Genomic DNA, 491,002 nt, shown 5'->3' with positions numbered 1-491,002 from the left:
GCATATGTAAGGTCTAGGAGGATGAGAATTGACAAAGCCTTGAAGTATATAAGGAAAGTAGGAAAGAACCTAGGAAAGATTTAGAAGGGTTAAAAGGGGTCATGAAAAGTCAGTTACAAACAGGATTAAGGAGAATTCCAAGGCTTTTTATACATATATAAAGCAAGAGGGTACCCAGGGAAAAGGTTGGCCCACTCAAGAACAAAGGAGGGAATGTATGTGTGGACCCAGAAGAGACAGGTGAGGCCTTAAATGAATACCTTGTATTGGTATTCACCAAAGAGAAGGAATTGGCAGATGATCTCAGGGACGGAGTTCGAATTTCTAAGATAATAGGAACTGCAGATGCTGGAGAATCTGAGATAACAAGGTATAGAGCTGGATGAACACAGCAGGCCAGGAAAGGAAGAAAGGGATATAGATCCGGTAAGTGAAGACAGTTTTAATGTGGAAGGTCAAAATGTATCAGTGCAGGCTTGGAGGGCCAAAAGGCCTGCTCCTGTGCTTTGTTCTTTGCTGTTTGTTTTTCTCCATTCTGCCTCATATGCCTACTGTCCCTCAAATCACCACTCTCATTTATTAGTTGATATAAACATAAATATAAATAAATATAAATATTAAAAAAAACAAAAAAACAAGAGTCCAACCACTCCCACTGTTGCACACCACATCTTCCTTTACTTGCTCTCACCCAAACAATCCATCTACACTGCTAACCATGCAGACCTTCAGCTTTGTCTACTCAAGCCCTGAGACACCTCACCACATTTCCCCCATCTGCACCAGCACTAACTGCTGTGCTACCCACTACCACCTTACTCAATCCCTCCCTTTGCCTCATTACAGGAGGAAATAGCTCATCATTGGACAGAAGGGGCCAGGACAGATGATGAGGTGCCTAAAATTTGATTCCTCAGCTCAAATGAGGAAAGAATCCTGACTCCAGTCAGTGAAGTTTGGGACCACTCTAGTAGAGGCACAGAAACATCCAAATCTCAGCCACCAAGTAAGGCACATTGTCTATTGTTTTTCAACTCTCCTATTATCCCCTACTGTGAATATACTGTCAATATGCCACAACCTAGACCCCTTTGCCATGACACATTGTCTCTTCTGTGGCTTGCAGGTACAAGTGTCACGTCCACTTTTGCTGCAGTGGAAGGATCCACCCAGCAAGACATTGTCTCCTGCATTCCTGAGGAAGGGATGACAGGTGCTTGATAGAAACTAAAAACATAGAAGATAAGAGGAAGAGGAGGTCATTCAACCCTATGAGCCTGTTCTCCATTCAATATGACCATGGCTGATCATTGAGCTCAACACCCCGATCCTGCCCTCTCCCAACATCTCCAGATCCCCTTAGCCACAAGAACTATATCTATCTTCTTCATGAAACCACATAATATTTTGGCAACAAGCACTTTCTGTGGTGGTGAATTCCACAGGTTCAACATTCTCTGGGAGAAGAAACCTCAATTCACCTCTATCCTAAAAGGTTTGTCCATTATCATTAAACTTTAATCACTGGCTCTGGACTCCCTCACAATCAGGAACATCTTTCCTGCATCTAACCTGTCTAGTTTGATTAGCATTTTATAGGTTTCTATGAGATTCCTCTCATTCATCTAAACTGCAGTGAATTCATACGTAACTGACTTAATCTCTCCATCAGTCTTGTCATTCCAGAAATCGACTTTGCCGCACTCTCTCTATAGGAAAACTGTGTTCAATATTCCAGATGTGGCCTCACCAATAATAATTGCAGCAAAACATCCTTAATCTTCTACTCAAAACCTCATGCTATGAAGGCCAACATGGAATTTGCCTTCTTTACCTGTATGCTTACTTTAAGTGACTTTGCACAAGCGCACCCACATAGATCATAAATTCCGTACAGTATGGAAACAGAACCTTCAGCCCAACAAGTCCACACTGACCCTCAGAGTATCCCACCCAGACCCATACCCCTCTCACCTACCTAGTCTACACATCCCTGAACACTGTGGGCAATTTGGCATGGTCAATCCATCTAGCCAACACATCTTTGGGCTGTGGGAGGAAATAAGAGCACCCATAGGAAACCGCTGCAGACACAGGGACCAAGTGCAAGCTCCACACTGACAGTCACCTGATGGTGGAATCAAACCCAGGTTTCTAGCACTGTAAGGCAGCAGTGCTAACAACTGAGGCACCATGCTGCCTTTATTAAACAGTCTCCTGTCTCAATCTATCGCCACTCAAATAATATCTGTCTTCCTATTGTTGCCAATAAGACAGATAAACTCATATAGGTCCACTTTATGCTGCATCTGCCATGCATTTGCCCAATCATTCAGTCTGTCCAAATCACACTGCAACATCTCTGTTCTGTTCACAGCTCACCCTTCCACCCAACCTTGAGTCATCTGCAAATTTTGAGATATTAGATTTAGTTTCCTCATCTAAATCACTAACTAATATTGTGAAAAAAATAGATGAGTTCTGAGTACCAGTCCCTGTGGTACCCCGCTAGTTACTGCCTGCCATTCAGTAAAAGGCTCATTTATTCCTACTTTGTTTCCTGATTGCTAACCAATGTTCTATTCATCGCAATACATTATCCCCAATCCCATGTGCTTTAATTTTATGCAGTAATCTCTCATATGGGACTTTGACAAAAAGCCTTCTGAAAGTCCAAATATATTACATTGACTGACTCCCACAAATGAACTCTATTGGATATGTAAAATTCCAATAAATTTGTCAAGCATGATCTCCCTTTTGTAAATCCATGCAGACTGTTTCTGAATTTAATGCTGTTTTCCAAGTTCTGATACATAATCCTTGGCCATGAACCCTAAAATCTTTCCATTACTGACATCAGACTCACTGGTGGAAAATTCTCTGTTTTCTCTCTACCTATTTTAATTAATAGGATTGCATTAGCTACTCTCCAATCTGTAGGAATTGTTCCAAAGCCTGAAGAATCTTGGGTGATGACTACCACTGCATGCATTATTTCTAGGGCCACTTTCTTAAGTACTTTGGGATGTAGATTATCAGGGCCTGGGGATTTATCAGTTTTCACTTCCATCAATGGCTTCGTCACCGTTTCTCTATTAATACAGATTTGCTTCAGTTATTCCCTCTCACTAAGCCTTGGGTTTTTTTAGGATATCTTCTTCATGTCCTCATTTGTGAAGACAAGTGAAGTATGAGTTTAGTTTGTCAGAGTTTCTTTGTTCCCAATAACAAATTTCCCGGTTTCTGATTGTATGTGGCCTATATTCGTTTCCACCACTTTTTTCTCTTTACTTTCCTATTGAAACTTTTACAGTCAGTTCTTATGTTTCTCGCAAAGCTTCCTCTTATACTCTACTTTCCCCATCTTAATTGATCCCCTGGTCCTCCTTTCCTGATTTCTGAACTGTTCCCAGTCCTCAGGTCTATTTTTTGGCCAATTTGCATCCTTTTTTTTGCATCCAATACTATCACTAACTTTAAAAAACCAAAAGAACTTTAGATGCTGTAAATCAGGAACAAAAACAAAGTTGCTGGAAAAGCCCAACAGGTCTGGCAGCATCTGTGAAGGAAAAAGCCGAGTAAACATTTTGGGTCTGGTGATGCTTCCTCAGAGCTGATGGGTCACCAGACCCAAAATGTTAATTCTGTTTTTCCCTTCACAGATGCTGCCAGACCTGCTGGGCTTTTCCATCAACTTTGTTTTTGTACTATCTCTAACTTCCCTCATCAACCACAGTTCATCTACTGTTCGTTTTCCACTCTTGTGCTAGATATGAATGAATAATCTCTGTAGTTCCCCAATTCATTCTTTGAGCCATGGAGTCATATAGCTTCAGACCAACTCATCCACACTGACCCAGTTGCCTGCATTTGGCCTATATCCCCCTAAATGTTTCCTATACATATACCTGTCCAAAGAATTTTAAAAGTTGTAATTGTACCCACTTCTATGCTTGCCATTTTTTATCCACTGTCATTCCTTCCAAGAACATTTCCCAACCCTCATACCATCATAATTTCCCTTAATAAGATTCAGGACCCTAGTCTCAGAACCAATTACCTCGCTCTCTATCTTGATGAAGGATTTTATCATATTATGGTCAGTCATCCCCAAAGGGTCTCTCAGCTTGATAATAGATAATAGAATTATCTATTACTCCTTTTTCATTTCAAACAACCAAGTCTAAGATGGTCTCTTCTTGAGTTGGTCCCTCAATGTGTTGGTCCAGAAAACCATCCCTTATAAATTCTAGGGATTCCTCCTCTACAGTATCCTGATTAATTTAATTTGCTCCATGTGCCGATTAAAGTCAGGCATACTTACAGATATTCCTTTACTGCACAGATCTCTGATTCACTGTTTAATGCCATTCCCAACATCACCACAAGTTTGATGGGCAACATATCACTCCACTAATGTTTTTTGCCCCTTAGAATTGAAATACCTCAATTCTACCCACACAGATTCTAAATCTGTCTGGACTAATATCTTTCCTCAATATTGTGTCTATGTTTTCTTTGGAGTTATACTACTCCACCACTTTTTCCTTTTTGTCTAACCTTCCTAATGCTTATGCCCCTGGATGCTGAGTTCCCATCCCTAGTCACCCTGTAGCCATGTTTCCACAGTCCCAATAATATCATATCTATTAACATCTGTTTGCATGATTAATCTATCCATTTTGTTTCACATGCTCCTGTGAACTCAAGAATTTATAATTGGGAATGAAGAAAATCTGATAAACTAACATCCTTTGCTGCTGTCTTCACAAAGGAGCTACTGAAGCCAGCCATCCCTATCCTAACACCAAGTTCCATAAACCAAGGTGTGAGGCAAGCACTGCTGTGCCATGTGCAGACTATGGGTGAAACACAGTTGACAATGGCTCTGTCAGTTAGGATCCATCAGATATTGCCGTCATATCACAGGCACTAGTGGAGTCCAGTCATTATCCTGCTTAAAAAGATCCGAAGGGCTCGGTCAATGAGCTGAACTGTATGCATTAGGCTTCAGCTGAAGGCAGGCAAGAAATGCTGCTGTGTTTCCCCTTCACTGTCTGTGTGTGTATCTAATGGTATTGTCCTCTGGAAGGCTTCATATCACTAAGGCAAACAGCTGCATCCCACACAGAATGAATTATTACCCCACCAACTTTGGGTCTGGTTATTTCCATTATGTACTTGTGATTTACAGAACGATGGAAGATGACAGGGATATCTCCTCATGCAGTGACTTCCAGGATTTGCCTCCCCAAGTACAGGACCGCCAAACATAAACACCCTCTTCCAGTGATATCACACTTCCACAATTCCCCACCCAGCCCATCTCTCTGAGTTTACATCTGTTAACATTATTTCTACACTTCCACCCTCAACCCTGCCCTTCAACTCACACCAACCCCAGTCCAAGCTATATGAAGTAAATGTGCCAGGTCTGGTAATCCTTTGGAAGCCAGGTTTGCTCACTATCAACAAGCCTGTCCATGATCTATTTCCCTCTCATTGTCTATTGTCACCTCACCCCTACAAATTGAGCTGCCCTCCTTCACTATTGTATTCCCTTCTGCATCCCATCATCCTGGCTCCAATTCACACAATTATGTTCCCCAGCCTCCCTTCTGCAGCACTGACTCCCTGATAAACTACCATTGTTATGACATTTAGTGGAGAAACTCTGACGAATGACTGTACCGCAACACCTTCAGTGATTTAGCTGGCAACCATGATGATGAGGGACCAGACCTCTGACTGATGTCTGTGCAGTTCCCAGTTGTCATCCTGTGACTCTCGCGGCCAGTTGCATTGGATCCACAGGGCTGGCTTTGGCCCACTCTCTGCACTGAAGAAGCGAGAACTTCCTGATCCTGACTACCATGGATAAAAGTGCACAAGGCCTTGGATTGATATTAGAGTATAAAACAACAAGATTTTTTTTAAAACCTGGAATTAAGAATCTACTGATGACCAGGAAATCATTGTCAATTGTTAGAAAAACCCATCTAGTTCACTAGTGTCCTTCATGGAAGGAAATCTACTATCCTCACCTGGTCTGGTCTACATGTGCCTCCATGAAATGGAGTGCCTCAGAAATGTGGTTGACTCTCAGCTGCTTTCTGAATTGGCCTAGCAAACCTTTCAATTGTATTAATCACTACAAAGTTTCAGATAAATGAAACTAGATGGATAGCCTGCCATTAACCTAGGCTCCGGAAATGGCAACAGACAAAACAGCCCTTTCAACCCTGTAGAATCCCCCTTACTAACATCTGGGGGCTAATGCCAAATATGGGTAAGCTGTTTACCAGACTAGACAAGCAACAGCCTTACAATTTGATATTAATGGAATCATACCTGAAAGGCAATGTCCCAGACACCACCATCACCATCCCTGGATATAACCCATCCAACCAGCAAGACAGACCTGGCAGAGGTGGTGGCACAGTGGTATACAGTCGGGAGGGCTGGAGATCCTCAACATTGACTCCGGATCCCATGAAGTCTCATGGCCTTAGGCTAAACATAGGCAAGGTAATCCTGCTGAATGCCATGTACCATGCACTCTCAGCTGATGAATCCATACACCTCCATGTTGAAGAACATTTGGAGGAAGCTCTGAGGATAGCAAGGGCACTAAATATACTCTGGGTGGGGGCTTTCAGAGACAACCACCAAGAGTGGCTCGGCTGCAGTACTGCTGAGCAAACTGGTCAGGCCCTGAAGGGCATAGCTGCTCGATTGGGTCTGCAATCCTGCCACATCCAGCCATGAATGGTGGTGGACAATTAAACAACTGACTGGAAGAGGAGGCTCCACAAATATTCTCATCCTCAATGATGGGAAGAGCCCGGCACATCAATGCAAAGTATAAGGCTGAAGCTTTTGCAATAATCTTCAGCCAGATGTTCCAAGTGGATGATCCACCTCAGCATCCCCCCCAGCATTACAGACACCAACCTTCAGCCAATTTGATTCACTCCACGTGATATCAAGAAATGGTTTGAGATATTGGATACTGAAAAGGCTGCAGGCCCTGACAACATTCCATCAATAGGACTGCAGACTTGAACTCCAGAACTTGCCACTCCCCTAGTCAAGCTCTTCCAGTACAGTTACAATACTGGCATCTACCCAACAATGTGGAAAACTGCTCAGGTGTGTCCTGTGTGTAAAAAGCAGGATAAATCCAACTTGGCCAAATACTGCCCCATCAGTCTACTCTTGACCTACAGTAAAGTGGTGGAAGGTGTCATCAATAGTGCTATCAAGCAGCACTTACTCAACAATAACCTGCTCAAGGACCACTCAGCACCTGACCTCAGTACAGCTTTGGTTCAAACATGGCAAAAGAGCTGAATTCCAAAGGTGAGGTGAGAGTGACAGGCCTTGATATCAAGGCTGCATGCGGCCGAATGTGGCATCAAGGAGCACTAGCAAAACTGGAATCAATAGATATCGGGGTAAACTGCCTGCTGGTTGGAGTCATACCTAATACTTAAGGATATGGTCATGGTTGTTGGAGATCAGTAATCTCAGCTCCAGGACATCTCTGCAGGAGTTCCACAGGGTAGTGTCCTAGGCCCAATCATCTTCAGCTGCTTCATCAATAACATTCCATTCCACATTGGTCAGAAGTGGGCATGTTCACTGATGATTGTACAATAGTCAGCACCATTTGTGATACCTCAGAAACTGAAGCAGTCCATGTTCAAATACAACAAGATCTGGACAATATCCAGGCTTGGGCTGAGAAGAAGCAAGTGACATTCACGCAACACTAATGCCAAGCTATGACCATCACCAATAAGAGACAATCTAACCACATCTCCTTGACATTCAATGGTGCTACCATCACTGAATCCACCAAAATCAACATCCGGGGAGTAATCATTGACCTGAAACTCAACTGGGCTCATCACACAAACAGAGTAGCTACAAGAGCAGGCCAGAAGCTAAGAATGTTGCAGCGAGTAACTTACCTCTGACTCCCCAAAGCCTGTCCACCATCTAGAAGGCACAAGTCAGGAATGTGATGGAATAGTCTCCACTTGCCTGGATGACTACAGCTCGAAGAGGACTCAACAGTAGGACAAAGCAGCCTATGTGATTTGTATTGCATCCACAAGCATTCACTCCTTCCACCACCAATGCTCAGTAGCAGCAGTGTGTAGTATCTACAAGATGCACTGCAGAATTTCACCAAAGATCCTCGTGCAGCACCTTCCAAACCCACAACCACTTCCATCTAGAAGGACAAAGGCAGCAAATATGTGGCAACACCACCACCTTCAAGTTCCCTTCAAGTTACCATCCCGACTTGGAAATATATCTCCCTTCCTTCACTGTCACTGAGGGAATTCAAAATCCTGGAATTCCCTCCCTAATGGCATTGTGTGTCAAGCCACAGCAGGTGGACTGCAGCAGCTCAAGAAGGCAGCTCACCACCACCTTCTCAAGGGCAACTAGGGAAGGGCAAGAAATGCTGACCGGCCAGTGAAGCCCACATCGCACAAATGAATTTAAAAAAGCAGAATTCGGCCATTCAGCCTATCGAGTGAACTCAGCCATTCAATCGTGGCTGATGTGTTTCTCAATGCCTTTCTACTACTTTCTCCTTGTAAGCTTTGACCCCTTCACTAATCAAGAACCTGTCTGTCTCTCTCTTAAAGACAGTCAATGACTTCTGCATCAAAGAGTTCCAAAAATTTACCACCTCAAGCTAAAGAAATTCCTCCTCAACTCAGTTCTAAAATGTTGTCGCTTCACCCCGAGGCTGTGCCCTCAGATCCTATTCTGTCTCACTAATGGAAGTTTCTTCTCCATGTCTACTCTATCCAGTGCTCTCAGTGTTCTGTAAGCTTCAATGAGATTCCCCTCATCCTACTAAACTGCACTGAGTACAGTCCCAGGGTCCTCTAGCACTCCTCATATGACAAATTTTTCGATCCCAGTATCATTCTTGTGAACCTTCTCTGGACTCTCTCCATGGTTAGCTCATCCTTCTGAGCAAAATTGCTCAGTATTCCAAATGTGGTCTGACCAGAGCCTTGTATAAACTCTTGTACTTTAGTACGCCTGAAATGAATGTTAATATTGTATTTGTGTTCCTGATTGCCACGGAACCTGTATGTTCACCTTAAAAGAATCCTGAACTAGAACTTACAGGTGCCTTCATGCTTCGGATTTCCGAAGATTTTCCTGATATACAAAATAGTCTACACCTCTATTCGTCCTACCAAAGTGTGTATCCTTACACTTCCCTACATTGCATTATATTTGCCACTTCTTTGTCCACTCTTCTAGCCTGTGCAAATCCTTCTGCAGTCTCCATATTTCCTCAATATTATCTGTCCCTCCAACTATGTTTGTGTCATCTGCAAAATTAGCAATAATGCCTTTAGTTCCATCGTCCAGATTGTTAACATGAAATGTGAATAGTTCTGGCCCCAACACAGAACCTACAGAACTCCAGTAGTCACCGCGTGCCATCCTGAAAAACACGCTTTTATCCCTATTGTCTGCTTTTTGTCAGTCAACTAATCCTCTCTCCATGCCAAAGCCTTTGCCCTAACGCTATGGGTTCTTAGCTGATTTTGTAGCCTTCTGTGCAGCCCCTCGTCAAAGGCCATCTGGAAATCCAAATAGATCACATCAACTGGCTGTCCTTTGTCTAACTTGGATGATACCCTTGATTTACTGTAACAGGCCTACCTGACTGATGGGTACCTTCCCAGACTTCATAGAGAACTACCTCCCTTAGAATTTGAGAATGGTTACTGGCTTGCAGCATGTATTATTTAGTATGCCATATAAGTCCCTGGAGCAGGGTGCAGGTTGACTCATACGTTAAAATGTGCAGCTCTTTGACTAATAATTTCTAAAAAGCTTCTTGGCTTTCTGTCTGAGCTATCATGCAAGGTGGTGCAGCACTATATTGCAAGTGTTTAAACTCTGGCCGAGAAAGTTAAATGCAAAAAGACAAGGCATAGCATGACAGGGATGTTGTAAGCATCCAGGCCTCGAGTCGAAAAGAGAGACAAGTTTATGTTGTCTTACACGCATCAGGACTGATGCAAGAATGCCAAATCTTAAACAAAGGAACAATTTGTATCATAAAGTGGTGTTGATAGGTGTGATGTTGTCTATGATTGTTTGAAATCAGGAACTATGTCCCTTCAGGTTTGTTTAATTCAGAAGAGGTGCTATGCCCAGATCTGTTCCTTTATTGTGTGCAGAGGATAAGTCCCTCCATATGAATATTGTAGCTTTCAAGAAGCAGATTGTTGGTGTAATTTTTAACACAGGATTGTTTCGTGAGTGTTATCCAATTGCAGAATCTTATGCAATGTTGGACATGCTGTTCTGTATCTTGCAAACATGAGATGATGGAGTACAGCCCGTATGCTTCTTCTTGCAAGCAGCTGAAAGGGCATAATGATTGTTCTGATCAAGGTGGCTATTATCCCATTAGATAGCTTTTCTGTGCCCTATTTCAGTATGAAGTTTGCATGGTGAACAAATGGCTAAGACCCTATTTATGATATTGTTGGTAAAGCCCATCTTGGAGTACATAAAACTGTCTGCTTCTCAAATGAGAACATTGACTAGTGAAGGTGAGCTTGTTGTAGACAGCAGCAGAAAATACAATAGTGGATTTCTCAACTGGCATGTTGAGACAAGGGAGCTTGTTAGGCAGAGTACTGTCCATACTCAAAGAGTCAGCACTTGCAAAACTCACAGATTGATATCTAACATTACACATGTTTCCAAAGAACAGTCATGGGCTTGACTAATTGAAATGGAAGGGGACGGTAGTGTCCTGCGTGACAAATACATAGTTGAAGCACTATTGTGGCATTTTTTGTGGATATTGTTAATCAAGTTATCAGCACATGTTGTGACACACTTTCAGGTCAAGTAGAACAGAAACCTAAACTTTTTGGCCCAGAGTTGGAGACATTATCACTGTACCAGAAGAGCTCTGCATTCGGTGTACCGTGGTATTATGTTTATGTCACGGATAAGTAGTCTATGAGTTTTTATCCTTACTTTCTTTTCGAATAATTTTATAGAACTTCCTGGTTTAATTGGCCATTTCATGGTGCAGTCCAAAGCCAAAGATTTTAGAATTAGTTGAGACAAGGAGGCAGACTTAGTTCCGTAAGGGACAGAGAGTCATATAGTCATAGAGCTGGACAGCATGGAAATAGATCCTTCGGTCCAACTCATCCATGCGACCAGATATCCTAAATTAATCTGATCCCATTTTCCAGCTTTAGGCCCATATCCCTGTAAACCTTTCCTATTCATACACCCATCCAGATACCTTTTAAATATTGTAATTGAACCAGCATCCTTCACTTCCTCTGGAAGCTCATTCCACACGTGCACCGTCTTCTATTTGAAAATGTTGCCCCTTAGGTCCCTTTTAAATCTTTCCCCTCTCACCTTAAACTTATGCCCACTAGTTTTGGACTCCCTCACCCCGGGGAAAAAAACCTTGCTATTCACCCTCTCCATGTCCCTTATAATTTTATAAACTTCAATAAGGTCACCCCTTGTCTCTAATGCTCCTTGTAAATCTTTTCTGATCCCTTTCAAGTATCACAACTTCTTTCCAACAGCAGGGAGACCAGAATTGAATGCAGTATTCAAAAATTGGTCTAACCAATGTCCTGTACAGCCACAACATGACCTCCCAACTCCAATAATCAATGAACAAAAACAGAAGTGGCTGGAAAAGTTGGCAGCATCTGTGAAAAAAATATCAGAGTTAACGGTTCGTGTCTGGTGACCCTTCCTCAGAGCTGATGGTATCTGGCAAAAAGATGGCTTATGCTCAATGCACTGATCAATAAAGGCAGGAATACCAAATGTCTTCCTCACAATCTTATTTACCTTTGACTGCACTTTCATGAAACTATGAACCTTCACTCCAATGTCTCTTTGTTCAACAACACTCTCCAGGACCTTACCATTAAGTGCATATGTCCTGCCCTGATATGCCTTTACAAAATGCAGCAGCTCACATTTACCTAAACTAAATTCCATCTGCCATTCCTCAGCCCATTGACCCATCTGACCATGGTCCCATTGTACTCTGAAATAACCTGCTTCACTGTCCAATACACTTCCAATTTTGGTGTCATCTGCAAACTAACTAACCATGCCTCCTATGTTCACATCCAAATCATTTATATAAATGACAAAATGCAGTGGACCCAGCACCGATCCTTGGAGCACGGCACCAGTCACAGTCCTCCGGTCTGCTATCACACTGTATCTCCTACCTTTGAGCTGGTTCTGCATCCAAATGGCTAGTTCCCCCTGCATTCCATGTGATCTAACCTTGCTAACTAGCCTACAATTTAGAATCTTGTCAAACACCTTACTGAAGTCCATACATATCACATCCATTGCCCTGTCTCATCAATCTTCTTTGTTACTTCTTCAGAAAACTCATTCAAGTTAGTAAGATACGATTTCTCACGTACAAAGCCATGTTGATTATCCCTAATCATTCCGTGCCTTTCCAAATTCATGCAAATCCTGTCCCTTAGGATCTCCTCTGACAACTTGTCCACCACCATTATCAGCTTCATTAGTCAATAGTCCATGGCTTGTCCTCACCACCTTTCGTAAGTAGTGGCACAATGTTAGCCAACCTCCAGTCTTCCAGCACCTCCCCTGTGGCTAACAATGGTGCATATATCTCAGCAAGGGGCCCAGTAACCATTTCCCGAGCTTCCCACAAAGTTCTAGGGGCACACCTGATCAGGTCCTGGGGATTTATCCACCTTTATGCATTTTAAGATGCCCAGCACACCCTCCACTGTAATATGGGTATTTTTCAAGATGTTGCTATTTATTTCCCCAAGTTCTGTATCTTCCATATCCTTCTGCACAGCAGCACTGATGTAAAATGCTCATTTAGTACCTCTCCCATTTCCTGCAGTTCCACAACATAGATGGCCTTGCTGGTCTTCAAGGGGCCCTATTCTGTCCCTGGTTATTCTTTTGTCCTTAATGTATTTGTAGGACCCTTTGGTTTCTCATTAATCTTATTTGCCGAAACTATTTCATGTCCCTTTTTTGCCCTCCTGATTTCCCTCTTAAGTATACTAGTACTGCCTTTATACTCTTCCAGGGATTCACTCAATCTCTGCTGTCTATACTGGACATATTTCTTTTTGACCAAAGCCTCAATTTCTCTAGTCATCCAATATCCCTCACACCTACCAGCCTTGCTATTCACCTTAAGAGTACTAAGAATACTGTCCCTGGGCTCTCATTACCTTATTTTGAAGGCATCCCATTTTCTAGCTATCCTTTTACCTGTGAACATTGCCCCCAACCAATTTTGAATGTCGTATCAGAGATAATGGGAACTGCAGATGCTGGAGAATCCAAGATAACAAAGTGTGAAGCTGGATGAATACAGCAGGCCAAGCAGCATCTCAGGAGCACAGCTCCTGAGATGCTGCTTGGCCTGCTGTGTTCATCCAGCTCCACACTTTGTTATCTTCAATTTTGAATGTTCTTGCCTAATACCATCAAAACTGGCCCTCCTCCAATTTAGAACTTTAACTTTTAGATCTATCATTTTCCATCACTATTGTAAAACTGAAAGAATTATGATCACTGGCGCCTAGGGCTCCCCCATTAACACCTCAGACACCTGCCCTGCTTTATTTTCCTAAAGTAGGTCAAATTTTGCTCCTTTCCTAGTAACCACATCCACATACCAAATCATAAATTTTCCTTGTACACTCTTTACAAATTCCTCTCCATCCAAGCCTTTAACACCAGAGGGGTTCTAAGCACAATCCCAATTCGATGATCATCTTTTCTTATTTCTCTGTTCCACCAAATAACCTCCCTGGACTTACTCCCAGGAATATCCTCCTTAAGTATAACTGGAATGCTATCGCTAATCAAAAACACTGCCATCACTCCCCCTTACTACACCCATTCCCCCAACCTTTCTGTCCTTCCTATAGCATTGATACCATGGAACCTAAGCTGCCAGCCCTATCCATCCCTGAGCCACATCTCTGTAATTTCTATGATATCCCAGTCCCATGTTGCCAACCATGCCCTGACTTGATCTGCCTTAAATGTTAGACCTCTTGCATTGAAATAAATGCAATTTAATTTATCAGTCCTACCTCATTTTCTGCTATGTTCCTGCCTGCCCTGAGTGTTTGACTTGCTCCTTTTCCCAACTGTATCAATGCAAACTGATCCTCTTTTCTCACTATCTTCCTGGGCCCCATCCATTCTTACTCGTCTAAATCCTTCCAAGCAGCTCTAACAAATCTCCCTGTTAGTATACAAGTCCCACTCCAATTCAGGTGCAATCCGTCCTTCTTATACAGGTCACTTCTACCTCAGAAGTGATTCCAATGATAGAAAAATGTGAATCCTTCTCCTCTGCACCAGCCCCTCAGCCACACATTCATCTGCTCTATCCTCCTAATCCTGCTCTCACTAGCTCATGATACCAGGAGTAATCCAAATATTACTGCCCTCAAGGACCTACGTTTTAAATTCTTGCCTAAATTCCGATATTCTCTCCTCAGAAGTGCATCCTTTTCTCTTCCTATGTCATTAGTTCCAATGTGCACAGTATGAATAAATTGATTGATTTAAAATCCAACAAACCAATTACATCGTGGTCAATTTTATGTGTATGTTTTTAAATGCTTGTTTGATCTTGGGAACTTAAGAAATAGAAACAGGGGATACATCATTTAGTTTCTCAAGCCTTCACTGCCATTCGATAATGAATTATGTGATTGTGGCTGCAAATCCATTTTCCTGCCTCAACACCCACATTCTTGATTCCCATACCAGTTAAAAATCTAACTCCGACTTGAATATTGTCAATGATCCAGCTCGCTGAGGAAAAAATTTTTCAGCCTAATGACTCTCTGAGAGAAAAAATATCTTCTCATCTCCGTCATAAATGTGAGACCTCTTTAGCTGGAAATGTGTCATTTTAGAATAAATGGATCCACTCACTGGTCACAGTTTTTCTGCCTGTGCTTTAAATTTCTGAATCCTTATGCTGAATTCAAACACTCAAACTGCTTCCATGGGTCAATAGGACAGCAATTTAATAGCTGGGCTGCTTGCAATTCTACGAAAGGTCATCAACCCGAAACTGCAACTGGATTTCTCTCTCCACTTAGTGCTGTCAGACCTCATGGGTATTTGCAGGATTTTCAGTCTTCAAACACCCACAGAATTTTATTCCATCATCTGTCCTGAAATGCAAGGATTGCATGTATCGCAGTCAGTTAATTCTCATCAAGTTCATCGAAGTCATATTTCTGTAACAGCTTAATGGATTTTGCGTCCTGGTTGCGAAGCACCAAAACTACATCTTTATTATATGCATCTATAAAACGCTCCTATACAGCTGTCAGGTCAAACAGATATATGTATAGTGTTTTTCTTCCTTATGTACTGAAAATCCTGATGTTATAATACAAATTGGACTCAGGGCGACAAGCCTATTCTTTCCCTCAGATGCACTGAAAACATTATAACAGTGTACAATGCTGTGGCTAAATGCACACAGTGAAATAGGTTATTTATGAAATGACCTGACACAAATAACACACATTTATAAAGCACTTTTCATATTCTCAGGATGTCCCAGAGAGACTCATAGCCAATTATTGTTACTATGAAGTGTTGTCGGTGGATGCAATACTCATGAAGATCCATGAGATAAATGACTGACCAATCCTAGCTTCCATTGGATGATAAAGATTTGCCACAATGTCAAGTGTTTCCTCTGCTTCGTTCCAAAAAATGCCATGAGATTTCTTTTTTGTGTCAACCTCAATTGATGTCAATTCAAGATCTCACCTCAAAAGTCACATTTTAAGAGCTGCTGCAATGACTTAAAGTGTGTGCTGAAAGTAATGACAGTGAAAAGAGGCACCAGTTTTCAGTAACACAAAGCATTCTTACAGCAGGGAGGCCACTTGTGCAACTTTCAATATCCAGAAAAAAAATTGGCTTAAAAATGTGCATCCAATTCTCTCCAACAACATCTGAGGATTCACTTAACAGATTCATAAAATGACCACCTTCTAACGGAAATGCCTGTGATTCAAGGGATGGGGATGGGGGGGGGCAGCCAATTAGACGACATGTTAAGATCTTCTCAGAGTCTGACATTACTTTGCTATTTTCACATCCATGTTACACTTCAAAGCCAAAATTACTTTAACTTGCAACAAAATCTGTAAAAACAAACAATGAGACTATACCAGAGGAGATTTACTTCTGTGTTTTTAACACTGTAAGTTTCGTATCAGCACAAATGGAGCACTTATCCAATTTACAACAGCCCCTGCACAGACTTTGCCCGTAACATTAGCTGCCCATGGCAAGGAAGTGGCCTGGAACTGAGGAGGTGGGGCTTAGGGGCCAGGGACGCTGGGGTGAGGGGGGCAAAGGTGGGGGGGGAAGAGGGTGACACTGTCAAAGCAAAGTTCTGTGTAAGAGTTGCATGTAAGAGGATGTGTGCATAAGAGAATGAATAAGCTTGTGTGAGTGAGAGAGCAAGCATGTGTAAGGGAGACTAATTACATAAACCTGAGAGGTGTGTACGTGCGTGTGTGAGAGAGAGCGCGACTGTGTGTATGTGAGAGATTGAATGTGTGTGGGTCTATATGAGAATGTGTGATTGTGCCAGAGAGCATGTAAAACAGTCGTGAGCATGTGTGAAAGCACAAGTTTGTGAGATACAGCAAGTGTGTATGAGATAGGGTGTGTGTGCGCAAGTGAGTGAATGAGTTTGTGTTAAAGAGAGCAAGTGCAATGCAACAGAGAAAGTGACTGTGTGTAAAAGCATGTGCATGTGAGAGAATGATTGTGTATGCAAGAGACTGTCAACATGACAATGAGTGACTGTGTATGTTTGTACAAGAGTGTGCATCAGATAGTGACTGAGTGTGTTTGAGTGAGAGTTAGTGTCTGTGTGAGAGTTTGTATTTGTATGAGTAACAAACTGAGTTTATGTATGTGTGGGAGAGAATGCGTATGCAAGAAAGTCTGTGTGTGCACAAGAGGGTGACCAAATTTGAATGTGTGAACAAAAGAAATAGTGTTTATGTGAATGTGTGTGAGTGCAGACATTTGTAAGAGAGTGTGTGTGTGTGGAAGAATGTATGCGTGTGCAGGAGAATAAGAAAGTAAGAATATTTGTGTAAAAGTGAGTGATTTTGTGCATGAGAGTGTGTGTATGCATTTGCAAGAGAATGAATGTGTGTGTTTGTGTGTGAGAGTGTGTGTATGTGAGAGTGTGTGTAAAAGAATGTGTGTGTCTGTGTGTGTGAAAAAGTGAATCTGTGTGAAAGATTATGTGCATTTGTACGAGTGTGTGTGAGAAGGAACGTGTAAGAGAATGAGCGAGTATGCGTGAGTGTGTTGGGGGGAGAGAGAGCGATTGTGTTTCTCAAAGTGCGTGTGTGTGTGTGTGTGTGTGTGTGTGTGTGTGTGTGTGTGTGTGTGTGTGTGTGTGTGTGTGTGTGTGTGTAAGAAGTTATATGTGTGAGAGAAAGCATGAGTGCATTTGGTCTTTCCAATTGAACTCCATTTTACCTGCATCAATCTTTGAACCATTCTTTTAACTCCTTGACTTTGTTTCGCCTATGTAGTGGGTCAGGTAGTTTTGTTTTATTTAACCATTTTGTGGGATGTGGGTATCGCTGGCTGGCCAGTATAAATTGCCCATCCCTAGTGGCCCTTGAGAAGGTGGTGGCGAGCTGTCTTCTTGAAACACTGCAGTCCACCTGCTGTGGGTTGACCCACAATGCCACGAGGGAGGGAATTCCACGATTTTGACCAAGTGACAGTGAAGGAGCAGAGATATATTTCCAAGTCAGGATGCTGAGATGCTTGGAAGGGAACTTGAAGTTGATGGTGTTCCTATATATCTGCTGCCCTAACCTTCTAGATGGAAGCGATTGTGGGTTTGGAAGGTGCTCTGTAAAGATCTTTGGTGAATTTCTGCAGTGCATCTTTGTAGATAGCACACACTGCTGCTACTGAGTGTTGATGGTGGAGGAGTGGTCATTTATGGGTGCAGTACCATTCATTGGGCTACTTTGATGTGGATAGTGTCAAGCTTCTTAAGTGTTGTTGTGGCTGCACTCATTCTTGTGAGTGAAGAGTGTTCCAACACACTCCTAACTTGTGCCATGTAGATGGTGGATAGGCTCTGGGGAGTCACGAGGTGAGTTACTTGCCACAGTATTCTTAGCCTCTGACCTGCTCTTGTTGCCATTGCACTTACGTGGTGAGTCCAGCTGAGCTTCCTATCAATGATAACCCCCAGAATGTTGATAGTGGGGGATTCAGCAATGGCAACACTACTGAATGTTAAGGGGCAGTGTTACATTGTATTTGTTGGTGATGGCCATAGCCCGGCATTTATGCGGCACGAATACTACTTGCCACTTGTTAGCCCGAGCCTAGATATTGCCCAGATCTTGTTGTCTTTGAACACAGACTGCATGATTGTCTGACGAGTCACGAATGATACCGAACATTGCGCAATCATCAGTGAACATCCCCACTTCTGACCTTATGATGGAGGGAATGACATTGATGAAGCAGCGGAAGATGGTTGGGCCTAGGACACTACCCTGAGGAACTCCTGCAGAGATGTCCTGGAGCTGAGATGACTGACCTCCAACAGTCACAACCATCTGCCTATATGTTAGATATTACTCTAACCACTGGAGAGTGTTCCCCCTGATATCCATTGATTCCAGTTTTGCTCGGGCTCCCTGATGTCACATTCAGTCAAGTGCTGCCTTGATATCAAGGGCTGACGCTCTCACCTCACCTCTGGAAACCAGTTCTTTTGTCCATGTTTGAACCAAGGCTATAATGAGGTCAGGAGCTGAGTGGCCCTGGCAGAACCCAAACTGGGCCTCACTGAACAGGTTATTGCTGAACAGGTGCTGTTTGATAGCACTGCTGATGCAAAAGGATATAGATAGACTAACTGAATGGACAAAACCATGGCAAATGGATTGCAAACAAGTGTGAAGGTATCCATTTCGACAGTAAGTGAAAAGATCAGGGCTCTTTCTGGAAGGAATGAAGATAAAGAGGACGGATCTGAAGTTCCTCAACCTGAAAACATTTATTAAAGATGTGTTCACTCTTGACCTCATTGTTTACGCATGCTGCAGCAACAACACTTCAAGCATTCCGCCATCACTATAGTATTTCATTTATTAATTAATCATTTAAGATAGCTTGCTTGTTTTGCTTACTTTTTAATATTAAAACCACAACACTATCAAACTTGTACTTAATTAGCAATAGCAGAGTCCTAAATGAAAACCGAAGACCTTTGCTTAAAGGCTACAAATATTCAGTAATCCTATTCTCTGATCAGCTTCTTTCCCTGCATTCGCATCACACTGTCATTCATGACCTTACTCCATTGCTGACCCTGCTGTGAATCAGTCTCTTTATCCACATTTTTTATTCTATCCCACTCACATCTCACTCTGGAGAGTTTGTTATCTTTTTGCAGTGAAACCACCACTGCCCACATTGCCCCAAACCCCCAATTTGAAACAAATTCCTAGTTTCACTCACTTGGCCCTTATCTTACAGAGACAAAGTCTCCACTCACACCGTCCATGATCATACAGGTGAGATTGAGTTAGTATGTACATGTGTTTGTGACAAGACAGCATGTAAATGAGTGTTTATAGGGAGACTGTGTGTGTGTGTGTGTGTGTGTGTGTGTGTGTGTGTTGGGGTCTAGGGGGGAGAGTGAAAGAAATAGTGTGTGTGAACCCTGCAACTGTAAGCCAGATGCACATTGACCCTGCCCTCTCTTCTGTTTCCCAAAATTTATCCACAAAACGGGCTGAGAGAAGACAAACACCCGATCTGAAAGGCAACCCGCTTCCAACTCCATTTTAGTATGATTTCCAACGAGGTCAAATTACAGTGTATGTCATCAGAAATGAACACAAAGTCAGTGCCAGTTAAGCCTACTGTAGCTCAGCAATCCTTCTAATATTCTTCCCTGTTATTCAGAACTTAGAGTTGATTCTGACTCTCTCTGTTTCCTAACCAAGGCGGTAATCTTTTCATAGTTGCATCTTCTGTTTGCCATCTTATCAATGGCCATTTTTATTAACTACTCATTTATTTAAATTATCACTTTACCATTGTGGAATTGACTTCTTAAAGTATGCTCTCTGTTGTGCCAAGCCTAATGTTCCTGAAATTTGCTCCCGACCCGCTGCACCACCTACACACCAGAGGTCAAGAAACCCCCTTTCTTTCCCCCATGCAAAAATTTAGACTACCCTGTTGAAAACTTTCTTTAGTTTGCTGATTTGTTCAAAAAGGAAAACAAAATATATCATAAGATATTTCTAACCTTCAGTGCTTCCCAATCCTACCTAAAGAACTTTGTAAGCATTGTAGTACTTTTGAAAGTGGAAAATTGACTGCAGATTGTCATGCCCAGTAATGTAATGTGACCAGATAATCACTTTTTGCGAGCATGGTTGAGGGACTCTCCTGCTTCTCTCTGAAATTGTGCCTGGGTTATTCAATAACCACCTAGGAGGACTAGAAGGGCCTTACTTTAAGATATCAAATGAAAAACACTTCTTCTTAAAGTGGAGCACTTCATCAAACCTGCACTAGATGATCAGCATAGATTAACCATGGCTATCACTTGCTTAATGAAATATCAAGCACCAATGTACAATTGTGGGATACTGTAAGCATTTGAAACCATGGTATTCAAACTAACTTCACTAGATCGAGGTGGATGGTATTGCCCACAGTTCTGAAACTCAGGTGGATTCTGCCCTGGTATTTCAGAGGGGATGGTTCTGGTCACCCTGCTTTAGGAAAGATTAAACTTGAAAGTGTACAGAAAACGTTTACAAGGATGTTGCTGGGAATGGCAGGTGTAAGTTATAGAAAAAGGCTAAATAGGCCAGGGCTTTGTCCCTGGAGTACCAGAAGCTGAGAGGTGATATTATACAGGTTTATAATAGCTTGAGGGGCATTGATAGGGTGAATGACCAAGGCTTTTTTTCCTAGGGTTGGGTGTTCCAAAATTAGAGTGCATATGTGTAAGGTAAGAGGGATAAGATTTAAAACAGACCTAAGGGGTAACTTTTTCACGCAGAAGGCAGTGTGTGTATGGAACAAGTTGCCAGAGGAAGCTGTGTAGGCGGGTAAAATGACAATATTTAAAAGGAGTCTGTATGGGCATATGAATATTAAGGGTTTAGAGGGATACGGGCCAAAAGCTGGCAAATGGGACTAGGTCGGATTGGGATGTCTAGAAGGTGTGATTGAGTCAGATCCAAGGGTTTGCTCCATACTGTACAACTCTATGGCTCTATGCGACTGACCCATTGACTGCAAATGTAAAATTATATTTTTTTTGTTATTAGTAAGGCCACCCTATTGCCTTAATATTTGTGATGAACTGGAAGTAAATGTTATCTCTAGGGGAGGAAGGCGAATATTGTTGTTTGTTCCAGAAATGTCCCTTTCTTTTGTCTATGGGAGTTAATGAGGGAAGTCTGCCCACCACTATAGCTAACTCAAAATAAAGCTTCTTTTCCTCCAAACAGTTTCGTCCAATAAAAGTATCGTGACGTCAATGTATCGAAAATATTTTTTTATCTTGCAGATTTCACAATTGATACAATATTTAAGATGTCATTAATATACTGTACAATCATGTAATTTATAGCGTTTAACATCAAGGCACAACACAAAGTATATTACATACATGCCTTGTTAGGCCACATTTACTATCTCCCCGAGATACTGAAGAGTGCTGTCGAGACTAAGTTCTAACAGCACAGAGCTGGAAGTCACGTTGCACATTGTGCCCAAGCGTCGTTAGAATTTATATACCATCACTTTATTTCAAATATAATTGGATAGAAAACTTGATGAAATGTAAAAGTCAAGTCTTGCCGCACATTACATTTAGGAAGAGCTTTACGTAAATAATATGGAAGATGGGGAAAAGAGGAAAAGACCAGTTGAGTTTGGACTGTAACGTTTCGACGATGTGAAGTAAACATTTCCAATCGTTATTGTTCTCCGTGCTTCTGCTATGAAGGAAGCGAGCCAAGCAACATCTAATCAGGAGAGAAAGAACTTTGCCTCGTCAGTTACTGCTGTCTGCCTGCAAAACACAAAATGTACAGGAGACTCAGGACATTCAGGATATGACCAGTCTTTTCTGAATACATTACCCAGTTTCGAGTTACAGCTTTTTTTTTCACAAATACAATAAAAGTATAACAATACACAGAGATAACAAGTGTAGAGCTGGATGAACACAGCAGACCAAGCAGCAAGGGAGCAGGAAGGCTGATGTTTCGGGCCTAGACGAAAAATGAAGAATTTTTCTAGAGGTCTAGGCCCAAAACGTCAGTCTTCCTGTTCTCTGATGCTGCTCGGCCTGCTGTGTTCATCCAGCTCTACACCTTGTTATCTCAGATTCTCCAGCATCTGCAGTTCCAACTATCTCTATAACAATACACAGTTCATTTTACAACCTCCCTACTAGCTGCACTCTGTTATTTTCAGGTTGGACTTGTGACTATAACCAATGTATGGAAAGTTAGAGGAAGAATTCACGTGTGTTAAAATACTTTATGGTCATCGTGTGTTTAAACAGGCATTTAAAGTATCCCTAAATAATTAATGTGGGGTGAACATTTTTACTGAAAAGGAGGGTGTAGTTTGTATCTATGATTGTTACATACACAAAAATACACACAGCGAATTAAAAATGCAATTTCATTGACTCGATTCAACTTGCAGTTGATAATCCCTATCTCAACAATAGGTCATGAATATTTGACGTAAAGTAATGGCTTAAAGGGAAATACTGCCTCCTGACAAGGAACATGCTGTTTTGTAAATGCAGCAGAGAAAGATTTGGATTAAATTGGGGATTTCCTGCGTAATTGGTTGAAGATTAGTTTAACTGATGTGTTAGGTGTCTGAATAAACAGTAATAAACATTAGCGCAGCCCTTATAACTTACACAACGGTGGGCTTATGATTGGAATCAATAAATGTACTGAATAAACTTTTTTTTAAGTTAATTTAGATAGGGATGCACAAAATAATCCTCTAAGGCGCTTCTTTACGCCATGTCTGTAATTGAGTTGATACATTCAGTTAAAACATCGAATCGGCGAAGTACTTAACAACTGCAAGGTTTGACATAAAGGCGTGGACTGTTTCATGTGAGCCGGAATAGCTGCTGTTAAGGTGCAACAGGATGATTAAGATCAAAGTAATCCTCTATTCGCACAAGAAAAATACTAATACCATGTTGACTAACAGGTGAGAAGCAGTTCATTACCAGATCCCTGGATTTTCTACATCTGAGCGTTTCTTCTTCGCCTTCCGAAGGCATTGGCCCCCACGTCGGTCGGGACGAAGTCGCTGTTGCCCATTCCTCCGGTCCGGCTGAGGAAGTCAGCCAGGCGGTGAGTCGCACAAGTGGCTGTCTTGCAGGCTCTCTTCTCCAAGGGAATGCTGCTTCACAGACGGAAACAAAAACACCTCTCAGGTTAAATCGACAGCCCATGGGACAAAACATTAAGCTTTTCCCTCCAATCATTTGTTGCTGAAAGACCTGGTGTCTAGGTATGTTAGAAAGCACGGGAACAGGCCACTCGTCGGCCTGTTCCTCCAATCCTTCTGCACCTATCCCTTTTGGAATATCCTAATGTATCTTTCTACCATGTGCATTTTGGTTTTCCTTAAAAGCAATTCTGCTGTCACCACTTAACTGGCCTAGATGCATGAATGTATATTGTCCAGAAGTCACACGGCTGCTGGCATTGATGCCGGGAATGTTACTCAGTGCTGACGTGATGAGAATGCTTAATGTACTCTCAGCAGCAAAAAGATGCGATTTCCATTTCTACTAAAGTTGCTTTCTACATTGAACGTACGTCAGTCGGTGGCTTCTGGCCACAGACCTGGGACTTTAAAAGAGACCGCAAATGCCACAGCATTGCTATCAGAGTCAAAGGGACACAAGAATGTAGAAACAAATAAGATAATGACAGTACCGTGGGAAAGAAACAGAAATATCTACCGAGGAAAATAATGACAATATTGAGTTACAAAATGTAATCTTTCCTAATTGAAATGGATACGCTGCAGTCAGTCAAAAATGCTTGAAATTGCAAGCTGCAATTTCCATTTCAGTGGTCAAGTATGTCTGGAATCTGATCCATTTGCCAAATTACGGGAAGAACGTGCTAGAGCTTGTGCCGTTCTGAGAGCTTTCAGATTTTAATTCCCCCAGCCTGATGTGGGCAGCACCGCAAGAGCTTCATTTGTGGCCACGGAGCAGGATCCTTTTACTGGGAAGGGTCAACGTTGGATGACACACCTTACAAAGAAAAAAAACCTTCCTTTTTTTCCCCCGTATCAAAGAATTAGAAAACCCTGTTTGATAAATGATTTCAAATGTGGATTCATTTAACGTTTAAAAAAAACGCTTAGTGAACCAAGTTGAAGAGGAGAATGCCTTGAAGTTTTGCCTTTATTAGAGCAATCAGTACATCATCTAAACGTTGCAATGAGTATTGGATCAATTGTCTTTTTTTAATTTTCACTGAATATAGTTACTTATAGCTATCCAATTGCAATTAAACATTATACATGACGGAAGGAAACTGTCCTTTGACCTTTAGAAATATCTAATTCACCAAAAACAGAGGTAGCTTTTGGATATTTATAAAGTTTCTCATTTCAGAAATGATAATGTGAAAGAGTGAAACTTCTGCGTTAATTATTAAAGTCATTTCATCTTGAACCCTTGAGTCTAACACATAATAGGAAAAAATGTTCCAGGTAGAAAAATAAGTTTATTGAAAAAAGACCCATGTTATGCACGAAGAAGCATTCATTTAATGACACACTGTTTGGCGCAGAAGGCAGTAAAACTCTAATGAAAAAAAATCAGTTTTAAAGCTAAAACTATAATAACGGCCAATACACTGTACTAATTTATGTCCATGTCTAGAATTCTTCGTCAAAAATTGAGATGGAAAAGAAACATAGCACTTAATCAGGCTGTTTATCATTCAAGCATTTAAGATTCATGCAACACAACAAACGATTAGTTGCTTTCAAGTGGCTCTCCGTAGTTTGAATAGCGTTCGTTTTCCAGCTCGGTGAGAATGTTCCTTTTCTTGCCAGGAGTTGTCGCTCCTACGTCAGTGCGCTGGATGGTTTGTAATTTGTGCAACTCCTGGGACAACTTTCCCACCACACAAGTGCTCAGACCCGTGCACCGTTTGACAATGGGTCTATCCAAGCTGCAGAAAAAGAACATGCAAAAAAAATCTCATAATAACGCATGCGGGGTCATGCATGTATTGTATGTTCCATGTAACTACAAGCCATTGTTACATGCAAAATTATCTATACTGAGAAATGATTATTCACAGTTGAATGCTGTATACTCGTTATTGCATCAAGGTGTCTTGCAAAAAGGATGGCCATGCACTTTTCGTCGGTTCGAAAAATAGAATAACAGCTTTGTTCCAAAGCCTACTCATGCATTTTGAACCAGTGCTGAAATAAAACCGGCTTTATATATTTTTTTAAATTAACATGCATAACGTTTGCACCCTATCAAGCATGATTTCATACTTGTTCCTGTAATTTGCAGGCAAAACGACTTTTCCATCATTCTTTTCCCATGCAAGGGCAAGACAGAACTGAACTTTTCTTTAATAGAGCATGTCGCTTATTGAAAACATACCTTTTGATCCCAATCTTCCTTTTAAAATAATCTATTGATTTTCCTCAAAATTTCAAAACCATTTTGACGTTTTATATCAGATAATTCTGGGTGGTTCACGGGAAAACAAATTAATTGAATATTATTTACCAAGACTGTTTATATTAGAAAACAATATCTCTGCACTTTTCCAATCTACATCTGAAAGAAGTGACTCCACGTTTAAAGCAAATTTGTAAACATGTTCTTTGTATTATTTAACAAGTATTAAGTCTCATACAATATCACTGAACCATATCCAGGACCCTTCACTGCAATCCAAATATATGCGTTCCCTTACCTGTTGGCATCGGGTACTTCTTGTTCCAGTTCTTCTGCCATCATTTGAACGAATTCTTTAACGAGCGCATTCAGTAGTCGTCGAACTTCGTAATCATTGAGCGCCACCCTGTCTGAAGCTGACTCCAGCACAGATCTAAATCAAAGCCTCACAATGAGTACGGACTGTTTTTCTATACAAGTCAATAAATGATCATTCGCCATTCCATTGTCGCTAAAGGTATAAAAGCCAGGACTTCTGTGCAGTTCTAACTGATGATGTAGGACTCAGACCACCATAATTACCACCCTGAGCGTTAAATCACTTCAAGAGACGGGACTTGTTTCTGTTGACCCGGTCATGGCACCAGCAGTGTTTGATTTATAACTACTAAATTCAGCCTTGGCTCAATGGGACATTGTCCCGCTGACTCAGCGTTCAAGCTTCATTCCAGAGAATGGAAAGCATACTGGCTGTCACTCTAGTGCAGGAGTCACTACAAGAAGTGTTGTCTTTGCAGTCAGAGATTGCCCCTTCTGTCCTAAAACGGCAAGTGCTGGAGAAACACAACAGAATTGACGAGGGGGCACTGGACAGGAAACACTTACTGTTTCTCTGTACAGATATTGCCAGACCTGCTGAGTTTCTCCAGAAATTCCTGTTTTCACTTTAGAACTCCAATATCCGCAGTTCTTGGTTTTTGTCATTTTGGGTGATTTTTTTTTAAATCGCTTATCGCTCAATCAACATCTCCAAAATCAAGCTTATCTAATTATTTATCTTCTTGCCGTCTGTGAATTCCTGCTGCTTCCGAATTTGGCTGCTCTTTTCCCTACATTATGATAGTGATTAGTCTTCAAGAGTACTTCACTGGAAGTAAAATTTTGTAAGACACCTCGTCATGTGAGAAATTTAATCTACATGCTTTTTTTGCTGCCTGTAAACTTAAATCCATGAAGTAGTCATGATATATCTGCATATTTTAAGTTCCCGCAAAACCAATGCCTCAACTTTCTTTTTCATCTCGACTGTTTTCTTGTTTCCAGAATTCCACGTCATATTCAATCAACAAGAACAGGATTTGCTGGAATAACACAGCAGATCTAGCAGCATCTGTGGTGAGAAAACAGAGTTAACGTTTCGAGTCCAGTGAGACTTCCTCAGAACTGCAAAGTCCAGACTCTGTTTTCCCTCCACAGGTGCCGCCAGACCTGCTGAGTCTCTCCAGTAATTTCTGTGTCAGATCTTCAACATTCGCAGTTCTTTGTTTTATTTTAGTTTTCTTCCTTGCCGCTTTTCAGAGACGATAAACCGCCAATAAAACAGTGCAAATATTACATACTATTACTGTGAGCATTAACCCGAACAAGCGAACAACGTTAATTTGATCTTCCTAGTTTCGGATTGTGTTGACTGCATCTGACTCAACACTCCGCGGGCAACTAAATTAAGGATTATTATTGATTGTGTGTGATCAGAAAATGCTGCTAATGTCCATTGGCATCCGATTAACACTACGAGAGAAAATGCAGAATGTAGTACTTATTGTGCCTACCTGAGAGGAACTGCATGGGAACGGTTTATCTGACATACAAAAACAGCACAAACCACAAAGAAAGCGGAGATCTTCAGCAGAACCATGTTTCTGAAGGCAAGACAAAAAAGCACGATTACCCAAACCATAGAGCATCGTACTGCAGCTCTCGAAGTATCACTCCAGAGCGCCTCCCCAAGGCACTTCAGCAAATGACATGTGCTGCGTTTCCTCCCCTTTTCGAGGGCTGAAACGCGAAATTGTAGGATTGATAGCCAACATAACAAAAAAGTGAAAAAAACACTGAACAGAAAAGATAACGGTAATAAACCTAAAAGGTATTGGTATCCAAATTGGATAAAATCAGAATCTGGGCAGAAATATGCAAGAATTATTGCTCAATCGATAAAATTTGACAGCACTCGAACTACCCAGTTAGGTAATGGATTGTGTAATGAATTATCAATGCTGCCGATGGCATTAGAGTTCAGCTTTAAGCACCTAAAAGTTCAACTGAATGATGACACGGCTGTCATCGTGGCTTATTGGACTAATGATTTACTCAAAATCGACCACGGCCACAATTTAGCCATGACTGATCTACAATGACTGGTTTGCGACTTCATTCGGAAGAGCGACATGCTCGATATCCCACTCAGGAGAAAAAAAACAGCCGTAAGAAATAACTATCGATGGGGAAATAAGTACGAAAGATTCTTGCCAAAATTGTTTTACAAATCTATACATAATTAAATCTTGCAATGCCTTATCTTTCAATGCGGCGTTTTGCTAAATCTAACTTAGGCAATATACATACTTCTAAACAAAAACAGCAGTTGCTGGAAAAGCTCAGCAGGCCTGGCAACATCTGTGAAGAAAAATCAGTTAACGTTTCGGACCCTTTATGAAGGCTGAGCTTTTCCAGCAACTTCTGTTGTTGTTTCTGACTTACAGCATCCGCAGTTCTTTCGGTTGTTACCCATACATAGAGTTTTCTACATTGGTCTTGGATCAAATAGACTGATACAAGTTATTTCCAAAGGACTAACGAAAACAAAGCAAATCTTATGCTACATAAAAAGGAAGTATGCAATCGAAATTCTTGGCAGCATCATAACGTTTGCAGAGAAACATATTGGTGAATAAAAGCTAATGTAACTGGTATATTGACGTTTCTCTCGTTATAAGCAAAGTTAAATGTAAAAACATTGATTTCCAGACTACCCGGTATTAATTAAAACACACCAAAGTTTCGGTGGAATATGCAGACAATTAACATGCAGCAAAGTAAAGGAGTGTACGCAAAATAGCGAACGTCGTTGACACAGCTTTATGGAGAACTATATAAACGACTTGCATCCTCTTACCTTTATGATTCACAAAGCAAGTTTCTTCTTTAACTTAGCTTTTTTAACTCTGGTACTGTTGGCTGCTGAGCGTCCATCCTTTTATATCCAGCGTTGCCGGCTCTTTGTTGTTCAGTGAGTGGGTGTACGTTCGTCAACAAGCTGCCAATCATAAATCTAAACTGCAGCAAAGTGCCAATCCGCGGGGGCCAGCCGCCTCGCCCCGCTCATGACGCTGTCGTTCCCCGGCGCTTCATTCACAAAGTTGCCTCTCACGTGACCGGTCGGTCCAGGTTTACTTGCATTGAGGTCATTTAGCGTAAAGCAAATCAGACGATTAATGGACAGTCTAGAAAATCATCTCGATCAATTAGTGTTTTATGGTTACTAAAAATGTAACATTACGTGACTCCTAAATGCCAAGAGTCTGCTTGGTCGGCAAAGAAAGCAAAGGCTGGTCACTTTGCACAGAGCGACATCTGCTGCTGAATTCATCCAGTACAGCGGCGTAAATCTGCCGCATCGAACTCCATGGGCAATTACAGTATATACAGTAGTACTTGCCTCGCTGTACTTCCAAATACAAAATTTCATAAGGATTTGATCAAGACATGTTAAAAATGGGTAAATACTTTTCCCGTTTTTGTGTAAATTGTATGCTGTAAATTACAACAAACGCTGCAGCCAGCCCAGCAACAATTTATTTTTATGGTTGCATTTTGTTCAACTAAATGCCCGGGTAAAAATAAAGTGAGGAACAAGTTTAATTCTGATGTCACAGTGCTTTAATATCAATTCCATTTTGCACCAATTCAGAAGCACAACGATTTTAGAAGTCTGTGCCGGGTGCAGTAAAGTTTGTATGTGGGCTTTGCCCTGTAAAACTAGCGGTGAATGTGTCATCAGGCTGTCATTTCTAGCGTGCACCTAACGAAAAACAACGGGCAGGTCGAAATAGAGCAACTCTTCGGCGCTAAAAATGTTTTTCATATTCTTTGGGAGAATTTGAATGTGGTTTCGCTTTGAAAAGTATTGGATGATGTTCAGCTTTAGTGAAGCCGAGACTGTCGTGTAACTTAATAACTCACCAGCGAAAATCTCGAGAAATCGTATGCCTTGTATTTTCTGTTCTCAGTTTTGTCAGAACGCCAGTTCAATGGATCAAAACTTGAATTGTGCACTCCATCATTCCTATCGAACCGAAGTTGCCGAAAACTATTTGCCAGAGTTGCAGATTCAAAAATAAAAAGATTAGGTAAGGCGATGAATCATTTGGTAAAGGGCTAGACTGGTACAAATTGATTACTCCGGAAACACTCACAATTAAATCAAGAAAAAGACTTATTTTGCCAGAGCTTACAGTTTTTTTCATGAATAACCGTGTCGTAATGCGTTTGACTAGCAAGTGCGCCTTACGTCATGTTCGTGATCCATTAGGAGTATCTGAGCTTCCTTGCAGCTGAGCTAAGTCAGACAGAAATAACTGCGCTCGTAAATTACAGTCAAAGGAAGGCTAGACTCCAAGCTCTGACGCTTCTAGGCTCGGACTGAGGAGAGGCTGCGTTTGGAGTGGAGTGGGCTCTCTCGATGAGCTCTCTGTGGTGCTGAAAGGTCGAGTTCCATTTCCAGTCTTTCTGAAAACAATAATGATAGCACGAAACAAATTGCTTCCTGGAGCTGGGGCGCGAGTTTACGATGAACAAAGACAGTGTTTATTCACCTATCCATTAAGTTAATGCGCGGGATTATTTCTGTTTGTTGTTCTTTTTGACCGGTGGAAGCGGTAATTAAGATCTGTGCAGCTGCAGGATGTGGATGACATTATTTGGGTAAAATGTGAGCAGGACTTTGAGAAGGAAATGGGCTGGATTAGATAAAAGCGGCGGGTAAACTTCTTTCAATAGAATTTAATCCACTGGGAAGGCAGGCGTCCATTCATTGGGCGCTGTTAGTCTAAGTGTGGTTAAAGACAGTAGAAATATAGCTCGGATCATTAAGGCAGTCAAAAGCAGTGTTGATTTTGGAAGCAATATTTGCCTCTTTCACGTGATCATGAATATGTGGCACACTCCTCAGAAACCGGGCCCACTTCCCCGGTGGGCGCTGTGTTGGGGGAGTACAGGCTGTATGCAGGTTTCGTGTTCATCTGGGCAGGATATCAAGCCCAGCGTTTAAAGTGTATTACGGTGGTACAAGCCGTTCCAAAGTTGACCAGCTCGGTGCAATCCATCGCTCCCCCTTTTCCTAAAATCCCAGTTAGAAATGGTAGGGAGTACAGTTGGACATCAATGTCAATGAGGAAACAGAATTTGTTCCATTGCTTTCCAGGATTGCATTGATTTCATTGTCAGCCCTCGAGAAGACCAGACTTTAAGTAATTTATTAAAAAGCACGGAACTTAAATTTTGGCTAACGAGGAGGCAAAAAGATCGGAAAGATTGGATATTAAAATATTTAAAATAGAATGATGTATAAAAAGCAGTTGCTGGTAAAGTAATTTTGGATCTTTTATGAGAGTCATAGAGCATGGAAACAGACCATTCAGTGCAACCAGACCACGCTGACCATGTTCCAAAACTAAACTAGTCCCACCTGCCTGCGATAACACGGTGTGAAGCTGGATGAACACAGCAGGCCAAGCAGCATCAGAGGAGCAGGAACAGGCCTGCAGGGTCTTAACCGAAACGTCAAACTTTCCTGCTCCTCTGATGCTGCTTGACCTGCTGTGTTCATCCAGCATCACACCGTGTTATCTCAGATTCTCCAGCATCGGCAGTTCCTACTATCCCTGTAACAATTTTAGCCCCACCTGCCTGCGTTTGGCTCATATCCCTCCAAACCTTTCCGATTCATGCACTTACCCAAATGCTTTCTAAATGTTGTAACTGTACCTCCATCCACCACTTCCTCTGGCAGCTCATTTCCACAAACGAAACACTCAGTGTCTTTCTAAAACCTTCTCCCCTCACTTTAAACATATGCCCCCTAGTTTTGAACTCCCCCACCCTCGGGAAAAGATCTTTGCTGTTCACCTTATCTATGCTCCTTTGTACGGTCACTCACCAACCTCCTACGCTCCAGTCGAAAATAGTCTCAGTCTGAAGAATACCGAGAATACTCATTAATATTTTAATAAAGTTATTACTCTTATCTCCTGAAGTCGAATCTACAAAAGAGTGATTTCTTTTAGATGAGGTTGAACAACATTTCGCAGCGGTGCGGTGCTTGCTATAACAATGCTGTAGAGGTTGTTGACGATAAGGGCACTTGTAGAAACTCACTTCGCTGTCACCGCAACACTTCTACATGGTTCATTGATACTTTCTCTCAGGGACTAAACGTGTTGTATGATATTTGCTGCACAATAAAATTTTTGTTGCAAAGTACCTGTGTGCGCAATTCTGCAATAAGTTCGTGTCATATCTATTCGATAGTCACTTTTTCTCAAGTTATTTGAGAAAGTTATTATTTACCACGTACGTACTGAGCCAATTTATGCCGACAACCCAATTCTGCAAATTTCTCCGTTGAAGTGTGTAAACAAGACTAGGTGGCGCTCCTTGGAATAGAATGAGCCCAATGTCTATATTCACTCTGAATGGTGTCTGAGCGGAAACATTGTAATGCTGGCACTCTGTTTGATTGGGGTTAGATTTGAGTACCTTTTCGAAGACAAATCTGGTGTAAAAAAGTAACCCGGCCATTTTAATGTTTATTATTCAGCCTTTAGTTAGGAATCTAATGATTAATGTTGGAGACTTTGGGAAAATCAAATACTGGTCAGAAAGTGAACTAGTTAGATGTACTGAGCTGTTCCCGCTATCCACAAGGGGCAGTCTGTGTCCCTAAGAGTCAGATTCCAACCTCCACCCACCCCCCGCCCTCACAGCCACACTCCCCATCACCACCAAAAGCAAAGAGCTTCAGCATTTACCGCGCGTTCAAGTCATCTCATATACTGGACCCGGCTCAAATTATTTATTTCCCCGATTTAAAATATCCCATTAGACAAGTATCTCGTGAGGAAAGAGAAGCATATAGGAAGAAGAATGTGACCCCAAATAAAACAATCTCAGTCACTTCGTAAACTATTGAAGGGGTTTCAGTACCCTGCCAGTCTGCAGGGTTTATTAATAATGTTGCTGCGTCCAGATTTAAACGTTAGTGACACTTGCGGATTAGATTATTCACGCTGCAGTACACTGCTCCTTCAACTCCCGATCTTCAAAGCTACAGCAAGCATTTTTTAAAAAAGGCGCTCAGTTTCCTTCTACAACACTTAGGCCTTCCTTCATTTTTTTTTCTGAGCGTCTATACTCACATCCCCAGGTTTCACCTTGGAAACCTTGCAGTGTCCTCTCCAGTTTAAATCCCATTCCCAGAACAACACATAAAATCAGAGATTTGCTGGCCCCCTCTCCGTCCAGTGACAAATATTCCCTTCTGACGTTTGAGTCCACCCTTCAAAACCTGAAGCTTTTCTTTAGACCAGCCTTGTCAAATCCGGGCTCATTCTCCGCCCCGCACAATCGAAAGAAAGCTCTCCAGAGAGGGATAGCAGAGAAATTGTTCGCCATAATCAGAATTTGCCAATGGGTGTTATCCTGGACTGCAACTCCAAGTTAAATTAAGCCCTTCATTTTGGGATATTTCGCCATATTTGCTGGAATCTTTTAACTGGAGTTAGGTTATTTTCCCCAACATCAAGGAAAATTTCAGGTTACCGAGTTTCACGACAATAACCTCCTTCTGGGATGGGATTACCGTAGTGGGAGGAACATTAAAATCTCACGAATGTAACACCCTCAGTTAGTATAGGAGATAGAGCTAGAGTGTATCATACGCTGGGCATCTGGACTCGTCCACTCCAGGTCATATTGTTTACCGGAATCCGATTTGAGAATTCCAAAAAGTGCATTTAACTAAACCGTTCAGCGTTTTGAGTAAAATCTTGCTTGCTCATGAGGCTTATCGGGTCCTGAAATGAACGCAGAAGGCTGGTGGCACAACTGGAAACGGCAGTCTCCGTGGCCAAGCTAGTACCGCTGCAGCATTCTCCTCAGGCTCCCTTTGGAAACAGGAGGACATACGGAGTCTCCGAGAGCACAGAATAGAGATCGCAATACTGCACGAAATCCAACAAAAAAAGTTCCTGCGCCTGAGCGCAGAAGCCTCAGAAATGTTCCTCAAAGGGACCTTACCATGAGATCCGAACAAGCAGATTCGCCTTCTCATCGCAAATTGTAAAGTCCCAATTCAACTTGTGGTTACACCTTGACATTTCGGTGAAAAACACTCCTTATATGGAAACTCTCGAATTATTCCATGCCTAAGAATTCCCCCCTTTCTGATAAAGTCTGGGGAAGGCAGACATACCACATTACTAAAAAGCCCTCCAGTGTACGAGAAACCATCAGCATTTCTCTTTTGGAACATTAGCTGCTTTAAGACCTTTTGCTGATCTTTGAGAGAGCCTTAGGACACATAAACATTACCATTTTTCCTTGAATCTTCATTGGAAAGTCAGTTGAGAAACTGAGAGACTGAAATAAATTTTAAAAAGAGAATAGGTAATCCAGTCCTAATGTGATAAATATAAAGTCATTTCATAATTCTTTCAATAGCAATTTCTTCAATTGCTCATGACACGATAAGAAATCTTGTATCAAATGTTTGATGCATTTTATTGAATTTTTTGATATTGCAAGTGCTATCTTACACTTTAAAGTACTTAAAAGGTTGTAAAACATGACTTCAGACATCCTAAGATCATGAAAAAGTGCAAGCTTTTCCTTTTTTTCAGAATTTCAAACAAAAAGGACACAATCACCGATAGAGATCTACACTACAGCAGTCCATGTGAACAGAGCCCCTGCGTATCAGCAGTTGGCAAACAAGAGATGCTGTAAAAAAAATGAGGCTGAGAAGGTGACGGCAGCAGAATGTTCAAAATAATGTAATCTTTAAAATGTTATGATACTCCCTCAAACTCACCCACAATTTTTTCAAGCACAAATAGATAGAGTGGATAGCCAGAGACTTTTTTCCTAGGGTGGAGGTAGCTACTACGAGGACGCATGGTTTTAAAGTGAGTGGAGATAGATGTAGAGGAGACGCCAAAGGTAGTTTCTTTACTCAGAGAGTGGTAGGGGCAAGGAATGCATTGCCGGAGAGGGTAGTGGAGTCAGCCTCATTAGGGACATTTGAGTGGCTATTAGATAGGCATATGGTTGATAGTGTAAAGTAGGGGTGGAGGTTAGCTAGACCTTAGGTTTAGGATAAAATTTTGGTGCAACATCATGGGCCGAAGGGCCTATACTGTGTTGTACAGTTCTGTGTTCTAGGTTCTAAATGTCCCTATCTGCTTAAAGGGACAATCTCTTCTTCACTTGATGGCATAGAGATGGGCTGAAGATGTCACCTACGTTGATGACCCCTCTCCAACTTTGTGAGGCATTGCATTGCCACAGTCACATCTCCAGTTTCTGCCATGGTAGCACCAACTCTGCAAAGGCATCTTAACTGTGAAAGGACCAACAAATACTTGTCTTGGAGGAATTGGTTAATGTGTGTAATAAGCCAGACCAGACCCCCTCAAAATATATTAAAAAGAAGATCTAGACACACCTCTTTCTGATTATAAAGGTAAGTGTAAGGAGCTGCATTCAGAAGCAATTTGATTGGTCAAATGACCAGATTTGAAGCAAAATACACTTTATTCATAAACTGTAGCTAAAATACAACAAAAGAAAAAATAAATAAAAGGATTGGCTGAGCTGTACCTCTTTGGGCAAACTTAACACGGCAATAGATTAGTAAGCTACCAAAAATCTCCTGTTTCAATATATTAACATTCTTTTAACACACCCTTGGCAAAAGACAAATTCAGAAAACAGATTGTCTCACATGCAACTCCAGCAGCCCAGGAGGAAAGACATCAAGAGAACTCTGAAAGAATATAGCAGGGAGGGATGTACTGCAGCAACAGACTCAGCAACAACTCACTTCCAAAAAAAGAAGAAAACTAAAATTCCTGGTTCTGTGAGAGCTTGATTGCACCTATTCAGGCTGTTTGCATTGTTCCAATTTTTAAAAAAATCCAAGCCCTTACAAGCTGTTTACTTTCTTACCGACTGCTCAAAGCTCCTCATTCAATCTCTCTCTTAAAATAAACCAAGATGAAATACATCCCCTAACACCACAATATCATCACATGTGGCATTTACTAGTTTTGCTAATTAAAGCACTAGCCATGACTAAGGATGAAATCTGGGAGTACCATTCCTCTACATAGGATGGAGAAACAATTATCCAGATCCAGAGTCAGGCCAGTCGTTAAAAGAGTTATGATTAGTGTATATCAGTGTTGTGTGAAATACGTATTTCCATGCATGAGGTAGAAATGGTAAGCAATGGGATGAGTCTACTATCTACATCCACAACAAACTGCGGAATATTTCCTAAGCAATGCAGAATAACAGGAAGTGTGTGGCATCCCAGAGTTTACGGTAACAGTAGACACCGGGGAAAGTACAAGGGACAGTTATAAATACAAAAGAAATCAATGGAAATAGAAATTTGGAGATGTAACACAACTTACATTTACCCATTTTATGCAAATCCAAAAAGTCAACATCTACTTACATGTGTGATCATGACTTAAGCTCATGCTTACGGCTTGTGTTGATGAATTTCAGAGAGACCATAATTACTCAACTTGTGACCTACCTCAACACATTTGTTTCCCTAATTCTATTATAAAAGCACTGCCTTCTGCAGAACTATGCCCTCAAACTTTACCAGAAACAAGATGTGCAATAGGCCTACTGAAATGCCTGGATTCTTAAATTATCCAAGTCTATCTGTTTCTTAACAGAAAAATCTGTTTCTTAGAGTTAATTTGCAAACACCTTAAAAGTCTGCTTTCCTTCCACAGGTTAAAAAATATTAAAAACAAATGCATGTTACATTTACCAATCTTGGTAACCACTTCTACAGATCCACCAAAGGGAACCTCCATGTGTTTCTTAATGTTTTCACCCGTACTCAACGGGTATGAAATTATAAGTTTGAAGAATAGCAAATTTTAATGCAGTTCATATATTGGCAAGATTGACGTAAGAACATAATGCAGCTGATCTCCCTTTAATGAAGTTATAAGTTAATTGACCCCTTCATTTTCATGTCACTTGTAGTTGCTGGCTCACAAGTTAAATTGGCAAATATAACTATCAATATCTCTAAAGTTAGTAACAGATTTACTTTAACAAATGATGGACCAGAGGTCAGCCACTCCAATTACCAAACTTACTACTCATGCAGTTTCTTTGCAGTTCAAGAGCGTAGTGATTCTTTCTCCTTCTTCTGTTGCTGCCACTATTTTTTTGCTCTTGTTGGCTCCTGCACTGCTTTCATTCTTTCTGCAAGTGAAATTGTTCCTCCCTCCCTGAACCTTTTGACCTTTAACCTGACATTCTTTCCTTCATATACTTTTTGCCTCTTGACTTTTTATTTCAATTTCTGCCTCCTATAATCTGTCAATATTGTTACATTCCTTTCCATTTCTGTTCGGTTCACTTGAAAATTTTAAGTGCTCTGACTTCCATTCACAATCAACAAAACTTGGAATTTAATTGATGTCGTCAGTTGTTACAACAATTTGATTAAAACAACTTTAAGTGTGTTGGTTAGCTCAGTTGGCCAGACGACTGCCTTGCAATGTAAAGTAATGCCAGCAGCATAGGCTCAATTCCTTTATTGTTGAGATTGCCCTTAAGGAGTTTGCTTCTTGACTTCTCCTCTCACCTGAGGTTTGGTGACCTTTAGGTTAAACCAATATCAGTCATCTCTCTTTAGTGAGAGAGAGGACAATGGTCGAGTTGGATTATGGCACCTTTAGCTTGTACAACAATTTGCCAAAGACCTTCTGCAAGTACAGAAATTCCAGTCAATTCATAGACTTTGTTATGTTTAGATATCTGCCTAAACTAGTCAATACCAAACTATGTGATAGCAGAACGTAGAAGCATAATAATAGCTCTTAAAGATTTGAAACAGATGCTTATATTTTTTACACGTGCCTGGGCAATCTTGGACCAGGGAACACTTGATAAAAATGTTCATGTATGTTAATACATAAGGAAGTGGCAAAGCAAGTAAAGAATGAACACTCAAAAGTTGATACTAATTTCTGAGTGGGAGATGTCTGCTACTCTCACCACACCATCTATCTATTGTCTCCGTGTTTGTAATCTCCAGTGGCCTCTCTGTTGAAGAAATGGATTTTTACAGCTTTTATTAGAAGGCCTCATACCCATCTGCATGCCACCTAGTAGTTTTCTATGTACAGGGCAGAGATGATCAGAACGGTTCTCACTTTCTCAGCTCTTAACTGACTAAAGACAGTGTATTTTGTAAAAATTACAATATGTTACAACTCCTCTGTGCTGTGATTGTTGGGACCAGGTAAATAACCGGTCTTCTCATAAGTTTTAAAAGATAAATGTTTATTATTGAATACCTAAATATGCACACAGCCAAATGCATTCACTTCTACCAACATATGTTCTAAAGAAAAGATTATGTATATTAAAAATAGCATACATTCAGGTCTCTACAGTTTGAGGTTTCTTTGTCACATTTACTTTAGCCTAACATGAAGCATTGAAAGGATGCATGCCTATAAATCTTTTTTGGTTAGCTGAAAAAAAGATTTACAGTAGGATGATGAATATGTTGTTGCTTGTTATTTGCAATAAGAGATTCCTCGTTTCACTACAGTTAAGGTACAGCATCAAAATGCTATGGCAAAATGCTAGTTTGATTCATCAAACGGAGACGTTTGAAGCCAATCAATATCTCTGCCTACTGATGGTCCTGAGGCAAGGTCTTGCTCTTTGCTTGTCTGGACGTTTATCCCCACTGCTTCAAAAATATTTGCTTTATTAAACCCTTTTATCAGATATCTAAGGTTGAATTTTACCAGAAATCTGGTAAATGTCAAATTGGCAAGCTTGAATGGAAGGTTTCACTTGACCCCTGTGAGATTTCTCATGTTAATCTACCAAATTCACCTCATTACCTAGTAACATCTAAGGTGCCCTACACTGCCTATCATCCTCCTCCCATAGGTAGAATTACCCGCCACTGCCAGGGAGCACCCGGGCTTCCCAGCACTGGTGCTGGAGCAGGAACTGGCCTTCATGGTGCTTGTAGTGGGAGGGGAATTTTTAAAAAATGCTTCTCAGGGCACATAGGTAGCATGACTGATACTTCGTTAAAAATATAACTGCACTTTCATTAATGTGATCATTGATGATTCCTCTCCTGCGGTAACTCACGCCTTCCAATGTCATTCAGCAACATGTCCACCCTCCCTTGACTGATAACTGATGACTATTGGCAACATCAACAAGATTTTGTGTGTGCACTAAACAGCAAGGCAAGACAGAAGCAGCATGTGACTTCAACCATTGATGAGAGGGCAATGTGCAAAAAGACAAGGCAACAGTGCTGTGTGTATTCAAGTGAGTGCAGAGTGAATGAGCATGGGAAGAACAAGCGAGGACCCCACAAATTCATCCTTGCCCAATGCAATTGATAGGTGCCTGACTCCACGGATAACATGTTCTGGCAGCAGCATTACAAATGATAGGTGCCAGTGCGCTCCATAGCACAGCATTGACATGTAACCAAGTAGGTTCCAGATGTTCCATGAGATTGCAGAGAAGCTTGTACCTATCTGATGGCAATTTCCATGGATGGGGACATAGGCTATGACTGCTCACAGAGTGTACCCTGAGATGCTGGTGCCTGTTGTCCAAGATGGGGGCCCAGAGGAACAAGTGGTGAATTGGAGTCACCTCATAATGGCACTGACATTCATGTCAGGAATTCTCACTGTCCAGTTTCTATTTGGCAGATGAGAGAATGGGAAATTGCAGATCAATGTGGTGAGATTACATATTACCGGCATTCTTAAAGTTTTAGCTGGATGCAATCAGACCTGTTGTCATTTAATAGCAATATTCCTGTCTCACTATTCACAATTTGGTTGGAGAATTTGACTTTTTTAAAAATCTTAATGTGAAGGATCTCATTTCTGCTGATCTCACCTTATTTTGCCAACTGGCTTGCAGGAGCTGGGAAGATTCTTATACTAATTTTTGTCATGTCACCAGAGTATTCCTTTTCACTGTTCTGAGGCTTGGACATTATCAAAGGAGTTATCACCCATTTACAGACAATCAAAAAATAGTTTTCTTTTCTCATCCTTCCTCTGGATTTTAACCCTAGAGTCAAAATGTCTCAAAATTCTCAACTTTAATTTGTTTCAATGTGCCCAATCAGAGTTTTCATCTTTTCATAATTTCACATTGCGTGAGTGTGATAAGTTGCATCTGATCTTATGAAAGAAGATAGACAAAGGGTATATGCCAGCTCAATATGATGGAAATTGTGTGACACACAAATGCCCAGTTCAACAGCCACATTATGTGATTAAGTGAGCATAGTGCAGACAGGTGACCGGTACTGTCTACTTGCAATATTTCATGGACAACAGACCAATCATAAAAATGGCAAGAACACGGAAAGTTCTAGTTAAATATGGGAATTTGGAAATTATATGTATCGTGCAGAGTGATTTTAATTCTTCTCTATGATGAGGTCCTGTACATTGAGTAAGGGAATTTTGCTAAATTCACCCAAACGTGAACACAAAAAATGCGAACACAATTTCACGGAACTCAGTAGAGTGATTCCTCAACTCCTTCCAATAAGAAGCATGAATAGGCATACCATAAGATCATTCAACAAACTCCATCCAAGTTGCTAACACAGTATTTTGGATGAATCGGTGGTTTCCCAATAGAAAACTGCCTCCCTTAGTTTTTTTTTGTTGCAAATTCTTCAGAAGTGTCTTCAAAGCAGAATTCTGAAATAATGCTCGCCTGTCTTTGAATCATGATTCTGCTCTTTAAAAAATAGTAGCCATTCATTTTTCAGAAGAGAACAGATACCCATCAAAAGGTAATGGTGCTGGGTGTTGAGCATCGCACATGGTGCACAGTAAAGACTTCAATGAGCGGATCTCACTCACAGCATGAGGTCTGCTCCGTGCAGAGCAGATGCATGCAACACCACATGAGGATGGCCACAGTATATTTGCATCAGAGAACTGAGTGTGACTTTGAACAAAGTGCTAGAAGTTGTGAGTAACTTAATTGTTCTAAAAGTTTAAATTTTGTTTAGGGTAGCACCTGCAAACAATTTATGTCCAATGAAAACAGCAATTGCTGGAAAATAAATTCAGCACGTCTGGTAGCAGCTGGAGAGAGAAAGCAAAATCAACGCTTCATAATTCTGAAGAAGGGTCACTGGATTCAAAACATTAACTTTGCTTTCTCTCCCTACGTGCTGCCAGACCTGCTCAGCCTTTCTAGCAATTTCTATTAATGTTTCCGATTTACAGCGTCGGCAGTTCTTTTTATTGAAAAATTTATGTACCTGCTTCGAGTATGTAGGATTACCTCTCAGTGGTGTCAAAAGTCCCAAATGATGCATTTGAGGGGAAAAAAAGCAAAACAGGTTTCAAACTACAAAACTCAGAACCTAATTTCAAAGTGACGGATGCACACACATGTAATAGACTGTGTTCATTGTCAACACCACCACTAGGTGGTGCAGTGACTATGAATAGACGGAAACGTAGCTTTGTAGCCAAACTCCTAAGAGTCGGGTCCCTGAAATCAACAGTATTACAGTGTGGCAGCATTGATCTGTCATTAAAAGGTATTATTAGCTTTGCGGCACTGCACTGATAAAGCATCCATGGAAAAAGTGCCCCGGAAATGAAATCAGTTGATTCAATGGAGTGAGCAGGGATAATAGGAACTACAGACGCTGGAGAATCCAAGATAACAAAGTGTGAAGCTGGATGAACACAGCAGGCCAAGCAGCATCTCAGGAGCACAAAAGCTGACGTTTCGGGCCTAGACCCTTCATCAGAAAACTCAGGAAGAGCCCCTGGTGCTTTGCCCACTGCCTCGTTGTTTGCCCAACTCTTATGAGTGAAATGACCAGCTATGCTGAGAAGGATACAACTAACAGCAGCAGGAGATAAGGGGAGGGCATTGTCAGCCAGAGCGCAGAGATTGGGGAGGGTCTCTGGGACATCTGGAGGGGCAGCGAGAAAACTTTAGAACAGTGGTCTGGCATCATTGAAGATATGTGCACATGTCCTGGTAGCCATCTTTGCCAGCCAGTTTAGCTTTGGCAACAAACTCTGATAGATACAGCTGCTGGCCTATTACATACTTTGTTACAAAACTAAACAAACTTAAACATAGATGTGTCTTTTAGTGAGCTTTTTTTAATTTCAAAACATTTTCACATTTGGTAGTTTAAATTCACATAAACCTGAACCATACAACAGACATAAAACCACAAACCTTCCTTTTGACTTGGACACATGGCTTTGTTTCTTTTTTCACAGTAACTATTTTGTAACTAACTGCAATTAAATAGAATATAATTTAAATCATCACTTGTTTTATCAAGTCAAAATGATCAATTATGGAAAAATAAATCAATCCTACATTGCGGCATTGAACGCTGTGCTGGAAATTGGATGAGTGAAGAGGAGAAGGAGGTATTCCTTTGATTTGCCTACTTTTTTCAAACTGTACAAAGTCGTTCCTGGTCTGCTGCAGAAAACGACTACTGTTTGGTGACTGCCTGGTGAGTGGTTAAGGTCTATTCAATTCCTATGGCTTAAAATTATACAGAAGGTGGTGGTAAGATTAATAAAATATAATAAAAAAAATGGAAATAAAAAGTTGGACAATATAAGAAGAACAGAAAATAAGGAAGAAGTTAAATAAAACACATTAAGGGTGACAGAAAGTGATGCTTCATGGATGTAGTCCCTGGATGCGAATACAGTCGAGAATATGTAGACATTTGTGGGCCAATGATCTTCAACTCAGAGCCAAAGGCTCAGCTGTAGACACTCCAACACAATAGGGAAGGGGTATTTACATTGATAATTTGTATTAAGAAATAGAAATAATGGGAACTGCAGATGCTGGAGAATTCCAAGATAATAAAATGTGAGGCTGGATGAACACAGCAGGCCAAGCAGCATCTCAGGAGCACAAAAGCTGACGTTTCGGGCCTAGACCCTTCATCAGAGAGGGGGATGGGGAGAGGGAACTGGAATAAATAGGGAGAGAGGGGGAGGTGGACCGAAGATGGAGAGGAAAGAAGATAGGTGGAGAGAGTATAGGTGGGGAGGTAGGGAGGGGATAGGTCAGTCCAGGGAAGACGGACAGGTCAAGGAGGTGGGATGAGGTTAGTAGGTAGGAAATGGGGGTGCGGCTTGGGGTGGGAGGAAGGGATGGGTGAGAGGAAGAACCGGTTAGGGAGGCAGAGACAGGTTGGACTGGTTTTGGGATGCAGTGGGTGGGGGGGAAGAGCTGGGCTGGTTGTGTGGTGCAGTGGGGGGAGGAGACGAACTAGGCTGGTTTAGGGATGCAGTAGGGGAAGGGGAGATTTTGAAACTGGTGAAGTCCACATTGATACCATATGGCTGCAGGGTTCCCAGGCGGAATATGAGTTGCTGTTCCTGCAACCTTCAGGTGGCATCATTGTGGCAGTGCAGGAGGCCCATGATGGACATGTCATCTAGAGAATGGGAGGGGGAGTGGAAATGGTTTGCGACTGGGAGGTGCAGTTGTTTGTTGCGAACTGAGCGGAGGTGTTCTGCAAAGCGGTCCCCAAGCCTCCGCTTGGTTTCCCCAATGTAGAGGAAGCCACACCGGGTACAGTGGATGCAGTATACCACATTGGCAGATGTACAGGTGAACCTCTGCTTAATGTGGAATGTCATCTTGGGGCCTGGGATAGGGGTGAGGGAGGAGGTGTGGGGACAAGTGTAGCATTTCCTGCAGTTGCAGGGGAAGGTGCCGGGTGTGGTGGGGTTGGAGGGCAGTGTGGAGCGAACAAGGGAGTCACGGAGAGAGTGGTCTCTCCGGAAAGCAGACAGGGGAGGGGATGGAAAAATGTCTTGGGTGGTGGGGTCGGATTGTAAATAGCGGAAGTGTCGGAGGATGATGCATTGTATCCGGAGGTTGGTCGGGTGGTGTGTGAGAACGAGGGGGATCCTCTTAGGGCGGTTGTGGCGGGGGCGGGGTGTGAGGGATGTGTTGCGGGAAATACGTGAGACACGGTCAAGGGCGTTCTCGATCACTGTGGGGGGAAAGTTGCGGTCCTTAAAGAACTTGGACATCTGGGATGTGCGGGAGTGGAATGTCTTATCGTGGGAGCAGATGCGGCGGAGGCGGAGGAATTGGGAATAGGGGATGGAATTTTTGCAGGAGGGTGGGTGGGAGGAGGTGTATTCTAGGTAGCTGTGGGAGTCGGTGGGCTTGAAATGGACATCAGTTACAAGCTGGTTGCCTGAGATGGAGACTGAGAGGTCCAGGAAGGTGAGGGATGTGCTGGAGATGACCCAGGTGAACTGAAGGTTGGGGTGGAAGGTGTTGGTGAAGTGGATGAACTGGTCGAGCTCCTCTGGGGAGCAAGAGGTGGCGCCGATACAGTCATCAATGTACCGGAGGAAGAGGTGGTGTTTGGGGCCTGTGTAGGTGCGGAAGAGGGACTGTTCCACGTAACCTACAAAGAGGCAGGCATAGCTGGGGCCCATGCGGGTGCCCATGGCCACCCCCTTAGTCTGTAGGAAGTGGGAGGAGTCAAAAGAGAAGTTGTTGAGTGTGAGGACGAGTTCAGCTAGGCGGATGAGAGTGTCGGTGGAGGGGGACTGGTCGGGCCTGCGGGACAGGAAGAAGCGGAGGACCTTGAGGCCATCTCCATGCGGAATGCAGGTGTACAGGGACTGGACGTCCATGGTGAATATGAGGTGTTGGGGGCCAGGGAATTGGAAGTCCTGGAGGAGGTGGAGGGTGTGGGTGGTGTCACGGACGTAGGTGGGGAGTTCCTGGACCAAAGGGGAGAAAATGGAGTCCAGATAGGTGGAGATGAGTTCGGTGGGGCAGGAGCAGGCTGAGACGATGGGTCGACCAGGGCAGGCAGGTTTGTGGATTTTGGGAAGGAGATAGAAACGGGCAGTGCGGGATTGGGGAACAATGAGGTTGGAGGCTGTGGGTGGGAGGTCCCCTGAGGTGATGAGGTCGTGAATGGTGTTGGAGATGATGGTTTGGTGTTCGGGTGTGGGGTCATGATCGAGGAGGCGGTAGGACGTGGTGTCGGAGAGTTGGCGTCTGGCCTCGGCGATGTAGAGGTCAGTGCGCCATACTATCACTGTGCCACCCTTGTCTGCGGGTTTGATGGTGAGGTTGGGGTTGGAGCGGAGGGATGGTGAGGCTGGGGTTGGAGCGGACACATCAACGAATACCAGTCACGGTTGGACATAGAGCAGTTCTTCCGCCGTCTTCGCCTCCATGCCTACTTCTTCAACCGGGAACCGAACCCTCCTTCCACTGACCCCTTCACCCGCTTCCAACACAAGTCCTCCTCCTGGACACCACCCCCAGGCCTCCTACCCTCCCTCGACTTCTGCATCTCCAACTGCCGTCGAGACACTAACCGCCTCAAACTCTCCACCCCTCTCACCCACTCCAACCTCTCCCCCGCAGAACGGGCAGCCCTCCGCTCCCTCCGCTTCAACCCCAACCTCACCATCAAACCCGCAGACAAGGGTGGCGCAGTGGTAGTATGGCGCACTGACCTCTCCATCGCCGAGGCCAGACGCCAACTCTCCGACACCACCTCCTACCGCCTCCTCGATCATGACCCCACACCCGAGCACCAAACCATCATCTCCAACACCATTCACGACCTCATCACCTCAGGGGACCTCCCACCCACAGCCTCCAAACTCATTGTTACCCAACCCCGCATGGCCCGTTTCTATCTCCTTCCCAAAATCCACAAACCTGCCTGCCCTGGTCGACCCATCGTCTCAGCCTGCTCCTGCCCCACCGAACTCATCTCCACCTATCTGGACTCCATTTTCTCCCTTTTGGTCCAGGAACTCCCCACCTACGTCCGTGACACCACCCACGCCCTCCACCTCCTCCAGGACTTCCAATTCCCTGGCCCCCAACACCTCATATTCACCATGGACGTCCAGTCCCCGTACACCTGCATTCCACATGGAGATGGCCTCAAGGCCCTCCGCTTCTTCCTGTCCCGCAGGCCCGACCAGTCCCCCTCCACCGACACTCTCATCCGCCTAGCTGAACTCGTCTTCACACTCAACAACTTCTCTTTTGACTCCTCCCACTTCCTACAGACTAAGGGGGTGGCCATGGGCACCCGCATGGGCCCCAGCTATGCCTGCCTCTTTGTAGGTTACGTGGAACAGTCCCTCTTCCGCACCTACACAGGCCCCAAACCCCACCTCTTCCTCCAGTACATTGATGACTGTATCGGCGCCGCCTCTTGCTCCCCAGAGGAGCTCGAACAGTTCATCCACTTCACCAACGCCTTCCACCCCAACCTTCAGTTCACCTGGGCCATCTCCAGCACATCCCTCACCTTCCTGGACCTCTCAGTCTCCATCTCAGGCAACCAGCTAATGTCCATTTCAAGCCCACCGACTCCCACAGCTACCTAGAATACACCTCCTTCCACCCACCCTCCTGCAAAAATTCCATCCCCTATTCCCAATTTCTCCGCCTCCGCCGCATCTGCTCCCACGATAAGACATTCCACTCCCGCACATCCCAGATGTCCAAGTTCTTTAAGGACCGCAACTTTCCCCCCACAGTGATCGAGAACGCCATTGACCGCGTCTCCCGTATTTCCCGCAACACATCCTAGACACCCCGCCCCCGCCACAACCGCCCTAAGAGGATCCCCCTCATTCTCACACACCACCCCACCAACCTCCGGATACAACGCATCATCCTCCGACACTTCCGCCATTTACAATCCGACCCCACCACCCAAGACATTTTTCCATCCCCTCCCCTGTCTGCTTTCCGGAGAGACCACTCTCTCCGTGACTCCCTTGTTCGCTCCATACTGCCCTCCAACCCCACCACACCCGGCACCTTCCCCTGCAACCGCAGGAAATGCTACACTTGTCCCCACACCTCCTCCCTCACCCCTATCCCAGGCCCCAAGATGACATTCCACATTAAGCAGAGGTTCACCTGCACATCTGCCAATGTGGTATACTGCATCCACTGTACCCGGTGCGGCTACCTCTACATTGGGGAAACCATGCGGAGGCTTGGGGACCGCTTTGCAGAACACCTCCGCTCAGTTCGCAACAAACAACTGCACCTCCCAGTCGCAAACCATTTCCACTCCCCCTCCCATTCTCTAGATGACATGTCCATCATGGGCCTCCTGCACTGCCACAATGATGCCACCCGAAGGTTACAGGAACAGTTCCGCCTGGGAACCCTGCAGCCATATGGTATCAATGTGGACTTCACCAGTTTCAAAATCTCCCCTTCCCCTACTGCATCCCTAAACCAGCCTAGTTCGTCCCCTCCCCCCACTGCACCACACAACCAGCCCAGCTCTTCCCCCCCACCCACTGCATCCCAAAACCAGTCCAACCTGTCTCTGCCTCCCTAACCGGTTCTTCCTCTCACCCATCCCTTCCTCCCACCCCAAGCCGCACCCCCAGCTACCTACTAACCTCATCCCACCTCCTTGACCTGTCCGTCTTCCCTGGACTGACCTATCCCCTCCCTACCTCCCCACCTATACTCTCGCCACCTATCTTCTTTACTCTCCATCTTCGGTCCACCTCCCCCTCTCTCCCTATTTATTCCAGTTCCCTCTCCCCATCCCCCTCTCTGATGAAGGGTCTAGGCCCGAAACGTCAGCTTTTGTGCTCCTGAGATGCCGCTTGGCCTGCTGTGTTCATCCAGCCTCACATTTTATTATCTTGTATTAAGAAATAGTTCTGATTTGAATCAGTGATCTGTACGTGAGGCAGATAACGGAGCCCAAAGGGCAGGAGTGCAGTAGCCTCAGGTTTACAATTGTCCAACAGGTTGGAGGCCCTGATTCTCCCATGAGGGGAAACATTCAGCATTTACCCTGTCAAACCCTTGAGAACCTGACATGATTCAATGGTATCACCTCCCATTCTTCCAAATTCCAGTGTCCCAAACTGTTTAATCTTTGCTCAAAAGACTATCCGTCCACACCAGATCATCCTAGTCAATCTTCCCTGTATTGCCTCAAATGAAGTGGTATCTTTCCTGAAATAAAGGGATCAAAGCTGCTTACAGTACTCTAAATGTGGTCTCACCAACACCTTGTACAGTTTCAGTAAGACTTTACTACTCTTACATTTCAAACCATTTCAATAAGAGCCAACATTTCATTAACTGTCTTGATTACCTGCTGTGGGCTAGCATTCTGTGTTTCATGCACAATTATCTCCAAGTCCCTTTGTTTTACAGTGATCTGCAACTTTCCTCCATTTCAATAATACTCTTTGTCTTATTCTCCTTTCCAAAGAGAATAATTTCTTTTTTTTCTACATTATACTGAATTTGTCAACATTTTGCTGATTTATTTAACCTATCAATATCTTATTGTAAAATTACTTATTATCTCTTTCGAAATGTGCTTTCCCACCTATTTTAGTGTCATCTGCAAATTTGGTTTCAGTACATTTTCTTCCATCCTGCAAATCAGTAATACATATTGTAAACAGACCCTGCAATGATCCCTGTGGAACACTTCTGGTTACAGGCTGCCAACCTGAAAAGCACCCCTAATCGGCACTCGCTATTTACTGCCTTTAAGCCAATTCTCCATGGATGCCAGTATACTATCTGCAGTACAGTGGGCTCTTATGACTTAGCCCATGGTGAGGTACCTGATCGACCATCTTCTTGAAATCCAAATATGATACGTGTACTGGTTCCAGACTATCCACACTGTCTCAAAAAATCTCCACTGAATTAGTCAGGCATGGTTTCCTTTCATGAAGTCATGCTGATTCTGATAGATTAAATTATGATTTTCCACATGTGCAGCTGTTGCAAAAAAATGAAAAATTCACAGGGAGCTCACACAATTATTTTGTTAATTGTGACATTGTGCAATGGAAATTTCCAACTCTCTAAATGCATTTGGCTATATAGCCTAACAGTAACTGGTGACTGATAGAATTTTAGATGGCTGAAAATTCTCATCTGTTTCACTAAAATGCTTTTCTCTTGATACCTTGGACACTTAAATTGTGGAACACCGTACCAAAACAAAAATGAATACAAATGCATTATAGATGCTGAAAATCCAAAATTAAAACAAAAAAATCCTTGGTAAATCATCAGGTCAGACAAGATCTGTGGGTAAAGCAAAGTTACCTGCTGGGTCCCCTATAATATTTGCTTTTTCTCCATTGGTATTGCCTTGCTGAGTTTTCCAGCATTTTTGTTTTTATGCTACAGCAAAGCTAATATAACTTAAAACTGAAGAATTTGAAAAAAAGAAATTAGTTAACATATTTAACTAACAAATTTAAAGATAACATCAAACTTAAAGAGAAAGCATATAATTATATAAAGATAGATGACAAAACAGAAGATTGGGCAGAATATAAAAAGAAATACAAAATTAGAGAAAGCTAGCTAGAAATATAGAAACAGATAGTCAGAGTTTTTGCATTGATATTAATGTTTCGATAGACATTAAAACAGCTCCAGATCAGTGAGGTTTAAAACAGTGTGAAAACAGTAGAGAGAGCAGAATCACTCCTTAAAACATCAAAAGATCAGGTTTTGAGAAACGTTGGAAATCAGAGGTCTGGCATCTCTGGAAAACGGTTTCAAAGAGACCAGGAGTTGAATAAGAGGGTAAGTTTCAAAATATTCTGGAGCAACATCACAGAGAAAAGATAAGCTCATCAAGTGTGATTGGGAGCCAACGGAGAATGCGTCGTGACTTCACTAAGTAATAGCAGGTGAGTATTTCTATGTCCGGTGTTTTAAGTAAAAATCAGTCCTTTGTTTGGCTTAAGAGTGTTTAAAGTGTAAACCACACGGTAAGGTCGCTGGTACATGTTTAATATCTCTTACACCTGAGGAAGTAAACAGAAAGTGAGAAATTTAAAGTTAAGTCATGGTAAAGCAGCTTTGCTTGGTGGAAAACTCATGCTATTTGCTGTGGAATGACAGGAATGCTTTCAGTATCCAAGGTAACCACATCTGCAGGAAGTGTATCCAGCTGTAGCTAGTGGAAGTCTGCTTTTCAAATCTGGATCACTGGATCACCAGCTGGAATCACTGCAAAATATCTTTAAGACTGAAATCTGCATGGATGGGACATGCAGTAAGGTGGTCACACCACAAGCAAAAAGTGGATGGGTGACTGTCTGACAGAGTAAAAACACCAGACAAGTGCTGGAGGTGTCCCTGGGGCTATCTCCCTCTCTAACAGATTTTTGTTTAGAATGCTGCTGGGGGAGATGGCTTCACAGAGAAATGCAGCAAGAACCAAGTCTAAGGCACCAGGGAAGGCTCAATTGTATGGGAGATGGAGTAAAAAGAGTGGGAGTGCACTACCAATTGGATATTCTATCAAATGAAGAGTCGATAGATGCTTTTGCAGCTCAGATGTGACAGCAGTGTGATATTGCCTCCTTGCTGCCAGGGTCAAGGATGCCATTGATCAGCTACAAGACATTCTAAAAGGGGAGCGAGGGCAATAAAAGGTCTTGGTCTAGGTTGGTACCAATGACTTAGGTAAAAAGAGGAATGGCATACTGCAAGCAGATTATAGGGAACTGGGAAATAAATTATAAAGCAGGATTTCAAAGATAATTTCAGGATTATTCCCAGTGTCTCATGCTTGCAAGATCAGAATTAGGAGAATAGGCTGAATGAATGCATAGCTGAAAGGATGGTGTAGAAAGGAGGGATTTGGATAGTTCGACTATTTGAACAGGGTCTGGAAAAATCGTATCTATACAAATTGTGTAGGCTACACCCCTGCTGGCTTAGAATGAGAGGCATTTATTCATATAGTAGAAAAGGGTTTAAACTAAAGTCAGAGAGAGATTGCGGCTGGAGTAGGGCGGCAAGAGTGAGGGAAACAAAATGGATACGAAATAAAGAAAAATAGACAGCAAACTGGAAGGCAGAGGCAGAAAATAGGCTGTAAGAAATGTGTTAAAATATCAAAAAAGGAGTCTAAAAAGAAAATCAGAATTCACAGAGCATTCATAATAAGGTGAATAAATTAACAATGCAGATAGTTGGGATTGGTGCAATATAATTAGAATTACACAGACACGGCTGCAGGTGACCAAGTCTGGTAACTGAACATCCAAAAGTATTCCATTCCAAGGGAGGTCAGGCGAAATGGAAAGTAGGTTGTGGCATTGTTAGTGAATGATGAAATTAGTGCAACACTGAGAAAGGATATTAGTGCTGGAAATCTGGATGTGGAATCATTTTGGGTGGAGCTAAGAAGCAACAAGTAGTTGAAAGCATTAGTGGAAGCTGTTTATATGCCTCAGTGGTAGTGGTGAGGTAGGGGATGGCACTTAGCAAGAAATTAGGCTAATACTAAGAAACAAACTCAGACAGGCTATCCTAGATTTTGGTTTGTGCAGTGTGAGAGGATTAATGAAAAAGCTTGTTATGAAAGGTCTTATAGGGAAGAGTAACCATAACATGATAGAATTTTCCATTGGGATAGAAAGTGAGTTAGTCCAATCCAGGAACAAGGTCCTAAATCTAAACAAAGGGAATTGCAAATATATGAGGGGTGCATTGACCGCAATAGACCAAGCAACATCAATAAAAGGCATGACAGTGGATAGGCAATGGTTAATATTTTAGAAATGAAAGCATATATTGCAACAGTTATATATTCCTTTCAGGTGAAAATACACAACAGGAAAAGTGTCCCAACCATGGCTAACAAAAGAAATTAGAATATATTAAATTCAACAAGGTGTCATAAAAACATTGCTAAAAAAAGTAGCAAGTCTGGGAGTGAGAACAGTTTAGAATTCAGCAATAGAGGACCAAGAGGTTTATAGTGATTGTAACAAGGTCATCCAGGTGGGCCTTATTTAATATGAGTTCCCCGATTGGGGCTATTAATCTGGTCCAATTAAGGATCCCTGGCTGACAGATAAAGTCAGGAGTGTCAGACATCCTGTTCACTCTGAGAGATGGAGCTGGATCATTTCAAGGACTTTCCATGTGTAAATAAAGGGTGATTTGGTGACAAAATACTGGTGTCTGTGAAGCCATGTCAAGGTTGGTTAATAGGAGTAAAATAAAGTGAGAGTAAACATGCAAAGAACATAAGGGTGGGCTGTAAATGCTTCTGTAAGTATGTGTAAAGAAAATGACTAATGAAGATAAATGTAGATACATTACAGCCTGAAACAGGAGAATTAATAATGGAGAACAGGGAAATAGTTCAGCAGTTAAACAATTACTTTATAAAGACTGAAAGAACTGTGGATGCTGCAAGTCTGAAACAAAATATAAAGTTGCTGGACAAGCTCAACAGCTCTCTCAGCATCTGCTTTGTTCTATCTTCACAGCAGAAGTTGCAAATAACTTCTCAGAATACAGGGGTCTTTTTTGAAGGAGGAACTGAATGAAATTAATATTAGGATTAAAAAGTGAGTATGTGAAGAGAAATTAATGTGACTGATATCTAATGATCCCTAAGGTTAGGAACTAATGGAGGTGGCTGAGAAAATAACGGATGGGATGGTTTTCATCTTCTAAAATTTTAGAGATTCTGGAACTGTGACAGCAGATTTGAGGTTGATATGGATGGTGGTGGTGGAAAATGTAACATCATTATTTAAAAAAGGATGGAGGGAGGAAATCAGGAAAGATATGTTCAGGAATCTAGCACTACGAATGATGGAAATGGATACATTATGAAAGATGTGAAAACAGGATACTTAAAAGTGCCGGTTGGACTACACAAACTTATGAAAGAGAAATTATGTTTGACAACGTACTGAAGGTTTATTGAAGTTGTATCTAGTAGAATAGATCAGGAAGAACCAGTGAATGCGGTATACTTGGATTTTCAGGAAGTTTTTGTATAGTCCCAATAAAAGGCATAGAGGTTATTATGCAAAATTAAAGCACATGGGCTTGGTGCCCTGATTAGGTAAGTTGGAAATGATCTAATGAAAGGAATGTAATGTATGAAAATGTGAAATTTTCCATTTTGGTAGGAAGAATTAGAAAGAAGTGTATTATCTAAATTGCAAGGAATTGCAGAGTTTTGTGATACTGAGTGATCTGGGTATTCTCATGAATGAAATGTAAAACATCTGTATGCAGTTGCAGCAAGTGTTTTCAAAAGCTAATAGAGTCCTGTTGTAAATTGCAAGTAGAATTGAATACAAAGCAGGGGGGTTATTCTTTAGATATACAGAGCACTAATGAGACCACTGCTTGTAGCATTGGTCTTTTTATAAAGGAAGGATATACATGTATCAGTTGTAGTTCAGTTAAGATTTATTAAATTAATATCTGAAATGACCGGTGTACGATGAGGAAAGGCTGGACAAGGTAAGCCTTCATCTGCAGGAATTTAGATGAGTAAGAGACAATTTGATTGAAATATATTCAATCCTGAGGGATTTTGATAGAGTGCATGTGGGAAGGATGTTTCGTCTTGTGGGAGAATCTGGAACTAGGTTAACTGTATAAAAAACACAGTTGACTTCTTAAAACAGAGATAAGATGATTTTTTTTAGATCTTCATGATTCTTTGGAAAGTCCTCAAAGGGCAGTGGAAATAGAAACTTTGAACATTTTTAAGGCAGAGGCAAATGGATTCTTCATAAACAAGGAGGTGAAAGGCTATCAGGGAAAGTTAAGAATGTAGTTTTGAGATTACAATGAGATCACCTGCATTCATACTGAATAGTAAGGCAGGCTCCTGGGCTTGAATGGTCTACACTTGCTCCCAAATCAAATATTCACATCTATGCACGTTTATTGCTTATTATGCCTTACATGTCAAAAGAGTTCTGTCATGATGAAATAATATATCATTCAACTCACTATAAACAACGTTTTGACAGGTCAAAGCAAATTAATTAATGTATTTGCTAAGATACTGAGAAAAGGAATTTCACTGAAGCATGTTGACTCTTTTGTATATTACTACTGCAGTAATTTCACCTGATTAATGCTTAAAGGTAGATGAGTTTATTTTTAATAAATGTTGGCATTAGTAAGGATTTTCAAATCATGTTAAAAGATTGTAAATTTATTTTATTAGGATATTCATTACATAATGTCTGCCAAGAGATGATTAAGCATAATGTTATATTTAGGTAATCCAATTTTCAAGGTACATACTTAACCTTAAACGCTGAATGAATCGATTGCCCTGCAGTCAGCTTTTTCTATAAAATATATTTCACATTCATAACACATTCCACTTCTGCTTTTACTTTTCTTTGCATCTACCAAGGTTTTTCCATCTTTAGCCTTCAGATCTTGAGCTCCAGCAAGTAATTTGAAAGCTCTGCAAAAATGAATTATTAAGAGCCATTTCAGTGGGCAAATAGTACAATGAATGTTTGGGGTAATTTCTCAACATGCCTTTACATAATAGGAGTACAGCTAATGAGAAGTGCATGAATCTCCTTTCATTTCACTTCCTAGTACAGATACAGGAATGCTTAAGCATCTAATTGAATGTCAAAGTATGTGTATAAATGTGTACCTAGACAGGGAAAAACATTTCAACAAGCCAGAATCATAGTTTTAAAAAAGGCAAATGCAAGGAAATTCTGCTAAACACTTATTCATCATTAAGCCATAGAGATTTACAGCATAGAAACAACCCCCCCAGTCCAACTCATTCACACTGACTGGATATTCCAAATTAATCTAATCCCATTTGCCAGCATTTAGCCCACATTCCTCTAAACCCTTCCTATTCATATACCCTAAATATGCCTCCTAAATGTTTTAATTGTACCAGCCTCGGCCGCTTCCTCTGGCAGCTCATTCCATTCATGCACCACTCTCTATGTGAAATTGTTGCTCCTTTGGTCCCTTTTAAATATTCCCCCTCTCAATCTTAAACCTATGCCCTCTAGGTTTGGACTCCCCTACCCTCGGGAAATGAATTTGGCTATTCACCCTATCCAAGCCCCTCATGATTTTATAAACTTCTATAAAGTAATCTCTCAGCCTCTGACACTCCAGGGGAGATAGCCCCAACCTATTTAGCCTCTCCCTATAGCTCAAACTCTCCAATGCTGGCAACATGCTTGTAAACCTTTTCTACACCCTCTCAAGTTTCACAACATCATTTCTACAGCAGGGACACCAGAACAGAAAGACCTACCCAATGTCCTGTACAGCCGCAACATGACCCTCCCCAACTCCGATACTCAATGCCCTGACCAATAAAGGCACCTTAAAATGCCACTCTGTGGGAAGCAAGGGAGGAGATTGTTGGGATCCTTACTGTGATATTTGTATCATCAATAGCCACAGGTGAGATGCCGGAAGACTGAAAGTTGGTTAGCGGCATGCCATTATTTAAGCTACAGTCTGATCATGTGCAGTGCACACAATGTATCAGGAAGTAATGGTAAAGTAAATTGCTTAAATATTTCACATCAGTTGTCAATATCTCAATTCTACACTGTGCCAATTTATAGTGAATGAGCAGGGGTAGCTTCTATCCATTCTTTTAAATAATGATATAACATATTTGAAAATGCATATTTTACAAAACTGCACAATTACTGCAAACACGGGTTTTTATTATAGTAATTATGGACATGAACGAAAAGAGGATAATTCAATTAAGTGACATTAAAATAAAACATAAAAGGCTAGAAATCACTGGTGATTAAATTAGCAGACAAACACAATGGAATAGGTCTTAAATCCCTGCACTGAATGTCAAGGAGCAAGGGTCAGAGAAGAAGATGTTAGATCATCAGACTTGAAGCCTGAAACAAACCCTTTGCAAATATAAGATATTTGAAGAAGGGTGTTGGCCCAAAACGTCAGCTTTCCTGCTCCTCTGATGCTGCTTGGCCTGCTGTGTTCATCCAGCTCTACACCATGTTATCTCAGATTCTCCAGCATTGGCAGTTCCTACTATCTCTCCTTTGCAAATATGCTTGTTTAGTTTTACCTACGGAATCCACCAAGTAATCGACTCTCGAGAGTCAGATGCTTAATCTGAATTCTGAAATAAGTACTATTTCATGACATTTTGACAACAATTTAATATTAGCAAACAAATATCATAAGCAGGCAGGGTTAAGATATATTCCATGGGGTTGGTTAGGTCGGGGTGTCCACGAATAATGGGTCGGATACGCAGCGCTACTTTCAGTTTTGGAGCTAAGATAATTGGCCTTGACTAACCACAACTGTCTCCTGTGTTAGGTATAACTCCAGCCAATGGGAGGCAGAATGGTGAGATTACCTGTGTGAGACACTTGCTTGTTCAGTTTGGAAGTGTTCACACAAAGAACATCAAGTTGTGGCACCATGACTTCAAACCTGAAAAACAAACAACAATCAAAGCAGTAAGTATGTGCTGTGCAAGGAACTGCAGATGTTCAACAGAATGGGGAGCATCAAATGGGTTGAGTTTGCTGCAGGAAGTAGGGTGTAATAAAAGAGGATCAACTTCCTTGACTTCTCAGAAGAAGAGCTTGTGAAGGCTAAGATTCTCACTTTCAGTGGTTGCAGACACCTCAGCCTTGAAGATCAATATATGGTGGCCATGCATTACCAATAACTGGGAAAGTCACCACTGCCCTCAATTTCTTTGCCTCTAGTTTCTTCCAAGACACTACTAGAAAGATATTGAGAGTCTTACAGTTGGCTATGTGGGTAGGAGGCAGGGTGAAGGCTAGATTGTTTCCCAGTGCTGGAAGATATGTAGAGTTCCCTGGCAATGGGAATGGCCAGAATAAGCAAGAGCTGTATTCACATTGCTGGCTGACTGGCTGCCTTCCCAAAGGTGCATGGCATCATTGCTTGCAGAGATATTGCAATCCTAGGATCTGCAAATCAGCGGGAGCATTCATTATCAAGTTATAATTAAGCATGAATGATATCTGTTTAAATCAGAATAATTCTCTGCAGTTAGCAAATAAGTTACTCACAAAAGTATGGCTACTCTGTGCCTGTTCTTGTAACTACATATTTATATGTCTACTCATTAAGATATTGGTAGTGGGAATTCAGCAATGGTAATTCAATTGTACATCAAGGGAAGAAAGTTAGATTTTTTTTTGTCAGAGATGGTTATTGCCTGACATTTGTGATGTGTAAATGTGACTTGTGTCTTTACGTCCCAAGCCTGAATGTTGTTCAGCTCTTCTTACATGTGGGCACGAACTGCAAAGCTGCAATTTATACAGGGCACCAATCAGCCCCACTTCTGACCCTATGACAGAGGGAGAGTGGTTTTTCAAACAACTAAAGATGGTTTCGCTTAGGACACTACCCTGAGCAGCTCTTGGAGCTAAGATAATTGGCCTTGAATAACCACAACTGTCTTTTGTGTTAGGTATGACTCTAGCCAATGGTGAGTTTTCACATTTGTTCCCATTGACTCCGGTTTTGCTAGGGCTTCTCGAGCCACAATCACTCACATAGTGTCTTGCTGTCAAGGGCAGTCTCTCACATTCTCAACTCAGGAACTCAACCCTTTCGCTCATGCTTGTTCCAAGGCTATAAAGATGTCAGGAGTGCCCCTGGCACGAGCTGAAGTGAATATTGCTAAACAGCTTATTCGTCAGCAAGTACCACTTGATAGCCACTGACATCTTCAATAAATTGGTAGCAATTTACTAAATTGGATTTGACCTTCTTTTGTGGACTGCACAAACAATATCCATTAGATGGATGCCAGTCTCATAGTACTGAAGCGGTGTGACAAGCAGTAATGCTAATTTAAAAGTAGAATTTTTAGCATTTCTGCTGGAATATTATCGGGGCCTATAGCCTTCAGCTGTTTCTAGATGTTATGTTGAGGGAATCAACCCTCTGTCATTGGCTGATTAATTATCCAACACATTCATAACTGGACATAGCAGGACTGCAGTTTTGATTTGACCTGTCACTAATGGAATCATTTAGCCCTGTTTGTAACGTGCTTGTAGCCTTGTGTTGTAGTACCACCAGGTTGGCATCTCATTTCTAAGTTTACCCGTTGCTGCTCCTGGCATGTCCTCCAACATTGCGAATTGAACGTGGATTCGTTCCCTGGCTTGATGGTAATATTATAGTGAGGGAAATGTCCAGCTGTAAGGTTACTGATTATAGTTGAATATAATTCTGTTCTTGCAGATGGCACATAGCGCCTCATGAATGTTCAGTTTTGAGATGTGAACTCTGTTCTAAATCAATCTCACGTGGAACAATGGTGATACTAGACATCACAATGGAGGACATCCTCAATTTCTACTTTCATCTCCATGTCCACCATCATCCCAGTATTAGTGGCAAATCATTTCCATCATTCTTCAAGGGTGACCTTGAAACAGATCAATAACTACACCAAGGAGTACAGCCGTCTGTCTCAGGAAGAAGAAATATTGTTATTTATTGTTGTCAGGGCTTGCAGGATCTTATTGGGTGCTGTAATTCAAGAGGGGTGCACTTTTTTCTGGCAATAGCTGTTAATATCAATCCATAAATACTTGAATTAGACCCTTCCATTTTGTTTGATAATGTGCAAAAATTGTTAGACTTAATTCAAGTACCTCACATGTTTAATTATACCCGCTATCATTGCCTCAGCTTTAACATCTCTGTACAGCTGAACAAAGCTTAGGAGAGGAGTACATCTCAATGTAGATTCTCCACTAATCTTGCTGTCATTAGTCTGTTCAAACTCACTTGTGATGCAACATACCTGTGTGAGAGGAACCCCACCCCCTCCCTGGGTGTTTATATCTACACATGTGACAGGTAAGGTTATGTGTGACAGTGCACCCACAAAAGGGATCAGTTCCTCTGAGGAAACATTCTGTCGAGGGCCTATGCCAGTGACTTTCATTAGGTCATCCCGGAGGAGATAACAGACAGTTATGATCCAGATAGAAAAGCTTTAAATTTCTTGTAATAGATTATAATATTTATTTTGAGAAATTTATTTTGCAACACAGAGTGATTCCAACAGTTTGCGATGTGGTGACCCTCAGGATAAACCATCACCAGTCATCCCTCTCTGATGAGAGAGCAACCCTATGGTCTGGTAGGACTGTGGCAACGTTACCTTACCTCTTACTGACATAAGTGCAATAAACTGGAGTTTTCTTGGGTGCAACCTGGAAATTACAGCTGCAGTTGCCTAAGGCTTTGCCTATTTTGTTATTGTCCAATTACACTCGAATGTTCTCCCAATCTCATGAGAACGTGCCAGAATTTAAAGTAGATACAAATGAGCATAATGGCCTGAACCATCAAAGTCCAGGGAAGCATCAAGCCCGCATTGGCTCGGCGTAAGTTTTGAGTCTTAGAGTAATGGAATTCCACATATTTTACCATCATTCCTGTATGTCAGACATGTTTAAGAACCTATAATTAGGTTAGCTTCACAATATCAAAAGAAACAAGTAATAGAATGAAGACATTTTTCTACAAAATGCTCATAAGCAAATCATTGCAAAATGCAATTCAAAGTTTCTGCTGAACAATAAAATTGGGATGCAATGTTGAGACTCAAAAATAGGTGCAAATGGATGATGCTTGTACATGTTTTTGGGCCACAGCTGGTTTATGTGAAAAGATTGATTCACATCCAATTTAATGAACAAAGATTTTAAGATGTGAGTGTATAATATGTTTAAACTTAACTCATTTTCCCCAAAGTCTGTAATCTTATAGAGCACATAATTGTTTACTATCAAGTTATATTTGTATGTGGATACAAGTATGGAGATGATGGAGATTTTGCATCAAAGCAGGTATTTCACCTGATGCGGCAATGCTTGTTATCCGTCCCAAAATAAGAAGCTAGGCACAGATAATGTGGTATTGAATGCAACATGCACTTATCATAGCCTATGTATGTACAAATATTGCAGAGACAAGCTCATCAGTACTTGGGGTCATGTTAAGCCATTAGGATACAATGAGCAGCATGCTGCCATTAGAATGTCACGCTTCAAATGATCCAACTTAAGGTGGAGTCTCAGACTTTTATGCCATCAGGTCACATGCTATAATACAATGATAATGTCATGAGTATGTATCTTAAAGGCATACTGACATAATTACACCTCTGTATACTGACTGTGAGACACAAAACAAAATACTCCTTTTTCCACAAATAAGTTATCCCAAACAGATGCACATGGTCGTAACATAGGTATATGTTGTTAAATCTAGTAATTAATCAAACAGCAAACAAAGTTTACTAGATTAATCATTCAAACTTCAATATAATGTTTTGGAAATTTACACCTTGCGCTGATCTGGTGATCATCTAACTGTCTGGATAGATACGCCATATTCTCTGTTGCTCTTGGTTGTCTTGTAGCTGGTTGCAGTCGCTCAACATCACAGCACATTTAATATCATCAGCGATTTCTTCCTCATTCTCTTTGTGCATGATTGGTATTAAATATTGGTCTGAGCTGGTGTCTGTTCCATTGCAATCTAACACTAGGATTAGTATTGACTTTATATGACCTGGGTGATTATATGTTCTAGATATCTGTGCTGGCATCTGAGTATTTGCATTGGTATTTCTAGCTCAAATACTCTACCCAGTGCACACTTTTAATAACTCTCCCCATTTAAGGCTTTTGGAAAGATCTGTAGCTTGGGTTATGGCTGAGGTTGTTGACTTGCTCGCCAAGCTGGCTTGTTCTCGCTCAGACGTTTCATCACCATGCAAGGTGACATCATCAGTGAGGCCTCCGATGAAGCGATGTTATTCTACTCTGCTTGGAATTTAAACTGTTGGGTCTGTTATGGTGCGTAATATCATTTCTTGCTCTGTTCCGTATTGGTTTCTATATGGGCATGATTCTATATGCTTGTTGATTGCATTATGGTTTGAGAGCCATGCCTCTAGGAATTTCTACGCACGTCTGTGTTTTGCTTGGGCTACTCTGGTTACCTTGCCTCAGTTAAACTGATAGCTTTCATTGTCCGTGTATACTGATATTAGGGAAAGTTTGTCACGTTGTTTTGCTGCTAGTAGATATTGTGTATTTTGATGGCCAATTTCCTTCTTGCCTGCACGATGTAATGTTTGTGGCAGTCATGACAAAGTATTTTGTAAACTACATTGGTTCTGCATGTCGTGGGTATGGGGTCTTTAATCCTTGTGAGCATTTGTCATAGTGTAGCTGTGGGCTTGTATGCTACCAGTGGTCGAGGAGGAGTCTCGTTGTCAGTTCTGGTATGTTCTTGATGTAGGGCAGTGTGGCCAGTGTGTTAGGGTGTAGTGTCCTCTTGTTATTGTCTATTTAGTAGGCACCTGCAGATGAAGTTATGGCAATATCTGTTCACAGCAAAGATTTGGTATTGGTGCTCTTCCTCTTTACTGTGTAGTTCTGGCGTGTTGTAGTGAGTGTTGGCCCATTTAAATAGTGTCCTAGACTGCTTTGTTTGTGGACGTTGGGGTGGTTGCTGTGGAAGTTGAGGATTTGGTCAGTGTAGATTGCTTTCCTGTACACCGAGGTTTGGAACTCCCTGCTGGTCATACGTTCAACTCTGATATCCAGAATCAGAAACTGATTGTTGTTTTCTACTTCTCTCATGAACTTAATCCCAGCAATGTTGATGAGGTGGTGTGTCTCTTCTAGTTTGATGCCAGCAGCACCATCAGCCATCAGCAAAACGGCATGACAAACTTTCCCTAATATCATTACATTTGGATAACGAAGGTCATCAATTTAACTGAGACAAGGTGACCACAGTAACCAAGCCAAACATAGACACGCATGGGAATTCCTAGAGGCATGGTTCTCAACCCATAGTGCTATCAACAAACATATAGAATTGGACCCCGTATATAAACCCATACAGAACAAAATCAGAATTGACACAACTCACCATTACAGACCAGACAGTATAAATTCCGAGCAGAGTAGAACATCTTGTCACTGGAGGCCTCACTGATGATGTTACCTAGCATCGTGACAAAATGTCTGAATGAAAACAAGCTAGCTCAGCGAGCAAATCAACAACCTGAGTGTACCCATATCCTTGTCATTTATCTTTTTAATGCTGTTCTTCACCCAGAATGGTGAGGCAGTTCTGGACAAGGTCATTCATATTAGTCTTCCAAGAATAACCTGTGCTGGAGATGGTCATGCCTTCTCTCTTAGCAGTGAAAATGAAAACATGCAATGCAATGTGAAAATCTGGTTTTGCTGTTTGACAGTTGATGATCATTGATATTACAGAGGCTATCTTACATTCTAGTGAACAGTTTGATCTTTGTGGAATGAGCAATTGACGTGGGTCTCTCCCCATTTATCAAACATACCTTGCAATGGTTTGCCAGTGAATTGGGTTCTGTTGTCAGACACTATTCATTCTGGGATACTGACTAAATTAAAAATATTTTCCATTGTGTCAACAACAGTTGTGTTTGCTATGCTGCTAAGCCATTGATCAATGAGAAATTGGGAGAAATAATCCATCACAAGAATGTAACCTTCCCCATTCACTATGAATATGTCTGTTGCTGCTTCCATTCAGAGAGTGGATGGAATATCATGCCGTTGCCCCTCTGCTGTTGAGGCTCATATATTTGACAAGCCTCACGTGTATTTATGAAACATTGATACCCTGATTCATCCCTGGACAGTACAGTCATTTGCATGCTTGCTCTCTTGTACAATTAGTACATGGTGTAAGATGGGCATGGTATCTGAGTATAGTGCTTTTGGTGTTGGGACTTGTTTGCCCTTGAAAAAGGCGTGTTGTGATCTATAAAGTTCACCTCTGACTGCCAAAAATGAATGAATCCTCTCAGGTACCTCTTCAACACTGTCAGACCCACCCCTACATAATGGTCTTTTGCAATACTTATTGCTTATCATCAGCACTTTCCAACTTCAACTGTTCACATCAGCTCTGGCTAAAGTGTAACAGATCAACTTTAAAAACCTTTTCAACTTCAACTGATTTGATTGTGTCACATATGATTTGTCCCAGCATTGTGGGTGTGGTTTGACGCACATGAAGTGTGACTACACTGATCTGTGCTAGTCCTGTCACTGCTGGAAATGTGGTCAGACATACTATGGCATCAAGGCACCTCAGAAATATTTGAGTCAATGGGAATCAGAGGAAAAGAATATTCAAAGGGGCAGAAAATGCAGGAGGAGATGACAACATGAGCCTTTAGAAATCCATCAGCAAGTGACCTTATATTAGCAGATGATCCTTTATATTAGGCTGGTCAGATGTATCCTTTTTGCTGCATTTGTTTAAATTATATGTTGAAAAGATAGAGTCACCTGGAGAGGTGAGTTCCAAAATTTTAGAACTGGAGTCAGAGCAACATTGACATTATGAAGTCCCTATTCTGCAATTTTTCCAGCAAATGCACTCTGCTTTCATCTGCAATTTTACTGCCCTAGGTCCTGCATTTCTCAAAGTATTCAGTATGAGCATATTTCTTAAAATGTATCTGCGTCCATCAGCACCCCACATCTCCCATACACACAATGAGAGACTATAAATATTCAGACTTGAGCTTCCTGATTGGGTCCCATACATAGGGAGTCATTTGGGAAGGTATCACATGCACATGATGGGTGATACATGAACGAGCCAGAACCTCAAATCATAGTAGGAACTGGGATTTAGCACACTTCCCAGCAACAGAACACCCAACACCCTGTCCCTCCAACAGTCAATGTTATGATCAGACCAGCACTACCTCATTAAATTTCTTTTTAAAATGATGTCATTTAGAAGCAGATTGAATAATTTTCTGCCAAGTCACTAAACAGGGTACTGCGCAACTGCTGTGCACTGCACAAGAAAGCTGCTGCTTTTTTATACATCATTCAAAATGTTATTACTTGTACTGTAAAAGATCCTGAATATATTCATTATGATTGTAAATTGGAAAGCATGATCTTCAGAGGTAGTTGATGCCATAATTACTTCTAATGTCTGTATTAATTATTTGTAGTTTAACTAATCTTGAGATTGATTGAACTAATTCTCTGTATCTACAATTCTGTAACAGAGTCTGAAATGGTACAAAAATAGAAGTTGCTGGAAAAGGTCAGCAGGTCTGGCAGCATCTGTGAAGAAAAACCAGAGTTAACGTTTTGGGTGCAGTGACCCTTCCCCGGAACATGGTAGTTTGTACTTCACAGTTTAAGCCACAAGTTGATAATATATTCACATTTGTTATGAAAATTGGCTTCAGTCAGCAAGCTGGCCCTTGTGAAAGGGAGCCCTTTCACAGACAGGAAGGGGTCTGTCAGGAGGCTGAACTCTTTGTCTGCTACTTAGAGTCCACCTCCAGCAGCTGAACTGTCCCTCACCAGGAGCAGAAACCCAGAAACTGACTAGAAAATCCAAGCCACCCTCTGTTAACATGCCTTAATCAGCAGGTCCCCACCATTCATCCTACCTCCAGGAAAATGGTCAAATGGCAGGCTGGAGCCAAGGAACCTGCATCCAGCCTTAAGTGTGAAGTTCCTGGTCCACTTACCTCCATTCCCATCCCTGAAAGGAGCTAAAAATGCAGCCCCATGACTCAGCTCTCCTGGCTTTATTCAAGTTGAAGAAATATATTGCTGAGTGTACTTTTTTTTAGCTGTTTTGAACTGTTGAAAATAAAGCTGAGCTTCGCAAGTTCTTGCCTTAACAGGAGCTTGATGCATTGCTATCAGCAAGAAGATATTAAAAGCTATGGTCAATGCCCCTCCTCCCACTGCCACGTGGACTGAATATCTATTGAATGTACAGTCAGAATGAGTAACGTCTGACCTCTCTGTAAGTGTGGAAAAATATTCAGCAGGTTGGCTGTATTGCTGTTCCAACAAGAAGCCCCCCATAAACTCAACAAAACATCCCACAGATGAATGTAAACTTATAGCAGAAAAAGTGTGAAAATTTAGGCTGTTTGAGATTAACAACCCAGTCCCAATAGCATTCGTACACAAAGTAAAGAAGCTCCTTTACCCTGCAAACTAGCTGCTAACTCTCCACAGGAAAAGCAAACTGTTTCCCTCTTATATGTAGGACTACTCATATCAATTTATGACGAAGGAAAATTCAACAATTAAATGTAATCCACTGTAAAATTACAATAAAAATATAAAATCAGCTCCCTTGTTCCAAATGTATTGGTTATAATTTTTGGAAAACTGTCCTGTTTTCAATAGCAAAAAACAAAGTTGCTGGAAAAACTCAGCAGGCCTGGCAGCATCTGTGAAGGAGAAAACAGAGTTAACGTTTCCGGTCCGGTGACCCTCCTCAATTTTCAATAATGTTCACTTCTACAGCTCTGGAAATTATATATCACATCAGTTTCTTATCATTTAATATTAAACAATCTTTACAGTTTCATCTATTTCTAGGCTTCCACAAGTGACAGGATTAAAAATGAACATTTGTTCTTGTTAAGATTTTAGATACGTCTTCTGCAAATGTCTGATTCCAAGGTTTACCAAAAATCAATTCCCTGAAACCACATTATCAGGCTTTCAAACCTGCTTGTCTGCCAGAACAATAAATAGAGCTCAGACGTTTTTCAGAGATAGTAGGAACTGCCGATGCTGGGGTCAGAGATAACAGAGCGTGGAGCTGGAGGAACACAGCGGGCCAGGCAGCATCAGAGAGGCAGGAAAGCTGATGTTTCTGATCAGAACCATTCTTCAGAAATGGGGGAGGGGAAAGGGAAAGGGAGCTCAGAAATAACTTGCCCCACCACCCCAGGCACCTTTCCCTCCAACCGTAGGAAGTGCTACACCTGCCCCTACACCTCCCCCCTCACCTCCATCTAAGGACCCAAATAAACCTTCCACATCAGACAGATGTTCACCTGCATATCCACTAATGTGGTCTATGACATTCGCAGCTCTCAATGTGGTCTCCTCTACATCAGTGAGACCAAGCGGAGGCTCAGAGACCGCTTTGTAGAGCACCTGCACTTGGTTTGCAACCTTCCAGTCGCGAACCACTTCAACCCCAATCTCACCCCCTGAATGACATGTCCATCCTGGGCCTCCTCCAATGTCACAATGACACCCCCTGGAAACTGGAGGAGTAGCACTTCATATTCCACCTTGGGAGACTACAACCCAATGGTGTCAATGTGGACTTCACCAGTTTCAAAATCTCCCCACCCCCGACCTCATCCCGCCTCCTTGATCTGATGCAACCTGTCCATCTGCTCTCCCACCTATCCGCTCCTCCCACATCACTGACCAATCCCCACCACTGCCTACCTGCACTCACCTATCACCATCCCACTTACCTTCCCCAGCCCCACCCCTCCTCATCTCCTCCATTTCTGAAGAAGCATCCTGATCTGAAACATCAGCTTTCTGGCTCCTCTGATGCTGCTTGGCCTGCTGTGTTCCTCCAGCTCCACACAGTGTTATCATTGACATTTTTCAGTTGGGTTTCAACCTCAATTCCACGTCAGAAACTGGAAAGCAGCCAATGGAGAGATAATGCAATTTTCCTGAGGAGAGCAATTAAGAAGCCTGTTCCAGTTCAATTAGGGATGACATTCAGACTGAGGAAGCAAGAGGTACAATGGAAGGGTCTAGAGTGAATACTGGTCTGCAACCCATCAGAAGAGCTGGTGCATCTCAAAATGCAAGGGCTTTCTATAACAGAGGGAAAATTCAATTGTCCAGCATCAATGTGTAAGTGAATCCTATCCAAGTTGGCTAATAGCCATGGCTATGGTCATCCCATCTATTGGTCTACACTGGGTGATTTAATGGAGGTGTTGATGACTCCCCAAGATACTGCACAGTGACTTGCAAAGCTCCAGCTTCAACAGGAGGCCAAGCTGCTGTGAGGAAGATGCCAGGTTTGCCATAAATATTTCCCCTGTTAGACTAAGTCTCATTAAATGCCTCTAATTTCCTATCTACTGCTGCAGTGTGGATTGCCCCAGCCAGATGGACCCCATCTTCAGTAAGATTACTTGGTGACAGGAACATCTCAGATGTCAATGCACATGTTAGCAAATTAAAAAAGACAAGATAACAAGATGTGAAGGTGCCCCAGTGTGGACTGGGGTGGACAAAGTCAGAAATCATATGACACCAGGTTGTAGTCCAACAGGTTTAATTAAAAACACAAGCTTTCAGAGTCTTATTCCTTCTTCAGGTGTTAATGCGAGAGGTAGTATCAAACTAATACAACCTCTCTCAATCTTACCTGAAGAAGGAATAAGACTCTGAAAGTTTGTGTTTTCAATTAAACCTGTTGGACTGCAACCTGTTGTTGGAAGATTAAAAGATGTTTTTATTCCACCGAAACATTAGTCACTTTCTCACGTATTTCATTAAAAGCTTAACACGTGAATCAAAAATATCACACAACCATTTGAAAAATATTATGACATGATCTAATTTCCATGGGAAAATTTCCAGTTGGCCCTTGTAATTGGAGAAATGATTGAACAGTGCTTTCAACAATTTCCCCATTCTTCAGCTATAATTATGGTTAATTGGGTAGGAGTCCTCTTAAAATTCATCTCTGATAAAGTGACTGATGAGGAGGAATGTTTTCTGTGATGAACAGCCGTATTAAAAATTGGAGATATGAAGATGAGAGTGCACTGCTGAATTGAGGGAGTTTTTCTGCATTATCTTTGGGCATTACCTATAAGATTAGGAAGTATTTAGATAGAATTTTACATTAAAATAATTAGTTAATGGATGGACTGTAGCCTCTGATGAGGTAGATTGTGGAATAGGGTAGTAACTGCCTTTACATGTATGCCCTTTCCTTGCTGTGTGATTCTGATGGCAATTTCTTCACGAGATGTATTCAAAACATAGGAATTTTTAAGTGAATGTTTCTGTTGTTTACAGTTAAAGGAAGATATTGTATAAGTGAGGTTAATGTTAAAAACAAAATAAAATACCCCTCAACATTGACATTTGAATATATTTGCGAGGATGGAAATCCAAATATCAAGCTCTTTTTGCCCAGTAATCTCTGCATCTCAAATTGAATGAGCATTCAATGAGAAATCAATTTGTTTTCATTTAGTTAATGAACTAAATAGGGTGGCACCATGACTCAGTTCACTGCTGCCTCACAGTGCCAGGGATCTGGGTTTGATTCTGTGTGGAGTTTGCACGTTCTCCCTGTGTCTACGTGGATTTCCTCCTACAGTCCAAAGATGTGCAGGTTAGGTAGATTGGCCATGCTAAATTGCCCATAGTGTCCAGGGACATATAGATTGGGTGGATTAGCCATGGGAAATGCAGAGTTATAAGGATAGGGTGATCTTGGTGGGATGTTCTTCTGATGGTCTGTGTGGACTTGATGGGCCAAATGGCCTGCTTCTGCACTGTAGGGATTCTATTAATATAGAATAAAAATCTATAATTTATTTTTGGAGTCTTAAGTCATTTCTAACTAAGATAAAGACTTACTGATGAAGTCATTTTATTCTGGCAGTTCACTATGGACTTAACTCCATTTCATTTGAGCCCATTTTTTGAAGGTATAGAATATAATGTCTACATCATTTGTCAACAATTGGTGTCCCTGCTCTTTGTACACAACTTTGTGAATATTCCAACACAACAACTATTAACTGATAATAAGTACAAGGGTTTTTTTTGCACAATTACATAACAATAGTTTTGCAATAGTTTGCCAAAGAAAAACTGTTTGCAACTGGAGAGATGTTGTAATAGCTCATGTTTTTTAAAGCTCCAAAACAAATCTGAGCACCCGTTGATGTGCTAATGATTCCTTGGAAGGTCCCAGTTCAGAACGTTGCAATATTAATAGGGTCACAGAATCTCAGAATCCCAAGTTTCTAGAAGTGGTAAACTGCCTGGATTTTCACTCTTCTCACAATTCAGTGTCTCTGGGAAACTACATGTTTTACTGCGAGGTGATGATAGAATCATGTCTAAATCAGCTGATGGTTAAAGGTCGAGTACGTTTTTATTCTTTTATGGTACGTGGTCAATACTGGCTTGGCCAGCATTTCATATCCATTCTTAATTGCTGGAATGATGAATTACCTTCTTGAACCAAGATACAGTCATAGTGACGTTAGGAAGGATGTTGCAGGATTTTGAACCAGTGACAATGAAGAAATGGCAATTTAGTTCCAAGTCATGATGACATGTGACTCAGTGGGGAACATGCAGATGGTTATGCACCCACGCATCTGCTGCCCTTGTCCTTCTAACCAGTAAAGGCTTTGAGAGATGCTATTGAAGGAGTTGATGTAATCTATCTTGTGTATGGTACACAGTGCTGTTCCTGTGTGTTGCGGTAGATGCGAATATTGAAGATGCTAATTAGGTGGGCTGCTTAGTCCTGGATGATGTCAAGTTTAGAACATAGAACAATACAGCACAGAACAGGCCCTTCAGCCCTTGATGTTGCGCCGAAGATGATGAGGTTGTGCTTGCCCAAGGGTTAAATCTTGTTCCTCCTGTGTTTCTGTTGACTCAGCATATGCTGCTCTACTTTCTGCCTGTTTTTGTTTATTTGTAGCATCTACAATATTTTGAAGATGTGTTGGGTATCCAAGGGATTGTTGAGAAACATTTCAAGGAGGAGTAGCAAGGAAGAGAGAGATACTACAGTAGGGATGCAGGGAACAAAGTATCTCTGGTTTCTTGAGTGTTGTTACAACTGCACTCATCCAGGCAAGTGGGAAATAATCCAGCACACTCCTGATGTCTGGTAGACAGACTTTGGGAAGTCAAGGGGTGAGTTACTCACGCTATAAGCTCTGACTTGCTCTTGCAACCACAACATGTATATAGTCGATCCAGTTCTTGAGCAAAGTATGAACCTGAGGGCAAATAGATCCAAACATATTTATATTTTCAAGAAGGGAGAAGAAATTCTAGACGATTTGAAGTGAAGCTTCAAACTTGTAACTGTCTTTCTAATAATATTACCCAAATTCAAGCTGTAAAATGTTAAGAAGATACTGTTGCTCTCTACTAGAATGATATTTTATCAGCAGTAACTAATCAAAAATGGACTAATGTCTTTGCCCAGTTCTGTAATATTGGTACTTTAACATGGGTATTTATCTTCTTCACACCACACGATGTTCCAGCACTAAGTTCATGTAGCACCAATACAAGTTCAGTAATCTGATATACCAACAACTCTGGGGTGGCACGGTGGCTGAGTGGTTAGCACTGCCGCCTCACAGCTCCAGGGGCGTGGGTTCGATTCCAGCCTTGGGTAACTGTCCATACGGAGTTTGCACATTCTCCCCGTGTCTGCATGGGTTTCCTCCGGGTCCTCCGGTTTCCTCCCACAGTCCAAAGATGTGCAGGTTAGATGGATTGGCAATGCTAAATTGCCCATGGTGTTCAGGGGTGTGTGGGTTATCGGGAGATGGGTCTGGGTGGGATGCTCCAACAGGCAGTGTGGACTTGTTGGGCCGAAGGGCCTGTTTCCACACTGTAGGGAATCTAATCTAATCTAAGGGATAGATACCATTATAGTATTCAGCGTTAAAATCGCCATCAAGCTATGCAGGAATGTAGTGCAGCATAAAATGAAAAGGAACAGGTTACCTCACATGATGAGAGCTAAGTTGACCATGTAGAAATGCTCTTAGTGTAATGCTTCCTCAAGGAGGAGATACTAGAAACTCAAGTGATAACTTATGCTATTCGTGAGATAATGAGAACTGCAGATGCTGGAGAATCCAAGGTAACAAAGGCTTTTCTGATGAAGGGTCTAGGCCCGAAACGTCAGATTTTGTGCTGCTAAGATGCTGCTTGGCCTGCTGTGTTCATCCAGCTCCACACTTTGTTATGCCATTCCTGTGCATGTTGTAAACACTACTGCAGAGCAGGTCTGGCATAAGATAGCAGAAGTCTCCTGATTATACTTTCGGTCAGAAACCCATGTATAGTACCACTGGTTTAATTTTCACACATTAATTTTATAAATGTTGGTATTAGCAATACTTTACTGTAATATTCATTTTTAAATGTTTAATAGAATTATTTAACAATATCACAAAGCATATCTGTCCATGGTTAAACATAGGGAGTCTGTTAATTGGACAGTAAGTTATTTATTTAAATTAGAAATAGCTCAAATCAACTGACGTGGAAGGCACAACAATTAGCTTTTTTTCCCAACTGGAACACAGGAATAACATAAATTAATGTAATTGTGTTATAAATATGCAAGCAGTACTGTTTTACATACTTTATCCTACAGGTGAGGAACTTGAGACAATTTCTGTTCTTTTCTTATCCAGCTTTTTTTACAGCCGGTTTTGAATTTCCTGTTCTTGTTTCCTATCATTAGTTTGGGTCTCTGAGGGAATTTTTTTTGGTCAATGCCCCCTGTACAACAACTTGGGTTTATGTAGATGTAAAAGGGTGGCGGCATGTAACAATAGTTCTTAGCCCCATATCCCTTCAAAGGTGCAGACTTTCAATAACATCTCTAATGTAGGCAGAAAGGGTTATATTTGAAACAACGTTTGAAGTTTAAATTCTAAACAAAAGAGATGGGAATCCTTTTCTGTGTCATCTTTCACTTTTACATTTGCAAATTACTTGCTAATGCTATCCATTAAGACCATGAGCCCTCAGCTACTTATTTGCACTAGAGACCCAAAGTTTTTTTTTAATGGATCGGTAGCTTGTATCTTGATTTGTTTGTATCTTGAAACACAAAACTTTTGGGCAGTTGAAGAGTGAATATAATCATGTTTTGTTGCAGTCAATTGTACTGCATAAAGTCACTTTAACGAGCAGCTCAGAAATGAGTTTTCTGTCACCTCTCTTTCCGTAGTACGTTGGATGTCCCATTTCGAAAGCCATTATATATTTGATACTCAAAACAAGAGGAAGAAGATGAAAATAAACTTTAAGGTCTGCAGCTTCATTGCAGTAGAATTGTCACTAGTTAGTGTTGCACTTAAGTAGTCTGAGACAGGAGCAAACCCTTCAGAAATTGGTGCATCATGGAGGCAATGATAGAGCTGTTCACAATGCTGAGAAAATAAAACCTGCAGCTGATCTCCAGTGGTACTTGTATTTAGTGAAGATGTTAGTTATCTTGAACATTTTTAAATTTTGGATCAGGTTCTTTCCAGAACCATTGGAAATATCAATAATGTCAATTCGTAGAACATGATGGCATGAAACAGGTGAACTAATGTATTGTTTGACAGAGCAAGCAGCAATATTATAGATCCCACGGGAAACACAGAATAACTCAAGAGCCAAAGATTCTTTCAAATGGCAGATTCCCAGAAGTACTAGATGTCATTGATGATGTTTGTGTTGCCCATGTACACAGGAATGTCTCAAGACTGATTCAGTTCATCATGTCTCAGGATATTTTCTCTTAAACACACCTCATCATGCACTGCTTTTTCCCAGTCACATAAATGAAATTCCTTGTGCATTGTTGCTACAATTTTGCATACATAGTTTAGTTATCAAAAGGCAAAGTTTCTTTTGGGTTGTAGGGTCATTTGTGACCTCAGAATCTGGTCATCCCTGCGCTAATTGTGAGTTACCTGAGGTAAGGGTCCGAATACTTTGGCTTCTGGACCATACTGGAGATAGTTTTTTTTTGCCGGAGTTAACGTAAAGTATAGAAGCTGAAGAGACAGCAACTGCTTTCAGCAGAGGATCTGTCAAGGAATATGACTTGTCTTTCCTTTAAGCACACATGAGGAGATCAATGTGTTCTTTTCCCCAATCAAATTGTTAAAAATTCATTGAAAATAGGTGGGTCCTACAATTGCTGCGCATTTCAAAGAATTCAATTGGACTCATAATGTTAATTGCTTCACACACCACAGATGCAGCCAGAGCTTTGAGTTTCTATAGCACTTTCCATTTTTATTTCAAATAGCCAGCATCCATTTGATTTTTTCCATCTTCTGCACTTCTGTTCTCAAGAACGCCCCAAAATCAGAACTTGATTCCCTTTTTCCTCACCTTTCATCTCAGTAACCTCAACATTCACTGGTTTCATCTTTTGCTGTTTCTGTACCTCCAAAATAATGCCACCACTAAACAGGTCTTACATCCCCTGTCTCTGTGACAACATTGTCCACTGATCAGATAGCCCCACATCTCCTGCCTTTCCCATGGAATCTCCCCACACAAACACAAATGGTGCAACACCTGTCGTTTTACCTTCTCCTTCTCATTTAGAAGTCCTTCCAGAAATGGCGACTTAGTTATGCTTCAGTCAGTTTAATTTACTGCATTGAATGCTCACAGTGCTACCTCCCTATGTTGCTGGAGCAATCCTCATTATAGGCCAGCTTATCTACATTAATCATCGCAGGGTAGATTTTCTATCACCAGGGTACGGGTCTCCAGGTCCCACCTGTTCTGGTACAGTAGGCCAAGAGCAAGTCCACTTCCTAGTCTAAATAAGAGGCCCTTGAATGTAATAACCATCTACATGCTATAGAATCCCTACAGTGTGGAAGCAGGCCATTCAGCCCATTGACTCCACATCACCCCTCTGAAGACCATCCCACCTCAACCCACCCCATCTCTGTAACCCCACATTTTCCCCATAGCGAACCCATTTAGCCTGTACATCCCTGAACCCCATGGGGCAATTTAGCATTGCCAAACCTGCACATCTATAACAGTCACTGTTACAGAAGCAAGACACTAGGTTTTACTTTTCTGAGGTCCTGCTGTGCTCGCATCAAGTTCATATGACATTATCACTTTCGACCCTTACACAACAAGCTACACTGGGGAAAACAAAGCGTGAGTCATTCATTTACGGAACACCTCATTCCGTTTGCAAGCATGACCCTGATCTGCAAGGTTTATCTCTGTGTTGTGCATGGAGCCACGTTTTACAATGCGTGCCCAACGATGTGGGTCTAGGCCCGAAACGTCAGCTTTTGTGCTCGAGATGCTGCTTGGCCTGCTGTGTTCATTCAGCTCCACACTTTGTTATCTTGGACTCTCCAGCATCTGCAGTTCCCATTATCTCTAAACGGCGAACGAAAGTAGCTTTAGTCCAAATAACTTTACTTTTCAGCCCTTCAGGCTTTTCGATCCACAGAGGAATCGTGTCCCATAGAGACTTTTGAAAGGCATCTTATTAAAGTATACCACTTGTCCCTATGTCTCATTTAAACTAGTTATTGTTTTCACAAGTTAAACCAGTATAAGGAGGAAACGTGAAATCACTGGATTACTTTTTTGTAAACTTCAAGATGCTCTCCCACTTTGAGGTGGCCTCTAGAATGGGTCAATGTGATGCCCGAGGTTCCTGGACTGATGAGAAGACAAGAACACGGCTGGAGCACGCCGGCCCCATGAGAGCAGCTGCTGCAGGAATCCGCTGGCCCAGGATCACAGGGACCGCCGCAGGGTCCGGGCAAACCGGAGTGATGTCCACTGTCAGCCAATCAGACAGGCGGTGCTGTTGGACGCTGCCCTATCAATCCAATCCAGAGGAAGTGGAGGCGGGACTGGCGACCGGCTGGCTACATGGAGTTCATGCTAGAGGGGGAGGACTGAGAGTGTGTGAGCAATGTCGGCGCAGGGAGCGCGGCCAGCCTTTGGGGTGATGCTCTTTTCGAAGTCGTGCGCAGCCCTGGGCACTTTGTTGTTTGTTTTGTTGGGTCTGCTGTTGGTCCGGCAGCTCCTTAAACAGAGGAGACCTCGTGGTTTCCCACCGGGTCCCACCGCTCTACCTCTCATAGGTAACCTCTTGTCACTCATCAATGAACCACACGTCTTCTTGAAGAAGCAGAGTGAAATTCATGGACAGGTATTGAAATAAAATTTGTTTTAATTTTTTTATAAAATCGAGATTCGACTACGATCAGGGCGTATCATCACAATAAGACGCTAGGTTTCATTTGTAACGTTTGATTTGATAATATTAATATTGGTTCTTAAGTGGATCTGTCGTGGATTTTCGCTGTTGTGAATGGTAAACTACAGAAAAAGAGCACATGGACTTTGTACTTTGCGTGTCCGGCTGGCAACATGATTATCGAGTATTTAGCATCCGTATATTTCATTCGTGTGAAAGTAAGAAAGTTTCGCAAGTTACTGATAACCTGCATTTATATAGAGGCCTTCCGAAAAAAAGTCAAAATTTGACAATTGAGCAAAGGAAGAGAGATAGTAGGAAGGTGACCAAGAACTTGAGTGAATTTGTAAGCGTTAAGAAAGTTGTGAAAAGAGAGCAAAGGAATATGGAAGCAAATAGTTTTGGACAGGTACTGGTGCAGCACAGGGTCTGAAGGCAAAGTTAAAGGAATAACGTAGACAACACTCCAGAACTAAAACAACAAAGTTCTCTGTTGGTAGAAGGGATGATAGGAACTTGAGGGTGAGCCTTGGAAATTTGGCACAGTACAGAATAAAAGACGCTATGGGTCACTGAACACAAGGATAATGGATGAGATGAAGTTTATGAAGGATTGGAAATCATCCAGAAGAGAATTGTAGTGATCAAGGCTGGAGTTGATAAAGGCCATTGGAAGCCTGCCAGTGATTGGAGGGAAGCAGCAAATGGCTATAGCCAAAAACTCCATGCAACTTAAATACATTTTTACTGGCCCCATTGATGGGCTGTAAATTAACCACTGTGGAAATATTTATTGGACCTATAATCCACTTAAAATGACAATTTATGTTTTCTACCTTGTTGTGCATCACTGAGCAAACAGCTCAACAGACCAAACAGAGCCACTCCTGACATCCAGTTGTTGCTTATGCAGTCAAGATGGTGAATGGAATGTGACACCATGGTTACAATCTTGCTGGAAAACCTTCCATTTTTAAATCCTTTCATGGAATGTGGGCATCACTGCAAGGCCAGCATATTTTTTTGCCCATCACTAATTGACCTTGAACTGAATGGCTTGCCACACCATTTCAAAGGGTATTTCAGAGTAATCAGTCATATTTTGTGTGCAACCACATGTGCACTTGATAGGGTAAAGGTAGCAGATTTCCTTCCCCATGAGGACCAGATGGGTTGACATGACAATCAGTGATAATAGCATGGTGACTATCACTGAGACTTGCTTTCAATGTGAGAATTTATTTTAATCACCAGATGCCGCAGTGGGCAGATACAATAGACGAAAACGCACCAGTGTTTCCCATTTTAAATCCTGTCTGCTCTAGTGCAGGCTTAGAGATAGGCAGCACAGGAACAATCTGCTGACATAGTCAAGTTCCTAGCTTCCCAGTCATTTCTCGTATAACCTTTCATATGCCCCCTCAGATTTTGTAAGCATGCATGAACTTAGCTTCATTGAAGGCATGTGGCATAATTCTATGTTCTAAATTGTTTTGAAAGGTTTTTATTTGAACTTCTGTAATTCTTATTTGTTTGATTACCCTAAATTGACATCCTGTCTTTGCCATTGTTTTGATCATTGCATACAATGATCATGCAATCATGACAGGTATACTTTGGGGTTTTAATAGCTTTCTTTTCCAGATTCAATGTTATCAATGACTTGAGTTAGTGGTTTTTGTGTCTCCTGTGATTTGGAATATACAGCTTCCTGCCTAATATAAAGATTAAACAATCAGGTTACAGCAATGAGATTTATTGTTCACTGAGATATGTATCGTGTTGCTACCTGATTCTCCTCTTCTCAGAAACATGCTGAATATTCTCCCTCAACTGAACTGAGTTCACACTTCAAATCAACGTGGACTTGTCAATGTAAGATAGTTGAATGAAGAGTGATTGGCATTATATGGTAAAATGTAAATTTTTCTACCTTTGTTGACATACAAAATAATCAAGACAACACATATATTTGGGGCAGAATATTTACAACTCCTGGGAGGGAGACCAATCTCCTGGAGCTAAATCTCCAAAACAGGGCATTGGATCAAGATGGTCCTGCTTACTTCTGGACTTGAGCTGGCCAGGTTTGGAGAAAAGTGGGGAATATCTTGGCAGCTGTCAGGAAAGTCACTGAAACAATCAAACAAGAGACTAGCATTCTGGCTTTAACAGCCCTTGTAAAACTTAATTGAGCTCTCTGTATATCAGCAGGTTCATTTGAGGCAAATCCACAATGATGAGTGATTGCTTAATAGAATTGATGCAGTAGGTAATGATTAGAGACTAAAATTGCTTGTCTGGGAGCCTCAAATCTTCACATTGACAATTTTATATTTGGTATTACCTCCACGTGCTTTAGAATATATTCACCTCTTCGTAACTTATTTGCTGTCAGTTTTACTGCAGCTGAGAGCATCTTATGCAACAGCAGCCTGGACTTCAGATAAGTAGCAGGGAAAGCAATACCAGCAACAGCTGCATCTCCGCAGTGATGTCCTGCTCCTCATGACAGAAAGAATGGACATGGCATTCTGTCTTGAAGAATACAGTACCCTCTACAGACAGTGATCTTCCTCAACACAGTGGAATGACAGCAGTTCAGGAGGCTCTGGCTGTCATGGTGCATCGTTGCAGATATTTGCATCCTTTTGGAACCAAGGTCTCTTCCCAAAAGAACCAGATAGCCATCAGGCTGATTAGATCACTGAAGTTTGACACTTTCACCTTCTTTGAGGGATCAATTGGATGCTTTTCCAAAATGCTGAATCTGCTGGTTATAAGTGCAGCATAAGTTCACCAACACCAAAGTAAGCAAGGACACCAGTCATCTGAATGTCATGATGAAGCCAGCTAAACACAGAGGCTGTTGGCTTCACTGCAGCGGTTGGATTCGTGTAGGTGCGGGGGCTTATTGACAGCATGCATCAGACAATCAGGGTAGCTTCAGACCAGCAAGGAGTCTTCACTAACCACAAAAAAAATTGACTCCTTCAATTTCCAGCTAGTTTGGTACCACTAGAAGTTGCATATCTATACTAGCTATGTGGGGAACTGCCACGTTATGTTCATTCTGCAGCAATCATGTCTCTTGCAGCTGTTTTCTCATCCATTTAGACTCACTATAAAGTATCTGGAAGAAGAGGGATACTCATTGAAGACTTGGCTGCTGATTTCAATTGTGGAAAAATAGCAATGAACTAATGGAGGGATATAAACAGAGCCACATGATTACCAGGTTATTGAAGGAGTCTTCTGTTTGGTCAAGATGCAGCTTTGGTACTTAGACAGGTTTGGAGGCATTCTTCACTGTAGCTGATCTGTCAGGTCTTTCACAATATCACAGTACATAGAGGGATGGGGCTACAATAAGGGAGATCCGCACATCAATTGGCATCCTCCTCCTCTGAGAAAGACCAGATTTCACATGAGTTCTGCAACCATACACCTGGTTTCCAAAGAAGCCCACAACAGACTCATCCAGGCACACCATTTAATATCTGTGTGTGAATCTCTCTGATAGTGCCATCAGAAATGAACGTACCCAGAATACTTACTAACCCCTCGGGATGGATCTGGACTATAGAGTTGCTGAAGACCTGCCATGACTGAAACATGCAGGTTTTAATGAACAAGAGTGACTGCAAGAGAAACCGAACTGTAATGTCCATGAGAGGACCAAGTCAAGAAGATAAGTTCCATAAATTGTGTGTCAGCATCAGCAAGGTAGAAGGAAGCCATTGACATTGCTAGGATTGCTAACCCCGAGGAAGTGAAATGGGTATCCACGGTGAACGTGGTGAAAACAAGCTGCAAACATGCAATGCATTCCAAACTGTCCAATAGCACCTTTGTATGGTGGTATGCAAATCAGTTATATGGGAAATCCTCAATTCTGCAGAGCATTCTGCCCTCCAAGGCAAGTTCTCATGTTTTGTTTTTTTGTCTCAGGGCTCAGCATCCAAGTACAATGACTAGCACCATTACTAGCCCAAGCATAGCCAGAGCAGACCTCAGCAGAGGCACCATCACACCTAACATGTGTCGCCTATACAAGGGCAGATATAGTCACCTCAGTGTAGTAAGATAGGCTGACAATTGGTGATGAGCACAGGAGATCCCTGCAGCTGAGGCAGACCCCTCAGAAGATGGAGCATTGTCACAACCATGTTCAGCTGGGTGTAAACGAAGGATCTCAAGTGTGATTGGGGAAGGGCACTCCATTTAAACTAACAGCAGCAGATTTGCTCCTGTGTGTGAAATGGCCCCGAGACAGTGCAGGATCATGTATGTGGCCGTATCACAGGCCATGATGTCACAATCGTGCTAGCTTTTTAATACTGATTTCTACTGAATTCAAATTTCACCATCTACCGTAGCAGGATTCAAACTTATATGTCTTGAATATTACTGAGATACCAGGAACTGTAGATGCTGGAGTCAGAAATAACAAAGTGTGGAGCTGGAGGAACACAGAAAACTTTCTGAAGAAGGGTCCTGACCCGAAATGCCAGCTTTCCTGTTCCTCGAGCTCCAGACTTTGTTAGCTTGAACATCAGTCTGGTTTCTGGATTACTAGCTGAGTGACAATACCACTATGCCACCACCTCCCAATTGCATTCTACATTTTTTAACATTAACTTGTAGAGGGATGTCTACAGGAATACCACTTAATCTCCAGCTGGTGTAGCTTTTCTAGCCCTTTTGGGATGCCATCAGCAGTATCTTCCTCCGCCCTCTTTGACAAAGGAGCATCTATGGATCAGGGTGCAATGAAGGAGCCCACCTGCATTGAGCACCTAACCACATGCATTTCAGCCTCAGGCAGAGACCAGTAAATAGGCCACCTCCATTTCATCCAAAGCCACAGAAGGAGATCACACAAGTGGCCAACAACATGAGCCACTGCATTGTAAAGTGCCACTTGGTGTCTTCCACCTGTAAGACTGTACTGTTTTGTTTATGAAAACCATGTTAGTATTGATGAATGAAGCCAGATATGTGAATTTTGTTTCCTTCATGGTGGGGAAACATCTGGGCAAAATGCCTCCTTCATTAGTGATGAGAGCTTCTAATGTAACTCAGTGAGTTTCAGATCCTTGCTCCTTCTCCTGGGTCAGAGGGTTTCACTGAAAGGTCAACCTGAATCAGATGCTCCCTGACATTAATGACATCCAGACGAGACCCAAGAGCCCCATTCTGGACCCAGCCACCACCTCCCTGTCCCTCACGCTCCCTGCCACCACCTCCCCTGCCCCTTATACCTTGCATCCGCCCTGAGCTCCATTTCTTACCTGTGCAGTTGAGGGACCTTGAGTCAATACATATCCTGAAGAATTTATGAACCAATATACTTACTGTAGCTTTTATTTTGGCATAAATTCCCAGACAGTACAATATTTAGGAATGTTAGTAGATTGTAAACTTCAAATGGTGACAGCAGGATTACCTACCCTCCCTAACATCAAGTATTACAGGAGATACCTATCTCAAAGATTCCTATCCCAGTGGACTCCAGACAACTATTGACTCGGTCCCTTTTATGAGTTGCTAAAGAAAGTTAGGACCAACGTTACTAACCCAAACTGGAGCCTATTCGTTGATCTGTACCAAGGTGGCTTGGAATCAATACTTCAGCTAACTTGAATGAAAAGCAGATGCTGGATCTTTCATAAGTAGATTCTCTCAAACAGCCATTCATCAATATGTTGGTGATATTGATAATGACAAAGATATTTTAATTCAATGAATTTCCTCCTATTGATCAAACACAACATAGAAATATACTGCACAAAAGGAGGTCATTCAGGTTTCCATGTCAGCTGTCACCCCACAGCTCTTTCCCTGCAGTCCTATAAATATTTCTCTTATAAGTATTCATCTCATTCTCTTTTGAATGTGACTATTGGATCTTCATCCATCACCTGTTCAGGCAGCACATTGCAAGTCACAACAACGCTGTTTTAACATAAATGTCCTCTTGTTGCCTCTGGTTCTTTTACCAGTCACCATAAATTTGTACCCATTGGCTAACAATCCTTCAGTCTCTACAAATGGTATCTTACCTCTCTTTACTTGCTCTCCCAAAACTAGGCATTGTGTTAATGTTTGTTTGTATCAAATCTCTTCCAAGCTTTGTTTGTTTGTGTTAAGAACAAGAAGCCTGGTTTCCAAATCATCCTGTCCCCTGGTACCATACTAATAAATCACATGCACCCTATCTAAGAACTCCGCACTCTTTAGTGCCCAAAAGTAAACACGTTACTCCTGCAAAGGTCTACTCAGTGTTGTATAAAGATTGAGCATTACCTCTTTGCTTTCGTATTCTGTTTCTCTGCGAATGAAGTCAAAGATCACGTGCTTTCTTTTAGCAGCCAGTGGATATGTTCTGTCACCTAAAAATATTTACTTACATATATCTATTTCTTCATTTATACCTGCACATTCTTTATATATTTAATATGTATGCATAAGATATTTTAATATGCAATATTTTGTATGTTATAATTTCCATGATACATTAGCTTTTGTATGCATATTTTTATTTATATGTATATTAACACACAATATATACATCAAAAAGTGTTATAATAGTGACCACTGCGAAACACCAAAACAACCATCCACCATCACTATTCTTTTTCCGTCTTTTAGCCAATTTTGTATCTGTGTTTTTAATTTTTGTACAAGTCTGGATATTTTCAGTTATCTCTCAATTTGAGAATGGTAAGAACTCAGGTTCATGCATTTCTGCCATGGATCTTCATGTGACTAAACAGGTTGATGTGCAACTGGCATAGTACTACATAGTACTGTAATTCTTATATCAATTTACTCTATGAAAATTAAGCAAAGAAAGTAAATTTCCATTGGGATTTGCCACCAATACTATTTTTAGCAGTTTTTACCGTTTTTCCACTGTCACTCAAATGAGTGGGACAAATCCTGTTCAAAGTCACACCAGTTTACTTACACTGTGCAGTTTCTTTCATTGTTCACCATAAGCAAACATTCTTCCACTTTTAGTGGCATTAGCTGTAAAGAGTCAACATTGGGGTTATATGTCAACAGGATCCTTTATATTGCCCTTTTGTACCTTCTTCAAAATTCTACTTTAATCTCTTTTAATCACAATTTCTGAAACCGTCCTGCACAAACCTCGAATTTAATTTTTATTATCAACATGTAAAGCATATGTTTGTTAAAATTTAAAGTTTGTTTTCACCCTCTTATTCCATGCAATTTCACATAGAGTTTGGGATTCAGCATAATGCAAAATTTGTTGCTGCAATTAAAATAAGCTTTTGTTTGCCTCTAAATACATCTCATGACTTGGAAAAGCTGAGTGCCCAAAATGATGTGTGGTTTTGGTCTCCTTTTTATATGAGGAAGGATGTTCTGGCTATAGAGGGAGTGCAACAAAAGATTCTTGGATGGCAGGACTGGCATATGAAGTGAGACTACATCTGTTCAAACTATTTTCACTCGCGTTTAGAAGAAGAAGGAGGGATCTCTTAGAGTCATAATCTAAGGGGTAGACCATTTAGGACTGAGATGCGGAGAAATTTCTTCACCCAGAGAATTGTGAGCCTATGAAATTCTGTGCCACGGAAAGCCATTGAGACCACAACGTCGAATGTTTTAAGGAAGGAATTAGATATAATGCTTAGGATTAAAGGGATCAAAGGGTATGGGGAGAAAGTGGGAAGAGGGTACTGAATAGGATGATCAACTATGATCATATTGAATGCTGTAGCAGGCTTGAAGGGTCAAATGACCTACTCCTGGTCCTGTTTTCTATGTTTTTACCCCAGTTTCCCTTCCCTTGCCTTGATGAATTACAAATTGTGATAAATTACAAAGTGCAAACCAGAAGGTGGATATACTTAGAATCTATATAGGTTTGACATCTCAATTTGTTTCAACCACCTTCTGGTATCAAAATTGCATGCAGCATTGTCTGTGACAAACTGTTTAACTTCATACCTTCCTATTTTCCTTGTATCTACCAAACTTTGTCTTCTGCTCCAATTTATTTCACATTGATTCCAACTGAAATTACACCCACAATTACTGATATCTCATAGATTTTCAACATTAATTGATTGCTGTTCTTGCTGAGGTGCACTGTGAATGGCAGTGCCACCACATGTATATTTAAGACTTTAACTGGATGCGTAAAGGCACACAAGTTGCACATCAAAAGGGTCTAGGCCCGAAACGTCAGCTTTTGTGCTCCTGAGATGCTGCTTGGCCTGCTGTGTTCATCCAGCTCCACACTTTGTTATCTTGGACTCTCCAGCATCTGCAGTTCCCATTATCTCTAAATTCTAAGTCTGTTATTTTACTGGTACAATGTTATGTTATGTACTAGACTTACTGCTACTGAGCAAAATTATAAAATATTTGAAAAGTTTGTGGAATATCTTAGTACTCTGACTAATTTTTGTACTATACATGCAAATCTGTGCCTACCGTGACTCCTATTTGAGACAAATTTCAAAGATTTCAAATCTCACAGTTATTCCTCATGTATAGTGTACTTTAATTTAATGGTTAATAGGTTTCTTAATTTACTTTGTAAATGTCACTTTCTTGTTTACCAGATTTACAGCCTTGATCTTGGTGGTATATCAACTATTATCGTCAATGGGTATGATGCAATCAAAGAATGCCTTGTTCACCAGAGTGATATTTTTGCAGACAGACCATCTCTACCTCTCTTTAAAAAGCTGACTAACATGGGAGGTAACCTGATATGATAATTACCTTTCGTCATAAAATTACATTTGGCCACATCTTTTGTAACTGAATTTCTTTCCTGTTTATTTAAATCTGTCAGTAGGGTCTGTACATTGGAAATATATGATAAAACTAAAACAGTGAGGAATGCACATACATAATGTTGCAAATATCAAGTCAATTGTTCACAGATTTTAGAATATAACTTTTAGTTTTAAGAATTAACAGTGAACTGTAGAAAATGGGGATATCTGTTTGCAAACCCAATAAAAACAATTCTGATGTAAGTGTAATTCAAATAAGCCTGGGTTTATTACACTTAAATAGTAGCCTTTGTTTGTCTTGAATGGTTAGGGGTGCTAGTGAAATATTTGAACAAGGAATGATCAATTTCTAAGCTTGACTGGAGCAAGAGAGTCTGGAGATAGGGCAGTTAGCATTAGCAATATAGATTATACATAGGGGTTACAGAATCAGAGTTATTAAAAGTAAAATAATTTGTTTTCATTTCTGTTTGAATCATCTCAAAGCACACCATATTATCATGGACACAAATTGTGGGGCTGGAAGGTTGTTTTGTTTATATTATCTGTGTTTTTGTTAATGTAATCAGTCAAGTTTGTGAGGTTCATGCAACTGGGAGGTTTGCTCTAACTTGCAGGCTGTGGAAGAAATCTGCAGTGGTCTTGAGAGTGTGTGGAGGAAAACAATCAGCTTGGAAAGAGCTAAACAGATGTTGCAGAAGCAGGCTGTGGAAAAGCAGTCTATGTACATCCAAAGGCAAGACATGGAGTGGAACAGGCCAAGAGTCTTTAAAGATCTTAGTGGAAGGATCTGTGTGTAATGTGTATTTCAAGGAATCGCTAGAATAACCAAGACAACTGAAGCAAATTCTGGAGGACTGTAGCATACTTTTGTAGGTCTCAGGAGAAATAAAAGAACCTTTGATATTTCAGAAGGCATGGGACAGCATAAGTGTAATTACTGGGAGTTTGGATTTCTTCAAAATGTAATGGTCCTTAACAGTTACAATGGCCAAAAAAAAAATTTAGAGAAGATGGTTTTGTCAGTTGCAGGCAGTCTCTAGCACTTAACTCATTGCTGGACATTGCTATTAATTGCTGACAAGAAAAAAAAATAGAATGCACTGCACTTTGGACCACACCAGGATCTCCCATCATGATGCTGCTACCAAGATAATAAAATGTGAGGCTGGATGAACACAGCAGGCCAAGCAGCATCTCAGGAGCACAAAAGCTTTTGTGCTCCTGAGATGCTGCTTGGCCTGCTGTGTTCATCCAGCCTCACATTTTATTATCTTGGAATTCTCCAGCATCTGCAGTTCCCATTATCTATGATGCTGCTACCAGCCCACTTTGTGAGCAGGAATAGGAAGCCATGTGATAGATTTGACCAGGTTGCACCTCTGGGCTTCGCACTTGCTCACTTTGCACCTACTTCACAGCATCCCTGCTTCACCTTATCTGTTTGTGCTTTGACCCGCCCCTCAGCCAGAGCTTACAGTCTCTCAGGACTTCTACCTTGCCTTTTTGTTTAGGCCAGGCACAAAGCCAAGTTGCTTGTCATGGGTGCCAGCAGTGATCAGTCAAATGCACATGTTGCTGTAAGTCACTATGCTGTGTCAATGTCACACCTGCACCATTTGCCAGCAGTTTATATGGTAAACACACTGAATGTGCTTTAACCAAAAGTCCATGTCTGCAAATCTGAAGCAAAAAATCTCAGACTTCAACTGAGACAGCCTTCAGCCAGGCATAAGTCAAGGCAGCATCAAGTACCAGCCCAGGGGCTTGGACACAGTCAGTGGGCTGCTTTTCTCTAGGTGTTCACAGGATGTGGGCACTGCTGACTGAGTCAGTTTTTTTTTGTTCGTTCCTGATGGCCTTGAGAAGGTTATGGTGACTGCTAGTTGTAGTCAGTGTCAGGGAGTCAGTGTCTTTTCAGTTTTAGGCGTGGACCACGGTTAGTCCTACCAGTCCTGAGCCGTGGCTCCGGGGATTCGCAAGGCATGAGTCAGGAGCTGCACAAAGCCAAGGTACCAGCTGGGCCATGTGTCAGTCATGGTTGTCCAACCAGATCACAATCAATCTTGACCATGTCATAGGCTATTACAGATTGATGATTGTTATCTCTGTGTAGCAGAAGTAATCACAGGTGACCACAAATGTTTCATTCCTGGGCCACAATTCTATGTAATGTCTGTATAAAGGCACACAGCTGAATTCCTCTCACCTTGAACTGTAAATGTTTGACTTCCCTATTATGTAATCCTCCCTTTCTCTGGTGATGTAGGGTGGGGTGGTGGGTACAAGCTTTCAATAATCCTACCTCACTTACAGTCTTCAACTGCATTTGCCTGATGCAGCCTGTGCTGCTTACATTAGAATAATAAGTTCCCCATGTCAAAGGTCCACAGAGAAGCATTCCATGGCTGTCTTTGTCCAAGTCCTCCAAAGTCCCAGTGTATTGAGGACAGTGTTAAACTGTTCTTTGTGTGTGATGTGAATGTTGCCTGTTCACATTACTAAGGACCTGTTCTGTTTCTGATGTTCCCCACACAGGTTCATTGGAAATGTGACTAATGGATCCAGCCACAGCAGGGGCTTATCGTTGTTGTGCTACAATCACTGTAAATTTGTTCCAGTTCAAAAGGCACGCAACCCCTGTCCGCTCCTAGAAGCAACACTTCAGCCAAATTTTCTTTTCTCTTTACTTTTGCTGTTGTTGAATAAAAATGAATATTTACAATTGTTTGAAGGCATTCCAGTGTGCGACAATCCCACACTGAACAATAAGATATTGTACTGCACTGGCCATGAGAGAAATAGTAGATGGGCTTCCAAGATGAATCAGGCTATGCTTAGCCAACCTGTATCACCCAGTTCTTAAATGTCTTTCCATTTATGAACATACACATGTATTTGTAATGAAATGTCAGCCACGCCATCTGTGTGACTTCTACGCTTTTCTTTTTTGTTTACCACTATGTGCACATTGAAGGACTGGCACCATTGACAGGGTGTATGACTGATCTTTGAAAATAGTGCTAGCATTGGGAGCTCTGGGCAATCCCAGTAGTACTGAGCTGTTCCGCTATTGCTGAGATGAACATATCATGAATAGGCCACCATAAAGGTGTGGTGCATAGTTGATTGTGAATGTAGAGAATAGCATGAGAAAACTCACTCACGTTTGCAGAGAGAAACCTGCCATGAAGCTCTTTGAAATTGGCACTTGGCTAATTTCTGGAAAAGTTCAGCCGCAATGCCTCTTTGCCACTTCACTGGATTGATATGAGCATGCTGGGGCCTGAGCAGTGCGCAAATTGGAGAAGCTTATAATTTGATCCAACGTACACATCTCTCAACACACTTTGTGCTCAAAAAATTCCTTAATAATATATCATTTTCAAATGTGTTTAATTGTTACTGGAAGAATCTTTTCTGAAAGTCTTTCTTAGTAGGAATAGATGTAGAAGAAAACCTGTATTAAATGTACAGCAAGGGGAAACTCTTTGAGTTTAGTGCCCTCTACTGGTGTTTCCTCAGAATTTCAGTGCAATTCACCATCTATCGTGAGGACATCTACAGAAACTGATGGGTTGTACAATTGCAAAATTTTCGATGGCACAAAACTGGAAAGAATCAGTTAATATACTGGTGAGAATTGCTTAATAGCATGAATGTAAGTAAGGCAGATACAAATTGGATACCACAGGAATCAGTGATTTAGACCCAGCCATTCACAATACATATCAACAATTTGGACCGGAAAGTCAAATGTGATATTTTCAAGGTTGCCAATAACTCAAAATGAGGTGGTCTTGTGAGTTTGAGGAGGCTGAGAAGAGGTTTCACTGTGATTTAGACAAGTTGAGTGTGCAGGCAAATGCATAGCAGATGCACTGTAACTTGGAAAAGTAAAAGTTAAAAACCAAAAGCACTATGGATACTCTAAATCAGAAAGAAAAACAAAAGTTGACGGAAAAGCTCAGCAGGTCTGGCAGCATCTGTGAAGAGAAATTACAGGTTTTTTACGGGTCCAGTAACCCTCAAAAGTTCCGGAAACTTCTGTAAATCTGTGAAGTTGTCCAATTTGGTAGGAAAGACCAAATGATGGAGTATTATTTAAATAGATTCATACAATCATAGGATTGACAAGGACCTTCAGCCCATTGAGTCTACACTGATAAAACTATTCTAAATCTACAGCAGTCTAATTTTCGCACACTTGACCCTTGGCCTTGAATGTCGTGACTTTTAAAGTGCTCATCCATATACCACACACATGTTGTGAGGTTTCCTGCCTCAACTAACTCCAAGAAAGTATTCAAGATTTCCATCCTTCCTGTGGGTAAAAATTGTTTTGCACAAATCCTTTCTAAAACCCCTGCCATTCACCTTAAAGCTATGTTCCCTCCTTTTTGACCTTTCAACTAGGGAGAACAGCTGCTTTCCATCCATCCTGTCCATGCCTCTCATAATCTTATACAGTCAGATCCCCTCTCAACCTTCTATGCCCTAAAGAAAACAATCCAAGCCTATCTAGTTTCTCTTCACAGCTAAACTGCTCCATCTCCGGCAACATGCTGGTCAATCTCCTCATCCCCTCCAGTGCAATCACATCCTTCCTGTAGTGCGGTGACCAGAACTGCACACAGTACTCCAGCTGTGGCCTAGGCAAAGTCCTGTACATCTCCAACATTACCTCCCTGCTCTTAGAACCAATGCCATGTCTGATAAAGGCAAGTGTCCCATATGCCTTCTTATCAACCCTACTAATCTGTCCTGCTGCTTCAAGGATCTGTGGACAAACTCCCCAAGATCGCTCTGCTCCTCTTGAGCTTTCTGGTATCCTGCCATTCATGGTATACTTCTTGTCTTGTTCCTTCTTGCAAAGTGCATCACCTCGCACTTTTCAGGGTTAAATTCCACCTGTCACTGATCTGTCCATCTAACCAATCAGTCTATTTTTTACTGTAACATGAGATATCACTTGTCACTGTTAACCATCTGGCCAATCTTTGTGTCTCATCTGCAAACTTACTTATTAATCCCCCACCCCCATATTCTCTCCTATGTCATTCATATATCACAAACAATGACAGTCACAGCACTGATTCCTGTGGTACACACTGCACACCAACTCCCAGTCACAAGAGTAACCTATCACCACACTTGTTTCCTGCCATGGAGCCGATTTTGAATCCAACTTGTCAAGTTACCCTGGATCCCACGTGCTTTTAACTTCTTTATCAGACTCCCATGTGAGACCTTATCAAAGACTTTGCTGAAATCCAGCTAAGATACTTCAACCACACTCCCCTCATCTTTTCACCTGGTCACCTCTTTGAAAATTTCAATCAAATTTGATAGGCATGACTGCTTCTAACAAAGTCATGCTGACCATCATTGATCAAACCTTGCCTCTCCAAGTAGAGATTAATTGTCTCCTTCCAAATTTTCTGCAATAGTTTCCCTACAACTGCTATGAGACTCACTAGCTGTAATACCCTAGTTTACCTCTAAAACCCATCTTGAATAGTGGAACCACATTAGCTGTCCTCCAGTTTTCTGATACTTCCCCTGTAGTTAGCTAGGTAGGAATTAAAATGTGGATCAGAGTCCCTGTAATTTTCTCCTTGTTTCCCACAGCAACCTGGGATAAAACTTGTCTGGAGATTGAGATTTTGCCACTTTTAAGCCCGCCAAAACCTTCAATAGCTTCTCACTCCTTATGTCAATCTGCCGAAGAACTTCAATTCCTCTTCTCAAATTCTGCCCCAACATCCCCCTTCTCCAAAGCGAACACAGATGTGAAGTACTGACTTAACACCGAACCAATGTCCTCTAGCTCCACACAGATTTCCTATTACAGCCCTAATAGGCCTTACTCTTTCCCTGGTTATTCTCTTCCTCTTGATATACTTGTGGAATGTTATAGCATTCTTTCTAATCTTACCTGTCAGCGTTTTCTCCTGTCTCCTCTTTGATTTCCTCATAGCTTTCTCAAGTTCCCTCCTGTATTTTCTAAACTCCAAGGTGGCCTCTGTTGATTTGTTCTCTTTGTACTTTCTAAAAGTCTCCCTTTTCCTTAATATCCATCCTGAATATTCCTGGATGTTAGGTTCTCTGGGCTTGTTGCTCCTACACCTCACTCTAAAAGAACATGTTGGGCCTGTCGCTAATTCCATTTTGAGTGCTCCTGCAGTTCTGCTGTAGATTTACTCAGCAATAACTGTTCCTGGTCTATTTTTGACCAGATCCTGTCTTATTTTAACAAAATCTTCCTTCTACTTGTGCAAACCCCTTTCTTTGCAGATGATCATTTTTCTTTTCTATTCCAAACATAAAATATACAAGATGTTATGGTCACTGTAACTAAGGTGCTTGCCCCCTCCCCTATGGCACCTCAAACAACTGTCTGGCTTTGTTCCCCAGAATTAGGTCCAGACATGCAGTGCCCCCTATTGGACCTCCTACATATTGATGTGTCGAAAACTCTCCCCTGAATTCATCTCAAGAAATCTGCCCCCTCTAAACCTTCTTACACCATGACTATTCTAGTTAATGTTGGGGAAGTTGAAATCTCCTAATATAATCACCATAATTTTTATTTTAACACACCTCAGTGAAATATTAACCACTGACTGGGGGCCGATAGTATATTCCTAACATTGTGACTGCCCCCATTTTATTCACAGGCTCTTCCTACAAAACCTCCTTTGAAGATCCTTCTAAGATAATGTGCCTCCCTACTGCAGTCCTGCTGTGCCCTCAACCACATCACAATTCCACATATCAATCTACATCCTTAATCCATCTGTCTTGCCTGTAGTACTCCGAGCATTAAAGGCCATCCCACCTCACTCTTCTCCCTGGAAACTCAACTTGGCTGAACGGCCATTGCCTTGGTTCCTAGACTAAACTATGCTGAGTTCCTATTGTACTAATGCTCTGTGTCCCTTCTCCCTGCTAACTGGCTGAACTCTTCGACCAGAGTAGCATATCCACCTACAAGGATGGTGGCCCCATTTTTGTTCAGATGCAGTCTGTTCTGCTGATACAAGTCCCACCTCCCCAGAAATGATCGCAGGATCCAGGAATCTAAAACACTTCCTCCTGCACCAACGCTTGAACGACACATTCATCTGCCCTATCGCCCTACTTCTTTGCTCACGAGCCCATGGCTCTGAGAGTATTCTAGAGATTATAACCTTTGAGTTCCTGCTTCTTGATCTACTGTTGAATGCCCTAAATTCTTGATGAAAGGTCTCGTGTCTAATTCCACTTATATCATTGGTACTAATGTATACCACAACCTTTGTCTTAATTTCTTTTTCATTCTGGATTCCTGACCCTAGCACTAATTAGATTCCCTACAGTGTGGAAACAGGCCCTTTGGCCCAACAAGTCCACACCGCCCCTTGAATCATCCCACCCAGACCCATCCCCCTATAACTCACACACCCCTGAACACCACAGGCAATTTAGCATGGCCGATCCACCTAGCCTGCACATCTTCGGACTGTGGGAGGAAACCGGAGGACCCGGAGGAAACCCACACAGACATGGGGAGAATGTGCAAACTGGGCTGAAGAACAGCAAATGGAGTTCAATCTGAATAAATGTGGGGTATTGCTTTCTGGCACCATAAACAAGCGTAGGTCTTATACAATTAATGCTACGTTCTTGAATAGAGTTGTAGAGCAGAAGGACCTAGGTACATAATTCGTTGAAGTTTGCAGCACATATAGATTGGGCTGTTATGAAAACATTTGGCAAACGTACTATTATAGCTCAGTCCTTTGAAGGTAGGAGTTTGGAAGTCATACTGAGGTTGTACAGGACACTGGTGAGTCTTCTTCTGGAATACTGTGTCCGTTCTGGTTGCTCACTTATAGGAAGGGTATTATTAAGAGGTGAGATTTACCAAGATGTTGCCGGTGTGGAAGATTTGGTTTATTAAAAAAGGCTGAGACTTTTATCACTGGAGTAAAGGAGGTTGAGAGGTTACCTTATAGACGTTTATGAAATAATGAGGGGAATAGACAGGGTTAATGGTAGTTGTCTTTTCTCTAGGATGGGGGATTTCAAGTCAAGGGAGCAGGCTTTTAATGTGGGAGGAGATGGATTTTAAAAAGACATAGGGGCTCTTTTTTTACACAGAGGGTGGTTTGTGTATGGAATGAGCTTTCTGAGGAAGGATGTGGGTATGATTACAACATGTAAAAGACATTTGGATAAGTACATGAATAGGAAATGTTTGGAGGGATATGGGCCAGCAGCAGGATTATGTTTGGCATGGACTGGTTGGACCAAAGGGTCTGTTTCCATGCTCTGTGACTTTATGACTTTATGACTCCACACAGAGTCACCCAAGGCTGGGATTGAACGCAGGTCTCTGGTGCTGTGAGGCTGCAGTGCTAACCACTGAGCCACCAAGCTGCCATTAAAAGGGAGCCAAACACACCATTCTTGAGCTAAGTCATCAGTCACAGACATGGTTGTGTGTTCCCCTATCACTCTTCCTGCCTTTCTGTCCAGTCAGGCCACTTGTGGTGCCAGAAGCTTGGCTCTGCCTGCATTCACTTGAGGAACTAGTGATAAATGGTGATAGATTGAGAAAGGTGGATGTACAAAGGGACCTGGGTGTCTTTGTATATAAAACAGTGAAAGGAAACACACAGGCATAGCAAGAAATTAAGAGAATAAATAATATGTTGGCCTTCATTGCACAAGGGTTTGAGTAGAAGTGAAGATGACTTACTGCAGCTGTACAGGGCCCTGGTGAGACCACATTTGGAGAATTGTTAGCAGTTTTGATCTCCTCACCAAAGACAAGACATATTTACCTTCGAGGGAGTGCACACAAGGTTCACCAGCTGACAGGTTTGTCATATGAAAAGAGTTTGGATTGACTGGGTCTGTATTCACCATAATTTAGAAGAATGAGATCTCACTGAAATGTATTAAATTCTGACAGGGATGGACAGACTGGATGCAGGGGTGACCAGAGATCCTGGACAAGTGTTCACCATTTCAGGACATAGGGCTGGTCAGTTCAGACATTTCACTCAGAGGCTGATGAACTTATGCAATTTTGAAACACAGAAAACTGTTGGAGTCTCGTCACTGATTATATTTTAAAAAATAGATGGATTTCTAGAGGCTAAAGGTGTCAGGTGGTATGGGGAGTTAGCAGGATGGTGTTGAGATAGAGGATCGGCCATGATCATGTTGGATGGTGAAGGGGGTGTGATTGATTAGTTGGCCTTCCCCTGCTCCTACTCTCTATGTTTCCATAATTAACTTTAACAGAGATCTAAACATTTTGCTTTTTGGTCAATTAGGTTGCAGCTGTACCTTTATTCCACAACCAACAGGTCAGATCAAAGGTCTAACAACATCCAATCTTGAATAGTTGTGTTTAATTAAACAACCCAGTGGAGGAGGAGGCTCTCCAAATATCCTCATCATCAATATGGGGTAACCCAGCATATCAGTGCAAAAGATAGGGCTGAAGAATTCATAGCAATCTTTGGTCAAAATTGCCAAGTGGATGATGCAGCTGGGCTTTCTCCAGTGTTACCAATATTTGCAAATAGCAATCTCTAACCAACTGCATTAGCTCCACATGATCTCAAACAATAGCTGAAGGTACTAGACATTGAAAGGCTACAGGCCCTGACAACATTCAGGCAATAGCATTGAAAACTTGTCCTCCAGAACTTGCCACTCCCATAGCCAAGCTTTTCCAGTACAGTAACAAAACTGGCATTCACCCAATGATGTGGAAAATAGCTAGATATGTGCTGTACACACAAAGCAGGACAAATTCTTGACTACACTCAAACATCAGTAAAGTGATGGAAAGTGTCATAAACGAGCAGCATCTTGTCAGGTTATTACACCCAGTTTGAGTTCTGCCAGGGCCACTCAGCTCCTGACTTCATTACAGCCTCGGTTCAAACATGGGCTAAAGAGCTGAATTCCAGAGGTGTGCTGATAGTGACTGTCCTTGACATCAAGAACACATTCGAATGATGTGCGTTAGCCAAACTGAAATCTATTGGAAATGAGTTAAACTGTCCAGTGGTTGAAGTCAAACCTGACATTTAGGAAGATGGTCATGGTTGTTGGAGGTCAGACATCTCAACTCCAGGACATTGATGCAGCTTCAACAACAGGCAAGAAGCTCAACACCATCCAGGATAAAGCAGCCTGCTTGATTGGCATATCTACAAACATCCACTCCCTCTACCATCTTCAAGGAGCACTGCAGAAATTCACCAAGGCTCCTTAGACAGCACCTTCTAAATCTATGACCACTATCAACTAGAAGGATAAGGACAGCAGTTATGTGGGAACACCACGAACTACAAGCCACACACCACCTTGACTTGGAATATATCACTGTTTGTTCAGTGTCTATCAGTCAAAACTCTGGAACTTCCTCCCTAACAGCATTGGGTGTCTGCATACATTAAGTGAACTGAAATGGTTCAAGGAGGCAGCTCAACACCACGTTCTCAAGGGTAACTATGGAGAAGCAATAACTGCCAGCTATATCCATGACTCATGATGAATAGAAATAAAATCAGTAGACTAAGAGATGATCTGACAAAAGCATTAACATTATTTCAGGGCTCGACAATATGAATGTTTCCTTTGGCTGGAGAGTTTAAAATCAGTCATGGAATATGAAAAGTCTATTTAGGCTTGAGATGAGAAGATATTTTTTCACTCAAAAGTTTATGAATCTTTGGTAATCTCTATACCAGACACTTGTGATGTTCAGTCACTGAGTATATTTAAGACAGAGATTGATATATTTTTGGCTACAACAAGAATTAAGGACTTTTGGAGCAGTGAGGAGGGTGTGGTTAAGGGACAAGATCAGCCAGGATTTTACTGACTGGTGGAAAGCTCCTCTTTCTTCTGTTCTTAATTTCTAGATAATGTATAATTTACTGCAATTTGGAAGACTGGGGCCATTTTACAATAATGCCACAAATTCAGAACCAACTGACAACATTTTATAACTATGTGAAGTGTAATATCTTTCTCCATTTTCATTATTTTTAACTATTGTATTTCTTTAAATGATTCCCCAGAAAGCTGTTGCAGAACCTCCGAAAAGTAAATTTGCAGATGTAGTTGATTTTACTGCTCAGTTATAAATTGTTCAATTATGTTAAATGTTGAACCCTCTTCAGCAAGGTTTCTAAAGATTATTTTTTTTTGCAATTACTGGATAACGAAAATAAATTATTAATAAAGCTTCATCATGAAGAATTTTAACTTTGGTTTCTTTTCAGAAATTTTCCCTTAATTTTAGACAATAGACAATAGACAATAGGTGCTGGAGTAGGGCATTCGGCCCTTTGAGCCAGCACCACCATTCATTATGATCATGGCTGATCATCCACAATCAGTATCCTGTTCCTGCCTTATCCCCATAACCCTTGATTCCACTATCTTTAAGAACTCTATCCATCTCTTTCTTGAAAGTATCCAGAGAGTTGGCCTCCACTGCCTTCTGGGGCAGAGCATTCCATATATCCACCACTCTCTGGGTAAAGAAGTTTTCTTCAACTCTGTTCTAAATGGCCTACCCCTTATTTTTAAGCTGTGTCCTCTGGTTCTGGACTCACCCATCAGCAGAAACATGCTTCCTGTCTCCAGAGTGTCCAATCCCTTAATAATCTTATACGTCTCAATCAGATCCCCTCTCATCCTTCCAAACTCAAGTGTGTACAAGCCCAGTCACTCCAATCTTTCAACATATGTTGTACATATGCTGTACAGTGCCCTGGTGAGACCGCATTTGGAGTATTGTGTGCAGTTTTGGTCTCCAAATTTGAGGAAGGACATTCTTGCTACTGAGGGAGTGCAGCGTAGGTTCATGAGGTCAATTTCTGGAATGGCGGGACTATCATATGTTGAAAGATTGGAGCGACTGGGCTTGTATACAGTTGAGTTTAGAAGGATGAGAGGGGATCTGATTGAGGTGTATAAGATTATTAAGGGATTGGACACTCTGGAGGCGGGAAGCATGATTCCGCTGATGAGTGAATCCAGAACCAGAGGACACAGTTTACAAATAAGGGGTAGGCCATTTAGAACAGAGTTGAGGAAAAACTTTTTCACCCAGAGTGTGGTGGATATGTGGAATGCCCTGCCCCAGAAGGCAGTGGAGGCCAACTCTCTGGATACTTTCAAGAAAGAGATAGAGCTCTTAAAGATAGTGGAATCTAGGGTTATGGGGATGAGGCAGGAGCATGATACTGATTGTGGATGATCAGCCATGATCAAAACGAATGGTGGTGCTGGCTCGTAGAGCCGAATGGGCTACTCCAGCACCTATTGTCTATTGTCCATATGATAGTCCCGCCATTCCGGGTATTGACCGTGTGAACCTACGCTGCACTCCCTCAATAGCAAGAATGTCCTTCCTCAAATTTGGGGACCAAAACTGCACACAATACTCCAGGTGTGGTCTCACCAGGGCCCTGTACAGCTGCAGAAGGACTTCTTTGCTCGTATACCCAATTCTTCGTGTGATGAAGGCCAGCATGCTATTAGCTTTCTTCACTGCCTGCTGTACCTGCATGCTTGCTTTCATTGACTGATGTATAAGAACATCTATATCCCGTTGTACTTCCCCTTTACCTAACTTGACTCCATTTAGATAGTAATCTGCCTTCTGGTTCTTGCCACCAAATTGGATAACCACACATTTATCCACATTAAACTGCATCTGCCATGCATCTGTCCAAGTCACCCTGTATTGTCATAACATCTTCCTTACATTTCACACTGCCACCCAGCTTTGTGTCATCAGCAAATTTGCTAATATTACTCTTAATGCCTTCATTTATGTCATTAATGTATATTGTAAACAGCTGCGGTCCCAGCACCGAACCTTGTGGTACCCCACTGGTTACCGCCTGTCTTTCCGAAAGGGACTCGTTTATCACTACTCTTTGCTTCCTGTCAGCCAGCCAATTTTCAATCCAAGTCAATATTTTGCCCCCAGTACCATGTGCCCTAATTTTGTTCACCAATCTCCTATGCAGTACTTTATCAAAGGCTTTCTGAAAGTCCAGATACACTACATCCACTGGTTTTCCTTTGTCCATCTTCATAGATACATCCTCAAAAAAATCCAGATTAGTCAAGCATGATTTCCCCTTCGTAAATCCATGCTGACTCTGACCTATCCTGTTACTGCTATCCAAATGAGTTGTAATTTCATCTTTTATAATTGACTCCAGCATCTTTCCCACCACTGATGTCAGGCTAACCGGTCTATAATTCCCTGTTTTCTCTTTTCCCTCCTTTCTTGAAAAGTGGGACAACATTAGCCATCTTCCAATCCTCAGGAACTGATCCTGAATCTATAGAACATTGGAAAATGATTACCAATGCGTCCATGATTTCTAGAGCCACCTCCTTAAGTACCCTGGGATGCAGACCATCAGGTTCCAGGGACTTATCAGCCTTCAGACCTAACAGTCTATCCAACACCGTTTCCTGCCTAATATAAATACCCTTCAGTTCGTCCATTACCCTAGATCCTTCAGCCACTATTACATCTGGGAGATTGCTTGTGTCTTCCCTAGTGAAGACAGATCCCAAGAACCTATTCAACTCTTCTGCCATTTCCTTGTTCCCCATAACAAATTCACCTGTTTCTGACTTCAAGGGCCAAATTTTAGTCTTAACCATTTTTTTTCTTTTCACATACCTAAAAAAGCTTTTACTATCCTCCTTTATATTTTTGGCCAGTTTTGCTTCGTACCTCATTTTTTCTCTGCGTATTGCCTTTTTAGTTATCTTCTGTTGTTCTTTAAAAGCTTCCCAGTCCTCCAGCTTCCTGCTTGTCTTTGCTATGTTATACTTCTCTTTTACCTTTATACAGTCCTTAACTTCCCTCCTCAGCCACCGCCGCCACTGCCTCCCCTTAGGATCTTTCCTCCTCTTTGGAATGAACTGATCCTGCACCTTCTGCATTATATCCAGAAATACCTGCCATTGTTGTTCCACTGCCATCCCTGCTAGGGTATTGTACCATTGAACTTTGGCCAGCTCCTCCCTCATAGCTCCATACTTCCCTTTGTTCAACTGCAATACTGACACTTCCAATTCTCCCTTCTCCCTCTCAAACTGCAGATTGAAACTTATCATATTATGGTCACTACCTCCTAATCACTCTTTTAATTTGAGGTTCCCTGATGAAACCCGGTTCATTGCACAACAACCAGATCCAGAATTGCCTCCTCCCTGGTAGGCTCCAGTACAAGCTGTTCTAAGAATCCATCTTGGAGGCACTCCACAAACTCCCTTTCTTGCGATCCATTACCACCTTGATTCTCCCAGTCTACCCGCATGTTGAAATCTCCCATAACAACTATAGTGATACCTTTGCGATAGGCCAATTTCAACTCTTGATTCAACTTGCACCCTTCATCCTGACTACCGTTTGGGCACCTGTAGATAACTCCCATTATGGTCTTTCTACCCTTAGAATTTCTCAGCTCTATCCATACTGACTGTACATCTCCTGATTCTATGTCCCCCCTTGCAAGGGACTGAATATCATTCCTCACCAACAGGGCCACCCCACCCTCTCCGCTCATCAGTCTGTCCTTTTGATAGCACGAATAGCCTTGAATATTCATTTCCCAGGCCCTGTCCACTTGAAGCCACGTCTCAGTTATCCCCACAACATCGTACTTGCCAATTTCCAACTGAGCCTCAAGCTCATCCACCTTAGTTTTTGAGAAATAGAGCTAAAGAAGTTCTATATATTTCAGAATTGTCCTACTTTTGCTGTAAAAAAAATTTTCAAGCATCGAAGTGCCTTTAGATGAAGAAATATGGTATTCTAACTTTTTGTACAAATGGAGGGAAATCTGTTTTCTTCAGCTGTTTCCCTGTCCTTTGCTGTGATTTCTAGCACGATGACAGATTCACGCCTTTCTCATTCTTCTGAAAGACCTTTTTCCCCATGTCACAAAAATTAAAATTGCATCATGCTGACAACTTCTTAAATAAATATTTTCAGTCAAACAATGAAACAAATTGGTTTTTGCCTCCAAGTCAAATTTGAATAAAGCCTTCAATTTTCCATGAGATTGCTCAAATTAAACTGCTGTTGTGCAAATTTTTACAATAAAGTTCCTTTTTAAACAAAGAATTATTATAGCAATACTTGTTTGCTTCATATAGCATGTTCATCCTCCTTTCAGCCTCTCAGTCAAGAATTTTCTTTTTAAAAGTAAAATATTTCACCCTTCCTTTAAGGAACTTAACTCATAAATGTTGTCTGATATTGACCACTGTCACTGAAATTCTGCTTTGTTATCACAAGGCTTTTTCAACATTTTTCAATGATTCTAATTGATTTGCGATTTTACAGGCAGACTTGATGCTGTGATGGCTCATACAGCATTATTAATGCTGGCTGCTGTTTTGGCAGAAGCTAATTAACTTATAGAATCCCTACCATGTGGAAACAGGCCATTCAGCCCATCAAATCCACACCAATCCTTAGCAGAGCATCTTACCCAGACCCACCACCCTACCCTATCCCTGTAACTCTGCATTTCCCTTGGCTAACCCATCTAGCCTGCACATCCCTGGACACTATGGACAATTTAATATAGCCAATCCATCTAACCTTCACATCTTTCGACTGATGGGCCCTGTGAGCTATTACGCTGCTGAATATTGAAAGATACATTCTCAGATATTTTTCTTCTTTCCTCTTCCTTGGATAGTTGTGTTTTTGTAGTACTGAAGATTACTTCCGTCTATCGCCGTTGCTAGCACATTTTATGCAACCATGGTGTCTGCCACTGCTACCATCTGACATATTTCAGCTAAATGAAATCTTCAGGTGGCTGCAACTATCACCATTGCCATTGTGTGTCTATTGGTTCTTCCAAAACTACCTGGGTTTCTTGGATAGAGTCACTGTCACCAATCGTCCTTACTGGTATTAGCCCACAATATGGATAGCATGTGGGGAATGATGCCCACACAATGTCTTCAGCAGAAGATATCCTCAATCTTGAGAAATGATAAATAGGTTTATTATATGTTACTTATCAGCTTGGAAAATAACATCTGTTGTACATGGTGGTCTCTTGTGAGATATGAGCCTGAAGTTAAAAGTAAGTTCACATTACAGCTACTGAAACAATCTCACACTGCATTGGTTACAATCACAGACCTCAAACAATGCTGAAGAGCTCCTCAAAAGAATGGACCTTTTATATCCTGATTGGCAGAACATCTCTCATAATGTTGGTTCACACTTTCAGGTCCAAATTTCCTCATACAACAGGAAAGAGACTAAGGTTGATCATTTGCTCAAGACTACTAGCTGCATAGGATCGTAAATGTTTCAGATTTATCTTTTGCTAGTTTATTTGATTCTTGAGCATGGGATGTTTGTGGAGCCTGTTCCTATTGCTTTTTTGTTGTTCATTACTATTCATGACTGGGATATGGCAGAACTCCTAAGCTTTGATCTGAACCACAGCTTGTGGAATAGTTTAGGAACAAAAACAGAAGTTGCTGGAAAAGCTCAGCAGGTTTGGCAGCTTCTGTGAAGAAAAAAATCAGCGTTAACTTTTTGTGTCTGGTGTTCTTCAGTTCTTTTGGTTTTTATTTTGTGGAACAGTGTAGCTCTGAGGCATGCTCCTTCTGCTGTTCAGCATGCATCTAGTCTTACGTTATAGTTTCTCCAGATTGGTACTTCATTTTTAGATGTGTCTGGTGCTACTCCTGACATGCTGCCATATATTCTCAGTGAATGAGGGTTGATTCCCTTGCTTTATGGTAATACCAGTGATGTGTATGCTGACCATAATAAAATTCTTCCGCTGTTGCTGCCCTACAGTGGTTTGTAGATGGCCAGTTCTGACTTGCCTGATCTTTTCTGGATTAATTCCATTTACGTACTGATAGTACCACACAATACAATAGAGGATGTCTCAATGTGAAAATGAAAATTTGTCTCCACAAGTACTCCTATTAATGTAGTAATGGACAGATGCAGCTGTGATTGGTAGATGGATGAGGACAAGATCATTATGTCTTTTACTCAATGGTATTCTCACCTCCTTTGGCAAGATCACCGTGACAAATATGTTCTCTAGGACGCAGCCAAATGGGTGAGTGGTGGTGCTATGAAACATCTTTGAGTGATGGACATTTAAGCCCCTCAGCTAGAGAACACTGTTGGCCCTTGCAATCCTTCATACTTATTCCAATTAAATCCAACATGAAGGAATACTGTTGCATCAGTTGAGGAGATAGTACATGATAAACAGCAGCATAGATCCTTGCTAATGTCTAACCTGAAGCCATGAAACCATTTTAGAGTCAATAGTAAGGGCTCCGAGGGCCGCCTTCTCCTACCTGTATATCATTGTCCTACTATCTGGTGGATGTGTCCGACCAGTGGGATTGTTAATTCAAAAAGAAATGGTCCACGATGATCAATTTTGTCATTTGTGAGACCAATTCTAACTTAATAACTTTTGTTAGTTAACATGATGACACTGATATGACTATGGTATTGTAATTTTTTAAAATAAAAATATCTGCTCCTAGGGCTGTTGAACTCCAAATATGGTCGTGGCTGGACTGATCATCGTAAGATTGCTGTCAACTGTTTTCGTTGTTTTGGACCAGGTCAAAAGGACTTCGAAAACAAAATTTCTGAAGAATGTATGTTTTTTTTAGATGCTATTGACACATACAAAGGAAAGCCTTTTGAAGCCAAATGGCTTGTAACTAACGCAGTTTCCAACATCACAAACCTAATTATTTTTGGAGAGCGTTTCACGTATGATGATAAAGAGTATCAGCACATGATTGAAATATTTAGTGAAAATATTGAGCTGGCAGCCAGTGTATGGGTGTTTTTGTACAATGCTTTCCCTTGGATTGGGATCCTGCCTTTTGGAAAACATAAACGCTTATTTAAAAATGCGGCAGAGGTGTATGACTTTTTGCAAGAGATTATACAGCGGTTTTCACAAAACAGAACATCGCAGAAACCTCGGCATCTGATTGATTCATATTTGGATGAACTGGAAAATAACATGAATGATCCTGAATCTTCCTTAACAACGGAAAACTTAATTTTTACAGTTGGGGAACTTATTATAGCTGGAACTGAGACTACAACTAATGCACTTAGATGGGCCATCTTGTACATGGCACTGTATCCAAATATTCAAGGTGAGTAAACAGCAATAGAATTGGACTGCTATTTCACAGAAATTGAGTGGATGGAATATTTAATTTACCATTCTTATTGTGAAATTCAAACAGCTTCATTCTCACTTGGGCCCTTGTGGTAAAGCTTTCATCAAACATAATTTGAAATGATTAAATATCACTTGCATTCATTGACAATGTACATTCGTTTTTTCTAATAAATCTTGTCATGCAGTTCAACTAAAACAGATCAGTGCAGATGTCTTGTTATGACTCAAAGCAAATTTCCCAACACAAGTTTATTTTTGCTGATGAATTTTTAAAAAACTCATTGTAAATTACTGTAAGTGCAGCAATATATTTATTCATGTGATCAGTGGTGAATTCCTGAGATCCCACATCATTTTGATCCTTTTCCAATAGAATTTAAAAACAAAACTTTGTACCGATATTTAAAGTTCATTTATTTACAGTTATATAAAATAATGGGTGAGTTGGACTGTAGTTTTTAAATGATGGGTAAACTTCAGGGTTGAACCTTCAAGATTTTATTAGTTGAACACCTTAATCAGCTTAGTATTTTCTTATAAATTCCCACTTAACCACAGTAATTTGTATAATACTTCTAAAGTGCTCTCATGATAAGTGTACTTCCTGAAATGAAAGAAAGATATCATTGAGTGTTATTTCTGCCCTTTTCAGAAAAGGTACATCAAGAAATTGACAGTGTAATGGGAAAAAATCAAATACCTTCTCTGGAACACAAGCCACGGATGCCATACACAGAGGCAGTTCTACATGAAGTTCTTCGATTTTGCAATATAGCTCCACTTGGTATTTTTCATGCAACTGCCAAGAATACAGTAGTACGAGGTTATTCCATTCCAAAGGGAACTACGGTTATAACAAATCTTTACTCTGTACACTTTGATGAGAAATATTGGAGTGCTCCTGACGTATTTTGCCCTGAAAGGTTTCTGGACGGCAACAAACAATTTGTGAGGAAGGAAGCATTTGTTCCATTTTCTATCGGTAAGTAATAAGCTGCATGCAAACATGCTGCATTTGGATACAAAACTGATGAATGAATTAGAAAATTTTCCTTTGCCTAACAGTTCCAAAACCTTTTTGATTAGTGAAAGTGATAGAGCTAAGCAATCCCACAACAATCCATGGATCAGATCTAAGCTTCAGTCCTGCCGTAAACAGTCGTGAATGATGGGAGTGGCATGGTGGCTCAATAGTTAGCACTACTGTCTCACAGCACCAGGGAGCCAGGTTCAATTTTATCCTTGGGCAACTGTTTGTGTGGAGTTTGCACATTCTCCTCGTGCCTGTGTGGGTTTCCTCCAGGTGCTCCAGTTTCTTCCTACAGTTCAAAGATCTACAGGCTAGGTGGATTGGCCATGGGAAATGCAGGGTTACAGGGATAGAGTATCAGGTCAGTATCCTTAGCCCAAACATCTTCAACTGCTTCATCAATGACCTTCCCTCCATCAAAAGGTTGGGAGTGGTGATGTTCACCAATGATTGCACAATATTCAGTGCCATTCAGAAGTCCCACTGATGAATATAAAAAAAAGTTAAATACTTTATGGAATGCTTTCAAAAGTACAATGCTGCTTTCGTAGTGGTATTGCACTAACACTGCAATTGTCATGGAAAGGGCCTTACAGAATTAAATTTGGAAAAACAAATTTTTAATGCGCTTTAAGGGAACTCTGCAAATGGCTTAATAGATAAAGAAGCACCCATAGACGAAAATATCTCCGTTCAGAATTAACTGGGGTACAACTGCAACTAAGATAAAAATCATCAAAAGTTCCTGTTTTTGGAACCTATCTATTGAGTAGCAGGGTAGATCAATGAAGATTTCCAGTGAGGACTGTAAGAAGCCTGCCTTACTTTTGAAGCAGCTCGCAATCAGAGATTATGTAATCTATTAGAAATAGAACTATATACCATTCCTTTACTGCCTCTGCGTCACAATTCTGAAACTCCCATCCTAACAACAGTGTTCCTGCACATCAAGTGTTGCAACAGTTTAAGAAGGCAACTCGGCCCCTTTTACAAATCAATTCACAATGGGCAATAAATGCTGTTTGAACAATAATGCTCATGTTCTGTGAACAGATTAAAAGAAAACAAAATATATTTGCATGATTACTGGAGCATTACTCATTTTTGTGAAATCATGTCTCTTTTAGAATGAGAGACTTTAAAAGCCAAGTGAAACAATAAAAAGCCCTCAGTGCTGTTGAATTCCCAGATTTGGATATTCGCATTTCATTCTAAAATCCTAAATCCAAGATGAATATGTCTAAACATGGAATTTATAAACACTTGGACAAGGAGCTGTTAGATTTGTATTTTCCCATTAGATGGGATTTTTTAATGGCCAATTGCTATTAACAGGACTTCCAACCAGTATTACACCATCCTTGGGTCTCTGAAATGTTTAGGAACAGACCAAACAACCGTACATCTCCATAACCAAATCAGCCAGATTGAAGAATTGTTAATGAGCAATGCATATTTGAATCAAGCAATGTAAGTTAGAATAATGAATTCAGTGTCAAAAATTCAATATCAGAAAGTGGAATAAATATAGGGAGACAAATGTTAATTTGAGACTGAAGTCACAAGATTTTTTTTAATAATCACTAACAATAACTAAAACCTGCAAGATTATGAATTCATGCTTGTAAAAGCTTTCAGTGCTGTAGATTTTTGGCAATAATTAGGATTTATCATACCAGTGAAAGGATACTTAGACTGGAATGGGTTGACCTCATCTTTTGTGGCAAATTTTGTGTACAATATAAGTGCAGAAATTTCATTTCTACTCATCTCATGCACCTTTTTAAGATGCACTTACAGACAGGAACTTCTGGATTTGCATATATATTGTGCAACTTCAGAAGCTGATGTCTAATTTGCACATAATGAACAACGAGCACTGTCAGCTTTTCTGTTATTTTTACAAGACGTATCTCTGGCGTAGTGTACAATTTTTTGTTGCTTTGGTAATAGCTTTGGACTGGGGAATCTGGAACTGATAATATTCAATGCTTTGGGCAGGAAGAAGAGGTATTAAACAATTATACAGTTTTCTTTTTCATGAAATTGAGTAACTAGTTAACAATTCTATTTTTTGTAGGACGAAGGAATTGTCTTGGAGAAAAGCTTGCAAGAATGGAGCTATTTCTGTTTTTTACCATGTTATTACAAAGATTTCATCTTCATTTTCCACCAGGAACTATTCCAAATCTGAAACCTAAAATGGGAATGACATTGCAGCCTTATCCATATCTTATCTCAGCTGAAAGACGGTGAAGTAAAGGGAGCGTTACCTCCAATTAAAATAAAAGAAAGAGCAATCTAGAGTTCAAAATGTTTGGTGTAATGAATTCTCTTTCATTTGTCTAAATCTATACTTTAATCTTGTGATCGAAGCTATCTTGAATGAAGGTAGTGTAAAGTGCCCAAAAAAGTTAGAATCACACAGTGCAAAAGAAGATCATAAGGCAGGTAGCATCTGGATCACCACTTTAAAATCACTATCCATTTTATTCCATGCCTCTACTCTTTCCCTGTAGTCCTACTAACATCCTATTTATGGTACACATATTTTGAAAATTCCTAATGAATCTGCTCCTACCACCTTCTCAGGCAGTACATTCCAGATCTTACTACTTGCTGTCTGAAAACATTTTCTCATCGCTCATCTGTTTCACCAATTATCTTAAATCTCTGGTTACCAGTCTTGCTGGCAGAACACTTCTCATTTTTCCCATCAAAACCCCTCCCCCTCAACAATCATTTATGTCTGATGAATCCCATCTTCCATAGTGTCTTCATGGAACTGAAGTCTGTTATCCATGCTATAATTCTAGTAAATAGCCTTTTTACCTTTTCTCAGGCATGATATAAACGATCAAAAATGGGGCATGGAATTGGACACAAAAATCCAAATGAGGCCTCACCAATAATTTCTCAGGTTTCAGCATCACTTCCTTACTGTTTTATTCCATATCTCCATAAAATCAAATATCCCATAATTTTAACAGCCTCATCAACTGGTTATAAACTTTTCAAAGAGCATGATGTGCTGAATTGTTTTGTATATTATCTATTCTAATTTATCGTTCCATCTTCAAAAACTGCCAGCTGTTTTTGCATCTTATTTTAAATTACACTTTTTTGCATACATTATTCTCTTTACTTTTCTTTCTAAACTGCATCACTTCATACTTCTCTGCTTTAGACCTGCAAAATTCATATCTTTAAACTAGGTGATTAATTCCAGTAACGGCATCCTTGTTTTCAAATACAGTTGTAACATGGAGAACATGAAACAGATAATTCATGCAAGCAAACTGCCTTGCACCCAGATATTTTTAGTTTTTGGTAAATTGCATGTTTTTCTCAAATCTCTATATTGACTTAAATGGTGGTGATCAGCTGCTAAGCCTCTGCCAGCATTGTTCTATAATAAACTACCACATAATATTCAACTCGTCTTTAATAACCAGGTATCCTTCCTTTCTATAAAGAAATGTTTTTCTTTATTAACTCAGGAGAGTGGATATGATTTGTATGCCAGTGCCACTTTATTCTTGAATGCCTTCTATTCAGGGTTGTGAGTTTCTGCCATGGGTCTGTCTGCAAATATTCAGGCTAATTCTCAACCTGTAGATCTTGGACAGATGGGATTGGATGTGTCAGGAGGTAGATGGATCAAGAGTGCAAGATTATCTTCCTTTCTTCTCTAACTTGACTTTGCTTCCTCGCTAAGGCATTAGGACTCAAAGCAAGACACCATTCTGAACAATTAGGAGCAAGCTCCTTCCCGTCATTAAGCTCAACATCACCATGATTCTTAGCATCTTTGAAGTGTTTTCATTGTCCTTCCCTGGAATATTAACCATTTAAGAGCTGATAGGCTCCTCTGGCAGGGGAAATGGATTTTGGCAGTTCAAACAAAGTGGGCAGTCAATTAAAGTTTATCTTACAGAAGACTGCATGAAAGCTTATTGACCTTGCTTGAAAAAGAACACTCCCAATTAAACAGAAATGAATCATAGTTAGAAAAGCAATATACTCCTATCCACAATCATCCTCCAGCAAGTGTTTGTTGAGAACACTGTTATCTTTTGTTAAGTAGTAGTTATTTACAGGATGACTACAGAATTAACTGCAGCACTGTTACTAACAATGATAGTTAATAGTTCAGTAGAAGAAATGAGAACAAAAAATGTAATCCACATAATCTTCGACTGTAAATATAACATTCCTACAGTTAAAATTTTTATAAAAATATTTCACTCTGTTGTTGGTCTGTTGTTCTTGTATAGCTACCACATTAGTTTGTTATTGTTCACATAATTATATGTACTTTTTGTATTAGAATTTAATTTGTGGGAGCACGTATGCATGGAAAATAAATGTGATGTTCAAGAGATTAATAACAGGATGCAAAATGAAGCTGTGAAATGCATTTCTGATCTTGGAACCGAAGCAGACACCTTGGCAACATTTAATTAGAGTAGATGGTTGAAGGAAAAGGTAAAATAAATGGATCTGTGTCGTATAAAGGTACAGGAGATTAAAATTACAGTTTGTGTGAAGAATAAGAGCATAAGAGACAGGAGCAGGCTCTTCGGCTTTACAAGTCTCTTCCCCGATTCAAGTGAATTACCTTACGCCTCAACACTACCTTTCCACTATCCCTATGTCCCATAAGTGGGCACTCACACTAGTTAAACTTATGTACCTGTTGAAATTTTGAGAATGTATTTCTATGATGCAGCATAATTTTAGCTATTTATGTGTAACTTGTTTTACATGTTTTGAAAATGAGTTTTGCTTTTTGAGAAATATTAAATGTATAATATATAAATTAAAATGTGATATTCATAATCATGATCCAGATGGTTTCTTTCACTGCACTTACCCATTTCACCTTTTTGATTGTTTGGGAACCAGCTTGATTATTCACATAAATAGCATTTGTTGAAGTAAGCTATTGCTGAAAAACACTGACAGCCTACCTATTCCTTTACAGCGCTTTTAAACAATTGATCCAGATGTTGAACTTAAAATATTTGGCTGTATTCCTGTGGAAAAGAAGCAATGCATATTTTAATGATAGTAACTGGTAAGGTTGTCCATTGCAAGGTACCTCTAATGACAGCTAGATCATCTGTTTGACGTAATAAACACCCTGGCTTTCCATTTACAATTTATAACTATGTTAAACTATGCATTACCCCAAAACAATTGTGTTTTGTATTGCCTTATCTGGGTAGATACAGCAGTTAAATGAGACACACCTCCACAGTATTTTGCCCTTTGGCCTTGTTTGCTTTCTATGTTTCTTTGGCAGATTAGAATGAGAGTAGTCACCTCAAAGCTGCACAAGGAATAAGTTTCATCTCACCAGCACAGGATATAGACTTCTTAAAGTCTTCTTTTGTAGAATACTGATCAGTTTCATTAACTTGCTCAGAAGATGCGGATGACTTGCAGCATGAAGAGAACAAAATAATTACTCATGTTGTGCAAATATTAGCCTTTAATTTGAGAAAATTTCAGTTCAATGCAGGATCCATATTAGAATCCAATTATTTATTTGTGATCCTTCAAAGGATAGTGGCACAAGACGTTGTCATGCATTAACATTGATGATTTTATGAGTTAGGGAGCTCCTCTCCATATCAAGTTTACTTGAGTATGATAGACAAATACTGCCCAAACTTTGTTACAAAGGGAACTTAGGTTCTTGCAAGCTCAGAAAAGTAGCACTGTTTGAAGTTTGGATGCCTTCTGCAAGGTCTTAGATTCTAAAGACCTACAGCCCACTTAACATTTTATGTAGGCTTGTTGCTGCTTTGTGCTGAAGCTGTAATAAATACACCATCTGCCACATGCTGCAGCTTTTTTCTACTTGTCTGTTTTGGAGTAAATGGGAGTAAAGATGTCGGGTTAAGAGTAATAGGCAGGAAGGATACTGCAGATCTCAACGAAGGATGCAAAGACAGCAAAAGAAGTGAGGACCTGCAGTAAGTGAAGGGCTAAGACATGTTAATTGCAAAGATTACAAGCCATTCCATACTCTAATACTGTATGCATTATTAAATTTTGGTACTTATATTTTCTACTTTAAAGTGTCTGGTTGTGAAATAATCAATCTTTCTTGGTAAATTAAGGCTTTTGCATTGTTATTAATCTTGAATTGTATATATCAAAGTGGCTGATTAACATTGACATGTATAACACCAACTTCCACACTTACTGTTATTCAATGTCCTGCTAATTATAAAGGAACTATCACACCACAACAGGTCATGCTGAAAACTATAAAAATATTACAAAAGTTACTTTTTCTTTAGCGTTAGTGGTGGTTTGATAAATGGTTTTGATGTGAATGGAGGTGGTGTGGTTAGTAAGTTTGCAAATGACACCAAAACTGGAGGTGTCGTGGACAGTGAAGAAGGTTATCTCAGAGTACAACGGGACCTTGATCAGATGGGCCAATGGGCTGAGGACTGCAGATGGAGTTTAATTTAGATAAATGGGAGGTGTTGCGTTTTGGTAATGCAAATCAAGGCACGACTTATACAGTTGTTGGTAGGACCGTGGGGAATGTGGCTGAACAAAGAGACTTGAGGGGTACGGGTGCATAGTTTCTTGAAAGTGAAGTCACAGTTAAACAGAGTGATGAAGGAGGTGTTTGGCATGCTTTCCTTCAATGGTTATTGCATTGGGTGTAGGAGTAGGGAGATCATGTTGCGGCTGTACAGGACAGTAGTTCAGCCACTTTTGAAATACTGCGTTCGGATCTGTCTCCCTGCTATAAAACATTGTTAAACTTGAAAGAGTTCTGAAAACATTTATAATGACATTGGCAGAATTGGGGATTTGCACTACAGAGAGAGGCTGAATAGGCTGGGGTTATTTTCTTGGAGCGTCACAGGCTGAGAAGTGACCTTACAAAAGTCAAGATGGCAGCAGGATAAGTAACTGCATTTACAGCTCCACTTTGCTTGCCAGTTCCCTTTCTTTTTCCCTTCTTCTCTCTCCTCTCTGCAGTAATTCTATCCCCTTCATCCCCTGCCCTTTTAACTACCTACCCGAGGAGTCAGGTCATGACCTGGAACCACATGGCAGGAGCTGGATGCATGGGCTATTTCCTGCAACTATGACAGTGAGAACGGGCCACTGAGGGGGGCAGTGGGCAGTGACAGCGGGGCCGGCCAGCAGGCAGCAAGAGTGGGGCTGGTGAGGGGGCAGCAGTCGGCGAGAGCGGGGCAGGTGAAGGGACAGCAGTCGGTGGCGAGAGTGGGCCCTTCACGTGGCGTCAGCCTCCTGGGTGTCCTTGTGATTGGAGTGTTCCTTGCACTATTGGAAATGGGACTTGGGACTGTTGAGATGTGGACTTTTTTTCTTGCTTACCTTTTGGCTCTGTTAAAATCTTTTAATTCTGGTTTTTGTAATCAAGTGGTTGCCAGTGAATGGAGACTGTGCACTTTTTGCTGCACTTCTGCATTCATCTACTTAGTGAATGTGACATGTAAATTAATCTAAATCTAACTAAAATCATGATGGACTTGGATCGGGTGAATAGCCATGGTAGAGGTGTCTAAAACCAGAGGGCATATGTTTGAAAGGGAAAAAAATTTAAAAGAGACCTGACAGGTAACTTTTCACATAGAGGTGGTACGTGTATGGACTGAGCTGCCAGAGGAAGTGGTGGAGGCGGGTACAATTACAGCATTTAAAAGGCATCTGAATGGGTATATGAATAAGAAGTATTTAGAGGCATATGGCCAAATGTTGGCAAATGGGACAAGATCAGTTTAGGATCTGTTCAGCAAGGATGAATTGGACCAAACGATCTATTTTGATCCTGTATAACTCTATGATTCTAGAAGTCGTGACTATGAGGCAAACTGTTGCAGATTCAAATCCTACTCTGGAGTCCTGATGCAAAATCTAGTCTGACATCCTGTTTAGTACTGAAAGAATATTACATGATTGGAGGAACCATCTTTTGAATGACATGTTAAACTAACATCCTACTTGCCCTTTCAGGATTTGATCCATTGATGAGACTTAAAAAGTAAACAGACACATTGCAAATATTTATCCCTCAATGAACATCTTTACTTCTGATGAAGTACACATTCTCCCCGTGTGTTCCGGTTTCCTCCCACAGCCCAAAGATGTGCAGGCTAGGTGGTTTGGCCATGCTAAATTCCCCGTAGTGTTCAGGGGTGTGTGTGGGTTATAGGGGGATGGGTCCGGGTGGGATGCTGCAATGGGCGGTGTGGACTTGTTGGGCCAAAGGGCCTGTTTCCACACTGTAGGGAATCTAAAAGAAATTATCATATTGTTGTTACTGGGAACTTGCTGTTTAGAGTTGTTATCATTATAATAGTAAAACTGAAACATACCTAAGTTGCTGAAAGTGCTTTGGGACATCCTTCAACATGACAGGTATTGTAGGAAGATAGGAAATAGGAGCAGCAGTAATTCATTCATTCATCAAGCCATACAACTAAATCATGATTGATCATCTACCTGATTTTGTTTTACACTACCACCATATTTCTTCATATCTTTAACAGTACAAATCTATTGATTTTGCATAAACTCAATGACTGAGCTTCCATCGCCTTCGAAGGTAGAAAATTTCAATGATTCACCATTTTCCCAGTGAAGAAATTTCTCATCTTAGTTCTAAATCACTTTCTTCTTATTCTCAAATTGTGTCCCTCGCGTCAAGACCCCATTGTCAAGAGAAACTTCCTTTCTGCATCAACTGTTGTTACGACTCTAAAGGAGGAATCTAGTGGTACTTTTCAAGCCCCATCACTCCACAAGCTGTCGCAAAAGTGTAAGTGTTTTATTTAATTACCAAAATAGTCAATTTGTCTAGTTTATGCAATGCTATCCAGAGTAAAATAAACGTCCAGTAGGCTTCTATAATTAATTCGAAAATAACGTTTTTTTCAATAGCAAGATTTTTTTCAAACAAGTTGGAAAAACGGTTAACCAAACTACTGCTCAGAATTAAACGACATCCCCTGGATTCGAAACACAGATATTTATGAAGACAAGACAACTCTTCTCTGCAGAAATATTATGAGTTTTTTTTAAAAAGACAAGGAACAAAACTCCTGTGGTGAGGGATACAAATTCAGATGACAGAATTGATTTACTTCTCCAACTTCCTCCAATTCTCTGTTGACAAGTTCAGATTGCTGATCGTAACAGAATGGTGCAAGATCTTCAGGCTAATGTTAGATTCAGATGGGTAGTGGTTCGGAACCTTATTTTTGAAATTTCATCAGGTTTCATAAATACTTCACTGAGACCTTTCATACGGTTTACTTTGTCTCTTACTGACAAAGAGAGAGGCCTCTGCTTTTCCTTGCAAATTTCTCGAATACATTCAAGTCTGTGAAAATATGCCTCAATTTCAGTCCAAAAGCTGATGCTAGACACTAAACAGTACAGATCTTGTGTTACTTTTAAAAAAGTTTGATTGTGCAGAAATTACGCACCACCTTAAATTTTACCTCATCTCTCATGAAAGTTTTATTGGACTCCTCTGAAAATTAAACTTGCTTTTCCAGTAAAAAAAACAGATAACCCACAGTTCTGTTTGACCTTTTGTTCCCGAGAAATCACAGGACAAAGTCTCTTCAATCCAGAAACATCCCAACTCTTCCACATTCCACTTTATCTTAGATTGTAAGCACACATATATTTCTAACCTTACCGGTTTAAGAATTTTGTTTCCTTCATTGCGAATCATTCAACATATGACATAATAATCAGAGGGTTAGGTAGGGTGGATAGGGAGAGCCTTTTTCCTAGGATGGTGACAGCGAGCACAAGGGGGCATAGCTTTAAATTGAGGGGTGAAAGATATAGGACAGACGTCAGAGGTAGTTTCTTTACTCAGAGAGTAGTAAGGGAATGGAACGCTTTGCCTGCAACGGTAGTAGATTCACCAACTTTAAGTACATTTAAGTCATCATTGGACACGCATATGGACGTACATGGAATAGTGTAGGTTAGATGGGCTTCAGATCGGTATGACAGGTCAGCACAACATCGAGGGCTGAAGGGCCTGTACTGTGCTGTAATGTTCTATTCTTCTAAAATTGAGAGAATACAAGTTCTGTCTACTCATTGCCTCCTCAAAAAACAACCTATTTCTGGAATCAACAGTTACACCACACTCTATGGCAAGTACATTCTTCCTTCGGTAAGTTAGCCAGAACAGCATACATACTCCAGACCTTCCTGTAAACAGGCAGCCTTTTGATTAATTTAATGATACAAAACATGTAACCCATCCCGATTCCTTCCTTTCTTTTTCAGCCCTTAAATGATTGAGCTGAGCAGAGATATCTCCTAAGAACTTAAGAGCCATACAGACGTACAGAACAGAACAGATTCTTTGTCCATGCCAACCAGATATCCTAAATTAAGCTAGTCCCAATTGCCAGCATTTAGCCTGTATCCCCTTCCAATTCATACACCCTGCCTTCATCTTAATATCATTCCTAAGTTTGGATTTACCCAAGTTGTTATTCAGACTTTCCTTCTTTAACTTTCACTTTTATCTCCATTGCAGAGGGCTGAGATTTTTGCCCCACTACTTCAGAAGAAAGTGGTCTCCCATTTTTCTTTCAGTTCAGCAAACGTTTCTTGAATTATCTGCTGCAGATGCTGATGTTTCTGATGTTGACATTTTCCTCCTCCATTCTGAGGACGGGTCACCGGACCCAAAATGTTAACTCTGTTTTTTCCTTCACAGATGCTACCAGACTTGTTGAGCTTTTCCAGCAACTTTGTTTTTGTTTCATCTCTCTTCCCACCTATGTCATTAGTATCAATACAGATCACAACTTCCAGCTGCTCATGCCTTCCAGAACGTGTTGTGCCCCCTTACAGCCAACCTTCACCCTAGCACCAGGAAGGCAATACACCACCATCCTGGAATCTCAGTCGCAGCCACTGAAATGCCTGTGTCCCTGACTATAGAAGTCTCCTATGATTACCATTAGCCTTCAACTTAACCATCTCTGCTGTACTGCAGAGCCACAGTGCCACTGATCTGGCTTCTGCTGTTGCTTTCCCCTGAGGACATTTCCCCACACCTCCCTCCCCCAGCACACACAGACACACAGTATCCAAAATCATCAGCACTTTTTCCACCATTGTTTTCTATGTCATGATTTAATAACCAATCTTTCATTAGGGATTGATGAATTCCATCAGTTAGTTGATTTAAAATAGTAAAAATATGTTTTGAAATATACATTACTGCAGACTGAAAGATTTATATACACACTGGCTGCCAGTCCTGCTATGGTTCTCTAAGCTATCACAACTTTGTATATACACAGCACGTCAAGTCCTTGAAGGTGCACTGTCTGTAAGGAAATGTATGCATACAACATGTGTCTGTTGTGCTTGTTCTTGCCATAGGTCACATGTTTGGACTGCTGTTTAAGGACCCATGGTAAGTCGTTGCAGTACATCTAGTTGCTGGCACACAATGCTACCATGTGTGTTTGTAGTGAAGGTAGTGAATACTGAGGCTGCTCGATTGGGTGCCAATCCTGGTTAGTATCAAATTCCTGTCTTGTATGCTGTTTTGTGGAGGCAGGTGCCAAGTTACCCATTGCAGAATTCCTAGTCTCAGACCTCATCTGGTAGTCACATTATTTATATATTTGGTCCACTTCAGCTTTTGGACAATGATCAACCCTATTGGGTTATGGTGGGGTATTCAGCAACAGTAACGTCATTGAATGTCAAAGACAAATGATTAATTTTTTTCTTTTTGCAAATGGTGTTGCTAGGTTGCTATGAATGTTCCAAGCCACTTATCAGTCCAAGTCTGGATGATGTACAAGTTTAGCTGAATTTTGAGACAGACTGTTTCAGCATGTGAGGAAGTCTGGATTCTGCTGAACATTGCACAGTCACCAGCAAGCATCACACTTCTGACCTCAGGACGGAGGCACTGTCATTGATGAAACTGCTGAACATGGTTGGGCCTACACTACGGTTGAACACTATCCTGAGAAGCGTCTACAGTGTTAACCTATAGCTGACTTGATTCACCTTCAACTATCAAAAACATTTTCTTTTCTGTTGGGTACAAGTTTTCTGCAATTTGCATCTACTTTCAATTTCTTGTACTCCCTGAGGACAACTCAGTCACACTGTGCCTTGACACCCAAGGCAACTACTCTACTCTCAGTAACTGTTTAAATTACATTTGGACCATGGCATCATATAGACAGAAGTTGTGTGGGCCCAGAGGAACCTAAACTGAGTGTCAGTAAACAGGTTATTGTTGAGCAAGTGCCAAGACTGGCAATGAGATAGTCAACAGCACTCTTCATCACTTTGAACATGGAGTGTAGACTGATGGGATGTTAAGTGGCCACATTGGAATTGTTCTACTTTCTGTGGACAGGACAGACCCGATGATTTTTCATTGAGACATTTACTATTGTTATAGCTGTACTCGCACATCTTGCTTTGAGATCCGAGATAGCAAGTACTGCAGATGCTGGAGTCATATATAACAAAAAGTGTGGAGCTGAAGGAACACAGCAGGCCAGGCAGCATTAGAGCAACAGGAAAGGTGATTTTTCTCAGGAAGTGTCACCGGATTCAAAACATTAACTCCTGATTTCTTTTCTTCAGAGATGCTGCCAGACCTGCTGAGCTTTTCAGCAACTTCTGTTTTTGTTCCTGATTTACAGCATCTGAAGTTCTTTCAGTTCTTTATTTAAATGTGATCCACTGGTTTTGGACAGCGCTTCCACATATCAATATAAATCTACTTAATTTTATTAGACCAATAAATGTTCATCCTTGAGATATCAAAAACTTTATATTCTGCAATAATTTTCCACGTTTTCCCATTAAATCATGTTTCCAGATTTCTGTTCTAGATTTTTCACAAGTTGATTGGGAGATTCCGCAAGTTACAAATAATATGAAAAATTACTTAACTATGATATTGCCTGACCACACAAAATGGACATATTATTGGATTTTAAAAGATGCTAAACATGACAGTAGCTACCATGTTTTCCCAGGTCAGATGGATATTTGTCACATGGCCCCAAGCTTGGCTTAAATAGCTCACTGAAGCAGAAGCTATCTGTAATCACTTAAATTCAGAGTTGATTATAAAACGTATTCGTAAATAACTGTGCAGATAACTTTCAGTTGTGACCTTAAATAATTTTGACAGCATTACCCTGTTGCTCACTTACAATATTTTTAACCTTCTGTTACACGATATTTACCTTTAAAAATGCACACTCCTGTGAATACCAATTATTGTTTGAATAATTCCTTCGTTTTTATTAATACTGTTAACCTATTGATGAAATAGCACTGAAATAAGGTAAATTCCAACAGTTTTGCAAATGGTTTGACATAGCTCATTCCTGCATTCTTGATTAAAAATCTCAACAATGCACTTAGTAAATTACAAAAGATATGAGGTTACAGTCATAACCAACAACAGGACTCTCTTCTTAGCCATTGTGGGAGCACAAGGGGGAATGCCTGTCAAGAATATAGCAATTAAGTTTTCAGATTCCAGATCATATTTTGTGAAAACTGGAAAAGTCAGGATCAGTGGATTTTAACAAATAAACGCTCAATTTGCATACAATATTCCCTGAAGAATCTAATGACATAAATGACAATAGCAAGCATTTCAATCGTATATAGTGCACAAAGCCTGCGTCATTTGTATTTATCTGGTATTATTTAAATGCTTCATCGTGAAGATGTGATTTCTCCAAAGTTAATACCCAGCACAGAATCATCACCTTCACCATCCATGTTGAACACACCTTTGTCAGAACCAATAAGGGAAGTAAAGGCACAGAATGCAATCTGGATGGTGGACTCTAAATGTTTATCACCAAGAATCGTACAATAAGCATTCTGATAGAACAGGCACAGCCCTGAAAGGCACACTGCCAGAACAGGCCTGAGCCAGGGTGTAAGAAAGCCCACAAGAGGAGTCAAATAATCTTGATATTGTTCTCGAGATCCTATACATCAAAGGAAAATTTGCTCCAGGTATTAACGATAATGATAATGACCATCGCACAGTCTCAAGGAGACAAAGCCCCATCCTTACATCATCCACTAAGCTGTGCAACATTACCACTGTGCTAAACAGTACAACTTAGAACAGATCTAGCACCTCTAAACAGTGCTGTGGGCCATCAGCAGCAACAATGTATTTCAGCAAAATGTATAACTTCATGGCCCAAAAAAAGCTTTACCACTATTATCAAACTTACAAGCAAAAGACAGCCTGCTGCGAGAAGCAGCACAATACATAATTAATTTAAGATGCCAACCAGGTGAGGCTACAACAGAACTACATGCATTCTGCAATACCAGAAATAACATGTAGCAGAGCTAAGCAAACCCCAAAACCAATTGATTAGCACTACAATTCTGTCACATCTGGTTGTGAGTGGAGATGACCGATTAAACAACTAAATGAGGATTCATGAGCATTCCCATTCTCAGTGACGATGAGCTCAGCGAGTCAGTGCAAAAGACAAAGCCAAAATGTTTGCAACCTACAAACAGGGGTTTAAGTAAACCAATTCTAATCTTTCTCCTAAGGTTCCCAACTTTATTGATGCCAGACCAATAAGACTCACTCCATTTAATATCAAAAACAGCCATATGCAATAGATGTAGCCAAGGCTATGGGTGCTGGCAATGTCCCATCTGCAGGGTTGGAAGACTTGTGTTTTATAACTAACTGTACCTCCAGCCAAGCAACAGCACTGGTGTCTAGCTGACAAATCAGAAAATCTGCCAGGACACATGCTGTTCACAAAATGCAGGACAGATCCAATCTGGCAAATTACTACCCCTTTGTTCTACTACTGAATCAAAAAGATATCAGCAACAATATTACCAAGTGACATTTACTCATGAATAACCCGTTCAACAATGCTCAGTTCAAGTACTGCCAGATATCCACTTAGCTCCAAGTGTGAATATAACCTTTATCTAAACATGGATGCAAGAGCAGAATTTCAGAGACAAGTTCAGAATGACTGGCCTGGGCACTAAAATAGTTTTTGACAATGTTTGGCATCAGGGAGCCCAAGCAAACCTTAAGTCTGGGGTAAAACACACTATTGGTTGGAATCATACCAAGGAAGAAAGTCCTAGTTGTTGTAAGCCAATCATCTCAGCCCGAGGACACTGCCGGAGTTCTTCTGAGAAGTATCTTTGGCCCAGGAATCTTCAGCAGCTTCAATGATCTTCCCTCAATAACTTTGGAAGTGGAACTTTCCCCGATGAATGCAATGCTTCAGTATGTGAGGAAACCTGTATCGATAATGTATCAAGGTCTGCTAACAAAAGTCAGCCTTACCTTTGAGTAATTAGCAACAGTAATTACCAAACTAGCAATGACCTTTTGCAAAAAGAGAAAATCTAAGTATGACATACGATAGTATTACTATCACCAAATCCTTTATGTTTATCCTCTTGGGTGCTTACCATTGACCAGGAACTTAACATTGAACATTGTTCTTATTACAGTAGTGTAGACAGCAAGAATCCCACAGCAAATAACTGACCTTTTAACTTCACAAAGCCATCAATAATGCACAAGTGAAATCTGTGAAGACATACACCCCAAGTGCCTGGAAATGTGCATAATAAACCATTCTTCTTGACTGGCAACCCATCATGGACCTTAAACATTCACCACTTCCACCACTGGCACATTATCACCCCAGTTAAATGTACCATTTAAAAGATGAACGGCAGCAACCTGTCAACTGCACTTTCTACACTTGTAAACTCTACCACCTAAAAGAATAAGGGCACTACATTCATCTCCAAGTAACACAATGTTCTGTTTTATAAATACATCTATTCCTTGTTGTTGCTGGGTCACAATCCAAGAATTCCCCAATGAACAGTGCTAAGGACACACCATATGAACTGCAGCAGCAGCTCACCACCGTAGAACAATCAAGAATGAAGAATAAATGCAGACCTTCCTAAGAATGTCCAAATAACATGAATGAATTTTCAAAAAAAGGTTCAACTTCCATCTGCTGGCAATTTATCAAGACAACAAAAAAAACTGGTAATAGTGACAAAGGTTTCACATATATCTTTAGACTGGTGTAAAATTACAGTCCTGAAGCATTTAATCTTGTAAATTATCAACACAGCCAAGTAGATATCTTCAGGGTGTTGCTGGAATAATATGTTTCTTTTCATGCTAGAATTCTAGGCATTAGAAGCCTAAACTCGAAAGAATACAAATCAACAAATCATTTAAAATCCAACATAGAAACCAAAGAATGCAATCTGCACATCATTTCTTTAAAATCAGTAGAGATGCCACGGGATGGTCACAAACAACCATTACTGACAGACACTTTGGTCGTTGGGAAAGCCTTGCAATAACCTAATATAATAATCTGGAAATACTTGTATATAAATTTGCTTGCCATTATGCTTTGAAAGGTTTAAGTTATCGTGATTATAATGGACAAACAGATTGTGTATTCTCAATATGCACCTTTAATACGAAGGGTCCCCTCTGAAGGTCTGTTAAATCTTTGTTCCTCTGAGCCAGTACTCTGAGGAACTGTGTTAGCAGGAAACAACTGCATATCACTATGCCAGATCTGATTGGCTTCTTGAATCAGTAGGCTTGCTGACTTATTGATGCAGGTTAATCAGTTTATCTGGAGAGCACTTTGGACTGAGAACCAGATTTGTGCCAACTCCGTGAACCTTAGGAATGTTTTGTGCTTATAAAGAGTGAGATAATGCGCAGGAACCCAACCCTCAGTCTTCCAATTTTCTAGGAATGCTGATATTTGAAATCATATTCCAGCAGCCCTTTTACAAAAATAACATTCTTTCCTTGGAGTTGATGATTGCCTGTAGTTTGTAGAAGTGCCCATTGGTTCTACTAAGATCGAAAAAAAGTCCTTTCCTAACTTAGATCAATGTTGTTCCAGGTCAGAGTCAGAAACAGACTACCATAGAGAACATTTGTTAGCAATGTTCAACTATGTTCATGAAAGTAGAGAACTGGGTTATTCTCTGTAGTACATTTGTGCATTTTAACAGACTGGCTGTTGACATCCTTTTAGCTACGAACAGTCATCTAAATCAATAAAATCTGGACATTAAGAATTAATTCTATGTTGCAAAAGTAATGTGTAGATGAAATAGATGCCACGAGTTAATCATTAAAAAGGTCTATGATTTTCAAATCTGAAAGCTGGCTTTCGTTGATGGCTGAGGCAGATTTAATCAAAGCTAAGAGGAGTTGATGATTCAAAATAAAAATACATCCAATAAATGGTGAAAGCCACCTTGCCAGGCTTGAAGCAAGCAATAAAAATTTCAGTAACTTGAAGAAAACCTCTTCTCTGCACATTTAAGCAGCAGAATGAGACCCTGAGCTGAAAATAAGAAAAAAAAAGGAATCAATAGAGCACAATAATAAACTTCTCTGTACAGGTGATACATTTGCTGCTGATGAAATTAGAAAAATAAATCAATTGTGGCTACCATGAAGTTTGATTAAAAGGAAGGTATCATCTAGAAGATGACTATTTTTGTGGAATTCTCACAGTTTGCATTTTTAAAAAGTGAAGATGATTTTTAGGTGGAAAGCAGTAGAGTTTATTATTTAGAATAATTTATCAACAGAACTGAATTAACTTGTAAAAAGAAAAGACAAACAAAATATCCATTGACTGGTGTGAACCACAAACCTTGGAAAATAAGACAAATAAAAAAGTTTTCAAACATGTTGCTTGTTACTATATATTTGTGTTCTATGATGTATCAGGCAATGCCAAATGATTTCTAAAAGCAAATTGCTAACCAAATTTACTAAGTAAAAATGCAATCTCACAACCAATGTTATCCTTTTGATACAGGGTTGATTAACTCAATTTCTGAACTCCATGTAGTAACTATTTTCTTGAAAAGTAAAAAAGGGAGGTAAAAAATTAAAGCAAAAGGACACAAAATACTCTCCACAGAGTTTTAAAAAAAATATATTTCCAGAGCGAGAACAACTTTAGCAAACACAAGGCAAGAAATTGATGCAAATTGTACCATATTACTGTTTGTTTAAAAATGCTGTAAGTTAACCACATGGTCGGCAGTATTTTAAAAATCCACTGAAAACAATTACAAAAATTATACACTAATTTATAGAGCAAGTAGATTGCTCTAACTACTGATAAATACAAAACAGAAGATGTAGCAGTTTTCTGTACTATTGTCTGAAAAACAAAAGTGTTTGCCTAGTCACATTTTTAAAAATAAGTATTTAAACACAAGATGCAAAATGTTTAAACACCAAGGTTGTCTGTTAGACAGACATTGCTACTAATATTGGACACGACAGAACAAATGTGTGCTTTTATATATAATATATATATATAAAATGTGTATATATTAACATATATACCCATACACACAAAATAACAAGTATTTTAATGGAATAAATTACATACAGTATGTTGGGATGTGTTCATATTTTTAACATCTAGTGCACAGCTTATAAAAGATCTAACAACCATGTTTGGAGCATTCAGTTTGCTCAACATTTCCTTCTTTTATCAATCAAGTACAGTACCTTTATATTTCTGCCTCTCCCTTGTTTTATCAATATTATCAGTCACTGGGGTAATGTACTTGGTTACGTAACATGCATATTATTGGCGCACTGACTTAAGATTTCTGATCTATTACAGACAATAGGACAAAGAGCATGGCATTCATTTCATGGCCAATGTGACAATTTGAGGTTTAGTGCGTTAACATTGTAAGTGGCTGAGAAAAGGCACACAAACACATTGTTGCAGAAATTAAGGAGTGATAAAATGCTCCCATGGCTATGCGAAGCCTTATTCCTGCTGACAGTGATGAGTTGAAATCTCTTGCTATTCATGGTATTTACAGACCTACTACTCGCATCATCCGCAAAGGTATACAAAATGCATTTTGATACAATCCGTTATTAATACAAATATTTTCAGATGAATTAAGTTTTTATATAATGTAGGCATCAATCTGTGCATGACTAAAAACACTTGTTTGGTATTAAAAATGTGCACAACCATTCCAGGAGCTATTTGTACAGTCTGCATAAGAAAATTACATACCTGCAGCCTAAACTAACTTACAAATATCGTGTAAAAGCTGTACATGCATCTTCTTTGCAACCATATTTACACTGGATGAGTTTGCAGATAAATAGTTCTGAGTAGGTATGATGCCCTTGTGGAATGTCTAGAATTTCTACTGTGAAAAAAAATAGAACTACATACTATATGTATGACATACTCCAACATAGAAATCATATTGGCAAGTATTTTACTACATTTTCAAGGTATACTGATTGCAATACACAGTAACCTTTCAGACTCACAATGTGCAATAACGAACACATATTATTAGCAATGTGGATATATAAGTGAGAAAGTCTGTGTATGGTATGTGACATGAAAGACCAGATGAATTTCCCAAACAAAAGTAGACTCAAAATAACATGTTAATTACATCAACTGTTTTTTCTTTCAACCTGCATAATTTCAATGGCATTGCTTCACTTATCTTAGCATGGATCCTGAGTTGCAGTGAGAAAAGAACTATAACATTAAAAATCCCTTCATCATTAACATTACTCCACTGTTCTATTACAGAACAATTATGTTCGGGCAAACTGAAATGCTTGGCCACTGTGCATTTCTGGTTACTTCCTGCACAAGAAAGGCAAAACCTAACAAGGCAAATTGTACATTAAAAAGCATCAAAAAAAATGATGCAGCTAGAATTTTTAGTCACTAACATTCTTTTCTGCAGTCAAATAATGAGACAAGGATTCTACACAGATTTTACCTGCATTAAAGCAGATACTTTCAGAGAAAAAAAAATCAGGGGCCCTTACAACAAGGCTCTTTACTGCAGTGCTCCATTCTGAATTGCTACATACACAATCCATAATTTTCAAGTCCACCTGATATAGATGCTGGACATCTGATACGTGCTTTTAAAGTCCACCTTCTTCCTTACTAACGGAACACAGTAAACTTGTAATTCACTTTGGTAACAGCAGTTGCTAAGCTGAAGTTTTTACAACATCCTCCAGTACCACATGGAAACTGAGCACTCTTCATTCTGAAAGGCAGCATCAACATGAAAACATTTGGACACCACAGGGCACAAGGGCTTTGTTCCATGGTATACACGAATTTTTCCATGGGTGAAAGTGCATATGAGTGGGATTCTGCTGAGTGCTAGAATCCTCTCACAGTATTAAGGCCTTTTAACAAAGAAGTATATCAGTCTCTGGTATCAGCAGAGTGAGGCTTTAATATATTGTTTAATTAGCACTGCATCTTCTCTTCTCAGCACTGTCTCTCCTCCCCTTGTTGTCTCTCTTCCTCTTCATCTGCTTCTTCAATTACCTGGATTTCATCTGAAGTTTGAGGTAAAGATGCGTTATCTGTTTGTTGTATATTTAACTCTGACTTGCATTGCTGTTCATGTTCCTCCTCTTCAATGACTTTCTTCCACAGGTTATGATTTTCTGTGAGGTGATGCAAAATCGGGCAGAAGATTCTCCGCCTTCCTTTTCGTTTCTTCCCCTGCCCTACAAGTAAAAAGGCAAATTAAAATTGCTAAATGTTTTTGCCGTCATTGTTACTAACCAAAATTAGTGTATATATTTCTTACGTTCGTTGTTCTTGATCTACTTGCACTCAATAAAATCCATATAACTTATTTGGAACAATTACAAACAGACTACTTTAACAAGTTTGCTAACAGTAACAAGCCACAATGCGTATACAGTCATAGAGATGTACAGCATAGAAACAGACCCCTTGGTCCAACTCATCTCTGCCGAACAGACATCTTAAATTAATCTCGTCCCATTTGCTTGCATTTGGTCCATATTCTTTTAAACTCTCCTAATCACGTATCCATCCAGATGCTTTCTAAATGCTGTAATTGTACTATATGATACAACTTCAACTTAGATCACCAAATTTCCAACAACGTGAAGCCTTATTTGTCACATAGGAAAATGCAGCATTGTTTTAAATAAACCTATTTCAATGTGTTATGAGACACTTTCTCGGATTTCTTATCCTGATGTGGAACATGACCCTAAAGCTTCTGGTCCAAAGGTATAAGATTCTTAGGAGGCTTGACAGGGTGGATGTGGAGAGGCTGTTTCCACTTGTGGGAGAGTCTAATCTCTGAAATCTAAAGATCATAATCTCAAACTAAGTGGCCACCCATTTAAGATATACAAAGAGGAATTTCTGCCCTCAGAGGGTAGTGAATCTGTGGAATTATTTACTGCAGAGGTGTTGAAGATAGGTCATTAAGTATACAAGGTTGACAGATTTTTAATTAGGAAGGAATCAAAGATTATATGAATAAAATACTGTGACCGAACCCTCATATTTTATGTGAAAGCCACAAGCTGTAACCATCTAACTAACAGTACACGACAAATGTAGCATTTATCTTCACCATTGTTCAGAATTTAAAAGTTAAAATACTTACTTGTTGGAATATCAAGGTCCTCATCATCTATTTCATCTTCAGTTTCTAAATCTTCTGCATCATCATCCTCACCACATTCTGGATCAGTATCATCATCATCCGCCCACTGACCTGGTAGTAATCCTGCAGCAGCATAGGAATTACACAGGGGACCTACAATATGCGTAATGAAAGATTCCTGCAGCTTAGCTAGCTGAGGCGAAGACCGGTCCATGAAAGGGCTAATGGGTAACCCAAGGCTTGCTTCTTCATCTCCCTGTATAGCATAAAATATTATCAGAAATCTTCCAGTATTAGGATTAAAGGGATTTATATTTTATGAAAATTTGTGATGAACCTCAAGTTGAAAGTAGCAATTTGTGAAAGATTATTCCAAATCTATTTAGTTTCTATTAATTGCTTTTGTACCACACAATAAAAATACACAGACTCTAGAAATCAAATGGTCACTATTAGGGCAATACGAAATTTAAATGCAGTAATCCATTTAGAATGCAAAATCATTCATAATGAGGATAGACCTCCAGTATATACTTTCTTGAAAGAAAAAAAACTGAAACCTGCTCATAGAATTCATTGACAATGCCTTCTGTCCACTGCAGATGCAACTCCCTCATCTTTGCGGGGCCATTGATATCAGCCAGTTTTATGCACACCTGGCACACTAACAGGCGATCGTTTTCATTGGTCCAATCAATTCCTGGATTATTGACTTCATTTACCTGCTTCGAGACAGCAAACAATGCCAGTATAACTTTCCACAGCTACAATTTATCACTGCATTCTCAAAATTTAAAATAAAACATGTATTAAATAGACAGCAAAACATTTTTGGAACATGGTATTTTTTAAAAATATTTTTGTCTTACTGCATTTCTCATTAATTAGATAAAGGCTATTGAACACACTCTCAATGTTCTACAAAGTAAACATAAAACCTGGTGTGGGTGCACAGCATTTAGAACAGATGGCCCCAGGTTCAATTCCTGTTCAGTGTTGGTTTAACTGAACTCTTAACAAAACAACTTAGTAACAGTCTTAGCAATTAGAGGGGAACATGAACCTAGAGTTTCCACTCATGATCACTAACCATTTTATCCAATCACAACGGTGATGTGGATAATGAACAAGGTCAAGATTTGACTCAGCACCACTAGCTTTTACAGGCAAACAGTGCAACTAACTTCATCAGTTTAAGTTCATACGTAAAGAACAGCCACTTTTCAAGATAAGAGAAAGATGATGACTTACAACAAAGCACAGCAACAATCATCACCCTTGAAACTTATGGAAAGAAAAGCACAACAAGATTGGCAAAAACAGAAGAGATATATCGGCATCAACTTTTCCAACAAGGTTCAAAACTCAATGGTATGGTTCTTCTAAGAAGCAGCAATCATTTTTGAAATGCTGTTCCACTCAAACTTTCCACAAAATGGATGCTGTTCAGCAGTTCATGCTGGATGTTTCACACCCTGCCATCCCAATAATGACTATTTGGGTTCTGTCGGAACGCTGTAGGTCAGAGAAGTCGAAACACTTTACAGCAATACCTGCAATATGCTAAGCTTAAATGTCCTGCCTGAATACTAGAAAATGGGTGAGTGGATGAATAAGTGAATGGGTCCAGTCGCAAGGTGCATGCACCTTGCATCAGTGGGTAGTTGGGTGCTGGGATATTGTCAGGTCTAGTTACAGGAGTCGTGGATGATAGTGTGGATCGTTCGATTCTGCTGGGGATTAGTCAGCGTGTTAAACATGCTAGTTGTGTATTTTTGGCGGGGGGGGGGGGGAGACTGTAAGTTTTTGGCAACTGGGAGAGGCGGTAGTTGGCAGTGCAATCCCAGGGTTGGTCAATGGTGAGTAGTGGGATGGTTGAGATGTGTAGATGGATGCCAGTTCTGTAGCTAACAAGCAGTTAGACTAGATTTTCATGTCTAACATTTCCTGAGTAACAGTTCAGGTACATAGCTTCAAACCATCCGAAGTGTCCGACTCAGAGTCAGAAACAAATGCAGGCAATCCCACGGACCAGAAGAATTGCCCACATGTTGAACTTCTTCTGCAATATTGATGGACGTTACCAAGGGGTTCCTAACATGCATGTGCAGTCGATGTTCAGCCTCTGCTGATTGGGTCTTGGAAAATTTGAAGCAATATATGTACTTTGTTTTAATATAATCAACACATTCTCCATTGTTCCGATCTGACTAGTAAATATTAAATAAAATTTGATTGCCTGTACAAAATATGTCAAATAAAAGATGGCATGGCTATTTTGTCAATTAGGACAGCCCTGCCTTACAAACCTTTGAGTTAAACTCAGCAAGGAAATCAAAATGCTTTTTCAAATCAGTCGCAAGGATTGCTTCAATCACTAAGAAACGAAAACGTTTGAACTCAACATGATCCAGATTTGCCAAAAAGTTGAACTCTGAACTAGACATAAACAAGTTCCATGCAGCAGCAGAATGGTGATTCTCCAAGACAGATCTGTCATTATAAAGGACAGCCTAAAAAAAATTGAAAGAATAAAATTTTAGAATTACATAAAAAAACTCAAAAGCGTAACTACTACAACTATAAGCATTTAAATATCATACCCTAACATCAAGAGTTACCAGTTACCTCTTAAGACTACACGTCTCCAACCTTGAAACAGGAAAAAGATTTCAATATAACATTTAGTTTCAGCAGTTCTAACTTGGCCCTATGTGTGTGTATAACACACACACACACACACACACAGGGCCAAGTTAGAACTGCTGAGACTAAATGTTATATTGAAATCTTTATCCTCTTTAAAGGTTAGAAATGTGCAGTCTTCAGAGGTAACTGGTGGATGCATATATTTTAAAAATTGAGTTATCTTACTCAGAATAAAAGACCCACATTGTAAATATGGAACATAGCATTCAGCGTAAGTAGGAGATAGGCCAAAATGAAATGCAGGCTTATTATGTGGAAAGATGTTTGCCAATTAACCATATTTTCAGGTAAAAACACATCCCTATCAACTGCAGTACTGAGTAGGCTAAAATGTTTAAAAACATTTTCGCTACATGAAAATCACTGAGTTGCAAGGAATCAACTGCACTACACCTAGAAGAACCATTATTTAACATACAACCATACACATTAGAATCAAACGTGGGCCACTCAGCCCCTCAAGCTTGCTCCACCATTGAATAACAGCATGCCTGATCTAATTATTCAACATTCCCTCCTACTGGTGATAACGTCTCATCCTCTAATCAAGAATCAATCTACCACTGCCTTAAAAAAAATTCAAAGACTTTGCTTCTAACTCCTTTTCAGGAGGGGAGTTTCAAATACTCATAACCATCAATGAGAAAAATGATTGTCCTTAAGCTTGGCAATCGCTTATGCATAAACAGTGATCCCCAGTTCTAGATTCTTCACATCCACACTGTCAAGACACTTCAGGATAATCTAGGTTTCAATTAAGTCACCTTTTACTCCCCTAAACTCCAACAGATAGAAGTCTCGCCTGTTAAACAGTTTTCCACGAAACAACTTGTCCTTTCCAGGTGTCAGTCTTGTAAATCTTCTCTAAAATGCTTCATTTGCATTTATTTCTTTTCTTAAATTAGGAAAACAATAGTGGGCGCAAGTACAAGTACTCTAGATCTGGTCTCACCAATGCTCTGTGAAATTGAAGCATAACTTCCCTACTTTTGTATTTGATTGCCCTTGCAATAAACAATAGCATTCTTTTCTGAGTTACTTGCTCCACTTGCATACTAGACTTCTGTATTTCACACACTAGGACACCCATATCCCATGGCATCTCAAAGCTTTGCAATCACTTTTTCACAAAACTTTTTTATTGCTTATGGGAAAATTAACAATTTCACATCTTCTTCATTGTTGTCTATTTGTTATACCTTTGTCCATTCACTTGTATCCCTTAGTTGTTTCATACTGTCTTCACAACTTATTTCCATAAATCACAAATCTCACACTGAAAATTACAAATATAGTAATAACTAAATATAGTCTAATGGTTCAGTTCTTCAACTCTCCACCCAAAATATATAAGGCTGTAATTCGATCTTTGAATGGATATAGTCAAACGATTGACAAATAAAACAAAAGAGGAAACATTTTATAAAAGGAAATTACTGCAAATGCTGGAATTCCGAGACAAGAACAGAAAATGCTGGAGAAACTCAGCAGGTCTAGCAGCATCTATGAAGAGAAAATCAGAGTTAATGTTTCTAGTCTGATGTGACCCCTCATTAGGAAATAGTCCACGTTATAGTTGAAGGCCCTGTAGTGATCAAAAAAGACACAAATGAATGTTAACCGACTGCACCAATTTTAAAGCTACTGAAATTTAAATGCAACAAACTTGTTTTATGGAACAATGTCATTTCAAAACAATAGTACAATCACTTCCCTCATACAAGTCATTGATTTTTTGTAACTAATTGCGGCCCCAGCACTAATCCCAGGGGACTTCACTAATTACAGGTTGCAATCCTGAAAATGTCCCCGAACCCCAACTTTGTCTTCCATTAATTACCCAATCCTCTATATATATTAAAGTCTACACCTAATAGCATGGGCTCTTATCTCATTAAGTAGCCTAATGTGTTGTAAGTTATCAAATGCTTTATGGAAAACAAGTGTATTCACTACTCCTTCTTCATCTATCCTACCTTGTTACTTCTTCAAAGAATTCTAATAAATTTGTCAAGCATGAATTCCTTTTCATGACATCATGCTTAATCTGATTATATTGTGTATTTCTAAATGTTCTACTATTACATGATAGTCTCAAACATATCTATAACTGACCCTAAAATTTTCCTAATAACAGATGTTAAGCTAACTGGTCTATAGTTTAGAGATAATGGGAACTGCAGATGCTGGAGAATCCAAGATAACAAAGCGTGAAGCTGGATGAACACAGCAGGCCAAGCAGCATCTCAGGAGCACAAAAGCTGACATTTCGGGCCTAGACTCTCTGAAGAAGGGTCTTGGCCCGAAACGTCAGCTTTTGTACTCCTGAGATGCTGCTTGGCCTGCTGTGTTCATCCAGCTCCACACTTTGTTATCTTGGTCTATAGTTTACCTGTCTATTTGTCCGCTTTACTTTTGAAAAAGATGCTCACACCAGAAGTTTTCAAATCATCCAGCATTTTTCCAGAATTGAAAGATCCTCAAAAGATTACTACCAGAGCATCAACCATTTCTATAAAAGTACTTTTTTTAATACTCTGGAATGTGCCCGCTCAGGTACAGGGGACTATTCACCTTTTAGCCCCATTAGTTTCTCCTTGTACTTTCTCTCAAATGATACTTGTGGTATTTACTTCCTCAATACCTCCATCACATTTTGCCCTTTTCTTTGGCGTGCCATTTGTGTATCCTATCATGAAGATTGAAGCAAAGTATTCATTCAACTCTTCACTCACTTCCCGGTTCTCCGCTATTATGTCCCCAGTCTTAGCCTCTAAAGGGTCTATGTTCATTTTGGACTCTCTTCCTTTTCAGATATTTAAAGAAACTTTTGCTGCCCATCTTGGATTACTTATAAATGTATCCCCAATATTTACTTCCTTCCCTTCTGTTTTTTTTTGGCTTTTTGGCCATCTTTGGTTGGTTTTTAAAACTCTCAATTCACTGGCTTCTCTGTAACTAATCTTTGCCACACTGTTTTCTCTTTCATTCTGATACTATCCTTAATATCACTGGTTGACCGGGTTTGGCTTTCTTCCTCAGTAGGTAGATCTTTATTCTGAACCATGAAATATTTTCTTAAATGTCTGTCATTGTTCCTCAGCCATCTTTGCTGCTAAACTCCTTTCCAAGTCAACTTCAGTTCATTCTGTCTTCATTCCTTTGTAATTACCCTTATTTAAATTTTGTACCATTGTTTCTGACCCAAGTTTCTTCCTATCAAACTCCATATTAAATTCTACCAGGGTATGGTTTCTGTTTTCTTGTGGATCTTTTACTCTGAGGTTATTAAATAAGTCTACCTCACTGCACATTACCAGCTCCAAAATATCCTAATCCCGACTTTGGATGTACTGTCATCAAAGATTACTGAAGCTGAAATAAATTGACAATTTACACCCCACTGGGAAAAATACCAGTGCAGAGAAACTAGGGCTCATAGAACCTGGCTCCAGCAATGAACCTTAGCCTTCAGGAAGGTTGAAGAGAGGAGAAATTGGCCAAACAAAAACACAACTAGAGGAAAATGTCCACTCTTCCTGCGATAAACAACTGAAGCCTTACACGTTAACAAAGCAGGCCTCAAACCTATTGGTGGGAAACACCTTCACTTACTGAGTTCCACAGTCTACAAGTATAAAATATTTAACTGGACTAACTGGTAAGCTTGAATTTACGATGTAATTGTTCAGCTGCAAATATTTTGATTGAAGGCCCTGACAAATTTGTTATCAGCAAAGTCATGCACACAGTTAAGAATCAAGCATTTCAGTATCCTTAAAACTACATGCCGGCAACATTTAATCAAATAAATAATTATGTAACCATTTTAATTAAATCCACTTACTTGGGGTGCATTTGTTGCTACTAAAAATGCATTTGTACGTCCAGGATGATCATAATCATGCATGGCAGCGGCAACGTAAAGTGCCATTAACTCCAGGGCTGGGATGTTCGATGCAAGACAGTTACAGCTATCATCAGAAATGGCACAACTTCTGGAACACATGTAGGCAACTCGGCCTGGTGATATTCCGCTATCAGAATCTAAGAAACATTGAATTTTGAAACAATTATTTTTAACGTCACTTTCTTAGAAAGTTTGCAGTTTTTGTTTTGCTGTCATGTACTAACATCGAGTACACTTTGTAAACCTCAAAACGATCATCTACTATCAAACTGGCTGACTCCAACATCAAAGAATTGTATAATATGGGATAAGTGGGGTGGGTAAGAGTGAAAATGACATTACTGAATATAGCCCCATATATCATTTGCTCCTAAATCTTCTGACATGTTTTCACTGTTTCCATCTTCTAAAAATTTCAAATGAACATTCAACAGAAAGCAACAGAACACTCAGAACAATGGAAGAAGCACTTCCTGCTAATTATTAATCAGCATTTATTCCTCTAAGAGGCAGAACACAAATGAAACAGAGGCCATAAATCTAAGAACATTACCTTACAAGTGATGTTAAATATTTCTACACACAAAATGTTTGCAAACTAAATTTGTGATTATACAACACATCAAACTGACATCCTAACAAAGCAATCTGAATTTTCATAATTAAGAAAATGGGATGACAAAAATTGTGTGTTTTAAAAATATATTTGCAGTCATGTTGTTTTTAAATGCTTAAGTAACAATGAAGCATTGTACATAATAGATGAAAACCACATCAGCATAACAAACAAATAGTACAGATTAACTTTGTAACTTTGTTTATTCCAGTATATAAATGATAATAGCTCTATTGAAACAGGGCAAGCATGTACCTGTATCACTTCCCATTACATGATCATTGTTTATTTGCTGGAATCCTGGAATAGGTCGAGTAGTTAAGTACCAAACAGCATGAAGCACATCAGTGGCGTGGACACGATTGTGGTCTATTCAAAATAGTGAAACATGACAAGACAACAGGTGGAGTCAAAAACATATTCTCTCTTTAATTCCTTTCTCTTTAAAAGGAGCATCTGCCCTATAAAAAGGTTATGGAAAAAATCTCCTTTATTGATAAACTCAAATGATCATCAGTTATTGCACATCATAATATATCATTGCACTTGCCATCAACCATCTCATATTTTCCCATTAACCCTCGATCCCTGTCCTATCCATCATGCTGCTAATACTTTTTGCTTCACCCACCACACTCCCAGCCTCACCCTCTTCAAAATCTTTCCCGAGTGCCTTGCTTTGGATAGAAACAATTCATGCTGAGAAATTTCAAATTAGAGGGATGGTTATACTTGTGATAGTTTGCCCAAACCTTAGTCTTCTTGTAGAAACTGTGATAGAGGATATCAGCAGAATATCCAACCATTAAGGACAGACTAAATTCTGCCCTCGGTGTGATTTTCCATATTATCACCCTCGAGCCTACACCTCAGGCATGCACATGTCTCACAATGGTCTGTTAAAAAGCACTCATGTTCAAGTAAATTATCAATTATCAATAATGATACATGCTTTGTCTGTCCAGATTGTTTGACTAATTTAAGGAGTGCATCTATTGTTCATTTATTTGGTTGATGGTATTTTGCACACAAGGAGCAATAATGACATGCATGGAGGAGTCGATAATGCACAGGCTGTTGCCAACATTTGATGGTAGTGACAAGGTTGGTGGAGAACAAGAGCAGAAAATGGAAAGGGTGTCCAAAGTTGCCATATCTGGAAACTATTTCTGGGAGGTTTGGGATGAGATTAATAGAAAAGGTAGGTGAAATAGGATACTTATAGAAGGCTGGTGACATGATGGAAAAAAAAAGAAATGAAGTGGGAATGAGATGGCATTAGATGATGGAATTGGTAAGGTGTGGTATAAAATTGAAGATTCACTAGATTTGAATGAAAAAAAACAACTAAGCTAATTTAAAACAATAAGTACTGACTTTATGGACAAGGGTGATGATAATACTTTTTATCATTCTGGGCTTCTACAATGGGCATGCCACCAATAAATCTCATTCAAGGAAGCAGTTATAATGTTGCTGTAACACCTGTGTCCTAAGCAAGGACTTTGTCCAGGAATAAGCTTGACATTTAGATAGACGCCTTCTCCAAGAATGGATGCTGGTTTCAAGGAGATGATATTAAGCTCTTTAGATGTAATCTTGCAAAACAAAGAAACAGATCCTAAATAGAATTGCATATTCTTCTAACAATGGAAGACTCTTGACAAAACAGATATTCACATTCTTAGGCCTGTTTTTACACTTGGACAGCTTTATTTAACTTTCTCTAAAGTAAGAAGTCTTCAGTCTGTTGGGAAGTTTTTGTTGAAAGGTCAAGTAAGTTGGAAAATAGCCATAGACCAATGGGTCTCTCTATCAAAGGAAGACAATTGGTTATATATAGTTTGAGGGGCAATACTCTGCAAGCATGAGGTAAGGTGAGTAGGCAAGCCTTCATGAACTACCAGTGCCAGTACAGAGATTGAACCTGTGCTCTTGATGTCATTCTCCTTCACACTCCAGCTATCTAGGCAATAGAAGTAACTCCTCCCAAACTTGAAAGTGTTTTTGTGAAAGAGAAACTAGAAATCCTACATTTAAGAAGGACCATTACAACAGATATTTACTTGACAGTACATGCTGCTTCACTAGTAAAATCTCAATATAAGTGGAAAGAAGAATATATTACATTTTAATATCGCAACAGTGTTCAGCACAAATCTGTAAAAGAAAAACTGCATTTGCACTACTCACATGGGGGTTAACAGACAATTGCGTTTGCGTTTTGAAAGATGCACATTTACTTGCAGCAACTAAGGAACATTCTACAAATGCCATGTACTGATAATTCTATATAAACTGCATTGGAATATCAAACTTTTCTGACAACTCTATGATGATACAATTATAAATTTTCTTCTACTGCTGTAAAATAGACGTATTTTGATTTTAGTTATGTCATTAGGGGATTTCATCGCTCGCTGGAGGATAATTTTGGAGGTTAGGGAGAGGGCAGGTCTTTCTGTCTAAATAAGGTAACTAATCGTAAATCTCTTGCTCTTTTCTTGCATCAGAAACAAAAGCAGGAAATGATATGATTTTATTCATGTTTTTAAAGATTGTTTACATTGTAACAAAGTACAACATGTCAATGCTAAGTGGCATACACTGAGCACAGGATAACAGATAATGGATTAAAAATCTGCACGTACAATGTCTAAGAAATTGGACTTCCTGTTATTACGGTCTAGTCATGTATCTGTGCCAGTCTTATTACTCAGTAACATTTTCCAGAAGTCCGAACTAACGTCCTAATTAAAAACAAGGCTATATCTTTCATAATTGTGTGATTAGATTTGTACAATTACATTTACCTACTGAATTGTCTTTAATGCATTTGAATTCCCTCATTAATGTTCTTACATGAAGACCTCAGCATTTCCTAAAAGCTTGGCTTGGACTTCATTATTTTTTTCCAAAAGTGTGTTTTTCTGCTAACAGAATGAAAATACCAGTTTCAATATGTACATTGTACCTAACTTTCTAGGATATGAAACAAATAAGTATGGAGGCCTCCGATGTGTGTAAGCATAGTAAGGTTGTAAAAATGTGGGATTTTAATTTTCCAAACGTTGACTGGGGCTACCATAGTCCGGATGATGCCTGGTCTGGAGCGAAGGCCTTCTGCAGAAAGGCTGAGGGACTTGGGTCTGTTCTCATTGGAGAGAAGAAGGCTAAGAGGGGATTTAATAGAGACATAGAAGATGATTAGAGGATTAGATAGGGTGGACAGTGAGAGTCTTTTTCTGAGGATGATGACATCAGCATGTATGAGGGGGCATAGCTACAAATTGAGGCGTGATAGATTTAAGACAGATGTCAGAGGCAGGTTCTTTACTCAGAGAGTGGAAATGGCGTGGAATGCCCTGCCTGCCAATGTAGTGAACTCAGCCACATTAGGGGCATTTAAACGGCCCTTGGATAAGCATATGAATGATGATGGGATAGTGTAGGGGGATGGGATTAGATTAGTTTACAGGTCGGCACAACATCGAGGGCCAAAGGGCCTGTTCTGTGCTGTATTGTTCTATACATCAGCACTACTACATCAATTGTACCAATCAAATATATGCCCTCTAAGTCTGAATACTCCATATTCAGTTGTTTTGCAGACTTGAGAAAGATTCTTTTTCAGGTACTATTTGCACCGAGTGCTCTTACTTAAAGAGAACTGAAGTCATGTCAAAGCAAGAAAACAAAAATCACAGAATGGTTATATATTATCTACAGCAGCTTTTGTTTTCTGCTTTGTAAGCTTTGGGAAGTTCACAGAACTGTGAATGCTTTTTCTCATCTTCAACTTTAAAATGCATAAATCTAAATCCAAATATATCACTTAATAATTAAAATTTTATTTCATTCAAATTTACATGCATTCTAATTGATCAAGTTTAACAACGTGACCAATGTCTTTTCTTGTTCCAATCTCATTTTTATTTGAAGAAAAGAGATAAACCAATGTGAAAGGATGAAAAAAAAGAAGCACATTGAAACTGAGAAGACCTCTTACCTCTGCGAATGGGTGTGTGGTGGTGGAGGGACTGTATGATCAAGGATGAGGCAAATGAACGCAGACTAATGGGGTAGGAGGAGATATAAAAGTGGGAAAGAGAAATAGAGGATGTGATGGGAACCTGAGGAGAGAAATTCTAGGAAAAGGAGAAAGAAAATAAACCAACGATAGCAAAATGTTCCTTGCAACTATAACCAAAAATTGCATCCTGTCATGATCCACCACAACAATCCCGAGGAACTCACTACCTTCCATTTCAAAGGAAACCAAGGACAAATGAGACAGTACTAAATAACAACCGAAAGAATTGCAGATGTTGTAAATCAGAAACAAACACAAATTGCTGGAAAAGCTCAACGGGTCTGGCAGCATCTGTGAAAAGAAATCAGTTAACATTTTGGGGCCGGTGTTCAGAGGAAGGGTCACCAGACCTGAAACGTTAATTCTGATTTCTCTTCACAGATGCTGCCAGAACTGCTGAGCTTTTCCAGCAATTTCTAAGTTTGTTATCAATGAAGCAGTGGCTGAAGATAAAAACATTTGAAAGTGGCTGAAAACTTTTTGTCTGCAGAGGAATCAAGTACATGCTGTAATGTGAAGTGGCAAAGTCACTGTGGTATGAAAAGCTGGAAATTATAGCACATTGTATGCTCTTCCGTGAAAGACAAATGCTTCTATACTACTTCAAATGGGTGAAATGATTAACTATGAAGTGGGTAGAAACATGAGTATTGCTTTCTATTCCCCTCGAGAGTGTGGATTAATGCATTTGTACATGATCACCAAAGTGCAACAAGCGTTTCAACGTGTTAGTTTTTCATACAGTTAACACGTGTTAAAGTAGTATGAAATAAATCCTAACAGCAGACAGATCTTTAACATTAGACAAAGAACTGCTTCTTCAAGATTCTTCAAGTTAACTCAAAATTTTAACTCTTTTCTTCCCATGGATGCTGCTAGACCTACTGAGTGTTTCCTGCAATTTCTGTTTTTGTTACAGACATGTTCTTCTTGGCTTACATACATCATTGGCAGCAAAGCCTCAACAACAGGCCAAAGTGTTATCACCCATAAACTAAGGTTGCCATCTAAAACGTTTTGTTTATAATCTATAAAGGGAAAGTTAGTCAGTCTTAGTCATTCAAATTAAGTTAACATGAAGGGTGTACAGGATATTTTGATTTCTTAGTGTTTTCTGACAAATTTGGATTCTAAACACAGAAGTGTGATGTCAAGGTGTCGATGTTGCACTGGGGTGGACAAAGTCAGAAGTCACACGTTATAGTCCAGGTTTATTTAAAATTGCCTGATGAAGGGGCAGTGCTCCAAAAGCTTGAGATTTCAAATAAACCTGTTGGACCTATAATCTGGTGTAATGTACTTCTGACCTTATAATAAAGAAAGATCAGATTAATCTAAAATTTCAACAATTTGACAATGAAACAGAAATTAGACAGTCATAAGCAGCTTCTGTAAGTGTGTATTAGACCAAATGAATTTCAGCATTTTGATCATTTTCATCTTGTCCTCTCCCCGCAACCCCAAAACAGTGCAAGTATGCTGCAGCCAAAACTAATATCGTCAAATTTTAGTTTCATGCAAAACTGTGGGAATTAGGGTAGCCATATTCCCCAAGTGTACCACCTCTCACTTACAAATTTTAAGTATCACTAGGCTTGTCATAGGCTGCTGTTCAAAAAGGAACGATCCTAACTTGTTGCAATGATAATCAGCTTATCATGTCCGAACATGGAAGAGTCCTGAGCATCTACAGCAACTGCAACACAGGAGAAACTCCAAATATGGCCTGCACAGACTCGCAAACCAGCCTGCACCCGATGCAGAGCCTCCACCCTGTACAAACTCCCATCTCCAACCTGCTCTGCGTTTTGTTCTGCCTCTTGTCTTTTTTTCTTGTATTCAGCTTCTCGCCTTTAACCTAATGAGTAGGTCTAACTGGTCATTGAGCATCTGATCAATGTGATGGAAAATGATGACACAGCAAAGGCTGATGCATATCGACAGCAGGAATAACTGCTCATCAACCACCAATCAGACGTTTCCTTCCTGCCATCCATGCTACTCCTCTAATCTTAAGAGCTGGATCAGCAAGGATAGAGGGGACCATGTGATTAAAGGAACAGGAGCAATCAGTGCAGGAGAAAGAGAATCTGTGTTTGCAGAAGCAGCTCATGTTCTCAGCTCAAGTTTTTTAGAAAATAAAATTGGACCCAACGGTTGCTGAGAATAGGAACTGCTGCCTTCCACCTTCAGGCAGCTTTGTGATTTTCCAGCAGGCTTTAAAAAGAATTGTGACCTCAAAGTCTTCTGCACTGTCAGCAACACTTTTTTTTAAAGCCAGTCTTTCAGAAGGTATGATTGGCAGATGCCAATGGCAGATTTCCATAACCTCAATGCTGGAAATCTGTCATTTGGTGAAAATTTCTTATCCCTGCAAGAAAAGTAAAAAAAAAACTGATCAATTATGCTAGGGATAAGAAACTGGAGAAGTAAAAAGGGAACAGATTGAGAAAATGGCACAAAGATACTAAAAGCAAGGGCAAGACAAATACTTCTCTTTAATTTGGCATTTGCAATGCTACATATGATAATTTATCCTTAATAAAGATATGCAGATGCCAGATAAACAGAGGTACAAGTAATACTTACAAGGAATGTCACGATAACCATTTTCCAGTGCACGAAAGTAGCTTATGAATTCCCGAATGGGTATTTTAAAGAGGTCAAATAAGCCAGTATCAAGAAACAGGGAGTATATGACCTATAACACCAAAACAGTTTTTTGTTGGTTACTATAGTTTATAAAGGGAAAATGATTGGCAAACATCAAATTCTCATCTTTTGACTATTAGTGTGTACAGTTATTGTATTTGGTATCATTTTACAACAGATTATTCACAAATGGCTTATGCACGGTCATATTCTTAATCATGGATCATATACTTTAGTGTATACTTCAAAATTCACAAATTAGTTTCCTATGAGCAGTATCAGAAGTCAGTAAAAATTGAGTATACAGACCTGTTAAGTTTTTTTTGTAATCAGGTTTCCATATCAATCTGAAATCTATCAGATGTATAACTATAATTTCTTAGTATTCATATCAGAGAGGTTTTTAAATCTTAAGGAATTTTAGAGAAAAATACAAGGTTATCCAAATTCTACAAGTTGCCTCTTTTTGAAAAGCCAAGGATAACAATATAATCAAAGCTTTCCGCTTTGTGTAAAAACCCTTTCAAGTCACATACACCTGCACATAGGACATCAGCTTTGCGGGTTTCATCATGCTACTCTTCAGATAGCGAAGAAGATACACTGCAGTACATAATAGGATGCAACTCCTCTATCTTTCAACTCAGATAGTATACCAGACTCCACTTTGCTGCACTGACATTGGGATTATTGCATGGAATTTACATTTTTGCAGTGTAAAAATGATAATTATCATTTTTTAATTCTTGTTTGATAAAACACTCAACATCAGCTAGTAACTTAATCCAAGTATTTTTGAACGCCTTCAGTCATCATAATTTTACCTTCAGTTATTATTTTTACTGAAAATATCCCTTTTATGATTGCTGTCAATGATGACTAGTCAGTAACATTGTGGACATTTCCAAATTACAGTGCTACTGCTGGAGAAAAGTCGACCTCTGAAAGGCTTGAGGAAAACTAGGTTCATTCGTACTTCTTTTGTTCACACTGCAATGGAAGTGTTGCAATTGGACCAGTACTCCACTTGGTGCCTCAGCTGAGAAGAATCAGCACCTTCAAAATCATACTGCTTAACAGTCTATTGCAAGAGCTGTTGATTCACCCTCAAAATGTCAATATTTCATGGAAGAAAATTCTGCTGACTCATTGATGCTACTTTTTACTTCTCATTTGTTTTTGAAAGATGTGGTATTGTTCCAATATGCGATGAATATTGCTTAAAAAATAAAAAATTAAAACAGAAATTGGAAGTTTAGAATCCAAATGCACTGAAAATTACAACATTTTAGTGCTTGGTCTGTTACTGCTTTGATTTGTGAAATGGATCTTAAAACATATCCCTTGTTTGGAAATTGTACAAACTTCTGCTTTGTCTTTGCAAATCATGGATTTAATAATTAATAATGTAAAACAAAAGTCATAAGATATTTCTAAATGTTCAAAATCTGAACCATAATACTTGATGTTCAACTTTTCTAAAACAGAATTTTGGCAGGTAAATTTAAATTAATTTTTTAACCATAATTTAATATAGTTGTGCATGAAGTTATTTGTGTTTTAAGTTAACTTACACTTAATCATAGTAAAATAAACCATTAGTTAGAAAACTAACCTGACTAAGAATTCTTCCAGATTGTCCACCTGTCATCTCTACAAGTTCAAAAATTGGAAAATTCCAATTATTCAGCTTTTCCATGCATAAGTCAGTGCCTTGCCCTTCTATCAGCTCAACTGGAAGTTCTGGCAGCTGCTATTGGTTTAAAAAGACAAGATGTCAAAGTTTATGCCATGGTATCGCATTTTGCGCTGCATTTTTTTCTTTCAAATGCTATCAACTCTTTCAAAAAAGACCAGATATATTGTCCCTTCACCACAACCCACCCATGCAAGCATAGGAATCTATCCTTTCACTTCTTCTCTTTCCAAAGTTTCAAGCCGCAAACACTCCTAGGCGAAACAGCAATTTATTCGTATTTCATTCAACTGAGCATATTGCCAAAACTAGTTTAGGCGTCTGCTTTGCTGATTACCTCTGTTCAATTCTGATTTCTTGACCACAAACAGGGGGACCTATCAAACCCATCCAATTACCACCCATTGGTCTATTCTCAATTAATAACAAGGTGATATTTGTCCATGCGATCAACCAGTATTTATGCCAGAACAATGTGCTTAGTGACACTCAATTTGGATACTGCGAGGGCAAGGCAGCTCCTGACCCCATTACAGCCTTTGTCCAAACATGTACAAAATAGCTGAATTCTTGAAGTGAGCGAAGGACAAAGAGTGGCCGCCCTTAATATCAGAGCAGCATTTGATCTGTGATATTGAAGAGTCCAAAGAAAACTGGAGTCAAAGCAAATCAAGGAAAAACTCTCCACTGTTTCAATTCATACTAAATACAAAAGAAAATGATTGTGGTTTTTGGAGGCCAATCAGTTTAGCCATAGGACATCATTGCAAAAGGTCCTCCGGGCCCCACAACATAGGTCCACTATTTTTATCTGCTTTTTAAAGGACCTTCCCTCCATCATAAGGACAGAGGTGGGGATGCTTGCTGATGATTGCACGATGTACAACATCATTTCTAACTCAAATACTGAAGCAGGCTTTATCCAAAGGGAGCAAAACTTGGCATATAGCGTTCATGACACACACACAATAACCTAGGCAATGGCCATTTCCAAAAATAAAACCCAACCATTGCCCCAAGATGTTCAATGGCATTAACATTACTGAATATTTGTAAGGTAGAATATTCAACAGGGTCAAGAAAAATTCTTGATATTAACTGCAATATTTAGCATGACATGAAATGTCAAAAACAATCCACTCACTAATTGCTACCAATAATTTCTCAGCAATTTCCACAAGAATTCAGATACAAATTCTATGGTTATGTTACATAAAGTGTTCATATAGGTATGACTGATCAAATCTATTGCGCGACTGCTGCATCAGTAAACAAAAACAACGAATCAAAACTGAAAAATTGGTCTCACCCCAGACTGATTATTTTGCGCTTGTGTCTGCTGGTCTTCATTACTTATAAATTTCATGGATCCTTCATTTTCTAAATGTTCCTTTCTGTCAGCTCCAGATGTGTGTTCATCTTTAATTCCATCGTCAGGAGCTGTACCTTCGTCTTTAAAACCAGAAATTCTTTACAGAGTATATCTTCCACCATTCCATCTCATTTGCTGAAGTTCTATTTTGTACACCAAGTACTAACTAAGAACTTTCTTCTTACATGAGGATATAAATTTCACTTAAATTGTTTTAAACTTTGATCTTAAACCTAAAAGTGATGAATACGTGGAGAGGGAAAAATAACTGCCTCGACAGGAAATAATAAGCTAATTATTACAATGCAAATCCAACTTATGAAACAATATTTAAAACTATGCAGTTTAGTTTATGCAATGATTTAATATATTAGCCTGTAATGCTAATTTTTCAGAAAAAAAGTTGATTGTGTCGTTTATTGCAATAAACGCATTATTAAAAGCAAGTGACTAGGTTACTCGAATTGAGAAATTCTACCAGATTGGAGCAAAGCCACAAATCTAGAATTTCATTAGTGTTGTATAAATGCTTTCATAAGATGAGAAAATTGACAATGGCCCCACTCTGCCCAACATCCTGCCAGCGAATCAAGAGCAAGCAGATCCCAACATTTGTGTCATGAGAGAAAATCATATTGTTGTGAAAGAAGGAAAACTCAATTAGCACATACCTTGTGTTTTGGTACAGGGCGATTCTGCAACTGACTGCAAACTGCTTTCTCCTAAATCAATGTTTTGCACTGATCTAAGCATATGCCGTCCACAACTGGAACAAATTCATTTTAACAGATAGAAATAAGAAGCAATTCTTAAGCAAATTTCTTTAGCAACAATCCAAAATGATCAAGTTTCCTTCTATACATCATTGTCCTGCATTAAGTTCCAAGATTTAGAAAACTGGTTGAACTTTGTTTGCAAATACATGATTTTCTATTAACAATTGTTAAAAAAAAATCAAATACAAAGCTTTTCATCTTGCACTTATTCAGACAAGGTTGTCAGAAACGCACTGGAAAAACAGAAGGCCAATTTATACAGCATACCAATGTCAAACTTAGTTCTCAGACCTGAAAGGGAGGCTGACTGGTCAAGGTGTTGCCTTGGGAATGGAACAGACACTGGCCGCCTCCATGATGCCTTTGGTTTTATCAAAATAAAAAGCACAAAATGTGTATGAATTCCTTTGCCAACATAAAACTATGCCCTATGTATCAATATTTGTAGCTTCGAACACAAGCAAATGTGTACCATAGCAAGTCTGATTATTTTTGTTTTGTTTCCAGCATAACTCTTAATATGATTGGATTATTTAAGAGTTAACTTTCAACAGAAAAATCACATTCGATTTGTGTGTATTTTTCCCAAGGTTTACCAGCACAACCTGGTTGAGCGAGATCAACATGCTGCCTACAGCATGGTCGATGTGATGTATTGTTTGATATGGTCTGCTGGCCTATATAACTATAATCACCCCAGCACTGAAATTCACATATCACTCATTTGTGCAGTAGGAAAGACATGTTTCTGACTTGATGGTATCAATCCATTAATGCAGACAACCAATCAGTCATGAGAGAACTAGCTTTGCCTACTGTTGAAATTAGTGAGACACTTTCCTTTTAGAGGGTAATCTGGGAACGGCTCAGGGCCAAAAGTAGCGGAGGGGACCTTTCATGAGTTTTTGCAGTATACGAGGAGTGACAATTTTATTGGTTAGCCATTACCTTGCAAGACCGTTTTAAAATGCCCTATTGCAACATTACATTTTCATGGTGAGTAGATGGTTAGGGCTCAATAGGACAGACCTCGTAGCATATAAAACTGCAGGACACTCAATATGTATATTGATCAGTGGCACAGGCTTTTGGTAGATAATACTAAAGTAGCTACTGGCAGATTTCTCAACTTACATAGAGTGAAGACAACTTGCCTGTTTGCTCCATTTCAATGATGAATTTGAGGGCAGAATACAGTTTATTAAGTTCCTACGTAGGCATTGTACAATCTTTATGAAAGTGAGGGAATATCTTTTACAATGTACCTGGAAAATTCATTTCGCACTGGTTGCAACAGCTTACACACCATGCAGCCAATTCTTCTTTGCATACCCAGTCACAGTTAAAACAGATCATAAAGGCACCTCACTTGCAAGTCCATTATGGGTAGACACACAAAGCCGGTGGTTACCCTTCTACAGAAAGGGTGTTAGTAAACTGGAGAGGGTGCAAAAAAGATTTACAAGGTGTTACCGATACTGGAAGGTTTGGAGATGAGGAGAGGCAGGATAGGCTTGGAGTTATTTTCACTGGAGCATAGGCGGCTGAGCACTGACCTTATAGAGGCTTATAAAACTATGAGGGGCATTGATAAGGTGAATAGTCAAGGTCTTTTTCCCAGGGTAAGGGAGTTCAAAACTACAGGGCACAGGTTTGAAGTGAGAGGGGAAGCGTTAAAAAGGGACTGGAGATGGAATCTTTTCACGCAGAGGGTAATACATATGCGGAATGAATGCCAGAAGAAGTGGTACAGACAGATTCAAATTTGGACAGGTACATGAATAGGAAAAGTTTTGAGGGATAAGCATCAAATGCAGGCAAATGGGACTAGTTCAGTTTAGGAAACTTGGTGGAATGGAAGAATTGGGCCAAATGGCCTGTTTTCATGCTGTACAACCCTACGACAAATCTGCATGCTGATCATGCTAAACCAGCCCATGCTTGTAAGCCTCAGGATATTATACTCATAATTCAATGTGATTCTGCTACTGGAAGCCATTTATTAAATAATCTAGACTGTGCTCAGTTATATTGGAAAATAATTTAAAATCATCAGTGGGATGCACAGTGTAATGCATTTGCATATGCTAACCTTTTTTTATGTAGGCAAAAGGAATGTAATCATACATGTATTCACATTTTTAATCGAAAAAAGGGTCACGATAACTTTGAAAATCTGCTGCATTCCCATGGCAACATTCTGACCAAGATGCTTTAAAAGAAAACAAGACTTGCTTTAGAGATCTGCAAGAAACTCACATCAGTGATTGCAGTCAGAGCTTCAAACACCAAAAATTACTGTTGAATGCTTTAGTTTAAATTATTTTGTGTAAGTAACATGAGTGGCTGGAAATATCGAATCCCAAAACTGAACAATAAAAGTTCAAACTTATTTTGCAATAATAATTATCAAGTTTAATATTGGAATGGAGTGTTTGTCGTATGTTAAAAATGGAAACTTACAGATGTTCCATCATGAAATAAAAAATTGAAAAATTTAGAATTCCCTTCCATGTGACTTGCAATTTAGACGTAAAATCATGAATTCTTCATGTTGCACTGCAAATATCTGTTTCATATTTTGATTAGGGACGTGTATGTGTATATAATTTTAAAGAAAGACTAGGTCCTTTAGAACAAAAATTTCACACTTCAAAGATTTGCTAACTCTATTCATTTTAACTGTGACTAAAGGTTTGCAGCCAGCTTCATTGGCGACAAATAACAACCACAGTACAGTTTGTTATAACAAAGTGTGGAGCTGGATGAACACAGCAGGCCAAGCAGCATCTTAGGAGTACAAAGCTAGAAACTGATGTCCATTTCAAGCCCACTAACTCCCACAGCTAGCTAAAATACACCTCCTCCCACCCAACCCATGCAAAAATTCCATCCCCTATTTCCAATTCCTTAGCCTCCGCCGCATCTGCTCCCAGGATGAGGAATTCCACTCCCGCACGTCCCAGATGTCCAAGTTGTTCAAGGACCGCAACTTCACCCCCGCAGTGGTCGACGTCGCCCTTGACTGTGTCTCCCGCATTTCCCGCAATGCATTCCTCACACCCCGCCCCCACAATAACCGCCCTAAGAGAATCCCCCTCGTCCTCACATACCACCCCACCAACCTCGGATACAACACATCATCCTCCGACACTTGCGCCATCTACAATCCGACCCCACCACCCAAGACATTTTTCCATCACCACCCTTGTCTGCCTCTCTCCGTGACTCCCTTGTTCGCTCCACACTCCCCTCCAACCCCACCACACCCGGCACCTTCCCCTGCAACCACAGGAAGTGCTACACTTGCCCCCACACCGCCTCCCTCACCCCTATTACAGGCCCCAAGATGACCCTCCATATCAAGTAGATGTTCACCTGCACATCTGCCAATGTGGTATATTGTATCCATTGCACCCGGTGTGGCCTCCTTTACATTGGGGAAACCAAGCAGAGGCTTGGGGGCCACTTTGCAGAACACCTCCGCTCGGTTCGCAATAAACTACACCTCCCAGTCATGAACCATTTTAACTCCCCCTCCCATTCCTTAGACGACATGTCCATCATGGGCCTCCTGACATGCCACAATGTTGCCACCCAAAGGTTGCAGGAACAGCAACTCATATTCCGATTGGGAACCCTGCAGCCCAATGGTATCAATGTGGACTTCACAAGCTTCAAAATCTCCCCTTCCCCCACTGCATCCCAAAACCAGCCCAGCTTGTCCCCGCCTCCCTAACCTGTTCTTCCTCTCACCTATCCCCTCCTCCCACCTCAAGCCCCACCTCCAACTCCCACCTACTAACCTCATCCCGCCTCCTTGACCTGTCTGTCCTCCCCGGACTGACCTATCCCCTCCCCACCTCTCCACCTATCTTCTCCTCTATCCATCTTCGGTCCGCCTCCCCCTCTCTCCCTATTTATTTCGGAACCGTCTCCCTATCCCCCTCTCTGATGAAGGGTCTAGGCCCAAAACGTCAGCTTTTGTGCTCCTAAGATGCTGCTTGGCCTGCTGTGTTCATTCAGCTCCACACTTTGTAATCTTGGATTCTCCAGCATCTGCAGTTCCCATTATCTCTGATTACAGTTTGTAATAAACCTGCTTTTGGAACATAAAAGAATCCCAGTTTTTCTGAAGGGTTCAAATCCCTGATACATCTTTCAGTGCACACATTCAGTAATGCATCAATACCTGCTGCAGAGAGCACTACTGGACATTCTAAAAGATTGCTGAAAATCTGGAGAACTGAGTGTGTATCCAATTGGTTTATGGAGGGTCACTCTGGGTTTGGTCAGTATGTCAGCCGTATCAGGAAATTCCACCGGTGAGCGGTTAAAACCAGCTATTGACCCAGGACCATGAACTGGAGAATTCACAGGACTGAGGCTAGGAGAAATACCTGAAACAAAAGAAGAATTGCAACAAGTTAAATCATGAGAAACCATAGATATTTCTCTGAAACTGTTTGGTCACGAGAATAAAGCTATGCACATTTTATCCCAAATTACCTTTTACATTTCATTTTTTTTGACTTGTCAACAGCAGTTGAAAGAACAACCTATTTCTAGCAACCTACAAAGCCCTCCTGAGCTACCAATTAGAAGGGATGATAAAAGACCAAGACAATCTGTCCTTCGACAATGCTCCCCTCGTTTCCCTGCAGCACTGCATGGCCACCAGTTTTCGCACAGAACTGAAATTAACCTCCGTAGCATGGGAGATTGCAGAAGTAAATCCACTCTTCAACACTGTGTGGCAGCATGTACCACAGTTCAGATTAACAATTACTTACCCAGCAGCAAACACAGATGGTGTTTAGTGCTACAAAAGCAAGGTGTCAGTCACGACGATGAATTTCAATTGTCTATTCATACTTTATAAAATGTCAGCCATTCACGGGTGCCTTGGGTTTTACCAGTGAGCAATTCTATTTTTAATTGTTTTGGATCGTGTACAAGTCAGAATAAATCCAAACATTTCTAATCATTACACAATATTACTCAGAATTGACAGTCATTAGTTATGAAGAAAAATACTTGCCAGGTAATATTTAGACAATTGGAAACATTCAGTAACAGATAGCAAAAAAAAACTTATGTACAGATATAAAAACATTAGTTCAACACACAACTGAAATTTGTAGCCTTGTCTTTAATAGTTATATGTCTAATTTTTGTACTAGCTTCTTAAACAGGGGAAATACTAGAAAGAATACTGATGATACAGATAACTTGAGAGAGATCCAAAACTAAACTGAGCTTATAACAACAGCATATAAATTGAGGCGCACTGCAGTCTGGGGAGCAGATTGTGGGGGAGCAGGAAAAGGGAAAATGTTGAAAAAGCCTCAACAAAAAAGCTGGCAGATGGTGGAACAGGAGGTAAAATGTGAATTTATTCATTTTGGCAGGAAGTTTAAGAGTATTACTTAAATGGAGAACGACTGCAGAATTGAGGTGCGGAGAGATTTACGCTTTCCGGTGGCTGAGTCACTAAATGTTCATATGCAGCACATAATCAAGAAGGCTAACAAGATGCTTTTCTTAATTACAAGAGGAATTGAACAAAAATGTGAGGATGCTATGCTGTCCACCTGCTAGGGATTGACCTACGATGCCCTTAGGGAAGGAATTCCAGGATTTTGACCCACTGACAGCAAAGCCTTATATTTCAAAGTACAGATAGCAAGTGACTTGGAGGACAACTTGAAGGTGGTGGTGTTCACATCTGTTACATTTGCCCTTCTAGATTGAAATGGTCGCGGTTATGCAGAGGTTGAGTTGATTGGGCTTGTATGCATTGGAATATTGAAGAATACGGTGACCTTATTGAAATATGCAAGATTCTTGGAGAACTTGGTAGATTGACAAGGCAAAACCCTTCTGCGGCAGTCGAGAACCAGAAGGTATGATGTCACATTAAGGGATTGCCTTAATATACGGAGGAGGAAGAATTTCTTTACCATAGAATGCTGGAGAGGCTGGCTATTAAGTGTATTCAAGGCTGGGACAGAAAGATTTTTAACCAATGAGAGAATCCAAAGTGAACTTGAGGATCAGCCATGTTCTCATTGAATGGCAGAGCAGATTCAATGAACTGAATAGCCAGCTTCTGATCCTTCAAATTATGAGAGGCAACTTGATTGAAGTATCTAAGATACAGAATATCTTGACAAGGTCTAAGTGCTAAGTATGTTTCCTCCTGAGGCATAGTCAAGAACGAGGGGACATCGTTTTAAAATTAGGATCTTAACTGCGAGACAGAGACAATGAGAATGCGTTCCTCTAAAAATAACTATGTAACTTTGATCACTTTGCCTCAAAAGGTGGTGGGGCATTATCAATGAATATTTTAAAAGGCAGAGGCGAGAGATTTTTGTGAGGCAGGAGGATCAAGGATTATTGCAGGTAGATAGAAAGGCAGAGTCGGAGACACAAACAGATCAGCTATGATCTAATTGATGACGCAAGGGCTGAATAGTCTACTATTTCGATATTTCACATTTTTAAACACAATGAGGACTTCAATTTTCATATAAACCTGCAAAAAGAAATTGGCAGAAGTAGTTTGCATAGGTAAGTGGGGAAAGTTTACCGAGATAAATTGGAATATTAAATTGAAAGGTACGATGGTAGATCAGTAATGGTATACATTTCAGAAATATTTCGTAATTCTCAACAAATATACATGCTATTGAAATATAAGCACTTCATCAATTCAGAGATTCATCTCTAGATCACTAAATGGGTTAAGAGACAAAGGAATAAAACATATGATCAGACTGCAATTTGTTGCAAAGGAAGTATTCTGAGTGGTTCTTCGTTAAAGCACAAGACAAAATTCACAGATTTCCAACACAAGTTCTTCGGCCATAACCTCGTAAAAGTGAAGCACAAAGTTCCGTTTTCACACTAAGAATAATTTCCATTGTGTTGGATGGCACGATCACAGTGCTAAACGGGGCAGATGTCCAGCAGTACAAGACTGAACATCCATGAGGCACTGTGGAACATCAACAGCAGCAGAATTATAGATCAACACAATCTATAACCTCATTTGCCTCACTCAAACATTATGATCAAGCCAGGAGATCAACCATGGTTCAGTGAAGAACGGAGGAGGGCGCGCCAGGAGCACAAGGCGCCGCTAAAACTGAGGTGTCCACCTGGTGATACACCGAACATGACTTCTGCATGACAAACAGAGTAAGCAACAAACAATAGATGTAATTAAGCAATCCCACAACCAATGGATCAGCACTAAAAATCTGCTGTCCTGTCACATTCAATTGTGAATAGGAGAAGGGAGGGGGGGACAGGGAGGGGGGAAACAAAAAATATCCCCATTCTCAATAACAGAACAGGCCAACATATCAACACAAAAGACAAGGCTGAAGTATTAACAGCAATCATTAACCAGAAGTGCAGAGTGTATGATCAACCTTGGCCTCTATCAGAGGTCCGCAGAATCGCAGATACCAGTCTTCAGCCAATTTAATTCACTTCACGCGATATCACGAAATGATTACAAGCACTGGATACTGCAAAGGCTATGCGCCCTGACAACATTCCGGCAGTAGTACTGAAAGCGTGCTCCAAAAACTGCTACTCCTCTAGCCAAGCTGATACAGTAGTTACAACAGTAACATCTACCCAATAATGTGGGAAATTGTCTGGGTACGCCCTGTACACGAAAAGCAGCATAATTCCAAACCGGCCAATTACACTCACATCCATCTACTCTCTTTTATCAGCAAAGTTATGGAAGGTGTTATCAACAGCACCTGTATGCTGATGCTTAGTCTGGGGTCCGCCAAGGACACTCAACTTCTGTCTTCATTTCAGCCTTGATGTAAACACGGGCAAATATACTCAATTCCAAAGGTGAGGTGAGAGTGGCAGACCTTGACACCAAGGCTGCATTCAACCGAAGAGTGGCATCAAGGAGGTCAAGCAAAACTGGAATGAACAGGAATCGGGGGCAAATTCTACACTGGTTGCAGTCATATAAGAACATGAGAACTAGGAGCAGGAGTAGGCCATCTGGCCTCTCGTGACTGCCCCGCCATTTAATAAGATCATGGCTGATCTTTGAGACTCAGGTCCACTTACATGCCCATTCACCATAACTCTTAATTCCTTTACTGTTCAAAAATTTATCTAGCCTTGCCTTAAAAACGTTCAGCAAGGCAGCTTCAACCACTTCACTGGGCAGGAAATTCCACAGATTCACAAACCTTTGGGTGAAGAAGTTCCTTCTAACCTCAGTCACACATCTGCTTCCCTTTATTCTGAGGTGATGCCCTCTAGTCCTAGTTTCACTTGCCAGCAGAAACAACCTCCCTGCCTCCACCTTATCTATTCCCTGCATAATCCTATGTTTCTAATAACATCTCCCCTCATTCTTCTGAATTCCAATGAGTATAATCCCAGTCTACGCAGTCTCTCCTCATAATTCAACCCTCTCAAATCTGGAATCAACTGAGTGAATCTCCTCTGCAAGTATATCCCTTCTCAAGTAAGGAGACCATAACTGCACACAGTACTCCAGGTGTGGCCTCACCTGGGCCCTATACAGCTGCAGCATAGCCTCCCTGTATTTAAATGCCATTCCTCAAGCAATGGCAGACAAAATTGCATTTGCCTTTTTAAACACCTGTCGCACCTGCAATCCCATCTTCAGTGATTCAAGCACAGCAAGGCTCTTTGCACAGCAGTGTGCTGCAATTTTTTACCATTTAAAACATAGTCCATTTTGCTGTTATTCCTACCAAAATGGATGACCTCACACTTATCAACATTGTACTCCCTCTGCCAGACCTTTGCCCACTCACTTAGACTATCTATATCCCTCTGCAGACTTTCAGTGTCTACTGCACACTTTGCACTACCACTCACCTTAGTGTCATCTGCAAATTTTGACACACCACACTTAGTCCCCAACTCCAAATCATCTATGTAAATTGTAAACAATTGAGGTCCCAACACTGATCCCTGAGGCACACCACTAGCCACTGACTGCCAACCTGAAAAAGACCCATTTACCCCTACTCTTTGCTTTCTACTGGTCAACCAATCCTCCATCCATGCCAATTCATTACCCGTAATACCGTGCAACTTTTATCCGATGGAGCAGCGTTTGGTGTGGCACCTTGTCAAATGCCCTCTGGAAATCCAGATATACCACATCCAAAGGTACTGGCAGAAAGGAAAATGGCTGTGGTTGTGGAAGCTCAGTCATTTCAATTCCAGGATATCTCTGCAAGAGTACCTCAGACTATTGTCTTGAGCCCAATGATCTTTAGCTACTTCATCAATGACCTTCCCTCCATCATAAGGTCAGATGTAGACATGTTCACCAATGATTGCACAACATTCAGCATCAGTTGCGGCACCTCAGATACTGAAGCTGTCCATGTTCAAATGCAGCAAGAACTAGACCCTATTCAGGCTTGGGCTGGCAAGTGGCAAATAACATATGTGCCAAACAAATGTCAGGTTATGCCCAATAAGGGGCAAACTAATCACCACCCCATAACATTCAAAGGCACTAACATCACTGAACAGCCTCCCACTATCAACGTCTTGGGGATTACCACTGACTTGAAACTGAACTGGATGTGCCATACAAATACAGTGGCTACAAAAACAGGTCAGAGGCTAGGAATACTGCAGAGAGTAACAGACCTCCTGATTATTCAAAGCCTGCCCACCATCTACACGGAACAAGTTATTTGTTTAGATAATACTGTCACCTGCACCTAATATTCCCCACTTGTTGCAGCAGGACCCATCCAGGCAACTGTCAAGAAGCTTGACACCATCCAGGACAATGCAGCCTGCTTTCTTGATGGCTGAACCACAAGCATAAATACCCTAGACCACCAACTCTCAGTGGCAGCAATGAGTATTATGCTTAAGATGCACTGCAGAAATTTACCAAAGATCCTCAATCTGCGTCTTCCACATCTGCAAACAGTCCCATCCAGAGGTGGAAGGGCAGGAGATACTTGGGAACACCATCATCTGCAAGTTCCCTCCCAAGCCACTCACCATCCTGATTTAGAAATGTATCACAGTTCTTTCACTTTGCTGGCACAAAATCCTGGAATTTCCTCCAAAAGGGCATTGTTGGTCAACCTACAGCACATGGAGTACAGTGGTTCAAGAAGGCAGCTCAGCACCACCTCCTCAAGCGTAGCTAAGTATGAGCAATAAATGTTGGTCAGCCAGCAACACCCATGTTCCACGAGTGAACAAAAAACAAAAAATGGCAAGTGCATTTTTAGCAGCGTTCTAAAGTTAACACTGGATCAGAAAAGAAAGGATTGCAAGGTCCTGTCACTAATGCACTACCTGGAGCAATGTTATGATCCTTGCTGATGGTAATACTGCACAAGTTAGATCCCAGAATGAAACCTGGTTTGAAGGGTCATATTTTTAATTTTTGCTGCTGACTAATGTGATGGTTATTCATTTAAACATATTCAAACAAGATTGCAGATGTCCTTTAAAAACAGAGCACAAGTTTTTCTAAAACAAAAAAAAAGCTTGGAAGAGGGTTAGAAAAATCTTAATACAAAGTTTCAACCTGTTTTCCACCAACATATATTGCAGAATTTCAGTCCCAAAAAAATTATCCCAATCTCATCTTCTTTAAATCTTTACGTAAATGGCATTCCCAAGTTTTTGTCTTGAACTATATAGAGTCAATTTCTCAACTTTCTCAGTTCTAACAACTTGAAGATTTCTAATCAAACTCTCTCAGCTTGGATAAGCAATAGACTGGAAACCATTTCTGCTAAGATTACGAATTTTCCTGAACAGACTTGATTTCCCTTTAGAAAACTATCTAATTTCTCTCTGAAATCTGCGTTCTTCTGAAATAAAGCCATTAAAGTGAACTGTTCCGAGCTAACTGCCTCAACGTATTACCTCTGTCTGCTTTAGAAGAACAGTATAAAAATATTTTCAGCATTTATACAAGCAATTTGGATGTCAATATAGGACCAAATTGGCGGTATAGTGCACAGTGTGGGAGGTAAAACAAGACCTTGACAACATGATCGGATGGGCTGAGGACTGGCAGATGGAATTTACTTTGGGTAAATGTGAGGTGTTGCATTTTGTAAGAGAAACCAGGGCAGGACTAATCCATTTAATGGTAAGGCCCAGGGAGTGTTGACAAACAAAGAGACCTAAGTGCAGAGTTCATTTTAAGTGAAGTTGCAGGTAGGCAGAGTACTAATGGTGGCATTTTTGCATGTTTGTCTTCATTGGTCAGAACATTGAGTATAACAGTTGGGATATCATATTGCAAATGTACAGAGCATGAATGCAAACTAATCTGGTCACCCTGCTATAGGAATGATGTTGTTAAATTTGAGAGGGTGCAGGAAAGATTTACAAGGATGTAGCTAGAACTGAATGGTTTGAGTTCTTGCGGGGGTGGCTCAATAAGGCTGGGGCTTCTTTCCTAGAGTGTCGGGGTGTTCTTATAGAGATTTACAAATCATCTGGGGGATGGATAGGGTGAATAGGCAAGGTCTTTTTCCTATACTGGGGAGTCCAAAACTAGAGGGCATAATTTTAAGTTGAGAAGGCAAAAAAGTTTAAAAACGACCTGAGGGATAACTTGTTCATGCAGAGTGATGTGTGTATAGAATGAGCTGCCAGAGGAAGTGGTGGAGGCAGGTGCAATTAGAACATTAAAAGGCATCTGGATGGGTCTACGTGAAGGAAGGGCTTACAGCAATATGGGCCAAATGCCGGCAAATAGGACTAGGTCAGATTCGGATGTCTGGTCAGCGTGGATGAACTGGAACGAATGGATTGTTTCCGTGCTCTACGACTCTATTTTATCCAACAACACCAAAGGATCTCGCAAGCACTCGACCATAACCACATACGTTCTTGAAACTAATGCACCTACGTCACTGCTCCAAATGACTTCTTAACCTATTTGGCAACTAAATTACCTTCTTAGAACTAACCAAAATCTGCTTCTATTTTAACATCTAAATCCAAAACTATAATATATAATTCACATCTCACCACAACAAAAAGAGCTACTTGAAGTGAAAGCATAATTTAACTTTTAAATCCTGCATCTTCATAATTTATGAAACAAAACAAGAACTGTGTTTAATTATACATCAGCATCTCTTAAAATAAGCTTGTATTCATATATATCTAAGATTGACACAGGAAATGTTCAAGGTTTTTTGCATTTGAAGAAAACATAGAGAGGCAACTGAACGAGAGAGCTAGGAAACAGGGAAAACAACATTGGGCCAGAGGAAATATCAGGACACAGGCAACAGGAATCAGAACTGGGCTAAAATGTTTTACGATTAAAACTCATAAAACAAGAAAGTGCACCAAACAGAAATCAAAGTTAAATGATCACCTATGGAGCCCATGGAAATGAATAAAAACTCAAAGTTCCAGTCTTTGTTATGTTTGCATTATGCATGCACTTTTCCTTTGAAAGATTTTGACCATTTGTCTTTAGTTACAACTATTATTCAAAGAGAAAATGAACACTGGCTGTCGCAAAAAAGCAATGGGGGGGGGAACTGGTATAAATAATCAAAATGAATTGTGGAGTTAAATAAATCTGACAATTTCTGAAATCAGAAGATTATAGTTGAAAAGGTTGGTCTTTGGAAATTAAGGAATTTTTTTTAAACTCACATATAACGTTACCCCTTCAATCCTACATATCTTAACTACTTTCATTGCAATAATGGAGACAACTAATCTAGCAGTACTTTCTCTCGGATAGGATGGAAGATATATTCATTTTGGTTTCATGCTTCAATATTGAAGGTGCAGACCTTGCATTGGGAGGCTACTTCACAACTTTTCATTTTTATTTTGTTAACTAGAAACCAGTTTGTTAGTCAATAATTGATGTCTTATTAGCTGCATTCAGAGCAAATGCTTTTACCTTAAGACAAAAATTTGTTACCTGCCCGTCTGGGTCCAACGTGATGAGATGTTAAAGATAGGGATGCAGATCGAGATTTGGGAATTGTCAACAGGTTTGAACTGGAAGGTCCATTTGCCTGTGAACCTACATTTAAAGTACTTGAAAAGGGAAAACAAGTCAACAAACAAACAAGTCAGTCAAAAAACTGCTCTCAAATCACTTTAACACAGATAAAAGTTGCCTCCACCAATATGTAGTGCAAGCACAAATATATAATACATTAAGAAATACAATTTCAATAGTTAACCTCTATGTTAAGCTTCTATACCTTTATTTGTTTTGCCTCCATAAAAATATCAGGGCCATAGAGTCATAGAGTCATGCAGCATGGAAACAGACCCCTTAGGCCAACTCGCCCATGCCAATGAAAATTTCCCCAAACTAAACTAGTCCCATTTTCCTGTATTTGACCAATATCCCTCTGACCTTTCCTAATTTCTTTTAAGTGTTGTCACTGTGCCTGCATCCACCACTTCCTCTGGCAGTTCATTCAACATATGTATCACCTTCTGTGTGAAAAAAGTGCCCTCAGGTCCCTTTTAAATCTTTCTCCTCTCACCTTAAAACTGTGTTTTGAACTCCCCTACCCTCAGAAAAATACCTATGGTATTCACCTTATCTATACCCCTGATAATTTCATAAACCTCTAGAAGGTTAACCCTCAAACCTCCAACATTCCAGTGAAGAGCATAGAACATAGAACAATACAGCGCAGAACAGGCCCTTCAGCCCTCGATGTTGTGCCGACCTGTGAACTAATCTAAGCCCCTCCCTCTACACTATCCCATCATTATCCATATGCTTATCCAAGGACTGTTTAAATGCCCCTAATGTGGCTGAGTTAACTACATTGGCAGGCAGGACATTCCACGCCCTTACCACTCCATGGAAGTCCCATTCCATTTAGCCTCTTCATGTAAATTAGACTCACCAGTCCTGGTAACATGTTTGTAAATCTCTTCTGCTCCCTCTCGAATTTAATAATATCCTTCCTACTGCGGGGCAACAGTACTGTACACAATAATCTAAAGTGGCCTCAATGATGTTTTGTACAACAGCATGTCTCAACTCTAATACGGAATGATCTGAGCAATGACGGTAAGCGTGCTAAATGCCCTCTTTATCATCCTGTCTACCTGTGATGCAACTTTCAAAGAAGTTTGGACATGAACCCCCCAGTTCTCTTTCGATTTACCAACACCCCCCAGGATCCTACCATTAACTGTCGAAATCCTGTCCTTGTTTGTCTTCCAAATTGAGACTCAAAGTCCTGAAGAAGTGTGATACCTGAAATGTTGACTTCTCCCTTCCTCCAGATGCTGCCTGGCTTGCTGTGTTCTTCCAGCCTCCTATTTGTCTACTTTGGATTCCTGCATCTGCAGTTTTTTTGGTCTCTGAACATTACATTGCAACTGACATGGCCTCAGAACTAAAGAACTTTATAGCCAAAGAAATGCTACAAGTTATAGTCACTGTTCTAATATAATAACCAATGAGTTTTGAGAAGATTTGTAGCTCAGGTTGAGGTTCTGGATGTGAGTTTGCTCGCTGAGCTGGAAGGTTCGTTTTCAGACGTTTCGTCACCATACTAGGTAACATCATCAGTGAGCCTCCGACGAAGCGCTGGTGTTATGTCTCGCTTTCTATTTATCTGGTTAAGTTTCCTTGGGTTGGTGATGTCATTTCCTGTTCTTTTTCTCAGGGGATGGTAGATTGGCTCCAAATCAATGTGTTAATGGTGACAAAACATCTGAAAACGAACCTTCCAGCTCAGCGAGCAAACTCACATCCAGATAATAACCAATTTTGCAAAACAAGGTGCTACAAAGAGATAGAAGACTATGGCTAAAGAGTCCACTTTGATGACGGAATGGAGCAATACACATTGGGAAGGCTTGTCTGTCAATCACATGATGGGATTCTGTACCACTTATGGAGAAGGTAGAAAGGACAGCGAGTCCAACAATACAACATTTCCTAAGTGCTGTATTAGAGAATCAACTTATTTTACATACTCACATCCCTGAAGTGGAATTTTAACTTGCAACCTTCTGGCACAGTGATTCAGTTTTACAAAATGCCAGTGGAAAGCAAAACATTGTACTTTGACTGGATATTCAAGATGAACTGGTCTTTAAACAACTGTGTCCACAATTTTTGCACAGGAAAAGGAGATCAGATGGGCAAAGACAACATAATTCTTCAAGGAAAGATTTAAAATTTCAACCATCAATGAAACAACTTTAAAAAGTCCTTAAAAATAAATAACAAAATGAAGATGGAGCTAGTCAAACACTTAACACAGAAAGCTAACGTACTAGAATCATGTAGCAACATAAGGAGGTGATCTTAAGATAGACTAGGAGACAAGTAGATATGATTTGGCATTTGAATGAACATTTCCCCATGCCATCATAAAACATTTTGTACCCCATATTGTAATGTTATTGTGTTCCAAAATTCAAATGTAAATATTTATTTTAATCATTGATACTGTGAAAATTAGACAGACAACCACAAGTACAAATAATCTCTTTTTAAAAAGAATCATCTGTCTTATACAAATGATCATTACAAAGCAGGAATTTGTTGTGGGGATACTTGATAGCATTTCCCTTTGCCAAATTTATTTAATATGGAATGGAAAACTTCTCCTAAATCTATGAAACTATTCTTGGCTGAAGTTATTACTTTTGAAATAAAAGCAAAACATGTTGGAAATATGCAGCAGGCCAGATAGCATCTGTGGAGAGAAAAAGAGTTTAGGCAAGAAATGTGGCAGAATCGTGACAGAAGTCTGACCAGGCCTCTTGTGATGTTGGGAGCAATTCACGTGTTTTTTAACTTAGCTCAAGGGGTTGTGGAGAGATTGAAAACTGTTGAGCATTATTGTTGGTTAAAGACTTGATTGACTGCACAGCTGGTTTCATTCATACTCAGCTTCCAAACCCACCACCCAACATAAGCAAACTAGATGTCCAGAATTCTCAACATGGCTGTCAAAGCAAATAGCTAACATCAGCTCACCCCTGGCTGCGAAGAGCCACTGTGTTGTTTACTGTGCAACAAAACTTCAAGGCACAATCCATGGACACTGGCCACACACACCCCTCATCAGGGGACAATGGCATCAAATCGATGCCAATTCCTCAGGCACCTCTCTGATCCACTTGCAGGATGCTTAGGAAGTACAGATTTGTATTGCGGAATGCACTAGGAACTTGCACCAGAAGGCTGTTATGAGGTCACAGTCCACAGCCATCGGCAGTCAGTTCATGGATGGGACCAGGTTGCTCACTTGCTTTCTTACTGCTCACTCACTTAGCACCAATCTGCATGCTCATTGCATGACAGTTTCACATGGCAATGTCTGTTAGCGCAGTAACATAACCAAGCAGCTTACGGTGATAATCAGCCTCAGGTTAAGTGCATACACATTGTTGTATGGCAACATGCTACGTCAATAGCACATGTGTATCACATGCTGGCAGCTTGTATGGAAAATATATGCAGCTAACCAGCTGCCACATCTCAAAAGTCTTAAGGGAGTAGTTGTCACCAAAGTCCATGGAGGCACTAGTCGATCAAAGGGTCCCAGCATTGTAAGTCAAGGGTAGCCTTCGTTCCAGAAGGTTGGCCATGGGCAGGTATCTGACCAGAGTATTCTCAGTCGAGGTCCATGCCTCTACATTCCACAGAGTGGGTCATAGCCAGTCTTGTGGTTCCATAGCAACCAATCCAGAGAATAGGCATAACAATCAGGGATATTTATAGGCATCACTCACAGGTCTTAGATCTCTTCATCTGGGGTTATCCAGAGAAACTTGGAGAAAGGATGGATGTTGGAAACCACTGGCCGTGGAGAGTGTAAGGCTGCTTTCCATTGCTGTGGAAATCAAAACTTGACAATGGAAAGGAACTACACACCTAAAGTAAGCAAGGCAAGCGTCTTGACCTGTGAGAGACGAGTCTTCAAGACCCACCAGTCTGAGGTTCTTAACTTGGCTGACTGCAGGGATTCAGGGGTCATAGAGTCATCCAGCACAAACAAACCCTTTGGTCCAACCAGTATATGTCAAACATAATACCAAAACTAAACTAGTCCCACCTGTCTGCTCATTGCCCACATCCCTCCAAACCTTTCCTATTTATATATCCATCGAAATGTCCATTAAAGGTTGTAATTGGACCCATATCCATCACTTCATCAGTGCGCCCATTCCACACGTGACCACTGTGTATAAAAAAAATTGCCTTATGTCTTTTTTTAAAATCTCTCTCTTCATCTTAACAATATGCCCCCTTGTCTTGAAATTCCCTATCTTAGGGAAAAGACACCAACCATCAAACTTTATCTATACTTCTCATTATTTTACAAACTTCTATCAGGTCACCTCTCAACCTTCTACACTCCAGGGAAAAAAGTCCCAGCCTATCCAGCTGTTCCTTACAAGTCAAACCTTCCATTCCTGGCAACATCCTGGTAAGTCTCTTCTGAGCTGTCTCCATCTTGCTAATATCCTTCCCAAAACTGAGTGACCAGAACTGGACACCATATTCTCCAAGAGGCCTCACTAATATCCTGTACAACCTCAACATAATGTCCCACCTCCTCTACTCAAAGAACTGAGCACTGAGGGCATGCATGCCAAAGGCCTTTTTAATCATCCTGTCCATATGAGACACAAACTTTAAAGAATTATGTACCTGTACCCTTAGGTCCCTCTGTTCTACAACACTTCAAGGCCCTACCATGAATTGTATTATCCCCACCCTTATTTGTTGTACCAAAATGCAATATCTCGCATTTATCTAGATTGAACTCCATCTGCCATTTTTCAGCCCCTCGACCCATTTGATCAAGATCCCTTTATAATCTTAGAAAATCTTCTACACTATTTACAATGCCACCAATTTTGGTGTCATCCACAAACTTACTAACCGTGCCTTCTATATTCTCATCCCAATCATTTACATAAATGACAAACAAAAGGGGACCCAGAAGCGATCCCTTTGGAACAACACTGGTCACAGGCTTCTAGTCTGGAAAGCAACCCTCCATCATTACTTTCTATCTCCTGCTGTTAAGCCAATTAAGTATCCCATTTGGCAATCTCTCCCTGAATCCCATGTGTCCTAACTTTGCTAACTAGTCTACCATGCAGAACCTTGCCGAAGGCTTTACTAAAATCCAAATTAAACAACATCTACTCATCTGCCATCAACAAATTTTTGGTAACTTTCCTCAAAAAACTCAAGTTTATGAGGCACAACCTTTTTCGCACAAAACCACACTGACTATCCCAAATCCATTTTCACCTCTCTAAATATTCAAAAATCCAATCTTTTATAATTAGCTCCAACAATCTACCTACAATTGAAGTCAGACTCACAGGTCTATAGGCCCCAGTTTCTCCTTACAACCTTTCTTAAACAAAAAGGTACAACATTAGCCACTCTCAGGTCATCAGGCACCTCACCGTAGTTATACGTGATGCAAATATTTCTGCAAGGGGTCTTCTAATTTCCTCCCTTACTTTCACAACGCTTTGGGACACACTAGATCAGGATCCTGAGACTTATCCACCTTTATATTCTCTTAAGAACTCCTGAACTTCCATTCCTGTAATGTGCACAGTTCGTGAAACATCAGAGTTTATTTCTCTGCATTCTCTCGACCCCATTTCTTTCTCCACAGTAAAAATTGACGCGAAATACTTAGTATCTCTCCAATCTCCTGGGGCTCAGTCCAAAGATGATCTCCTTGATTTTTAATAGGTCCAACCCAACTCTAAGTCCAGGGAGGACGGACAGGTTCCTACCTACTAACCTCATCCCGCCTCCTTGACCTGTTCGTCCTTGCCAGGCTGACCTATCCCCTCCCCCCCCCACTCTCCTCTCCACCTATCTTCTCCTCTATCCATCTTCAGTCCCCCTCCCCCTCTCTCCCTATTTATTTCAGAACCCTCTCCCCATCCCCCTCTCTGATGAAGGGTCTAGGGCCGAAACGTCAGCTTTTGTGCTCCTGAGATGCTGCTTGGCCTGCTGTGTTCATCCAGCCTCACATTTTATTATCTCTAATTACCCTCTTGCTTTTAGTGTATTTGTTCAGTTTCTTGGGATTATCCTTACCCTTATCTCCCAATGATATCTCATATCGCCTCTTTGCATTCCTAATCTCTCTCTTAAGAGTGTCCCTTATATTGATTAAGAGATTCAGTTGAACCAAGCTGTCTACATCAAAAACACTATTTTTTTTATTCTTGACTAGAATCTCAATAGCTTTATTCATCCATTGTTGCTTAATCTTACCATCTTTACCCTTCACTCTACCTGGAACAAAATGCCTCTGAACTCTCATCATCAAGCTCTTGAATGTCCCCAACTTGTCAGATGTCCTTTGACTTGCATGGACTTTGGTGACAACTTACCTGTGAACAGTCTACTTCAATCAGTTTTTGAACGTTCTTGTCTTATCCCATCAAAATTTACCTTACTCCAATTAAAAACTTTAACTTTTATGGAAGGCTGATCCTTTTAGATAACTATTTTGAAACTAACAAAATTATAATTGCTAAACCTAAAGTATTCTGCCACTTACTTCAGTCACCTGTTCGGTCTTATTGTCCAAAAGGTCTAGGTTTGCTCCTGTTCTAGTAGGCACATTAACTTATTAATTTATATAAATTTCTTGAATACGTTTGACAAATTCTTCACCATTCAAACCTTTAGGACATAGAACATAGAACACTACAGCACAGAACAGGCCCTTTGGCCCTCGATGTTGTGCCGATCTGTAAACTAATCTAATCCCATCCCCCTACACTATCCCATCATCATTCATATACTTATCCAAGGGCCGTTTAAATGCCCCTAATGTGGCTGAGTTCACTACATTGGCAGGCAGGGCGTTCCACGTCATTTCCACTCTCTGAGTAAAGAACCTGCCTCTGACATCTGTCTTAAATCTATCACGCCTCAATTTGTAGCTATGCCCCCTCGTACAAGCTAATGTCATCATCCTCGGAAAAAGACTCTCACTGTCCACCCTATCTAATCCTCTAATCATCTTCTATGTCTCTATTAAATCCCCTCTTAGCCTTCTTCTCTCCAATGAGAACAGACCCAAGACCCTCAGCCTTTCTGCAGAAGGCCTTCGCTCCAGACCAGGCATCATCCGGACTATGGTAGCCCCAGTCAACGTTTGGAAAATTAAAATCCCACAGTTTTACAACCTTACTATGCTTACATACATCGGAGGCCTCCATACTTATTTGTTTCTCATTTTCTCTCCACTATTGGGGCGCCTGTAGTAAAATGCCAAAGTGATCTTTCCTTTCTTATTTGTAAATTCTACCCATATATTTTCACTGGACAATTTTTCAGAAATATCTTCCCTAGTTACAACAGTAATGCATTCCTTAATAAAAACATCACCCTCCCTCCTTTCTTGCCTCTTTTTCTATCCTTCCTGTAGCATCTAAAATCAGGAAAATAGAGCTGCCAGTCTTGTCCATTTCTCAGTCAAGTTTCTGTAATAGCTATGATATCCCAATCCTATGTTCTTAAACATACCACTGGGATGCACAAAAAGAACGCTCTAAAACACAAAGACTTTTTAAAATTTCTGAATCAAGAATAAAACAAAACCTCAGCCATTTACTTAAAAATTCATTTTAAAAAAGTCCATTTGAGAAAAAAATTGTGGTTTTTCAGTGTGTTTTTTTAACAAAACAAAATGCAAAAGTATTATATTAGTAAGCTATAATGACTATAATAATTGTAAAAAAAACTATGTTAAATCTTTAAATAAGCCTGCAATCGCAGAAGCAGCTGCAAGATCCATGCTGCTGCTTGTCAGCTTAATAAAAACAGGCCTTCATTCATTAAAGTTTAGAAGAACTGAGGGGTGATTTCACTGAAATATACAAGATTGTGAATGTGCTTTGCAGATGTTGACATGATGTTTTCATTGATGGTGCAATCTCAAACTATGGTTACAGAGTACGGAGGCAGGCATTTAAAACTTAGATACAAATAAATTTATTCTCTCAAAGGGTAGTGACTGGTCAGAGTTCTATACCCAACAGCTTTGTACAGGTGGACCACTGAATATATTAAAGAGGAGATTGATAAATTTTTGAACTATCGAAGAGGGATAAAACAAGCTGGTGTCAAAGAAGGGTTCAGGCCTGGGTAGATCAGCCATGATCTAATAGATGGTGGGGCAGACTTGAGATGAATGTCATAGAACACGGAACATAGAAAACTACAGCACAGTACAGGCCCTTCGGCCCACGATGTTGTGCCGTGGAATAATCCTAATCCAAAAATAAAATAACCTAACCTACATTCCCCTCAATTCACTGCTGTCCTTGTGCATGTCCAGCAGTCGCTTAAATGTCACTAATGACTCTGCTTCCACGACCACCACTGGTAAACTATTCCATGCGCTCACAACTCTCTGGGTGAAGAATCTCCCTCTGACGTCTCCTCTATACCTTCCTCCTAACACCTTAAAACTATAGCCCCTTGTGGCAGTCAATCCTGCCCTGGGGAAAAGTCTCTGGCTATCGACTCTATCCATGCCTCTCATTACCTTGTACACCTTGATCAGGTCACCTCTCTTCCTCCTTCTCTCCAGAGAGAAAAGTCCAAGCTCAGTCAACCTCTCCTCGTAAGACAAGCCCTCCAGTCCAGGCAGCATTCTGGTAAACCTCCTTTGCACCCTCTCCAAAGCCTCCATATCTTTCCTATAATAGGGCGACCAGAACTGGACACAATATTCCAAGTGTGGTCTCACCAGGGTTTTGTCGAGCTGCAGCATAACCTCGCGGCTCTTAAACTCGATCCCCCTGTTCATGAAAGCCAAAACACCATATGCTTTCTTAACAACCTTATCCACTTGAGTGGTAACTTTGAGGGAGCTATGCACTTGAACACCAAGATCCCGCTGTTCCTCCACACTGCCGAGAATCCTGCCTTTAATCCTATATTCAGCATTTAAGTTCAACCTTCCAAAATGCATCACTTTGCATTTATCCAGGTTGAGCACCATCTGCCATTTTTCAGCCCAGCTCTGCATACTGTCAATGTCTTGCTGAAGCCTGCAATAGCCCTCGATACTATCTATGGCACCTTTGTGTCATCAGCAAACATACTAACCCCCCCTCAACCTCCTCATCCAAGTCATTTATAAAAACTACAAAGAGCAGAGGCCCAAGAACAGAGCCCTGCGGGACACCACTCAGCACTGACCTCCAGGCAGGAAACTTACCATCTACAACCACTCTCTGCCTCCTGTCAGCCAACCAATTCTGAATCCAGACAGCCAAATCACCCTGTATCCCATACCTGCTGACTTTATGAATGATATCATATTCCTGTTCTTGTTATCTATGTTCTTTAGAGGGCAAGAGCACTACACACAGAGCCTGCACTCCTGCGAGGTCCCTAATTCTGGTGACCTTAATGCATTGGCTCCCTATTTGTTATGTACTGCTTGCTCCAACTATGTCAAGCGAGGCCAGGGAAAGAAAACATATTTTTGACAACAAGGAGCAATAGTGGAGCCATACTGTACCCATTGCTTTATATATACTTGGTTAATCTTAGAAGACAGAACTGTATAGCACAGGAATGGGGCCTTTGGCCCATGATGTTATGCCAAACATTATGCCAAACGAAACTAATCCCTTCTGTTTGGCCTTGGTCCATATCCCTCCATTCCTTGCATATTCTTGCACTTATCTAAAAGTCCTTTAAATGCTCCTATTTTATCTGCCTCTATCACCATCCTGGCAGTGCATTCCAGACTCCTACCACTATCTGTGTTAAAAAAAACACTTGCTCCTGTCTCCTTTGAATTTTCTCCCTCTAACCTAAAATGCATGCCCGCTAGGATTAGACATTTCAACTCGGAGAAGAGATTTTGACCATCAACCCTAACTATGCAACTCATAATTTTAATGACTTTGCTAAAGTCTCCCCTCAGCCTGCACTGCTTGAGAGAAAACAACATGAGTTTTCCAGCTTCTCAGAATCATCACTGACGATACATTTGGCCCCACGGGTCCACAGTGACCCTCTGAAGAGCATCTCACCCAGACCCATTCCGCTGCCATATCTTTGTGAACCTGCAGCTTCATAGAACTTCACAGAATCCCTACAGTATGGAAACAGGCCCTTCGGCCCAACAAGTCCACACTGACCCTGGGAGCATCCCACCCAGACCCATCCTCCTATAACCCATCTAACCTACACACTCCTGAACACTGATCAATTTAGCATGGCCAATCCACCTAGCCTGCACATCTTTGTAGTGTGGGAAGAAACCAGAGCACTCAGAGGAAACCCATGCAGACACAGGGAGAGCGTGTAAACTCCACACAGACAGTTACCAGAGGGTGGGATCGAACCCAGGCCCTTGGCACTGTGAGGCAGCAGCGCTGACCACTGAGCCACCCTGCCGCCCTATAGTTCCCATGGTTAAACCACCTAGCCTGCACATCCCTGAACATTATGGGCAATTTAGCATGGCCAATCCACCTAAGAAACCCGAGTACATGGCAGAAACCCACGCAGACACAAGGAGATGTAGAAACCCCACACAAACAGAATCCCAAGGGTGGAATCGAACTTGGGTCCCTGTCCCTGTGAGGCAGCAGTGCTAACCACTAAGCTACCATGCCACCCTTACAGCTCAAACCCTCTAATCCATGCAGCATCCTGGTAAACTTTTTCTGCAACTTCTCCTCCAAAACCTCGATATGGTTCCTGTAATGTGGCAACCAGAACTGAGTGCAATACAATAACCAAAGTCTTACAAAGCTGCAACATGGCATCCTGACTCTTGTACTCAATTCCTCAGGCAACAAAGACAAGCATGCCATATACCTTCTTTATGACCCTATCTACTTACGTGGCTACTTTCAGGGAGCTTTGGACTTGAACCCAAAAATCCTTTTGTACATCAACGCTGTTCAGGGTCCTGCCATTAACTGTGTATTTTTCCTTAACATCTCAAATAGTGCAGGGCCTCACTCTTGCCCAGATTAAACTTCTGACTATATCTGCAACGGATCTGTATCCAGCTGCATCCTTTGACAACATTCCACAATATCCACAACTCCACCAATCTGCAAATTTACTAACCACCCATCGACATCTTCATTTACATCATTTACAGGTATCACAAAGAGCAGAGGTCCCAGTACAGAACCCTGCAGAACGCCACTAGTCATGGACATCTAGCCTCAGAAATAACGTTCCACCAATATCCTGGTCTTTTATGGACAAGCCAATTCAGAATTTAAGTCACCGTGGATCCTGTGCATTGGATGAGCCTACCACAACTTATTAAAATCCAAGTAAACAACATTCACTGATCGACCTTCGTTGATCATCTTCATCACTCCTTGAAAAATTCAATCAAATTAGTAGGACATGAACTGCCGTGCACAAAGCCATGCTTTTCCAAATAAGCATAAATCCTGTCCCTAAGAATTCTCTCCAATAGCTTCCCAAACACTGATGTGAGATTCAGTGGTTTGTAGATTCCTGGATTATCCCCAATTTCTTTCTGGAACAGAGGAACAACATTAGCTACTCACCAGTCCTCTGGGACCTCTCCAGTGGCTGATGAGGATCGAAAGATTTTGATCAAGGCCCCAGCAATCTCCTGTCTTGCTTCTATCAGAAACCTGGAGTAGATACCATCAGGCCCTGGGGACCTATCCACGTTAATGCTCTTCAAGAGATCCAACACTTTTCTTGATATTAAAATGCCCTAGCATATTAGCAGGTTCCACACAAATCTCACTATCCTCCATATCGTTTCTGGGTGAATACCAATACAAAGTACTCATTTAGGATCGTTCCCACATTCTCTGCCTCCAAGCACAAGTTCATCTTTGAGTGGTTCTACCTTCTCCCTAGTTATCCTCTTGTTTATAATATATCTATGGAATGCCTTGGGTTCTCTTTAACCCTAATGCCTAGGTCATGTCAGACTCTTCTTGCTGTCCTAATTCCTTTCTTGTGTACTTTCTTGCTTTCCTTATAGGCTCATGGGCAAGGTCCAATTTTAGCTTCATAAACCTCACGTGTACTTCTTTTCTCCCTTTAGCTAAATTCATCACTTTTCTGGTTACCCAAGGGTCCTTTACCTTACCATTCTTACCTTTCCTCCTTGCTAGAACATGCTGGTCTTGAAGTCTTCCCATCAGGCCTTTAAACAGTTCCCACATGTCAAAAGTGGTCCTGCTTGACAACAGCTCCTCACAATGAACACACCTGATCTCCGAGCTATGACATAAATTTGCACCCACCCCACCCCTGCAATTTGGTACCTTCCCGCAAGATCCTGACTTATCCTTGTTCACAGCTACCTTAAAACTTAGGGAGTTGTGATCACTATTACCAATTGGCTCTCCCACTGAAATGTCAGTCACCTGGCCAGACTCATTAGCCAATACAACGTCCAGTGTGGCCCCGCCTCTAGTTAGGCCATCCACATGTTGTTTCAAGAAACTCTCTTGGATGCACTTAACAAATTTCACCCCGTCTAAGCCTCTTGATCGAAAGGGAGTCCAGTCAACACCGGGGAAGTTAAAGTCACCACGATGACAACTGTTTTTATTGTACCTTTCCATAATCAACCTACATACTTTTTCCTCAATCTCTTGGTGGCTGTTGGGAGGCCTATAGAATAATTCAGTCATAGTGTTTGCACCCACCTTATTTTTGAGCTATACCCACATTGCCTCATTGAATGAGCCCTCCAGCATGACCTCGCTGAATGCAGATATGGCATTCGCCCGATTAGTAATGCAACTCTTCCACCTCTTTTACCTCCCTCTCTATCTCATCTAAAATGAAGAAAACCTGGAATGTTGAGCAGCCAGTCTTAACCCTATCTCAGCCAAGTCTCTCTTGGCCACAACATCATGGTCCCATGAACAGATCCCATGAACAGCTCTAAGCTCATCTGCCTTACCTTTAATATTCCTTGCAATGAAAGAAACACACTTCAGGCCATTAGTACCATTGTGCTCATTTATGTGTCTCTGCCTGTCTTTTCTTTCTGATTTGCTGGTCCTAACATCTAGCTTTGCCTCAATCCCTCCACTTGCTGACCTGCTGCTCTGGTTCCCAGATCCCTGCCACTCTAGGTTAAACCCTCCCAAGAAGCACTAGCAAGGATAGTGGTTACCCTCCAGTTAGGTGCAAACCCCTGCCTTGTACAGGTCCCAATGATCGAAGAACCTGAAAACCTGCACCAGCTCCTTAGCCACACTTGCATGTGACAGTTCTTTTTATTTCTTGACTCACTAGCACATGGCACCAGTAGTAACCCAGAAATTACTACCCTCAAGGTCTTGCTTTTCAGTCTCCTTCCTAACTCCCCGCACGCACTCCGCAGGACATCATCTCTCTTTCTACCTATGTTGTTGGTACCAATGTGCACCGCGACCACTGGCTGCTCACCCTCCCCCTTAAGAATTTCACACAACTGCTCGACCCTGGCATTAAGGAGGCAACACACCATTCTGGAGTCTCGGATGCAGCCACAGAAATTCTTGCCTGTGTCCCTAATTAGCGAGTCTTCAACCACTGTCGCTTGCTTGGATTTTGCCCCATCCTGCTCTACAGTAGAGCCAGTTTATACTCCCCCTCCAAAAGTATCCAAAATGGTATACCTGTTAAAGAAGGGATTAGCCACAGGAGACTCCTGTACTACTTGCCTGTCTCTCTTGGCAGTTACCCATCTACCTGACTGAACCTCTGGTATGACCACCTCTCTGTTACTAGTATCTATTGCACTTTCTGTCCCCATATGCTCTTCAGTGTGTCCAACTGCCACTGCAACCAAATAATGCAATCTGTGAGGAGTTGCAGCCAGACATGCTTTCTGCAGACATAGACAGAGACATTACACTGCTCCCTGATCTCCCACACAAGGCAGAAGCACAACACTGCACTAACTGCCATCTCTGCCCCTTTTCACTAAGAAAGACAATAAAAAATCCTTGCCTGGGTTAGTCAGTGAAGCCTAGTATCCACCTAAACATGCACTTACACCAACTAGCTACACTGACGGATCCCTGAAATTACAGTGCAATCTTTACAAGCTGACCAAAAACCCTACAGGCTACAACTAACTTACTATCAGTCTCTCTTATCTTGTTTCCTCATGCTGCAGCAGTCGCTTAACACAGACACCAATCCACTGGAGATCCTGTGTAGACATGGTGTTTGGCATCAAGCTGCCACAGTTAGACTCTGGTCTACACACAGACTCAAACAAACAAACAAACAAACACAGTTCTATTGTAGGTTTTCTTCCAGGAATGGAATGCGATACATATGCATGGTTCCCTCTGAGCTGTGACACTATACAACTAGTGGAAAAATTTGCTTGGCATGCTAATGCATTGTTTTTGCCTCCAGAAGCTGCTGCTGTGCATGGGCCTCAGGAGGTCCACTGAGACACAAGAAGACCCTTGGAGACCATTTGCAATAAGATGGGGTAGGAATTGGGCAAGAGGGACCAAAATAGTTGTTTAGGAGGTTCATGGCATGATTTTTGTCAGGATATGGATAGAGGATTCTCTCGGCCAAGCAGTGAGAAATCTTTCAAGAGACTTGGAAAAACTGTCACTTCACCAAAAATTCACAATATTTTGCCCACTGTTTTCAGCTGAGAAGATATTTTACAAGAACTGAAGAAGGGGAGAAAAGAAAATGTTTTTTCACAGAAGGAGGTTGGTGATAAGAAAGTAACTTGAAATTCACTTTGTTCAACTGTCAAAGTCAATAATGTCAGAAACCTCTACTGCAACGATCACATGGGTCAACAACTGACTCTGCGAACAACTCGGAAATTGATCCTCGTATCTTTTATTTAAACTTCTTTGTGGAATCACTCTTATTTGGAAACTGTGCCTATGCATGTTGCATTATCAATTCTTCGCTTATTTAGTAATTCATAAGTTCACTCTCCATTAATCAGGAAAGCATACATAAATTGGTTTCTTTTAAAGTATAAATTCATTTGGGTTTGGGGGAAGGAATCCACAATGACAGGATTATTTTTAAATGAAACGCTTTGCAAGCAGTGGAGGGAGATGGGTGAATAAAGAAGGATACTTATTCAAATATAAAAAAACCCAATGTGTAGTACAGAAAATATTATGATTTGCCGATGTATTGTGCAGTTAGTATCATTATTTACAAAGTTTCTTCTTGGGAGTTAACAGGTGTAATTGTGAAATGGATACAGTTGACCCTTGTAGTCTACTTTAAAAGCCACCTCCTTAGCCAAGCATTTTGTCATGTGCCCTAGTATGTCCAAAAACAGTTCTGTATCATGTTTTGTTTTTTAGCAGAACTGCTGGTTACCTTGGAAATTTTAGAATATTGATGGAGCTATATTAATACAAAATCATGGTCTTACTGATGAAAACTAGCTTAAATGGAAAATAAAATAATTTCTATCCTTTTTAAAGTTGTGTCCCACCAGGGTCACTCAGCTCCTTGGTCCGATGATGAATGGAAAAAAAAAAGAGATAAAATCTAGAAGTGAGGCAAGAAGACTATCCAGCAGGGCAGCACTTAACAGAGTAAGCCATCAAGGGACCCAAGCTAAATTGGTATCAATGCAAAACAGGATCAAAACACGTAACTGGTTGGAGTCATATCTAGCACAAAGAATACAGTCATTGTTATCAGAGATCAATCATCTCCAAGCTCATATCACTCCCAGAATTCCTCAAGGTAGTGTTTTAGGCCCAACTATTTTCAGTTGTTTTATCAAATAACCTTCTCTCAGTATCCAAATACAAAGAGAAAAGGATCTAACCAGGACCCCTTAACATTAATGTCATTACCATCACTGAATCCCCAACTATCAGCATTCAGGAGGGTTACCAAACAGAAACTCAACTGGGTGCATTATATATGTAACAACTACAGGAAATGTAAGAGAAACTCAGCAGGCCTGGCTGTATGTTCCGGGGGGAAATAGAATTAATATTTTTAGTCTGATATGTTTCTCTCAGAACTGGAAGAGGTTGGAAAATGTTAGCTTTTATATTTTTTGACAGAGGCAGAGGAAGAATGAGGGGAACAGGTGGTATGGAAGCTCAGTGAAAAGAAACAGAAGGGTTGCTAATTCTGGTGAAAGAAGAACAGAAATGCAGAATTGGTATAAATTAAGGTGTGAAAGGGAGAGAATGGATCCTCTCTGCTGAATGCAAAACAAACAAGACAACCCCTTGGGAAATGCAAGACAAATGGAAGACAGATGTAATCCAGTCACGCTTTTAAGTTGTGGAATTCAATATTGTGTCCGGAGGCAGTAAAATGTCTAACTGGAAAATTAGGTAATGTTCCTTGGCCTTGCATTGTGCTTCATTAGAATATCGTAGTAGGCCGAGGACAGAAATAAGGTGTTTTATTAAAAAAGGTCTTCAACATTGTCAATCAGAAAGCTTTATGAGCATGCTTCTCCTCCTTGGTTGCACCATGAAGTTTATCACTATCCTTTGTCTGCGCCAGGACGAGATGGAAGTCATGGTAATGACAAATGGCTCTATCACCAACCCATTCCCTGTTCGGGCCAGTGTCAAGCAGGAATGCGTCATTACCCCAACACTGTCCTCAATCTACCTCGCTGCAGTGTTTCACCTCGTCACTGATAAGCTCCTTGCTGGAATGAAGCTAAATTACAGAAACAGCAGGAAGTTATTCAAATCGGCACCTTCAAGCCAAAACCAAAGGTCATGCCAACCAGTGTCATCGAGCTGCAGCATGCAGATGATGCTTCGGTACGTGCACTCTCAGAAGACGTACTCCAGACCATTGTCAGCATATGAGAGCACCCTGAGGATCCGTAAGACAAAGGTCCTCCACCAACCAGACCTGGCATTGTGCAGCAACACCCTGATCGTCAAGGTCTACACGGAGGCCTGAGAGAATATTGACTAATTCCAATACTCGTGTCCCATCAGCCAAAGTGGTTTTTGAAGAAGAGATCCAGCATCACCTCCAGTGCACTAGGGCAGCCTTCAGCAGCTGAGGAAAAGGATGTTCAAGGACATCATCATCAGATCTGGCACCAGGACTGATACAGTGTGGAGCTGGAAGAATACATCCAGACCCGTAATGTCAACTTTCCTGCTCCTCTGATGCCTGACCTGCATGGTTCCTCCAGCTCCACACCGTGTTGACTCTGGCCACCAGCACATGTAGTTCTTGCTATCTCCTAGCTGTTGAAAACCCTACAGGGAAGCCCCTTCCAAGGATGCCCAACTTGAAGTTGTTCTCTTCCCTCCGAAAAGATTGCAATGTCTCTCTTTCCCACTGCAATCCCTTGGTGATCTCTTCTTCCTGAAGCTCGTCAACCACGTCATGAAACAAACCCGTTACTACAGCCACATCTCCTTTGTCAGTACCTGTCTATGCAGCTAGCTCATCCCCTATGGACTCCAAACAACATTCAGACCATCCCAATTTGGACCAAACCACGACAACCATTACCACAGTCCTGATGATGGGTCCCAATCCGAAATATTGACTTTTCTGCTCCTCCGATCCTGCCTGACCTGCTGCGTTCCACTAGCTCCACACTATATCGACTCGGGCTTCTGGCATCTGTAGTTCTTGCTCACTCCTCTAGCATCAAGATCGTGGTTTACAGAGCTGTTGTGGTTCCTTACTTCCAAATGATTCTGAGAAATGGACTATCTGCGGCAGGCACCTGAAGGCACCAGAGCAGTGCCACCAATGCTGCTTGTGCAAGATCCTGCGAATCCGTTGGGAAGAAAGATACACCAACACCAGCGACCTCAACCAGGCTGACATCCCCAGCATTAAGGTACTGACCACATTTGATTGGCTTTGATGAGCTGGGCACGTTGTCCGCATGGCTGACAAGACTCCCCAAGCAGGCGCTTGACTCCCAGCTTCGAAAACAGCAGATTAGTAACAGGTGGGCACAGGAAGCGCATTAGTAAAACCTCAAGGCCTCACTGGTGAAGTGTGGCATTCCCACAGGCACCTGGGAATCACTGGCTCAAGACCGTCCAAAGTGGAGGAGCAGCATCTGGGAAGGCATTGACACCGAGGCTTGCTGTCAGGAAAACGCAGAAGTCAGGTAAAAGCAACACAAGGAGCACGATGCTACACCAATGCCCCATCCATTCCTTCCCACAATCACCTTCTGCCCCAAGTATAACGGAGCTAGCAGAATCTGCATCGGTCTACACAATAACCTACGGACTAAGGCTGAGAGTGGAAGAAAGTCATCCTTATCTGTGAATAACTGCCAATGATGAATGAATGAGGATTAGTAAATTAGCAAACAATTGGAAAGTTGGGATCATTCTTGCAGACAGAGTGGAATACTCCACAAAGTACTTACCCAATCTGTGTTTGGTCTCAACAAAATAAAGAAAAGTATATTCTGAGTAGTGAATGCAGGACACTGCTAGATTGAGAGTAGTACAAGTAAAATGTTCAGAGGAAGGCCCGCTTGACCCAAAATGTTAACCCTGACTTCTCCCCATAAATACTGTTAGGCCTGGTGAACTTTACCAGAAATTTCTGTTTTTGTTTCTGATTTGAAGTATTCACAGTTCTTTCAGTTTTTAAAATGTTGCTTCACCTGGAAGATGTATTTGGGGCTGTCATGAGGGAGGTGGTGAAAGGGCAAGTGTTGCACCTTCTGAGATTGTATGGGAAGGTTCAACAATGGAATGAAAAAGTGTTAACAGTGAGTGGCACAGTGGCTGTGGTTGGAAATGCTGCCTCACCGTGCCAGGGACCCAAATTTGAATCCACCTTCGAGCTAGTGTCTGTGCGCAGTTTGCACATTCTCCCAGTGTCTGCGTAGGTTTCCTCCGGGTGTTCCAGTTTCATTCCACAATCCAACAATGTGCAGGTTAGGTGGATTGGCCATGCTAAATTGCCTATAGTGTACAGAAAATAGCAGGCTAGGTGGATTAGCCACAGGAAATGCAAAGTTACAGGGATAGGGTAGAGGGGTAGGTTTGGATGGGATGCTCTTCAGAGGGTCCGTGTGGATGTGTTAGGCCAAATGGCCTGCTTCCAAACTGTAGGGATTCTAGGATTCTATGATTTTATGACTGATGGAGGAGTGGACAGGGGTCTCAGAAGGAATGGTGCCTGTGGAATACTGATAGTGGAAGGGAAAAGAAGGGAAGTTGTCTTATGGCATCCTGCTGGGGTGGCAATAATAGCAGAAGATGATCTTTTGAAGGCAGAAATTTGTGGCTTGGAAAGTGAGGACAAGGGGAACCCTATCAATGTTCAAGGAAGGAGAGGAGGGCAGAAGTGCAGGAGATGCAAGGGCCGCAGCTGAGGGCCCTGTCAACCACAGTGGAGGAAAATCCCTGGCTGAGGAAAAACATCATTATGTAAGACACACTCTGGTGGAAAGTGGAATAATTGGAACAGACACAACAAAGGTGGAAAAACCAGCAGAATGGAAATCCTTGAAGGAAGTCGGGTGTAAGGAACTATAGTCGTGGTAACTGTGTAGAGTTGAAAAAAAAACTACACATGCTGGAATCCAAGGTAGACAAACAGGACGGTAGAAGACCACAGCAAGCCGGGCAGCATCTGGAGGAAAGGAGAAGTCAACATTCCGGGTATTACCCTTCTTCAGGACTGCAATGTATGTATATGTCAGTAGGCTCATAATGGACATTGGAGGACAGTTTATTCCCAAAAATGGAAGCATAGAACTTGAGGAAGGGGAGGCAAGTCAGTGATAGAACAGGTGAAGGTGAGAGAATGATAGAAATTGGAGGCAAAACTAATGACTCCAATTTCAGACAAGACCACGAAGCAGCTTTGATAACATTATCAATGGATCAGATTAACAGTTATGGGTGAGATCCTGAACAGAACTTGAATGAAGAATGCTCCACATACCATGCGAAGAGAGAGGCATAGCTGGGATCCATGTTGGTCAGACAGAAACACAACTTTGCATCGGAGAAAAGGAGACGGGTTAAAGGAGAAGGTGCACAAAGTGAGAATGAGCTCAGCCAGACGGAAGATAATGATGGATGGAGACTCTGCCGGTCTCTCTTCATGGAAGAAGTGAAGAGTTTCAGACCATCCTGATGAGCAACGGACATCTACAGTGATTGTGCATCCAAGGGGAAGAAGGAACAGCTAAAGCCTAAAAAGTGGAAATTGTGGAATTCACAAAGTATCAGAGGAATTACAAATGAAAAATGGAGTTAAAATAGAGAGAGAAATGCTTAGTGGGACAGGAACAGGCTGAACTGATGTCTGCCAGTGCAGTGCTACTTGTGGACTTCGGGAAGAAGGTAAAAGCATCCTGTACTTGGTTGGGGTTTGAGGTTGGTGGGGGACATTTCCAAAGGAGAAGGTCAGTGACAGTCCTGGAAACAACAACATAATTTTCAGTGGTGGGGCCATCATCCAGGGGAGATAGCAGAAAGTGTCCGAGACTTGATGCTCAGCCTCTGTCGGCAAACATAAATACTAAGCTACAAGAGCAGGTCAGGGAGAAAGAATCTTACAGAAAGTAATTCAATTCTGACAGTTTGATACAACTTTGATAAAATATACATCCAGCAGTGCACACACTTCTAGGATGGAGCACAGGAAAAGTCAGCTTGCTTCCCACTTTTCAGTTTTCCACTTTAATTTTGATTTACAGTAAAACTCAAAGTGATGTTTGACGAACTAGACGCAGGATCATTTCTATCCAGTTCTAAAATTAAGCACATCTGTGCTGCTTGAGTCATATGGCTACCATTAGTTCAACAGCTGAAAAGGATCTGAATCTGACAAATCACATTTCAAACAATCATAGAGCACAGCAGCAAACACTATCACCCATCATGCTTATTCAAGCTCTCAGAAAGAGTTTTCCCACTTAGCTCCACCTGCTCTTTTCTGATTGTCCTGATAGATACTTTTTTAAAAATCTATCAAATTCCTTTTGCAAAGTTGTGACTAAATCTTTTTTTAGTACCCTTCCATGCAGTGAATTTCAGATTCCTGCTGCATGAATGATAATAAATAAAAAAGTCTTAGCTCTAAATTAATCAATTAAAACTCTTTCTTGCTCAGAAAGCACCAACTGAATGCACTATTATTTCCGTGTGTGAAAGCCATGAGAGCAGTCGTCAGGGAACAGGCCTTTGAAAACAAAAAGAAGGGGGAAAACAACATATGGCAGCCAACTCCATTTCAGATTTTGATTCCCAGTTTAGGAAGCCCTGCTCTAGGCTCCCTACAAATCTGAAATTCCTCATCACAAGTATCATTCTAATAAATCATCTCTTTACTCTTCTTGTACCATCGACATTTTTCATAATTATCTTGTTCAAAACTGGACATAAAAGTCCAGTTAAAGCCTAACCAGTGAGTTATAAAAAGTTTACAGTAACTTACTTGTTTTTGTAATTTTGAAGACTTATTAATGGGATGTGGCTGGGCCACCATTTATTACTCATTTTAATTGCCCTGGAGACATTGGTGGTGAGCTACCTTCTTGAACTACCACAGGCCTTGGGGTGGACAGATAATCACAATGTTACTAGGAAGAACTGCCAAGATTTTGACCCAGCTACAATGAAGAAACAGTAATGTAGTTCCAAGTTAGAATGGCATGTAACTTGGAGCACAGATTGCAAGAGGCTGTGTTCATTTGCAGTTCCATCCCAAGTCTTTAGAACGTAATAGAGGATGAGGATTTGGAATGTGCTGTCCAAGAAGCCTTGGTGAGATAGTCAGCATATCTTGTGGATGGTATACATTGCTACCTCTGCACTTCAATGGAGAAGGGAGTGAATATGGAGGACGGTGGATGGGATGCCAATCAAGTCGATTGCTTTCTCCTCAATGGTGTCAAGCTCGAGCAATGTTACAGCTATGCGCAGCCAGCTAAATGAACAACATTCCATCACACCACTGATTTGTGCCCTATAAATAATGCAAAGGCACTAGGAGACAGAAGACAAGTTATTCGCTGCAGAATTCTTCATTCCTGACCTGCTTAATGGAGCAGAGATAGTAGGAACTGCAGATGCTGGAGAATCTGAGATAACAAGGTGCAGAGCTGAATGAACACAGCAGGCCAAGCAGCATCAGAGGAGAAGCAAGGCTGACGTTTTGGGCCTAGACCCTACTTCAGAAAATTTCTGAAGAAGCGTCTGGACCCAAACGTCAGCCTTGCTTCTCCTCTGATGCTGCTTAGCCCACTGTGTTCATCCAGCTCTACACCTTGTTATCTCTGCTTAATGGAGTCACAGCTCCTCTCAAATTCACTGTGGTTAATGGTAAGGATGTTGATGGTCAAACTAATCAGTGATGGCAATGCCATTGGATATCAATGGACAATGATTACATTTTCTCTTTTTTTGAAATAGAGATGTTTGACCCATTATGTGGCACGAATGTAACTTGATACTTATCAAGACAAGGCTGGATGTTGTCCAAGCCTTGGTACACATGGGCACAGTCTGCTTCAATATCTGAGCAGCCGTGAATATCATAATTTATGACCTTAGAAGGCAAGAAAGGTTGTTGATGAAGCAACTGGAGACAGCGGAGCCTAGGACATTACACTGAAAGTAATAATTTATAAATTCTAAAATTCCACATGCCTTTTTTTTAAAAAAGGAACAGCTTCATCAACTGGCTTTATCAACATCTGGATATGCATATGTAAATCCCTTTTTGAAGGGTCAATAACGAGGGGGCATAATGCTAAAGTGAAAAGGAGATTTGGCAGGGATTTGAGAAAAAGTATTTTCTCCCAGAGGTTGGACAGTCTGGGATGCACTGCCTGGGAGCGCAATGAAGCAGAAAACCTCACAACCTTTAAGAAGTACTTGGATGAGCACCTGAAATATCAGCACATTCAAGGCCATGGGCCAAGTGCGAGAAAGCAGGATTTACTTAGATTTAGTGTATTTTTATACCAGTGCACATCTGATGGGCTGAAGGGCCTCTTCTGTAATGCACAATTCTATGAATCTATGCTCTACTCCTATAACCCCTTTAAAATTACACTGCTGAATTTATATTGCCTCTCCTCATCCTCTTCTCCACACTGCAGGAACTTCAAATAGCATTTGAATCTGATTTGTCTTGTAAACAAGTTTCACTAGTCAGTGGCCAGTGTTGAGACAGGGTGGGTAAGAAAACAAAAGCACACAATTGTTTTACTAATTTTGAAAGCAACAGCTTGGAATTTTCTGGAGAATGCTTCATTTATAATTACTTTTCTTATTTCCACATCAAAAAAACTCACATCATGAGTTGCTGGTAGACTAGCTGATAAAAGTCCAACAAGATCAGTGGGGAATTTGGGACCTTGTGAAGGTTCCCAGTCTACCTCCTCAATCAATTGGATCTAAGAATTTAGGGAAAAAAAAACACAGGAACAAAACAAAAAAGAAGTACAGTGAATAAGCATCAAACCACAGAAAGTTATTCAGAAGAAAAGAAAGACTGGATGACAAGAAAGCGAAGAGTGCCAGAAATGAACTGAAAAATTTCTACTTGCAGAAATGAGATTCCACAGTTTTAACCATTTCCATTCTGGGGTAGAAAAGTTAAGTGGACTAACCGTGGATTAAGACTTCATGTATCATAAGCACCAACTATAAAGACTGTACCTTTTTATTTTACTGTATTTTCTACAGTGGGCTGAACTGAGAAATAGATCTGAAGATGGAATTGCTGTAATTCTAAAAAGTGAGTTACAGAAACTTATCGCATGTTTATACTGCTAGTTTGTTCAAGCAATCAGGGAAAATATTTGTGGATGGCCTGGTTTCAGGGTCTATTTCCAAAGTAAGATTTTAGCTGGCTACAGTTTGCCGATTAATGCATGGAGTTCTGAGCAGTTGTGGATGCTGAAGGTCATCAGCCTGACTCCGTGGTAAACTGAACAGCTTGTGAATGTGAACAATTCTGACAAAAGCCTTCCGATTGCTCAAAGAGCAGATGGTGTCTCTTGCACACTCTCTCTAACTCTCCAGTGAAACATGAATCCTGAAGAAAGCCACTTTATTTTCTCTTATGGATTACCATATGCTATTGTTTTTCATCAATATTAGAGACTTCATAATTCATGAACCAGTAAATCTGATCATGATCAGAAAATGATCAGAACTGAAAATCTTGGGAAACAAAAAAGGAACAGTCCATTTAATTCTGAGGATTGTTGCCATTGAATGGTTTCCCCTAGTACTTTTATTCCCTCCACCAATGACACCAATGTTTGAGTTTACGTGTTGGCATTTACATGTGTTGAGGGGGGTTCAGTTTTATCCAGCAAGACTAAATATTAACAGTTTGTAGTTGATTAATTGGTTTCAATTATCTGTAATAGATATTAGTTCTTATTAAGTACAGAAACCTGGTCTGTGTTTCTTGGTAACCTGGGTCAATCTGACAGGTAAACTGGGCACTCTGCATATTCCGATTAAATATCTAATTTTGTGCTGATTCTGGGAACAGCAGGTCTTGATTTACACTGCATTACTCCAGTAACTTGGCCTAACTTCTGGTGTAGAGGTTAATTTTCTTCATTAGTGTAAAAGTGGCAATTTCTTTGAACCATAGGGGAAGATTTTGCACAGTTAATGCTGAGCAATTGGAGTCAATTCACAATTCAGGGGCTATCTTTCGTTTGACAGAAATTCCAGAGTTATTTGCATGCGAATCACAGCATGCATATTAAATTCACCATGGCTTTTGTAGCTAATTCCAGGACATAACTGTTAGAAAAATAAACCAATTGTTGCAACTAGAATTGTGTTATTTTACTAAATTCTTCCTTTGGGATGCTTACATGATGTCAATTTTACTAGTAAAAAGTATAATTTAGCTCACTGACCCACTCTCTAGATGGGCTTTCACTCCATTGTTGCGGTCCCATCGAAGAGGTGCTGGTTCCATTGTTGGCAATCCAGTAGCTGACGTCGTGGTTGTCCATGATCCTGTGTTTCTTCTAAGCTGTCCAGTTGGTAAGCTTCGTCTCAAACGCTAAATTTGGAAAAATAAACAAAGTTAGCAAACTAATTGAACAAATGGACATACCTACTGACTTAAATTTTATTAGAATCATAAAAATCTTACAGCACAGGAGACAACTTAGCCCACTGAGTCCATACCAACTTTTTATGGGAAATCTAATCAAGCCCATTGCTCCTAATCAATCTTGTAGTTCTATCATACAGTCTTAGAGATGTACAGCACAGAAATAGACCCTTCGGGCCAACTCGTCCATGCCGACCAGACATTCTAAATAAATCTAGTCCAATTTTCCAGCATTTGGCCCGTATCCTTTTAAACCCTTCCTATTTACGTATTCATCCAGATGCTTTTTAAATATTGTAATTGTACCATCCTACAACATTTCCTCTGGATCTCATTCCATACATAAGCTACCCTCTGTGTGAAAAAGTTGCCCCTTAGGTCCCTTTTAAATATTTCCCCTCTCACATTAAACTTATGTCCTCTGGTTTTGGAGTCTGCACCCTGGGGAAAAGGACCTTGACTATTTACCCTATCCATGCCACTCATGATTTTATAAACCTCTACAAGGTCATTCCTCAGCCTCAGACGTTCCATAGTAAACAGCCTCAGCCTATATAGCACCTCTCTATAGCTCCAACCCTCCAGCCTTACCAACATCCTTGTAAATCTTTTCTGAACCCTTTCAAGTTATAGCAGGGAGACCAGAACTGAACGCAGTATTCCAGAAGTGGCCAAATCAATGTCCTGTACAGCCGCAATGTTATCTCTCAACTCCTATACTCAATGCACTTTATTAATAAAGGCAAGCATACCAAACACCTTCTTCGCTATCCTATGAACTCTCAACTCCACTTTCAAGGAACTATGAACCTGCACTCCAAAGTCTCTGTTCAGCAACACTCCCAGGACCTTACCATTCAGTGTATAAGTCCTGCTGTGATTTGCCTGCCCAAAATACAGCACCTCACATTTATCTAAATTAAACTCCTTCTGCTGTTCCCCAGTCCATGGGCCCATCTGATCAAGATCCCGTTGTAATCTGAGGTAACCTTCTCCACTATCCACCACATCTACAGTTTTGGTGTCATGTGCAAATTTATTAACCATACGTTGGATGTTCACATTCAAATCATTCATTTAAATGACGACAAGCAGTGAACCCAGCACCGATCCTTGTGGCAGACTGCTGGTCACAGGCCTCCAGTCTGAAAAGCAACCCTTCACCACCACCCTCTGCCTTCTACCTTCAAGACAATTCTGTATCCAAATGGCTAGTTCCCACTGTTTTCCATGTGATCTAACCTTGTTAACCAGTCTACCACGAGAAACATTTGCTGAATGCCTTACTGAAGTCCATATCTACCACTCATATCTACCACTCTGCCCTCATTAATCCTCTTCATTATTTCTTCAAAAGAACTCAGTGAGACATCATTTCACTAAGCCATAAGCCATGTGGTCTATCCCTAATCAGTCCTTGCCATTCAAAATACACGTAAACCTGGTCCCTCTGGATTCCCTTCAGCAACTTGTCCTCCACCGATGTCAGGCTCACTGGTCTATAGTTCCCTGGCTTTTCCTTACCACCTTTCTTAAATATTGGTACCACATCAGGCAATATCCAGTCTTCCAGCACCTCACTTGTGGCTGTCGATGATACAAATATCTCAGCAAAGGGTCCATCACAATTACTTCCTTAGCTTCCCAGAGTTGTAGGGTACACCGCATCAGGTCCTGGGGATGTATCCACCTTTATGCATTTTAAGCTGTCTAGCACTTCCTCCTCTGAGTAATTTGGACATTTTTCAAGATGTTTCTATTTATTTCCCCACATTCTCTACCTTCCATATCATTTTCCACAGTAAACACTGATGCAAAATATTGTTTAGTATCTCTACTATCTCCTGCAGTTCCACACATAGGCAGCCTTAAGGGACCCTATTCTCTTCCTAGTTACCCTTTTGTCATTAATGAATTTGTAGAACCCCTCTGGATTCTCCTTAATCCTATTTGCAAAAGTTTTCTCATGTGACCTTTTTATGCTCCTGATCTCCCCTCTTAAGTATACACTTACTGCCTTTATACACTTCTAGGGGCTCACTTGATCTCTGCTGTGTATCGCTGACATATGCTTATTACATTTTCTTGACCAAAACATCAGTTTCTCTACTCATCCTGCATTCCCTGCACCTACCAGCCTTGCCCTTCATCCTAACTGGAACATACTGAGTCTGGACTTCCATATCTCAATTTTGAAGGCTTGGCTTGATCTCCTTTGAAAGCCCATCCAATTTTCTTTTTAAACTATTCACTGTCTCTGCATCTATCATTTTCTTTGGAAAAAAGTTCTTGTTACTGAGGTAAAAAGAAATCCTCCTCTTATTCCACTGCATCTCATGCCCTAAACCTTAAATCTGTGGGCCTTTGTGAGATTAGCTCATAGGAACAGATTTTCTTTTGCTACCTTATCTAAACCTGTTATTATTATCTTACACAGCTCACTCAAAATTCACCCATAATTCCCTTTGCTCCAAGGAGAACAATCCCAGCCTTTCCAACCTAACGTTGGAGCTAAAATACTTAATCCATGGAAGTACCTAGTATATTTCCTGTGCACTTTTTCCAAGAAGCCTCATACTTGTCTCAGTGTCGAGCAAAGAACAAAGTAGTACAGCAGAGGAACAGGCCCTGTGGCCCAACTAGACTGCACCAATACAGGATGCTTTTCTAAACTAAAAACCTTACACTTTTTTGTGGTCCAGATCCCTGTATTTTCTGCCTATCCGTGTATCTGTCAAGATGACTCTTAGAAGTTGCTATTGTATCTGCCTCTACTGCTGCCTCTGGCACCTCATTTTACCTTAAAACCTATGTCCCCTAGTTACTGGCATTTCTACCCTGGAGAAAAAAAAAGTCCAAGAATCTATTCTATCCATGCCTCTCATAATATATGAGTTCAGTATATGAGTTCAAAATACACGTAAACCTGGTCCCTGTGGATTCCCTTCAGCAACTTGTCCTCCACCGATGTCAGGCTCACTGGTCTATAGTTCCCTGGCTTTTCCTTACCACCTTTCTTAAATATTGGTACCACATCAGGCAACATCCAGTCTTCCAGCACCTCACTTGCGGCTGTCGATGATACAAATATCTCAGCAAAGGGCCCATCACAATTACTTCCTTAGCTTCCCAGAGTTGTAGGGTATACCGCATCAGGTCCTGGGGATGTATATGAGTCTCAATATATGGGTTCAAGTGAAAACATATCAAGTTTGAAAAATCTCTCCACAGCTAAAACCTTCCAAACCAGGCAACATCCTAGTGGAGATAACAAAGTGTGGGGCTGGATGCACACAGCAGGCCAAGCAGCATCTAAGGAGCAAAAAGCGCCCAGACCTTTCGTCAGAAAAGGGGGATGGGGAGAGGATTCTGAAATAAATAGGGAGAGAGGGGGAGGCGGACTGAAGATGGACAGAGGAGAAGATAGGTGGAGAGAAGAGTATGGGTGGGGAGGTAGGGAGGAAATAGGTCAGTCTAGGGAGGATGGACAGGTCAAGGGGGCAGGATGACGTTAGTAGTTCGGAAATGGAGGTGCGGCTTGAGGTGGGAGGAGGGGATAGGTGAGAGTAAGAACAGGTTAGCCAGGCGGGGATGAGCTGGGGTGGTTTTGGGATGCAGTGGGGGGGGCGCGGCGGAAGAGAGATTTTGATGCTGGTGAAATCCACATTGATACCATTAGGCTGCAGGGTGTCCAAGCGGAATATGAGTTGCCGTTCCTGCAACCTACGGGTGGCATCATTATGGCACTGCAGGAGGCCCAGGATGGACATGTCATCCAAGGAATGGGAGGGGGAGGTGAAATGGTTCGCGACCGGGAGGTGCATCCTGGTGAACCTTTTCTCTACCTTCTCCAAAGCCTCCACATAGTTTTGGGAGTGTGGTGACCAGAACTGCACAGTACATTCCAAGTATGGCCTAACTAAAATTCTCTATAGCTATAGCATGACTTGCCAGTTTTAACACTCTCTGGCCAACTGGTAAAAGCAAGCATGCCGTTTTCCTTCTTCACTGTCGTTTTCCTTCTTCACCACCGTTTCCAATTGTGTGGCAACTTGCAGGGGTGTGTAGACCTATCACCTAAATCTCTGTGTGTGAATGCTTTATGTAGTCAAGAAGGAGAGATTATATCCAGAGTGAGACTCAGCTCGAGTGAGTATATATTTTGGAGAATTTGGAGGCATCGTGGAATTCTTTACAGATGGGAAGAGGTTCTTGTTTTGGGTCATTTTTCTAAGGTTTATTGAGCAGGATAAATTGAAGTCCAGAATCAGAGACCCAGTACAAAAGTTGATTGGTTGGTGACAGCTATTCTATGAACAATTTTAAGTTACTTGCAGATTGAAGGTAAATCGGAAAATATTTTCAAGTTGCAAACTAAAACACCAAAGTAAATTTCTTAAATATCAAATTAATAACCAAGTAATAAAACAGATTGTATAGCTAGGTGATGTGTTTTATCTGAATGTTGTGAGACCCCATGGTGCTTCATCATCTGCTGCAAGTGTTAGTTGCTTGAGGAACTCCAACTCAAAGCTGATGAGCTAGAGTCTGAGCGTCGAACACTGCAACACATGAAGAAGGGAGAAGAGTTACCTGGATGCTCTGTTTCAGGAAGCAGTCAGGCCCCGTAGATTAACTACCTCAAATTCAGTGTTCAGAGTCAGGCAGACGTGACTATGAGCAAGACGGGTAAGGAGATCCAGGAGATAGTGCTGAAGTATCTCAGCTTGTCTAACATGTTTGAGATTCTTGCGCCCTATATCGATGAGAGCAGCGGCTGCAAGGAGGATGAGCAAACTGACCAAAGCAGGGAGCGATTCAAGAAGTGGGGAGAAAGAGAAATGTAGTTCTTTAGTCAGGGATAGTACAGTCAGGGCAATAGATTTTGTTCTCTGTAGCCAGGATTGAGAGCCCCAAAGGCTGTGATGTCTGCCTGGTTCCCAGGTTCAGGATCTCTCAACTGGGCTACAGAGGAACTTCTGGGCCACAGAGGATTACTCTGGATTAATACACATGCAAACTGGCAAAGGGCCAACAAGGTTAAAGACATAAACACATGGCTCAAAGACTGGTGTGGGAGAAATGAAATTTGAATTCATGGTACATAGGCATCAGTACCAGGGAAAGAGGCAGCAGTTCCGATGGGATTCAACCAGAATCATGTTGGGACCAAAGTCCTATGAAATTGCATAACTAGGGCTGTGGATAGGTCTTTAGACTAAACAGTGGGGAGGAGGAGGGGAAGAGAGAAAATGGGTTCGGTTGCATTGAAAATTTTAGAAAAGTAGGGGGAGGGCACAGTCCAGGTTATTAAAATTTCTAAAACCAGTAATAGAACAAAAGAGTATAGAAAAGGTCAGGAACCTAACTTAGACTCAGCACATAAGTCGACAACAATGAGAAAGAGGACAGTCAACACATGACTGAGGGTGCTGTACTTAAATGCATGCATAATATAAAACAAGGTAAATTAACCTGCAATGGACATTGAAGTTGGTGGTATGTTGTCGTGCGTATCATAGAGATATGGCTGCAAGGGGATCAGGACAGGGAACTAAATATGCAAGGATACGTGTCCCATTGAAAGAACATGCACATGGGCAGAGGGGGTGGGGTTGCTTTGTTAATAAGAAGTAAGAAAATAAATTGATAGCATGAATTGATATCGATTCAGAAAGCGTAGAATCTGTGTGGGTAGAGGTGAGTTACCACAAAGGAGAAAAGACTCCGATGGAAGTTATGTACAGACCTGTGAGCAGTACATGGGGAAGAATATAAATCAGAAGATAGAAAAGGCATGTAAGAAAGGTACTTAATATAATAATCATGGGAGACTATGATATGCAGGTGGACTGGTAAGATTAGGTTGTTAGAAGATTTCAAGAAAAGAAATTTGTGTAATGTTTATGAGATGTTTTATCGGAGCAGCTTGTGGTAGAGCCTACAAGTGAACAGGCACTTCTGGATTTAGAGGTGTGTAATGAGGCAGACTTGATTAGGGAGCTTCAGGAGAAGGAACCCCTTGGAAGCAGTGACCATAATATGATAGAATTCACCCTGCAGTTTGAGAGAGGGGAGCTGGAATCAGATGTGGTGATTAGTGGGAAGCTAGAGAGTTGGGAAGCCTTTAAAACCAGCAGACAGTAACTAAAAAAGCAATAACAAGGGAGGCGGTGAATATCAGGATAAGCTAGCTAGTAAAATAAGACTGCAAGAGGTTGGTTTACAGATATAAAAAGCTAAGAAAGAGAGGCAAGAGTGAACATTGGACTCTGGCAAATGAAGCTGGAGAAGTAGTAACAGGGTAAAAAAAGAAATGGAAGAGGAACTGAACAGGTACTTTGCAGCAGTTTTCATCTTGGAAGACATAAGCAGTGTACCAGAACATCAAGAGAGTCGGGGAGCAGCGGTGTGTGTAGTGGCCAACACAAAGGAAAAGCAGCTGGGGAAGCTGATGGGTCTGAACTGAATAAATTACCCAGACTGGATGGTCTGCACTCGAGAGTTCTGAAGTCAATGGCTGAGGAAATTGTAGAGGCATTAGTGGTGTTCTTTTAGGAATCACTGGAGTAAGGGAGGGTGCCAGAGGACATGAAAATAGCTAACACCACTTAAGAAGGAAGGGAGGCAGAAGACAGGCCAGTTAGCCTGAACTTGGACTTTGGTAAGAATTTGGAGTTTGTTTTTAAGGTTGGGATTACAGAGTAATTGGAAATGTATGGTAAAACAAGACTGAGTAAGTACGGCTTCATCAAAGGGAGGTCAAGCATAACAAGTCTGTTAGAATTCTTTGAGGAGATAATGGGGAAGTTAGATAAAGGAGAGCCAATGGACATAATCTACTTGGATTTCCAGAAGGCCTTTGACAAGGTGCTGTACAGAAGACTGCGAAATAAAGTAAGAATCTATTGTATCAGTGACAAGGTAATAACACGGATAGAGAATGGCAAACTGGCAGTGGGGATAAAAGGGTCTTTTTCAGGATAGCAGCCAGTGATAAGAGTTTTGCAGGGGTCAGTGTTGGGACCAAAACTATTTATGTAATACACTACTAATCTGGATGAAGGAATTGAAGGCATTGTTCCTAAATTTTCAGATGACAGAAAGATAGGCAGAGTGACAGGTAGTGTTGAGAAATAGAAAGGCTACAGAAGGACTTGGACGAGCTTGGGCAAAGAATGAGCACATGGCCGAAAATGTGGGAAAGTGCAAGGTTACCCAAATTGGTAGGTAGAATAGAGGCGTTGACTATTTTTGAAATGGGGAAAAGCTTCTGAAATCTGAAGCTCAGGTGGATTAGGAGTACTATCAGGGTGTTCTTAAGATTACAAGAACAGAGATGTACCCTTCCGAGGCTGCAGAAGGCTCTGGTCAGACTGCATCTAGAATACTGACAGCAGTTTTGGGTTGCATATCCAAGGAAAGAAATGAAATTCTGGCTTTGGACAGTGCCCAGATGAGCTTTAGAAGAATGTTTTTGGGATTGAAAGGTTTGTTACATAAGGAGCAGTTGAGGAATCTGGATATGTATTCAATGCAGTTTAGAAGGATTGGTGGGGTGGGGTGGGTAATCTGGTTGAAACTTATAAAATACAGAGAAGACTGGATTGAATGGACATGGAGAAGATGTTTCTACTCTTAGGAGAGAAAGGGCCCAAGCACACAGTCTCAGGAGTGAAGGGATGACATTTTAGAATTGAGATGAGTGGAAATTTCTTCAGCCAGAGGGTGGAACTCAATGTGTCAGAAAGTGGTGGGGGCCAAGTTGTTGACTGCATTGCAGACAGAGATTGATCCCCTTCCCAATGAAGGTTAAGGGGAGAAGGCAGAAGAACTGGGTTGAAAACACATCAGCCATGATCAACTGAGGGAACAGACTCAAATAGACCGGATGTCCTAATTCTGTTCTTACATCCTACGGTCTTCAAAGGGCTCTGCTATTTACTACACCTCTGTGCTGCATTAGACCTTTCAAATGCATTAGCGTGCATTTGTCTAGATTAAATTCCATCTCCCATTTCTCTATTCAAGTCTTCAGCCTATATATCCAGCTGTATCCTCTGGCAACCTTCCTCACTACCTGCCGCTCTCCGGACCTTAATGTCATCTGCAAACTTAGTAATCAGATCACCTACATTCTCCTCCATATCATTTATACACATTACGAACAATAGGGATCTCAGCACCAATCCAAGCTAAACACCAGTGGTCACAAATCTCCAGTCAGAAAAACACCCTTCAACTGCTGCTCTCGGTCTTCCATGACTAAGCCAGTTCTGTGTCCATCACACCAACTCACTGGAGATTCCATGTGACTTCACTTTTTGTAGCGGGTTGCCATGAGGGACCTTGTCAAAGGTCTTGCTGAAGTCCTCGCAAACAACACCCACTGACCTGCCCTCCTCAATCATCTTTGTCACTTCCTCAAAAAAACTTAATCAAGTTTGTGAGACATGACCTCCCCTGCACAAAGCCACGCTGCCTATCACTGGTAAGTCCACATTTTTCACCAAGTGTGAGTAAATCCTGCTCCGAAGAATCATCTCCAATAACTCTGTACCAGTAATGTAAGGCTCTCCAGCCTGTATTTCCTTGATTATCCTTGTTAGACTTCTTAACAAAGGAATTTATCCTATGACTAAAGACAAAACAAAGATTTTGTACAAGATCCCAGCAATTTTCTTCATCACCTCTCTCAGTATTATGGGTTAGATCCCATCATGATCTAAGGACATGTCTACGCTAATGCTTTACAAAACACCTCCTCGTTTTTGTATCAATGTGCCCGAGAATATCAACATACCCCTCTCTAGACTCATCAACAACAATGTCCTTCTCCTTTGTGAATATTGGTGCAAAGTATTCATTAAGGATCTCACTCTCTTTCTCTTGCTCCTTCGTCCAGAACTTTACCTCATCTTCAATTTGTGACAGTACCAGCACTTCATAAAGATTTAGAATAAGTTAGCTGACTTTGTACTCAACACCACTTATTTTGAAGCCAAGCTTTGCCAACTACTTTCTCAACATGTTCTGCCACTTTCGGAAATGCCACACATGAACCATCAGGTGTGCCCACGTGCCCATTCCACAAGCTTATCTTGCGAGCCGAACTCAGTCCTGTTACAGTCGAACAGTGTTACCTTCAAATCAGCCACTTCTTAGTTAGTTTCTCAGGATTAAGTATGACGTTTTTCAACTCTGGTGTTGTGGGTCCTTCAGTGGCTGAATAGTTTAATAACAGATCAGGAAATCTTGCTGTATGTGACGGTAGGAGTTATTTGCTAAAGTGGGTGTGTGGGTGAGTAGGATGTACGATTTTGGTGCTCCTTCAGCTGTTTGTGCTTCTCCTCCAAATGGGCCTGTCAGACTGTTGAAATAGTTGTCTCCCTCTCCACATTGGATGATCTTAGGCTTGGGATTCACACAAGTTAATGGATGTATTGTATTTCAGGAAAGCTTTGAGGACATTCGTAAAGCATTTCTTCCCCCTTCTGCTTACCACTTACCATGCCCAAATGTGGACTAAAGAGCTTGGTTTTGAAGCCTTGAGTCAGGCATGCAGATGATGTGGCCCACCTCATGCAGCTGATTGCCCATGAACAGGGCCTTGACACTGCCTGAGAGGACTCTGATACTGGAGTGCTAGTAATTTGCAGGTTTTTGTAGTCGTATTGCTGATGTCATTTCTCAAGAGATTTGAGGTGTCTGCTGTACATTATCCATGTCCACCTCACACACAAGAGGGCTGGTAACACTGCCACTCGGTAGACCATGATCTTGGTGTCACGTTTGAGTCGACATCATCAAACAGTCTCTGCCTCAGACAAGTGAAGGCTGTAGTGGCACAGTGGGAACAATGTTCAGTTTTGAGAATGTTTGTCTCTGAAAAGGGATCCTCTTGGAAGGAAATGGATCCACATTGATCCAATGGCTCGCCATGGATCTTGATAGATGGAGACAGTGTTGTTTGATCCACAATCTGGATTCTGCCCATCAAGAGGTGCAGATGACATGATCTTCACAGCAAGCCAAGTCCATGTGCAGAGAGAATCAGCAAGCTCCATATATAGCCAATTCTGATTTCATTTTTTGTGACTTTGACTGTGTCATTTTGGAGGGACTATGGAATATCCTTCTCAATTCTGGTTGGCTGCACAAATCTACCACAATTCTCCTTCTGACGCATGATTGCATAGCATATCATGTTAGTCATCAACAGATCCACACAAATGTGTGCACAAACTAACTCAAACAAGGCTGTATCATTACTCTCCTCCATCCTCTTCACTCCAACACTCCAACCTCACATTTTATAATGTTTTCTAGTGATGTCAAGCTAATCAAGTCAGAAATTATTTACTGATGTTCCCTCTCGGCGGCATGTTTGCACGCATACAGATGTTCCATGCACAGCAATCGGCATGTTGGCTTCATTCTCAGCACTGACATCCAGTTCCAGAAGTCACTGTCATGAAGAGACATGAGAAGTCCAAGCAGAAGAAAAAACATTAGCAGGAACATGGCTGCTCAATGTGTCACCTCCAGGCCAGAACCAAGGCCACCTCAGTCTCTATCCTGAGTGGCTGAATTCAGATGACACTAGCAGGTACACACTGCAAGCATTTATCAATACATTCATGCAGGCACGTGGGATAATGGGTCTTAAGCTTTATATGTCTGTCACAGCTACAGGTTTTTTGGTATTATAAGTAAATTTTGAAATTATACACCCCATACGCAAATATCCAAGTCATTTATGTTTCAACCTGAGACAGAAACTTGGGAGACACTACTTTATCAATCTCTAGCCTCAAAACTAATGGTTTATCATGACTTGCTGTTGTTTGTCCTCAAGTTAATTTTTAAAAAAAAACAAAATGATGAAGGCAGTCCTATTCCATAACCTCAGTTTTGTTAGCCAACCTTGTTTCTAACATCTGGTTAAAAGCTTTCTTATAAGTTATGCAAGCAGCATCTATCATCTTCTCCGATACTTCAAATAACATTAAAATGAATTATACAATCTTGCTTTCACATTCCGTGCTGGTTCTGTTGAACTAATTAAAATATTTTGAACTGCCTGATTTTTTTTCCTGATTGCGGTATCTAAAACCTTACCTGCCACTAATTGTAAAATGATCAGCCCACAGTCACAAGCAATGTCCTCACACTTTTTCTTGAATAAAGGTCTGATCTGTGCATCCTTTTCTTACTGTGATCTGCCTGTACTGCTCATATAACAAACCTTTTCACTGTATTTTGTACATATGACAATACAATCAGGTGTCACATTTGTCATTGTCAAATCCTCTAGCACATCCATTATACATGTATCTAGGGAAGACTAAAATATTATGAAAAGCCATTCTTTTATCTCCACACCCACTTCCTTTAGAAAGCCAGGATGCAAACCATTCGGACCAGGTGAATTATCTACACTCATCATGGCCTGTACTTCTATTATATCCTGACAAATTTTTGCTACATCTGTTTCCTCGAACATGTGCTTGTCTCCCATTATTCAAATCAACATCTTCTTTCTCAGTAAGTACGAATATAAAGTACTCAAGTTCTCTAGGTCGATCATCCTCTTTGGCTCCAATAGGGTCACAAAGCTTCTAAGATCCACTTCCTGTTTCAATACCGGTAAAAGATTTTTTAGTTCCGTGTGTGATAACAGCCACTATATTCTCATATTCTTACTTTGACAGTCTTTGTTTCCCCTACACTTTCCTTCTTAAACTTACTCAAATGTGTAGTTACCCTGGGGAACTGCAGGATGCAATCTCGCATGCTATTTCAGTCACACCCTTGGGCCAACTTGAACAGAAGCCACCCACAGATCTAACAGGTCAGGAAAATAAGCAAGTTATCCCTTCACAGCTGTCCCAGATGGAGGATGACCAAAGAAGATGCTAGCAGAGAAAGATAACTTGCTTAAAAATCTGATCTTCCATAGAAAGTGGTAGAGCTATTATTGGACATGAGAATTCAGGAAATGATTTACTCATATTGGAAAATTATTGACTTATTTGCAATAGACAACTTGGATCTGACAGGAGAAGATCATATCTCAAATGTGGTTGAGATTTTTGAAGAAGTGACAAACATTATTGACGAGGGCAAAACATTATTGGCGAGGGCAAATCAGACTTCGCCTAAATGGCTTTTGACAGAAGTGTTTTTCTGACTGGAGATCTGTGCTGGGACACTTGCTATTTGTAATGTATAAAAATGATTTAGAGGAGAATGTAGGTGGCCTGATAGGTAAGTTTGCAGATGACACAAAGGTTGGGGTAGCTGCGGGTAGTGAGGAAGATCGCCAAAGGGTACAGCATGATATAGATAGGCTGGACACTTGGATGCAAAAATGGTAGAATGTGTTTAATCTGGACAATTGCAAGGTAATGCATTTGGGAAGATCTAATGCAGGAGGAAAATATACAGTAAACTGCAGAACTCTTAGTATCATCTCTATACAGAGGGATGTAGGCACACAAGTCCACAGTACCCTGAAAGTAGCAACACAAGTAGATAAGATAGTGAGGAAGGCCAAAAGCAATCTTGCCTTCATTGGTCAGGCACACAGTGTTAAAAACTGACAAGTCATGTTGCAGCTATACAGAACTTTAGTTCTGCCACATTTGGAACATTATATACAGTCCTGGTTGCCATGTTACCAGAAGGATGTGGAGATTTTGGAGTGGGTACAAACAGTTTTCCTGGTTCCTTAATTTGAAGGGTGTTAGCTATTGGACAAAATTGGTTTGTTTTCATTTGACTATCGAAGGACGGGATGGTGATATGACAGAAGTTTACAAAATTCTGAGAGGCACGGATAGACAGAGTCATTTTCCCAGGTTGGAAACATCAATTACTCGGGGCATAGGTTTAAGTTGGGGGGGGGGGTGGTTGGTGGTCAGTTTAAACGAGATATGAGAAGCCAGTCTTTTTTTAACCACAGAGAGTGGTAAGTGGCTAGAATGTGCTACCAGAGGAGCGGTGGAGGCAGATAATAATAACATCTAAGGGGCATCTTGGCAGATGGGATAAATAGGCAGAGAATTGAGGTATACAGACTGCCCAGAGCCAAATGGTTTTTAATTTAGAAGGGCATGACAGGGCAGTTCAGTATTGGTAGGCCGAAGGGTCTCTTACTAAAACCTTAGGTTGAGACTTTCAAAATTAGGAGTAACTTTCAAAAAGCTATTTGTCATTCCTCATCCCTTCATATGTTACACACAAACTTGAGGCAAAATTAGTATTAAGTTTCAAACCAAAGCTAAACAGGTGAGCTAAGGGAATACGCAAGATTAGATTAGGCAATTCCAGGAGTGCAAAACAGATTGATGTTGAACTTGTTTGCTCAATATTTAATTTACATTTCTTGCTAATAACTTTGCAAGAATAAAAACTAAGCAGTGTAAAACAAATAGTTAACTTGTTATCCACCTGTTTTATGCTTCTTGCAATGACCAATTTCACCCCACTATTCACTCCAACAATGCAAATTGGTACAATTTGTAAAAGTGGCACCCAGACAAAAAATTATCTTATGAGTGCATATTTTATGATTATGATTATTACAAATTACTTAGTATTGTTTAATGGAAAATTAGTTTTTCTGAAGTTATGACCATAAAGTTTAATACAGAACAAGAGATCTTTTAAGTGCAATAAACCCACTTTGAGTGAAATACAGCCTTTACATTTTGCCATGCTAACAATTACATTCTGTGATTTATAACCTGCCTTTTCACTATTAGCTTAAATTATAACTAAGAACTTTGCTAAAAATTACTGTAAAACTCATGCAATTGCTTGCAACAAGAAACTCTGAGGACCAGGTACGACAGCCGTTTTAAAAAAAACATGAATGTCTACGATAAAAGTAATCAAATTGACTGAAAAGCAGCATTTCATATTCTGCTGCACTATCAGCACACTAGTGCAAACAACTGAATTTTATCAAATATTTTACAACATTGGCATCTAACCTTTGGAAAAATTTTTTCCCCTTTATCCGATAAGTCCTCAATTTCTGAACAGGAGTAGGATTCAGAAAATGATGTAAGGGGATTCACTCTTGGTCTGTGTATATTAGAGAATGTGAGCTGGGATGCAATCAGGCTGTTGATGGTTCGCAGAGAAGAGGTGATGCTCGAAGGGAGAGATGGGTCAGCAAGAAGATCTGTAACCAGGCTTTGCACCTCACCCATAACAGCAGGATCCAATCCATAACTACTACTGGAATTCTGCAAGAAAACACAAGGGTAAGGCTTTGAGAATTTCCACAGTATGTATTCAGTTGTATTTACTTTCTCGACTTGCACACTTTCAAACAAAACTGCCACATTGTTGCCAGTTGCCATTCAAATCTTTTGAAAGTAACTTTAAAAACACGTTACAGCTAAAATTCAACACATAATTACTCCTGGGTATAGAAAGCTATTCAAATGCGCAACTCATATCGACAAAACTTTAACAAAATTCCCCTCTATTGCATCCCAACTTTACGAATCATTTTCATAAACATGCCAGAAAAATTTTTGTTCCAATGAAACTTCCCAAGCATAAATCAAAATAAGATGCTGAGTCACATAATGAGTTATTGGGTCAAACGATAGAGCAATTGGTCAAGTAACTAAATATTCAGGATTCCCTTAAAGAAGGAGCCAGAGGTAGAGGGGTGAAGCATGATGAGAGAATTCCAGAGCTTTGAGCCTCACCAACTGACAACATTGGTACAAACCAATTGTAATTGGGAATGCACAGAAGCCAGTACCGGAAATGTGCAGACACTTGGGGTTGTGGGGGTGAAGAGGATTATGGAGGTAAAACAGGGTGAGGTATTTGGCTGAGTGAGACATCAAGGAGTCCTCAGAAAACTAGATTCAGTGTGTTTTGGGTGGAGGGGGGAGGATCTCTGCAGTTCGGAGTTATGCCTGACACATAGGAAGATGGCTTATTTCAATAGTTATTAAAAAGCTAGTGTTTTATGAGACCATAGCAAATAGGAGCAGAATTAGGCCATTCAGTCCAGTGCTGTCTGCTCTGCCACTTCATCAGGGTCATATTTTTGTCATTCCCATCCTCTGTACAAGTTCAAAGAATAAAAAAGACTTGGCTCTTATATGCCATCTTTCACATTCTCAGAAAATTCCAAAATGTTTCACATCTCATTAAATACTTTCCCCATAACCCTTGATCCCTTTCCAATTGAGAATGTATCTATGTCTGTCTTAAATACACTCAACAAGTTAGCGTCCACAGCCCTCTGCAGCGATGGAATCCCCAGATAAACCATCCTCTGGCTGAAGAAATTCCTCATCTCATTTCTAAAAAAGGTCATTCCCCACTGAGGCTACATCCTCAGGTACCAGTCTATCCTAGTGAAAACATCTTCTCCATTGCCACTCTATCCAGGCCTCTCAGTATCTTGTAAATTCCATTCAGATTTCCCCTCATTCTTCCAAATTCAGCAAGACCAGACAAAGAGTTCTCAACCGCTCCTCATATGACAAGCCATTTACTGCAGTGTCATTCTTGTGAATCTCCTCTGGACCCACTCCAAAGTCAGCACACACTGTCTTTGATATGAAGTCCAAAACGGCTCACATATTCCAAATGCCATCTGACCAGAGCCTTAACACAGCCTCAGCAGTACTTTTCTGCTCTTGTATTCTAGTCCTCTTGAAAAAAAGATTGCTAACATTGCATTTGCCTTCCTAACTGCCAATTGAACCTGCAGGATAGCCTTAAGAGAATCCTGACTTAGGACACTGAAGACCCTTTGTGCTTCAGATTTCCAAAGCCTTCTAAGCCTGTCTGGCAATTGTTGCATAGTGTCCATTCATTCATTGTTGTAGTGTCTGCATTGTTTTGCCAATGTACCATGCCTTGGGGCATCCATGCCTGAAGCGTATGAGATAGGCAACTTTGGCTGAGTCACATCAGTATTTGCTGTGCACATGATGGGTGATGCTCCACCTAAAATGCATTGTCTGACCTAAACATGTCACCTCTTCTTTACACCGATAAAACCTTTAGTTCTCTCAGGACAGTGACTTCAAAGGAATTTGGGAATTTTCATATACATATTAAATCAATTAAAACCTTCTGACTGATTAAAGATGTATCAAGTAGTCTGATACCACCTCTCTCAGTAACACTTGAAGGAGGAATAAGACTCTGAAAGATGGTGTTTTCAAATAATCTTTTGGACTATAAACTGGTGTCTTGTGATTTCTGACCTTGTCCACCCCAGCCCAACACTGGCACCTCCACATCATTGTTACAGCAAGGCAGAAGACTTTTAGGTTCCTCATTTGACAGCACCAATCTGTTTAAATTAATTCTTTAAACATCCATAAAGGTCAAAAGAAAAAAAGACTCGGCACTTATCGGCCATGCTTCATGTTCTCAGAAAATTCCAAAATGTCTCAAAGCTCATTAAATACTTTGTAAATATAGTCACTGTTGTAAAATAGTGAAACATATGGCAAAATTTGCGAAGCAAGGTCCTGCAAACATCAAGTAAGTAAATAACCAAATAATGGGTTATAGTGGCATTAGTTAAGGAATAAAGCTGTCCAGAGCACTGGAAGAACTCTCGTGCTCATCTTTGAATCTCTTGGATAAGCCAGTCAGATCCTTAATTTAACACGTCGTCTGGAAGATGGCAGCTTTCACAGTGAATAAAGAATATGCATAAAATGGATGTTAATTTTAATGCTCTTTCATTCAGTTCAATACTGAACACGTTATCATGGTAGCGTAATACTTAAAATTTTGCAAAATTACTCATTGTTGAAGATGTAGAGGACATACAAAACATTGTTTTTGAAAGCTGTTCTTGAGAAGTGATTCACAGGAGTGATTTCTTGATTTGCAGAGGCTACTTTGTTTTCAGGAGCTCCATTTTCACTCTCGCTCGCTCCTTTACTAAGCGATGCAGTCTTTTAATAACATGTCCTTCTTTATTTGAATTGACCTGTGACATATTTATACTCTCAGTGAACTAGAATTAGAAGGATTCACCAATATCCTCAATAATCCTTTCTGCTGCATTGAAGTTAAAAGGCACAACAAACAAAGAAAGCATTCATTTTCTCAACAGCATTATGTAAACGTGGCACAGGACAACAGGCATAAGGTAGCAAGAAGGATCTTTTTAAGTGGCACACACTTCTGTACACACAAAACCACCACCCTAAACACATCTTCCAAGCACAGATCTGTTACAGCTGAACAGTTATTCACTAGTCTCTAATTTTCTCCAACTGGTGGTCTAAGATTCAATTTTCATGGGAATTTTGGGGACAATCAAAGGCAAATTTGCCTGACCTGCCCTGTGTGTTTTGAGCACTATGTAGTCCACTGGAATAGTAAAAACTAATTCTATTATTTATACCTTCATATTCAATTGATATTGATCTATCTGTAGAAATGTTGGAAATTTTATACATTACCAAAATATATGAAATAGAAATAATCTTGCACTCTAAATAAATCAACCAAAAAAAGCTGTTTCTGCTTTCAAACTCATGCCCATTTGGCTTTTTGTCTTGATGTGCTTTTTAGTAATAGTTTATTGATGCAGATGTGAAATTTGAATTCATGTAATTACTAGCCATTGTGAAACACAGTTGGTTCTAATGCAATATCCTTTTGGAAAGGACATCTGCCCTCTTTAACTAGACTAGCTTACACGTTGCACCAGACAAAGGCGAAGGCAATGTAGTTGACTCTTTATTATCCCCTGAAATGGCTTAGTAAGTCAGTCATTCTATTGTACCAAAATCACTACCAAGTCCAAAATTAAAGAGTGACATCGGAGGGATTACGTGGCAGTGAACTAGGCACAGCTTCAACAAAAAAACCATCCTTCTCATTAACATCTGAAGGCTTGTGCAAAATTGGGAGAGCTATCCGACAGACCAGTTAAGCCACAGTCAAACATAGTCACACTCACATACTCATACCTCACAGACTATGTCCCAGACATGACCATCTCCATCACTGGGCATGTACTGTTACACCAACAGAACATTTCCACCACAAATGGTGACAGAGGCAACAGAGTATATAGTCAGAAAAATATTGCCTCTAGAGCCCTCAGCAAGGAGGTTTGAGAAAGATAACATGTTTGAAATGGTCTACGTGGATTATATCAAAGCTGCTGACAAGGTCCCAGACTGGCCAATAAATGATAAGTTCATGCGACATATAAATGAATTAGATTTAAAAGTGGGTACAATTATAACATTTAAAAGGTAATGTGGGTGAGAATTTGAAAGGGAAGGGTTCAGAGGGATATGGGCCAAATGCTGTCAAATTGGAAGAGGTCAGATTGGGACGTCTGGTCGGCTTGCATGAGTTGGACCAAAGGGTCTATTTCTGTGCTGTATGAATATGACCTCTGGAGTAGGTGGGACTTGAAACTGAGCCTCCTGCTTCAGGAGTAGGGACTGCCACTGCACCACAAGAGGGCCATTAAAACAATTCATTTTTCAATTTACTATGGATAAAACACACATGGCATCCATTTACTGTTTGTTCAAAGCATGATGATCAATGCTGCAGATCCATGTTTTACTACAAAGGGAACATATGGGACAGGAACTGCAAAGTAATCTGACAAGCTACTAACAAACACCAGTTTAAAAAACTGGCTATTACTTTTCTCCATCAGAGTACCCTCTGTGGCATTCTTAGCCTGGAGATATTTTTGAAAGACATTATGTATTGTCAATCATAACTTTTTTCCATAACTAAGAACGAAAATAATCACAGAACGTTACACACAAGTCTTTATGGATGTAGAATGCACTTCTAGAAAAATCTGGAGCACAATTCAAAATAGCTTTCAAAAGAAATGGTTAAATATTTTCTTTATTTGTTCACAGTACATGTTCGTAGCTAGCTAAACCAGCTTTACTGGCCATCCTTAATTGCACCGGAACTGAGTCACTTGCTTTACTATTTCAGGTAACAGTTAAGAGTCAACCACATTGAAGTTGATCTCCAGTTACATGGTCGCCACTGGGCTAGTTTTTAAACTCTGATTTCTTCATTGAATCCAAATTTGCCACCATCTGCCACGATGGGATTCAAATCCGTGCTGCCATAACATTCAAATAAAAGCAAAACAGTTTTTGTCTCAGATTTCCAGCATCTGCAAGAAACTCGGCTGGTCTGGCAGTATCTGTAAACAGAGAAGTCCAATTTGACTCTTGCGCAAAACTATAGAATAGACATATAAGACTCAAAATGGCAGCTCTTTTTTTTTCACAGATAGACAAACCTACTGAATTTCTCCAGCACTTTGTGCTTTCATTCCCAGAACAGAGTAGCTTAGTTATGGATTACGAGGTCAAAGGCATTACCACTAGGCTATCACTACACCACGAGGAAAAGGCACATTTGAAACGAAGTGTCACACACAGAGGACACTAAATTCTGAAAGATTTTCATTTAAAACCTCCAAAAGCCTTTCCACAAAGAGTTCATCCAAAACACTGCTGTCTTATTGTCAATCCTGCAACAAGGCCCACTCACCAATTATTCATTTCCTCACTGACCCACAGAGCTTCCTGGATCCTAAATGGCGGAGGTAAAGGAGGAGGGATTACAGAAGGAGAAAGAGGAAGAGGCAGGAAGGTAGGGCCATGGCAGGACACAGGCGGTGGACAATGATGGTTGCTGCCATGGCAGGAGAAAGAGATGAATAAGGAAATGTGAATAGGTTGAAATCTATTTTAAAGGTTTTAGTATGATACTTTCAGATGCATTTACGCATTATTGCTCATGGGGACTGCACTTAGTAAAATTTGGTATGAGTGAATCATCTCAGACACAAGATAGTACAATGTAAAACCAAATGAACTAAACCTACATACAGCAATGGTTGTGTATTCTAGAGCCATCAAAACTAACCACATTTTGGTGGAAATGTTCTAATAAAGTACAGAAATCTGAAATTATTATAGGCAAATACAATTTCTACTGGAAATACGATCCTAAAATTGCCAATTACTTCAGCTTCCAACCAAAATGCAACATGCTGCATTTAATTTTTCACGCACATTTTTAGAAACACTTTCTAAGTGATCCTTTGCTACAATAACGAAAAGGCTGAATCCACTACATCAACTGTAAAAACAGGAAATAGACTGTGCAGTCATGCAGTGCTAAATCAAAGTGCTGAGTATAGCTCACAGAAAGACGAAGTTCTGACAAAAGGGTAGAATTTTATTCAAAGGGTCACAAAAGTTTATGCAACCTTAATGCCAATACCTGCAGCTTGTCTGGATTTGGCACAAAGGTCATTCCACACCCCAATATCCCATTTTCATATGGATACTTTAACTGTTTCAATTTCTAATAGCATTAAATTAGTTCTGCTTTGTATATTCCATACATTGCACAATGCTAAACACTGTGGAGGAAACAAAACACTTCTCCAATGAAAATTTTAAAAATTTGCAACCTTGTCAGACTATTCTGCCTAACAGTAACAAAACATCAAATACTGTCCTATCAGGGTGCTCAGTGGAAGACTGAGTCGTTTTAGTTGCACGTCAAAAATATAAACTGCATCAAGTAACAAACAACTGTAAATGAACTTGGCTGTAAAAGTGCTTTCTCAAATTTGTCAAGAAACAGCAAATGAGGATAGCCATAGAATGAATTCTTGAACTCAGCTGAAACTGTTGTGTACTCTTGAAGCATACATGAAGTGCAGGCATTCTGGGCAAAAAAAAATCAGCACCATAATCACTCTCGAGATAGCATTCTAGAATTCTTATGCTCCAATATCAGAGGCTACATCTCTCAGTTACTAAGAGCCTAACACTTCATGACTTTGAGGAACAGTGGGGATGTGTAATACCACATCACAAATGGAATTACTGTGGATAAAGAAGTGAAACAGTATTTTAAAACGTGCATCACACTGAAAATCAAAAAATCGGTTAAAGTAGCTCAGTAGCTAGCACTGCTGACTCACTGTACCAGTGACCCCAATTCGATTCGATCCTCCGTCTTTATGGTGTTTGCATTTTGACCCCAGGAGTTTGTATGGGTTTCCTCCGGGTGCTCTGGTTTCCTCCCACAGTCCAAAGATGTGCAGGTTAGGTGGATTGGCCATGCTAAATTGCCCGTGAAGTGTCCAGGACTAGGTGGACTAGACAAGGGAAACACAGGGTTACAGAGTTGGCGTTACAGGTAGAGAGGTTGGATTTGGGTGGGCTGTTCTTCTGAGGATCACTGTGGACTCAGTAGGCTAAAAGGCTTGCTTCCACACTGTAGGATTCTATGATTCGATAAAAGGTCAGGGTCGAGACGAGTTTAAGTATCCCAGCCATTCCAGCCAAGCTGAAACTATTTTTTTTCCAAAGAGCTCAGTCTATAGTGTGGACCAGGTAGGTACTTAATTTCAATGACTGACGAACAGGAGGCTGGAAAAACACTGTTTGTCTACCTGGATTCTGGCATCTGCAGTTTTGTTTTAAATCTGAGCAACCAAGTAACAACTCAATCAATGGGCAAATACTGTCATACCAATTAGTTTAATTGAACAACCAGTATATACTTCATACATGGAGACAGAACTCATCAGGGATTCACACTTCACAGGTTCTGTAAGGATCATCTCACGAGTTGATAGAGCCGATCTACTGCACTCTCCCTTCTACAGTACTCAGTATAGTGCTGATTTCTCCATTATTTCACTAAGCACATCCTCAGAACAAATCAGCAGTAGTATAATGTAGGAACCACAAGTGGCAGATAAATAGAAACTGAGTGCCACTGTAAGATGGAGGCGGTTTAAAAGTATGACAGCATGAACCTGAGAAGAACAGATGTGCTGTTATAAGTGCTTGCACACAGCAATGCAACTGCTGAAGGAAGTGGGTGGGTATGAAGAGTACCTCTACCTTGTTGGGACATCTGCATAAAATAAATATTCTGGGGTAGGTGGGACCTCTACAAAAGGGTTGGTCTACACCTGAACCAGAGGGGTACCAATATCCTGGGGGGGAAATTTGCTATTGCTCTTTGGGGAGGGTTTGAACTAATTCAGCAGGGGGATAGGAATCTGAATTGTAGCTTCAGTGTCCAGGAGGTTGAGAGTAGTGAAGTCATAAATAAAGTTTCACTGGAGTGTACAGGCAGGCAGGAAGGTGGTTTGACGTGCATCTACTTCAACGCCAGGAGCAACCGAAATAAGGTGGGTGAACTTGCAGCATGGATTGGTGCCTGGGACTTGGATGTTGTGGCCAGCTCAGAGACATGGATTCAGCAAGGACAGGAATGGTTGTTGCAGGTTCCGGGTTTAGATGTTTCACTAAGATTAAGGAAGGTGGTAAAAGTGGGGGGGAGGTGTTGCATTGTAAGTCAAGGACAGTATTACAGTGGCACAAAGGACGTTTGATGACGACTCATCTACTGAGGTAGTATGGGCTGAGGTTAGAAGCAGGAAAGGAGAGGTCACCCTTTGGGACTTTTCTATTGGCCTCTGAGAAGTTCCAGAGATGTAGAAGAAAGGATTGCCAAGCTGATTCTGGATGGCAGCGAAGGTAACAGGGTAGTTGTAATGGGGGACTTTAACTTTCCAAATATTGACTGGAAACGCTATAGGTCGAGTACGTTAGATGGGTCAGTTTTTGTCCAATGTGTGCAGGAGGGTTTCCTGACACTGTATGCAGATAGGACAACAAGAGGTGAGGCCACTTTGGATTTCGTTCTGGGTAATGAACCAGGCCAGGTGTTAGATTTGGAGGTAGGTGTGCACTTCGGTGATAGTGACCACAGTTCAGTTATGTTTACTTTAGCGATGGAAAGGGAGAGCTATATATCGCAGAGCAAGAGTTATAGCTGGGGGAAAGTCAATTATGAGGTGATTAGGCAAGATTTAGGATACATAGGGTGGAGAAGGAAACTGCAGGGGTTGGGCACAATTGAAACGTGGACGTTGTGTAGCTAATGCGTGTCCTTGATAAGCATGTACCTTTCAGGCAGGGAGGAAGTGGTCAAGAGAGGGAACCGTGGTTTACTAAAGAAGTTGGAACTCTTGTCAAGAGGAAGAGGGAGGCTTAAGTAAAGATGAGGCATGAAGGCTCAGTTAGGGCACTTGAGAATTACAAGTTAGCCGGGAAGGACATAAACAGAGAGCTAAGAGGAGCCAGGAGGGGACACGAGAAGTCTTTGGCAGGTAGGATCAAGGAAAATCATAAAGCTTTCTATAGGTATGTCAGGAACAAAAGAATGACTAGAGTAAGATTAGGGCCAGTCAAGGACAGTAGTGGAAACTTGTGTGTGGAGTCCGAAGAGATAGGAGAGGCGCTAAATGAATATTTTTCGTCAGTATTCACACAGGAAAAAGACAATGTTATCGAGAAGAACACTGAGATACAGGCTATCAGACTAGATGGGATTGAGGTTCACAAGGAGGAGATGTTAGCAATTCTGGAAGGTGTGAAAATAGATAAGTCCCCTGGGCGAGATGGGATGTATCCTAGGATTCTCTGGGAAGCTAGGGAAGAGATTGCAGAATCTTTTGCTTTGATCTTTATGTCGTCATTATCTGCAGGAATAGTGCCAGAAGACTGGAGCAAATGTCCCCTTGTTCAAGAAGAGGAGGAGGGACAATGCTGGTGAACACAGACCAGTGAGCCTTACTTCGATTGTGGGTATAGTGTTGGAAAGGATTATAAGAGATAGAATTTATAAATCATCCAGAAAGGAATAATTTGATTAGGGATAGTCAACAAGGTTTTGTGAAAGGTAGGTCGTGCCTCACAAATCTTATTGAGTTTTGAGAAGATTTGTAGCTCAGGTTGAGGTTCTGGATGTGAGTTTGCTCGCTGAGCTGAAAGGTTAGTTTTCAGACATTTCATCACCATTCTAGGTAACATCATCAGTGAGCCTCCGACGAAGCGCTGGTGTTATGTCCCGCTTTCTATTTATCTGGTTAGGTTTCCTTGGGTTGGTGATGTCATTTCCTGCGTTGGTGATGTCATTTCCTGTTCTTTTTCTCAGGGGATGGTAGATTTGCTCCAAATCAATGTGTTTGTTGATGGAGTTCCGGTTGGAATGCCATGTTTCTAGGAATTCTCGTGTGTGTCTCTGTTTGGCTTGTCCTAGGATGGATGTGTTGTCCCAATCAAAGTGGTGTCCTTCCTCATCTGTATGTGAGAATACGAGTGATAGTGGGTCATGTTGTTTTGTGGCTAGTTGATGTTCATGTATTCTGGTGGCTGCTTAACCAGATAAATAGAAAGCGGGACATAACACCAGCGCTTCGTCGGAGGCTCACTGATGATGTTACTTAGAATGGTGACGAAACATCTGAAAACTAACCTTCCAGCTCAGAGAGCAAACTCACATCCAGAACCTTATTGAGTTCTTTGGGAAGGTGACCAAACAGGTAGGTGAGGGTAAAGCGGTTGATGTGGAGTATATGGATTTCAGTAAAGCCTTTGATAAGGTTCCCCACGGTAGGCTATTGCAGAAAATACGGAGTCATGAGATTGAGAGTGATTTAGCGATTTGGATCAAAAATTGGCTAGTTGGAAGAAGACAGAGGGTGGTATTGATGGGAAATGTTCATCCTGGGGTTCAGTTACGAGTGGTGTACTGCAAGGATCTGTTTTGAGGCAGCTGCTGTTTGTCATTTTTACAAATGACCTGGATGAGGGCGTAGAAGGATGGGTTAGTAAATTTGCGGATGACACTAAGGTTGGTGGAGTTGTGAATGGTGCGGAAGGATGTTGCAGGTCACAGAGGGACATAGATAAGCTGCAGACGTGGATGGAGAGGTGGCAAATGGAGTTTAATGCGAAAAAGTGTGAGGTGATTCATTTTGGAAGGAGTAACAGGAATACAGAGTACTGGGCTAATGGTAAGATTCTTGGTCATGTGGATGAGCAGAGAGATCTTGGTATCCATATGCATAGGTCCCTGAAAGTTGCCACCCAGGTTGATAGGGTTGTTACGAAGGTGTACGGTGTGTTAGGCTTTATTGGTAGAGGGATTGAGTTTCGGAGCCATGAATTCATGTTGCAGCTGTACAAAACTCTGGTGCGCCACACTTGGAGTATTGCGTACAGTTCTGGTCGCCGCATTATAGGAAGGATGTGGAAGCATTGGAAAGGGTGCAGAGGATATTTACCAGGATGTTGCCTGGTATGGAGGTAAGGTCTTATGAGGAAAGGCTGAGGGATTTGTGGCTGTTTTTGTGAAAGAGAAGAAGGTTAAGAGGTGACCTAATAGAGGCATACAAGATGATCAGAGGATTAGATAGGGTGGCCAACAAGAGCCTTTTTCCTCGGATGGTAATGCTAGCACGAGGGGACATAGCCTTAAATTTGAGGGGTGATAGATAAAGGACAGATGTCAGAGGTAGGCTCTTTACTCAGAGAATAGTAAAGGTATGGAATGCCCTGCCTGCAATAGTAGTAGACTTGCCAAGTTTAAGGGCATTTAAACTGTCATTGGATAAACATATGGATAATAATGGAACAGTGCAGGTTAGAAGGGCTTCAGTTTGGTTTCACGGGTCGGCGCAACATCGAGGGCCGAAGGGCCTGTAATGCACTGTCGTGTTCTATGTTAAATTTGTTAAAAATCACATTTGGCAACAGCCCATACAATTATTTAAACAATCTGCAACTGATGAGAGAACATGCTATCAAATCAAGTATGTCTGGAATTTTTGTTCAGCTATTCATGGGATATTGTCATTTTTAGCTCAGTCAGGCAGCCTCATTGTCCATACCTAACTGCCTTCAAGAAAGTGTGAGTGAGCTGACTTTTTCAACTGCTTGCAGTCTTTGTGGTGTGGGGATACCCACATACAGTTTGGAAAAACAGTTCAGGATTTTGAATCAACAAGAGTGGAGGTACAACAATATTAGTTCCAAATGAGCACAGCGTGTGGCTTGGAGGGGAACTTGTAGGTGGTAGTTTTCCAATGGTCTGCTGCACTTGTTCTGTTAGGTAGTGGGGGTTGCAGGTTTGAAAGGTGCTGAAAGAGCACAGTGAGTTACTGAAGTGCATATTTTAGATGGTATACATGGCAATCACTGTGTCAGCGGTGACAAGAGTCAATGTTAAAAGAAGTGAATGGGATGCTCATCAAGCAGGCTACTTTATTCTTAATGATAATGAGATTCTCAAGTGTTGTTAGAAATGCACCCGTTCAGGAAAATGGAGGATATTCTACTAAACTACTGACCTATATCGTGTAAACGGTAGACAAGCTTTGGGGTGACAGGAGTGGAGTTGCTCAGCACAGAAATCTGACCTTTATACATCTCCTGTAGACTCTAGATTTATAAGGCTGGTTCAGCTCTGTTCCAGGTTAATGGTAAACCCGTGGATATTGATAGAAGGGGATTCAGCACAAGTATGTCATTTGAACGTCTTGGAATGACAGTTTGTTTTTGCAAGAGAAACTCAGTCATTTTCTGGAATTTTTTGTGGGCATGAATGAGGAACACCTGCAATGATGTCCTGGGCTGAGATGACTGACCTCCAAATGCCACAATTATCTTCCTTTGTGAGGTATGATATCAACCATTGGATAGTTTGCCCTCCGATTCCCACTAATTTTGTTAGGGGTCTGTGGTGCCATACTACATCAAATAGGGCCTTTATGTCAAGTGCAATCACTCTCACTTCATCTACGGAGATAAGTTATTTTGCTCATGTTTGGATTAAAGCTATGCTGTGATCAGGAGCCGAGTGACTCTGGTGGAACGAAACTGAGCAAGTGCATTTGAGTAGCACTATCATGACTCCTTGCATGACTTTGCTGATAATTAAGAATAGCCTAAGAGAACAGTAATTGGCCAGGTTAGATTTGACCTGCATTTGTGTACAAGAAATAACTGGTCAACTTTTCACACTGTCAGGAGGCTGGTTCCTGACCACAAGTCTATCAAAATATTGCAGGAATATTGGCAGGGCCTATAGTCTTTGCAATTTCGTGGTCTGCAGCTGTTTCTTAATATCATGTGGAGCAAGGGCCAAGATTATCCACTTGGTACTTCTGGCTGAAGATTATGCAAATACTTCAGCTTTGTCTTTTCTAATACATCCTGGACCTGGGTTTTTTCCTTGAGTCAGCTCCTCTTGTTTAATTTAGCATAGGAGCAGTTCAATATAACTGTGTGTGTCAGGCCTATAATCAGGGCTGTTAGAGTTGGTAGTTAATTGGTACACCTATCTGGAAATGCAACAATCAAATATGATTATGTAAAGGTTTCCTGCAACATTGGAAATTTACTGCATTGCAACATACAGCAAGATGTAAACATACTGCACTTTTAAGATTATTATTCATTTTTGAGAAAATATTTTCGTGTGATAACATTACGCAAGTCAGAGTTCCTATGAATTAGATTAATCGTCAATTTTGAACAAAAATTGGACTGAAACAAACTGTCAGATTTTCAAAATATAAAGAGAATTCATGAATCATAATTCAGTGCAAAAGGCAAGGTTGGCAATTTTCCTATTCTGGTCCCCATCCAGAATTCTTTCTCTGGCAGATCAATGATGTTATCGGGGCTGCTTCCTTCTCTCATCCAGAATTAGAAATATCATCGATTTTGCTTCCAATTTCCATCCCACCCTCACTTTCACCTGATCTGACTCCTCCCTTCCTTTCCTCAACATTTGTTTCCAGTTCTCGTGATAAACTGGCCACTAATATCCACTGTAAACCCACCAACTCCCACAGCTACCTGGACCATACAACTTCGCACCCTGCTTTCCGTGAAGATTCCATTCCATTCTTCCAGTTCCTCCATCTCCATCATATATGTTCCGACGTGACCAATTTCGACAAGAGAGCCTCTAAAATATCCAGCGAGGATTCCCCCACTGTTGTTACAAGTAGCTTAACGGGGTCCAACCAATCTCCCGCACCTCCGCCTTCACCCCTTCTCTTCCCTCCAGCAACAGTGATAGGGTTCCCTTTGTCCTTACCTGCCACCCCACAAGATCATCAGCTGCCATTTCCATTACCTCCAACAAGATGTCACCAGACACATATTCTCCTCTCCTCCCTTGTCCATATTCCACAGGGACCGTTCCCTCCACGACACCCTGGTCTACTCTTCCTTCACTCCCAACAAACGCCCCCACCCCAAAACACCTTCCCCTGCAAATGCCAAAAGGTCTAACTCCTGCCCATTTACCTCCACCCTCCTCAGGATCCAAGGGCCCAAACATACCCTCCAGGTGAAGCAGCACTTTACCTGCACTTCACACAATCTAGTCTATTGCATTCATTGTGAGCAATGTGGTCTCCTCTACACTGGTGGAATGAAATGTAGACTGGATGACTGCTTCACAGAACATTTACATTCTGCATGCACTGAGCTTCCTGTTATCTGCCACTTTTACACACCACCCTGATCCCTGGCCAACATCTCTGTTTCAGGCTTGCTGCTGTGTTCCAGCAAAGCTCAGCACAATCTGAAAGAGTAACACATTGTTTTCCACTTCAGGGCCCTGTAGCCTTGTGGACTCTACTTGGAATTCAATAATTTTAGGGCCGGGACTCTGCCACATCTTAGTCCCCTACCCCACACATTAGGATTTGTTGTCACAGCCTGCCATTACACACTACCTATTGTTAGCCACTAACAGTCTCCATTAACAGCTATTCACTCTACTAGCCAGATAGTTATCCATCCCTTTGTCTGATCAACTGTTTTTCTCTCTCTTTGGGCTGTATCCCCACTTATTGTTTATTCCTTACCTCCTTCCCCCAAACCATCTTCTGCATATAAATCCACATTTTCCTACCTACCATCAGTTCTGAGGAAGGGTCACTGGACCTGAAACAGTAACTCTGAATTTTCTTCACAGATGCTGCCAAACCGGTTGAAATTTTCCAGCAACTTCTGTTTTTCTTGGTGATTTTCTACCATCTTCACCCACAAGTGCCAAGTGGATGGTCCTTATCACCAGTCTTCTGGTGTCTTCAGCATCATTAATGCCAGTATTCAGTCAAATCAATTCATGTCATGTGTGATCAAGAAATGGAGGGCACGGGATACAGCAAATGTTAATGGCCTCAATCTCAATATCATCTAGTCTAAAATAAAGAAAATCTGTACTTCAGAATTAGTCTTCCCCTTTGTCAAAAAGGAAACTCTTAAAACCAGAATTCCAAAATGTGGAAATACCAGTTGCATCATTCTTTTGAACATTCAATGGAGCAAAGTTCCCTCAAAAGGTGTGCAACTATGCAAATACTGGAATGCTCCACATACCCTAGTGTGCCACACACAGCTTCCACTTGCAGAAGCTGCTGACACATGCAGATCTCAGAGGTCCAGCACATGGCAGGAAATATTAGAAAGGATGTTATGTGTGGGTGGTAAGGAAATGTAAACATGAAAAGAGTCATTGTGGGAGTTTTTGGTCTTTCACTCATCGGGACTAGCACAGGTACACTGAGTTTTAAGCAACTGCAACCACTGATACAAAAGACCAACTGTAGTTCATTCAAAAAAAGTGCAAGGCTTCAAAATATCAATGTATCTGACTTCTAGGAAGCGCAGAGAAATTTAGGCAGAAATGATGGTGTTAAAAACTTGTCTAAGGGCAACTGCAAAGCAATGAATGCAGAATTGGCTGGAGTGGACTAAGAAAAGACGACAGACTAACTATGGCAAACTTCTACGAAAACAGTTCATGACCCGCAACAAAGATATATCCTACTACAAGAACTTAATACTGGTGAGTGTGAGGTGATGCATTTTGGGAGGTCTGATAAGGGAAGGATATGCAGAATGAATGGTCGGTCCCTAAGGAGAGCTGAGGAACAAAGGGACTTTGGTCGATACAAGTCCATAGATTCCTAGGGTGTCATAACAGGTAGACAAAATGGTGAAGAAGGCATATGGGATGCTTGCCATCATTATTCAGGGCACAGGGGAGCAAGGGAGTCGTGTTACAGCTTTATGAAACATTAGTTAGACCACAGATGGAATACTGTATACAGTTTCATATTGCATACAATCACCACACTATGACAGCACTGGAGACAGTGCAGAGGAAATTCACAAGAATGTTGCCTGGGATGGAAACTTTCAGCTATGAGGATACACTGGATAGGCTGGGTTTGTTTTCCTTGTTGCTGAGGTGTGATCTGATTGAGATATACAAAATTATGAGAAGCATAGACAGGGTGATCGTGAAAATCCCTTCCCTATAGCAGATATGTCTAAGACCAGAGGGCAACAGTGTAAGGTGAGGAACAAGTTTTGAGGGGGAGTGGAATTTGAGGATTTTTTTTGTCCAGGAGGGTGGTCGAAATACGGACTATGCTACCTAAGACGGTGGTAGAGACAGGTACTTCTGTAACATTTATGAAGCATCTGGATGAATACTTAAAATGCCACAACATGGTAGGCCATGGACCAAATGCTTGTAAGTAGTTTGGTATTTGTTCGTTGGCATTGGCATGGTGGGCTGAAGGTCTGTTTCTATACTGGCTGACTCGATGACTCTAAAAAGGATTCCTTCTTACAGACAAGATAACGTGGTTAACCATGATCAGTTTAAGGGTAGTATCAAAATTTTTAAAAAAACATACAATATGGCAAAGTAATAACAACAGCCCAGTGGATTGGGAAAGTTTTAAAAATCAATAGATTATGAAAAATAATAGAGATACAAAATAAACTGAGGGAAATTAGTAACATAAAAAGGATAGTAAGAGCTTCATTAAATATGTAAAATGGAAGAGAAAGGCAAAATGAACACAAGTTTCTGAGAGACTGAGGGTACGGAAATAACACAAGGGAACCAAGAAAATAGAGGCGTTAAATGAATATTTTCCATCAGTCTTCATGGCAGAAGGCACAGATAGCATTCAAACAATATTAAACAAATCAAGGGGGAAAAGGGGGAGAGGAAATCAAATACTATAGCTATCATCAGGGCAAAAGTAGTGGGAAAACTAATGGTGCTGAAGGATGGCAAGTCCCCTCAGTCTGATGGGTTGCATTTTGGGATAATAAAGGCAGTAGCATCAGAGATATTGGATGCACTGATAGTAATCTTAATATTCAAAAAGAAATAAAAAACAGTTAACTTTATCTCATTAATATTTGTTATTGGGAAAACAACTATCGGAAAGAATATAACAGTGAAGCATTTAAAATAAGTGCTGAAATCAATATAGCTCCGTGAAGGTGAAATCATGCTTGACAACTTGATCACTTATTTTTTAGAAAACAGCAGGAACAAATAGGACGGGCAAAAGGGGAAACAAGTGAATGAAAACTTAGATTGCCGAAAGGCATTCGATAAGACACTAAATCGAAGGGTATTGATAAGCTAAGAGCCATTTTGCTTGTAGTATTTTAGGAAGAAGAGCAAATTGACTGCTAATAGAATAGTGTTGGGATAAGGAGGGCATTATCAGGATGGTAATCAGTGAGAGGAGCATGTCACAGACACCTGTGCTGGGGCCACAATTAGTTATAATATATTTCAATGACTTGGATGAGGGAAGTGAATGTACTAGTGCCAAGTTTGCAGATGACACAAAAATAGGTGGGAAGGTGAGTGGTAAGGATGATACAGAAGACAAACAGATTAAGTGAGTGGGCAAATACTTGGCAGATGGAATATAGTGGAGGAAAATGTGAGGTTATGCACTTTGGCACGAAGAACTGAGGAGGTGAATATTACCTTGCAGATGACACTAAGTTTGGTGGAGTAGCAGACAGTGAAGGGCACTGTCGGAGAATGCAGCAGAATATAGAGAGATTGGAGAGTTGGGCAGAGAAATGGCAGATAGAGTTCAATCCAGGCAAATGTGAAGTGTTGCATTTTGAAAGATCCGATTCAAGTGTTAACTATACGGTAAATGGAAAAGCCCTGGGGAAAATTGATGTACACAGAGATCTGGGTATTCAAGTCCATTCTACCCTGAAGGTGGCGATACAGGTCGATAGAGTGGTCAAGAAGGTATACGGCATGCTTTCATTCATCGGATAGGGTATTGAGTACAAGAGCCGTCAGGTCACGTTATTGTTGTATAGGATTTTGGTTCAACCATATTTGGAATACTGTGTACAATTCTGGTTGCCACATTTCAGGGGCAGCACGGTGGCACAGTGGTTAGCACTGCTGCCTCACAGCACCAAGGACCCGGGTTCAATTCTCACCTCGGGCAACTGTCTGTGTGGAGTTTGTGCATTCTCTCCGTGTCTCCGTCTGTTTACTCCGGGTGCTTCAGTTTCCTACCACAGTCCAAAGATATGCAGGTTGGGGTGGATTGGCCATGCTAAATTGCCCGTAGTGTTCAGGGAGGTGTAGATCAGGTGGGTTATAGGGGGATGGGTCTGGGAGGGATGCTCTGAGGTTCGGTGTGGACTTGTTGGGCTGAAGGGCTTGTTTCCAAACCATAGGGATTCTATTCTATACATTATCAAAAGGACATGGATGCTTTGGAGAGGGTGCAGAGGAGATTCACCAGGATACTGCCTGGTATGGAGGGCACCAGCTATGAAGGAGAGGTTTTTGAGCAGATTAAGATTATTTACATTAGAAAGACGGAGGTTGAGGGGGGACCTGATTGAGGCCGACAAAATCACGAGAGGTATATACAGGGTGGATAGCAAGAAGCTTTATCCTCCTCAGAGTAGGGGACTCAATTACTAGGAGTCACGATTTGAAGGTGAGAAGGGGAAAGTTTCAGGGAGATATGTGGGGAAAGTTCTTTACGCAGAGGGTGGTGGGTGCCTCGAATGCGTTGCCAGTGGAGGTGGTAGAGGCAGGCACAATAGCATCATTTAAGATGTATCTAGACATAAACATGAATGGGCAGGGAGCAGAGGGACACAGATCCTTGGAAAATAGGCACCAGGTTTAGATAGAGGATCTGGATCAGTGCAGGCTTGGAGGGCCAAAGGGCCTGTTTCTGCGCTGTAATTTTCTTTGTTCTATGTACCTCATTAAGAGAAAAAGACTGCAGAAAGCTGCAGCACAGAGGGACTTTGGGGGTCCTCATGCATAAATCATTTGAAGCTAACATCCAAGCTCTGGAAGTAATAGGGAAGGCAAATGGAGTGCTGGTCTTTATTTCAAAAGGGAATGAAATATAAAAATAGGCAATTCTTGCTGAAAAAAATAAAAGGTACAAGTTAAATGACACCAAGAATACTGTGAACATTTTTGGTCTCTTTATCAATACAAAGATATTCTAATATTGGGCACAGTCTAGAGAAGGTTTATTAGGTTGCTCATGTGCATGGAGGGATTTTTGTATGACGCAATACTGAGTAGGTCAGGTTTGTACTCACTGGGGCTTAGAGGAATGAGACATGACCTAATTGAAACACACAAGGTTCTTGGAGGGGGTTGACATAGATGGTGCTGAGAGGGAACTTCACTTTGCGGGAGAAGGCACCAAAAAGAGGTCACCCAATTAAGACTGATATGAAGAGGAATTTCTTCTCTCAGAGGGTAGTGAATCAGTGTAATGTTTTACTATGGCGAGGCTGCATTGTCAATATATCCAAGGCTTAAGAAAGTCAGGTATACAATCAGTAATGGCATCATGATGCAGAAAAGGCAGGAAAATGGAGGTGAAGATTATCAGATCAACCATGATCTCACTGAAAGTTAAAGCAGAGTCATTCGGCCAAATGGCCTACTTATATCCCCACATCTCTTAGTCTTCGCACTACAGGAGTTTCTCAGCCATAGAAACATGCAACAATCTTCAGCTGCTCTAACAAAAATCTTCCATGATTCCATACAGTTCAGTATCATTTCTAACTTCAGATACAAAGTAGTCCCTGGACAAAGACAACAACAACATTCAGATTTGGACTACGAGGTGATAAGTAACATGTGTACCATAGTGAGGCAATGCACTTCTCCAGCAAGACAAACTGTAGGCATTTTATTACTGAAGTGTCCCACCATTAACAATCATAGGTTAGCACTGGCCAGAAATTTAACTGGATCAGACATTATCAATACTGTAACTACCACAGCAGATAAGAGATTGGGAATTCTGTGGTAAGCAACTAATGTCCCAACTTTGCAAAGCCTGTCCGCCATCAACAAGGCTCATATCAGATGTCACAACCACATCAGAGATTGATCACTTTTAAAAACAAATTTGAACTTACCATGAATTGCTGGAAGGATAACACAGCTGTTATTTCGAGGTTTCAAAGTCCTAGATTTGAGACATTAAAGTGTAATCACTTTCAGTTAACTTCACTGTCCTGCAGGTCACAGTTTGTTTCTATCAGAATCAGATGATTTATTAGGGCAAAATCCAACTTAAAACTTGAAAGAGTTCTCAATGCAGAGTAAGGCATATCACCCTTGCCTTGTCTACAGGAAATCAAGTAAACATACAAGCCAAGCAGAATGCAACACCTAAAGTAGATTTTCACAACGCTACAGCAAGCAGCGCTCATTTAACAATCTCAGGAATTATGAAACTGGGTCCTGTCATTACTGGTCTGCACTCAGCCTAGGAGCTAATGAATCAAACAACGCATGATGGCTAACAACCATAACTGATGCAGCAATATCCTGATCACTGATACTTGAACAGGTTTATTAACACAAAAAAGAGAAATGGTACAATGTCCTCCACAGAAACAGGTTTTAGAAGTTTAAATGTCTTTTAATATCCTAGGGCATTATTCCAACAACAGCAGTTCTAATGTCTTGGAAAATATTTTTGTCTCAATGACCACTAAATAGAACATTCATTCATCTTACTGACCCAATTAGGATAATGAACTCTTGTGAGTGCTTAAAATCCCTGTTAAATTTACTGTATGTGAAATCTTATTGGATATTTCCAAAAAATGACAATGTACTAAACAGAAGTCAGATTCGCCTTTGAGTGGCTCAAATGGTAGTAGACTTTCATCAAGCAAATGTGAACTAAATTACTGAAGGAAATTTTCCAGTTCGAATGTTGGCACATTATAGCATCATTAAACAGTTATCGCACAGGAAGCAGCAATTTAATGGAATATATCCATGAGAGAGAAGTTCAGCCTGTCCCACTCCAGCTCTCCTTGCAAAACACATCTCGTCGCATTACTATTCAATTTCCCATTGAAAGCCAAGATTGAATCCGCCTCTAACACACATTTGGCGCATTCCAGACACTTGTTACTCAGTGGAAATTCCTTTCCACATCCACCCTGAAAATTCCTCTCAAGAGCTTGTATCTTTCTATCAAGTCAGCTCTTATTCTTTTAAATACCATCATTTTCAAGCCTAGCCTGTCCAGCCTTTCAGCAAGACAACCAACCTTTTCCAGGTACAAAAACAAAGTTGTTGGAAAAGCTCACAGGTCTGGCAGCATCTGTGAAGGAAATAACAGTGTGAACGTTTCCGGTCGAGTGACCCTTCTTCAGAACCTAATTCATTAATCAATTCAATGGTCAATACCAGATCAGGGCAAGAACAGGTTGTGCTAAGAAACATATCTGAAAACATGGTATGAATCCTTGTTCAGGCTCCCTTTATCCAACTTATTTTTCCAGTCTATAGGCAGATTAAAAGACCCCCATGGTAATCGGTATACCCTTTTGATATGTTCCCACAACTTATAGAATCTCAGTCATACAGCATGGAAACCGGCCATTTGACCCAAATGATCCTTTGCAACCAGGTTTCTGAAACTGAACTTGTCCCATTTACTTGCATTTGGCCCATATCCCGCTAAACCATTCCTATCCATGTACCTGTCCAAATGTCCTTTAAATGCTGAAATTGTACCGCATCTACCACTTCCTCGAGCAGTTCATTCTACAGACTATATTCTACAGTCTATGTGAAAAAAATGCCCCTTAGGTCCTTTTAAATCTTTCCCCTCTCACTTTAAACCCATGCCCTCTATTTTTGGACTTCCCGATTCTGAGAAAAAGATGTTGGCTATTCACCTGATCTATGTCCCTCATGATTTCATAAACCTCTGTAAAAGGTCACCCCCTCAATCTCCAACACTCCGGTGAAAAGAAGTCCCAGCCTATCCAGCCTCTCCTTACAACTCTCATTCTCCAGTCTTAGTAACTTGCTCGTAAATCTTTCTTTTCACCCTTTCCTGTTCAATAACATCCTTCCTACAGCAGAGCAACCAGAATTGTGCACACTACTCCAAAAGTGGCCTCAGCAATGTCTTTTACAGCCATAACATGGCATCCCAACTATTGGATGCAACGCTCTGATCGCTGAAGGCAAGCATGTCAAATGCTTTCTTCACCACCCTGTCTACCTGTGATGCCCACATTTAAGGAACTATGTGCCTGTACCTCTAGGTCTCTCCATTCAACAACACGCTTCTGGACCTCATCATTAACTATACAAGTCCTGCCCTGGTTTGTTTTACCAAAATCTAACATCTCACATTTATCTGAATTAAACTCCATCTGCCAATTCTTGGCCCACTGGCCCAGTTATCAAGATGTCACTGCACTCTTAGGTAACTTTCTTCACTGTCTGCATCTTTAATACCCCATCCTACATGTGGTTACTTTGAGATGACCTGCATATAACTTCCACAAGAGGCTTCTTTCCGTTATTATTTTTCATCTTGACCCAAAAATTTCCATTTCCTGGTTTCCTGAACTCAATGTGCTATTATCTTGAATCAACAAAGCCACTTGCTGTCTTTTCCTAGATTCCTGTCCCTCCTAAACTTCATACATCCTTCAATACTCACATCCCAATCTACGTTACCCTCTCATCATGTTTCTGCAACAGTCATGTGATCCAACTTGTTTTTCTCAATTTGCACCATTAGTTCATCTAGTTTATTTTGAATGCTATCTGCATCCAGAACGAGCCTCAAGGGGTGTCCTAATATTTTTGTAATTCTAGTCTCATCTACTGATTAATTCTTAGATCTGTATTTTGTCACTTCCTGGCCTCGATGCTTCATCATTTCATACTTTAATATTTTCATCTGTTGCCTTTTCTATACACTTTGATTTAGCATAACAGCTGTTAAGCATGAACCAGCGCCGTGTGACTCCTGATAACTGGTGAAAACATCCAGATAAGGAAGAACGAGAGATGCAGCTTTGTGATCAATGCAGCAACCCATAACCAATAGGGACAGTGACATCGGGGAAACCAAGCGGAGGCTTGGGGATCGCTTTGCAGAACACCTCCGCTCGGTTCGTAATGAACAACTGCACCTCCCAGTCGCGAACCATTTTAACTCCCCCTCCCGTTCTTTCGGTGACATGTCCGTCATGGGCCTCCTGCAGTGCCACAATGATGCCACCCGAAGGTTGCAAGAACAGCAACTCATATTCCGCTTGGGAACCCTGCAGCCCAATGGTATCAATGTGGACTTCACAAGCTTCAAAATCTCCCCTTCCCCCACCGCATCCCGAAACCAGCCCAGTTCGTCCCCTCCCCACAATGCATCACACAACCAGCCCGGCTCATCCCCTTCCCCCACTGCATCCCAAAACCAGCCCAGCCTGTCTCTACCTCCCTAACCTGTTTTTCCTCTCACCCATCCCTTCCTCCCACCTCAAGCCACACCTCCATTTCCTACCTACTAACCTCATCCCACCTCCTTGACCTGTCCGTCTTCCCTGGACTGACCCATCCCCTCCCTACCTCCCCACCTATACTCTCCTCTCCACCTATCTTCTTTTCTCCATCTTCGGTCCGCCTCCCCCTCTCTCCCTATTTATTCCAGAACCCTCTCCCCATCCCCCTCTCCGATGAAGGGTCTAGGCCTGAAACATCAGCTTTTGTGCTCCTGAGATGCTGCTTGGCCTGCTGTGTTCATCCAGCTTCCAACTTTATTATCAGGGACAAATGAACCGCTTTCCCAGCTTTCCCTCATTCTCTAACACCCATGTTTTCTTTTTCTGGTCTGCCTGCAGCTAAAAGGCAAGTTTATATGGGGATGAGTATTTTAACGAGTCAACAGTCCGGACAGCTGGCATCTAATTACTTGTAATTAGTGATTCCCGTTGAGTACAGGAACCTGAAGTAGTAATGTTGATTCCACCTTTGGTCATGATTTGATATAGCCTTCGTTGTTAGAGTCCACAGTCACTCTTATGGTCTCCACAAACTCAAATCTTTCTCACCATTTTGAAAGTGATAAGTAAACGTTCTCACAAATGCCAACAGCCACAGATACACGGGTCTGATGAGGAGCTCACAGTGGAGCTTTGCAACCTGTTTTACCTGGTTTATATTGCTTCAAAAACATCATTACTTTGAAAACAAATGTCATAGGTGTTTTTTGTAGGTTGCTTATGTGCAGCAGATGTGTGGTCTCGACTGACACAGTGCAGTCACAAAAGCAATTAGCACATGTTTTAATTGACAATTCTAACAGTAAATGAGCAAACAGGTGAAAGCTCTCAGAGATAATCTCGCACAGGTTTCACATCTGGCAGTTTGAGATTGTATACAACTCCAACAGAACAAGTGATAGGCAATGCAGCCAAACGGCTGTATTCATCACACAGTAGCCCTGGTATGAAATGGGATGGTTAAAAATCCCAAAACAACTTCCACAGATATTTCCAATGGATTAGTTTGTTGCCGACTGCAAAAACCCATCCATTGTTTGATACTGTTATGCACAGCTTCGTGGTTGATGGCTGCCAGACAGACAAGGCAGTTTCATTTGAAAGACCCTGTTCTTGTGGGTTTCTAAGAAAATCACAGGACAAAATAGTTAAATCGCTTATGAAGCGGGTAATAATTTCTCAGCCGGTTAAAGATCATAAATGTTTCATTGCTGAAAGTATCAATGGTACCTGCATGAGTAAATTCAACAACTTTGCAAATCATGGTTGTGCTGACCATTTCAAATCTACCATTAAATCATAAGTTTCCTGCATTTTGAGTTCCTGTAGGCATGTTCTTGTTAGGCAAAATAAAGTATATGCATATAAAAAAAAACTTTGCCAACTGACTGAAAAAAAGCACTCATTGCCATGGCACCCAGGTCAACAAAGAAACATTGATGTTCAGTGCACAAACCTGTGTATTTAACAGAATGCAAAATGTTCGACATCTGATTTCCCATATAACTTGCATAACTGAAGGATAATAATCTCATCCAGTTTCCATTCTAGCAGGTTATTAAACTGTCTTCATTCAACATAAGCTATTGGATTCAAATGTCTTACAATACCCCAAATGTCTCTAGATACTCACCATTTCCAGAAAAAAAAACTTAGCAAGTTTCATTACACGTCTGTGGCTTTGGTCCTTCCACGTTGTTTATGCAAGCTACTTCAATTGTGTTGTCCAGGTGCACATGATCACTTTTCTGTCAACATGTTTGTATGGGAAAGAAAGAACTCTTCAATTCCAGGTAATGCATTTCATTTCTTTCTCCTTCTGCCGCATCTTTAGCGTACCATCCCCCTCCAATGTTGGGGTATCATAGGATGTTGATGAAGAATACACTTAAATTGGAGATGGTGTAGAAAAGATTGCAAGCATGTTACCAGGGTTGGAGTGTTTGAGTTATATTGAGAGGTTAGATAGGCTGTGACTTTTTTCACTGGAGCATAGGAGGTTGAGGGTAACCTTTCTGAGGTTTATAAAATCATGAGGGGCAAAGGTAAGATGAATAGTAAAAGATCTTTTCCTTGGAGTAGGAGAGTCCAAAACGAGATGGAACAATTTGAAGGTGACAGCAAAAAAAGATTTGAAAGGGAACTGAAGGGCAACATTTTCCCCAACAGAGGGTAGTTCATATGTGGAATGAACTCCCAGATGAACAGGTAGATGCAAATACATTTACAAACATTTAAAGGAGATTTGGGCAGATACATGAATAGGAAAGGTTTAGAGAGACTTGGGCTAAACACAGGCAGGTGAGAGTTATTTAGTTTGAGAAAACTGCTCAGCCTCAGCACAAACGAGTTGGACCAAAAGATCTGTTTCCATTAGGTTTTGGAGTAGATCTGTAGCTCAGGCTGTGTGTGTTGAAGTTGGTTGGTTTGATGAGCTGTTTGTGGTTCCGCAGACTTTTTGTTACCATGCTTGGTAACATCCTCAGTGCAGCCTCTGATGAAGTGTCGGTGTGTTTTCCTGTCTAGTTTTTAAACTCTGCAGTCCTTTTTGATGGATTGCCTCACTTCCAGGTTTCCTCCGTAGTGGACTGTGTATGGGATCAAGTTCAATGCGTTTATTAATAGCCTGCTTCGTGAAGTGCCATGCTTTCAGGAATTCTCATGCTTGTCTCTGACTAGCCTGTTCCAGGATCTTGGTGTTGTCCCAGTCAAAGTCATGGTTCTCCCTGTGCAACTGGATTAAGATGAGTGAGTACTGGTCATGTCTTTTTGTAGCCAGTTGATGTTCATGTGCTCTTGTTGTTAGTTTCCTTCCTGTTTGTCCGATCGACAAACACTATATCAAACAATACTCACTCATCTCAATCCACTTGGACAAGGAGAACCATGACTTTAACTGGGACAACGCCAAGATCCTGGAACAGGCTAGGCAGAGACAAGCACGAGAATTCCTGGAAGCATGGCACTCCACGAAGCAGGCTATTAATAAACACATTGAGCTCGACCCCATATACATTCCACGACGGAGGAAACCCAGAAGTGAGGCAATCCATTGCAACAGACCCCATAGTTTAAAAGCCAGACAGGAAAACACACCGACACTTCATCAGAGGCTGCACTGAGGGTGTTAACACGCACAGTAACAATATGTCTGCGGAACAACAAACTCGCTCGGCGAGCCAACCAACCTCAACCTCTGTTTCTATGCTGTATGACTCTATAACTAATTGTATTCCAGCCAAATTTACAGGCGATATAAAGATAAATGGGAAAGCAAGTTGTGAAGAGGACACAAGGAGTCAGCATAGATAGGTTAAGAGAACGGACAATATTTAGTGGGTGGAGCATAATGTGGGAAATATGGTGTCTTTTTTCTGAATTCATGGGAAATTATGCAACCAGGAGAAAGCATTTTGTTTGTATTTTAAGTTGGAAAGGTAACGAAAGACAGAACAAGGAAGACAAAAACAGCAAAACAGAGAGAAAGGGTAAGTTCTAGAAGCAGGATACACAACAAAAACCAAAAATCGACAGATCTGCAAATTCAATGTTTATAGCGAACTCTTAGAAATTTAAACATTGATAGCGCCAAATCTAATATGCCCAAAACCAATCATGCCCTTCCCCTCACTTTTCCTTCATGCTAACAGAAACCGGCAATCCAAGATGAAGTCAAGCCATATATTCTACCTCAGATTTGCAAAACCCCACAGCCAGTGTAGTGCTTTAACACCGTGCCTTGTACTCTAGTTGTGATATCAAAGCATAGGACCAACCCCAATAGAGTTAAACTTGCATTCTTCCTCTAAATTCCAAATATCTACCTTTAACGATTCATGCTGTTGAGCACTGTTATTTCGTCAAAAACAAAGTAAATACAAAGGAAAAAGATTATTTCAAAGTGGCCACGTCAAACTAAGTAAAGTGAATAACAAGCCTCAGTGGGTTTAAGACAATAAGACAGAGGCGCAGAATTAGGCCATTTGGCCTATTTCGTCTGATCTGCCATTTGATCCTGGCTCTGTTTCTCAAATCCATTTGCCTGCCTTCTCCCCATACCCTTTAATCCCTTGCTAATGAAGAACCTATCTATCTCTGTCTTAAGTAGACTCAATAACTTGATCTCCACAACCTTTTGCACCAATGAGTTCCACATATTCACCACCACTTGGCTGAACAAATTCCTCTGCATCTCAGTTCTAAAGGATCATCCCTTAACCCTGACGCAACATCCCCAGGTCCTAGTCTCTACTCCCAATGTAAAAATCTTCTCCACATCCGCTTTATCCACACCTTTCAATATGCTGCCAGTTTCAGTCAGATCCCCCCTCATCTTCCTAAACTCCATCTAGAACAGCGCAGAGTCTTCAGCCATTCCTCATATGATGAATCTTTCATCCCTGGGATCATTCTTATAAAATGTCCTCCAGGCTCCATCCAATTCCAGCACATTCTTCTTTCAATACAGGGACCAAAGCTGCGCATAATATTCAATGTGGTCCACCTGGTGGTTCTAATCATTACAGGTTCGCAAGTCCTTTTGCACACAGAGAGACAATGAGCAACAGCGTAGTAACGTTGTGAAGATGGTGGCATTGGAAATATATGGAGACTATGAGCTCATTAGCGAACAACTATCTAAATGAATGATTGCAGACCAGAATGGTGCATTTTGTATACTGGAATCCTCCGTGACGATGCTCCGGGTCTGTAAATGATTAGAACCAGGTGGACCTCATTAACTACAAGGTTCTTGCTTAGCATTGTTAATCTAAGCCAATCAGGAAGGCCTTTGCTGACCAATATAATCAGGAGATTAGAATCTCCTCAGTTGCCAGCCAGCTAGCGTACGGTGCTGAAGTAAATAAAGGATGACTTAGTAATGGGACACCAGCCTCTACAGTTATTTCAGAGTTCTAGTTCAGGATTCATTTAAGGTCAACATGCAGATGCAAATGTAATGTTCACATTTCTTTTGAGGGGGTTAGAATGCAAGAGCAGGGATGTACTGCTGAGGTTATACAAGGCTGTGGTCACATTTTGAACATTATGAGCAATTTTGGGCTCTGTAGTGAAAGTATTATCAATCCCTGCAAGTCTGGGGAATAAGGAAGTGTACAGTGGTGGAGTTCTCTGTAGAATCCACTGATGGTTCAGCTGATCGCATTCAAAATAAAAGGGGACAGGGGAGGCGGCTGGCTTGAGGAAGGAATAAGATCAAACCAAACGCCAGAAGTTGGGCACTCAGACGTGGGCCCTGTCACTACCAACTAAGCTACATTTTGACCTTGACATCACAAATCAGGACGTGAGCACGATCAGTCTTTCCAAGCGAGCGTAGATCCCATAACTTGTCACAAGGTTGCCATGACTTCCTTCCCAGTTAAGTGAAGACTCACTCCCGACAGAGTACATTGCAAATCCTCAGTACCCATCTCACGACGGGCAGAAACAATGGATCCTGTCAGTGCTTAGATCTAGACTCAAACTAATTTGTGATTTTATCCTTGCTGACTGGTAATTTTCTTTGTTAATTATTTATTGTGTCAATCAGACCCAAACCTTTTCTACTCAATTTAGTATTTTTGCCATCCTTTACAGTAAACACTAGATGCACAAAATACAGAAAGAAGTCACTCATCAACCAAATTATGCACCAAAAATAAAATTCACATAATTTATACTTATGGAAGTACAACCTGTAAATTTCAATAGGAATTATCTGTTTACTTCAATTAATCATTAAATAGGCATAGGGAGTAAGCACCATTTGATAGCAGAAGATATGAGGAACCATACCAGCTGCTGACTTCCATATTGCAGTATTTTCCAATTTCAAAATGCTGTCAAATCCTTCCTTTAGCTTGTTTGTTGGGACATTTGTACACATAAAAATGTAGCTCATTGCTGGCCTGATGATACTCCCTGCTTCTTCCAAGCAGAAGACTATTACTTTGCATTGGTGGTATGCAAAGTATCCAAATGTAGAAATAATCTCGAGTATAAAGACTCAAACTTCGGAAAAATCCACAATGCTGCTCTCTCTGTAAAGTTCTTGGATTGTTTTTGGCAGGTAGCTCACTCAATGAATGTAAATTTGAGAAAATAATTAATAATAAGGAAAGTACTGTGAAAGAGCAAGATACGGAACTGAATGCATAACTTTCAGAGAACTACTAAAAGTAAAGTGGGATGAGCAGACATTTGTGTTATAAAGTTCCACAAAAATGTTCAAAGGAGCACAGGGGAAATAAGTAAACGTATGCCTTCTCTCCAACAGAAGCTCTGTCAATTAACATACAAGTATCATTATCAATTCTAATATTTACTTATTTCTTGTCTGTAGGTTCTGTATTTTTGTATTACTTATTTAGTTTCTGAACTTTTTTCTACTGCTTTGAAAGTCAGTTTCTGCGTTTTCTGGCTTATGTTAAAATGAGCTACAAGAAACAAAATAGCAGCCATTGGATAGGACCTGAAAAGGAAGGAGTGCAGCAAAAAATTGCAAATATTAAACCTCGACAAGCCTAATGGCAGAGGTAGAATACAGAAAACAAAGATAAACAACCAGAGGGGGGAAAATAAAGAGAAACAAAATGACAAAAACATCAACAAAAGGATGTAAAAAGATGAAGACACAGACAAAAATCTTATGAAAACTAAGTCAGAGAGCAAAAGGGAAAAATGAGGAAGGAAGAAAATATTCCAGAAAAGAAATAATGAATCCCAAAACAAGGAAGAAAAAGGTCAAACTAGAAACAGTGAGAAAATACAAGCAGTAAACAGAAATATAAAGACCATATTTCAAAAACATGCATGGGGAAAATTCAAAAAGCCAACTATTTGCAGTCATTTGAAAAAAATGTTCAAATCTTTTTTTGGAAACAAAGAGCACAATTTTAAGCTAAGATAACAAAGTGTGTAGCTGGATGAACACAGCAGGCAGTTTTTTCTGAAGAAGGGTCTGGGCCCGAAACGTCAGCTTTTGTGCTCCTAAGATGCTGCTTGGCCTACTTCGTTCATCCAGCTACACACTTTGTTATCTCAGATTCTCCAGCATCTGCAGTTCTCATTATCTCTAAGCACAATTTTAAGCTGATTGTTTTTGATCAAGAAGTTTTACATCTTTAGAAAGGACAGACAGACACAGACATGAGTCTTGTTTGGGCAGAAGAGTGAAGGGCAGCATAGAAATAACATGCAAGTAGGAAGATAGAAAGAGGGCTAAATATTGAATCTGACTGTTGAAAAATGGACACAGAGTAGTTTTCGGAGTTAGAAGCTGTACTATAACATGATGCACCTCCTAATTCACCTTGATACATCTACCCACTGAAGTTAGAAATGCAATCAGTGTATTAAGGTACTAATTAATGTCAGAAGTCAGCAAACTATAGTTTAAGTAGTATACAACAGAATTCTACAACAATGTAGAAGTGTGGCACACAGATGAGATGAATTAAAAACAAAAGCATGATCTCGTAATTTCTAAAAATGAAAAGACTATTCCTGGTTTCAAAACAAGTGATTAAAAGAAAAATGTCAGGGTTATCAGATTAGGTTACCTGTGATTGAAAATTTTCATCACTTCCAACTGCCTTCTGTTTGAAGCGTTTTCCAGAAGTAGTTGTAAATGGAAATTGTTTCACATTAAACAAAAACTAAAATGGCAGAGAAATCTATCCCATAAAACACATACCTTGCTCTCAGTCAATCATACCGAGCTATCTCAATTAGCCAAAACAAAAATAAAAACAGCTGCAGAAACTCAACAGATCTGGCAGCATCTCTGGAGAGAAAGCAGAGTTAATGTTTCAAGTCCAGTGACCTTTTTCAAATTCAGGCCAAGTTTCTCCAAAAGGTTCTGTTTCTCTATTAGATCATCTGCACCCACAGTTCTTTGTTCTACTTTAGTCTCAACTGTTGGTTCATCCTCGGCTGCAATTATCAACTGAAAACATTGCAGGAAACATCAGAAGGTCAGAACATGAATAGCAAATGTAAAATTGGATTTGCTTGTTCAAAATATAAAATTATTCTCAAAGCATTATATAATCATGCAGCAGAGTAGTTATTACTTCAAATTTGATTCTCACCTGATATTGATAATTTCTGAACCATTGTTTCAAGTCCCAGTCCCATAGGATCATCTGCAATGTAGGAAATGAGACATAATTAACATAATATAGTTGTAAAATATATCTGCATCATTCGTAGCAACCGAGTTAAATTAACTACACAGCTATCAATACCAGATTCCCACCCAACAAAGTATTTTTAATTTTTATTGGGAAAAGATGGAATGCAGAGAGACAGAATAAGGACAGAGTTGCAGGAAGAGAACAAGGAATAAGTACTTTGTTAATGCTAGAAGCAGCTGAGAGGCAGACTTTGGTTTTCAGTGAGGCAGCTATATATACAGAAAGCCCTTTACAAAAAGCAGAGCACTTTTTAAGCCACAAAAAATAGATGGAAAACAGTTTGAGCAAACTGTCAGAAGGAAAAAATTAATTAAGCCAGTATTTATCTTATACCCTCTTCTCACGTCCAATATTGCACCACAACTAGATGGGACAGTTTTCACTCCAGGCTGTCCTGGCCCTTGCTGTTTAAAACAAAATTAACATTTTGCCTTTCTACTGCCATGTTGAAAGAACGTCCCAAATGCTGTCTTGTTCTATAAAAGTGTGAAACTAGATCTGGATATGGTTTTCTTCCATTCAAATAGGTGAAAAATGTCCATCTTTTTAAAATCATCAAATGCAGGTAAAAACTCTTTATCTAACTTTTAACGTTTTAAAAAAAGGCAAGGTCCCCCGAACAGGTCACCTGGTTTCGACTGTGTAAGAAATGACATAAAAAGTCACGTGCGCAGCATTAAAAATTCTTCCTTTAATTACTTGCTAATCTATTTCCTATAACACCTGGCCATAACAGTTTCTGGACAATGTTCCGTTTTGTTATGAAACTTCCTTCTCATTGTCTGGTACGAATAACACTAGCACGTCTCTGTTCAGCAACAAGGCAGCAACTTACACCATCTTTAAAATGGCAAAATATCTCCAGTCATTAAACAGGAGCATCAGTAAACAAAAGTTTAACGCAGTTACAAAAAAAAATTTTCTGACATATATGCAAAACTGGAATCTAAGAGGTGCATTTTCAGGAATATATAAACATACGAACAAGGAACACATCTCCCACTAAGACACTCAGCCCTTTAGACCTGCTCAGCCATTCAATAAGAATCATGGCTGAGCTGATTTTCATTTGAACTCTACATTCCTGCATTCCTCCAATAATCTTTCATCCCTTTGGTGATTAAGAATCTATCTACCTTACCCTTAAAAAAATTAAAGGATTCTGCATTCACTGCCTTTTTAAGGAAGGGAATTCCAAAGACTCATAAGCCCAAAAGACAAAGTTTTCCTTATCTCTCTTTTATTTTTAAACTATGATCCCAGTTCTAGATTTTCTTACAAGAGGAAACGTCTTTTCCTCATCCACCTGGTCAAGTGCCCTCGGGATCTTGTATGTTTCAATTAAGTCAGGTCTGATTCTTCCGAACTCCAAAGGGCACAGGCCTAGCCTGTATAGCTTTTCCTCAAAGCGATCTGCTCATTTCAAGGATTGATCCAGTGAACATTCACTCAACTGCTTCCAATGCATTAAAATCCTTTCATAGTCACCAGTTCTGTACATCGTACTCCAGACAAGGTCACAGCAATACCTTGTGTAATTGAAGATGAACCTCCCTATTCTTGCATTCAATTTCACTCACAATAAAACATCACATTCTATTAGCTTTCCTAATTACTTGCTGCGCCTGCATGCTGATCTTCTGCGATTCACATAATAGGACACCCAGATCACTCTACAGCCTCTCACCACTGAGATAGTTTTTTCTTGTTCTTCCAGGCAAAATGGACAATTACACACTTTCCCACATTAAACTCAATTTGCCAGATCTTTGCCTACCCACATCTGTTTGTAGGCTCCTTTTATTTTCCTCACAACTCATTTTCCTGCCTATCTTTGCATTATCAGCAAATTCAATTCCTTCATCCAAATTATTCACATGAATTGTAGAGTTGACGCTCCAGCACCAAGCCCATGGCAAATACTTGTGATATTCTACTAGCGTGAAAATGACCCATTTTTCCCACATTCTGCATCCTGCTAGCTAATCTTTTATCCATGCCAATGCTACCCCAACACCATGAATGGTTATTTTCTATAATAACGTTTGATACAACACCTGATCAAATGCCTCCTCGAAATCCAAGTACAATCCGTACGTTGGTTTCTCTTATCCATAACATAAGTTACTTCAAGAACTCCAATAAATTAGTTAAACATGACAAAACTATGTTGGCTCTGTCCGATGACCTTAAATTTATCCAAGTGTCCCGCTATAACACATTTAATCATAGCTTCAGACACTTTCCATAGTACAGGTGTGAAGCCAGCTGCAATGTAGTTTCATGCATTTTACCTCCACCCACATTTTGACTAGAGGAGTTACATTCTTTATTTTCCAATCTAATGGAACCTTCTTCAAAGCTAACGACAGTTGGAAAATTAAAGCCAATACAATAAATCTTTCACTAGATACTTCTTTTAAAACCCGAGGATGATATCCATCAAGATCCAGGGAGTGTCTTAAATGAAAAAAAAAGACAAGAATGCAAGAAAGTGGAGGAATGCAAGAAAGAGAGGGCCAATCAGCCCTTCACGCCCACCTCACCCTCCGTGAGATCATGGCTGATCTTCTTACTTTAACATTACTTTCCAGCCCTGTAACTTTTGATGTTTTTAATATTTAGAGATTTAAGTCTCAGGCCCGAGTTTACTTCGTAACTGAACTCCCACAGCCTACTGAGGCAGACAATTACAAAATTCAACATGCCGTCAGTGAAGAAATTCCTTCCCATCCCAGTCCTAAATGGTTGGCCCCTTGTTCTGCATCCAAGTTTGAGAACTTCAGCTTAGTGAAATAGCTGTTCCTGCATCTGTCCTATAGAATTCTGAGAGAATTGTGTACGACAGAATGAGCTCACTCATTTTTCTCAGTTGTAGACTGGGTTTCTTTCTTTGAAAGTTTGATAATGCTTCCAGTTGTAGCTCATGGATCTCCTGGTTATTCTTGCCAAACAGTCTTGACGCTTCCTGGCAGAGCAGTGTTTTCCCTGGTGGCGTTTAAGATGGATTGAAGGACAGACAAAGTGTTGTGGACATTCAATGATTCCTGTTTGGTGAGCACTGTCAATTGGCTGTGAGGACTAACTCACAGCACTTCATTCAACCCTACGTCCAACATTGGATTTTCTTCAGCAGTGTGACTGCTGCAGGTGTCAAAGTCATAACTGGGCCAAGCTGCAGAAGACTGAAGACCAGATTAGTTGATTATCAGTTTAGCAGTCAATAGTGCCTTGAATGTAAAACTGTCCGCTAACCTTAAACTACCTTGTGGTGGTGTCAAATGGTTCTTTGCTCTTAAAGTCTATTTACTGGCAACGGTGCAGACATGGCAGGCCTGACAGAAAGTACAGATACAGATACGATCGAGTTAAAAATGTGGAGATGATTAAAGTCACAAAGCAAGAAAAGGGATGACAGTAGCAGCTGCACCTTAGGAACAGACTGCAGTGGCAACACATGGCAGGAAGTTCAAGTGACAGGATTAGACAGGGAGCCTTTCAAAAGTAAAATAAACAAAAATGCAGACAACAATTGAAACGTGCTCTAAAATCTCTTGAATCTCCTTCATCAATAACACATGTTGGACCTATTTTTATATGCATTCTCTGTTGAATGAATGGTTTGTTCTCTTTTCATTTTATGGACCTGAAAACTTGGAAAGAGCCGCATTTTGTCATTCATTATTGAACATACAGTCAAAATCTTTGATATCTGCTGGCAACTGAGCATAATTATGGAACGTGTATTTAAACTTGACGTGATACCGAAATTTCACGGCATGTGCTTGGAGGACCACAAAGACTTGGGCCATGTCAGGAGTGAATTAGTGCAAAACACCCTTTGTCTCTTGGAACAGGGCTGAAATTTGGAAGGATTATCTCTTCTAAGCATTGAACCGAGGTACTACACATAATGCAGAAAACACACCCAGCCATCAATCTGACACTCATATTATGCTTTAAAACATCTGTGAAATCAAAGAAGGTCTTTATTTCACAAGCTTTAGGAAAATATCACACACACACACAAAACTAACTGAATTAAGAACTTCCACTCGTGCTGTTCAATCTCATTGCAAAAACACATGACAAAGCTACACCTTATTGAATGGAGGCACCATCATAACTAAATGCTTATGGATTTATTTTAATATTGAAGAGAAATAACAAAAAAACAAGCTATCAAATCATTTTGTCTTGCAGTCATAGGGACAAGATTGCAAAATACCAAACCGCAATGTGAATAACAGTTTATACTGTGTGAGAAAAAGGATGTCGATTAAAAAAAAATCCACTTTAGTTTAAAGTAAGTTTTTCATTTTTTAAGTTTACCTTCTTTTTAAAAGGACCAGTTATTCAAGTTTGAAAACTAAAATTTAGAGTGATATTAAATGTATGCACATGACAACTGAAATGAACTCCACGGAGGTCAGTATCCCCTCAGCAAATCACCCTTTGTTTACAGAGATAATGGAAACTGCAGATGCTGGAGAATTCCAAGATAATAAAATGTGAGGCTGGATGAACACAGCAGGCCAAGCAGCATCTCAGGAGCACAAAAGCTGACGTTTCGGGCCTAGACCCTTCATCAGAGAGGGGGATGGGGAGAGGGAACTGGAACAAATAGGGAGAGAGGGGGAGGCGGACCGAAGATGGAGAGTAAAGAAGATAGGTGGAGAGAGTATAGGTGGGGAGGTAGGGAGGAGATAGGTCAGTCCAGGGAAGACGGACAGGTCAAGGAGGTGGGATGAGGTTAGTAGGTAGCTGGGGGTGCGGCTTGGGGTGGGAGGAAGGGATGGGTGAGAGGAAGAACCGGTTAGGGAGGCAGAGACAGGTTGGACTGGTTTTGGGATGCAGTGGGTGGGGGGGGGAAAGAGCTGGGCTGGTTGTGTGGTGCAGTGGGGGGAGGGGACGAACTGGGCTGGTTTAGGGATGCAGTAGGGGAAGGGGAGATTTTGAAACTGGTGAAGTCCACATTGATACCATATGGCTGCAGGGTTCCCAGGCGGAATATGAGTTGCTGTTCCTGCAACCTTCGGGTGGCATCATTGTGGCACTGCAGGAGGCCCATGATGGACATGTCATTCTAAAGAATGGGAGGGGGAGTGGAAATGGTTTGCGACTGGGAGGTGCAGTTGTTTGTTGCGAACTGAGCGGAGGTGTTCTGCAAAGCGGTCCCCAAGCCTCCGCTTGGTTTCCCCAATGTAGAGGAAGCCGCACCGGGTACAATGGATGCAGTATACCACATTGGCAGATGTGCAGGTGAACCTCTGCTTAATGTGGAATGTCATCTTGGGGCCTGGGATAGGGGTGAGGGAGGAGGTGTGGGGACAAGTTAGCATTTCCTGCGGTTGCAGGGGAAGGTGCCGGGTGTGGTGGGGTTGGAGGGCAGTGTGGAGCGAACAAGGGAGTCACGGAGAGAGTGGTCTCTCCGGAAAGCAGACAGGGGAGGGGACGGAAAAATGTCTTGGGTGGTGGGGTCGGATTGTAAATGGCGGACATGTCGGAGGATGATGCGTTGTATCCGGAGGTTGGTAGGGTGGTGTGTGAGAACGGGGGGTATCCTCTTAGGGCGGTTGTGGCGGCGGCGGGGTGTGAGGGATGTGTTGCGGGAAATACGGGAGACGCGGTCAAGGGCGTTCTCGATCACTGTGGGGGGAAAGTTGCGGTCCTTAAAGAACTTGGACATCTGGGATGTGCGGGAGTGGAATGTCTTATCGTGGGAGCAGATGCGGCGGAGGCGGAGGAATTGGGAATAGGAGATGGAATTTTTGCAGGAGGGTGGGTGGGAGGAGGTGTATTCTAGGTAGCTGTGGGAGTCGGTGGGCTTGAAATGGACATCAGTTACAAGCTGGTTGCCTGAGATGGAGACTGAGAGGTCTAGGAAGGTGAGGGATGTGCTGGAGATGGCCCAGGTGAACTGAAGGTTGGGGTGGAAGGTGTTGGTGAAGTGGATGAACTGTTCGAGCTCCTCTGGGGAGCAAGAGGCGGTGCCGATACAGTCATCAATGTACCGGAGGAAGAGGTGGGGTTTGGGGCCTGTGTAGGTGCGGAAGAGGGACTGTTCCACGTAACCTACAAAGAGGCAGGCATAGCTGGGGCCCATGCGGGTGCCCATGGCCACCCCCTTAGTCTGTACTGTTCCACGTAACCTACAAAGAGGCAGGCATAGCTGGGGCCCATGCGGGTGCCCATGGCCACCCCCTTACATCTGCCAATGTGGTATACTGCATCCACTGTACCCGGTGCGGCTTCCTCTACATTGGGGAAACCAAGCGGAGGCTTGGGGACCGCTTTGCAGAACACCTCCGCTCAGTTCGCAACAAACAACTGCACCTCCCAGTCGCAAACCATTTCCACTCCCCCTCCCATTCTCTAGATGACATGTCCATCATGGGCCTCCTGCACTGCCACAATGATGCCACCCGAAGGTTGCAGGAACAGCAACTCATATTCCGCCTGGGAACCCTGCAGCCATATGGTATCAATGTGGACTTCACCAGTTTCAAAATCTCCCCTTCCCCTACTGCATCCCTAAACCAGCCCAGTTCGTCCCCTCCCCCCACTGCACCACACAACCAGCCCAGCTCTTCCCCCCCACCCACTGCATCCCAAAACCAGTCCAACCTGTCTCTGCCTCCCTAACCGGTTCTTCCTCTCACCCATCCCTTCCTCCCACCCCAAGCCGCACCCCCAGCTACCTACTAACCTCATCCCACCTCCTTGACCTGTCCGTCTTCTCTGGACTGACCTATCCCCTCCCTACCTCCCCACCTATACTCTCTCCACCTATCTTCTTTACTCTCCATCTTCGGTCCGCCTCCCCCTCTCTCCCTATTTATTCCAGTTCCCTCTCCCCATCCCCCTCTCTGATGAAGGGTCTAGGCCCGAAACGTCAGCTTTTGTGCTCCTGAGATGCTGCTTGGCCTGCTGTGTTCATCCAGCCTCACATTTTATTACCCTTTGTTTACACATGGTCTGGCTTCCTCAGAGCCGGCCCTCAGACTGAACAGAACCTCTGACACTCCTGCTCTCATCTGTCAGCCAAGGCTACCTGTTTAGAACAAAAACAAAGCTGCTGGAAAAGTGCAGCAGGCCTGGCAGCATCTGTGAAGGAGAAAACATAGTTAACGTTTCAGGTCTGGTGACCCTCTTCAGAAACGGACCCGAAACGTTAACTTTTCTCCTTCACAGTTACTGCCAGGCTTGCTGCGCTTTTCCAGCAACTTTGTTTTTATTCCTGATTTACAGCATCCGCAGTTCTTTTTGTTTTTGTTTTACCTGATTGGATCAGAATAACAGCCCCAATCAGGGAATTCATATGCTATGACATTGATCTGGGTTACCTCATGACAATCTCTACATCCCTCCCCTCTAAGCTCAAGGGCATAGACTAGCTTTTTCCGTAGCTCCTCCTTGGGCATTTTAGCACCAAATAAAGTTCGTATAACTCTGCCTCTGATGGAAACATGTAATGCACTGAAGAGCGGCATGTAAAAAACAGTAGCTCGCCTCTTGTGCGCAGAGTATTTTGTCAAAAATTAACTCTCTTCTTCAGGCGACAGGTATCAACGGGGTGACATCCAGCGTGACTGTCTCAGATCTTCAACACATGAGAGGGAGAACTCTGGTTGTTCCTCTGGAAAGGTTGTTCATCAGCTGGGCAGGTTTTGCTCCTGCATGGTTTTGCAAGGAACTGGGACAGTTTTGTCTCTTGTGAAGCTATGGGCTGTTACTTTAAGCCTCCTTTCGAAGTTTGGACTGATATTTCTGCCAGAGCATTGGATGCTCAATGGTATGGACCTGTCCTTGTGTATGGAATACCATTCAACCTCAGGAAATACTCAAATTCCCTGCAGGTAAACGATGGCTCGTCATCTGTGAGTAACACACCTGGAAGTCTGTGTGTTGAAAAATATGCATGCAGTTGATTTATCGTCGTCCCCGTGTTTGACAAATGAACTCGATGCATGTCCAGCCACTTTCAGTGGGCGTCCAAAATGACTAAGAACATTGAGTCCACAAAAGGACCTGCATAGTTGACGTGTACCCGAGCCCAGGGTTTACAAGGGCATTCTCATGAATTTGCGGTAACTCTAAGCAGTAATTTTTACCTTTGCTGGCACTCCTCTAAGTTTCCCTTGCAGGGATTTGTGATCTGTCATAATTACAAATTTACATCCGCAAAGGTGTTGGTGTACTTCTAGGTTCCAAGTATGACTGCCAAACCTGCCTTCTCTATCTGAGTGTATTTACATTTTGTATTAGCTATTCATGCACCATCGAGCATCACTTTCCACTGGGCCACCTATGAGCTAATTCTACCCTGATGCCATACGGGAAGGCATTGCATGTCACTATCACATCTCACATGGGATCATAGTGTGTCAGCACCTTAGGGGATGATAGCTGTTTCTTCACCTCCTTGAAAACCATGGCTTAGCTACATGACCATATCCAAGGCTGGCCCTTCTTGAGGTGCAAAGGTGTTAGAATGGCAGCCAGGTTATGTATGGACATTTTGCAATTATTTACCAGTCCAAGCAAAGATCCAAGCTTTGTTACAAACGTGGGAGCCAGGTCATCTTTGATTGTCCTCACTTTATCCTCCAACAAGTGTAACCTGGTCTTGTCGATTCTGTAGCCCAAGTAGATCAACCGGCGTGCCGGGAAGATATATTTTTGCCTTCTAAGGCATACACTTACCTGGGAGAAATGTCTAAGGACTATATCCAAGCCTTTCAGCTGGAGAGAGACTTGCTAGCATTATTGGTACCTGACAATGGAAGGGAATTTCTTAATAAACAGAACATTGTCGAGAAAGTTCGATGACCAGATGTTATAGGAAATAGATTAGCAAGTAATTAAAGGAAGTATTTTTATGCAATGAACATGACTTTCTAATACACTTTACTAAGCTCCTATTCATCTTACCTTTATTATCTTCCCTGCATGTCAACTTGATAAGTGATGACCTGGACATCATAAATATTTTCCACTGTCTGCTGAAAAATTGCACAGGCTGACAACACCCCAAATGACAGTGTTGTATGTAGGTATAAACCCTCATGTGTATTAATTGCAGCATACTTCTGGGAATCCTCATCTATCTACAACTGCAAGTATGAATGGCTAATGTCCAGCTTTGTGAAGGACAGCCACCCTGGCAGCTTTGCATATAAATCCTCTTTGGAGGACACTGGGTATGTATCCAGTTGCTAAAAGCAATTTACTCTTGTTTAGAAGTCCTGCAAACTAACCCGTCAGACTTGAAATCAGCACAACCTGTTGCCCATTCCACAAACTGGACTGGTTTCATGATTCCTTCGCTTTCCATCCTTCTGACTTCTGCCTGTGCTTTTCCCTGTAAGGAAAATGGGCATTGTGTAGGCCTTGCAGAATCGTGGAATTGCTTCCTGGTCAACATGCAAGGTGGCCTTGGCTCCTTTGATAGTCCCTAGACCTTCCTAAAAAAATATCCAGATATTTAATTAGGAGTATGCGCAGATAGCCATTTTCTAGTCAAAAATGTTGAGATGATCTCAGTGAATTTTTCTCATATAATTTCATTCCATTAAGTTTAGGCCCATGTCTTTACTACAATCAGTGGTAATTGAACCAGCTTCTCATAAGAGACCAGAACTGAAGTTGTACCCTTATTCTGTAAATGCTCCCCAGTATAGGTTCTCAGTCTAGCCGAGGTTTTGCACAAACAATAAGGGTTGAAGTCCAGAGTGAATTTTGTTAAAGAATAGTTCTGTGATCACTGAATTTGATGTAGGGGAGAGTGGTTATGGTTTCTGGGCACGTTTTGTCTGTTTGTTTGGGTTTGTTGCTGAATGTTGCTCAAATGAACACAGTCCGCTGATTTCTCAGCAACAAACCCAAACAAACAGACAAGACGTGCCCGGAAACCATAACCACTCTCCCCTACATCAAAGACATTTCCGAAATGACTGCCAGGCTACTCAGACCTCTTGGCATCATGGTAGCCCACAAACCCACCAACACACTAAAACGGCAGCTAATGAATTTAAAAGACCCTATACAGACAACAAGCAAAACAAATGTCATTTACAAAATACCTTGTAAGAACTGTGACAAACACTACGTTAGACAAACAGGCAGAAAACTAGCCACCAGGATGCATGAACATCAACTAGCCACAAAAAGACATGATCCACTATCACTAGTATCCTTACATACAGACGAGGAAGGACACCACTCTGATTGGGACAACACATCCATCCTAGGACAAGCCAAACGGAGACAAGCACGAGAATTCCTAGAAGCATGGCATTCCAACCAGAGCTCCATCAACAAACACATTGATTTGGAGCCCATCTACCATCCTCTGAGAAAAAAGAACAGGAAATGACATCACCAATGCAGGAAACAACATCACCAACCCAAGGAAACCTAAACAGATAAATAGAAAGGGGGACATAACACCAGCGCTTCACCGGAGGCTCACTGATGATGCGACCTAGAATGGTATCGAAACTACCTTCCAGCTGAGGATTATATGTTCTGCTGGGATATATTCCACAATGTAAGATGTCATTTTATCTATCAAACTACTCATTAGCGGGAGTTGAGTACTGCAAATGTTCTCAAATTAAAAAGTGCCAGTTTTAGTACATCAGAAAAATGTTAGAGCTATAAATGCAATAATACAAGAAAACTTTAAACCCTTACATCACAGTCTGGCTCACAACATCAAAGTTCAGGATGGAAAGTCTTTCAACTCATGAAAAGCAGTCCCTGGAAATTTATTCACTTTGATTAGGCAACATTATCAAAGATAATATTTCAGAACTTTAATACATTACTGGTGGAATTTTCACATTCCCTGGGCAATGACAAGTTACTAGAGGAATTATGAAGAAAACAGAATCCCAAAATAGAAAGGTCAGATATTAAACCCAGTCAGAATGGTGAGACAAGAATCTCGCTAATGAGTCCTACTTGCATCTTCTCATCACTTTCTATTCTCGCTTCATTTAAATGTGGATACTATTCTCATGCAATGGAACTAGACGGCAACAATTCCAGGCACTAAAGTCGGAGCAAGTACCTTGTGGCTCCAGCTTGCCATTTGCATCTTGGGGGTGCTCCATGGATAGCAACCAGCAGCATCCTCAGTCCGTGGAGGTTGGCATTGGACATGCATCAGCCTCACCAAATCACCAGGGTACATCTCCAATGCACTTTGACTTGTACTTAGAAGCACCTCACCATCTTGCATTGTAATGTTGCTGCCAAGCCATTTTAGGGGCAAGTATAGGAATCTATCTCATACATCAGAGCAGGGTCCACATCTAAGGGCCCTTTGCTTGCTTTCTTACTGCAGGTTCACCTTGCACTTGCTTAATACTCAGTATCGTAGACTTACTTTTTTACGCATTTCTGCCTTGCTTTTTTTGCGCTTTTCTGCTTCATTTCTAACACACAATTCATAGTCTTCTTTCTTGCTTTGCCTTTTACGATATGCATAAAGCCAGGTATCTTATGGTTTTCAGCAGTAATCCATTAAGGGACTGGACATACAATTTTTGCCAGCAGCTTACACAGCAAACGAGAAAATGTTCTTCAACCAAATGGCCATGTTTCAAAGTCCTAGGGGAGGAATTCTCAGTCAAGGGGGTTACTATCAATCAGAAAGTGTAACTACAGTTGGTCAAGTGCAGCACCTGGTCTAAGTCCGGAGGCTTGGACACGGTCAGTCAGCTGCCCATTCACGTATCATACTGCCCAAGGAATGGTTCACAGTTACTCCTGAAGGTTGACTGCAGTCAGGGGAATTAGCAGCAAGTCAATCAGCAAACGACAGAGAAGTCAAGAGGGGGGTCTGGTCACGCATCAGCCGAGTTGTCCTTTGAAGTCAGTGAGAGGGGTGAGCTATGATCTGTCATGCAGTCTGTTCACCGAAAGTCAAAGTGGTTTCTCAGGACCACTGCTATGGTAGGAAAGTTGGGGAAGTCAGCATTGGAAACAGTATGATTTAGCAAAATACTTAACACAAGGCACAACTCAATTCATAAAGCTGGAGATGATATTGCTTCAGGGGACATGGGTCACTCAGGGTGCAGTGTATCATTTTGGCTAGCACAGCTAAGCTTTAGTCCTGGGACGCAGCTGGAAATGTTGTGAGGTGAGGTCTTAAACAAAAGTGTTGGATGGGAAATGTGTGGAAGCTCAGTGTTATTCCGTTGACAAGGAGTACAAGGAAGAAAGGGACATGAAGGTTTGGGTGAATCACATTGAATAATGTGTTGGGACAGTCACATTGAATAATGCGTTGAGCCTGCGACTCACTCCGTGAAACATAGCCTGTGCAGCCTTTCATGCTGAAAAGCAAATGCACAATGGAAATAAACAATGGTTGCGACAACACAGAAATAGGTGAGGTGCCTTTTTTTTGGGTCCGAGGACATGGGCTGTACTTTGTGATATGAAACTCTTACAAAGGGCAATTGCATTTACCAAGCAGAGACAGTACAGTCTGGAGTTATCTTAATCATAGCACCCGAAATATGCAGTAAATAATGAAGTGGACTACAAATCCCTGCCACACACAATGTTGCGCACATCATTTCATAATGATCATAGTCTTGCTTTTGAACAGACGGGATCAAAGGTGACCTTCAAAGGTCTACTTGCAAGGCACACATTAGAAAGAAAACAAATCCAGTGTCAGAAAAGTTATGAGCTGACTTCCTCTCACCTTGAAATAAGTATTTGCTAACATGTTCTTATATGCAATTCAGTCTTTTTTGAGTGATGCAGGGGCAATGGGATTGAACTACAAGGTTTCAGTAATCCTAATGAATTTACAATCTCCCAGTATATTGTGCAACATGCTTTGTACAGCCCACATAAGAAAAAGGTCCACTATACCAAAGTTCCACGTACAGGCATTCCATGTCAAAATCCTCACTGTCTCACTGTATCGAGGACTATGCTGAAAAGTCATATTTATAAGATACAAATGTTGACTGTTTTTATTACTAAGAACCTGCTCTCTCTCTAATATTCTCCATATAGACAGTAAGTTTTGACAACATAGCTGGATTCCTTCAGGTGCAGGACAACAGCCTGTACACACACTACTTTGAAAGTGCCATACGATAACACTGTGACCGCTTCGACAAAAAGGGTTCCATTTCATCAATGTACAAGTCATCTATAAACAGTGATATGACATCTTACAAGTCTGCACCCAAGGAGCCTGATATTTATGCCCTTATGAACTCAAATACCTGGCTTGTTTCAAGAACCAGATAGATGCCTTATAAAAATGGTTAATGGATATGAGGACTATCCTGGGCAACTGGAACTGATGACCCTGCTAAGCAACCTCAGACCAAGACCAAACATATGTAAAATGCTGCCCATTTTTTCAGAACAGCCATTATGGAGCATATGATAGGGAGCCCGAAGATGGTTTTTAAACGCCAGGATTGGACACAGGTGGAAGGGTTTGGTGGCAGTGTGTGCTATCAGTGCTCTACACATCACAGCCAGGCAAAGTGGGGGTATCACAGATGCTGAAAACCTGGTACAGCAACAGAAGAATTCAAAGCAGGAAGATGAGCACACTAAGCAGGAAAAATACCACCCTCAATATGACTGCAATACAACATGAGGCGCAACAAGCCACACAGGACTTAACTGATGCCAGCTTCCAAGAGATCAGAGTTTGGCGAAGTGATCATTCATTTACTATGAATTCATTGTTTCTTGAATTGCAAGCAACCCCTCTTTGCTCCCAGAAGAAAATGAGCTTTTCTTTTTGCTTAACTTTGATCTTCCTGTTGCTCAATAAAATGTTTCAATTGCTTCAAGGCTTTATACCAGTAACAATAGCAAGATGAAAGTCATGGAAAGAGGCAAGATGCCAACAGTACTGATGTAGAGGGACAAAAGGTACAGAAAGTTAAGGCACTATATCACAAACACCAATGACTTGTTTTTTTTCAGATCCCTTCAATTCCTTTCACTCTTTGCAGAAGATACAAGGTTATGGACACACTGAAATTGCTTCTAAAGCTCAGCAGGTCTGGCAGCATCTGTAGAGAGAAAACAGAATTAATGTTTCCGGTCCAGTCACTTTTTCAGAATTGATTGTAGCTCAGAAAAGGTTGGTATATATGCTGAACATGGAGTGGGGAAAGGGGGTAGGAATGAACGATAGGTGGAGATGGAGAGAAAGAGAGAAAGAAAAACAGCTGGGCAGGCACAGGAATGTGTAGAAGTGAGCCTGGTAAAATGAACTGCTGCTAATGGGGTCCATTAGTGGCTGACAATGTTGTTTGTGATCGGAGCCCAAGTGATGTCAAGGCCTGGTTTGTGGAGGCTAGGGTAAGGACATGGGAGAACATGATCAAACACTAGAATTGTTGAACTCGATACTGAGTCCAGAAGATTGCAGGGTTGCCAAGCGGAAAATGAGATGTTGTTCTTCCAGCTTTCGCTGAACTTCACCAGAGCACTGCAGCATGCCTGAGACAGAGATGTTGGCCAACAAACATGGTGATTTGTTGAAATGGCAGGCAATTGGAAGCTCAATGTTATTTTCTTAAACAGGACGGAGGTGGTCTACAAAGTGGTCACCCAGTCAGCGCTTCGTCTCCACCATGTGGTAAGCATTGAATCCACAGATGAGATTGAGTGAAGTGCAGGTAAATAGCTGCTTAACCTGGATGGTACGTCTAGATAGTGAAGTGGAAAAAAGCAAAGAGACAGGTGTTACAAATTCAGCCACTGCATGAGGCAGTGCCAAAGAAGTCTGGGGAGGTGCAGGAATGGAGGAGAAATACTGACATAAAATCATGGACTGAGAGTAGCTTGGATCTTGCAGCTGTTCCTAAGATTGCAAACTTACTTCAAGGTTTACTTCTAGATTTCTTACAGTTCTACCATTTTAGTAGTATAAGGTTTTTATTTTGATTCATTTTTCGCTCTTTGATAGTCAAAAGCGCAAAAAAAGTGTTTTCTTTTTTAAATCAAGTTGTGTTAACAAAGCTTTTGCACAGGTCTACAACATAGATGACTCAAGTTATTTTTACCTGCAAAAAGAAATATGCTTAGGAGAGATTTTTTTAAAAATCGCTAAAGAGATTTTTTTTAATGACAGAGGAGAGTTTATTCACCATGGACGTCCAGTCCCTGTACACCTGCATTCCGCATGGAGATGGCCTCAAGGCCCTCCGCTTCTTCCTGTCCCGCAGGCCCGACCAGGCCCCCTCCACCGACACACTCATCCGCCTAGCTGAACTCGTCCTCACACTCAACAACTTCTCTTTTGACTCCTCCCACTTCCTACAGACTAAGGAGGTGGCCATGGGCACCCGCATGGGCCCCAGCTGTGCCTGCCTCTTTGTAGGTTACGTGGAACAGTCCCTCTTCCGCACCTACACAGGCCCCAAACCCCACCTCTTCCTCCGGTACATTGATGACTGTATCGGCGCCGCCTCTTGCTCCCCAGAGGAGCTCGAACAGTTCATCCCCTTCACCAACACCTTCCACCCCAACCTTCAGTTCACCTGGGCCATCTCCAGCACATCCCTCACCTTCCTGGACCTCTCAGTCTCCATCTCAGGCAACCAGCTTGTAACTGATGTCCATTTCAAGCCCACCGACTCCCACAGCTACCTAGAATACACCTCCTCCCACCCACCCTCCTGCAAAAATTCCATCCCCTATTCCCAATTCCTCCGCCTCCGCCGCATCTGCTCCCATGATAAGACATTCCACTCCCGCACATCCCAGATGTCCAAGTTCTTTAAGGACCGCAACTTTCCCCCCACGGTGATCGAGAACGCCCTTGACCGCGTCTCCCGCATTTCCCGCGACACATCCCTCACACCCCGCCCCCGCCACAACCGCCCCAAGAGGATCCCCCTCGTTCTCACACACCACCCTACCAACCTCCGGATACAACGCATTATCCTCCGACACTTCCGCCATTTACAATCCGACCCCACCACCCAAGACATTTTTCCATCCCCTCCCCTGTCTGCTTTCCGGAGAGACCACTCTCTCCGTGACTCCCTTGTTCGCTCCACACTGCCCTCCAACCCCACCACACCCGGCACCTTCCCCTGCAACCGCAGGAAATGCTACACTTGTCCCCACACCTCCTCCCTCACCCCCATCCCAGGCCCCAAGATGACATTCCACATTAAGCAGAGGTTCACCTGCACATCTGCCAATGTGGTATACTGCATCCACTGTACCCGGTGCGGCTTCCTCTACATTGGGGAAACCAAGCGGAGGCTTGGGGACCGCTTTGCAGAACACCTCCGCTCAGTTCGCAACAAACAACTGCACCTCCCAGTCGCAAACCATTTCCACTCCCCCTCCCATTCTCTTGATGACACGTCCATCATGGGCCTCCTGCACTGCCACAATGATGCCACCCGAAGGTTGCAGGAACAGCAACTCATATTCCGCCTGGGAACCCTGCAGCCATATGGTATCAATGTGGACTTCACCAGTTTCAAAATCTCCCCTTCCCCTACTGCATCCCTAAACCAGCCCAGTTCATCCCCTACCCCACTGCACCACACAACCAGCCCAGCTCTTCCCCCCCCACCCACTGCATCCCAAAACCAGTCCAACCTGTCTCTGCCTCCCTAACCGGTTCTTCCTCTCACCCATCCCTTCCTCCCACCCCAAGCCGCACCCCCAGCTACCTACTAACCTCATCCCACCTCCTTGACCTGTCCGTCTCCCCTGGACTGACCTATCCCCTCCCTACCTCCCCACCTACACTCTCTCCACCTATCTTCTTTACTCTCCATCTTCGGTCCGCCTCCCCCTCTCTCCCTATTTATTCCAGTTCCCTCCCCCCATCCCCCTCTCTGATGAAGGGTCTAGGCCCGAAACGTCAGCTTTTGTGCTCCTGAGATGCTGCTTGGCCTGCTGTGTTCATCCAGCCTCACATTTTATTATCTTGGAATCTCCAGCATCTGCAGTTCCCATTATCTCTGATACTATTTATTTTGAAACCGTTGTATTTACGGAGCTTTTGGAGAAGTCTACTCACAGACAGCTCTGGCGAGAGATTTCTTTTAATAAGATTGAAAGCTGTCTGCTGGACCACTTCAGGAGTGTTTGATTGTTCAGCTAAGTGGTTGATTTTATTTAAGATTTATAGGTTTGACAGTTTTTTAAAAAATTTGCATACCTAACATTAATTCTTTGGGTAAGGAAATATAGTTTATTTTATATATATGGTGCTTTTGAAAGCTGCTTCTTTTTAGGTTTAATGTCATTGAGGGTGTACAAGAGCCACAGAGTTAGATGGCGAGTAGATTGATAGAATTCATGGCAAAGCAGAATCGGTGGATGACTGTCAAGAAAGGTAAGAAGATAGCTGAGAAGACTCCTGTGGTTATTCCTTTCTCAAACAGAAAACAGAAGAGGTAATCAGATCTTGGGCACAAGAATGAATCTTGTGTTAGGCTGGGTTTGACAAAATTTAAAAGAATAATTATTGTAGGGGATTCTCCTGCCAAAAGCACAGACAAGGAGTTCTACGGCAGTGAGCATAAATCGAGGACAGTCTGTTGCTTTCCAGGTGCCAGGATTAAGGACATTTTGAAATATTTGAAGCATATTGTTAAAAGGGAGAGTGAGAATATTGTAGACATTGGTAGCAATAACCCAGTTAGGGAAAAGATTAAGGTTTTACAGGACGTAAGAGGCTAGGTAGAAGGTTCAAAACCGTATCTCAAAAGTAGCAATCTCTGGTTTACCCCTGGTGCCATGCTCAAATGAGGTAAAGAATAAATGAATAAAGAAGATAGATCACTGACTAATGGGGTAGTGTAATGTCCAGGGATTCAGGTTCTGGGATCATTGGGTTCCTGTCTGGGACAGAAGAGGCCTGTCCAAACAGTTACACCTGTACTGGAATGGGACCTATAGCCTTGCAGAGAGATTTGCTACATCTATTAAACCAGTGTGCATGTGCATGTGTGCATGTGCGCGTTTAATTCCCAAGTAGCAGAGTAAATAGAAAGATCAAAAAGGATGTTGTTGAATCTGAAAAGAACAACCGATTAGAAAAGACAGAAAAGAGGAAGTCAAATAACAAAGTCACTCTGGAAGAATTAAACTGCAATTATTTCAATGCAAGGATTCTTACAGGTAAGGCTGATGGGCTCAGATCATTTTTGGGAACGTGGGATTGGGACATCACAGCTATTACAGAAACTTAGTTAAGGACAGGACTGGCAACTCAATGTTCCAGGTGTCAGATGCGATAGGAAGGATAGAAAAGGAGGCAAAATGAGGAGAGGGTGTGGCATTTTTGAATTACAAAAACATTACTGCTGTAAATATAGGAAATAGTCTCAAAAATCGTCCAGTGAAAATACTGAGATGGAAATTGGAAATAAGAAAGGCATGATCACCTTGATGGGATTGAACTCCAGTCACGCCCAACAGAGGAAAATTCAGGAACAAATATGTGGAGGGATTTCAAATATATGGATGAATAATACAGTTGTAATAGTACGTGATTTTAATTTTCCAAACAATGTTTGGGTTTACAATTGTGTTAAAGGTATGGATGGTGAGGAATTTGTTAAATGTGTTCAAGAAGTTTTTTTAATCAGTATGTAACTATTTCTCCAAGAGAAGGAGCAAAACTTGACCTTCTCTTGGGTAATAAGACAAAGCAAGTGACTGAAGCGATAGCAGGGGAGCACTTTGGGTTAGTGATCATACTTTTATTTAAAATAGTGATGGAAAAGGATAAGCCTTCTGTAAACATTACTATTTTTAAAAGGAGTAAGACAAATTTTAGAGGTACGGAACAAGAATGTTCAAAAGTTGACTAGAATCGACCTTTTGCAGGTGAAGACATGGCCGATGACTGGGAGGCTTTCAAAAGTGGGATAAACAGCATTCTGAGTCATAATGCTCTCGATGGAGTGAAAGAGAAGGCTAGTAAGATTAGAGAACAATGGATGAATAAGAATATTGAGAGTTTAGTCAAGAATAAAACAGAATCCTGTATTAGATATAGATGACTGGGTTCAAATGAATCTCTTGAACAGCATAAAGAATGCAAGGGCATTCTTAAGAAGGCAAAAACGGGACATGAGATAACCTTGGCAAAAAAGATTAAGGGTAATCCAAAGTGATTCTACAAGTACTTTAAGAGCAAGAGAGCAATTAGACAAAGAGTACGACCCCTTAAAAACGAAACCAATCATCTTTCTGTTGAACCTAAGGAGATGGAAGAGATGTTAAATGAATATTCGATGTCCATTTTTATTGTGGAGAAAGAAATGGAGGCTTGGGAATTCAGGGAAATAAAATTGATGTTTTGAAAACCACCCACTTCACCTTTAATGGCCAAATAAATGAACAGATCAATGGGACTCCACGGGATCACCTATCTCTGGGCTACTAGCTGAAGCAGTGATGCAGAGACTTGAAAGCATGGCCCCTCCACTAATCCTACCAAAACTATAGATACGCTACGTGGACAACACCTTTGTCATTATTAAACAGGCCAAACTAGAGGAGATACACAAACTAATGAACACGCTCACTGGAATCAGATCCACCAGAGAAGAGGAAGAGAATTAATAGCTCCCATCCTGGACATCATGGTAGAATGCAGGACCAATGGGGAATTCCTAACAAAGGTACACAGGAAAGCCATACACTCCGACCAAGTGCTGAATTTCAACAGCAACCACCCTAACACACACAAACAAAGGTGCACGAGAACATTATTTAACAACAACACGCTGCAGCAGCACAGAACTAAGCCAAAAAGAAGAACAGTGCCTCTTCCAAGTATTCAAAAAACTGGGTCAGAAGATGCCTATTACACGAACAACACCAGGAAGATACTACACGCCCTGACACACTCATCACACTACCTTTCATCAGGAACACATCTGAACTGACCAGAAGACTCCTACGATGACTGAGTATCAGAGTAGCACACAAACCCACATCATCCCTATGCCAAATGCTCACTCAAACCAAAGACCCACTACCCACTATGGACAGGACCAATGTCATATAAAAGATTCCCTACAAAGACTGCGACAAACATTACATTGGACGAACAGGAAGGAAGTTAACCACAACAGTACACAAACATCAACTGGCAACAAAAAGACATGACCAATACTCACTAATCTCCATCCACATGGATAAGGAAAACCACCAATTTGATTGGGACAACACCAGGATCCTGGGACAGGTGAAGTAGAGTCATGCACAGGAATTCCTCGAGGCCTGGTTCTCCATTAAGAAAGCCACCAATAAACACAGAGCTAGACCACAAATACACTCCACTGTGAAGGAATGCCGGAAGTGAGGTAATCCAGCTCAAAGGACACCAGAGCTTAAATGACAGGCGAGAAAACACAACAGTGCTTCATCACAGGGTGCGCTGATGATGTTACCCAGCAGGGCAGTGAAACGTCTGTGGAACAACGAACAGCTTAGCGAGCCAACTAACCATATTATCCACAACCTGAACTACAAATCTACTCTAAAACCTGAAACAGTTCACATTACAGAAAAGAAAGTGCTAGAGGTCTTAGAAAATACAAAGATGGATAAATCTCTGGGATTGAATCGAGTGTATCCCAGGATATTGTGGGATATTACGGACGAAATTGTGGGGCCCCTTGCAGAAATATTTGTATCATCCACAACTGCAGGTGAGGTGCCGGATGACTGGAGAGTGGCTGATGTTGTGCCTTTCTTTAAACAGGTTTGTCAGAAGAAGGCTGGAAACTATGGGCCTTTGAATCTGACTTCAAGCTATTGTTGTTGTTAGATAAGTTGTTGGAAATGATTCTGAAAGATTATATTTATATGCATTTGGAGAAGCAAGGAATAACTGCAGATAGTGAGCAAGGTTTTGTGGGAAAATTATGTCTCACAAATGTGATTAAGTTTTTTGATCAAGTAACCAAGAAGATTGATGAGGGCAGAGCAGTAGACATTGTTTACTTAGGTCTTAGCAAAGCCTTTGACAAGGTTCTGCATGGTAGACCAATTAGTAAAGTTAGATCACATGGGATTCAAGGTGAGCTCATCCATGAGATATAAAAATGGCTCAAAGGCAGGAGACAGGAAGTAATGGTAAATTATTGTTTTTCGGATTGGAGGCCTGTTACCAGCAGTGTTCCACAGGCATCAATGCAGGGTCCTCTTTTGTTTGTCATTCATGTAAATGATTTAGTTTGTACATGACACCAAAATGGCAGTATAATGACAGTGAAGAAGGTTGTCTAAAATTATAGAGAGATCTTGATCAATTGAGTCCAAGATAACAAAGTGTGAAGCTGGATGAACACAGCAGGCCAAGCAGCATCTCAGGAGCATAAAAGCTGACGTTTTGGGCCTAGACCCTTCGTCATCCTTGATCAGTTGAGTCATTGGGCTAAGGAGTGGCAAATGGAGTTTAATCTGGATAAATGCGAGATACTGCATTTTGGTAAAACGAACAACAGCAAAACTTATACAATTAGAGTTAGAGTTTTGGATAGTGTAGCAGAACAGAGAGATCTAAGGGTTCAGGTACATAATTCTTTGAAGTTTGCATCACATGTAGACAGGGTGGTTAAGGCGGCATTTAGTGCACTTGCCTTCATTGCTCAGACCTTTGAGAATCGGAGTTGGGGAGTCACATTGCTATTGTACAAGACATTGGTGAGGCCTCTTCTGGAGCACGGTGTCCAGTTCTAGTCATCCTGTTATGGGAAGGATATTATTAAGCTGGAGAAGTTTCAGAAGAGATTTACCAGAAATGGACAGTTTGAGTGATAAGGAGATGTTGTCCACTGGAGAGCAGGAGGTTAAGAGGTGACCTTATAGAAGTTTATAAAATTACGACAGGTATAATAGGGTGCATGTCAAGTGTCTTTTCCCTAGGGTAGGGGTTTTCAAGGCAAGGGGGCATATTTTAAGGTGACAGGGGAAAGATTTTAAAAAGACATTACGGGCATTTCTTTTTAAACACAGAATGGATCTTGTGTGGATTGAACTTCCAGAGAAAGTGGTGGATGCTAGTTTGGTTTCAATGTTTAAAAGACATGGATAAGTACATGAATAAGGAATGTTTGCAGGTTATGGGCCAAGTGCAGGTAAGTGGGACTAGTTTAGTTTGTGAATATGGTCGGCATGGACTGTTGTCCAAAGGGTGTATTTCCATGCTGCATGACTCTACACCTCGAAGTGACTGCATGACTCTACGTCTCCAGGTGTCTTGGAGGAAACAGTCCCTCCGAAAGGCTGACAAGGGAGGAAACGGGAATATATGCCTCATGATTGCATCTCGCTGGAGGGGTGGAAAAGGCAGCTAATGATCCTCTGGATGTGGATGCTGATGGGACAGTAAGTGAAGATGACAGGAAAACTATTGCTGTTGTGGGAGGGAAGAGAAAAGGTAAGGGCTTAAGTAAAGGTCAGACAGGGCTGTGTGCCCCAGTCAACCATGATGGTGAGAATTCCTCAGTTGAGGAAGAAGGTGGACATTTTTGAGGGCCCTTGTTGAAATTGATATTACTGGAACAGGTGCAACAGAGACAGACAAACTAGAAGAACAGAACAGAATCTTTACAGGAAGCAGGGTGTGAGGATGTAGAGTTAACATAACTGTGGGAGTAAGTGGGTTTGTAATGGATATTAGTGCCAAAACCATTCCCAGAAATGGGCACAGAGATGTTGAGGAAGGGAATGGAGAAATCAGAGATGGACCAGGTGAAGGTGAGAACTGGGTGAAAATTAGGAATGAAATAGGTAAACCTTTCCAACTCCAGAGAAGAGAGGGAAGCAGCACTGATCATGTCATCAACGTACCAGAGGCAGCGTTTTGGACTGGGGCCCAAGTAGAACTGGAACAAGGGATTTTCCATAACTGGAGCACATGTTGGTACCCACCGGCACACCTAAAGGGCCTAAAGGAAATGGGAAGAGTTAAAGGAGATGATGTTCAAAGTGACGACAAGTTTAGTCAGGCAGAACTGAGATGGTGGTGGATGGGGTGGTTCAGGCCTTTCTTCGAGGAAAAAGCAGCGAGCCATGAGGCCTCCTGATGGTAGATGATGACGTAAAGGTTTTGCACATTCACAGTAAAGAGAAGGTGGCTGAAGCCCACAAACTGGAAATTTTGAAAATGATTGAAGAAGAAGAATCATGGATGGAAGGACAAGGAGGGAATACCCACATCCATGGGAATATGGACAGATTTTCTCTCATTGGAAATTATCAGAGCCTGGGAGTCTAGCTGTACAACTGTCATTTGCCCTTGTCACTTTCAGCCCAAGTCTAGGTCTTGCTGCATATGGGCACAGACCAATGTTCTGTCTGAAGAGTTGTAAGTGATACTGATTAATGAGCAATTATTAGTAAAGAAACCAACTTTTGACCTCCTTACAGAGAAAAGATCATTAGTCCAACCATCCTCAGCTGGTGCTCTAAAGCACAATAGTTTGAGGAACTCTTGTAGCAATCTTTTCAGATTGTGAAGGGGAAGCAATGGTCCAGTGGTAATACTGCTAGACTTTTAACCTGAGACACAGGGAACGTTCTGGGGACACTGCCACAGCAGATGGTGGAATCTGAATCCAATAAAAATCTGGAATTAAGATTCTAATGACGACCATGAATACATTGACGATTGTCAGAAAAACCCAACTGGTTCACTAACATAGTGTGAAGCTGGATGAACACAGCAGGCCAAGCAGCATCTCAGGAGCACAAAAGCTGACGTTTCGGGCCCAGACCCTTCATCAGAAAGGGGGGTGGGGAGAGGGTTCTGGAATAAATAGGGAGAGGGGGGAGGCGGACCGAAGATGGAAAGAAAAGAAGATAGGTGGAGAGGAGAGCATAGCTGGGGAGGTAGAGAGGGGATAGGTCAGTCCAGGGAGTCAAGGAGGGGGGGGATGAGGTTAGTAGGTAGGAAATGGAAGTGCGGCATGAGGTGGGAGGAGGGGATAGGTGAGAGGAAGAACAGGTTAGGGAGGCGGGGACAAGCTGGGCGGGTTTTGGGATGCAGTGGGGGAACGTCCAGTCCCGTACACCTGTATTCCTCATGCAGATGGCCTCAAGGCCCTCCGCTTATTCCTGTCCCGCAGGCCTAACCAGTCACTATGCCTGCCTCTTTGTAGGTTATGTGGAACAATCCCTCTTCCGCACCTACACAAGCCCCAAACACCACCTCTTCCTCCGTAACATTGATGACCGTATCGGCACCGCCTCTTGCTCCCCAGAGGAGCTCGAAAAGTTCATCCACTTCACCAACACCTTCCACCCCAAACTCAAGTTCACCTGGACCATCTCCAACACGTCACTCACCTTCCTGGGCCTCTCAGTCTCCATCTCAGGTAACCAGCTAGAAACTGATGTCCATTTCAAGCCCACCGACTCCCACAGCTACCTAGAACACACCTCCGCCCACCCACCCTCCTGCAAAAATTCCATCCCCTATTCCCAATTCCTCTGCCTCTGTCGCATCTGCTCCCACGATGAGGCATTCCACTCCCACACATCCCAGATGTCCAAGTTCTTCAAGGACCGCAACTTTCCCCCCGCAGTGGTTGAGAACGCCCTTTACCGCGTCTCCCACATTTCCAGCAACACATCCCTCACACCCCGCCGCCTCCACAACCACCCTAAGAGGATCCCCCTTGTTCTCACATACCACCCCACCAACCTCCGGATACAACGCATCATTATCCGACACTTCCGCCATCTACAATCTGACCCCACCACCTAAGGCATTTTTCCAACCCCACCCTTGTCTGCCTTCCGGAGAGACCACTCTCTCCGTGACTCCCTTGTCCGCTCCACACTCCCCTCCAACCCTACCACACCTGGCACCTTCCCCTGAAACCGCAGGAAGTGCTACACTTGCCCCCACACCTCCTCCCTCACCCCCATCCCAGACCCAAAGATGACATTCCACATTAAGCAGATGTTCACCTGCACATCTGCCAATGTGGTATACTGTATCCACTGTACCCAGTGTGGCTTCCTCTACATTGGGGAAACCAAGCGGAGGCTTGGGGACCGCTTTGCAGAACACCTCCGCTCGGTTCCCAATAAACAACTGCACCTCCCAGTCGCAAACCATTTTAACTCTCCCTCCCATTCCTTAGACGACATGTCCATCATGGGCCTCCTGCAGTGCCACAATGATGCCACCCAAAGGTTGCAGGAACAGCAACTCATATTCCGCTTGGGAACCCTGCAGCCCAATGGTGTCAATGTGGACTTCACAAGCTTCAAAATCTCCCCTTCCCCCACTGCATCCCAAAACCAGCCCAGCTCGCCCCCTCCCCCCACTGCATCCCAAAACCAGCCCAGCCTGTCTCTGCCTCCCTCACCTGTTCTTCCTCTCACCCATCCCTTCCTCCCACCCCAAGCCGCACCTCCATTTCCTACCTACTAACCTCTTCCCGCCTTCTTGGCCTGTCCGTCCTCCCTGGACTGACCTATCCCCTCCCTACCTCCCCACCTGTACTCTCATCTCCACCTATCTTCTTTTCTCTCCATCTTCAGTCCACCTCCCCCTCTCCCTATTTATTCCAGAACCCTCTCCAATGAAGGGTCTGGGCCCGAAACGTCAGCTTTTGTGCTCCTGAGATGCTGCTTGGCCTGCTGTGTTCATCCAGCTTCACACTTTGTTATCTTGGATTCTCCAGCATCTGCAGTTCCCATTATCTCTAGTTCACTGACTTCCTTTATGGAAGGAAACTGCCATCCTTTCTTGGTCTGGACTACAGCAGTATGGTTGACTCTTAAGTGCCCTCTGCCGTAGCCAGCAATGCCCTCTTCCTGTGAATGCATGTGAAAAAAAACCTTCAACCACATTCATTTTCATTTGTGCTGACTATAACTCCAAATCAGTGAAGCGTTCCCTGTGGCCTTAGTTTTACTAAGGATGCTTGATGCCACTTGGCAAAATGATGTTTTAATTTGAAATGACTCGTATGTCACCTCTGGTTCGGACTAAGACTTCCAAGACCAGGAGCCCAGTGTTCGTGGCAGATCTGGGCATTTGTGAACAGATTAAGCAACAGCACTATCAATAACTCATTCCGTCACTGTGTTAATGATCAAAGAAAGGTCGATGGGGCAGTAATTAACCAGATTGAATGCATTCAGTTTTCCATGTACAGAGTACACCTGGACATTTTTTCATATTGCCCAGTAGATGACATTGTTGTTGCTGCACTGGAGCAGTTTGACTTGGGATGCTGCTAGTTCTGCAGCCTAAGTCTTCAGTACTAACACTGGGTGTTGTCATAGACAACAATATCTTCAATACCTACCTTTACAATATCTACTTTGCTGATTAACTTTATTGGAGACCATATGGAGTGAATCAAATTGGCTCTAAATTGGTTTCTGTAATGCTGGGGTCATCAGGAGAAAGGGTGATCAGAGATAATGGGAACTGCAGATGCTGGAGAATCCAAGATAACAAAGTGTGGAGCTGGATGAACACAGCAGGCCAAGCAGCATCTCAGAAGCACAAAAGCTGACGTTTTGGGCCTAGACCATTCATCAGACTCATTTCATACCAAATAGCTGAAGCAGCATAAAGTAGATAGAGCTAGGCATCAACACTTAAACGAGTAACAGCAGGAAGTTCCACAAATAATCCCAACCTCAATGATTGACGAGTCCATCACATCCATGCAAAAAACATTTGCAGCCATCTTTGTACTTTGTTAGTACTGAGTGGATGATTTAACTTGACTTTCTCCTGATGATAACAAAGTGTGGAGCTGGATGAACACAGCAGGCCAAGCAGCATCTCAGAAGCACAAAAGCTGACGTTTCAGGCCGAGACCCTTCATCAGAGAGCCTTCATCAGAGATGTGATGGACTCGTCAATCATTGAGGTTGGGATTATTTGTGGAACCTCCTACTGTTACTCGTTTAAGTGTTAATGCCTAGCTCTACCTACTTTATGCTGATTCTGCTACTTGGTATGAAACCGCCAAATCCTTTGCTGTAACTTCACCAGACTGATGTTTGTCTTTAGGTATGCGTGGTGCTGCATTCTTCATTTAATTCGATTTGATGTTAATAGTTAAGTGAGAAATATGTCAGTCCACAAACTTACAGCTTGTAGCTAATACAATTTTTTCAGTGCTGATGGCCTGCATCACGTCATGGAAGCTGAGTATTAAAATGTTAGATCTGATCTGACTATCCCATTTAGCACAGTGCTAAAAGCCACGCAGCACAATGCAGGGTACTCTCTGTGTAAAGTCAGAATTTCATCTTCACGGGGACTGTGCAGCAGACACTTCTAGCTGTATGTTCACGGATATGCCTTCAACAAATAGGTTGATGAGGGAAGGCTGTTCTCAGGCTTCTGGAGTCAGACCTAAACTGACCATCTTCTAACTTGGAGGGAGTGATATTGGTAGGCCCAGCAAAACATGACACCAGAACAGGAATGAACCATTTTTACCCTTATCTCAACTGTCAACAGGTATAAAATGGTAAACAAATGTAGAGAACATGCAGTCTACAATATTTTTGGTGTACAATGCTGAATGTGACTCCCAACATTTCACCACATGTGGTGGTTTTCCGACTCCACACAATTTCCCCTTCCCCTATTTTTTAAACAGTTCTGTTCATCCTCAGATACCCTTTGGGCTTTCTGTCCCATCTGAGAAAGGCACAAATTGGCCACAAAAGGCTACTAGACTACCTCCCCAGACTTTCCCCAACAGCTCATTTTGAAGGGCTCACACGTTACCCCTATTCATCATCAAATACAGTGCACAGCATTAAAATAACTCAACTCATTTACAACAATGCTGATTTTCCACACTGGTCTCATCCCAATCCTGTAATTTAGTAATCCTTTATTTAAATTCCTTCATCCCTCACATAGTCAGTCAGTTTCCCCGCCTATGCTATTCATCTCAACTATTATTTTGAGGCAATCATTTCCATATTGTAACCACTGTAGGGTTTCTCTGATCAGAACTGAAATCTTATCCGCCTAGGCCAGACCATAACGAATTCATGAATAATATTCTCTTGTATTAAATTTCTGACATCACCACCTTCGCCCCAGACAGCCTGTCAATGTTGAGGTAGTATAACACCACTATTTCCCATGCTAATTTCTGCCTTATGCCCATCCTTGTCTTAATCACTAATCCCACCCCCACTTTGCCCACTCACATTCAGCTCCACACCCAAAAACCCTGTCCCCTTCAGCACTCTTGACTTCATTAGCTTTCTTCTTCCTTTTCCCTACATTCCATCTACTTTGTTTGTGATGTAACAAGGAAGCAATCCAGTTTATAAAGCCAAGTTGTTTTAATCAAAGATAACAAAGTGTGAAGCTGGATAAACACAGCAGACCAAGCAGCATCTCAGGAGCACAAAAGCTAATGAAGGGTCTAGGCCCGAAACGTCAGCTTTTGTGCTCCTGAGATGCTGCTTGGCCCACTGTGTTCATCCAGCTTCACACTTTGTTATCTTGGATTCTCCAGCATCTGCAGTTCCCATTATTTCTGATCACATTGCTTTAATCAAAAACAGTTTCAGCTGGATCATTCACCATTCAAACCACTTCAAAATGGCTACCACATTCTTGTTAACAAGGTATCCCTTCTCAGTTTGCCAATGGCTCACCCTAAAGAGATAAAATACCATTCGATTTGATCTGATTTAATTCTAGAAAAATTATACAACTATACTATATAAAAAAGACCACACCAGGGCATGTTACTACAGAACGCTTATTCAATTCTCACAATCTTCAGAGCAAGTATATCATTCCATATATATACAACCTTCATTCTTTATTAATTTGGCAGTTTTAATTTACAAGTTGGGGCTTCTGTGTGAAAAGAACAATACTTTTTTTGTATCTAAAACTTTACACATTACATGAAAACCGCTGAAGCCGCAATGCAACACCAAATGATGAATTCAAAGACATTATAAGGCTCATTTACGTCAATGACAGTTGTTTGAATGTTATCTCTGCTAGGAGATAAACATCTATATTTCCGGGGTCTTTTATTTTACATTATTTAATACTGCACTGTACCAACATTTAACAACTGTAAGAAGCCCTTCCATCAAATGCATAAAACAGATTGTATTGTAACCATCTTGGCAGTCGATCACTTACAGCAAAAGGTATTCTTATTTATCCAAATACAAAGTAGGCACAAATAATAATTAGCCATCTCTCTCATTTTTTTGAGGCCAAAGGGGTTATAGAACATATAGAACATAGAACAGTACAGCACAGTACAGGCCCTTCGGCCCACAATGTTGTGCCAAACTTTTACCCTAAACCTAGGGTCTATCCAACCTCCACCCCCACCTTACACTATCATCCATATGCCTATCTATTAGCCACTTTAATGCCCCTAATGAGGCCAACTCTACTACCCTCTCCAGCAATGCATTTCATGCCCCTACCACTCTCTGAGAAAAGAACTTACCCCTGTGTCTCCCTGAAATCTACCTCCTTTCAATTTAAAACTATATCCCCTCATAAAAGCTACCTCCACCCTAGGAAAAAGTCTCTGGCTGCCTATCCATACAAGAGCCAAAACAGTGTCTGCATAGCAATGTGATCGTGGAAAGGTATTACAGAATCACAGAAGAGTTACAGTAGAGGAGGCCATTCACCCTATCATCCCTGCATCAATTTGTTAAATAAGTATCACTACCTCGTGCCAATCTCCTCTTTTTTCTCCATAGTCTGGCAAATTATATTTATCTAAATAATCAACTCGTGCCCTCTTGAATGCCTCAGTTGAAGTATCTCCAACATACTTCCAGGTAGTGCATTTCATACCCTAACTCGCTGAATGACAATGTTTTTCTTCATTTCACTGTGGCATCTTTTGCAGATCACTTTCATTCTTGCTGCTTTTGTAGATCATTTAAGCCAAGTTCAATGCTATTTCCAGCATCCCATCAGTGAGGAGTTGCACTTTTCATCACAATCCATCAGCTCCCACAGAAATCCACTTTTAACATATCAAAACTTCCCATGTCACATCAAAGGAACATTATCAAAACAACCCACACCAAGCCATGGAGATACTAAAACAGGTGATTCAAGAGGTAGGATTTACGCAGTATTTTGCCAGAGGAATGAGAATTACAGACAGAAGGGTTCAGGGAAGGAATTTTAGCACTCAGTTTCATTGAAACTGAAGACACTGTCTCCAAAGGCAGAACAAAGAAGGCAAGGAGTGTGCTGATAACTAGAATTGGCAGCATGCAAGATGTATCAGGTTTCAGGTTGCAGGAGGTAACAGAGGTAGGCAGGCAAGGTCATGGAAGGATTTGAGAACAAGCATGAGAATTCTAAAATTGAAGCATTGAGAGGCTGGGATCCAATGTAGGCCAACGAGTACTGTGGTGCTTGGTGGAGTGAAATTTTATACAAGTTAGCAACCAGAAAGTTGACTTTTACATGACTTCAAGTTTACGCAGGGTGGTGAGTTAAATCAAAACACTTAGAATGAAGCATGGATCTAAAGCTGAAGACAACACAGAAGGCAAGTGTTCAGCATGCTTCTCTGCGAGAGCAATTCATCTGATTCCATTGCCCACCTTTTCTCCACCAAACCAAAAGACAGTGTCTTTCTCCTCTGAACACTACAACTGAATCTGCTTTCACTACACTTTTAGGCAATGCATCTAGCCAGTCACTACATGAGAGAAGAAATTCTCATGTCACCATTTCTTCTTTTCTGCTGTGTACTCAAGATGTTGATCTTTCCTCCAAAGGAAAATCTTCTGCCTAGTTCCTTGTCCAAACACATCATGGGCATCTCTCAGCAAATCTCCTATCTCAGACAAGCAGTCTCATCTTTGTCAATATAACTACATTCCGCAAGTTCTCAATTCTGATACAATTCTAGTGAATATTTTCTGTAAGCTTTCGAAAGCCTTCACACCTTTACTGAAATGAAGTGTACAGAATTTCATGCTCCAGTTAAGACTAAACAAATGTACTTTACAGATTTACCACAAGTTGTTTTTTGGACTTTACGCCCTGATTTATAAACCCAGGATCCCACATACTTAACTACTTTCCCAACATGCCCGATACTTTCAATAATTTGTACATAAATGTTCCCAAAGGAACAAGACAATAAATTACATTTGCCAATTTTCACTTCTAAATCCTTGGAATCCTCTAACGAAAACAGTCCGAGCAATATAAAAACCACAATAAATCATTTGGGGAGAATTTTAACCATCTGTTCATATAGTAATTGCTATTTGCAAACAGATCTACTCACTAACAACCGGTACAGAACAATAAGGCAATGAAGTTGCAATGATCACCATTAAGCTTTATATTCAAAAAGGAAAAGAAAGAACACAATTTGCAAAGACAGGAAGTGACCAAACAACGTGAAACCTAAAGATTTTGAATTTGCTTCATTTCCTTACGTTATTTCCTTCTATGACTCATTCCCATACTTTTTAACTTTCAATTATGCATACTTTCTTTTAATCCCTTTTCATTAAATTACTTGAATGATCCCATCATCTTATTTTTGCTTCCCTTTCTATTAAGCAATTTGCAAGACATTTCAGCAGTTAATTTCCTCATTGTCACTGTGGTGCATATGTTTTTTTCTGCCCTACTGTACGCCTCCTATTCCTCATGTCATGTTTTTTCTGATAGCAAAATTTTCCCTAGCTCTGAGCTTCTTGTTCCAAAGAATTTCCTGAGTTTGTTTTTACTTTGTGATTACATTTTATGTACTGTAATCACTGTTGCAATATCAAATAATAGTCAGGAGAAGATTTAATGAAAAACATTAGTCAAACTATACACAATATGAGATCTTTAATGTATTGTTCATGGCAACAGTAGTTTGTACTTTATTTGTAATTGTGTTATTGCCACTTAAAAAAAGGGAAATAAATGTACCCTGAGTAAGCTAAACTCAGCAGCAGATGGTCCAGTTTTGCCTTTGAAGCTCATGACTGGGAGGCAGAAATCAGAATACTCACTCTGAACAGCTAGGCTGTTGTTTGTAGCATCAAATGAAGGCAGTGCCAGTCTTAATCAAGTATGTTACTCTGAACATCCAAACAGTCTGCTGAAGAATTGTGACTAAATTCCCACAGAAGGAATGGGTACTTCGAAAGGTGGACCATCATTCTACGGAATTAGTAAAATGGGATGTTTCAATAGAGTGTTTTTAACGCTGGATTAGTACAGAGATTGATATTGCATACTTCAAGTAATAGAGTCACACAGCATAGAATTAGGCCCGTCAGCCGACCACATCTATGCCAACCAACAAACACCAAGCTATATAAATCCCACTTACCTGCACTTTAATACTTGAATGTCATGTGACTCTATTTAGTATCACTTGACAAAGATATGCTTCACAAGATTTTACAGAACTACATTCAAGGGCATTCAACATTCAAGACTGAACAGGCTCTCAGTCACCAAATTTGTTGAATCATTATCAGAAGACCACAGCGTTGGCAGTAAAGGAAAGCAAGAAGTGCTCAACTCTGGGACGAGAGCAGCTGTGTCCTGTGTTCACTTTGTACTTGTAAAACTAAAGCTTTAATTTATAGTATTTTAAAAGAGAAATGTTACATTTGACGAAATGTAATCTTTGTTACCAAGTCAATGTGCGTTTAAGTTTGTGAATTTTATTACTCAGGACTGTGTAGTGGCTGAATGTATAAGAATTGATTAGTACTTTGCCTTTTACACACCATTTATTGTGTACATATAAGTTAGACGCTAATTAATAGAATGCATTAGTGTGTGTGTACTTTTCAAATTTGTTTGTATTGGTATTTGTTGATTTTTCTAAGTGATGTTATGGGGTCACAGTTACAAGCAACCTTTCCAGCATATCCTGTTTTAAAAATGAAGAAACTCATTCCAACCATCCTACAACCACAGAGAAAAAAGCATCACCTAACAGACAGCATCTAGAAAAACACTGATTAGGGATTTATCTCAATGGTAAGGTATAAAATTTGATGAAAGGACAGATAAAGCTGTAATGAGCTGGGACCATCACACCACTGATGACATCTTGAAAGGTTGTTAAGAAAGCATATGATGTTTTGGCTTTCATTAGCAGAGGGATTGAGTTTAAGAGTCGTGAGATCTTGTTGCAGCTCTATAAAGCTTTGGTTAGACCGCACTTGGAATACTGCGTCCAGTTCTGGTCGCCGTATTATAGGAAAGATGTGGATGCTTTGGAGAGGGTTCAGAGGAGGTTTACCAGGATGCTGCCTGGACTGGAGGGCTTATCTTATGAAGAGAGGTTGACTGAGCTTGGCCTCTTTTCATTGGAGAAAAGGAGGAGGAGAGGGGACCTAATTGAGGTATACAAGATAAGGAGAGGCATAGATAGAGTTGATAGCCAGAGACTATTTCCCAGGGCAGAAATGGCTAGCACGAGGGGTCATAGTTTTAAGCTGGTTGGTGGAAAGTATAGAGGGGATGTCAGAGGCGGGTTCTTTACACAGAGAGTTGTGAGAGCATGGAATGCGTTGCCAGTAGCAGTTGTGGAAGCAAGGTCATTGGGGTCATTTAAGAGACTGCTGGACATGCATATGGTCACAGAAATTTGAGGGTGCATACATGAGGATCAATGGTCGGCACAACATTGTGGGCTGAAGGGCCTGTTCTGTGCTGTACTGTTCTATGTTCTATGTAATGGGAAGTGATGAACTCTGGGTCTATACTCAATGGAATTTAGAAGGATGGGGGGGGATCTAATTGAAACTTACAGAATACTGAACGGCTTGGACAGAGCGGACATTGGGGAGATGTTTCCATTAGCAGGGGAGACTAGGACCCAAGGGCACAGCCTTAGTAAAAGATATAAAGAGTGCCTTTTTCAGCCAGAGTGTGAGAATCTCTAGAATTCATTGCCACTCAAGGCTCAGGAGGCCAGGTCATTGAATATATTTAAGACAGAGATACATAGGTTCTTGACTGTCAAGGGTCAAAGGTTAGAAGGAGGAAGAGGGAGAACAGGGTGGAGAAACTTATCAGCCATGTTTGAATAGCCAAGCAGACTTGACGGGCAGAATGATCTAACTTCTGCTCTTATGCCTTACGGTCTTCTGTCCGAAGATATCAACACTTGTAAAGTAACCAATCAGAAATTGGTCATACATGACCTAGCCAATCCAAAACTGACCATAAACCAGTCAATAAAGAGTCTGATCATGTCATACCTAAAAGTTAAGATTGTGTTTTTTTATTCTTCAGACTTTGATTGTAGTCTGAAATGAGAAAAGAACTATTTAAAAAGCAAGGATTGCTGAAAAATAACTGCATGCTTTTGAAAGCAAATAACTTGTAGGTATAATTTACACAGCTGCTGGTCCAAGCAGGAGAATTTGCAGATGACCTGAAACTAATGGACTTGGTCTGTCAACAAATGACGAGTTATCAATATTGAAAGTCTTCAGCCTGCCAACAACTATGTGATTGGATCTCAAGTAGCTGAACAACTCAAGGCTGTGAACAAGATAGGGAAAAACCAACAGATCTCCACAAGTCCAGGAGCTGTCCCTCTTCTCTGCAGTAAAAAAAGTTTACATCTGATGAAAAGCAATTTCTTTTACCCTCAGCAGTTGCTGTAAGCTGTCAGATACTTAAATAAGTCAGAGACCTTTTATAAGTGTGAACCAGTCACCCTGTACCTCTGCGAGTGGAAGCATCCCATGAAGAAAGACTGAGAAGTAGCATTTTGATCCACACAAGAATCATGTCAGCAAATCCCATGAAGAGGAACCAGTGAATTGCTTTCCAAGTGTTTCTCACAGCCCATAACACCCATCATTGTCTTTCCTCTGTGTGTATGTAAAAGGAAGTTTATAAGGGGATTAGAGTTTTAACTAGTACCAGTTCACAGTTGTTTACCTGTAGGTAGAGTGTATTTATTTGTAACAAATAGTAATTCTTGTTAAGTATAAAAACCCGGTCCATCCTTTCTGTCAACTTGGGTCTGAAAATTAGATAATTATGGAACTTCTGTTTGTTCTTAAAATCTTTAACTTTTGCAACCATTGCAGGAGGACTGGAACTTGATTTCAAACATGCTCCATCAGTGATGTCTGCACTAATCAAGGGTCAAAGGCTGATCAAGCTATGGGTTGTGGTTTGGAAAGAATTAATAGACCTCCTTGACAGTAGCGAGATGTGCCAAAAGAATAAAGAAAATGAGCAGAGGAAAAGTACCCAAGACAATCAGGATGCTGGTGCAGGGCAACTGCTTCAACTGTCTCATTAAGTGCCGTTCTGATAACTTAATAACTTGGTGGACCTGTCTCAACACACTTGAACCCGAAAATCTTGTACTTAATCAGAAACTGAATATTATGATCCAAGTTAAATTGGATTTCGGAATCCAATGTTAAATGCTGGCTCATTACTGAAAAGTGTTCAAGAATGTAGCTCTCAATATGGCACATTCGCGGTCATTCAAAGTGCCCTGCAGTTACTGTTCCAGATCCAAGAAAATTTAACCTTCCTCCTTTCCTAAATCTTTTAAGGATCCAATAATTAGTGGCTCACTTCCCAGGGTCAGACATAACATTGACTGCAACCTAGGAATTTCTGCCTGATGTCCTCTGAGAACAACACTGCAGGATCCAAAATAACCAGGACCAATGGGTAAACTTACTTCCAAGCGTCTAACTTAGTCTATAAAAGGAACAAGGGCAGGAGGATAAATTTAAGAAAAGACATCACTAGACAGTATCACTTTACATTCTGGCATTTCTTTAACAGCTGAACAATTGTAAACACAAGCATCCCTGAAGCATTAGAAAAACAAAGTTTTATTGGAGGAGCGACTCGGAGTGGAAGAGCACTGAAAGTCACAGTTCACCCAGTCACAGATCTCCTGCCATGCTGCTACTCCAGTTCATCAAAATACAGGTTCCACACCCCCGCACCTGCCACCATGCTCCCCGCCCCAACACACACACACACCCATCCAACCAATCCTGCTGCTCATCTAAAAGCACAATTTATGATTGAACGAGCAGCAAGATCCGGAGGAAAGAACTATGAGATTGGCGGGGCTGCAGTATCAGCATAGGAAGGATCGGAGCATGAATAAATACATTTCCCAGAGCTGAAGACAAAAGGGCAACACAGAAACAATTCTATTCAGAACAAAAGCATACTGTTTTGGACTCAATAGATTTTGACAACTTCTTTTCTCCCTTTGAAATTATTTCATTTTAGAATAGTGATTTAATTCAGGAAGGAAGGAGCTGTTTTCAGCAGTTACCAGAGGATGGTACTGACATAAGTTACTTATTTATAAAAGAGTACTCATAAATGAACACTTCTCTATCCCCAGTACCTTTCTCAGTTCCAGTAACCCTATTTAAATAAAAAATAAAACAAAAAGAAACAATTTGGGAATTCTGCAGCTATCTTGCACTCCATCTCTTTTCCAGACCCATCGAGCATTAAGTTGCTCGGCGTGATCTGTGAGAGGATTGGAGAATGAGAGATGGGGTGGAAGAGAGAAATAAAGTTCATGCAAGTGTGCCAGAGATACGACGAGTATGGGAAAGGGTCAGAAAAAGATCACACTAAAATGGAAATATTGGGTGTAGGAAAGAAAGCCCATGCTACAGCAAATGAGAAGGAATGAGCTCAACAGCAAAATGGTGAGTGTGAAAGGACAAGCATGAGAACAAAAGGGTAAGCAGGTAAAATAAAGGAGTGGACAAGAACGAACATGCAGGTACGAGAAACAAGGAAAGCAATGCCTGAGAGATAACAAGAGAATGCACATGTTTGAGACAAGAGTCATGCACATACAAGAGAAGTAGATGTTAACACATTCTACAAAGAATGTGCCTATGCATCAGAAAGAACATGCCTGAGAGATCATGCACGTATGAGAAACAATATGAATAATATGTGCACTAACAAGAGAACAGGACATACGAAACTGAGCATATGTGAGAGAAGGAATATGTGCTAGAAACAAATAGGGTAAATGGCTGCATAAGAGTACGTAATATTGTATGTGTTTATGTGTGGAAAGAGTGGCACATTCACAGAACTATTAAAAGTATGGAACCAGGCTTTTCATTCCATCTTGTCTGTCTCAGTTCTCCGAACGAGCATTATGACAGGGCCATTATACAACCATTTTCCAATAACTGTGAATTTGATCTCTATTTAACTAGTGTTACAACCTTAAGGCAGACAGCCAAATAAAATCAGCCTCCCTGTCTCTATAGTCATAACACATTAATATTAAAACACTCAATAACCCTTAAATTGACCACAAAGTTTCCTAAACAGATTTTCTGAATAACCTGTACCAGATTTTGTAAATGATCAATAATGGACACCAGGCTCAAAAGAAAAACCTCAACACTGTCTCAATAATTTAGCAGGGCAAAGTAAAACAACAAAGCAATCTAATTAATGTTGAAGATTTAAACACAATGCTCTTTAATTCTAGAACCTAAACTCACACGAAGATAGACAGACAACCAGGTACAGTTAAGGAATAAGTCAAAATGGAAAAATAAATGAGACATAATTGGCCAGTTCATTTAAGTAGTCTTCATGATACAGAAGATGACCAGCATATCAGATTATATCTTCCTTGGTTTCTGACACCACTGGTGCATGCAAGCATCTTCCAGTAGGCTCCGAGGAATATTCATTTAATTCTTGTAACTGAGATTCTATTCTCCAAACTTTCAATAAATTGATAATGGAAGGATAACCAAGGAGCAATCAACCCTCTGTCCCAAAACTATCGCAAATATAACTCCTGATTTAAACACAGCCCAAAAACCAGTTCAAACTGTGGCCTCTTACTGCCAGACGGAGTTCCCAATTAACAGTCAACATCTGTCATATGCTTGAGCTTAAAGCCTCTCTAGAGGGAAGTGTCTATGGAGTACTTTTTAAACAAGAATCAATCTGCAATTAACTTTCAGGCTTGGCCTCATAAGCAAATATCAGCTCACTTGTTGTAGACAAAGACATAGAGATCTACAGCACAGATAAGGCTCTTTTAGCCCTTCACATCTGCACTAGTCAAAAACAGCCAGCTAATTATAAACTATTTTTAACATAAGTTGCTGATTACAATATAATCTTCGGCTCACAGCTCCAAACCAAAAACAATAAAAAGAGACACAAACATGCTTTCACATTCCTGTTTTGAGAACAGTTTAATATCTAACAGTTTAATATCTAAGACATATATAAAATAATCAGAGGGTTAGATAGGGTGGATAGGGAGAGCCATTTTCCTAGGATGGTGACGGCAAGCATGAGGGGGCATAGCTTTAAATTGAGGGGTGAAAGATATAGGACAGATGTCAGAGGTAGTTTCTTTACTCAGAGAGTAGTAAGGGAATGGAACGCTTTGCCTGCAACGGTAGTAGATTCGCCAACTTTAAGTACATTTAAGTCATCATTGGACAAGCATATGGACGTACATGGACTAGTGTAGGTTAGACGGGCTTCAGATCGGTATGACAGGTCGGCACAACATCGAGGACCGAAGGGCCTGTACTGTGCTGTAATGTTCTATGTTCTAACTTAAATCTGTAGATCTAAAGAGGCCCATAAAACCAAAGCTAGCATCTAAAAATCAAAAAGTGACAGGTGACAAAATCACAAGATGACCCCTCAAGATAAAGAATCATTTTAACTTACATAACATTTTTAGCTATCTAATGAAATGGAAAACTACCCAGCTGTATCCTGTCTACAAGAAGCAGGACAGAACTAATTTGACAACAGTCCTATCAGTTTACTCTGCATCATGACCGAGCTGGCAAAAAATCATCGACATTGTTATCAAATATCATCTTCTCATGAATAATCTGCTTATCAATGATCAACTGGCTTCAGCTAAGACCATTCTGCTCCGGAGTTCACTGCAACCTTTGTCTAAGCAGGGATAAGAGCAGAGTTACAGAAATAAGATAAAAATTACAAAGCTTGCCATCAGGCAGTTTTTGACAAAGTGTGGCATCTAATGCCTTTGTAAATTTAAAGTCAAAAGTCAACAGGATTAAATTTTCCACTGGCTGCAGTCATACAATGCATAAAGGCTTATGCTTCTAGCTGCAGAGGCCAACTATTCCAGCTCCAGGATGTTACTACAGAAGTTTCTCAAAAGTGTCCTGACCCAACCATCTTCAGTTGCTTTGTCAATGGCTCTCCTCCCCATCATAATGTAGAAGTGGGAATCTTCACTGATGACCACACAGAGTGTGGTTCATTCAATACACCTCCATATCGAGTAATTGGTTGCACGCAGGTAGACAAATGTAACATTCAAACTGGGCTGATAACTGGCAAGTAACATTGATGTCACACAAGTAACAGGTCATGACCATCTCAAAAAACAGTGAGTGGATTACCTCCTATCAACAACAATACTTTTACTAATATCAAATATCAACATTCTGCAAGGGTTACTATCGATTAGACACTTGACTGGACAAGCCACAAATATCAAACAGCACTTCAGAGACTAAGCATTCTTGAGCAAGCAATTTACATCGTGACTACATAAATCTTCTTCATCACCTTCAAGCACAAGTGTGATACGCAAAACTGACAATAATTTCTAACTGCATGAGTAAGTGTAATTCCCAAAACAATGAAATTCAATTTCATCCAGAAGAAAGTAGCCCACTACTGTGCAACATGGCAGCAATGCATGCATCTACAAGATACACTGCAGCAATGCACCAAGACTCTTTGCAAAGCCCATACCCAAGAGCTCTAAAGCTGAAACGAACAACAGCAGCAAACGTATGGTAACGGCATGAACTCCAAGTTCCCTCCAAGTAACTAATATCTTAAAAATATATCACTATTCCTTTATCATCACTGGGTCAAAAGTCTGGTACTCCCTTCCACACAATACTGTGAATCTCTACGAACCAAACTGCATCTGTTAAGAAGTTAGCATAACATTACATGTCGGTAAAGATGGAAAATAAAATTCAGGTTTTCCAGAGAAATTCACATCCTAGGGATGAAATAAACCATTTAATCAATGACAGCAAATTCTGCATTTTCACAAAAACAGTTTCAATGGGCTAATGGCCATAAAACATTGACATTGTCATTGTTATTCGCAGTGCAAATTTCAAACAATATGCTTTCACAAATAATTAACACTGATCTACGCCAAAGATTGTTACTTTCAGATTGAGGAGGTTGATCAGATGAAAACTCCACTAGTATTATTTGGAGAGAAAGAACAAAATCTGCATTGAATGCCTGGAAAGAAGATGAACTCCATCGTTCATCGGTGAGTTGAACTTAAATGTAGAACATCATTAATTAATTGCTTTCCGAGTTCAGCTCCTGAAATTTACAAAATCCTTATTGTGACCCTAATTAACTCTGGTTGGATTCTGTTAGGATCAAGTCAGTAAGAGTGACATTGCATTCAGCACACCATCCAGCAGCTGTTAAAGACCACAGTCTCATGTAGAAGATTACAATATAAATATTTATAGAACATTGAGGTACAGAGCAGTCACAGCAATTTATAGCCTATATTCTGGAAAGAGAACTCACTGATCAGAAAATAATGCATGAAGTCTGAAGTAACTCCACAAAGACTGGTATTCTATCACCAAGTCACTCTTTATTTACACGAGCAGCCCTTAACTGTAGAACTACCTCATTTAGAGTCAGGTACAGTGTGTCACGATTTTTAACACTCACCCTTTTCACATGTCAGCCAGGGCTCCCTGATTGGACCAGATTAACAGTGCCAATCAGGGACTGCTATTCTATGATGTCCAGCTGGCTGGCCTTACTAAAATGATTACATCTTTCCCCTCATGTCTGCAGAAATTAGCCCATCCTGATTCCTGGAAGTCCTCCTGGGGCATTTTAGCATCAGGTCAGGTTCCACCAATTCAGTGTCCAGTGTGTCACGCACAGCCGCTCACCTCTTGTACCAGGATAACCTCGGCAGAACTTCACTCTTCTTCCCACAACAAAGATGCCAAGGCTGCTATATCCATCATGTCCCTCTCTGATTCAGAGGATTCAGCAATGCTTGACAGAAAGAGTGAATCCATGGTTCCGGCAGCACTTCCAACAGTTCTGAGGGGCCAGGCAAATTCTGATCCCGCACCAGTGGTGAATTTGTGGCTTTCGTATGGTATGCATGCTTGTTCAGGACCAGTGTACATACCCCAACTTTATGTGTCACTGGCCCTGATATCAATCATGCCTCCTCCCCATGCAGGACCATTTCCATGATTCCTACACCAAACTTCGTCCACTGTATCAAACAGTGTCATTAGCTTGACTGACATTAGAACTCATGTCTTGCATTGGAACTCTTGACGTTGTTTCACCTGCTGCCCCAGGTCCATGAAGAAAAGGCTTAACCTGGTGCAGAGTCTTCTATCCATTACCAACTCTGTCAGTGCTATCCTTGTAGCTTCATGAGGGGTGGTCCTATAATCAAATAAGAACCGTGACTTTATTCAGTTCTTTACTCAGAGTAGTAAGGGAATGGAACGCTTTGCCTGCAACAGTAGTAGATTCGTCAACTTTAGGTACATTTAAATCATCATTGGACAAGCATATGGACGTACATGGAATAGCGTAGGTTAGATGGGCTTCAGATCGGTATGACAGGTCGGCACAACATCGACGGCCAAAGGGCCTGTACTGTGCTGTAATGTTCTATGTTCTATGTTATGTTCTATGCGACAGAGATAGTAGGAACTGCCGATGTTGGAGAGTCTGAGATAACATGGTGTGAAGCTAGATGAACACAGCAGGCCAAGCAGCATCAGAGGAACAGGAAAGCTTGATGTTTCGGGTTGGGGCCCTTCTTAAGAAATGGGGGAGGGCAAGCGGATTCTGAAATAAATAGGGAGACAGGGGGAGGTGGATAGAAGACAGATAAAGGAGAAGATAGGGTGAGAGGAGACAGACAGGTCTAAGACGCAGGGTTAGAGCCAGTGAAGGTGAATGTAGGTTGGGAGTTGGGGGGGGGGGGGGGGGGGTGGAATAGGTCAGTCCAGGGAGGATGGACAGGTCAGGGGAGTAGGATGAGGTTAGTGGGTGGGGATGGGGGCGGGGCTTGAGGTGGGAGGAATGGCTAGGGAGGTGGGGACTAGCTGGACTGGTTTTGGCATGTGGTCGGGGGAGCAGAGACTTTGAAGCTTGTGAAGTCCACATTGATACCCTTGGGCTGCAGAGTTCCCAAGCGAAATATGAGATGCTGTTCCAGCATCTTTCGGGTGGCGTCATTGTGGCAGTGCAGGAGGCCTAGGATGGACATGTCGTCCGAGGAGTTGGGTTGTGGTGGGGGGGGGAATTGAAATGGTTCGCGACTGGGAGGTGTAGTTGTTTGTTGCAAACAGAGCATAGGTATTCCGCAAAGCAGTCTCCAAGCCTCTGTTTGGTTTCCCCGATGTAGAGGAGGCCACAACGGAAACAGCCGATACAGTACATAACATTGACAGATGTGCAGGTGAACATCTGTTTGACATGAAAAGTCTTCCTAGGGCCTGGGATTGGGGTGAGGGGGGAGGTGTAGGGGCAGGTGTAGCACTTGCTTCGGTTGCAGGGAAAAGTGCTGGGGATGGTGAGGCTGGAGGAGAGTGTGGAGCGGACAAAGGAGTCAAGGAGAGAGTGGTCCCTCCGGAAAGCACATAAGGGCGGGGAGGGAAAAATGTCTTTGGTGGTAGGGTTGGGTTTCAGATGGCGGAAATGTTGGAGAATGATGTACTGGATTTGACGGTTGGTCGGTGGTACGTGAGGACGATGGAGATTCTGTTTTGGTTATTATTGCTAATGGGGGTGTGAGGGATCAGTTGTGGGAAATGCAGGAGGCACGGTCGAGGGCATTTTTGATCACTGTGGAGGGGAAATTGCGGCTTTTGAATAAAGAGGACATCTGGGATGTTCGGGAGTGGATGCCTCATCTCGGGAGCAGATGCGGCGGAGGCGAAGGAATTGGGAATAGGGGATGGCATTTTTACACGAAGGTGGGTGAGAAGAGGAATATTCCAGGTAGGTGTGGGAGTCGCTAAGTTTAAAATGGATATCGGTTTCCAGGTGGATGCCAGAGATGGAGACAGAGAGGTCCAGGAAGGACAGAGACGTGTCAGAAATGGTCCAGGTGAACTTAAGGTTGGGGTGGAAGGTATTAGTGAAGTGGATGAACTGTTCAAGTTCCTCGTGGGAACGCGAGGCGGCGCCGAAACAGTCAATGTAACGGAGGAAGATGAGGGATAGGGCCAGTGCAGCTTTGGAAGAGAGATTGTTCCACGTACCCTACAAACAGGCAGGCATAGCTTGGGCCCATGCGGGTACCCATGGCCACCCCCTTTGTCTGTAGGAAGTGGGAGGAATTAAAGGAGAAGTTATTGAGGGTGTGGACGAGTTTGGGTAAGCGGATGAGGGTGTCAGTGGAGGGGGGGCTGGTCAGGTCTGCAGGACAGGAAGAAGCGGAGAGCTTTTAGGCCATCAGCGTGGGGAATGCAGGTGTACAGGGACTAGATGTCCAAGTGAAAATGAGGTGTTGGGGACCGGGGAATTGGAAGTTCTGGAGGAGGTCGAGAGCGTGGATGGTGTCACAGATGTAGGTAGGGAGTTCCTCAACCCAGGGGGAGAAAATGGAATCCAGATGGATGGAGATGAGTTCGGTGGGGCTGGAGCAGGCGGAGACAATGGGTCAACCAGGACAGTCAGGTTTGTGGATTTTAGGAAAGAGATAGAAGCGGGCAGTGCGGGGTTGGGGAACGATGAGGTTGGAGGTTGTGGATCATTTGAGAGATAATGGTTTGGTGCTCGGGGGTGGGGTCATGATCCCGGGGACGGTAGGAGGTGGTGTCGGAGAGTTGGCGTCTGGCCTCAGCGATGTAGAGGTCAGTGCGCCATACTACAACTGCACTTTCCATGTCCACAGGTTTAATAATGAGGTTGGGATTGGAGCGGAGGGAGCAGAGGGTTGCACGTTCTGTGGGGGAGAGGTTGGAGTGGGTGAGAGGTGTGGAGAGGTAGAGGCGATCGATATCTCGACGACAATTAGAGATGAAGAGGTCGAGGGACCGTGACAGCTTGGTTTCTAGCGAGGCTGCAGACTCTCGCCTTCAAAGTTTGGACTGTTCTTTCTGCCAGGCCACTGGATGATGGGTGGTCTGGAGCTGTCTTTATTTGTCAAATTTCATTCAACTTTAAGAAATAGCCAAATTCCCTGCTGGTAAATGATGACCCATTATCTCTGACCAACGCTTCCGAGACCCCATGTGATAAAAAAAGACGTGAGCAATTTTTCTCTCATTGTCCCCATGTTTGACGAATGGACCCTGCGCACATCCAATCACTTTGAGTGGATATCTACTGTGATTAAGAACACTGAACCCATGAAAGGACCTGCATAGTCAATACGCAACTTAAGGAAAGGTTTGCCCAGCCATTCCCATGGATGTGGAGCAGCAGCTGGTGGCAGCTTTTTATTTTGTTGACACTCTAGGCACTGCTCCACCCACATGGCTATGTTTGCATCCAAACTTGGCCACCAGGCATATGTTCTCATGAACGACTTCATTTTGGAGACAACTGGATAGCTCTGCTTCAGTGGATAACAGTGGCCTCTGCCTGGGACAATCACTCTTGCTCCCTATAACAATATGCCATCCTCCACCATGAACCGGTCTCTCTGGGCCAAAAGAGGTTTCAATTCTAGTTGTGACAGCCCTTAGTTCCAGTCCATAAAATAATTATCTCAACCCTAAATAGATTTAAACATGATTAGATCAGCACTCTTACACATGCCCCACATTAAAATCCAGTCTAAACACTTTCTTGATTCAGATCAAGTTTAAAAGTATGGAATTTGACCTAATGACACTGCTCGCCACCTCAATTTCCATTTAGCACAACTGACAAGTTAGGACTCCAAATGTTAAAAAGAAACTGGGATAATTTTTACTTTCAGTGACAATAGTTCAGCTTTCACAACAACTTGAATTCCTGTACAATACGGTCGAGTAGGCAATGAGCTACTTGTCTCTCAGGCTACTGACATCACTATCGTCTTGTGGATAAGCCGCCTCATCTTCACCCTGTATCTGCCAAGAAGGCTCTGGGCTCTTGATGTCTTCTCACTTACTTAACCAGTCACTGATTCCAGGTTATCTTCTGGGACAGGCCCTCAGCCCAGTGAACAGAACACTCCTGAAGGAATGTAAGCCATCTGAGCAGTCAAAGCAGATGTGACTATTAATGGTGGGGAACGGCCGAGAGCCAATGAGCTCGGTCCAGTGCAAATACTCAGAAAATCTGCACATGTTGAAGCTTATGCCCACCAGTGCAAGCTCCGGGGGTAAGGGATCGCTCTGAACTCTCAGCAACATTATTTAATTAATTTCAGAATTTCTGCCACCCACTGCTGTAAGAATCCTTCCTAGTCCCATAGGAGTTTCCTCATCCAGATGGCAAGATTTCTGGCAGCTTCCCTTGTACTGTGTTAGTTTGAATAACTTTAAGGTTTTCTCAGTGAGTGGTTGTTACCATCCCTACAACTGCAATGAACTTAGAGGAATGCAGTGAACAGCACTCTACCTTGACCTGGGTTTGGAGATTTCAGAAGATTCCAACTTAGTTACCCTCATGGTTGGTCAGGAAAATGTTAGTCATTAAGAGTAGCTCTGAATCTTGGCCAATTATACAACTAACTTTCTCTCTTTTCCCACGCTTTACAAGTCTTACCGATTCCTGACTCTGCCCTCTGCCTCCTTCCCCCGTCCCTGAATACCTGACTGACACTACCCTTTGACCCACTTATCTGCTGCTTACATATCCTTCCCTACTCAGCTGTCACTTCAGCCCTTCACTCACTTGTCATTCTACTCTATTACTCATCTACCAGCTATCTTACTCTTTTAACCATCTGCATATAAAAGTTCTCAAACTGAAACTAGAAATTCCATGCACATGGCATATAACTAATTTTCAAGGTAACAACACCCAATGTGTTGCACTTCATGCATACAGCAAATTTTGTTTAAATCAACTACTCCAAGGCTTTAACTTTGCAAAGTGAATAATCAAATCCCTGCATGTATGTGTTTTCACATATCAGCTTCTTGAAAAACTACATTAGCTGCTGCTGTTAAATTCGACTTGATGCTGTAGTACATGGAGGCACTAAACCAGCCTAATTCAAAGCGAAACCAGCTGTACCAATTTTATACTTGGTGCAATACCTTCTAATCATCGGAAACTTACGTCAACACGAAGGTGAATTTGCATACAGCAGTGCAGCAAACGTAAAAGACTTTTCTCAATGGACCAAAATCACATGGCTGAAGACACCTTGTTCAATAACTTTTAACAAAGAGGGTGAACATATAGGACACACTTAATTGCATTTTGTGTGCATTAGATACTCTGGACACTTTTCATCCTTATCTACTTTCACATGTTTAACCTATTCTGCAATTAATACAAAAAGTTAATCAACAGAACCAAAGTCATGGAGAGAAAAACAAAAGGAATTATGTCTTGTTTTCATGTCTCATTAAAATCAAATCATATTAGAATGCAGTCCACGAACAGTTGCCTGCGGGAGGCCAAGATCTGTTGTTGTGCTCAGGTGAAAGTGATTTATGAATAGGTCAGGGTAATTTAAACAAGTGTCAGATCCCAGAACCTAGCTTGAGGATGAAATTTTGATTTGTTTTGGTTTTAAGAAACCAGTCTCTCACTGAAATATAAGCACACTGGGCTGCAGATTTTGCTTTAACAATAAAATATAAGTTCATTAAAAAATGGAACCAAGATAAATCAAAATAATCCAAATTATTAATATGCAAATTCAAACATTTTAAAAGACAGCAAAATTATAATACCTGTAATTGTAAAACATTCGCTCAATCAAAAAGAAATAAAACTGCTTTTGCAAAGTACCCAAAATACGGCCCAATTCAGCTCCCAAAACACCACTCCTCTCATTCTCACATCAGATTCTCTATGCTTCATACCCTGTTAGTTTTAATTCACTTGTTATTTTAACTCTTAGGCTAACTACAATAGCTTATTCCTGGAGGTACCACATACCTGAAATTCATTGCACACAGTTTTAAGTAACCTCTTCGAGGTTTTTATCCCAACACCTCTGGTCTTGGATTAATACTAACTCTTCACTTCAAGGTAATCTAATGCACCATATTTGTCATTCCATTCTCAAGAGTACTTTCATCCTGTTCAAAGCGCTTCAGGATTGTCCCACGCAAAGTCAAACATGAAACTGAAAATTTCTCTCACAAATATGGCCATTTCTCTTAAGGTTAAAAAATAATAAATCATAGAACACACTAACAAACTAATGAGGTCCCATTAGTTATTATGTTGAGTCACAAAATAACCCAAGTTATCAGAAGTCCTTTCATAATGCACAACATTCACCCTATAGCCAAACTTTAAACACGGTTTTTAAAATAAATTGCCTTGGCTGCAGAAGTAAGAATAAAGAACAATACAGTACAGGAACACGCCCTTTGGCCCACTAAGCCTGCGCCGCTACATTTTGCCCTTCCGTGCTAAAACAGTCTTCACTTACAAGATCTGTACCCTCTTATTTCATTCCTATTCATGTACTCGTCCAGGTTTGCAAGATAATTATAGTATTAATTTGAGATACACAGAAAAACCCCACAAACTCAAAAACCAAGAACTCAAAACCTCAGACGAAATGAAAATAAAAATTACACATGTAAATCCCACAGTTTACAACACACAGGGAGGAAAATCATAATTCCATCTGAAATTACCAAATCACATATTCAGTACTCAATTCTATCCAATACCTGGGTTTGATATGTTCAGTTACACCACAAAACTTTACAGCAATTTAGAAAGCATAAGAATAGAATTGTTTGGGTACTTTCCCAGAGTACAGACAAAGGAAATAACGAGACAGTTCTCCAAGGATCTATCCTCAGTCTCTTTGCACTTCTTGGCTGCATGAAGGTCAACAGCAACATCATGTGCCTTAGATTCTAATCGTTTACTGACATCACTCAATTCTTTTTCATTACTATCTTTCTCATCTCAATCACTTTGAATTTGTCACTCTGCTTGTCAAAACATTTAGTACAGGTGAGAAAAAATCTCCACCAACTAAAAATGAGGAAGGGTAAAATAACTGCATTAAGTCCTCACTGCAAACTCTGTTTCTTACATACCAAACTTATTCCTATTCTTGGCACTGCCCAAGATTGAAACAGACTATTCAGAATAATATCGAGTCTTAGAATTACGCAGCATGGTCAAACTTGGCCCATGCTGACCAGATAGCCTAAACTGATTTAATCCCACTTACCAGCATCTGGCCCATATCCCTCTACATCCTTTCTGTTCATGTACCCAGCCAGATGCCTTTTAAATGTTGTAATTGTACTTGCCTCCATCACCTACTTTAGTAGCTCGTTCCATGCGTGAAAAAGTTGCCCTCAGGTCCCTTTTAAATCTTTCCCCTTTCACCTTTAACCTACGCCCTCAAGCTTAGAACTCCCCTGTCCTGGGAAGACGACCTTTTCCATGCCCTTCATGATTTTACAAATCTCTATAAGGTCACCCCTCAGCCTGAGATGCTCCAGGAAGAAAAACCCCAGCCCGTTCAACCTCTCCTTGCAGCTCAAATCCTCCAATCCCAGCAACATATTTGTAAATCTTTTCTGAACCTTTTCAAGTTTCATAACATCCATCCTATAGTAGGCAGACCAGAACTAAATGCAGTATTCCAAAAGTGGCCTCGCAAATATCCTGTACAGCTGCAACATGACAAGTGTTGCGGAATGCTGAGTATTTTCACAAGACATTTTTCACATAAATGGTATTAAAGCATGTGGAACAGTAGCATCATTCTCTTGTCTGTGTTGGCATTGCTCTCTCTCTCCCGTGATTGGAGTATGTTGTATGGAAGATGTATCACTCTGTAGTGTCCTTCCTATCTTGGCTATCAATGAAATGCTTCGTCCAATTTTTCTTGCTCCATCCTGTACTTCATCTGATAATCTAAACATTTTCTAGCTCATTAATTTGTGCATCTGCTGAATTCAATTTCACAACTGCCTCATGGATTTTATGATAAGAACTTGTGACATTTGCATTTCTGTACTTGTACAATTTCGCTACACTATTCTGCTTTCTAAAACATCTGAATAAGAACAAACATTCAATCATGACTCTCCAACTCATTCCGGTTTTCAGAAAGTTTGTTGCTCTACAGAATGAGATCAGTGATCACTCAAAGACAAGAAGTGAAGTTGAGCATCATGTGCCCAAGTTGTGGAAACATACTAGAGCTGCGAGGAGAGGCTGAATGGGCTGGGGCTTTTCTGCCTGGAGCATCACAGGCTGAGGGGTGGCCTTATAGAGGTTTGTAAAATCATGAAAGGCATGGAAAAGGTGATAGCCAAGGTCGTCTTCCCAGGAAAGGGGCGTTCTAAACATGAGGGCATAGGTTGAAGGTGAAAGGGGAAAGATTTAAAAGGGACCTAAGGGCAACTAGTCTTAATGTCTGTCATTTGGCAATTCAAATTTTCATGGGCCAAAAATTATCGTAGTCCAAATCATGTGTCAATTTTGCATGTTAAATTCTCTTCAACTATGTGCCAATCACAATGCAACATATCTTAGAATAAATTTTTAAAAACCCCCTCGCGGTTTATTTAAACCTACTTCAAGTCCACCAAATGCTTAAATTATTTTCTGTCAAAAGCGGACATTGCACAAACTGTCAAATCAACTGCTCATTTTATTGCTCTTCTTTTAACTTAATTCGTGGGAATTTTTATCGAAAACAATCATGCAAATTGGTGATCACAAAGTAATTTCAATTCACGTATGCTTTTCTTTTAAACACGTCTGCTGGCGTAGATTTTGGAAACTATACAAGTAATTCCTGAACAAAAACAGAAGTTGCTGGTAAAGCTCAGCAGGTCTGGCAGCATCTGTGAAGAAAATGCAGAGTTAACGTTTCAAGTCCAGTGACCCTTCCTCAGTTCTGAAACAAGGGTCACTGGACCTGAAACGTTAACTCTGATTTTTCTTCACAGGTGCTGCCAGATCTGCTGAGCTTTTCCAGCAACTTCTATTTTTGTTCCTGATTACAGCATCCATAGCTTTTTTGGTTTTTATGTAGGAATTCCCAGTCTTAGTCAAGCCACAGTTCTTTCACGGTTTGTGATAATCAGCTTAGAAAATTTTAATACATTATTTCAAATTGAAGATGCAACAAAAATTTCAGGCTCATAAGAAATGCTACAATCTGAAAAGGAAGTTAACTTTCACACTTAGCAACTTTCCAGATGATAATTTCTTTCTACCCATAGAACAAAATTATGTTCAAAAGCTCATAAAGAACAGCAGTATTTGTAAAAACTATCAACTACAAGCTGGCAGCAAGTACTTCATTTTTCCTTTCTCTGAACAAGGTTATTTAAACTGGAAGCTAAGAAATTAAGAATTTCAAATCAGGACAAATAAAATGGCAAGCACAACAACCACCACAATACTAGCAAAACAATATTTGCACCAAGGAAGTAGAATGCTATTAATTAAAACAGAAGCACTGGAGAGGGAATGTGGTGCACATTTACAATCCTTGCAGTCTACAGCTTTTTCCTTGAATACAATGCAAGAACATCAAAGGATATCCAAATATTCAGTGGTCCATTGTATAGTTAACACCATCTGGGAGTTCTCATAACTTTTTAGACTCCCTTACGTTGCCAAATTGAAAATATATTTCAGGTAAACAAAATCGCTGCACACATTAAAATACTTTTAAAGTTTATCACAGAAATTCATAAAACAATATCCACCATTTAGTCTTAACTTGTTCTTATAAAAGAAGTTCCATATTGCCTTATTAACACAGACACAAAGTATCAGATCATTTGAAAGACAGACAGTCTTTAAGTTCTTTAGCAACAACAGGACAATGTTTTACCTCATGACATACAAAAGCTTGTAACAACAACATCCAAATGTCTCAAATTCAAAAACATAAAATGACACACAAAACCTTCTATAGCCAAAAAAGATTTGTTACTTATGGATCAATTAGACAAGAGATCACAGAAGTTGCTGGAAAAGTTCAGTAGGTCTGGCAGCATCTATGAAGAGAAATCAAGTGTTAATGCTGCCGGTCCAAAAGTCCAGAAGTTCTGAGGAAGGATTACCAGATCCAAAACGTTAACTCTAATTTTTCTTGAGAGATTCTGCCAGACCTGCTGAGCTTTTTCAGCAACATCTGTTTTTGTTGCTGATTTCCAGCATCCGCAATTCTTTTAATTTTTGGAAATAGATCAGAGCTCCCTTCTTTCTTAACTCCCCTCACTCAGCACCCCCCAATTTTTTTTTTCTTCTTGGCACATAATTATTACACTTCAATAAAACATAATTAACCAAATCAAACATGGAAATTCAATTCCAAGACTTGCTTCAGTGAAAGAAAGATTATTGCCTACTTCTACCCCAAAAGAAAACTTGAGGATGGAGTGTCTGGTGCACACAAGGCAATCACAGTCCTAGTTTTTAAGGAATCTTTGAGTTGCAAGAGTGAAACCTGATTCCCAACAGTTCACCAATTATATGCTTCCTCAGGTGTATTGAAGCTTGTACACACACTTGATCCCTCAGTCACCATCTTTTTTAGAAGTTGTTCATCACCACCCTTAGTTGAGAGAAACAGCTGTGTGTGTGTGTGTGTGTGTGTGTGTGTGTGTGTGTCCCTATGCATGTGTGTGTGTGTGTGTGTGTGTGTGTGTGTCCCTATGCAAGTTTGTGCGTGCATGTGCGTCTGTGAAAGAACTTCCAGAATGCTTGCTGTTATCAGTTGTTGAGGCTTTCCCTCTCTGTTTTGACTGAAAAACATTTCATTTTTTGTTCCAAGTAAACCTCCATTGCCTGTTTTCCATCCTGAATGTTCCACAAGTAACATCTCATTTCCAATATGTCATATTATCATGCAGGTAGGAGGGAAACAAGCGATGCAAATTTATTGATATGTCGCTGAGCTTTAATGTCCCTTGAATAAAATGGTAATTCCGGGCAGTTGGTTTTGTGTATTTCATGGGCTCATCAGGTAATCACAGTAGACATTTTTGGTCAGCCATTCTTGTCCTCGATACAGCCAATTTTAGTCCATTAAAGTCTCGGTTATTAAAGTCATATGATGGAAGTGAAAGATATTGTACATTTTCGCTATGATTAAAATACTTTGCAAGTAAACGCAATACCTCAAAACTGAGTACAACCACTGGGAGAAAAAAAATACAATCCAGGTTTCAATACTTCTTAAGTAAATAATAACCTGTCATTTTGAGATAAAATTAATGGTCAAAATGTCTATGTTATTCTGAATTTTTTTTTAAGTTGAGCTGAAATACAAACATGGTACAAAAATGCAACACTGTGACAAGTGAAGACAGAGTCCTAATTATAGTTTGACCTGTAGAGGTTATTCTGACATTAATAATCAGGCTTCAATCTGTTATTTGTCACATATAGAATAATTAATTAATGCCATCAGTGATTTTTTAAAAAATCACTGAGTGATGCTGAATGTCATTCAGCTTGATTCCAATCACAGGTCTAACAAAGAATTTATTGAGAAGTTATTTTCACACTGATTCGTCTGTATTTTTGGTGTAAAAGGTGAAGATTTAGATGAAGACTTCTTAAGCTAAGCAACACCATCATTAGATTCACACTAGTCAAGTCTAATAGCGAAGAAGAGATGGCATAAAACAACAGGAATGGAATATGTAGGCTCAGACTAACAAGAGAGAGTAATCATTGCTATTGCAAAATAACAAAGATCTATATATCATGACATCTTGTCACATATCCCCATTCTACGTAATTTTTTCAAGATTCATTTTTCCTGATCACCTTTCAGTCTTCTATTCTTAAGAAGGATAAGATTTAAATAAACAGCACAAATTTATTATTTTACTCTGGCAATGCCAGCTGAACAATTGTGCATTTCCAATATTTTCTGCCATGGATTAAATCGTAGTGCTCGCTTCATGTTCAGCAGATTAGTCACAAACTGCATCTGCAAACTATCATCTGCACAAAATTAATAATATCGACAAAGTGACAACTTAAGGAGAAAGAAATCAATTAACTCCGACTGTTTGGAATCATTAACCCACCTCTCCACAGTAGAAGACCTCTTCTTAAACTTCACCAGATGTCATTTGAGCTGACACTGTAACAAGAGGTCTCAAAATAAAGCAAACATATATTAACTTACGAATAGCTTTTAACAGAAGATTAACAGAAGGGTTCAAGAGAACCCTTTCGTGTCTAGATTGTTTTCTTTAAAATAAAGTTGGTCTCAAGTCTTGCAGACTCCTTGACATTATTAAAGATCAATCTCTTGGGCACTCCTGCAAGCATACCATGATAAAAATAAGAAGACCATTTAAAAAATATACATGTTAGATTTTTTTTCTACAACAGGTCACAAGCCTGACATCAGAGGTCATAGTCTGGAGGGCATCAATTCACAAGCAAGGCTGACGGGGAGACTCGTAACCACACACCTCCCCCCAGCACTTTACTGTTTGCGATTAACATGTCATGAACACACCTTTTCCTGGCAATCAAGTTCTGAAGCTGGATTGAAACCTCTGCTAAGAGGCAGAGATGCAACCACTGCACCACAGAATTTCCTAGGAAAAGATTAGAAATAGGATAAAAGAACTGTTTGTATGGGTCAGACAGATAAAGGCCATTATACATACAACAAAATCTCCAAATATATGTCCAACCTAACCTGGCAGCCCTTTGCTAAGAATGAAGACCAATACACCTAATGTAGTAAATTAAACATGAATTTAGTCAATGTTCACACAGATTTAGAATGCTACTAAAGAAATACGAATATTCATTAGCCGAGGCATTGAGTTTAAAAATTGGCAGGTAATGTTGCAGCTTTATAAAACCTTAGCTGGGCATCATTTGGAATATTGTGTTCAATTCTGGTTGCCACACTATCAGAAGGATGTGGTGACTTTGGAGAGAGTACAGAAAAGATTTAACAGGATGTTGACTGGTATGGAGGGTGTTAGCTATGAAGAGAGATTGAAGAAACTTGGGTTGTTCTCACTTGAATGATGGAGGTTGAGGGGCGACCTGATAGAGGTCTACAAGATGATGAAGGGCATGGACAGAGTGAACAGTCACCTTTTTCCCAGGATGGAAGAGTCAGTTACCAGGGGCCATAGGTTGAAGGTGTGAGGGGCAAGGTTTAAATGTGATGTAAAAGGCAAGTTTTTTTTACACAGAGGGTGGTGGGTGCCTGGAACTTGTTGCTGGGAGAGGCAGTGGAAGCAGATACTATAGTGACATTTAAACAGCATCTTGACACATGATACATGAATAGGATGGGAATAGAGGGATATGGTCCACAGAAGGGTAGGGAGTTTTAGTTGTGACAAGGAGCATGTCGGTGCAGGCTTTGACAGCCGAACAGCCTGTTCCTGTGCTGTAATTTTCTTTGTTCTAGTCGTGATCAGAAGCTATTGTATAGTACTACAGAATTCAATCAGTTCTTTCGTCTTTTCAAAACATATTTTGTTTGTTTCTCTCATGTTAGGAAAGGGGGAATTTTAGGATTTCAATCTAGTGGCAATGAATGATGGTGATATTGTTCCAAAACGAGTTCTGTATGGTTTGGATTGGAATTTGTACATGATGGTGGTGTTCCAATGCAGTTAATGCCCTCATTATAGAGTCATGGAGATGTACAACACGAAACAGACCCTTCGGTCCAATTTGTCCAGGCGAATCAGATATCCTAGATAAATCTGGTCCCATTTGTCAGCATTTCGTCCATATCCCTTTAAACCTTTCCTATTCATATACCCATCTAGATGTCTTTTAAATGCTGTAATTGGACTAGCCTCCTCCACTTCCTCTTGCAGTTCATTCCATACATGCATAACCCTCTCTGTGAAAAGGTCGCCCTTAGGTCCCTTTAAAGTCTTTCCCCTCTACCTCAAACCTATGCTCTCTAGTTTTTGACTCCTGCGCCCCAGGGAAAAGACCTTGATTATTTACCCTATCCACACCCCTCATGATTTTATAAACCTCTGTAAGGTCACACTTCAGCCCTCGATGCTCCAGGGAAAACAGCCCCAGCGTATTCAGCCTCTCCATATAGCTTACACCTTCCAACCCTGGCAACATCCTCGTAAATCTTTTCTGAACCCTCTCAAGTTTCACAACACCCTTCCTATAGCAAGGTGACCAGAAGTGCAAACAGTATTCCAAAAGTGGCCGAACTAATGTACTGTACAGCCACAACATGGCCTCTCAACTCCTATACTCAATGTACTGTCCAGCAAAGGTAACATACCAAACACCTTCTTCACTATCCTACTTAGCTGCAACTCCACTTTCAAGGAACTATGAACATGGACTCCAAGGCCTCTTTGCTCAGCAACACTCCCCAGGATCTGATCATTAAGTGTACAAGTCCTGCCTGATATGTCTTTCCAAAATGCAGCACCACATATTTACCTAAATTAAACTTCATCTGCCACTCCTTGGCCCACTGGCCCATCTGATCAAGATCTCATTGTACTCTGGCGTAACCTTCTTCTCTGTCCAGTACACCTCCAATTTTGGTGTCATCTGTAAACTTACTAACCATGCCTCCTATGTTCATATCCAGAAAAGCAGTGGACCCAGCACCAATCCTTGTGGCACACCACTGATCACAGACTTTCAGTCTGAAAAGAAACTGTCCACCCCACTCTCTGGCTTCTCCCTTTGAGTCAGTTCTGTATTTAAATGGGTAGGTGTCCCTGTATCCCATGTGATCTAACCGTACTAACCAATCCATCATGAGGAACATCGTCAAAAGCCTGACTGAAGTCCTTATAGATCATGTTTCTTCTAAGTGATGGTAGTCACAGGTTTGAAACAGGCTGTCCAAGGAGCCTTAGCGAGTTCCTGCAGTGGATCAGGGAAATAGCATACAAATTTGCCACTGTGCATCAGTCCTGAAGCAAGTGAGTGTTTAAATCTAGTCCCATTCACGTCATTGGTTTGTCCAGAATGGTGTCAAACTTCTCGTGTATTATTGAAACTGCAGTCAACAAGGCAAGTTGACAGGATTCCATCATGCAGCTGACTTGTGTAATCGAGATGGTGAACTGACTTTGGGGAATGACTTGCTGCAGAACTGCAGGACTCTGTAATAATGTTGTACCCACAGTGTTTATATGGCCAATCAGTTTCTGGGTCATGGTAACCTTAGGATGTTACTGGTTGGAGATTCAGCAGTGGGAGATTCAGATGTCAAGGGAGATGGTTAAGATTTTCTCTTACTGTGGATAGTCAATGCCTGCCATTTCTGTATCACAAATGTTTCTTGCCAATCATCTGGATGCTGTCTAGGCCTTGCTGCATATGGATAGAAATTGCTTCAGGATCTGAGGATTCTTCAGTGATTAATAAATACTATGCAATCCTCAGCAGACATACCTATTTCGCGGCTGATGGTAGTTTGAAGATCGAGAGTGAAGCAGCTGTGCATGAGTTGTTGCTTGCATCATAAAAACACAGAAAATAGGAGTAAGACTAGGCTCTGCCGCCATTCAAACTGATCGTGGCTGATCATCCAGCTCGGTACCCTGTTCCTGATTTCTCCTCATACCCTTTGATCTCTTTAGTCCTCAGATCATCAACACCTTCAATCGCTTAACAGAACATTGAGAGGAAACAACATAGTGATAATTGGCCAGACTGATTTTATAGAACATAGAACATAGAACATTACAGAACAGGGCAGGCCCTTCGGCCCTCGATGTTGTGCCGACCTGTCATACTGATCTCAAGCCCATCTAACCTACACTATTCCATGTACGTCCATGTGCTTTTTTCAGACAAGACATATTAGACATGGTTCCACAATGCTAGGTATATGTCACTGTCGTAGCAGTACTGAGAAAGCTTGTCTTAAGGAAGTGCCTAATTCTGGAATCTAAACCTTCAGCAGTTCTGCCAAGATCTGTCAAGGTCCACAGGCTTTGATGTATTGTTTTAAATGGAAGAAATGCTACAGTAATTAAACTATTAAGGCTAGAATAGTATAGGAGCTGCGTATTCTTTCTTTTAGAAACAGGCCGTGCAATGCAGAGCTGGTAATACACACAGCAGCTTGCCTATCCATGCTCTTGCAACCCAAAACTACTGCTTTAAACAGGCTCCAGGCAATGAAGCCTCAGAAACAAGACAATGTAATTATCTAGCGAGTTCTGAGAAGATGTGTAGCTCAGGTTGAGGTTCTGGATGTAAGTTTGCTCGCTGAGCTGGAAGGTTCGTTTTCAGACGTTTCGTCACCATTCTAGGTAACATGATCAGTGAGCCTCCGGTGAAGCGCTGGTGTTCAGTTCTGCTTTCTATTCATGTGTTTAGGTTTCCTTGGGTTGGTGACGTCATTTCCTGTGTTAATGTCATTTCCTGTGTTGGTGGTGTCATTTCCTGTTCTTTTTCTCAGAGGGTGGGAGATGGGCTCCAAATCAGAGAAAAAGAACAGGAAATGACTTCACCAACACAGGAAATGACATCACCAACCCAAGGAAACCTAAACACAAATAGAAAGCGGAACATAACACCAGCGCTTCACCGGAGGCTCGCTGATGGTGTTACCTAGAATGGTGACGAAACGTCTGGGAACGAACCTTCCCGCTCAGTGAATTAGCTTACATCCGGAACACAATAAAGACCCACTCTTTTGTGGACCAAGAAGAGGACAGCACGACTGTGTTGGAGCTGGAAGGAAGATGTCAGGTTGGCTGTGCACCCTTGCAACCAGTGGATCTGAATGCTGGTTTCGGCCTAATGCTGGTTCAGGGGAGCAGCCGACCTGCAACAATGGCTGCAGCGAGTGCTCGTGCCCCAGGTCAGGGGGTCCGGAACACCATCCGCGTTTCTGTGAAGAAGGTGGATGAAGGTGCACCTGTGGACTGCACCTTCTTCATGAAGAGGGTCCTATTGGACTATTGTGGGTTCGCTGCTGCGGACATTTACTGCCCGCAGGATTTCCCTGGAGGAGGTTTTTACGATGTAACCTTCAGGAGTGCCAAGCTTTGCGAGCGCTTCCTGGAGGTTTTGCAGGAGAAAGGAGGTGAGGGCCCCCTCTCTGTATTGACCGCTGTCCCGCTGTTCGTGATGCCAGCGCAGAGGAGCCGTATGGTGACTGTACACACGTACAACCCGCACGTGCCAGCAGTTGATGTCCTGACCTTCCTTGGAAAGTACGTGAAGGTGGAAGGGGACCCAACTAACATCATGGACCCCTTTGGCATCTGGACCAGTAAGAGGCAGGTCAAGGTGACGTTGAGGATGGGCGCGGACGGGAACATTGTACACCCACCGTCCAGCTTCGCGATCGGCGGGAGCAAGGGCTACCTGACCTACGCAGGGCAACCTAAAGTCTGCCATGCCTGTGGTAGGTCAGGTCACGTGGTGGCCGACTGCAAAGCGACCATCTGCAGGAACTGCAGGGAGGAGGGACACCTTACCAAGGATTGCCCACAAGAAAAAAGCTGCAACCTTTGCGGGGAAGCGGGCCACCTCTATAGGGCATGCCCACGGCAGGGGACCACCTACGCCCAGGTCGCTGGCAGGGGCAATGCAGGGCCAGCCCCCCCGGAGGAGAGGAAGGCACCAGGGCCCTGCAAGGAGCCACTAATGTGCAGGAGGGCCAGGTCATGCAGGAGGGCCCAGCCCTGCAGGCTGGACCCGAGGCCAGCAAAGCGCCCCTGCAGGCTCCGCTCCCCCCCCGCCGCCCCGACAACCCGGAGTCGATGGAGGCGGCGACAGGTGACCCAGGGGAGTGGACGACGGTCCGGAAAGCGAGGAGGAAGGCGCGCCGGCGGGCCCAGGCACTGCAACCATCAGGCGGGAAGAGGCAGCTACAGGGGGGCTATAAGAGCTCCTTCGACGAGGGAGATTTGGAGGAGGCCCGCCCAAAGCAGAAGCTAAAGATCTCAAGGAAGAAGGAAAGCAGCACCCCGCTTCCAGGTGACAGGAGGCGTCCTGAGGCTCCCTCCGACACCCATCCATGCGCCGCTGGGGCCCTGGAGGGCCACCCAGAGCTTCCAGGCGGGAAGGAGGAAACAGCGCATCCCCAGCCTGACCCAGAGCCGGACTCTCCTGCCTCCGTACTCCCGACAGGGGGATGCGACCCGGAAGGGAGCACGGACGGTTTCCTGAGCCCAGAGAGCATCCATCAGTTAGCCCGGGCAATGGGCAAGAAGGGACAGATGGAGGGGCTGGACCTTGGACCTGGGGAGGGTACTGCGGTCACTGCCCACAATGGGGATATGAGTTGTGAGCTTTAGTGTGCGCAGTGTCAAGTCCACCGCAAGATGTGTGTCCACGTTGGCCTACCTGACCACCATCAAGGCGGACCTCCTGTTTCTGCAGGAGTGTGGGATACCGCACCTCAGCAGGTACGGGAATTGGTCCAGCACCTGGACCTGTGGGCCTTCAATCTGGTCGGGAGGTAACGACTGTCGTTCCTCGGGCCTGGCTATTCTGCTGCGGGGGCACAACTTCGCCATCTCTCAAGTTCAGGAGGTGGTGGGGGGGCACCTCCTAGTGGCGGATGTCACCTACAGGAATGCTCCCCTGAGGCTGATCAACGTGTACGCCCCAGCGGTACGGAGGGAGCGGTTGGCCGTCCTGGTGCGGTTTCCACCCCTGCTGGCTACGTCCAGGCCGGTCATCCTAGGCGAACACTTCAACTGCATCATCGATGCAGATGGGAGATCCGGCGTGGGGACAGAGGGCGGGGAGAGTCAACTGGACATCACGTCCAGATTCCTGATGGGCACGGTGAAGGACGCCAAGCTGCTTGACGTCTTCAGCACCCCTGCAGACAGAGCGCAGCGGAGGTACACCTGGTCGCAGCCAGACGGGTCTATCCGCTCAAGGATAGACTTCCTGTTTGTGTCACGGGCGTTCTCGGTCAGGTCCACCGGCGTCGAGCCGGTGTTCTACTCTGACCACTGCCTCCTGCTGGCCGATGGTCACTCACAGGACAACCAGCAGGCCAGCAAGGGGACGTGGAAGCTCAACACGACTCTGTTGACCCCAGAGAACGTCGAGGAGCTTAAGAGGGAGTACGCCGGTTGGAAAACCGTGAAACCCCTCTTTGAGTCTCCGGGCGACTGGTGGGAGACAGTGAAGGAGAACATCAAGAGGTTCTTTGTCCTCAAGGGAGTTCGGAAGGCGAGAGAGAGGCGGGGAAAGCTGTCGTGGCTCCAGAAAAGGGTGCAGAACCTGCTCCTTCTGCAGTTGATGGGGGTCGATGTCACGGAGGACCTCCGCGAGGTGAGGGGCCAGCAAGCCCCGCTCTTCGCTGCGGAGGCCTCCAGGATAATCTCCCGGTCCAGGGTCCGCTCCGTGGAGCAGGACGAGACGTGCTCGCGTTTCTTCTTTCAGAAGGTGCACAAAAAGAGCTCTGTGCTTAGCCGGCTGAAGGAGGACGACGGCTTGGTGACGTCGTCTCGGCCCGACGTTTTGAGGATCAGCAGTTCCTTCTATGCCAGACTGTACGACGCGAAGCCCACGGACAGCACAGGCTCTGAGTCGTTCCTGTCGTCTATCACGGAGGTCTTAGACAACAGCACGAGGGAGTGGCTGGACTGGCCGATATTCCTGGACGAGCTGACCAGAGCCCTCAAGTCCTTGGAGAGGAATAAGACTCCCGGGAGCGACGGCTTACCAGTCGAGCTGTATTCCGCTCTGTGGGACCTGGTCGGTCAGGACCTGCTGGAGGTGTACGATAGTGCGCTTCGGGCAGGGGAAATGTGCAAGTCCGTGAGGAAGGGCATCATCACTCTCATTTACAAGAGGAAGGGGGAGAGGGAAGAAATTAAGAATTGGCGTCCCATTTCACTATTGAACATGGACTACAAAATCCTGGCCAAGGTCGTAGCCAACTGGGTCAGGTTTGTCCTGGAGTCGGTGATTCACCCTGACCAAACCTGTGCTGTGCCGGGCAGGAAGATCGCTGAGAGCCTCGTGCTCATCAGGGATACGATCGCCTACGTGCAGGACAGGCGGGTGGACACGTGCCTCGTCAGCCTGGACCAGGAGAAGGCCTTCGACAGGGTCTCTCATGCTTACATAAGGGACGTCCACTCCAAATTGGGGTTCGGGGAGGGCATCCGCAATTGGGTCCGGCTGCTCTATACTAACATCGTTAGCGCAGTCTCGATCAACGGGTGGGAATCAGACAGTTTTCCTGTCAGATCTGGAGTCAGGCAGGGCTACCCACTCTCTCCTGCCTTGTTCGTGTGCTGTGTGGAGCCCTTCGCTGCATCTATCAGGAAGGACGTGAGCCTGAAGGGCGTGACTATCCCAGGCAGCGGAGGCCTTCAGGTCAAGACCTCCTTGTACGTGGACGACATCGCCGTCTTCTGCACAAATCATCGGTCAGTGAGTAGGCTGTTGGACGTCTGCGGCCAGTTTGAACTGGCCTCGGGTGCCAATGCCAAAAGGGGTAAGACCGAGGCCATGTTCTTTGGGAACTGGGACGACCGCTCCTTCATCCCCTTCACCATCAGGACAGACTACCTGAAGGTGCTGGGTGTTTGGTTTGGTGGTGCTGGGGCGTGCACTAAGGCTTGGGAGGAGCGTATCACCAAACTGAAGCAGAAGCTGGGCAGGTGGACGCTCCGGTCCCTCTCCATCACGGCTAAGAACCTGGTTGTCAGGTGCGAGGGGCTTTCGGTACTGTTGTATGTGGCACAGGCCTGGCCTATTCCCTGGACCTGCGCTGCTGCGGTCACCCGGGCCATCTTCCACTTCATTTGGGGGTCAAGGATGGACCGGGTCCGCAGGGACACCATGTACAAAGACCTGGGAAATGGGGGAAAGGGCGGACCGAACGCCACCCTCGCCCTGATGGCTACCTTTGTGTGCAGCTGCATCAAGCTGTGCACAGATCCTCAGTGTGCAAACACCAAGTGTCACTACTTACTGAGGTTCTACCTGTCCCCGGTGTTGCGAAGGATGGGCCTGGCCTCGTTGCCGCGGAACGCTCCGAGTAGTTGGACTGTCCCGTACCACCTATCCTTCATGGAGAAATTTTTGAAGGGAAACACCTTTGACCACAAGGCCGTCAGGCAGTGGTCAGCACATAGTATCCTCGAGACCCTTCGGGAAAAGGAGAGGGTGGATCCCGTCGTGTGGTTCCCCACGCAGACTGCCAAAGTCGTTTGGCAGAATGCCTCATTGCCAGAACTTTCAAACAAGCACAAGGTCATGGCTTGGCTGGCGGTGGGAGGGGCTCTGCCAGTGAGATCCTTTTATGCATGCCCGGAATCTCTGCGCCACTGCACGCTGCCCTTGAGGTGACTGCGGGGGGGACGAGACTGTCGATCACCTCCTTCTGGAGTGTGCCTATGCGCAGGAGGTCTGGAGGGGATGCAGTGGTATTTGTCGAGGTTCGTCCCAAGCAGCTCCGTGACGCGGGACTCCATGCTCTACGGGCTGTTTCCCGGGACACACACCGAGACCAACATCAACTGCGCCTGGAGGACCATCAATGCGGTGAAAGACGCTCTTTGGTCTGCCCGCAACTTGCTGGTCTACCAGCTGAAAGAACTGACCCCGACCGAGTGTTGCAGACTGGCGCACTCCAAGGTCCAGGCCTACGTGCTGAGGGACGCGCTAAAGCTTGGGGCAGCCGCCACCAAGGCACGGTACAAAGCCCCTCGTCCAGAATAGAAAAAAGGGCCCTATCTGGTAACTGGGCCCAGCTGACGCCTTCCCCGATTGGTCAGGGGCCAACTGGGACTGTGTGGGGTGACGACTGCCGGGGTATTTTCTTTGCTTTGTTTTTTTTCTTCTTTGTTTGTTTTTCTTCCTTTCGTTGGTGTACATACCCCCTGGGTAAACCGGAGCGGCTTGCATGACTGGGTAGGTGTAGAGATATGTTTTATTTTTTGTGCATCTTATGAATAAAGTATATTTTTCAAATTAAAAAAAAGTGATGAAACATCTGAAAACGAACCTTCCAGCTCAGCGAGCAAACTTACATCCGGAACAATGTAATTATTTCATTAACTCAAACCGGGCAAATTATGCAATAATCGTTCTGTAACAGCCAAAAACACCATTAACAGGATAGTACTAAAATCGCACCTTTATACTTTTTTGGGAAGATTTCATCGATACATAACAACTGTATTTCATCAAACTGCACCTGAAATTATGTTAAGTGACTGACTCTGAGCAAGCATGTTCGAAATCCCTGACCATACACGACAATTTTGTTTGATAAGCTAAAGCTACCTCAAAGTTAAAACTTCCTGTGTCAGACAAAATCACAGCTGATCTGTCTGCATTCCAAATACCACAATCCCATCTATCTGAAATAATCCTAAATTCTCCTGCCTAATAAGACCCTTTCATTCGTTTAACTTAAAAGTACTGAATGACCCCAGATGGCCAAAAAATAACTGAGGGAGAAAATAAACATACAGGGCAAAAGTGTAATTAATACCAAGATGGACAACCAGAGTTTCTTTAAATTTGTAAAAAGGAAGACAGAAGCCAAAGTCAACATGGGCCCCTTAAGAATGAAGCTGGGAAATAGTAATGGGGAACTGGGAAATGGCAGAAGGAATAAATAAATATTTTGCATCAGTCTTCACAGTGGCAGACACAAATTCCATCCCAAAATGACTAAATATTCAGGGTGCAAAAGGAGGACTGCAAATAAATACAATAACTATCACTCGAGGAAAACATGTTAGAGAAAGTAAAGGAGCTAAAGACTGATACATCCTATGGCTCTGATAGGATGTGACCTAAGACATTAAGTGAGGCTTATACACACTATAGCTATAATTTAACTATAGCCAGTTAGCTTGATCTCTGTTGTTAGGAAAATATTAGAGTCTATTATAGAGGATGTATTGGCAGAGCATTTAGAAATACATAACATGGTCAAACATTGTCAGCATGGATGCGAAGAGGAAATCTGTGCGTCTAGTAAATTTGTCGGGTGTTTTTACATGGACTTCTCTGAGGAAGAAAGAAGCAAGATTGATAAAAGGGAAGCAGTGGATGTAAGTATTTTGATTTCCAGAAGACATTTGGTAAGGTAGCACATCTTAGGCTGTTTAATAAAATCACAGCCATGGTGCTGGAGATGGTTTATTAGCATTTCTAAAGGATTAGCTAATTAACAGAACACGGAAACTGCAGCTTGTGATGCTTGACAGGGATCAGTGTTCTGCTCACAATTATTACAACATATATTAATGACGTGGATCAGCAAAGTGTGTGTACTATAGCCATGTTTGCAGTTGACACAAAAGTAAGTAGGATAACACGTGGTGAAGATGGCGCAGAGTCTGTAGAGAGATTTGGGCAGGCTAAGCAACTGGACAAAAGCTTGGCACGTGGAATAAAATGTGGGAAAATGTGAGGTTGTACACTTTGACAGGAAGAACAAGTGAAATGAATATTATTTAAATGGAGAATGACTGCAGAAAGCCACAGAACAGAGGAATTTCAGAGTCCTCATCTGTGAATCACAAGAAGCTTGCACCCAAGTCCAGCAGTATGAGGGAATGCAAATGGAATGTTAGCCTTTCATGAAAAGGAAATGGAATATTAAAGTCAGGAGAGGTTTTGTTAAAATGATGCAAGGCACTAGTTAGACCACAGATGGAATACTGTGAACAGTTGTGGGCCTCTTATCTAAGGCTAAAGATGATTTTAAGACGTATAAGTCATTGCAGGCAGTGCAGAGAACATCCGCCAAGGTGATATCAGATATAGAGGGACCATCTTATGAACAGAGGTCGAGTAGATTGAGTCTTTACTCATTGAAATATATTGAAATGACACATGATCTTAGTGAAACATATCAGATTTTTATGGGACTTGACATGGCAGATATGGAAATGCTGTTTCCTCTAATGGGACAGTACATGACCACAGGGCATAATCTCAGAATCAGGGGTCACACATTTAAGACGGGGAAATGGAGGAATTTCTTCTCTCAGAGGGCAATGAATCTGTGGAATTCTTGATTGCAGGGGGCTGTTTAAGCTAAGTTATTAAGTATATTCATGGCTGTAACAGACAGATTTTTAAATCAGTAAGAGAATCAAGGATTATGGAAAAAATGCAACAAAGTGGAGCTCGAGATCATCAATACAGCTGTGATCTCAGTGAGTAGCACAGCAGACTTCATATGCTAAATGGCCTACTTCTGCTCTTATGTGCTATGGGGTCCTATGGTCAGCACTAACAACTTCTTGGGCAGAAAGATCCAAAATTGCACAACCATTTCTGAGAAGATGCATTTCTCATTATATCTGTTCTGTAAGCATAGACCCCAATTTTGAAACAGCGCTCAGTTCTGAGGAAGGGCCACCGGACCCGAAACGTTAACTCTGTTTTCTCCTTCACAGATGCTGCCAGACCTGCTGAACTTTCCCAGAAATTTTGTTTTTGTTGTTAAAACAGTGCTCCCTCATTTTGGGCTGATCCCTAAGTGAAAACATCATTTTGAAAACCATTCAAGACATTATACACATCAATCAAGTCGCCCATTATTCTTTGAAACTTCAGTGGAAACAAGCCCAGTCTGTCTAACCTAACTTCACAAAAAACCCTACTTATTCCAGGTCTGGAGCTTGTAAACCAGGGGCGGTGTGGACTTGTTGGGCCGAATGGCCTGCTTCCACACTGTACGGAATCTAATCTAATCTAATCTAATCTAAACCTCCTTTGAATCATCTCCAATGAATTTACACATTTCCTTAAATAAGAACGAAACTGCACGCAATATTCAACAGAGATAACACAGTATGAAGCGAGATGAACACAGCAGGCCAAGCAGCATCGGAGGAGCAGGAAAGTTTGATGTTCCGGGCCGGGATCCTTCTTCAGAAATATTCAACATGTGGTTTCACCAATATCTTGCAAAACTGAAGCATAACATCCTAAATTAATTTTAGATTAAAGAAGCCATTCCCAAAACATGCAGAACCAACATGGTTTATAAAATACCATGCAAGGACTGCCACAAACATTTCGTCGGACAGATAGGAAGGAAGCTAGCCATCAGAATACCCAAATATCAGCAAGCAGCAAAACGACACAACAAGCTTTCCTTAATATCAGTACAGTCAGACAATGAAGGCCATCAGTTTAACTAGGACAACATTACCATTGCAGCCCAAGCCAAACATAGGCATGCACGGGAATTCCTAGAGGGCTGTTTTTCAACCCGTAATGCTATCAACAAACATACAGAATTGTACCCCATATATAAACCAAAACAGATCAAAACAGCAAATGATACTACTCACCACAAGGGACCAGACAATATAAATTCGAAACAAAGTAGAACAACATTGCTTCGTCGGAGGCCTGATGATGTCACCTAGCATGGTGATGAAAAGTCTGAACAAAAACAAGCCAGCTCGGCAAGCAAGTAAACAACCTCACCCACAGCCCAAGCTACAAATACTTGCCAGAACTTTAAACAACATCCTAACTTTTATGTTCAACTCCTCTAGTAATAAAAATAAGCACCCCATTCACCTTCTTGTTGACACATAATACCTGCACGTCAACATTTTGTGACTCAAACACTTACCACTTACAGAGCACCCAAATCCCTCTGCATCTCCAAATTCTGGAGTTGTTCTCAACTTGAGTAATACACTTCTTTTTCATTCCCACTAAAATGTGAACTTTACTTTTTCCCATATTATATATTCCATCTGCCATATTTTTGACCACTTAACAATAATCGGTTAGGACTTCATGTATCTTCTTCACAACACACTTTGACTAATTTTGGTGACATCTGCAAATTTAGCTACCCTGCCTTCACACACTTCATCGAAGTAACTGATAGAAACTGTAAAACGTTCCGGTAAAATGACAGGCCCCCGTGAAAGTGTTTGTCATGTTCTGACGCAATCACTCAACCACTTATTTACACAAACTGTCTGTTTTCTGTTCACCAATAATGTTTGATCCATGCTATATGCTACCCCTGCAGAGTGAACTTCAGTTTTCCGCGATAACTTCTGATGCAGCAATTTATCAAATACCTTCTGGAAATCCAAGGGTAGTTCATCTACTGGTTATCCTTTATTCATGGCACACAACAGTCCTTCAAAGACTTCCAATAAACTCAGTTGAGTAAACTACATTGACTTATGCCAAATGCCTTGAATCTTTCCAAAGCTTATCGGTATAATCTCCTTTCTGTTCAATTCCAACACCTTCACCATGACAGACATCAAGGCCTTTACAGTATCCTCATGACTAATCTAATCAGCATTAATTTACAATTCCAGTGTGGATCAATGGATAATGAAGATGTTTACTGAAAAAAAAGCATTTTGTCGTATCCTACTGTCTTGCACTCATCAGGACATTCTACAAGAATAAGAATTTAGTGGGGACAAAATAGCATTTATACTGCATAAGAAGATAATGTTGATTGGTGACAAGTAGATTCTGACTGGTACAGGCACTGCCATGGAGAATGCACTCACTAATGTTGATTAACAATGAATAGCCAGGCCATGTTTCAATTTTAAACCAGACACATTGAGTTTGATTGGTCCTGAGAAATGAACAAATGGCTGTCATCTATTTTGTTGAAACAGGCGCATGTACAAGTCCTTTCTATCTGCAAATAACCGGCCCTGAGTACTGATACATGAAGCTCCCTGTCCATATAAGCACGCCATACCGTGAACACAGCTGACAGTTCTAAATTAGCTGTGAGTGGAATTCCTCAAATATTCAGGATTATCAAACAAATGTTATCCAAACACAGAACCAGATCTAATGTCGCACACCATTTTGCAAGTGCATGCTGGTTGGTTAAGAACAGTCCCTTACTTGCTGCAAACAGCCAAAAGAACATACCGCTGGATAAAATCCATTTGTCTATGGAATGTACAGCCTACATATCTGTCATCACAGTGGTAGTGAAATTGACACACCACATTACTCATTTGTGTGGTACACAATGTATCCTTACTGCTTGACAGTAGTTTCCTACTGCTATCGAGCACCATTCGTGTTGCTACTGCATTATAGCAACAGGAAAACAGCCAACTTCAAGTTGCTCAAATTTCTGGTATACCCTTACTCTCAAGGATATTGGAAGTAGACAGGACACTTCTCAGAACCAACAATGACCACCTTAAGGCTTTCCATGAGTTATAAGCAATAAATGATTTGATCAGAGTAGCCAATATTCTGCAGGATAGCTCTGAGGTAGCTTATTTAAGTAAAGAAATGACTCAATCCAATTTACAAGGTTACTAATTAGGCCAATTTTATGATTTATGGAACTGTAGAAACCTCAACGTGTACAATGAACAGTGAAATTAGGTTTACAGTAGACAGTCGTAGAGAATGCCTCGCTGATTTCACAACTCAAACCTAACTAGCTTACATATATTCCCATCAAAAAAAGTTCCTTGTGGAATCCAAATAAAATACTTGAGAGCACAGAGGCTCATTAGAATCCCATGACAACACCATTAATTTGAATTTGAATGATTCTGTTGAAACTGAATTCAAATGTTGCTGAGTTCACAAATTCAATTAATATTGATTCACACAATGGTGGCAGATCTGGATCACCACGATGTAGTGCTGTAGCACAGATGTCTAAGGTTCCTTTGAATGGTACCCTGATGAAGAGGCTAGCAATGCCAAATGAGCATATGAACACGGTACTCCTATCAATGTCTAAGTTCTATATAAAATGTGCAGGAATCCTTTACCGTGGAAGTGGACAACTTGTTCAAAGCTGGTTGCAGCAATCCAGGTAACCATTTTGCCAGTTCACGTTGTGCAGAATGAGTCACCAATAAGGTCGTACATTAACAGGCTTCATTGTTGTGTATCTTGGGCAACTTGCACATATGTGGACACCAACCATCAGTGCATTCCTCTCGAAGTTTAGATGTTGGTTTAATCCCTTGGCAAAAGCTTCAACAAAACTCAAGTTCTGTGCTGCCAAACAGTTGGATAATGAAGAATACTACACCAAGAGGAGGAGGAATCCTCTTCCAAGTGTTCAAGGATAATGGATAGCCAAAGAACTGGGTCAGGACATGCCTACAGGAATAGCATCAGAAAGATTCTACATGCCCCGACATACTCATTACACAAGACTATATCAGGAACACATCAGAACTCAACACCAGACTTCTACGACCGCTGGGCATCAGAGTGGCATACAAACCCACATCAACCCTATGACAAGTACTCAGCCAAACTAAAGTACCACTCCTCGCCATGGACCGGACCAATGTCACCTACAAGATCCTCTGCAGAGACTGCGAGAAACACTACAATCAGACAAACAGGAAGGAAACTAACAACAAGAGAACATGAACACCAACTGGTTACAAAAAGACATGACCAATACACACTCATCTCAATCCAAATGGACAAGGAGAACCATGACTTTGACTGGGACAACACCAGGGTCCTGGGACAGGCTAAGCCTATACTTTAAATCATAATCCAACATTGTACAGTATACCTACATTGATTCAGCAAATAACTCTAATGCATGATTTTAGCTTCTCTTAATTCATTGATGAAATGGGCATAGCTTGTACTGATATAGAATCCTTAACTGCAAAAATGCATCCCACAGCTCTGTACCTTAAAAAATTAGTCACTCAAGAGGATATTAGAGCTGGAGACCTAAAGCTTGGTCAAAGAGGTAGGTTACAGGAGGTATCTCACAGCGAGAACAAAGAAACAGAATGGGAAAATTTTGGGTAAGGATCCAGAGCTTTCCTCTGAAGCAGTGGCAGTAATAATAGTCAAAACAAACACAATGTAAGTTGCTTTCTTTTTACTGAAGCTGGATTTACAGAGTTGTTGTTGGTTTCCATAATCACCTTCCTTAAAAATGTTTTTTATTAAACAATAAAAATGAAATTATTTATTTTTTAAATGCCTAGGTTTAAGGTGTGAGGTGAAAGTTTAGAAATGGCTGAACAGGCAACTTTTTCACACAGGGTGGTGAGTGTGTTGAACGAGCTGCCAAAAGGAAGTGGTGGAGGCTGCTACAATTACATCATTAAAAAGGCCTCAAGATGGCTATATGAATAGAAAGGGTTTAAAGGGATATGGACTAAACGCCGGCAAAGGGACTAGCTTAACTTAGGTTATCTGGTCAGCATGGATGAGTTGGACTGAAGGGTCCGTTTCTATGCCGTAGTGATCTATGACTCTATGACTCTATTTCCCATTTTTTTTTGTTTTGAAAAACTTCCTTTTTATCCAATTTCTCTTTATCATTTTTTTCCAAAGGGAGTTAAACACTAAATCAAAATTCCAAGTATTCCACTTTGTGTGCAATAACTTTGCTATTCACCACTGTTTCAAGTCCAACATCCAAACTAATCCAATAGACCCTTCACTCCTTGATTTATTCGCTGCTGTTTTTTTCTCTGCTGTTACTATCCTCTCAAAAAATCCCTGTTTTTCTCATTTGTTCTTAAATGGGAATGTGGACATTGCTGGCAATGCTGGCATTTCTTGACCATCATTCTTACCATTGATTGGCATTATTGTTGTGCCATTACCTCTTCCAAAACAACACACTGTACTTTAACCATGATCATTTAGTTACTATCACACCATTTTCCAAATCCTTTCAAATTAATTGACTTGGTTCCACAAACCACACCATTTCAGCTTCAAGAACAAACATCATAACAAATTTACTTCCTTACACCAGATTATGTCTTCTGACACCCAAAGAGCTACAAAATTACGCTATTTTAGTCCAGGCCTACTGAATGAGCACTGGGGTTTTGCTTCTCTATCATTGTTAAGTAAAATGTTTCTTAATACCAAAATTTAGTACAGATTAGCTAACATTATAACATAAAGACACAAGTCTTGTGTTTGATCCGTGTGTTTTTGATTGGATATAAACTGCATTACCATTATTAAAGAGTTCAAAAATAATCAAGATTTAGATAAAACAATAAAGTGCAAACAGAGTAAATCAACAAAATCGCTGTTGCTAAATATCTCTGACATAAAAATGTGTTTAAGGCAATTGTAATTTGTACCTTATTAGGTTGCACCCATGAAAGATGAGAGTGCTGGATGATACCTGAATCCATACAACAGCGCAGCAGTTATCACCAGCACAGAGTATGGGGTATTGAGAATCTCAGAATCACAAAATTGATAATGGTGCAGAATTGTGCCTGCACTGGTCCTATTACCTAGTGCCGATCCTCTAATTTACAGAAAGATAGACTGGCATTAGTTGCAGTGCACGCAAGTTTCACGAGGCTGATACCAAATATGGAGGGACTGTCTTATCAGGAAAGGTTGAATAGATTGGGCCTGAACTCATTCAAATGTAGAAGAATGAAAGGTGGAAGGTAGAAGACAGAGGGTGGTGGTGAAGGGTTGCTTTTCAGACTGGAGTCCTGTGGCTAGCAGTGTGCCACAAAAATCGGTGCTGGATCAACTGCTTTTCATTATTTATATAAATGATTAGTATGTCTAAATAGGAGGTGTGGTTAGTATGTTTGCAGATGGTACCAAAATTATAGGTGTAGTGTACTGAGAAGAAGGTTACCTCAGAGAACAATGGAATCTTGATCAGATAGGCCAATGAATGACAGGTGGAGTTTAATTTAGATAAATGTGAGGTGTTGCATTTTAGAAAGGCAGATCAGGGCAGGACTTGTACAATTAACAGTAAGGTCTTGGGGAGCGCTGCTGAACATTAAGACCTTGAGTGCAGGTTCATAGTTCCTTGAAAGTGGAGTCACAGGTAGACAGGATGGTGAAGAAGGCAGTTGGTGTGTTTGGCCTTCATTGGTCAGTATACTGAGTATATGACTTGAGGGGTCACGTTTTGGTTGTATAAGACATTGGTTAGGCCTCTTTTGGAATACTGTGTGCAATCCTGGTCTTACTGCTATAAGAAGGATGTTGCAGAACTAGAAAGCATCCAGAAAAGCTTTACAAGGATGTTGCCAGAGTTGGAGGGTCTCAGCTATAGGGAGAGACTGAATAGGCCGGGGCTGTTTTCCCCAGCGCGTTGAAGGCTGAGGGGTGACCTTAAAGACGTTTAGAAATTTTTCAGAGGCATGGGCAAAGTAAATAAACAAGGTCTTTTCCTAGGGTGGGGGAGTCCAAAACTAGACAGCATAAGTTTGAAGTGAGAGGGGAAAGATTCAGAAGGGGCGTAAGGGGCAACTTTTTCACACAGAGGGTGGCACATCTGTGGAATGAGCTGCCAGAGGAAGTAGCACGATTACAACATTTAAAAAGCATCTGGATAGGTATATGAATAGGAAGGGTTTAGAGGGATATGCCAAATGCTAACAGATGGAACTAGATTTATTTCAGATATCTGGTCGGCATGGACAAGTTAGACCAAAAGGTCCGTTTCCTTGCTGTACAGCTCTTATGACTCTTATGACAAGGTGCATTTGTTCAACAATTCAGGTCAATTGGCAATTATGGATAAAGGATGCAAAGGCTAGAACATGATAAGAAGTTGGCCATGAGGTTCTTTGCAGCAATATTACAAAAGGTAAAGACTGCAATTTTGCTCCAAAGAATGGGACATCATGGTTGCATTTAAGAATACAAAGAAATGAAATGCTTCAGAAACGAAAACAGCAATCTCAAACAGCAGACTGACAAACAGAATAAAGAAAATATTTTCAAAAGGTATCATCACTTGAACCAATTGAGACAAGACTTATTGTTTAGATTATGTGCCCATAATTCTTGAACAGATAAACGCATATCTATTTAGTTTACAGTATCACTCTTGACAAGGTAGAATCAGAATGTTTGAAATCTCTTAGTTGGTCTTGCAACAAATAACGTAATCAATGTACAGGCACTGATTTTAATTTATGAAGAACTCACCACCAGTGCGCCCCAAAACAAAATTTATTTATAAAAGGTTACAATCTGCAACAATGGTGATTCAAGCATAACTAACAATCGTAAAGTTAGCCTATTGAAAGAAATCACTATAAAAATAGTTAAATAATCCCGAGGACCAGATCGAACTCATCAGCTGAGGGTGTTCAAAAGCAAGCTTAAAAGATTAAACTTTAAGTGATCATTCAGAACCATATAGTCTTACATTGTAAGAGAAAGCCATTTGACCTGACATGCCTCCAGTAGTTCTTCAGTAAATCTGTTTAATTGGTCTTTTATTAAAAACCTGTTTTTTAAAAACTTGATTATTTATGAAATTCTCCTTCAAACGTCATATTTGAATTTATCAGCACCATCTTTTCCCAATGTATTTCTGATCGGAACAAATTGCTGTATAAAATTGCACACTAGTCTTGAGAGCTTAACTAAGTCCTGTGAAATCAATTAACAGTACAGAGGATAATAGGAATTGCAGATGCTGGAGAATCTGAGATAACAAGGTGTACAGCTGGATGAACACAGTAGGCCAAGCAGCATCAGAGGAGCAGGAATGGCTGAAGAATTTCTAAGAAGGGTCTAGGCCCAAAATGTCAGCATTCCTGATCCTCTGATGCTGCTTGGCCTGCTGTATTTATCCAGCTCCACTCCTTTTTAAAACAGTAACAGAAGACTGAATAATGAAGGAATCAGAGAGGTATAGCTATATAAACAGCATTAAAATACCTGAAACAAAATTCAAGCTAACCATATGGATATGACAAAAGTATACAGGTTAGAAGTAATAAAAGGCAAATGTACATTTCATATTAGTCACACGAAGAATTATCAACACATCAAATAAACTTTAGGGTAAATCCATAGGAGATAAAGAATAAGATTCTTTGAGAAACAGTTGGAAGATAAGAACTGTCAGGCCATTTCTGAATTAATGGTCTGAGAAAGGCAGATCAAACTTCTCTATAAGTATTTATCCAACTAACAGATGGCAATTCAGTTACCTGTTAGAAATGCATAATCTTGGCTCAGGACTGAAAGGAGCCCAGTCAAGCTGCCTGATAACAAGCACAAGTGGTCTGGAAGAAAATGCAGCTCTAACCAGTGAAACAATATTTCAGTTCCCAGCTTCACGAGGAGAAAGGAAATACGTTAACAAAGAATGAACTCTGGCTTACCTAGCTAACTAATACAAAACCCCATCTGCAGGAGACAACTCAAAAAAAAAGTTGCACCCCTTCTGCTTTTGTATTAGTCACTCAAAATAAACCTAGTTCCTTTCTTCCTTGCTGCTTCAATCTGTCCAATTACTCATTTTTATACTTCATTCTACAATGACATGAATAATATTAAAAATTACTTTCAGTCCCTAGTGTAAAATATAAGTTGACAGTATTTTTCTTCCCTGTTCCAAATAGATCAAGAATTCTTTTTTGCAACTCAGAGGTTATTTTCCTGGACTACTGCCCATACTTGAAGCAAGAAACTCTGCATAATGACAAACACGTGTTTGCAGCAAAAACAAAAATGCTACAGCTGAGGAAGGTCAACAGTTTTACGTCAACGTTGAACTTTATCCCACAATGGCATACTTCAAGCAGGAGTGCCCCATTCAAGTATACAGCATAGAACTGCTGTGTATCTACATACAAAAGATAGAAACAAAAAACTGTGTGGGTGGGAGACCAGGAAAGCGAGTGACAGAATTACTCTACATGCTACATATGGTAATTCTATTTGATACAGGAAGCTACTGAGATGAAGAAAATGTGCTTTGTGTACAAAACTGCCTGCCTTTTATTACACTGCCCGGAAGTGCATTCCAGATTCTAATAACTGCAGACAAAAAGAAACCATGCTGCCATTGCTTTTTCCTTGAATCAATATCGTCAAGCTCTCAATTCTTCTACCAAAGGGAACCATTTCATCTTTTCCACACTTAAAAAATCTCCTCTCAATCTTTTCTTCAGGTAGTACAGTCCCAACTTCTCCCGTCTAGCTCCATACCTGAAGTTCCTTACCCTAGTAACTATTCACATAAATCTTTCCTGTATCCTCTGAAATGCCAACATATCATTCTTAAAATCTGATGGCCAGAACTGGACACGATATGAAAGTTTAACTGACTTTTGTATTCTATGTCTCTATTTATCAAATCCAAGATTCTGAATACCTTTTATTGGCACTCTGAGCCTATCCTGCCAGCTTTGCTCTGTCCCTATGTTAGAACTGTACACTTTTATTTTGCATTTTTTGTTCTTCCAACATAAAAGAATCACTTCATATTTCTCTACACTGAGTTTCCTCTGGCTTCTTTGCCCATTTCATCAACTTGAACCTCACCTTGAAATTTATTCTTAGACTTATCACAGTTCACAATATTTCCAAATTTCATGTCTGCCAAAAATGTTGAATTAGTGCCCTGCTCAGCACAGTCCATTTTATTAACATACATTAAATGGAGCTAGTTTCCTAAAATAAATCCCAGCATTTCCCACTCCTCTGTTCAGTCTCAAAAAACAATTCAACCCGAGTGTTTCCTATCACTTAGTCAATTTTGTGCCCATGTTGATATGGTCCCTTTATTCCATAAGCTCATATGTTGTGTATCACTTTATGTCATATCTTTTCAAAACTGGTGTACAGCAAACTGGTCAATGCACCTCTAACTATTCTTGCATCAAGGCTTCCAACAAGTAATTTAAACATTTCTTCACTAGTCTGACACAATCCAATCATCCAAGGAAGTTTGGAAAATTCCATCCACTGCCTCTAAAGTTTTCAAGCATTTCCCACAATATCTTCCAATGCATCCCATCTGATCCAGGTGAGTTATTAGCTTTAAGCACAACCAGCCTGACTACTATCTCCTCCTCACGAAATGTTAACCCCACCAAGTGTTGCACCTACCACCTCTTGCACCAAGACTTGGCCAGCATCTTCTTACCCAATAAAGATTGGTGCTCAACCGTGGCTGATTCCACTGAATAAATTCCTTTTAGGCCCAGAAATACCCCATTCTTCTCTATATTACCCTTTTGCTATTTATTTATCTATAAATGATATTTGGATTTCCTTTTATATTAGATACCAGACTCTTTTCATATTCCCTTGGCTTCTTCCCCAAATCCCTTCCCAATCTTCAATGTGGAGCCCAATTCTCAACTGTATTAATCACCAGACATGTGTCATATATATCTCTTTCTGCTTCAACAAACTATGATTCTCATATTGTTACAGAAAGCAAATTTCTGATCACAAACGTTCAGAAGAATAAGTTCTTAATTTCAGTTGACACTTGGGACAAAAAAAGATTGTTTATAATCAATTTATCTTTGTGCCATAAAGGTTCAACATATCAATTTGGTTGACATCTTGCATAGCTCATTGGTTGTTTCCTGTCTTTGAATGGAAGCTTGTATTCCAGAGACATTCTGAGACTTGTGCACGCAACACTGGTGGACATTTTGTTGTACATGTTACAATTTGAGTGATATCAAACTTTCCTCCTTGGATGAATGTAAAACATGCCTTTTAACAACCAAGAAGACATTGTCTTATTTGTCTTACTTTTCTACTTCCTGGAAATGTACCTTGATTATACGAAAACAGTCGAAAACAGTTCCTCTTTAAAGGCAGCCAATTGGTCATTTATAGCTAGGTTGACCAATCTTGGATTCCAATTAATCTCAGCCAGAGCGCACCTCATTTATGATTGCCTTTCCACAATTAAGTGCTCTTTCTCTGGATTGCTTGTTGCTCTTTTCTACAGCCAATATAAAGTTTTTCAGATACAAAGATCATTGTTCTCTCATTCCTCCTTACTCCCAAGAACTAGGTATAGCAACATTGCCTTTATTATTGGATCAGAAATTCTCCTCAACACAATCAAGGAATTCTAAGTCGCAATTTCTGCCAGTTCTAGCAGGATGTTATTCCCGTCCTCTGCCCTGTTAGCATTCCACAGGGACCATTCCCTCCATGTCCCTTTCCCATCCCGAAATCCCAGGTCCTGTTCTGTGTGGATTTCTCTCAGCACAGCCAACCCATTTTCAACGATTCACACTTCCTCTTAATACCTACTCAACATTTACTTCCTCTATGGCTTACTATCTTCAATCCCATTGTCTTCTTCTCCCTTCTTTGTCCCCTCTCTCTTTCGGCAGCATCTACATGTCTTACTCTCTTCCCAAAATGCCCCCTCCACAAAAGTTGCAAGGCCTGCTAAGTTTCTCCAGTACTTTCTGTTTTTGCTTCAGATCTTCAGTACCCTTCGTTTTTAATTTTATAATAGGAATTCTTGCATGTCTCTGCCATTATACTATGGTCGCATTCAATAACTTGAATATCTTCGTAATCAAAGAATGTGTTTGAACTGGTAGTTCTAATTGAATCAGGGTACTAAAGAAAATGAAACAATGGTAAACATGGAGTTGAGGCACGACAATCAAACTTAAGTGAATTGCTACTTTAAGGAGCTACTAGTTAGCAAACAAAATTACTAGCCTGTAATGTACATGAAACACATTTTTATTTTAGATTTTGTTCCCACTGCAATTCAGACTTCGAGTGGAACGGTTTCTAACCAAATAAAATTTTTGAAAGATTCTGTTGATAACAGCAGATTTTGTCAAAAACACTGTTCCCTACACTTTCAACAGAGGTTATTCAACAATAATTCCACACTTGAAAGATAAAATATTCATAAATTATTTATTATAATAAATGGAATTATTTTATTAATCTACCTTCAAACTGAATGCATCTCCACTTAACTGACAGCAATATACTTTAAACTATTAAGTAGTGAAAGCCACATTAAAATATTGTTCTTAATCAAATACAAACATTCAGAAGAATAAGTTCTTAATTTCAGTTGACATTTTTGATGAAGGGCAAATATTGTTTATAATCAATTTATCTTTTGTGCTCTCATGGTTCAACGTATCAGTTTAGGTGAAGTCGCGCATGGCTCATGTTGCTCCCTATCTTTGAACAGAAGCTCGAGTTCAAGCCACATCCTGAGACTTGTGCACATGTTTGTGAACATTTAGCTGTTCATGTCATAATTCGAGTGATATCAAACTTGCCTCCTTGGATGAATGTAATACATGTCATGATACTTGTCAAACAATAGCGGAAAAATTCTTTTTTAAACCATAAAACACATAACTCATGACTTACCTCACTGCTGTTTTATTGGAAAGTGACCATTACATTAGCATCTACTGAATTCCAGAAGTGACAGTGATTGCCATCAACAGCAAAGCAACACTTGAATGAGTGTGGAATCCAGGAGTTTTGATGAAAAAGAAATCAATGGGAATCAAGGAGATAGGAATATCTACTGGTTGCAGTCACAAAATGGAAGATGGTTGTATTTATTGAAGCCTAGTCATCTTGAGAGTCTGAAACTTGGATACAGCCAAATATAGTCTGGATGGTATAAAAGTAATAAGAAGCCTTTTTGTGCTTCTCAAGATACCTTGGACTATATTGCACTTGGAGTTTACACAGAATCATAGAGTACAGAAATAGACCCTAAGGTCTAACTGGTCCATCCCACTCAAAATCCGAAACTAAACTAGTCTCAACCACATTCAAATTGAATGACAAATATTCTATGATCATGGAGGCGGTAGATCTTACACCACCAGATACTATAACACAGTTCAGTTTTGATGTCAGTTTCAAACTGGTGCATAATTTACTTTTGTAAATATGATTGAAAAGTATATATTGTGTAAAAAAAATGTGACAATGCATCCTGTATTTCATTCTAGAAGTGAATCATTGGGCAGGCACTTTGAGATAATGTGGAGACAAACACAAAAATAAGAGGTGCTCCCACTTTGGTTGGCTTATTTCATATGGTTATATTCTTTTCAGCTAATTATATTTGGTAAAGTGCCAATTTTTGTGGGCAGGGAAGCAGAAAGTTCTGACCCCTGATGGACCTTCAAGGCTTCTACTCTGGATGCAACATTGAAAAGACACCTGGACAAACAAATAACAATGCTTTGCTAGAGCAGTGTTGCTCCAAAGGTTCTCTTAAAGACTGTTCAAGAGAAAAGGGATGTTCTTTCCTCTAGGAATGTAACATGAGACCATATGAAGGCAACCTGGACAAAAGATAGCTATGGGGCCAGTGCTGGTAGATAGCTCAACAGAACCTGTCGTTAGAGAGAGTAACTGATCCACTGAGCTCTTTTAGTGTGTATACCACTGTCTACTGAAAGCTACATGTCCCTTTGCATGAGAGTTAGCATTGTAAGGTTGCTATTGCAAAAAAAACCTATTTCACAGAAAAGTGGATGCCAGGCGTTTCCACCAGATGCCTTGTGCAGTTAATTTCTGTGACTTTGTTGCGGCTCCCAGTAGTGTACTAGCACTGAAGTGGTCACTGCCCTTCTCTCAACTATTGGCCAGTGTTAAAAGCCAGGATTTGGAATTTGGTGATTTGGTGCTGGTCACCTGAATGTCAAGGGGAAATGGTTTGATTCTCTCATAATAAAGATAGCTATTGCTTGGCTCGTGTATGGTGTGAATGTCACTCGCCACTTCTCAGTTAAAGCCTGAATGTTATCCAGATTTTTTTATACTTAAACAAAGGCAATTCAGTTTGTGTGTAGTTGGAAATTGTATAACCACGAGCGAATATGCCTATGTTTGGGCTTAGGATGAATGGAAAATTGTTGATGAAACAGCTAAAGATACTCAAGTCTTGGATATAACGTTGAAAAATTCATACAATAATATCTTCAGATTGAGATATTATCTGAGATTGGGAGTCTGAAACTTGGATACAGCCTAGCCTAGGCTGTATCCAACTTTCAGACTCTCACAGGCACTGGGGAGAAAGGTGTCAAATTACTTGCTGCAGTATTCCCAGCCTCTCACCTGCTCCTGAAGCCACCATATTTGTATGGCTCATCCAGTTTCTGGTCATTGATAATCTCCAGGATGTTGACAATAAAAGATTCTGTTCTTGGGGAAAGACAGTTGGGCCTAGGATCCTCATAACATGCATTTATTTTCGTGTTTTTCACAGCCACTAAATGCTTCCAAGTACTTTATTGCTTGTGAAATGTCGTTATGACGGACGAAATATGGCAGTCATTTTACGAATCTCTCACAGCCATGTGTAAATGACTAAATAAACTTTCCTTTTGAGATGTTGATTGAGTGATAAACATTAAACAGATCGCTCAGATGAATTAGTTTCTCTTTTTCAGCGTAGTGCCTGGTGATCTTTTATATCCATCCAAATAAGCATATGGACTCTCAGTTAATAATTTTTTTTCCAAAAATGGCAACTCCAGGGTCGTAGTTTTCCAGCATGGAGCGTCAGTCTTGATGTTTACGCTCAGGTCTGGAGTGGGAACTTGTACCCATAATATTACAACTTAGATGCTACAATGCCAGTGACTTGGATTCTGTAAGTACAGATTGTGGACAGCGGTGTAAGAGCCTTGAGTCCTCCACTATTGAGTGTCGAGGAGTCGGTCGGCCAGACATGAGTATTTTCTCCGTCTGGTTTTCCTCTCATTCAAGTAGCAGTTGTCTCGACCCTTCGCTGCCTATAGTCTAAGTCCAGCCCGAAAAAGCATCGGCCTTGGAAAGATTAAAAAGTAGTCGGGGACTCCAATTAAAGCTCGGGGACCCGAAATAGAGTCGGGGGCTCTAACACTGAAAAGATTAAAAGGCAGTCTTTTAAAACAGTCTTCAGTACTGTTGGTGGAGTGTTATTAGGCCCCATAGTTTTTGCTGTATTCAACTTAAGATATATGAATATATGAACTAGGAGAACTTGCTCTGCAATTTGTTATGATCACACTTGGGCTAACTGTAATCTCAAATCCACATTACAGCCTTGATTCAAACATGAATAAAATAATGAATTGGAGAAGTGAGTGCAGAGTGACATGCCTTGACATCAAGGCTGCATTTAACCAAGTGTGACGTCAAGGAGCTCTAGCAAAACTGCAATCAACTGGTATCAGACAGCAAACACTCCACTGGCTGGAGTCATACCTGATAGAAGGGAAGGTAGTCATGGTTGTTGGAGGTCAGTCATCTCAGCTCCAGGGCATCTCTGCAGGAGTTCCTCAGGGTGGTCTCCTAGGCCCAACCATCTTCAGCTGTTTCATTAATGACCTTCCCTCCATCATAAGGTCAGAAGTGGAAATGACTGCTGATTGTACATTGTTCAGCACCATTCACTACTCTTCAGATATTGGAGCAGTCCATGTCTAAATTCAATGAGGTCTGGACGATATCCAGATTTGCGTTGACAACTGGCAAGTAACATTTGCACCACACAGATGCCAGGCTATGACCATCACCAATAAGATGCAATCTAACATCACCCTTGACATTCAAAGTTGTTACTGTCACTGAATCCACCATTACCGCAGAAGCTCAACCGGACCTGCCACATAAATATAGTGGCTATAACAGCAGGTCAGAGGCCAAGAGTAATGAGGTGAGTAACTTACCTCCCTACCCAACACAGACTGTCCATCATCTGCTTGGCACAAATCAGGACACTGATGGAATACTGCCCACTTGCATGAATGGGTTCAACGCCAACAACACTCAAGAAGCTTGACACCATTCAGGCCAAAGCAGTCCTGTTGTTTGACACCACATCTGCATGCATTCCACTTCTTCCACCACTAACACTCAATAGCAGCAGTGTGTATTATCCACAAGATGCACTGCAGAAGTTCAAAGATACTTAGACAGTACCTTCCAAACCATGAACACTTCAATCTAGAAGGACAACAGCAGCAGAAACAACGGGAACACCACCATCCGCAAGTTCCCCTCCAAGTCATTCACTATCCCAACATGAAAAAATATCGGTGCGCCTTCACTGTTGCTGGGTCAAAATACTGCAATTCCCTTCTGAACGGCATCATGGGACAACCCACAGCAAACAGACTGCAGCAGTTCAAGAAGGCAGCTCACCTCCACCTTCAAGGCCAATCAGCACAGGCAATGAATGCTGATCAGCCAGCGATGCTAACATCCTGTGAATGAATGAAAAAATTCTTAAGGTTACGCCCTTTGTTCTGGACAATCCAACGAGTGGACAGAGGGTCTTGTAGCTCCTCTAACAAAATCCTAAAAATTCAATCAAAATCAACCTTGCATTGTTGGCAATGAAAGCTCTTGGTTAACGTCTGGAGCTCTGGTAATATTTGTATGCATCAGCATTGAAATCTTTCAAAAGCAAATGTATCTTATTTAAAGTGCAGCGTTTGGAACAGTAGAATATTCTGGATTTTATCTAATCAAATCTTGCACTTAATGTCAGCATTTCTGCAAGTGTAGCTCAGGAACCTTTAAATAACTTTGGATTTCCGTTGTTCCGAGCATTTCAAATTTGAAATACAATTGAGATCTAGCCTTTTAAGTTCAAAACAAATTTCTCACATTTTCCTTAAGTGATATCAGATAGTTTTACCATCTCAAAATAATCAAACAAAGGCTTTTCTAACTGTATTCTCCCACTTACAATCCAACCAATCATCTTCAAAGGGACTGCTGCATAAAAACAGTGAAGTATTGATAAAACTTTACAAGATATTAGTCAGACACACCTATAATACTGCAAGAGTTTTGGTCCCCACATCTAAGGAAAGATACTGGAGGCAGTCGAGAGAGGGTTTACACTAGGTTGATTCCAGGTATGGAGGGATTTCCTTGCATGTAGACATTCAATAGACAAGGAATAAAAATACAAAATGTTGGAGAAACTCAGCAGATTTGGCAGGATCTGTGAAGAAAGAAACAAGGTTAACATTTTAAAGAGATAGCAGGAACTTCCGATGCTGGAGAATATGAGATTACAAGGTGGAGAGCTGGATGAACACAGCAGGCCAAGCAGCATCAGAGGAGCAGGAAAGCTGACGTTTTGGGTCTGGACCCTTCTTCAGAAAGTATCTAACATTTTATATTCAGTTTTCGAAACTGGAGTTCAAGAGTTATGTGGATAAAACAAGCATTTAGGGTTATCAGATCAGCCACGCCCTAACTGAATGACAGAACAATCTCAACAGGCCAAATGGCTGACTTCTCAGGCCCCTGGAAATCAAGGAACATGGAACAGGGACTGTAGCAGCCCATTCTGTCCTTTGAACCTGACAAATACAGCTTATTTTCTATCACCGCTCTACCTTACCCCATTATCCCTATATCCTAGATAACAAAGTGTGGAGCTGGATGAACACAGCAGGCCAAGCGGCATCTTAGGAGCACAAAAACTGACATTTTGGGCCTCAGATGAAGGGTCCAGGCCCGAAACGTCAGTTTTTGCGCTCCTAAGATGCTGCTTGGCCTGCTGTGTTCATCCAGCTCCGCACTTTGTTATCTCGGATTCTCCAGCATCTATGGTTTCCATTATCTCTCATCCCTACATCCTATATTGCCATAATATGGCTCTCATTTGTCTCTCATGCTACAACTTCAACTATTTTCGAATTCTTTTTCTTTAGAATATCCATGTTACTGTATCTGAACTGTCCAGAATATTTTTCCTCAATGGTTCTTATTAGCTTGAAGATGGAAGTAAACATTAATCGTGTTGTTTAATTATTCCATAGCAACCAGTTTTACTATGCTAAATGCAAAGTACCTCAAATATCGAAGATCTGAAATAGAAAAAAAACAGCATGTACTGGACAAACTCAGCAGATCTGGCAGCAGGAAACATAGACTTTCCTGCTCCTTGGATGCTGTCTGACCTGCTGTGCTTTTCTAGCCTCACACCGATAGACTCTGGCTTCCAGCATTTGCAGTCCTTATTGTCTCCAAACATGTGGAGCTTGATGAGTTCCAAAGAAAATCACTGAACTCAAAGCACAAACACTGTTTCTCTCCCTATAGATGCTACAAACCTGTTGAGCTTCTCTAACACTTTTTGTTTTTAATGTTCTGATTACTTAATTCCAACTCGTGAGCCCTGCACTAGTTCTGATAACTAAATATTAAGCCCACTTCTTTTTAAGCAACACTGGACCCAATGCTTTTTTGAAGCTAATGTAGACTGCAAAATACAGTTTGAGTTTTGTTTCTGTCACAGCCATATGCACATGCCGTCAGTTGGCTCATATTAACATGTTTTAATTCTCACTCCGGAAATTTGACATTTTTCAAGTTTCTCACAGCTGTTCATGCATCTAGATTGTTCACTCACTTTGCCTTCTGGAGGTTATGGATCAAAATTCCTTGCAGCAGCACTGCCACCTCATGGAAGACATTAATCCACACTGGTGACCCAAACCAGAAGTAGATCGCCACATGTGCTGTTTTTAGGGCATAATGATCTTGCTTAGGGCTTTCTGGCAGCCAGGGTTCTCGTCCAAATATTTCCTGCCCAGGGTTCCTAGCCAGGCACAACCATTTCACATAGCAAAACGCATAAACATCTCTATTACAGTATATGTACTGATTTATTTACATAGTTCCAACGAAGATATCCAACAGAAAAAATATTCAATCTTGAAAATTTATTATACATGCCGACATTGACATTAACAGATAATTACAATATTTCTAATGCTGCAGCAACTTTAACTCTCTCGAAGTATTAACATAAATTGCAATTGCCAAGATTTGATTTAAATCAGAACATCTATCTGAAATTTTAAAAATTCATTTATACATGACAAATGATTTATGTTCAATAACAGGCTTCCTTTCCGAATGCATAAACGTGCAAATTTTCAAAGAAAGGAGAACTATGTTAGTATGCCAATGCGTTAGACTTCGGCACCAACTGAGACAGACACAAACCAATTAATAAGAGCTTCTGCAAGTTAATTGCAATTGTGGTGTCAGAGCTGCCTGTCTAAAACAAGAGATCTGGCACTGGTCAAATACAGGCATTTAAAATATATGTTGGTCCTGATTAAAAATCCCACGTTATAAAGTTTTAAACAAGTCATTTCAAGCTTGAAAACAAGTTTGAATACCAATACTGCACATTTTGTCTGAGTGCACTTCAACTCCAGCTACTCACGATGTCATTGGCTTGTCTGTTTTTAAATAGTGAGGTCAGATGACTTATATCTGCCTCAGCATCTCTCAAAGCTTGAATCTGGATTTTAATGTTTTGCCAAGAGCTGGCCTTCTCCAAGTTGCAGACAAAAACTAATGTCTGAGGGCGTGCGGTGCATATACTTTTTTACGTAGCATATCATTAACCAACTGAAGAAATCTTCCTCTGCATGCTCAGTATCTGACAATAAGGTCTAGATACCACATTTTAAAAGCTTCATCCAAGTGAAACACATACTTGACAGAAGACAGGATGTAGATATTGATATGTATGAGTATGACTGCAGAGAACAGGAACCACATGGTGTGGATGCTGGAGAAGCTAAAGAAAACAAAGTGCTGAAGAAATTCAGCAGCAGGATCTGTGGAGAGAGAAAGAGTTAAGGTTTCTGGTCCAGTATAGCTCTTCTTGGGTTCTCAAGTCACTCAAATTGGACTAAGAACATTGACTATTTCTCTTTCCACAGATGCTGCAAGATCTGCTGAGTTTCTCCAACACTTTGTCTTTACAGTAAAACAAGCAGACCTGATTTGGTTATAGTAGGAAACGATTGCATCAATTGCAAGTATTTATCATATTCTTTCATGAGATACAATTAACAGTAGCAAAAATTTCTTCCCCATCTCAAAATGACTTCAACATACAATGGCAAGTTGCCTTTATGAACCTCTGCAGTCCATGTGGCGTAAACTCATCTTGGAGATTCAAACAATTCATCATTTTGTAACGATCTTAAAACTTTGTTTTTGAAGATGAACTGATAAAAATTAGAACATGGAACTGTCAATTAAACTTTTCAAGGGCTGTGTGTGTGCACCTGAGAAATCCTGTGAGCAAGCATTGAGATAGAACAGAGAAAACAGAGAGCTTTCTTATGAATGCCTCTTAAATACTACTTGCCAACATTCTTCTTTGGCTGCAGCAGAAACCTGCTATCTCTACACTTAGCATGAGTCCATCAGTTAGGTTTGTTGGGAGGTCCAGCAGCAAGGGACAATGCCAGCAACGTCATGCCCTCACTGTGGCATCATGGGCAGAAGACACCCAATGGCATATGCTATCAGCTCTCGCACAATAAGTGTTTGAAAAGATTCTCAGAAATATATCCGAAACAAAAGTTAAGAGCCACTATGAGAACCACCAAGTCCACCAAGCCCTCCCAAACCCAACTCCCATCCCGCTCGATTTTCTTCAACAACAGAAGTATTGAGGCTTTTAAGGTAGAGCACTGCTAGGGGACATATGATCAAATTTATTTCATTCTATTTGCTCAAGAAAGAATGTAGCAACATGATTATCAATGGTTTGACTTAATTTGTGCCCTTTCTGTATGATTTTCTAAAATTCCTGGTAAAGTTGATATGTAGGCTAGAATTATTGTTTGAAATATGTGACTGCTGAAAGTGACCCTTCAGTCCTAATCTCCAAAACCTACAGTTGCATAATGCACTTATAACTGAAATTAGGAAGACAGTGCGTAGTGCAAGTGCATGGTACGGAGACTTGGAGATTTGCTTGCAGGTATTTAGTTCCCATGTATCTGATGTCCTTGTTATTCTAGAAGACAGAAGTTGTGGGCTTGAAAGGTGCTATTAGAGAAGCCTTGGTAAGTTACTGCTGTGCATCTTGTAGGCTGTACACAATGCTGCCATTTTACATTGGCGATGAAGGGAGTGAACGCTGAAGGGTTGATTGATGTGCCAATCAAACAGGCTGTTTTGTCTTGGAGGTGGTCAGACATTGAGTGCGACTGGAGATCCATTCAACCAGACAAGTTGGAAGTATTCCATCATATTCCTGACTTGTGCCTTTGTAGATTGTGTACAGGCAGCAGGGAGACACGAGGTGAGTTAGTGAGCTACTGTACTCCTAGCATCTAACCTGCATATATAGCCATAATATTTACGTGGGTGAGCTGGTCTAGTTCAGTTACTGGTCCTAGTAACCCTGAGAATGTAGTTAGTGGGGGATTCAGTGATGGCCTTGCCACTGAACATTAAAGTCCAATGGTTAGATTGTCTCTTGTTCAAGACGGTAACTGCCTCGGACTTGTGTGGTGCCAATGTTACTTGCCGCTTGTGAATCCAAATATGGATGATGTCCATACAGAGCAAGACCTGGACAAAGGCTGCTTCAGGGCTTGAAAAATTGTGAATGGTGCTGGAACATCGTGCGATTGGCAAGCATCCCTACTTCTGACCTTATGTTGTAAAAAAGATCATTGGCGAAGCAGCTGTAGGTGTTGGGGTTAAGGACCCCGAAGAACTACATTTTTGTCCTGACACAGAACTGATTGACCTCCTACAACTACAGCAATTGTACTTGGTGCTATGTATGACTCGAAGAAACAGAAAGTTTTCTCCCTATTCCCCACTGGCTCCTGCTTTGCCCTAAAGTCAAAAGCTGCCTTCGTGTCAGGGGCAATCACTCTCACTTCACCTCAGTTCAGCTTTTCTGTTCATATTTGGAGGCTGCAATGAGATCAGAAGCCAAGTGGCCCCAATGGAACTCAAAACCAGTAGGTTATTCATTTGCAAGAGCTGCCTGATAGCACTGTCAATGACCTCTTTCATTAGTTTGCTGATGAAGAAGGGTGGGTTGATAGGGCGGTAATTGATTGGGTTGGACTAGTTGTGCTTTTTGTGCGCAAGGATACACCTGACCAATATTCCACAATGTTAAGTAGATATTTGTGCAATAGTTGCGCTGAAACAGCATGGCGAAGGGGTGCAGCTATGCTGGAGCACAATTCTTTCATACTATTACAGAATATTTCCAGAGTCCATAGCTCTACACTATCCAGTACCTTCTGCCAATTCTTGAAATCACAGTGATTCAAGCTGGTCGAAGGCAGCCATATGTGATGATGGGTACTTCAGGAAGCCAAGATGGATCATCCAGTTGGCACTCTTGAATGAAGGTGGAAGCAAAATACCTCAGCCTCATCTTTTGCATTGATATGCTGGACTCCCCTATTGTTGCAAAATTAGGATCTTTGTGGAGCCACCTTCTCCTGTGGTTTAATTGTTCACCACCACTGGATGTGGTTGTACATACGAGCACAAGTATGCACACACAGTCATAGGTCCTGGCAAGACAATTAGCGCGGGCCTTGCACAATGATGTCCGGATTCGAGCTTCAGTGGACTGACCAAAAGCTGTAATGCCATTACTATTCTTGATAATGACAAACATGTCTGCATTTGCTACTTTTGAGACCACAAGATCTGGGCTGATGTGGGCAAGTTATTGAAAAGGTAGATACTGTCTTTGCACTGGCTCTGCATGATTCTGCACAGTCACTATTGCAATATTTAAAGCAGCGAATCTGTTGCAGATCATCCACACTGACGGTCTAATCAGCCAATGACTGCTGTTAGTCTTAAGGTCCACCTTTCTTCTTGCATGTTGTGAACGATTCCATCACAGACAGCTGGCAGTTTCTCCATTCATGAATTTAGCACGACTACAAATAATCACCTCCCCCTCCCAAAACAAATCCTCCAGACAACCTGCTCCCCAATGCAAGCTGCCTGCAATTGGCTCCTTCCTGCAGCCTCAAAAGCCAAGGTTTTCTCCCCAACACAGCTGAGCAACAAATAGCATCTTCCCCAACTATCAAGTCCCCAGTGCAGCCCTATACTATTGAAAAAAAAGCATTATACATATTAGCCCAGCAGTATTTTTTTGTGTAAGTTATCCCCACACCTTAAAATAATCAAGTTCCTTTTTATTTATCCATTTCTGAGTTGTAGAATAAATAAAAACCAACCAATGTTAAACACCTCTGAAATGCATCACGAACTATGTATGTACAATCATGATTTAATCTAAAGGGCCAGTAAAGTTTTTAGCACTGGACATTTCATTCAGTACTTATTTTAAAATTGAGACACTTATTCAACTATAGGTTTGAAAAGGTTAACCATTTTAGAAAGTGGCAGTATTATCAGAGAGGACAACACCATACATCAGAGACAATACAGTGTGGAGCTGGAGGAACACAGCAGGTCAGATAGTGTCAGAGGAGCAGGAAAGTTGATGTTTCAGGTCAGGACCCAATACATCAGGTTTTTTTTTGTTTGCTCATCTGTTTGAGTCACAGAATCTAGTTATTTTGATGGATATTAGAATTCTTAAGCATGATAAATTGCTTCTTGAGCAAGACAACTGTACTATTTAGACAGTCAACAAACAAATTGTTGTGTAATTCATTAAAAAGTGCAAAACAATTTTCATTCACAGACAACAGAAATGTACTTAACAAAGCAATTACAATTATAAAAAGAATTGAGTGACAGGTGATTACAATTTCTCGAGAACATTTTAAACCAATTTTTGCAACACTAGATTATAGACGAATGACTCCACTAAGATGTTCAGCCTTAGTGCAAAAGCAGCACTAACATACAGCAGTTTATCAGCAGCATATCTCACCCATAAGCATCAGCATCATTCTAAGAGTAAAGCTTTTAAACTTTCAATTTCTGTTGGGTACCTTTCATATTTCAGTCAAATTTGTGATTGAGAAGCAAACAAACTACATATACTGTGCTTCAATCAATCTCAGTGATTGACTTCGTTGGCATTGTTACGGAGTGGACATGGTACAAAAGCGATAGCATTATTTCATTACTCATTGGTATTGAAAATAGATGAACAAATGACCTGGATTACTTGAATGACTTAGCAGAGAAAGGAGAAAGCAAAATGTAGTTACGTGGCATCAGCTGAACTCACAATGTTCTCTGAGCTGTTGTTCTTTTTAAATCATAAACAAATCTTTCACATCATCTTCCTAATTTACAAACAGAGAAGTTACACTTCCATTGTTCATTTGCCAGTTTGCCCAAACCAGTTATTTCCATTTAAAACATCGGACTCACTTCAAATCTTGTGCACTAAATCTATTGTTTTTTGCTGTGTTCTGATCCCAGCTGATGCTCACACTGGTTAGAGCATACACCACAGTGAAATGTGACTTGTTAGTTCCCAACTTTGTTTTTTTTAAATCTGTGGACACCAGTTACTGAACACATAAAAAGGTTGCAAATGTACTTTTAAACAAAGAATAAAACACTTATGAAATGAGAAGAAACATGGGTACTGTTACACTTGACAAAAAAAGTTAACAAAAATCTTCATTCTCAACACCAGAGACAAATTCAAATTCACGCTATGCTTTTTTTAAATCATAGTCACATTCTTTAAAGCACAGCAAAAAATCACCACTATCTCTACACAAAGGCTTCACTGACAAGCTGGCACAGCTTAGTTTCTCCAGCAATTTCTATTTTTGGTTCAAATACTCTTGAGTACAGCCATGTGGTTCACCAACTTTCTCTCTATCTTTAACCTAGTATCTAAATGCCACTACAAAAGACCTTTGTCTGTGAGGTTTAAGTGCAAGCTTGGAAGAACAGGAGGATTTTGGGGTAACTGTCCAGGTAGTTAGCAGTAGTTTTAAGAGTTTGTATCATTGCTATTCCTGGAATTTTGTAAAGTACTTTTCATTAGTATTAAAGAATTACTCATGTTTAACAGAAAACCGTGTCAAAAATCTTTGTGATAAGTGTAGCTTGGGGCAGTAGACTGAAGGACTAGTCAACTGGAAGGAGTCGTTCTGATAATTCACAAAATTTTAATCACATGTTACAGTACTTCAGTCCCCCACTTCGTGCTTGTTCGTGTGGTTAACTCAGTGCCCGTGATGCCATGAATTGTTTTGGGTCCCTTGTCAAAGGAAAGATATATTGGCATTGGATGCAGTCCAAAGAAGGTTCACAACACTGATATCAGAAATGGAGAGACAGGTTGCATAGATTCAGCCTATACCAATTGGAATATAGAAGAATAAGGGGTGATCTTATTGAAACATACAAGATTCTTCAAGGACTTGGAAGATGCAGAAAGATTGCTTCCCCATGTGGGAGAGTCTAGGGCCTGAGGACATGATCACAGATTAAGATGTCACATATTTAAGACAGAGATAAAGGCAATTTCTTTTCTCAAGCAATGTGAATCTGTGGAATTCATTACCACAGAAGTTTAGGCTGGGTCATTAACTATATTCAAAGCTGAGACAGACAGACTTTTAATCTGTAAGGCGATCCAAGGTTAATGGGGTAAAGATTGGAAAGTAGAATTGAGGATTATCAAAGCAACCATGATCTCATTGAATGGCAGAACAGACTCAACAGGGATCAATGGCCTAGTACTTGTTCTACCATTTGTGGTTTAATTGAAAGGCAAAATTTAGCTCAGTAGATAACTGGACAAGAAGAGGGGAGGAAAATTGCAAGGGATATGAAGGGATCTTCTCAATTTTAAGTGACAAAGAAGTGTTGCAGTTTGAGAGATTGAGAGGTACTGAAAAGACAACAACAATTTATGATAGTGGTCATGGATAAAAAATACAAAATTTACCTTTGCTCTCCAGCTTGATTCAAGAAGCAGTAGTTAAGTTCAACTGATTCATGAGACTGCAATGATTAATGCAAGCAAGCCAGTTCTGGTGATAGATAGCTAATTTAGAAGCGCGCTTGCAATGCCAAGTACTCTTGCATAACAAATAGTGAAGCTAAGGGCTACCCTGGAGTTGTAATTCCGATGAGATCACGGTGGTGTTTTGGGATTAAAAGAATTAAGGTAGAAGTGATATCATTGTTAAGCAGATCTGTCACAACATAAGTATTATGACAAGAGGAAGGCCAAAAATTAAACAATTTGGGTCTTAAAGTTCACTTTTAAGTAATTGTAGGGTAGACTCTTTTCTCTTGTGGGTACAGAAACATTTGAAAGTGAGCTTAGAACAGGGTACAATGGTCATGGTGGTGAAACATACAAGCAAACAGTCAGAAATGAACTTGTTTATTGTTAATCCATGCATATAGTAAGAAGCGGAGATGACAAAGGGATGGGATGACTGAATCTCGGGTGGATGGCTTATATGGATACAAGATTAATGAAGGACAGAATCAGACAAGAGATCAGTAGCTAAACCAAAATTGAAATCACCAAAGATAGTCGGAACTGCAGATGCTGGAGAATCTGAGATAGCAAGGTGTACAGCTGGATGAAGACAGCAGGCCAAGCAGCATCACAGCAGCAGGAAAGCTGACGTTTCGAGCCTAGACCCTTCTTCAGAAAATGACCCTTCTGAAGCCCGAAACGTCAGCTTTCCTGCTCCTCTGGTGTTGCACGGCCTGCTGTGTTCATCAAGCTCTACATCTTGTTATCTCTTGAAATCACCAAATATGTGAGATCATGTATAAGCGCTGATGAAGGAAAGAGGGAGCATGTAAAGAATGGGTCATAAAATGATTGACAATTTTCAAAAATTAGTAAATTTGCACAATCCATATATGATGCAATCCAGGTTGCTGAAGTAAAAAGTCCTAGCCTCCATATTCCAATGCTTGGCATGAAGCCAAATGACTGCAAGATTGTACATGTTGCACCATTGTTTTAAAAAAAACAAACCAGGAAACTGCAACATATTGTGAAGAGTGAAGGAGCTTCTAGAGATCATAATGCAGGGCAAATTAATGGTCACTTGGAAGAACATGGGTTCATTAACAACATCCAATATGAATTAAGGTAAATCTTGTTAATGTCTGATTAACCTGATTCAGCTCTTCCTAGCAAACACTAGCAGTTCAACAAAGGCAGTTCAGTTGATGTTGTGTGCGTGAATTTCTGAAAGGCATTGGTAAGGTTCTACATAATGGAATATTACATTAAATTGAAGCCTATAGGATTAAAGAGATATTGTAGAAACAAAAATGGCTTAGGAACAGAAAGCAAACCATAATGGGGAACAGTTGTGTCTCCTAGTGGCGACAAATATTAAGTAGCACCCTCCAGGGGCTCTTATGGTGCAATGACAGTATCCTTGCCTTGGAACCAGGAAGCCTGGGTTCAGGTCTCTTCTGCTCCGAAGGTGTTTAATAACAACTTTAAATGCATTGATTGGAAAATATCAAATCCCTTCCCACCCTGCCAGGATTCATTATGAGCGCTAACAATTTTTGATACATATCAGTTGACTTGAATTTTGTATACGGGAATAGCTTCAATTACAGATAGCACAAAGCTTGACAATGCGAGTACGATGAGAACAGGCCCAAGAGGGACATGGACTGATGGTTTAAAAGGCAGGCATTGCAAATTAAATATAATGCAGGGAAATGTGAAGTGCTGCATTTTGGAAAGGAAAAGAACGAGAAGCAATATGGTGCAAATTTTAAGGGGTTACAGGATTCACCCATACAAATTCTTGAAGATGGATGACCAATTGATAAAGCTGTTAAAAATAAAATAAGATACCACATGAAAACAGAAGCAGTGTGTTCAAAAAGCAAGGAAATCATGTAAGACATTTCTAAACCCCTTGTTAAACTTCAGCTTGCAAGAAGTCCATGCCAAAAACATGCTTTAACGACTTGGAAAAAATTCAGAGGATATTCCTAGAAAGGAATAAAGATTCGATTATTTCAGTTATCTGGAAAGACTAAAGAAGCTAGAATTCTTAGCCTTAAAAACAGGCAAGTCACTGGAGATTTAGTAAAGGGATTAAAAGTTATGATGGGTTTTGATGAGTTAGATAGGAAACATAGGCTATTAATCAAAGAGTATGGATTTTAAATACTTGACAAAACACCAGGGAGAATAACGATATTGTTTTTGTACTCACTGCGTTATGATAACCGAGAATTCAATGTCTTAAAAAGGGTTATGAAATGAAATTCCATAGTAATTCTCAAGTGAGAATTGGATCTCTACTTAGAAAGGAAAAGATGCAAGACTATGGGTCAAAAAGCAGGCTGAAAGAAGCAAAATGGTTGCTGTTAGGGGTCAAAATAGAAACAATACCTCAAATGGCATCCTTCAGTTGTGTACAATGCTACCACAAGTAGAAATTTGGAATGAGATTTTCAGAGGGGTAGTACAAATTGACTTTTTTAAAGAGGAAAGCCAACAGAAATGAATTGCTTGAAGAAAGTGCCAGAAGGATAGTTACAAAACGAAGAGTTAATAATAAAATGACGAAGACTACAGGGTCACAAAAACAGTTTGCGGCCGCGCAGGTAGTGGTAAGTATAGCAATAAATGGGGGCAAGCCGTCACCACCCAGTAGACAAGTTTCAATTAAAGCCTGAAAGTCATTTCAAAACATATACAAAGGATGATATGCAGCATGTTCGCAAATGATTGAACATTCTGCAGCTGACATGGACAAGATGGTGATTGTTCATTTACTAAGACAGTACAAAGGGACATTTGGCAATTTTAACAAGATGGATAAGAACCCCATTGCTGAGATTCATTTCAGAGGATGGATTGTTTGAGGAGGTCAGCAAGAGAGAAAGGAAGCAGAGATATAGTTATGACGACAAATATTAAGCTATGCACCAAAAATTATGTATTGGTCATATCACAATTATCTTATACAAATTTGCCATTAATCATATTGTTGCAGGCTCAGAAAGTATATTGAGAACAAAATCATAAACATAGACAAATTAAGTCTGACAACTGATATCAGATCTCAAGAGCACTTTGTTTAATAGAGCAATTTTGCAGTGGAGTACTTTAATGTGAGACACTTCTTTGAAAACTAGACTTTTAAAACATTTCTATAAAAATTTGATGAACTAAAGAATAAGTGAAATTGAGCAGCTCAAAAATTTTCTCTTATTAATATGTCATAATTAAAACAGTTGCTTTGCGAGATTATACACTCAGGTTTCAAAGGCATATTTGCATAAACTATTACTACAGAGCTCTGGAACAGATGCAAGACAGTGTTGTTTCCAATCCGAGGCATACTGCGTCAATGGTGGGTGAATAATTATTTTGAGGTTAGTCCTAACAAGCCCAAATTTGGTGTCAGTGAACAAAATTTGGCATGGTAACACCACACAGTTTGTTGCAAGCTTATTTAAAGTACTATCCTTAGAAGCAAAGTTTAAGATTTTGTGGCAATGACAAATAGCACCTCATACTTTTGTCCTTTTCAATCGGTTTGCCCTTAGCAGCTAAACATACAAACCTCATCTCCAACATGAATTTACGTCAGCAGTCGCCTAGTAACGGCCTTTGGTGTAAAAGTGGTGTTTCTGTAGCAATCCCTGCAGCTGACATACAAGTTAGGTTGGGCCAACTACTTTCAGAAACAAAGAGTTGAAGCACAAAGAAAATCAGCTTCTGAAACACATGTTAACTTCGCACAAAATAGCTATGAAATTGAAGTTTAAAAAAAACTTAGTTATTGAACATAACTTGCATTTACTTGTTAAGTTTACTAATGCTTTAAATTTGCTTCAATCAACATACTGTTTTACATTTAACTACATTTTACCTTTAACTACAGTCAAATTCAAAAGGTTCCTGAATTTGAACGTGCATTAACTGTTTGATTTTGAAAGTTTAGTTCAAACACTACCTTCCTGATATCAAAATTAAGGCTTTATAAACAATGCATTTTTTTGACTCAACTTTCCCACAGAACTCAAAACTGAAGCTCAAGAGGAAGAAACGGCATTTACTTTGTGTCAGTTACAAGCTCAAGATGTTCCCCTTCCCCATTTCTGAGAAAGGGTCTCGACCCGAAACGTCAGCTTTCCTGTTCCTCTGATGCTGTTTGGCCTGCTGTGTTCATCCAGATCAACACCTTGTTATCTCAGATTCTCCAGCATCTGCAGTTCCTACAATCTCTGAAACAATTTTAACCCCACTGTGAAGCCTCTTCTAAGGATGTCTACCTTGAAGAAGTTATCCTCCTCCCTCTGGAAAGACTTCAGTGGATCTCTCTCCCACTGCAAGTCTCCTGTAATCTCTTCGGCCCTAAAACTGCTCGACCACGTCCTGAAGCAAACCAGGTACTACCTAACAGCCTCATCCTGCCCCCTTGACCTGTCCGTCCTCCCTGTACTGACGTATCCCCCCTCAACTGCCCACCTACACTCACATCTACTGGCTTCACCCCCGCCTCTTTGACCTGTCTGACTCCTCTCCACCTATCTTCTCTTTTATCCATCTTCTATCTGCCCCCCCCCGCCCCCGCCGTCTCCTATTTATTTCAGCATTCCGTTCCCCTCCCCCATTTCTGAAGAAGTGTCTAGACCCGAAATGTCAGCTTTCCTGATCCTCGCACGCTGCTTGGCCTGCTGTGTTCATCCAGCTCTACACCTTGTTATTTCTGTTCCAAAGCTGTTTGCAACCAAAGTACATTCAAAGTGAAATCACTGTTGTAATGTAGGAAATATGACAGAAATCTGCACGCAGATAACCTGTTTTTGAGATGTTAGTGAAGGAATAAATATTAGTTTTAAAGAACAAACCTGAGTCAGGACACGGAACTTCCATTCTCTTGTCCAAATAGTGCCGTTCGATCTTTTATGTGAAGCCAAGTGCAAGATCTGCTTTATATTTTGTCTGAATGATCAGATTTTCAGTAATGCATTGGTGTCAGTCTTCATAGGCTTTCAAATGGAAGCTGAGTCTAGGACTGCTGATTCACTGACTAGTGAAAACTCAGATCACGTCATCTGAGACCAGGCTGAAAGTCAGTGGTGCTTACTTGTAAAACGTATTAATTCTAATGATGTTTTCCCTGCTCTTAAATTATGGGTATCAAAGGATAGTGATGTGAAAAATATGCAACCCACTGAATAGTTCAGTTGAAGAGTGCACAAAATTGCTATCTCCATCCTAACAGAGTGGGGGGGGAAGAAGTAGCCAGTCTGAGTTACTTACTGATATCCAATAGCACTCACCCAGCCATGTGCATCAAAGCTTGATTCAGTTCATAAACAGCATGTTGGGGTTGCTCTTAAGACAAGAATTTAACTGCCATCTCCAAGTAGTTTCAGAGGGCATTTTAGAGTACAGTTAAAAGTTAAATACAATGCTATGGATCTGAAGTTACACACAGACCAGGAAAGGACAACAGGTTTTCTTCTTGAAAAGTGTATTGATAATCCAGTTTTTTTATTCTTGTATCTCTACTAATAACAGTACATTTTTTTCATTCCAGATTTATTTATCATCTGAATTTAAAATTGTTAACTTCATTGTAGGATTTGAGTTCATGGCTCCTGAATATTAGTTCAGGCATCTGATCCAGTTATGTTGTCACAGCTCAAATGAGACAAGTCATTTGTCAAGATTCCAAAACACTGCACGGATCCATACAGCAATTAAAGAAAATAAAAATAGGTGATTACCTGTCTGAAAAGTATACAACATATATTTTAATTCGTATTTCTTAACGTTTCACAAAATTTTCTAATCTGATCATACAAGATTCTCCAAGATTGCTTTGCAAAAAAGCTAGTCAATAAAACTGCAGATTAAGTACAAACCTAGTGCTGTTTGTGAGTTTTGAGTTCAAAAAGCATAATGAGAGCAACATAAACAAAAATACGCCTTATTTTCAACCTGGATGCATTTAGTAAAACTTAAATACAAGTTCAAGCGGTGAAAGGGTTTTTATATATCATGTCGCACAATTGACAGAAGTCTACATGAGCATGTTTCATTGTAGCAAGAAAACCCCATACTTCCCTGCAAGTGTTAATTCTCTTACCACATTTTTAAGATTAACTTCTTTGAAAAAGATTGAATGGACATAAAAGGTCACTGAATCAACATATGAAACAGAAACTAAACTAAACTGCTTGCAAGTACAGATGCAAAATGCTAGATTCGCACTGTAATCCCAAAATCAAAGCCAATTTTGAGTCCTGGTCAACCTGACTCAATGAAGTTGTCAGCACACCTGTACTGGGTAACAACTTGAAAAACTGGGTAAAAGCTTTGAATGGTGAATAGTTTGGAGTCAAAACCAGTTTATCTAAAGCACAACTGCCCCTAGCATTTAATAATCCAAATCTTTGGATTAGCGAGTATTCTACCTTCCCCACTTATAAAACATCTACCTTTTTATCTTCTGGAACATGTGCTGTTCCCTTCTAAATGGGATCAATTAATTCAAAAGCAAAATTAGTGTAGATGCTGAAAATCTAAACTACAAATAAAAATGCTAGAAATACACATCATGTCAGGCAGGATCTGTGGAGACAGACAGCTAACATTTCAGGTCAATGATGCTTTATTTCAGTTCACCAACTGCCTGGACTGGTTTTAATTTCAAAGCCAGTTAATGGTCCAAACAGGTAGAAACCAAATATGTCAACTGCTTCTTCCTAATGGGAACCAGTTTCAGACTGGCTGCACACAACAGAAATGCTCTGCAAACACAATCATTAAAATTGAACCATACAGAAAGGCAAACTTGTTCAGAAAGTGCACCAAAGAAAATCTATTCATAATCCCATGATTAAAGTTTGACATTCGTAAAGAGAACAACTTTTACTTTTCTACATATCCTGTAACTTTTTTGATCATGCAACACGCACAGACATCCATGCCCCCAAATCCCTGACATGTACTCTGAACACCTGACTGCCTAAATTTATAACATCTAATCTTTTGTTCTTAAATATTGAAACGAGTACACATTTTAACAACCTTAGAACTTAGTAAGACAGATAAGTTGAGCATCAAAGCATGGCTCCAAAAAATCTAAGATAACATTAAACAAGGGTTTCCTGATTTACTAAGAACAGTGAAATATTGCTAACAACGTGTTGGTTGAGACAGACTTCAAAAAGATCATGTGGACAGAGTAAAACTGTGGAATGGCCACGTGCTCACAGGTACCAACAAATTCCTCAAGATATACTGTTCCTTTTTTCTAGACAATTTCAAATTTTCTTGAGTAATGAATACCACATATGATGTACCATTGATTATGATGAAACATTGTTTAAAATGTATAATTACATAAGATTTTTAACAAAATAAACATCACATATTCACATACAAAGCAAAATTAGACACAGTCACGTAAAGTATACTGGAGGAAATGGTCAAAAGCATTTAATGTGCATTTTAAATGAAGAGAGTAAGAGAGGTTTAGCAATCACATTCCAGAGTTATTCAGGAGGCCAGAATTAAATAAAAATAACTCAGAAGGTTGTGGGGCTGAAGGCTGTGTTTAACCAGGAGTTAACGCATGTCAGCAATTACAAGGGTGAATGGCAGTTGGTGTAAGTAAAGTCATAAGAAGCAGAACTTCAGATGACCTCAAGTTTATGAAAGATAAACTGTGGGAGACCAGCCAACAATGCAGGGGAATAGTTAAATCCAGAGGTAACAATAACACGCCTGGCAGTTTTAGCAGCAAATGAACTAACACAAGTGCAAATTCAGGTGATGTGACAGAGGTGGAAAAATGCTGTAATAATTACGTGGTCGGATGCCAATCTCAGGCTTAAATATTACAACAAGATTGCAAACAGTCTGAAATAAAAGGAAGAACTGCGGATGCTGGAAATCTGAAACAAAGACAGAAAGTGCTGAAGAAACTCATCAGATCTGGCAACACCTGCAGACAGAAACTTTGGATAAAGGGTCACTGGACGCAAAATGTTAATTCTATTCTCCTCTCTAAAGATGTGTAAGGACCTGCCAAGTTTTTCCAGCATTTACAATTTTTCTTGCAAGGAACCTAACTGGTCTTAGACAGCTGCTAGTCGAGGCTAAAGAAAATGGCAGGAGTCTTCCAACTATTTAACTGAACGAAATCTACACTCATTCACCAAATGTGCTTTGCCAGGAGTATACAGTCTATTTGTTGGACTGTGCCCTTATCACAGATCATATTAGGAACTCTCAATCTGGGTAAATCAAGAGCACCTACTAGCAAGAAGTAAAAATACAGTAGCCACATGGGAACACCAACACGTTGATCTTCAAATCATTCACTGTCCTGAATTGGAACTATCAAGCAGTTTCTTCACTTGCACTGGATCAAAATTCTGAAACTCCCAACATAACAGCAGTGCAGTTTATCTACATCATGTAGACTGCAGCAAGCCGAGAAGACAGTTCTCATTATTTTCAAGGGTAATATGAGATGGTTAATAAATACAGGCCTTGATGGTGTTCCCCTTTTCCCAAGAGCAAAGCTGAAGATGGTGCAAACACCTGAAGAGACTAGAATTTCAAAAGTCTTCAGTCGATGGAACAATAAAAAAATGTCCCACCTTCTTAACATGCATTTGTACAAAAAGGTATAACTGATTTTTTCTAATTTTCTTTCCCCGTCATAAAACCTTGAATGAATTCGAAAATGAATATGAATGATAATTTTACTTTGGATGAATGAACTTTTTTTAAAGATTAGGATGAAACAGAAATCCAGTTTATTCATTTTATTCGGCTAGTCCAAAACAAAACACCCAGTAACTCAGTTCTTATTTGGTATCTGAAATCTTTCCCAAAGAATGTTCACATGAGCAAAACCAAGGGAGTTTATGCAAATATAATCACAACGGTAAAGTCAAACTGAGTTTAACTGATGCCTTTGAAAAGGTGAAATAAGAGTTTCTTATTCAACGATTTGCCAGAGAATACAGCCAAGTTACACAGCAATACAGACACTTCCAAAATTTGGCCAATGCTTAAATAAGAAAGGAGTCACTGAGATTTGATCACAAATGAAATAAACAGTTTTTCCGTCAGTCTACAGATACAATTTAATGGCTGTAAATGCCTTTAGTTCGTATACAAATTAAAACAGTCTAAAATATGAACATTGAAAAGATTTGAGATTTAATTTTTAATTCAAAAATCACAATTTCAAATGTCAATCGGTCACCAACTACAATAACTTTTCAGTAGGTTCAGGTATTTGCAGCACAGAAGGAGACTATTCAGTCCATTATATCCAGTTGACCAAAGACCTGACTACACAAGTAGTCATTTTCTAGCTCTTTGTCCATTGCCCTGGAGGCTATGGAAATGGAAGTAAATGTCTCAACATTGCATGAATGTTATGAGAGTTTCTGACTCCACTGCCTCTTTAGGCAGCGAGATCCAGACTCCTAACACCCTCTGGTGTGAAAACATTTCTCCTCAACTCTCCTTTTGACCTTCCAACTCTTATCTTAAATCTATGCCCCTTGGTTAATGACCTCTCTGCTAATGGGAAAATGTCCTCCGGACCACCTGTTAATGACCCTCAATCTTATAAACTCTATCAGGTCCATTCACATCCTGCTCCAAGGAAAACAACTCCAGCCTATCCAATTTTCCCTCATAGCTCAGACCCTCTAGTTCAGATAAAATTTTGACAAATCCACTTTGCATTCCTCGAGAGCAATCAAATCCTTTTATTGTGTGGTGACCATAACTGCATGCAGTACATGACTTGTGGCCAATCACAGCACCAGCATATCCTGTGATAATGGGAACTGCAGATGCCGGAGAATCCAAGAGAATAAAATGTGAGGCTGGATGAACACAGCAGGCCCAGCAGCATATCCTCCCTGTTCTTGTATTCTATGCCTTGGCTGATTAAGGCATATATCCCATAGGCTTTCTTAAACACCTATCTCCCTGCCCTGCTTTCAGGAATCAATGCATCCACACATCCAGGTCCCTCTGCTCTTCAGAGCTTTCTGGGATTCTACCATTCATTTCAACCTCACCCCAAGCCTGAGGCAAAGTGACCCTCAGGTAAAAGTCACAACCAGTTATGCTTCTCTCTCCCTCTACTAATTTCTTCGAATACTGCAGTTCCTGAAACACTCAAGAAGCTTGACACCATCCAGAACAAAACAGCCAACTTTATTGGCACCACATCCAAAAACACCAGTCCCTCTACCACCAACAGTCAGCGTTAGCAATGTGTACTATCTATAAAATGCACTGCAGAAATTCACCAAGGCTTGTTAGACAGCACCTACCAAACCCACACCAGTGCCATTGAGAAGGATAAGAATACTAGATGCACGGTAGTACCTCCACTTGCAAGTTCACTTCCAAGCTACTTACCACCCCGATTTGAAAATATGTTGACATTTGCAGAGTCTAACAATACAGCAGATGAAATTTTGTAATGTACTATTATCGCGTAGTTATGGAAGTGCATTTTACATGAGAATATTCCCATTCAGACCCCACATCTTATGAAGATTGCATTTTAACTCACATCAAACAAAGACGACAGAACATCCTCATAGTTTTATTTATTTCACATATTTTACAAAGTTTTTTTAATGAACATACTAAAGCCATTAATGTCATTTACAAAGTTACATGGGGGGCAAATTCTGCACTACATGGTGTCTCACAGTGAATCCCTGTAAAACCATGACGAGGGTATTTCACCGCCATAATGCCAGTGCCAAAAAAACCGCAGATATCTAGAAATGGGCAAAGACTAATACACTTGAGTGTGACTTCAGACAAGAACTTTGTTTTTTCAGGAACATCACAGAAAACAGTCACAAAAGGTTTAAAAACCAAAACAACCTATTAAATTAATATCAGAGATAATGGGAACTGCAGATGCTGGAGATTCCAAGATAATAAAATGTGAGGCTGGATGAACACAGCAGGCCAAGCAGCATCTCCTGAGATGCTGCTTGGCCTGCTGTGTTCATCCAGCCTCACATTTTATTATCTATTAAATTAATATGCTGGATTTATGTAGGGTGCTGCTGCCACAATAATGCAGACCTCAGCATTACCTGACCATACAGTGTACTGAGCATAGATCATCACACACATAACTTGCTGACCCTAAATTAAAAGCTCTAATATGCTTTATAACTGGAGCACTCCTTTGACTTCCTATCCTTGCATACAACAACCCTCTCGAAGTCCACTTAGAACTCAATTCTTCAAGATGGAGCCAGTAGTTGGTCAGGCAATACCTTTCTCCTTTAGGTTATATTTGCTGTTCTTTTAATCATAATTTGAAATGTTGGGGTAAAGTGAAATTTATTACTGAAGAAAAACTTATTTTGTCATGCTGTAGATAAAGTTTAATAAAATTTGAGCTCCTTCTCGATTCATCAGCAAATTGGATGCAGCAAAGTCTTCCTGTGAGGCCCCTTTAACCTCTTAAGCTGTAATCACTGATCATTAACAACAGGTTATAATTACACGAACACAATAGTTTTAACTGGTTGCTAAAGATTTTGGACAGGTGGGATAAGTGCTATATTAATGCAAATTCCTCATTTTCTTCCCCTGCTGTTTACAATACAGCAGATTCTCTTCGTTTTGAAGGTCCCTTTTTGCAAATACAATAACAGGATCATCCTCGCACTCTTATGCTTCCAATTCAACAATCAACTGCACAAAATAGTCAAATGAAATAAAGTGTCATTCCTTATAACATAAGAAAAACTTAATGCTGGCATCTGTTGTGTGAATGCCATAAATTCAGTAAATAATTTTTATATACTTTTATAAGGCAACCTTCTGGCAGAATCGAATTTGTTTTATTTCACAAATGTAAATCCCCAGAACTGGGAGATCACACCCTCATTTGATGTATTTAGCCTGTAGAGGGGTTCAGCCCTTAATAATGCACAGCACTGTTTCTGTCTCTCCAACAAGTTCTGAGTTTTGGGATTTGTATTAAGGCACAGCAAAGGGTTTGCCCTTATTCTGTTCAACAAGGACAGCTTCGGCCATGGTAGTTCAAAGCATGCCCATTCAACAGATGGCATTTGTCACGCAGAGTTTGTTAATGACTTTCTGAATTTCCCCTTGCTGATGCAAAGATGACTGCTGATAGATCGTGCTCAGGAAGGGTGAACTGTATGGGCACCTGGACGGAACATCGGCAGCAAGTGAATTTAATCTGTCCTAACAGAGTGGGAAGTGAGCAGTCGGCAGTAGATTGCGAAAAACTCAAACTGGAATTCAAGTTCTAAAAAACAATGGAACTCAAAGGCAAAGCTGAAATTTGTTAAAGGTACATTGCAGATTCTGGTTTTTGAGCTAAGCTTTAGGGGTCAGTAAAGCACCCAGAATCAATGGGATCAATATATTGTCTAATTTTGCTTAATAAAATAGGAGGTCAGCAATGGAGGAACAGGAAAAGGCCAATCAGCTTGCCAAACCTTCCCTACCATTCAGTATGATCATGGCTAATCAAACATTTAAATGCCTTTGACCCACCCATCTCCATAACCTTGTATGCCACAGGTCAAAAATATATCAGTCCCTACCTTTAACGTACTCAGCTGAGACAGCACAGCCATGTGTAGCAGAGAATTCCAAAGGTTTATAACCCACAGTGTAAAAATAGGTCTTCTCATGTAAGATATTCCTCTTATTTTTACATTGCGCCCACTGGTTTGAGACTCCTCAATCGGGGAAACATCATACCTGCATCAGTCCTGTTTATTCTTTCAGGTTTTATGTCAGTTTCAGGGAGATCACCCGTAATTCTTCAAAATTCTTAAGAGAATACAGGCCCAATTTGCCAATCTCTCTTCATACAACAGATCCACCATTTCAGGAACGAATCTGGTGAAACTTCTTTGCACTCCCTCTACAGCAATAAAACTTTACCTATGATAAGGAGGCCAAAACTGCACATAATACTCAGGTGCAGTCTACCAAGTTCCCATACAATTGAAGCAAGACCTCATTACTCCTACACTTGCATGAATGGTGTTGGAGAAATTGACACATTCTATTTGCCTTCTTAATAACTTGCTACGCCTGCACATCAGCTTTCAGTGACTTGTAAGAAAGACACCTAGGTCCCTTTGTACAACTGTACTATTCGACCTCTCACCATTTAAGCAATACCTTATATGCTGTTCCTCCGTTGAAAATGGACATCACATTTTTCCTCATTATATTGCACCTGCTATGTTCTCGCCCATTCAACAGCCTTTCTAAATCCTCCTGGGGCCACTTTACATGTTCCTCACAACACACATTCCCACTTAGCTTTCTACCAGACAAAAATTTGGACAATATTACATTTGGCCTCCAATTCCAAAACATCTGTATGTATTGTGAACAGTTAGTACCCATGTACTGATCTGTGCTGTATTCTAATCACAGCTGCCAGCATAAGAATGGCTCATTTATTGCCATCCTCTGTTTTCCATGTTAGTGCATTACCTCCAATCTCCCTTTAATTTTTCCAACCAGTTTCCAGGGATACACTTTATCAAAGGCCTCCTGAAAATCTAAGTATATTCAATCCACCAGTTCTCCTTCAATTTTGTTAGTAACATCTTCAAATAAGCTAAAGGTTTCTCAAACATGATTTCCCATTTGCAGGGTCATTCTAACAATGCCCAAATCAGATCACTAGCAACCAGATGTCTATTCTCCCATCCTTTATCGTAGTTTCTGTCATTTCTCCACACTAGTGATACGAGATTAACAAGTCAGTCGCTTCCTCTTTCACTTGCTTCTTAAATAGTGGGGCAAAACTTGCTACCTTCCAATCCACAACAATGATTTCAAATCTAGAGGATTTGGGAGAATAATCATCAATGCATTGAGTTTGTTAATAGTCACCTCCTTCATCACTCTGGGATGGAGACCATTAGACCTGACAATTTATTAATTTTCAAGTCCATTATTTCTTCAGTATAATCATCTTACTGATGCTAATTTCCTTCAACACCTCATTATATCTAGTAACTTGGATCACGAGTTTTGGAAGATTTCTGATGTCCTCCTCAGTGAAAGCAGAAAGTAATCATTTACCTTCTCTACCATTTCTCTATTCCCCATTGTAAATTCTCTTGAATCTGCCTGAAATGGACTCACATTTGTTACTGCCAACTTGGCCTGTTTATGCAACCACAAGATTTTACAGTCATTTTATGATTTTTGCTAGATTGCATGTGCTTCCTTTCATGACCCTCCTTTGTTATAGCTGATAGCAGAATAACTGATATTTCTTGTAATTTTACAGGCCTTTTCTTTTAACCTTATACAATCCTGAGCTTCCTTTGTTAGCCATGGCTGATATACATTTTTATGCACTGTAAAAGAATGTACAGTTGCTGTCAGTCACAAACTAATTCTTTAAAGATGGTCCATTGCCTATGTACAATCATGCCTTTTAATCTATATTCCCATTCCACACAGCACATTTGTGCCTCATACCTTCAAAATTTCTTTTATTCTAATTTAACACCCTTGCTTCAGAATGAACTACCTCACTTTCAAACATGAAATAAAATTCCATCAAGTTATGGTCATTCATCTCCAAAGATTCTTTTACAACAAGACTGTGAATTGGCCTTTTTTGAATATATAATACTAGTGCTAAAACAGAGGTCCACACAGAAACCAGGAGCATGATTAGGTCTTTCAAATATGCTCATTGCTGTTTATCCAACTCAATACCCTATTCCCACTTATAGAGTAAGAACTGTCGATGTTGGAGTCAGAGATAACACAGTGTGGAGTTGGAGGAGCACAACAGGCCACGCAGCATCAGAGGAGCAGGCAAGTTGACATTTCAGGTCAGGGCCCTTATTCCTCTCTCCCTTTACCCTTTGATCCCTACAGCTCTAAGAACTATATCTAACTGCTTCATGAAAACAATCTAGTTGGTTCCTCAACATACTGCTCTCGAAAACCTTCCCCAACACACTCCAGAAAATGTGTTCTCCAATGATTTAGCCCTCAGTTGGTTTACCCAATCAATATACAGAATGAAGTCAACTGTGATAACCAGTTTATCCATGCTACAATCTCACCATTCTTAACATTTAACAGCCTATCAGTAATTCCAACCAACGTCTGCTAGCCTTCGATGTTTCTTATTTACACCTAAACAGATTTCACACATTTTTCTTTCGATCCGAGATTCTCCCTATTAATGTACTGACACTGTCCCTTATTATCAGTGCAACTCCACCTGCTTTTTTTCTTGTCAGTCCATCCTAAATGTTGAATATCCTTGAATGTTCAATTCCTAGTCCTGGTCACCATGTAGCATTGTGTCTACAATGACAAATCGATTATGCCCATGTGTCTCTAGCTGTCGTTAGATCATCTACCTGTTGTGAATGCTGCATATATGTAAGTAGAGTGCCCTTAACTGTGACTTAATGACATCATTCTGCTTTTAAAGCATACTCAATGCTTTCCTTTGCTTCTCCTTCCAGTCTCCGCAGCATCTTTTCAACTTCCTGTTATCAACTTCACTGCCTTCCAATTTAGGCTACCACTCAGATTCCCATACCACTTGCAAGCTAATTTAAATACACCCAACAGCAAGAACAAATCAAACTGTATGAGTATTCAAACATTAGATGTTACTTTGGTAAAAAAATACCAAACTCAGATAGTGAAGGGAATCTAAGAAAGCAGGCTAGAACGAAACATACATATACGTAGACAGATTTGAACATATCAGTAAGTATTGCAGAGAATAAAAGGGAGACATAGGAGTCTGTGAATGTTACTGATGATGCTAACCATCCAGTTAAGATGATTCCGAGGTTATAAATCAATTCAGTTCAACACATGCAACAATTTGCAGAACAGTAATTATCGAAAAGCTCTGCAACAAGCAATATACTGAATGAAATAGCACAAACAAGAGAACAAAACTCAGAAAAGGTCATGCCTAAAATAACACTTCTATTATCGAGCTCTCTCATATCCAAGGATGGTGTTAGTCAGGTCACAACCATGGAAATATTTTTCATCAAAGACTGACAATCAACAATGAGATGAAGAGCTAAATAATTTGATTTGGTGGGATTCTTTGATCTTGAGAAAGTATTATTTTCACACAGAGGATGGGGAATGTCTAGAATGGGATGCCAGAGGTACTGGATGTAGTGAATACAATTTCATCATTTAAGAAATATTTGGACTGGGTAAAGAATGGTTTACGTATGGAGGGATAGGTACCAAATGCAGGCAAATGGGACGAGTTTAAATTGTGAAAACTGGCGACATGGGCAAGTTGGCTAACTGCAATGAGTTGCCAACGTTCCTTAGGTACAAGGTCTTGCATTCAGGCTTGAATCTACAATTAAGTCAGCACAGTGTACAAAGTATACTACTTGAATATTGGACCTAGGCAATAAGAACCATTAAAGTCCACAATGTTCATTAGTGGTATGTGCATAAAAGAAAAATGACGCTCAACTATGACCATTACAGGGAAAAAAGACAATTTACATTTGAGGAAAATTAATCAGAAACTCTGGCAATGACAATAAATGACTAAGAAGCCTACAAGTAAGTAGAGTACAATATTCCAAAATACTGCTCCAAATTATACAATGCCAGTTCACTGTGATAACAGAGAGACAGTAAGTTCTACCTGGCTCAATAAATTGCAATGGATTAAATGTCCCTTTACTGTCACAGCTCGTGATCACATCAATAGGGGCACCAAGGTTGAGACTACATAAATAACATAGATTGTACATGATAAGTCTCAAAACAACTTTAACAGCTTCCTTCCGAATCAAAGGTTAGAGTGCCACCATTAAGCCAAGGCTGACAATTTGCCAGTGGATCCCAGATAAAAACTTCCATTTTAAAATAGCATCTTACATAACTTCAAAATTCTTATAAAACTTTTCAGCAAATTAAACATTTCAAAGTTTAGTCACTATTGTAATTACGAAAAATCTTCAATTTTTGATACGTACTGAGACCAGCAATGGAAATCATTTGACAATATTCAATAAAGTTGAATTCAAGAAATCACACAGCCTGTGAAAGAAGATTATTCACATCACAAGTACTGCAAATTTATCATGTTGTCAAACTGGATTAGGATTTTTAAAAAGTAGACACAGGAAACAAGGGTGTTATTTTAACTGTTTACAGTTATTATATGTTTGTTATATGTCCAATACCAGTTCTGGCTCCTTTGGTAAATAAACATATGCTACATGTATTAAGTTCCGGCACGTTATCCTGCTTCAATCATGATTTTAGATCCATCTACCCATCAGTCAGATGTTAATAGCGGAAGTAAATGAAGATCAGATACTTCAAATCAATATAGAATGACGGTCAAATTATTTAATTTTAAATATAGTTTGGTCAAATTATTGGGAAAAAAAGACATCCTCACCTCCAGTGAAAAGATGGCCAGTGCTGTTTGTCTCAATGAGACCTTCAGAAGCTGTCAAGAGACACAGAGGGAAACAGAAGGCTTATCAAACTTGCAACTAAGCATGATTCTCTTGTTTCTTTCTTCCCTACAGTTGTTCAGCACAAACTGTCTACTCGCCTTAATACTGGGGTTACAACATCACTTGGCCGATCATTGTTAGTAGCATATCAGCACTTCCAGGCATTATGAATTTACTACATTACACAAATGAAATGATTTTTGAAAATAGAACACATATTGTGGCACAGCACAAATGGACTGCAACTTCCCTCGTCTGGTGATCAAAAATGCACACAACCACATCTCTTGCATTTCCTGCACCTCTGTCCTCACATCCCCTCCCTCCACAAAAATAAAGACAGATCCCTCTTGTCCTCACACACCACTCCACCAACCTCCATATCCATTGTATCATTCTCCATCACTACTGCTACCTACAATCCGTCTCCACAACCCCTATCTGCCTTTCATAGGGACCACTCTCTTCACAACTCCCTCGTCTGCTCCACACTCCCCACTAACCCACCAGCCCAGACCTCTTTCCGTGCAACCACACGAAGTGCAACACCTGCCCCTACACCTTCTCCCCCAACCTGCATTCAAGGCACCAAACAAACCTTCTACATGAGACACAAGTTCACATGCACATCCGTCAATATGGTCGACTGTATGTGCTGCTCCCGATGCGACCTCTTCTACATGGGTGAGGCTAAGCGGAGACTCGGACACAGTTTTGTAGAGCACTTCTGCTCTGTTCACAACAAATACAATACCTTCCAGTCACGAACCATTTCAACTCCACCTATTCCCAGGGTGACATGTCCATTCTAGGCCTCCTCCAGTGTCACAATGAAGACACCCACAAACTGGAGGAGCAGCACCTCATTTTCCACCTCGGGAGTCTACAGCCCAATGGCCTAAGTCTGAATTTTACCAGTTTCACCCATCCACCGCCTGATACCATGACCAACCCTCCCTCCCATCCCCACTTTCTTGGCCTGACATAACCTATTCATCTTCTCTCCAACCTCACTGACCAATCCCTACCACTCCCTATCTGCACTCACCTATCACCATCCCCGCCAACCTACTTTCCCCCAACCCACCCCTCCTCCCTCTATTTATTTCTGAGATCCCTTCCCCCTCCTCATTTCTGAAGCAGGGTCCTGACCAAAACGTCAACTTTCCTGCTCCTGATGCTACCTGGTCTGCTGTGTTCCTCCAGTTCCGCACTGGGTTATCTCTGAATGCAGCAGCTGTGTAGGAATGTAACCAGACCTACACTGTTCATATTCTCTGAAAATCTGTCAGAAAAATGACTTTCATGAGATCCTTCTCGTGTTTCTGAAACTCTACAAGTACAACAAGGATGAAATGCAACCTTCATTTAAATTTAGTTAAAATCAAAGCAACTCCTGATTCTCCACTACTAAGCATGTCAACTTGAAATCTAATCAACCTGCAAGGGTGCCATTTTAATCCCACACAAAGAGGATTAGGAATCACAGAAAACAAAATTTTATTGTGATTAGACACAAATCCTCTTCAAATGCCTCATCTTAATAACCTCATATTTTTCACACTATGCTGACTTTATTTTTTATCTATTCACAGGATCAGTATGTCACAGGCCAGGCCTGCATTTATTGTCCATCTCCAATTGGCCAGATGGTAGTTGAGAGTCAACTTGTGGGCTCCTGTGGGTTTGGAGTCAAGGACGGTGGTTTACTTCACAAAAGACATTAGTAAACAAGACATGGTTTTCCAACAATCAGCAGTGGTTTTCATGGGCACTACCCATCTTGGACCCTCTTCAATCACCTGTTTGAAAAGACTGTCATAAATCACAGTACCAGGCACAAACTGCTATAATGATAGCTGCTACCCAGGAAAATGTGTCAAGTTTAATGTTTGAGCGTTGAAAAGAATTAGAAATAAAGTTTGATCTTTAGCCCTCCATAATACAGAAGAAATTAACAGTCCCATTACTTTCTACTTTCCAATTAAAAGGAAAAGAAAATTGTACTCTAAATCACAAAAAGCTAGCATGCAGTCACAACAGGATTAATTAACAGAAGTAAAGCTATATTTCTTCAAATGCAGACAACCTTGGTGAAATCGCACCAAGTATACAATTTTGGCCTCCTCATCTTAGGAATAGTATACATAGCCTAAAGGGGTCACAACAGGAATTCATCAGACTGATCATTCAGATGACAACCTTATATTCTGAGTAGTTATTAAAAGCTAGGGTCTATGTTCTCTGGGATTTCCAAGAACAAGAAGTGATCTCATTGAAACTTATAAACAAGACGTGACAAGATGGATGGCTGATAAACTAAATTCATATTTCGCTTCTGTCTTCACAAAGGAGGGCACGAATAACATACCAGAAATGTTGGGGAACACGAGCTTTAGTTGGGGGGGCGGCGGAGGAATCAAAGCAAACCTGTATTAGTACAGAAATGGTGTTAGCGAAATTGATGGAACAAAAATAGAAGCTGCTGGAAAAGCTCAGCAGGTTGGGCAGCATCTTCGAAGAAAAAAATCAGAGTCAACGTTTTGGATCCAGCGTCCCTTCGTCAGAACTCAACTGATGGAGAAATTGATGGGACTGAAGGATAATAAATCACCAGGACCTAATAATCTACATCCCAGTGTACTAAAGGAAGTGGCCTTAAAAACAGTAGATGCCATTGTGGTCATAATCCAAGCTTCTTTCGATTGTGAAACAATTCCCACAGATTTGAGGATAGCTAATGTAACCCCACTATTTAAAAAGGCAAGTAGAAAGAAAACAGAGAATGATAGACCAGCAAATACAAACCTAACTAATTCAGTCTCTTTTCATATCCCAGGAATCAATGTGGTAAACTTTGCTACACTCCTTCTATAGGCAGAACATCCTTTGTCAGAAGATTTTTGACAAAAGTCCCAAGTAAAAGATTCATCTGTAAAATAAGGCACATGGAATTGGGGCTGGTGTATTGAAATGGATAGAAAATTGGTTGGCAGTCAAGAAACAAAATAGGAATAAATGGGCCTTTCTCTGAAAGGTAGGCAGTGACTAATGGAGTACCACTGGATCAGTACTCAAACCTCAGCTATTCACAATACTTGTTAATGACTTAGATGAGGAAACTAAACCCAGTATCTCAAAATTTGCAGATGATACAAAGCTATGTGAGCTGTGAGGACGTCACAGAAATGTTGCAGTGTGATTTGGACAGGCTGAGTGAGTGAGGAAATGTATGGCAGATGCAGCATGATGTGAATACATATGAGATTATCCACTTTGGTAGCAAAATTAAGAAGGCAGATTATTATTTGAAAGGCTGTAAATGGGGAGGGCTATGTTCAACAAGACCTGTGTATCCTGGTGCACCAGTCACTGAAAGTAAGCATACAGGTACAGCAGTCAGCAAAGAAGGCAAACTGTATATTCGCCTTCACAGCAACAGGATTCAAGTACAGGGAAAAAAGATATCTTGTTTCAAATATCTAGGGCACTGGTGAGACCACACCCATATTTTGTGGGTCATCTTGATCTCGTCTGAGGAAGGATGTTCTTCCTATAGAAGGGGTGCAGCAAGGTTTTCCAAACTGATTCCTGGGATGGCAGAACTGACATATGAAGAGTGAGTGAGTCAGTTAGGTTTGTATTTACTGGAGTTTAGAACAATATGGGAGACCTAATAGAAACGTATAAAATTCTAACAGAAGTAGATAAGATAGATGCAGGAAGGATGGAATCAACTGTGGGGTACTGCAGAACCAGGTGTCACAGTTTAAGATAGTCAAATCTTTTTAGGATGAATATGTAGAAAAATGTCTTTATCTGAGAGTAGTGCGCCTGGACAATTCACAGAAAATGGTTGAAGCCAAAAGACTGTGGTTTCGAGAACGATAGATACCTCTTGTGGCTAAAGGAATCAAGGAATATGGGGCAAGAGCTGGATTATGGTATTGAGCTCATTGATCAGCCATGGTCATGCTAAATGGTGGAGCAAACTCGAAGGGTCGAATTAACCCTGCTCCTATCTTCTATGAGGCTAGAACCAGAGAATACAATCACAGAATGATCATTCAGCTATCTAAGACAGAAAGGAGAACTTTCTTCATTCAGAGGGTGGTGAAATTTTCAATTTCTGTACTACACCAACAGAATGTGGATGAATAATTTAGCATGTTCAAGACAGGGATGAATAGATTTCTGGAGACTCATAACATCAAGGATATTGAGATAAAGTCATTTTACTATGGACATTGATGGTAAGTCATTGTCTCAATGAATTGTGAAGCAGGCTAAATGGTTGACTCCTGTTCCTCTGTGCATGCATCTGGATTTGTCAGTTAAGTTGCAAACATTCAAGAAATTTTTGAAGTCATATTACTGCAATAGTGGCTAGCAAAAATTTTGCTGGAATTATCAAATTTTCAAGGCTAACATGCACAAAAATAAAATATTTTTAATCAGAAGTAGGTTTAATTATTTTGCTGATACCTGCTACATTTCAGGTATGTATAAATTGATTCCTTCTTCCACGAAGAAACACCAAGAAGGTTTAACATATAGACATTTATATGCGTTAAGATAGAGGATTCACCAGGATCTCGATAATAATCAAGCTCAAGACACTGATGGTGTATGCCTGTGGCCATGTTCCAACATCAAATATCAACTAATAGTTCTTTTTGAGAACAACAATGGGTTTCCCCGGTCTTTACTTTCCACCCCACCAGTCTCTGCATTCAAAGGATCACCCTCTGCCAATTCAGTCATCTCCAGCAGGATATCACAAGCAAACACAGTTTGCCCTCCTCTCCACAATCAGTATTCCATATGGACTGTAACCTCCACTATCATTCCTAACTCAACACTCCATGGTATCCTCCCATGCAATTGCAGAAGGTGCAGGACTTGCCCATTCGCACCGTCCCACTTCGCTGTCCAAGGCCCTAAACACACCTTTCAGGTGAAGCAGCATTTTAAATGTACTTCTTTTAATCTGTGTATTCACAGCTCACAATGCAGTCTCCTTAACAGTTTTAAGACCAACTTTGCTCTATCCATAGGAATGCCCTTGATCTTCCAGTTGCTTGCCATTTCAATGGACCACCGAGCTCCCACACTAACATTTCTGTCCTGGGCCTGTCCACATGGTTCTAAATAAGCATAACATTGTTCCTCAAACCAATCTCATTTTCTACTGAGACACTCTACAGCCTAGGACTCAATAATCACTTCCACAACTTTGCAGCATGACCTTTACTCAACTACCCTCCAAACTTCCAATATAGCCGTGTCTTGTTGACTTTGCTCTCAGCAAAGCAGACCCATTTTCTCTTTTTCACATTTTCATTTACACCCATTTTACATCTCCAACCATCCTTCACCATGAGAACCCATCCCCCCCCACCCCGGGCCTTTTGCTCTGGACACTCTACCATCTTCCAAGATGTGCAGGGTAGGTGGACTGGCCATTCTAAATTGCCTGTAGTGTTCGGGGTGTATAGATTAGGTGGGTCAAAGGGGGATGGGTCCAGGTGGGGTGCTCTAAGGGTCGGTGTGGACACGTTGGACTGAAGGGCCTGTTTCCACACTGTAGGGATTCTATGATTCTATGATCTATGATCTTTTCCACCAACCCTTCCTTCACCCCCATCAATAACATCAGAACCATTTTATAGCCCCTTTTGGTTCTGAAGAAGAGTCATGTCCGAATTGAAATGTAAATTCTATTTCTCTCCACAAATGCTATCAGGCCTGCTCAGTGTCTCCAGGACTTTCTATATTTATTTCAGATTTCCAACATCTGGAGTGTTTTGCTTTTACCCGTCTGCATGAGGGCTGTGCAAATAATGCATATGTAACTCATAGGATGAGAAGTATGCTAAAAGAGAGAGAATGAACAATGCGGTAAAAATGAAGTTTTGAAGGGTAAACATAACAATTTCTGCTACAACATCTATGAGATTAGGTTCAGAACAACATACATGTCTAAGGTCACTTGTTTTCATTATCAGAAACGGCAGTCCAACTCAGCCCTGCAGTGCTTTTAAAAGTAACAGGCCTGCAAGCTAATTGCTGACAATCATGACGCAAACAGTTTCCAAGACTTCAGCCAGATTCTGGAGTGCTTGCTCCAGCAATTTCTCATCTGTTTATACTCACAAAAGCAGTTCCACAACGCAATTACTGCATCCCATTTCTCTCTTGTAGCTGCTAAACTGTATCAGATAAAGTACACCAACTATTCTTGCAACTAAACAGGTACCTTGTGGTTTGATTTTAACTAAATTTAAATGAAGGTTACATTTCTTCCTTGTTGTACCTGTAGAGTTTCAGAAACACGAGAAATATCTCATGAAAGTCTTTTTTCTGACAGATTTTCAGAGAATATGAACAACGTAGGTCTGGTTACATTCCTACACAGCTCCTGCTTTCCTTCAGTACTTCCACCATATTTTTGTTGATTTGAGTCAGCATTCCTTGCTCTAGTTCATGCACCAAGACTATGAAGAAAATATTGCTAACGGTCCATAACAGCTCTGTTTATCTTGCTTTGGGAAAATGAACTTCATTGTAAAAGAACCTGTAACCTATCTGAACAGGAAATTAAGAACTTGGTCTTTTGAATGTTATTTTGCTTCTGTTTCTTATTTCTGAAAGATTATTTATTCTAAACAAATTAGTGGAAAAAGTGGCAGCTACAATCCCATTTTCTTTACTGGCAATGCACTTTATATGTTCAGTGACAATGGGGAATAGGAAATTTCACTGCTAGAACAGAGAGAAAAGTGAAAGCTAAGTCATCACAAGTCATCTTACTAAATATTCCAGGAGCCAGCTGTCTGCCAGTCTCTGCTGCCTAGGAATGCCAATCCACGAAGGACCATCTTTCCGAAAAGCAAACATTTAAGAAACGGTTTATAATTTTTGGCAAAATATCCTGCAGAAATTGCAGCTATTTCCTAACTTCACTGTCGAATAGTCCAGCTCTAACTATAAATTGGAATCCTCCTTGTTCTCGATATCAAAAACAGATGAAACGGTTTGCTTGCATCTACTTTATTATTCCATTATTACATTGAAAACTTCAATTAATCAGTCCTCAAGATTTCTAAGTGCAAGGAAATATAAGCTACATTCATGTAGGCTTTCCTCATAAAACATAATTCTTGAAGCCCAAATGTTCAGTGATGAATCTGCGCTCTAGCCATCCCAAAGTTAAAATATCCTTCTGAGGTATGCTGCCTTTATCGAAATACAGTATTTCAGGTGGAATCTGATCAAGGGTTTGTACAAACAAAACATAACTTCCTCTTCATATTCCAGCCCTCTGGAATAAAAAGAGATACCAATACATTTTGATTGCTTATAAGACCTGTGCACTAGCTTTTAGGAATTCTGACATGGATCAAAGTCAGATGATTTGCATGGATTGAATGGTAACCTGAAGACAAAAACAGGAGAAAAAAGACAGAGCAATAGAGATGGAAAAAATACTGTAAGGAATTATAAAACAGCTGCTGACAATATATAAAGACAAATGAAAAATAAGCATATTAAATTGGCTGTCATTGGCATCGTTATCAGTGTGCTCTGTGTGAAGGCAGGTCCTTTGTTTATAATGGACTTTCCAGATTTCTCCATCCTGTGTCAGTCTTTTATTTGCCAATAAATTACTTCAATTTTAAAATGAACCAGCATTAACATTTTCTTCCTTCCTCATTCCCGTTGAGACCTTCCCTCTACAACATACCTCAGAAATCTGTTTCCTCTTAATATGCCTGACCCACATCCTCTCTATCCCAAATAATTCAAGAAAAAAATACTTGTTCAGGTACATTCCACAGTACTTTACAGAACGCCTCTAGTGCAGATAGGTGCCATTCAGCAAATCAAATCTGCAGCGACCCTCCGAATCAAATCCCACCCAGACCACCTCGCCCCACCCTATCCTCATAATTACATATTTTACCCTGGCTAACCCACTGAACCTGCATATCCCTAGACATGACATGGTAATTTAGTATGGCCAATCTACCTAAAATGTACATCTTTGGACTGCAGGAGAAAACCGGAGCACCTGGTGGAAACTCACACAAGAACACCTGGGATGCACTTTAGAAGATTTGTGCAACCTCAAAAAGACCAATGGCCTCTTTCTACATTATAGGAATTCTATGATTCTATGGCATAGGTGTTACTGGGTGGTCAGCATTTATTGCCTGTCCCCACTTGCCCTTGAGATCATGGTAGTGAGCTGCTTTCTTGAACTACTGCAGTCCATTTGGTAGAGGAAGGCCCACAGTGCTCTTAGGGAGAGAATTCCAGGATTTTTAACCCAACAGTGAAGGAACAGTGATATATTTCTGAGTCAAGATGGTGAATGGCTTGAAGGGAACTTGCAGATGGTGGTATCTCCACACATCTGCTGTCGCTGTTCTCCGAGATAGAAATGGTTGTGGGGTTGAAAGATGTTGTCTGAAGATCTTTAGCAAATTTCTGCATTGTGTCTTGCAGATAGGATACACTGTTGCCACTGAGCATCAAACGAGGAGGAAGTGGATGCTTGTGGATGTAGTGCCAATCAAGCAGGCATGAATTATAATGGATGGTGTCAAACTTATTAAGTATTCTTGGAGCTACACCCATTCAGGACACCCCTGACTTGTGCTTTGTAGATGGTGACAGGCTTTGGGGAGTCAGGAGGTGAGGTATTTGCTGCAACCTTCCTAGCCTCTGGCCTGCTCTTGAGTCCAGTTACGTTTCTGGTCAATGGTAACCCCCCGGAGTGTTGATTGAGGGGGATTCAGCAATGGTAACATGATTGAATGTCAAAGGTGCAGTGGTTAGACAGTCTTATATTGAATATGGTCTTGCCTAGCACTTGTATGGTGCAAATATTAATTGCCACTTGTCAGCCCCAAGCCAGATCCTGTCCAGAAAATGGACTGCTTCAGTATCTGAGGAGTCGTAAATGGTTCTGAACATTGGCAAACATCCCCCACTTCTGACTTAATGATGGAGGGAAGGTCAGTGATGAAGCATCTGAAGAACGGTTAGGTCTAGGACACCACCTTAAGGAATTCCCACGGAGATGTCCTGGTCCAGGATCCAGTAACTGCAGTCAACAATTAGAAGTGAAGAAAAAAAAGTATATGTATTCAAAACTTTGGCAGCAGGCAGGACTAGCAATTAAAAGAGAAACGCATGTGACAGAATGGATTATGAAGCAATTCAAAAAGTTGGGATGTGGCACTTGCAGCAAATTCAGAACAAGGGGATGCAAATCTAAGACTGTCATTAACAGGTCAAAAGGAGAACTTTATTCATAAACTGGTGGGACTACAAAACTCACCGAATGCAAGGGGACACCTAGTGCACATATGAATAAAATGATAGAGGGGCAGATGTAATTAAAAATAGGAGGAGGCATGTCTGCACTATTAACATAGAAAAAAGAAACAAGGACTAATTAGGTTAAATAGTCCACTTCTGTTGTGTAGCGTCTATGTAGTTTTACATTACACGTATCTACGTAATTTCCAGAAAAATATCAAATGTTTTCCATACCTCAGCAGGTGAACAAGTACATTTTTCCAAAGATGAACCATCAGAAATAATAATAAGAAAACTTAAGTGCTGTTATTGTCCTTTTTTGCATAGCAAGGCACATCTGTTGTATTGCTCATAAGTAAAACAAAGGACTCATTATTACAGAAAGAAGCATTATGATTTGAAATATTTAAATTTAATCAATAAGTTTTAAAACATCATTATTCTTCCATTCATAATCTACTCTCAAATAAAGGTAACTGCAATCCAAATTGTGATTACAACAGTTGATCATACAATACTCGTATATTGAAAAGCTGCAACTAATAAAAATGGTTGTTGATTCAGTTTATGTAAGTTTGATTCTGCCATATCTCTCAGGGCTTCTCTATGTGTATGCCTTTCATTATTAGAAATTCCATTGGAATTGGTTATCAGGAGGAAAACTCTCCAGTGGTTGGAGTCATACCTTACACATAGGAAGATGGTCCTGCTTGTTGGAGGTCAAGGATCTCGGCTCCAGGGCATCTCTGCAGAAATTCCTCAAGGTAGCGTCCTAGGCCCAACCATCTCCAGCTGCTTCATCAATTACCTTTCCTCGATCATAAGATCAGAAGTGGGCATGTTTGCCGTTGATTACACAATGTTCAGCACCATTCATGACCCCTCAGATACTGAAGCAGTCCATGTTCAAATGCAACAAGGTCTTGATAATATCCAAGCTTGGGCTGACAAGCGGCAAATGACATCCAGTCCACACCAATGCAAGGCTATGACCACCACCAAAAGGGACAATCTAACAACCACCTCTTGACAGTCAATGGTGTTACCATCGCTGAATCCCCCATTATCAACATCCTGGGGTTATCACTGACCAGAAGCTCACCTGGACTCACCAAACAAACAGAGTGGCTACAAGAGCAGGCCAGAAGCTAGGAGTACTGCAGTGAGTAACTCACCTCCTGACCCCCCTCAAAGCCTATCCACCATCTATAAGGTACAGGTCAGGAGTGTGATGGAATACTCCCCACTTGCCTGGATGAATACAGCCCCAACAACACTCAAGAAGCTTGATACCATCCAGGACAACATAGCCCACTTGATTGACACTACATCCACAAGCATCCACTCCCTCCACCACTGATAGCATTGTGTACTATCTACAAGATGCACTGCAGAAATTCACCAAAGATCCTCAGACAGCATCGTCCAAGCACATGATCACTTCCAACTAGAAAGACAAGGGCATCAGACACATGGGAACACCACCATCTCCGAGTTCCTCTCTAAGTCACTCACCATCCTGACCTGGAGATATATCGCCATTGCTTCACTATCACCGGGTCAAAATCCTGGAATTCCCTTTCCTATTGGCATTGTGGCTCAACCCACAGCAGGGGGACTGCAGCAGCAGGCAAGAAATGCTGCCCAGCCAGCAACGCCCACATCCCACAAAATGAATTGAAAAAAACACACTTCTAGGATGCTTTCTGTCATAACAGGAAATGAATCTCTTGCTCATGCACTCACAAACAGACTCACATGAGCAGCCATAACCTACTATGACTCGCTCTGTGTCGGCACCATTTGATCTGTATTCCCTTATTTGCCGTGATTTGCCTTAACTGATCGCAAAACAAAGCTTTTCATTGTACTTAGGTACATGTGTCTACAATAAATCAGAATAAACCATGGCCCACAGATGCTCTCACCCATGCCCACACATTCACTGACATGTCAAAGCCATACTAGCTGTGCTCACAAATGCTCTTATCAACTCTATTTCTAAACACAGAGATATACACACGAACTCCTTCACTCTTACCCCTTGCACAAACTCTCATGGTTCCCATATACACCTGCAATCATGCACAATTTTTCATCTCAAAAGTGACTAAATTCTGTCAACACATCTTTTTTCCACCCAAGTTTGCAGAGGTGAATATTTGCTGATTGAAATTTCTGTTTCTAAAACCAACATCAAAGCAATTAATGAACCAGGTCAGCTTCCTTGCTTGAATGGCCATGCGGTCAGGTGACTGTCATCAGAGTTTCAACAATAGAAAAAAATTCACTGAACAATGCTATTACGCACAAACGGCAGCTTCAGCAAACCTTGTAAATCTAAGAAAACAAGGAATATCAATTAAAATAGCTGTTCATACATGTGAAAATAACTGCCAGAAAGGAAGGTATTGAAGGTGGAAGCAAAAAGGAAAACTTACATCTCGAGCCAAGTACTTCAATTGTTGAAGGTGAGCAAATTGAAAAGCTTCATAAAACCAGCAACAGAAAATTAGAATCCTTAGCAAGACAACAGAAAGCGTCTGTTCCTTAAATGTTTTATTTTTAAAATACACTGTGTTTGATGATAAAGGAAGGATAATCAGATAAATGTTCTTTAAAATGGCAATTCAAAGAAACAAATATTCAGACTTTAGTAAATATGCTTCTTTATGTTCTCTAGAAATCTGAAATACAAAAATTAAAATCCTTTATCAACAGATTGTTCAAGATGTCAGTACACCACTCCACCATGTTTGAGAAGGTACAGAACATTTGTTGTTTACATACTACCAGGGTCTCAAAAAAGTTAAAAACTTAAGGGGGCTAGTGATGTCACCTAACTAGCTAATATAATTTTCGACTCAATCTGTAGCAATGTATTTGATTCAGTGATTCCTCGCCACGTGTCCAAAGGAAAAAAATGTTGTCAATATATCTGGTGGATAGCATTGGTCGGAGGTTTTGTGCAGTGAAGAAGTCTTGTTCGAACCGGTGCATGAAAATGTTGGCATATTGGAGAGCAAATCTAGTCCCCACGGCTGTTCTGTGTGTATGGATGAAGAACTGATTGTTTAAGGTGAAGACATTGTGGTCAAGGATGAAGCAGATGTGTTGTATGATGGCGTCAGGAAATTAGCAGTTAGTGATATTGAGGACTGAGGCTGCTGCGATGATGCTGCTGTCGTGGGGGATGCTGGTGTAGAGTGCCGAAACATCCACTGTGACAAGGAATGTTCCTGGATTGACTGCTCAGTGGACGCTAAATTTCTTTAAGCTGGGAGTTTCTTATTCAATGAATTTCAAGATGGCCTTCACATAGCCAGAGAGATTCTCACACCATTAACTGATACAATGGGACGTCCAGGTGTGTTGGCTTTGTGTATCTTTGGAAGGCAGTAGAAGTCAGGAGTACGCCAGATGAGAGTGCATAGGGTACACTAAAAGGACTGGATCAAAAGTCCTGACCAGTCTGTTCAGTTGACGAGTGTGTTTTTTGGTTGAATCGCCAGGTAGTTGTTTGTAGTGCTCCAGGTTGTTCAGCTGTCAGTACACTTCCTTGCAGTAGTCTGTTCTATTCTGTAGGATGGTGGCTCCTCCTTTGTTCTGTTGGTCTCAATGACAATGCTGGGATTGGTCTTGAGAGCATGGATGGCGTTGCATTGTGCCCGCGTGATGTTTTGCACAACTTTGCCAGAGTGGCTGATGAATCTAGTGTTCACACATTCTCTCATGGATTGAGCATACTAGGCAACAGCCCTCTGGAAAGGTCCAATTTGTCTCCATCTTTGCCCCCTCCCCTATGATTCTCTCTGTCCACCAATCTGCTTCATTGACTGTCTCTTTGGGCTAGCTGACGATATCTTAGAAGAATTCCCAGAGTCTCATTTGTCTGATGAATTCCTCTGTGTCTGCTGCGAGATCAATGGGGTCCGTGTTTGAGGTGGGACAGAAATCGAGTCCTCAGCTAAGAACTTCAATTTCATCCAGTTGAAGGGTGTGGTCAGATAAATTGATGATGGATTATACCACGGTGGTACTGCTTTCAACTGTGGTGCCAGGGAAGAGTTGGTTATTGCTGGTGGTGATGCCAAGTTGCTCCAGTTTCTTGTTCTTGGTATGCATATAGGTGGTCTAGTTCCATTGACAGTGTGCTCAAAACTGTACTGCTTAAACCAAGTTCAAAAACGTATTTAATACTTGTTTGATTCTCCAATGTTTACTAATTCTGAGTTTTATATTGAAAAATCTGCTGCAACCAGTTTAACAGTTAGGATCAAAGTTTTATATCTGTGCTCTGCAGTTAATTTGCAAGTCAAAGGTTATAACAAGATAACATACGAACTAGGAGCAGACATAGATCATTCAGCCCCTTGAGCCTGTCCTGTCATTCAACAAGATCATGCCTGGCCTGATTACGGCCTCAGCTCCATATCCTTCCCCCACAATAACCTTGATTCTCCTGATAGACATGTATTACCTATGCTCTTCTTCCACTGCTCTCTGGGGAAGAGAGAGTTCCAAAGTCTCATAACTCTTAGACAAAATAATTCTTCTATTTCCATCTTAAATGGAAGACACTTTGTCTTTAAAATATGTACCCTAACCATAATAAGAGGTAACATCCGTTCAGCGTTCACCTTGTCGAGTCCTCAGAGGGTCTTTTCGGTTTCAATAAAGTCAGTTCACATTCTGCCAAATCCTTATGGATCAAATTAACTTATTAAAGCTCTCCATTTATTTAAAGTAATCAATGAGCTTCCACCCAAATTCACATCCTCAAACTTCTGCTAAAAAATTCTACAATGAAGAGCACAAATGAGATTAGGATCAAATCTGTCCTGCATTTGAGAGGCGGTAACCTTCTCAGTTTTTCTCATCATTCATGATACTTTACCTTCAATAAAATTATTGGAAAACAAACTAAGTTGAAAACGATATTAGCTAGCTCGGTGACATCATTAGTCCTCTTAAGTTTTTAAACTTTTTTGAGATCTTGGTAGTATGTATTATCACAATGGTACAGTTTCCATTTTCCCCAGTACTGCTGCCTGTGCCCCAAAAATCAAAGTCTCTGTTTTCCCAAACAATCTCTGAGCCACGCACCCTACAATCTAATGTCATCTACCCTAAACCAACTTGCTGTTAGCTCAGACAGCAATGCCTGGATTACTACCTTTCAGGTTCCAGCTTTAAATTTAGTTCCTAGTTGTTTGCACCCGTCAGAAGAATTAGTTCTAATTATGTCATTTGTACCAACACAGACACCACCCACAGGATTGTCCCCTTCTAATGCATGTTGCTCCCCTGCCCAGAGCAGCCATCCTGATTCCTGACACCAGATCCAAACTACAGATAGCTAACAAAAAAACATTCTGGCGCTAATATTATGTTCTACCATGACATAACTTACAGTCAGCCCAGGATTTGAAGTATGGTTCAAAAACAAAGTTGCTGGAAAAGCTCAGTAGGTCTGGCAGCATCTGTGAAGGAGAAAACAGAAGGGTCACCGGACCCGAAACGTTAACTCTATTTTCCCCTTCACAGATGCTGCCAGACCTACAGAGCTTTTCCAGCAACTTTGTTTTTGTTCCTGATTTACAGCATCTGCAGTTCTTTTGGTTTTCGAAGTATGGTTCTCAGGTTTAGCATAGTATGAGAATGGAACTCAGTAGAAAGGCGAAAAAACTGAAGCAGGATGCAAAGTAGAAATTTCTACTCATTACTAAGTACTCACACAGTGCTGCACAAAATTCTTTATCCTTTCAAAGGATATGAGCATTACTGGTAAAGTCAGTATTTGTCGCCCATCCTGACTGTCCTTGAACTAACTAAGCCATTTCAGGACACAGTTAGGAGTCAACCAGAGTACCATGTTTGTGGAGTAATACATCTGGTAGGCTAGGTAAAGATGATTAACGGCCTTTGTGCAAGGAAATCAATGAACCAAATGAGCTTTACTCTCTATTTAGCTGAATTTAAATTCCACCATCTGATATGAAATTCACATCCACAATGATTGGGACTCTGGATTAAATGTCCAGTAATATTACCAGAACGTCACTGTCTATCTAGAGCCGGTGCAAGATAACAGAATCATATCACTCAGAAGTTCTAAAGAAGAGTCACCAGGCTCAAAACATTAAATCTGCCTGGATGTGAGTTTGCTTGCTGAGTCGGAAGGTTAGTTTTCAGACATATCGTCACCATTCTAGGTAACATCATCAGTGAGCCTCCGACGAAGCGCTGGTGTTATGTCCCGCTTTCTATTTATCTGGTTAGGTTTCCTTGGGTTGGTGATGTCATTTCCTGCATTGGTGATGTTATTTCCTGTTCTTTTTCTCAGGGGATGGTAGATTGGCTCCAAATCAATGTGTTTGTTGATGGAGTTCCGGTTGGAATGCCATGCTTCTAGGAATTCTCGTGCATGTCTCTGTTTGGCTTGTCCTAGGATGGATGTGTTGTCCCAATCAAAGTTGTGTCATTCCTTATCTGTATGCAAGGATACGAGTGATAGTGGGTCATGTCGTTTTGTGGCTAGTTGATGTTTATGTATCCTGGTGACTAGCTTTCTGCCAGTTTGTCCAATGTAGTGTTTGTCACAGTTCTTGCAAGGTATTTTGTAGATGACGTTCGTTTTATTTGTTGTCTGTATAGGGTCTTTTAAGTTCATTAGCTGCTGTTTTAGTGTGTTGGTGGGTTTGTGGACTACCCTGATGCCAAGAGGTCCGAGTAGTCTGGCAGTCATTTTGGACATGTCTGATGTAGGGGAGAGTGATTATGGTTTCTGAGCCCGTTTTGTCTGTTTGTTTGGGTTTATTGCTGAGGAATCGGCGGACTGTGTTCATAGGGTACCCATTCTTTTTGAATACGCTGTATAGGTGATAGAAAGCGGGACATAACACCAGCGCTTCGTCGGAGGCTCACTGATGATGTTACCTAGAATGGTGACGAAACGTCTGAAAACGAACCTTCCAGGTCAGCGAGCAAACTCACATCCAGAACCTCAACCTGAGCTACAAGTCTTCTCAAAACTCGCTATTAAATCTGCCTACTTTCCACAGTTGCTGCCAGTTGGCTGAGTTTCTCCAGCAATTGCTGCTTTTGTTTCAGATCTCCAGCATTTGTACTTCTCTGTTTTATTGTATCCTATCATTTATCATGTATCCTATAAAATAGGAAACCATGGAGGAGAAAGATGAAATCAGTAAAAAAGACACCGAAAGCCAAAGGCTCCATGTACGGCAAGAATGCAATTGCATGCTATTCTTAATGCAGACATAGAAAGGGAAAAAAATAAGCTACAAAGCAAATAACTACAGATGCTTGGAAATCTGAAATAAGAGCAGAAAATGTTCAAAATATTCAACAGCTCAGGTAGCAATTGTGAAGACAGAAATGAATTTGTTGTTTCGGTTCTGACAAAAAGCATCAGTCTGAAACATGAGCTTTGTTTCTCTCTCTCCATAGATTTTCCTAGCTGTTGAATATTTCCAGTATTTTCTAATTTCCTATTTTGATTAATAAAATTTGGAACATGTCACCAACATACTTATAGTACTATTAGATGATCGAGAAATTGTATTTACTGAGATACACTTATGAGAAAATCATCAGACGTAGTCCCCCATGGATATATTAACTAACTATAGCAAGGATGCTATAAATGCCCTTAACCGCCTCTATCCAGAAATAGAAAAATTTGCAGAGGAAAGGATCAAAGTATTCCATGATGCTGTCCAAGTTCAAGTAACCTTCTGAAATGCACAGCTCACACTCAAACAGATGGGCTAGACATTCAATATCCCCAAGAGCCACAAAATGAAGTAGCAGGATAGAAATAAAGGGAATTGCATTGAATAATGGTTTAATATTTTCATAGACTCACGATAAAAATTTTCTTCATGTGACACATTCAACATTAGCTGAAGAGACAGGCACACTTATAAGATAAACTTAGATTCTAATGAAGATTACACAATCTGAAGCCAATGAAATGCTGTGTATTTTTAAATAAAGGTCACAATTCATCTTTTCGTCTTGTCGTAATATTTAACGGCTTCTGATTAAAACAATGAACTTTTGGCTTTTCTTTGCCAAAACTTTGCAGTAGTGAGGTATTTCACCTAACTGAATTTATAAGCAATAATGAGGAAAGCTTATTTTTGGCGGTGTTAATTGAAGAATGATTAGTATCCAGGATCCTGAAGCCTCGCTACGCCTATCTAATTAGTGTATCAATGAAAGCAAAATACTGTGGATACTGGAAATCTAAAACAAAATATAGTGCTGGAAAAACACAGATCTGGCAACACCTTAGAAGTAAACAGTTAATGTTCCAATTCGAATAGATTCTGCATCAGAACTTTTCCAGCTCTTTCTGTTTTAATCATTCTTCAAACAATGTTTTAATACATTTAATTTTCCTCAGAATTGACTGACACATTTCAGTTTAAGATTTTCTGAAGAACAGTATCTCCAGTCATACAACATACCCTCAGTACTATATTAATCAGTCTGCCATGGAGCTACATTCAAGTCCGACAGCAAAGCTTGAAGTGACAACCACCTAGCACAGAACTGAATGTGTTATCAAGTGTGCCATAAAGGTGGAGAAGAGGAACAAATTGACAACAGCAATAAAAGTTGGAATGGTTATGTATAGACCGCATCTTTTTATTTTTCTGTTTTTTTTTATTGTGGAATTAAATGAGACGGTTTTGAAAACCAAGCATTGTAGAGAGATTGCGGCACTTTTTAAAACCATGCTACCAGCATTTATCCTAAGTTACCGTTGTTTGTAGAAGAGGTTTAGGTGCAGACAAACTAGCACCAGGGAGCATGTACAAGATGAGATGCGGTCGGCAATAAGTAGGTGTCGGTAACAAAGGCCTTCTGTCTGCCAGCAACTAGGTGACTGGCTTGCAGGTAGGTGAACAGCTTGTGCGTGTGAACAAATAGCCAAAACCCTCTGGAAAGGGAAATGGGTCTTCTCTTTCCAGTCAAAAAAACTGAAGTCACCAGTTAGTGGAGGCTGTGACTTTTAACCATTGTCAGAAATGTTACTTTGTGAACTAGTTGCTCTGTGTCTCTTGCAAGCAATCTTTCCATGAGGCTTGGTTTTCAAAACAGTCTCATTTCAGTCCACAATAAAAAAAAACAGATTGGGTATCTGGAGGAAAGACAGCAAGAGATCAAGCAGAAAGCCTGTAGAGAGGGGTCATTTAACTGTCTTCCCAGCTTTTCTCTCCACCTGTAATGCCAATTTTGCTTGGTCTGGTCTCCATCTATCTGGACGTGTTTCTGGGAAAAGTCTTGTAAGGAGGTTAGAGTTATACGTTGATAATTCACAATTGTTTGCCTGTAGCTAGTATCTATTCATGCTCCAGGTCCTCTGCCAAGTTGGTTCTAATCAAACGCAGCTGAACTGTGAATTTCTGCATACACCAATAAAATCGTTAACTTTTGAGACCATTCCAAAACAGCAGGGCTGGATTTCCAGTGGACTATCCCAGTGAGGCATAAAAGTTAATTTACCAGCACAGTTTGTTTTATCCATTCGCAAAAGTACAACATGCAGATAAGATGAACAATATGTTATACAACTGTAATTGTAAAATTGTAACCTTACAAACAAAATTAATACTTGACCCAGCTCTAACACTTGAAGACTAAAACCTGCTATATTAAGGGCAAAAAGCAAGAAAAACATTTCCAAGTTAAACACAATCACACTAAGCATATTAGTGCAGGTTTTTTTTCTTGAAGTGATAGATTTTGAACGAGAGAACAAATGTGATCTTTTATTCTGTGATGCACTGCATTGCAACTATTTCTGTATTTTCAAGTAACAATGTTTCTTTCATTCAACTATGATCGAATTTAATCTGTAAAAGTTGTTGATTATCGATTTCAACTCAGTATAGTATTATGTTAGCAATTTAACACATTTTATTGTGGTGACCTATGTGCTTGTGTAGAAATGCAATTCAATTTGTAACACTAGCTCATTGCTTTTTGTTCTAATGATGTGCATCAGTTCCAATTTGATCAGTCTGTTCACAAATACGCAAATTATGTCAGACAGAAATGCAAATAGTTTTAGAGCCTCAGAAAAAAAAGATATAAATATTTCTTTTAAACTTAATAACTGTCTTTGAAAAATGCTTAATATTCCTAGAAACATACTTCAATCATTTCTGCAACACTGCTGACTACAACTGTAACAGGAGCATTATCCAATGGAGTTTATAATGGATTGACACTCTCACGAAAAACACAAAAGATTCCAGACAAGTATTCATCTATATTCAGCAGAACTAATATTTTCCAGCTCACATTGTATACAGCTAATTCCGGTTGACAGCATTCCCAGTCCTTACAAATCAGAACATTGAAAGATGTGCAGGCAACCCAAGCTGGCAGTACAGTACTATAATGGAGGAAATACTACATTGAAGGATGTCATGCTTTGTGTTATTGTCAAGTAAAGCAGATAATTAGTGTGGATTAAGTTGAAAATCTCACACACGTTGATTTAACAGCTATGAGTGCAGTTCACAGCTGATTCTCCTGCTGCTTCTAACTTGCTCTCCTGAATTGTGCAAGGTAGTTGGTCGTGCGATTTCATCCTGGATCTCGGCTTATTAGTAAAGCCATCTCTGAAAGCAAAAACATTCATCCCTTTCCCCAGCCAAAAAAAGCTACATACACTACAAGTGAAAATACATACACATTAGTGCAATGGCAAAAATATTTCCATCCATAACTGAAATATTTGAATGTTACAGAGTCTGCATTATGTATGGGTGGTTTCATAGACCTTCCAGGTCCTGCAATGGTAAAATCTTCCTGAGATTTTGACTCTTTACAGGGGTGTTCAACTTATGGATGTATTGGAATCTTGCATGTTATTAGTATATTAATTGCTGTCCTGATGTCGTTCACACTTTCATTGCCCAAGCTTGTTTTTGCGTGTTTTGTGCCCAACAGTCCCAAGTTGGTTTCTTTTCTTCCTTAATGTTGCTCCATTCAGTGTGTAACTTTTGAGCAACCATGTTCCCTTTGTGGGATCTATGATTCTTACATTCTGCCCAAATAAGTAGATTAAGCAGCACTGTACCTATTAATCATGCACTTTCTTTTTGAGAAGTCTGTCCCTGAGAACTTGGCCAAGTATCAGCTTGGTAAGGTTGGCCTAATTTGCCTTACAAACATGATGTTAAGCCCATATGTAGAGATACAGCCATTTTGGTATTAGGTATGTAGCAAGAATCAAAGTCATATCACTGTCCTTTTACACAAATCTTTATTGTCTAGGTGGTGCACTTTACATCCCAAATCACCAAATCATTTCCAATGGCTCATCAGTTTCCACAGTGAATTGCTTACTAAGCAAGTAGATATGGAATTTGAGAGACAAATGTTTCATGCTCAACGTTTGGATAATTAGGCTGCATTTATGATACAACTTAATCAATGTGGTAAAACATTCTTTATTCGAATAATCCTCCTGGTAATCGAATAATTCAAAATATCTTCAGATCAAAATTGATCTTTCCATATTACATGATCTGTAGTCCTGGCCCCTTTTTGGAAGCATCAACTTCCAGGATGGTCTTCTTCCTTGGGTCACAGCACTGAGAGATACAAATTTCCTCTCACAAAACTTGTTTGAGTGATTCAAACACATGTTGATGGTCCTACTGTCATACAGATGGTACATTTTTCCTCAAGAATTATTGTAATGATAATGTGATTTTAAAAATTGCTATCTATGTGCTAAGAAGTTTAAAAAATGTTAAGAAATTTCTGCAGATCCTCTTTATTTTGGGGAGAAAGCATGCATCTTATATCTTCAACTTTGCATGGGTCAAGATTGATTTCATAACCTAAATAGATTTAACAAAAACTGCTGATATGACCTATAATCATCTAGCCCATCTTGCTGTTGAAAACAAGCTCTTTACAATGAGCTGCCTCACTGAGTGAATAGATTTCAGTCATATTTTTCTTTGGTTTGTCTATGATTGCAACGACAGCAGAAATATATGCATATCCAGGCACACTTTCTGCTGGGACAAATTATAATTGACAGATAGACTGAAAAGTAGTTTCTGCAAGCAATAATCTCCAAATGGTGATCTGAAAGTAGTGTTTTCCTGAGATTCCTGTGCCAAGTCAAATTTCAGTATTTGACATGCAGCTTGCTTATGAATTTAGCGCCTGTAAAATTGGGATTCAATTTCTCAAATGTCAGAATTTTGTGAGATTAGCATTATGGAGAATGGTTCAGATATTAGAGGTCGAAACACAAGTCAAATGAGTCAGCTCTTTCCTGTACTCATGTACTAAAACTGCAGCGTTCAGTCTGCTGATTTACACATGTTATGAGGTTCCATGTCATCCAGCTCACGCATATGCTTCCCTTGTATGTGAATGTACTTGCTGGGAAGGTGGAGTGACCAAACTATTAGCAGCCTCTCTAGAGTACCTCAGTCTGAGGTTTTAGAATTCCCTTCTTAAACCTCTCTGCCCCTCTTACTCCTCTAAGAGGCTACTTAAATTCTACTTTTGTACAATTTGTAGCATTTATTCACATGCTTTCATATTTTATATTACTCCCAGACAAACATTGAGACTCACAACTCTTAAACTTGCCTTGGGATGTTACACTACGTTAAAGGTGGCATGTTTATTAAAGTTGTTCCTGCTCCTTTTTTTCAGTTGCACTTTTCAGTTGTATTCCTGGATGTATCATTTTTTCTTTGTGAAGGATTTATTTCCTTTCAGAATCTCTCCAGTTTATCTTTAAACTGGTTACCTGCTTTAGAAGGCATGTACAGAAAGTTCATAAATTTTGAATTGGTTTCAAAGTTAAAAGTTTTGAAAATATGAAATATCCCATTACCATAGGCTTTAGGCCGTTAAATAGGAGCTGGAGCTTTTGAAATAAGTTTAATTAGTTACCCCAGCATAAACACAGTAACTTCTTGACACTTGGGTTGATAGTAAACCCAATTTTTCTTGCAAATTTGACATGGGAGGTATCTGTGCCAATTCAAATTTCCTCATTGCTACAGATTACTTCTTTCATGTGTGAGTAATGGTGTGCACCTGGAATTCTTTGTATTTTTTTGCAGGGCCCTGCGAGCATAAACAGTTTCCACATTTAGCTCAGTAAGAAGCTAAGAGAATGTATTACAACAGGAAGATTATTAGAATATGGAATGTTTTACCACAAGTGATTATTAAGCATATCACAGAATCTTGTCCTGAATGAAATTTACTAAATATGCAAAAGTATAAAAAGGACAAGGAAATAGGATCTCAGTGGATAGCTCAGTTCAAAAATGAATGACAGCATATGCACAACCGGCAAATGATTTCTTCCTGTGCCATGACTGTATTGCTTTTTGGAGCACTCCAACTTATAAGCAACAGTACAAATTTACTCTGATAATGCTTGTTTGAGTTATTCAAACATACTTTGATGGTCCTCCTGCTTTACACATCGTACATTTTTCTTCTGTGCCATTCAAATCCACCAGATCTGTCGTGCCTTCTGAGATATAGCTTAGGTATATATAACATTTTATCCATATTTGCGGTAAATTGGGGATCTCAGCTAAGATGCATAAGGCAAGTGCATCAAATTCCAACTTCAGCCAACTTACTTTATTTAAGAGAGGCTGCAAGGAGAAGCCTGGGAACTATTAACTGGTGAGTGCGACATCAGTGGTGGGTAAGTTATTGGAGGGGCTTCTTAGTGATGGGATTTATATGCATTTCAAGAGGCATGTGTGATAATACTCTGGCTTTAAGAGGTGTACTTCAACCTGCCTTTTTTTTGAAGAGAAGTTTTGAACCAGAGGTACAAGTGGTCTCTTTGGAGCCAATAAAGTAAACAGCTTCGGAGGCCCTGGGTGTTTTTTTTCCAGTTAGAACAATAGAAGCAACATGAAAGGATGGATTCAGGCCTCCACAGAACCAGAGTTTCAGCTTTCAGCTGTTGGTGTTTCAAATTTGGCTGTGGAAGCCACTATACATCTCTGTGCCATAGCAAAAACCTGGAGTTCTCTTTCTACCCAAATTTCCTCTGGGACTGGAAGAACATCGCATGAAAGACATCTTATTTTGCTGAATTTGCCTTTGCCAAGGATGTGTTTATGGGATGTTACTAGATTGGAACAATTGCTGTTAAATAATCATGGCTTCTGTTAAATTAACCAGTTGAGTTAAGGTTATACCAAACCTTCTTTCTTTTGCATGTATTTTAATGGTAGTTTAAGAATAAAATGTGTGTTGCAATCGAATCACGTTTGGTGCACAGCTCCTTATACCTACCTATAAATAAAAATTAGGGTCTGGGATATCTCCTTGATATATTTTGAGGGGGTTTGGTCTGAATCATAACACTAAGGACTGATTAGCAATTGTCAGCATGGATGTGTGTGGGGCAAATCATGTCTCACAAACTTGATTGAGTTTTTTTGAGACCGTGACCAAGAAGACAGAAAAGGACACAGCAGTAGACAATGTCTACATAGACGTTAGGAAAGCCTTTGACATGGTTACACATTGTTGGCTGGTTAGTAAAGTTAGATCACATGCAAGTGATTCCAACTGGATATAAAGTTGGCTTGAAGGTAGGAGACAGACAGTGGTGGTGAAATGTTGTTTTTCAGAACAGTGGCCAAGGACCAACGGTATTTGCAGAAATCAGTGCTGGGTCAACTGTTGTTTATCATTTAGATAAAACATTTGGATGATAATTTAGGAAGCGTGGTTCGTAAGTTTGCAGATGACTTCAAAATTGAGAGTACAGTGGACAGTGAAAAAGGTTAATCTAAGATTACAAAGGGATCTTGTCCGATTGGGACAATGGGCCGAGGAGTGGCAGATGGAGCTTAATTGGACTAAATGTGAGGTGCTGTTTGTCTTACCGAAATACAAGGGCAGGACTTAAACAGTTAATGGTTGGGCCCTGGAGACAGTGACCCAGCATCAACCTAGTGTACCTTATCTGGACTACCTCCAAAGCCATGGGATGTGATTCTGTGATTATACAATATTTGCTAATAAATCCCAATGTGCTAAAAATTACACAATCAATTTAAGATCATCAGTTGGACTCTGTGTTTCAATTATATGTGCTCAATGCCACATACTCCACATGAATGGCCCTGTTCTTTGCAAACTAAAAAAAAACCAATACACTGCATCTTTTTCAATTGCACTGAAGCTAATGGGATAGCCTTACCCTGGTGCATTCCCTATGGTAATGCATTAGCTAATCAGTTAGCTTGCCCAGTTTAAATTTTAACAAAAGCTTGGCAGTTAACTGCCCTGATGCATTTTCCACAGTGACATCCCAGCCAGAGTCCATTTTCCAATCAATCAACACTGCTTTTAACACAGCACAAATTATGCTCCTTTTCAGATTCTGTATTCTTGCAATTTAATCCTAATGAATCCAAGATGAAAAGTTTCAACACCATCTCCCTTTTCACAATTTTCGGGTTCTGTACTAGTAAATAACTATTTGGTCAGCACTGGATGAGGAATCTGGGATAACAAACTATGGTCTTTAAATTACAACTAAATGGTATCTGTGTAAAATTAAGAAACACTTATTTAAGTAAAGGGTGGCCAAAGTTCAAAATTCTTTTCAAAAAAAAAGCAAAGCTAAATTTAACGTCAATTTTAAATGGAGATTGATAGATTTTTTTCAACCAAAGGTTTTAAACAATATGGGAAAAATATGGAATTGGCTTACACATTCATCACAATCTCAGTGAATAAAAGAACAAAGTCACAGATGAAATCACCTACTTTAGTTTCCAGGTTCCAAACTCATCTCTACTCTCCCACTGCCAAGTACACCAGTATGAAGTAAATTCAAATCCAGAAAAGACATTTTTATTCTTTATTCACATCTTCTAGGCTGGAAGTTTCAATTTACGCCTTTTAATAAAACCCTTTTGTTTTCCCCATTACCTTCAATTATGAATTGTGGGCCACACAAAATATCAAATTCTATTCATAAAATTAAAGATAGTTTATGCTGTTCTTGTAAAATTTATTTAATCACTCCATAAAAATTAAAAACATTCTGATCATCTCTTACATTCTGACTTGGAGTGCACAAAGTTAAAACTGCTGGGAGAGAAAATTATTGATTCACTTCCACCAAGTCATAAGAAACATAAAAAGGGGAAAACAACATAAAGTTTGCAGCTATGCTGGCCTCTTAGGCCTCAGATACCTCACCTGGAAACACAAACAAAATACACTTCATTTCAGCCAGTTTTCTACCACAACCCAGAGATACACAGCTCCCCATACCTACAATTTGCCCTTCAACTGACAGAATTTCTTGAAATATTTTAATCAGTTAATGTAATAATATTGTTACAGAGCATTTTAGAAATGTTACTGTGCTGGTCTTTTCACATTCCACAAAGAACTCATATATTCAGAGCATCATCATCAATCGTCAGTAAGACGGTCTGAGTAATCATATATGATATGACCAAGTAATCCTGGGCCAAGTGGAAGCTGTATGTCCACAATAAGCGAAAACAGGAATTCACCAGTCAGACTGCATGCATATCTTCAAGCAGCTAATTACAAATTATTAATATTGACAGCAACCTGGACAGATTCACTCGGCCATTAATTTAGCATGACCAACAATTTCTATACACATACCAGCTTTGTAAAGAAACGTGAAAAGGTTCTTCAAATAATACATGATAAACATATGCCAACCAGGAAGAGGACATCAGGAAACCAGAGTGCAAGTTTGGCCAATGACGGATTGTCAAACTTTTAAAAGGTGAAGGTACTTTAGGGAGCAGCTCTGAAACAATAAAAGCTCTATCACCAATAGTGATGAAAATGAATACAGGATACACAAGAGGGAGGACACCAAAGGAACATATTATGTAAAGTTATGTTGGGAAGGAAGATTAAGCAAAAAACAATAACCATTAAATGAAAATGGCAACATATACTCAAGAATGTGTCCACGACCATACAATCTTGTAAATGGAAATAGATAAACCAATTTAACCAGGTGTTATCTAATCAATATTCATGTTGGCAAGTCTCCAGTATTACATTGCTGAGCAAGTTCTCATGAAATATTACAGTTTAAAAGATATACAGAGATTAACCTCCAGTGTAAAAAAATGCGAACTGTAGTCCTGATTTCCCCCAATTGCTCAGGACTACGTGATATAACCTAGCTCTAGTGCTAACATATTTTCCAGAATTTAGCAACAGACAAAATATTCTAAGATTGATTCCACACCCAACATAGATACATCAATACTAACCCGGTTTGTGCATCAACAATGAAAAAAACAAACTCTGGCCCAAACATTTTCATACTGACCGTATTTTCCCCCAAAAGAATTGTCATGTCACTTTAAAAACATTAAAAACAAATAATCTGTTACTAGTAATACATTTTACTTCCAATAACATCTCTAAAGTAGTCATCTGTTCAATATCTATCAATACATATTGATTCAAAACTTTTATTAGTACTGGTTGAAATGTCCACATTTTGACAAACCAGTATCATGTATGCTTTCTGCACGTCTAACAAAATATAGCCTACAAACGTTGTTCATCAACTTTAAGCAATGGATAAAAAAAGACTTTACATGTGGATTTGACTTTGCCATTTCCACCTGCTCTAATCTTGAAAATTCTTTATTTAAAGAATTTTAACATATTTAGAAAGAAGTAGCAATTACATATCACAAAATTAGAGCAAGCTAAAACTACATTATTTTTAAATTCAAGTCCAAACATGAAACTTTGGCAGCAATATAAACTAACATCCATAGATTTCAATCCATCACACTTGTTGCAAACTTTAGGCTTCTACCTGGAATTTAGGAGGGAAACTAAGAACAGCTTCATGGAATTTGTATGACTCGCTTTAAATTGTGATCTAAAAAATCTAAATTGACAACAGAAATTCTTTCCAATTGTAATCTGACAAAATATATTATACATTCGAAAACACTTCACTACTGTTTTATCTTACAATAGTAAAATACGTCTTTACATAAATGAAAGCAACTTAATTGTTTTACAAACTAGCGTCAGAACTTGTTATTTAAAAATGCCAAGATTTGTTTGTGTATATATAACTGTGTCCTTCCAATAAATTTCATGTTCACGTACCATGCGAAAAAGCTCGTTTACATTTCACTCTCTACCTAAATGAACTGCAGTTATTTGCACTATGAATCTTATCATAGACGTTTTAATATGAAAATAATAATTCGTAGACTCAAAAAATATTCACTATTGCTTGAAAGATACAATGTTCCTAAAATGCATAAAGATTTCGCGTACGTTACTGCCTGACTTGGGCAATTACAGAAATGTCATCTGTATCATTTTAAGATTTTTCAGGGTACAGTCGAGAAACGCATGTCAGTTTCGAAGATGTTTACAAACATTACGCATGTGTATTTTTATGTCAATCTGACATATTGAGGGATTTCAAAAATAACGTGAAGTTAAACAACTCGTACCTGCTCCCTCGATATGCAAGGCAACGACGTCCTCCTGGGCATCTTGCATCCACCATAATAGCTTGCTGATGTTTCTCCCAAAGAAACACAACTCGATCTCCTGCGTGGTTTGATCACTGGGATTTTTTCTTCTGTGGCTATCCTACGACGGGCTTCTCTCGGAAATAGGTAATCAAAATATACAGCAATGGTAGCCCCCACCATCCCGACCCCACAGGCCAACAGGGGTCTTAGAGCTGCTGGGACGGCGATCAAACTGGTGATGGAAGCCAACCTAAGAACGCCGGCGAATAACAAGATCAGGACGCTCTGTTTCACTTTCAAAGTAGAGAGTAATGTCAGAAAGCCCACGCAACCCAGCACAACGGCCGGAGCCAGCAACCTGCAAAGAAATAGCTGGTCCTCACCGACCAAAACTTGCACCACCAAGAAATCTCCGAGGTAGCAACATGGAGGCAATGACAGAAGCCAAGCCGTACTGCTTTCCCGTTTGCTCTTCCTCAGATAAAATGTCAACCAAAAGAAGGCACAGCAGATGCTAAAGAGAGGACTGAGAGACTGGAATGCGATAGCCCATGCCGCCTGGAAAGTCTGCAGCAAGGATGAAAGAAACTCCGCGTCCAGGCATCTCCTGGCCACGATGGATAGAGCGACGATTGCAAAGGCACTGCAGCCGCCCCCGAGGTAAAAGGCTGCAAGTTTCGGACGCACCAAGCCGAGCCTCTCCAAGTTACACCACCTGCAGATGGAAAACCCGCCGTCCTGTTTCAGCGGGGTGACGCAGCTCTTCACATAACCGTTGCGACTGTTCTCCTCAGGGCACTTGGCGTTGCTGGTGTTGTTGTGCACCGCCGAATCCCCCTCCTCCCTCAACGCCATGTTTAAGTTTTCTTCCCGTCCTCTTTCGTGTGTTATTCCGCACACGCACTCAGCGATCTCTAGCCGCGGCCGTCCTCTGCGCCCCGAGATCACTCGCTCCCTCCACTAGGGCGAAGGGAGAGATCGAGCATTTTGGCCGATGATTACTGGACAAGCAGGCCACATACTGAACTCTCCCTCCTTCTCATAGACACCAACACACACACATAAACACATTGGATCCGACCTAAACTCGCTATCCCCTCCCCCAGACAAATCCAACTCCCTGTGGCTCCGCGAAGCCTCTGTTGCTACAGCACCGCACGAGCTCTCGCGCGCGCGTCAACGACTCACTCCTGCTTCAAACGGACTCCCCCTCCCCCATAAACGCCCGGCTCGGCGCGCGCGTCATTATCACCTTCCTGCTTCAAATCGTCTCGCGCTCAACTGTTTGTGGAAGGGGGAAAGCTGTGCGCGTAACCCCGACCCGCGTGCTCGTGCCTCGGCAGTGCCAGTTGTCTTCCCTCGGTCTGTAGGAGCCAAAGAGACGACGGGCTTCCTGCTGATTGTATTGATTTGATTTTCTCTTTTGAAATGTGAGTTGAGCGTGTGTTTGTTTCACTCCCCCGCCCTATGGCATGCTTCCCAGCTCCGTTAAAATTGCAGCCGTGCTTCGCCTGTTGCGTGTTGACATCCGGTATTTTCATCCTGAGCCTCATCTTTGTCTTGATATTTCAGGATGGTAACCTCCGACCGAACTCCAGTTGGGAAGTTCGAGATGGAATGATTCCATGATAAATTACTGTTTGTCAGAAACTGGACGTCACTTTCAAACAAAACCGCTCGACTTTTAAGAGCAGGAAACAACTGACTGACTTCCATCTATATAGCCCCCTTCAACCCGTCATATCATAACAGTGCATGGAATATGTATAAAAAATAACCACTGGATAGCAATCAATTTTCCTTCAGCGAAGTCTCGCAAACTGCAATCTAGGTATACGAATTGACCGCATTAGCCACCATATGGAGCAGGCCCGCACTATTACGACGAGGCCTCGATTCAAGTCCCATCTCCCCCCGAAATGTATACGGCACTAGCATGTCTAAGCAGTTTGTTTAAAAATATATTTTATATAGGTACAGCTTTTAGAGCAGGCGAACTTCCAGTCACATCTTATTCCTGAAACAACAGATCAGAAAACGCTGAGCTGCCCCAGCTCTGCACACAAACGTCATGACAACTTACCAAGATTGTGCAGAAGTAAAGGTGCACAACCACATTGTTTTAAATATCTTATTTGCAATCAAAAAGTTGCAAAAGGAAACTAATTTTCAATGACACGCACAATACTGTGGCGAAAACGTGCACTGTGGTTTTGTAGAAAGTACTCACTGCAAACGTTGCTGTTGAGACTGAAGTAAATTACGTCATGAGAAATTTAGACATATATTTCAAATATATCAGATGTTATTTCATTAATCATAATTTTGAATTGGTACCTCAATTTCTGTAAAACGTTTTTAGTTAAATCCTGCACATTTATTGCTGATAACATACAAGTAGTGCAATAGGAAAGCAATGGAAAAAAACATTTTTTTTAAAAAATTCTGAGGAATATTTTGTTCTTTAACATTACAGGTTGAAAGTATTATGTTGTCAAGAAGGTACTAATCATTTCCATAGACTATTTCATCGTTAAGGCCCTCTGATTCAGAGAAATGTTGCAGTGTTGTAACTGTTAGCCCAAAATTATTGTCAAGCCACCGTTAAACGTTTCATGTGTCGAATAATATATTTATTAGGTATCCGCAATCAAATTGTTGTCTTATAAAATTTAGTAAATCTGTCCAAGAAAATCCCACAGTAGCAGACACTAATATTATTGTTTCCTACGTAACATATATGTTAATTTTACAAATATAACAATCTTTTCTAATCTCGGTCAATTTTAGATTACAGATAGAGAATAAAGAGTCTGGGTCTGGAGTCACAAGTAGGCACTCCAGGATAAGGAGAGCAGGTTTCTTCCTTTGTGAACCGGATGGATTTTTGCCCAGGTGTAGCTTCGAGATTATCTTTAGACATTTCAGATTTTAAAAAAAATATTGAATTTAACATTTGCCGGGGTGGAGTTTGAACCTAGGTTCCCAGAATATTATTTTCGTCTCCTGGATTAGTCGTCCAGCGATAATACCATGAAACTAACAGTTAGTTCTCCAATCCCACCAAAGCCAATCAACTGACGGAATTCAAGGTAATAGGTGTACATTGTACTCCAGGGATATGGTTGACTTTTTCTTTAGCAAACAAATCGCCCCAAACCAGAAAACACCGTTCATAATCATGGGAGGAAGGCTGAGGGACGGCCTAAATTAACAGTTCTTGCAAAAAGCTGCCAAGAGATTATTCGATTGTTAGTTGCAAATTCCACTTGATTGTTCAGATCGTATGGTAGGAGGAAACGCTGCGCATCTCTAGGTTCCTCGAGCTATCAATGTGAGTCACCAAATGTTATCAATGGCAAAAAAATGTCATGAGCTTCGGTAGAATACAACGTACACAGTAAAGAATGATAATCACGAGAGAAAATCTTACTCCAGTCAGATGATAGGCGAATCTCCATCTTCAATGTAACATTTTAATATTTACGCTAAAAAACTGAGTGGATGTCATTGCCGAAAACGAAAGTAACATCTTCAGAAATATGAACTTGAAACTTAGACGAGACTTTCTGTAATAAATTGAAATAAATTCATTGATAAATTGAAATAGAAACATATTTTTATATAAAATTGGTGGTGATAGAGGGCAGGAAGTTCTGTAATCAAACGTTACCATATTGAAGAACACGCAGTAAAATACTTTGCAATATATACATAGCACCAGTTTATGGGACAATTTGGCGCCACCATGAGAGCTATCAAGTGCGCTTTGAGAAACCGATTTTCAAAACGAAACCTACAGCTACTCTTCTTAAAGTATTTTGACCAGCAGATTTCATTGCACTATATTTACCTTATGAAGATTTTCGCTCCAGGTTTAATGGGTCCGTATATTTTTCTGCTAGTTTTACTTCCTATACGGCCCGATCTCGCTTTACTTAGGCTAATAATGTATTTTAAGAATTGCCAATCCGAGGTACTAGGGTGTTACTATTTATTTGTATTTTTCCACGTACCCAATGTCTTGCTCTGAACATTTTGACCAGAGAAGGATTCCATTTATATGTTCCGGGGTTGATTGATAATTTACAAATGGATTCCTGTGATGTTTCTCCTTATTACCAAAATTACAAGACAATGCGAAAAAATTAAGTGAAAGTATCCGCTGTTATTTGTTGACTTTGAAGACCAGAGCGATGAACTGCCGTGTCGATCTCTGCGTATTTTTGGCCCATTTTTACCCAAGACTTCGATTGAGTTTCATCTTTAAAAGTTTCCGCTAATAACCTCAGAAGGCTTGTACCGAATTGTCGAGGCCACTGCCATTATTTGCTGATACCGCGTTGTTCAACGTTTCCGCGACCTTTCTGAGTTCTGAGGAAAGGTCACTGACCCGAAACATTAAATGCTGCCTGATCTGATGAGCATTTCCAGTATTTTCTGTTGTTATTGCTTAAACACTCCTGATTTCGCCAATAATTTTTATAAATCCTGCACTAAAAACGATGAGTGGCCTCAACATTAGACTGGGTACGTCGGCGCTGTTACGGGATGTTAAGATACGGAGAATGTGCATTATTATGGGGGACATTGGTAATGAACTAGCACCGCGACGGTTTTTTTTTGTGGAACACCCACAATTTCGCTCCCCTCACGGTTAACTGCCTAGAATCCTCCTGAGACCTCAGAACTTTTGGTAAGTTTGCAATTATGGAAAGCAGGTTGCAAACAATCACAAATATATCGTGTATTTAAAGCTAAATCAGCAGGCTAATTTTAACATCAGTAAGCAATCCACAATCCGATCCTTAGCTCCTCCTCTGTTTATGCTTGCCATTCTTCTTTTTCCCCCGACCCACCAAGCCAAACTTTCGTCAAAATTTCCCATTGCCGTAGCCCGAAACTCCTTTTTCACTAGTTTCTCCCCAACATCCTGTCATGATCTATGAACATCTTGTGAATAAGATCCACTTCCTACTTTCTTGACACTAAACCGTAAACCATCCAAATACTCTGCTTGGCCATCAGGCACGCTGTAGTTCCCTCTCTCTCATCCTCCCTTCCAAAACTGATGTACCTCATCTGTGTCCTTGCTGCACCCTCTCGATGATGCCCTTTCGTCTGGAACCAGCGAAACAACACACAACGTGGGATTCACTTCTGCAGTTGAAGAAATACCCGTCAATCCTACTGAGTATTAAATCCTTTGTGGGCACTGTATTTTGGCAATTAGCTATGTTCCCGTGCAGTCATTTGCCGTGGTTGTGCTTTTGGCCGCCCGACTCTGAGTCCTCAGGTTTATCAAATCCTCAGAGGGCTCTCACATGACCCGCGGCTTTCTTCCCTATACGATTGCCATCCCTTGCGATCTTTCTGAATTCTTCCAGGGTGGTAGCCAAACACCATGTCTTGCACTCAAAAAACTCAGAAGCTCTGCATTTAATGTTACAGCACTAAGACGCTGCCTGCAAGGATACTTAGCGTGGATACATGAAGTTCCTACACAACACAGCAGTTTGAGGCAATGGCGGGGGGGCGTGTAACTCAACTACCCTATAATTTTAATTAAATGTTCAGTATCTGGATTCTGTTATCAATTATTTACGTGTAAGTTAAAAAAAACTCCATATTAAATGCATTTCTTATCCCTTGAATGCTGGTGTCACCAACATAGTTTGATTTTAATCCCATTAAAACTAATTAATCATTCCGTTCTTTTTATTCTTACATTTACTGATTGTCTCTTGCCCTTTCGTTTAAAATGCTTATTAACTTCTTTTCCGTTGCGCCGAAATCCCCCTTGTCTCTCTGACAGGAAGACACCCGGAGCAGAAATATTGTCGTAGCCATAGTCTTAGTTCAGAAATGGTTAAATCTGCTGCGCTCGATGATTCGATAGTTTGTTTTCATGCCTGGAAAGCATCCAGGGGCGATTCGTCAAACTGAGGCACTATCGATCACTGTTGGAAGGAAACGGCGCGGTCGCAGCAAAATGGTAGGTGATGCAGGGAAATCGCCGGTGTACCTATTCGAAGAACAATGTGGCTAGTTCATGGCGTTGTTCGTAACCCTCTGTGCAAATCGGCCGGTGGGCTGCGGCTTTTGTTTTGTGCTTGTTCCTCCTCGGGAGGGGACAGGTTTAGTGCCGAGTCATGTTGTTGGAAGTGGATTTTAGGCCGTACCGCAGGCCCCGGCTCGGTCCCTTCCGCGTTGCTGCTTTCCCGTGACTGAGGATGAATAGCCGCTTCACTACACACCGGGGACAGGGATGGCAGAAAAGGGCGCCTTGACTTTGATGACGAGCACGAGGTGTTAAGAAAGTGCTAGATTGGATTCGGCCTGGTCTGTAGGAGTTGGTTGACACAGGGCCCGGGGGATGGATAATCCCGTAGATGTTTTGTTTCGTTTATAATTTTACCAGAGATGGTCCGATTTCGATACATTTTTTATATGGTTTTGTGCGTGTGCGAAAAAAAAATCTGATTTGATATAAGCTGTGTCAAGGAAGTGGACGTAATTTTTTTTGATGGGGGTGGTTCGGTCGATTATTGATACTTGAAAGACTCCGTTGAGCTATGGTTGAGGCATTGTTCATTTTCCCATCGAGAGTCCTTGTTCTGTTTTTGTTTAGCATATTTGATTCTTTTGATAGAACAAATCGTAGAAGTTGCAATTACATAGTTCTTTGTCAAACCTTCGATACTTAACCCTAAACTGTTTATTTTTGGAGTGCAGAGATTGTTTTGTAACCGCACGGCAGTTATTTTTGCCGTATGTCCCACAGTGCAATGAATGGGAATGTAAAACATTACAACTGCTGGAAATCTGAAATAAAAACAGAAAATTCTGGAAGCAATCAGGCCAGGTAGCATTTGTGATGGCAGAAAATGATATTTCGTTAATAAAATTTGTAAAGGTTTGTAATAGTTCAAATTAGACACTTAAAATTGCCAAATTGAGCACTTTCCTCCATTATTATTCATGACACTTTGAGGAGTCCCAGTATACCTGGAGTTAGATTATGGAGCCAGGGTTTTCTACAAATAGGACATGGGCTCTTCAGCCATAGTGTCCATGCTGGTCACCAAACATTTATCTGTTCCAATCGCATCTTCCAGCATTTGGCCCCTAGCCTTGTATGCATTTCAAGTGTTCATCGATTATATTTAAGGAAGCACAGTGGCTCAGTGGTTAGCACTGCCACTTCACAGCACCAGTAACCTGGGTTCAATTTCAGCCTTGGATGACTGCACAGAGTTTGCACCTTCTCCCTGTGTCTGTTTGGGTTTCCTCCCTCAGTCCAAACATGTGCACTCGGTAAATTGGCCATGCTAAATTGCCCATAGTGTCCGGGGATGTTTAGGTTAGGTGGATTGGCTGTGATAATGCAGGGTTACAGGGATAGTTTAGGCAGATATGTCTGGATGGTATGCTGTTTGGAGAGTCAGTGTGGACTTGTTGGGTCGAATGGCCTCTTTCCTCACTGTAGGGATTCTATGGATCTGCTTCATATCAACTCTGTCGAGACCCTTCACGATCATCAATGTTGTAATCAGTCACCTCTTACTTTCCTAAACTCCAATAGATACAAGACTAGCCTGGTCAATCTTTCATCAGAAGGCATTCGTTTGAGCGATCAATTTAGTAAACTGTCTCCGAACTGCATCGAACGAAGTTACATCCTTCCTAAATAAGATGACCAGCACTGTGTGCAGTAATCCACTTAAGGCCCTGCCCAAACAGGACCCAGATAACCTGAGAAAAAGGCCACCTTTTTAAATTTTGAAGCTGTTGAGACTTTTGCCTGCAAGAATCCAGTTTATGCAAGGTCATCTAGTTGTAGTTTTGATTTAAATGTGTTTTAAAAGTGAGACTTAAGTACAGCCTAACAGACTGTAATCTGACTTCTCCTTCCAGATCATGGCCATCCCCTCACACCATATGTAATTCAAGTTTTTTTTGTGGAAATAAACTTCTGCATAGGAAACTGGCACCATAATCAACACGATCAATTGAGATGACTGTCTATCTACCAGTAAATGTTTGCCAGAGGTGACTCTTCAAACTAAAGTTTATAGTTTCGTTGAAAACATCTTATCCAATACATTCAGAAGTATGCACATAAACATTGACTTGTACAGTTTTTAGTTTACATAATGTGCTAATACTTATATGAATAGTTCCCTGGCCTTTTATTCTCCCTACTCTGAGTGAATTCTTATGACGAAATGACCCAGATATTGTGGCCATTGGAGACAAAAATGGGGTTTCCTTTTATTGCAGAGCTCCTTTTATAGATTTTTGATTAACAATTTCCGCTTCCTTAAGAGAATTTCCAGCTCAGCATTCTCTTGAGGGCATCTGTGATGGACGTGAACTGGGCAAGCAACAGCAGGCTCCCTTTAATCAATTGTACAAAAGGATCCTCACTGAGATATACATTCTAAATGAGGAAGTAAAAAAATTCGAACATTAATTCATTGTAAAGCCATTAACAGAAAGTGAAAGAGAGGAAACAAATACAATACCAAGAAAGATCGCTTAAATCCCCAATAATTGACATGTGAAAAAATGAGACTTCTCCATTGTAAAATTGCAGTTTCAGTGCTCGAGAGGACATTTTTAAATAATTAAGATTTGCCACATTATTAAAATTTACCTTTCACCCGAATCCACTGGCTCCATAATTTTATGGTGCATTTAATGAGCACCTAGTGGTTATGCATCTGCGGATATGCAATGGCCTCATAGCTCTCATGTGAAATTCGTCACAAAGTCTTTTGGTGAGGTATCAGGTTGAGGAGGAACAGGCAAATAGGATAGCAACTTCCAAAATTCTCTGTTTAACCACACCTGTGATTATCCAGAAATTAACTACTTTACTATTGCAATGCATGTAAAATCAGATTCACTGTTTTACCAAGCTAATGAAGTTGCTAGTATTCTATTGAAGGTCTGAATTAGTTACGTCCTTATGGTATGAACTTGTGAATTGAAAGAAAGTGTGTGATTCCTTTATGAGATTGTGCTTTGTCTACATTTGGAAGTTTGCAAAGAACTGTACAGAGAGCCCCAAAATTGAAATAAATGTATCAAAAGGCCTTACAGGTGGCAGGCAAAACAGCAGTCTTATTTTGATACGGAGATAGTAGGAACTGCCAATGCTGGAGAATCTGAGATAACACAGCAGATTGGGGATAACACAGTGTGGAGCTAGAGGAACACAGCAAGCCAGGCAGCATCAGAGGAGCAGGAAAGTTGACATTTCAGGTTGGAACCCTTTTTCAGAAGTAGGGTAGGGGAAACAGAGCTCACATAAATAGAAGGGAGGGGTGGGATTGGGGAAGGAAGGTGGGATGGTGACAAGTGAGTGCAGGTAGGAAGTGGTGGGGATTGGTCACTGAAGTGGGAGGAGTGGATAAGTGGGAGAGAAGATGGACAGGTTATGTCAGGCCAAAGAGGCAGTTATGAGAGAGAGGGTTGGCCATGGTATGAGGCAGGAAAGTGGGGAGATTTTGAAACTGGTAAAATCCACATTTAGACCCTTGGCCTGTAGGCTCCCGAGGCAGAATATGAGGTACTGCTCCTCCAGTTTGCGCATTGCATCATTGTGACACTGGAGGAGGTCCAGGATGGACTTGTCACCCAAGGTGTGGGAAAGGGAGTTGAAATGGTTTGCGACCAGAAGGTGTTGTCATTTGTCGCGAACAGAGTGGAAGTGCTGTACAAAATGGTGTCCGAGCCTCCCCTTGGTCTCATCGATGTAGAGGAGGCCACATCAGGAGCAGTGGATATGGTAGACCGCGCTAATGGATGTGCGTATGAATCCCTGTCGAATGTGGAAAGTTTGTTTGGTGCCTCGAATGGAGGTGAGGTGGTGGTTGGGGAGATGCAGGGGCAGGTGTTGCACTTCCTGTGCTTGCAAAGAAAGGTGCTGGGGTTGGTGGGGCTACTGGTAGTGTGCAGCAGACAAGGGAGTTGTGGAGAGAGCAGTCCCAACAAAAGGCAGATAGGAGTCAGGAAGGAAATATATCTTTGATTGCAGCGATTTTACGTTATATTCCAGCCAAAATAAAGCACTTTTGCTTTGTGTTAATCCAGTCTTTATCTAGATTGTTTCGGATTCTATAAGACAAGCCATTCTCTTTCAGAACTTTAGTGTTTGGATTACATGGTTACTCTTGGAAACTATGTACATTCATATTGCCATGCACAGTAAAGGCACATCTTTACAACTTCTAAAATATGAACACTACTGTGTGGAATATACTGGAACTAACATATTTTAAAAGTAGAAACTAATGTGTTTCAAATGATGGCTGCTGAAGTTTAGCTGAAATGAACATAGAACATTACAGCACATTATAGGACCTTCGGCCCTCAACGTCGCGCTGACCTGTGAAACCAATCTGAAGTCCATCTAACCTATACTATTCCTATATCATCAATATATTTATCCAATGACCATTTAAATACCCTTTAAAGTTGGCGAGTGTGCTGCTGTTGCAGGCAGGGCATTCCACGCCCTTACTACTGTCTCTGAGTAAAGAAACTACCTCTGACATCTGTCCTGTATCTATCACCCCTCAATTTAAAGCTATGTCCCCTTGTGCTAGCCATCACCATCCGAGGAAAACGGGTCTCACACTCCACCCTATCTAATTCTCTGACCATCTTGCATGTCTCTATTAAGTCGCCTCTTAACCTTCTTCTCTCTAACTTAAACAGCATCAAGTCCCTCAGCCTTCCCTCATAAGACCTTCCCTCCATACCAGGCAACATCCTGGCAAATCTCCATTGCACCCTTTCCAATGCTTCCACTTCATTTCTATAATGCGGCAACCAGAACTGTATGCAATACTCCAAGTGTGGCCACACCAGAGTTTTGTACAGCTGCAACATGACCTCCTGGTTCCGAATTCAGTCCCTCTCCCAATAAAACCTAACACACCGTATGCTTTCTTAACAACCCTATCAACCTGGGTGGCAACTTTCAGGGATCTCTGCACATGGACACCGAGGTCTCTCTGCTCATCCGCACTACCAAGAATCTTTTCATTAGCCCAGTACTCTGTATTCCTGTTACTCCATCCAAAGGGAATCACGTCACACTTTTCCGCATTAACCTCCATTTGCCACCTCTCAGTCCAGCTCTGCAGCTTATCTCTCTCCCTCTGTAACCTGCAACATCCTTGCACACTATCCAGAACTCCACCGACTTTAGTGTCATCTGCAAATTTACTAGCCCATCCTTCTACGCCCTCATCCAGATCATTTGTAAAAATGACAAACAGCACCTGCCCCAAAACAGATCCTTGCGGTACACCACTCGTAACTGAACTCCAGGATGAACGTTTCCCATCAACCACCACCGTCTGTCTTCTTACAGCTAGCCAATTTCTGGTGTAAACCACCCTCAATCCCATGCCTCCGTATTTTCTGCAATAACCCACTGTTGGGATCCTTATCAAACGCTTTACTGAAATCCATATACACCACATCAACCACTTTACCCTCATCCACCTGTTTGGTCACCTTCCCAAAGAACTCAATAAGGTTTGTGAGGCATGTCCTACCGTTCACAAAACCGTGTTGACTATCCCTAATCAAATTATTCCTTTCTAGATGATTATAAATCCTGTCTCTTATAATCCTTTCCAACACTTTACCCACAACCAAAGTAAGGTTGCTCTGTGGATTCAAAACTGTCACACTACCTTGGAAAAGGGTATTTTCCAGACCAAGCAATTTCACTAACCATCTCCTGAGATGACTCAAAAGACATTTCCAGACTAAAATAGGTATTTCTTTTGCCTGTAACATGCAACAGTGAACTACACTTTTTCCTTAAACGTGTATTTGTGTGCAATGGGTGAGTGTCAGTGTGCTATGTTTTCAGGATAAGCCTGTGAATAAATAATCCTGTTTTTGATGAAAACTCTAAGAATCCTCTTACTGGCTAGTTATTCAAGTTGCTCGTACTGTCACATCTTTTTCAAAAATATACTAATTAGAGACAGTAGGGAAGGAAAGAGGGGTTTCAGAAGTTATTTCTTGCCCTGTCTCAAGATGTGCTATTGGTTACGGTACTGGGCTGAAGGGAATTCATGATGAAATGTACAATACAAGTGGAATGAGGCTGTTTGGCCTCTTCAGTCTTCTCCATTAAGTACCATGGTTTATCTTTTACCTCACTTCCACTTTCCTTGCTCCCCATGTCTCTTGATTCACTGAGTGATTAAAATGGATTGATATTTGCCTTGTATATGCATGCCCCCTGTTGTGAACAATTCGAGATATTCATTATTACTGAGTGAACAAATTTCACCTGCCTTACCCTGAGCCTGATGTTCTAGATTTCAAAGCTGGTAAGCTACTTCAGTGTGTACCCTATCAAGCTCCTTCTGAATCCTGTAAACATCAAGAAAATGACCTATTATTCTTGTAAATTGCAGAAAATATAGGCCCAAACTAGACTAGGTATTCTGTTCCTGAATGGTCAGTTTGCACTGGGATTGTTATTTGATCATTGTGAAATGTCCGAATCCATTTCAGCATCTTACATGTGCAAAATGATACGTCAATGCATTCAGTTATAATTCGAGCTGTGTTCAGTTGAAAATCTCTATTTGTATTAATTATCTATATGCATGTTTTCTGTTTGCTTCTTCATATAGTTCCGTAATCAATATGACAACGATGTCACGGTTTGGAGCCCACAGGTAAGAAACATTTCCTTTTGCCAAAATTTAGTCTCAATTGTATCAATTAGGCCATACTCACCAAAACACGACAATTTCACCAAGGATTTCAAGCCGCCCTACAGCTGTGAGAAATCACACTAAACTTCATAGCTACCATGTCTTCCTCTGAGTTTGCAACCTCATTCAGGGTCATGAACGAAAACTGGGAAACCTTGCTTTAGGTAGATGTTCCAGACTATTTCACAGAAGCATAACAGAAAAGAAAACTTGACACTGAGCTGATTTGGATGGGTGTCTCAGAGTTTGTTTGAAGAGATTTTGAGAAGGAGAAGGAGATACAAGTGTGAATTTGAGTTTAGTGCTTGGATTGTTAAAGTGATATCCACCACTAGTGGATCAAAGAGAATGGGAAGTCAGAAAGGCGAGCATCAGAAAAATAAGTCCAGAGAGAATTTCAGCCACGTACCATGTAACTGCTTTGAGTGCATTCAAATATTTTCAAATGTGTAGCTCCTTTTTAATTTTTCTTTTTGCATAGTCTGCTTGGGAATTTTTTTCAAACAGAAACACAGTGCTCAAGGGAGTCAGCAGGTCTGGCACTAACTGAGGAGAGAAAACAGAGTTAACGTTTCAAGTCCAGTAACGCTGCTTCAGAACAAAGCAGCTAGGAAATAATGACATTTATGCAGATGACAGGCGTTGGAGGATAGAAAGGAGTGTGTTGAATAGGTGAAGATGATGCTCAGAAAGACAGGGAGAGGAGAACTAAAAGACAAGCAAACACAGGAATTGCCGATGATAAGCCAGGAGAGAGAAAAATGCTAAAAAGGTGCCAACAGGAATGTGAATGTATGAAAATGGATTCGCTGTGGTGGAACAGTTCACACAGAACAAAGATAACAGTGTGGAGCTGGAGGAACACCGCAGGTCAGGCAGCATCAGAGGAGGAGGAAAGTTGACGTTTCAGATCAGGACCCTTCTTCATATCTGTATCTGTTGCTCCTGACGTAGCCTCCTCTAACTTGGTGAGACTAAGCGCAGACCCGGGGGCCATTTCATGGTGCATCTGTATATGGTAATGGACAACTTCCAGTTGCCAGCTGTTTTAAACCCACCCCACCTCCCTTGATGACATGTCCATCCTGAGATTCGTCTGGTGCCACATTGACCATACGCAAACTGTGGGAGCAACACCTCATGTTCTGCCTTGGGAGCCTACAGCCCGATGGTCTGAACATAGAATTCATCAGTTTTAAAATCTCCCCACCCCCAACCTCATTCCACATCCAAACCTCCCTCATCCTGGCCGTACAAAACAGGTCATGGGGTGTGAAAGTGGGTAACAAACGTGGAGGTAACAAGGTGTAGAGCTCTGGATGTGAGTTTGCTCGCTAAGCTGGAAGGTTCGTTTTCAGACGTTTCGTCACCATTCTAGGTAACATCATCAGTGAGCCTCCGACGAAGCGCTGGCGTTATGTCCCACTTTCTATTTATCTGTTTAGGTTTCCTTGGGCTGGTGATGCCATTTCCTGTTCTTTTTCTCAGGGGATGGTAGATTGAATTGGAGCCTATGTGTTTGTTGATGGAGTTCCGGTTGGAATGCCATGCTTCTTGGAATTCTCGTGTGTCTCTCTCCTAGGATAAACCAAACAGACATGCACGAGAATTCCTAGAGTCATGGCATTCCAACTGGAACTCCATCAACAAACACATAGGCTCCAAATCAATCTACCATCCTCTATGTGTTTGTTGATGGAGTTCCAGTTGGAATGCCATGACTCTAGGAATTCTCGTGCATGTCTGTTTGGTTTATCCTAGGAGAGAGACACACGAGAATTTCGAGAAGCATGGCATTCCAACCGGAACTCCATCAACAAACACATAGGCTCCAATTCAATCTACCATCCCCTGAGAAAAAGAACAGGAAATGACATCACCAACCCAAGGAAACCTAAACAGATAAATAGAAAGCGGGACATAACGCCAGCGCTTCACCGGAGGCTCACTGATGATATTACCTAGAATGGTGATGAAACGTCTGAAAACGAACCTTCCAGCTCAGCGAGCAAATTCACATCCAGAAGCTCAACCTGTGCTACAAATCTTCTCAGAACTCACTAGGTGTAGAACTGGATGAACACAGCAGGTCAAGCAGCATCAGAGAAGCAAGAAAGCTGATGTTTTGAGCCTAGACCCTTCTTCAGAAAACAAACGTAGAGGAAGGTTTTCATGCTCTAAAATTATTACACTCAATGTTGAGCCCTGTGAGCCGAAAGGTGAATAAAGCAGAAAATAAGATGTTCCTCCTCTAGCTTATGTTGAGCTTTACTGGAGCAGTACACCAGTTCTGAGACAGAAATGTTGGTATGAGAACTTAGTGGTGTGTTGAAGTGGCAGGCAATGGGAAGCTTGGTGTCATTTTTATGGACAGATCGAGTGCGTTACTCAAAGCAGTCACCCCCGTCTATGTTTCATATCCCTAATGTGGAGAAGATCACATTGTTAGCAGTGAATACAGTAGACTAGATTTAATGAACTGCAGGTGAATTGTTGCTTCTTCTGGAAGATGTGTCTGGACCTTGATTATTGAAGAGAGAGAAGGTAAACAGGCAAGAGTTGCATTTTCTACAGTTGTGTGGGAAGATGTCATGAAGGTATGAGGAGATGTTGGGAATGGCAGAAAAGTGGACCACAGTGTCCCAAAGGGAATGGTCCCTGCAGAATGCCAACAAGAGAGGAGACAGTCGTGGTGTCACCTGGCTGGAGGTAGTGGAAATGGTGGCTTGTGGTTCTTTGGATGCAACGTCTGGTGGGGTAGCAAGTGAGGATATGGGGAACCTGTCATTGTCGGAGGGAAGGGATGAGGACAGAAGGTGCAGGAAATGGTGCTGACGGCCTGTCAGTCATGGTAATGGGGAGTGCTTGGTTGAGAAAAAAGGTGGACATATCTGAGGACTGCTTGCAGAAGATGATATTGTCAGAACAGAGTAACGGGGAGAATAGAATGAAGTCCTTACAGGAAACAGGGTGTCAGGATGTATAGCCAAAGTTGGAAACTTTTTGGCTTCCTGTGTAACTGTACAATTTCAAAGAAATAGAAGTTGCAGGGCTAGATTTGAGGTTGGAGAGGACATTGAAACATGGGAGCAGGAATTGCAAGACGGGTAGCCCAGGAGCCAATGTAATTGAGTGAGTGCAGATGATTGATAGATGAAAATAGTGTAGATTGGGAGACACAGAACAAAGTTTGGCATGAGCTTCAGCAAATTTATCCAAAGTGGAAGATATGAGACTGGCCAAGAAAAGTTTGGAATAGTGGTAATAAAAGGCAACAAAACCACGGAGACAAGCAGATGGACAAAGGCAGAAGCTGAGGTGGGTGATGTTGTGGAGATGGAACGAAGCATTTGTCATGATCTAAATTGTTAATGGATTAAAATCTCCATTCAAAGTCAAACAGGATGATAATGCGCTGAATGATTTGGTTCAGCCCACAAAATTAAAACAGAGTTTGTGGTTTGGGCTGGAGTTACTGTGTTTAATCTTCTTCGTGTTTTATTTGAGAGAAGTATGGTGCAGTCATGAATGGATGCCTGACAAAACACAGTGGAGGGGTTGAGACAGATGGTGAGGTGGTTTTAGGTCTCCTGCGTTAGCTACCTGTATTTAAATGATTTTAGTTTTGAGTATAACAAGATGAAATAAAAAGGAACTGAAGTATAGATCGTTGCTGGACCTATCCTAATGCAAATGGGAGAAAAGCCATGGTATGTTGTCAGGAATGTGACTAGAGCCGCACGATGGCAGTCCCCAGCCACCTCAACATTAGTGAGGCATTGAGGGCTAACTGTGTCAAGCTATGACTGTCCAAGAGTTAGGATGAAGATGGTGCACCAAATTACAGTACACACCGCATGTAATTTAAACTTTGCTGGAAGTTGTTTTATGCTGTGGTGGCGTTATAGACCTGATTGTAATATTACAAAGATGGAGTTGCATGAAACAAACACGCAGATTTGTGCAATGACAACTTCTTGTAGGTAATTATACCTTGAAATATTCACAGCACAAAAGATGACCCAGAATTTCTGGTCTCTGGATCATCGAAGACTGGATATACAATCCAAGATCTGCCTTGGCAGTCTTGCTGGAATCCTAATGCATTGACTCTTTGGGAATTGCCCAAAATGTTTAAACTTCTGATAAGCAATTCAGCCGCTGTCTGGGACCTTCTTAAAACATCTTCGACTTGTGAGTTGGAGTGAGGCATCAGATGACTGCCTCTTAGTTATATGCATAGGAAGAAAATTTGTATGGGCAGGAAATGTGAGAAATTACTGAAAAATCATAGTGTGTATCTTTTCAACGTGGACACCCAACTGACCTCCATTTCCTCCAACCATCCTACTCCCAGGCACGTACTGATATGTTCTCCAAGTTATTAATGGATTTTAACTCTAAATATGAGTGAAATTAGATCAGGAGCATTTCCCTGATAGCTTATGTCCGCTGAGTTCAAAGTATCAATTCCACAAACACTGTTTTAGGTTTATATGACATCATTTACCATCCCACATGTGAAGAAGCTGCCAAGAATTTTGTCATCCTTCAAGTAAACTGTTTAATTTCAATAAGCCTTAACTCTGCTATAAATAACCCCAACAATTTATGACTCCGGGATTTTTATGTACAGAAAATAGACTTCTCTACTCTAGCTCGCTTAATCGTAACAGAAAAAAACTTAGTGAGGCCATGTACTGAATTTACAATTTTATTAACAGACATTAACAAGCTATGTAATTTGAGTATATAGGTGTCCAAAAGATATGATACCAACTGTAATAAAATCCAGTTTGGTGTTTTATAACTATTCAAAAATATCTTAGAACATCATCTAGCGATGTTAAAGAACGAAGTATCTCTTTTGGGAACCTGCGATGCAAGCCAGTGGGACCAGGAGCCATTGTTATCTGCCTTTAGCCCCAGTAGGTTGTCTAATACTCCTACTTTGGTGATGCTGATGATACTTAATTCCACTCCTGCCTTCTTTAGCATTAATGGAACATTTTGAAGTATCTTCCAGTATGAAGTCTGATGTAAACTCTCTGTTTAATTCTTCATTTTCTAAGGGGCCTGTATCCATTTTGATCTTTCACATTTTTGTATATTTAAAGTTGTGAGCTTCTATCTAGTCGTTCTTATACTCCTATCATCTCACCCTATTTTTTCAATCTTAAACGAATCCTTCATTAAAAGATTATCACTAAAAATCGTGCATTTTGTTTGTTTGATTATTCCTTTCTTTGCGCCCTTTTAATCTTCCAATTTTAAATCTTTAATAACGGATTCTTTTATCCCTAAAAAAGCCTCATTTCCTTAGATGGATATTTCTTTCACATCTCACTTATTCTTTCAATATTACAAGAATCTTTTGTTAAAAATTTATCAGTAAAAGTTTTTCCTCTATCTTTGAGTATTGTGCTACCCTGGTTTCTAACAGTACTCGCAGGGTGGTTAAGGGTCTTTGCCATTCTACTCAATTGATAGTTTTTGTGTTTCTTCTGTAATATTGTACTTTCACACCTGGATCTGATGTTGTCTTGTGCCTTGCCAGTGATTAAACTACTGTTGATACATTTTTATTGCCCATGCTAAGCACTAATTTAGTTAATAGCATTTGAGTGTTTTCTACCACTCCTCTTTCCCACTATCTCTGATTAATCCTTACATAACTCTATAACTTTAATTGTTTTTAATACCCATGTGTCCTACCTAATCAGTCACACTTTTTCTCCATTGACTCAATTAACCCGTTACTGTTTGACGCTCCTTCATGATCCTCGCCAGTCGTGACCCTACGTACCACCTTGCCCAACTGGCACTCTGCCTTCATACACTACTCATCAATCATATCCCTTTACCAGCCTACATAATAACTTAGGCATTCATTCATATACACACTGAAAGCTGTTAGATGTCTTAAAGCCTTTCTGTGCATCAATGAACTCTTACAAGAATGTAGCAGCTCATGTCTTAAAACAAGGGTGTGACTTCTGTGATATCCTTTCATTGACATCTCCCACATTTCTTGCACTGACTGAGTTTTTCAGGATCAACCAATAAAAGATTGGTCAAAAATTCACAGGTTGGTATGTGGGTAGTTTTTTTTTCTGTCTGATCTCATTTGGAAAAAGGGTTTCCAATCCTGACCAAGACTGCGTTCTCATATACTCCTTAGTTGGGAGGAAGTTTATATTTTGAATATAGAAATCCTAATTCTGATTGCACTTGTCTTAATTTGAAAATTCGTACTGCAACTAATTATTTCATTCTTACAGGGGCGAATACATCAGATTGAATATGCTATGGAGGCAGTGAAACAGGGTTCAGCCACTGTGGGGCTCAAGTCAAAAACCCATGCTGTACTGGTAGCTTTAAAGGTAAAACTGTGGACTACAAAATCATTTTAAATAATAGTACTTTCTGCAAGCATGAAGGTCTGTACCTTCAATACCTATAACAATGTGTACTGTTCAGCTGATTATTGACTTATACTGAAAAGGCACTCTTGTATCTTTGTCATCCTCAAGGAGATGGTGCTGTGATATCTTGAATTCCTACAGTCAGTTTGATGTAGATGAGGGTGGGAGTTCCAGGATTTTGACCCAGCATTGCTGAAAGGACAGTGATTTATTTCCAAGTCGGGATGATGATTGGCTATGAGGGAAACTGGCAGATGGTGGTGTTTCTTTTCTGTCTTCTGCCCATTTCCTTCCAGATGGTAGTGGTTGTAGGTTTTAGGGTACTGACGAAGATATCTTGTGAATTTGCACAGAGCATCTCTGAGATTATATAAATTGTTGTTGCTATGTGTCAGTGAGTGAATGTTTGTGGGTATGGTGCCAGTTACGCAGGCTGATTTGTCTGGATGGTGTCAGGTTTGAGTGTTGTTGGAACTGCTCTCATCCAGGTTAGTGGGTGCTTTTCATCATTCCCCTAATTTGTACTTGGTAGATGGTAAACAGGGTGTGGGGAGCCAGGAAGTGACTTACACTTACACAGGATCTAAATTGAGTGTCAGCATGTTATTGTGAAGCAAGTGCTCCTTGATCGCACTGTTAACGACACTTTTCACCACTTCACTGATGATCAGCCTTAGACCGATAAGATGGTAATTGGCCAGGTTGGATTTGTCCTGCTTTTTAATAACAAATATAGCTGGGCAATTTTCTGTATAGTGGATAGATGCCAGTGTCAGAGAACAGCTTGGGTAGGAGCACTACATTTCTGAAGTGTGATTTTATTGCTGGAATATTGTCAGGACCCATCATCTTTGCAGTATTCAGTACCTTCATCTGTTGCTTAATATCATATGAAGTGAATTGAATTGGTTTATGATGTTAGGATCTGTGGATGAGGCTACCAGCGGGAACCTCTAGCTGAAGATTGTTGCAAATGCTTCAGCTTTGTCTTTTTGCTTTGATGTTCTGGATTCCCTCATCATTGAGAATGGGGTAATTATCGAACCTCTTCCTTCAATATGTATTTTAGTTATCCACCAGTGTTAATGATGGAATTTGGCAAAACCGCAGAGCTTAGATCTACATTGAGTATAAGAGCTGAGACGTCATGTTGTGGCTGTACAGGACGTTGGTTAGGCCACTTTTGGAATACTGCATTCAATTCTGGTCTCCTTGCTATAGGAAAGATGATGTAAAACTTGAAAGGGTTCAGAAAACATTTATGAGGATGCTGCTGGGATTGGACGGCTTGAGCGATAAGGAGAGGCTGAATAGGCTGAGGCAATTTTTCCTGGAGTGTCAGAGGCTGAAGGATAATGATGTAGTGTTTTATAAAATCATGAATGGCATGGACAGGGTGAATAGCCAAGGTCTTTGCCTCTGTCTCTGTGTAGGGCAATCCAAAACTAGAGGGCATAGGTTTAAAGTGAGAGGTGAAAAGATATAAAAGGGGCCCAAGGGGCAACCTTTTCAATGCAAGGGGTGCTGCATGATGGAGTGAGCTGCCAGATGAAGTTGGTGGGGGGGTGGAATGCTAGCACAATTATACCATTTAAAAGGCATTTGAACGGATACATGAATAAGGGTTTAGGGGGATATGGGCCAAATGCTGACACAGGGAGCTAGATTAATTTAGGAGATCTGGTCAGCACAGACGAGTTGCACCAAAGAGTCTGTTCCTCTGCTTTCCAAGTTTGACTCCATATGTTGCTTGTGGAATTGTTTATTCCTGTCTGTTACTTGCTTTTCATGATGTTTGGCATGGAAGTACTCACATTTTATAGCTTCACCAGAATGACATGTAATTTTTTAGATGCATCTGCAACTGCTCTTGACGTGCTATCCTGCAATCTACATTTTGTATTCTAGCTTTGCACTGTGCCTCCGAGAATGATGCCAGAAAGATGAATTTTAGGTTACCTTAAATGCTTGCTGAATTTCTATTCTCAAAATCTTTCTTTGATAGTCTTACTTACTGTTCACTTTCCCTGTCAACTTACTGGATTTAACCTAGTTCTTGTTTGAAAAAAAATCACCTGACGTGAACACGACACTCTTTTTACTTGTCATCTTGTATTCCCTTATCTTTTACCCTTGTAACCAGTACCTACCCTATTTCTGAAACAGAACACAAAGATCACGTTCTCCTACGCATTTTTTCCTGTCATATTTGGTCCATTTTATCCTGGCGAGATCTTCTCTCATTCTATTGGAAGTTAGCTCACTTTGAGTTCAGAAGTATTATTTTTCTGTTATTCTTTGCTTGCCTCCCATTAGTACCCTAAGCCATCTTATACATATATCATTAGGAGAATATTACATTAAGACATGCCTGTGCCACATGATCATTGTATATTCTGTTCCTAACTTAAATCAACATCCAGTCTATTAATGTGAGAAATTGGGTTTGAAAACAAATCAAATGACAGTGTAGGTGTACATGTGGTACTCTTAAATTCAGGAAAAAAATTGCTGACATGCAAATACTCAAAGTATGATGAATGCCTGCATATATGTAACCATATCCCAGTGCAAGGGTTTATATTCAGGAAAGGGAGGAAAATGCATTTGTCCTGAAACTAAGTTAATTTTTTCTCCTTCAGAATTCTGGAACATCTCCTTTTGCCCTACAAAGCCTCAAACTCATTTTTCACCATCGTACCTCAAATCACAAAACTTCATGGTCGTCTTTATTTGTAAGATTGAGACTATATGTTTATCCTTTGCTACATATCCTTCTCTCTACTCACTTCAAATAATTTACCAGACCACATTTGGAGTCTTGTGTTCAGTTCTTGGTACCGTATTTAAGAGAGGATATTGAAGCCCTGGAGAGAATGCAAGTGTTTTATTTGATGCCAGGAATTAGATTTTTTTTTCAGATACAAGGAAAGTTTAGAGAAATTTGGTTTCGGAGCAGAGAAAATTAAGAGGTGACCTTTTTTGAAGTGTTAAAATTATGAACAATTTTGACAGGGTATAGAAGGAGATTCTGTAACTATGGGTTGCAATTTCAAGATTGTCAGCAAGAGAGCAAGGGGTGAAATAAGCAGAAACCTTTTTGCTCGGGATTGTCAGGATTTGTATTGTGCTGCCTGGGAGAGGGGTGGAATTGGATTCCACAGGAAGTTTCCAAACAGAGCTGGATATATATTTGGAAGGGATGATATAGGGGTCTATGGAAATAGGGTTGGAGAATAGACAGGGTAGCTGTTGACAGAGCCAGTTTAAGTACATTGGATCGAATGGCCTCCTTCTGTATTGTAAATTCTACAATTCTACTTATGCTCACTTTGTTTCATGCATCCATTCTTTCTTTCCTTCTTCCATTTTGATCCCTGTTACAGCCCTTCAAATTGTTATATTTTAGCATAATCTCTTATTGTATTCATCTTTTGAACCATTTGTTTTGTAGAGAGCTCAATCAGAATTAGCTGCTCACCAAAAAAAGGTTCTTCATGTTGACAATCATGTTGGTATTTCCATTGCTGGTCTTACTGCTGATGCAAGGCTGTTATGGTGAGTATTTGTGCAGTTGATGAGTCATTTACTTATCTATTTAGTTGCAGTTACTCGACCATAAAGATGTACTGTTGATCACAAATGTGTCTAGAAAGAAGACTTTGACTTCTGAAATAGAACACACTGCAGTTGTTTGGGTTTGCTGAATGAAATGATTCCTGAAGCTGAAATCTAAGTAGTGGACTCATGTCGTGTGGTTGATAATAAAGGGGATTTTGGAAGATTTTTGGAGAGTTGAGAAACAAGACAACGATAATAATGTTCGATGTCTGGTCATATTACGTTTCTGTATATCAAGTAGTTAGATATGAATAAAAGCAAAACACTGGATGCTGAAGATCTGAAATAAAAACATGAAATAATGAAGAAACTCCTCCGGTGTGGAAATATCTGTGGAGAAAGAAATACAGTTTGTTTTGAGTTCAATGACTTATCCTCTGAGCCCTTTCAAAGTTCCTGACGTGAGTTATTGACCTTGAAACATAATCTCTGTTTCAGTCTTCATAGATGCTGTCAGACCTTGAGGTGGTCCTCTTCTTCATGTTTTTATGTAAGCGTTAAATATATTTGATTAGTAACATCAGTACAGTGTTACTACTTCATTCACACTGCATGCTTATGATTTCTTGTGTCTTCTCCACCACTTCGGTGCCAGCAACTTCATGCGACAGGAGTGTTTGGACTCGAGGTTTGTTTTTGACAGGCCACTGCCAGTATCACGTCTCGTGAGCCTTATTGGAAGTAGTATCCTTTAGAGAAAAGATCCAGCATTTCTGTCTAAAAAAACCAGTTCGAACTCTGTTTTATGTAAATAGCTAATACTAAATTTCCTTAAACATCAACATGTGTGAAATATTTTAAAACATTGTTTCAGACTTGCTATAAATCATTGTCTTTACATCAAATCAAACTTGACTATTAATTTATTTTATATTTGCTTAAGAAGCATGATATTTCTTTAACTGCTTATGCAGAAACTCAAATTCCAACACAGCGATATGGAAGGAGGCCATATGGTGTGGGATTGCTTATTGCTGGTTATGATGTAAGTCCTCTGTTTAACTTAATTTCAGAAGACAAATGGTTTATTTGATTCAAGCTGGATTACTTCCAGTCCAAAGTGAGGCTGATCTTGCAAGAGGGCCAATATATTAATGCTTGCAGTAATTCCTGTGATATACAGATCACCTATTTATTTTAAGTTCTTGAGGTAATGCCAGTTGGAAAACCTCAACCACAGCAACTTAGAATGATTCTTCTGTGTCAGCCTGTTAGATTAAACCAAGTGTTCCTTTTTCATCCTCAGGATATCGGCCCGCACGTTTTCCAGACCTGCCCATCCGCTAACTACTTTGACTGCAAAGCCATGTCAATTGGTGCGCGTTCACAATCTGCCCGAACCTACCTGGAGAGACACATGGATGAATTCCAGGATTGTAAGTGTGACAAATTTTGTGTTGCGGCTATCAGGTGTGTCAAATTTTTAATCCTTATTCTATCTGTTCCTTGTTCATTTTCTCCTTTTTCATTATCATCCAAACCCACTATGTCTTTCTAACCAGGTAACCTCAATGAATTGGTCAAACATGGTCTGCGTGCATTGAGGGAAACACTTCCTGCTGAACAGGATCTTACCACAAAGGTATTAATCTTTCTTATGCTGAAATAAAGTGTTGTTCAGAGATGTACTATTTCATACCGGTATTTTGATTTGTGCCCTGCTGAAGGCTGAATGATGCAATATGACAGTCAGTCCAAAGTAAAACTAATCAAAACACCACATAAAAACTGTGGTGAAGTAAATATCAAATGTCTTGATGTGTGATAGCCACAGTTGAAGTGATCTAACTGTTTCCATTGCAACATCTGTTCTGGAATGACTCGTTAGACTATGTTGTGGCTCATGTTGGTCTACTATGCAAACTTGCCTGGCACAGGCATTGCCCTGACTATGTAATGACCAATTTAAAGAAGGGAGGATGCAACTAACATACAGCTCATTGTGCCCAGACTGTCTTTGATCAACACCTCCAACAGCACTGCCAGCAAATGAAAACACTATGCAAATTTCCTCAGACAGCAACAATCCTATATCTTACATCTATAATCAGATATCATAGTTTAAACAACAGAATATGAAGACACAAGCGACCACAAAATGAATTTTCCAAATCAAGTTTGTAAGTCAAATCCTGCCATATGTAATACACATGTCAACTAATCACCTATTCTGTTCCTTTTTGCCTGTTTTCAGTGCCCCGTGACCTGACCTATTATTCCTGTGCAGTGCTACATCAATCATGTAGTATGATTGGTGGAAGACTGTTACCTGTCTGTGTAGGAGACCCCAGACGGCCTTGCAGGATAGTTTCTACCCTTCTGACTCTAGACCCACACTCTGCCCCCACCCACCCTCGACTGTAACATCTCTCTATGCTAGCTGGCTTCCTGAGTGGCAACAGCAAGCACAGTGGTGGACTGGAACTGGTGAGGCTTAAATACTGCCATCCTCAATGAGGACAGCAGTTTTGCGTCACTGCTTCTTGGCCAGGACGTTGTTTAAATAATCCTAGTCATATGTTGGAGAACAGTTTGCTGGACGGTCTGACATCTTGCATATTCCTTTAAACACATGCAGTTGTGACAGCAGTAGTGAGAGCTGCATGTCAACATACCGAGCTTGCATGATTTCCACTGCAACATCTAGATGTTGGGTAGCTTTTGTTTGTGCTACTGTGGAAGCCGAGATATTGGTCCTCAGGCTGCATCATGTTTAGACCAACAGTGTTGTCTGGAAATTATTTGCATGTTTGAAAGGATCGAATCTCAATATCCCTTGGACATGTTGTTACTAGACTCTTTTAATGCATTGACTTTGACTTCAGGCTTTTTGACAGACCTGCAAATACACCAAACATTTCACGTGCATATTATCAGCCTTCTGCTGCAGGTCACCCCATCAAGGTCCTCTAGAGCCCAATGCGGCAGAAGATTTGTGTCATCTCATCCTCTAATGAACTAGCACCTTTTTCTGTACGCCAGCTGCAGGCCAGTGATGTCAAATGTCTCGCCAAGTGCAGAATCCCACCTCAAAGTTAGCTCCTAAAAAAGGAAAGTGTCAGTATCAGAGCAGGTGTTTGTGAATGTGGGATGAGGTAACAGTGAGTGGCATGGTGGCTCAGTGGTTAGCACTGCTGCCTCATAGCACCAGGGACCCAAGTTTGATTCTATCCTTGAGTGACCACCTGCATGGAGTCTGCACATTCTCCTCACGCCTGCGTGAGTTTCCGCCAGGTGCAATAGTTTTCTCCTACATCCAAAGATTTGCAGCTTAGGTGGATTGGCTGTACTAAAGTGCCCCATTGTATCTATGGATATACTGGCTATTAGCCCTGGCAGAATTTAGCTGTGGTAAATACAGGATTTTGGAGATGGGGACTGAGTTTGGTTGGGATGCTGTTTAGAAGTTTGGTGTAGACTCAATGATCCAAATGCCCTCTTTCTGTATTATAGAGATTCTGATTCTATGAGCATTGCTCCTTCGTTATTGTTTTCCATTCTTGGGGCTACTGGTTTAGTGACCAAAATATTTATGCATACCAACTTAAGTATTCATATAATATTCTGTAACCTGTATTGACTCTAGTCTGTGGACCTGTTGCTGTATGTTTTGATTTTACAGTTGAATCTACAATTTATCCTAAATCTTGATACATTATTTTCCTTTCCGGGCAGAATGTCTCAATTGGAATTGTGGGTAAAGATATTGATTTCACCATTTATGATGACGATGATGTTGCACCATTTTTGGAAGGTCTAGAAGAAAGACCTCAAAGAAAGGTACATGTAGAAGATGTTATTCTTGATGCAAAATGCTCAAGTTTGTTTGCTATCCTATTTTAAATTGCTGTATTCCATATTGTCAGCTGTGGTCAGTCAGTTCTTTAACATTTGCAGAAACCTGTTATCCAGCATGTCTCAAATTCTAAATCAAACTACTCAGTAAGTCTGCTTGTAGTTTCTCTTTACCTGATACAGAGTGTTTGTTTTTTTTTTCTGAAGGGATATTTGTACTACTTTTCTAAGCTCTAGACAATATAGGCACAAGTAGCCAAGAGTTTTGGGCACATGTAATTATCATAATGTAGTATTTGTGGACTTCAGTTGGTTAAAATCACACCGCTGACGAGCATAGAAAACGTACAAGTTTCTTACCCAGCTTGGATCACTTTGTCATCTATGAAATTGACATACAGGATTGTATTGAAGAAGGTATGATGTATGATGCCCTACTTCTTGTCCTCCCAGTAGAGTCAGAGTGCTTGACCAAACAAATATCCCGTTGATTACGAGTAACCTGTCTGTTTCAGATATCCTATTCCAGTTTTCTATAGAAGCTTGGGCTGTTTAAATTTCTGAAACTCATCAAGTTAGAATCTTTTTGAAAATGAAGAGATTCTATTTGTTTTGAAATTTAATGGTAAATTTGATCATTACAAATGTATCTTATCAGGATTGTATTTCCAGCTATAGTTTTTAAAATATTTAATATCCCAATTTTAATTTTGTTTATTTTCTACCTTGACAGGACGTAAATTAAATTTGAACTGTAGATTTTTTTGTTACTTCATGAATACAATGAAAATTTCTTACAGGCACCTCCAGCTGATGATGCAGCTTCGTGTGAAAAACCAGAAGAACCAATGGAGCACTAACCTGTTGACTTATCATTTTTGTGGTTTGTAACTACATTTGCAGCACAACAGAGCAGGACATTATATTTCAGTAAAACACAGATTAAAAATATTGCAATTGATTATTTTCTCTTAAGATTTTGTTACTCATTGGAATAAACTTACTGTAACAACAATAAACCCTTCATGTATTACCAATATTTTGAAGCTTGTTGTTTATTAAGAAAAAAGATCTGAAATGCATTGAAATTCCTTAATAGCTACATGGGAAATTTAAATCTAATTAACGAATGTGGAATAATTAATCATTTTGAAACAACCAGGGTGTCTTTTTTTTTAAAAAGATAACACAGATGTAGAAGAAGGGTCCCGACCCAAAACGTCAAGCTTTCCTGCTCCTCTGATGCTGCGTGGCCTGCTGTGTTCATCCAGCTTCACACCGTGTTATTTCAGATTCTCCAGCATCGGCAGTTCCTACTATCTCTGTCTTTTTTTTTAAAACTCATTTTAATGATTCATCTCCAAGGGAAAGCTGATGTCCTTCACTGTCTAGTCCAAATGCAACTCCAGAGCCACAGCAATGTGATTTATCCTTAATTGCTGTCTGAATTGGTCAAGAAAGAAATGCAGATCAATGGGAATTGTTCAAGTTTGAGTAATTTTCTCACAATTTTGAAGGATTCCGACACATTTGTGAAGACCATTTAGGATTTGCATAACAATAGCAATGCAGTGTCAACTGGCTGATTTGACATTGCTAGACTATTCATTAATCAACTACTAAAGAATGTCTTACTCATTTATAATGCAGTACAATAGCATGGCTAGATAACAAGGTGTAGAGCTGGATGAACACAGCAGGCCAAGCAGCTGCTTGGTCAGCTGTGTTCATCCAGCTCTACACCTTGTTATTTCGGATTCTCCAGCATCTGCAGTTCTTATTATCTCAGATACAACATCATGGCTATTTAGACCCATCAGCATTGTGTGAATCAGTATTCCTAGAACTTCTGAATTCGGCAGCTGGCGTAGTTTGATTTAACAATATAATGCCTGTTCAAATAGAATGTATGTCCGTAGACCTTAGGTCGGCAGTTCCTACTATTGTACAAGGTGCAATTTCAAACTTTATGGATGATATGAACCTTGGAAATATTGTGATCTGTGTGGAGGATTGTATAGAACTTGAAAAGGATGTAGAAAAGTTTGTGGAGTATACGAACAGGTGGTAAGTTAGGTTTAATGCAGAGAAATGTACTGTGATTCATTTTGTGGTGCAGTGATAGTATCCCTATCCCTGAATTGGGATGCCCAGGTCCAAAACCCACCTATTCCAGAGGTGTGTAATAACATATGAGCAGGTTGATTAGCAAAATATGAAAAACACGGAGATAAAATATTTAAAAATTATTCAATTCAAATTGGGAAGTTGTTGCAGGAGCAAAAGCATTACAAACTCACGGAGAAGAGTATGCTGATAATTGCACCCCTATTCCAAAACCCATCACAAATGTGTATGTACCTAATTGAACCACCAAAATGATCAATTTGCCTGACTAACCACTAGTCAAGAAAAACGGATTTCACTCCCAGGTTTGTATTAATGGAAAATAAATCTATTTATTATGAACGAACTGATTCTTGTACAAATGGCTATAAGGATTACTAATTCTCTATAATATTTGATTGGGCAGCACGGTGGCTCAGTGGTTAGCACTGCTGCCTCACAGTGCCAGGAGCGAGGTTCAGTTCCACTCTCGGGCGACTGTGTGGAGTTTGCACATTCTCCCCGTGTCTGCATGGGTTTCATCCGGGTGTTCCTCTTACAGTCCACAAAGATTTGCAGGATAGGTGAATTGGCCATGCTAAATTACCCATAGTGTTCAGGGGTGTTTAAATTAGGTGGATTAGACATGAGGTAAATGCAGGGGAATGGGACTGGGTGGGACACTGTTCGGAGGGGAAGTGTGGACTTGTTGGGCTGATTCAATGGTATTCTATAACTTAAATTATATCCTGTTACAACTCAAATAAATGCACACTTATTCACGAATAAGATAGATAAAAGACAGGCACTTAGAACACTACAGCGCAGCCTTCAGCCCTCGATGTTGCGCTGACCTGTGAAACCGAACTGAAGCCCATCTAACCTACAGTATTCCATTATTATTCATATGTTTATCCAATGACCATTTAAATGCCCATAAACTTGGCGAATCTACTAATGTTGCAGGCAGGGCATTCCACGCCCTTACTACTCTCTGAGTAAAGAACCTTCCTCTGACATCTGTCCTGTATCTATCACCCCTCAATTTAAAGCTATGTCCCCTTGTGCTAGCAATCTCCATAATATTATGGATGGAAAAATTTAGACGAGAACAAAGTTCTAAAGATCAAAATGGCAGATCATGAGGAGTTAAGTTGTCTCTCTCAGTTCTATTGATTTTTAGCCATAATGATAAGGTGTTGACTGTAGAGCAATGGCCATTCTTCAATTTCATAAGGTGGACCTAGGTCTTGTCTTTAGAGTTCTATCTTTTAAAGTTTCTTGTTTGTTTTGTTTTCTCATACACAAAGAAGGGAGAAGTATGCTTTGTGCTTGCTAGTTCTGGTTACAGTCTGTAACAAACTACAGCTCAACCACTCAGAATTCAGGCAGTTTTTTCTGAACTCAAAACACTGGTGCTGCACCGACTCAACGTGACAACCTCACTGCTCCATTGCAAAAGCAACATGTGCACCAAACCAAAAAAAAAACTGAAGATGCTGGAAATCAGAAACAAAAACAACTTGCTGGAAAAACTCAGCAGGTCTAGCAGCATCTGTGGAGAGAAAACAGAGTTAATATTTCAGATCCAGTGACTCTTCTTTGGAGATTCTTCAGAAAAAATGTGCACAACTTCAGTTTTCAAGTTCCAAATTTCTCCTGGTATGACACTATATTGGCAGTGTCTGACTCTCCTTCCTATCTACATCCAAAAAGGAAAAGTGTATGGTTCCTTGCACAAGGTAATGAAATTAGAAAGTTAAATGCATAGCTCAAAGATTGCTGTCAAAGTGGCACCAGTGATGGAGAAAATGAGAACTGGACCTTGTAATAATCTTCATTTGAACCACGCTGAGACCACAACTTTGACTCCTATAACTAAGGCGAGAGAGAGAGAGACCTTAAACTAAAGAGTGGGCAATGCAGAATCAATAAGGGATCAAATGTGGAAAGATTTGATAAATTGAATAGAGAAGGCAAAGTACTGATAAGGAAACTAGCAATCAAAGTGCAGCAGGACAAGACTGTGTAGAAAGAGAAAACAGATTAGGCTAGAGTTTACAGAAATAGTAAAAGGATAAACTACAGGTTCGGTCTCTAAATACACATAACATTCATTTAAAAAATGGATGAATTGACTGAAGTGGTAATAAATATAAATCATCTGATAACTATTCCAGAGATATGCTGCCAGAAGACAAATCCTTTGATATGAATGATCAAGAGTATATAACATTTTATAAAGGAAATAGAACTAGGAAAAAGTAAGGGGTAACTCTATTCATTACGCATGACATTAGTGTGAGGTAGAAAGATGTCTTAGTTTTGAAGATCAAGATACAGAATCAATTTGGAAAGAAAGAAGAAATGTTAAAGTTACGAAGTTAGATATGTGGCCAGTTTATAGCCTGCTAACTACTGAATGGACAGGAAGAAATAAGGACTTATGACAAAATACAACCGTAGTTATGGGGATTTTAATTTCTGCATTGATTGGGTGGATCAGATTGATAAATGTAATGTGAGTTTGTTTTCAGGACCGTTTTTGATGTAGAGCAGCATGTTCTGCTGTCAACCAGAGACCAGGATACAATCAACCTGGTATTTTGCAATGAGATAGGATTAACAAATGACCTAGTGAAAGAGCCCGGAGGTAGCAGCAATCAGTTTGAGGGATGAATTTAAGAGTAGTGTTTTAAATTGAAATAAGGGCAACCATGAGGTTGTGAAAGGAGAACTGAGATTTGAATTGATTTATTATTGTTGCATGTATCATGATACAGTGAAAAGTATTGTTTTGTATACTATCCAGGCAAATCATACCTTACATAAGGACTTCAGGGTATTCGAGCAGAATGTAGAATATAATGTTATAGCTACAGAGAAGGTGCAGAGAAAGATCAACTTTAACATATGAGAGGTCTATTCATAAGCCTAATAATAGCGGGGAAGAAACTGTTCTTGAATCTGTTTGTATATATCTCCAAACTTTTATATCTTCTGCTTGATGAAAGAGGTTGGAAGAGAGTAAAACTGGGACAGGAGGGGTCTTTGGTTATGTTGGCTGCTTTGCTGAGGCAATGGAAAGTCTAGACAGAGTCACTGGAACGAAAGCTGGTTTGCATGATAGACTGGCCTGCATTCACAACTCTTGTAATTTCCTGTGGTCTTGGGTACAGCAGTTGCCATCCCAAGCTGTGATGCATGCAGGTAGAGTGCCTTCTATGGTAAATCTACAACCATTGTTGACAGTCATTATGGACATGTCAAGTTTTCTTAGCCTTTTGTGGAGGTAGAGGCTTTCTTGACTGTAGCATCGATGTGAATGGACTAGGACAGATTGTTGGTGAGAGACAATAGGTGCTGGAGTAGGCCATTCGGTCCTTCAAGCCAGCACCACCATTCATTATGATCGTGGCTGATCATCCACAATCAGTATCCTGTTCCTGCCTTATCCCCATAACCCTTGATTCCACTATCTTTAAGAGCTCTATCTATCTCTTTCTTGAAAGTATCCAGAGAGTTGGCCTCCACTGCCTTCTGGGGCAGAGGATTCCATATGTCCACCACTCTGGGTGAAGAAGTTTCTCCTCACCTCTGTTCTAAATGGCCTACCCCTTATTTTTAAGCTGTGTCCTCTGGTTCTGGACTCAGCCATTAATGGAAACATGCTTCCTGCCTCCAGAGTGTCCAATCCCTTAATAATCTTATACACCTCAATCAGATCCCCTCTCCTTCTAAACTCAAGTGTATACAAGCCCAGTCACTCCAATCTTTCAACTTACGATAGTCCCGCCATTCCAGGAATTGACCTCATGAACCTACGTTGCACTCCCTCAGTAGCAAGAATGTCCTTCCTCAAATTTAGAGACCAAAACTGCACACAATACTCCAGGTGCGGTCTCACCAGGGCCCTGTACAGCTGCAGGAGCTCTTTGCTCCAATACTCAATTCCTCTTGTTATGAAGGCCAGCATGCTATTAGCTTTCTTCACTGCCTGCTGTACCTGCATGCTTGCTTTCGTTGACTGATTTACAAGAACACCTAGATCTCGTTGTACTTCCCCTTTACCCAACTTGACTCCATTTAGATAGTAATCTGCCTTCCTGTTTGTGAGATATAAATTCACGTGCTCACAATCACAAAGTCAGGAGACAAAGTCTTGGAAACAAGTTACTTGCGCTTTATTACGAGTCTGCAGAATCGGGTGCCTCCCATTGCCTGAGATGCACAACAGGTCAGGGAGTCGCCCCTTTTTATACATCATTTTATCCATCCATGTCCTCCCATTTTGGCTCTGTCCAATCTGAGCTCCAAGGTGCACGATCTTCCCATGTCGTCCCTTGTCCCACACTCTTCATACATTGCATGTTATGTTAATTAAGCAGTCTCGTAAGCATGGGCGTGAAAGTTAATGTGCATTGTCTCATTAAGCATGCGCTTTAACTATGTCTACGGTGCAAAGCAGAACTTAGCAGTTTGGGTCCAGTTCATTCTGGTTTCTAACTGCTTGGCCTTCACTCCCTTGCCCTGTCTCTCACAATCCACCCTTTTTCTTTTGCTACACATTATGAGTAAACTGCACTCCGGGATCCCTCAAACCCTCGGCGAATCCTCTGAATCTCTCTCTGCTGTGTACCACCTTTCGATTGCAGGAGCTGCTGGCGGTGAACCCGGGTACCCCCGTCAAGGGAAGTCATCGATCGGCTCACTATGTATTTCAGGACATTGAGCCCTGCTGTCAGGCCTATTTGTATCAGTAATCCGTAAATAGCCAAGCTGACCAGCCAACTTCCCCAACCGGTCAATCCCCAGTTCCCCATTCCCATCCTTTTTCTTTCCTATACCCGTTACCGGCTTCCTGTATTTTGGTGACCCGGTCTCGCACATGTTGGGAGATATCTGTAATATTTGAAGAGGCGTCTGGTATGTAAGTGCAACACTCCACCCCAATTAGGGCACAGGTCCCACCTCTTTCAGCTAAAATAAAATCCAGAGCCATCCGGTTCTGTAAAGTTGTGTGGCAATCATCTCAGTAGTTATTGCCTCCACTTGGGATTGGGTATCGGCTAACGCATCAGCAGTGTCGTTGGCCAACTCCTCCAAAGAGGCCACCAGCTTCTGTATCTCCCTCCCTGATTGGGCGGTCCCATACATAGGGAACAGGGACCAAAGGAGACGATCTCCTTTAGTTACTTTCCGGGGAGCACGTCTCCCCTCCCGTGCACCCTGAAGTATCTCCGGAGCCCTTTGCAGAAGCTGCATATGGGGAACTAAATAGGCAAGATAACAACAGCCGCTCCAGCCCTTTTGATTTTTAGGCAAGGATCTATCGGATGGAGGAAGTACGGAGTTTTCCCATCCTCGGCAAGCACCATTGCCACATCTAGTATAATCATAACGAGGTCGGTGCACGTCCCCGGGTAGGTATGGATATGCCTTTTTTTCGCACAGCCAGTACGTCCCATTTAAAACTCGGGGTAGGGTGGTGTCTGAGGCTAGAATGTTTAGTTTACAAGACAAATTCCCCAATTGGAACGGGGCTGTATCATTCCAGTTACAGAAACACGTTGAGTTAACCTGTCCCCTAGGTGGCGAAACTCTGTCAATTGCACCTTGGGTCCGTGGGGCCGGCTGAGGAAACCATCCCTTGAAACTATAATTCCCCTTGCTCCCATTCCACCTTCCCTAACGCGGCCACCAATTCCCATAACTAGAATTCCATGCACCCCTGCCCAACTCCCATGTATCATTTAAAGTGGAGTCAAACTGCAGCACCTCACCTATTTCTTCTTTGGTCAGAGGTACAACGGTAAGAGGAATTCCGGACTCCCCATGATGTGGGATCACAGCACACACCCAGCAGTTGGTGCACCCCGTTACCCTGGCATAGTTCTGACGTAAAGCGGTAAAATGATTCTTCCCTTCTCCCCAGGCAACAGTGGATAATATTATAATTACAGTACAGCGTACACCCGTCATCTTATCTTCTTCTTCAGTTTTAACATTAATGGATTATCCCCCTGCCGTACTTCCCACTCATCCTCCGGCAGATCCACTGGACCCTTTATCCAAGCCACGTGCGTCCACCCTTTTGCTTTCGTCCGTGCGGCCGTCTCTGTGGTCGACAGCACCAGGTATGGACTTGTCCACTGCGGCTGAGGTTTTCCTTCTTTCCACAACTTGACCAGGACCCAGTCTCCCGCCTTGACCGAGTAGATGGAAAAGTTGAGAGGAGGAATCTGCGCCTCCAATCCTCAGGCTTTTAACTCTGCAAGGGAATGAGAGACTGCCAGTAAATAGTTTCTGAGAAATCTATCATTGCCTTCAATCTTTCTCATGTATGGGATCCTTCATTGGACACCGAGAACCCAACCGCCTCTTCGCTCAGGGGAACAAGAGGGATCATCCGCACAGCCCCAGATTGGGCGGCTTGTCATATCACCTCATCTGCCAATCTATTGTCCCTAGCCTCAGGTGAGCTTCCCTTCGGATGTCTCTCGCCACGCCCCTTTTCCCCTCTTCGCGGGGCCACCTGCTATCTTTCACGTTCCCACTTCGTCATTATTATTAGTGGCTAGAAAGGCTCAATCCATCTACTAAGTACATCGACAATAACAAGACAACTCCTACAGCAATGTACATGCGACAATTCAGTAAAATCAAGCAGAATGCACTCCAATAGGTCACCAGGCAAGAATGTCTTCCTGTTATGCACTGCAGTCCTTGGCCAGTCAATAAGCATTGGCAACAAAGCATCGGGTATACACACTTGGCCAACTGGAGTGACCCAGAGGCCTTCGGACGCAGAGCACGAACACCCATGCGTCTTTCACAATTGTTTTTCAGAGCTGGGGCGTCCCCCTGTAAACGCTGAACAGTGACAATATCTGGCATGCCCGTCACGTTCGAAGGAGGCAAGCAATGTATTACCTGCTTGCTCATAGAGCACACAATAAAAGTTTGATCTGCGGTAGCCTGATAAATCCGAGTGTTACCCTAAGTAACTACGGAATCATCAGAAGTATGGGCAATGCATTTGATAATAGCCAATTGTTTAGGGAGGATTGCCTGGAGAAGGGTTTTAACATACAGGGGATTCTGGATGGGTGTACCTGAGGAGGTTTTTTTTTTTCAGGCCTCCCCTGTGAGTTTTAAAAGAATCTTGACCTGCCTGCTTTTGTCCACTAGCAGTCTGTTCCGTATTCTGTTTCCTGTTTCTCTGTTTAGTTTCAGACCTAGTACGTCAGGAGATAGGGCCTGTACAAGCTGCAGGTTTGTATTCTTTATCTTATGGCTTGTACCTAAAATGTGGTGAGCTTGACAACAGCACAAGTGCATTACTGGTGTTTAATCTGAAAATGACTACATGAAGGAACTGTATTCCTCTAGTATCCCAATGTGGGCAACCAAAGGCAGGTTACTGTATTTTAAAATAACTTCTGCTAGGAAAAAGCCCCTTGATGCTGTATTCTCAGGCACATCTAACCCAGCTAAATCTCTGCACTGTTAACAGGGAGTTTAAACCAATTCATCAGATCTGCAACTCAGTATTGGCAGAATCTCTGAAAGATTTGTTAATTTGTAAATGTGTCTAGAATAAGGTTTGCCAGAAGATTTTAAATCACATCCTTATTTGTAGTTGAGCCAAACGTTACTTTATATTTTAGATCTTTCTGCAGAAATATAAATTGGGCAGGGAAGACCAAATTAACAAATTGAACTTCAAACAGAATTTCTTACAGATATGAATGCAATGCTCTCATGATCTTGGGTAAGAGTGGAATTTTTTTAGGGATCTGAATGTTCTACTGTTTCACATAATCTGCGTTGCATGTGACATTTTACTTTAAGTTGCCTACTTCCTTCTCCAGTCCTCCTTATCTTACTCATTTATGTCATTACTTTGGAACAACATCGGCAAGCCAGATATGTCAGGAAGTACCTCCTTTTTATTTCTGTACGGTAATTCAGCCTGGCGTTTCATTCCTAATTCTTTATTCTGCAATTCCTTTCTCAATCCTTCCTGTTCTGTTACTCAAATCCTAAACCTCATGCCGCTGCTTCAACACCTCCCACAATTTAAAGTTTTCCTCATGATCACATAATCTAATCCCTCTTCAACAGGCATTATTATCCCAGTTCGCCAGTTTAGATTAGTTCGTTATTTCCTCTGCAGTTTTTTTCCACATAGTTATTAAAGTTTTTCAGTTTGCCCCTGATTTGCATTTCAAAATTGCTTCTTTCACTTTGGTGCATTTATCTACCACCTCGTTCCCTCTATTTGCCCAATTTCATTCCCTAATTTATTATTAAGGCATGCTGACAGACGTCTGAATTGCTCCTCATCCTCAGAATTTTCTCGGCACGTTTGATGCGGAGGAGCTCCAGTGCCGGATATATCCAAAGTGTACTCATCCTACACTTATCTCTTACCCTGGGTTTATTCACCCTCCCAGTGCTCTAACATCCACCCCAACGGACTATCGGGCGGAATCCCGGGGCCTCGTCCTCTTGGCCCCCTACTCTGTTCCCGGGGGCTCTTACCTTTTAGCCCCCATCCCTGTCCCACTTCGGACAGATTCCCCGATCGCCCGGATAGTAGTTAATAGTCAATTTTCTTACCCGGGTCTTGTGCACAAGAATTGCTCGATCGACTCACATTCCAAGGGCCCTTAACCTAAACCCACTTGTTTTCAGAGTCTCCTATCCGGATACGACTCGCTCAAGCCGCCCAACGGCAAGCAAGGACGTCTGGGACCTCTGAACTCAGCGGGGCACGCCTTCTCTTCTTCCGAACCCACCAGCGGACGACTCGGAGTGTGGATCCCGGATGAGCCCCCAAGCTTGTGAGATATAAATTCACGTGCTCACAATCACAAAGTCAGGAGGCAAAGTCTTGGAAACAAGTTACTTGCGCTTTATTACGAGTCTGCAGAATCGGGTGCCTCCCATTGCCTGAGACGCACACAGGTCAGGGAGTCACCCCTTCCCTTTCGGCTCTGTCCAATCTGAGCTCCAAGATGCACAATCTTCCCATGTCATCCCTTGTCCCACACTCTTCATACATTGCATGTTATGTTAATTAAGCAGTCTCGTAAGCATGGGCGTGAAAGTTAATATGCATTGTCTCATTAAGCATGCGCTTTAACTATGTCTATGGTGCAAAGCAGAACTTAGCAGTTTGGGTCCAGTTCATTCTGGTTTCTAACTGTTTTGTCTTCACTCCCTTATCTTATCACTCAGCTCAGTACCAGATGTCTTTGTTCAAAGCTGCAGTAATTCTTTACTGCAGTGTACTCATCCCTGTCTCTCATACTGTTCTTGCCACCAAAGTGTATAACCGCACATTTATCCACATTAAACTGCATCTGCCATGCATCCGTCCACTCAGTTAGACTGTCCAAATCACCCTGTATTGTCATAACATCCTCCTCACATTTCACACTGCCACCCAGCTTTGTGTCATCAGCAAATTTGTTAATATTACTTTTAATGCCTTTGTCTATATCATTAATGTACATTGTAAACAGCTGCGGTCCCAGCACCGAACGTTGTGGTACCCCACTGGTCACCGCCTGCCATTCCGAAAGGGACCTGTTTATCACTACTCTTTGCTTATTTGATATTTACCCCTAGAAACTTGAAGTGCTTGATCATCTTTACCTCTGCACCATTGTGACCAACAGGGCATATCCTCCAAGATAATAAAATGTGAGGCTGGATGAACACAGCAGGCCAAGCAGCATCTCACGAGCACAAAAGCTGACGTTTCGGGCCTCTAGCGTCACCGTAGACCAAGGGCTCGGGTGATACTGATGTTATATGAGGCAGGTTGTTATTGTCATTAACGGAGACAGATGTTATGTGCAACTTTGATGTTCTTATGTCTCGGTGAAGGGACTTAATTCACCGTTTGCGGTTTTTCCTCACTTGTCACTGAAGAGTTGCAGAAGTTCGAGTGTCAGTGACAAAGTGAGTCTCGAGGTCTTTTGGGCGAAAGTGTCGTATCTCTCGATGCCGAGGAATGTCATGAGGCGGTTATTCATTTCCGACCACTTGCCTCGTGCGCCCATCACAAAGCCAAAATAGCTGGGCACCTCGCCTCCTGTCAGTTTCGTGATCTCGGCATTCAGGTGTTTATATTTTTCCACTTTTTCTCGCCATGCTGTTTCCAGTGCTTTATTGTCATTTTCGTACCGCACTGTGACATCTACGATCGCGATCTTCTTGTCTTTCTTAAATATGAGATCGGGTTTCCATAGTGAGCCGTGTGTATCGAATAGTCTGGGCTCCACGTATGATGTCCAGCCGTACTTACTGACGTGTTTCTGCAACTGGTCAGCGATCTTATTATGGCGTTTGATTCGAGCTTTCTTAACGAATGGGCAGTATCCTGAGATGTGTGGTAGGGTCTCATTTGCCATCTCACATCTACGGCATAGTTTGTTTCTGTACGGCCTACCTCTAGATATTGTGGTTCTTGTTGGGTATAGGTTACACCGCAAGAGCTGCGGATTATCGCGGATGGTATTTGCACTTCGAGTTTTGGGACGCCGAGACCATCGTTCCTGTAGCTCGAATATAGTATTCTGTCTGCGGTATGAGGTGGTAGGTGTAGGAATTCTTTCGTGGCGTTACGGATGATTTGGTCCAGCTTTACAAGAGTAGTTTGTGATGCTTCTGTTAGGATCATATGGAAGTACAATCTGGGGATGACATGCACCTTTAGGATTTCCAACCGTTGCCGTGGTCGGAGAGGCGCTGCCTGTATTCCCTGAACCCAGGACTTAAGCTTCTCCTCCCACTGCCCTTCTGCCACACCTGCCCATGGATCGATGCGGGCACCCAGGTATTTCTCGGTGTCGCCTGGGGGTATGTAGGCTATGGATTCATCCCGTAGCTTCCAGTTTTTGTGCTCGTGAGATGCTGCTTGGCCTGCTGTGTTCATCCAGCCTCACATTTTATTATCTTGGAATCTCCAGCATCTGCAGTTCCCATTATCTCTGAGGGCATATCCTCCATTTCACTTTCTGAAATTGATGGCCAGTTCCTTCGTTTTGCTGACATTGAGGAAGAGATTGATGACTTTATAGCATGCCACTGAGCTCTCTATCTCTCTTCTGTACTCTATCTCATTGTTGTTGTCATCAGCGAATTTGTAAATGGAGTTACAGCTGAATTTGGCTACACTGTTGTGACAATATAAGGACTATAATAAGGGTCTGCGTGCACAACTTTTCAGGGTGTTGAGGATTATCATGGAGGAGGTACTGTCACCTATCCTTACGATTGTGGTCTGCTGCTCAGGAAGTTGAGGATCCAGTGCAGAATGGGGAGGAGTATCCTAGCTCTCGGAGGATTGGGAAATGAGTTTGGTTGGAATTATGGTGTTGAAGGTAGAGCTAAAGTCACTAAATGGAAATTTGACATACGTGTCCTCGTTATTCAGACGTTCCAGGGATGAGTATTGGACGAAAGCGCTGGTGTCTGCTGTGGACATATTGCGAGGATGGACGAACTGTAGCTGATCAAGGCAACCTGGGAGACTGGAGATTATGTATGCCATTAGTAACGTTGACTGGTTCCCAGGGAGGAAAGAAGATACAGACGTTGTTCTTGAGGTATGCGAGTGCTTGAGGTATTTGAGCAAATGGAGCAACTGTTCCCAATTGTGAAAGGACGAAGGACACAAAATTAAATAATTGGCAAAATAAGCAACCGCAATACGAGGAAATAACTTTTTTTTTATCCGTGCAGCCGGCACTCGAGGTCTAGAATACACTGCTGGAGACTGGTTCAATCGATGTCTTCGAAAGGGAATTGGACTGATATGGTAGCACAGTGTGGAGCTGGAGGAACACAGCAAGCCAGGCAACATCAGAGCAGCAGGAAAGCTGATGTTTCGGGTTCGAGACCCTTCAGAAAAGGGGCTAATTCTGACTCCAACAACTGCAGTTTTTACCATCTCTGGACTATGAAGTGAAAAGTTTTTAAAAATGTATGGAAAAGGAAGAAAAGCATGAAAAGAAAAAGACAGGCAAAAAAAATGTGCACCTTTGGAGTAGGGAGAAGGAAGCTATGAAGTGAGTCGCTCTGATAGTGTAGAGATGATGCATGCTCTCGTGCAGCAGTTCCCTGATTACACTTGTGCTCTGGACGGGAAAGTCTGCCTGCGATTGCGGATTGTGACGTGGCTCCTCGGAGCGCGCTTGCGTGTCTATTGGCACCGCTCGGCCGCCGTCGATCATTGAGGTTGCAGTTCCACGTCAGCTGGAGGACAACGGGAGGAAGAGATCGGCTTCCTCCTCCTCTACCTCCACACAATCATCATCATCCTCCTCCTCCCCCCTCCCCGCTTCTTCAGCCGCCGTTGATACAGCGACCCGGCCTTCTCTTCTCATCTCTGGAGACCAGGTGCAGTAAGACCGTCGCCTGGCAGCGGAGGTTGCCAGTTCCTGGCCGCGGCCTAAGGCCGGGTTTTGTTGTTGTCTCGGCCCCACTCATGCTTCCCGGAGCAGATTTACATCACAATAGGGAGCGGTCCTGCTCCCTCCTCAGATGGACTGGACTGACTCTTCGGCTTTAGATTGAAGCAAAATCAAATGAGGTTTTGAATAATCCTTGAGAAGCCGATGTTTTTACAAAAGTGAAGGGTCCCCGTGTAAGCATGTAGCTTAATATTTCCGCAGCATAATGTTCTCTGTTCACTTCCTTTGGGCTTCACTTTAACATTTGAATTATGCCTTTTTGCAAATCTAATGACTTTGCAATCAGGTAAAACTTGCCTGGTCCTGGAAAGTGCCAAGTAGTCAAAATGGCCAGGTCAGCTTTTAAACTGTCGGGATGCCCAGCACTGAGCGAGAGGAAACTGCTGCTACATAAACATTAACAGCGAAAAATCGAAAGGTCGAATTTCTGCGAGTTGTTTTGTGAAGTTTGCTAGCAAGTTGTGCATAAGATAATCGCTTACCAGAAGCGTCGGTCAACCAATTTTTCTTTCATTTAGAAAAGCTTTAAGCTTCAGTTTCAGCGTGCATTTTAAAATGGAATCATAATTTTCTCCAGTATATTTGGGATTCCATTCCATTCCTTATCAATAAGACCTCCTTTCTGGTTTAAATCTGTATTTGTCTTCTTGCCTAACTTTGCACTTTATTTCTTAATGTAATTTGCCATTTATCATTTCCGAATTTGTTACCTTTTCGATCTCCTTGGAGGTTTTCTTTCAAACCTGAAATCTTGATGGTACTTCATAATTCTGACTTAATTAATTCTATGAATTAACATCACTGTTCTTTCATTGAATATTCCTTTTGTGATTTGGTGGTGAGAGCTAGATACAGTAATCATAAGTTTTGAGCTGATCAGACAGCTGTCAGCTAGATCATGACTTACTCTGATTTGTGCCTACAGCAGTTCATCATTTTATTGGTTTTGTGGTTTGAATTTTGTGTTTAGTTGTACATCTTGTGACAAGTTTGTGGAAACACTTTGGTCTCCTTCAGCTTTCCTGCTATTTGCAAACAACATATATCTGATTTTCCTTCATGCATATTGAACATCATCTGCCATAGCTTTGTTCATCTGGACATTTTATGTCCCTTGTCTCACTTTCTGAGTTTCTTCCTTGCCCATCATAATTTAGCATTTGCAAATTTGAGCAAGTTGCATTGAAGTTTTGAACTTAAATATTGTATCAATCAACAATGAAGTCCCTTATTTACATTGGCTTCAAACTATATGATATACTTAAATGTTCTGTAAAACGCAAGTGTAGTTTAAATGTAGGATAAAGCTCCAATGACAGAATATTACCTGAAAATAACTACATTTCATGACTAAGTAATACAATGTGCCTGAGAGCCTGATAACTACACTGCACATCTCAGTTACTTCGAGTGTGAAATATCCTCTTAAAATTAGATAAAAGATCAAAGTGCAAACGTAAATTTTTTTTTCTCTAATTGTTACCTGCTGTATGAAAAAATGGTTTGTCAACCTCTTATTATATGATATTGATATTTTTGGTGAATACATGGCCTTCAGGAAGGGAGATGTGACCTGCTTCTGAATTCCGTGTAGTCCTTTCAGTTCCTGCTATTGATAAACAAATGGCAGAGTTCTAAAAAGCCATGATGTAAACTACAGTGTTATGATATGTCCCAGTGATGGCTCATAGCTAAATGCTATTGCCGTTTGTGACACAGTGCATCATCTCCAATCTCCCTATTCCTTTCCGAAACCTTTGGATGTCTGTCACCACCCAAATTGCTGCCCATCTTTCCTACAATTTCATGTTTGAAGCTCACTAATTAACCTTCTGCTCCTGCTGTAAGTCAGCTGTTATTAAAGTTACAACTGGCAACTTATATGACTGTGACCATGATAAGTAATCATTCCATAGTTTTTTTAATCTGCCTTCAACCTTTGACAACGTTGGCCATGCTATCCTCCTTCAGCATATCTGCTGCATCGTCCAGCTGATTGAAACTAACCAGGGGCAATTCCATTCTGATCGACACAGTCATAGCCAAATAATTACCTGCAATGAGGTATTTTTATTTGGTCCTGTGTTACCTCTGAATTCAGCAAGGATGTATCCCTAACTATTACCTATTTCTCCCCTACCTCTTTGACATAATGCAAAATCACAATCTCAGGTACCATATGTATGCTAGTGCCATCCAGTTCAACTTCACTTCTACTTTATGTGCATTGTTTCTGATTTATCTCACTGCTTTTCTGACTCCCAGTGCTGAAAGGACAAATTTTCTCCAACTAAGTGTCATCTTAGTTAATTCACAGAAACTTTTCTTCAAAATAGCAAGGGAAAAGAATTATCCCTGATGACCTGTCAAATATTTCTCTCGTAGTTACTGTTATAGAATAGATTATTTGGTTGCATTGGTGTTCGTGGAATTTTCTTATGTGCAACTCTGCTGCTGTTTGCCTACATTACCACATTAGCTGCACTTCAAATGTGCATCATTGCTGTAAACTGTGTTTTGGAGTTTCTTGACATAAAAAGGACTTCATGAAAACAAACGCTGCTCTTTTGTTTTCGCTGACTACACCCATTTCCATGAAAACTTAGAGACCAAACCAGATTGTGCATGTCCTTGGTGTCATGTTTGACTCTGAATTTTCAACCCTAACTCAGTTCTTTGCCAAGGCAATCTGCTTCCACCAATGTAACATTGTCAACCTACATCATTCCCTCAGCTTATGTGTTTCCGAAACCCTCATCTTTGTAATTGGTACGTATACGCTTGACTGTTCCATTGCTGTCTTGGCTGGCTGCCCATCCAGCTTCCATATTGCATTAATTTGATTTTGTCCAGAACTCTGTTGTCCATGACCTAATGTGCGGCAAGTCATGTTTGCCCATGTGCTCGCTGTCTCTTGGTTTTAAAATCATGTAGAGACAAAAAAAAACTGCCGATGCTGGAATCCACGATAGACGAACAGGAGGCTGGAAGAACACAGCAGGCCAGATGACTTCTGGAGGAAAGGAACAGTTAACATTTCGGGTATTACCTTTCTTCAGGACACTGACTCTGGCTGGCCTGCCGTGTTCTTCCAGCCTCCTCTTTGCCTACCTTTAAAATCATGTACTTGTTTTCAAAATTTTCCCATGGTCTTGCTGTTATTCATCTCTGAGACCTCATCCAGCCCTCCTGCAAAGTATCTTGCAATGTTTACTATGCTAAAGTGACTACAAAATGGTGGATAGATATTTTGATAATCGTAAAACTTTGTACCAGATAAGAGGGCAACCAGAAATGTTGGGAGAATCAACTTTGCCCTTTTGAATATAGCTGCTTTAATTATGCATAAGTTAGTTATTGACATGAATATTGTACTCTGTGAAAAGCTTGACAGTGGGCTTTTTGTGAATTTGCTGACCCCATACATTCTGTTAGTGTCCTATACACAGTTTCTGTTCTGTGCTCAGCCAATGCATTTAAATGTCAGTAGCATTTGGGATGTTACAAGCAACACGTGGTGTTACACAGGCAAGTCAACTATGAGTGTAAGGTTTTTGGGTTAGGTAAATTTTGGACTTCTGAATAACTTGCTGATATTTCCTGCTGAGGCTTGTATGAATCGTGGCAATTTGGGTGAGATATTGTGGGAAAAGTTGGAAAGTTCATTAAGTATAGTGAAACTACCAGCATAGGAACAGGAGTCGCCCATGCAACCCCTTGAGCCTGTTTCACCATTCAGTGAGACCATGGCTGATCTGTGATCTAACTCTATGGTCTTTGGTCCATGTCCCTGAATACATTTGCTTAATAAATATATCTGTTTCAGATTTCAAAGTATCAATTATTAACTGCAGTTTATGGAAGAAAGTTCTAAACTTCTACTATCCTTTATAAGGTTTCAGAATACTTCCCAACATCTCTCCTGAATGATCTGTCCCTAATTCACAGATTATGGCCCCTCGTTCTAGAATCTCCAATCATTGGAAATAGTGTCCTTAATGTACCCCGCTTTTCCCTCTTAATACAGTCATACAGCATGGAAACAGACCCTTTAATCCAACCAGTCCAGGCTGACCATAATATCGAACTAAACTAGTTCCGTCTGCGTGCGGTTGGCCTATGTCCCTACAAACATTTCTCATTCTTGTAATTAATTAAACATCTTTTAAATGTTACAACTGTATCTTGAAGAGGTCCAAGTATCTGCGGAAGTCCATTATATTTGCCTTTGTATCGTCAAGAAATACCCTTTGTTTTAATAACCTTACATTTGCTTACATTGAAATCCATTTGCCACATTTTTGCCCAATCACCTACTCTATCAGTATCCCTTGGTAATTTTATACTATCATCTACACTGTCTACAATGTTGACAAACATTGGATCTTCAATGGATTTGAATTTTTGACTTTTTCTGCTGTTATCCAAGTTGTTACTAAATACTGTGAATAATTGAGACCCTAACACAGATTCTTGTGGGACAGCAGTGGTCACATCCTGCCAGTTTGAGTACCTGTCCATTATCCCTACTTTTTGTCACCTGCCACTCGACTGATCTCCCAGCTGCGTCTGTTGCCCTTGGTTCCACAACTGATCTGTGTGGGGTGGGAGAGAGAATTTGCAAGAATGACAAAGACTGAGTAAGTCTTTGGGATTTTCTTGAAAGTGTAAATGTTTTACAAAGGAAACTAAAGTTTAAATTATCTTATTGGTTTTGACCTTTTTTGGAAATATTTTCAAGTATTTTATCCGCATTGATTAGAAACAGAACTCAAAAAAAGTTCAGTTTCTCAACCGACCAGATACACTTGTGGCACAGTGGCAGTCTCCCTACTGCTGGATCGTGTAGGCTTGGGTTCAAGCTTCACTTGCCCTAGACATGTGTCATAGAATCTCAGAACAGGTTAATTGAAACTTAGCTACAAATCTTAAGTATTTTGCCCACGTAGGGTGTGGTTTTGTACATTTGTCTAGATTTGTTGTATATACTGAACAGAATGCTTTCTTTTACTCATGTACAGAAAAGTTCGCAATAATGTAACTTACAAGGCTATGTTGAATTTATCGCAGATGAAACATAAATTTGGGCATTTTTCACAGATTTGTACTCTATTCTTGTACTTTGCTTGTCAAGCATGTGTCAAAATCATGCATATCTGTGATATAAACTTGCTAAAACAAAACCTATTAAAACAAAATTGGGGAAAAAGAGTTTACCCATTACAGAGGGTGAACTCTTAGCGTGAAATTGTGAAAATAATTACATGTACGAGCCAAGTACCTTTTCCAGTTGATGGTGAAAGGCAACTAAAATTAGTTTTTTGATTTTAATTTTAAATGTGTAAGAGATATTATTTTAAATATTAATTCGCTCTCCAAATGCCTCTTCACTGCCCACTGTCTCTGCCAGATTATTTGTCAGATATCCAATCTGGATAATACTAAGTTTCCTTCATTTAAACTTTAAGCAGAGCAAGCCATCATCTGGGCCGTACTGCTGCCTCTTAATATCAGTTCCCTCCTTTTGCCAACTTGTTATGGGTTGAGACCAACTCATCTCAACTTCTACCACGTCTAAACCCAACCGAACAAAAACTGTTAATTCCATCTCAGTAATGCAGCCCAGCTACATCCACATCTGATGAAGTTCTCGTCCATTCCTTTGTCCCTTCCATGTTTAACTATATGAATGCACTCCTGGCTGACCTCTGGTCCTTCACTACATGCGAACTTCACCTCAAGCAAGACTCCGGCATGTATTCTTTTTTACACTAGATTCAATTTCTCAAATATCCCAGTCACGACTGAGCTCTCTCAGTTCCCTATCACCCAAAGCTCTGAATTTTAAATTCTCATTTATTTCCTTAAATTTGTCCATTAATTTAACCGCTTTATCTTTGTCAGTGCTATTAGCCTTCCACTGAACTCTGCTTCTTTTGCAACTCCCAAACGCGACTATGGTGTGTTTGAATTTTGTAGTCTGCTCTGCAGTGCCCTTTCTGAACATCTGTATTCTCTACCTGTCTCACTGCTTTTAATGTGCCTTTGAAACGGTTTTGTTCCATCAAGCTCGTGCAGGTATCTTTGTTCTTGACTTGGATTTGCATTTTCTGAGTATGCTTATTTGAAGTGCTTTGAGATTTGTAAGCTATCTGCTCGTTGATAGTGAGAACATAATGTGACACTTGGGGCAGCCTCAGTAATTTATATCAAAAGAAATCAAACCAACAGGTGATCCTGTTTTTTGAATGAGAATTCATTGGTATGTACTAGACAGATTTGGAATTTGTACAGAATGGTCCAGATTGTGCACATGCAACAATGGTAAAACTGTCAGGCTTCATTGTGATTTCTCGATGAGACTAACTTAATTTCTAGCATCTTGGTTAAAAACAGAAACCCACAAGTTATTGTTACCAATTCCCACTCTGTCTTTGACTGTACTTGCGAATTCCTTACTGATGAAAATCTTTTAAATCACTGCATGATGTGAGCATACACTTTTTATGCTGTTAATTTTGGACAGAACATTGAAAAGGTAATACTTTTTTGAGAAAGGTGATGCTAAGACTTTATCTTTATACATGAAGTTGCAATTATTGTGGGACAACCTCCCTGCTTCTGAAAACCTTATTTTACATTTGTGAGATGCCAAATCCCTCCATTGTGATACTGGAAATTCTATAAAGTTTTAGAACCCGAATTGCATTTTTTTTAAAGTCTGATATCTCACCTGCCTTAATCTTCTGTGTGTTGTTATCTTTGCTTTGTCTGCAAAATGATGTATTTGTGAAGGATATTGGGTAACTTTAGGATTTCCCATCCATGAGGAATTGTCGGTGTTATTAAATACTTAGTCTGTTCAGTTGCCTCACTATTTCTGAACACAAGATCCCTATAGCTGCAGGAGAATAAAATTTATTATCGGGCAAAGTTGAACTCCACCACAAAAGATTCTTGATCTTGCGGTAGCTTTCTTTGACATCAATGGTAAGCAAATCACTTTGGCTGCCCAGTTTGCGTCAGTGCATGTGTTGATGGTGTAACATATATTGGAATAGTTTTTTTTAATGTAGAGAATTTTAAACAAATAATTTTGTAAAATTTTCTATCCACAGATACCCTGAACGCTCAGGTTACCTGATTTCTTGCTTTTGATTTGCCTGGGAAAACTGGCATCATGACAGCTGCAGAAAACATATGCTATACACTCATAAATGTTTCTTTGGACTCTGAACCACCAAATGAAATTAGCCTGAAAATTGATTTGGGTAATTAACTCATATTTACTCATATCTCACTGTACCCTGTGTTTTACGTTTTAAGCAGCACTGGGAGTCCAGTGTACCTCTTTATAGGGATGCTAATTCTGTACCTGGCTGACCTGGGTTATCATTTCATTTTTATGTTAGCAATAGCAGAAGTATTGATCTCCCGGAAGGTAAAGTGGCAGCTCTGTTATCACTGGAAAACCTTTTATCATGTGCCACCTGGTAGGCAGGTGAAAAATTTTTCACTACAAGTGACCCTCAGCCTGAACACTATGTAACAGATATAGGTCAATCCACATTATTATCTCCAAAGTAAAAAATAACAAGTTAGGATACGCAGGGGATTTTGAAATTTTGGAGAGTTGAATTGATGAAGGCTTTCATCAGGGGTAGGCAAGTCTTAGTGTTAACAAAAATGTTTCAGGAAATCTGAAATAAAATCCCAAATAGCCAGAAGGTCTCTATTTCAAGTGGCTTTTCTGGAGGCAACCACAAAAATAATGTGTCAGATGTGGACCCTTCTATCAGAGTTAGAAAGTATTGCGCATGAGAAGAACATAGAACGGAGCTAACATAAGAATAGGGAATATCTTGACCTTTGCACTTTAGAAGATTAACACAGTTGAGGTAATTCTATTTTGTTTTGCCTTTCTTTCTTCCCTTCCTTTTTGATTTTTGGCATTGTCTGAATAGTCGTTATATCACAATTAAGTGCTGTTCTCCTTTCAATATGTTTGTGCTTAAAAGTTCACATCTGAACCACTAACCAGTCCCTGGTTCCAACATGTTGCTTCACCCTCTGAGGATTCCCAGGATTTTGATTTTTTTTTTTGCTTGTTGTAGATTTTATCAATAATGAGCTGCTTCATGGAGGATAATTTTTCTTCAATATTTCAATCCAATTTCATTTCTAAAAATCCTGCATTTCATATCTCAGGAAATTGGATTTACATCCTACAACTAAGTAATATATACTTGTGACATAAAGTAAAAATGGAAAAAGACATAGTTGGCATTTTTGAGCAAAATAATCATCCTTTCAGATAGGTAATATGCTGGAAAATGTGGCTAACATTGTGACTTAAAGCAGTTTTAGGAAAGAGTCAGATATGGAATATGTGGTTGTATTTATTGTTTTCAATTAACAAGGCAGTAAAATGATACTTGAGAAAGGTTGTTTCACGGATAGGAACTGCAGGTGCAGGAGAATCTGAGATAACAAGGTGTAGAGCTGGATGAACACAGCAGGCCAAGCAGCATTAAAGGCTTCTTCAGAAATGTCTAGGCCCGAAACATCAGCCTTCCTGCTCCTCTGATGCTGCTTGGCCTGCTGTGCTCATACAGCTCTACACCTTGTTAATTGAGAAAGGTAACTGGTCTGAATGTACAAAATCCAGAACAGTGAGATCAGAATATTTCAACAATGACAAAATATTTAAGGTGTTTGTTGTCTCAAGCACCACTTTGTGGGGTGGATCTTTAACCATTTTTAATTATTTACGGCTACAACTGAATGTTAAGCAATGCTAATCTAATGTTGGCCAATATTTTAAGGCCTTGCATGATCCCTTTTTTTTTTAATTATCTCTGATAACTTAGCAAAAACATTACTGAAGTTAGCTGTTACATTTGCATCTCAATGATTTCATCTATTGTAGTTAAGATTCAACCTAGTACATGTAACTAATTAAGTCACATGTAACTGGTTGTATTAAAATGGTTTAAAATTTCTAACTATTTTAATGAAGTGGGCTGGCACACACAAAATTTGGATAATGCATAAAATATACATTTTTGTACATTTTATTCCTCAGTTTGAAATGTGACGTCTGAAACATGCAGAAGTCCTGTTCAGTGCCATATCTCCTTGTTACTTTGAGGATACTTTTTCTAATACCTCGGAAAAAGGACACACTTTCAATTACTCCATTTGGTTGATGGAACAAAATCTCTTTGCCTTGTTTGGTGCACCAGAACAGTCATGACTGCTCTAACCTTTAAAATTTTTAACCTACATTTTAAAAACATGTTATGGCTTTGTAAGATTGAGGTGTGACAAGGAAAACATATTTTCAAATAAAAATGCAGTTTTTTCATGGTCTGAAATGCACTAATTGAAACAACAATGGAAGTAGATTGACTTTTACTTCAAAAGGGAATTTGATAATTACTTGAAGGGAGAAGAATTTGCTGCTCAATGGAGAAAGAACAGAACTTGGGACTAAAAATCAGGCTGTTTCAGAGACCTGGCACATTCATGATAAAGCACGTGGTCTTTTGTTCCGTGTCTTTGTCATTATGGTTCAGAATAATGTTCTCTTCTTTCCCTCCAACCCCACTTCAGAAAAGGGAGATGTGAAGACCAAGACTGATGCATTAAAGAAGGTGATTATCATGATTCTAAATGGAGAGAAGCTCCCAGGGCTCCTGATGACGATTATTCGGTTTGTGTTACCGCTGCAAGATCACACAATCAAAAAGCTTCTGCTTGTCTTTTGGGAGATTGTCCCTAAAACAACCCCTGATGGGAAGTTGCTGCAAGAGATGATTCTTGTCTGTGATGCCTACAGAAAGGTAAATGGAGAGTTGTGATTTGAATAATTTAGTAATTGAGAAGAGCTGCCAGTACATGATGAATTTGAACAGTAAGCTCTTGAATGAATAACTTTGTTTCTACTGAATGATTCCAGTCTTCTCAAAAATATCATTCTACTGCAACGTTTGATTAATGTTTTGTCAAGAAAATGACAAATATAGAATTTGACATTCTTTTGTTGACTTTTGTACATGACATCTTCAAAACACAACAGCCATGGTTCATCTTTTAGAATCAAGTTTGAGAAAAGAAAAAGTTGAGTGGTACAAAATGCAGTTTATTCTTAAGTTTGAAATCAATTTTAGGAAATATTTCTACATGATCTAATAAAATAATTTGAATAAAGTGGTTTAACATTAGTAAGAACAGACTAAATGTAAAAGAACTATTGGATTAGACGGTGGATTTCAAATGCTAATTCACCAAAAAGTGACATTTTAAGTTTGGACTAAAACCAATCTACAGTAGGGAATTTATTTAAAACTCTGCCCTTTCATCTCAAGAACTAAAGTTAACTTTCACCAGATAGAAAGATTGAAGTCTTCTTTCTAGGCAACTACGTGAATATATCCAGAAACCAATGATGATACATTTATAAAAATGTTTTATTATAAAGGAAAATATCTGTTATGTGTTACTGGTTTAATAGTGCAATTGTAGAAAAGCCTGAGACTGATAAGATAAATGAGATAAAATGCTAGACTAAGAAGTTTTGCTTTCTGTGCACTCTAGGATCTGGGAGACAATTATGGTAATGTGAAGAACTAAGTATTTTTTAAGCAAGCTTCCCATTCATTTGGTACAGTCAAACTCAAAACCGACAATGAAACAGCAATCAATCAAATTGTAAAAAATCTCAATATTCTCAAAAATTTCCACGATGTGTTTAAGTTTGTTAAGAGAGTGGTAACCTGGTGAGGTTTTCGTCATAGAGTTGAAAATAGATTTATCATAAAACGTTTTCAATCTGCGTTTTGCTCAACACCTGTGAATCAACCAATTTTACTGAATAGAATCATTTACAAGTTACATTGATACACAGGATTTCATTTCTTAGTATATTGTGACAAATTTAAAAGTTGACTTGCCAAAACAAAAGCATGGCACAACTTTAAGGAACTCTTCCAAGAGTGCAGCAAGTTTTATGGGCAGGCCAAATTTCAGTGCACTGTTAATGTTTGTTAACACTGACTGTAGGAACTTGATTTGTGCAAGGCATAATTTGCAATTAGGATATATCAATCTTTTTATACTGGTTTAGTGAATTTTCAATGAATGGTTGCAAATAGAACTAAATGAAAATTCTAGACCAGTAGTGTTTCCACAACTGGTGCCCTTGTGCGCTGTCTGAGGCTTAAAAATACTAGCAGCGTCTTGTTTGAATTTTCTCAGGATCTGCAACATCCAAATGAGTTTATTCGAGGATCCACGCTTCGTTTTTTGTGCAAACTAAAGGAGCCAGAGCTTTTAGAACCACTGATGCCAGCCATACGTGCCTGTCTGGAACATCGGCACAGTTATGTACGCAGAAATGCTGTGCTGGCTATCTACACCATCTACAGGTAGAGTCTTAGACTAATTTTGCAGAGGAGGGAATTTAGCCAAACTGGTCTGTGTCCAACTATTGTGTTGCGTTCCAACAAATTCGAATGACACAGCCCCCCCATTCCACCATTCTTTGTTTCCATAGCCCAGCAGATATTCTCCTGTCCTGTTTAGCACTTTTCAAAATCTACTTTGACTGTTGAATCTAATTTCATCACCCCTTTAACATCCAGAGGTAACAACTAGCTGTCTTTTTTTTTTAAAAAGAACAGTGTCCTTATGTTACCTCCAGCTTTCTGCCAGCGACCTTAAATCTCTGTCCTCTGATTAATGACCTTTCTACCACTGAAAACAGCTGCTTATTATCCAACTGTTAAATGTTCTCTAATCCTTCTATGCTCTGAGGAGGACATACCAGTATTTCTCATTTTTCAATGTAACTGGAATCCCTTCCACTTGATATCGTTTAATTGTTTATTTTTTCATTGAACATTACAGCACAGTACAGGCCCTTCAGCCGTCGATGTTGTGCTGTATGGCCATGACATCTTTCTCGAAGAGTGATACCCCAGAATTGAGCCAAACACTGAAACAGTGGTGTATACAAGTTTAGCATAGCTTCATTGCTTTTATAATTAAGGTCTTGATGTTAAATCCACAGATCCCATTTGTTTTTCAACCACAAAAACCGAGAATGCTGGAGAAAATCAGACCTGGTAATCTCAATGGAGAGGGAAACAGAGTTAATGTTTTGAGTCTATTGTGAATGTTCAGAACTGAAGAGTTTCGTTTCAACAGATTGGTTCATTTTTTTTCTGCCATCTAAAAAGATTAGTGTCTGTGCACTTGAATGTGCTTGACCCTGTAGCTTTAATGAAAAATTCCAACTTCCTGGAATAATGTATCACTTCACATTTTATTTGCTGTATTTTTGCCAATTGTGCCAATCTATATCCTTGTGAAGTAGTTTACTATCCTTATTTCCAATTTTATAGTATTTGGTTATTTTTAAATTATGTCCTAATATATCAATCTTCAAAGGATTAATATAGTTATGAATATAAATACCGACTCCAAGGGCATGAGTCAAGAAGAAAAGCCCTTTGTCCCGTTGTGTCTACACCAGTCATCAAGCGTTTAATTTCATTCTGATCTCATTTTTTAACACTTGGCCCATAGCCTTGTATGCTATGACATTTCAAGTGCTCAGCAACATACACATTACATATCTTGAGGATTCCTGCCTCTTCCATTAATTTTGGCATTGAGTTTCAGACACCCAACACCGCAAATTCCTTAAGTTCATCAAATCCTCCCTCAGCCTCTTGCTCCTTATCTTAAATCTGTACTGCCAAGTTCTTGGCCCCTCTACTAAGGGAAACATTCCTCCCAGTCTACCCTGTGTATGCTCCTCATAACTTAGCACAATGTGATCAGGTCTTCTGTGCTCCAAGCAGACCAACCCAAACCTGTCCATCATCTCTTAAAAGCTGAATGACTCCATCCCAGACAACATCCTGGTGAATCCCCTCTGCACCTTCTAGTGTTGTCACATCTTTCCTATTATTATGTGGCGACCAGAACTGTACACAGTACTCCAGCTGTGGCCTAAGCCATGTTCTGTACTGCTCCAGTGTGACCTCCCTGCTCTTCTGTTTGAAGTCCTGACTGATAAAGGCAAGTTCCCATATGCCTTCTTAATCATTTACCTCTGTATTGTTGCTGTCAAGGATCTATGGGCATGCCCATCAAGGTCCCACTTAAGGCCTCTACTTTCTGGCATCCTACCATTCAAAATATGCTCCTTTGTCTTGTTAAACCATGTTATTTGTTACTTCCTCCCAGCAACTATTCATAACATTTTTCACTTGATGCCCCTTTACTACTCCTGCATCCTCATTGGCACCTTTCGTTTTAGTCCCACGAACTCCAAATTTTCTACCACGACTTTTTTTGTGGTACTTCAACTGTATGAACCTTCAAAAGATATTTGAAATTCTACCTTCATCAAACCTGTTACCTCATCAAAGAATCAATTTAGCCAAACATCATTTATCATCAGTGCTGACTTTTGTAGTCATACTTCTCCAGACTTCTCAAGGGAGTAACCTTTTCAAATCTCCAGATCTCCAGATGCCCCTCAGCAGCTTAGGATGCAACTGATACTCAGAAAGTGACCTATTTGAGAATTGGCAATCTTTCAAGTACCTTCTTTTGTTATTCTATCATACTGCTTCTTCCTCGTTTCACTGCATTGTTCTGTCATGAAGTGAGTTGCAAGATGTTCATATAGTACCACAGCTATGCCTGTCCTTCCCCAAAAGTATCAACTTTTTGGTCTCTAATCAGACCACACTTACTTTGATGAAACATTTGCCTTGAAATAGAACTAAGTGCCTTAACAACGTCCCTAAGACCAGTTAGTCCAAAACTTAGAATGAATGTGAGCATTCTTTGAAATTTAGTTCGAGGGACAGAAACCAAAATTTCAACTTGGGTATTTCTATCAAGGCATTTCTAACAAAGTGCTTCAATTATTTTGCTCTTTTAAGGAAAATATTTGACTTAAATGTTGATCTGATTCCAGGTGGCAGCTTTATGCAAATCTGAGTATGAAAATCTGTGATAGTTTTTCTTTTGAATTTAAAACAAAAAGCAGATTTTGTTTGTGTTTTCAGGTCATTGATTTTGCAAGTCACTTACTGCTTTTATTTGTAGGAACTTCGAGAACCTTATTCCTGATGCTCCTGAGTTGATTCATGATTTCTTGGTTAATGAAAAAGATGCAAGTTGTAAACGGAATGCTTTTATGATGCTGATTCATGCCGATCAGGTAAAATGCTTATATTCTTTACAATAAATGTAGCTGCTGCTGTGGCATGGATGCTCTGTCATCTTCTTTGAGCTGTGTTAATCGGAAATAATTGCAAACAAAACAAATAACAAAATATGAAAAGCTTGCACCTTTCCCCATTGCTTTTTATACAACAGTGTTTCATCCAATTAGAGTCAACTTGCCAACCAGTCCTGTTCTTCAGTTTTATAAATTGTGATAGTTTGATGTTTGACTTCTTCCATTTCTTCTGATGAGTCCAAGGCAAAAAGCATTGACAAAATGTCTTTGCTTGCTTTGAGTTTCACAAATCTCAAAACTACTTAGCGGGAAAAAAGCAGAAGATAAAGTCTATGGAAATGTTGTATGCACAGTTAAAACATGACTAAGACTGATTTTATTCAAGGGTTTTAGGGATTAGGAAGCTAATGCATAGAGTTGAGGTACAGAGTTGACATATACAAATGGCGGTGGTTCAGGCTTGATAGGATGAAGTGTGTACTCTTGTTCTAATCTTCTTAATCCTGTATTGGTTTACTAAATTCAATAATTCTTGGAAATTTTGTTATGAATCTTGCAAAGTTTCCTTTCCTGTGAAAAGTATGGGAGTTATCAATTTAAAAACATTTCGAAAATAAAATTGTGTGATATTTTGAAGAAATCTCTATCTTTTTTAACCAATCAAAGTTCAGTTTGCAAAAATGAGCTGTAAATGGTCATTATATTTGCAGGACTCTCAGTAGATCCCAGATTAAAAATTACAGTTTTACAAGAAGCAATTATTTTGAACACTGTTTCTTAATGTTTCTCTAGGACCGAGCCCTGGATTACCTGAGTACGTGTATTGATCAGGTTCACACTTTTGGAGACATTCTGCAGCTGGTTATTGTTGAGCTGATTTATAAGGTGAGGTGACAAAGATGCAGCCTCGTGTGTCTGTGTGTGTGTGTGTGTGTGTGTGTGTGTGTGTGTGTGTGTATTTGTGTGTTATTGCTTGATGTCATAAATATTTAATCTTTATTTGAGCCAGTCTCCATTTCTAGATAGATGTTATCCTTAGTGAGCAGTGTTTGTCTCTGTCCTAAAATATTGTTGAAAATGTGGAAGAATTTGTCATCTAGTAGTTAAAAATATTTCTCCCAATACAAAATACAATAAATTCTAGGAAATTAACATTTATTTCCTTATTCTTTGAATTAACTGTATATTTTACCTCAGGTATGCCATGCCAATCCAACAGAAAGAGCACGATTTATCCGCTGTATCTACAATTTACTTCAGTCTTCAAGCCCTGCAGTAAAATATGAAGCAGCTGGAACGTTAGTCACATTGTCCAGTGCCCCAACAGCTATCAAGGTACTGATTTTATGAGGTGTTTTTGCAAAACTTCTGATTCACTCATTTTATGGTACAAAATAAAGGCCTATTTCAAAGGCTGAAATCTCGCACTTGTCAAAATTAAAATGCAATCATTCTGTATTGATTAAATATAATTTTATTCTTGTATAGCAATTGTGTGATATTTTCATTGTATAGGAGATGTGTATGAAAATAAATGCTTTTACTTGAGAGTAACCAAAACCATCTGGGAAGGCTTTTATTTCTGTTTAACTGTGTCAAAGCTTCACCATAAGTTTAGTAGCCAGCATCTTTGCCAGTGGATCAGTGGATCAGTGGTTAGCACTGCTGCCTCACAATACCAGTTCAATTCCACCGTTTTGTGACTGACCGTGTGGAATTTGTACATTCACCATGTCTGAGAAACCCCCGTCATGACCTGGGGCTGCAATCATTGACCACCAACCACAGCCATCTTCATATGTAAAAACCAAAAGAACAGCTGATGCAGTAAATCGGGAACAAAAACAAAGTCGCTGGAAAGGCTCAGCAGGTCTGGCAGAATCTGTGAAGGAGAAGACAGTTAAAGTTTCGGGTCTGGTAACCCTTCCTCAGAACTGATCTTCCTATGTGCTTGGTATGACTCCAAATGCTGGAGAGATTTCCCCCAATGCCCATTGACTCTAGTTTTGTCGGCAGTCTTTGTTGTTATACTCAATAAAGTCCTACGTTAATGACAAAGGTCATCACCCACCTTATCTCACCTTGTCTAGGGAGTTGAACGTTTTTGTCCGTGTTTGGATTCCAAGGCTGTAAAGAAGTTGGGAGCTAAATGGCTATGGCAGAACCCACGTTAATCATCAGCAAGCAGTTTTTTTTGCTGAAGTGTAATAACTACATGGTTTGGAAACATATTTATAAATATGTCCAGATTTCCCATGTCAGAATAGGTTATTTTTTAATAAGTTGTGCTGCTTTATGATGTTTGACCTGATCATTCCTGGTCCAGAGAACTGCTTTTAAAGCAATATATATGTAAACTAATCTTTAGAAATGTGATATGTGTATGACAGAACAATCTCGAAACTTCGTATTTTGAAATGAAAAGTTAATAGATATTTCCTTTGTCTTTATCTAGGCTGCGGCACAGTGCTACATTGATTTGATTATTAAAGAGAGTGATAATAATGTCAAGCTAATTGTTCTTGATCGCCTGATTGATCTCCGGGAACATCCTACACATGAAAGGGTGCTGCAGGTAATGAACCTAGGACTGGTCACCAGAAGTTCTTTTTCAGTTCAGGCACTCTGAAGATCATCTTGTTTATGCTCACTTGTTTTTCCTCCTTTGTTCGTGTGTACTATCTCACTTATGTGCATTCTTTACTTGCACCAACTGTCTTGCTTTGCTTTGTTTTCCCCTAGAAGCTTAAGGTGAATGCATTTTAATTGAGCAAATCAAGAGTGAAATATATGATGTGTTCAAAGGCTTTAAGTGGAGTAGAGAAGCTGAGAATGTTAGTTGAGATTTTAAATGGGTGAGTATCTCAGAACCTGAAATTTAGATGAAAAAGAATAATGTTCAAGCAATTGTTTTATTTTGGTTTTGTGAATGAAGTAGAAAATCAAACAAGCAGTGCTAGCTTTTGGCATCTACTTTAGAGAGGAGGCCAAGCTCATTGATTAGAGATTTACTGTGATGATACTAAGTGTTGAGGTTCCAGCAGAAAAGAGACAGTAAGGTGACAGAACTTTGATAACATAGAATCCAAAACAAAGAAAAGATCAAAAAAAATTACATCACAGGAACAGGCCCTTCAGCCCTCCAAGCCTGCGCCGATCGAGATCCTCTGTCGAACCCTATCATCTGTTTTCTAAGGGTCTGTATCCCTTTGCTCCCTGGCCATCTATATACCTGTCCAGATACATCTTAAAAGACTCTAACGTGTCTGCATCTACCACCTCCGCTGGCAACGTGTTCCAAGCACCCACCACCCTCTGCGTAAAGAACCTTCCATGCATATCTCCCTTAAACTTTCCTCCTCTCAGTTTGAACTCATGACCCCTAGTAATTGAGTCCCCCACTCTGGGCGGGGCGAAAAGTTTCTTGCTATCCACCTTGTCCATACCCCTCATGAGTTTGGGGACCTCAATCAGGTCTCCCCTCAATCTCCATCTTTCCAATGAAAATAATCCTAATCTACTCAGCCTTTCTTCATAGTTACCACCCCCCATACCAGGCAACATCCTGGTGAACTTCCTCTGCACCCTCTCCAAAGCATCCACATCCTTTTGGTAATGTGGCGACCAGAACTGTACACAGTACTCTAAATGTGGCCAAACCAAAGTCTTATACAACTGTAACATGACTTGCCGACTCTTGTACTCAATAACCTGTCTGATGAAGGAAAGCATGCCGTATGCCTTCTTGACTACCCGATTGACCTGTGTTGCCACCTTCAGGGAACAATGGATCTGAACACCCAGATCTCTGTGTACGTCAATTTTTCCCAGCACTTTTTCATTTACTGTATAGTTCGCTCTTGAATTAGATCTTCCAAAATGCATCACCTCACATTTGCCCGGATTGAATTCCATCTGCCATTTATCTGCCTAACTCTCCAATCTATCTATATTCTGCTGTAATCTCTGACAGTCCCCTTCACCATCTGCTACTCCACCAATCTTCGTGTCATCTGCAAACTTGTTAATCAGACCACCTACACCTTCCTCCAAACCATTTACATATATCACAAACAACAGTGGTCCCAGCACAGATCCCTGTGGAACACCACTGGTCACAGGTCTCCAATTTGAGAAATCTCCTTCCACTACTGCTCTCTGTCTCCTGTTGCCTAGCCAGATTTTTATCCATCTAGCGAGCACACTCTGGACCTCATTTGACTTCAATTTCTCCATCAGACTGCCATGGGGAACCTTATTAAATCCCTTACTGAAGTCCATGTATATGACATCTACAGCCTTTCCCTCATCAATCAACTTTGCCATGTCCTCAAATCATTCTATTAGGTTGGTAAGACATGACCTTCCCTGCACAAAACCATGTTGCCTATCACTGATAAGCCCATTTTCTCCCAAATGGGAATAGATCCTATCCCTCAGTATCTTCTCCAGCAGCTTCCCGACCACTGACATCAGGCTCACCGGTCGATAATTACCTGGATTATCCTTGCTGCCCTTCTTAACCAAGGGGACAACATTAGCAATTCTCCAGTCCTCCGGGACCTCACCCATGTTTAAGGATGCTACAAAGGTATCTGTTAAGGCCCCGGCTATTTCCTCTCTCGCTTTCCTCAATAACCTGGGATGGATCCCATCCAGACCTGGCGACTTGTCCACCTTAATGCATTTTAGGATACCCAGCACTTCCTCCCTCCTTATGCCGACTTGACCTAGAGTAATCAAAGATCTATCCCTAACCTCAACATCTGTCATGTCCCTCTCCTTGGTGAATACCAATGCAAAGTACTCATTAAGAATATCACCCAATTTCTCTGACTCAACACATAACTTTCCTTCTTTGTCCTTAAGTGGGCCAGTCCTTTCTGTAGTTACTCTCTTGCTCTTTATGTATGAATATAAAGGCTTTGGGATTTTCCTTAACCATGTTTGCTAACAATATCTCATGTCCCCTCTTAGCCCTCTTAATTCGTTGTTTCAGATTTGCCCTACATTCCCGATATTCTTCCAAAGCTTCGTCTGACTTCAGTCACCTAGACCTTATGTATGCTTCCTTTTTCCTCTTAGCTAGTCTCAATTCCGTAAGTTTTACAAAGCATTTATAAAAGAAACGTACATGTATCCGGAAAACAGGTAGGAAAAATACATAATATCCCATTTAAAGCAACTGTTTTTGGAGTTGCAGTGTGTCATTTTTAATTGCAGAATATTCACTTTCCCTTGTGAAACTTCTCATGTTCTTAGTTATCTAGAAAGCAGAAAAATCCCTGATGTGAAGATTTGGTAACCCCTCTCAGGCGGTTACCGCCTTTTGCATTTGATAATTAATCTGATAATCAATGTTAATAGTTCATTTTGGGTTATATGTGATTAATTATGTCCTACCTATATAAGAAATTAGCCCTAATCTGCACCTTTTCTGGAAAAAAAGCTCAAAAATTACTTTCAGCTAACCGTAAGTTTGATTAATGCCTATCATCTTCAGAGAAAGTGAAAAGTTTTGAAATTTAACATTTAAAATAATGCTTTTTTTTCTATGTTAAATGAGTTTAATAATGTACCTTTTAGGATTTGGTGATGGATGTCCTCCGTGTTCTGAGCACTCCAGATTTGGAGGTACGCAAAAAGACGTTACAGTTAGCACTGGATCTCGTTTCATCACGCAATGTTGAAGAGGTATGGCCACATAGTATCCGAGTAGTTTTATTTATTATTAGCTTTGAATGTCAAATTTGTGTTTGACAACAAATTTACTGTTTAATATTGTCACACAGCTTGTCATAGTTCTCAAGAAGGAAGTAATTAAAACAAATGATGTATCAGAACATGAAGACACAGACAAGTACCGGCAGCTTCTGGTCAGAACACTACATTCATGCAGTGTCCGTTTTCCAGACATGGCTGAAAATGTTATCCCCGTGGTAAGTGAGCATAGTTCATATGGTCTTCCCTTCCTGCCTTTACAGCTTTGACTAATAATAAGGTGTGGTGTTGAGATGCATTGCACTGTCCAGTATCTAATGCAAATGATGCACATTTCATGTGCAAGCCTAGACAGAGTTAATGAACTATCTTGGGTGTGAAATAAGTAACAAGTGAGCCTGATCTTGTCGTCAGTGTCCACTGTACAGTCAGCTCAATATCTGGAAGGAACCAGGAGCTTGACAATTTTTTTTTTCCTCTGCTCCTCTTAAGTCCACACAATGCTGTATCATCACCCTGCTGAGATTTGCTACCTCAATGCAATGCAGAGGTATTTCTTAAACCTTTTTTGTTTTATGTCTCATCAATTTTAAATAATGCTTTACAACTGAGCTAATGTGAATAAACTGTTGGTTTGATTTCATTGTTGACTCTTTAAGAGGCACATGGCAATTTCTGACAACACAAGTTATTCTTGAATCCTGTTGAAAATAACTGGATTTCAAACTATATTTGTTGAACGACTGCACTTGAATCATATGGGTTTTTTTTATATTTGCTACTTTAATAATACCTGCACAATGTCTCCATAGCTGATGGAATTTCTCAGTGACAGTAATGAAGCGGCTGCTGCTGATGTTCTCGAATTTGTGCGAGAAGCTATTCAGAGTTTTGATAAACTTCGACCAGTCATCATTGAGAAGATGCTGGAGGTGTTCCATGCCATCAAATCTGTCAAGTAAGGGCACAGAATGTCCTACATTATAACTGCCAAAAATATCATTGTCACTCTAGTATAATTGATTTTTGTCTTTTGTTAGTTTAGCCTTACTTGTAGAACGTTAGCTAATGATCTAAGTACACTGCATGAGCAAGTTATGAAAGTTGCATTTGAACAGAAGTATAATCTTTTGTTTAATACATTCAACCAGTGAAACTGATCTTTTGTAGAATTTGAATGCTGCCTCTACAATCCCACATCTAGTATGATCAGGGGAATAAGTTGTCCTGAAATTTTCAGGACTGTCTCATCCTGCACCCCAGGTCGAACTTTCCTGGGAAAGTAGTTTGTCCCAGATTTCATCAGTCTCTGAAATTGTCTCAACTGTTCATGTGTCAGTAACAAGGCACTGACGTAGTATTGCCCAGCAGGTTTGCTGTCATTTTGAGTTTTGATTTCAGTTTATCTTCAGATTGCAGGTACCAACTTTAGTTTTACTTGTCATGAAATTGTCTTCAATTCATTTTAATAATAAAATTAACGTGTAGAATTTTTTTACAGAAGAGAAGTAGTATTCATTATTAGAAAGCCCATGAATTTGATTAAATCTTTACTTCTTCAGACTAATCTTATGGCCCTCAATGTTTTATATACTTATTTCTTGTTTGTCACAGAATATACCGGGGAGCTCTCTGGATTTTGGGCGAGTACTGTAGCTCCAAGGACGACATTCAGAGTGTAATGACTGAGATTCGTCGGTCATTGGGTGAGGTATGTCTTGAATATGTGAATTTCTTTTCCTCCTCCCTTTGGTTGTTTTTCTCCATGCCATAGACAAAATAATAAATAGGTTGCGCACGTACTGGTCTCTGCTCAAAATGCTACACGGCCCTCATTGCTTTGTATCCATGCATTCTCAAAATAAATTGGAAAACATGCCCTCGAGAAAAGAGTTGAGAGAATCTGTCAGATGAGCATGGTTTTCCTAACCAAGCCTTAACTCTGAATAACTAATGTGTGTAAGCAACAACTTTAATACAAAACTGAAACATTTTAGTTTGTGTTGAAGTTAGCATGTACAGCTCTGGTATCCGTTACCTGTATGTTCAGATATTAAAAAGACCTAAAATCTGCAGGTCTTTTCGGAAGCTGACCTGAATACACCTGTAGACATGTTGAGTTTGTGTTCTTTGGGGAAAAGGAAATCTTTGCATTTAGGTCTGTTTTGGGTTACGTGAAGTTTTCTCCAAAGGATCCAAAAGGACTATAATGGACCCAAAAACTGAAAATATCCTTTTATTCAAAATCCAAATGGCCTTGAGGTTTTGAATAAAGGATTCCTGACCTGTACTGATTAATTTAAATATTAGTTCTGCTAAAAATGCCATCCTTCCTGTCTACTCATTGGAACTGCTTTAAGAAATATCATCAATGATAAATAAAAGTAATGTTTCTGGTATTGTACAGAAGAGGCCCTGATGTTGAAAAAAGTAATCTGAAGAACGTCAATAAAGGATTATTTTTTCATTAATGTGAAATTCATGTGGCAGTCCCAAAGAACACTGAATTATCCAGAATTGCCATATTGATTTGATTGAACAATCTTGCAAAAGTATGTGGACAGTGTTTGTAACAATAGGTGTTGTATTTATAATTTGTTGATTCCTATGTTAATAGATTCCAATAGTTGAGTCCGAGATAAAAAAAGAAACAGGTGAACTGAAGATTAATGGTGATGTTCAGGTGATTCCAACGCAAAAACTTGTGACGGAAATGGGAACGTATGCAACCCAGAGTGCCCTTAGCACAAGGCCTTCAAAAAAGGAAGAAGATAGGTAATGTTTGAATTTTTTCAACTGGTTTTAAAAGTTGGCACTTAGCTAAAATATTAGAGATAAATACTGATTTTGGGACTGAAATTGACACTTACCTCCCTCTAATTTGCATATTAAAACATAAACACAACACCTCGATATATGAACATGTCTATGCATGGTCTTCCTTGCCTAGAGTGTGGTTAATTTCCCTTTGTGGCAATGAGTGGTATCAGCATTGCTTTTCCAATACATTCAAGGGTTGTGGGTGTCATGAGGCAAACATTTATTGCCTGTCCCTAATTGCCCTTAATTAGGACTGGTGCACTGCCACGTTGAGTCACCACAGTATTGATAATGTAGTAATGGACCAGCTTGGATTTGGTGTGGTTCTTGTGTATATGATATACCTAGACTATTTTCCCCATTGCCGGATAGATGCCAGTATTGTAGCTTTAGTGGAACAGCTTGGCTAGGGTCACAGCTAGTTCTGGAGCAAAGCCTTCAGTATTGTTGCAGGAATGTTGTCAGGGACCGTAGCCTTTGCATTTCCAGCTCCAGTTTCTTGAAATCATGTGGAATGAATCAAATTGCCTGAAACTGGCATCTGGGGTGCTAGAGATTTCGAAGGAGGCGGAGATGGAACTTGGCACTTCTGGCAGAAGATAGATGCCAATGATTCAGCCTTGTTCTTTTAACTGCTGTTCTGGGCTGTCCATCAGTAAGGTGTAGGTAATTGTGGTATCACCTCTTCCTGTTAGTTGTTTAATTATGTACCAACTTTCAAAGCTCTGGCAGGACTGCAAAGCTTGAATCTGATCCGTTGATTCTGTTTATCACGTGCTGCTGCCATTATTTGTTATGGAGTAAGTCCTGAGTTATAGCGACTCTTGGCCTGACTTCCTGCATCTTTAATTGAACCAGGGTTGGTTACCCAGCTAAATAAAAACCGAAAGAACTGTGGATGCTGTAAATTGGGAACAAAACCAAAGTTGTTGGAAAAGCTGAACAGGCCTGGCAGCATCTGTGATGAAAATATCAGGGTTAACATTTCGGGTTCGATGAGGAAGGGTTCTGAAGAACCGGACCCAAAATGTTGACTGATTCTTTTTCTTTACAGATGCTGCCAGAGCTGCTGAGCTTTTCCAGCAACTTTGTTTTGGTTGCCCAGCAGATGATCATGGTGGAGTGGATAATATGTTGGGCCAGATTGTGGTTAAGTTAAATTCTGCCGCTGCTGATGGCCCACAGTACATCATGCATACCCAGTTATGAATTATTAAACCAGTTGAAAATTATCCTATTAGCACAGTAGTAGTTGCACACAAAACAATTGGCGAGGGGGAGGTAGTATATCTGTGGTAGTAAGTGTAAGAATTTCATGTTAAATGATACAAGGATTGTAAAAATCCAACTTCAATGTATGGCTCATAAATATGTAATTGAGCATGTGGCAATTCTTGGTTTTATCATAGTTACCTGAATTTTAAATAAAGGATTTCCTACTTTCTTAAAGACCACCCTTGCGAGGGTTCTTACTGGATGGCGATTTCTTTGTGGCTGGTGCTCTTGCAACTACACTGACCAAAATAGCTCTGCGTTATGTGGCACTTCAGCAAGACAAGAAGAAACAGAATGTAAGTCATAATTGAGATTTTTGAAAATATGACTTGAAAGCGAGAAAGCTACTTCTGTTGTGTATGTGTTTAAATGAAACAATAAACTGAAACAAACTTAAAAATAGATTTTCTGAGCTGTTCAGTGAATATTAATCCATGTCTAAGTTATTACAAAATGGACCAGTTAATTTAGGCATATTAATACTGTTGAGAAGTTAGAAATTGATTACATTGATTCATGTTCAAGGAGTATGCAGACAGTCAAGTTGTGAATGCAAACAGCCAGTAACTTCCTATTATAAAGTGTGGAATCCATAAAGTGCAGCACATCAAGGGAAACGTTTTTAAATAGATAAGCCAACATCAATTTGACTTGATCATTTTTAGATTAGATTAGATTCCCTACAGTGTGGAAACAGGCCCTTCGGCCCAACAAGTCCACACCGCCCCTTGAAGCATCCCACCCAGACCCATCCACGTATAGCCCACACACCCCTGAACACCATGGGCAATTTAGCATGGCCAATCCACCTAGCCTGCACATCTTTGGACTGTGGGAGGAAACCGGAGCACCCGGAGGAAACCCATGCAGACACGGGGAGAATGTGCAAACTCCACACAGACAGTCGCCCAAGGCAGGAATCGAACCTGGGTCCCTGGCGCTGAGAGGCTGCAGTGCTAACCACTGAGCCGTGGGAATTTTACTGGTGACAAGTCAAATTTAGTGGAACAGAGGATTCATTTGAGCTTGATGCAGGGACCGTTATTTTTGACTGTTTTGCATTCGCAACTTGAACTGAGGATTCAGAAGTCCAATTTAAGAATTTCTGAATAACATAAAATTGAGTGAGTTGTGGTTACCAAAAAGAGAGTGTGTAGCAAGTTGCTACAACATAGTACAGTAATAAACTTGCAGAATGGGTAAATTCATGTCAATATAGAAATCTGAGATGCTGATTTTGAAAGGAAGCTTGGAAAGTAAGAGTCTGATTGGGAATCTGAGTACAGATACACAAATCACTAAAAATGAGGATGCAAATTAATTCCATTATGTCAGCAAACCTGGTTCTCGATTTCATATCTAAAAGGATAGAATTGAAGAGCGCGGTTATTTTGAACTTGTGTGGAGCCTTAATTATACACAATTAGAACACGAGTTATTTTTGATCATCAACGTAATTCTTGAGATAGCGGGATTTGTCCTGTGTGGTAAGAATGAAGAGACTGGGTTTATATTCTCTGGAATTTAGAAGAATGAGACGTAATCTCCTGAAAATGTAGTTAATTGTTAACAACGTTCCTGCTAAGCTGCGCGGCTGCACATCTGGACCAAGGGTTTGCCTATGCCAATGCATTCACTTCTGAATTCTCCAGAGAAATTAGAGGGAACGCACTCACCTTACAGCGTTCAAATGGTGAATGCATGAAGAATATTTTCCCTTGGATGGGGCACTCAGGAACCAGGGAACAGTCTCAGAATGAGGGAGAACCGTTCTAGGATTGAGATGAAGAAGGATTTCTTAGCTAGCAGGATGATGAGTCTTTAGAATTCTCTCCCCCTGAAAACTCTGAATGCTCAGTCATGAGTATGTTCAAGACTGTGGTTGGTAGATTTCTAAACATTAAAAATATCCATGAATGTGGGGCTATTGCAGGAAATTGGTGGTGAAGTAGAAGACCAAGAGTGGGGGATTCAATTACTTGGGGTCACGATTTCAAGGTGAGAGGGGCAAAGTTTAAGGGAGATATGCGTGGAAAGTTCTTTATGCAGAGGGTGGCGGGTGCCTGGAATGCATTGCCAGTGGAGGTGTTAGAAGCGGGCACGATAGTGTCATTTAAGATGTATCTGGACAGATATTTGAATGGGCAGGGAGCAGAGGGGTACAGATCCTTGGAAAATATGCAACAGGTTTTAGATAGAGGATCTGGATGGGCTCAGGCTTGGAGGGCCCAAGGGCCTGTTCCTGCGCTGTAATTTTCTTTGTTCTTTAACCAACTGTGATCTCATTAAATGATGCAGCAAGCTTGAAAGCTGAAATGGACAACTCCTCATTACTTAATTTTATATGAACGTTTTTTGTCTCCATCTTAGTAAAAGACGTAAAGGTATGAGAAAATGCAAAAACAAAACAGGCACATGGACAGTGTCAGACTGAAAGGTTATCACTGTCAGGCAGGACCTTATAAGCTAGGATTCTTTTTCCTGAAAAGCAGGAGCTGAGAGGTGATCTGAGAGGGGCCTCTGAAATCAAAGAGTTTTATAGGGTAGAATTAGACAACACTTTTTTCCACTTTTGGGGAAGTTCAAAATGAAGGGCCATGAATTTATCGTAGTCACTCATAAATTCAGTGGAAAATACAGGAATAAGTTAGTTATTTCTTATTGGGAAATGGTAGAACAAACAAAATCAGAGAGCCCGTTGCCTGACGCAGTAGAGAGATGAAGTGAAATAAGAGTGCATGTGATAGGTAATTCAAATTAATTAGACACCAATGAAGGGATGTTGAGAAGCAGCATGTTGAGATATTGTGAGTATTTTGCATTCGTAAAACCAAAGTGATGATGTTGAAGTCAAGTTCAAAAAGGAGGTAGTTATCAGTGGGTGGACTAAAAATTGATCAGAATTTCAAGAAAGGCTGTCTCAACATGAAGTTTAATGTTCACCACTGATGTCCTTCAAGGAAGGAAATCTGCCACCCTCACCTGGTCCAACCTACATATGCACGCGGACCCGCAGCAATGTGGTTGACTCTCGATTGCCCTCTGAAATGGCCTAGCAAGCCACTCAGCTGTACCAATCACTACAAAGACTTAGGGAAATGAAACCAGACGGATTACCTGGCACCACTCTAGGCACCAGAAAAGCCGATGGTAGAAACAGCCCTGTCGACCCTGCAAAATCCTCCTCACTAACACCTGGGGGATAGTGCCAAAACTGAGAGAGCTGTCTCACAGACTGGGTAAGCAACAGCCTGACATAGTCATACTCACGGAATCATACCTTACAAACAATGTCCCAGACACCACTACCACCAACCCTGGACATGTCCTGTGCTGGCGGCACAGTGGCATACAGTCAAGAGGGTGTTGCTCTCGGAGTCCTCAATATTGACTCTGGATCCCATGAAGTCTCACAGCTTCGGGTTAAGCATGGGCAAGGAAACCTCCTGTTGATTACCACATAATGTCCTCTCTCAGCTGATGAATCGGTACTCCTCCATGTTGAGCAACACTTGGAGGAACCACTGAGGATGGCAAGGGCACAATATGTACACTGGGTGGGGGATTTCAATATCTGGCTCAGTAGCAGGACTGCTGATCGAGCTGGTCAGGCTCTAAAGGACATAGATGCTAGACTGGGTCTGTGGCAGGTGGTGAGGGAACCAACAAGAGGGAAAAACATACTCGACCTCATCCTTTCTAACCTGCTAGTAGCAAAAGCATCTGTCCATGACCGTATTGGTAAGAGTGACCGTCACACAGTCCTTGTGGAGACGAAGTCCAACCTTCACATTTAGAACAACTTCCATCGTGTTGTGTGGCACTATCCCTGTGCTAAATGGGACAAACTTCACACATCTAGCAACTCAAGACTGGACATCTATGAGGCCACCAACAGTAGAATTGTACTCCAGCACAATCTGTGAAGTCATGGCCTGGCATATCACCCACTCAACAATTACCATCAAGCCAGGGGATCAACCCTGGTTCAATAGAGTGTGCAGGAGGGCATACCTGAAGATGACGTATTAACCTGGTGAAGCCACCAAACAGGACTACTTACATGCCAAACAGCAAAGGCAGCAAGTGATAGTTAAACGAACCCACAATGAACAGATCAGATGTAATCTCTGCAGTCCTGCCACATCCAATTGTTAAAGGTGGTGAACAATTAAACAACTCACTGGAGGAGCCTCCACATCCTCAATGGTGGAAGAGCCAGCACATCATTGCAAAAGATAAGGCTGAAACATTCACAGCAATCTTCGGGTAGTTATGCAGAGTGGATGATGCATTTTGGCCTCCTCCAGTGGTCCCCAGCATTACAGATACCAGTCTTCAGCCAATTTAATTCAATCCACATAATTATCAAGAAATATTAGGAGACACTGGACACTGGATAAATGAGGCACCTGGTTGTGTGCAAACTTTTGAAAGTGAGTGGTTTACATGAGAAAGTGATTTATCAGGCATCTGGGATTTGAGACTTTATAAATAGAGGTGTAGAGTCCAAAACAAAGGACATAAGATGAATCTTTGTGGAAAATTGGTTTGGCCTCAACAGAAGCATTACTGTCAATTCTTGCTACCATACTTTAAAAAAGATGTAAAGGCGTTCCATAGGCTGCAGATAAGGCTCACAGGTATTATTCCGGACATGAGAAGCATCCGTTACATCAACAGATTTTATAAACTCTTGAGTGTTCTCACGAGAAGATGGAGGGGAAATTTGATAGAGGCACAGAAAAGTCATGAGGTATCTGTACAAGGAAGGTTTCGAGAAATCATTACCATTGGCAGACTAGTCAAGTCCCAGGGGGGCACTGATTTAAAGTGAAGGGCAAAAAAAAATCAGAAGGAAATATTTTTAGGGCAGTGGCAAAGGGATGACAGAAAGAAACTTAGCTGAGTTATACTTGCAGAAAGCTACTACAGATATAACTGGTTAAATGACCTCCTTCTGGACTGAACTACTTCCATGATTCTATTTAAAGAGTGGTTAGAATATTGAACTCATAAGAGCAATTGAGGTGAAACGCATTGATTAATTTAAAGGAAACTAGGTAAGCAAATGAGAGAAAAGAGGGGAATGGTATGACGTTCAGGTTAGGTGAAGCAGGGTGAGAGGAAATTTGTGGCATAAATGTAATGTTACAACCTAGTTGGGTATGCTACTCCTGGGTTGCCACAAATATTAATATAATTAAAGTATGCAGAGTGCCTGATTTACCTGACTGTTGGAATCACGTTTATACTTAGCAGGTTCCTGTACCTAAATACTCTTTATTACAAATAAATACATGCTAAACACAAGCAACTGCAGGCAATTAGTTAAATATCTAATTCCCGTATGAAACCCTTGGTAACCTTAAATAAGCATACATAAACAAATTATTTGTTTTATGGCTGGAGGGAGAAAACTGGGAAATGTAGTTCCAACGGCCTAATGCTTCATTGAAGTTCCTTTTGGTTCTTTTTTTTTTCAGCACTTTTTGTTCTTTCACTTCTTCACAGGACACGAGTGATCAGTAAGTCATAGAGATCTACAGCACAGAAAAATGCCCTCTGGTCCACAAAGTCTAGATTGGATGAGCTGGACCATTGTAATGGAGTGCAAGGGTGATTAGGAGTCATTCATATGTCTTACAAATAGAGTTTCAACATTCCTTTTTGTACAAGGTGAAACAGAGGCTGACTGGAATTTTGTAATTATTTTGTGTCAATTTATCCTTAAAGGGATGTGAAATTCCCTGAAGAGTTGTGAATTTCCATATTTAATCAGGTATTCACTTGAGACTTAGGACAGTCTGAAACTCCAGTGCAAAGGTCTTATGATTTGCAGTAGCCATTTTAGGAGTCTTTGAGTCCTGTTTTAAAATATACAAACATTAAAATATGAGTAGGAGACAAAGATCTCAAAAAGATACAGATCAGTTAAGTGTTAGGGCAAGAAGTTGGTGGTGGATGGAGTATCATATTGTGAATAGTGTGCACTCTGATACTTCTGTGTGTGACCTATTCATTGAAGTGAACATGCTTCGGATCTTTTCTTTAGTTATGCATGAAGTTGTTTGTGGGGGACAATTTATGCATAGTTTACACAGCAACTCCTGGTTTGAGAGGAAACAATTTTCACGAAGTGTTGTGAACCTTTGAAATCCTGTACCCAGGAGGGCTGTGACACTCAGTTCTTAAGTACGTAAGACTGAAATTGTTTGATTCTTCATGAGGTATTAAAAAATGGGAATAGGGTGGAAAAGTGAAATTAATGTAGAAGATCTTATTAAATGGCAGTGCAGCTTCATAGGCAATGTGGTCTACATCGTCTATTTCTTACGTTTTTCTGTTTTCTTTTCAGAGTTTTGCTGCAGAAGCCATGCTGATCATGGCCAGCATTTTACACCTTGGTAAATCATCACTCCCAAAGAAATCAATTACAGATGATGATGTGGACCGTATCTCATTATGTCTTAAAGTCCTTTCAGAGTGTTCCCCGCTGATGAACAACATCTTTAACAAAGAATGCAGAAAATCTCTCTCTCAAATGCTATCAGCAAAACTGGAAGAGGAAAAGCTTTCTCAAAAGGTAATTGTCTAAAAGTGTACTATATGTTACATTCATTATTGTGCTGAACGTTGGGACATTGTAACATTTCTGCTACTAAGTGTCCAGTGAATATATTTTTTGAAGAGATACACTAAACTATTTTCAAATAACTTCAACAGCGGTATGATTTGACAATACCAGGTATGCATGCCAGTGTAATATCGCGGAATTTTAAAATCTCAAGTCTGAGGAATGAATGCAATCATATCAAATTTCCATCTGTTCTGTGACTCAGCAGTCTGAATAAAGGATGTTTATGTAATGATGCTGACATTCCATGGTGAAAAGGACCTTCCACTTTGGGAAATTGCACAAATAAATAGTGTCAGACCATTTCTCCTTGCTGTAGATAGGCCTACTCCTCCCAGTTTTTGTGGAATGCTGTTTAAGAAGGTCAGCTTCAGAGTCTAAGGGTGATACTCTAGTAGCTGTTAAAATGTTAAGCTCTGCAGCATTTTTAAGAATCATTACATATGTGAGTAAATACCTTTGCCTCACACGTGATGAATAAGTAGCAGCGGGATGCTTTGAAGTGGTTATCGGCAAATAACCCTATGTGTGCTGAAAGGTTTTCATTAGAAACCTAAATTCTCCTTGAGCTGTATTTGTAAAAATGTTTGCTAAAACATGACCTTCTTAGGGGCCAAACTTCAACAAAGCATTAAAAACCAAAAGAACTGCAGATGCTGTAAATCAGGAGCAAAAACAAAGTTGTTGGAAAAGCTCAGCAGGTCTGGCAGCATCTGTGGAGGAGAAAACAGAGTTAACGTTTCGGCTCCGGTGACTCTTCCTCAGAACCTGAGTAAGACAAAAGGTTATTCCCGTTGTAAAGAAATTGACACTAATAATGTTGATCATCAGATTGCAAGCCCTTGTAGATACTATTTGGTGATAAACTTGCAACCAGGCTGTTATAAGTGTATTGAGAGCATGAGTGATAATATCTACACTGATGTCACATGCCAGAGTTCCAGAGAAATTTCCGAACTGACCAGAGGTTGGGACCTCAACATGTTTTTGGAGCTTTATTTGACATTATACCAAGTTATGTGTCTCTTGTAACAAGTGTATAGCATCTGTCCAGACTCAACTTCCAAGTTAACTCAACAGTTATTATTAATTGCTTTGCTGTGTTGAAGTTACAATATACTACAGTGGCTTGTTGGGTAGTTGACTTTGTCTTGCCTTCCACTTTGTTTTACCTTTCTTAGCATGTTTTGAACCTTTCTTTTAGATATGCTAACATAGCCAAAAGCTTTTTTTCCATTTAAAATAATGCAGATTTTGTGGTCAAATTTGAATTTTTTTGAGGAACTCATTCATTCATTCTCTGTTCTTGAAATAGCAATGTCATTCTACAGGCAAAACCAGTATCAAGTTCAAGGGTCTAAATATGCACTCGGACAAATCTTTCTTTTTAGTGGTTGAGTATAAGACATCCAGCTCATCTGCTACATAATTGTTCATACATTCTTCTGGTATCTCCTAACCTGATTGTTTCAATGTACTGCTGGCTGTCATCCAACTTTTAGAAAACTTGGGCTGCTTGGATCCTGACCTGCACCAAGTCTAATTCACTTCTCTGTAGTCACTGAGCTGATTTTTAATGAATCTGTTCTGTCATGTAATTACCTCCCAGGGCAGAGCCAGAAGATCTGGTTTCCAGAGGTAGGGTCACTACCATGGCGCAGGAACTCTGTACTCACTGAGTTGCACTGACCTTGCTCCACCAGTCCCTCAGATTCAAATCTCTCCCTTTTGCCTCAAATATTTTTGTAGTAATGTCTCATTTTCACAATGCTTTTTAATCTTTGTGTTCTTCCAGTTTTGGTTTCTTACACACCCTGAGTTTGATTTAGCAACCAGTGATGGCCTTCAGCCACTTAAGCCTTATTCCCCATGCAATACCCCCCCCCCCCCCCCCGTTTAAAGCAGTTTCTAATAATGAGTTTTTATTTTTGAACAGTTTTCATAAAGGGAATCTTAGTACTACCTACTTCTAAGCCTTAAGGGACTGAATGGACTTTTCCTATTCTTATTCCCGAATAATTTCTTGTATCTTCTAATGAGACATGTTCCTGACTTTTGCTTGGGCTGTTTGCCTGCAGCTGTACTGCTTATCCTGGCAGTACTTCCAAGCAAAGATTTTGGTTTGCAGCCTTTCTATGGCCCTGCCATAAACAGCCGGCAAAACTTTGTATGCACTATGCTGAGCAACAATCCTGAACTCTGGGCTGTTCCTGATACCACATCCCCAGTACACCCCTGACCCTCTTCATGTTGCTGCTAACTGTCTGGATTTTGCTAGTGTTGAGAAGGAAGCTTAGACCTGGTAACTCCTTTACGTTTTGTACTCTCCAATGCCAAGAGAACAAGCAGCATGTGTCTTACAGAATGAGTATCTGGAGTCAGTCACGTCTAATTATATTGCCAGTGAGAAATGTAACAACCCACCCTTGCGATGGATCATCTTGGGGGAATTTTTAGTTTTCAATTGCTGTGCCATTTTCACGGAACATAATACACATGCTAAACAAAGGGTCAGGCAATCTTCTCTGAATTTTCTCTAATCTCTTCCTCTTTTGAAACGCTTCGTAAACGCTCCTTCTCCTGTCCTAAAATTTCCTTTGTTTAAGTATGTTTCATATTTTATTTGATAAGTACCATGGGATGTTTTACTACATTAAAGGTACTGTAAACATGTCACTTTTTACTAGCTTGCATATGCTAGTTATTATAATCTGTTGATCAATGCAGAATTAATTTTGGAAACTTTTGGAAATAATTTCTTCTACATTCTTTGCTCTGTGTTTTCTTTGCACACCAAAGAAGCTGGTTAAATATAGCCCTTCAGACATTGTGAAAACTGGCAGAGTTCTGATTTTCACATTGAGTTTAGCGTACTGTGATTGACACTTTAGGATTTTTGACATGTGCTGGCAGCTCATTTCTTAAAGAACTGGGGCGCCTCTCAGTCACTTTATTCCTGCAAAAATGCCTGCTTGCTGTTTAAATTTATTTTGAGTACTTACCACTTAAATTTTTTTCTCTCTACTTGCCATTTAGAAGCAATCCGAAAAAAGGAATGTGTTGGTACAGGCAGACGATCCCATTTCCTTTATGCAGCTGATGCCCAAGAATGAGATGACGTCTAAGGAGGACCAGTTTCAGCTCAGCTTATTGGCTGCGATGGGTAACACACAACGGAAAGAAGCATCTGATCCTTTGACATCCAAGCTCAGCAAGGTACTGTGAAAGTGCATGTCTATTCATGATCGTTAAGCAAAAATTTGTGTGAACCTTAACTACAACCTATGCATGATGCCAGATGTTTCCCCTGGTGCTGAGATGTATTATGTGAATATGCATTAGTAATCTTTGCATAAACAGAGGTTGTATCCTGCTAATAGTTTTTTGTTGTAGATATGAGCATTTTTACTAGTTCTTTCTCCTGATCTTTTTATGAACACTTGAAACTGGAACAGATCTGAGTTGAAACGCCTTAGATTGCCATTTAAGGTTAAGCATTGATGTCTTTGTGTACTGCAACACAGATTTCTGTGTGACATTCCAACAGACCTTATCCACATAATGACTTGCTTAATATCGCACAGCCATCTGAAGAAGCTTTGTCTCCTCTACCGAGAGGGATTGCCCAGTTGATCAAAATATGGATACCTTTATAAAAGTTGTTTGTTTTATCTTGATGGTAGAGGGGTGCCGAAGGGCTCATATTTTCTGATGGATAGAATGTTCACCTAAAATAGTTTAACTTGAGGAGCCATAATTTATAGCTTCAGGCAAACTGATGGTGTTCAGTGGCGAGCAATGTAACCCACCCTTAACGTGTTATCTTCTGAGAACGAATGATGTCTAACTTTGCTTTGGCTTGTCCTTCTGTTTATTTTGGGAAGTGATATGTTGCTGAAAATATGAGCTGACAACAGTCCAGTGAGGGAAGCCAGGCATCAGGGATGGAATTGGACATGGTTTGTATCTGTTACCTCCCTAACCAGTCAGATGGATAGAACAAGGTCGAAAAAGGAAGTGTACAGTGAGTGAATTCAATGCCAAATCAAGGTGGTAACTTTTAAGACTAGATTAAGAGAGAGCAATTAAATATTGAATGAAATAGAACATTAAGACAAATACATCTTTTTAAATCTACAATAATTAGAACCTGAAGAGTTGAGAATCTGGTTTTGTAATAGTTCATTTTCAGTGCCAGAGGGGGTGACTGAAATTATTGTCAGGGTACTTCAGTAGGAAATGACTTGATTGAGCTCGATGTAGCTAGCCAATTTTAGTCTAACACACAGCTTCATGTTGGTCATTGTATTTAAATGACAAAACGGTATGCTTGATGCTTTTTTCATGAAGTTAACATTGGAACACATCAGGGCAACATTTTTTATGGTATGTTCTGACTGATATCTGCCCGTGTTTGATAGCCCTACAATATTTTTCATAAATAACAAAGAGCACAATTAGCCTTGCTATTATTACGGTAGTAAGCTGTAGTCTGTCGTAAGTAACTAGTCTATATCAGTTTTCAAAAGATTTGACAATGTTATTATTTGGTTGGGCAGTTACTTGGACTCTGCAGCTTTTTTTTATACTACAGGTGTATGTATCACATTGCAAAATGTAAGTTGACCTTTAATGCCTCAAGATCATCCCAAAATGTGTGTCAACTTCTATATAGAATATAGGTTGAATTGCTGGTGTAGGAGTAGGTGGTCATCATTTTGAATTGCGAGTAACCAATTCTCAATAATTCAAATTACACTGAGATTTGATTTGCTGTGCAAATTGATTCTGCAAGGTCTCTTTAGATTCAAGTTCATTGTCTTCTGCAACTGACATTGTTCCTGCTGTACAGTGCTGGAAACTGATAATTTTTGCCTGAAAGCTTTTTGTGTCTTGAGTTATTTTAGTTTGCTTCAATTAGTTTCATTCCACAAAGTGCTACACCAATCATCTGATCTGAAGACTTCTGGACTGATTGTTTGCTTTGGCTCACTTAAATTGGTTTTGCTCTTTTATTTGGAGGGCCCATTTCTGTTCATTGTTGCCAGTACATGACTTGCTTTGTGAGAGCGGCTCTTAAACTTCCATGCATCATCCTGACCCACAACTCAAATTGACTGTTGATCCATGAGTCAGCTTATAAAGGGAATGAAACATACATTTCTGCAGTGAAGAATTAAGGGTTGGTTACCATGTTAAGTATCAGCCTAAATATGATTTTTGGTTTTACAAAGTCTGATTGTTTTATACATAGTGTTGACTTATGTGCCACGATCTACGGTACCTGATGGGTACCTAATTTCCAAATTAAATGATGATAAACAAAGATTAGGAAATAATAGTTCATTCTTTGTACATGCAATCCTATTTTAGGCAAGTCTGATCACCTTTTTACTTTGATCTTAATATACACCACATAACCACTTTGCACCAAAAGTTCTATTTTAGCAAGGCTTATTGTTGGCTCCCTTCTCGAAAGGAAAATTAGATTAATTATATTTATCCTCTCTTTCAGGTCACACAGCTCACAGGTTTCTCTGATCCAGTGTATGCCGAAGCCTATGTACATGTTAATCAATATGATATTGTACTTGATGTACTTGTGGTTAATCAAACCAGTGACACACTTCAGAACTGCACTCTGGAATTAGCCACATTGGGTATGTTTTCTTGTCAAGTCAAAAATTCTGGGCACGATTTTTCAAGGATGGTCAGATTTTTCACCCTTTCACCCAAAGAACACATGGAGACTGCATTGTTGTCAGTAACATAAGAACTGGGAGTAGGAGTAGGCTGTCCAGCCCTTTGAGCCTGCTCTGCCATTCAATAAGATCATGGCTGATCTTTTAGTGGACTCAGATCCATGCACCTGTGCTCTCACCGTATCCCTTAATTCCTTTATTGTTAAAAAAAATCTACCTTAGCTTTAAAAACATTTACCGAAGTATCGTCAACTACTTCACTGGGCAAGGAATTCCATAGATTAACAACCCTCTGGGTGATGAAGTTCCTTCTCAGTTCAGTCCTAAATCTGCTCCCTCTAATCTTGAGGCTATGCCCTCTTGTCTGAGCTTCACCTGCCAGTGGAAACATCCTCTCTACTATCTTATCTATTCCCTTCATAATTTTATATTTCTATAAGATTCCCCACTCAGTCTTCTGAATTCCAATGAATATAATCCCAATCTACTCAGTCTGTCCTCATAAGCCAACCCCCTCAACTCTGGAATCAACCTAGTGAACCTCCTCTGCAACCCCTCCAGCGCCAGCAGACCCATAGCTATATAATGCTGTGTAAACTTTTAAATGGCTGGAGACAAGACTTCCAGTTCTTACTCGGGATAAAGTCCTGCCTCAGTGAGTCAGATCGGCTGACACCTTAGCCCACAGGAGCAAGTAATACAGGACTCTTGAGGTGGGGATGGGAAGGACCGGAAGGAAGAGTGCAGGACGGGTGGGTCACTTAATGTGGAAAGCGAATGTGGGACCCCACTCCCATCCCAAACAGGGTAATCGCTTGGATTTTCATTTTGCTGACACTTTTGGCATACTGAGCTCCTTGTGGCTGGAAAATTTTGGCTGTGTGGAAGTGGCCTTAAATGATCTTTTTCTGTGCCACCGGGGAACGATAGAAACATGGCTTCTACCTACTTTTTTTTTCCCTTTTTGAGAATGGTGGAGAGGAAGGTGAGTGAGAATTGTGATGCTCCTTCCATAGTATCCATAGAATCCCTACAGTGTGGAAACAAGCCATTTGGCCAACGAGCATTCTACTCAGGCCCATCCCCTTACCCATTACTGTCTAACCCTGTATTTCCCATAGCTAATGCACTTAACCTACACATCCCTGAACACTATGGGTAACATAGCATGGCCAGTCCACCTAACTGGCACATCTTTGGACTGTGGGAGAAACCAGAGCACCCAGCAGAAATCCATGCAGACATGGAAAGAATGTGCAAACTCCACACAGACAGTCACCCAAGGTGGAATTGAACCAGGGTCCTTGGCGTTTGAGACAGCAGTGTTAACCACTGAGCCACCATGCTGCCCCAATCTTATTTAAATTTGTTTTCTCACCCTCATAAATCATTGGGTGAATGTACCAAGCATACTGTGAATGTGGAGCGTCTCAAATTAAGATCTTGGTGTTTGGTTACATTAACAGGCATGTAAGTGAGAGATTCTGAACCAAAACTAGGTTGCCTTTAGAACAACAGGAATAACAGAAAAAAGTAGGTTTTCTGCATTGCCTAAGAGGCCAAGTCGGAATGCTAGAACTGGAGTACACATGTCTTCAAGGAAAATATAAGATACTGCTTTAAAAGAGGGAAGAATGTCACTAAAGCTATACAATTTGAATATTGAGCAAAGACAGGACAAGTTCCTGATTATTTTTTAAAATTGCCTTTTCTATGTCATTAGATTGTCCTAAAATGTTTTACAACCAACTACCTTTCTTTGATGTCATACGGTCTTTTATACTGTATCAATAAATGTTTGCCATCTGAAGGAAAGCAGCTGCCAAAATGCAGAAATTCCTTGAAATGCACTGAAATATCAATCTACGTTCTGTATGGGAGGGTTCGAAAGGGCTTTAAAGTTTCAATCATTTGAGTCAAAGTATTAAGTTTTGTACTGAAAGCCATCATAAACAAATTTTATATTCTATTTTGAGCATGTTAATCATTTTATTAGGTTACTCTTTAATAAAAAAATGAGATCAGCAGGTGAATTGTGTTTGCTTTGTTTTTAATAGGTGATCTAAAACTGGTTGAGAAACCTTCACCTCTAACCTTGGCTCCGCATGATTTTGCTAACATTAAGGCCAATGTGAAAGTAGCGTCAACAGAAAATGGCATTATTTTTGGTAATATAGGTGAGTAGGAATTTTCTATTTAGCTCAAAACAATTCTTTGTAGTATTGCCAAAGATTTACAGTTCTTAATTGTTGCTGCTTACCTTAATAAAGAAATATTTGGTGCATTTTATTGAACTGGCAACATGTCTTTTTCAGCAAATGAAAAGAACAGTGTTATTCAAAATATAAATCAATGTGTCTTAATGTTCTCTGCAATAGGGAAGTGAAATTTGAACTGTTTTTGTTTGAACTTACGAAATGAATGTTTCCATTGGAAAATTAATTGACTGTTGTATCTCATATCTGGGCTTGCAGTGTATGACATATCCGGGGCTGCCAGTGATCGAAATTGTGTGGTACTGAGTGACATCCACATTGATATCATGGACTATATACAGCCTGCCGTGTGCACTGATGCAGAATTTCGTCAGATGTGGGCTGAGTTTGAGTGGGAGAACAAGGTAGAGAAATAACCTACCAAAATAATATTTTTCTTTTTATAGATTAGCATAAGTTTTTCTAAATGAATGGTTAGCTTATGTTAATTTGTCTTATTTTTCTGTTGAAGGTTACAGTTAACACAAATATTACTGACCTAAATGAATACTTGCAGCACATTCTTAAATGTACCAACATGAAGTGCTTGACTCCAGAGAAGGTGTGTACTGCTTTGATATTGAAGTTTTAATGGACATTAGTGCATGTTTTTATGAAAAAGCCTGAGCACTTCATCGTTTGTTTCTATACATTGTCGATTTCTTCCACAAGTCCGCTCTCTGTACTCGATCTTAGTTGGTCTTTGCAGCCCCGATTCTTATCCTGAATGCAATTGATAGCTATTTTTTAAAACAAAATTTTGAATATATTTGTCTTGTAAATTCCTGTGTATATAGAGCTCCAGAAGGTGCTTTGAAAGCACCACAATACACATCGTAACAAATATGAAGTACATGTGTTTGTAGTGGCATTGACACCCTTTCTAGACAAATTGTCTAAGAGAAAAAGAGCTGAATATAATAGTATCAGAGATAATGGGAACTGCAGATGTTGGAGAATCCAAGATAATAAAATGTGAGGCTAGATGAACACAGCAGGCCAAGCAGCATCTCAGGAGCGCAAAAGCTGACGTTTCGGGCCTAGACCCTCCTTCAGAGAGGGGGATGGGGTGAGGGTTCTTCTTTTCAGTCTGAAAGAATTATATGGTGTGTTCCCCAGGACTATTGCTCCTTTTTTAATGCTGAATGATAAACTGGACTTGGTATATTTTCCAAGTTTGGACGTGTCAATGAGCATGGTTATGTACTTAACCACAAGGCTGAAGCCAATTTTAAGAGTGGAAGTACAGATGACTGAAATGAGTAGATGCATGCAGATGAAATTGAATGCAACGGCATTTGGAATGATACATTTTGAAGAGAAGATGGGTAGTATAAAGTAAATAGTAAACAGTAAAAAGACCAAGAACTGTGGATTCACAAATGCAGAACTTTGACTGGATAAGTTCAAAAAGCTTTTTAAAAAAAAATTGCAGAGGATCTTTGACTTTATAAGTACAGGCAGAGTGTACAAAAGCTATGTTCTGGTTATTTTTAATAATTGGTTGGTTAAAGGCCAGTTCTGGGCACTACATTTTAAGAAGGATGTCAAAGCTTCTGAGAGGAGATTTGCCAGAGTGGTACGAGGAGCAAGGGACATGTTTTATGTAACAAGACTTAAGAAACTGGGATTGCTGTCCTTAGGGCAGGAAAGTTTGAATAGTCTTGTGTACGGTTGAGGGGTTTTGATTGTGTACATCAGTAGAAACTGATAACTAGCGGAAGGGTTTGTAACCGAAAACACAGGCACAGGTAATTGGCAAACAAGTATTGGTTATCCTTGCAATTAACCCACAACTTTTTATTTCTGTTGATCACTTGAATCTTCACAACACCCAAGTAACATTTTCTGATTGTACATCAAAAAATATAAATTGTTTTTTTAAAAAATCACTTTTGAAAGATTAAGTATTTCTGTCTAATGTTGTCCTGAATATTAATTATAACTTTGAATTTATCCCTTAATTTTAAGAAAATGGGCTCAAACTGGAGCACCTCAAATTTTGATATATTGTTGTGAAACATGCAAATATGTTTTAGTAGAATATATTTATTCCTGAATTCTAGGACTACTATTTTTATTTAGAATATGTGCTTGCAGGCTGTTGTATAACAGCCTTTCAGGAAGAGAAAAGCACAATGCAGATGTTCCACAAGAAATGGTGTTAAAGTAATCGACAATAAAGCGAAAGTCCAAATAAACTCAGTGCACAACATGCTCACCAAATGCAGAAGAGAAAACAACAAAGGCAGTAAATTGTGAATTCCGTTTGGACAACAGTAGACCATAGGTTGAAGAAAATTCATAATTGAACTTGACAGTGATTAGGCTGCAGGGAACCTTGAATACAGTGATAGTGGGAACTGCAGACGCTGGAGATCTGAGATAACAAGGTATCAAGCTGGATGAACACAGCAGCCCAAGTAGCATCAGAGCAGCAAGAAAGCTGATGTTTCAGTCTGGTCCCTTCTTCAGAAAAATTGTCATTGGTAGACAAAATTGTCATTTTCCTGAAGAAGGGTCCAGACTCTAAACGTCAGCTTTCCTGCTCCTCTGATGCTGCTTGGCCTGCTGAGTTCATCTAGCTCTGCGCCTTGTTATCTTGAATACAGTATTCATTTTGGTAACTGTAACACAGGTTGATACTTGCACTGTAGAGTTGGTGCCAGGTCCTAAGGTAATATTGAATGTAAAAGCATTGAATTATGAGTAAAATCAGAAGACATTTGACATGGTTCTATTTGTGGCAAATCAAAAGAGACGATCATAAGGACAGGAAATCCTGCAATGTATAATGCAACATATGCTGCTGAAATCTCACTGTAAAAGTTTTTGACTATATGGCAAATTGCTCTGTCTCTTTTCTACGTTTAGGGTCATTTAAAGGTTATCTATGAGAACCTGAGCTATGTTGTGGAGAGTTCAGTTGGTCTGGTTCTGATATCAACCACGCTGCAAGTTGCACTGTGTAGTATGATATTTTGGGGTGTTGCTTTGTTTTTTTTTAAAATAACCCGCAAGTCATTTTCGCTTGGTATTGCATGTGCAATAATCCGTTCAAGCAGAACCAGCTAAAGGGTTGGGTTGTTTCGGTTACTTTGGGTTTCCAAGAACTGTACTGGGGATTTCGACCATTTGATCGGCTGAAGAAGATGTGGAAAGTATGGATACGTATGTCAAGGGGATGAGAAGAGAGACTTCACATAGGTAGTAAAAAACTCCCTTTGTGCAATGGATATGTTATTCAGCTATGGGTGAGTTTTTTTGTCACTTTTTTACACAACAGAACGAAGTAGTATCATTGTTGACTGGTGAGATGCAGCAAAGATCCATCTTGTATTTAAGGTTAGATAACAAAGTCTGGACAATCCAAATCAACACAAATTTTATATTTAACTGTAGTTTTGAAGCATGGTTAGCATGAAGGGACTATGCTGAAGCATGCAGCCTTCATAAATCTGAGCTAGGAACCTAAGAGCATGTCATTGTAAAGATGCCAAATAATTAATTATATTTTAGATGATCCTTCCTTGCGGTGCACTGCCACCCAATGGAATTGTTACAAAGCTGCATGGTGACGAATGGTGCGATTAACAGCAAGAATAAGAATGCAACGGTTTGAGTTTGAGGTGGTGTTACATGACAGACCTTTTATTTTTATATTAATAAATCGTGGTGTAATTTAGTTGCAGAGCAGTAGCTAAATAAGTCATGTCACGGCAGGATTTATAGTCATGTTTTGGAGATGGAATTTCATGGCTCATCAGTTTTCTCTGAAAATCAAGATTCATATGCAATCCTTGTTATGTTTGATTTTTTTTTCTTGTATCTGGCAATGGTGACAAAAATGGTGAGTAAACTACAGTACATAGGTGGGTGTAGATATTTGGTGGCAGTGACAGGGGTTGCATGTAAGATCTTGGGCATTATTGAGCTTCAGATAACCGGGCTGGCACTGCTCAGGAAAAGGAGCTAAGGTAACAGGATCTAGCAACAGAATGGGGAAACTTATTTTGAATCTCGTAATAATGTGAGACAGGTTCCTGCTGCTGGGAACAGTGATTTTAATGTTCTGGTATGGCACAAATTTCAGGCTAAGATTCAGGCTCCTGTGTGAGTGACGTTTGTCACATGTTGGGAAAAGAAGAGTGGAAGTAAAGAATGCATTGATGAGGTAACTACGAGCAGTAAGCGTGTTTGGGGGCCTGAACCAGAAATTGTTCCTTTCCCTGTCCCTTCTAGCAGGTTTTATCAAGGCAAACAGAGACTAACTTTGCAAAACAACAATTGTAGATAACAAGGGTGTACAGCCAGGTTGATTTGCTCAGCTGTGCTCCTTCACTGCAGTTTATAAAATCTTAGGTATGTACAGACACATTGAAAGCACTTCAGAGAGAACAAGTTCCGAGAAAAATTGAGCTGTTCAGAATAATAGCTTTGCTCAACTCAGGATTGCAAATTGGCAACTGAAAGTCCAACTGAGTCATGTTTGGACAAATAACCAACAGAAGTAGGTACTTTTAAAATTATTGTGACATGAAGCATATTATACATTTTGTGAATCAAAAAACTTTTAAATTATTACAGAGATAGGTCATTGAAATCTGTGATAACATGGTGAGTCAAGGAAGCCCTCTGCTAACATAAAAAACTTAAATATTGTTTACAGTTAGGATGTAAAGCAATGCATTATTTCTGCGTGACGCCTAGATTGTTTCTTTGCTTTCATATATGTATGGGGCAATCCCTTTCTGGTTAGAGTAAAATCTGCAATGAAAATTTACTTTGCGGCTTTATTGTGGATGATGAAGTGGTTCTTCATGTGCAAATCTCAAACTTCAGCTTTTTAACTACAAAATTGCACAAGTGTGAATTGCAGTTTTTCAAAAGAATTTCTCAAAATAAACAATTTTTTAAAAATGGGAAACCTTACAAAAAAGTGTTTGTCAATTCATTTTGACTAAATTTATCAGCTCAGTTTTACTTTGCTATTTAAACAAATTTCAGAAAATTATTTTTAATTGTCTGTTTCTTGCATATTTGATGAGGCCATAGCATGTTTGTGCTTCAAATGATTTATTTCTTCAGGGAGTTTTCCAGTATAAATTTGTTTCTGGAAAGAATGTTGATAGCAATGAAATAAATCAATTAGAAAACAGCTTGAATTGTGTACGACTTGACAACCTAATGTGAATGTTTTTTATATTTTAGGCTCTTTCTGGTTATTGTGGTTTTATGGCTGCCAATCTTTATGCCCGGTCTATTTTTGGAGAAGACGCACTTGCAAATGTCAGCATAGAGAAACCGGTTCATCTTGGACCAGATGCCCCTGTGACTGGTCACATACGCATTCGGGCAAAGAGTCAGGTCGGTACAACATGTACTAGAATAACTGACAGTTAACTGTAATCTATTTATATCAGACTATGTTTGTTATTGTCAGCACAAAATCTTTAAACTGCAAAAAGAGACTTTGATTACTTTAGCATCTAGCAAATGTTCTGTATTTCATCACATTTTCATTATGGTTTTATTATCTTACAGGGAATGGCTCTCAGTTTGGGTGACAAGATCAACCTGTCCCAGAAGAAAGTAAAAGCATAGTGGCTTTTTCAGACATCAATATCGGCTTAAAGTTTTATGTTAGTTTAATTCAACAATATCCTCTTGTTTATCTATAAACAAAGATCATAGATGTTGAGTATTTTGAAGAGAACTCGTAATTTTGTTGAGCTGTCCATGAAATTAAGCTTCTATTTACACATTTCAAAAGATGGTAGAGTCCTTTCCTTTTGTCTCCTTTATCTTGCTGCAGAGGTTCCTTGTTTTACACTAAAGTTTATCAATTACAATAAAGAAAAAAATTCCGCAAGTGTTCTGTGTTCATCTGTTTGAGTATGGGGATTATGTGAAGCTTATGTGTATAGAATTATGAACTAGTTTAAGATTATTTCCTTTGAATAGGACCATATGGCTACCAAAACTGCTGTTAAAAGAAAGGGATTACCTATGGAAACTCGCATCTTGTTATTAGATAGGAAAATGCAACGTTGTCTAGAAGAGACAAAATGATGTCAGGAGAAACACATGCAATAAGGGAATATCTTTCATTATGTATATAGATTGGACAACTCAAATAAACAACCGAACTGTAGAGGAGAACTTCCTGGAGTGTACATGGGTTGATTTTCTGCACCAGTACATTGAAGAACCAACTAGAGAACAGGCCACCTTAGACTGGATACTGTGTAATGAGGAAAGAATAATTTGCATCAGAGATAATGGGAACTGCAGATGTTGGAGAATCCAAGATAACAAAGTGTGGAGCTGGATGAACACAGCAGGCCAAGCAGCATCTCAGGAGCACGCCGCTTGGGGTTGAATGACTGTAATGTGGTAAATTCCTCATCAACCTTGTAGTTAACTCTGAGACTGGGGTCCTGAATCTAAATAGAGGAGTTTGCAATGGTATGAGGCATGAGTTGGTTGTGACAGATTGGGGAGCATTACTTAAAGTAGTGACAGTGGAAAGGCAGTAGTAAACATTCAAAGAGCGCATGGATGAACTGCAACAATTGTTCATTCCCCCCGCCAGCACAAATGTAAGATGAGAAGTGTGACCAATCCATAGTTGACAAGGGTTATTAGAGAGAGTTTTAGATCTGAGGATGAGACATATAAATTGGCCAGAATAAGTACATTCTTACCACGAAGACACATTTTATAGTGATGGTCTGCACTCTGATTAACTGATGTCGATTGTGCTTTTAATCTGTTTTGATGTTTTTCGAAAGATGAATGACAAGTCAGATGATTGGTCAGAATGTAAAGAACGGCAGAGAATGACTAAAAGTATAATCAAGAATAAATTAGCATACAAAAGGAAGCTAGCTGGGAATGTAAAAACGATTAGCAACAGTTTCTACAGAGATTTACAAAAAAGAAAAGTAAGTTCAGTGTTGCTTTATAGATTGAGAATGGGGAGTTATTAGCCAATAAGTGACTGGCAGAAGACACTTAGGTCTGTCTTCACTGTAGGATATGAAAGGCATTCAAGTAATATTGGTAAATCAGGAGATGCAAAAGAGAGTAACATGAAATTATAATCACAACAAAGTGATACTAAGCAAACTGAGGGAGCTGTCAAGTCTCCAAGTCCAGATTGATGTCATGATACGGTCTTAAATGAGGTGGTTGTGCAACCAGGAGACATGGTGTTAATTTTGCAAACTTCTCTAGATTCAAGAATAGTTACATTAGACTTGGAAGTAATTAACGTAACCTCTCCATTCAAGAAGGGAGCGAGGCACAAAGCAGGAACTGACAGCCTTGTTAGCTAGATGTCATGAGGAAGACATTAAAATTGATAGCTAACTGACGGGCACTTGGAAAACCTTGAGGTAATTATAAAGCGGCAGCATGGTTTTGTGAGGGGAAATTCCTGTTTCACCAACTTATTAAACTTCTTTGAAGGAATAACATGGATAAAGTGGATCAGGTTAGTTTTCCAGAAACATTTTTGATAAGGTGCCAAATCGAAGGCGGTTATGGGAAATAAGAGCTCATGGGGTGGGGGGGTGGTGGGGTGGGTGGGGGGAGATGGGTGCGGCAACATACTGGCTTAGATGGTTAGTGTGTTTCAGAAAACAGTATGTACAAATGGAGATAGTAGGAACTGCTGATGCCGGAGAATCTGAGATAATACAATGTGAAGCTGGATGAACACAGCGAGCCGAGCAGGAAAGCTTGATGTTTCAGGTCGGGACCCTTTTTCAGAAATGGTGGGGGGGTTCTGAAATAAATAGGGAGGCGGATAAAAGATGGATAAAGGAGAAAATAGGGTGAGAGGAAGTAGATAACTGTACAAATGGATCTTTGTTTAATTGACAGGATGTTGCAAGTAGAGTCCCACAGGGGTCTGTGCTGACGCTTCAACCTATTACAATTTATATTGGTCACTTGTGCAGGAAGTGAAAGTATCATGGCAAGATTCAGACAACACCAAGATGGATAAGAAAGTTTACTTGTGAAGAAGGCATCAGGAGATTGCAAACTGATACCGATTGGTTGAGTGGGCAAAAATTTGGCAGATGAATTGCATAGTGAGAACATACGAAATTGTTCACTTTGATGGAAGAATGAAAAAGCAGAATATTACATTAAAAAATTGCAGAAATCACAGGTTGAAGGGGATTGAGGTGATCTTGTCCATGATCACAAAAGAGGACAGGGCTGGCTGCACACCGTTCCAAGGATTCATTATTTTAGATGAGCGAGAGAGGAAAGTAAAAGTGACGGAGGAGTTGCATTACTAATCCTGGAGAATGTTACATCTGTACTCGGAGAGAACAATCTGGAGGGTACATCCACTGAGGCAGTATAGGTGGAGCTCAAAAATAAGGTGGGTGCAGTCACTACTTGGATTATACTCATAGAATCCCTACAGTGTGGAAACAGGCTCTTCGGTCCAACGAGTCCACGCTGACTCTTGGAGCATCCCACCCAGACCCATCCCTCCTATAACTCACCTGATCATCACATCCCTGAACACTATGGGCAACTTAGCATGGCCCATCTACCTAGCCTGCACATCTCCGGACTGAGGGTGGAAACCGGAGCACCGAGAGGAAACCCACGCCGATGTAGGGAGGATGCGCAAACTCCACACAGACAAATTGCCCAAGGGTGGAGTCAAACCCAGGTTCCTGGTGCTGTGGTGCCAGCAGTGCTAACCACTGAGCCACTATGCTGCACTATAGGTTCTCAAAACAGCCTCCAAGAGATAAAGGAACAAATACGTGAGCATATTATGGAAAGATGCAATAAAAACAGAATTGTCAGACTGAGTGACTTTAACTTTCCCAATTTTGACTGGGACTCCATGAGAGCAAGAGACTTAGTGCAGAATTTGTTAGGTGTATCCAAGGGGATTTCATGAAAGTCCAACTAGAGAAGGGGCCATTGGTTTTTGTATTGGCTAATGAGCCTGGCCAGGTGACTGACCTTGTATCAGGAGAGTATTTTGGGAACCGTAATCACGACTCCTTAAATTTTAAGATAGCTATGAACAATGATAAATCAGGACCTTGAGGGAAGGCAAATGACATCAGTATTAGGAACTAGGGAGTGTGAATTGGGAGAAGCTGTTATCAAGGAAGTACACATTTGACATGCAAGAATTGTTTAAAGACCTGCTGATGTGAGCTCAAGTCCAGCATGTACCAGTAAGGTGGAAGGACAGGATGGCAAGGTAAGGGAGTCTTGGGTAATGAGGGAGGTTGTAAATTTAGTCAAAAGGAGAAAAGAAGCACGTGTAAGCCTTGGGGAGCTGAAATCAGACAGGGTCTGTGAGGATTATAAGGAAAACAGGAAAGTACACAAGCAGGGAATTAGGAGAGCAAGAAGGAGTCATGAAATGACTTTGGCAGTGAGGGTTATAGAGAACCCAAACTATTCTATAGATACATTAAAAACAAGAGGATAAGTGGGAAGAAGGTAGGACCACTCCAGGATAAAGGACGAAATTTGCGCTTGGAGGTAGAGGATATGGGTGAGACCCTAAATGAGTACTTTGCACTGATATGCACCCAGAAGAAAGATTTGGAGGATAGTGAGATTTGTGTGGGACATCCTAATATGCTAGGGCATTTTGAGATCAAGAAAGGTGTTGGATCTCTTGAAGAGCATTCATGTGGATAAATCCCCAGGGCCTGATGGTGTCTACTCCTGGTTACTGATACTAGCAAGACAGGAGATTGCTGGGGCCTTGATCAAAATTTTTAGATCCTCATTAGACACAGTAGAGTAGCCAATGTTCTTCTGTTCAAGAAGGGAAATAGGGATAATCCAGGTCACTGGACCAGTGAGTCTCATATTGGTGGTTGGGAATCTGTTGGAGAGAATTCTTAGGGACAGGATTTATGCACATTTGGAAAAGCATGGCCTAATTTGGGACAGTCAGAATGGCTTTGTGCAGGGCAGGTCATGCCTTACTAACTTGACTGAATTTTTGAGGAGATGATGAAGGTGATTGATAAGGGAGAGCAGTGAATGTTATTCACATGGATCTTAGTAAGGCTTTCGACAAGGTCTCTCATGGTAGGTTCATTCAGAAGATTAAGATGCATGAGATCCATGGGGACTTGGCCACATGGGTTCAAAATTGGCCTGCCCATTGAAGACAGAGGGTGGTGGCAGAAGGGTGTTTTTCAGGCTGAAAGTCCATGACTAGTGGAGTTCCGTAGGGATCCGTACTTGGACCAGTGCTGTTTGTGATATATATAAATGACAGATGAAAATGTAGACGGGTGTGTTAGTAAGTTTGCAGACGATACAAGGATCGGTGGAGTTGTGGATATTGTAGAAGGTTCTCAAAGGATACAGAATAGTTGCAGATATGGGCGGAGAAATGGCAGATGGAGTTTAATCTGGCTAAGTGTGACGTCTTGCAGTTTGCAAGGTCAAATGTTAAGAAAAAGTACACAGTTAATGGCAGGACCCTGAACAGCATTAATGCACAGAAGGATCTTGGGGTTCAAGTCCATAAATGCCTGAAAGTGGCCACACAAGTTGATAGGGTGATAAAGACGTTTTATGGCATGCTTGCCTTTCCTGGTTGGGGAACTGTTTTCAAGAGTCAAGAAGTCATGTTGCAGCTTTATAAAAATTTGCTTAGGTCACATTTAGAGTATTACATTCATTTCTGGTCGGCACATTACAGGAAGGATGTGGAGGCTTTGGAGGGGGTGCAGAAGAGGTTTACCAGGATGCTGCCTGGATTAAGGGATAAGAAAATAAGGAGAGGCTAGAAAACCTCACATTGTTTTCTCTTGAGTGATGGAAGTTGAGGGGAAAATTGATAGAAGTCTTTAAGATTTGGAGATGCATTGATAGGGTTGACTGTCAGAATCCTTTTCCCAGAGTGAGGAGCAAGTTTTTTACACAGAGTGTGGTGGGAGTCTGGAATGTACTGCCGCGGGTGTGGCTGAAGCACATACGATAAGGGCATTTAACAGACTTTGGCACATGAACGTGCAAGGAATGGAGGGATATGGGCCAAGGGCAGGCAGAAGGAATAGTTTAATTTGGCAATAGTAGGAACTGCCAATACTGGAGACGTTTTGGGTCTGGACCCTTCTTAAGAAAAACTTCATTTTTCTGAAGAAGGGTTCAGAGCCGAAACATCAGCTTTCCTGCTCCTCTGATGCTGTTTGGCCTACTTTGTTCATCCAGCTCTACGCCTTGTTATCTCAGTTCAATTTGGCATCATGTTCAGCACAACATCTTGGGCTGAAGGCCTGTTCCTGCACTGTTCTGTTCTACATCAGTATGCAGGTACAGCGCATTATCATAAAACCTAATCAGATGTTGCCCCCTAGTACGAGAAGAATTGAATGTAAAAGTAAGGATGTTTTGCTTCAGTTACACAGGACACTAGTGAGACTACAACTTGAATGCTGTGTGCTGTTTTCTTCCCCATAATTAAAGAAGGATGTCAGGGTGTTGAAGGAGGTTTATGAGAGTGATACTGAAAATGAGTAGGTTGTCTTTCAAGGATTGGTTAACAGCTGGGCTTGTTTCCACCACAGTTTAGAAGATTGAGGGGCGACTTTATTGAAGTGTATCAGATCTTGAATGGCCTTGAAAAGGTGAACCAGTTAGGACCGAGATGAGTTTATTTTCTCAGAGGGTGATGCAACTCTGGAACTCTCTATCTCAGAGATGGTGGAAGTGGGGTCATCGAATATTTTTAAGACATAGATGGATAGATTCTTGTTAGACAGGGGAATTAACAGTGATCTAAGGTAGATGAAAATGTGAAATTTGAGCTATAAACAGATCAACCATCATCTTATTGAATGGTGGGACAGATTCAAGAAGATAAATGATCTACCTCTATTCCTGTTTCATTGTTGTATGTTTGTCTGGGCCTTGTACTGCTTGAATTGAAATAAGTAGAATTTTCTCAATTCATCACCACAATGGACAATGCTCAGCAAATTGAGCAGTCAGTACAAATTGCATTGTTATATAATTATCTATTGTTTCTTGGCATACCTGCTATATATATATGTAAGTACACAGTGGTAAGACAGTTTTTTGGCAACTTTGGAGAGGGAAATCATGTTTTAGTGTCTACATATAGATACAAAGGATAGTGCTTTGTGTTTAGAAGCTGAGCAGTGAGGATTGCTCAACCCTTTCAGAAACCCATCTAATTCAATTGGAATATAAACTTGGCCTGCACTATGTGTACCCTTCCTGATTTCATTGTAGACTTGCTTAGCTAATGCTGAGATATTGCAAAGTTTACATCATAAGCTGTTGTTGCATTTATGATTGTTTAATTTTTCTGATTTCCATCTAATTCCACTTACCTTGATTACAATGACCGAGACACAGCCTTGCTACAGTATTCATCTGATAATTCAGAAGCTGTTATACAAAGTACTGCTTTTAATGGATTTCTGTTTCTTAGACTGGTATATTTGACAATTCAAACATAAATTAAATTTCATCTAATGTTGTTCTATACTAATGTCGATTTGATCTGGTTTGGCCAAATAATAATTCTTGCCCGAGGTTCAGTGGGAATTTGATCTGAATCAGTTTGGGCCATATGTTTGAATCTTGTTATCTGTTGTATAAAGCTAAGTGAAAGAGAATAAGAAAGATTAATTTGGTTTCTTCCATTCACATACATGTTGGAATTTTTTAGTTCAGTGCTGTGCTTTTCAAACGTTGGGGTTTTCTACAAGACTTAACATCAATCTTTGACTTGATATTGACTGGACAAAGCTGAAAATATCCATCAATCTATTCACCATAAAAACATCGTCCATCATAAAGGCATGAACATCAAAAATTTTTTTTTGTTTTTTGATGCTTTATGACATTTCATTACATTAGAAGTGATACATAAATGCAGGTTGTTGTTTGTTGTTGAAGAGTATCCAAGCATTCTAACTGATTTATTGTCTTCTTAGTTCTGAAGTGTTGAAGCCAACTGTGGGTGTAACCAAATTGGTGTATGTAGGTAATGCAGCATACTATGATAAAATGTAGGATGATGTTAATAAACTTGCAAAATGAGCACCTAATTGGCAAATTAATTTCAATATAATTAAGTACAATATGATATCATTTGGTCAGAAGAATAAAACTTCCTGGAAAGTAAGTGCCTAAAGTAGGTTGGAACAGCAGAAAGATCCAAGGGTACAGATGCACAAGTCACTGATCGTAGTCACACAGACTAATAAGGCCCATAAATAAACTAAGAATTTTGCTTATTTCCAGAGTGATAGAAATGGCTCTCAGGGAAGTTGTGTTAAAATTCTTTACAACTTTGGTTAAATATTATATTGTTGTGTACAACTGATCTCCATATTGCAAAAGGAATATTATTACTGGAGTGAGTCTCTGTCAGGTTGTGAGACTGAGAGTGTGTATATGACCAAGAATGTGTATGTGATTGTTTGCATGAATTTATGTAAAAGAATGAATGTGGTTGAGTGTGTGATGGTTGTGAGTATGAGTCTGTGTGTAAGAGTATGAATGAGTGAGTGTGTGACAATATTGGGGCAGCACAGTGGCTCAGTGGTTAGCACTGCAGCCTCACAGCGCCAGGGACCCGGGTTCAATTCTAGCCTTGGGCGACTGTCTGTGTGGAGTTTGCACATTCTCCCCATGTCTGCGTGGGTTTCCTCCGGGTGCTCCAGTTTCCTCCCACAGCCCAAAGATGTGCAGGCTAGGTGGATTGGCCATGCTAAATTGCCCATAGTGTTCTGGGGCGTGTGGGTTATAGGGGGGATGGGTCTGAGTGGGAATCTTCAAGGGGTGGTGTGGACTTGCTGGGCCAAAGGGCCTGTTTCCACACTGTAGGGAATCTAATCTAATCTAGTATATGAATGTGTGTGAGAGAGTATGTGGATGTGTGTGCATTTGTGTGAGTGAGATTGATATGAGCCACAGAGTTTGTGTATATGGCGTGGATGTGTTAGAGTGTACGAGTAGCTGTGTGAGATTTTGTGTATATTTGAGTGCACATATTTGTACGAGCACATCTAAGAATTCGGCCCCAACTTTTGCCACAATAGAAAACACCGTCATTGCTTCACAGGTAATCAGAAAACCTCTGTCTCTCATTTTTGTGGGAGTGGGATTGGGCGTAGGCTGTAGTATGTGCATCTATGATTCCTGGAGTCAGCTGACTATCTGAATGATAAACTCCCTCCACTGAAATTAGGTTTCAGAGTCCCTGGTGTCTGGAACTTAGAGTGTATGGTTTAGACCAAGTAAGGAGTAGGCCTGCTCTCAGTACATTTCTTTTGCATACCGGAAATCCCTTTGGAGAGCTGAGGTCCCTCTGGATAAAGTCACAGGATACATTGGGAATGGGGTCATGAATCATTTGGGATGGTTTGCCCTTTAGGTCTATTAACTGTGAGGAACATGGTGCATAAGAGATGGATAAAGATATGTGATAATGGGAACTGCAGATGCTGGAGAATCCAAGATAACAAAGTGTGAGGCTGGATGAACACAGCAGGCCAAGCAGCATCTCAGGAGCACAAAAGCTGATGTTTCGGGCCTAGGCCCTTCATCAGAGAGGGGGATGGGGAGAGGGAACTGGAAGAAATAGGGAGAGAGGGGGAGGCGGACCGAAGATGGAGAGAAAAGAAGATAGGTAGAGAGGAGAGTATAGGTGAGGAGGTAGGGAGGGGATAGGTCAGTCCAGGGAAGACGGACAGGTCAAGGAGGCGGGATGAGGTTAGTAGGTAGGAAATGGAGGTGCGGCTTGGGGTGGGAGGAAGGGATGGGTGAGAGGAAGAACAGGTTAGGGAAGCGGAGACAGGTTGGACTGGTTTTGGGATGCAGTGGGGGGAGGGGATGAGCTGGGCTGGTTTTGTGATGCATTGGGGGGAGGGGAAGAACTGGGCTGTTTTTGGGATGCAGTGGGGGAAGGGGAGATTTTGAAGCTTGTGAAGTCCACATTGATACCATTGGGCTGCAGGGTTCCCAAGCGGAATATGAGTTGCTGTTCTTGCAGCCTTCGTGTGGCATCTTCAGAAGGCGGACAAGGGTGGGGATGGAAAACTAGCTTGGGTGGTGGGGTCAGATTGTAGATGGCGGAAGTGTTGGAGGATGATGCGTTGTATCCGGAGGTTGGTGGGATGGTATGTGAGAACGTGGGGGATCCTCTTGGGGCGGTTGTGGCCGGGGCGGGGTGTGAGGGATGTGTTGCGGGAAATGCGGGAGATGCGGTCAAGGGCGTTCCCCACCACTGCGGGGGGAAAGTTGTGGTCCTTGAAGAACGTGGACATCTGGGATGTGCAGGAGTGGAATACCTCATCCTGGGAGCAGATGCAGCGGAGGCGGAGGAATTGGGGGGTATGTGTATGTGTGAGTGTGCATTTCAGTGAGCTCAGATGATGTGAAGGATAATCTAAACCACAAGACAACCTGCATCAGGCTCTCACTTTTGTTTGAATCCTGTTGAGGTTAACTTGGTATGTGCTCCCCTAAATGTGAACACAAGTTAATATTAGATCAATTGTGCACCATCCTGGTGATCAGGGCCCACAGCCTAGTCCAACTCCCTCAAGCTCTGTTTCCTCAGTGAAAAGGCAAAAGTTTGTTTTAATAGTTAGCTCTACTTCTTACCATTTTTAATGGCCATTTTTATTCATTACTCAATTTCAAATGGCCAGTTATTGTTTTGGCTTTCTTTGCACAGTAAGTTATTTCTATTCTTTTTTTCAAACCTTGACCTTTCTTTTGAAATTCCTGTTTAATGTTGTGCCAAGTCTTATCTTCGCAAAATTTGTTCTTCAGTCCCATGAGTGAGAAAACTTTAAAAATGGCTTCTCACCTGAAAAGATTGAACAAACCGTGATTCGAGGGAAAGCTCCGGGGAGAAGGAAATGGAAGAATGTATTGGTAGATTAGGATGATTAACAGAGAAGGTTATTGTAGAGCATAGACGCTAACGTGGACATTATTTTTTTAAAATCCTGACAGTGCGGAACAATTGGGCCCAACAAATCCACACCAACCCTCAGAGCATCCCACCCAGAACCATTCCTCCTATAACCCACCTGATCTACACACCTCTGAACATTACGGGCAATTTAGCATGGCCGATCCACCTAACCTGCACATCTTTGGACTGTGGGAGGAAACCGGAGCACCCGGAGGAAATCCACGCAGACATGAGGAGAATGTGCAAACTCCACACAGACAACCACCTATGTATGGAGTTGAATCCAGGTTCTTAGTGCTGTGAGGCTAACCATTGAGCCACCATGCCGAATTAATGGGGCTGAATACCTGCTAAGTGCTGTAAAAACTGTGAAGCATTGTGTATTACCTTAGCCCTGCCCTAATTTTGGATAATAATAATGGATGACACCCTAAAAACACCATGATTTAGTGTAATTCATTGTAATTTTAATAATGTGGATATATCGGGTTTTGGTTTTGTTCTCTAGTGCTACTTTAATTGGATTTCTCCTATTATAACACTGTCATTTTAAAAATGGTAACTGAACAGATTTAACATTTTACTAGCTGCTGAAGAAAATCTCATCTTCCCTCTTACATCTTTGTCACCTTCGGCTTGTTTATTGAGCATATCATTGTTATCTACTTTGAGGAATTCAAAGCCTGCACTACGCAAAATGAGCCTCGATTCAACTTCAGATGTTAAGCCTCTCACAAGAACGTAGTAGACCATATAAGGAGGCTTTTTCAATGAGCGAGGCAGGAAATGCGAAAGGAAACTGTTTTGAATGATGAAGCACTTCATTCACACTTCTATGACATTTCATCGTTTTTCTCAGTCAAAATATAGTTTTTTTCCAGTATTATAAGAAAGAAGATCACACGTAGAACAAGCACACACATTACTAACAACAGGAATTGGAGGTGATGAAATTGGATAACTCCTGAAAATGGGTGATAGAATCCCAGTGGACGATTAACCTACATCTGTTAATTAAAATGCAAGCAGGATGCCAACTTCATACTGAGTGTGTGTTACCAGCATTTCATTGTACAGCCAGCACTTCCTGAGTTGTTCATTGGCTGCATACATTAACAGAGAAAACAGTTATTGTAGTGACTGAATTATTTCATTATCTGAATTATCTGGAGGAGCTGAGAACATTGGCAATAATGTGCTGAACACAAGCATCAATGACTGACTATGGGAGAGAGTGGCACTGAGGTTTTTGGGTGTCACACTACAGATAAGAGTTGAAGAGGTGGACTGGAGTTTTTACAAGGATGAGGGTGTGGAATTGGTGCAGTGGTGGGCAGTTTCTAAAATTTTGATTTCTTTTTACTTCATAAGTAATTTCAAGAAATAATCCAGCAACTAACATACAAATAGTTACCTCTTTAAGTGATTGATACAGGATAGGTCTGAGTGTGTGTGAGGGGGGGGCATTTTTTTTTCCTTTATTAATTCATGAGATGAGGGCGTCACTGACTAGACAGCGTTTATTGCCCATACCTCAGTTCACAGTCAACCACATTGCTGATGGGTCTGGAGTCACATGTAGGTCAGACCAGGTAAAGATGGCAGTTTCCTTCCCTAAAGGACACTGGTAAACAAGATTTTTTTTCCCAACAGTTGACAATGAGTTCATGGTCATCATTAGATTCTTAACACCAAATATTTTATTGAATTCAAATTCCACCATCTGGCAGGCTTCGAATCTGGATTCCCACAAAGTTATCTGGGTTTCTAGATCAATAATCCAGTGATAATACTCCTAGGCCATCAAAATCCCTGCGAATAGGGGATTCTTCATTCCATTGAATAGGAACTAATCACCTCGCTGTTAGTCTTGGGCTTTTTGGACCAGTTTTGAAATTTTTATTTTCCTGGATGACACAAAGAAAGTGTTTGAGCTTGATGGAAGTGGGTGGGAAAGGCACTAGTGGTGATGGAAGGCAAGAGAGGTGGTGAGATGTCCTCAGTGGGTTAGTAGAAAGTGCAGTGGGCTGAAGGGTGAGTAGTTTGGAAGAATGAGGTGGGTGAGAGACATTAGGTGAATTTGTTGCAAAAGCCTTTGTCGGAGGTGTGTCCAAAGGGAGAGTGAGTGAGTAGTGGTGACCTTGTGAGTGTGAGGTAGCAGAGTGAAAATGGTGGGACTTACCCTTGCATGGTGCAGAATGTCATTAACTTTCTCTTGGCACTGCTGGGCATTTTGTTTCACCTGGGACACCACACTGACATGGGTGCCATGTCAGACCAGGCTAGCTGCACTTGGTGGTATGGTCTCCTTTGGTAATCTGGAGGAAAGACTCCTGCCCTTCTGATGACCACTCCTGTTAGTGAAATGAAGTGCCTACTTTGCTTTCTGCACCACACTTTGAGTTCAAAAGGTACAGGGCCACGGTGTAAGGGCCAGTCCGTTGTTTGCAGCATCTGGGTTAGAATGCAGGTCCCACCAGATCAAACCAATAGCAATACCTCATTTGAAAGAGGTTTGTGGATTTGTTTCACTGTCGGTCAAGTGGGATATCTGATAGTTTTGTCTCATCTTTTAGGGTGAGAGTTTCATGAAGGGGTCATCAGCCATGTTTAGAGGGTGTAGCAGTTGAATTCTAGCAGCCATCTCTGTATAGCGTGAAGACCTTGGAAGGAAGCAAGAACTTATTAGTTCTCCCGGAACACCTGAAACACATCTCCAAAATCTGGAGTGAATGGTCCGAGATGAATAGGACATTGATGGAGTGAAAGATGTTTTGGTCGACAAGCTTTGCAGGTTGACAACAGAGCACTCTCAAAGCAGCATGAGTGCAGTGAATAGAAACGTAGAAAATAGGAGTAGGAGTAGGCCATTCAGCCCTTCAAGCCTGCTCTGCCACTCAATATGATCATGGCTGATCATCAGTGCCATTCATGACGGGAGGTGATGGTGGAGAATCATACTGCCCAAGCTGCTTGACTATCCTTGCTGTGGGAAGTTAATTAAAATGGTGTTATCTGGAGAAAGTAGCAACTGTGGCTCCCCTGATGAATTTGTGGGTTTAGAATTGGGAAGTGCCACAGAATTCCCAGGTTGTTCCTTAGAATGAGCTTCTTGCATAAAAAATTCATTGCAGCTGTAGCCTCGATGGGCAGTGGAATGAGATGCCCAGTCTTTCCTTCCGAACACAGTCCTTCTCTCATTGATGACACATTTTAGTGATTTTAGTGTACCACTATTGGTACTCCTGATCCGTCACATCAATCACCATAAAGTGACATGTTTTGGTCTCCCATATTGTGGCATGGAGGCTTCACCTTCAACAAGAGGCTAATGTCATGCCTAGATAAGGAGCTCTGAGCTCTGTAACCTTCTGCAGATATATGTTGTAGCACCAAAGAGCAAGTGCTCCATTAGGTGGGTAAAATGCAGGAACCTCTCCCAAAAGAAGCACCTTTGAACATCAATGCATATTATTGCATATTGCTGTGTAATATGGCAGCTCCTAATTATTGTCTTCAGGAATAAAAACAGAAGTTGTTGGAAAAGCTCAGCAGGTGTACCAGCATCTGTAAAGAAGAAAATCAGAGTTAACATTTCGGGTCCTGTGACCCTTCCTCTGTTCTGAAGAAGGGTCACCAGACCCAAACCATTAACTCTGATTTTTTCTTCACAGGTGCTGGTACAACTGCTGAGCTTTTCCAGCAATTTCTGTCTTTATTCCTGATTTACAGCATCCCCAGTTCTTTCAGTTTTTATTGTCTTCAGGTATGAAAAGCGGTGCAGAAATGGTCAACACAGGCGACGCAGTTAAGTGTGTGCCTGTGTAGCTTTGCACATTTGACTTGAATATAGAAACTGATTCAAAATATGTCGTGGTCATGATTGCTTGAAGTGAGAAGTTGAAGTCATCATGCTGCCCAAAGAATTGGCTTTCAGTATAATTCACTTTGATGGGAGTTGGGTGGAATTACACAATCAGTGGATGCATGATTAATACAATTGCTCTGAGCAGACTTCAAATGCAAGTAACTGTGCTCCACTCCCAAACAGAAAAACTGTAACTTATCCTGCCCATTCTGCATGCAGTAGAAAACATTTTGTCTCTGTATTGTGCAATTGAATTAGGTGCAAAGATAGCAAGATTAATATCCTTGTGAGTGAATTGCATGTGACTGATGAGACTAATGATGATCCATCCATCCCCATGTTTCCTTTTGTACTACTGTCCTTGCATCCTCAATTACCTTTCAGCTCTCCCAGTTTTCATTCAGTCCCATTGTATTATCATTGATGTTTCCAATTTAACCTGAAGCCAAGGCTTTGTGAATTGCTTTGATCTTTTTAGCCATTTGCCCTCTTCATATTGAGTGAGGGTGTTCCTAATTTGTGCAAACTCCCCATTCCTGCAGCCCCCATCCCCTCCTATGTTGCATGAGATCCTGCCCTTTCTGGATTTGCCTCCTTTCACCCTCATTAATACGTCAGTGATAAGAGCATAAGATATAGGAGCAGAATTAGGTGATTCGGCCATACAAATCTGTTCCACAATTAGATCTCGGCTGATATGTTTCTCAACCCCTTTTTCCTGCCTTCTCCCCCCTAACCTTTGATAGTCTGTCTAATCAAGAACCTATCTATCTTTGTCTTATATACACTCAATGATTTGGCCTCCATAGCCTTCCATGGTAATGAGTTCCATAGATTCGCCACTCTTTAGTTGAAGAAATTCCCCCTCATCTAAGTTCTAAAGTGTTATCCCTTCGCTGTGAGACTGTGTCCTTGGGTCCTAGTCTCTCCTACTAATGGAAACATCTCCACTATCCATTGTATCCAGGCTTCTCAGTGTTCTGTATGTTTCAATGAGAATCACCCTTATCCTTCCAAACTCCATTGGGTGCAAACACAGATCCTCAACCACTCCTTGAATGACAAATTCTTCAGCCCTGAGATCATCCTAGTCAACCAGCTCTCCTTTACCTCACTTCATCATTATTTCCTCAAATAATTATAACAGGTTTATCAGGAATGACCTCCCACTGATGAAGCTTTGTTGAATCAGCCCTATTTTACCATGCATTTCCAAGTACTCCATAATCTCATCCTTAGTTACGGACTCTAAAATCTTATCAATTACTGTCATCAGGCTAACTGGCCTATAATTTCCCATCTTCTGTCCCTCTGTCCCAAAGGAGTTGTCCCCTTCTTCCCCAGTAACTTGTGTCAATGTCCTATGACTTTAACCTCTTTCCCCCACACCAGTTTTTGAACCATGTGTTTACCTCTTTAATCTTGTTGAGCCTGTGACAACATGTTCAGAACTCAGTTAGAAATCCGGAGATTCTTCCCTTTTTAGTTCGGCTTTTTAATTTAGCCCCTAACTACTCATATTCCTCAGCAGAACTTCTTTTCTCTTTCTACCAATATCGTTGGTACCTTTGTGAACCATGACAACTGGATCATTCTCCTCCCACTCCAAGTTCCTTTGCAGCCCAGATAAGATATCCTCAACTTGGCCAATAGGCAAACAACATAGCCTTCAGGACTCTCGATCTTGGTCACAGAGAACAATGCCTATTCCACTGACTGTACTATCCCTGACTAAAGAACTACATTTCTTTTTTCTCTCCCTTTTTGAATGGCTCCCTGCATCACAGTGCTGTGGTCAGTTTGCTTGTCCTCTGTACAGACCCCACTCTCATCCACACAGGTAGCAAGCAAAAATACTCTATACCTCCATTCTTCTTACAAAGGTGCATAAACCTCATTCTTCCACATTTTGTTCCATCAGCCACTTCTTTGCCCACTGTCCCAGCCCAGCCAAGACCTTCTGCAACCTCCCAGCCTCCCCTGTCCCTTCACCTATATGTGTTGGATATGCAAACTTAGCAACGATGCCCTCAGTTCCTTCATCCATATTGTTTAACTTGCTTGTTACTTTCTGAAATAATTATAACAGATTTATCAGACATGACCTCTCATTGATGAAGCTGTGCTGACTCAGCTCTGCTTTACCATGCACTTCCAAGTAACCCACAATATCAACCTTAATAATGGATTGTAAAATTTTAAGTATTTCTGTGAACAGGCTAACCAGCCTATAATTTCCTGCCTTCTGCCCCTCTGCCCCAGAAGGACTACTCCATCATTCCCCAGTAACTGGTGTCAATGTCCCATAAATTAAACCCATTTCTCCCACACCACCATGTTACACAAGCTCAACAGTTGGTGATACTTCAACACTTCCTCTTGGATCTGCTTACCTGCCTCGCTCATAGTCACAGCCTCCTGTCCCTGATCACTGACTGAATTCGAGATAGTTAATCTAAGGGGTGTGATTGCCTCCTGAAACGCAGCAACCAGGTAACTCTCCCCTGCCTGATGTGTTGCAGAGTTTGAAGTTTAGACTCCAGCTCATCGACTCTGAGTCAGAGCTCCTCAAATGACCAACACTTGCTGCAGAGACAGTCACTAGGAACTACAATGGTGTCCACAGTTCCCTCATCAAGCAGGTAAAACACATTGGCTGGCTCTGCATCTCTGTTTTATTGACTTAGCCCTTAATTTGTTTCCTACTTACTGGTCTTTTATTTTGTAATCTGTAAATATTTCTCCTGTTTACCCTTAATCTGAAAGTAATCAATAATAGATAGTCAAATCAGTAGTTATTACCAACGAATAAACTTCTGGTTTACCTTTGATGCCCTTTCTTTTGTGCTGGGCCTCTAATCCTGGGCTTCAGTTTATCCCATTTTTAAAAAGTCTTACAAGCCATGAATCAAAAAAGCAAGCAAAAAGCCCCCTTTCCCCTCTGCACTGAATTCCCATGCTGCCTCCAAATTCCCTGAACTGTATATTCACGTGGGCTGTGTCTCACTCCAGATGTGCCCTCTTCTTCCTGAACATGCAAACCATACCGGTTCAGTCCAGTGAACCGTCACCACACACCTGAATGTCCCACTTTCCTGCATGAATTCATGAAGTGCCTTTTTAGCAGCACCCTGACCACTAATGCCCAAATTCCCAAGACTGAGTGTGGCCCAGTTCTGGAACTGCAAGTTCACAGAGACCCAGATTCTGGTGAAACCACATGCATCATTAACTATGGTCAGTCCTTGGATTGAGGTAGGACAAGCCCTTTAATTGATGTGCTGACACTCCCGATTGATCATCGTCCCCTTCACTCTACTAAGGACTGGTCCACTTTGGCTTTCAGGGATGGCCATTTACTAAAGCACATGCTGAGTATTTGCTGATGGCACATGTTGTAGATGTGACATTGATGTAACATGGTGCTGTCCAGTGAAATGTCAGCCCCATTGATTTTTCACTCCTCCTAACTGTGGCAACTGCCCACCTCTCCCTTTGCTGTAAACAACAATGCAAGTGACAGAAGGCTGCAGCTTGACAGTCAGTGCAAAGCGAGTGCTCAGAAAGTAAGCTGAGAGACATAGGAGGCCTAATATGAAGATGCATGAGATGTGTTTGCGTCAATGCACACAATGTGATCTGGCAGAAGTAAGACATGAGTGTCCCTGAGCTCCAAGATGAAGTTCCAAAGGGTTGAATTTGTGTGTGAATTGGCCTGCAAGTAGCTGTGATGATGGGGTGAGACTGGTGGTTTGGCAATGCTGATTTGTGAGGAAGAAGGTTGGAAGAGGATGGGTCCAAGGAACATACAAGGAAATGAGATGGTGATGGTAGAACTGTTTGAAGATCTGAAGAAGTAAATGGCAAGTTATGGTGCTAGGTAACTGCTCTGACTTTCATATCCACTTCCTTGGAATTTATGCTGCTTCTTTTGTAGAGGACGGAGAGGAAAGTCAGCAACTCAACAGGCTTGAAGTGTGATTAGCTAATAATGTGATATAAATGCATGGAAACAAGGTTGTCCACTTATTAGCAAAATTCAAATCTTGCTGCTTAAACCTTAAGGAGCAAATCAGAATTTTTTTTCTTGATGTTGGGAATCTGATTGTTTCATTCTCCCTGCATTTTTATGACTTTCTTGCCATGCTTCAAGGACTGGAAAATTCCACCTAACATTTCACTTTACAGGCCATGACAACCATTTATGTCATGCCAAGCAGTTGCAATGTTGAAACCCATTCTTTAAGGCAATACATTCAAATACTTCTCATTATTTGAAGCAGCTCAGTTTGATGTTTCCTGATTTTTCAATTATTTGATATGTAATATCTGCAGACTTTTGTAGTGTGATGCTCTTCATTTATCTTTTGAAAAGATTCAAAACCTTTGCTTCTCTCTCCAGGTACAAGTCCTGATGTTTCAGGTAATTGTCCGATTATCAACTTCAGTTCTCCTCAAAATGCAAAGTTATGGACATTTCCAAGAGAAACTGGCACATACTACTCTCAGATATGTTTTCCCTTGTTTTCCTTTGCACCAAGATAAATTATTCCAGTTTTCATTTAGTGCTATATTATTTTTCTTTCTGTCATCTTTTCTGTTTCTGCGATATTTCATAATGGCCATTTTATTTCTTCCATGAGTCCTACAGAACTTTGAAAATCCAATAAAATATTCTTACAATATGCTGAAAACAGAAATCAAGCATTTCTGTTCAATTCCAGACATTAATTTCTATTGAAACAAAAGCAGGAATTGCTGGAGAAACTCAGCAAGTCTGGCAGCATCCCTGGCAAGAAAGTAGAGTTAATATTTTGAGTCTGGTAACTCTTCATGAAATACTTTCTTCCCACAGATGCTGCCAGGCCTGTGGAGTTTCTCCAGGAATTTCTATTTTCGTTTCAGATCTCTAGTGTCTACAGTTATTTGTTTTACTATTAATTTTTATTGCATGCTTGCTCTTTATTTCAGGTGATATTTTAGTTTTTCAAAGTTAACATGTTAAATTCATTTAGAACTTTTACATCTCAAAATTATTTCAAATGTAAGTACCTGCCTTGTTTGGCTAACAGGATTCCTTTTTTTTAAATTTCTAATTTCCATAGAAACTACTTAGACAATGCCTGTGTGGGTGTGTTTGTTGTGTTTGCATGTACACGTGGGCTATTATGTGTGGCTGTGTGTACATGTGTTGGAGTGAGTGTATATGGGTGGGTATGTGTGTATGGGAGATCATCTGTGCAGAGGTGTGTGTTTTTTATGGATTTGGATATTAGTGTGGTTTGGGTGTGGGTGTGTTTACATGTGCAGGTGGGCTCATATGTGTGGTTGTGTGTTCGTGTGTTGGACAGAGTGTGTCTGTGGGAAGTCATGTGTATGGATGTGTTTTTTTTATGGGTGTGTTTATGGATGTGTTTGCATGATTATTTTAATGGGTTTGGGTCGGGTGTGTGTATGTGCAGGTGTGTTTGTGTTTCTGGATGTGTTTGTGAGATTATTTTTATGTGATTTGCTTATGGGTGTGCGTGTGTTTGGGTGCTTTTTTTAATGTTTAATTGTTTTTGGTGGGGGTCATGTCTGAGTGTATGTGGGGATGCATGTGTTCGGTCTCTTTTAAATTGCTTGATTTTCACATGGAGCTGAAATAGTTTGCTAGCTTTTGTTCCAAAACAAATAAATTTATCATGATTCTGTTCAGGAGACCAATAAATCATTCAATATGGTCAATTATACCTGTTCAGGGCTTAAAAAAGTAGTATCTGAAGAAAAGACAATAGTTGTGTGGATCTAAACAGAAAAGGTTTAAAAAGAATTTTCCTTTTTCTACTGGTGGTGAAAGATCTGAACATTCTTGATTGCACACAAACATCTTAGACAGGTGTGAAACTCGGTCAGATTCAAACTAAGTTCGATGTGTCTTATTTCATAAATCATAGAATCCCTACAGTGTAGAAAAATGTCATTCAGCTCATCGAGCCTGTACTGACCCTCCAAAGAACATCCCACCCAGACACCCACCCTATCCCCACAATCCCATATTTACCATGTCAGTCAAGCTAGCCAACATATCCCTGGATACTACCAACAATTTAGCATGGCCAATCCATCTGACCTGCACATCTTTGGAATCGCTTGTTGGAAACTGCAAGGCCCAGTGGAAACTCACACAGAAATCAAAGCTGGGTCCCTAACACTGTGTGGCAGCTGTGCTAACCACTGAGCCACTGTGCTGCCCTTTCACATTCATATTTGTTCTCATAAAGGGAGTGGTCCTCCTTTGACTGTTCTTTGCTGATATATTCACACAGAGCACCAGAATGCTATTCTATCAGCATCTCTACCCATATCACTACCATGCAGTTTGATGACAGCCGCTTCTTTTAAACTGAGCTCTTTCTCCTTTTTGATTATAATTTTTGGAACTCCCCCCAGTCTGGGTTTTGGAGGATCCTACCTTTCTTAGAAGCACTAAGTACCAGAAAGTTTCACACATTTTGTTTATCCTTTCATATTTTGCTGTTCACCTTTCCTTCAATGAAAGTGAAAACGTTGTGAAACCGGGTTTTGCTTTCTTCTGTTAAACATTCAGACTAGCATATTAACATCTCCACCAGGTACTTATTACAGCTTTCATTTGAACTGAAAGAAATGGATTTCACTGGCATATCTGTCTGTATTATTCATTGTCTACCCGCCCTGATACAACTTGTTAAGTTACTTGAGTTCATTTTTAACAATTTACCAATCTGATGACCAGTCTTTTTATCTTGTCCTTTGCAGTTGCCAGAATTTATACTTCTTAAAAATCTATTTAGAATTTTAACTTAATTCTTGACTATGCAATCAGCTAATTCAAATAAACCTAATGAAATCAAATAAATGTTTGGTTGGTACAAAATATAAATCTTAACCAGAAATGGACACTCAAATGGAAAGTATAAACAGAGAGTGGATTTTAAAAGGATAAAGGTACATTAAGCAATATAAACAGACTGATATTGAATGTTCATCAGTAAAGTGATGGAAGGTGTTATCAACAGTGCTATCAAGCAGCACCTGCTCAACAATAACCTGTTCACTGACATCCAGTTTGTGTTGCACCAGGGTCACTCAACTCCTGACCACATTACAGTGTTCGTTCAAACGTGGACAAAAGAGCCGAATTCCAAAGGTGAACTGATAGTGATAGCCCTTGACATCAAGGCCACAGTCAACAGTCTGGCCGTAGCAAAAGCAGAAACATGGGGTATTAGGAGCCAAATTGTCTGCTGGGGTCAGTCATACGTGGAATATAAGAAGATGGTTGTGACTGTTGGAGCACAGTCTTCTCACTTCCGGGGTATTTCTGCACAATTTCCTCAGGGTAGTGCCCTAGGCCCAATCATCTTCAGCTGCTTCATCAATGACATCCTTCCATCATAAGGTCAAAAGTTGGGATGTTCGCCAATGATTGCACAATGCTTAGCACTCAATACTGAAGCAGTCAGGTCCAAATGCAAAAAGACTCAGACATTATCTGGCTTGGGCTGACAAGCAGCAAATACCATTCACATCATATAAATGCCAAGTAATACCCACTCCTGTAAGAGACAATATAACTATCACCCTCGAAATTCAATGTTGTTACCATCACTGAATCTCCCACTACCAGCATCCTGGAGGTTACAATTGACCAGAAACTCAACTAGACTTGCCACATAAACACAGAAAGAGCAGGTCAGAGGCTAGGAAGATTGTGGCAAGTAACTCATCTCCTGATACCCCAAAGCCTGTCCACTATCAACAACGCACAAGTCAGGGGCATGATGTAATAGTCTCCACTTGTCTGGATAGGTTCAGCTCCAATAACACTCAGAAGCTGGACACTATCTAGGCCAACATAGCCGACTTGATTGGCACCATATCCACAAACACCCACTCCCTCCCCCACTGACCCTCAGTAGCAACAATGTCTACTGTCTACAAGATGCACCAAAGATCCTTAGCCAGCACTTTCCAAACCCATAATCACTTCCAAAAGGGCAGCAGATGCAAGGGAACACTACGAACTGCAAGACCCCCTCAAGACACCCACCATCTTGACTTGGAAATAGATTGCCGCTCCTTCACTGTCACTGGGACAAAATCCTGAAGTTCCCTCCCTAAGTGTTTCATGAATGGATTAAAGCTGTTCAAGAAAGCAGCTCACCATCACCTTCACAGGCAGGAATGGGCAGTAAATGCTGGCCAGCCAGTGATGCCCATGACCCATGAATGAATAAATTTTAAAAATACCAAGCTGCAGGTTCCTCAAGTTGCCTCTTTGACATCGATTGTTTTACCTTCTGCTTTTGTCTTTTTGTCCCTTAAATCACCTCTGCCTCATCTTAGATGATGTTTGTGTAATTTCATAATTGGTCAATTTAATTATGATTGTTTAAAGTGGAGTTTACATATGTTGCCTTTTCAAATGAATATTGTTACCTATATAGTACCTTTATCTATCTGATTTGGTAAAGTTGCTTATAGTTTGGTTTCATGGTTGAGATATTACAGCTATAATAAAGCTGTACATCTAGCGAGTTTTGAGAAGATTTGTACATCTTTTGTACAGCTGTACCTCTTTTATCCAACTTGGTGTTCTTCCAAAATAACAGAATCTTACATCTATAATTAATCATACAAAGGCACCTTAAATCTCAGAATAAATCAATCCTTTTATCCTGTCCAATTGTTGTCACCAGAAGTCAAGTTTTTGAAATCTATTGCGTATTCTTAATTATGCTATCAACTAACTCAAATTAACCTTATTAACGCAAATAAATATTTGGTTCATCAAAGATGTAAGCAAGACATCAGGAATATAAGACAAAATCTTAAATTAAGTTCTGAAATGAACAGTTGCTTTCAATACTAATGTCAGGTCGGGGTGACAGGCTGATTGCGTCGCTATCTGAGTACTGTTGGCAGCCATATGTAATTACCCTTTTACAAAAATGGCTGCAGCTGTTGCATTTGCCATCTGAAGTGTGTATGCCCATTGTGATTGTCTTTTTGGTCTCAAAACACCCAAATAAAGCCCAATCTTGCCCCCAATATATTTGTTTTAACAAAATAGTTAGATGGGAGACTGCGAGGTGCCACAGAGTGCAGCATTTCTAATCCCAACAAATGAGGGAGCTTTAAGCCTGTATCTCTGGAATGTGCTGAGTTATTGAAGCTTAGCTGTGGCAGTGCTGCATATGTAGCAGCAGGCTTCAACACTTAAGAACTGAGAAGACAATAAATTAGTTAGATTGCTTGAATACTCTTCCTGTCATGTGCATGTGACAAGAATGGTTTCTTGGAAAATGAAATTTCATTAGTACACAAACTTTATCTTGACATGTTGATGTACATATCTCATTTTAAACATACTGTTTTTTATTGTCCCCTCTCTTTAATTCAAGGATAACATCTGCTCAGTGTCATGAAAGTGCTCTTTTGGTACAATGGTAATGTCCCTGTCTTTGAGTCCAGAGGCTTGGGTTCAAATTCCACCTTCACCAGAGGTGTATGCTAACATCCCTAAGCAGGAAGAACAGGTTAGGCAGGCGGGCTCCCCATCCCATTCCTCAGACGACATGTCCATCCTGGGCCTCCTGCAGTGCCACAGCGATGCCAGCCGAAGGTTGCAAGAACAGCAACTCATATTCCGCTTGGGAACCCTGCAGCTCAATGGTATCAATGTGGATTTCACCAGCTTCAAAATCTCCCCTCCCTCCACTGCGCACCAAAACTAGCCCAGCTCGTCCCCGGCTGCTTAACTTGTTCTTCCTCTCACCTATCCCCTCCTCCCACCTCAAGCAGCACCTCCATTTCCTACCTACTAACCTCATCCCACCCCCTTGACCTGTCTGTCCTCCCCGGACTGACCTATCCCCTCCCCACCTCCCCACCTCCCCACCTATACTCTCCTCTCCACCTATCTTCTCCTCTAGCCGTCATCAGTCCGCTTCCCCGTCTCTCCGTATTTATTTCAGAATCCTCTCCCCATCCACCTTTTCTGATGAAGGGTCTAGGCCCGAAACGTCAGCTTTTGTGCTCCTGAGATGCTGCTTGGTCTGCTGTGTTCACCCAGCCCCACACTTTGTTATCTTGGATTCTCTAGCATCTGCAGTTCCCCGTTATGTCTGATCTCAATTTATTTCTATTTCACTTTTGATTCTCTTCTCCTTTCTTGAGAAACTTAATGGCACAAATTCCTCATCTATCTGTCAGAATAGGTACCTGATGATGGCTCCATAGAGACTCAATAACTTGCATGCTTCTAGCAGGTCAGATTATGTCCAGGGACATGTGCATCTGCACTCCATTCATCCTATGGTACCCATTGCTCTCACTCACTTTGCGTTTACTTGGAGGCTGCTAGACTCTGGCTTGCTTTGCATTTGAGTGCACAAGGTCATCATACTCAATTACATGCTGTCAGGCTTTGTGTACTGTATTGCTGCTTAGCACAGAAGGAGAGGCAGGCAGCTTGCCAAGATGGAGGCATTGAACGTCGAAGGGGCTGCCTTGTTTGTTGGCAGGTCATTGCACAACAATATGTCAATATTACACCTGTAAAATATACCAGTAGCTTAAGCAACAAACACATAGAATCATGAAGTCAAAGAGATGAACAGCACGGAAACAGACCCTTCAGTTCATCTCGTCCATACTGACCAGACATCCCATGGAAGTCTAATCCCATCTGTCAGCATTTGGCCCATATCCCTTCAAACTCTTCTTATTCATATACCCATCCAGATGCCCTTTAAAGGTAGTAATCATACCAGCTCACTCCAGGCACGGACCATCCTCTGTGCGAAAAAGTTGCCCCTTAGGACCCTTTTAAATCTTTCCCTTCTCACCTTCAACCTACACCCTTTGGTTTTGGACTCTTCCACCCCAGAGAAAAGACCTTGTCTATTTACCCTATCCATGCCTCTCATGACTTTATAAAACTCTATAAGGTCATCCCTCAGCTTCAGATGCTCCAAAGAAATAGCCTGAGCCTATTCAGCCTCTACCCATAGCTTAAACCCTCCAACCCTGGCAAAATCATTGTAAATATTTTCTGAACTCTTTCAAGTTTCACAACATTGTTCTGAGAGAAGGGAGACCAGAATAGTACACAGTACACCAAAAGTGGCTGAACCAATGTCCTTAACAGCCTCAGCATGACTCGGTAACTCCTATACTCAATGTAGTGACCAATAAAGGTAAGTGTACCAAACACATTTTTCACAATCCTGTCTATCTGCAATTCCACTTTCAAGGAACTATGAACCTGCACTCCAGGTCTCTTTGCTCAGCAACACTCCCCAGGATCTTACCATTCAGCGTATGAGTCCTGCCCAGATTTGCCTTTCCAAAATAAAGCACCTCATGTTTGTCTAAATTAAACTCCATCTGCCACTCCTCAGCCCATTGGCCCATCAAGATACTGTTGTAACCTGAAGTAACTTTCTTCACTTTCCACTACACCTCTAATTTTAGTGTCATCTGCAAACTTACTAATCATACCTCCTATGTTCACACGCAGATCATTTATATAAATGACAAAAAGCAGTGGACGAAGCACCGATCCTTGTGGCACATCGCTGGTCACAGGCCTCAATCTGAAAAGCAACCCTCCACTATCACCCTCTGTCGTCTACCTTTTATCCAATTCTATATCCAAATAGCTAGTTTTCCCTCTATTCATGTGATCAAACCTTGCTAACCAGTCTACCATGAGGAACCTTGACAAATACCTTACCGAAGTCCATACAGATCACATCCTCCATTCTGCCCTGATCAATCCTCTTCATTACTTCTTCAAAAAATTCAATCAAGTTTGGTGAGACACTATTTCCCACACACAAAGTCATGTTGACTATTCCTAATCAGTAGTTGCCTTTCCAAGTACATGTAAATCCTGTCCCTCAGGATTCCATCCAACAACTTGCCCACCACCGATGTCAGGCTCACTGGCCTATAGTTCCCTGGCTTTTCCCTACCACGTATGTTAAATAGTGGCACAGCGTCAGCCAACCTCCTGACTTCCGGCACCTCACCTGTGGTTATCACTGCTACAAATATCTCAGCAAGGGGCCCAGCAATCACTTTCCTAGCTTTCCACAGAGTTTTAGGGTACACCTGATCAGATTCTGGGGATTTATCCACCTTTATGCATTTTAAGACATTCAACACCTCCTCCTCTGGAATATGGACATTTTTCTAGATGCCACTATTTATTTCCTCATGTTCTACATCTTTCATCTCATTCTCCACAGTAAATACTGATGCAAAATACTCGTTCAGTATCTCCTCCATCTCCTGCAGTTCCACACATAGGTGGCCTTGCTAATCTTTAAGAGATCCTACTCTCTCCCCAGTTATGCTTTAGTCCTTAATTTATTTGTAGAGTCCCTTTGGATTCTCCTTAACTCAATTTGCCAAAGTTATTTCATGTCGCCATTTTGCCCTCCTGATTTCCCTTTTAAGTACACTCCTACTGCCTTTGTACTGTTTCAGAGATTCACTTGATTCCTGCTGTCTATACCTGGCATGTGCTTCCTTCTTTTTCTTGAGCAAAACCTCAATTTCTGAAGTCATCCAGCATTCCCTATACCTACTAGCCTTGTCCTTCATCCTAACTGGAACATATTGTCTCTGGACACTTGTTATCTCATTTTTGAATGTTTCCCGTTTTCCAGCTGTCCCTTTGCCTGCAAACATCTGCCCCCAATCAACTTTTGAAAGTTCTTGCCTAATACTGTCAAAATTGGCCTGCCTCCAATTGTGAACTATAACTTTTAGATCTGGTCTCTCCTTTTCCATCACTATTTTAAAACTAAAAGAATTATGGTCACTGGCCCAAAGCGCTCCCCATGACACCTCAGTCATCTGCCCTGCTTTATCCCCTAAGAGTAGGTCAAGTTTTGCATCTTTCTGGTAGGTTCATCCACATACTTAATCAGAATTTTCTTGTGCAGACTTAACAAATTCCTCTCCATCCAAGCCCTTAACACAATGGCACTTCCAATCTATACTTGGAAAATTAAAAACCCCTATTCTAATCACTATTTTTCTCAGATAACTGAGATCTCCTTGCAAATATGTTTTTTCTATTTCCCGCTGACTACTGTACAATCTATAGTGCAATCCCAGTAAGATGACATAACAAGGCGTCGAGCTGGATGAACACAGCAGGCCAAGCAGCTTCAGAGGAGTAGGAAAGCTAACGTTTCCGGCCTCAACCCTTTTTCAGAAATGGGGGAGGTGAAGGGGATTCTGAAATAAATAGGGAGAGAGGGGAAGACAGATAGAAGATGGATAAAGTAGAAGATAGGTGGAGAGGAGACAGACAGGTCAAAGTGGCGGGGTTGGAGCCAGTTAAGGTGAGTGTAGGTGTTAGGAAGGGAATAGGTCAGTCCAGGGAGGACGGACTGGTCAAGGGGGTGGGATGAGGCTAGTAGGTAGGAGATGCGATGGGATTTGAGGTGGGAGGAGGGGATAGGTGGGAGGACAGGTTAGGGAGGCAGTTATGAGCTGGTTTAGTTTTGGGATGCGGTTGAGAGAGGAGAGATTTTGAAGCTTGTAAAGTCCACATTGATACCATTGGACTGCAGCGTTCCCAAGAGAAATTTGAGTTGCTGTTCCTGCAACCTTCGGGTGGCATCTTTGTGGCACCGCAGGAGGCCCAGGATAGACATGTCATCTAAGGGATGGGAGGGGGAGTGGAAATGATTCGTGAATGGGAAGTGCAATTGTTTGTTGTGAACCAAGTGTAGGTGTTCTCAGTAAGATAATCTCCCTTTCCTATTTCTCAGTCCCACCCAAATAATTCCCTGGATGTATTCCCAGGAATACCCTCCCTAAGTACAGCAGAAATGTTATCCTTAATCAAAAATGCCACTCCCCCTCCTCTCTTGCTCTCCTTTCTATCCTTCCTGTAGCATCTATATCCTGGAACATTAAGTCCGGTCAGTTCTGTCCATCCCAGAGCCATGTCTCTGTAATTGCTATGACATCCCAGTCCCACGTTCCCAACCATGGCCTGGTTTTGTATACTTTACCAGTTAGGCCTCTTGCATTGAAATAAATACAGTTTAATTTATCAGTCCTACCTCGTTCTTTGCTTTGTTCCTGCCTACCCTGACTGTTTGACCTACTTCTTTTCCAAACTATATCAGTCTCAGACTGATCCTCTTTCTCACTATCCCCATGCCCTCAATTACTAGTTTAAATTCCCATGAGCAGCTCTAGCAAATCTCCCTACCAGTATATTCATCCCTTTCCAATTCAGGTGCACTAATGTACTGGCAGGGAGATTTGCTACAGTGTCTTGGGAGTATTTAAACTAGTAAAGGAGGGACTCAGGCAGATAGTGAGGAAAGAGAGCAGGCTGATACTGATACAGTTGGGAAAAGGCGTTAGTCAATTGTGCATGCTTTAAGCAAATGGCCATGTCTGAAAGTGACAGAAGTAAAAGGGGTGAAGTCCTTACTGGAATCAAGAGGACTATGGTCAGTCGGTATTGAAGATTGGGTTTCATAAATGCCCTGTAAAACTGCAACATCGCATTGTTACTTTTATATTTCGTTCCTCCCATAAAAAAGGATAGTATCCCATTAGTCTTTGTGATTATGTACTGTACCAGCGTACTAAACTGTGATTTATGCCCCAGAAGACTTAAATCCCTGTGCACCTCAGAATTTGCAGTTTCGCTCCAATTAAATTAAGCTGCATTTTTATACTCTTTCTGTCAAAGTGAACAGCTTCATATTTTTCCACATTATATTCCATCTACCAGATTTTTGCCCATTCACTTCACCTGCTGATATCCAACTGCAACTTCTTTACGTCTTCCTCATTACATACTTTCCTACCTATCCTGGTGTCAACTGTGAACTTAGCTATCATACCTTCACTCACCTCGTCTAAATCATTTCTGTAGATTGTAAAAGTTGATGCCCCGGCACAGGCCCTGTTGGGAGTCCACTCTTCATATCCTGCATTAACTTATGCTTCTGCTTGTTTTCATTCAGCCAGCCAGTCTTCTACCCACTTTCCTTTGTGCTTGTAATTTCGCCAAGTTCCATTCTCCCTTCCACCTTCTCATTTGTAGCTATTACTGGAAAGTTTTGTATATTGCGATGGAGGCAAATAAAATATTTGTTATTTTCATTCATACTTCCCTTATTGTCTACTAATAATTCCCTATTTTCACTCTCCCAGAGGATCAATACTCATTTTACTTGTTCTTTTCCTTTTTAAGTACCTATAGAAACTCCTGCTATCCATTTTTACATTGAGCTAGCTTCCTCTCATACTCTGATTTCTTCCTTGTGAATTATTTCTTAGTTATTGTCTGCTATTCTTTATGTTCTGATTAATCATCTGACCTGCCACTCAACTTTGTGCACATATATGTTTTTTCCTTAAATGTTTGGTGTTTTCCCTAACTTAGTTGCAGATGGTGGGTGCTCCCTGTAGAATTTTCCTAATGGTAGGAATTATTTATTCTGAGTAATTGCCACCCTAAATGTCTGCTACCTGCATCTGCATTGATCTACCCCAAACCTAGTATGCCAGTTCAGTTCAGGTAGCTCAGCTTTCATGCTCACATAGTTGGCCTTACTTAAATTTAAAATGCTGGTCCTAGACCCAATCTTAGAGATAGCACGAACTACAGATGCTGGAATCAGAGATAACATAACTTGGAGCTGGAGGAACACAGCAGGTCAGGTAGCATCAGAGGAGCAGGAAAGTTGACGTTTCGGGTCGGGACCTTTCTTTAGAAAATTTCTAACAATCTGAAATGTTAACTTTCCTGTTCCTCTGATGCTCCCTGGCCTGCTGTGTTCCTCCAGCTCTACACTGTATTATCTTAGACCCAATCTTCTCCCTTTCAAGCTAGCTATAAAATTTGATTATGATGTGGTTACTGCTCTAGGTCATTAAGTTATCTTATCACATTACCCAGTACCAGGTTTAATGTTCTGTGGTTGGATCCAGCACCTGCTGAACTAAGAAATGTTTTCAAAAGCATTCTGTGAACTCCTTATCTAGGCCAGTACTGCCAGTCTGATTTTCTAGTTTTTATATATATGTTAAAGTCACCCAAGATTATTGTTGTCCCTTTATCAAAAGGAAATTTCTCTCCTGAAAAGAGATACAACTTTAATGTTACAACAGCTGTGGTTCTAAACACCATGAGAACAACCTTGGAATCTTATTTTAACGTTTAATCAATGAAATTTGATGAATTACGAGCAGCAAAACAAAACTATAATCTCATTGTTTTCACATTGAACATAATTTTTAAAGTGTTGAAGATCTGCTAACACCACCAATGTTTATTTTCCTATTGTAGAATAGTTTTATTGATGTCAGTTCAATTTCTTTGAAAAGTAAGTCACAGGATTCTCCGTTCTAGCCTTGTCACCTCAAACAAGAACTGCTCCAAACGCCAAATCACTGGCATCTACTGCTGATTTAAACAGTTTGTGAAAGTTAGGTGCAGTTAATAAAGGTTCATTCATTAAAATTGCTTTTAGCTTCCCAATCGCTTCCTAGCATTTATTTGATCATAGCATCTTTGTTTGTTTCCATGGCAAATTAGTCAAAGCTTTGACAGTTATACTAAAATTAGGTACAAAACATTTGATAAAATCCACACATTCCCAAGAGCCTCATTAGGTTTTATTTTGTTTTAGGTGTGGGAAAGTCAATTAAAGCTTTTAATTTTGCTGTTCTAAGTGATGCTTGTCTTTGGCCTGCAACATGTCCTAAATACATTACCTTGTTTTGCAACTTCACTTTTTGCTATATTTAATACTAACCCAGCTGAATGTAATTATGTGAACAAGTGTCTAACTGGTTCCAAATGTTTCTTCCATGTAGTGCTATACACTACAATGTCATCAGATAAACAGTGAGGTACTTCACGATAACTCTATCCATTAATCATTGAAAACATGGCTGGGGCATTCTTAAATCCTAATGGGATAACCTGACAAGCCATTATGTTTGACAAATGTGGAAATTTCCTTGGCGCTCATTGTCAACAGTATTTACCAAAATCCTTTTAACAAATCAATTTTAGATAAGAGTGACATGTCACCAACCGTATCAATGCAATCTTCTTTTGTGGGATTAGGGTGTGAATTCACCCTTGCAACTGCATTCACTTTTCTAACATTGCCACATAATCTAATTGAGCCAGTCAGGAGAACTGCAATTGCTCTGGCATGGTTCAATTAATTTTTTCTCCAATATGTACTGAATTTCCTTTGTTACTTTGGCCGATTTCTCCGTGTTTCACCAAAATGTGCTTTGTTTTATCATGCCTGAACTACCTAATGCATGTCGTGTTTGGTTAATGTGGTGTATTCAAGTGTATCTTTGCAAACTTTGTATTTTTTCTGAGTAATCTCATGTTATTGCTTTGTTGATCTTTCCTCCAGAGATGAAAATAGTGTCTAAATTCTTGAATATCTCCAAAATTTTTAACCTAATAGTAGGAAGTTCACTTTAGGAATTGTCTATTTGTCTTTGGTTTTCATCCTTCTTTCTTATATCCTCCTCTACTACACTCATTACTGGACACACCTGTATATTCTAATTGTCTTCTCTACAGTAGTCTTGTTTGAACATGTTCACATAAGATAGTTAATTCTTTATCCTGTGATCAAGATTCTCAGTTAAACATGTTACTGGAATAGCACTTTTAATTACTTTGTAAGGACCACTGAATTTTGTTTTTTATAGCTCATCTTGTAAAGGCACAGTAGCGAAATTGCATCTCCTTCTTTACAAGTTCAGGTGGTTTCATGTCAATTTGTCAAAGCTTTCCTTTTGTTTTGGGAGGTTTTCAGATGTTCCTGTGCAACTCTACACACTTCTGTTAACGTTTTGAGAAATGGGAACACTTATTCAAACATTGAAGTTTCATTTTTCTGACTGAACAGTTTACCTCTAATCAGTTTTAGTGGTCCTCTTCTTTAATGGCCATAAACTAATTTGAATGGGCTAAAGCTAGTAGGTTAATTCAGAGATTGTCTGGTTGCAGATAAGAGAAAATCTAATCCTTTATGTATCACTGGATACTCATAACTCGTATTTTGATCATGGTCTTGAGAGTTTGGTGATACCTCTTCAAAATATCCTGTGTCTCCAGATGGTAACCAATTGAGTTTAGTTGTTTAGTTCCCAAACTACTGATATTTTGAAAGAGTTTTTACATAAAGTTTAATCCTTGATTAGACTGTACTTTTGTAGACGATAATGAGTGAAAAACTCTGTGAGTTTTCCCACTATCACTTTAGCTTTGATTGTTCTTGAGGGACTAGTCTCTGAAAATCAAGTACTCATGTCTATAATGGTAAGGATATGTTCATTTCCAACTTTCATTTTAGGCAATATCCTGCACAATCCACGAGTACACCATTGAATATTTCCTCCAAAAATGATGCTGATATCAGGAGTGTTATTTTAATCACATGTTAGCTGGGCTTTTGGCAGTGCATGGGAACTGGCAATTAACTTCCAGGTCTCACCTCATGGATAAACAAAAGATTGTCTGGTCTGTTTTCTTTTTAATACAAGCTGTCAGCCACAATCCAAAAGTTGGATTTCATTCACAGTTCCTAGTTCACAGCTTCAAACCAAAATGTATCAAAGGATAAAATAAAAATAATGAAAAATCAGTGAGGGCTCAGCAATAACTTTATCAAACTTGTAGCATTGTAATAATGCATGCATGTGAGATGGTCCCTGAAATTAATTAGAAGATGGCTATCAGAGAAAAATGATCAGTTACAGCCCTTGATGCCTTATCTGCTCCTTTATTTATTGTTCCATGCCCTGAATGAAGCGAAGTGGAATAAGACATGTGGCCAGCAGCCTAGGGAAACAACCAGGTAGGCAGCCAGAAAGTTTTTCTCTGTGTAATAAATGTTGATATTGTTTTGTTATTAATATATTGGCAGCCTCTTGTGAATTTGTTCAGTGACTGACCCTTATCACACAGCATAAATAAAACATAAAACATATGAGCCAATTTTGGTCTCTCTGATGAAGGGTCTAGGCCTGAAACGTCAGCTTTTGTGCTCCTGAAATGCTGCTGGGCCTGCTGTGTTCATCCAGCTTCACATTTTGTTATCTTGGATTCTCCAGCATCTGCAGTTCCCATTATTTCTGGTCTATCAAACTTGTCCAATATTACTATCAGCTGGGATCATAATAAGACGAACACAATAATGTTGACTGAAGATAATGTACTGTACAAGCAAGTTTATTTTATCACAATAGCACAGCTGTCGGTTGTTTATAACTGTAGTCCATTGTCATGTCTTCTCAGACGTGCACTGTACCAAGCTCAGCTTCGATTGAGGTTTGTTGTACTATCACAACGTGGTCGAGTGGTGGAGCTAATAGGCCCTAGACGGAAAGCTACTGTCTGAGTGGTGTAAAAAAAACCTACCACCAGGCTTCAATCCTAAACAGGCTGACGTTTGATCTCGTTGAATTTTTTAAAAACAACTGAATAAAAAAAAGATGATAATTAGAAATCCTGAAATACTCAACACCTCAAGCTTGCAAGTGCAGATTCTGAGATTGTATTATACACACTCACAGTAATGGCTCAGATGGAAAAGCTGGAACAAACATTACTACATTGTACAGTGCCACCTCAGGATGTGTGCGTCATCTACACGAGGACTTTATCCTTTGTATGGAGGCTGAAGTCCTTATCCCTTAAAACTGCCATGAATGTGTATTAGTGTTAATTCCCACACAGTTAGCGAACACCAGACAAAATATTAGTTTGTAAATGTTAGTTGTTTCTTAATGCACTTTTAAAATCGTGTATATTTAAATTTGATCTTTTTCAAGTATTTACTTGAAAAGTAGAACTAGTTGTTCATTCTTTCTTGAGTTTTATTGAAGAGGTTAATCTTTGTACCATAAAATACTTAATAGCTTAATATTGTTTATTTTCAGTTTTTAAGCACCGTTTATGACCCGTCACATGTAATAATACAGTACAGTATTTATACAAACGCAAGTTTGACTCATGAGGTGTTGAAGTAACAATTAACTTATCCAACAGGCAAATCATGTTATGTTAACTTTGATGCCAAGTTTATATTCTACAGAAAAGTTAACAGTAGAAGCTAATGGTGTAAATTAAGTTTGTCAGCACATGTATTATGACTTCTGGTTGTCATAAGTTAGAAACCACCATGTGGGCAAGAGAGAAAAGACTGAATTTGTTGGATTGCTAGATCAGGATGAACATGACAACAGAAATCCAAACAAAATTCTTGAAAAAATCAGTACCATGTTCTGGCTAATGTCAAAACATTGAATGTTCTGATCTGCTTTTCAAGGACCAAAGCAGTAATGAAGTGAACCTGGTTGCCAATTTCTTAAAACTGTCACCAGAAAACATTAATTTCAGGATTTGAATGAGAGGCTGCTACATCAACTCATTTTGCGTCAATACTTTTGGATGTATCAAAAGAATTCATTGGAAAGGACAAGCACACGATATCACAGGCTGCAGGCTGAGCACATGAAATGACAGACACACAGAGGAAATGCTGACTACTCAGATGATTACCTTTCAGTTAAGTCAAGAGAAGGACAGTAGAGTTGACAGAGCGAAAAACAAAGCATGCATATCAGACAGAAAGATGCGCAAGAGATTTGGACAACCACATTAGGTGTTAGACACAGGGAGCTGTTCGACATGTAGATCCAGCTGCAGAGTTTGTGTAAAGCCATACCACCATGAAAAGATGTTATAACAAATAAAGAATATTGTACTAACTTCTTAAAATCAGAGCAACTGCACAAATGATAAGAGAAATCGACCAAAGTATCTCCAACCTGGAAGATGACCACAAATTTGAGAACTCAATAAACAGAGGAACCATACAATTCCCAAAGGAAAAAATATTCAGACAAACATTCAGATCAGAAAGAAGAGGAGAATAAGTCTGAACCATAAACCTAAAGCTGAAGATTAATACTGGACCAAAGAATAACTTAATTCAATTGCACAAAGGAAGGGTCACTGGACCCGAAAGGTTGCCTCTGATTTCTGTCCACAGATGCTGCATACACGCTCAGCTTTTCCAGCAATTTCTGTTTTTGTTTCTGATTTTAGAGCATCCGCAGTTCTTTTGGTTTTTATCAGACCAGAAGATCACTTCCGAAGATTTGAAAGTAAATGGATATTCAAAGAAAGGCACTCTGAAACCAAACCAAATTTTTATTAATGACCTATTGAAATTCAAATCATTATCCAACGATAAAAGATGTTAGCTATATATTTTACATTGTTGAAAGAGATGATCTTGCTATGTTGGGATTAAACAGTTGAAAAAAGTTGCACCTTATTCCAGGAAACTATGAGAGAAAAATTCCAGATATAAAGATTCATCCAGTGAATCTAACACCACCAAAATTGAGTCAAATTATAGAGAGTATTGACACTCTTTCAGAAAGAGCTCTCAGGATTGCCTGAAATAGTATAATAAACATTCAACAAAACACAATATTAATCTATCAAAAACAAAATCTCACTAGATGATGGTGTTCTACTATCCAGATGCAGAATAACCATACTCAAAATGAAGCAGGAATAAATTCTCCAGATGTTAAACAGAGGCCAAATAGAGCAGGAGAAGTGTAAACTGAGAAGCAGGTCAGCTGCGTATTGGATAGGCATTCATAAAGTCATTGTCAGAATGGTGCCTTACAGTAATGTATTCCAAAAGTACAGAAGTACACTGTAACTCAGGTGAGGAAGCTGAAATTCTAAGGTGATACATCTTTGAGGCTGAAACAGGTACTTTTGATCAAACTGTAACTTTTGAAGATTTCAAAAATTCTTGCAGGAACAAGGGTCAACTTAAATGCTGAGTATAAAATTTGAACTGTCAGTTTGGGTTGCATGTTTCTCATTTTGAAATGTGAAAAGCAACTCAGGTAATTTAGATTAAGTTAATGTGTCACAGTCTATTGAATGAATTAATTGTGCAAAAATACTTTTAAACACAATCAAAATATTTTAAAATATTCAAATTCATTGTCTTCAGTATCCAATAGAAAAAGTTTGTCCAATTCATCCTGAATCACTTGGCTATGGTATCTTCATTAGGATCTCACTCTGGCTGAGATGTCAAGCTGTTGCTCTTGGAATTATTCATCCACCGCAAATCATGTTTCTCTCCATCTATTGAATAACAGAATCATAGATTTGCTTTGTTTTATTTTCTCATGGTATATGGTCAGAGGTGGCTGGCCAGCATTTATTGCCTGTTCCCAGTTGCCTTTGAGAACTTGGTGGTGAGCTGCCTTCTTGAACCACTGCAGTCCGCTTTCTGGGCATAAACCCACAATGCCATCAGGAAGAGAATTCCAAGATTATCACTGTCCAGCGACCCTGAAAGAACAGTGATATATTTCCAAGTCAGGATAGTGATTGGCATGGAGGGGAACTTCCATTTGGAGGTATTCCCATATATCTGCTGCCCTTGTCTTTCTAGATGGAAGTGGTCATGAGCTTGCAAGGTGCTGTTTAAGGATCTTGAGTGAATTTCTGCGAACCATTTTAGAGACAATACTTGGTGCTGTTACTGAACATTGGCGTGGAGGGAGTGAATACTTGTGGATGTGGTGCCAATCAAGTGGGCTGCTTTGTGCAAATTTCTGAGTGTTAGAGCTGCACTCATCCAGGCAGATGGAAATATTCCATCACACTCCTCACTTGTGCCTTATAGATGGTGGACAGGCCATGGGGAGTCGCTTGCCACAGTAGCCCCAGCATAAAATCTGCTCTTGTAGCTAGTATATTTATGTAGCGAGCCCAGTTGAGTTGCTGGTCAAAGGTCAGCCCCCAGGATGTTGACAGTGAGGGATTCAGTGATGGTAACAGAATTGAATGTCAAGGAATATGGTCAGACTGTTTCTTATAGGAAATGATCGTTGCTTGGCATTTTTGTGGCATGAATGTACATTGCCAATTTTCTTGCTGCATTTGATCATGGACTGCTTTGGTGTCTGGGAATTGCAAATGGCACTGAACATTGTGCAATCATCTGCAAACATCCCAATTCTGACCTTATGATGGAAGGAAATTCATAGATGAAACAGTTGAAGGTGGTTGAGTTGAGAATAGTGCAGACGAAGGCTATTTGGCCCATTTGGCTATCTGGGCATTTTAATTCTGCACCAAGCTCTTACCTGTTCCCCATTACTTGCATATTGTTTCTATTTAAATAATCATTCAATATTGTTTTGAATGTATGATGATACTATGGCTTTAAGAGATGGATTTTGTCCTGTTTCTTTTCTGAAGAAGAGTTTTGAGACAGAGTTGTCCCTTCCAAGCCAATAAATAGCTTGTGAGGCCCTTTGTAAAAAAATATTAGAACAATAGAAGCACCATGAATGGGTGGAGTCAGCCCCCTACATAACTGGGGTTTTAGTATACTTTGCAGTTGTTGGGGTTTTGAAGTTGTTTGTGAAAGCTGCTATACACCTCTCTGCCACAGAAAAAGCTTGAGTTCTCTCTGTTCCAGAATTTTCTTTTGGTGTTCTTTTCTCCTGGAACATCACATGTGACGCAGTCTATTTTACTGAATTTGCGTTTGCCAAGGTTCTGTTAATGGGATGTTCCTATATTGGAACTGCTGCTGTTTGGTAGTAAAGTAAGTTACTATTCTGTCAAGTTTTCAGTAGAATTAAAATTATCCCAATTCTTCTTCCTTTTGTTTGTACTTTAATTGGGGGTAAAAATAAAGTGTGTTTTATTTAAACCTGACTAGAATGACCAAACAAATACATCTAGAGGACAACACCTTGCATCCACCTTTAAATAAGATAAAAGTTAAGGTCTAGGCTATCTCCTCAATATATCTGAAGGGATTTGGTCTAATCCATAACAAATTTCTCAATTGAAGCAATCTTCCAGGCAGTGCATACAAAATCTTAACTACACAGCATGTGAAAACAATTTTTTTTCACTTCTCATTGTCATTTTTGAAAATTCAGCTGACACTTGCTGCTTTAACAGCCTCCTACAATTTGATAGCAAACTGCTAAAATCATAAAGTGTGGCAACAAGTATATATCAATTTTTCTTGGGAGAGTAAACATCCAGAGGTTAAATGAAGGACATCAGTTGCCCTCAAATAACTACAATACAGGAGTTACATTTTTCAGATGAACCTCTTGATCTCATTTGTGAAATGGGATTTGAACATGTCCTACACTAACGAGCTGCATTTCTAAAATTGGCCTTGAGTATGTCTATTGCACAATTGTTGGTCCATACCTTCACTTCTTCCCAATCCATTCAACAGTTATCAAGAACAGCATAAAATCTTCTGCAGCCAATTTGATGCTTGATGTGGTTTTATGTGTGAAAATTACTATTGACAATAATTTTGTGTGGTCAACATGGGGGCAAGTACCGTATTGAATCTTGTCTTCTCATGATGTGTTGTTTTCCTTAGACATATTTTTGAAGCTTTACACTACAGTATTTGGCTGCTGGGCAGCTTGAAATTCAAGGGTGGATCATCCATGTTGCTGATGTGATGTCATGGCTACTCTGGTTTTTTTGCCTCAGTCTCATGTTATATTACTAGAAACTGTTAATTTTGGTGTTGAAGTTTTTTGGAAATCTCTGAGCAACTCTGCCAGGATATGAGACTGTGGAATTTCAATTTAGACTCAAAATGCTAGAGTTTCACTGAGTATTTCATGGTGCTTTATATGTGGCTGGGAGATGAATACATAGTTACATGGCACATCACTGTGGTGTAACATTGAATGCAGTGCTATTGAATCACCGCTGCAGATGTCAGATCGATCTTCCTGGGAGACAACCCAAGGAAAGCAACAGGCCTGGACTGAGTCCCCAGCCATGCATTTAGGTCCTGTCAGGACCAGTTGGCAGCGGAATTCACTGACATCTTCAATACCTCCCTCCCACAATTCTCCCGAAGTCCCCACTTGCTTCAAGAAAACGACCATCATCCCTGTACCTAAGAAAGCACATGCAACGTGCCTTAATGACTACTGCCCAGTGGCTCTGACCTCAATAATCATGAAGTGATCTAAGGTTTTGGAGTAGATTTGTAGCTCGGGTTGTGGGTGTTGAGGTTTGTTGGCTCGCTGAGTTGGTTTGTTGTTCCGCAGACGTTTCGTTACCGTGCTTGTTAACATCCTCAGTGCAGTCTCTGATGAATTGTCAGCGTGTTTTCCTGCCTGGCTTTTAAACTCTGGGGTCCATTACGATGGATTACCTCACCTCTGGGTTTCCTCCACGAAGCAGGCTATTAATAAACACATTGAACTTGACCCCATATACATTCCACTACAGAGGAAACCTGGAAATGAGGCAATCCATCGCAATGGACCCCAGAATTTAAAAAGCAGGTGGGAAAACACACCGACGCTTCATCAGAGGTTGCACTGAGCATGTTACTAAGCACGGTAATGAAATATCTGAGGAACAACAAACCAGCTCAGCAAGCCAACCAACCTCAATCATGAAGTGCTTCAAGAGGGTAGTCATAGCCCACATCAACTCTAGCCTTCTAGCCTGCCTCGATCCTCTGCAATTTACCTCCCAATGTAACAGGTCCAAAGCAGACACAATTTCCCTAGCACTGCACTCATCCCTGGAGGATCTGGACAACAAGGACACCTACGTCAGACTCCTGCTCATCGGTTACAACTCCAGCTTCAACACCATTATCCCCTCCAGACTGATTCCAAAACTCTGAGACCCAGGTCTCGGCTCTGCCCTCTGCAACTGGATCCTTGTTTCCTGACTCATAGACCTCAAACAGTGAAAATAGACAACTGCATCTCCCTCATGATAACACTCAACACTGGAGCCCTCTAAGGATGCGTACTCTGCCCCCTGCTGTACTCCTTATACACCCATGATTTTGTTGACAAATTCTAAGCGATAGCCAGCTACAAGTTTGCTGATGAAACTGCCGTGGTAGGATGGATATCAAACAATGATGAGACAGAATCCAGGAAGGAGATTGGGGACTTGGCGATCTGGTGCAGTGATAACAACATGACTCAATGTTGGCAAAACTAAAGAACTGATCAATGAATTCCCCTACCCATCTACATCAATGGAGTGGAGGTTGAGAGGGTTGACAGCATCAAATTCCTAGGGGGGACAATAATGAACAACCAGACCTGGACTTCCCATGTAGATGTGATGGTCAAGATGGCACAGCAATGCCTCTTCGTCCTCAGGCAGCTCAGGAAATGTGGCATGTCCATAGGATCCTCACCAACTTTTATAGATTCACAATAGAAAGCATTGTGTCTGGGTGCATAATGGCCTGGTACAGCAACTACTTTGCCCAGGACCTTAAGAAACTATAGAAGGTGATGTGCACAGCCCAGACCAGCACGGAAGCCAACCTCCCATCCATGGACTCTATTTACACATTTCGTTGCCATGGAAAGGCTGACAACATCATCAAAGACTCCTCCCATTCTGATAATGTTGTTCTACAATCTCTTCTGTCAGGCAGAAGATACAGAAGCTTGAACACACCAGCAGTTATCAATGACAGCTTCTTCCCTGCCATTATTATACTGATGAATGGACACTGTAATTTCAAATAATGCTAATTGTTTTAATGTTGATTCTGCCAAGTGCACGTCTGGTGCAGTGAAACCTTACTCTGTCCAATTTTTTTTCACCCTACAATCTGTATGTCCTTGTTTACTGTGATCTGCCTGTACTACACGCAAAAAAAGTTTTTCACTGTACTTAGGTACACGTGACAATAAATCAAATCAAATCATCACCTCAGGTTATACATTCACATCACAGTTAGTTTCTCTTTTGAGCAACAATATAACATGAAAAAACAAAAAGTAACTTTTTTTTACATGACCCTAAAACTGAAATTTGGAAAGTTAAATCAATTTAATAGAACTGAGCAGACCAAAAATTAAGAAGAAAAAGTAATGGATTGTATATCAAAATAGTCTTGTTGAAAAACTGAATCAATGTGACTAATAAGTAAACGATCCAAATGAACAAAGGAATGGCACGAATGAAATGACTGTCATTTGACACTGACGGGTTAGGTCTATGGCCACCTGACATGCTTTCTTATTCTATCTACAATGTGACTGATTTAAATCTAGATTTAGAGGGGGGATGGACTTGAAGAATAATTGTTACTGATTGCTATGCAGCCAGCTCTTATTGAATTAGGGTGGAAAGTGGGAGTAAAACCAGAAAATGCTATTCATAATAATACTATTCAGTCATTCTGGCAAGATCTTTGGAAAGGAAGAAATTCATGTTGTGCGTCTGCGGCAATGTCTCAGCGATGCTCTTCACAGACGCTACCTGACCTGCTGAGTATTTCTGGCATTTTCCAGCATCTACATTATTTTGTTTTTGCATTCGTAGTAATGAGGGAAGACTGGGTGGTTTATGCTCCGCAGTTTGGGCTATTTCTTTAATTCAGTCAAGATTACGTTTATTTGTGCTGCAACATCAGGGGGAGCACTTCATGCGCATTTTGAGTATCAAGGTCTGATGCTGCTTGAAAATAACTGGGTTTGACAGAGACTAACAATATGGTGCGGTCCGTAATCAACTGCAAGTTCTTGATTACACTTTGCCCATCATTTATCAACCGCTCCCTTTTTCGCAAAACGAGCTTTTGACGATTCAGTCTATATGGACGAAATATCAGCAGCCGAGATGCTTAGTTTGTAATAAAACTCGG

At 40.8% G+C, this 491,002-nt stretch overlaps 5 protein-coding genes across 12 annotated transcripts; 3 read left to right on the top strand and 2 right to left on the bottom strand.

Moving 5' to 3' along the window:
• Positions 1–21,716: 21,716 nt before the first annotated feature.
• On the bottom strand, positions 21,717–29,193 carry calca (calcitonin/calcitonin-related polypeptide, alpha). Of its 3 annotated transcripts, none has more exons than XM_048545693.2 (5): positions 29,040–29,193; positions 27,694–27,783; positions 26,160–26,294; positions 23,417–23,595; positions 21,717–22,222 (listed from the first exon to the last, which is right to left on the bottom strand). In XM_048545693.2, exons 2-4 carry the CDS (start codon positions 27,777–27,779, stop codon positions 23,433–23,435), a joined length of 384 nt encoding a protein of 127 aa, XP_048401650.1. In that variant the 5' UTR covers positions 27,780–27,783; positions 29,040–29,193; the 3' UTR covers positions 21,717–22,222; positions 23,417–23,432. The 3 variants fall into 3 exon arrangements, with proteins under 3 accessions (XP_048401650.1, XP_048401652.1, XP_048401649.1); XM_048545695.2 differs by having other exon boundaries at positions 23,417–23,592; positions 29,040–29,191; XM_048545692.2 differs by lacking the exons at positions 21,717–22,222; positions 23,417–23,595 and adding an exon at positions 24,583–25,391 and having other exon boundaries at positions 29,040–29,173.
• Positions 29,194–74,689: 45,496 nt separating this feature from the next.
• On the top strand, positions 74,690–107,793 carry LOC125459337 (vitamin D 25-hydroxylase). Of its 3 annotated transcripts, none has more exons than XM_048545684.2 (5): positions 74,690–74,965; positions 83,620–83,761; positions 101,407–102,039; positions 102,721–103,050; positions 105,179–107,793. In XM_048545684.2, the coding sequence occupies exons 1-5, from the start codon at positions 74,726–74,728 to the stop codon at positions 105,352–105,354; spliced, it is 1,521 nt and encodes a 506-aa protein (XP_048401641.1). In that variant the 5' UTR covers positions 74,690–74,725; the 3' UTR covers positions 105,355–107,793. The 3 variants fall into 3 exon arrangements, with proteins under 3 accessions (XP_048401641.1, XP_048401643.1, XP_059507850.1); XM_059651867.1 differs by having other exon boundaries at positions 74,859–74,965; positions 83,620–83,666; XM_048545686.2 differs by lacking the exon at positions 83,620–83,761 and having other exon boundaries at positions 74,850–74,965.
• Positions 107,794–116,337: 8,544 nt separating this feature from the next.
• On the bottom strand, positions 116,338–364,707 carry pde3b (phosphodiesterase 3B). Of its 3 annotated transcripts, none has more exons than XM_048545839.2 (16): positions 363,457–364,707; positions 226,309–226,362; positions 194,624–194,881; positions 180,421–180,569; positions 155,484–155,602; positions 146,703–146,910; positions 142,406–142,500; positions 141,672–141,814; positions 140,282–140,419; positions 138,604–138,715; positions 132,177–132,290; positions 131,243–131,442; positions 126,996–127,199; positions 125,247–125,411; positions 124,687–124,942; positions 116,338–123,763 (listed from the first exon to the last, which is right to left on the bottom strand). In XM_048545839.2, exons 1-16 carry the CDS (start codon positions 364,333–364,335, stop codon positions 123,519–123,521), a joined length of 3,339 nt encoding a protein of 1,112 aa, XP_048401796.1. In that variant the 5' UTR covers positions 364,336–364,707; the 3' UTR covers positions 116,338–123,518. The 3 variants fall into 3 exon arrangements, with proteins under 3 accessions (XP_048401796.1, XP_048401797.1, XP_048401798.1); XM_048545840.2 differs by having other exon boundaries at positions 125,247–125,408; positions 363,457–364,706; XM_048545841.2 differs by lacking the exon at positions 363,457–364,707 and adding an exon at positions 300,484–300,504.
• A 73-nt stretch (positions 364,708–364,780) lies between these two features.
• On the top strand, positions 364,781–391,119 carry psma1 (proteasome 20S subunit alpha 1). Of its 2 annotated transcripts, XM_048545842.2 has the most exons (11): positions 364,781–364,910; positions 369,296–369,475; positions 376,158–376,202; positions 382,523–382,624; positions 386,121–386,224; positions 386,883–386,971; positions 387,202–387,272; positions 387,534–387,663; positions 387,790–387,869; positions 389,963–390,067; positions 390,883–391,119. In XM_048545842.2, exons 2-11 carry the CDS (start codon positions 369,389–369,391, stop codon positions 390,940–390,942), a joined length of 873 nt encoding a protein of 290 aa, XP_048401799.1. In that variant the 5' UTR covers positions 364,781–364,910; positions 369,296–369,388; the 3' UTR covers positions 390,943–391,119. The 2 variants fall into 2 exon arrangements, with proteins under 2 accessions (XP_048401799.1, XP_059508033.1); XM_059652050.1 differs by lacking the exon at positions 369,296–369,475 and having other exon boundaries at positions 364,785–364,910.
• Positions 391,120–404,409: 13,290 nt separating this feature from the next.
• Positions 404,410–449,227, top strand: copb1 (COPI coat complex subunit beta 1). The gene is made up of 22 exons (XM_048545775.2): positions 404,410–404,605; positions 411,798–411,950; positions 414,295–414,524; positions 415,939–416,108; positions 418,810–418,924; positions 419,738–419,830; positions 420,143–420,280; positions 421,401–421,520; positions 424,532–424,639; positions 424,738–424,884; positions 425,479–425,624; positions 426,281–426,377; positions 427,284–427,441; positions 428,937–429,057; positions 435,120–435,347; positions 438,435–438,614; positions 440,914–441,058; positions 443,158–443,277; positions 443,575–443,720; positions 443,828–443,917; positions 448,567–448,722; positions 448,900–449,227. The coding sequence occupies exons 2-22, from the start codon at positions 411,860–411,862 to the stop codon at positions 448,957–448,959; spliced, it is 2,859 nt and encodes a 952-aa protein (XP_048401732.1). The 5' UTR covers positions 404,410–404,605; positions 411,798–411,859; the 3' UTR covers positions 448,960–449,227.
• The last annotated feature ends 41,775 nt before the right edge of the window (positions 449,228–491,002 follow it).

Source organism: Stegostoma tigrinum, chromosome 17 (genome assembly GCF_030684315.1).
Source record: "Stegostoma tigrinum isolate sSteTig4 chromosome 17, sSteTig4.hap1, whole genome shotgun sequence".
Taxonomy (NCBI): Eukaryota; Metazoa; Chordata; class Chondrichthyes; order Orectolobiformes; family Stegostomatidae; genus Stegostoma; species Stegostoma tigrinum.
The sequence above is the reverse complement of the archived record's forward strand: the minus strand, read 5'-3'. Positions and strand labels throughout refer to the sequence as shown.

Coding starts and splice junctions, on each gene's coding strand:
- calca (XM_048545692.2), bottom strand. CDS start 27,779: ATGGTTCTGCTGAAGATCTCCGCTTTCTTTGTGGTTTGTGCTGTTTTT. Junction 26,295..27,693: donor TCCCATGCAGTTCCTCTCAG/GTAGGCACAATA, acceptor GCTTTGATTTAG/ATCTGTGCTGGAGTCAGCTT. Junction 25,392..26,159: donor GAAGTACCCGATGCCAACAG/GTAAGGGAACGC, acceptor CTTTTTCTGCAG/CTTGGATAGACCCATTGTCA.
- LOC125459337 (XM_048545684.2), top strand. CDS start 74,726: ATGTCGGCGCAGGGAGCGCGGCCAGCCTTTGGGGTGATGCTCTTTTCG. Junction 83,762..101,406: donor AAAGCTGACTAACATGGGAG/GTAACCTGATAT, acceptor ATCTGCTCCTAG/GGCTGTTGAACTCCAAATAT. Junction 103,051..105,178: donor ATTTGTTCCATTTTCTATCG/GTAAGTAATAAG, acceptor TATTTTTTGTAG/GACGAAGGAATTGTCTTGGA.
- pde3b (XM_048545839.2), bottom strand. CDS start 364,335: ATGGCGTTGAGGGAGGAGGGGGATTCGGCGGTGCACAACAACACCAGC. Junction 155,603..180,420: donor AAAGCCCATCTAGAGAGTGG/GTCAGTGAGCTA, acceptor TCCCTTTTCAAG/TACTTTAAATGTAGGTTCAC. Junction 141,815..142,405: donor GCCCTGTACCAAAACACAAG/GTATGTGCTAAT, acceptor CTGGTTTTAAAG/ACGAAGGTACAGCTCCTGAC.
- psma1 (XM_048545842.2), top strand. CDS start 369,389: ATGCCTGGAAAGCATCCAGGGGCGATTCGTCAAACTGAGGCACTATCG. Junction 376,203..382,522: donor TCACGGTTTGGAGCCCACAG/GTAAGAAACATT, acceptor TCATTCTTACAG/GGGCGAATACATCAGATTGA. Junction 386,225..386,882: donor GCTGATGCAAGGCTGTTATG/GTGAGTATTTGT, acceptor CTTCGGTGCCAG/CAACTTCATGCGACAGGAGT.
- copb1 (XM_048545775.2), top strand. CDS start 411,860: ATGACAGCTGCAGAAAACATATGCTATACACTCATAAATGTTTCTTTG. Junction 424,640..424,737: donor CATCACGCAATGTTGAAGAG/GTATGGCCACAT, acceptor ATTGTCACACAG/CTTGTCATAGTTCTCAAGAA. Junction 424,885..425,478: donor CTGAAAATGTTATCCCCGTG/GTAAGTGAGCAT, acceptor ATGTCTCCATAG/CTGATGGAATTTCTCAGTGA.